General features: G+C 42.6%; 3 protein-coding genes and 1 non-coding gene across 7 annotated transcripts; 1 reads left to right on the top strand and 3 right to left on the bottom strand.

The window, feature by feature from the left end:
- The first annotated feature begins 141864 nt into the window (after nucleotides 1-141864).
- Nucleotides 141865-320593, top strand: EGFLAM (EGF like, fibronectin type III and laminin G domains). Its single transcript, XM_055325869.1, has 23 exons — nucleotides 141865-142205; nucleotides 204230-204339; nucleotides 205401-205484; nucleotides 208231-208257; nucleotides 216782-216899; nucleotides 218160-218295; nucleotides 236871-237037; nucleotides 266532-266647; nucleotides 267229-267547; nucleotides 268204-268304; nucleotides 269411-269511; nucleotides 271717-271861; nucleotides 275144-275333; nucleotides 283369-283494; nucleotides 284851-285094; nucleotides 288404-288515; nucleotides 293877-293993; nucleotides 296792-296972; nucleotides 305027-305105; nucleotides 308550-308693; nucleotides 315278-315361; nucleotides 318504-318607; nucleotides 319412-320593. Exons 1-23 carry the CDS (start codon nucleotides 142109-142111, stop codon nucleotides 319564-319566), a joined length of 3057 nt encoding a protein of 1018 aa, XP_055181844.1. The 5' UTR covers nucleotides 141865-142108; the 3' UTR covers nucleotides 319567-320593.
- Nucleotides 320594-329742: 9149 nt separating this feature from the next.
- Nucleotides 329743-408537, bottom strand: LIFR (LIF receptor subunit alpha). 4 transcript variants are annotated; one of them, XM_055325195.1, is made up of 20 exons: nucleotides 408196-408537; nucleotides 383951-384111; nucleotides 381981-382095; nucleotides 378864-379003; nucleotides 372894-373057; nucleotides 366972-367146; nucleotides 365512-365766; nucleotides 360937-361066; nucleotides 359735-359904; nucleotides 357742-357887; nucleotides 356392-356554; nucleotides 353792-353862; nucleotides 350913-351126; nucleotides 348316-348495; nucleotides 345272-345373; nucleotides 344415-344582; nucleotides 340379-340540; nucleotides 339174-339267; nucleotides 337449-337527; nucleotides 329743-337065 (listed from the first exon to the last, which is right to left on the bottom strand). In XM_055325195.1, the coding sequence occupies exons 2-20, from the start codon at nucleotides 384090-384092 to the stop codon at nucleotides 336442-336444; spliced, it is 3294 nt and encodes a 1097-aa protein (XP_055181170.1). In that variant the 5' UTR covers nucleotides 384093-384111; nucleotides 408196-408537; the 3' UTR covers nucleotides 329743-336441. The 4 variants fall into 4 exon arrangements, with proteins under 4 accessions (XP_055181170.1, XP_055181169.1, XP_055181168.1 ...); XM_055325194.1 differs by lacking the exon at nucleotides 408196-408537 and adding an exon at nucleotides 407280-407585; XM_055325193.1 differs by lacking the exon at nucleotides 408196-408537 and adding an exon at nucleotides 391243-391362.
- On the bottom strand, nucleotides 352777-352968 carry LOC129510034 (U2 spliceosomal RNA). The gene has a single exon (XR_008664491.1). It is a non-coding gene; the product is annotated as a U2 spliceosomal RNA (small nuclear RNA).
- A 122504-nt stretch (nucleotides 408538-531041) lies between the features above and the next one.
- Nucleotides 531042-570524, bottom strand: LOC129509363 (uncharacterized). Its single transcript, XM_055324834.1, has 3 exons — nucleotides 570095-570524; nucleotides 567874-568027; nucleotides 531042-531129 (listed from the first exon to the last, which is right to left on the bottom strand). The coding sequence occupies exons 1-3, from the start codon at nucleotides 570522-570524 to the stop codon at nucleotides 531051-531053; spliced, it is 663 nt and encodes a 220-aa protein (XP_055180809.1). The 3' UTR covers nucleotides 531042-531050.
- Between the last annotated feature and the right edge of the window lie 6192 nt (nucleotides 570525-576716).

The raw sequence follows: 576716 nt of genomic DNA on the forward strand, positions 1-576716 counted from the left end.
CAAAACATCGACATCCTGGAATTTGTAGAAGTGGAAGTGGTGGCAGTGCCATATGGTGGGAGCCAGATCTAGAAGGTTCACAGGGCAGTGCATAGGGAGGTGGCAGAGGCAGCCAAGCTCAGCAGACACGAGTGTTTGCAATGGTGGTGACACACCTTTAGGCACTGGGAACAGTGGTACCTGTACATGGCTTAGCAGGCTTGGCAGGGAAGGCAGCGGCAGGGTCAGAACAGTAGAAGAGAAAAGAGAAAAAAATGTGTAAAAATAATATTTGAAAAACGCCCACAGTGTTTAATATGTTTGGGAAAATTATTCAGAACAGAGGGAGCAGGAAAGACAATTACTAATCTGTGAAATTTATCAAATATTTAACAATTTCCAATTCATATATTCTTTAAAAAAATACTTGTTGGAAGCATTAGCTCTCAAATAGGCACAATCTGAATCTACTTATGTAATTTTTATTAAGTGCATCACAGTTTATTAAATGTTTTGAAGGAAACCATTGAGCCTGACAAATCAAATACTTTTGATTTCCTAAGTAAAAATGGAATTTATTCACATTACTAATAATTAAGATATCTTAAATGATTGCAAGTTTTATTTATTTTTTATTTATTTTTAAATATTTATTTATTCATGGGAGACACACACAGAGGCAGAGACATAGGCAGAAGGAGAAGCAGACTTCACGCAGGGAGCCTGACGTGGGACTCGATCCTGGGTCTCCAGGATCACACCCTGAGCTGACTAAACTGCTGAGCCACCCGAGCTGCCCTGATTGCAAATTTTAAAGGAAAAAAAAAAATCTCACTGTTGTCACAAATGATCAGATTATGAAACTGTGAGTGTCCTACTGGAAGTGAAGAGGGGTGGCATAACGTATAATGAATATGTAAAGGAAAATAAAGACGGGGTAAATTTTACAAAGAGGGCAAAATGACAAAGATGCAGTAACAAAGGGTACTGCATAGAGTTTTTAAATACATCAGCCAGCCTAAGCTAGGTAGTCTTCTACAAGAGGTGCTGCTTATGTGAGTTGCCACCACTAATGACATCTGTATTTGAATGTTTCTGCATTAATCACCAACTTTTTGTCACTGAAGACTAGTGAAGATTCTTAACCAACTGCATTCTGGTTAATTGGACAGAGGATGTGAACAGGCAATGTGACTGAAACACAGTGAGGGGTAAAATAGAGGTATGCCCAGAATACTTGCTGACTCACACAGGAAAGGCTTTATTCTGAGTTTAGGTAAAGTTCTCAGAATGCTTAAGTTTCACAGGATAAGTGTAAGTGAGGCAGGCAAATAAAGGTGGGAAGGGACTTGTAGCCAGAAGAAAAGGGAATAGCAAGGGTACTGAAGTGTGGGGTTATATATATGGTGTGTGTGTGTGTGTGTGTGTGTGTGTGTGTGTGTGTGTGTGTCTGTCGGGGTGGAGAGGAGGGGGCAGTCTAATGAGGAGGGCGTAGCACCACATGAGAAGAAATCAGGGTGTGAGGGATCAAGATGAAGAGACTGCAGAATACCAGGCTAAACTGATGTTGCCGGTGTTGAAAACAGATGCTGGGGACGCCTGGGTGGCTCAGTGGTTGAGCATCTGCCTTTGGCTCAGGGCATGATCACGGGTCCTGGGATCGAGTCCTGCATCGGGCTCCTGCATGGAGCCTGCTTCTCCCTCTGCCTGTGTCTCTCATGAATAAATAAATAAAATCCTTAAAAAAAAATTCTGGTTCAAAAAAAAGAAAAAAGAAAACAGATGCTGGAAGACTGACAGAGGAGAAAATCTAAAAATTGGATTGTGTAATGCTGTGTGAAGTCATTCAACTGACCTAATTTCTATTTTTGCCTAATTTTTGTGTGCCGGCAGGATGTATGTATATATAATACATATCATGATATAAATTATATATCACCAAATTTACATAGAAACACTACACTAGTTGATTATATATAATTGTATTATATGTTATATAATTATATGCCACAATTTGATAATACATATCATTATATATATTATATATAACATATAAAAAATCACTAAATTTGTCAAATTACCTGTATTGTAAATTTGATTGGAATGCAACAATAAGCACCATACTCCTAGGCTAATATTATTTTCTTAATTGTTCAAGTAGTATTGTCTGTTCAGCCATCATGATGATTTTTTCACAGCTTAAATATTTACATGGACTATTGCAAATGTATAATGCCTTTGGTCTTGCATAATAAATACCTCCTCAGGACCATTTAGTTTTTATGTAATTTATTCCTTTTTGGTAAGCAGGGAGAGTCTTTCAACTGCAGAGTCACAAGGCTTGGGCCTCACTCATTCTCTGCCCAGCTAGGTGGGGGGCCTTGGTATAGTCTGTGCCTTCTTTTTCTCATTTCAATAAAAGGCAGCTTTGGAATTAATGTTTTCCGGGTGCCTTTCACAGGCAGCACAAATATGGTGGCAAGATGACAGGACCAGGACCTACGACTCCTGGCCAGTGGTTCTGACTCTCCCCAGCATACCATTTGTCAAAGTAGTTGGGAGTCAGTCCCATCTTCTGCTCAGTGGGTATAACAACACCCGTTCTGCTGGTTTCATCAGGCTGTCACCCAGATTAAATTAGACTGTGTTAGAGAATAAAGTATTTTGTAAGTATCAGTTCGTAACAGTACTATCCTGGCTGGAAGTTTTACTTCCAAGGCCTATGGGGCTCAAGCAACTTTCCTAGAGTTTTCCTTCTTCTAGTTCCTTCCTGCTTTTTTAGATGAATGTTATAGTCTTAATATGACATATTAATATGCAAGTAATATATATAATGACAATATTATATATTATTCATCCTACAAACTTAGCATGTTCATTATGTTCAGTGTCCTCTGCAAGAGCCAAATATGTCCTTTACTCTGTCATATGATGTGTGGTTTACAAGGATAGAACAAAAACATGTTTCCTTTAGTTAAGCAAAATGGCAGAATATTAGTATGGTCTTTTTGCAGTAGGAGCTACCTAAATAATACATACATAAATTAAAAATAAATAAACACCACTTTGAGAATAGAGGTCACTGTTTACCCTCAGAGTGTCTGAATAGGGGGAGGTGAGACTGACTCAGGAAATTAAATTAAAGAATAAATAATGGCAGACCCTGATCCCGTCATCATTTCTCACCAGACCCAATAAGACTTTGAAAGGTGGACTCTGTGGAATTCACTTTAAATCTTGGGGAAACAAGATGCAATTTAAATATTTGCACATAAAAATGTTGGGGGTGGGTAGGTTAGGCGATGTCAGACAGCATGGGATCACAACCTCACTCCCCAGACCTTTCCCCATTAAGTACAATTATATGTAGTTAGCCCTAGTGGTGACAATGGTGTGATTGGAAGTTCCTGGAACTACCTGTTTGGGGAGATTTTTCCTATGTAAGTGGCAAACCAAGCTTGTCAGTATTTTTCCAAATTTATATAGCTAGCAGAAGAATTATATTGCATTTGAGCTAGACTGTTGAGAGACCTTCAAGAGCTCTCCTTTTTCAAGAAAGAGAACAAGACCCAGAGAGGTGAAAGGATCTACTGTACCCCTCCTGCATCCCTCCCCCATCCTCTCCAATTAAGAGCAGAGTGGAAAATTGAAATGCAAGATCCAGCTGGCTGTTTTACTCTTTTTTTTTTTTACCCCTTTGCACACATATTTATGCCATTCCTGTATTATGGAAGGCACTTTACAAACCCTGTAGAAATGCAAAGCACTCCCAAGGAGGCTTCCAATATAGACAAGTACAGAAGTAAATTCCAAGGCTAGAGTGAGATAAATTCACTCTTGGTGATGCAAAAATCTACAGTGGAGCCTGAAGGAAAGAAAGATCACTTGCCAGTGAGGCTCCATGGAAGAGAAGGCATTTGAGAAAAGCCTAGAAAAATGGCAGAAGTCTGAGAGACAAGGGTGGATGGGACTTGATCAAGTATAGAGGTGTGAAAATTATGTTTATTTCCATTTTGGCTAAAGAATGGCTGAGTAGCAGGGGATGAGACTAGAAAAGCAGGTTAGGGCTTTGTTGTATATAGATGGATTTGTGCCAGGCTGCAGGGTGTATATTGGGTTCGTAGTCAACAAGGGACCACTGAAGGCTTCTTCATAGGATTGAAATGATTGCAGGATTGAATGATGAGAAAGAGGAGGCAGGATTGAAATGGCAGGCTGGAGTCTTTTGAAACTGCTGGGACGTGGGGAATTAACTGGGGCATTGGTAATATCAACTGAAGCTGAAAGGAAGAGAGTTATTTAAAAATTATCATGGAGATGAAATCAGCAAGATATGGCACTTAGCTTGATGATAGGCAGAGAAAGAGGTGGGTTTAGATGCCAAGAATAGTTGCAAGAGAACTGTGATACGTGGAAGGAATATGATGAGTATTTTTAAATATTTTATGTATTCATGAGAGACACAGAGAGAGGCAGGGACATAGGCAGAGGCAGAAGCAGGCTCCCCGTGGGGAGCCCGATGTGAGACTCGATGCCAGGACCCCAGGATCACGACCTGAGCCAAAGGCAGACACTCAGCCACTGAGCCACTCAGGTGTCCCTGGTGATGAGTTTTGAATGCCCCTAGAAAATGCTTCAGGAAGAGGGTCTTCAGCAAGAGAGAGTAGCCACAGGAGTTCAAGAGTAGGTATTTATATTGCATTGATCTTTCCAGTGAGTGTCAGTTGCTCTTGGAGGGGAGTGGAGGGAGAATGGAGAGCCTGGGAAATTCTCAGAGTCAGGAATCTGAATCAGATAGCCTAGACATGGCATTGTTGAAATAAGTGCTTTGAAATCCAAGCTGAATAGGGACAGAAATGAAAGCAGAGAGGCCAAAGGAAAAGAACAGTTAGGGAAGCCTTGGTGTGGAAGGTTAGACTTGGTAGGAATAAAGGAATGAGAGAGATAGAAGACAGAGAGATGGTGGTCTGTGAGGACAGTTTTTGGTGGTGAAGTTGTTTGGGGTGATGTGAAGGACTAGTATGGGATTGGGCCATGTGGGTGAATATACACACTGGATTCTGGGTCTCAAAAGAACTGTGAGGCTGTCAGTGATGAGTGAAGAGAAAATCCCAATAAAAACATTCAAAGAAAGTTTGTGGAAGACATTTATGGAGTTTGTGTGTATGCGTGTGTTTTGGGGGCAGGATGAGTGCGGAATAAGGGAAGGTTGTCGCTCTATCCATGTTGTCTCATACTTTTATTGCTGCTTCCTTAATTCTTCATGAATTGAGCCAACTTGGATCTTACTCTTATTTTATACAATCCATGTGTTTTCTCATGACTTTGAAATATGCCGGATGTAATGTCTTTTTCTTTTATTTTTCTTTGTTAATCCTGTTCCTGGGGAAACATCTATGCGATGTCTTCTGGCAACTTATATTTTTTCTGAAATTAATCTTTGGTATCTCTGCCAAGGTTAATCTAAGTACCTCACACCTGGCCTCAAATATCCAATACAGAGTTCACTCCTCTGGCTAAAATAGCAAAGAAGGACAAGGAAAACAAGAAAGAGAGGTTTCGTTGGAGATGGGGAGAAAAAGGCAAGCACAGAGTTTAAGCCATTGTGGATACCATTTCTTATGAGTTCAACATCTGAAGATTATATTAAATCCGGGTTGCTTGGTTTTGTTTGTTTGCTTGGTGGGGTTTTTTTTCCTCCTCAGATGGTCTTGGGATGCAAAGACATGGAATAAAGGCAGAGTTTTGTCCAGACAGGATGGGAATTAAGAGAGAAAAAAAAAGAATAATTCAGACTTTATGTTTTGCTTTGGTTCTTCAGTGCTGAAGTCCTGCACTCACTGCAGTTGGACTACAGCCATCCATGTGTGTGCTATGTCTACATACACAAAATAAGGGACCCTTTAACCCTCCAAATCCCTTTTGATAGTATCAGATCCTCCCTTCACCGTTTTAGATTTTCAGTGATTGCTAGGAGAGAGGCGGGAAGCTGAAGATGCTTAATTAGGCTAATGAACCCACTTATAATAGAAAGCTTGTCTCATTTTCTTTTTCAACATCTCTGCCCTTCCTCATTCCAAATCTCTCTCAGAAAGATTTTATTGTGGGAGAGAAGTTAGAATGACAGTTTGGTCCTACTCTCTTTCCACCAAGTTTTTCCTGCGAGAGCCAGAAAGGTGCAGCTGATTTTTTTTTTCTTTTTCTTTTTTTTTTTTTTTTTTGCAACTGACACACAAGGAGTTCCTCCAGGGGCGGAAGAGGCATTTTTGCTGGAGGAGCTGGCTGGGTGCAGCTCTCATTCCCGTGGGTGAGTCATGGACTGGAAGAAGAGGCAAATTAATGCGAGAGAGAGAAAAGAGGCTTCGAATGAACAGACCCGGAGAAAAGGAAAAAGTCAAAATCTGAGCCTCGGAAGCTCCTGTTTTCAGCTTATGCACTGGCTTTCACAACTAAATTTTAGCTTTGAATGCAAATAAAGAACATTAATTTTGTTCATCTTTGTAAACTTCTCCTGCATTTATTCTTTATTTATTTATTTATTTATTTATTTATTATTTATTTATTTATTTATTTATAGAGAGAAGAACCTGAAAGGAGGAAAAAGCAGCTTCTAAAACATGCAGCAGTGTCATGACTTAAGCCTCATTGTTTGAATTCTTTAAGACAATTTTCCTCTTACTGAATCCAAGGTTAGGTGAGAGGATTGTTGTTTGAGGGTTTTTTTTTCCCCCTTCATTCTAATGAAATATCTTTTTCTATTTATCTTTCATAAGCCATGTTTCATCACTTATAAAATGGGATTTACTTTGGTCAGATGAATTTGTGTAACTGAGCTAACCCTTGAAAGGTAGGGGGAAAGAAACTTAAAAAAAAAAAAAAAGAAAACCTGTGTTGGGCTGTGCTTACACACACACACACACACACACACACACACACACTACGTTTCTTTCACCTGGGGACCACCAAGATCGTATGGATGGTGGAGACCTGGTCTGGTTTTTGTTTGGATTGGGTATTTTTATTTTTAATATTTGTCTTCTGAGTCAGAAGTGGTTATCTCTTAAAAGAAAAATTTGATGGCTTGAAAGCTGGGTGTTTGTGCTTTCCCCTTAGAATGTTAACATTTAAGTAGCCTTCAGTGTGCTTCAAAGTTAGCACCCCACTAAGATAAATTAGTGACCTTCCCCCCACCCCACCCCTGCCCCCAAGCACTGGTGCAATTACCTCTCTGAGGCTGGCTGGGAACCCCCTCTGGCCTGAAATGGGCGATTCGGTAGGAGACTCAGTCGATCTGGGTGGCTCGAATGCCTTGCCAGGACAATGGTGGCTTTTCATGAGGATTTAGTAATCTGAAGAATGCAGCAGCCTGTCCTTGAGAGGAACCTGCTTCTGTTGATATGTTTATGTGGTTTCCGGAGGTGGGAGGTGGAGAGGGTAGGGGTTTGGGGGTGGGGAGTGACATGTGGATTGCCTGGAAATTTACAAGTTAGTTTGAACCTAATTTATTGGGACTTTATGAAAAGTTAAAAAAAAAAAAGTCACCTATCCAGTTTCCTGACACATTAGGTTAAAGATTGATGAAAATGAGGTTTTTCTGTTCAAACACTGACCCTAATTACTGAAAGACCCTACTCCTATCACAGCATACATTTTATAGTAGTTTCAAACAGCATCTTTTTGTTAAATTCTAAACTCTACCTTTTTTGCTTTGCCTGCCTGCTGATTGAGACGCTCTACTTGGTACATATTTTGCCATCCTGGGTGTTTGTGGCTTGTCTATTCCAGAATGGTGCCAGTGGCACCAAGGTTGGTATCTATTAACATGCCTTACCCACCATCGGAGGTGGTAATGTGCCTCCATGCCAGGTGGCCAGGGTGAGGTATGGAGTGGTTCCATGGAGTATATTCATCCCTGCTGCTGCCTGAAATGCAGTTCAAATCAGATGACCTCCCAGGAGTGTATCCATTGCTGTCTCTATGCGTGGGTGACAATCCTCGTCTCTGCGATTCTAGTACAGAACAAGTTATCAATATCCCCACCACCCCAAGCCTTCAAGGAGGAGCTCTTTCTACAGGATGCTGCAGGCACTCCCATCCCAGGGCACTGTAGCATTTGTAGTAGACACCACACAACTGGGCTCAAATTTCAGCTTGGTCAATCACTTACCCTCTTTGAGCCCCAGTTATCTGTAAAAATGAGGTTTACACTTCCTAAAAGGGCTGTTTTGTGCTTTAAGTAAGATAGTGAGCCGTTTCCCTGGCATATAGTGCCTGGCAAAAAAGTAGGTGCCTAATAAATGTTAGAGCAGTATATAGTAAACAAGTACATCTTTTGATGATTCAAGATAACTTTATTTTTGCTTCCCTTGGTACCTTTAAACTCCATTTGAAGGTGGTGTTGATCATGTTCCCTTAACTCAGGTGAAAAATCAGGCAGGCTGTGACTTTTATGCTCATCGATAGGAAAGTGACAACCTTGAGTTCCTTCAAGTCACGTAGTCTTGAATCAGAAGACAGAAAGCCTCCACTGTAATAATAAATATTCTGCACTTGACCCAGCAGCAAATCTCCCCTCCACCTTCAACACCTTGCAGTGATCCTGCAGTTATCCTTGCCTCAGCAATCTTCCTTCCCCACTCACTGATGACTTTTTCTTTCCCTTGCCAGAGTGGCAGGATAGAGTGGCGTGAGGGGAGAAAATAAGGGGCAGAGCAGTTCCTAGTCAGATTGTTGGGACCTGGCAAGTGGCTAAGGCTCCCTAGAGGGACATTGCCCCGTCTCTGACTCTGCCTTGTGCTGCCTCTGTCATTCCAGGGCAGCTGGCCATTCCCAGCTTCCTTCATCTGAGGCTGCCTGCTTCCCAGGTGACTGCATAGCCTCCCACAGTTCCTGGCAGTGCAAACCCTCACAATCTTGGGATCCTTTGGGCTCAGTGAAGGGGATTCAGGAAAGACCTCTCATGGTGTACTCCTCAAACCCCATGAGAAGGTAGAGGGAGAGTTCAGAGCACAGTTTTCTTCTAAGATTTCTGCAAATCTTCTCTTCTCTCCATTCTCTGATTCCTGCTTTATATTCCAGGTTCTCTAAGCTGTTACGTTGAGAGAGAGAGAGAGAGATGGTGGAAGACTCTGTCTCATATCCATCTTATTATCCTGATATTTATCATATTGACACCTCAGTCTCAAGTTGAAGCAGGAAATTTCCCCTTCCCACATGAACACAGTGACCATAATTTACCATAAAGGAAACTTTAACTGATGGCAAAGATGTAGCCGAATGGAACCTTAGCCATGATTAAAAGCTGGTGTCCCAGAGCAGACAAAGTTAATGGTTAGGGCAGTTAAAATAAATTGGTATTTGATATTTCAAATAGCGTCAAAGTCATCATGATGAGAAAAAAAAATTAGAGCTTTGTTGAGTTTCCTTTAATTTGTTATTCAGTTTTGTTTTTATTTTGAATTTCATGGGTTTAGGGATGAGCAGGGCAGCTTATTCTTACCAGGTCATGAGAGGCTGAGAAGGTACCAGATTTTCAGGTTCTACCCTGCTAGGGTTTGGTCCAGGCCACATATACCCTACTCTGCACTTCAACTCTCAGTGGTGTTTGCAGCCTACCTCTGTGGGCTGATGTCGGTTATGTGGCTCCTGGGGCCCTCACTTGTTTTGTGCCCACTGTCCTCTCGTCCAGAACCCACCCACTGGTCCCTCAGCCTAGGCAGGCCTCTACTTGTTGTGAGGTGGGCACTACATTCCCTAGAGCCTGCCTCACTGGTTGCCTGGGAATGCTTTGGTGCAGCCACATGTGGCACTTTCTCCCTGAGCCCTGCCCTTGCATGGCATGCACAGAGGTAAGAGGTCAAGGTTTGGAGGCTCTTGGAGTTCTGATCTGACTGCCCATGAGCTGTGTGACCTTGGACATATTACCTAATCTCTCTAAAGCCTCTATTTCCTCAAGCCTAAAACGGGAAGAGTATAAAGAATATCAAGCACATGGAGTTTGTGTGAGGATGCAACAAGGTCAGGTGTGGAAAGCGGTAAGCTCAGTGCTTGGCACGTAGTAACACTGTGAAAGCATTAGCAATTATTCCATGACCTGGTAAAAAGGCCGTTCTCTGGCTCCCACCTCAGGAGATTCGGATTCTGGACTCTGTATTTTTCACAACTTTGCCTGGATGATTTGTCTGGAGAGTCAGGTGGGAAACACAACGGACATCTCCTCCTTGTGCCATGTGGCATCATCTTTATTTTCTGTAGCCAAATACCGAATATTACTTAGGTCTTCGAGGCAGCTGTGCCTCATGATTGGAGCTGGGCCTCTGGAGTAAGAACGTTTGGGGTTAAATCCCTGCTTTGCCTTGAGTTGGTAGTGTGTCCCTGAGGAGGCTGTTCTGTGTCTCTGTTTCCTCATTTGTAGAATGGGGAGAATAATGGTGCCACCCTACAGGGTTGCTGTGAACATTTAGTGAGTTAATATATCCAAGGAACTTAAAGCAATGACAGGCATGCAGTATGTGCTCACTAAATGTTAGCTACTATTTCTTGCAGAGCTGATTTGGTGTTCACATATTCTTTCAGTTTCTGCCTATCTTGGAAACTCTTTCTCTCTCCTATTCTGAATGACAGCCTTGCTGGATAAAGTATTCTTGGTGCATGTTCTTCTGTTATAGTACCCTGAATAGATCATGCCAGCTCTTTCTGGCCTGCCACAAGATGCTACACTGGATGTGTACACTGGAATATTACTCAGCCATCAGAAAGGACGAATACCCACCAATTGCTTCAATGTGGATGGAACTGGAGGGTATTATGCTGAGTGAAGTAAGTCAGTTGAAGGACAATCATATGGTTTCACTCATACGGGGAATATAAGAAATAGTGAGGGGGATTATAAAGGAAAGGAAGGAAGATGAATGGGAAAAATTAGAGAGGATGACGAAATATGAGACTCCTAACTCTGGGAAACAAACAAGGGGTAGTGGAAGGGGAGGTGGGTGGGGAGATGGGGTGACTGGGTGATGGGCACTGAGGAGGGCACTTGATGGGATGAGCTCTGGGTGTTCTATGTTGGCAAGTCAAACTCCAATAATAATAATAAAAAATGTTAGCTGCTATTATGTTTACTTACCTTGGAGCACTTACCACATACCCTGAGGAAGTCTTAAAACTCTCAACAAAAATTTAAATTCTTTCAAAAATTACCTTCATAACCAGTTGATTCTTAAGTAATGTACACACTACAATTCTAAATATGAAAATCCAAAATTTCAGAATTTAAACACTAAATATTAAGTAACTAAGGGTTAAATAGTAGTAACTGTAAAACAATTCAAAAATCTAAGACATCACAGAAAGACCTGCTGCATACAGCTCTCTGGCCCAAGGTTTGCTTTCTCCCACATTTAAACTCTTTCGTGGCTTTAGTTTAAAAGGCTCTTTTATTTTTTCTTTTTAAATTTGTAGCACCTGTAAGTTCATCTTAAAAAATTTTTAATATCACCTTTTAAGGTTAATTTTCACTAGATGATCCCATTTAAAACATTATTTTTAAAGCATTTTTTAAAAATTTGAAGGTGAAGGTAATTTTTTCTTTATATGTTTCAGTTATTCCTTCTTACAAAAGGATCATGGAGATTATCAAGGAGACTTTTATTCTAAAAACTAAACAGAGCGTGAAAATTTAAATACTCTTTTATTTTTAAAGTCCACAATTCATAAAATTGTAATAGGCTCCAGAACTAAGTCCAACTCAATTTGTAGTTAACTTTGGTGTCTGTACTTGGAATCTACTGAGTTTCAAGTGCTGTTATAAGCAACGATAACAGATTGATTCAAAACATCTTTGCACATGCCCTTGATGATTTTGAGGGGGATAAATGATTAGAAGGAGAATCTCTGGATCAAAAGATGTGCCCCTTATTAAGGCTTTGTTGCATATAAGGAAATTGCATTCCCAAAATCTCAGCTAGTTCATACTCTCACCAGCAATATATGAGGATGCTTATTTCCCACCCACTCATACTAACACTTGTTAATATTACTTGACAATTTAATAAATTAAAATTGCAGTATATTGCTTAAACATACAACTTTATGCACTCTACTAGCAAGGTTGAACATATTAGATCTATTTATTGACAGTTTCCATTTCTTATTTTTATAACATATCTTCATGTTCTATGGCCATTTTTTAAGTTTGTCCTGTTTTTCTTATTGATTTATAAAAGCTTTCTATGTAGTAAAGAACAACATCCTCTTAAAGATATTACAAATATTTTTCCTAGTTTTTTTTATCTTTTAACATGTTGATTTTGAGTGTGTTGACATTTTAAAACTTTTTGGCAACTTGAAATTTTCCTTTATGATTTTGTTTCTTTTTTATTTTTTTAGTTTTTTAGTTTTTTTATGATTTTGTTTCTTTATGATAGGTCTTAATAACGTCAAATTTCTATAAATATTGTTTTCAAAATATCTCTTTAATAGATTAGGCATTTACTTACTTTGCTCTTCCAAGTAGTTGAACATTTATCTCAATACCATGTATAAATCACACCAAGAATAGTTCCTAGTACATAGTAGGAACTCAAAAGAATGTTTGGAATCAATGAATAGATAACTTAGGTAATGTTCTTATTTAGGAGTTAATTTATTGGAGTTTAATCAAGCGTTGCTATATTTGCAGAATGAAGAATAGACTGAAATACATATTATAAAAGATCACAAACCTTGAAGAAATTCATCTGTATGTAGAAGCACTGAGACCATGTATATGGAGTCATTTCTTTATATGACAAGAGCCACTAGTTATCCAGTATACCACCAGTAATATCAAATTCTGAAAAGAACAGGACTATTTTGACAGGATGCAGAACCTGTTGGTTGCCTGCCCAATAACTACTGCTCACTGTTTCTTTTTAATAATAGAAACTCAGAATTATTAGACATGGGTCAACAACATGCTAGGAGAAGATGGTTCCAGGACAAAAATCATGAATCACCTAACCATACAATGATATTCTATATTCTTTTTGTTAGTAATTGGCTTAAGGATAGGCATGTAACTCAGTTCTGGTTAATGAGACTTGAGGGAAAGTCTGCTGGGGGCTTCTAGAAAGTATTTATGTCCCTATAGTAAAAGAAAGCTGTGTAAGAGTAGTTTTCTCCCTCTGCCTTTCCCAACATGTGTGCACATGCATACACATGTGCACACATACACACACCTCTTCCTCTCTTTGGTTATTGTCCTGTGCCAACATGAGATGAAGATCTGTGTCTTAATAATGTTGACTTTCTGAAATAGTCTGTTCTCTGGAATTCTTATTATGTAAGATGATGTAACCCCAATTCTAAAAACCATTTGTAGATTTTTAAAAAAGATTTTATTTATCTATTCATGAGAGATGCAGAAAGAGAGGCAGAGATATAAGCAGAGGGAGAAGCAGGCTCCCTGTGGGGAACCTGATGCAGGACTTGATCCCAGGATTCCAGGATCATGATCTGAGCCGAAGGCAGATGCTCAACCACTAAACCACCCAGGTGTCCCTGTAGGTTTTTTTTTTTTTTTAAATGGTGTCTAATACTACTGTCTTGGGGGAGTTACTCAGCCTTTCTGGCCTTTAGTTTCTGTGAAGTAGCATGGATGAGCTGGATGGTTATCTTGGTTCTATCCAGATTAAAAAGTGTGATTCCAGCTAATGAGTAGTTGCCCTCTGGAGGATCTTTATCATCTTTATTCTAAGAGAAAATGCTTTAAATCCTGACACACAATGATAATTCACATCTGTAGAGTACTTTACAAACACATTATCTCTCGTGAGCTTTATAACAACTCTGAGAAGTAGGCAAACCCATTTTGAAGATAAGAAAATTGGGATTCAGAGAAGCTAATGTCATACCCAACATTTCTCTGGTAGGTTGACTGAGACTTAAACAAACCCAGCTTCTTTGGCTCTAATTCCATTTCTCCTTCCCCTGTGCCTCACAGCCACAGGCACCATTATCTTCAGTTGGTTTATAGCAGCAGACAAACTTCCAATGTGATTAATTTCTCCTTGCTGTCCAGATGATCACCGATCACTTTGAAAACAACTCTGTGAACAGCCAGAGAGTCCAAAAGGAATTTTACCACCCACCAATGGATTCTTTTTTTTAATGAACTTATGGGGTCAGGCTCTGATGTTTATATGAAAGGAGATAAAGCACACCTGTTCTTCTGGGAATATACTTTAAGGAAAGGAGAATATATGACTTATTTTGGATAGGATATTTATAACCTACTAATCTATAAACTAAATGATGAATCACCAAAAGTCAGAGTTCTGCAGGCCTTGGCAGGATGCAGTTTACACCCTGATCATGCTATTCCAGCACCAGGAGGTAGAGGGGAGATGTAGGGATGGGCTCCACGTTCATCACAACCCATTACTGATGAGTCACTACTGCAGAGCTTGGGGACACATACCTGCTGTCTCCATCTCCAGAGCACACAATCTTTATAGCAGGACAGAAGTTGACATAAGCTAGGCCTCCTTTTCACTTTGCAGATGAGGGGATTGCCTTTATGGTTATATCCTGAGCATCCGGCACATAACCTGGCCGTAACCTGGCTCATAACAGGCACCCAATAGATGTCTTCTGCATCCAGTTGTTGATTAATGAAATTGAAACCTAAAGAGGTGAAGTGACTTATTCAGAATAAAATAACTAATAAACAGCTAAGCCCCGACTTCCTGTCTCCTCCGTTTCATCTGAATGATTTAACTCCAATAAAACTGGAAATCTGGACTTTGTTCGAGATCAGAAATCATTGTTTGAATTCTGTCTCAAATGTCTGGGATCTGGTGTAAATACATCATTCGCTTAAAAAAAAAAAGCCAAATATATCTTCCTAGATAAGTAGCAAATGTGGGTTGAATGACTGAAATAGCTCTGGGAGTATTTAGTGATGGAAATCTGCCTGTCTCCCAAGGCTGTGCATAGGGTCCATGGTGGTCCCTGGTCAGTCTGAGCAGTCCCTTCTCTATGGCTGGCATGGCCTTAGTCACCCTTGGAGAGATGCCCACCAGGACACAGTCATAACTTCTTTATAGTTCCTCAGTTTCTAACCACATATTAATGGCTTAAATGTGATCCTCTGAGTTACCTTAAAGACAAAACAAAGGTACATACTAGAAACATAGATTCCAAGGAGGTTATATCAAAGATAAGGGAAGGATTCAGCTACTTTGACTTAGTAATAAAGGAGAGGAAGAAAAGTGAAAGAACTATGCATCCCTTGAAGGTAGAGACTGAATAATGTTCTTTGTATTGGGCACATAGTTTGTTGATCAAATGAAAATTACAGTCTAATTTTCATTTATTTGTATATAATTTTCATATTATATGTATATAATAATATACATAAGTATATATTAACTCTTCACATGCATGTATATGTGTGTATATTTGTGTGTGTGTATGTACATAGTATGTATATTATATAATTAGTTAGATGGAGCAAACACTATCTTCTCTGATCTCTATTAGCTGAATCGTTGGTCTTCTTTCTGTTGACAGTAGCCCTGGGTCTCCCAAACATAAAGTCTAATATGATCAATACAAATGGTCCCATTCTGTGGCTTTGACTAGCAGACAGAATGAGATCCACAAATGTAACAAGATGTTTCCTGAAGGCTACTGGTAAAGAAATTTCCTCTCTTTTCTATGGAAGCCATCTGGAGAAAGTTCCTCTTTCTGGTGGACAGGGCCATTGCATTGCACAAATCCAGGGCACTGTGGTATTGTGATTCATAATAAGAATTATATATTTGGTCTTCATGCCCATTTCTGACACAGAGCTTCTAAATCCCTTGGAATTTCCTAAGAGGTGAGTGCAAGAAAGGTATCTTATTATACAAATGAGTGACTTTTGGAAAGCACCTGAGGTTTGGGGCTGGTTGCCATGTGATTACAGGGTTGGCACTTTCAGTACCCCCTCCCCCTGCCCTCTCCTCTTAATGAAGCCTCCATAAAAACCCAGGACAGGATTTGGAGAACTTTTGGGTTGGTGGACACATGGAGAGGCAGGAGAGTGGCACTCATTCTCAGAGAGGGCATGGAAGCTTGCTGCCCTTTCCCCTATGTTGCCCTATGCATCTCTTTCGTTTGACTGTTTCTGGATTATATGTGTGTGTGTGTGTGTGTGCGTGTGTGTGTATACATATTGTAATATATGGTACGTATATTATATACACACACACACATATTGTAATAGACTGGTAATCTAGTAGGTTAAATGTTTCTCTGAGTTCTGTAAGCCACTCTAGCAGAAAACAAAAAACCCCTCAAAAAACAAGGAAGGAGGTAGCCTTTAGAACCTCTGATCTGTAGCTGGCTGGTTGGGAGAACAGATAATAACCTAGACTTGCAACTGGCATCTGAGGTGGGGGGAGCAGGCTTGTGGGATTGGACTCTTAACCGGTGGACTCTGATGCTATCTTCAGATAGATAGTGTCAGAATTTAGTTGAATTATAGGGCACCCAGATGGTGTCTGAGAATTGCATGATGGTGTAGAAACCTGCCCCCCACCTCCATCAGAATTCGGTGCTCAGAACCTTGTAGGTATCTTTGGCATTAAGATTAATTCAGTTCTATGAATGGTGTACTCTGGAGTTGTGCAACATGGTGGACCTGCCAGTGCACGTAAATGAGGAAGCATTTATTCCCCAGTAGCTGCTAGTAGCTTACGGTCACTTTGTGACCGTAAGTGAAACCAGCCTTTGGGTTCAACACAGCATGTGGAAGACAGATTGGAGACCAAATGAAATTGGGTCTTTGGTGACACTGTTGAGCTACTGGAGCAAGTCTTGCTGAACTTATCTACATCATTATCAGGTGGCACCAAGTTCCCTTTATTGTTTAAGCTGGTTTGAATTCGGTTTCGTATTACTTACAACCAAAAAGGTCTGAACAGACACAGAGCAATGGATACCTTGAATTTGTAGCATTAGTCTCATCAGTGTAGACACCCAGGTCAGACCACTGGATCTCAGAGAGTTTATTTTGTCCTGAGTGTCCAATTTCACACCCTATTTATAGTCACCAGATAATTACTGAGTGTCTGTTTCAGCTTGGAATAGACATGGGAATGTCTATACACATTTAACAATTCTCTTTAACAAAACTTTAGCAAAACTTCCTTTACACGAGGCACTTTGCTAGGTACAAGGTCATAAAACAGAAATGTAAAATATTGAATGTGTTTAAAACATGAACAAGACAAGAATCCGGCCTTCAGGAACTTAGAGTTTCATGGACAATAGGAGCTTGTAGGGGAGGTAGGAGAAAGAAGGAGGCAACAAATGCCTCCTATCACATAAGGCACAATTGTTAAATACAAAAAATGAAGGGCAAATACATCGCCTAGGAGGGAGAGACTAATTCCAAGATGGGCCATCAGTAAAGGGTCAAGGATAAGTTTGCCTATGAGCTGGTCTTGAAGAATTCACAGAATTTCCATAGCCAGCAGTGAGGATAAGGGCATCCCAGGCAACAAAAGGGTAAGCAAAGGCCAGGAGGCAGGAAATTACGAATGAATAATCTAGTGTGGCAAATGCTGGTGTGTGGGAGTGACGTAGTGAGGGATCAGGCTAGAAGGTAGAAGGTCCAGAGTGTGGGGAGCCTGAAAGGCTTCTTAAAGGAGCTGAACTTCATTTAATAGTAGAATAGTATGTATACACATAATAATAGCAAGTATTTGTTTTGTGTCAGGAATTGGTCTAAGAAGTTTATAAATATTGATTAATGTAATTTTTACAATACCTTCACGAAGCAAGTATCATAATTATTATTCCCATTTTATAGATGAGGAAACTGAAACCCAGAGAGTTTAGGTCACTTGTCCAAGATCACACTGTACTGGTGGAGGTGGGAGTCAAACCGGGTAGGCAGGCTCCAAGGTCAGGTGAGTAGTTCTGTGTCTAGTGAGGACTCAGGCACTACTGTGGAAGATACATGACAGTCAGATTATTGTCCCTAGTAGCTCAGGTAAGAAATGAGAGTCTGACTATGTCAGTGGCAAAAGGAGAGAAGACAGAGTCAGGAGAGAGATACAGAGGAGGGAGACTCCATACAAGGATTGTAAACTGAGGCATTGACCTGTGTGTTTTATAGATTGAGCTTTGAATGCATTTTGATGTTGAATGTGCTTTCTGTTTTCCTGTATCACACCCAGACTCTTGCTATATTTCTTTCTCTGGGCTGACTTTTGAAAGCTGATACATTTATAACCCATGGTTCCATAGAATTTGATATTAGGGATAAATGAATGAGTCAGAGATGAATTAGAGATGTTGAACTTGGGAGTAGCATGGGTGGTGGTGTCATCATTGATGTGACATGACAAGAGGCCAGGGAGAGAGGACCAGCTGGCGAGTCTGGGATATGGGGAGTTGAGAGATCTATGGAATAGACTTGTGGATGGCCAGTAGCTATATGGAAATATAGTTTATAGCTTGGGAGCTAGAAATGGTTCTAGTTGTAGGGGTAGATAAACTAGTTAAATTCATGGAGGAGGTATAGGGTGACACATGAGGGCTGGGAAAACATGCCAGGAATGGATGGATACCTTATTTTCATCAGTTTTTATCGTTCATTTGATCCATCATACTTAGCAGGCTTTAACTCTACAAGTTTAATCCAAAGAAACCAGGGGTTCTAGACCCTGGCTGTACATCAAAGTCACCTGGGGAGCTTACAAAATGCTGACTCCAGGCTTCCTCCTCCCCACTGATGAATTAAATTAGAATCATAATTTTGATGCTCCCCATGTCCTAACAGGCAATCTGACAGGTAAGCAACACCTGGAAAAGTTATCAGCGGATGCTAAACTTTGTGGTAGAGAATAAGAAAAGGAAATGGAAGAGACATCCCAAGCCCCAGTTCTAGAAAGACTTTGATGTTTTGCCTATTGCCTTGCCTGGAGCGAAAGAGAGTCAGATGTTTGGTTAGTCAGGCAAAGCACATTACTAGACCTGGATAATGTCTGTAGTAGACAGTAGCAAGGCTTAATGCTTACACCCTAAAAGTTATATGGAGCCTAGTTCAGCCCTTGCTTCTAAAGCCAGGATTGGCCCCCATGACAGCGGTGGGACTGAGCATTCAGCCAGGCGTGAGGCCCAGCTGTGAAGGGGGATGGGCTAAAGATGTCAGGAACCTGACAGAATATTAATAGTTTTTAGTGAGCACATGGCGAACTTAGCTTATTTTTAACTTTGGAAAATAAAGTCCTCATCAAAGTAAAACAGTAAATAGATAAATAGCTAAAAGTGCTTCAAGTGACTTTATTTTATTTTATTTTATTTTATTTTATTTTATTTTATTTTATTTTATTTTATTTTATTTTATTTTTTATTTTTTATTTTTTTTGCTCCAAGTGACTTTAATGTGAAGCTAGGTAGATGCTACTGCCATAGCCTGATTGAACTGCATTCCATTCACTATGGATGAATGCAAGTAAAACAGAGTTTACCTCATTCTGAATGTTTAAGATATGTTTTTTTCTGACTATAAAAGTAATAGATGTACATTGTTGAAAATTTGGAAATTGGAAAAGGATAAAACACCAGAATAACTCAAAATCTTAACTACTGTGGATAACTATTTTGTTGTATTTTTCCTTCCTGGGGGAGCTTCTTTTTTTTGTTTTAAGTTTTCTTTTTTTTTTTTTTTAAAGATTTATTTATTTATCCATTCAGAGAGAGAGAGAGAGAGGCAGGCAGAGACACAGGCAGAGGGAGAAGCAGGCCCCACGCAGGGAGCCCAATGCGGGACTCGATCCCGGGTCTCCAGAATCACGCCCTGGGCTGCAGGCAGCGCTAAACCGCTGCGCCACTGGGGCTGCCCTTGTTTTAAGTTTTCATTTTAATTCTAGTCCAGTTAGTTTCAGGTGTACAGTATGGTGATTCAACAATTCCATACATTACCCAATGCCCATCACAAGTGCACTCCTTAATCCCCATCACCTGTTTCACCCATCCCCCACCCACTTCCCCTGTGGTAACTATTAGTTCTCTATAATTAGAGTCTGTGTCTTAATTTCTCTTTTTCCCTTTGCTCATTTGTTTCTTAAATTCCACATGGGGGTGAAATCATACCGTGTTTGTCTTTCTCTGACTGACTTATTTCACTTAGTGTCATACTCTAGCTCCATCCATATTGTTGCAAATGGCAAGATTTCTTTCTTTGTGGCTGAATAATATTCCTCCGTGTGTGTGTGTGTGTGTGCGCGTGTGTGTGTGTGTGTGTGTCCCCGTCCGTCCATTCATCAGTTGATGGACACTTGGGCTGTTCCCACAATGTATCTGTTGTAAATAGTGCTGCAATAAACATAAGGAGGGGTGCATGTATCCCTTTAAAATTAATATTTTTGTACTCTTTGGATAAATACCCGGTAGTGTGATTGCTGGATCATAGGATAGATCTATTTTTTTTAAAGATTTATTTATTTATTCATTCAGAGAGAGGCAGAGACACAGGCAGAGGGAGAAACAGGCTCCATGCAGAAAGCCCGATGTAGGACTCGATCCTGGGTCTCCAGGATCACACCCCGGGCTGCAGGCGGCACTAAACCGCTGCGCCACCGGGGCTGCCCAGGATAGATCTATTTTTAAGTTTTTAAGGAATTTCCATAGTGTTTTCCAGAGTGGCTGCACCAGTTCCTATTCCCAGCAATAGTTCAGGAGTGTTTCTTTTTCTTCACATCCTCATCAACACCTATTATGTCTTGTGTTATTGAGTTTAGCCATTCTGACAGGTGTAAGGTGATACCTCATTGTGATTTCAACTTGCTTTTCCCTGATGATGTTGAGCATCTTTCATGTGTCTGTTGGCCACCTGGAGAATGTCTTCTTTGGAGAAATGTCTATTTGTGTGTTCTGCTCATTTTTAATTGGATTATTTATTTTTGGGGTGTTGAGTTGTATAAATTCTTTATATATTTTGGATACTAACCCTTATCAGATATGTCATTTGCAAAATATCTTTTCCCATTCACTAGGTTGTCTTTTAATTTTGTTGATTGTTTTCTTCACTGTGCAGAAGCTTTTTACTTTTGCTTTAGTTTCTCTTGCTTCAGGAGACATATCTAGAAAACAATTGGCCACATCCAGTGTCAAAGCAGTTACTGCCTCTGTTCTCTCCTAGGATTTTTATGCTTTCGGGTTTTACATTTAGGTTTTTAATCCATTTTGAGTTTATTTTTGTGTATGGTGTAATAATGTAGTCCAGTTTCATTCTTTTTCATGTAACTGTCCAGTTTTCCCAACATCATTTGTTAAAGAGACTGTCTTTTTCCCATTGTGCATTCTCTCTGTTCATTTTAAAGTGCATGCATATATAATATATGACTGACATCATACTATAATTATCATTTTATTTTTCACCGGACATTGTATCATAAGCATTTCTTCATGTCATTAAAATATCTTTGGAAACATAGTTTTAAATGGCTTCATAACTTTTAGTTTGTGTGGCTGAACTGTAATTTACTAATTATTTGCCAACCTTTGAGCACATAGATTTTTTTGCTTTTTTATATTGTAAATGGTCCTGGTATTCTTCGTGTCCAAATTTCAGATTAATTTCATAGACCAGGTTCCTAAAAGTAGAAACACTGGATCAAGGAATATAAATATTTTTAATGTATTCACAACTGTGGCTAGTTATGCAAAAATGGGATTGTTGGAAGGAGCTTAGGAAGAGTTCTGACTGGCTGAAGTCAGACCCAGATTAGTTGGCAGATAAGAGACACACACATATACTCACTCACACATGCACATGTGCCACCAGAAATGGCATTATGAGCATAGCATCCACCTAAACCTGTATCTACTTCATGAAGATACCTAGAAATGACTTTCTGGGTCAAAAAGGTATGAATATGTTAAAAGTTCTTAATAGAAATGGCCAAATAGTTTGCCAGAAATGGACCAATTTATATCTTTTTATCACAATCCTGTATCTGGCATTGATTAATATATATATAATACATGTACTTAAATACTTATGTATATTTAATTCTTCCAAAAATTGATATGCAAAGAATTGCATCTCATTTTGTCATTTTATTTTACTTTTTTTTAACATGCAAGAGTTCTGAACATATTAGTGTTCAAATATTTGTATTTGCCTTCCTTGAGCTGAATCGTTCTTTCTGTCATTCATCTATTGATTGAGATCTTGGTTATGTGAATTAGTCAAAAGCACCCCTCTCTACCCTTGCACCAAAACTCCTTACTAGGTTCTGAAATGGCCATATCATTAAGCAAAAGTATTTGTTTCCTTGAATAATGCAAGTGGTTTCAGTTTATACTTCATGTACCTCTTTAGTGTGCCAAAGATTTGAATCTTACTCCAAAGGAATGTTTAAAAAAACACAAAAGCTCCGTATAAAAGTCTTAAATTTTCCCTTTATTAAACATGATTTAAAAGCTTTTGATTTGTAAAGTACTAAAAAAATCCCTTTGGCTTGTGTGGGAGGTGGGGACACTGTCTTTCACTAGCTGCCGGTTGATTAGTACTTAGAGAAGAAAAATACTTTCCTTGTGTAGGCAGAGGAATAAACCTATCAAAGATTAGCTATCAGCCTGGGCTGTTTATGGGTAAGTCAAGGAAGATATCAAAATTATGGGGTTTTTAATTATCGTTAAATAACTCTTGATGTGCCAAGTCCGGAGGTCCTTATTTTTATGTTTCTAAAGAAAAATCCTTTGGGGCTGAACAGTTATTTCTTCTCTCCTCAGAACTTAAGATCATTACCTTAATAAGGAGAAGAAATCTATAAGAAAAGAAAAAGAACCTCACCATTAATAATTAAGCAAAAGAAGACATGAAAGATCAAGTGGAAACAAGACCCAGACCTCCTTTTTGACCCTCATTCCACCTTTTGTGGAATTCTGTAAGTTTACATGGCCAGGTGGTTCAATTCATAGTGCTTATCACAAATGTACTTTTTTATAATAGGTTTGATAAGTCCAAAAAAAGAAAAAGAAAAAAAAAAAGACTCCAGTTTGTTGAGTCTGAGATCTCAAAGCATTCCTGGTGATCTCATTAGTTCCTAGAATCATGTTGAGCTTGTAAATAGCTGGCCTGTCAGGAACCTCATAGAGATAGGCTCTGTTTGAATTCATGTCCAGTCCTGTCCCAAGGTTCTGTCTGTCAGCTTTACAGGGTGGAGGAGGGAAGAGGAGCAGGAGAGAGGAGTGCTGCACACAGCACTTGTATGCCATTAGATTGGCCCACTTGGGCTGCCCTTAAAGGTCTTGAATGGAGTGAGGGTAATACTACAGGCATTTGCAATTATTTTGGATATGTATTTTTCTCACATCAAAAAGTTAGAAAAGAAAAGGCTCCAAGGTAAGTTGCCAAGCTCCAGAAGGCTCTCTGCTATCTTCTGTTTGTGAACTACATTTCCCTCATGGCTACAAAATGGCTGCAAGGCCTCCAAAATCTTCACAGGGCATATTTAGAAACAGAAAGGGATAGAAGAAGGCAAAAAGTTTTCATTCTGTGACTGGCTGCTTTTTCAAGAAAAAAGTCTTTCCCAGAAACCTCCAGCTGACTTCTTTTATCTTACTGAGTCACCTGATCTGGAACATGGTCACCTGGCTGCTACTGGTTTTGCAGGTAAAGCTGACTTTGCCTCTTATACTTGGTTTAGACCAGTGGCACTCCTCTTCTGGGGTGAGCACATTGCCACCTAGACCAAAACTGGGGGCTCTGCTAACAAGGAAGGTGAAGGACTGGCTGCCAGGACGCAACCTCTGGCGACTGCCCTGGCTGTCATGGCTAATAACACCTTCCCCTGGCAAATCACTTTACAAGGTATCCTTCAGTATGTGAGATGACTTCACATTATACAATTATAATTGAAGAACCAGGAGGGAGAAAACATGTGGATGTGCTAGTAGTGGTGGGAAGAGGCTAGAGATTAAGAAAAAGGAAGACTGTGTGGACCATCTCAAAGCAAAGAGACCAGTTCACTGAGTACCTCATATGCCTGGTGTAGTGCTAGGCTCTGGTCTGCTTCAAAAGTGCTCTAAATGTGGGCTGTACGTCTTATGTGCAAGGGACTGTAGAGGCTTGAGCCCTGGAATGCAGAAGGGCCCACGGCGACCACTTGGCTGAATTGACAGGCCCATCAGGCCACCCACCTCAAAATATCCATAGGCCCTAACTCACCAATAGGCTACTTAGAACCAGGCACGGTTACCAAAAAAAAGGGAGAATTATCTTTGTTGCCACATCTCCCCACCTTCTCCCTTTAAAAACAGCCCCCACTCCCACTGCCTCATTGTAGACAGCCTCTCCTCTGCTGTCCTGCCTGCCACTTTCTTGCAGTGCAGTCAGTAAACTTCTATCTCCTTTGTCCTATCTATCTATCTATCTATCTATCTATCTATCTATCTATCTATCTATCTATCTATTATAGTCACACACACAGAGAGAGAGAGAGGCAGAGACACAGGCAGAGGGAGAAGCAGGCTACATGCACCGGGAGCCCAACGTGGGATTCGATCCCGGGTCTCTAGGATCGCGCCCTGGGCCAAAGGCAGGCGCCAAACTGTTGCGCCACCCAGGGATCCCCCACCTTTGTCCTTTTTAAGATTTTATTTATTTATTCATGAGAGACACAGAGAGAGAGAGGCAGAGACATGGCAGAGGGAGAAGCAGGCTCCATGCAAGGAGCCCAATTCGGGACTCGATCCTGAGACTCCAGGATCACACCCTGGGCTGAAGCCGGCGCTAAACCGCTGAGCCACCCACCCAGGCATCCCTATCCCCTATGTTCTGCCTCAGGTGAATTCTTTCACCTCCCACACCACCAACTTCCACCTGATTGTTGCCCCACATTTGGAGGCCAGCAGCTGATCAAGAGACAACCTCATTTAGACACCATAGGAATTACAAGCTGTCCTGGTACCAGTGAAAGAACAGTAGGAATCATAACATTGCTAAGGGCTAAAATGTGATGTAGAGAAATGGATAGAGGAGATCAAGGTGAGAAGACATCACTGCAGTTTGGAGTCTAGAGATGGCTTCAAGAGTGATGGATTTCAGGGCTGGGCGGGATTTAGGTGAGCAGTGAGGACATTCTAGGTGGGAGAACGTCGCCGATCTGGGGAAAGGACATGTCAAAGACCAAATTAAGAATGAATGTGTATTTGGGGGTAGGAGGACCCATCAGGGAAGAAACCTGAGTTCGGAGCAAATTTGGAAAGCAACAGCTAGAATTCTTGGAATGTTAATGCTCAAAAGTGCACCTCTGAGAGCAAAATGGTGCCTGACAAGTGAGTTTTGCTTCATGAATGTTCCTGGAGGAACATTTTTGTTGTTGTTGGCAGCACAGTCTTGCCTCTAATGCTTACAAACATGAAGCCCTGAGTTCATTGGTTAAAAATGTCACAGATGAGGGTGGGGCTGGACTGCCTCCTTCTGGGGACAAAGGTCCATTTGTTGTGCACGTAGATTGCACAAAATCAGACATTCCTTGTAGCTCTGAACTTACATAGCATTGCATTCAAAGGTATAGAAATCCTGCTCTGGCCCCCCCTTGAAGAATAACATCCATCGTTATTATGGGTTTTCTTTTTTCTTTTTTAAAGATTGTATATATTTGTTCATGAGAGACACAGAGAGAAGCAGAGACACAGGCAGAGGGATATCCCCACAGGGAGCCTATTGTTGGACTCCATTCTAGAACCCCAGGATCACAACCTGAGTCAAAGGCAGACATTCAACCACTGAGCCACTCAGATGCCCCTGTTGCAGGTTTTCTTAAAGAGTGCCTACTGATCTCTTAAGATAGCTTCCCCTGTGAGGTTCTCCTCACAGTAGCCGCTGAAACCCTCTTCTTTTCTATCCCCAAAACAACATGCTTCCATCCTGTTGACTGCCCCCATTCTTTCTTCATACACATGAAAATTTTCCGGAAAGTCTGCCCCCCACCCTTGTGTACAAAGATCTGCAATTTTAAACTGGACTCCAGAAATCTACCTGGGAAAGGAGAGTGGAGAGCTGACCCCTTCTACAGGGGTTCCAGGGATGGGTGACCATGAAATTCATATAGATCACTTTTATCTCAGTTCATATCCAGTCTACCAACCTAATAGACCTCATTTTTTTTATTGTGATAAAATATACATAACATAAAATGTGCCATATGGCCATTAAAAAAAGATTTATTTATTTTGAGGTGAGGAGAGGGGTAGGAGGAGAGAGAAAGAGAGAATCTCAAGCAGACTTCCCAACATGGGGCTTGATCTCATTACCCTGAGATCATGACCTAAGCCCAAGAGTCGGATGCTTAACTGAGCCACCCAGGCACCCCAATTTGACTGTTTTTAAGTAAACAATTCAGTGACCTTAATTACATTCACAGTGTTGTGCAACACATCACCATATCTATTTCTAAAACTTTTTGATCACCCTAAACAGAAACTCTGTACCTCTTAAGCAATAACTTGACATTCTCTCCTCCCTCCAGCCTTTGGTAACCTCTAATTTACATTCTGTTTCTCTGAATTTTCTTATTCTAGCTATTTCATATAAGTAGAGTAATATATTATTTGTCCTTCTATGCCTGGCTTTTTTCACTCAGCATAATGTTTTCAAGGTTCATCCCATATCGTGGCATGTATCAAAACATTTTTTATCACTATATTCCATGTTCATACCATATTTTGGTTATGCATTTATCTATTGATGGAGATGGGTTGTTTCCACCTTTTGGCTGTTTTAAATAATGTTGCTGTGAACACTGGCATTCAAGTATCTCTTTTGAGTCTCTCTTTTCAGTTCCTTTGGGTATAATACCTAGGAGAGGAATTGCTGGAGTGTGTGGTAATTTTGTTTAACTTTTTGAAAAATACGAGACTGTTTTCTATAGCGACTACACCATTTTACGTCCCCTCTAGTAATGTACAAGGGTTCTAATTTCTTCACATCTTCACCAACACTTATTTTCTGTTTTTTTTTTGTTGCTGCTGCTGGTGGTGGTGTTATAGCCATCTTAGCAGTTTTAAAGTGGTAGATCATCATGGTTTTGATATACATTTTCTTAATGACTAATGATATTGAACATTTTTTTCATGTGCTTATTTGCCATTTATATATCTTCTTTGGAAAAATATCTATTCGTCTATTTTTTAAATTGAGTTGTCTTTTTGTTGAATTGGAGAAGTTCTTTATATATTCTGGGTATTAATCCCTTATCAAATATATTATTTGCAAATATTTTCTTCCATCCTGTGAGGTATATTTTCACTCCTATAACAGTGTCATTTGATGTATAAAAGTTTTTTTTTATTTTTTATTTATTTATGATAGAGAGAGAGAGAGAGGCAGAGACACAGGCAGAGGGAGAAGCAGGCTCCATGCACCGGGAGCCCGACGTGGGATTCGATCCCGGGTCTCCAGGATCGCGCCCTGGGCCAAAGGCAGGCGCTAAACCGCTGCGCCACCCAGGAATCCCTAAAAGTTTTTATTTTTAATGAAGTCCGATTAATTTATTTTGTTGTTGTTGCCTATGCTCTGATGTCACATTTAAGAAAACATTGTCCAACCCAAAGTCATGAAGATTTTCCTATGTTTCCTTTAAGAGTTTTACAGTTTCAGCTTTAAATTCAGATCTTGGACTCATTTTGAGTTAATGTTTGTAGATGGTATGAGGGGATTGTCCAACTCCATTCTTTTACATGTGGATATTCCATTTTCCTAGTCCTTTTTGTTTGAAAAGACAGTCTTTTCCCCATCAAATGTTGTTGGCACCCTTGTTGAAAATCAACTGACCAAAAATGTGAACGTTTATTTCTGGGCTGTTGGCCATTGTTCCTATTCTGTTAATCTACGTGTCTATCCTTATGTCAATACCACTGTTTTGATTATTGTAGCTCTGTAGTAAATTGAAATAAGGAACCTGGAGTTTTGAATACAAAGAAGGCCTTTTCCATTTTGGAAAGTCATACTTTCTTTACCTAAAAATTGTGCCAGTAGTGAGTACAAATATTCCTACCAGCCTGTTTACTTGTTGGTCCCTCTACTTGTTACAAGATTGGCCCTAGTTTAGGTCACAGTTAGGGGCAGGGGAAAGTCCATCATTTTTAGCCAGCCCAAAATAAAAGCACCGAGGTCTTTCCCTAGGAGTTAGATTGGTTTCGTTATTGTTGTTTGTTTATTTCTCTAAGTACAGCCAAAAAAGAATTGAAGATTCAGAGCAAGCCCAAATAAGGGAGAAAATATTAATGAGAGGGCATGAGTATCTGTCAGGTTCTAGCCAGAAATATGGAGACCACTTCAGATACTATCACCGAATTGAATTCAAGGAACAGTTATGAAGGGATGGAAAATTGGGGAAACTAAACATAGAGGTAACTCAGAGATGAGAAAGAGCAGGAAACTCATGGCTGCTCCCTAAATGGTATGAGCAAAGGAAAGAAGCAATGTCACCAAAGCCTGGGGTTTGGTATCACTCCATGGAGGCTGGGGATTGTCAGACAGGAGGTGGAACCACAGAGGAGATGCAGAGTCAGCAAGAAATGCCACGTAAGGCTGGAAGGAAGGGGAGAAATACTGTGACTTTTCCCAGGTGCAACCCCACCACTAGCCGAACCCAGCCAGAAGTCACCTCTGAGGGCCTGGGGAAAGGCAGTCTGCAGGGGTTCTCCTGGTTCCCCTTGCCTTTCTCAACCCCAACCCCCATCAGTGAAGGAGAGGGAAGAATGCTACAGAATGGATCTGAGGCTATAAATAGGCTCAGGAATTGTGCACAAGGAAAGCAGGACCTTCCCCTCATCAGAGTGCAGGGACTTGGAATGTGCCATTAAAGATCATAAATTCAGTAATGACAGCAATGAGTATGAGATGTGTATGAGGCAAACTACTAGGTCTTTGCAATTTATCTGCTTTCAATTCTGAAAACTTCAGTGAGGTCAGTATGATTGACTAATTTTTAAGACAGGGAGAAAGAAGTTTGGTTAACTGGCTTGTCCAAGCTTGTAACCTGCAAAGCCAGAATCAGTATCTGGGCACATCTCTCTCCCCCAACTCTGTTACTCTTAACCATGAGGTTTGCTGCTTCACAGCAAAGAAAAACAAGGCTAACAGTTCCACAAGCATTGGGATGTGCCCTGCTGCGCTGCTGCTCTTTCCTACCTGGGTGACTGTGACCCCCTGAAAGTCATGGATATGTGAGTTACCCTCAACCAAATTATGGACAACATAGGAAGAGGTGGTGCGAAGGGGAAAAGGGGAATTTAAAGAACATTCTGCCTTCTGGGTCAGCTTGCTGCTACTTCTATCAGTAATTTTGTCTTCTTTCCAAGATGAAGGAAGAATGAGCAACCATGTTGAAAATTCCTGCCATTCCTTGGATGTGAGGAGTGAACGTTCATCTAGATACCATGGCAACCAAGAACTGTCCCGAGGAGGCCCATGGACAGCCTAGCCAGGCGTCAGGCTACTAGGGGGAGTATCTGGGGGAGTTCTGAGGTGCCCATATGAGTTTGACCCATATGTGTGCGTTTCCATTCTTTTATCCTTTTGTCATCAATCAGTTCCCCATGACTCTTCCTGTGGCAAGTGACTGTCTTCACGAGTCCTTAAGGAATAAGATCTGCTGGTCCACCAAAGTGTCTCTGGAGTGAAGGGAAATGTATTCTTCATCTAATGAGTTAATCAGGTATAGGTGCAGCAGGATCTGCCCCCCACACCCATCCCTCTTCACCTTTTCGCTTCTCTGACTTTGTTTTCTGGCACTCTTGCTGGTTCACTTGCTCAAGCCACACTGACCTCTTTGCTGTTCCTTGGACACATTAAGCATGGTCCTGCCTCAGGCTGGGCCTTTGCACTTGCCCAGAATACTTTTTACTCATATATCTGCTTTATTCTCTCCCTTATCTCTTTTAGGTGCTCTACTCAAAAGTCACCCATGTCAGTGAGATCCTTAGTTCTTCTTTTAAAAATGCAAACAGGGCAGCCCGGGTGGCTCAGCGGTTAAACGCCACCTTCAGCTCAGGGTGTGGTTCTGGGAACCCGGGATCCAGTTCCACGTGGGGCTCCCTGCATGGAGTCTGCTTCTCTCTCCTCCTGTGTCTCTGCCGTGCTCTCTCTCTCTCTTTCTCTCTCTCTGTCTCTCATGAATAAATAAATAAAATTAAAAATAAATAGATAAAAATGACAAACATCCTTCTCCACTACATTCCATTCCCTTTCTTTTTTTCCCATAGCACTTACCATATGTGCTCAAACCCTGGCAGGTATCAATCACTTAGGATGAGAAGAAGAAGCGTGTTAAAATTCAGATTACTTGCCCCAGTCCCAATTTCTAATTCAGTAGATCTGGAAGGGGGCATGCTTTTTTTGTTTTGTTTTCAGAAGTTCCCAGGTGGTGAAACTGATACTGATCCCAGGACCACATTTTGAGAACCACCACCATATAACTATCCATTTGTCTATCTTTCTATTAGCTACTTATCTACTAATATATATATTCCAAGTTAATTGCCTTTGTTTTTTGTTAGTAATTTTTAAAAAAGAGATTTCTGGGGTGCTGAGGTGGCTCAGTTGCTTAAGCAGCTGCCTTTGGCTCAGGTCATGATCTCAGGGTCCTGGGATTGAGCCCCCAGTCTGGCTTCCTGCTCAAAAGGAGTCTGCTTCTCCCTCTCCCTCTCCCTCTGCCCCTCACTCACTTGTGTACTCTCTCTCTCTCTCTCTCAAATAAATAAATAAATAAATAAATAAATAAATAAATAAATAAATAAATTTTAAAGAATATTTTTATCATTTTATTCATTCTCTCTTTATATTATTTGCAATTTCCTCCCCCATTTAATCAGTTATATGAATTTTTCAAAAAACCACCTTTCATTTTTTCATATTCATTATTCTCTCTCTCTTTGCCTCATTATTATTTACCCCCCTTCTTTTTCTTACTTTTTCCATCTTCTTTATGTATATGCTCTATTACTCCTTATTTTCCTGAGTGTGTGTATATGTACTGTATCTTAAAATCTAAAATTGTGATACCTCTGGTTTTGTCCATTTTCTTGATAATTAGCTATTCAGACTCTTTAGTGGTTCTATACAAATTTTAGGATTATTCTAGTTCTATGAAAAATGCTTCTGGTATTTTGATAGGGATTGCATTAAATCTATAGATTGCTTTAGGTAGTATGGATATTTTAATAGTACTTGCTCTTCCAATCCATGAGCATGGATTTTTCCATTTATTTGCCTTATTTTTTATTTCTTTCATCATCCGTGTTTTATAGTTTCTAGAACACAGGTCTTTTATCTCCTTGGTCAAATGTATTCCAAAGTAATTTATTGTTTTGGGTACAATAATAAATGGGATTGTTTGCTCAATTTTTCTTTCTGCTACATCATTATTAGTATATTTCATTAGACTATACAGAAATGCAATGGATATCTGTATATTGGTTTTGTATCCTATAACCTCACTGAATTCATTTATTAGTCCTAGTAGTTTTTTTTTTTCCTAGTAGATTTTGGTGGAGTCTATAGGGTTTCCTATACATAGTATTATGTCCTCATGTCCTTTGCAAATTGTGAAACTTTTACTTGTTACTTACCAATTTGGATGCTTTTATTAATTTTTCTTATCTGATTGCTATAGCTAGGACTTTCAGTACTATGTTGAATAAAAGTGGTAAGAGTGAATATCCTTGTCTTGTTCCTGATTTAGGGAAAAATCTCTCAGTTTTTCACCATTGAGTATGATGTTAGCTGTGGGTTTTTCATATATGGTCTTTATTATGTTGAGGTATGTTCCCTCTGAACCTATTTTGTTGAGGATTTTTATCATGAATGAATATTGTATTTTGCCAAATGCATTTTCTACATCTATTAAAATGATCATATAGTTTTTATTCTTTCTCTTGTTGTGATGTATCATGATGATTGATTTGCAAATACTAAACCACCCTTGCATCCTGGAAAGAAGGCCCACTTGATTGTGGTGAATGATTTTTTTATTTTATTTTTTTTAATTTTATTTATTTATTTTTTTAATGATTTTTTTAGTATGTGGTCGATTCATTCTTCTAATATCTTGTTGAGGATTTTTGTGTCTATGTTCATCAGAGATATTGGCTTATAGTTCTCTCTCTCTCTCTTTTTTTTTTCTTTTGGACTTTTTCTGAGTTTGGTATCAGGAAAATACCCTCATAGGATGGATTTAGAAGATTTCCTTCCTTTTTATTTTTGGAATAGTTTGAGAAGAATAGGTATTAACTCTGTTTTTAAAGATTTATTTTAGAAAGAGAGCACATGTGAGTGGGGAGGGGCAGAGAGAGAGGGAGAGAAAATCTCAAGCAGACTCCCCACTGAGTGGGGAGCCTGACACAAGGGCTTTGTCCCAGGTCCCTGAGATTGTGACCTAAACCACAACCAAGAGTGGGATGTTTAACTGACTGAGCCACCCAGGCATCTGAGGTATTAATAACTCTTCTTTAAATATTTGGTAGAATTCAGCTGTGAAATTGTCTGGTCCTAGACTTTTGGGAGTTTTTTTGATTACTGATTCAATTTCATTACTGGTTATTAGTATGTTCAAATTTCCTGTTTTAGTTTTGGGAAGTTATATGTTCTAGGAAATTATACTTCTAGGTTGACAATTTATTGACATAATTTTTCATAAAATTCTCTTATAACCCTTTGTATTTCTATAGTGTTAGTTATTTATCTTCTTTCGTGTTTTTATTTATTTGCATCTTCTCTCTTTTTTTTATGAGTATGGCTAAAGGTTTTTCAGTTTTGTTGATATTTCAAAGAACCAGCTCCTGTTTCAATCTATCTGTTCTGTTATTTTTTTAGTTTCTATTTTGTTTATTTCTGTCTTAATCTTTATTATTTTCTTCCTTCTACTGGTTTTGGGTTTTGCTCTTCTTTTTCTAGCTCCTTTGAGTATAAGATTAGTTTGTTTATTTGAGATTTTTCTTGCTTTTAGAGGTCGGCCTCTGCTGCTATGAACTTTCTTCTTAGAATAACCTTACCTGCATTTGAGAGACTTTGGACCATTGTGTTTTCATTTTCATTTGTCTCCATGTATTTTTTTTTTTTTTAGTTTTCCTTTTTATTTCTTGGTTGACCCATTCATTGTTTAATGCCATGTTATTTAATCTGCATGTATATGGTGGCTTTCAGATTTTTTCTTGTGGCTTATTTCTATTTTCATTGCATTGTGGTTAGAAAAGATACATGGCATGACTTCTGTCTTTCTGAATTTGTTACAACTTGTTTTGTGGACTAATATGTGATGTGTTCTGAAGAATGTTACCGGAGTGCTTGGGTGGCTCAGTTGGTTAAGCTTCCAACTCTTGGTTTTGATTCAGGTCATGGTTTCAGGGTCCTGGGATTGAGCCCCACATTGGGCTCCATGCTCAAAGTAGAGTCTGCTTGATATTCTCTCCTTCTCCCTCTGTTCCTCCCCCCTCCCTCCCTCTCTCCCTCTTTTTCTCTCTCTCTAATAAATAAATATTTACAAAATAAAGAGAATGTTCCATGTGCACTTGAAAAGAATGTGTATTGTGTTTTAGGATGGAATGATTTGAATCTGTTAGATCTGCCTAGTCCAATGTGTCATTCAAAGCTGCTGTTTACTTACAGATTTTCTGTTTGAATAATCTATCCATTGATATAAGTGGGGTGTTAAAGTCCCTTACTATTATTGTATTACTATCAATTACTTTCCTTATGTTTGTAATTAGCTGCTTTATGTATTTGGATACTCCCATGTTGGGTGCATAAATATTTACCATGATCATATCTTCTTGTTAGATGGTTCCCTCTATAATTATATAGTGTCCTTCTTTGACTCTTGTTTCAGTCTTTATTTTAAAGTGTCTTACATAAGTATCGCTACCCTTAGGTTTTCACTTTCATTTGCATGATAAATGCTTTTGCATCACTGCACTCTCAATCTGTATGTGTTTTTAGGTCTAACATGAGTCTCTTATAGGCAGCATATAGATGGGCTTCACTTTTTTTTTTTTTAAGATTTTATTTATTCATTAGAGACACACACAGAAAGAGAGAGGCAGAGACACAGGCAGAGGGATAAGCAGGGTCCCTGCAGGGAGCCTGACATGGGACTCGATCCTGGGACTCCAGTATCACATCCTGAGCAGAAGGCAGATGCTCAACCACTGAGCCACCCAGGTGTCCCGGGCCTCGCTTTTTTATCTATTCCATCACCCTATGTGTTTTGACTGGAGCATTTTGTCCATTTACATTCAAAGTAATTATTGGTAGGTATGTACTTATTGCTCTTTTGTTACTTGTTTTATGGTTCTCTATTTCTTCTTTTGTTCTCTCATGATTTGCTGGCTTTCTTTAGTGATATATCTGTATTCCTTGCTTTTTTTGCTATCTATTACCGGTTTTTGATTTGTGGTTACCACAAATTAGGTTTGTATATAACATCTTCTGTATATAGCAATCTATATTAAATTGGTGGTCTCTTAAGTTTGAACACATTCTTTATTCCTGTTTCCTCTGTGTTTTAGGTATACAGTGTCATACTTCACATTCTTTTATTTTGTGAATCCTTTGGTGGATTTTTATAGATATACCTAATTTTAGTGCTTTTGATTCCTACTTTTCTTACTCCTACTTTAATTAAAGTCTTTCCTCTCCACTCAAAGATTTCCCTTAAACATTTCTTGTAGGACTGGATTAGTGGTGATGATCTCCTTTAATTTTTGTGTGGGTAACTCTTTATTTCTCCTTCTATTTTTGGCTGCAGGTTTTTTTTTCCTTTCAGCACTTTGAATATATCATGCCACTCTCTTCTGGCCTGCAAAATTTCTGCCCAAAAAATAAGCCCATAGTCTTCTGGATTTCCCTTATATGTAACTGTTTTCTTATCTCTTGCTGCTGTTAAAATTCTCTCATTATCATTACTTTTTGCCATTTTAATTACTATGTATCTTGGTATGGACCTCCTTAGGTTGATTTTGTTTTGGGCTTTCTGTGGCTCCTAAGATCAGGATTTCTGTTTCCTTCTCCAAATGTAGGAGGTTTTCAGCTATTATTTCTTCAAATAAACATTTTTGCCTATTCCTCTCTCTTCTCCTCTGGGATCTCTATAATGTGAATGTTGTAACACTTTACACTGACTTCCTTAAGTCTATTTTCATTTTTTATCATGATTTTTCTTTCTTCTCTTCGGCTTGATTGCTTTCAATGACTCTGTCTTCCGGGTTGCTGATCTTTTCTTCTGTTTCTTTTAGTCTACTGTGTTTATTCCATCTAGTGTATTTATGATTTCATTTATTGAGTTATTCATCTCTGATTGGCTCTTTTTTATGTTTTCTGTCTCATTGTTGAGGGTCTCACTGACATCCTCCAGTCTTTTCTCAAGTCCAGTGAGTATTTTTGTGACCATTACCTTAAATTCTCTATCAGGCATATTATCTTTATTTCTTTTAGGTCTCTTGCTATGATTTTGTACTGTTCTTTCATTTGGGACATATTCCAATGTCTCATTTTATCTAATTCTCTGTGTCTGTTCCTATGTGTTAGGAAAGTCAATTATATTTCCTGCTCTTCAAAGTAGGGGCCTTACAAGAAAGAGGTCCTATAGTGTCTTATAGTGTAACATCCCCTCTTCACCAGAACCTGGTACTTCAGGGGTGTCTCCTATGTGTGTTGTTAGGCCCTACTATTGTAGCTGAGCCTCTTTTCCCTTTAGTCACCTGCAGTGGCTCTCTCTCCTTGTTGTGGACCGGGTTTGGTCCCTTTGTTGTTATTGGGCCAGTTTAGGGCGACCTTGGGCTTGAGTTCTGACAGGCCAGAGATTTTCCAAAGACATAGTAGCACTGAACTACAGCATGCTTTCCTTGTGTTGTCCCCTGAAAATTTTTTGTTGGTAGGCAAGGTCTATAGTCAGATCAGATGTCTGCCCCCAGCCCACTATTGTTCTGCAGTCTGATTAGTGTGTGTGGTTCTCTTTCCCTCTTCCCAGGTCAGGAGTCACTTTGGAGTGGGCCTGGCCCCCCTCAGGCCTGCTTATACAGTTCCAGGCTTGTGACGCTACTTTGGATGGGCTCCAGCTAAGAGTGTATTGGAAGGGGCAGGCTCATAGGAGAGTGTAGGGGTAGAGCTCCCAGTACCGGCAAGGTTCATGCAGGTCTGCTGCAGGAGGGGCCTGCAGCTGGTGGGACCTAGGCTGGCTAGATTGGGGGTGGAGTGGGGGGAGTGGATCTATAGAAGCTTCAGTGGGGGTGGTGGGGAAAGACACCTGGTAGCAAGGTTTGCAATTGTCTGCTGTGGGAGGAGACCAAGGTCTGGTTAGAGGGATGCTGTTAGCAAGTTAGGTAGTGAGTGTTTGCACCACACTAATTTCTGCAGGCATTTGTGTACCTGGGTTGGTGGTATCCCCCAGCTCCTTTGTTGCTGGACCAGTCTCCCAAGGATCAGTCCCTCCTATGCACCCTGAGATTAGTAAACAATCTCCTATTTGTTTATTCCAGGGGTTTTTCTTTTCTTTTTTTAAAATATATATATTTTTTATTTATTCATGAGAGACAGAGAAGCAGAGATATAGGCAGAGGGAGAAGCAGGCTCCCTGTGGGAGCCCGATGCGGGACTTGATCCCGGGACTCCAGGATCATGCCCTGAGCCTGAGCCAAAGGCAGAGACGCTCAACCACTGAGCCACCCAGGCGTCCCTATTCCAGAGGTTTTTCAAACTGCTTCTTCTATACTGTGTCTTCACAGGCTGCTTGTTGTGCTGTCTCTTTAAGGGTGGGGACTCAGTTTCCCATTGCCCTCCAGCTCTCCCAGAGCTCAGCCTGCTGATTTTTTTAAGTTCCCTGTGTTAAGCCCTGCTGATGGTAAGAACTCACAAAGTTATGCCCCTCTGGTTGTCAAAGCCAAATGTTAGGGGGCTTTGTCTTCCCCGCAGGGGTTTCCTGGTGTGAGGGTTTGTTTCTCTCCCCTCTCCCCGCTGGTGGTATTCCTCCCTGCCACCAGTGGTCCTGCAGGTCCCTTTAGCTCCAACTGCAACTTCACTCTTCTTACCCTCTTCAGTGTGGCCTTTTCTCTACATTTAGCTGCAGAGAGTTGCTAGTCTTCAGGTTGTTTGGAAGGTTATTTATATGGATGTGGTGTTATGTAGTTGTATCTGCAGGTACGGGTGAACTTAGGATCCTGTTACTCTGCCGTCTTCCCTAAAAGTTAGTAGTATCTTTTTAAATTTCCAGTCACATGGAATTTTTAAAAAACTATTGTTTTTATGGATTTTAACATTTACTGCACTGGGTCAGAGAAGTTAGCTGATGATGCCTTGAAATGTCTTGAATCTTTTTTTTCTAGCCCAGAACATAGCCAGTTTTTGTGAAGTTTCATATGAATTTGAAAGGATATGAATTTTGTTTATAGGGAATGAAGGTATAAATGTATATATGTTGGTGCTTATAGAATATATATAGGGTTGAACTTATTAATATGTATTAGCACTTTTTATTCATGTTACTAAAATCTTCTGTGTATATGCTTGTTTGTTGTCTATTTGATCCACCATTTCCTTCCCTCTGTTTCCTCTCAATGAAATTCCTGTTAGAAAGATGTGATGCTTCATGTTTACCTTCCATGTTTACCATGTTTATCTAGCTTTTAACTGTACCTTGAATCGTGCCATCTCTTCAGTCTTTCTTGATATCTACGGGGATAATTTTCCAACCTGAACATCAGCTTTCAAATTCAGACCTTGTATCTGTTCTTTCCTGTCCTGCAGTGAAGACGGGGATAGAAATCATGCCAGGGAATGTGAGGGAGAGAAAATGACACAAAGAACAGCTCTTTCGGGATCCCTGGGTGGCGCAGCGGTTTAGCGCCTGCCTTTGGCTCAGGGCGCGATCCTGGAGACCCAGGATCGAATCCCACGTCGGGCTCCCGGTGCATGGAGCCTGCTTCTCCCTCTGCCTATGTCTCTGCCTCTCTCTCTCTCTGTGTGCCTATCATAAATTAAATAAAAAAAAAAAAAAAAAAAAAAAAAAAGAACAGCTCTTTCCCAGAGGCTGGCTGGTGCTTCAGCTGTGCCCCATGTTCTCTTTAGCATAAGGTCATCATTGCTTACCCACCTCCCCCCCACAACAATCCCCAGCCAGCTGGGTCCCAGTCAAGACTTTCCCTGAGGGTTTCCCACAATGTTTGTGTTATTTGGCTGAGCACACTTGAACTCCATCAACTTCCCCATCTCTCCTGGAGCATCCTCAACCCTGGGATCCATATGGAAACCAGCAGCCCATGAAGAGTCACTTCATGTCCATCCCAGCTTATCTGTGGGTCCCAGTTCCCTGTTTTTGTAGCCACTGCTTGTCTTAATTTTAGCCTTTTCAAAATACTGCAAGAGAAAAAAATACCAAGAAGTTTGGGATCACTTTATTAGCAACAAATGTCTGTCAATATTAATTTATCCCATGTGTGATGTATGAGTGAGGTAAGTGCCAAACTATTAAATTCAACTTAAATAACAGGGACAGCTAAGAATGAACTGAAATTCTTGGCTGGTAGAGTAGCCACATTTTTTTTCAGCAGACTTGACCTGAAGTTTAGAGGTCTGAAGTAAAAATCTTCAACAGAGGCTTAGACAAGTACTGAATCTGGGATGACAAATTTCTTGGGATTAGTCCCCAGGATTTTAGCAGAGTAGTTCCTCCATCGAGTTGCTAGACCTCACAAATAAAAATATAGAATACCCAGTTAAATTTAAAAAATTGCTTTGACTGCCAAATTTTTGCAATCTAGTAAAAGAAATGGCTGGATACAGGACATTGAAGGGATCTTGATGAAGCCAATATATGACACAGGACAAAAATCATTAAATACAGGCCATACCCTGTATACCCTGTAGTTGCCATCTGGCAACTCAATTTCATATCTCCATTCACTAGTGTTACTGGACATTAACAGGCTTAATGGTGGTTTAGGATCATGATGAGAAAGGCCTTTTTTCCAAAAGTGTTATCTGTGACCACAATGGGAGAGAATATTTGACATCAGGACCATTCAGAAAATTCCAGGGCAAGCATTTGCATAGCACTAGGCTTTCTTTATGGTAGACGTTCTCAACTCTGGATGTATGCACATTAGCATCACCTGGGGATTGGGTTACCAGTTAAAATACAGATGTCAATAAGATTTAAGTTTCAGGTAAATACAAACAACTTCTTAATGTAAGTATGTCCCAAATATTACATAGAATATATTTGCAGTAAAACAAACAAACAAACAAAAAACAACAAACGAACGGAGGATCCCTTGGTGGCTCAGTGGTTTAGCACCTGCCTTTGGCCCAGGGCATGATCCTGGAGACCCAGGATTGAGTCCCACATCAGGCCCCTGCATGGAGCCTGCTTCTCCCTCTGCCTGTGTCTCTGCCTCTCTCTGTGTGTCTTTCACAAATGAAGAAATAAATAAAATCTTAAAAAAAAAAAACCAAACGAACCAAAAACCTCTTACTGTTTATCCAAAATTCAAATATAACTGAGTGTTCTCTATTTTTATTTGCTAAATTTAAGGAACTTTTGAGACATACCTCAAAGAAAATAAAAATGTAACAGTGCAGTGGCGCTTGGGTGGCTTGGTTGGTTGGGCATCTGCCTTTGGTTTAGGTCATAATCCCAGGGTCCTGGAATCAAGCCCCACATCGGTTCCCTACTCAGCAGGGGTCTGCTTCTCTGTACTTGCTCTTTCTTTCTCAGGTAAATAGATAAAATCTTTTAAAAAAAATCTAATGGTGGGACCTATCTTTTGCTCTAGTTAAAGATGTCTCCAGGTGATTCTAATGTGCAACCATATGACTCCTCTGGAGTCTAGAACAGAGCTCAAGCCTAGATTTTATATGAATCACCTGGGGTTTGTTCAAGTGCTGATTCTATAGTCTGGGGTGGGGCTTGGGATTCTGCATTTCTCACAAGTTCCAGGTGATGTCCCACAGGTCATGGAAATTCTTGTTGACCAGATATTTAAGAGCACCTGTGGGTTATATAGTGCTAGAGGAGCCTGGGGTAAAAAACTATAATAATTGAGAGAGTGTCAGTTCCCCGGCACTATCTGCACTACCTATAATTGTCAACAGGGGTTTGGTGCATTGTCCATGTCTTCTCAGTACTGCAGTGGCACCAGGTAAGATGAACAGTTCTTTGGTTCAGTTTGTCTTTAATAAACTCCTAATGGTTTTCTTGCTGAGTATAGGATGTGCCTGGGTGCAAGAAGGAAAGTCTGGTGTGTGTGTACTTGGGGAGGTGTGTATTGGGATGGGGAGGGCAGTGGCTGATGCAGTGCCTGCCCCCTGAGGACCTACTCTCTGGTTCCACCTGACTTGACAGCCTCTGTTGGCCCAACTGAAGCTAGGGTTTGATCCACAGAAATAATCTGACACAGAAAAGATTTAGACTCCTTAGAATAGCCACTATAGCCCCGCAGAAAATCATGGGATTTCTTAGGGGTGCGTACATACGAAACAGATTGTGTAGAATGGATGTGGATAAAAGTGTGGCAGGGGAATCTATAGAAATAGGTTATGAAGTCTGTGGTACTAGCAGTGGGATGTGTGTGTGTGTGTGTGTGTGTGTGCATGCACAAACTTCAGGTTTTAATCCTATTTCTGAGTGGAGTCCTTTGAGGCCTTTGCTCCTTCTGTCATCCAGCTCCTCCCCATCATCCCTGTTGCTTTTTCTTTGTTTTTTTTTTTTAAGATTTTATTTATTCATGAGAGACACAGAGAGGCAGAGACCTAGGCAGAGGCAGAAGCAGGCTCTCTGTGGGGAGCCTGATGTGGGATTCGATCCCAGACCCCAGGATCACACCCTGAGCTGAAGGTAGATGCTCAGCCACCTAGCCACCCATGTGTCTCGAGTTCTGGTTGCTTCATGTCATGTCTGTTGTATATACATGTGCACACATACACATGCATACACTTTCTTTTTTCAACTCTTTAGGGAAACTTTGAAAGTTTAGATTATTAAGATCACCAGGGAAATGTTGGCTTGTTCCTCTGGATTTGTTCAGCCCAGGTTACAATCTTTAAAGCAATGCACATGACAAGGAACTGGTCACTGTGAAGTCTGACAAGTGAGGAAACTGGAAGAATCATTCTGAAAGTTATCACAGGACCATCTGCTAGACCTGCCATTGGAATGCTACAGAGAAATGGGGCCATGTGGGTCCCTGTTCTCATCCTGCCTAGGAGCTGGGGGCAGATTAACTGGAAAAGCAGTGCTGCTCAGAGGAGTAACATTTGATTCCCATCTCAGTTTTGCCAGCCTAGAAGCCATATGACTTTAGGCACGATGCTTGACTGGTCTGACTCAGGTTTCTACTCTAAGAATTGGGCTGGTGCTACCCAAGAGGGCTGCTGGAGAGTTAATGAGAGAAGATGCTGGCAAACCCGGCACAGTGCTTGGCACCAGGCAGCTGCTGATCAGTATTAGCCAGCTCTGCCTACGAGGAGAGGTTCTGTTTCCACGACAACTTCGTGACCTTTGCATCTCCAGTGCTTGTTCCCAGACACGTGCTCTGAGGGAAGAAGGCTGTAGAAAGCAACAAAAGTGCAGTTCAAAGAGAACTGCAAAGCCGTGTATCAGCAGCCCAGCTCATGTTTATGAAGAATGGCATTTATAGCTGAGCATTTTCCAGGGTAGCATATTTCAATAACCAAAAACAAATCACCCAAAAATACCAGCGCACACACACACACAGCCTTAAAAAAGTATTTACTATTAATTTTATGAGAAGTTAAAGACTGAACTGTTGAAAGAATGTTGAAGTGGAAAGCCACTTCTGAAACATCCCTTCATGCTCAGAAACATTTTGGTGTATTATTAGCATTATTCTTTCTAAGCTGGAGGCTCTTTGCTGCCCCCGCTTGCGTGACTGAATGAGGAAATGCTCCAGGTTGGTGAGCAGGAGTATTGCTGGTTATCTCCTTGGCGAACATTTGTCGATTCCAAATGAATCATCGCTTAGGAATACCAAGAACTGCCATTTACCTATTAGATCCAGCGGAACTGGATGAATTAATTAATTATTTGATTTTCATGCCAATTAGGCAGAAAGAAAATTTTTTCATAGGCTGGGGGATGCCCTGATTTTTTTTTTAAATTTATAATTGCAAAAGTGAGTTCAACTCCTCATTTTTAAACACTGCAAGGTGAGCAAATGGAAGAGGGAGATTTGTTTTCAGTCTGACCAGTGTAGCCAGACGTAGATTGTATTGTTTTTATGAATAATGACCAAGTTCATATAATCCAGATTAAATGCATTCTGGTGTGTGCATACATGTATGTATTCATGTTAGACTATAAATATAAATTATACATATATGTTAAATACATTGTGCTATAAATATATACTATTCTTTTTCCATATATATAGGACTAATGTATAACCCCTAAAAATGAGGTAATTAAAGAATATTCAATGAATGACAAGGGAAGATCGTAAAATAAGTTGAAAAAGGTTATAAACAATATTAGAGGGATGCCTGGGTGGCTCAGTCAATTAAGCAACTGCCTTCAGCTCAGGTCATTGGGTTCCCTTTTGAGGGAGGAGTCTGCTCCCCCCGCCCTCTGTCCCCCTGCTTGTGCTTTCTCCCTGTTTCTCTCTCTCTCTCTCTCAAATAAATAAAATATTTTAAAAAAAACAGTATTAGAGTATGATTCTAGCTCTGGAAAATTACACACACACGGAAAACATACACAGCAAAAATTATCTGGGTGTTTGGAGGATGGGTGATTTTGTTTTCTTCAGGTGTTCTGTATTTTTTTTTTTTTTTTTGCATTTTCTTCAATAAACATGTGTTACTTTTAAAACCAGAAAGAGAAATCCCACAACAAATATTCTCAGGAAAGGAAATAGAAGCTCTGGTATATTCTCTGGCTGAGGGTCAGTGGGCTGCCGAGACCCTGCCGGCCCTTCCACTGGCATAGCCAGGGCCAAGGGTGACACCTGCCGCAAGATGGTGGCTCTTGTAGAGTTGCCTCCAGCAGCGGAGCCTTGTCCAGGGAAGAGACGGAGGTCCAACTGCCATTGGGCTTTGTACCTAAAGACACAAAGGATGAGTGGCCCCCGAAGCCACAGAGTTGAGCTTGCACTTGGCCGATGTTCTATTATCCCCTTGCTGAAAGTCTTACCAATTTTTGAACAGAGCCCTGACGTTTCATTTTTCACTGGGCCCCGCAAATTCTGTAGCTTGGTCTTGCCTGAAACTCTGACCTCTCAAAAGCACAATCAAAGATGATAAAAGAAAAACAAAAAGAGAACAGCTTAGCATTCCGCCTCATCTGTCTGTTCTGCAAGAACACCACCCAGGTTGTGTTTACTGGGAACACCACATTTCCTCCGCAGCATTTCGCACTATTTCTGATTATTAAAAACACAAAGCAAACCACCTCAACAATGTTGGAGGCTGATGGTGCCTTTCACTTGGCTTGTGGATTAATTTTGTTATCCTCTTTCAGTTATGTGGTTGCTCTGGAGTGTGGCTGTGCAGGACGAGTTTTCTGGCCAAGCACCACCCTGATGGGGGCTGTGGTGGCAAGTGGGTGGCCCTTCTCAAAGATTTTGGAGCTACCCTATGTCATCAGCCGCTGGGCAAGGCTGCTCTCCACTCCTCTCTAGGCCCTGTGCCCTTCAGATTTTTGCCGTAAGACAGTGCTCCCACTCTCCTCTCTTTGGTTAAAGAATGATTTTATTAAAAAAAAAAATGCTGTCAGTAAAAATTCACCTGCTTTGTTGGGTTGATGCACTCTTTAAGAGAAAAAAAAATAAGTTTGCATTTCATATTGAACTAGTTCAGTTCGGGCCACTGAACGTTTAAAATAGATAACAAACAACAGGGTCTGTATTAACTCAGTGCTTTTCGAGAAAGAGGCAGAAAACCAATAGTGAAGCCACCTCCATGCTTGCTGCTATTTTTGGTTTGCAAAATATTTAAAACTGCATTTAAAATATTTATACTGAATAAAACACCAGCCTGCAGCGTGCACCATGTTGCGCTGGCTGCATGCTGCTCCCGGGCTGAGGCTCGCCCGTAGCTGCTGGGCCGGTGGGGTCTGTGGTGGTGACCTCCCGCCTGGCCGCCCTGCATTCTCGCCTGAGCCCCCGGCTTGGGCTTGTCATCTCCGCGTGGGTTCACCAGCTCCGGAGCGCTGGCTCCCGGCACAGCATTCCCTGATTAGTCTTGGTCTCCCCCGACCCTGGCCCAGGAACGGGCTTCTCTTATTACAAAGTATCGTCCCACCTCAGCTGTTGAAACCTGGTCATTTCGCACCTGCTTCCATGAATTCTGAGTGACTCGTGTAGTCGACGAACTGCCCCACTTCATAAATCCACCCTCCCCACTTATCAGCACTCGGTCACCACTCAAGTGGGTCCCCGCTCAGCCTTCACGGCAGCCCCAGGAGGAGGCCACTTTGCAAGCCTCTGCTCACGTTCAGATTCCAAAAGGATGATGGTTCGGTCTGCCCGAAACCTTTAAAAGGCCTAACTAAACAGCCTGACCTGGGGACAGCCACCGACCCGACGTGCCTGCACGTGCCGGAGCGCCAGCCAGAGCAGAGGCAGGATTATGTTTTTTCCTAAAATTAAAGTAGAAGTCCGGTTCACCTTCTCACCCTCTCTTGGGGATTTATTTGTTTGTTTTCCCTTTGTGAAATCACTGCCTGGGTTCTTTTTTCCCCTCAAGGATTTTCAACACCACTAATTGCTGGAAATACCAAAATGCCAGGGGTTCCAGGGCACTTCTGGCATTTTAGGATCCGCTCGGACCAGGAAATACTTCAACTTTGGGAAGGGAACCTGATCTCTTGATGTTTCTAGCCCAAATTGTTTTTGAATCCCAACCCTCAGCAACCTTGCTGAGGACAAAGCTGCCCGGCTCCCTCGATCTCTTGGCTGAAAAAGAATCTTCCCCCAGGGCAGATTCGGGCAGATTGGCATCGACTGGCTCCTGGATTCCCCGGAGCAGCATTCATAGTCTCTGTGGTCTCTGTAGTAGATGATGATGCGTATGAGTGTGTATGTGGTGTCTGAGTGTGTATGTGCCGTGAGTGCAGACTATTTGGGAGTCTTCCAAATAAGAAACACACTGGGTTTATACTTAGGACCCTGGTGGGGAATTCAAAAGGTGAACAGTCTGTAGTGGCACAACCCTGGCTGCTACTGGCTGACAGCCCCAGGTATCAGTGGTTTGAGAACTCCTTTCCTGACTCTCAGGTATCCTTTTCCAACTCCTTCTAGAGAGAACCAGAAAGGCTCCTTCCTTGGAGCCTTGGGTGAAATGTGCCAGGCCCAGGAAAAACTCAGTCGAGACATCTCCCCTCAGAGTAAGCCCTTCCCAGGGACTAGACCTGGGAAGTGCAGGGCACATAAGCTCCCACCCTGTCTGTTTCCCCTGGCCCTGGACCCTCACCTGCCCGGAGATAAAGGGACCCACTTCTCAATAAGATGTGCAGTTACCAGCTGGGATCAATTTTCTGTTGCATTCCAGATGTCATCTGCCTTCTGAGTCTGTCCACTTAGGGCTTCCACACCAGCCCTTTGAGGACTAGACCTCCAGGCTTCATCAGGGTCTCTTACAGGATCTATCTATCTATCTATCTATCTATCTATCTATCTATCTATCTATCTAATCAGAGCAGAGTATGGAGGGGTGCAGTAGGGGCAGAGGCAGAAGAAGAAACTTAAGCAGGCTCTGTACTCAGCGCAGAGCCCGACACAGGGCTTGATCTCACAACACTGAGATCATGACCTGAGGTGAGATCAAGGGTCAGATGCGTAACTGGCTGAGCCACTCAGGGGTCCCCATTGTGTGATTTTTAGCTCAGAGTCACCTCACTGGCTCCTCCTGCCTTGGACCAGCCCTTCGGACTCTGAACCCCACCCTTGACTGCAGCCATTGGGATGGGGTTTTGGTCACTTGGGTGGGGTTCAGAGAAAGGAATAGTCATTCTCATCATATTGCTGCTACTGCCACAGACAGCCACAGGCTTTGGGGACCTCATTCTCCCGGTAACAGCTGCTCTCTGCTCCCCACTGCAGTCCTTCCCAGAGTGTTCTCTATTAGGAGTAGCTACCTCATTGTCACCTGCCATCAGTGGAGAAGTATACTTTGGAGTAATGGCCTCTGGGTGTGATTCTTCTGTAGACTTCCGCTGTTGCCACTCTCGGAAGTCCCTCTCTATTGGGAACTGGGAGATAAATCCCTGGGAAACTCCCTGATACCGCTTCTCAGGGGCCACCATGCCAGAGCTTGTCTGCACTGCTCTACCTGAAGAGCTGTTGGCAGGCCCACCCTAATAGTTCCCTGCACTCCAGCATCACAGCCCTTCTCTTGGCCTCTCCCAGGTCTCACACATCAAGAGTATATTGGTATAGCGTGTATAACCCAGCCCATCTCAAATAAGATAAGGGGCCTTGGCCCTAAGATTCTCCTTAATAAAAGAGCTGCTACCTATGCTCTACAGAACTATTGCTTCTCCCTTGCTATCCCCATTCAGCCCCCTGGCAACCCTAGTTGGGGTTTATATGCAAACAACCTCAGAGGCAGTGGACCTGAGCTCTCCCACTCTTCTCCAGAAGCTGGCCAGGCTCAGATACATACTCCAGGGGTGATAGTGGAGATTATCAAGTGTACAGGCACACCAGACTCTCCTCTTATTACAGTGCACATTCCTTTATTTCATTTCAAGAGATTACAGTATGAGTGGGGCAGGGCATCTGATAATTAGCAAGCCATTTCTCTTCCCAGGTGGTTCTGAGGCAGATAGCTTCCAGACATCCTTTTGAGAAATGATGCCTCATGGTCTTTAGATTACATCCTTATTTTTAAGAAGTAAATACCAGGTAGTAGTCTTAAATATCAAAATAATAAGTGGTGATTATGAGTTTCTGAGTTAACTGAGATTTTTGAGAAGTCTGAGATTTTTCTTTTGGCTGGGTGACTACTCTCTTTTCTATGCTTGGATCTCTGAGTCATGGGACCCTAGAGAGAAAGAGACCAAGAAGGTTTTAAATGGCTAAAACCTAACTATATGGGTGAATATAATAATTGTTCTTATATCATGAAAAAATGATAGAGAATCTTTTTTCTGATGTTTGTGGTGGTCTGATTGGGGCACTTCGGGAGTCCCCAGAAGAGATGCTAACAAAGAGATGGACAGTGGGGCACCTGGGTGGCTCAGTGTTTGAGCATCTGCCTTTGGCTCAGGTTGTGATCCCGGGGATCTGAGATCAAGTCCCATATCAGGCTCCCCATAGGGAGCCTGCTTCTCCCTCTGCCTATGTCTCTGCCTCTCTCTGTCTCTCATGAATAAATAAATAAATAAAATCTTAAAAAGAGAGAGAGAGAGAGAGAGATGGACAGTTATCTTCCAGAGTCACCAAAACTATAGTGAAGAACCAACTGGCAGAGACATGCTATTGCTATTAAGACACCATGGACAACATGATCATGATCATGAGCATTGGCAAAACTGTGGAGAAGTCAGAATCCTCCTTCATCGCTGGTGGAGATATAAAATTGTGAAAGTGCTATGGGAAAACAGTTTGGCAGGTCTTCAAGATGTTAATCATTGAGTTACCATATAATGCAGAAATCCACTCCTAGTTATCTACCCGAGGTAAATGAAAACTTGTGCTTGCACAAATCCTTGTGTGTGAATGTTCATCGCAGTATTGTTTATAATAGCCCCAAAGTGGAAACAACACAAATGTATCTTAGGTGATGAAGGGAGAGACAAAATGTGACACACCATGGTGTATTATTCAGCAACAAAAGGGAAGGAAGTAGTGACACATACCACAATGTGGTACCACATACCACAAGAGAAGCCATAAAGATGCTGTGCTACTTAAAGAAGCCAGTTGCATGAGACCATATATCTCAGCTCTGCTGAGACAGAGATCCATAAAATAGACTAGTAACTGCTTGGGGTCTGAGAGTGATAATTAATGGGTATGAGGTTTCTTTTGGAAATTATGAAAATCTTCTAGCATTAGATTATGGTGATGGTTGCATAACTCTGAACAGACTAAAAACCACTGCACTTTAAATTGGTGAATTTTATGATGTGTGCCAATTATATCTCAAAAGGCTGTTTTTTTAAAAGGAAGACACTCCAGACAGAAAATATAATCATTTCAATCATAAGCTCATACAAAAGATCACAAGGGCAGACCTTCCAAACTGGAACTATTGATCTAGGCAGAGCTGTGTAACTTGGTCCAGGGTTTTTATTTGGTTAAAGATTCGGCCAAGCAGTGCTGTGTTCACAGCTGGTCTAGGAGAGTAGGTTATCTGGTGACAGGCTTCCTGAACCAAGGGGCTCAATGTCCCCAAGTGGTTGGACCTTTGTGTCCCAGAGGATAAGCATCCACTGCAGCTCAAGCACACACTTGAGAGCAGAATTTCAGCAGTCCCGTGCTGAGCTCAGAGTGCTTTGCCTCTGACCTGTTAGCTAAATCTGGCCCAGGCAACAAGCCATGATCCAAAGACGATCTTTGTGAAAACTATGTTACTTGTATAAAAACCTTTCCATTTTGAAAAATTGCTCCAGGTGCACTTGCATTTGTAACTTTATTTGGGCCATTTGGCTGGAAAATGGATGGAATTTTTCAACATGACCATTTTATTGCTTGAAAGATAAACTTTTTTTTTTCTTTTTTTTTTTTTTTTGTTCTTCAAATATTATACTTGTTGCTAAGATTATGCCAGTGAAAACTTAGCTTTACCCTTAGAATTACTTAGATGGTCTTCTGTAAATCACTCTGAGTATTGTCCTAACCTTAGAAATAGAAACTCAAACTTGGCAACTTTGGACTCTGGGATTGTAACATCCTCTTTTTTTGTTTGCTTGTCTGTTCTTATGAAATTTTGCTACTCCTCAGCAAAGAACTTGGACGTGATTCTGAATTCTTCCTCAGCTCTATCACTAAACTGTGTGTTCTGTTGAGAAAATATGAATTAAAAGTTAAATAAAAAATAAAAATAGTACTGGACAGGACTTTAGGGAAGCCTCGGTTCACCCTTTCATTCTACAGGTCAGGGCAAAGCTCCTCTGGAAGGCTGTGCCCATATCTAAAAGCTACTTATTTCAGGTCTCTGTTGATTCACCTTTAAAATAGGATAGATAATATTTTTCCTTCATTATTATTGTTGCTTCATTCATAGACTTGTAAGGATAGAGTAAGGTAATCCATGTGGATGTGTCTTGAAGAAAACTTTTTAGAAGAGCTAAGTAAATAGTATTTTTAATAAACACATGGAAACTCAGTTTTATTCTTTTTTTAAAGATTTTATTTATTTATTCATGAGAGACACACAGAGAGAGAGAGGCAGAGACACAGGCAGAGGGAGAAGCAGGCTCCATGCAGGGAGCCTGATATGGGACTCGATCCCAGGATTCCAGGATCACACCCTGGGCCGAAGGCAGATGCTCAACCACTGAGCCACCCAGGCATCCCACTCAGTTTTATTCTGAGAAGGTTTTTTATCTCTACTGAGAAAGTGAGACCCTCGGGAGGTCACAATGCACGTTAGAGTGGGAACCTGTTGCTTTCATCCAATAAACATCTTCTGATGAGAATAGCAGAGTTGAATCAGTGTCTCATGTCCAAGAAGGAAGCTGTATTTAATAAACTGTTGTTTTTTTTTTTTATTTATGATAGTCACAGAGAGAGAGAGAGAGGCAGAGACACAGGCAGAGGGAGAAGCAGGCTCCATGCACCGGGAGCCCGATGTGGGATTCGAACCCGGGTCTCCAGGATCGCGCCCTGGGCCAAAGGCAGGCGCCAAACCGCTGCGCCACCCAGGGATCCCCTAATAAACTGTGTTTATTAAATATTCATCAGCTTTATAATTTTTCACTGAGATTAGTTTGTAGAAATTGGAGCAATGGGAAAAGCTTTGACGTGATTTCCCATATAGAAAGAAGGCTTGAAGTGAAACTTTTCTCACCATGTCACCATGGATAAGAGTTGTCTTGAGGCCAAAGAGTTGGTTCCAGAAGATGATATTGGAAAATTTGAAATAGTTGTAAACTGTTGAGCTGAGTATTGGGAAGATGAGCAATTTATATGTTCGTGGTTTTAATTTGAATTGAGGGAGTGTTTCTGAGGACTACATTATGTTATGACTGCTTAGTGAGATTTCCAAGCCAGTGCAATCAGGTAAATTGGGTCAAACATTCCCATAACTAAGTGGGGTGATACATTTTAGGAGAGAAATCAGGCTGAGGAACTATAAAAATACTAATAAAAGACTCCAGTGGAAAATACATGGAAAAAACTTGAAGCTCAGGAATATGCACATCTCTTAATTCATTCTTAACAAACCACCTCACTTTTTTTTTTGTTTTTTTTTTTATGTTCAAAGAACTTAGCTCTTCTTAGAGAAGCAAGCAATGAATTGCAACTTTTCTTCCAGCTAAAAGAGAGAAATTTGTTCTGGTAGGTTTTCTGCAAAGTTGAGTGAGGTTCAAAATTAGGTGATTATCTTTATACTAAACCCCACAACTGAAGATTTTTTTCTGTACAGTTCAAGTGGAGAAAAAATTTGGAGGTGACAGCAGAACCCATGCTCTGGGTCTCTGAGAACCTCTCCTGCCAGACCCTATGCTGTATCTTTATTGTGTAAACTCTCCCTCATTGTCAAGCTGATTGGATGAGTGAGGGACACTCAGGCTAGGTTGAACCAAGCAAATCTTCTTTTCCCAGGATGCAGAATTAGGATTCTAAGATGCTGGCCAGATTCAGCTGAACTTTTAAGCTGAACTTTTGTTGTGAAATAAGGTGTCAGGCAGAAGTGTTAAAGGCTAGTGTGCAGAAGGGAAAAATAGAATGCTGCTCCTTTGCAGACAAAGGCAGAAACAAGATGCCATGTGGCCCCAGGCAGGTGGAGGAACTGACTTTGGGTCTGATAGCTCTACTGTTTCCGGTCTAATTCCTTGTAAGGCTACACTTTTTTCCGTTATTATAAAATACCCTTCTGGATCCCGAAAATAATTTATCTTGGGTATTTCGTTTCAGAAAACCTTAAACTATAACACATTTTTAAAATGTCATATGAACATCATTCACATTATTACATACAAATGCCACTTTAGCCAGGGAAGGCACGATTCTTAAATTCCAGCATAGTAGGGCTCACTAAATATTTGTTGTTGAATGAATGAATCTTTCTTTGACAGATATTTACTGAGCCCTATTCCAGTATTGAGATAAGTCACGTATTAATCCTCTGTTTCCAAAATTAATGATTAATGCTCTTGGAAGATTGTTGTACCTTTCATCAAAAATACAAATGAAACCTTTTTATGGATTTGCTAGAACACATGGCCTACATGTGTCATGCAGTTATATTTGCATTATTCCCATATAAGAAATTTATTGTCTCATAATACCAATTAGGAGAGGAAAAATGATGTTGGGCCTTTGTAGATGTAGTTTATGGAAAGAACCAGCAGTTGAATTTTCTATGTGGGAAAGATTTTGCCTAGAATTTATTCACTCCCAATACTGAGATGCTTTGTAGATACCTGAATGCAAGTTAAAATTATTTTCCTTCATTTTAGAATTAGACCTGAAATCACATCCTGTTCAGTGTCTGGGGAGATAAATTCAGTGCTTGTCTAAATTGCATGATATTGTTTCCAGAATTACCTTAAAATTGTTTGTGATCATCATCTCAACTGCCCAGGAGGAGAAAAAGTTCATCTCTACTGGATACCTTTACATTAATGAGTGACCCCACCTGAGGTTGATTTATAAGCATTCTTAAGGACATAGGTGTGGTTCATTAACCTCAGCTGGCCTTCAGACTGATAGAAACCAGTCATTTGATGGAATAAATGGTAGCTTCTGATCATTACCGCATTAGCTACATAGCTTTTTGGTCTAGAAAATTTCTGAAAGTTAACAGGGCAAGATATTTCCTGAAATACTCAACTGTAGCTGCCTATTTTAAGCTCCAAATAATTACTTTTTGGTGATTTTTAAAGGGATAGGTGCTATAAGTTTTCTAAAGCTGTTTGCCATTTGAAGGCTTTCTTATGCCTAAATTTATCTAAGCAACTGTGATTTTTATTAGCAGTACTATTTTTGTTAAATAAAATTTAAATAATCAAAATAATGAGAGAGTAATTAACTTAAAGATGTGAGGGAAAACCACAAAGACAGTTTTTTTATTTTATTTTTTCCTAACATGCAGAGTCAAATTCTCATTTAGTTCAGGGAAATAAATGGGTCCGTATTTACCACCAGTCATGGCAGCGAAGATGTTTAAGGGAAAGCAAAGGGGATTTATTGTCCTCATCTTTCAAAAAGTCCAGAAGTAAGTGGTTTAGTGGTATTGGCTCAGTAGCTTAAGGATACCAAGGCTGAGGTATCTGGGAAGATCTGGGAGGAACACAGAGGTACATGGTATAGACCTTCGAGGCCTGGCCTCCTTTAAGCTCCACGCACAAGCTCTCCTGCTCACACCTCATGGCCTAGAACTCTATATGGGAGTTGTGGATTTCTTGCTGGGTGTCTCACACATCCCAACAAAATGATTTGTGAGAAACAGGAGTGGTGACTAGCAAGGCTGCCCCACTGTCTCTTCAAATAAAGATGAGGGGAATGGCCTCCACATCACTAGAAATGAACACTTCACTGCAGATATATGGCCCCAAATGTATCTAAAATTTGTTTGAATTTATTCTGTCCTCAGCCAATCTACTTAATGCTACGATCAAACTCAAAAGTGGTTGTTTCCAAGGTAGTATTTTTTGGGGGGAAGATAGGAATACAGTGGTCAGACAATTATGAAACTTAACCATTTTGTGGTTCTTGCTCACTTCCAAAAGAACAACATGGGATCATGAATACTTGGAGAGACCTCCCTGTCTCCCCTGCTCCTCACCCACCCTCCACACACACATGTGTGTTTATACCTTTCATAGAAATGAAATTCCATCCCCCCACCATAAGCCATACTCTGTCACTGAGGCCACTGGTGTTCCAAGGTCTGGCTCCTCTCAGAGGTTCAGGATATACAACAATTTGTGATTGAACTACAGCAGAAACTTAAACCCTGTACAGAACACTGGACTAGATTTGTTTTCAGTGTTTCTCAAAGTTTGGTTCAATGACCAACCAGCATTAAAAATGCAAGTTCCTAGACTCCTAGGACACATTTGAAACCAAATCTCTGAGGGAGAGCTGAGGAAAGGTGCTAGGGTGCTGTAGGCTTCAGGAGGGCAGGGGTGATCTGTGTTCCCTCCCCTACTGCAGCACTGCTGTGTGGCACAGTGCCTGTTGAAGGTCGGCACTCAATTATTTGTTGGAGGTGAGTCTTAATGCTTCCTATGTTCTGGGCACTGTTTAAGGACTTTCTTCTGTATCTACTAATTTAATTCATAGAACAACCCTTTGAGAATAGGCACTGTTGGAACCAGTGGGGAAACCGAAACACAGTTTCATCACAGATGAAATGACTTGCCCAAGGTCTCCACTTGTAGGTGGTGGAGCTGGGGTTTGAACTCAGGCTGTCTGAATAAAATTAATGATGGGCATTGAACTTAAAAATATTAACCTTAGAAGAAAGAAAAAGAAAGAAAGAAAGAAAGAAAGAAAGAAAGAAAGAAAGAAAGAAAGTAAGTTACTGACAAATCTAGAGATCCATGATGGTCTCAGAATATCTCTCTCAAGACTGACAGGAGATGGTTACAGTAGACACTGCAGATATAAATATGAATAAATGGGGGAGACAGACAAGTTCATAGGCAATTACAGAAATTGTGTGACATATGTGGTGCGAGGGAGTGGCCCATGTGCTGGAAGCTCTTGCAAAGCCAGAGGAAGGGGTGTGAGAGGAAGCTGGGGTGGGGCCATGGGCAGAGTTGAGGCTGGAAGTTGATAAAGGAAGTTGTTTGCCTAGAAAGGACATACATGGAGCATCAGAGGGCGTTCCAGAACAGAGATGGGTTGCTCAGGGCTTCTAGAGGACATAGGGAACAGAATCAGAAGATGGATGAGCTCAGGAGCATGCATTCACCCAATACCCAGTCATTCTTATGGCTATTCATTAAGGCCAGTAGTTGTTGAGCATCTGTCTGTCGTATGCCAGGGACACATGTATGCATTATCTCACTTCATCCTTGCTACAGTTCTGTGAAGTTGTTAGCACTCCCATTCTACAAATCTGAAAAGAAAAGATGACAGAACAATTGACTTAGCCATTTTCAGAAAGAAACCAGATCATAAGGTTGAACCATCAAATTAGCAAAAAGAAAATGTCCAAATGCTTATTATGAGTAAACATAAATGGCATACCAAATCTGATGAAGTCATCCTTTGAACACAGTTCACTGTCTTTTCTCATTCATGTACGCATTTGTCAGTGCATTCTACTGAATGTCAATTTCATGAGTATTTCATATTTCAGATAATTCTGAGGACTTCTTCAAAGCTGAATATTTCATATATGAATGGAATGACGTTCCCTTAAATGTAATTTGATTTTCATAGATGAAGTGGAAACTTTCTTTTGTCGGAGGGACAAACCAAGTCTGTATGAATGTGAACGTGAAGTTTGCATGTGGGCCCGGGTGCCTGTGTGTGTATGAGTGCACACAGGGCTGCTGGGTATTTGTGCATGGAGGACACATATGTAAAGGTATTCCTAGTCACAATTTCCCAATTCCCACGCAACTGGTTAACTTTTACTTCTAAACCTTTACTTCTCTGTGAAAGATTGTAGATATAAAATTGAACAATTTTTGGGGAAAGACCTTTATTTTTTATAAAATCCTTGAAATTCATTATATGTTCAAAGTTAGCAGAAACAAGAAGAAATTACTCCCCCATTCAGTGAACTTTAAAAGGCCTCATAAAAATACAAATTGGCATACATCTCTTAAGTAATTATTAGAAATAAGTTTTAAGCAAACATAATTTAGCAAATTAATTAATGAATGGCTTTTACAGAAATTAATTACAGAAATTAATTTCTGGATAATTGACCTAGAATTCTTTCTACATGTATCAGTTAGAATCAAGTTGGATAGCTTACAACAGAAAACACAAGTGACAGTGGCTTAAGAAACAGATTTATTTTTCTTTTTTTATGAAAGAAGTAGGTCTGTAATGCAGACTGTTATAAATGCTTATAAGACCATCAGTGTTCCAGGTTCCTTTTATTCTTTTTAATCATCCTTAGATCTTACCTTCCATCCTTGGGGTCACTTCATCGTCTCAGATGGCTGCTAAGGCTCCAGCCACCACTTCTAGGGTTTAGACAAGAAGAAAGAAAAAGGGAGATGGGAGCAGGGGACAAAAGGGCATATACCAGCCGTCTACTACTCTTTTAAGGAGTTTCCCTTTAAGTCTCACCTGACAAATGCCCTTATATCTCAGAGGCCACTCCTAATTACAAGGGAGGCTGAGAAATAGTCTTTCAGCTGGTCACATTGTTTCCTGAAATAAAATTAGGGTTAGTTTGGTAAGATAGGAAGGGATAATAGGTGGACAGTCTTGGCCACACTACACCAAAATCCTGAATTGTTTCTGTACATCAGGACCCAAATTTTAAGGAAGGAAAGAAACCTAATGGTGTCCTTTGGGAACTTCCAAAAAGGATGAGTTCTCAGGTCCCTGGCCTAAACAAGGCTTGCTGACAACCCAGCAGGCATCTATTAATCTAAAGTCACAGGAACCTTCCAAATTGGGGTGAGTAGTGAAAAGCTCGCTCAGAGATCTCTCTGGCCTCTATGCTAATGTCTGCCTGGCAATCACCAGATTTAACCCAATCCCAACTGATATGTAAAGGGTGACAAAAGAAAGGACAGAAGAAATGAGATTACTATTAATCCCCCAAACTTTCAGGGATGACCATGAAAAGATGTGTTTTTTTTTTCCCCGTCAGATTTGCTGAGGGGTAGATCAGATACGGAATTACTTGTTATGCCGTGTAAATGCTTATATTAAGCTACAGCATAAACTGTTGGATCCTTTGAGCTCTTGGTTGAGTTGGCCGTGCTTTGGGACAAGGACGTGGGTTTTTTTTTTTTTTTCCACATAAAGCCTCTACTGCTTCAGTACAAGAAGTGCCATGAGTGGAAAGTGCTCCGTGCAAAGGATAAGCTTCCTGGCTGATGAATAGTTCATCCAGAACAACATGGTGCCACTGGCCCATCCTGTGTGGAGCATCTGATTTGTGCCACATCTCCTGTAGTGGTATAGAGTTTCCACTCCAGCATTTGTATTCATATTCACATTTGAAATGGACCTGGGCTCTGCTATAGCTCCAAGCAATCCTGAAAATAGGTAAACTGTGCATGTGTGCTAGAAGCTCCACCAAAGACAGTCCCCCACTGTCTGTGGCCTGTAGTGACTTTACAAAGACACACCAGATGAATCTAAGCCATTGACAATTGCCTACCTTCCTCTGGTTCTACTTCCTTCCCCTTGCACCCTCCTTTTTCTTTCCACCTGGAGCCTTTTGTCATTCTAATCTTTGCTCCCAAATGGCCAAAAAAGTTTCTGTAGCACCCTAAACATGCTCTAGTCCTTTGATGTACTGTGGTCTATGAGTCATAAAAGATTTTTATCCTTTTTTTGGTTTACCCAAAATTATGCTGAAAGTACCTATGTTTGAAAAAATGATAAATCCTTGGAAAGGTGGCTGGGGGAGAAAATACTGTGACATGGAGACTGTGAGGAAGACAAAGCCAGGGGCCTCTTGGGCTGAAGTGGGGAGTCTGGAGTCCCACAGGCCCCTGAGAGCCTGGAGCTGCACTCAGCAATTGCACAGGGCAGGTCTGAGGACAGCCTTATCTGATGGCCCCTGTGTGTTGGCCATGGACCTGCCTCCCAAGGACGAGAAGCTGCTAGACAGATATATCACCTGCCTCCCCAAAGAAACTCCAAGCATTGACATTGCTATTAAAGGGTTTATAATTGTGACAGGACTTGAATTTCAGACTGAGAGTTTGGGGATTGTTGTGGTAGAGATGGTGGAGGGAATAGAAGCCATTCGACCACTTCTCCTGAAGTGTAATAGAAACATAACTTGTTGGCCTCTTGGGTGGCTCAGCAGTTGAGCGTCTGCCTTCGGCTCAGGGTGTGATCCTGGAGTCACAGGATTGAGTCCCACATCAGGCTCCTTGCAGGGAGCTTGCTTCTCCCTCTGTCTGTGTCTCTGCCTCTCTCTCTCTCTCTGTCTCTCATGAATTAATAAATAAAATCTTTAAAAAAATAAGAAGAAACATAACTTGAGCCACATATGTAATTTTACTTTTTCTAGTGGTCACATTAAAAAATTAAAAGACACAGATGAAATTCATTTTAATAATATATTTAATGCTATACAGTTAACCCTTGAACAACATGGGTGTTAGGAGCACTTACCTACTCCCCCATACAGTCAGAAATCCACATATAAATTTTGACTTCCAAAAAATAAATAAATAAATAAAATTTGACTTCCCACAAAACTTAACTGCTAATAGCCTACTTCAGACTGGAAGCCTTACCAGTAACATAAACAGTTGATTCACACACGTTTTGTATGTTCTATGTATTGTATACTGTGTTCTTACAATTAGGGAAGCTGGAGAAAATAAAATGGTATTAAGAATATCATAAGGAAAAAAAAGAATATCATAAGGAAGAGAAAGAAGATCATGAGGAAGGGAAAATATGTTTACATTCATGTACTGTATTTACCAAAACAAATCTGCATTATATTTCAAACCTGTGTTGTTGAAGGGTCAACAGTACATCCGAAATATTATAATTTTAAAAGGTAATAATATGAAAATATTAATACTTTGCAATCTTTCTTTTTTCTTTGTACAAAAGTCTTCAAAAATCTGGTGTGTGTTTTGTACTTACAGCACATTGGAATTCAGACCAGGTGCATTTCAGGTGCTCAGTAGCAACACATGCTAATGGATGCAAGATTGATCAGTTGCTTCTAGGGAGAGCCATTGCTTCACTATATCAAAGCTACTTTCATCTGCCCATGTCCCACTCCCTGATCATTCTCCAATCTCTCCTTTCTTTCTGCTTGACCCTCCTTTCCCCAGCTTCTTTTCCAATATTCCCCTACCTTTCTCTCTCTCTCCTTTTCTTTCTTATAGCAATGACCTGATTAAGTCATTTCTAGAATCATTAGAAATGAGAAGAGAGTTAGGACCAGAAAGAAAGGGACAAAAAAGAGCTTAATTTTTTGGTAGAGTAGAAGGGATCTAGGACAAATGTTATGCAGTTCTAGCCCAAACCATGCCACATCAAGCTCCAGGAAGAAATAATATTTATAAGTGAATTTTGTATGGATAGGAGTTTATTAAATTAATTTCATTCATAGTGAAAAATATTAACTCTCCTCTATGACCTAATTGCTTGATGTCCATGTCTTGTCACGTTTTCCAGTAGCAACCATCTGGGATCTTTCAGTTGCATAGAATCTATTTAATTGCTGAGTCTCTGACTAGCATTCACGTTCATGCAGAACATGTAGGGAACATTTTAGATGCTACCTTTCTCTTTTGCTACTCAAAGCTTTCCAACTCATATCCCTATTTCTTAGAAAACAGGGAGAGGACATACCCTTTTCCTTCTTTCTCTTTGATGTTCAAAGACAGTTAAGCAGAGCCTGGAGGCTCATGTAATGTGGTGGTTGGCTCTAAACTGACATGTAGGTTTTTTGGAACTGAAAGGTGTTTTTCAAAGTCTTGAATGTGTAGGAAGTCTAGGTTGGGCTCCCAGAGATATTAGATTTTCCCCCAATTTTCTAATTTCGCTGTAGTCCTATAGTACTCACTAGTACCTATTGTTAAGTCCATCAAAGATCAATTTTGGTTGATTCTGGACATTTTTCTTAATTATCTCAACTCTTCACTCTTGTTGGAATGCACTATATCTGTAAAGATCCTTTCCAAAGTTTAGATTTGGGACCCTATTGACATGCTGCCTCAAGGTCTTGATCCATTAAATAAAGATAAGTCAAACCATTGTTCTGCTTCTTAAATAGGAATCAATTGGCTGGTGGAATATTTTGATTGCTCATTCCTACATTTAGATATAATTTTGCTTAGATTGCCTTTTCCTACCATGTGCTGGCTTGACATTAAACATTACTCTTTTTGCTTTAGCTTCATGGGCTATGCTGAGCCAAAGCTTGTGTTGTTTTCTGTCTAGCTTATCCACCACCCACTTCATTTGACCTTATAAACATGTTTAAATAGATTTCTCGGATAATGACCATTTTAGCTGGCAACTTCCCGTTTAGATATTATAGCAGGCACAGTGCAAATTAGAGGGCAGCGCAAAAGCACTAAGAATCATGAGACCCTAGATAAATATAGTAGAACCGCTCAGCCTCGGTAAGACAAGGCTGAGTTCTGATCCCAGTTTACCCACTGACTCAGTGAGTGACTCTGGGTAGGCAGAGTAAAACAATCATTGGTTTCATCCACCGGTGACTAAGTCATGTTGATCTCAATAATGGGGGCCAAAGAAAGAGTTTACTGTCACAAAGACACCTCATTTCCATCCTGGGTGTTTCACTGTTCCCTGGACTTGCCTCTCAGTTCATGCTGAGGAAAACAAAGATACTCTTTATGTACTACAGAGGGGAGACAGGGTGATCACCAGCTGGCCTTATCAGCAATAAGAAAAATATTTCTAAAGGTTAGCAGATGGGCAAAATAGGAAGAGCGGGTCAACCTGATATTAAAAGGGGGACTTTAAAAGGTGGCTTTGTTCAGTTTTGTGTTCTCTTTATATAATGCGCTTTACTGCTCTGTGATTTCAGTAATAGCCCAGGTCCACAAATGATTCAGACTTTCAGTAAAAAGCCTAATAATGTTCTGCTCAGCACCCAGCCCCAAATTTTGCATACACTAGTTGCCTGATGGATGTTGAGAGAGTGAGTGAATGAAGAGCTGAAGAATTAGGTGTGAATAAATTGCAAAGGGCCTTGTTTACCTTCTTTGACAGCAGCTTTACTTGTGATTTTCCAAGTTGTCAGAGCTCTCAGATCTGAGCTTCAACTCTTCTTCCTTTTTCTGATTCCCAGAGTAAAGGCTGACTTAGGAAGCACTTTCAGCTACTTGCTGGCCATCTGATGGATCTTTTACATTCAATTATTTACAAGAGAACATACTTTTTTGACCTAGAAGGGAAATATTTGGCATAAATTTTCACCACTCCTTATTAAATAAACTGAGCACATGCCCCTCCTCGTTCCACAGAAATACATTTCCATATTTTCTGAGTTGGAACGAAGGAATGAGAAAATATATAAAACTGTACAGCAGTTTAATGAACAACTGGATTTTTTCCCCAAAATGCATATAAACAAATCTTTGTATTGGAAAAAAAACAAATTATAAAACAAATTCCAAAAATGTTCAGTAATCCATATTTTTCCTTTGGAGAGAGAAGAAGCAAGTTCAAATGGGTGAATGATATTTCTATGGACTAGTTGATAAACATGTCACCTTATGCTATTTAGTTCCTTTACATTTTTTTTATTTACCCCAAATATCTTTATGTCTTCATAAAAATTGCCTGAGGCAAGTGGGACAAAGGTTAAGGCTCTCCTTGAGCAGAAGTGGTTACGGAGCTTTGCCAGGGATCTTGCAGTTTGTGAAATTAATATATGTTTGTGTGTGTGTGTGTATATATATATATATATATATATATATATATATATGGGTGGGGGGTGGGTGGGTGGGTGCATATACAAAATTAATAACCTGGGGCAGATTCTGAATGTTAATTAAATGGTAGGAGTTCAAGCAGTGGTGCTACCAGGGAATCCTTTTTGAAGGAGAATATGTTTATGAATGTAAAAGATTAGTGAAGCTAAAGCAAGTGGAGGGAATTGGTGTTGGTGGACCAGGGCCACAGAGAAAGGAGCAAAACCAAATACCAATAAGTCTAATGGTTTTTCAGGATTCCTTTGACCAGATCAGTTTAAAGTACAGACTGTAACTTAGGCTTTGTATGTACTGATTATATTGAATTTGGGTTCTGTTACGACTGTCACAAAAACCAGATTCTGATAGTTTCCTGAGACAGGCATTGACATCTTTGGAACAAACTTTAGCTAAAGAATATAGCATCTCTGACCAGGAGAGTTGGGGACCTGCACTGCTCTACTCAGATCCCTTTGATCCATTTTACCATTTTGGTGTTCTCTTCTCAGGCTTCTGAGTGTTTTGTTTATAGGTTCACACTTGTGACTCTCTCAGAAGACTGCCCCTTCATTTGTCTGCATCCTGGAAGCCAGAGCACCTGAGGGATTATATCTCCCTGTGGGACCTTTAGCCAATGACTGACTGGCAGAAGAGAGTTAAAGTCCAGACCTATGGCCTCAACTGGGGAGTCTTGGAGGTTTAATCCACACTCCAGAGTTCTCCTGGAAGATCAGACTCAAAATACCTTTGTGAAATTTTCCCTAAAATCACTGTGGTACTTGGCTTTTCCCTCACCCTGTCCATCATTCAACTCCTCTACCCCCTTATAAAACAAATCTTCAGAATCTGTGTCTGGGAGAATCACCCTAAAATAAAGAAACATGCCTATCTTCCAATGTGGGTACAAGGTCTGTAAAAGATAGCCAAGCGGGAGAGGGTAATGATGAAGCTGAACCAGAAGTGAATCTCTTACTATTTTCTAGCATAGGAAGACTCTGCTGTGCATCCTTTCTTCCTCCAAGTCTAAAGCAATAGAAGTTTGGAGATGGTTAACTCTGATAACTATTCCCTGAATAGAAATGCACAAGCCTTTCCCTCCATCCTCAACATCCCCAATACAATCTATGTTCATAATATGCAATTTGGAAATGATGATGACCAAAAGCATAATCATAGTCAAAGCCCTGTATCACTGCTCTGTACCCACACATCCTCTTGCTCATCCCATCAATGTTTACCAGGAGGCAGCTTGCCAGAAAGGAAATCAGCTGTGGAGGCTGCACAATTCCAGGAGCCAATCCATCAAGAAGGCATTTGTGCCTTTCAGGCGTGGGGGTGAACTAGAACAAAAGTAGTGTCTGTTTGCTTGCGTCATGGGAAAAGCAGTGAGAGAAATTGCTGCTGACCAACCAGTGACAGTTGGAGCCCAGACTTTTAACACCAACTGGTTGCCGATCAGGAAGGATTTCCAAGAGATGAACCCACCACCATGACTCTCTTTCCTTCTGTTTGATTTTTTCAGAAGGAGTGCCAATCTGTAATAGGCTGTCCTCATGTGATGATTACTCTATTGTGCATCCACTTACACTTATGATGTACAGGCTTCCCAAAGTTCAGCTATTCAAAATTAATACCATGAGCATTTCTGGGAAAAGAAGGGGAACCACTGTGACATATGGGCAAATCTAATGATTTGTCTGAAACTGATCAGCTGAATGTTTATCTCCTTTGTCCCCTTCTAATTCCTTAAGAAATATGAATCACTCAGTGTTCCATTGTCCAATTATTTCAAAGCAAGGAATAATCAATAGCACTGTATACTTAAAAGCGGAACTTTCAAAGTTTGTCACACAGAATAGGATGTTGTGAAGTCATTGGAAAGTAAGTTTGTATCTCATGAATTTTGACTTATTAAGATGTCAGTCTTAATAGTCATTACTTTTAATTAATGACTGAATTCTAGAATATTTTGTACAAAAATTTATATTGAAAGAAGTGTCACCTAGAAGATTTTTTGAATGCTTTGGTAAAATTAGTATGTGCTATTATTAGTGTCATCATCTACCATTGTAGGAGAAAGTATATTTTGTTTAAAAAAAGATTATTTTGACACAACTTGGTCTTATTGAGTCTCTTATTCCTCAAAGATGGGGTTTTATAATCACTGCTGAAGGGTCCTTATTAATTCTTGATTAGATAAATGAATGAACAAATTATAATGTCATAGATCCATCCATTTACTCATCATTTTATTTAGGACCTCTTTATGCTTTCTAAAATGTTATTTACACTGCGAATTGGTTTTGTAAGATTCTTTTTTTTTAAGATTTTATTTATTTATTCATGAGAGACAGAGAGAGGCAGAGACACAGGCAGAGGGAGAAGCAGGCTCCATGCAGGGAGCCTGATGTGGGACTCAATCCTGGGTCTCCAGGATCATGCCTTGGGCTGAAGGCGGCGCTAAACCGCTGAGCCACCCAGGCTGCCGGTTTTGTAAGATTCTTTTAAAGCAAAGGTAAAATTCAATTAAGTCATTGTCTTATTGAAAATAAGAAATCAGTAAAGCCTAAATTTATGAGATTGACAACTTTACAGTAGTCAACATCTACAGAATAAATAATCTAGACTTTTATAAGTTCTATACGACATCTATAGGACATCAGCAGAAGATAGGCTGCCTTTCCCATGTTATTTGTTTTTATCTGAAAGGAAATCTCAGAATCCTCCAAGTAAGTTCTTATGTAACATTGGTCAAGATTGGATCCATGCTTCTTTCTAAACCAATCACTGGCAAAGGAGATGAAATTACTGTAATTCGTTAAGATTAATCAAGATTTGCTCTCTGAGTCAAGGAAAGGGCAAAGACCTGAACTAAAAGGAAGGGAGAGGGATCCCTGGGTGGCGCAGCGGTTTGGCACCTGCCTTTGGCCCAGGACGCGATCCTGGAGACCTGGGATCGAGTCCCACGTCGGGCTCCCGGTGCATGGAGCCTGCTTCTCCCTCTGCCTGTGTCTCTGCCTCTCTCTCTCTCTCTCTGTGTGTGTGTGACTATCATAAAAAAAAATTTTTTTCAAAGGAAGGGAGATGCCTGAGTGGCTCGGCAGTTGGGTGTCTGCCTTCGGCCCAAGGTATGATCCTGGAGTCCCGAGATGGAGTCCCGCATTGGGCTCCCTGCGTGGAGCCTGCTTCTCCCTCTGCCTGTGTCTCTGCCTCTCTCTCTCTTTGTCTCTCATGAATAAATAAATAAATAACATCTTAAAAAAAAAAAAAAAAGAAGGCAAGGAGGTGGTGGCCAAGAGGCCAAGAAACCAGCAATGCCTGTTTCAGGAATTCAGCTTCTCCTGCCACTACAATGGGGAGAGATGTGTTTGAGGAGTATGATGAGACTTTTTGTGAGGGTGGTTTTTAAGTGAATATATGGGACTATTAAACTATGATTGATGGATGAACCTGTTTATCTTTGCTTCTCACTAATGAGTCTTCTGAAAAGTCTTACCTTATTCCTTTGGGTTAAATTATCTTATCCAGATTATGTATGCAATTCTGCCAAAAATACTTAGATCTTTATTTTGTACTTCAAAGGTTCTTGGTGGCAGGTCCAGAGTTCTGGAATTCACTTCCCCCAGCTATTTTAACTATGAGTAGAAGTTGTCACCGGGATTTATGCACGACCATGCTATATATGATGGATTCTAATTGAGGATTGGGAAGTGGGAGGTGTTATAAAATAGCAAAACGAATTCTTTAGACCTTATCCATAGACATATGCAAAAGGAGATATCTGTAATTTTTAGGACATTCAATATCAGGGCTGACTTTTATCTGGTGTGCCCTGGTAGAGAATACTGGCCAGCATCCATTCTGTTATTGGTAGTGATCCATATTGTACAATGAGTTAATTGTTTGACTATCGCATTGCACAAAACACTGAATTGCAAATTTAAAGAATAAAACTAATAGAAAAAAATAAGTTGCAACTTCTAACTTGAACACTTTTATGTTAGTATACTCTGTGTTAGATATGTCACCTACTGGTGATTTTTTATCTATAGACTATTAGGTATTAATACATAGACAAAGAGGAAATTAATGTGGTTCAGAAAAGTAAGTGGTGTGTTCGAAAGATCCTTGGCTTATGAAACATTCTTCTCAACTGGACTTGATAGTTCAGTACAATCAGAAAAGTTTCCAGAAAGAAAATTAACATACGGTTGGTATAATGGTTTCCTATTGTTTCTGTAACAGGTTACCAAAAACTTAAGTGGTTTAAAACAACACAAATTGATTACCTTATGTTTCTGGAGGTCAGAAGTCTGAAATGGGTTTCAGTGGGTTGAAATAAGGACGTTAGCAGGCTGTATTCCTTCTAGAGATGCCAGGGAAGAATCTTTTTCTTTGCCTTTCCTAGCTTCTAGAGGATGTCTGTATTTCTTGGTTCATGGCTCCTTCCATCTTTAAAGTCAGCAATGACTGGTTGAGTTACTCTCACACCACATCACTCTGGCACTAGCTATTCTCTCTCCCTCTTCCATGATTAAGGGACCTTTATGATTACATTGGATCTACCCCCGAAAATCCAGAATAATCTCCCCATCTCAACATCCTTAACTGAATTATATCTGCAAATTACGGTGATGTATTTATTCACAGATTCTAGGAATTAGGGTGTGAATGTCTTTGAGGGGACCATTATTCAGCCTGCCACAACGGGTTTGCAAATGTCAGTATTCAGATTTTAGTGTTTGATCTTAGAGAATCCACCCTGGCCACCATCTCAAGCATTTTCTTTCTGAAGTTTGCAACTGAAAGACAGGATTGTTTTGTCTCTGAGAGTCATGGTGATGTTGAATTGGAAGATGGAAATAAATATGAAAAATAGAAAAAAGTTAAGTGGGCTGGCATCAAGAAATAGTTATCAAAAACTTACTGTGTGCTAGGCTTATGCTAAGTATGATGGGGCAATACAAAAAATAGAAGAAAGCACAAACCTTACTTTTAAAGAGCTTCAAACCTTGGAGGCAAAACACATATATATATAAATAATTCATTTGTACATTCACTCCTCATTTGCTGGGAGGCGTAGACTTCCTTGTGTTCTCCAGATAGACTTATACCCTAGAGCCCTGTCTTGGAGCCTCTTGATCTTGGGGTTGTGAGTTCAAGCCCCACATTGGGCATGGAGCCTACTTAAAAAAAAAAGAAGAAAGTACCAAGCATTATTCTGATTTCTCCTTTTGAAAAGGTGTTCTCTCCAGAGTCATACATCACCTGGTTTGCTAGGATGGAATGGAGGAAAGGAGAGAGCAGAGAGAGGGAATTTACATGGATCAGTCACCTACTGCGTGCCGGCACGGTTCACCCAGCATCCTTTATCCTCCCTGGGAGAGCTATAATATTACTCTTGCTTTTATAGATCTAGAAACTGAGGATCAGAGAGGCTTTTAAAAAATACAGGAAAAAAACCCCCCGACCTCCATCTAGGAGGTCATGCAGTTAATAAGTGGGAGGCATGAGATTTGAAGCCAGAGCCCTCTGATTCCAGGACATGTGGTTTTCTATAATTTCCAACTGCCAACAGGACTTGTAGAAATACTTAATTGAAAAATATATCTTTTTGCATTATGTTACTTTAGAAACTTGGAGAAGCATTTCTTTTCTTTTTTTTCTCCCAGTCCTAATGTAAGTATCTTCCCCTCCTTATAGGATGTCTGTCTTTTGCTGCTACAAGTAACAAGCAGCACAATTCCCTTAGAAGTGTGACTTGCTCTTCTATAATAACCCAGAGACTATTTCTTCTGTGTGTGCCTTTCAGCGCTTTGTCCCTTGCCTTGCCTCTGGCTCTCATTGCAGTCCATTTAGAGCCATCAACATCTTTATTTTCATTCAATAACAAGAGCAATGACCTTGTAGGCTAACTGTTTTTGTGCCAAGTGCAGTGGTAAACTCTGAGGACACTGCTGTATTCCTTGGACTGCTAGAGCTTATATTCTTCATAGTGAAATAGTTTAAAGCAGGGGTCCTCAACCTTGGCTACACATTTGGCAACTTAGAAACACTTGACAAGTATTCTTTTTTTAAATGCCTGGGCCACTCCCAGAGGTGTAATTGGGTGGTGGGGGGAGGGGGTCAGGGAGGAAGGCCTGGCATGAGCACTTATTTTATACCCAGACAATTCCAGTGGGTAGCTGCCATTGGTCGCTTTAATTAATCGGTAGACTTAATGTGTTGCCCATCAAAGGAACAGTCAAAGGATGTTTGGGGCAGGTGCCAAAGGAATATATCCTGAATGTGGAGTTTCAGACATTGTGGCTTTAGATAAAGAAGGTAGTTTGGTGTTTGAAGGTGACAGCTCTTCCCATTGCACTTCGGTTCACACTGGGTGGTGACTTGAAGTGACATCGATGGTTAAGTCAACTTGGCCCCACAGCCTTTGGATCACAATTCCCCCATGTAACCTGACTGCAGATTATGTGTAGCATTAGTTGCCGTTTACTAAGTGCCACCTGCCCATCATTCCCACAATGACCCCGTGAGGTAGGCCTTATGATTCTCATTTTACAAATGAGGAGACAGGAGGGCAGGTAACATGCTAGAGGCCACACAGGTTGGAGGTGAAAAAGCCAGTTCCAATGCTCCACTCTAAGCCATGGTGCCACCTCCCAGGGCCACGAGAGTGGTGCTGAGCAGGCTGGTCCCCTGTTTCTAAGGGGACCAGGAGGTATCATTCCCAGACCCAGTCAGCCTGGAGGCCCTGCAGACCATGGGCCAGGCTGTGGCCTGGGTAGGGCCAGCTGCCTTTGGGCCTTGACTTGTGCTACACACAATTACCAGGAAGCCCCTCTCTCCCTTCTCAACATCACTGCTTGCTCTTGGAACCTTAGCAGCATTTCCATTCTGCACTATCTGTCTTTCTGGAAATGAGAGTCTAAGAAAGACCTTATGTGTCACATCTTCCCTCCTGCCTTCCACCTGCTTGTTAAGCTGCCAGGGAATTTAGGGCTGGGCACAATTGGGAAGTGACTGATCTACGTCTTTGTCATCATCATCCTCTCTTCTGTACTTTCTTTCCCTTTGTGGAATCTAGGACGTTTAGGCTTTTTAAGTAAAACTTTTTCTCAGGCAAGGGTAGGGTCAGTTCATTAGTCTATGGTGTAAATGACTGATAACATCCCACATGCCACCTTTTCCAGAGACAGTCACATTTTAACAGGGGACAAATTTCAATTTGGGAGCCCGACACACATGGACTTGAATCTTAGGCTGCTTACTGGTTATGTAATGCTTGGCAAGGAAACTAACCTGTCTTAGTTTCAATTTCTTCATCTCTAAAAAGAGACTAACATCTCAGAGGAGACATCATTGAGGATTAAAAAGATTGGAGGATGAGCCTTGCACAGTGCGTGGCACAGAGTAGGTGCCTGTTCAGCGTCATTCCTTTTTCCTTCCACCCAGTTGCAGAATTCATGCATCTGTTAGATAGGAATAAAGTTAGGCAGGGACACATTTCTGAAATCTCTCAGCAGCGAATGACCTCCTGTTACCTTTACTCCGTAGACAACACAAGGTGTCATGGAGGAATGCTTGAAACTTATCCCCAGTGAGTTATCTCTGTTTTGCTCTCTGTCTCTCTCTCTTTTTTGCCTCTCTCTCTTTCTCCATCCCCCCCCCCCCCCATTGCTGTGTGACATACTGGGTCACATAGGAGAGTTGTGACTATACTTTGCATCCAGGCTTCCTTTTTTTTTTTTTTTTTCTAAGATTTTATTTATTCATTCATGAGAGGCACAGAGAGAGACAGAGACACAGGCAGAGGGAGAAGCAGGCTCCTCATAGGGAGCCTGACGCGGGACTCCATCCCAGGACCCCGGGGGTCATGACCTGAGCCAAAGGTAGATGTTCAACCACTGAGCCACCCAGGTGCCCCTGTATCCTGGCTTCTTATCAATCCTGCCTTTCCACCCTGAAGCCTCCCCCAACATGTAAGTGTAAAGATTCATACCTCATCTCTGAGGTACTACACGTTTGGATACATATTGGACAAAACAATCTCTTGGTCTTTCTTTCTACAGAGGCTGAAATGCCACTCCTCTGAATGGAAAACTAGCTGCTATGTTCTCAGATAGAGTGGCTGAAATGCAGATGCGCTCCCGGGTTTGCAGCTTTATTCCAGTGCCCTGAAGAGCTGGCTGTTATTGAAGAGCAATTCCAGCCGCGAATGACCCAAGCTTTCCAGGGAGCCCTGGTGAGCAAGCCTCACTTTCCGTATCTGTCTCTGTCATCCTCATAAAACATCCCATTAGGCTTTCTACTGAGACAGAGAAACCGAGCCGACAGTGGAAAGTGAGTTGTTTAATTGCTATTACCTTTCCATGTTTGAAGTGCATTTTTTCATAATTGTTCCAGAAAAAGAAGCCTGGATTTGAGGGCCAGGTTAGGTGAGCTAAGGATTGAGGTGGAGCTGACTGCTGGCATTGAAATTCTGCTGATGTTGCAGATCCTGCCCAGTTACAGCAGGATTCTGACCTCACACCTTGACTGGGTGTACAGACCCACGCTGGTACCCTGAGCTCTGGGTTCAGAGTTCAGCTGGGCCACTTACTGGGTGGTAGACTTTGGCCGTCTAGTAATCTCTCCATGTCTCAGTGACCATATCAATAAAATCAGCAGACTGATAATACCTTCGAGGGTCTTTGTGATGGGTAAACAGAACTTATGTAATTCCCTGTCATATTGCCCAGAGAAAAGTCAGCAAATGCTCCTGCCTCTTCTCTTCTCTATACAACCAAATGTAGTTGGTCCAGAGGAATTACATTTGATGAAATCACATGAAATGGGCCTCGGGCCCTGCAGAGGGAAAGAGAAGTCACAGAGGGAATATACCGTGTGTGTGTGTGTGTGTGTGTGTGTGTGTGTGTGTGTAAGCCCCAGTTTTTGACACTCAAAATATAAACTGAAACTCCAGTGCATTTAGGAAAGCTACCTTATGGCAAAGAGTGCAAACAGGAGCTCCAACACCAGTGCTAGAAATAAGTGCCATTTACCTGGCCTGGCTCTATTAACTCCCTTCAAAGATGTCATGTTCATAGCACAGGATTTGATGAGTTAATTCAAACCAAGTCAAGGCATCAAATATCTTGTGGAATAAATAACAATGGGTCATGCATTTCTGAGACATGTTTCAGGCTTTTTTTTTTTTTTTTCTTTTAAACCAAAGTAGTCCTTCCTGGCTCCTGAACACAAGCCATCCTCATCTATTTCCTAAGATAATCCATTATAAATTATGACAGGCTCCCAGGAGCCTGGCGGGCAGCACAGCCCGATCTGTGCCCTGGTCTCACTTTTCTGTCCTGGTCATCTCCGACAAGTTCCATGCGTGACCGGTCAGGAGACGGCTAATTCCAGTCCAGGCATTTTTCAGATGAGCCTCATTTTATTTTTAATTTCCCCACAAATGCATGCCAGGCGCAGATTTCGTCAGTTACAGACATAGCTCTCTAATCTGTGCCGCCCTTCCGTAGCTCAAACTACCAAATGAATTAAGGTCCAGTTACATATAAAAGTGATTATGATCAGCGAAATGTCTGCCCAGAGTGGCCTTCCCCAAAAAGGGCAAAGATTTGAGGCTCTGACACTCCTCTTTGGGCATCTTGGGGCCATACATTCACTGTAAAATAAAAATGAACCCATTGACAACCTTCTCAAACATACATGGCCTTTAGATTTTATGGCTCAGTGACTTCTGGCCACCATATAGTAGAGAAATAAATTATTTTCTCACGTTGGGAGAAATTGTTTTCTGTCTTCATCTAGTAAGATTTCTTTTCAGGAAAACTCACCTCATCCTTTTGAAAGCTTCCTCTTTCACCTCTGCGGGCATCTGGCTTTTCTTAGAGGCAGATGACTACTCCAAATCCTAACAGTTGAGGGACAGGACTCTACGTAGTCTTTAGGATTCTTGTTAGGCTCATCCACACATTTTCAAGCTGTGCAGACTCTGTTTTCTCCTCAAGCCGTCAGGAGCCAGGAGCACCTGGAGTAAGCATTGCACAGAAGCTGTAAGTTAATTTAGGACCAGAGAGTGAAGGAATAAAGGCCATCCCCACTTACAAAGAGTTCATAGTCTACCTCGGGGAAGAGGAAATATTCCCAAGGATGCATACCGTGCTTTATCATCTCAATATGTTAACGGGATATGTACAAGGTGAAACAAAAAATCCTATAGCAGGAGGATGATTAGGCACCAAGGGGAAGTAGGTGGTTTTGGGTGATCTTGATCTGCCTCTCTCTCTGGGCATTGGTCCCCATGAATGTAAAATCTATAATGTATGAGGCTTCTGCGATGAGTAGCGAAAGAGCTGGGGAAATCAAGAAAGCCTTCCTCCCTGGAGTTTCTAGAACAGTGATCACAAAAGCATAATCAGGCTGATCCTGAGGGGGAGATCTCAGTAGCTCCCCCATCAGGCCTCTTTCTGTAGCTTTTCCCCTCCACAAAGGAGATATGGCAGGGTTTGTTCAAGCCCTGTGACACTGTTCTGTCAGAGGGAACCAAGTTTATAAAAGGTCCCACAAACTCAGATCTGAACCCAGAGCAAAGCCTGAGGTGTGGTGATAAAGGCAGGGGGGCGTGCTGCCCCCAGTGGCAGAAGCGTGTGTTACACCTGCTTCCTCCTGCCCGCAGGGCCAGGGCCAAACTGCCCTGGGGACAAGCCAACCTTGGTAGGCGCCCAACCTGAGAATCTTTTGAGCTCTTCCTGTCGCCATGCCCCACCCCATCCCATTCCACCCTCGCCTCTTTTTTCTCCTCCCTGGCAGCCACTCTGTTTTCAGATGTTTACCATGAGTTAGAACCTCAGTGGCGGGCATGAGGCCTGGTGGAGGGCGGGTGTGTGGGGTGTGTGTGTGTGGAGAAGATGGTCCTGAAAGAGGATTCCTTAGGGAGGCATCTAGGGCACATCATATGGATGCCTCCTCTTTGTCTCTCTGAGAGATGGTACATCTGCATTTTCACCGGTTGACAGTGGTCTATTTCTCTGGCTGGCAATGTTTTAATCCTAGATTAGCACAAGTCAGATGCTCTTGGGGAACACCGGTGTAGCCTGTGCTCCCAATGCCCCCATCTCAGTGGTCTCAATTTGATCAGGACATCCGGATTTTGTAACCTCGTTTTGTAACTGTTCCCCCGACCCTGGTGCCATCCTTCAGAGCTCTGAGGACATGTAACTGGAAGCCACTCTGGCTCCTCTCCCCCTCTGCAGTGGACCCGTGTCACCTGCCGCCCTGGCATCATCACCCAAGCATGCACTGTCACACTCCCAACCGGAATGTCAGCTTGCTGTTTGAGATTCACACCGACACGCGGTCCCCAGAGGGCTCCTCCTGGAGCCAGGGCGGCCTGCGCTTGGGAACACATAAAAGCACAGGAGTCCCCTGGCTTTTTGGCAGCACTTCAAGCGCTAGCCCAGTGAAGAGATCTTGACAGCATACTTGTAAACTCCACAGGCCCCAAGGGCTCAAACACCACCATATTTATGCTCGCAGGCTGGAGAGCCAAAATAGTTGGGTTGTTATGCAGACATGGGTCTCTTAGTCCAGGCCAGCATTGCTGACACCTGTTAATTGGCATTTGAAAGAACTGAGTCGAGGGGGATGGGGAGCCTTTGGAGCTGCTGCCAACCTGTACCTGAACAGCAGGGAGTCCAGCAAGATTTTGACCTACCCCTCGGGTAAGAGATTCCCTGGTGGGATGAGCAAATGAGTTGAAGCCTTGCCAGAAAGGATAATCGGAGAAGGAAGAAAATAGAAAGGAGGGTGGGAAGAAGAAAAGGGACCAGGAGGGAAAGAAAAAAATAGAGGGTAGGTATTTTTAGATTTGCTAGCACAGAACTTTGTGTTTGTAGCACCCTGGCCCTGTGTCTGCAGCACCAGTTCTTCTGGCCCAGGTGGGAGCCAGCCCTCCTTGTCCCCTTCTCTCTTGAGGCTGTGGACCCACCCTCCTTTCAAGGTCAGCAGCTGGACCACCTCCTCCAATGAGCCTTTTCTGAAAACCCCAGAGGCCCCACTGTCTTCCTCCTTGGTGCTCTTGTCATAACATACACTCTCTATTCTCCTGTGTGCCCCTTGGGCCCCTCCCCCCCATTTGTCCCCCTCCCCATTTTGTTGATTTCTTAGGATCTTACTTGAGAGACTCTCTGGCCCACACTGCCCAGCACAGCCCAAGACTCCAAATGGGGTCTCTGTTTCCAGGCTCATGGGTTGGTGTTCTTCTCCTGGATGTCTTTCTCTCTTTTATAGCTCTAGGCCTCTTGCCACAGCTCACTCAGCAAAGCTCTATCCCACTCTGTCCCCACACAGTGTCAAGCTGACTCAGGGGGCCTCAATAAGTCTTTTTCCTTGTATCTGTCCCAAGATGGTACACAGCCTGACCTGAGGGGAGAGTAGGCTTATTAAAAGTTATTTCTGTATTTCAGTTATTAGTATGCAAAACATTTCCAGAAGGTTCATATTTATGAACTTACATTTCAAAAGTCAGCTTGAAAATCTGTTTGAATCTGGAAGTCCATAGGAACAGTATTGTAAATGAACTGGTTCATTCATTCATTCATTCATTCATTCAGCAAATACATCTTGAGCATCCTATACAGCGATACAATTCAACCTGCTGGGGATGCTGCAGGGAACAAAGCATATAAAACCTCTTGGCTTCAAGGAATGTGTACTCTGGGCAAGGGAGACAGATCTGCTGCAGTTAAACAAGTAAAGTATGTGATATGTTGGGTGGTCCTAAATGCCATGGAAAGGAATAATATGAATAATATAAGGAGGGGGAAGGAGGAGTGCCAGGATGGGCCTGGGATTATAATTCAGGAAGGCTTTATTTGAGAGATCTGAAGGAGTGAGAGAGGTGGAGGAGGAAAGTTCAGACTCACGAGTGAACTTGGTATGTTCAAAGAGCAAGAAGGCCAGAGTAGCTAGAGCAGAGTGAGCATTGGGGATAGAAAAATGTGGGTTGGTTTTCCTGGCCAACCCGCAGGTGGTTGATTCAGCCCATAACAAGTTTGAGCTATAATTCTAATTCAGTGCGATACACATCTACTGACTGCCTTCTTTCTATCAGGGATTAGTGCTAGGTGCTATTACTAATTCTCTCAACTACCATAACCATGGTTGTATGGGAATATCTCTTTTGAGTGTCAGCTGGGGAGGGTTAGGGACATACAGAGCCCACTCAGAGTAATGCGGGGGCAGACAAGTGAGATACATTGCCCAGTAGACAAAATCTCCCTCCTAGAAGCAACTTGGAACATTAGAACCATCTCTTCTTGATTTGCTCTTATACCAGATGGCTTCAGCCATTCAGGGTGATTAACCATCTCTTGATCTGGAGACCCGGGCACTTGATTTGTTGGTGAGTGTTGGTTTTTGATGCCTTATATATCCATTTTGATTCTTGATTTCCTGGTAATGATAATGACTGCTTTACCTTTTTTTTTTTTTAAATCAATTGAGGTTAGTATATATAACAGAACCTTGTAAAACCAAAGTCTACTGTCTGGGTTGTGATTTTAGAGCAGTCACTCTGTTTTCTGCCTCAGGGAATTCAGGGAAAGGGCTCAGAAATAGCATCTTTCAGTGACACCTTCATAAATGGAAATTGCTGGTAAGTTTTCTGTTGGCTGTCTAATCTCCTCTGGAAAAAGTGATAAGGATAGAGAATCTCAAGATGGCAAGTAGCTCTGCTCTAAGATCCAAGTGGGAGAAGAAACAGGTCAATGAAAGCAAATTGCCTGACTCTAGGGGAGGTTGTGGAGTAGAAATTGAGGAAAGGTATGTAATTCATATAGAAAATGACAAGAGGATAGACCCAAATGAACCATTACAGAGGTGAAATCACATTTCTCCTTTGGACACTGCTCTTTTCTCTCCAATTGCCTGCATCTTCAGGCTCCATTTTCCAGTGTTTAAGCCACTTTAATAGCCCTGATCCTACCATCTGGGCCCCAGCCATCCAGTACCTCCCATGTCTGCCTACCTTTCTTCCAGTGCCCTTGAGAATGGGAGACTTTATGTAGGAAGGAAAATTTCTAGTGACAGAACTCACTTCCTTATTTAAGCCAAACTAGGCATTCTGGGAAGTCCTTGTTATTGGGAAGTTCCTCCATAAAGTCATTTAAAATCCACCCCAGAGGTTCTGGGTCACCCTCTGAGGGGGCTTAGAGATATTGCAACTAACTCTTCTTCCGAGACACAGCTTTTCAGATATCTGAAGACAGGTCCCTATCCCCTTCAGCTTAAGATTTTCTTCTTATCTTTGGCATTCTTCACCTTCACCACTAAATATCTGCTTTAGTTTTGTTTATTTTTTTTAAATGCTGTCCTGTATACAGTATGTGCTTTCAGAGGATTCATGACCTTCTTCAGTTCTTAAAAATTCTTAGCCATAAACTTCCACTATTGCTTCTCCCCCAACCACTCTTTCTCTTGCACTGAAATGATAGACACTATGTTGGAACCCATCAGTCTACCTCCCAGTCTCTTGCAGCTCTTTCATGTTTATCTCTTTGTCTTTCCAAGCTGTGTTCTGAGTGAATTCTTCAGAACTGCCTTCCAATTTACAAATTCTCTCTTTCATTGTGACCAATGTGGTGTACTCAAAACCATTTAATATAATTTATCTATTTTAATTTCCTATTATTCCACAGAAGCTAAACTCCAGAATTTTCCTTCTAGCTGTAGGTTACTTTACCATTCCGTTTTAAATGTCTCTTGCACAGAAATGTCTCTTAATTTAGAATATAGCCTTTCCTTTTGATGTTCTCCTTTTACATTTTAATTTTCATACATATGTCTTCAGAACAATAAGGGCCTCAAATTGGGAACTTAACTCTCTGTCTTGACTTTCTCCCTATAGTCCTTGAGCTAGCCTCATAGGCTTGACCTCCTGAATTTCCCTTATCAGGATCACTGTCCTCTGAACTCACTCTGTGATACCCAGAATGGAATGCAGAGTATTACAGTGAGTGCTTTGAAAGTCCGAGACAGAGAACACTGAGCAAGCAGTTTCTAATAACACATGTTCTTTTACAGACGTGTCTATAGCAGGATAAAAGGCAGGCACCAGAGAAATGTCTTTGAGGCCTAACCTGTGTAAGTATTAGGGATAGTCACAGGGTCTTCAGGCTTATGATAAACAATGCCTCTTGATCCAGGGGAGATTAGGCCAAAGTCTAAGGAAGAAGAAAGGACACTGCAGCAAAGAAGTCATCAAAGGCCAGCAAGAGGGAGCCCGTGGAAATAGGAAGGCCATCTATGCATTGCTTTGGAGGTGATAATGGTCCAAAATAATCAAATGAAGCATATCCATATGCACCTCACATGCTTCTTGACACTGTATAGGCCCATGTCTGTCTTCTCTCTTGTCACTTCATCATGGTCTAACCATAGGTAAAGTTTGATGGAGAGAAGCTAACTTCTCTGCCACAGGGAAGAAGAGTTTTCCCTGTTCTCAGCAGAAGGATGGCTTTGCAAGGAAAAAGTGATCACAGGCCTTTATGATTGTTTTTCACTTTTTCAAAATACCTGAGGTGAAGCCATCTGGTGTAAAAGCATAAAGTGCCAACAGTTATTAGCTCTTTTCAAAATAGTGTATGAAGTTACCTGCTGAAAAGAGCATGAGTTCTTGATTCCAAGCTTGTGAAGTCACAGCTTTGTCACTTACTAGCTGTGTGATGTTGGGGTAGTTTCTTAACCCTTCTGAGACTCAACTATTACTACATGGGATTATGGTACCTACATTATTATAAATGTAGATTAAATGAAATGATGCATATAAAGAGCATAGAGTTAAGTTCAGTTAACATTCTTGACACTCATTCCTTTTTATTGGGTGTCATTTGACAGAACTGGCAATGAGGAGGGAAGCAAGAAGGTGAAAAAAAAATGAAGGGGATTTTTAAGAATGGGAAGAATTATTAAGGATGGTTACAAAAGGGCCTGAAGCCACTTTGGCCATGAGTCATGTATGGAATGTAATGCTAAATACTGCCTCCAACAATTAGGGGCAGGTGGATCTTCATGTCTTCTTCTTATACAACCTGGTTATGGGGTGGTGGGCAACAATAAAAGCAAGTCTCAGGTCCCATTCTACCCCATTCTGGCATTGACCACCAGTCAGGTCGCTAAATGCCTATGCAGTGTCAGATCCCATAAGCTCAGGATGTCCCCACTCTCAGTTTTTTTTTTTTTTTTTTTTTTTTTTTTTAGGCAATCTGTCAAACACATTTCTCCTTTTAGACAGATTGCCTGTTCTCTAGGTTCCCTAGCGTCTAGTGCCCTTCCATCTTTCAAGGCTCAGTTCACATTATTACCTTCTGTAAAGCCGGAAGAGAGGCCAAAAGCTTACAAGTCATTTTTAGGACCAGAGTAGGGAGGAAAGGAAGGGCAGTTGGAAAGAGGTGGAACTAGAAAAGGAAGTCTTTTCCCCACTCTTGGTTTCTACAAAAGGGGACTACCCACACTCCCGACTGCTGTCTAGCTTTAGGGAAGTGCAATGACTTCTCTGATTGGTGCATTACAGAAGAATACTTGGGCATGTTCTGCTTATCCCTGTACTCCTTCATCCTCTTGGGATCAAAAATGTCTACCACATGGAAATCTGCTCCCTTGTGCTCCAGTCCACATGGATGGGGTTGCATGTGAGAGTCTGTCTAATGGGAGGTGGGGGCTCAGTTGGTGGGCCCACTGGCTCTCATATACTAGGCTATATTCTCCAGTTTAGCCTTTATCAGTAGTAAAGGTGGTGTTCTGGCCATGTTTGTACCCATGTAGCTATTTCACAGCTTTCCCAGAGCCCATGTGGGGAAGAGGGATGCTATGTGTTGGGTGCTCCATGAGGCAGATGACAGCCAGACTATGCAGGGCTTGGAATGCTCTGCCTTGTGTTTGGAATCATGGGAGGAGAGGGCCTATAGACAGAAGCAATAAATGTAGCCTTTGCAGGAAGAATATGGATCCGGGTGTCAGGAGACCTGGGAGCCAGCCCCAGCGCTGCCACCAACTATCTGGATGACTTTAGGCAAGTTGCTTAAACTTCTCAGGCTTCAATTTCCTCATCTGTAGAATGAGCTGGTTTATAAAAATCTCTAATAGCTCTCTCCAATTATATAAACATTAGAAAGGGAGGATTCCCTCACAGGAGGAGGTTATGGAATTTCTTTCTTTGGGAATCTTGAAGAAGCAGCTGGTTTAGCATTCAGTTTGGATAAGAAATGTTATCTCAAGCATTTTATTATAAGCAGAAGGTGAACTCTGTCAGTTCATCTTCATGCCAGCCTACGAAATAGATGATATTATCATTCTTCATTTATATACAAGGAAACCGAGACTCAAGAGTTAAGTAAGTTTCCCAGTAGCCTATGAGTAATAAATGCCAGTTCTGGGCTTTGAACTTGGGTGGTGTGGCACCATAGCTGTGCTCTCCAGCACTCTGCTGCACCACCCCCTTGTGAAGGGGTGGCTCTGCGTTTTTTCCCAAAAGCCCATCCCAATTTATGGTGTCTCTAGAGGGACCCAGTTCACAGCTTCTCAGACACGTGCAAAAGGCAGGTGCTTGGCTAGTGAGAGAAACCAAACTCCTTTTGGCTCTCTCATAGCTCTGTGCCCTCAAGTTTGACATTCAGGGGTGAGAAGCACTTGTTTGGCAATTAATAATGCACGGCGTGTGACATCTCTTGTATTGATGTCTTTATTGTTCAGTTTCTATGTGCTTATGGTTTGTCTCCTTCCTTAATGTTGACACCTGAGCACCATACCAGGAACTGTTCCACATCCTTTAAATGTGTAATTTCATTTGACACTTGCCACAGTCCTTCAAGGTAGGTACTATCATTATCTCCAATTTACGGCTGAGAAAACTGAAGCTCAGAGGGGGGAGATACTATTATACTATTGGTAGGGCATAGACATTGACTGTATATCCCAAGTCCTAGATAAATATTTGCAGATGGATTAATTAGTCAAGGTTCGTGTTTTTCAGAGATTCTCTTTGCCTAGGTCTTGCATGGTCTTCTATTTTTTCTCTATTTAGCTCTATGTTCCTGTATTTCTTTTGTTGGCTGTGTGTAAGATGCTGATCAAAAACCAAAGCAGCCATCCAAGTTTGGGCTGTTCCTAAATACCTATTCTTGTCAGCCCTGGGGAAGCTACAGGAGCCTTCCAATTCAGAAGATGCAGAGTACCGTGCACTCAATAATTATGTAGTAATTGGCTGATGGCATTTTGGTTTGCTTTATGATTTTCTGGTAAACATGTTTATTCATTCTTTTATGAATTTTAGGTCTGATAGAATTTTCCTTGCTTTTTGTTGTTACTGTTCATTTCCCCTGACTTTTAGCTTTTCTTGCTACTGAGAAGTAGAAATAAAATAAACTGAACACAGCAGAATGGGGGCTGCATGGGACAGCCTTACTTTTCTGAAGTGTGTGTGTGTGTGTGTGTGTGTGTCTATGTGTATACTTATTTTTGGAGGAGGCAGGGGGGCTGTGAAAAATAACCTCTCCTCTTGAATGCCCTATGAATTGTGTCTCAATGTCAAAACCACAACTTCTATTTTTTTTTTTTTTTTTTTTACTTTGGGTTCTGTCAATGGGCATTTAGTCTTCTCCAATGGGAATGTATCCACTGTGGACATTCCAGTCCACATTAACATTACACTTTGCAAACCAACCAACCTAACTATAGCTGGGACAGCAGTTTAAAGTGACAGCAGCAATGATTCATACAAATAAGAGGCTAGACAGATTTGCAAACTGAGGTCAGTTTTTCCTGTGTGCCTAGTGCCTCGTGTATCCTGACTTGTTTAAATCCCTGGTGGACAAAATTGGTTTTCCATAAGAAGAGTTAAACAAAAATTCACACAATAAGCTTTTTGCCTCTTCATTGCTGACCCTTCTTTGGTGAACACTGTGCTCCAAAATTGCAGTGAGAGAAATCCCAAATTCAACCTTGGGCATTTCTTTTGGCTTCACTTGTGACATGTTGTTAAATAAATGTTAGCATTTTGCAACTGTAAAAAATACCAGGAATACACATTTCTTCATAAAACCCAGGGAATTCTAAGTATTAGAGCATGAGCCATAGCTCCATGACTCTTGCTGTGGAGAATTAGTGCGTACAGCCTCTATCCAGGGCATGCTTAGGCCTCTCCAGATCAGGTGATGCAGGTGGCCATCTGGATAGAATCAGCATCAGCTCAGCAACAAGTGCCATGAGGACCCTGAGTTTCAGTTCTCTAACAAGAGACTCATTCTCCACCTGCACTGGCTGGTGTCAAGAAAATATGGATACACTGAACCTAAGGGAAGGTGATGCTTGTCTACAAATTCATGTAGTACAAGTGGGAGCTATGTTATTAATTCCCCACGAATGCATTGCACAATAGTGAGATCTGGTCATACAATTCCTGACTTGCCTGGAATGGAGAGTAAATACAGTCCATCCATGTTAAAACTCAAAGGTAGGCAAAAAATATGAAGAAGCAATTCACAGAGGAGGAACATGAATGAATGACTGTTAAACCTATGACAAAATGAATTAATATGATGGTTATCAGTAAAACACAAGTGAAACTACAACAGACTACCATTTTATGTCCATCAAATTGGACATAAGATGCCTGACTTACCAAGTGATGGTATGAATTTTGCACGGTGGGAAGCATCGTGCCCTGCTGGTAGGAATATATATCAGTTCAATAACTTTAGGGGAAAAAAATAGCATTATTTAGTCAAGGTGAAGATGTGCATTCCCTACACCCCAAGTAGTCCACTATTATAAGAAGTATCACATGAGTGCATTGTTAAAAAAATGGAAACAACCTAGTATCCATTAGCAGTACATAAATGGTGGCACATTCATACAATCATTGCTAGTCAGGGCTGAAAATGACCAAGTGTTACATGCATCAACATGGATGAAGGTCACAAATAAGATGTTAAAAGAACAAAAGTCACTTGTAGACTCATAAATACGATATGACACTACTAATAGAAAGTTAAAAGCAGGCAAAAATGCCACATAATTTTCATGGATCCATATAAATGTGTACAATAAAAGTGTAAAGAAATGTGTGAGAATGAAAAGCATAAAATTTAGGATAGTGTATTTTTCTGGAATAGAGAACACACTTGGGGAAGGATACACAGAAGTTAGTCTATTACACTTATAACCTTTATTTTTTAAGTCAGATAGGTATTTGTGCTATTCTTTTTTTATATCATTTTGTATCTCAAATATTTTATAATACATTTTTAAATGTTCCTTTGAGGTGCCAAAGAATTTGAAAGATAGGCTTTAGAAATAATCTAACTCAACAATCTCCTTTTAACATGATGACAAATAACTAAAATCAGAGATGAAAGAGGAGACACTACACCTGATACCACAGAAATACAAAGGATCATAAGAGACTCCTATAGACAATTATATGCCAACAAATTGGATAACCTAGAAGAAAGGATACATTCTTAGAAACATATGACCTACCAAGACTGAATTATGAAGTAGAAAATCTGAACTGACCTAAAGCTAGTAAGGAAATTAACTCAGTAATCAAAAACCTCTCAACAAAGAAAAGCCCAGGACTACAGGAGAATTCTACCAAACATTTAAAGAAAAATTAGTATCAGTCCTTCTAAAACTCTTCCAAAAAAACTAAAGAGGAAGGAACACTTCCACGCTCTTTTTACAAGACCATCATTGCCCTGACACTAAAGCCAGACAAAGACACTACAAGAGAAGAATACTATAGACCAATATCCCTAATGAATATTGATGCAAAAATCCTTAACAAAATATTAGCAAACTGAATTCAGTAGTACATTAAAAATATTATATAGCATGGCCAACTGGATGTATCCCTTGCTGTAAAGATGGTTCAACATGAAAAAAAAATCAATGTAATAAACCATACTTAAAGAAGGGAGGTCAGAAATGACATGGTCATCTCAATTGATGCAGAAAAAGCATTTGATATAATTTAAAATTCTTCCGTGATAAAAACATTGAACAGACTAGGAATAGAAGGAAACTACTTCAGTATAATAAGGTCATTTATAAAAAGGCCACCACTAGCATCATACTTAACAGTAAAAGCCTGGAAGCTTTTCATCTAAGATCAGGAGTAAGATAAGGCTGTCCACTACTTTTATTTAACATAGTACTAGAAGTCCTAGCCAGAGCAACTAGGCAAGAAAAAAGAAATAGAAGACATTCAAATTAGGAAGAAGTAAAAGTATTTCTGTTTGCAGATGACATGATCTTATATGTAGAAAACCCTAAAGATGCCACAAAAAAAAAGAAACTGTTTGAACAAGTAAATGAATTCAGTAGAGTTGTAGGATATGAAGCCAGCACTAAAAAGTCAGTTGCGTGTCTGTGTATCAACAGTGAATGATTCAAAGAGGAAATTAAGAAAAAAACCTATTTACAGTAGCATCAAAAAGAAAATATTTTGGAAAAAAAGTTAACCAAGGAGGTGAAAGACTTGTACACTAAATACAGCAAAATACCGATGAAAGAAATTAGACACAAGTAAGTGGAAAGAGATCCCATGTTTATGGGCTGGAAGACTTAATATCATTAACATATCCATACTTCCCAAAGCCATAAACATATTCAGTACAATCCCTATCAATATCTCAAGGGCATTTTTTCCATAAAGAGAAAAAAATGCAAAATTTATACCGCATCTTAAAGGACCCCCAAATAACTGAAACAAAGTGGAGACAAAAGAACAAAACTGGAGGCCTCGTACTTTCTGATTTCAAAACCAGAAATATTACAGAGCTATAGTAAACAAACCAGTCTGGTACTGGCATGAAGAAACATAGACCAATGGAACTGAATAGAAATATAAGTAAATCCTCACATAAATGATCTTTGACAAGTATACTAAGGCTACACAATAGGGAAGGAATATTTTCTTCAACACATGGTGTTGGGACAGCTGGGTATCCACATGCGAAAGAATGAGGATGGATTCTTATTATTATACCATATACAAAAGCTAATTCAGATGGATTAACAACCAAAATGTAAACCTGAAACTATAAAACTCCTAGAAAACAACATAGAGAATATCTTCATTACATTGGAATAGGCAATGATTTCTTGGATATGACACCAAAAGCACATGTAACAAAAGCAAAGAAAGGTAAGCAGTACTACATTAAACTTAAAAATTTCTGCCCAGCAAAGGAAATAATCAATGGAGTAAAAAAGGTAATCTACAGAATGGGAGAAAATATTTGCAAACTCTATGTTGTTTGCAAATGAGGATGAAGGATTAATATTCAGAATATATTAACAAAAACTCCTACAACCCAATAACAAAAAACCAAATAATCTACTTAAAAATGGGTGAAGGACTTGAATAGATTTTATCCAAAGAAAATATGCAAATGGTCAAAAAGCATATGAAAAGATGCTCAATATCACTAATCATAAAGTAAATGCAAATAAAAACCACACTAAGATACAATTTCACACCTGTTACGATGGCCACTATATATATATATATATATATATATATATATATATATATATATATATAAAAGAACAAAACAGAAAATAACAAATATTGGCAAGGATGTGGAAAAATTGGAACTTTTGCAAATTGTTGGTAGGATTACAAAATGATGCAGATGTTATGAAAAGCGGCATAGGGGTTTTTCAAAAAATTAAAAATAGAACTACCTATGATCCAGCAATCTCACTTCTTAGTATATATCGAAAAGAAATTGAAAACTGGATCTCAAAGAGATATTTGTATGCTCATCTTAATTGCAACATCATTCACAATGGCCAAGATTGGGAAGCATCCTACTACCCATTGATGGATCAAAGGGTATAGAAAATGTGGTATATACATGCAGTAGGATATTATTCGGCCTTAAAGAAGGAAATCCTGGGGCATCCCCGGTAGCGCAGCAGTTTAGCGCTGCCTGCAGCCCAGGGTGTGATCCTGGAGACCCAGGATCGAGTCCCACGTCGGGCTCCCTGCATGGAGCCTGCTTCTTCTGCCTGTGTCTCTGCCTCTCTCTCTATCTCTCTTTCTGAATAAATAAGTAAAACCTTTTAAAAAAAATGTTTAAAAGAAGGAAATCTGGGGATCCCTGGGTGGCTCAGTGGTTTGGCGCCTGCCTTTGGCCCAGGGTGCGATCCTGGAGTCCCGGGATCAAGTCCCACGTCAGGCTCCCTGCATGGAGCCTGCTTCTCCCTCCTCCTGTGTCTCTGCCTCTCTCTCTCTCTCTCTCTCTCTCATAAATAAATAAAATAAATAAATCTTAAAAAAAAAGGAAATCCTGGCACATGCAATGACATGGATAAAACTTGAGGACCTTATGTTAACTTAAGGCAATCACAAAAAGATTGCATGCCTCCAGTTATATGAGGTATCTAAAGCAATCATATTGATTGGAAGAGAAAGTAAAATGATGGTTGCCTGTGGTCGGGGGAAGGGGAAAATAGCTGTTGTTCAGTGGATATAGTTTCATTAACATAAGATAGAAAAGTTCTGGAATCCGTAGTACAACACTGTGCATGGCATATGGCTTAACAATACTGTACACTTGAAAATTGTTAAGGCAACTTTGTGTTATGTGGTTTTTACAATTAAGAAACAAAACATAAACAGAATGAAAGCAAGGGCCAGAGTGACGGATGTCTTGCCCAAGATCATGAACTAGTTAGTGCTGGGACAGAATTGGGGCTGGCCGTGTCCAGATTGTTGGCCTCTTCCTACAGCCTACGCCTCTCCTTATCTGGACTTCTGTTTTATTTGTGACACCATTTCAGAGGTGTGAGATGGCCTTTTCTGGTGATCGCTCTAGAAGAGAATCCACTCTTTGTTGAACGGTGATGTGTCTTAATGTTTGCTTATTTTTTTTGTGAGGCTTGCCCATCTAGCTTCCATAGGCTCTCAAACTGAGTTCCTGATTTTTTTTTTTTTTTTTTTTTTTAGTTCCTGATGTTATTGCAAACAACCACACGTTAATATATTGCTCCTCTTTCTGTGTCTTTTCGATGTGGAGCTCAAGGCCCTGGGGAGGCAGTTAAGGGCCACGATTTGCTTACTGGGTGAAATAACAGCTCTATTATGGAGAGAAGAACTTGAAGCCCAGGAAGGTGAAAGGCCTTCTCTAGCGTTACAGGCCCATCATTGAGGGGAGCAAGCTGTATTTTAAGTTCACATTGGCTTCTCACCCTCACTTCAGAGCATGATTATCTACTTCATTCTCTAGCAGCAGAAGATGATTGAAATATAGAAATAAAGAGGCTTTAGGATCTGCAGACTCACCTTTTGCCCTTGGAAGTGACCTCCTTCCCTACTAGCCTCTGCAATACTCAAATCTTAAGGGTTCAGTGAGAAAAGCATAAGGCATTTCCTTGATTCTAAGGACACTTTTCTGCAGATTTTCATAACCTTGGGGAGCCTTTCAGGGGAGAGGGAGCATGGGTAATCCTACCCAGAGTGGGGATGTTGGCATGTTAAAATAAAAAGCCCCTGCAGATGAAGTTAACAGTCAAAGGCATCCTGAGTCATAATTCAGTCCTTGCTGTGGCAGTCATAATTCATGATTTCCCGAACACTTCGTAGGTTCCTGAGGGTCATTAGGGCTGCCTTCTCAGGGGCCCATTTGCCCAATATGGGGCACAGTCGAGCACACAGCCCCTCTCTGGGGTTGGGGGCCGGGCGCCTGGTCTGCCAGCCTCCTGGTTCAGCTCAGATTCTCTGTTTAGAACACAGAGGCTGCCAGTTGTTTACACCGCCTTCCCTGATGATTTGCTTCCTTTCTGGTGAACTTGCCTAAGCTGGGTTCCAGGAAAAATGCCACTTTGCAAAACAGAGGCAGTGGCGGAATGGGGGTTCTGGGTGGACCACGTCCCCAGGACCCTGCTGCCTCGCCCTGTGGGAACGGCAGGAAGCCCTCCCTCCCCTCCCCACCTCCCAGGAGGTGTCTGCTGGCACCCATTGGGCTCCTGTGACCTGAGCGTTTGTGGAAAAGCTGTGTGCCCTGATGGCCAGGGATCTGGCCCCTTGCATTCCTCATTCTCAGGGCACGTTGATCCCCTTCTGGGCCTCCAGCCTGACCTCTGGGTCCTGGGTGTTGGCACGGATTTATGACCCTGAGCTGCTTTTTATCTCTTCGGGAAGTAAACGTTTTGGTTGGGAAGTTTTTCAATTTCCTCCTGGCCTGGACCAAACCGCTCAGATTTCCAAGGGCGAGAGTCCTCTCTCCTCATGGGTCCTCCGGGCACTGAAGTGTGATCAGGAGCCTCCCTGGGCCTGCAGACAGGCCCCGGCCAAGGCGCCCACGGTGGAGCAGGCGACCTGCGGCTGCCCAGGGCTCTGGCTGGTGCTGCGGAAGGACGTCAAGCCTCTCCCTGCAGGCTTGCACCTTTGTCCTCATGGGACAAGACCTTTCTGAAGTGCATGGGGGTGGGGGCAGGGGCATAGCCAGGGGCCTTCCCTCAGGTCAACCACACATTCTCCCAAGCCACACCTCCCAGGATGGGGCCAGAAACCGACGCCTCTCCCAGCTGCCCAGGCTGTTCTGATGCACCCCACGTTCCAGAGCCCCTGGTGTAGAGACCGTTCAGTGGATGGAACAGGGTGCAGCGAACTACAGCCCTCCTCCTCTTAATCCTCCTGAAACCCTATAGCATCTTGCCCAAGAGAAGATGAACCCCGGACGGTCCAACAGTGCCATACGTTGGCTTCTCACCAGTGATATTGCTCTACTTTTTTGTTCCTTGTGTGAAGACATTTTCATCCAATTCCACATCTTTTTCCCCTCCACGGGATCCCCGCTTTCTGACTCCCGTACTCACCCTCCCACGCAGATTGCCCTCTTAGCCCGGTGCCCGACACGACACGATGTCATTTGAAAGTCAGGGAAAGCAGTAAAGTCGAGGCATCCCTTTTATACCTTCGTGAATATCTTCCGTTTGGATGGGCCCTTTTATCCTGAAATGCTTCACCCACTTTATATCCCAGGATAACTTCACCCACCACTGAAGTACCGCCAGCCGGCTCAGGAGGGTGCGTGGCAGCTGTTGCTCTGTGCAGGGCAGGAAGTGAAGAACATGATATTCAATTAAAACCGCGGGGGGAATTCAGCGAGACGGCAGGGTCTAACGGAGACTCGTGGCCCGGGAGATCCGCCGGCCTGAGTTCTATTCCCATCTCCGCCACCAGCTCTCCGGGGTGACCTTGGGCCCGTCACTAAAACTTTCTGGGCCTTCGTTTCATCTGAAACACGGTGGTGATGATACCTGCACCCTCACAGGGATAGTGAGGAGGATTAGGGAGATTAGGAAAATACACAGGGCTCCTTTGATCCCTTCAGAGTTAGCAGTGAGGGATGGACGGATGGCCCTAGGCTGGGTGGAATCGACTGCCAATTACAGGATGTGATTTGAGGTGTAATGAAAAGTCGGCCAGTGCCCAGACACCTCCCAGACCAGTGGCCATGGCTCTGAAACGTTGCCACTCCACCCGCATGGGGAGAGCAAGCGATGGGTGGGAGGCACAGCTCACCCACAGCCTTCTCCTGACTTAGTTTCCCAGGAGGGAAAACAGGGCCCTGAGCGATTGAGGCACCAGAACAGGTCCATGTGAGTGGAAGGGGGTTTGGTGCAAAGAGTGAGAGAGCCAGCATTGGGGTGATCATGGTGAGGGACCCGGTGGGGAAGAGGGTGGTGGTAGAGGAACTGACTTGAACGCCACTCTAATGTATGTTGTGTGATGACCAACAGTCAGACAGCCTTCCTGAGGCGGTACTTTCTGATGTCCTGTCTAAGACTCTGTACCCGTCATTTCTTACTGACCTTTGCTCTTCGTGGAACTGGCTGTGCTGTACATACATGTTCATGGCACCAAGGAAGACTTGTCCTCGTGAAAGCCATGTGATGGTGATGATTGGGCTGTGCTAGTGTCCAGTAATACCATTCTCATTCCTCCCATCCACTTATTCACCAGCAAGAGTCATACGAGGGCAGGTGGCAGTGTCCTGGGGCTTGCGCTGGGTGATTCCCAGCTCTGTCACTTTGCTCTGAGGCCCTGAATACTTGCCCTTCTGGGACCCAGCTTCATTTTCTGGAAAACTGGGGTAATAGTTCTACGTCACGGCACTTTGGAGAAGATCGAATGGGTGGTGGGATGTGGGAAAAGCATGTTTGCATGGCAGAGGTGTGCCGGTCACGCCACAATAACCCAGTGTTTAATGGCCTAAGGCAACAAAGGCTGATTTCCTACTCATGCTGCACATCTAGGGCAGGTGAACATAGGGGTACCCTGCTCACCGAAGCCACAGTGGGATGCAGGCTGATGGAGCAGCCCTCAACTGCATTGGCAGTGAGGCCAAGTTGGCATTGGCTCTTACAGCTTCTGCTTACAGTTCATTAGTCCGAGAAAGTCTCATGGTTATATGGACTTTAAGAGGGCAGGGGAGGGCAATCCTATCCTGTGTCAGAAGGAGAAAGAGCCGGAGTAATTATTTCCAGCCCTATGGCAGGCATAGTTGCTAGTCTAATAAGGATGGCTAAGATGTGGTCCCTGCCCTCAAGAAGCTTCCCCAGAACTTACCTCCAGATCATTCCCAGAGGCCTTTGAAACATCTCCAGAAGAGTGCACTGCACTTTCTGCTGTGAATCCCCCTCCGCCTCACTGTCACATTATTAGAGCCTTTGCTACAGACAGCTAAGACATCCACCTGTCTCCTTGGCCTCTGCCCCGCTGGTTGTAAAAGAACTCCACGGCCTCACTTTTCATGCTGGTGTCCTGCCTTTGTCCTTCACCTGGACTGTGCGGAGAGGTGCCTGAGCAGCAGGCACCTCCCCAGGCTTCAGCTAATTGCACCATGCTTGAATGCTGCTGGGAAGAACAGTTCTTCACTTGCCTCAAGCCGTTCTTGTTCCAGACACCTGCTGGCCTGCCTGTGGCCCAAGCTTGGGTCTGTCGTTCTGACTTTGGGGAGAAACTGAAGTCAGGCTTTGCCCCTTCCAACTTCCCTAGGATCATTTTCCTGCTCTCTTGCTGGAGGGCTGACATCTCTGACACCTCCTTCTCCGTCATCCAGAGAGTCCTGCTGTGGCCTGAGACTCACCAGAGTTTTTCCTACTTTCTCCTGAATCATGTCCCTTCTCCTTTGGGCAGTTCATTTGGGACCCTGAAAAAGAAAATTAAAAGATTTAAAGTAATATTATTCATAACAGCAACAAATATAACAGCCTTTGATGTGCCAGGTTCTGTTCTTAGAACTGGAGAAACGTGAACTCATTAAGTGTTCACAACAGGCCTACGAGCTAGGGATTATTAATATCCTTATTTTATAAACAAGAAGGAAACAGGTCCAGAGAGGTTAAGTAATTCATCCAAGGTCACACAGCTAGTAAGTGGCAGAGCTGGGATTTAACCCAGCCAGCCTGACTGCAGAGCACACGCAAATCGTTTTTCCAGCACAGCAATTATTTATTCCGTGGTTGAAGTTCTAGATTGCAAGAGGCCATTCACTCCAGATGCTCATTTGGTGGATGGAGGCGAGAGAGCGTTCCTGAGGCATTATGAGGGCACGACTGGCCTCTGGTGGTCGTTGGCGTGCATTGCCACTTAGAGTGCAGCGAGCCCAACCAGCCCACAAAATGCTTCACAGGACACTTCAGAGAATGAACTGGCAAATATACGTGCAGCCTGCATGCAGCGATGGCAGATTGACTGTTTCTTTCCCTCTGGTTTGATGTGTTTAACATTTTTTCCCGGGGGGAGGGGGGGAACAAAGGCACGCAAGCAGCTCTCTACCTCTGTGAGAACAAGCAGAAGAAAACCACAATTATGCAACTATCAAATAGCAAGTCTATGTGTTTCTTGTCATGGAAATGCTATGTAGGGTAGATGCCCATGAAATGTCATCCTAAACAGATGCAAAAGCACATTTTCAGTCGTTTGTAACTAAGTTAGGGTAGAATGCTTTCCTAAATTAATCAGGGTAGTCTTCCACTATAGAACGTTGCGTGCAGAAAGATTTATTTTTCAAGTTCAGCCGTTTTAGATTATCTGTGTTCAAATAGAAATCTGAGGTCGTTTTTTGGTTTGATGTAGAAAGACAGAGATGGCAATGGCCATGTCTGACGAGGCTGAAACTGGGCAGCTTGGCTTGAGAAGTAGCATTTCAATACTATTTTTTGTGGAGGAATCTGGCTTCTTAGAAAGCCCTAGCCAAGACCCACCAGACAAGGTGGGCTTGCCCAGTAAGTCTTCAGGGTAGTGGAGAAGGAAGGATGAAGAGGAGAGGGGATCTCCACCTGTGCACACGGAAATCTGATCTTGGAGGCTATGCCTGGAGATCGCCCTGATGAAGCCCCGCTAACAGGTGGCTGTCCTGAGGAGTCATGACTTCTGGAGGTCGGGTTTTCAGCCCTCCAGACGGAGAATCATCAGCATTTGCAGCTTGTCACTTGGCTATTTAAAAATCTTGAGAAGATAGAGCAAGGTATTCACATACAGAAGTCACACCAAGAACAGTCCTTCGTTGGTCAGAGATCCTCTGTGTGTTTTTCACCCCCTGCCAACACACTCCACTTCAATGTGTGGAATCACAAGAAAATTGCTCATAGGAAGAGTTAGTAAGGGAGACCTACTTTTAGGACATACCTTGGGGTCTGTATGTACTCAGCACCACCCACAGGTCATGCCTGGACCACATACATTCATCTCCTGTCCTTGGGTAACTACTTCTCCATGACCATGCCTTCAAATCATCATCTCCGTATGGGCAACTAGCAAATGCATTTCCATACTCCTCCTTCTGTCCTGGGATCCTGACTTATATCCAGCTACCCGACAGTTGTCCCTGTAGACCCCCATGTAACATGTCCAAAGCCTATCATTGGGAGTGCCTCTCCTTGACTTCTCCATTTATTTTAATGGCATCACCATTCTCCATGTGATTCCAGGGCAGAACCTGAAACCCCTCAACTTTGCCTCGTGCTTCTGTCCCCAGTGGACCTAGTTAGTCACTTGCTGACATCTCTTACATCTGTCCTCTTCTTACTGTTATGCACCTTTCCCACCCCATGGCACGATGTAGGGGGCAAGTATGAGTTTAAGAGTCAGACTTGGGTTTAAATCCCAACTCTGCTGTTTGTTACATGTACAAATGCAAACTTCTTACAGAATTCATTTAAACCTCTGTAAAATGGAAGCAATATGTGATTGATTTCTTCCGTTCAGTGCTGGTGTTTCTCACTAGGGCTGACTCAGCTTCCTAATTAGTCCTTGCTTCTTGGCCCTCAGTCATAAATTTTGCTTGGGTACTCACTGTTTGCCAGGCCTTGGGCTAATCTCTAGGAAAAGAAACATTGAACAATTCACAAGGCCCTGCCCTCACAAAGCTTGCAGTCCAACAGAGAGCATAAATTCTTTCCTTTCCTGTGATTTATTTTCACTCTTCTGTTCAATGAATCTTGCTGAAGCGCAGATCACATCATGTCATTTCCCTACTTAGGACTGTCAGTGGCTTCCCATTTCCCATCTCATGTGATATCTATTCTTTTGTCTACATTCAAGCCCTCCTAAATTAAAAAAAAATCTTTACCTCCTTTTGTAGCCTGATTTCCTACACCCTACCACCCAACTTCCTTCTTTCTATCAAAGCAGAACTGTTTTCTAGGAGACACTTGTATTTTTAAAAATTACTGATCATTGTTTCTGTTTTGGAGAAATCCCATGACCATGGGTCTTAGTGAGAGGCCCCCTTCACACAGAAGCAGGGGCACACTGTACTTCTCCTCATTGTGTGGATCCTGAGATGTAGGCAGTGACCCTGGCCCCAGCAGTCGAAAACTCTCTTTAGGATTCTGAATTTTGAGGGAGTGACAGATCCCTCAAAACACTCAAATGGTATCAGATGAAACACTCAACTGGTTAGCTGCAGATTTCTTAATGAAGAGACTATTTACAGAGGTATAGGCAGGGTTATGGGGGTTAAGAAAGCCAGCAAGAGATGGTGAAGTCTCCTCCACCCTAAGAGTAGCAACACCCTTGGGGGTGCACTTATAAAGGCAAATCTAGATAAAAGCGTGTAGACCTCCACCCCAAAATGTGGCACTTTCCTACTTTTGTCACCAAAAACATCTGGAGAATAACATAAGAATGTATTCTTGGGTTGCCTGACCAAGGAGGGAAGAGGATCATTTTAGCTGGACTGGGTTTATCAGTAAAAGTGCACTTACCAGTGACTAGCTCAATCATCTGGACGTGATCCTTGTTGTTAGCTTGGTCAATAGATTGAAGCTAGTAATGACATCAAGGTGAGACACATTTCTTTACGTAGAAGAAGTCAAAATGGGAATGCTGGAGTACATTTAGCATGTTCGATCAGCATCCATTCTGTGTTTCTGGAGAGGGTCCAGTTAGCATACTCTTCACCAAGGCCTTTGGAAATAACATTGAGAAGGAGATCTACCATCTTTGAGTGATGCTTTTATGGCTCTTGAATGTGGACTGGGTATGCTGGTGGGAGGCATTACCATTGGAATGTGTCCCCTGATTTCAGTGGGGTTGGAGAGCCAGTTGGGCTCTCCATAGAAGCACTTACTGGACACAGACTGAGGTATGATGATGTGTTTACCATACATAATAGACAATAGAGCTGACTTGGTAATTGCAATGATCAGACTAGCAAGAGTCTTTGGCAGAAGATAATTGATTCTGAAGTTCCATGAATATATGGATAATTCATCAAAGTGCTACTTGATTTGTATAAGTAAAAGTGACTTTCAGACGGAGAGACTATGGGTTTGCCCAAAGTGGGTATTATAAACACATGGCCAGAAATTGACCTCTGAACACCAAAACACTCACAGCTCTCTCAAACCCTAACTCCCATCCGGGAATCAGGCCTGAGAATGGGAGTGCCACTTCTATGCGGACAGAGACTTGACACCAGAGAGACATGTACTGTGCCCATGCCTGACCACTGCCTGCGCTTCAGCAAAGCCGTGTCCAACTTATTGGGAAGTATCAGCTGTGACAAACAGAGACCTCAAAGAGCTCAATTTAACTGAGTCACGGGGAAAGTCCATATTTTTTTCTTCTTGATTTCACATTTTTGCATTAAATGATCAATTTAATGACAGAAGTGAGACTCTATCTAGATCTGTAAACAGTGAAGTGATAGCATGCCCAGCCGATTCACAGTCGACCTATTTAGTATGAGGGAGTACCCCTCACATACAGAGAGACTTGGATCTGGGAAGATCTCAATTCTTTCAGATTGGATCCATCAGATCTCAAAGAATCATAGTGCATGGAGAGCATAGGCCAGTCTTCAAGGTCTCCTTACTATTGATGAAGAAGGATGGGATCTAACAGCACTTTATAATGGATGAGGCTCCTGTTGGCAGCGTGGCCACATGGAAAAGTCCATCGTGTTGGAAACCTGATGGTAAAGCGACATCCCTGACTCAGCTGAAACCTGAAGTAGTTTGATAAACTAAATGGAAAACTTTTCTCTCAGGCTCTGATGCTTAATTTGAAAGTTACCAATAAAGTGCAACCAACATGATATTAAATAAGCAATTTCCAGGGATGCCTGGGTGGCTCAGCGGTTGAGCATCTGCCTTCGGTTCAGGGTGTGATTCCAGTCCAGGGATTGAGTCTTGCATCAGGCTCCGCTTGAGGAGACTGCTTCTCTCTCTGCCTGGGTCTCTGCTTCTCTCTGTGTGTCTCTCATTAATAAATAAATAAAATATTAAATAAAAAATAAATAAATAAAAGTAAGTAAGTAACTTCCAGATCTTGTGACTGCATGTCTGACTTAAGCTAGGCCCCCATGGCAGAAAGGGATACCAAGTTGAGCCATAGGCAGCACATAAAGGAATTGGGTGCCTTTATGAAAGACTCTGTAGAAACACCTCCAGGACACACTATGGCTTTTCCTCCTGGCTTTCCAAAGGTACCTGAAGACCACTTACTGGACTTACTGGGTGCTGGGGAAGACACTATTTTGACACTGATTATAAGCCAACAAATTCTCAGAGACTGAAGAGGGGGCTTATGGAGGCCATTGATCCATGTCAAATACAGCTTAGTGGGATCCCAAGCACATCCTAGTTACTTCACCAGTGCTTGGGTATATAGTTAAAATCAATATTTCAACAGAAGAATCTTTACCTTGGAGTAAGATATTTCATGTTTGGAAGGACCCCAAAGCCTCCAAAAGCCCTGCCAAATAATTTTTTTTTTTAAGATTTTCTTTCTTTGAGATAGAGCTTGCGTGCAAGAGAGAGCACAGGCATGAAGAGGCAGAGAGGGAGAAGCAGGTCTCTGCCTGAGTAGGGGACCAGACGTGGGGCTCCATCCCAGGAACCCGGGATCATGACATGAGCCAAAGGCAGACACTTAACACACTGAGTCACTCAGGCACCACCCCCAAATTTTTTTAAAAAAGTAATACCGCATTTCTGGGTTGGTGAGGAAGATATTTGCATAAATTACTGCTACTTGAAAGACGCAGGGGTGGTGATTCCCCTCAGGAATGTCCCAGTACTAGCTGTGGGGTCCCTGTGGTTCCAGGACTGTTCCAAGTAAAGGCCCCTGCACCCCCAGCAGTGCAGGAAAATGAGCTTCTTTCTGGCTATGGGTAAGATGGCCCCCTCTTGGTTTCTGCAGCCATAGGGATGGAAACTTCTTCCTTAAGTTACAAATCTCTGGTTCGTCTGGCCTTCCTGTTTTTGCTTTCTTGGCTCATTCAGTGTTTTTGTAACTAAATCCTGAATTAAACCCTCTATGTTAGAAATGTTTAGCTTGATATCTGTTCTCCACATTAGGCCCAGAGTGATATGCTATCCATTCTTCAAAATACATCCCTAATGTACTCTCCTCCGTGAAGTCTTCTCTTTGATTTCACACCCACAGGTAATCTCTGAACTACTTGTGATTAGTTATTGCTTCTTGAACGTCTTTTGGCACTTGCAATTTTTCCTCTTGTATAAAATTGACTTATTTTATCCCATCCGATTTGCATTAGATTGTAATCACATCGAAAGCAGCCACTGAATCGTAATTGTATTTTCTGCAGCAACTAGCTCAGTTCCACTGACTCAGCTGATGTTCTGAGCCACCACTGGTTGACTTGATCTGATGGCCCAAATGGTAACCCTAAGATCTTACAGCATCGTCTTTCTTCAGTGATTCTACTACTTGTGCTGTGCTGTAATAGTTGTACTCAGAATGTAATCATTACATGTGTGGGGTTTTTTTTTTTTTTAAACTGCAGTTAAATTGCAAGGAAAAAAAAATTTCTTCCAGTAATTCCCCAAACTGAAATGAAAATATTTGCTCTATTTCCTGCCTTATACTCATTCATTGATACACTTAAAACAGTACTTTCCACAAACGTGATCTCATGTAAACCTCACATGATGATGTAAACCAGGAATTAATACCCTCACTTCACGAAGTGCTGAGTAGCAGAATTTGGCCTCCTGGTCCAGGTTCTTTGACTTAAATGTCCAGCACTCCTCCTCGCCCTTTATTTGAAGCTGTGGTCTGGCAAGCCAAGGATCATAATTCTCTGAGTGCTTTCTTGCTGCTAATAAATGCCATTAGCCATACAGACTTCCCTGTTTTATACAAAGGTACAGAATAATAGATGATTTGTGATTCCTCTTTCATATGAAAGAAAGGGGAAAATGACCGTTTTATTTCTTTGGCTTAGAGAATGTGGACAATCGTGTGCTCCATTTCACAGTTCATTGCGCGTGCATTTATTAGATTAGCACTGGTTTAGAAACGCACCGTAGAACCTCCCAATAACTTGGCAGCCACTTTCTGATTGCTTTTCAGAACTGTACTGTCTTGTTCTCCCAAGACTCTGACCAAGGATTAGTGAGTTAAAACTGAAATGCTGCAGGCAGAAATTGAATCCAATCCAGGCAAAGCTCAAGTTATTACTTTGCTCCACCTGTTTATTATTTGGTTTTTCATTGGTGCCACTTCTCGTCTCAGGGGCTGATGTCATAGAAGCAGATCTCCTTTCTAGGCCAGGAGACGAAGAGCAGCATGTGTGCCTTGGTACAGAGTGGGGAGGTTCCTTCCATCACTATCCCTGTGTTAGCCCCCAAACACCTGAAAATATAGCCCCAGTAAGCTCATCTTGTACTTGGCTGCAGAAGAATTCTTCTCTGGCCAGCTATATGAGGTGTTGTTTGAAGGATACTGGAAATGTCCAGGCATAAATGTCATTCTCTGCACCACACCCCTTGTCTTACTTTGTTGTTAATACCTAAATTCTACCAACAATAAGTCATTCTTTCCTTTCTAGCTGGTTTGTAAATTTGTCTTCCTGAGGAATTTAATACATTGATTCTGCTTCTCTGATCTTATCCAACCCCCTCATCTGATCATATAGCTTTGACTCCAGAACCTTAACCACCAACCTAATATAGGCAAATATACATAGAATACTGCCTGATAATAATAAGTCCTCAATGGCCATTATTACTGTTGTTATTATTATTACTATTATTAAATTTGTTTTGTTGGTAAAATCAGCAACTAATTGCTACTGTTCATTGAACATGTGCTATTTTAGGTATTGTTCTATGTGCTTAATTTACTATTTGATCATTGCAACCACCCTATGAATGATGTGCTATCAGTTGCCACATTTTATAGGTAAGGGAATGGAAGAAGCATCTTTCTCAAAGTTAAAATTTCTAGAAAGTGGCAAAACCAAAATTCAACGTTTTGCACCCTGATAGTGGAGGAAATGAAGACAGAGGGCAGCAGAAGTATCTCAACAAGCAAGAGCTCAGAGGCAGAGCAAAAAAAAAAAAAAAAAAAAAGAGGAAATTTGTCTAGACAAAAGGAAAGATTCACAGGCCTGGGCCATTAAGGAATGGTGTGGGCCCTCGTTCTCCCCAAAGCCTTCAGAATGAGGTGTACAATATGTACCTTGGGAAAGCTTGGAGGATGCATTTGAAGGCAGAGGATGCATTTGAAATGTGGTTCTCAGCCTTTCTTTGCATTGGAGTTATTGCTTGGTGACTCCCCATGGGTGTGCTTGGGTGTGTGGACAGCTCCCAGCCTTGACTTATGTATCTCCTCTTTACCCCTCCACTGTGGAGAGCACACTGGAAATTAAGTGAAGGAAAGTGATGTCTTTTGGCCAAATAACTTTGGAGAGCATTATTCTGGTGGCCCCAGTGGGCTATGTCTGAGGGGAACCCAAACATCCATGCTTCCTGCAGGATATCTGCGGGTGCACTTGCCTTGAGAGTTGGGAGACTTCTGGATCAAAGTATGGGAATGAGGAAAAAGAACAGAGGCATAACTATGAAAAGCCAGATACCATGAACACAGTTTAGATGTGGTAGAGAAAATGGTGGCCATGTCATCTACCCACTTTCCAGCCCTGCAGACATGCTCCACTCCCACCCTCAGGCTGAAGAAGGGAGTCTAGCCAACCATGGGCTCTGAGTGGGGGCTGGGCTGGGCTGACAACTAGGAGGGCAGTGTGGCTGCGGGAGCAGGATGAGTGACCATCCCGCAGTGACCAGTCTGGCTGGCTCTTCTTTCTCTTTTTTTTTTCTTTTCTTTTCTTTTCTTTTTTTCTTTTCTTTTCTTTTCTTTTCTTTTCTTTTCTTTTCTTTTCTTTTCTTTTCTTCTTTCTTTTCTTTTCTTTTCTTTTCTTTTCTTTCTTTCAGATTTATTTATTTATTCAGAGAGAGAGAGGAGAGGCAGAGACATAGGCAGAGGGAGAAGCAGGCCCCATACAGGAAACCGGACGTGGGACCCGACCCCAGGTCTCCAGGATCACACCCCGGACCACAGGTGGCGCTAAACCACTGCGCCACCGGGGAGGCCCTCTCTTTTTTCTCTATTCCTCAGTCATCACTTCCCAGTATCAACAGTGTTGGCATTGGGAGCAGTGGGAGCCCACGTCGCCTATGTCATAGCCTGCCTAGTTCCAACATAATGTCCCAAAGGTGGGCAAAGTGGGTTGGGGTGGACACTATAACTGTCTGGAATGTACGACAGCATGAGATACCAGAAGTACATGAAATCCGCTGCATACGTTGTGAAACACAGTTCAGAAATTTAGTGGTTATGCTATATCACACCTTTTATTTATTAAAACAAACATGTGGGACACCTGGGTGGCTCAGTGGTTGAGCATCTCCCTTCGGCTCAGGGCGTGATCCCTGGGTCCTGGGTCCTGGGTCCCTGCAAGGAGCCTGCTTCTCCCTCTGCTTATGTCTCTGCCACCACCCCCCTCTGTCTGTCTCTCATGAATAAATAAAAATAAAATCTTTAAAAAATAATAAAAATAATAAACATGTCAGCACTCTGTAGTGGGGAGAGCTGCCTTCCCAGTTATTTTCCCCATCCCTAGCTCCTTGGTGAGAAATCTGTCCCTTTCCCTTTCTGTCTGGACTTTTTGCCTGGCCTCCCTGTCTCTCCTCCTGCTCTTACCTACCCACCTCCTTCTCCTCGCTCCTTCCCTCTCTCCATACTTCGCTTTGCCACTCCTCTTTGTCATCTCTTTTACAGCTGCTATGCGATGGTAAATGAAAAACCCCAAATCCGAGTAAAAGTGACTTCCTCCCTTCTCCTAACTTTTCTCCAGAGAGTTGGAATATGCATGTAAACATTTTTCTCTTCCCACAAGGCTTGTGTGTTTTTAATCTGAAATGGCACCATGCCAAAGCTTGCGTGCAGAGCTATTAGCTGAGTTCCTCTATTATCAACAAGTTCTATGGTGCCCTATGTTTAGGAGAAAGGTGGATGACGAGGAAGCAAGCATAATCAATTTTTTAAAATTAGTTTCAGAGGTGGAATTTAGGGAGTCATCAGCTTTCAAAAGGACACTTCTCTACAGTGACCTATTGCCACAAAAATGCTGTATAACAAATAACCCCCAAAATTAGTAGGATTATTTATTTCTGCTCACATGGCTGCAGGTCAGCTAGATGGGACTGATCCAGCCTGGGCTGGACTGGGCTGGGCTCGGTTCGGCTCAAGGCTGCACTTGGTTGCAGTTCTGTTCTGAGTCTCTCCTCATCCTTGGATCAGTGGAATTCTTGAGCATGTTCTTGTCATAGGCAGGACAGAAATCCAACTGGTCAAGCCTCTGTTTGCATCATATCTTCTAACATCCCACTGGGCAAAGCATGTCACATGGCCACACTCAAAGCCAGAGGATGGGGAAGTGCACTCTGCTTCTAGTAGGAGGAACTGCAAAGTCACATGATAAACAGTATAAATATGGAGAAGGATGAAAAACTGGGGCCCCTGAATTCAACCCACCACATTCCCATCTCCTGGGAAGGAGCTGTCACGCTAAAGCCATGAATAGCCAGGATTTGGATGAAACCTTCATTTTGGTAACTCTGGTGGCATAAGGGGCCCTTTTGATGCAGAGGCAGTGGGGCATGAGGGAAAGCAGGCAGAGGAGTGGCCATGGCAATGGGATGCCACGTGAACATTCTGAACTTCTCACAAAGGATTTCTTTCCAGGATACTGTCTGCCTCCTTCCATGACCTTCACGCTGTCAGTTGTCCACTTAGAGCCTCCATCTTTCACCCATAGAAACGGCATAAGGGGAGAGAAGGGCCAGAAGGAGCTACATGTCTTGAGTTCCCTCCAGACTTAGAAGTTTACATTTTTTTTAAGATTCTATTTATTTATGAGAGAGAGAGAGAGAGAGAGAGAGAGGTGCAGAGATACAGGCAGAGGGAGAAGCAGTGTCCATGCAGGGAGCCTGATGTGGGACTCGATCCCTGGACTCCAGGATCACACCCTGGGCCGAAGGCAGGCACTAAACCACCGAGCACCCAGGGATCCCCAGAGGTTTACATTTTTGAAAAAATATTAAAACATCCTTACCTCCTGGCCCCTCTCTCCCAACACTGTATTCACCCAGCAAGACCTCAACCCAACTTTCATTTTAAATTTTAAACTTTTTTTGTTTTTTTAGATTTTGCTTATTTGACAGAGAGACCATAAACAGGGTGGTGGGGCCGGGAGGAGGGGGGGTTGGTGGCAGGCAGAGAGAGAAACAGGCTCTTGCTGAGCAGGGAACCTGATGCAGGGCTTGATCTCAGGACCCTGGGATTGTGACCTGAGCCAAAGGCAGACGTTTAACTGACTCAGCCACCCGGGCACCCCTCAACCCACCTTTCTGCCTAGTGCATACCAGAACCCAAGCAGGCTCAATGTTTCTGAAGGGAGTGTGATTCCAGCAGCGTTGGCTAAGCCCACTTCAAACTTATGATCAATAGCCCAAATGACTCTCACCACTGAACAACATCTTACATTTTCCTAGTAAATACACAGTCCAAGCTTATCTCTCCTTGCATTGCCAGTATTTTTTGCCTCATGGTCATTAGGTGACCTCACCCCATGACTTCATAGAAAATATAGAAGCAAAAAACAAAAAAACAAAAAAAAAAAAAAAGAAAAGAAAATATAGAAGCCATCAAAACAAAAATACCTCACTTTCCTCCATTTTCAGCAGGGGACCCTCAGCTCTGCTCCCTTCCTCCACCCGCAGCTGATACGATTAGCCACAGCTCAGGCAACCTGTGAAAGTTGTGTAACAGGAGAAAAAAACAGGCCCTTGTGTTAGGTGTGCTGCTAAGACTTTGCAGATATTTGCTACTTCAGCATAACTTAGGGAAAGCTGGCTAATATCTTTTGCTCTTCACCAGATTAATACATACGCAAAAGCAACTGTGTCATTGAAAGAGTCCATAATCTAGAGTTAAAAGACCCACATTTGAGATCTAGATCAGACATTGAATTTGTTATTTTGGATAGATTACTCAACCTCTAAACCTCATTTTCCTAGTTTGTAAATTGGAAATAAAATGTCGTGGGGTTTTGCTTTTTTTTTATCATTGTTATTTTTTCTACTATAGCCAATAATCATAATTCCTCCCACTTTTTGTTCTCTCACTGTTGAGTGCTTGCTTACCGGGCACTGGGGCCCAGCACCTTCCATGGGTTTAGTCGTCACTGTAATGTCATGAAATAGGTGTATTATTCCCTTTTACACATTTAGAGCTCAAGGTCTTGCAATATTTAGGAATGTTGCCAAGGTCACACAGTAAATAAGAGTAGACACCAGTACATTTGTGGAAGCTCAATGTGTTGAATTTAGCAAAAATTTCAACTTTACAAGTAGAAAGAAACTCATAAAAGGAATATGTAAACTCCAACTCATACATTTTAGAACTGTAATATTTTAAGATTCACTGTTATTCATTAGAATATCTAACAGCAGCATGTGCAAAGTATGAGAATCACACTGTATTTGGTTCTAAAGACCATTTTTCTCTTGCTTTTACCACGAGATGGCGCCCAAGGCCAACAGCTCTAACAAGCCGACCCTTTTGGTCTGATCACTTCCCAGTACAACTTGGCTGAATATTCTGGCACTTTCAGGACAGGCCTCACACCATGCTCATACCAGAGGGTTCAAGCTAGAACAGCTGATCAGCGTCCTCTTGGGCTGCAGACATCTGGATACCCTAGGCCCAGACTACAGACTACATTTGGAATTTTTTCCTGTAGGTTTATTAACATTTTTCCAAGTAAATTTACCTTGAGAACTTCCCTTTAGAAACTTTAGAGGTCCTCAGCCCAGACACGACACACCTGTCCGCTTCTGACCAAGATATATTATTATGAATGTTACCATTTAATGCAATAAAATAGATATTTAAACCATTTTTAAGGTTTATTTATTTATTTATCATAGAGAGAGAAAGAGAGAGAGGCAGAGACACAGGAGGAGGGAGAAGCAGGCTCCATGCTGGGAGCCTGACGTGGGATTCGATCCCAGGTCTCCAGGATTGCGCCCTGGGCCAAAGGCAGGCGCTAAACTGCTGAGCCACCCAGGGATCCCTAAAATAGATATTTAATGTAACTTAAACTTTTGAGTCTATTGTCATGTTAAAAATTGCACTCTATGACTCAAGCATGGTTCAGCGAGAACATGATGGGTAAAACCTGGGAGCATATTAGAAGTGTGGAGTCTTGGGGTCTGCTTCTCACCTACTGGGTCAGGTGATTCATACCACCTTCGAGTTTGAGAAGCACACAAGAGCCACAAGCCAAGTGGTCTTCCTGTAAATTAATTTTTAAAAGTGCTTCCCTGAAGGCAGATGTAGCCACAAATGTCTGAGCACAGCAGAATGTCAGCACCCACTAGCACTTTTGGCCAGGGGCTCCCATGCTTGGATTAAATCTGCACAGCAACCCTGATTACTGATTTATTGATGGTCATATTGTGTTGTCTCTCTTTCCCTTCCTCCCTCCCTCCCTGTCTTTCCTTGTTCCCTCCTTCCCTCTCTCCTGGCCATCTCCCATGCCTCTCTACATGGAATCTATACCCAAAGATCCACCATAATATATAGATCATGATAGATACAGTATGTAATTATAATAAATGTATATCTTATACATAATATATGTGTATGTAATATATAATATATCATTGTAATATATAGTATGTACTATAAAATATATTTATTATATATGATATATGATATATAATATTTATTTAACCAGAACACAACAGTTTATCTTACCAGTGCTTCTATGGAAAGCACTTAACAATTTTTAGCTACTTGGAATATTTGTGTTATACCCATTAGCTCTAGTAACCAAAAGTTGGTTCTATCCTAAACCCTGGGATAAACACATACTTATTCACAAACTCACATGGCAAAGAGGAGGGAAGGGATTGATTAGGCAACCATCTTTTCCCCACCACACTCCCATCAACCCAGTACAATTTGCATATTTCTTTAAATGCTTTGGGATCTTGTTTATAAAATGACAAAATATTCTTGATGGTCTTTTCTTTAATTCTCATCTTGTTCTTCGTAAGTCCTTTCTGTCTGGTGCCCAGCATCTGAGGAATTAGGTTAAATCCTGGCCTGGGTCAACATTCCCTTTGGCTTATTCCCAAGGGCAGTGAGCGACTTGGTTTCACATGCCACCAACTGAGCTAAGTACTACCCAAAAGAAGATCACAAAAGGGCTCCTAGAGGAGCAGAGATAAAGAGGCATAAGTAGATGGGGGAAAGGTGGGTGGAAAGACCAGCAGGGAGAGCAGAGATGGGAGGAAGGCAGAGTGATGAAAAAGTGCACAAAATCAATAATGATGATGATATTCCCCGTCTCATGCACCGTCTCATGACATCCAAGTCTTCACTAGGATCTGTGCCTTGTCCTCCTCACAGTCCCCTGACTCAGCCTTAACCCCGATAGGCACCCTTTCTCCTCTGGGAACACAAATACAGGTTCCTGCCTCTGGCATTTTGTACTTGCTCTGAGCTCTGTTGACACATGCTTGCCCCCTGTATCTCCAGGTATCCACATGACTTGCATCCTCCTTAGGTGGAGTTTTCTGCTTAAAATCTTGCCCCTGTCCCCACCTCCCCCTCCATCCTGTTTTATCTCTTTTTCAGCCCCTATAACCTCTTGACGTCTTACACATCTGCTTGTTTCTTTGTCTGACTTGCTGGACCAGAATACGAGTTTCAGGAGAACAGGGACTTTGTTTTGTTTGCCACCCAACCTCCAGCCCTGGGGAGAGTGGCCAACGCAGAGTAATGGGCAGTGATGCTCCGCAGAAGTGTTTTGAGGACTTGCCATGTACCAGGGGCTCTCCTAAGTGCTTTATACATAGTGACCTGTTTGCCCACAACTGTGTATGGTAGGTTTTGTACTGAAGAGGAACCCCAGGCAGAGGAGCAAGGTAACTTGCGCAAGCTTTCTTTGGGTTTGTTCTGACTTTCCATGGACTGGTCTTTCTCCAGTGAAGGATGCTCTGGAAGAGAGTTGGGCAAAGTACAGCCTGCTGGCTAAATCCAGCCCGCTGTCTGTTGTTACAAAATTCTAGTGGAACACAGACATGCTCTCTGGTTTATGTATTGTCTGTGGCTGCTCCGTGCTATGGTGGCAGTGTTGAGTAGCATGACAGGGACCATATGGCCTGCAAAGCCTAAAATGTTTACTAACTGTCCCTTTACAGGAGAAGTTTGCTGACCCCTGTTCTAGAAAGTAACCCCCTATGAAAACAAAGCAAAGCCCATCGTGGTCACATAATTAAATTAATTTGATGGTTCAACCATTGTGTTTGATCATGTCTTTTCTAGGCATTCTGATGAACTAAGGGGAAAAAAACCAATTTGAACTCAATAAATAGATATCCTCGTCTTTGTTCTGTTCTCATTTAGCTGAGTGATGTCAGGTCATCATTTCATGTTGTGGGATCTGTTTTCCCATAAGTAGCAAGAACAATAACAATAGCTCTTGCTAAATGCCAGGCTCTATTCTTGGCATTTTACTGTAAAATGATAGTGTTTGATACTCCAAGTTAATCCGTTGGGATTTTCATAAATATTCTGACTGTCCTAGGCAGACAGTAGAATTGTGCTTCCACACCCACTTGGAAGTAAGTGTGTCCATTGGACTTGGCGTTGGTGAATGAAGTGTTGGAGGCATGGTTATAGGAACTTCTGACTGTATGGTAAGAGCTTGTGCACACCCCCTCTCATTCTTCCCGTCCCCCTGCCCCCAGGTCTTTCCTTTTACCATGGCAATCAGAAGTGTTCCAGAAAGTGGATGCTCTGTCAACCGAGTCTCAGAATGTGGATAATGCAGAGCAGAAACCCTGGTTGATCCTCATGGAGCATAAGCATTGAATATACTTGTTTTTGTTTCCCAAGCCACTGAGATTCAGGGCTGTTTATTACTGAAGCAGCAGCTTAACCTGCAGACCAAAAAGACAGCCACTAAGATTGTCTCTAGGCCAAATTCTGGAGTTTTAAGAATACAAGGGCCTCTTCCTTTTCAGGGTAGGATCTTCATTATTTTTGCCACAGGGAAGATAGCCCCCTGTGATGTGGAGAAGTGATAGGTGACTGCTAGCTGTATCTAGGATATTTCATTAGGGGACAGGAGAGAGAACGGGATAGGGTTCTTTCTGAATGAAGATGGTACAGTCTAGTTTGCCCTATTGTTATTTTATTTACAGTTCTGGATGATCTTAACCCCAAATATCTGCATCTGTGGCCACTTTAAAATGTCTTCACTGCTCATTCCTATGGGTAAAGTACTAAATAAAGGTTCTTATTAAAATGTGTGTACATGCAAATGCATGTAGGTGCATGGTTACAGGAACGGTAATACATTAAGTTATTAGCAGTCATAAATAAAAACCAATGCATCAAGTTTTATTACCTGGAAGGTAAATGAAGGAGGCCTGAAAGAGATACATTTTGGAAAGCGGCATAGGGAACAGTTTATATATGAACATTTCCAGGAAATGGAGAAACCAAAGCAGCCAGGGTTCAAGGTTCCTGGGCTTGCAGGATAACTGGAAGGGAATTGAGAAGGATGGAGCAGGTACAAATGTTGATCACTCGGACTAAATTTTGAATCTAAGTCAGACCCAGTTTTATTTTTTTTAAGATTTTATTTATTTATTCATGAGAGACAGAGAGAGAATGAGAGAGAGAGAGAGAGAGAGAGAGAGAGAGAGACAGGCAGAGGGAGACAGGCTCCATGCAGGGAGCCCGACATGGGACTCGATCCCGGGTCTCCAGGATCAGGCCCTGGGCTGAAGGCTGCACTAAACCCCTGAGCCACCAGGCTGCCCAGTTTTAAATATGAGAAAGTACAAGGGAGAGGCTGAGCATTTCATCAGTTTTATCAATGCAATTTTTAAAAGATTCAAATTGGCACAGAAAAAAATGTATGGAGACGGTGACAGGGATTATGTGAATTGTAAACATGGTGTGTTGTCTGCATAAACCTTTTGCTTTTTTCCCATCCCATCGTTAGAATAGTTTCAGATTGCACGTTAGATTGAAGGTGTAGGACATCTGTGTGGAAGAGTTTGCTGGCTCAGACTGACCGACTTTCACCACATGTGGGCCTTGGGTGGAATAATTTTACAAGTGGGAGGATTTTTTTCATTGTCCTAGAAGAGACAACTGGTGTCTGTTTTAAGATGAGCCACAGGTCATTCTAAAGTGTGGGTGGACTTCTTTGTAACCAGCATAGACAAAGCCAAGTGGCAGCCACGTTAGGAGGCCTGGCAGCGTCTGAGCAGTGGATGAGACTCCACGGTATGAGTGTGCACTAAGTGCAGCAGAGAGCATGCGCCGAGTGCCTACCCTGTGCCAGCTCATGGTCCTCCTCCGAGCATGCTGGCCACCAAGCCAGCTCTTCACCCAGCTCCCGAGGTACCATCCCCTTCTGTCCAGGTCTGTGTGGATGCTCTTTAAGCAGTGTGCACCTAGGAGTTGGACAAAGTGGTGACCTTCTTTTTCTCTAACCTTTGATTGACCTCTCATCCCCTATATGCTGAGGAGATTGACCGACTTTTACAAGGCACATAGGTCAACCTTTTAAGGCTAACTCTTCTGGGGTCAAGGCAGGAAGGAGTGGGGTCTCTAAAGAAGCTGAGTGGCTAGGAAGAGATGGAATGCAACCTTGAACTCATGTTGTATAAAGGAGACAAAAGAGGCTCTAGGCCAGAAAGGGATAAGGGGCTTTGAAAGTATAGGAACTCCCTTCCCTGTTGGGCAGAGCCAGAGAGGAGGGGACCCCTCCGCCGAAAAGTCTCAAGTCAGGACTCTATGTTTCAGGGAATCCAAATGAATAGTACATATGGTTAACACATTTCAGAAATGTAGAAGGATGAGAAAGCTTTGTAGACTAAATATTATTTCTTCCGATGTGCTTTGCCTGCTTGCTTTTTCTTACTTTTTTTTTCTTTGAGTATATCAAAGAAGTCAAATAGCTTTTATAATCAAAGAAGTCAAATAGCTATTTCTTTTTGACAAAATTAACTCAAGTGTGTTGAAAAAAGGAGGTGGGAGCATCAGTACACACCATTAATTTATTATTAATTATCTGAGCTGATAATGACAATAATTTACATACATATGATCATACAGTAGTTATCATTTAAAGCAATTAATTTACACTAATTATTGATGATATGGAGAATGCATGAGCATCAGGCATGGCATGGGAATGTAGTCACCTCTTTCTAGATGCATGTCTAAAGGTAGGACGTATTTCTGGCATCTGGACCATCAGGACATGAGAGCTTCTTGTTTCCAAAAGTTTGTCATGTTGTGTTAACATCTGTGCTTGGTATATCCAACCCGTTAGTAATTATTAACTGAAAAGCACCATTTTGATATTCAATAAACCTCTGGTTTGAGGCCAGGTTTTTATTACAAAAAAAAAATTTTTTTTTTCCTGATGCACCAGTGTTACTTTGATGTGTTCTGGTTTGAGATTCAGAGACCCAAATGTTACCCAGGTTTCTAAGCTTATAGACTTTGGAACCTGCAGCATAGCCACTTGAAAATGTGGGCTTTCAAATTAATAAGATTTTTGTCTTAACTGTTTGAACTCAGAATACATGCAGTAGCAAAGAGAACAAGTCCTGTCATGTCTAAAAAGCCCTTGGGCAGTTGGGATTTTTAGGCTACGTTATTCTCTAGTCAGGGTAGAATTTCTTTAGATCAGTATGTAAATGAAAAATATAGGAAAAAATTCACATTTCATGTCTTTTCTTCCTTAACATGTTCCTCAACCTCCTTTCCCCCCGTCTCTGTGATTCCATAATTGTGTGACTTAGAGAAGCTCTGTAAAGTGCTTGGATATTCAGTGTGTAGGAAAAGACGTCATATAAAATGAAGTTGCTATGCGGGCAGCTCCGCTATTTCCATGTGAAGCATTTTGAGCATGAGGAGCACAGACTTTTCGACAGCAAATGAAAATGAGATGAACCAAACCATTTTTTGATTCATTCTAATAACACTGGCAAGTGATTTCCTGTAGCACTCATGCGGTTAAGAAAACCATGCTTAGTTTCCTCTGCAAGATGAACCAGAAATGTAAAAAGAAATATTAGTTCTGGAGTGGTAGTAACTTCTAAATTTGGAGCTTTAAAGCAGTTTGCATTCATTCAACTTATTCAGAGATGAGAACACATACCTAGATAAGTTAAAAGGTTCACTGAAGACCATCCAGAAAGTGGAGGAGTCAAGCTCAGAACCTGGTTTCCAGTTCCCAGCCACACATTTATTTCATTAGATTTTATGGCCTTGTTCTGTCTCCGGTGACGGTTTGAGTTCATCCAACATCTCTCTTCCACTAAGATCTACTTCACCGTAGCATTAGAATTTGGGTGCCATTTTGACGTAAAGCTTATGTCTTCTACTCTCTGTAAGTTGGATAAAGAACTTTGGAGAAAGAAAGGCCATTCTGCTGGCTGAACCCACATGAAGGCAAGCATGAGGAAGAATTACAAAGAAATGAAGACTTTGGATTTTAAGAAGTACTGATAGGAAAGTTTTGGTTTATGCTCATGAGCATATTTAAAAAAAAAATTCTGATTCTACCTCTTTGCAGACTGAAATGTTGAGCAGTTGGATTCCATTTCCAAGCTAAAATTCCAATTCAGTGAAGCTGAGATGAAGCTCTGTGTTGACTCTTGTTTTACTATGACCTAAGTGTTCTATCTATGCCAACTTTTTCATTTTTTCTTTTCTGTGCATTAATGATGCCTTCTTTTTGCCTTGAAATTTAACTCCATAAAAAATCCTATTTAGCTATTCTACTTGCCACAGTCTAAACAATTCTCCAATCAAATAGTCCTGCCTAGCACAATACCTCCTCTCAGAAAGCCAAAAACATAGATATGGAGCAGACAAAGTGCAACTGTGTTAAAGCTGTTTAATAGCCCGCCAATGCACAGCCCACCAATATTGGGGGGGGGGCGGTGCAGAGGAGAGGGGACAGGGTCAAGAGGAGGCAGAGACATCCACAAGTAAGAACAACAATTTTGCTTTCAGAAACAAAGTTAAAGAACATGTCTTTTAAAACTATATACGTGGGATAAGAATTCAAAGTGTGATCTAATAATATAGGCTCCAGCATCAGCACTCCCCAGGGAGAGAAAACTTATCTGAAAAAGTTAAGCAGTTGGATGGCTGTTGCCATGGAGATTGTTAGCTGCCTAGAGTGAAGCTCTCTGGGAGTCTCTGTAACATTTTGGGGTGTTCATTAGATGAGCGAGGGTCTCTTACCAGCCCAGTGAGACCTAAGGAGCAAATCCCATTGGTGTGGACAGAGAGTCTCCACATCCTTAAAATGGTTGCATATCATCAGGAAGTTAATTCTTTAGTAGTCAGGAAAAAAAGGAATGCTTGGTTGGGGGCAGGGGGACACGGAGCCTTCTGGTAAAAGTGGCCTGAAGCTAAGGAAGAGAGTTTTTAACAATAAGCCATTGATGATGAAGGATTTCAGAGAAGATATTAATGGAAACCATGGCTGGGTGGTGGGGCAAAGCAGAATGGGATTGTATCATAAGTGCCCCCAATACAAATAGCCTTCTGGCCTTTCATGTTCAGGCTTCTGTGGAAATGTGTGCTTCCTGACTCCTGCATGTGCGGATCAGCTGAATGTCACAGAAAGAGATGTGTTCCTTCTCCTGTTGAGTTCTGTGAAGTAGTAGATGGAGGGAGTTTTTGAAGTCAAACTGTACCCTTTGGGTAAGATGCATTTATTAAAAAAGACAATGACAATTAGGCTGTAAAATACTGCCGAATCACATTTTGAGGCTACATACTGAAATCTTTGAGATTTAATTAGTCACTTCCCCTAAATTATGTTTTTATTTTGGGGAAAACTTAAATCTTCATTTCTTTTTCATTGCTAGAGTATCTTTCCATTGTATTTGATGAGCTTCGTCCTGGTGACACAGATATTCATGCCTCCTTTGCTGGTTTCATAGTTCTGAGCCAGGCTCAATTTTATAAACCAGAGTTAGTTTCATCATATGTATCAGTCCTTCTCAAATATTAGTGTGCATAAGAACACACTGAAAGCCTGTGATATGGTGGCTTCTTGGCCCCCACTCCCAGAGATTCTGATTCAGATGGTGAGGGGCCCAGGAGCCTGCGTCATGGCAAACACCCCAGGTGATCCCGATTCTCATGCAGCTCGTCTATCAGTGACACTTTGAGAAACAGTGCCTTGCTTTCCCCTTCCAGTCCCTGTCCCTTTCTGCCCATCCTGTACTCGCTCCATTTCCAGAGCCACACAAAACTCTTCCGGATTCATGTCAAGGGGAAACCTAAGTAACCCCAAACTTCCTCTAAGTCCATCCCACTTGTCAGTGTCACCCCCAGTACTTGCCCTATCTCTCTTTAGCATCACACTCCAATTTTATTTGCTCTGGAATGGCCCCTGAAGACAGACAGAGAGGCAAAGAGACTGGTAATAGCTGTGCTTTAGGCAATCTCCCAATAGGTGATCACAGTCATCTCTTTAGTCCTCTGGTCCATCAATTAGAACATCAAACAATTGGGCAACACCAATAGTTCTCACACTTGTTTGGGAGGCAGAGTACCTAGTCTTTGTGTCATGCTAAAGAATTTACCATTTTCTTACTCCCAGGATATGAACCAGGAACAATTTTACTAAATCTTGGGGACAGCTGGGTGGCTCAGTGGTTGAGCATCTGCTTTTAGCTCAGGATGTGATTCCATGGTCCCAGGATCAAGTCCCACATCAGGCTCCCTGTGTGGAGCCTGCTTCTCCCTCTGCCTTTCTGTGTGTCTCTCATGAATAAATAAATAAAATCTTAAAAAACAAAAAAACCTTGTCCATGTAAGGTAATATAACCACCATAACCACATGAACAGCGGATTGTCCTTCCCAGAAATGGCCACACTCATCTATCTATCACATCGCGCATATTCTTCTTATAATGTGGCTGCCACTTTTATATCTGAGATGTGGGTTCTTTGGTTCCTCCCCTTGAATCTGGGCAGGAATTTGTGATAGCTCAGACCCACAGAGTATGGTAGAAATGGTACTTTGTGACTGCCAAGGCTAGGTCATAAAAACAAAGCACTACCACCTGGCATTCTCACCTCCCAGTATGCTTATGCTAGGAACCCAGCCTCCACAATGTGAGGAAGCCCAGATAGAACATGAGGCAGTCTGTGATTAAGTAAGCTGTGTCACCCAGCTGTAATGGCTGAGTTAAGGGACAGGCAATTTTTGCTCTGTCAGCATTGGGACAATCTCTTATTGTCTATACTTCGGTTGCTGATTTTAGGTGTTTTTCCTTTATATCCATTTAGGGTATTTTTATGGCAGCCCCGGTTGTCAAAATACAGAGTTGATTTTATTCTAAGTACAATGGGAAACTATTTGGGGCTTTTAAGAGAAGAGATGGTGCTATTTATATCTTATAAAGATAATTCTTTTTTTTTAAAGATTTTATTTATTTATTTATTCATGAGAGACACAGAAAGAAAGGCAGAGACACAGGCAGAAGGAGGAGAAGCAGGTTCCATGCAAGGAACCCGATACGGGACTCGATCCCGGGAATCTGGGATCACTCCCTGAGCCAAAGGTAGAGAGATGCTCAACCGCTGAGCCACCCAGGCATCCCTTATAAAGATAATTCTGACATCATGAAGCATGGGTTGTATAGACAGATGTGGAGCCTGGAAGCCTATAGGAGGTTATTTTAGGAAAAACATGGTAATGGTGTGGACAAAGGTAGCAGTGTGGGAGATAAAGATAACCGGATAGATTTGGGATATGTTATGGAGGGAGAGGTGACAGGATCTCCCATGGGATTTGCCATGGGGAGAAAAAAAAAAGTGTTCTCTTAGCTTTTTTCCTTGATTTCCTGGTTGGAAAATAGAGCATCTTACCGAGATGCTTAAGATGGAGGGAGGAAGGATCCCTGGGTGGCGCAGCGGTTTGGTGCCTGCCTTTGGCCCAGGGCGCGATCCTGGAGACCCAGGATCGAATCCCACATCGGGGTCCCAGTGCATGGAGCCTGCTTCTCCCTCTGCCTATGTCTCTGCCCCTCTCTCTCTGTGACTATCATAAATAAATAAAATCACTCTGCTTTAAAAAAAAAAAGATGGAGGGAGGAGTAACTTTGGGCTGGGGAGATGCCGAAATCAATAGTTCTCTTTTCAGAACCCATTAGTCCCCCACACAGATACATCAGGTCCAAAGGAGGCTAAGTGTGGGGTTGAAGAGATGCGTGGAGGCTGGAAATGTGGATATGAGCATTGGCAGCATTGGGATGGTGCTTGAAGTCTTGGGGCTGGATGAGGTCAGGGAGAAGGGCAGTTAGGAAAGTGAAGTGAGTAGAGGCAGTGGACAGTCTGTCTGGAGAACTGGTAGAAAAGATGGAGCTGCAAAGGAAGCCACGGAGGAGAGCTGAAAGAGGACAGCGTATTTACATAAATGGAGAATAAATGAATAGAGGAAAAAGAAGGTGGAGGAGGAAAAAGAACCACAGAAGCAAAGCTCTTGAGACAGTGAAGGAGGACAGATCCAGGGCACAAATGGAGGCTGGGTGTTTCATAGGAACAGGACAACTTGGGACTGATGGGAGCGGCCACAGCCTGAGCAGGCGTAGAGGTGGCGGGCTGGTGGACTTAGTGTGGGAAGATGGAAGAGTTTGGCTGGAGTCACTTGTGATAATCCTCATGGAAAGCCTGTTTGGAGAAGTCAGCTGGTCTGCAGGAGGATCAGAGGTTCAGGCTGGTGTTACCGGAAGGTGTTTGCATTGCAGAGTTAATGAACTCGGAGCTAAGATTGGTCCTGAGCAAATGGTGAGGTAAATAATGCTTATCTTTAGAAGTTCTCCCTCCCCAACATTCTTCACTCTCTCTTAACCTCCTCATTCCTTTGCTCAACCTTCTTGAAGTACTTGGATAACTCAGGTCAAAAAAGAAAGCATCCAATAAACTTTTCTATCCCAAGCTGTATGGGCTCAAGTGTCACTTTTCCCAGGACTGTTGGCCTTTTTAAAGAGAGTTCTGGGAAAAGAGAAGACAGTTCCCAAAAGAAATCCCCAGCGAGGAAATACAGGCATGGGGAAGATTTGTGGGGAGTGGCTTTCAACCCTTAAAATCCCAATGGGGACAGCAATCATCAAACAATGACAGGATTGAGAAACAAAACACCAGCTAAACCACTGTAAACAAATCTGATTACTGCTCACAGATGCTCTCTGTTTTATCTTTCCAGGTATTTAAGTGTGACATACTGTAAGCCTTCCTGGTTGGGGGCAGACAAGCAGGGGAAGGAGGAAGGAGGGAGGAAAGAAAATAAACTCTTTGGCATAGCTCATTGACTCTCTCTGGCTGTGTAGTCATACTTCTCTAATAATCCAGTTATATATTTAGTAGCAACCCTGTGGGAGTGTCCAAGCATTGGGATTATAGCGTATTCTAGATCAAAGTGGACTTGGTATGAAGGCTGACTCGGTTATCACCATCCATCACTGCACTTATCTTTAATAATGAGATCTACAATTTCAGACCAAGTGTTATATGTGTTGTATCAGAGGCAAAGTAAAGAAATATAGCTCAGCTGTTTCATAATCAGGAGAAAAGCAGACTCATTCTAACACCCGCAACAGCAGTAGCAGCAGCTCTCATTCCAAGTATCTGCTATGTGCCCAACACAAGGCTAGGTAATTGATATGATCCCATGTAATTACTTTCATTTCATCTTGTAGATATTTTTTTAAACCCATAATCTCAAATAAGGCCTGTAAGTTTGCAGGTTTTGGAAGGTCAGGAATAGGGTATTCCTCCAAACTTGCAAATGTCAAGGGACAGTGGTCTTTAGCGTAGGATTTTGTCAAGTCCAAAGAATATGTGTTCACCATGTGGATTTCTGCCTCGACTTCCCCTACTCCACCCAAGCCGAAGGGAACAACATACTTGCCCCCCTCTGCATTTGCTTTTTTGTCTCATTTCTACATCTCTGAATTATTTCCAGACTCTCAATGGATGGTGAGTGCTCTGTAACCGAGGCCTGACCCCTTACCATTAGCCAGCAGCTCACATTGAAGAATATGCTATTTGAGGTGAAGCAGCCCTGGTGGACAGAAGTCAACAGTGTCTGAATCACAAAACCTGCATTTGAATCTAATCTCAGCTATTTATTAGCTAGGTGGCCTTGGACAAGTTCCTTAGCATCTCTGATCCTCAACTGCCTCGTTAGAAAAATAAGGAAATCTTTATTTTAAATAAGGGCAAATTAGAAAGTGTATGTGAGCATACCTACTTCGTAAATGAAAAGGAGATGTTGAATTTGCTGATTTGTAGCACCTCTGTGTCTTGGAAGGAAGTGGGCCAACAGAGAGAGAGAGAGAAAAGGAGGTGCAGAGAGAAAGAAAGTACTTTGAGGACCGGGAATTGTTTTGCACATATGGGAAGCATTTGATCACTGGCTATAACAACGCATCGATTTCAGTGAAAATAATCACAATAAATAGCTAACAGCTCGCTCTGTCTCCCCCACCCCCAATAGATTCTTCTATCTGCCCCACCTAAACTTCTGTAAAGAGGTAAAATTGCAGATTACATCATCACCTTCTGGGGCTAATCCTGATGAGGGGAGAAGGAAAACAGAGCAGAGGTTTTGGATAATTCAATGGCTGAACAAGAGCTCCTGAGTAATTGGGAATTGGCTATTTACACAGTATTGCTTCATGCTAGTTAGTGAGACAGCCAGTCCAGATGACACACAGCCAGGCACTGTGCACCTACCACCCTTGGCCGGCCCCAGACACAAGGCACAGGTATTTGACCTTGACCTAAGTTCCAAATCCAGGACAGTCTGAGTTGGGTTTGGTACAGCATACTCTGTGTGTGCTCAACGTATATGCTTCATACATATTTAAAATATAAGTCTGCCGTGCTTTCTAATGACTGCAGGGAAAATGAGGCTCCCTGTCTGCAAACATCGCCTACTTGATGCAGAATTAAGAAAATATTTCCACTAAAGTTTCTGAAAAAATGTTATTGGAATGATTTGTAGGCTCTGAACGTCGTAACAGGCAACCATATAGTTATTAAGTAAAACCTGTAAGTATACAGATAATAGAGTTATAAAATAAATAAGTATATAATTAAGGGAAATCCATTTAGCCTTTACTGGGGTTTCTTTGGTTTGCCATCTTAAATTCTGAATAAGCTGGTATTTGAATTCCCAGAAGGATTCAAAGAATAAAACTCTCCCATTCTTTGTATTATTCTGGACACTGCTGCAATGGAATAAATAATGCTATCAATCAATGCTAGTGCTATGGAGGCTGTGATTTCTTCTACTCTCCAGCAGAAACCCCATGTCAGGGGGCTCATTAGTAAGGGTTGATGCTGATATCATTTCAGAAGAGCATGGTTGGAGAATTAAACGCTTTCTGAGAATAGATAGGGTCTGCAGCTATCACGCATGTGTCCAAATCTTTGGCGTCTCTCCGCAGTCTGGGAACAGAATGAGGTGGTTTTCCCAGAGGCCACTCTGTCCCTTTCCATGTGTGTCATCACACAGGAGGGGAGAAGTCAGCCTCAGCTGAGTGAGCCCCTCGCTGGCAGCAGGCTCTTGAATGGCTCCAAATACTGATCTGAGGCTGAAGGCTGCTGATTCCCAGTGAAGCCAGCCCACATCCCTTGCAGGCCTTCATCACAGTTTCCCTGTTAATTCTTTTGGTTTATAATTTGTCAGGGTTGTGGAAGACGCACCAGCTTTGGAAATTGTGAAAACAAACTTGTGGATAGATTTGCTGAAGTCTGTCTTCCAGTGCCCAGGAAAATGGGGAGAATCACTGGGGGCCGAGAAGAGGCAGGACACAGGGTCTGTCTACTGGCAACCGAGCAAGTGTGTTTGCTGCAGGATGAAGCCCCGACGTTTTAATGCGGGCTAATTGGGGACTGAAATCCTAATGCCCAGAGCAGATGGCCATTCTTAGGTGTTGGCCCTAGCTGTATGCATAAATATTCCTGAGGTCAGAATCACACTCTGTCCATGATAGAGGGAATCACTGAACATTCAGAATGCAAAAGAGTTTGACTAAAAGCACATCTTTTTCCCCATTGTGAGAATAAAATAAAAGCTTCAGATTCAGTCTTTGAAACAACTGTGGTCCACTCTGTTCTGTGATCCTCACATTTTCTTTCTCTTAAACCATTAGAGGGTGCTTAGGTGGCTCAGTTGGTTGAGCCTCTCACTCCTGATTTCGGCAGAATGTGGTGATTTCAGGATCCTGGGATAGAGCCTGAGCGGGGGTCCGTACTCAGCTTAGAGTCTGCTTGTCTCCCTCTCTCTATCCCTCCTCCCACTTGTGTGCCCTCTCTCCCTCCCTCTCTCTTTCTCTGTCTCTCAAATACATAAAGAAAGAAATAAAAACCATTAGGTGTTGCCAAAGTCCCAGGCAGGTCAGGAGCACCAAAGGGAGACCTGGCAGCCCAAGGGGGGCAGGAAGCAGTGGACAACCATAACTGAACCAGTCTTCAGAGGCTGAACTGTTGTCCTAGGACTCAGATTCTAAAATGGTTTCTTGGTATCTAAATTACCAAATTTGGGATAAATTCTTTTCTAAAAAAAGTTTGTTTGAAACTATTTCCCTTGGGACGCCTGGGTGGCTCAGCAGTTGAGTTTCTGCCTTCAGCTCAGGGCATGATCCTGGGGACCCGGGATCGAGTCTGCATGGGGCTCCCTGCATGGAGCCTGCTTTTCCCTCTGCCTGTGTCTCTGCCTCTCTTTCTCTGTGTCTCTCATCAATCAATAAATAAAATCTTAAAAAAAAAGAAACCATTTCCCTTAAAATGGAAGTATCTAGAAAAGAGTCTTGTTTGTAGGAGACAGTTTCCTTTCTGAAACTTACAGCATGCACAATTTCAGGACTTTCTTGCACCCTCTTGAATCACCACATCTCCTGTGGTAGAGATTGTGTAATCCCTCCTCAGACCCTTGCCCTTTCCTCCTGGACACCCAGTGGGGCTGCCTGTCCCAGCCTCCCTGGCAGCGAGGTGGGGATGGTCCTTAAGCTTCATCAGGCTGCCAAGTGGGTTCCATCACACGAAAACATTTGAGTCTCTGGCCTGGGTGGTGGTGGGGTCACAAGATAGAAGGACCCTGTGGTCCCAGATGACTCTCAGGGCAGGCTTCTCCCACAGTTCACATCAAACTGCCATAGGGGTGCAAGATAAACAGTTGTGAACGGCTTGTTTCAGTGATCAGCCTACACCTGGTACGCTCTCGTAGTGTAAGTAGGGAGGAAGTTCACGTTGATGTTCAAGTTGATGTTAACATTCTGGAAGTTTTCCGCATCTAACTGGCAGGCAGCCAGCTCCTGGGCTTTCACCTCGGAGGTCCTCAGTGAGGGCTCTCTGCACCCCACCAGAAAGAAAGCACTTCGCTCCCCAGCATTCTTAGACTGAGTTCCCCTACATCCGTAGCCAAGTCCAGGCTGGGAAGGGGCACAATGGAGTTGGTGCTTGTCCCTAAAGCTGGTATGGGGTCGCATCTGCCTACATACACCACAGTCGCATGAAAAGACAGCTAACCGGCTCTTGCCTCGGGGGGCTTGGAGCAGGGAGCCGTAGAACACTCAACAGCATTCTCTCGTTTTCTTTTCAGATTGATGCTTCTTTCAATGCAGAAGCCATGGCATCTAAAAAATATGTATTTATTTTTTAAAGTTGGTTTTAAAACAAAAAGAAATTTTGATGTGGTCATCAGATTCAGTAATTAAATGACTTAGGAGATTGACTGCCAGTGGCCAAGCATATGCTTCTGGTTATAAGTTCAGCTGTAAATTGCTTTTTTTTTTTTTCCTTTGCTTTTCCTGGTTTGTTTAACCAGAAAATATTTTTCCGTGGTTCTATTTTAATGGGCTTCTAATGATGTTCTAAGTATTCACTTGTACATTACTGGAGAGCAATGGGTTTATAAACCTAATGAGGTTGATGGTTATAGAAATTCAAATCACATTTATAGCATATGCAATTCTTCTTAAACCTCAGTCTATTTATCAGTAGCTAATGCACCGATACTGTTTGACTTCTCGCCTTTTGTGGAGGCATTTGGACAAACAAAACACCATTAACAAGCATTCCTAGGTTCAACACTTGAGCCTCAGGAAGCATCTAACACTCTTAAAATTGGCTTTGTTCTTGAGCTGCCCAAATCTCTTTGGGGCATCTCATTTTTAAATTTTAAAAATAATTTAATTTATTGTTGAATAGATAATATAATGCTTATAATGTCCAAGCAACATAAAAGATCATCTAGTGAAAAAACCCTTTCTTTCTCCCTTGCTTTCTAGAAACCTAGTTTCCCTCTCTAAAAGCCACCACTGTTACCCATTTCCTATATAAGCTGTCCCTTGAACAACAAGGCAGTTAGGGCTGACCTCTGCCCACCACGGAGTTGAAAATCCAAGTGTAACTTTGACTCCAAAAACCTAACTACTGATAGCCTACTGTGACCAGAAGGCTTACTGATAGCAGTAGATTAACCCATATTTTGTATGCTGTATTGTTATATACTGTATTTTTACAATAAAGTAAGCTAGAAAAAAATGTTATTAAGAAAATCATAAAGAAGAGAAAATACATGTACTGTACTGGATTTATTAAAATAAACAAATCCACATATAAATGGATCTGCACAGTTCAAACCTGTGTTGCTCAAGAGTCATCCGTATGTCATTTCAAAAGTATTTTATGCGTATTTAAATAAACAAGTATATATTCATTTTCCACACAAATGTAATATTATACTATAAATACTCTTTAGAATCTTTTTTTTTAAAGATTTTATTTATTTATTCATGAGAGAGAGAGAGGGAGAGGCAGAGACACAGGCAGAGGGAGAAGCAGGCTCCATGCAGGGAGCCCAACATGGGACTCAAATGGGGTCTCCAGGATCACACCCTGGGCCGAAGGCGGCACTATACCACTGAGCCACTCTGGTTGCCCTGGAATCTTTTTTTTTTAAACTTAACATTGTCTAGAAGATTTTTGTATATCAATACATAGGGAACTTCCTCCATTTTCTGTGTATTATTTCATTTTACCAATGTACTGTGTTCTGTTTAACCAGTCCCTGTTCATAGACCTTTCAGTGGTTTTCAGTCTTTTGCTATTACGATATTCCCGTGAGTAGATTGTCCTCCTAATGCCATTTTATGCATGTGAGAGTGCCTATTAACCAAATACTGAGAAGCAGAAGATAGAGGCATTTTTTAATCTGATAGGAAGACTACAGTTACATAATAATGGAAGGACTACAGTTATATAATAATGTCTTTCCATTGACCAGTGTTGGACTCCTCCACTAGGGAAAACTTCCTCCAGAGAGTTCCTGTGATGCACAGAGCCAGCAGCCTGTTTAGCCTCTCTGGCCAAACTGATACAATAGCCTAGACCTAGAGATTGCAAATTTACAAGATGCAGAGATGGTGGGCCTTAGGGGAGGGGGAAGAATGAGAGGAATGAGAGGGTAGGCCAGCGACATTTAGAATTAAGGCCAGCCTGGTTGAAGGTCCTAGCAAATGCACAGGTTGGGGAAGGACAACTACCTGGAAAAGATCACTGTACAAATGTGGGGAGAGAGAGAGAGAGACTGAGACTGACCCCACATGGGCTGAAATTAGAAGATCTATGTTTGAGTTCTGGTTCCAGCACTTACTAGAACTGTGGGACTTTGGACAAATTAGGATAGCAATGATCACTTTATAGGGTTGTTGTTGGGGAGAAAGAGAGGATGCATGTGAAAATGCTGGTAAATGGTACGAACTTAATGACTGTTTATGGAATCAAAACGAATTTAGGTTTTGACATGTTTAGACAAAGGACTACTCACTATGGAAAGTTCATCAGAACATCACCTCCATAAGAGCAGTGGCATGTCTGCCTTGTTCACTGCTGCATGTGCTAGGCCCAGAACTATGACTAACCCTGAATAGGAGCCCAAAGAATATTCATTGAATGAATGAAGTCCAGGTCATTGCTATACAACTGGGGAAATGGAAATGCAAAGAGAGAGGCTGGTTATGACTGGAGATACAGTTTTGAGAGTTGTGCATTTATAATTAGTCCTAACATTATAAGGAAAACCTAATAATGTAGGTATTTTATGAGAATTTGTTGACTGTATGAATGAACTTTGCATGATGCTTTCAGAAATTATTTCATGATGGCTCCTCAGTCCTAGAGGAAGAAGGAAAGAGTATTTTTATTTGAAATATTTATATTACAGTAAGTTGAACTATTAACAAAGTTACTCCATATTTTATTTTCCTGTAGTTTTTACCTATTTTTTGACCCATGTTCTGGTTGAAATAGATGAATGCATTCTTGTTCCCTTTTGTTGGCTACATAACTTTAAAGCCTGCTTTAAGTATTACTGTGGCTTATTTCTCCATATGGGGATGTATAGATAAGGAAATTCCTCAAACTTTGTCACCAATCAGGGATCAGGTTTTCAAAATTAAATGAAGGAATTTTGTTAGATGGTCTTGAATGCCCTTTTCTGTCCTAAGATTATAGGGTTCTGTGAACAAAGTCAGAAGGGGAAGACCAGGGACTTAAAAAAAAAAGTCCAAGGTCTCTGTGGGACATAAGCCTCATTATATTTGATATTTGGGAGGTGATAATAAACACCTCACATTTATAGAGTGTTTACTAAAAGCCAGGCCTCCATACTTTGTTCCACTTAATCCTTACAAGCCCTATAAAAGGGTTGTTGGAAATTCTGCTCGGTGACCAGCAGCTGGAAAGGAGGAGATCTTTCTAAGCACATACCAGCAAAGTTGCCAACAATAATAACCTTTGTAAACGTAATTGCTGCCCCAAGTCAAAGAACTGTCTTCCACTGAGTTGAAAGGGCTGTTAAATCTGGGGGTGGTCTCTCCAGCCACAAAGACATGCAGAGATAATGTCATCTTTGACTGAAAGACTGGGTCCCGAATGACACGGAAGACTGTGATGTTAGGACTTCACGAAGCAGGGCTATTTGCTTGCCCTTTGCCTTTCTCTAGAATCAGTTCTTCTTCCCTTAATTGGTGATACTGTCTCCTTTCTGTCTGTTTTCTTCTTCTGTTGTGAACTGTTCTAAGCCAATTTGGCAGCATAGAGTTTTGGGGTTCTTTTATTCATATTAGATGTATATCCATCATCAGAGGTAGGTGAGGACTACAGATCTCCAAGCCTGTCATCATGCTGCAAGTAAGAAAAGCAAGACTCAGACAGATTAGGCTGCCACACAGTTATTGACAAGCAGGCGTGAGAGCATGCAACTCAGTGACTTCAGGTCTTTGCCCTTATTTTAAATACTCCAATTACTCCCCATTTAAATGGCACATTTGGGGCAAATGCCGTAACATAGTAGAAACAGGGTTGTTAACCTTGTAGTTGCCATCAGGTAACCGAATCCCCAAGCCAGCGGTGGGCTTCGGACTATTTTAGAACTCAACCTTGGGAAACAGTCTAAGGAGTGAAGAAATTTTTATCCTTAAGTGATTTCTATTCAAGGACACGCAGTGTTTCTACGCTATTCTAGCTTAGCAGTTGACAAACTATGGCGTACAGGCCAAATGTGGTCTGCGCCTATAAATAAAGTTTTATTGGAACACAGTCATGCCAGTTCGTTCACATATTGTCTGTGGCTCATTTTTGTGTTACAATGGCAGAGTTGAGTGTATTGTGACAGAGGCCATTTACCTGCCAAAACAGAGATAACATCAAACCTCTTTAAAACAGGTTTTCTGACCACTGCACTAACCAATCCATGTATATTAAGTATTTTTGGCAATGCAAACCCATTACTAATATATATTTTTCTACTTAGCAAAATCTCTGGTGTGGATCAGGGAAAAGATAGCTGAAGTGCTTACAGCCTCTGAAGTATGGACTACTTATTAAATACTAGATGACACCCCTGAAATGTGCACATCCTATTAGGGTGGCAGTAATAGAATCAGAGTATTTATTAAAACTAACATACTTTTCCAGAACTTTATCAATTTTGGAATTTTAAAAGTAAATAGCCATCATCATAATATTTCCTTTTATTGCTTCTCAAAACCCATTTTCATTAGTGATTATGATTAAACCTTCAGATACCCTTATATCAATAACAATATTAAGCCCAAGTTTTGAAAACTATATTATCCAAATGGACCCCAATGCAGTAGCTAAGCTACAGTAGGTTTATTTTTACCCCATTTTACAGGATAAGAAACCTAAAGTCTGGAAGTATATCTCATTTTCTCACAGTTGCAGAATTGGTTGAATCTGAAGCCCTTCATTTTCCAAACGTGATAGTCTCTCCTCTATACTCCAGTAACTTCCCAGTCACCACTGATGGATCATATTTTTGAAGCAAACTGCAGATTTTAACTTTCAGTCAATAGAAATGTATTCCCTCTTCAGAGAAAAATAGCATTCTTAGAAAGTTCTTGACTGCTTCATAATACACCTCTTTTCTTCACATTTTTTTACTCTTGAAGTGGTGGAGCCTGCAGGATTGGTTACTAGGGGTGGGAAAGAATTTCCCAGAGGAATCAAAGAAATGAAGGGAAATGTTGGAAATAGATCTGTTTCATCAACTACATAAAATGAGATCTGCGGGGTCAAAGAAGCCTTTGAAGGACCACCCTGAGTTAGAGGCCTATCACTATAGCACAGTGTAACAAGGCTCCAGTGCTAGTCATAGATGCATACGTGTTAGAAGAGGAAGAAGCTCATTATTAGGTCAACAGATTCACCCCGACTTCACCCTTACAATGCTGGATTGTTCTCTCAGTTGTGTTTGGCTGCATGGGAAGTTCACTTACTATTAATTGGCGAGGGGTGATTAGAACTGGTGTGGTGTCTCCGCAGCCTTTTCTTAGCCATTTATCCCCATGGCTCTGACCTTCAGTAACCCATAATGTATTTCTCCCCATCCTATGATACCATCTTGGCTAGATTAAGCCCATAGATGGTGCTGGTGCATTTTGCCTCTTCCACCTACAGGTTGAGTTGGAGTCTTTCTTCCAAGACAGTCCCTTCTTATACATGGGCTCCAGTGGATCTCTGTTATTACCAAAATATCTAGAGAAGAAAAAAGGAGGCAGATATTATATTCAGGAATAAGAATATCAAGTTTTGAGCTCAAGAAGTAAGTTAAAGGTCTTCTCTCCAGGCCCCAGAGTGATTGTCTGACAGTTTCTTGGGTCATAAGTCATATAATTGTTTGGATTCTAATAGCAAACAAGTGGCCCCATTGGAGACTTTTAAAATTCTAAACAACTTTAAAGCAACGACTTAATAGTGTAAAAAGACAAACATAAGTTCAAGTGTGAGTCCACTGGTAAATATTACAACAGTAGTACTGTTAGGAGAAATCCCCATATGTGTGTCGAAAGATGTAAAGTCTCTTAAAGATAGCTTTTCATTTCTGAACATCTGGAAATCTTCTGTGTGATTCTTTTAGTTGACTTTTGATGATACATGGAAATAACACTATTGATGTTGGGAACAAGGCAAGACTTTCAAAAATTTGAGTTTGAGATTAAATATTTAAGATCCATTCTCAGTAGAAAAGGGGAAAACAATGAAATCTTAAATACTGATTTTGGGGGAGAAAAATTAATTTAAAAAATAATTTCTTTTTCCTATAATACTAACTTTAAGATTATTTAGTGAATCTTTCGAGATGGGTTAGTTTATCCTGTGGCAACACACAACCTCAAAATCTAAGTGGCTTAAAAAAAAAAACAAACAAACACCCAGATCTATTTTTCACCCTTGCAACATATCCATTGTGAGTGTTGACTTCACTCAGGGACTCAGGATTACAGAATTGCCACTCTGTGGAACATGGTTAATTATTGTGACAGACAGAATCAGAATGTTGAAGGGTTTGGACCAGCAATTAAGTGCTTCAGCCCAAAGTAATGTTTGTTCTCAACTCATTCACCAACGTGGGTCACATGCCCCACTCAATCACAAGGGGCCAGGAAGTGTAATCCTACCAAGTAGTACTTGGAATATAGAGAGCTAAAAATATTTGTAAAATAGTACTAATGACTTCCACATGTCATTAAAATTGAAAGGACAAAATTTGATCTGGAGTATGTTCAAAAGCATGCATGTCCAATGCTTCTAATAATGAGGATACACTGACTTTTAAAAAGGAACAAGGGATCCCTAGGTGGCGCAGCGGTTTGGCACCTGCCTTTGGCCCAGGGCGTGATCCTGGAGACCGGGGATCGAATCCCACATCGGGCTCCCGGTGCATGGAGCCTGCTTCTCCCTCTGCCTGTGTCTCTGCCTGTGTGTCTCTTTCTGTGTGTCTCTCATGAATAAATAAATAAATAAAATCTTAAAAAAAAAAAAAGAACAACTCAAAATAGGAAGAGGCTCTACCCAATGGTTCCCTGCACTTGGGAGAATGAACATCAGGCTTTCCTCAAAAGTTTAAAAAAAACTCTGATGCCTGGGTCCTATTTCAGGGAGTCTAATTAATTTGAGGTGCAGCTTAGGCTTCAGGGGTTTTTAAAGCTCCCCAAAGTAATGACGAAGGTATATCTAGTGCAGAAAGTCATTAGTCTCTTCTATGGGTTGGGGTTTTAGGATGATTTTGAACTCCACTATTCTCCATCCATCTGTGTGGTCTTAAGTCAACTTCTCCAGGTCTCTGTTTTATTATCTATAAAATTAGGAGTGGAATACAATGACTTCGACAGATCCTTCCAGCCTTAAAAATCTCTCATAGACCACGGACTTCTACTCAGGAAGTGTTTTAGACCTCAAATTAATGTGTGAGTGCAACCAGATTACTTTGTAAGTTAATCTGGTTAAGCTTCTATTGTTTCAATAATGGAATAAGGGCAATAATTGGAAAAAGTCTTGATGAGTTAAGTAGTTGTAATTTCCCACCAAACCAGGAAGCTGTACCAGACTTGGGGATAAAGTCACATTACAAAAAAGATTTGGAGTTAACTTGGTCCCTTGGTTATATGTGGACCGAGGGTGAACTTCCTGATCTGAAATGAAAAAATTGTATTACCTAAGGCTATTCAGATAAAAATAAATTTAAAAAGCCACTTCCCTCAATTCTTCTGGCTGAAAATGAAGTTAAAGGTTTCACAATTTCTTCACCATGTAATCCTATCTCAGTGCTGTCAGTATCTTAATAGTGTATTGATTGGCTCATACGCCCGCTATCTTTAAAGAAGCATTATCACTCTGTTGGGCCAAACATGAAAAACTACTTTTAAAGACCTTTTTAAGAGTTTTTTGATTTCTCAAAAGCTTCTTGGGGGCTTATTGAGCTTCTCTGGCAGCTGGAATTAACTCTACAATGCTCTTTCTCTATTTCTGACACAGTGAATTCATCTGGAGCGGGCAAGTTATCAATGACTCACAGGAGGGAGATGATAAGGAGGTCCTTGAGATAAATTCATGTGGTAATTAGTTACATGGACACCTGTATTTTCAGGCTCTTTCTAAGTGCTACCGTTGCATTGGAAACTCGCGATAATTATCAATAGCCATCTTAAATATGTGACGTTGACTCCACCATTAAGGGGTAGAAAGTGAGGAGAGGAGATGAATTGTAAAAATTAAAACTGTTAGTGCGGAAAATAGCATTAAACTGATTTTCAATTATCAAAATGCCCGGCAAGCTGAAATAAGACAAAAATCTTCATCTATAACTCCACTGTAGTTATCTAATGTCTGTATCTCTCTTCTTCAATTATTAAAAAAAAGCATCAGAATAATTTTTATTGAATGCTTAGGAAAATACTTGATGAAAATACACCAAAATGTTATCACTTTGGGTGATGGTATTGTGAATGAGTCTTTTTTTTTTTCCTTTGGAAACTGTTTTGCCACTTTGTTCCATAAGCACATATATTTTTTGGAACTGGCTTTACTCCTCACTGGGTTTGGGGGAAATTACTTAACTACCCTGAGCCTCATTCTGTACCCCAAAACGAAGATAATAATAGTATCTACCCCAAAGGGTTGTGGTAAATATTAAGTTTAAAGCACGTGAAATAGCTGATATGAGACCATCTCTTGACCAATGAAAATTGCAATTTGAAATGGTTTAATATAACATTAAACATTTAGCTTTGTATCTGACAAATACTAAGCATGCAAGAAATATTAGCTATGAGAGAATATCAAGGAAATACAGAGAGCAAATTTACAAATAGAAAAGAAATAATAATGCAAGCTTTAAAAAGTCAGGCAAATTGAGGTATAATTTACATATAGTAAACAGCTCTAAGAAAAGTTGACACACACAATTGGGTAACCACAGTCAGTATAGAAAATAGTTCTATCTTCCCCATAAATACATTGTGCCCCTTGTAGACTATCCCTTCTACCCACCACGGCCCCTGACCACTGCTAATCTTTTTAATGTCCCTATAGTTTTGCCTTTAATATGGGTATTTCTTCCTTACTTTACTTACCCAAATGTGTTGATTTGCTTTCTTTTTATGTGGTTGGACAACTGCCCCTTCAGAGCCAGTGGGGGAGGCCCCATCCCTTTGGGCGGCCACTAATGGAAGTTACATGAGGGAAAGTCCCTTTCAGTTTGCTCCGAAGGGTGAAAGGTGTGGGTTCAGGCTGTGGAGGGGCAGCCAAAGGCTTTTCCTGAGGCTTTCCAACTGGTTCAGTCACAGCTCCATGGAGAAAGAGGAAAGGAACGTGTGCAGATAGCCCATCTTGATGCTCCCCACCCCCTGCCGAGTACCACCATAGGCACCATGGTCAGAAGTATAAGGATCAATTTAAACCCCAGATCCCCAAGTAGACTTTAACCAAGAGTCCTCCTCAGTTCAGCTCTCCTTTTAGAGAAGTGCCCAAGCCCTCGGCTTGTGGATGCTGGTGCACTTTTCGCAGGGTCTAGCTCATATTTCCTGTTCTTTGAGGTATTTTTTTCTTGCCTTCCTAGAAGATCTTCATCATGATATCATTTTGCATGAATGTAATTTGCCACAACATCCAATGGACCAAATTTTATAATCTTGAAATTAGAGTGTCACTGCTCCCCTGCAAAATCTCCAGGGCTCCCTCATAGTTTACAGGGTGATCTCTGGATTCCTCTGTCTGGCAAATAAACCCTTCCTGATTGGACTCCATCCAGATTTGAACAGCACAATGAATAGATTTGATTTAGGGAGGCATATAGAGCCCAGCACCCACCAAATAGAGGACCTAGAACATTTGCACACATGGGTCATTTATTAGCCATAGAACAAATTTCAGAAATCTCTTGAGTGTTGGCATCATGGACAGAGGCTGTTTCACATAGTAGAAAATTACATGGGTTTGGGAGCCCATCTGCCTCTGTCTGGAACCTGACCGCTTCTCTTACTAGCCCAGTGATGTTGGGCCACTTACTGAAGCTCTCTGAGCCTCAGTTTCCTCATAGGTGGAACTCGAAGACTTATGGTGAGGAAAATGGTACCTCAATCATATCACATTCTCCCTGGCTTCTCTGCCTCTTCCCTTGCTCTTTCTACTCCAGAACATACTTTCTCCATACTTGTTCGTTTGAAAATGCCTATCATCCTTGGAGTTTCAAGTAAAATCCTTTGCTTCCTAGGGCAGGCCCGGGGCTCCCACTGCCTTTTTGAACACATAAGGAGTCCACTGGTGGCTTCACTGTATGGCAGTTGCTGGGAATCTCAGTCTTCTCACTGATCTGTACACTCCCGGAAGGAGAAATAGCAACTAGAATTTTAGGAAACTCCACTAAGCACTCAGTATTTACAGAATGCTTATTATAGCCCATGCATCGTTCTACACCTTTACATATGTTAGTTAATCTATCTCCATAATGACTCTGTGAGCTAGGTATTGTTATTTTCCCCCACTTTACAGATGAGGAAACTGAGGCACAATGTGGCTGTGGATTTTGCCTAACTTTATTCAGCTAAGGAGTAGTTAAGATGGAATTCAAAGAGTCTACATTTTACATCATTGTATGGTATCCGGATTAGGATTGACTGAATAAGTAAAAGCTATATTCTAGTGCTTTTCAACCTAATTGTGCACAAAGTCACCTGGAGACTTTGCGAAAATGCACATTCTGATTCAATAGGTCTGATGTGGCATCAAGATTCCGGTCTGTGAACCATACTTTGAGAACAAGGCCAATGCTGCTGGTCCATGGACCACATTTTGAGAACAAGGTCCTAGAGTAATAATGGTCCAAAGCTTTTTTTTTTTTTTTTTTGTGCCAGGACCTCTTACACTCTTAACTGTTATTGAAGACAGCAAAGAGCTTTTGTTTACATGGGTTATATCTGCTGATATTTACGGTCATAAAAATTAAAACTGAGAAATTTTCAAAATATTTAAAAAGTAGTTAAGTAAACCCCTTACATGCACATGTAAATAGTATATTTTAGTGAAAAATAACTATATTTTTCAAAATAAAAAGTGACAATGACATTGTTTCTTATTTCTGCACATTTCTTTAGCGTCAGGTTTAGTAGAAGAGAGCTGGGTTCTCCCACCTGCTCCTGCATTGTGATATGACATGACATGCAGCCTCTGGAAATCTCCACCCTATACTCGTGACTCATGCAAGTCAAAAAGGCAAAAATGACACCTTATTATCACCTTAATAGTGTTAACCATGAAAAGACTCCATGAAAAGGTCTCAGAGACCCCACCTGGGGTTCACAGACACCAGTTTAAAAACCACTGCTCTAGACCACTCTGAAGACTACCAGAGGACTTTGAAAGTTATTTCACTTACTGGGCAGTTAGGTTTTTGGTGTTTTGTAAAATCACTGGTTTCAGAAGTTCTGTGAGGATACTCTTTCTGACTCTAGATTTTATTTCTTTTTCAGTTGCAATAATCAGCCGCATCTTCATCCAGTAGTGGTGCATGGTCATGGTCTCAGCACAGATTAGAATCTCTTCAGTAAACCAACAACCCAAAAGGTGATACTCCCTTTTGACAGAATATTTGATAACGAAGAACATCAAAAGGAAAAACATTTTCTTGAATCCCTGAGAGATTTAAAAAGTGCTTTAGAATAAAAACAATATTTTCAAATAATTTTAAAAATTGCTTTAAAGAACAGATCATCCCAATCTAATGTATCAATTCACCTAAAGTTAGTATGATTTTCCTGTGAATGCATTTACTACATTTATCTTTAGTGCTTTTGTCCAAATAAGGTTTCACAATTTTTAAAATGTAAAGTATAAAGTGTTTGAAATCATTTGATATCCTTAAATATCTTATGTCCACTTCTTGTTCCTACTTTTTTTTAAAGATTTTATTTATTCATGAGTGACAGAGAGAGAGAGAGAGAGAGAGAGAGAGAGAGAGAGAGAGAGAGGCAGAGGGAAAAGCAGGCTCCATGCAGGGAGCCTGACATGGGATTTGATCCCGGGTCCCCAGGATCACGCCCTGGGCTGAAGGCGGCGCTAAACCACTGAGCCACCCAGGCTGCCCGTTCCTACTTTTTTATACCTTACTTTGATGCCTGGATTTCCAAGCTTCCACCACGTCTACTCAGAAGAGTGGTTGAGTAGGCTCCTCGGTTCCCTTTGGCCTCTGAAATGTTTCCTTAGCACATTTGCCTCTCCACTGGGTCTATAGCAACTTGACTCCTCTGACTGTACAAGGAGGGAGTTATGCTCCAGACAAACCTGTTCATCATCATTTCAGGGCTAGGCAAATAGAGTACTCTGTGGGTCAAGCCTTCAGGCCCCCTCTCTGGACAAATCTCTCCTCTCCAGTCCTATTGGTCTCAGTTCAGAGAATCAGAACTTAGGATCAGAAGGATCTTCAAGATCATCTAGATCCTTGCTACTCAGTTATGACCTCTGGATCAGCAGCCTGGGCATCATCTGGGAGCTTGTTAGAAATGCAGAATCTCAGGAGCCCACCGGACCTACTGAATTGTCATCTTCTCTTTGATCAGACCCCAAGAGAGTGTACATATTAGGTTTGAGAAGTGCTGCTCCAGACCAGCCTCCCATCCGATTGAGCAGTCCTAGCTGCAGCATCTTCCTCCTGACTACCCTCCCCGCAAGTGTTCACCAGCCTTCACCTTCCAGTTTCAGGGTTACACTCTGTTACTCTAGACACTCTAGATCACTAGTTCCTAATGTTGATTGCACACCAAAAATCCCTTAGGGGTTTCTAAAAACCCTAACGCCAAGGCCTTGCCCTGACCAAGTGAATCAGAATCTGTGGAGATGGAACCCAGGCATTGATATTTTATGAAATTCCCTTGCAAGATTCTAATGTGCATTCAAGTTATGAACCCCTTGTTGAAAGCCATCTATTTGCATCTTAGACTATTTACTTCATTTCTTCCTTTGATATTCTGTGAAAATGCAAATATCCCCTCAGAAAAGCAAAACTGTTATCTCTCATTTGCACTTTGCTGGGGAATAGGGTTCCTTTTAAAATCAGCATAAATAATGTATTGCTGACTCTTTTAATATCATACACGAGTGGGCTTGACAAATCACATAGCAGTACTCTGGGATGGAGGAGCCAGAATTTGGGAATGAGACAAAAGTGTATGATATGAAGACAGGTTGCTGAGAGGATAGACTTCATGCCTGCGTGTAACCAGTTCTCAGTCGGCCAAATTACCTGGCCAGGAAGGGCCTGGGCGGGGCCAAGTGCAGGAAGTTCTCCTGTGGCCTGCCCACTTCAGGTCTGTGGCCCATTACTTCTCTGTTCTTGGTCCTCAGGGTGAGAGAAGAGTGGGGAGTTAAGAAGCTCTATAGCTGACAGGTTGGTGAGCTCCATCCACTGAGCTTTGGTTCCCAGAATAGCCCTGCCTGGACAGGTCTAAGAGAAATTTTGCCAATGTCAAAATCTTGCTGGCCTGAAAGTGGCTGATTGTTTTTCATCACTCAGTGGTCCTCTTGAGTAAATACATCCTTTTGTTTGTGACATGACTGTTCAAGAAGCTGAAATCTGGTTGGTTTTTTGGGTAAGATTTAAGGGAAAATGTTGTTGACATTTTATTGACTTTTAAATTATCTAGTTTTATTTAGATACTGTCTATTAGGGGATCCCTGGGTGGCGCAGCGGTTTAGCGCCTGCCTTTGGCCCAGGGCGCGATCCTGGAGACCCGGGATCGAATCCCACATCGGGCTCCTGGTGCCTGGAGCCTGCTTCTCCCTCTGCCTATGTCTCTGCCTCTCTCTGCCTCTCTCTGTCTCTCTGTGTGTGTGACTATCATAAATAAATAAAAAAAATAGATACTGTGTATTAGAGTAATTATTGTTTGGGGATATAGAAGTCATGCTAATAGTAATTTGGAACAGGTTAACTTCCTGATAAAGTCAAAAATTTGGGGAAAATGGAGAAAGTGTTATTTATTTTTAAAGATTTATTTACTTACTTGAGAGAGAGAGAGAGCACATGCAAGGGGAGGGATAGAGGGAGAAGCAGAGAGAGAGAGAATCTCAGGCAGACTCTGTGCTGATCCAAATGAGGGACTCCATCCCAGAACCCTGGAATCATGACATGAGCTTTAATCCAGAATCAGTCGTTCAACCAATTGAGCCACCCAGATGCCCCTCAGAAAATATTATTTTAAAAGGAACATCAGCTTACTACCCATAGTCATATTAATTTACCATTAACAAAAATATAGCACAAAATAAACCCTTAAAAGTAAATTTGGAGGCTCTACCATTTTAGATTCTAATGAGTATCATTCACATATTAAACTATAATTTAGAAAATTTACAGCTTGCAAACTCTCCTTTATACTTACTTGTTTTGTAAACTAAATAATAGTCTAATTAATTTTGATACTTGAGGCTAACATACCATCACACCTTCTCCTCCCTGTCGTTAACTGCTCATCTAGCTTTCAAATATGATAAACTTATTAGAGCATTGTTTAATCATGAATTTGACACATTTGACTGAATTTTAGATCCCTTAGGGATTTAAAAAGTTGGTTCTTAGTTCTTTAACATTACAATAGGTAATCTTAGAAATAATTTGCTATTAAAGTTTACTCTTTAGGCTAAGCAAATGCTGTAGAAGAGAGGACTATGTTTCAGTGCCTTGGAAAGGTAAGGAGAGTTTTAGAGTATTTCTGTTCTCAGTTATGGAACATGTGGTTTGGCTTCCTAAGAAAATGTGGGAGAGGAAGATGGAGAACATTTTGAGAATGATTTTTTTCCCTAAGTATAATTATTTTCTTCCAATAGTGTAGTATTTGCATTTTTAAAATTTTTAATGAAATCTCAATTTGGATATATACATATCATATATATATATATTTCATTTTTTTCACTGGATTACACTTTCATTTCAATAATGTTTTGTCTCTATATTTGAATTCATACAAATTGAAATTAAAGCTAACACTTTAGTTTAAGTATCTATTCCACTTTCAATCAAAGCATTTGGAAAATCTCCCTGTAGTGACTACTTTTCCTAAGTCTTTTAAAAATCATGAAAAAATCCCAGTTATCCCCTGAAAGAATCTTTTACATAAATTCAGATTTCTTTTAGAAGAGCACACCTGTAAAGAGCCATCAGTTTGAACTGGTAATCTTGTTTAGCTACCTGACTTGTCATTAAAATGCTAAATAGTTAAAATTTGAAACTGTGCTATCAAACTGGTGAACTACGATTCTGTGGACTTTTGGGAAAATAGGTGAGAATGTTCTTCCTATCTCTGTATCTTCTACTTCTGTTCCTTTCTCCACTCTCAGTTTGTTTTCTTGACTTCTGGTTTTTTTCCTTGTCCTAATTTCCCTCCATATAGTTCTCTCCTGTTTGGGAAAGTCCAGGTGTACAATTGCATGGTGAGGATATATGGAGGCACATATAAATATGCACACATACTTTATTATGCATTCAGAATAAGGTCCTTATATTGCTGTCATCTGCTTTTCACTCCATTGAAAGTAGAGAGTTTGAATTTCATGTTGCTTTTTTCCAATTAAGCCCATGATTATAATGGAGCTTGGGACAAGCAATTAAAGCCATCCCTAGAGAAGAATGTAGTTCACTGGTTCACCGACTACATGCAAGTCAACATCTCCACGACTTTTGTCTATTCCTTTGGCTCAGAAGCTAGAGCCATGGTAGCATTTCCCAGGATCAGTTGTTAGGGTCTAGACAAGACTGGGAAGGACCTGCATGGGGCTACCATGCCCAAACACGGATGCAAGATTGTCCGAGCTGGAGCTGAACTCCATCCAAGTTCAGCCCAGGAAACTAATGTCAGGGAAGCAATGTGACTCATCCAGGGACACATAATGAGTAATAAAGAAGGAAATAGGGAACATGAAAAATACGCATACTGGATCAATTAAGAGACACGAAAGCTGAAGGAAAATATGAATAGGCTAGATATTGCCAGGAGGAGCTAGAGCTATCTGGCATCCTACCAGATGTAGGTCTATCCTGTCTGTATCTTCATTTATTTTGATGGCTCAGCTATTATTCCTTCCTGGGAGAATCCCTATCTAGGATGTCATAATCTTTTGGGAGAGGTCTTTCATTGTCTCAAAATACAAACCTTGGTTTTCCATTATTTCCGGTTCATGCTGAAAGTGTCTGGATCAAAGCTTCATCTCTGCCCCCAAGCCTCCATTGCTCTGCTAGCAATAATCTACTGGCGCTTCTGGAATTTAACTCTGGAGAGCACTTAGCTTGTCTCTGTGATGAATGTGAGTGATGAAATGAAATAAAGCCAACTTTCAGTGAGTGCCAAGTGCATGGTATGCGTAGTGCACTGGGGCATCCCGTCTGATGGGCACAGCATTTACAGTAGGTGTCACATCCCATTACACAGGGCAGGCAACCGAGGCTAACTTCTCTCTCCTCCTTCACTGTTGATCTTTCTTCATGTTGTCAGTTAACTTCATATTGTCATGAGTCTAAGCCATTCCCTCCTACTTTTCGGATCTGCTTTTGAAGCTGTCCGTTCCTTCCTTGTCCCACAGCACTGCCATCCTGACAAGTCACACAACTTCTTCTTTTGCATAAACCTTTTTCTGTCACACCCCCCCTCCCCTGGGGCTGGGTACAAACCAAGTGTTCCCCTCACTCAGCTGTTTTTCACCTCCTTGACACCTTCTGCTTGGTGACACTGATCAAACGTACCTTCACATCTTCCAATCCCCTCCTCCTCCTCACTTTCTTTCCTTAAGAATTGCGCAAATAAAAATACAATCAATCTCAGATGGAAAGATTGGCTTTTTGCTTCTTTCCACAGGTTTTCTCTTGGCATCAGGAAATTTGCAGTTATTTGCATTGTCACTAACTAACCCAGAAAGGCCAGCATTCCTCTGCCTCCTACACCCACCACCCAGCCCTGGTCTTCCCGGCCCCTCCTTTCTCACACCTCCCCATTTCCTCTGTCTGGATGGGCTGGATGTGGCCTGCTTGGAAACTTTGAGTTTGCTTCCTACAGCCTTCTCTGAGGCAAAGAATTGCTTTTGCCCTGACATCTCTGGGTGTGTGTACATGCGTGTGTGTGAGTGTGTTTTAAATGTTTTATTTTGTTTTGTGTTCTTTTTATTTCTTTTCTTGTTTGGCAAAAGACTTGTTTTCCAACTTCAAAGTTTTTCTGAGAACAAGCCTTTTACAAGACTCCTTTTTGTTTTTAAGTACTGACATCTGTCTATCTTGGGAAAAGTAAAGAGGCTTTTCTGTGGAAGCTGATAACTGTGAGCGCCTGGACAAGCTGAGACCTCATCTTATTCAGCATCCTTGGTTGATAGAGGAGAAAAGTAAGGCCTAAAGAGGTCGATTGAATCACCAGAGTCCCATTGACAGTTAGTGACAGGGCCAGAGCTGGAGTGCAGGTCTCCTGACCTCCAGTCCACTGAGATTTTTCTGGACATCGCATTGTTCCCAAACAAGCCCTACATTTTGAAATGGCATGCCAGTGCTGTAAATAGATGCCTTTTAGTGTGGTGAGCAGTTGCCTGTGGCCACTGTGGGGCTCCCGTGTTTTGTTGTGTTGTGTGTGAATCTTCAGTGCTACAGGGTATCCCTGCATTTCCAGAAGATGGTAGCCCTTTCTTTTTTTCTTGGACCTGAAGTCTGGCACACAGAATCACGTGATTTGTGAGATCTGCCTTTTATACCCCCCTTCCCTTTTGCAGTGCCTATCTCAAACTCTTTATTCCTTCCCTCTCTCAAGATACATGAGACCTGTATCTCTTCTCTTGGTTTCTCAGTCCCTATCATTCCTCCTGTTGCTCCACCTAGACTGACGTATCATCTTTTAAAATGCATTCATACTTTCTTTTTAATCCAGATAGAGAAATTCTTATAATTTAACAATACAATTAATTAAAAAAATAACACATTGCACATTTCCCCTGCATTCATCCCAGATCCCCTAATCCCCTTCCCACCACTCTGTGAACACCTGCACTCTGTTCTGCAGCTTGCTTTGTCTGCTTTGTTCCATTTTAGTACATGAAGCTCTAAGTCTATTCCTTTTTCAAGAGCTGGATACCCCTCCATTGTATTCCATAATGTGTTTTACCCATCTCTCCTCTAGAGAAAGATTTGTTTATGACTTCCAGAGTTGTGCTATTACAAACAATCCATGTCCTACATTCTGAACCTCACCTGCCACCAATTCTCCTTCCCAAGACACTATCAAATTCATACGCTCCACCTGCTGTGGAACCTGGACCTCATATCATAGGTGACAGCTAAATTAGCTAACATTTCATTTCTTTGTTAACAAGCACAGTATTAATGAGCCCTTTCTCCTTTTCAGGAAAAATACGTCCATGTTAAGGGAACCACCTGGATAAAAGTTCCTAAACTATCTCTCTTCCATATTCTCCTGTGCTCTTTGGAATAGAATGGATATAAGTTATTAACAAGTTATACTCTTAACTCATGGGAGTATTTCAAATGGTAAAAATTTCAGGGAAACTGAGAGACCTGTAGGAGACATATTTTGGAGCGGACGGACTTTGTTTATACTACAAAACACATAATGCAAGGTAGCTATCTCTTTAGATATACCTGGTGACAAGTCACAGTGTTAGTCTTGAGTATCAGCTTGGCTGATGTTTGCGGAGGAAAAGATACCCTCCCAAAGCCATACTCTAGAAGCCGCATCTCCCTGTGAAGATGCACCTGCCCACATCTAAATCAAGACAGAGCAACCAGTCAGAGAGACTTGAGGACTACCCAACATTGTGCACAAAGACCCATTGCAGATCTAAATGTGGAAGGTAAGCAATAACACTTTCAGAAGAAAACATGGACTAATATCTTCATGACCTTGAGGTAAGTAAAGATTTCTTAAATAGAACATTAAAAATGCTAGCCACTAATGAAAAAGAATTGATCAACTGTACATTAAAACTAGGACTTTTGTTCACTCAGAGTCATTATTAAGAGAGTAAAAAGACAAGACAGAATGGGAAAAATATTTTTCAATATAAACATCTGCCACCAACAAAAAAATCCTATGACTCATTTCCAGACTATATACAGAACTTCTATAATCAATAAGAAATAGGTTGACAGTCCAGTAGAAAAATGGGCAAAATGCATGAATAGACACTTCACAAACTAGGATTCCTTTCTGCCTTCCTCCCTTCCTTCCTCCCTCCCTTCCTCCCTTCCTCTCTCCCCCCTCTCTTTTTTTCTTTTGGGCTCCATTTCCAGTGTACCCTGAGATTAAGACCTGAACTGAGATCGAGAGTCAGATGCTTAACCAACTGAGCCACTCAGGAGTCCCCACAAACTAGAATTTCTAATAGCTAATACATAAGTGAAAAAGTATTTGACTTCATTAGTTTTCAAGAAAACACAAGTTAAAACTGCAATGTGATATTATTACACACTCACCAAAATGACTAAAATAAAAAAAAAACAAGAAAATACCACATGTTGGTGAGATTGTGGAATGGCTGAAACTCTCATATACTGCTAGTGGAAGTATAAATTGGTATAGCCACTTTGACAAACTGCTTGACATTATCTTCCAAACTTAAACCTGTGCTTACCATATAACCTAGTAATTATGCATAATGGAAATGCATATTTAGGTTTACCAAAGACACATACAAGAATAATTATAGAAACATTTTTTGGTTGTAGCTCCTAACTAGAAAACATCCCAAGTGTGCATCAGCAGTAGTGTGTATAAACAAATTGTAATATATGCATAAAATGGGGCACTATACACCAACGAAAAGGAATAACCATTTACAATAATGTAAATTATTACATCACTGGAGTAAATTACTCAATTCCATTTATATAAAACTATAATTCCGTGGTCATTTTAATTTATGCTTCCGGAAACGTATGCGGAAGGAAGGACAGATTTGGGAATACCAAATAATTTACCCTTGAAACTCCTGTTCTGTTCTTGGTAGAATCCTGTTATGTAAAGAAGCATGATTTAAACATTCATGAGGTCGATGGCTGTATTTTTATACGATACTGCTCCATAGGTTATCATTTGTAATACAAGGTCTTCTTCTCTTGACATACCAATAGTGTGGTGTTCAAATTCTTATCTAGTGCTTCTTTTGTTCTGCTCTGTGGAAAAGTTGGCTGTGCAATTGTCTTCTGTAAACTGTCTTTTTGAGTGCAGAAGACATTGTATTTTCTTTCCTCTAGTCTTTCTGCTCTCAGCACAGAGCCTTACACATAGTGGGATCAAATCTCAATTAATGCTCATTTCCTAGTGGGGATGAGGAATGCTTACATTTTCCACTGACCTATCTCTATTTGTGTAATTGTAATTTTTATTTGTGAATTTAAATGGGAGGTCTGAACTCTTCTCATCCCTCTTCCAGAACCTCTGCATCTTGAGAGGAAACATGAGGAAGGGTTACTGCAAGTGGTAGTAATATTCTCGTTCTTGATCTGGGTGCTTTTCTTTATACGTTGGGTGATAGCTGAAACATGCAACATACGTGGAAATAATATGTGGCTCTGTTTTGATAATATACTGTGTTGATGAGATTTTGTGGAATTAGTCACATTTCTCTATGGCTTCTAGGAGTGCAAATTTGTATATTCTCCTAGGGAGGAAATTTGGCCAAATCATCAAAGTGAAAAGGCAAATTTACCGTTCTGCTGAGTAATGCACAGTCTAAAGTGTATCCCACAGTCTGTTATGACATGTGCAAACTGTTATTCAAGGTCATGTCCAGCAGTATGGTCCATAATGACACAATAAGAAACAACAAAAAAGGAACAAATAAATTGCACATCACATCACAGAATATTATTCAGCAGTCAGTAAGATGGAGGCAGATCTCTATTTGCTGATGTGGGCAGATTTTTGGGTTGAAAAGCATGTACAAGATTCTCCTGTTTGTGTTAAGTATATATGAATGTGTTTGCTTGTGTGTTCATAGAATATCTCTGGAAGGACACACAAGAAAACGGATAACAGCGGTTGCTTCTGGGAGAGATGGGGTGAAACGTATTTGTCACTATACACTCTGCCTGATGCAAATTTCAAAGTTTATATGTACATATAACTTCCTTCAAAAAAAATAAATCCAAGGCCAAGTCTTGACTGCTGGCTTTTCTGCACTCTCACATAGGGACCTCCTCAACATTCTGTCATTGGTAACTTTGCCTTTACTTTCAGCTAAACACCTTCAAAATCCATTCCACGAAACAAAGGTCAGTCTCTTCTATGATGTTGAGCAAAGCAGGCAGGTCACTCTTCTTCTGGTGACCTTATTAATTGAGTTTAGACCTCCGGTGAATGTGAACAGATTTTTAAAAATGAAACATTCAAAGTCTCTGGCCTCTTTGTTTCCCCTCCTCCCGGGAAGGAAGTGAAAGGCAAGTGTCCATTTATCTTTAGTCAGATTTATAAGTGTTATAAACTGGTTATCAAATTGGTATGAGAAGGAACCTTGGGGGATGTGATTTGACTCTCAAAGGAAGGAAGGAAGTTCAGTCTAAGGTATGCCCTAGATTTGTAACAAGCAGATCTCTGGAAGTAAGTGCTTATCTCAGTGGGCTGAGGATCCAGAGAATTTGGAGGTGAACTCAAAAGTAAAGTATAATAACATAATTGAAGGTAATCCCATAAGGAAGAAATAAGAGGTGCCTCTGAAGAAACTAAGCCAGCTTTCCAAACCACCTATAGCCATCCTGCAGAAGATTGAAGGGAAGCCCAGGGCCAGAGATGAAGAGGTGATATGGGCACAGGTCAAGGGTATGCAAGAAGAATGAATCTTGGGCTTGCAAAATTTGCAATGGACAGTTTGTTCCAGTCTTTTAGAAGGCATGTTCAGAACAAAAATGGCTTGGATTAGATGGTGCGATTCATCAGATGATAAAGACAAAGTAAAATCTGGAAGTTATTGATGATTTCATCCAGCCCCTTCATTTTATCAAGATATACTTGAAAAGAGCCTGAGATTGGGATCCCTGGGTGGCGCAGCAGTTTGGCACCTGCCTTTGGCCCAGGGCGCGATCCTGGAGACCCGGGATCGAATCCCACGTCGGGCTCCCGGTGCATGGAGCCTGCTTCTTCCTCTGCCTGTGTCTCTGCCTCTCTCTCTCTCTCTGTGTGTGACTATCATAAATAAATAAAAATTAAAAAAAAAGAAAAGAGCCTGAGATTAAACACCAAGATTTTGGTTTTTTTGTTTTTTTAAAGATTTTATTTATTTATTCATTAGAGACAGAGAGAGAGGCAGAGACACAGGCAGAGGGAGAAGCCGGCTCCATGCAGGGAGCCCGACGCGGGTCTCGAACCAGGGTCTCCAGGATCACACCCTGGGCTGAGGACAGCCCTAAACCCAGGAGCCACCCAGGCTGCCCAACACCAAGATTTTGTGATCCTTGGTCCACTTCTGTGTCTGCTCTCCCTCTGTCTCCTTAAAAGCCTGGACTCTGGAACCAGACCACCTGGACTCAGTCGAAGCTCTGTCTCTTGGGAGCTGCATGATTTTTTTTTTTGAGAATCGTGCAGTTAAAGTAACTTGAAAATTTAAGTTACTTAACTTTTTCATGTTTTAGTTGCCTCATCTGTTGAATGGAAGTAATACTAATAACAATACCTACCTGGTCTGGTTGTTATTGGGATTCTAAAGCATTTCAGAGAGGGTCTGGTACATAGTAGGTGTTAATACAATTGCCAGCCATTATAGCAGGTATTATTACTTCCAACTTTTACATCAGGGAGAATTATTTTTAAGTGGGGAAGAGCAGAACCAACATGGAAGGTATCTTCATGGTAACACTTGCTTGGTTCTGGCTGCTACCTTAGATAGGATACAAAACGCCACTTTCTCATGGGGCAGCTGGGTGGCTAGTCAGTTGAGCGGTGGATTCTTGGTTTGGGCTCAAGTCACAGTCTCAGGATCCTGGGATGGAGCCCTCCCTCCGGCTCTGTGCTCTGTGGAGAGTCTGCTTGAAATTCTCTCTCCCTCTGCCACTCCCCTTGCTCATGCTCTCTCTTTCAATTAAATAAATTGTTAAAAAAATAACTTTCTCATAAAAGGAGCTATCCAACAACTTCTGGGCTGGTGGTAAGATAGGATCTCTTTGTTACAGGTGGAGGTTAAACCCAGGTGAATGATCTGCCAGAGGCTGAAGGTAGTTTTCTGTGTGAAATGGAGGTAGGAAGCGACTAGATGCCTTCTGGGGGCCCTGAGGGTCCCAAGGGTCTATGATTCTGCTACTTTGAGACTAGCAGTCCTGGGGGCAGTCACATAGCCTGGCTTCCAAACATGGCCTTGGTATCCCCTTGAAAGTGAAGAGAACCATCTGTTCAACTTTTCTACTCTAGCTCCGTGGAAAAGGACAAGCTCTGGTGTCACAGCTAAGAGTTGCAGATACTCCAGCTGGAGTGGACTTGGATTTATCACGGGCAATTGCACACCTAAGAACCCAGATACTAAGGGATCATATTCTCAAGCTTTGCTAACAAACAAGGTTAAGGGGTTCATTACAAACCCTCTAGCCAGGGCTTACTTCATTCCTAAAAAGAGGAGGAGAAATCTTGGGGGGGTCGGGAGCGGGAGAGATGTCAGTCAACCTTGTTCCCTCCCGCTCTCCCAGAGGTTAACGAGGAAGGGCCAGGAACCTCAGCTGGGCTGCGCGGTGGGGCGGTTGCAAGGTCCTGCCAGCCAGCCAGCTGCTGGCTCCCTCTGCGGGGCACTTCCTAGGGCCTTTGATCTTTCCCCAGGAGCCGGCCAAGCCTGTGTTGCCTTCTAGGTTTTTCTCTCTTGGTTTATTTATTGTATCCGCTTTCTCTTCTCGCCGGCTTGAAAATCAGCACGAATCCCGGGTCTCCCTTCTCTAAGCGCCACCAGGACACCCGACCAAAGGCGTATTTTACGGAGTCTTAGGGCAGTAAATCCAGAGGAGAAGAGAGCTGACCCGGGAACCCAGAGTCCGGAATCAGTGGCCAGGACCTCGCACCTGCACCCCACCTGGCCCCCAATCCCAGCTCAGCGGGGGTGGGGGGGGGCGGGGTGCCGGGTCCGGGTCTGGTCTTCTCCATCCGCCAGGGGGCTTGATGTCCCCGACGCCCGCTTAACCTGGACTTCCATCTCTTCCCCCTGGAGGGTCTCAAGTTGCCTTCCTCTGCAGGGCGGGGTCCCCGCTCCCCCGCGTCGGGGCCCTAATCTCCACCCCGCGTTTCTAGAGGAGTGGCGGGGCCTCTGCTCTCCATCTGCGCGCCTTAAATCCCATTTATCTTCTTAGCGCCCCAGACTCGGCCGGCCCCGCCCCCTCTTCCTCTTATCCTCCCCCGCTTGCAAACCGCAGACGCCCTCCCTCCGCCCAAGTGCGCTGGACAGACCCGAGCAACCTTTGGAGGTGTTAGGAAAAAGTCCCCAAGCTGGGTGGAGGTGACCTGGGGCGGGGGGCGCGGCTGGAGGCGGGTCGAGCCGGGGGAGGGGGAAGCGCCGCAGGATTCCAGGCTCAGGACCACCGCAGAGGGGTCCTTGCACTGTAGTCCCCTAACTCCCGCCCTGCGCCTCTAAGTGGTTGAGGTCGGGCCCCTCCTAGCGTCCCTATCTAGGTCACCGGCGGGGAAGGGCTGAGCCGGGGGTCGCTGGAGGGCGATGAGCGGGCCGGCCGCCCCAGAGGTGGGCGAGGAGTCCGCCGTCGCCGGGCCTGCCCCCCTCACTCCCACGCGATTGTAATTCCATCCCCGGGCGGGTCAAGCCTCTCTCCCTCCCACGGCCAGCCGGTCCCTCCCCGTCGGCTTCCTTCGCCGCCCCCGCCTCCCCCCACCTCCGAAGACGCCGCGGCTCCAGGAGGACTTCACTCCCGGCAGCTGCCCTGCCTCGGCGCACTCCCCGGGGGGTCCTGGGCCAGCGCCCCCAGCCCTGCACCTCCGCACCCGGCTCGCGGGGACCCGCGGGGCCGCCCCCCCACCTCCCCCGGGAGACGCCCTTTCCCCGCGCGCCCGGGACTTGGTGAAACTTTGCAGGCGCCCGCGGTGCAATGGATTTGATCCGAGGCGTCCTGCTCCGGCTCTTGCTCCTGGCTTCCAGCCTCGGACCCCGCGCAGTGTCGCTCCGAGCAGCTCTCCGAAAGCCAGGTAAGGCGCCGGGCGCGCGGGGGGACCCCAGGCCCCGGGCGCCCGGCCCCGTCCCCGCCGGGGCGCCCAGCGGGCGGCGCCCCGCCCCTCTCCCGCACCCGCGGCAGTGCAACTGGGTTCCTCTTCGCCCGAGCGGAGAGGAGACGCGAACCTCGCCCTGCCCCCAGCTCAGGCGGTTCCAGGGATGATTGTTTGTTAGAAAGAATAATCTCTTTTCCAGACACAGTAGAGGTGGAGGGCTGCGTGTTTGACCGCAGAGAGCTGAGAGTAGGGACCGCGGTCTTGCTGTCTCAATCACAGAGGACTGCAACTGTGCGAAAGAACTCAAACAGCTCCTCCTGCGTCTCTAAACATCTTTATTGAATTCATGTTGTCCAGAGCCCAGCCATTTCCTGTTAAGTGTCTGAAGGTTTGCCTGGAGGTGCCTGTGCCCATCCCTGGTCCTGCCTCGGCGGCTGCAGGGATGTGGCTCCAGCTCTTCAGGGTGGATGCTCTCCACTCTGGGGCCATTTTCTCCGACAGGGGTGCCCTGGAGGTTAATTTCACTCGTGTCTTTCTTGCGGGGCCATTTAAACAAAGATGTGCGGTGTAGGCTTATTACAAAGAATTGGGGAGCCCCGGAAACACAGTCCGTTGCATTTCCTCTAGGTACACAGGTAAAAGTTGTTGATGTATTTTTGTCTACTTTGATTTGCTCTGGGCTGTGATGTTATTCAAAGTATAGCGTTCTAAACAATGAAGTTCTAAACGTCGTTGCCCCAGTAATGCTTTTTATCCTACTTTGCTGAGACTGGTATTTTGAATTCTGGAAAAATCTGTGTTTTTCTGTTTTCTGGTTTTGTTTTTTAGTTTACTTTGTAAGCGAGGTTGTCTTACGGGATTAATTACGTCTTACGAACAATGGAAAACAATACAACTTTATTTGAATGCAGTCTGCAAAACTCTGCAGAAAGTACAGTTTATCTTCACAAATAACGATTCTAAAAGAAAGAGACGAACCAGGGGGAATTTATCAGAGGGTGAAGAAAAGAATCTTGGCAGGTTCCCATATGGATGCTTAAATATTTTCACTGCTCAAGGATACCTTCATTTGGAAATATGACTTGTTGCTTTTCAGCTCTGGGGGACACACTCACTCTTCAAGCTGTATCTGTTGCTACCTGACTTGAAATTTAGTCATTATCATAATCTGCAACACACTTAAATTATGAGCTGTTCTATAGCCACTGTTCAGTTCATTTTGGAGATGATAGCAGCACTCCAAGGAAATACTCTGTTAAATTGTTTCTCTTGCATGCATGCATAGACACATCTTCAAGGATTTCAGTGAAGGGCTTCTTTCTAACTTTTCCTCCGTAAGAGAAGCATATCATGATCAATTGTATTTTGTGGGTTTATTCACATAAAATCATTTAGTCACAATTTTTGAATGATGCCTGGTTGTATCTACAGTTCCTAAGCTTAAGCAGTGTATGTAATATTCTTTTAAGGATAGATTTCAATCCATTTTAAAAAAGCATTTCACAAAAGCCTACTGTATAAAACTGCTCATATGGTTCACCATATTTCCTTTTTTATTTTTTGTAGCTTCTCTCCTAAAAATATTTTCGACCTGGTTCATCCAGGGTCTCATTCTGATACTCATGCCATGAATATGCCATCTTGGCCTCTTTGGTTTTATCTGAAGCATGGATAGGGTTTTGATAGTGGAAACTCTACCTTTTAAATATTTTGGCATATTAAGTACATCACATTTGAGGTGGAAGGGGTGTTTGGACTAGGTTCAGTCTAGAAGAGCTTTTCATTACTTTATAATTTTATCCAGACACTGGTTTTTAGGTTGGAAAGCTGCTCAGATTAAAATGACAGCTACTTCATAAACTTCAGGGGAAAATTTCCTCCTGGGCTCATTTACATCCTTTGGAAAGACTAGTTTTTGATCCGGAAAATTGGTCCAGATTAAAAACTGAATGTGCCCTGCTTGGCTCTGATGTGAATGGCAACCAGCTAATTTATAATCTTCCCTAGACACCAGCAAATCCTGCTAGGATCCACATAGGAGTTTCTTTGTACCTCGTTTTCTCTAGAAATTGGTTTGTGAACAATATTTGAAGGTAGTTTGGCCACCATGTAGGTGTACTGGAACAGTCCTGTTTTCTTTGGATGATCCTATGTGTCTCCTAACACTCCTAAAAAATGGAGGCGTCTTGGATTCAAAATCAGCCTGAAAATTCCCCATCCCCACCTAGCTCTGGTGGGAAAAAAACAGCAGCTTCAATGATGAGTTTAATTTGGGTCCGAAATAGGCAACCTTTCCCTCCACCCCAAGACAGTTCATCTTCTGCCATTGAGCATTAATAAAGAATCCTCTGCATTCGTTGAGACTAACAAGAAATGACAGCTCTTAAGTCAAATTAAATAATAATAACGAACTCTAATTGAGTACTTGCTACACTGCCCTAAAAACTTGGCACATACTGATATTTAATCAACCCAGCAGCTCTTTGAGATGGGTACTATTATTACCCCTGTTTAACTGAAGATGAAATTGTGACTCTGAGAGATTAAATATCTCCTCCAAGGTCACATAACTAGTAAGTGGTGGAATGGGATTCGGTTCATGATATTCAGGACCAGGAAGGGAGTCCTTAATGGTCCTATTAGCAGAGGTCTGCAGACCTGTCCTGGAGGGCATCTCCCTCCTGGCTGAGCAGGGGAGCTCCCGTGGAAGAGCCAGGTGGAGGGCATTATCCCTGCTGCTGTGTGTGCAGAGCCTGTTCCATGCCATTAAATATTGGTACAGGAGATCGTGCCCAGGTCTTCAAAGATAACAGAGTATGAATGATACTGAGATGGAGTTCTGGAAGCCATTGTCTAGTGACCTCATCTATAAGAATTAGGGGGTGTAACCTTATAGGTTGATGAACCACTTCCTTTCTCTTGTTGAACTCCTGGATGCTAAGTCTTGTGAAGGCCAGAGGATCCATCCAAGTACCTAGAGGTAGAAAAGGGGGCTTCTGAAAATAGGTAGGGTGGAGGACACCATCATCACCCGGGGTCTTCATGGCATGGAAACATCGCATATCCTTCGTTCCTTTTCAGATTACAAATTAGAATCAGAGACCTGGAAGGAAGTGAAAAGGCCTCATCTGACAACGGAGCTGAGGACGATTAAGGGACTTGTCCAGCTTAACATCAGAGCTAGTACCCAGGCCCTCCTGAGTGGTTACTTCTCCCTTATTCAGATCTCCCCAGGAAGCAGGGGAAAGACTGCCATGTGTCTGATGAAGCAGGAAACTGGAAGCAGGAATCCAGACACACGTGGTGGAACCAGCACACTTCCAGCCACACGCACGCTCCCCAGGCAGATTGGTAACTTCGTGGTGTTCCTTCACTCTCTGGCACAGAGAGAGGGGCTGGAGGACAGCATGAGGGCCCTGCCTTCCCTCCTGTCTTTCCAGTTTGCCTGGGGGCTGTGAGACCAGGCCAGGTCAGGGTTGGGAACTGTAGGTCTTCCCTAGAAGAGCTGGGATTCCACAACCATCTTTAGGGAGATGTAAGTCTCTAATCTTTTCCTTTCCACTCCCTCAGCATTTCCTTACCCATAAAACTGGACTAGGAGGAAGATCCAGAGAAACCCAGATAGAAAAAACAGAAGTCTGGAAGAGCAGAGTTAGCTGGCGGGCAGTGTATCTTGCTCGTTGATGGTGGTGAGTCCATGAGCCTCTAGGTGGCCTCTGCTGTTGCTGTAGTAAGGCTCATTGGCCCTCCTGTTCTGCTTCCTATGTGGCAACCTGAACAACGTGCTGGTCACAAGGGCCTTGGTTATGTCCTCACAGCTCTCATGCACATCCTCTTCCCAAAGCATGTATTTTGGGGGGGCTTATCTCTTTTGTATGTGCCTCCTTCTCCCTTTCCAACCCGAAGTACTACAACACGATCCAGATTGTCTTGCTTCTTGGGGAACACTGGAGCTCATAAAGGCCATACATATATCCCTCCATGAGGGCCATATATATATATCCCCAGCACCTAACTACTGGTGTCCATGCAGTCCAAACAATGTAGCAGAAGTATTTCCTCTGCTCCATTTCATCAGCTCTCCTACCTTCCTGTTTGTTTTTACAGCGTATCTAATCCCTAAAAGAAGCCTCCCTCTCCTCTCTCTCTCTCTCTGTCTCTGTCTCCTTGGATTCTCTGTGAGGTAGAAGGACAGAGAGGTCACGGTCGGGGGTAAAGGTTGTATAACAGAGGCAGTACTTGTTTCTCAGAATTCTTTCTCATGGAAGAGTGACTTGGCCAGCAAGGAACTGAGTGGTGTTTTTGTTTTTTTTTTTTTCTTTATGTTTCTTACCCTGAGCCCAAGGACTTTAATAACCTTAGAATTCTTTTGGGAGTAGTTGTCCATCTGTCTAGCTCAAAGTGACCCAGTGCTGCAGAGCTAGATGTCTGGAAGACAGAGACTCTGGTGTCTGAGAGACTACAGTGGGACCTCAACTTTCACAGGGTGGTCCTGTGGATATATCCTGCATCTTCTCACCTCAGCCACTCAGCCAGCAAGATGGGTTTCTCCCAATCGATTCAATGAATGATGTGATGTTATGGTTGCAGCAGAAAAGCTCTGGAGCTGGTCAGGACTCTTGCCACTTATTTTGGTCACAGCATGTCAAACTGCAGATATTGGAAGTGTTCCTGCTATTTTCAGGGATAGAAAAGAGGAAAAGATACTAGAGAGCCTAAATGGCCATTTGTAGCTGAAACCTCCAAGCCCAACTTTGATTCCACTCCCCTTTTGAAGAAAGACCCGAGTCTGGCTTCAGCCTCCTGAAATGAACTGAAATATGTTTGCCTCTTAGACACCCCCCCCCCACCAATCTCACATGGTTGGGGGTGGGGATGGGGGAGCTGGGGACACAGGTGAAAGTCAAGTAAAATAGCTGCCAGCAGAGGACACACTTTTCAGAGCTGGTTCAGAGCAGATCTGACTACAGGGGGTCTCAGGCCTCTGACCCAGGCAAGTAATTCCTGAACTTTCAAGGGGGTGAAAGTTCTTGGAGTATGTCATAGGTGTACCTGCCTTTTTAATAAGAACTCAGGGACTTGGGATCCCTGGGTGGCGCAGCGGTTTAGCGCCTGCCTTTGGCCCAGGGCGCGATCCTGGAGACCCGGGATCGAATCCCACGTCGGGCTCCCTGCATGGAGCCTGCTTCTCCCTCTGCCTGTGTCTCTGCCTCTCTCTCTGTGTGACTATCATGAATAAATAAATAAAATCTTTAAAAAAAAAAAAAAAAGAACTCAGGGACTTGATGAGGTGATTTGCAGTCTACACTTTGACCAAAGAGAGTTTAGGCTCCTGTCAGCCTCCCTCTCCTCCCGACCTTCTCAGATACTCTGTGGGACACCTACAGTCTTCCCTTGCTTCCTTCGTCCACATCACGTGGGGTGGGCAACAGCAACTCATAACTCTGGAACTGTATTGTAATGTTAGGCTCCCCAGGTCTTCCAAAGGTTGGATTTGGGACCTGTGATCTTCTGAAGGTGGCTGAATGACACCTCTTCTGGGCAAGCCCTCCTCCTCCTCCACTCCACCCCCCCCACCACCCCGCCCAACCTGTTCATTGAGAGATGGCCGCACAAAGGAAGGAAAGCCTGCAGCAGCACTAACAGCAGCCTTGTGGAACTGTGTAAAACCAATCCTCCGCCCTCATTTCCCTCAGACCCACTCTACCCTCCCACCCCCCATCTGTTCATTCAGCCTCCAAGTCTGGTTTCTTCTTGGGTGAGAGCACAGACTTTAATATTTGACAGATTTGGGTTCAAGTTCTGACACTTTTTATTTAGTGCTTTGATGATGTAAGGCAAGTTATGTTAGCTCTGTGGTCTCCACATCCTCATCTGTAAAAATGGGATGAGGAAAGAACCTGCCATGTAAGGTTGCCACAGGATTAAGTGGGGCAAGACATGTGCCAAAGCATTTATTTTGTTAGTTAGTTTTATTTTTTAAAAAATATTTATTTATTTGAAAAGCGAGAACAAGTGGGGAAGGGTTAGAGGGAGAGAGAGAAGCAGACTCCCCACTGAGCAGGGAGCCCAATATGGGGCTCAATCGCAGGATGCAGGAATCATGATCTGAGCCAAAGGCAGACACTAACCTGACTGAGCCACCCAGGCATCCCTGACATGTACCAAAGCCATTTCAAAGGCACAGAAGCCTGAGGCTGGAAAGCAATGTTTATGGAACTGGGATTGTTTAATCTAGACAGAAGAAAATAACAGTGAATATGCGTGACTGAAAGGATATGTTCCAGACATGACAAAAAACACAGATACTTAGGATTTTGTGTTCCTTTTCCATACATATTAATGTATAATTAATAACGTGATTTAATTTGTACTGAGTCATAAAAATTTTCAGGTAAATTAATTGGCAAGTCAGAAGGGCACTCTGGTTGACCACATGCCTTGATTTTTGGCTTGAAAAATGTGGCTTCCACGTTTATGATCTTGCTGGAATGGATTCCCTGGGGAAAGAGTACCCCCAAAGGTGGTGGACAATTTTTGCCTGGTAATTGTCTTGGGAGGTTTTGCAGGGTGTGGTGGTGGAAGGGGAGCAGCTGTTCCTGAAAGTGAATTACCCAGACTGATGCATGACTGGGAGTCGGTGGAAATCTCCGTGAAGCTTGAGAGCTAAGAAATGATTCGGGTTTGATTGATCAGTATATTGGAGTAATTGATGATCCACTACCAGTGACGTGGAATGTTAGAGGCCATTGGCTCTTCTTTCCTTAAGGATTCTCGCATTTCCTCAGCTGTGAAACCCCCCACTTGTCCCAGATAACCCCACCAGCTTATTTTAAGAATCAAAGGAAATAAAACAGGCTAGTGCTTGAAAGAGCTGAAGCACTACACAAAGATAGGATATTATCATTCAACAGTAATCATGGTGACTACTATTACCATAACCAACCAGACCAACCAAGAATATGCCTCCTGAAGCTTTCATCTCATTCCCAGTCCCTTCCTCCTCACTCCCCTAAAGACACTTGAAGATTCTTTCTTCGTCTGACTCCGCAAATCCTGAGCAATTTAAATCTTAACACTTGTGTTTGCTGACAGGGCACCCAAGATCCCGAATCAGATTTAATGCAATGTTAATGCTATTTATTTTTCTTGGTGCAATAAGTTTATATTAGCCAGTTAATGGTTTACATTGTGCAAAAGGAGTTGTATCAGCAGGCACTTTTCTGTAACATCTGGGCATTTGGAAACATAATACTTAAATACAACCTGAGTTTAGAGCCTTCCTTGGACAGATGGCTAATTTTATCGATCTAATTTTACACTTAGGAATAGGTCCCATGATCCTTTGCTCGTAATTCTTAGAGTGAGCAGAGAAATAAATAAAATGGATGATGGCTGTGAATTAGATGCCTGTTATATTGCTTGTAATTTATTTTTAAAATACTTCAGTATAAACAGTCACTGTGTAAATTACTTTACTCTCTACCCTAAGGGTACTCAATTAACACTCGAAGTAATCCAGCATAGAAGGTACCATTCCTGTGTATGAGTTTACATCCATTTTAATCTCTCAGTAACTGTGCCATATCAGTGGTCAAATATTATGAGCTTTATCTCTGTGCTAGCCAGAAATCCACACTCCAGAGCTAGTTAGCTACCCATTGAATGTACACTGTAAAGTCCATTCTGAGAGGTGGCTTGGAAAATAAATGAAAAATAAATGTTAGCATACATCCAGGCTAGATGGTTTGTTAATTAGCAGAAGCGCTGTTAGAAAGAAAGTTTTCATTGGTGAGATATGTGAGTAATATCCCTCTATTTTGGTGTAGACAAAGAATAAGAACTAGTGAATCCAACAGTCAAGCTGCTTTGGAGTTAGGCTAAAGCTCCATTCACTTCTGCATTTTGCTCAATAGTGGACTCATTTGCCTGTTCCCCCTAACTGATTTGCTGTCTCTGCCATTAGAATATTGATGTATTGGTCTCAGCAAGGTCTGGCTGCTATAACAAACAACTCCAAATCTAAGGGGCTTGACATGAAATTTATTTTTCATTGATTCTAAGTCAGAGTGAATATTCCTTGTTGGGCAGCTCTCTTAGACTGCTCTCCTTCAATGATGGCTTGAAAGCTTGAGTCATTCTTTGCAACCTTTATCTTGTAATACCATCCTCTTTAAAATGGGCTTCCAAGATGTCATGGAAGATAGAAAGAAAGCTAGCATGAGAGATTTTTCTTTGCTGGGCCAGAACATGGTCACATGGGCCCAACCTAATGGTAAGGAGGCCAGGAAACGTAGTTTGCTTATGTACACAAGAAGAAAGTGACCAGATGTGGCGGGTAGTTTCTGATGGAGTGCTTTGGAATTCCTCAACCCACAGACAAGGGATGTTAAAAGAGTAAGTCTATGAGAATTTTTGTGACCTTTTGCCAATGAATATTTGTGTGAGTGCAGAATTTGGTCTAGAATTTGCATTCATTATAGTGTACAACCTGGTTGAAAAGCAGATAGTTGCCACCTCTTCATTTGTTGGAAACAATCATAATTTAACAAAAGATCCTGAAAACTGAGCAGTCAAATTGACTTAGATTGGTTTGCAGCAGGATGCAAAAATATGTATATGATTATGTGAATACATGCTATCTGTTGCTACTTATTTGCTCCATTTAACAAAAAGGTAAAATTAATCCCTTTTAAAAAGTAAAATAACTATCCAGTTGGTTAGATAGAGTGAATTCCTAAGGCGCATCAGCTAGAACTCCAGTTATTTTCCCTATAGTTTTCTGGAAGCTCCTTCTATTTGTGTCCCATAACAAAAAGGACTATTCATGGTAGGATAATATATTCAGTGAGATATGCCTCTTAAAATATAAAAATCAGTTTTTAGACACCACAGCCTGCTTTGATAGGGGCTGAAGATGGTGTGGACTGATCCCAACAAAAGTAAATTGATACATTGGGTTAAACCACTGTATATCTCAAAACACCTTCATAGAAATTATCTCATTTGATCTTGTAACCCTCACCCTACTGGGAAGTCAGGAGCAGATGACTTAGCAAAGAGGAAGTAGGCAGAGCCAGGACATGAACCTAAGTTGTCCAATCCCTAGCCCTTGTTGTTTCCCATCAATCCAGAGGTGTTCCTGTGGCTAATGGCTAAGATCATGATCACTGCAACATACCTGAGTCTAGCATTGTGGGCGGGAGGAAACTTACCAACAAGATTTGCCCCTCTTTACTTATGGAGGCTCCATGCCTGTCGTAGGACACTACATAGAATGAACTGGTACTGCTTTCATTCATACGCATGGCTGGTTAGTGTGCATTTTGCAAAGTACATGTCAACTGAGGGGCTGTTTGCAATTGAGAAGCAGCTGTAGTTGCTGGAGGACAGCTCCAGAATCCCCTTAGATGTCTCCTAAAGAAAGAAGACCCTTTTGGAGTCCCAGGGACCACCCAGAGGACTCATCAGGGCCTTGAAACTTTCCATTCCTCTACTATTTAGCCATCTTCTTTAGTGGCAAATGAGGTTTTCTAGACCTTCAGTTTGGCAAATTTAAGGTTTATCATTCAAGTCTCAAGGCTTTCTGTTGGTTTCCTAAACATCTCTTTGATAATCTAGGAGTTCCTAATTAGTACAGTTAAACAAATACATCATTAATTTGAAAAAAAGAAGCATTCTGCTAATAGCTACTTTAAAGTAATTGATGGGCTCTGGTCACAACCTACACACATAACACACATCTCTTTAACTTGGAGGAATTGTAGCAAGAATCCAATAAACAGAACTGGGTTTGAATCTTAGTTTGAAAATTTATGGCTGTTTGACCCCAGATAGAGTACTTAATCTCTTTATGCCTTAGATTTCCCTCTGAAAGTTAAGGCTTGTAATACTTATCACATAGATTTTGTGTGATAAATAAATGAGATAATATGATTTCCAGAAATGCATCTAGGAAAGCACTTAAACATTTGGTAATAATTGTACTCCAAAGTTAGTCTATATTAATTAGATTCATTATGGTTTATAGAGTTTATATAGTGGTAGAGATGGTAGCTTTTTCATACTTGAAATAGTCTCAAATATAGACAACATTGACACAACGTATAATTGAGTTTAGGTTCCCATGAAAATGGAATTGAAAATAATTTCATTTCCTTCATTTTATATTATAGATTTTTGGAGTTTATATTGTTAGATGATGACTTTTGGTATCTAGATTGGCCATAAAGTTCATGTTATTGATGAAAGATCTGGAATCAGCCTTAGAGTTTAATAAAAATAGCCAACATTCATTTGTGTAAAACTAAGAAGAAAGAATCAAGATCATATATCAAGATTATATATAGCCACTATAGTAGTAACAGATTTTCCTGTATCAGCTGTATGGTTCCTTACCCAAAAGGAGGTTATTTGCAGTCAGAATATAAAGAAATTTCCTTAGCTCCCTTCTTTACTGTGGTATTAAGAGCATAAATATAAAAGGTGCTATTTCTATGATGTGTATTCTCTCCCCATTTTGAGTCAACCATACTCTCTGTTGGAATAATCTTCCTAAAATGCAGTTCTAATCCTGTCGCTCTTGTGTTTAATATTCTTTTATGGCTCCTGCTGCCTTCCCAGCTCTAAAGCTGAGCTTCCCAGGTCTGTCACAATATGGCTCCAACTTACTTTTCCTGTCTTCTCACTGAATACAAAACCTGTATTCCAACCAAACTAGATTATTTGCCATTCTGTAGACTGCCTCTTCACTTTCCCAATATGAGTCTGTGGGCATGTTGACCTGCCCCCTTGGAATATCCTTCCCTCATCTCTGCCCAGGGAAGTGCAATGACCCTTCAAAGCATGGCTCAATTGCCCCCTGTTCTGTGAAGTCTTCATGTGCCTTCCCGGCCAGGAGCCCCATTTGTGATTTCTCCCATTCTCCCTTGTATTGTGTTATTGGTTTGCCTGACTCTTGCCTTCAATTAGATTTGTAGCTTTGTCAAGGAAAGCACTATGACATCTTCACCTGTGGGTCCCCTCCATTGCCTGGTGGAGTGGTTTGCATGCAGCTGGCCTTCCCTAGGCAGCTATGGAATGGAAAGTGATGGCCTTGTTGTGGGCAAATATGTTTTAAGATCATATGATTAATTTGATTCTGCTCCCAGCTCCCGAATTCATTTCCTCCCTCCAGCACAATACAGAAAAGGTGTTGCTTCGATGTGCCAACACTTTTGCTCCACCTGAGCAGACATTTGAAAACCCACACTGCGGTGTGATTTAGAGAAGGAAATCTCTCAGGACTCAGTCCGCAGCAGTATTGTAATTTACATCCTACATACGTGCTACCAAAGGCTATTGGAATTGTGGGTTTATAAGGAGCATCCGATCGAGTCCATACTGTGAAATGTGTCATTTTCAATATGTGAAGAACACATAGGGTTTGAAGTAACATGCAGGGTTGCCTCAGATCTGTGCTTTATCATGTCTTGGGAGGTTATGAAGCAAAGGCAGTAATACCCTTTACTCGTACATCAAAAGATAGTGGGGGAGGAGGAGTTAACAGTCTAATGTTCAATTCCCCTCCTTCCCCCATCTGTCTTTAAAACCAAAGGAAAATGAGGCTGTGTGGGAAATGGCACTGGCCATATGATTGAAAAGGTCAGGTTGCAGAAGAAGGGATGAAGCCAGTCCCTCTCTCGTAATGAGATCTGACTGTGAGGTCGGGAGGAAAACAGTACTCAAGTTCTCCGACATTCCTCCTCAGTTTTATTGCGCTGACCCCTGGCTTGCTTACAAAGATCAATTCTGTAATCCCTGGAAGGTAAAGCAACCACAAGCTGGAGTGTTTGCAAAGGTTTCTCCAGTCTTTGTTTTGTACGGACTGGCATTCTTGATGAAATGAATGTCCTTGGCAACCCAACTGAAAGCAACCAGTTGACTGACTCACTCACCAATTGACTGTATATATTACATATATAATATGTATCTGTGTATATAGAGAGAAGAGCTGAAAATAAGCTGCATTATAATAGCAATTAAAATTGAACTCAGTAAATGATTTGCTGCTGAAATATTTAGGGACAAGTGTCCTGATGTCTGAAAGTTACTTTGAAATACATAAAAAATAGATTTCCTGATGGATGGAGACAGGGCTAAGTACATATACAACACATGATAAAGCAAGTAGTAAAATGCCAGTGATAGAACCCATGTGGAGAGGAGATGCGTGTTTACTCTAAGACCCTTTTACTTTTTGTATGTTTGAATATTTTCATAATAAAGGGATGGAAATGGTGAACTGAGTATTAAGGAAGCACATGAAATGTCTGCAAAGTTTTACCTGTGAAGGCCGAGATTCCAACATCTTCAGCTCTGTACCACCTGCCCATAGGGTTTTCTTACCTTTGTCCTGCACCTCACCCCATACTTACTCCCTCTCTTCTCTGCCCTGCACCTTGCCTCCTTGGCCGCCTTGCGGGATCACTCAGATTGCTGTGCCCTTGGCTTCTTGTGGGTTCAGCCAATGGGAGACTGGAAGGTCAAAGGGAGCAGAGGAGAGAAGCTGGTGTATTCCTTCCCTGATTCCTCCTGTTTTACTACTGTCTTTCTCTATGATCTCTGCTCCTGCCCTTCCAAGGCTTCCAACTCAGGCCTACTCCAGTAACATAATCTGGTTTTCTCCACTTGCTCTTTCTGCTCTGGGGGTAGTGGCAACATCTTACCAGTGCTGATCTCTGGATTGCCTTCAATATCCCTCACTGTCCCTTAAAGCAGCTCATACCTCCGTAAGAAGTCTTTTAATTAAAACCTTTTTTAATTAAGTAAATTCTTCTTCCTGCTGGGACCTTGATTGATACCTTTGGTGCTACTATGTTGTAATACATGGCCTATTTCTACAATTTTCCTCCTTCGGCATAACTATAAGGTTTTGATTTATGTTTACCTTGCGTTCAGGACTCTCTGAGGATCAGGTCTGATATAGCTTAAGGATGCCGGTTGTAAATTCATGACAAGAACAACAGGAACCTTGAGCTTTTGACGATGAGCTTGTTCTCTGGGCCCAGATCTGCTGGCCGCTTAGGATAAGAGCACATTGAGACCAACCTATCCACCGCTGTGTAGAGTTGAGAAATGATCTCAGTGATACCCAGGACTCCTAATAGAAGTCCTGGAAACCCAGAACTTTCTAGAACACATATCAAATGAAGGGAAGATAGTTCTTCATTTCTTGAGAAAGTCACCGTGAACCAAAACTAAGCCCTTGTAACTCCATGAATTTGACCTCAAGGGAAGAGGCCATGGGAAGCTCAGACTTTCTCCCACTTCAGTTAGGTTTGTTGCTGTTTTTTTAGGCTTTTGATATTTTTTTAGACTCCATTCTGATTCCTTGGCTATGAATATCTTAGAGATGAACTCTTAGATTAGAGTTGAAAATGCTTATTATTCAAATTTAAAGGACTTAATTAGGTTACATCCATTGTCTTGGTTTGGATTCCCCAGTAACAGACTAAAACAAATTTGAATAAAAATAGTTTATTTGAGAGATAAAATGAACAAAACATAAACAGAAAATGGGAGCTTAGGGGAGTGAGACAGGGAGTTCACTGAGAAGGCAGGCAGTGCCTGAAGGTTTTCTTGTCGAGTGGGTTACACACTGTGGATGACAGAGCTTAATCTCAGGAGAAACCCAAGGCAATGTTACAGAACACGTGGTTCAGAGCTGTCCTCCCTGAGGGAGGTGAAGGAGTGGGGATGTTCACACCAATTTTATAGTCACTGGGGAAGGGCAGCTGCCAGGAGGGCGCTCATTCCCCCAACACTTCCAGCCTGCCAGGCTGGTGGGCAGAGCAGATTTCTGTGTCTTCTGAGAAACTCTCTGGCAAAAAGTTGCGGAGATTGGGAGCTGGTCGTGGGCTGGCTAGCTCTGACATGGTGAGGCTGGAGGAATTATGGTGGATACTAACAATTCTTCTACACCCATAACTGATGAATTTTATTTGGAAACTCATGACTGACACCCCCTTCCTGCCCCCCACAAGAGGTTCATATACATTATGAGAAAGCAGGAGATGTTTAAAAACTCAAAATCTTAGCCCTAATCTGTACTATGATTTTTGGGAGGCAGGGAGGGGGCATCTCTACACTGCTATATAAAATATAGGCTTATGATTCAATCAGTTCTTCAGTTGGAAGTATTCAGGAAGGGTGACTGCACTTCGTTTTTAGATCAGAGAACATCCCCCCCACCAATAACCACCAATAAAAACAAACACAAGAAAAACCCCAAAAAACAAAACAAAACCTATGCTAATTGAGAAGGCAAAAGGAGTTAGAGTCTTCATTGCTTCTGGGTGTGCTCTGTTGTTTAGAATTTGCTTCTAGGCTGTTGATTGTTACAATGGGGATAAATCCTCTTTTACCTTCAAAGGCATGCATTGTGCCTTCACAAAATGTACCAATTGCTAACATTTATATAGTGCTTGCTAGATACCAAGCACTGACTGGCATCATAGAAACCCTGACTTTTAGCACAAGAAGGGACCGACGTCTAACCCTGTCTAGTGAAGATAAGTCACTTGCATAGGGTCATGCATCTCGTTAGTGGCAGAATGAGCACTAGGACCCAAATCTTTTGACCTGTGGCACAAGGCTTTGTCTGCTAGACCCACCGCCTCCATGACCACAGGGGTAGGCAGAGACTCATGTGCAACTTCTGTTTTCATTGACTATCTCTTACTTCCCTTCAAAAGTGGTTTTGCTTGTATGTTTAGAGGTAATGAGCCCTCAAGTCATGCTTGTTAAGACAGTGCCATATCCAGAGAAACAAATGACCTGTAAAAAGTTTGCTCCTGCTTGTCAAGTCATGGCCCAAGCTGCCTTCTTGGCTCCTCCTGGTTAGCTCCAAACTATAGTATCTGTGAAAGGCACCCTTTTCTAAGCCACTGGGACCCACAGGGAGGTAGATAGGGGTATCAACGCAGAGAAAAGAGTAACTTTGTACAGGATCAGAATGTCCATCTGGAATTGTCTTCGTAGCATGCTCTTGAGTGAATCCTTCCAGGAGGCACCCTGAAGGGGAAATTGAGGAGAAATTTGTGTCATGAAACAGTGTCAGTGGCTTAATCACTTGGCTTGTCTCTTATTATTGGGGATAACCTTGAGGAATTAATCCATGATGGCAAAGTTCCAGAACATCTTTAGAAAACACAGTTACCGTCGTACCTTGTAGAGCACTGCCTAGTCAAGAATTGATCCTTAAGAACCAGATTAGAAAACTTTTTCTGTAAAGGATTAAATAGTAAATATTTAGGGTTGTTGTTGTTGTTGGGTCTATATTGCAACTACCCAGCCTGGTATTATAAAGCAAATATAGCCATAGGCAATATATAGAGAAATGTATGTGACTGTGTTTTAACAAAGCTTTATTTATAAAACAAGCTGAGGGCCATATCATGCTGGAATTCTGGTCAGCTCTAAGCCTTCAGGTACTATAGGTCAGCAGCCCTGCTGCTGTCTTTTGTATACTCCCTCTATGGTGTCTTTATTCATTAACATTGTCTTTTGTTGCTGAAAGTGTATTGTTTTCTGGGAGATAACTTGATTCAATCCCAAACACCAACAGAGATGAGGCTATTATAGTGCTTAAAATATATGCTGGCTGTTGGAGCAAACTGAGGGCAGTTAGCCTCAGATGGGTGTGGGGGTTTTACTCTGATTGTAAGTAATCCTGAGACAATTGAGTTATCAACCAATAGATTCTCTGTTTGATGTAGATAACAGGCAATAAATGACTATGTCTAAAACACACATACGTAGAAAACATTATAGACCGGAGCCATATCCTAGAAGCCTCATTCTGCTCATATTTTAAAGTAATGACAATAACTTTGTTTTAAAGAAACAATAAAACTCAGTTGTTATCAGGAATAACTATTTTCATATAATTACAGTAGAAACTCTCCTATCCAGTCCAATTTGCCTTGGTTAGTTAATTGAAAGAATCAGTTAAGGGGACAATTTAAATATAGATACATTTTATTTTCACTTAAAAGATAGCTATGGAAGATTGATTTGATAATGATGGGAAGCAGGGGGAAAGCTTTTTATTTTATTTTTATTTATTTATTTGTTTTTAGCATAGGCACACTGGAGTTTTTGGTCATCCTGCCAGCATAAACTGCAACAATTGGGTGTTATATGAGTGCAGAATGCTTCTAGATTTTCTAGTCTTTTAGAGGTTTATTTTTTTTTAAATTTTTTTTGTTTTATTTATTTATGATAGGCACACAGTGAGAGAGAGAGAGAGGCAGAGACACAGGCAGAGGGAGAAGCAGACTCCATACACCGGGAGCCCGACGTGTGGGATTCGATCCTGGGTCTCCAGGATCGCACCCTGGGCCAAAGGCAGGCGCTAAACCGCTGCGCCACCCAGGGATCCCCGATTTTCTAGTCTTTTAGAGTTGCAGCAATGTTGCTTAGAATCACCTTTATTGAGTTAGCCCAAAGCAGTCAATCTAGCTTTTACAAAAACAACTTTTTCTTGTACTTATATTTTTTTTAAGATTTATTCATTTATTTGTTCATGATAGACATAGAGAGAGAGAGGCAGAGACAGAGGCAGAGGGAGAAGCAGGCTCCATGCCGGGAGCCTGACACGGGACTCCATCCTGGGACTCCAGGATCGCGCCCTGGGCCAAAGGCAGGGGCTAAACTGCTGAGCCACCCAGGGATCCCCTTTCTTGTACTTGTATTTCATCTATTGACAAAAGGAAAGATCATGTGATCAAAATAACAACTGGGAACCCTTATAGCTGAGTCCTGGTAAGCACACCACTCAGCTGCGGGGCTGGAGGGGGGGGCAGCAGAGGCACAGAGTCTTAGAGAGAGTGGAACCTTTCGGGACCCAAGCCTGTCCAAGGCACAGGCAGCAGTCAGTAGCAGTATGCTTTGCAGAGGGAATGGACTCCAGAAATAACTTACGTAGACTTTCTTTTGCTCACAGTTCTTTAAAAAGTTGTTGGTATTGGTTTGTTAAATCCTGCCCTCTTGTTCACACTCATATTTTGCACAGGTAATTTCTTCCCAGTAGGCTGTACACAAGCTTCTGCCAAACCCTGATGAAATTATCAACTAACTTTGGCTTGGTGGTGTTCAAATCAAAGAAATTGTTTTCAGTGAGTAACCTTTCAATTGTTCATAAAACCTGTGTCTTCTGTAATGACACACAAGCGTAAAAAAAATATAGTGATTGGTAAACTATTTCATAATTTTAATTTTTAAAAGATTTTTAAATTTTTATTTATTATTATTTTTTAAGATTTTATTTATTCATGAGAGATAGAGAGAGAGAGAGAGAGAGGCAGAGACACAGGCAGAGGGAGAAGCAGGGAGCCCAATGTGGGACTAGATCCTAGGAATCCGGGATCACGCCCTGGGCCAAAGGCAGGCACTCAACTGCTGAGCCACTCAGGCATCCTTAAAATTTATTTATTTGAGAGAGAGAGAGAGAGAGAGAGAGAGAGAGAGAGAGAGAGAGAGCACGAGCAGGGGAGAGGGTCAGAGGGAGAGGGAGAACCACTAGCCAGGAGCCTGATGATGGGCTCAATCCCAGGACCCCCAGGGATCATGATCTGATCCCAAAGTAGATGGTTAACTGACTGAGCCACCCAAGTACCCCTATTTCATGATTTTTAAAAAGCTTTAACATTGATATAGCTTTACTACATGCCAACTATTATTTCAAGCGCTTAGAAATAATTATACTTTTATTCCTTTTAACATCCCTTTGAGGTACATCTTACTCCATGACCATCTTCCCAACGAGGAGACTAAGGCAAGAGGAAGTAGAGTAGCTGATCTGGAATTTGAACCAAACCAAGGCTGGGCTACAGCTTTTCTTTCCATTTTCTTCTGTCCCTCCAGGGCAATTTGCAAAACTCTTGTCATATTGTTAGTATTGTTACTGGTGGTAGATTTTGGAGTCAAAGTAATTTTTCAATCCTGCCTCCTACATCTGTGACTTTGGTCAAGTTCCTTAATCTTTGTGAACTGTTTTTGTTTGTTTGTTTGTTTGTTTGTTTTTTCATGTGTAAAATGGGGCTAAATCATTTACATTTTGGAGTTTCATGAGTTAGGTTCTAGGATGTGTTCGATGTGCCTAGTACAGAGCCTAATTTGCCGTAGGTGTAGTGAAGATTTCCTTTATGCATGTGAACAACCAGATCCTACATTTTCTGACTCAGATTAGCAGTCTTTGCACTTTATCACATGTTGCCATTTAATAACCCACAAGGCAAAGAAGCCACCTAGTCAGAGTGGACGCCCAACCAATCAGAAAGCAAAGGATCAGTGCTCTGAGTTGAGACTTGGAAGTGAGTATCTTTCATGCCCTGAATGGGGGCAATGACAAATGAATGCGCTTTTGCTGATCACTTATTTATGATTACATATTCATTTATTCATTCACCAATTGTTTATTTAGCAAGTACCATATGCCAGGTATTGTGCTAACTGCTGGGAATAAAGTGAATAAGAAATATAATAATTTCTCTAAAACTCATTAACGCTTTGCAAAATTCCAAAGATATAATGATTCCTGTTGGAAATAGAAATTACTTAGTTTGTAATTTAACTCTATGAGATTTAAATCATTTGATTACAGATTACAGAACTAATTATAAAGCTGAAAGGTACATTATGAACTGCTTTTTCAGTATAACTTCTTAATATAGAGCTTTATTAATGTATTTTTACATATATAAATGAAAATTCAGTGCACAGGTCTGCAGTTTAAAAAAAACCTGTTAAAGATAAAAGGGCTTAAATATATGATAAGGCTGTTTTATTGTATTACCCAATTTTCCTGACATCCTCTGGCAATTTCAGTATAATTAGTAAAATAGCTGTAACTATTGTGAAGGAAAGATGGTCATTTTTAAAACTGGAAAATGGAAAAAACGTATTGCTGGGAAAGAAAGGATCTCCAGTTTGATATTATCTATTATGCATATTTTTATTCTCATTTTCCGGTCAAATAGAAAGCTCTTATCTCACAATTGTACTTTAACTAAAAAACCAAAACAAAACAACCCCCCAAAAAGCCCTAAATAATTTTATAAAGTTTTATAATATCAAAGAATCTTGAGTAGTCTATATTTAAGGTTTGACAGTGGGCTTTTGAGTTCTTGAGACTTTGGTTCATAGATTGAGAAAATACAGGACTTCTATTCATTCTTGGGGAGAACGTGGTGTTCTCCAGTTACATAGTGAAGCTGAGGACAACTCGAGTGCTAATTTCTGTTGTGGTAAAACGGTCTCCCACTATAAGAAGGAAAAAGATGACAAATATTTGCTTTATTTTCCTAACGAGTTACATACTTCAGTTGTCTAGACAATATTAAATTAACTTCATTGTTGAGCAACTCCTCATCTGGTTGCGTAGACCAGATGTGCTATTTCTTCAATACTGGGGCAGTTTTGCTCTGTAAGAAGAGCACCAGGTCAGAAGGCAGGGGCCCCCAGGTACAAGCTATCCCACTGTTCTGTCCTATGATTGGATCCATGATCACCACGCATTCCATGACTGTAACTCTAGGGAAACCCCATGTGGTCCACCTCATTATTAACCCCCAATCCCAGGAGTCCCCTGTGGGGAGAGGGGATAGGAAGCTATCAGTGATAAGAAGTAGAACCCCTTTAAACTCATGCCTCATCCAAACCACTTTTCTTCTGGATTGCCTTTTTCTTCTATGGCGCTATCTTCCTCTCAGTGTTCCAAACTTGTATCTCTGGAGCCATCTTTAATTCTTTTTCTCTCCTCCCTTACTTGCAGATTCTTCTTGCTTGGGAATTACTCTTTCATTTCCCTCCCTCACGTTCCAGTTTCTAGGTCTTATTTCCTTTTTCCTGGACGCCTGCTATAGACTTCAGATTACCTTGCCTCAGTCTTTCTGCCTTCTTCCCAGTTGTATCAGTCAGGGTGACTTAGGTTAGGCTGCCATAACAAATAATCAGAAAATCCCAGGAGCTTAAAATAAAATTCATTTGGCGTTTATGTGACATGGTCATCATAGATTGCGGCGGGGTGGTGGGGGGCTGCTCTCCGCAGCATCTTCACTCTGCGACCCAAGCTCTACTATCTATTTAGAATTCCGTCATTTCTGTTTAAATATTCTGATGCACCAGGAAGAGGGTCCTGGAGGACCTCATACTGACAACTGTTCAGTGTGCCATGCTAGCTTTCACTCGCTGTCCCTGGTCACAGGTAGTCACATGGCAGAAATGTATAGCCCTTTCAAGTGCTTGCAACAAGTGGAGAAATGGATATTGAGGAGCATTAGGGGGCTTCACTATTCTATCCTACAGTGAAGGCCAGAATCCTACACTGAAGGTCAGATCCTCCAATAAAGGCCAGGGACTTGAAGGAAGGCCATGGGTGATCTCTGAAAGCACTTCTTTACTTTATTTTTTAAAAGATTTTATTTATTTATTTATTCATGAGAGACACACAGAGAGAGGCAGACATAGGCAGAGGGAGAAGCAGGCTCCCTGCATGGGGAGCCTGATGCAGGACTTGATCCCAGGACCCCAGGATCATGCCCTGAGCCAAAGGCAATTGCTCAACCACTGAGCCACCCAGGTGCCCTCAAAGCACTCCTTTAAATAAAACCTTTCAGTGGTTCCCACTCCCTGTCTCTAGCAGATGGCCCACAATTCAGGGAGCTCTCACATTTATTGAATAACCAATCTTTATGAAGCTCCTACAAGGCATCATCTTCCCGATATCTCCCCAGCACCTCCAAGGCAGCCATTATTATCCACATTGGACAGATAAGGAAACAGGATGAAAGAATGTCCTACTTTGGATTGCTCCAAATTCAGCCCACGTGGTTGGGGCCGCAGAGCCCGGGAAGCCCGGGAAGCCCGGGGAGGGAGGGGGCTGTAGGCCCCGGAGAGAGGAGTGTGAGCAGGTGCCCCCTGGGGCGGGGAGGGCCCTCCACGCGAGACTGGGCTGGTTTCCCACCGGCTCCCACAGGCCTGTGTTGGGAGCTGCTCTGGAGATGCCCCCCCCCCCCCCCCACGCTCGGCCCGTGTGTCCTGGAGCCAGCATAGGCTCTCGGCCCTCTGCAGAGCTGAGCGAGCGGTGGCCTTGCTAGAGCCGCGCTGACGACCCCAGGGGCCGCAGGCACTGGCAGCCTCTGCCCGGAGCCGGGAAGCCACTTGCCCAAAGGATGCGGTGGGTAGCACTGAAACCCCAGGGCCCGTTCCAGAACCCGCTGGTGACACCGACCCCTCGCTGCTCCCCGGCGCGGGAGATGGACCCGTGCTTTGGCCACACGGCGCCTGATCACTCCGCAAACCGTCTCCTGCCTTTTCCTCCCCGGCTCCTTGCTCACGCCGTCCCTTCCACGGGGAGTCTCTCTGCTCTGCGCCTCCCGGAGACTGTCCGCCTCTCTGCTCCGCTCGACGCCGCCTTCTCCCCGAAGCCGCCCGGGACCCCGGGAAGCGCTGCCCCCTTGACCCCGCGGCCTTGCCCATGCAGCGGTCTGGGCGCGGCGGAGTCCGGTAAACAGGGCGGTGCACACGCAGTTTGCTGCGTGCCCGAAAGCCGGGTGTCGGCGCGCACACGCACCCAGGTGCGCATCCCGTGCTAGTTCACTCCCCGTCGGCTGAGCGAAGCCTGGATGTTGGGAGGTCTCTATTTATTCATTCATGAGACACACACAGAGAGAGGCAGAGACACAGGCAGAGGGAGAAGCAGGCTTCACGCAGGGAGCCCGACGTGGGATCCGATCCCGGGTCTCCAGGGTCACGCCCTGGGCCAAAGGCAGGCGCTAAACCGCTGCGCCACCCGGGCTGCCCCGGAGGTCTCTATTCTGAGGCAGGCCGCCTCCGCCTCTCCAGTCCTGGGCTGCTGCGTTGCCGTGCGGCTGCCCCTCGGGAGCCTGTGGCGCGCTGCCCTCCACGCGTGTGCCTGGGACACGCACCTGGCACTGTTCCCGCCAGAAATGGGAGTGGAGCGAGGATGGCCTGCCTCATTCGGGTGACGTGACAGCAGAATGCAGTTCAGCTCAAGGTGAGGCTCCAAACCGCACCCTGAGGATGACAGAACTGGGGAAGGGGAGAGGAGTCTGGAGGGCTTCACCTTGGTGTTTGGAGTTGCCCCTGGACGGGCTGGGGGGGGGGGGTGTAGCCTGCGGAAGGGAAGTCCACCGGGCTGTCACCTCAGAGACACACTCCCTGTTACTGAACCATGGCTCTCAGACAGCCACTGCTCGCTGCAGTGACAAGGGATCAGCGCAGGGACGGCCCTGACCGCATCTGCAGTGTCCCTTTTCTCGGTTGTGCACCCATGAGGTTTTGGGACATGGCTAATCCCAGCCCCTCCTTGTTAATATTGGCACTCAGTTTTGAAAGGCTTAGCCGAAAGAGGAACTGCTGGTCACAGGTGGTGAGATTTAGTCTACCAAAGAGAGATGACCCTTATCCTTCTCCCCCACAAATGCAAAAACAGATCTCAATCTTTGTCACATCCTTAAAAAAAAAAAAAAAAAAAAAAAAAAAAAGACATTAAAACGGTAGCCAATAATTTGCCTTAACGATTCATGTACAGCAACTTCTTAAACTGATTTATGTAGGGGACGAAAAAAAATGCATTTTCTTTTATCCGTTTTAAATAAGTGGCCTTTTGATTTCATTAACTGCCCCTTTGTTTTTGTGCGGCTGAATAAGAGTGTTTTAGTAAGAATGGCTTTGTTGTGTTTCATGCGTTTGTCCCGACTGCTTCAATAGGAAGTCGACAGGGCAAACACTGAAAAAAATAGCAGCAGCTCAGTCATGAGTACTTGCAAACACAAGTCAACTACAAGTTTGCTCCTATATCCCAGATTCTGACATCTGTCCCATTTTTAAATCACTCACATCTCTCCATTTGCTCTTCTACACTATCCGCAGTCAATGAGTTGATAAGTATCCCTTTATCAAAATCACACAGAGATCCCAGATATACTAAGGGGTCGTGCATGGGTGTACACGTGTAGGCAATTCAAGTACACTTTGCAAAGGTACCTGTTGATATTTTGAGAGTTTTTGGATATACACGTGTTAGCAGGATGGCCAGGGCTGGGAGGATGAGCAGTGATTCATCAAGGAGAACTTTCTGAAAGAATCATGTTTTACGCCCATGTTAGAAGGCAAGGACATAATACTCTAGCGAGTCATGTGAGCATTCATAATTATTGTACTTGGTGAGATGGTGGGTATTTCTATGGAGACCATTAAAAATTCGTGAAAAAATATCAGCGCCTGCCCTCTGCCTCTTCCTCTCACTATGGAACATAAGACAGAGAGTTGCCCTTGTGAAAAGCAGCTCCACTGGAAATCTTTCCTGTTTTTGTTGTTGTTGTTTTTAGGTTGCAGCTTTTATTTGTCTTTGAGCCTCTGACTCTGCATGTTTTACTCAGAAGAGTGCGAACTGCTATTGACTGAGAACTTTTTGTTCTCAGGCATTTTGTCTTTAACCTTTTAATTTGTCTAGCGTTCCAAACTCTGAAGACCCTTGGCTTTCTACTCTGGGTTGTATCGCAGTTGTTGTCAGCTGTGGTGTGGTGGGACTGCAAGCTCGTTCTGCTTGCCATGTGACAGCCCAGTAAGTCGAGAGGCGAGATGTTGGGGCAAGGAAAGAGACTTTATTTGGAAAGCCAGCAAACTGAGGAGGTGATGGACTATTATCCTAAAGAACCATCTCCCCTAGGATAAAATTTGAGCTTCTCCTGTATTAGGAAGGGGGAAGAGTGGGAGGGATTGGAGTCAAAAGGTGACCAATGGTCTGTAGACATCTGAGAAAGGCTTTGGCAGGTTGATCTTTGCCTCCAAGAATCTGGTTCTGTTGTTTCTGTAAATCTTAAACACAGCATAGTCATTTCTGTCCCTACTTCCTTATCTCCTTGAGTGAGGTTGGTGTCAGGTAAAAAAGCAGGTTTTTGGAAGTCTCAGCTGTAAGCAAAATTCCTTCTATGATTAACATGTCTACGTGCAGGGTGAAGCAGAAGTTTCTAAGCTATAGGTCACAGCAGCAAAGGAAATAAAAGCAGCATGGAGTCAGATGTGCTACGCTTCTCCCTGTTACTGAAAGAACAAGAGATTTGAATCAGAAGAACTGGGCTTGAGTCCTGACCCTTTATCAGTCTCAGTTGTGTCACTTTAGATAAGACCTTCAACCTCTCTGAACTTCCATTTCCTTGATTGTGGAATAAGTTAAGTAAGGATGACAGCACTTGTTGCCCACAGAATTACAGTAAGGATTAAGTTTCATCATATGAATTAAATTTTGTCTTTTTTATTTTAATCATCAGTGCTATAATGTACTGGCTCTGTATGGAGACTTGGCTGCCAAGAATTTCTCCTTTAATGTCTCTTCCATGCCTGAAATACTTTAATTGTAAACAGTTAACCACACAGAAAACATTCTTCCTTAGCAGTTGCCCTCTACCAGTCCTGGAAAGTGTCTCTGTATGTGGTTCTTCAAGATATGTACAATGGAGCGGACATTCTGTGGGGCTACTTCCTGTAAGGTCAGTGCCTGATGTCAAAATTGCACCAGGAGTCAACATTATTTGAGTCTTTATTATTATTATTCATTAAGTACAGTGAATATGCTTTGATGTCTACACATGTGACTCTCATTTAGGGAGCTGCTTGTAGGAAAAGTATTTCTCTTTAAACTGAAATCACACTCTGTGGGTTTGATACTCACACTGGGAGATGCATGTGGAAATTGAGAAGTATTAAGGACAAATAGATCCAAGACTCTCATCTCACACTCGCTCCAGGTGAGCACTCAACGAGCGCCCTTTATATTGATATTTCTTTTTCTTCTTTTTTCTCTATTACCCTGCCAGCTATTACTGGGTAGCAAACCACTCCAAAACTCAATGACTTCTAAGAGCCATCATTTATTCTCATGCGTATCTCTGCAGGTTGGCTGGGGACAGACTGATCTCGGCTGGACTCTGCCGGGCAGTGCTGTTTCAAGGTACAGGTTTCTCTGGGCTTGATTCCTTGTAACAAGGTAGGCTCAGGTCTGCTCCATATGTGTCTGTTCCAAGCTGCGGGAGCTGTCATAGAAATGACAGAGGCACAAGAGGCAAACCCAAGTGCACAAAAACACTTCAGGACCCTCACTGCTTCATGTCTGTTAACATCTCATTGGTCAAAGCAAACAATACAACTAGGCTTAAAGACAAGGAATGGATAAGGATATATGCCTTACGTACCATGAAGCCAAAGTGGGTCATATAGCCAAACCCAATGTCAAAGGGGGCTGGGAAGCACAGTCTGTGTTGGACTAAGGAGGTTACATATTTTTGGTCAATAATCTAATCTACTCCTATTGTCAAGTGCATTCACTGAGCTCCTGTAAGAAAAACATATATTTGTGTGGTACGGCTCTACAGTATAAACACAGGAGGTCCAGTGCCCCTTCACAGTGGCCATCCTGAAGTGACACATAAAGAATGATGCTCATAAGATGATACTCCCCTACAGAGTCATTTCCACTGTTTAAAAAAAAAAAAAAGATAATAAAGACCCCAGAATTTACAAGTTTGTCTTGATTATAGCTGTAATTCTACTTTTCTTCTCCCTTTCAAGAAAGTGCATCTCCCTTGACTTATTTTTTAAAAGCAAATAATTCTTAAACTTTGGTATTTTAGGTACAATTAGTAATCGCTTGTGATGAAGCTCACACAGATGGCAGCATGTCACAGCTAAGAACTACAACTAGATTCCATTAGCCACTAACCAGTGTGTTTGGAGGGTTGACCACACAACAAAGTTCATGGAGTGTTGTAATGACTTAGGCTTTTTTAATTAACTTTTTATCAGTTTTTACTTGGAAGGGAAAGCAGTTTTGTGGCAGTAACCAAGACACAGAGAGACCCATGTCTGATCTTTTAGTAAATGAGTGTTTTAATGTAATATAAATATGAAAAATTTCAAAAATATATGGCTGACAAATAAGGACAAGCTGCCTAAAGGGAGATGACCAACAGGACATTCATTTTCTTCTTCTAGGTGTATTGTAGAAGAGTCCCAATATTTCATCAAGTAGAAAAAGTTAGAAAATAATGACAAATAGAAACTGATTTTTTTTTTAAATGTAGGCTACAACTGAGCGATGTATACTGAATTGAACTTTGCAACTGAGATATGCCTTTCCCCTGGCCCCAAACAATAAATAAGATTGTGGTGATGATTATCAGACAACTGCGAAAAGCTACTTTCCACGGTTCTAGTAGGAAAAGACTGCTCATGTAAAGCAAAATGTATTCCATTGCTAAGGAAACCTCCTGCTTCTATTGATAATGGAGTGAGAGGCCATAATAATTCTATACTATCTACATTGCAAAGGCAAGTCTCACGTAGGCAGCACAAGCAGCAATTCTGAAACAGAGAAGATTGTTTGTTATATATTTAGGGTTAGTGCTACTATTTAAACTACAAAATACAATTAGAAGCAAGCCCGAGAATAACTGTTAAGACAGTCTGGTAAGTTTACAAGTCTACTTACTGGGGATCCCCGGGTGGCTCAGTGGTTTAGTGCCTGCCTTCAGCCCAGGGCTTGATCCTGGAGACCCAGGATCTAGTCCCCTGTTGGGCTCCCTACATGGAGCCTGCTTCTCCCTCTGCCTGTGTCTCTGCCTCTCTCTCTCTCTTTCTCTCATGAATAAATAAATAAAATCTTAAAAAAAAACACAAGCCTACTTACTTCTGGTTACACCACGCACTCCTGGCCCTGCAATGCTTTAGAAATGATGTGTGGACAAGAATGTAGTATCCATGGGGCTTGATAGGGTCAGGATCGAAAGCAGAGTGGTGTCCACACAGTACCTTTATGGAAGAAGTCCAGGCCAAAAGAGAGAAGGAAAGTCTATTGACTCTTACTGTTTTAACAATTCCAAACCAAACTAAGGAATAGCTCTAGAGGAGGCACATGTTAATTTTTGATGATGATGATGATGATGATGATGATGATGGAATCAACTTGCTGAATGCTTGCCCTACTGAGTTGAAAATTTTGCATTCCAAAAGAGGGCAGTTTAACTACCAATCCACTCTCTTTCATCTAGACTCAGTGTACACACCTGCCTCCTATTTAAAGGGAATGGCATCTTCTTTACAGAAGACTTCCAACCAACAGATGTTGAAGGAATGAGAGAAATAGAAAATCACTTTTAGGCAAATGCTGCAATAAGAAGCAATACAGGCAAGATCCGTCAATCCGTAGGCAAAGTTTGAAGAGAAGAAGGATAATTCATAGTAACAAAGCATCTCCCCACCCAAAAATATTTATTAATTACAAAGAGAAAAATAGTAACTCCTCAGTGGAAAGGGTTGGCAGAAACCACCTCATCCAAGTGGCCAAAGTTCACATCAACCACCAGTAATAAGATGTATTCATTCTGTGCTCCTTGATTGCATGCACTGAGAAGGGCATCCCTTCTGTGACCTTCTTGCCCACAATATACATCCTCAATGTCATCATGAGAAAAATTAGAAAAGCAAAATGGAGGGATATTCCACAAGACAACTGACAAGTACTCTTCAAAAGTATCAAAGTCATGAAAAAAAGGGAAGGATTTAGGAGTTGTTGCAGATTGGAGGAGATTAAGGAGACAAAATTTAATTAATTATTTTTTCAAAAGATTTTATTCATTTATACGTGAGAAAGAGAGAGAGAGAGAATGAGAGAGAGAGAGGCAGAGGCAGAGGGGGAAGTAGGATCCATGCAGGGAGCCTGACGTGGGACTCAGTCCTGGGTCTCCAGGATCACACCCTGGGCCAAAGGTGGTACTAAACCACTGAGCCACCTGAGCTGCCCAAAAGAGACAAAATTTAATGCAGTAAGGGATCCTGGATTGGATCCTGAAACAGAGAAAGGACATTAGTGGAAAACTGGCAAAATATGAATAAGCAGTATAGTTTAGTTAATAGTCTAGAGCCAATGGTAATTTCCTTGTGCTAGGGAAGCTTGGTGAAGAGAATACAGGAGCTTTACAAATTGCCTGTAAGTCTAAATTCGATAAATAAATAAAGGGCTTAGAAAAATACAGAAAATAATGGTATAGGTTAAATTAATAAGGGCTGTGGATCTTATTGTTTCATTTAGGAGTCAACCTTCTACCAAATAAAGACTATTATCATCTCTTAGTTACTTATCTGAGAACACAGACATTTCTAGAATTTTTAAAATATCTAATCTTGGGGCACCTGGGTGGCTCAGTCAGTTAAGCATCTGCCTTAGGCTCAGGTCATGATCTCAGGGTCCTGAGATGGAGGACCACATCAGGCTCCCTGCTCTGTGGGGAGTCTGTTTCTCCTTCTGCCCCTCCCCTCCCTTATGCTCTCTCCCTCTCTCTCAAATAAATAAACTTAAGAAGATAAAATGTCTCTTGGAAATGAATTTAAAATTACAGTTTTGTTTTAGCATTTGTCAGTTTGATATGTTACTCCTTTTGATGCTGCCCTGTGGATTTTGGACTTTTTCTAAAGACTAGACTATATGAACAATAAACCACATCAGAAGTGGATGGAAATCTCTTCAGAACACATCTGTTCTAACCTAAATTTGCTTGACTCATTGAGCCTGTCCTGACTCTGTACTAATTACCTGGTCTTTAAAGTCACACTTCTCAGGCAAAAAAAGCCAGCAAGAGCCGTTCTTTAGTGTGATTGGAGCCAAAGGGTTGCACTTCCTGTTCTTGGGCTCACTATCCAAATAACAGCATCAGAAGGTGTTCCAATAATTTCTGGGCCTTGAAAACCTCCCACCAAAGGTTCAGAGTTATTTCTCAGCACTGGGTCCCGGGTTCTAGGAGGATACTGCCAGTAGCTGAGGTCCATGCTCCATCATGTCTAAAAACAATGTCCGTCTGGTGCGTTCTGTCTGGATCTGCTGTCATTCAGCCCAAATCCACACCAACTGTAGATGACACCATCGGGCGAGTGGCCTCTAGGAAACTGAAGTCCTCGAGGGTTTGTGAAGATTCAGGCAGAAGACATCTCCAAGCTTGACAAGATAGGTAATAGAGGAGCTATGGTCTGCTTAGAGAAGGAGGGGAATGATTTTCTTTTTCTTTCTTTCTTTTTTTTTTTTTTGATTTTCTAATATTGTTCTAAGAACCTTTCCTGGTGGTACATCTCTCTTTGGTGTCCTCTTTTTTTCCTTCTGTACAGCAGTTGGCATTATTGAAGCCTTCAGTTTTAATTGACTATGACTCCAGCTGTATCTGAGCAATGTCGGAGTCATCTTTAGAGATAATTTCCCAACCACTCACTTCCAGGGCTTTTCGATTAGGGAGATGTAAAACATCCCAGCTTCTTGTACCTTCTCTGCTGCTCCCTGCCAGCATGGCGCTCTGCAAATAGATAACTTGCTCAGTTCTGATGAGTCCATGCCATCACGATTCCCCGACTCTGGACCATCTCTGGGGTTATATAGGTCACTTAAAAAAGCTCATGTGTTATCCCCAAATACCTGAAACTAATATTGCACTGTATGTTAACTGGCTGGAATTTTAATTAAAAAGGAGGAGTTTGTGTGCTAGGGTTTTAAGATGGTATTAAGTTCTCTACTATATACTGAATACAACTATTTTCAATACTAATGAATATGAAAGCTAAAATTTCCATTAAACTACAAAAAATATAAAATATAAATATTTTACCAATATTAGTTAAAATTGTCCAACATTTATTATGTCTAAGTATTGGTTTATTTCTTGCCTTGTATGAGCTAATTTAATCCTTATAAAATACTAGATGTAGGTTCAGCTATTATCTCCATGTGACAGTTGAGAAAACTGAGGCACAGAAAGGTTAAAGGAATTCCCCCCAGGCACCTGAGTGACTCATTCCCTCAAGCTCTGACTTGAGTTCAGCTAGGGTCATGATCTCAGGGTCCTGGGATGGAACCTGCTTTGGACCCTGTGCTCAGCGGAGAATCTCTTGGAGATTCTCTCTGTCTTCCCCTCCCTCTGCTCTCTCTCTAAAATAAATAAATGAATCTTTTAAAAAAGAAATTCCTCTCAGTAATTATAGCTAGTGAGTAGTAGCAGCAGACTGTGAACCCAGGAGAAAGATTTTCTCCTGGCCACCTGTCCCTGGGCTATGGCTTATATTTTGCAGCACAAAAGTAAAGATGTGTGTGCCTGTTCAGGTGCCCAATACTATGACAAAAATAATTCTTTTTCTACAGTGTTCCTATGTCCACTTATTATTCTTTACTTATAAAGCATCCGTGTACCATGTGGCTTACATAAAGAAGTGATAGCCCAGTGAGATGGAACATAATTCAGGACACTATGACAAATGAGCCTTGGGTATGGCATTGAATTCTGATGGCCAATCTCCTAGCAAGGTGGTACACAGAATTCACTTTGCATGCATTTATTGAACACCTGCTGCGTGCCACCCACTCTTTGAAGTACATGGGATGCCTGAGTGAATAGAAGCAGACACTGAGCTCTACCACCATGGATATTATGTTCTAGAAGGGACAGACAATAAATAATAACCTGGAAAATTAAGTATATAAATTAGTAGTGCTAGAGGAAACAAGAAATACTGGAGAGAAAGAAGGATAAGGGGTGCCTGGCAGGGACAGAGATGGGCCACAGTTTCAAATAGAGTGTCAGGCTGGTCTCGTTGGGGAAGGTTGAAAAGTTAAAGGAGGCAAGGGAGTTAGCAATATAAAGTACAGTCAGTAAAAACATCCTAAGGTGGGGGTGTGCCTAAAATGTTCCAGAAACATTGGGAGCCCAGGGTGGCTGGAGCTGAGTGTTAAGAGGCGAGGGAGCAGAGCTGCAGTGGGGGGTCAGATCATGCAAGGTCTCAAGAGGTCTCATTTACTGAGTAAATGAGGAACCAAGGCAGCGTTTTGAGCAGAGAAATAAACCTGGTTGGATTTTTCATTTATTTATGTATTTATATTTTATTTTATTTAAATTCAATTTATATACATGCCATTTCCTCTGTGTACTGTGTTTTTTTCCTTTACCTGCATACCTATGATAAGGTTTAATTTATAAGTTAGATTAACAGCAACATCTGATTAAAAATAGAACAGTGAGAACAATATACTGTAATGAAAGTTGTGGGACCGTGGTCTCTCTTGTTCTCTCAAAATCTCTCATTGCCCTGTACTCACCCTTCTTGTGATACTGTGAGTTGTTCAAACTCCCACATGATGAGATGAAGTGTTGGGAATGGAAGGCGGGCACAGTGCACTTCAGGACAGTAAATTCAGTTAGTTTTGGGGGGCAGGTCACATCCAACCTGCCCATTACCTTAATGAATGATGGGCACCCAAGCGCTGCTGCAGCACGGAAGGCCACCGCCGGTCCTAACGCCGGACCTAACGCAGCATCAGGCGGGAGCGAGGGCCACAGCGGGGACTGCTGAGTGGCTGCCTCTGCTCAGAGCCCCGAGGGCTGCTGAGGCCTTGAAGAGGGCACGGAGCATGGACACTAGATGGTTTTTCAACCCCAGAATGAAAGTTGATTCTGATCTTTTAAAGTGCTTAAACAGATTTCAGTGATCTTTTTTTTTTTTTTTTAAGATTTTATTTATTTATCCATGAGGGACAGAGAGAGAGAGAGAGAGAGAGAGAGAGAGAGAGAGAGGCAGAGACACAGGCAGAGGGAGAAGCAGACTCCATGCAGGGAGCCCGATGTGGGACTCAATTCTGGGTCTCCAGGATCAGGCCCTGGGCCGAAGGCAGCACTAAACCGCTGAGCCACCCGGGCTGCCCGATTTCAATGATCTTCTGCAGAGGCTTTTCTAGCTCTTTTTTCTCCAAATCCCCAAATGGCATCATCGTTCTTCTTTGCATTTATTTAAGGCCTTGTCTTGCGTTGAGGGTGCTTTGTTCAGATCAGGAGAGTGGTTAAGAGCTATGGGATCTGGAGTCCCACAGTGGAGTTCAAATCCTGCTGCACTGATGAGCTGGGCAGCTTTGTACCCTGGTTTCCTTATCTGTGAAATGGGGATGATAATGCCTGTTAAATGGATTATTGTGAAGATTACATCCATTATACTTAGTAATTTACTGAGTTAAATCACTCAGACCCTGTGTGATACACAAGGACTCAAAAAGTGTCTGTTATAATTATTCTTTGGTCATTTTCATACAAAGCTACCTCCACTCCCCCCACCCACCCGGGAAGATTTTCAGTCTTCTTTGCTGTTTCTTCCTTCCCTAGGAATCTCTTTGAATGTTATACTTCAAGCTACTATAAAAAAAAAAAAGGGGGAAAGTGTGTCTTTTTATTTCTAGTGCCTCAGCATACATATTTGGGGCATTATCATCTACCCTTCTAGCTTGAAATTGTAGGCAATTTTCAAACATAGTGTAAAGTTGCAAATGCGGTGACATTGACCTTCAAGATCTCAATCCTGCATAAGGGTCTGACATGCCACTATTTAAACCATTCTGGCCAATAAGCTCATTCCTCTCACCGAGATCTGTTCATGTGTGAAAGCTCCTGAAGAGTGATGGTCTCAGAGTGGCACTCTGTCTGTGCCAGAAAGCCTTGTGCTGGGGCCAGCCCAGGGGGGACTGCTTCCGGAGGTGGCCAGATGCAGGATCACCAGCTCCCCTTGTTTGGTCTCTGACCAGCTCCCCTTGCCTTTCTCTCTCCCACTTGGTACTTTGGATTGGTCACTACTGACATTTTGTATGCAGCAGCCACCTGTTCTGGTGTGTGTGTGTGTGTGTGTGTGTCTTGTTTGTTTTAATGCAAGCAAGAATGGAAACAAAGACATCTACAAAACATTATAACATTTGTACACTCCACTCCCCGCCGAGATCTTTATCAGATGGTGAATGTGGAGGAAAGTTGGCAAGCCTAGAATTGCAAAGGCTGAGAAAGGAAAGGAATGCAAAACAGGCTGAGAAGCAGCCGGATGACTAGTGAGGGTCTTGGGCAATCGACACACTGAGAAGCAGGAAAAAGGGGCCACAGAGGGAAAAGAAAAAAGTATGGGAGCTGTATGCACTAGTTATTTGTGCTGGTGTTAGAAACAAGATTGAGGGGGGAGTGGGTTCCAGAATCAGATTGCCTGAGTTCACATTCACCATCCTTTCTTGCCAGGCCTGTAACTAGGGTCACTTAACATTCTCAGAGCCTCAGTTTTCTCATTTATCAAAAGTGGCTCATTAGGTTGTTACAATGAATAAATCCAACAATCACCGTATAGTTACCAGCCCTGGCTCTGGAATCAGTCTGTCTTGATTCAGATCTTGGCTCCATCCATTCCAGGCTGACCAGCTGCGTGATTTTGGAAAAGTTGCTCTACCTCTCTGTGCATCATTTCTTACCTGTAAAATAGGGATAATAATAATAACACCGAATGACAGGATAACATAAGGGATGAGTCAGAGCACATCCAGCTTAGATGCTGTACTGCTGCCTTCAGTCGTAGGTGCTTCTGCCTTGGTTTTGTAAGGTCTTAGCATGGCACTTGACACAGCACTCAGGTATTATTATTAACTCTTAAGATGCTTATTTTACTCTCATAAAAGTGACACTTGCTCTTTAGGGAAAACTCACATATAGGGGAAATAGAAATTCATTACTTTGAGCCAACTGTAGTGAACTTTTGCTGAATTTTTCTCAGGGCTTTGCTCTGCATAATTTTGTATTATGTATGCATTCATTTTGTAGACTGCCTTGTTTACATAACGTCATACCAGAAGCATTTCTCCCTGTTATTATAAACTTCATAAGCATCATTTTAATGATAGACCATCAATTACATATGTTACTGTAATTTACTTAAGCATTCTTGCCTGAAGGCATGCCGTCTTTAAGTTGTCAGTATTATAAATATATTGAGATAAACGTGTGTGTATAAACCCTTTTTTCCATATCAGAGATTATTTCTTTAGGAGAGAGTATGAGAAATACTAATACCGGGGCATATTAGTATATATTTAAGAGTTCTCATACATTGCCCAATTAATTTCCAAAAGAGTTACACCAAGTAAGACTATGATCAAAATTATAAAAACACACCTTTGAAAAACTAACTGGGTTGTATCATTTAAAAATTTTTGTTTCAATTTATAGGTAAGCAGTGGCTTTCAGGGTTGCAATAAGTTGTTCTTTATTTACTCACGAATCTTGAATATTTTTTCGGGTATGTGTTTAAACTTTATCTTTTTTAGAAACTTGTCTGTGTATCCTCTTTATCTGCTTTTCTCTATGAACCATAAAATGCTGCTGTTGTATTTTGTACGAGTTCCTTATATATTAAATGATATTAATCTTTTTTTCTGTCTGTAAATATTTGTACTAGGCTGTATTTGAAGTCTGGTTGTTGTTTTGACAGGAAGAAATCTTTGAAAAAATTTTGTTGTATGTTCCTTTATTTTGTGGATGATTTCTTGTTAACAAAAACGTAAAAGTAAATATGCTGGGGTGAATGGTGAGAATCTTCTTGTTTTATGGCTTTACAAATATAAATATCTCTAATTCTTTAATCCATCTGGAGTTAAAGTTGTGTTGGTGTGTGGCGTGAATTAAGGCTAGAAATTGATTTTCTCTTCTAATTTGCTAACCAACTGTCCTAATGTCATCTGTTGAATAATTCTTCCATTCCCAATTGATCCAAGATGCCTTTCTTATCATAAATTAAGTTTTATACATTCTAGGGCTATCTGTTCTGTTTTACTGATTTGCCTGTCCATTTCTATGCCAATACTATGGTGTTTTAATTATAGTTGAAGGGTGTTTTTAAGTCCACTATTTCAAGAGTGAGCCCGGCAGAGCCAGAACAATGATGTGAATGTGAGAATATGGGCAGTAGATAGTTATAAATGCCCAATAGTTTTGCTCTCCTTGCCTGCCTTTGGGCCTTGAACCAGTCAGAGGGTAATTGGTGTTTATTGAAAGGAGATACTCAAGGATGCAAATGGGATGTAGACGTCTCCCAGGTACTAGCTCCCCCTGACAGGGCCTAGATGGGTACCACGCTCATTTGCCTCTACCTCTGCTATTTCTGTGATCCACATGAATCCCTACTTTTCCACCAAGGGACAGCATCTTTCTTCACATCTTGGTAGAATGCTATCATTCATCCACAGAGGTAATCTGTTAACTAGTTGACCATAAGAAGGCCATGTGACTAGTTCTGATCAATGAAGGTGAGTGAGAGTGACGTGTCTCTACAAGGAAGTTTGAAGAGCCAGCACATGTTTCATTAGGCTCTGGATAGAGGCTACTCTGTGAGCCTGGGCCCCACCATGGGGATGGCAGGAACAGAGTTGCAGCCAACCCTCAGCAATTTTGTAGAATGAATGGTAAAAAAAAAAAAATATATGTATCTTGTTGTAAGCCATTGTGTTTTGGAAGTCATTTATGACAGCAGCATGACCTAGCGTATACTGACGGATTGCAAGAGTCAAAATGTTTAACAATTGGTATGACATGCACATTGGCTAATCAAAATGGATACCAGCCAGGACACCATAGCACCCAGCATGACTGCTATCCTTGTACTTCATTTGAGTCTTATCATCCCATCTCTTTAAGGGGACTTTGCATATCTCAAATCTCATTTCCTGGGTATTGATTTTCTGACTTGGATTTTATAGTCTTTAGTGATCCTAGCCCCTCTCCTCAATAACCTGTGGCATGATCTGCTGTGCTGCACAGCAGATGACTATTCATATTTCATTGCTTCAGTTCTGTTTATTTTCTCTCCTCATTGATATCATAAGTCCTGACAGGCATGGTCAGTGTGTATGCAACTTCTGTCCTTTCAAAGGTTATAGCACCATACTGGACCTCCCCTCGTTCATCCCACAAATACGTACTCAAAGCATTTTATGTTTCCAAAGTCCATGTGTGAGATGCTCTTATTATATTTTCTTAATTGATCGTAGCAGCTTATTACTCCTAACTGAACAGACCTGCGCAGATGATCTGGAACTAAGAGCTTTAGAGGAAAGAAAGGGTATTAGCACTGTCCCCAACAAGAGGGAGTGCAGTAAGCCTAGCGATGGAAGGGCTTGATTTTTGAAGTCCCACTGACCTGGATTGCTAGCTGCCGCTTAGGAGGTGTGTGATTAGGGCAGGTTATTTTATTTCTCTCAGCCTCAGTTTTCCCATCTGTTGACTGGGTTTCTTTGTGAAGATTAGATGAGAAAATACATGTAAAATGTTTAAACACAGAATCTGGTCCTTAAGGAAGTTCTTTTTATTTTATTTTATGATTGGCTTAGCCCAGATGTCTTCAATATGATCTTTGCCAGCAATTACTGGCAGATTACAAATCTGTTTGTTGCTATCACCATTCCCAGGGTTATTCCATCATGGGATCCAGGGAGTAAATTGCAAATATCCATTTTGGAGTCAGAGAAGCCTGGAGTCAAATCCTGGCTACTCTGCCTTCTATGATCTTGAATATGTCAATAAATTGTTCTGTTTCCTCGTTTTAAAAATGGGTATAACAACACCTACCTTGCAGAGCTGTCAAAAGAATTATAAAGAGTAACTTACATAATGTCGGGCCAATCATGTGCAGCCGAGAGTTGCAGAAGTCTGGAATCCAGCTGGGGATCACTTTGTTAATCTTGAGTTTGGCAGTTGCCTGTGGGCAGAAATGTCACCCTCTTTCTAGGCCTCTTCCCCAGCCTGCGGATCTGTGTCTGCCAGGAAGGGAAATTTTTTTCCTATTTGTCTGAAGTGTCTTATGGAGTAGAGTCTGTGGTAGAAAGGACTCTGCTTGTAAAATGCTGAAGAGTGCCAGGCTTAGAGATGGTGGTCAGTAAATTACAGCCATTATCATCCTTTGCACATTCGTGTGCCAAAATTCTGAACCTACCGTCTTTAAAGTTTCCAGTGTTTTGGGGAAAGGTATGCAGTTGGTTTCTTTCCCATTTTTAAATGACTCATAATCTCTATTCCCTGAAGGACAAGTCATTTTAACTTTAAGCCTTTTGCGATTCCGTACATGCTTCTGCAGCCCATTGATCATTAAGCTTCATGTTCTGCTAACCCAGTGGCTGCACCAGGAAGAGTCTGGTTTGCAAGATGCCGTTGCTGCCATCCTGAAAATTGCAGAGGCCAAATTCTGGCCCAGCACAAGGGAAAGGAGAAAGCTGCTTCTTAAGGCAGGTGTAGCCTAGATACCCCTCAACAGATGTACTGACATATGGTGCAGAGCCAGTGTTGGCGGGAGGAGCCTGGAAAGAAACCCAATCCTAAGAATGTGAGAAAGAGTGGTGAATTATAGGGATGATACCAGCTTTCTGTGGTTGATTTTTCAGGGCTCGGGACAGTTGTGCTCCAGGAGAGAGCCTGGCCTGTGAAAGGGGCCCTGCCAGACAGAAAGGGATCTCCTGCTGGGATTATGATGAAAAAAGGAAGGATCCGCAGCTTTTTTCCTTCAGTAATTTTATGTTTGCATTAATTTTAGATTCATAGAAGAATTCTGGCAATACTAGCTTCTAAATGTCTCTCACTCAGCTTTCCCTGATGTTAACATCTTACATTGCCGTAGTCCATTTATCAAAACTGATATTAACATCAGCATAATGCTATTAACGGAAGTATAGTCCTTTTTTTTTTAAAAAAAGATTTTATTTATTTATCCATGAGAGACAGAGAGAGAGAGAGGCAGAGACACAGGCAGAGGGAGAAGCAGGCTCCATGCAGGGAGCCCGATGTGGGACTCGATCCCGGGACTACAGAATCACGCCCTGGGCCAAAGGCAGGTGCTAAACCGCTGAGCCACCCAGGGATCCCCGAAAGCATAGCCCTTATTCAAATTTTATCAATTTTTCGACTGTCGTTCTTTCTATTCCAGAATCTAATCAAGGGTACCACATTGCATTTTGTTGTATCTCCTTAGTCTCATTCAATCTGTGGCAGATTCTGTCTTTGTCTTTCATGACCTTGACGCTTTCGAAGAGTATTGGTCAGTTATTTTGTAGACTGTCATCCTGATTTGGGTTTGTCTGATATTTTTTGATGACTAGACCAGGGGCTGTGCATTTTGGGCAGGAATACCAGAGAGGTGAAGTGTCCTTCACATCCAGTCAGATCAGGGGACAGATGATACCCACATGTCTTCTCACTGGTGATGTTAACCTTGATCACTTGGCAAAAGGGGCATCTGCCATCTTTCTTTATGATAAAGCTACCATTTCTCCCTTTTGTCTTCCATTTATTAGAAGTAGGTCACTAAATGCAGCCCACACTCAAGGGAGGGAAGGTCAGCTCCACCTTCTGGACAAAGAATATCAAACAATTTGTGGACATGTGTTAAAACCACCACAGTAACTGTCCTTTGAAGCTATGCAAATGTTCTCTTATGTGAAAGCTTCCCCTATAAAAGCCTGCATTCACCCATGGATTTTGCTGGCAGCATCAGGTCACTGTGGTGTTCTAATAGCAATTCTTTTTCCTCATAAGGACCCTTATTGTAGTTACAGTAACCTAAAAAGGTCACACGTCTAACTGTGAGCCAGAGGAATTATGGAGAAGGCTGCCTTCTGTGAGAACTGGTCATTTTCTTAAAGTCATCTGAGAGAACTATAGAAGAGGGTGGTTACAGACGTTATAATTCCTAGCCCTCAGGCGCCTGGGTGGCTCAGTAGGTTAAGTGTCTGCCTCTGGCTTAGGTCATGATCCTGGAGTCAAGTCCCGCATCAGGCTCCCTGCTCAGCGGGGAGTCTGCTGCTTCCTCTACCACCATCCCACCCCCCGCCACTTGTGCGATCTCACTCTCTCTTTCTCAAATAAACAAATAAAAGCATTTTTAAAAATCCCTAGCCCTTATAAAGATCTCCTACATGGCATGGCTTTAGGCTCATGAAATGGGCAGAATTAATATTAGGAGCAAAGAGGGGTGCCTGGGTGGCTCAGTGGTTGAGTGTCTGGCTTTGGCTCAGAGCGTGATCCCGGGGTCCCAAGATCGAGTCCTGCATCGGGCTCTCTGCATGGAGCTTGCTTCTCCTTCTGCCTGTGTCTCTGCCTCTCTTTGTGTGTCTCTCATGAATAAATAAAATCTTTAAAAAAATAATATTCGGAGCAAATATCACCTTGGCCTTTCCCCAGTGTTCCTTCCATGCCTTCTTTGGAAAGATTACCCAATTTTCTGCAGCAGACTCCTGACCCCCAGGGGTCTCTGGAATGACACATTCCCTCTAGACCTCAGATTGGAGCCTGAGCTAAGTCTCCAGTGTGTCTCTGGCCTGGAGCAAATGGCCTCTGGTCCCAAACAAGACAGAGGTCTAATGTTGGAGAGATGATCCACTCTTGCTGCCATGATTTTTTTTTTTTTTTTATTCTAGCAGTCCTGTTAGTATTTCAGGCATCTGGAAGAGCAAATTGAGGTTTTGTGGTTATTTGGGGACAGTAGCACGGTTTGATAGAAGGCTGAACTAAGGTCACGGCAGTAGTGCTAGAAGGAAGATAAGAATTTATTCAGGCATTTAGTCCATCAGATACCAAATATTTATGGAATGTCTACTGTATTCCAGAGACTATTGTAGGTGTCAAGAATAAAGGGTGAACACAAAGGTCCCTGCTCTCAGGGAGTCTACATTCTGTGGGCTGTTGAGGGGTAGGGTAGCATCAGGGTTGTATCTGGAAAGTCAGAGAAGAGAAGCAGTTAAAAGTGCTGCACATTTTTGAACCACGGAGAACATGAGAGAGATCTGAAGGTTGAAGATGATAATTTTATTCTGGAATATTTGGAGTTTGGAGTGATTGTGGGCCATCAAGGCTGAGGAGCTCACTTAGATATGAAAAGATCCATTTGGCAGAAGCCTGGGGACACTACGAGAATGGATGAGAGGCCCTGCAAGAACTGGACTCACAGTGGGCTCAGCCAAGGGCAGGTGTGCATCAGGAGCGCCCAGAGAGTTTCTTCAAACCCCATGCCACAGTGTTCTTGGCCCGGGTGTTGAGAGTTAGAAATATCTTGTAAAGGCAGCCTAAACCAGGGGTGTCCTCTTCAGGGAGTGTGATGTATGTTAAAGCAACAAGAAGGGTTGAGAGTTACTGGTACAACCTGGTAAGAGGCCTAGGCCAAACTGAGAGTCCCTACAGCTTCCTGAGATTTAGAAGTACAAGCTTTCAAGCATCTGGCAAGAGATTCAGTACATCAAAGTCTTAGTGTCAGCTCTTCTTTTAGTGTGCTGTGACCTTGCACAAGACACTGGACTCCTCCAGGTTTTAATTTCTCCATTATTAAACTCTGAGGTTCGGCCACACTGGTGGTTCTCATACTGTGGTTTAGGAACCCCCCTATACCCGCCCCTATTGATCTATTGAATCAGCAGCTCCAGGCAGGGCCATCAATCTGTTGCTATAATCTTTCAGGTGATTTTGATGATGCACAAAGTTTGAGAATCACTGAATTAGATGAATTTTAAACTCCCTTCTAGCTTAAAAGCTTCTATACTGTATTCTTGTTCACATGCTTTTGTCAAGTGTAATAGCCTATGCTGCTTTGTCCTCCCTCCGTTGTTGAATGATCTTAACATTTAATCATTAATGAATCATTGTTGAATGGTTTAAAAAAGACTTCTGCTTGGGGCAGGGAGGATGTGTATGCACGCATATGTGTATATCTGTGTGCACATGTATATGTGTGTGCATACGTGTATATGTGTGCATGTGTATATGTATGTGCCTGTGTGTGCATAAGTGTGTATCTGTGTGCACATGTACATGTATATGTGCACATGTGCGCATACACATATGTGTGTGCATGTATATGTGTGTGCATATGTGTGCATATGTGCATGCATGTGTGTGGCAACAGGAGGCTCATGAGTGGAGACTTAAGGCCCTCCTGCTTGCTTTCCTGGATGCCACAGTGCAAGTGAGCTGTGTCAGGGAAAGCAAAATCCACAATGGGCAAGCTCCCACACTCAGTGGCACTCAAGAGCTGTGTTTTGCCTCAGCCTTCTCTGACACATCTGGAGCTAGGGGTAGGACCTGGAAGTGGTGGAATAATCATTCCACTAAGTTGCCAGCTCTGTGGTGCTAGTGCTGTGTTTTCGGAGTAGTGTTGTTGGGGTCCAGAGCCGGTGGCTAAGAAAGAATTCTTTAGATGTCCTCGGTGCAAAGGGGGTTTTATTAAAGCATCAGGACGGCACCCTTGGGCAGAAGGAACTGCTGCCTCCCGACTGTGAGGAGAAACTGATTAGGTACTGTGGGGCTGGGGGAAGTAAAGGCAAAGGGAAGTTTCCAAAAGGATTTTCATATGCCCAGGAAGACTCACAGGACTCCTTGGAGGCCTGGCTATTGTCAAGCTAAGTAGTTTTCCCCTCTAGCAAGGCATTAACATGCAGCCAGTTGGAAATTTCCTAGAGGAAAGTTCTACTCTGCCTGCCTCAAGTATTTGTCAATGGGCTGCAATAATAAGAACAGTTAATTTTATCTACATTTCCTTCTGCCTTTGTTTCCTATATTACTACCCCCTAACAATTTTGACCTTTAAATCTTTAAGGTTGTTGGGGTGGAAGGTCTTCTTCTGTAGCTTCTTCCTGCTGAATAGGGGCATAGAGATGCCCCTACCTATGGGTCAACATGGGTCAGTTGGGGAATTTATATATATGATTTACCAGAGGCAGAGGCCACCAATCCAAGATAGACAACATATATGAACCTGCTTGAGTAGAAAGGATCATCTGTTAGCTGGAAGTTAACGGCAGTGAAGGAGTCTTGGCACCAGGCAGGGAGACACCAGAAAAGACAGCAAAATAAGATTAGTATTATAATGAAAAAGAGAAGCCCAATAAAAACAGCCTTTAACAGTTGACCAAAAATTTCTTCCAGTCCAAGAGTTTAATCAATCACTAAAGGAGGGATCCCTGGGTGGCGCAGCGGTTTGGCGCCTGCCTTTGGCCCAGGGCGCGATCCTGGAGACCCGGGATCGAGTCCCACGTCGGGCTCCCGGTGCATGGAGCCTGCTTCTCCCTCTGCCTGTGTCTCTGCCTCTCTCTCCCTCTCTCTCTGTGTGACTATCATAAATAAATAAAAAAAATTTAAAAAAAAAAAAATCACTAAAGGAAAGAGAGAGATTGAGAAAGATTGTTTAAAGCGCCAATTTGAATATTTATATCTGTTAGCCATCCTGTTACATTTTTGTGATATCTGGAATATATATACAATATTCTACTTTTATGCTAGTAATTCTTTCACCTTGCGCAGCAGTTCAAAATCTAATGCCATTAAAATATCTAATGCCATTTTGAGAGTTATTTAAGGTCTTAACAGCATAGCAAGTGGTATTAACCATCATATCCTCTTTTTTTTACAGAGCAATCAGGTAATTCATAAGAGGTACCTCTTGTAAAAAAATAAAAAATTAAAAAAAAGAAAAGAAAAATGATAGGTTAAGCGTTGGAGCAAATTACAAACAGTGTCTTGAGTCTCAAGTGTTTAAAATCTAATACCTACAAATATGTGTTGTTGAAACATTTTCTTTCTGTAATAACCCTCATTTTTATCAAAGATAGCCAAATCAAGACTAATTCGTTTGTAGAACAAGTCTAATTTTAACAGACCTGACCTAACGATTTACATAACCTCAGCAAGAATAGGGAATGATCATACAGATTTTTTAGAATTGGGTCTGGAACTTTTCTAAGAAATCTAGATTGAACTTTTAGTAGCCTCTTTAGGCCAGAAACCAAGCCAAGTGTTTGCCATCAGACATGTCTATGATACCTGTAGATTTGGGTGAATTCCATTTCACAAGGTCCCCAAAGTATCCTGAGGTTCCTGGACCTGCCAGGAAGTGACATTCTTCACTCACCTGGTAAGGCTGCTGGGAACTCTGTAAGCAAGGTATCAGGCCAACGTTTCCAAGGGGCTGTATTGGCTTCAGGCTTCATAAAGTCAACCTTAGGTCTTAAAGCTGTTTGGTCACATCTGAGTCTATGCATGTCTCTCAAATAGGACATTCCAGTTAAAGCCTTAATAAAATAACCAATGTTTCCAACGGTGTCCTGTTACAAGGAGAACAGATTTTTATTGAACTTATGCAAATAACTATGATTGCCAAGGAAGAAAGAATCTTAGGGAGATCTTTTGAATTTCAGAGGGTTCAGGTGGCAAGGAAAGTTAAAAGCTTCAATTTGTTCACAGAGGAATACTTTATCATTATTTCTGTATATCATTGATGTCTTAAGAGAAAGTTTGCTTAATCTGGAAGAGCAAACATTAGAGAACCGGCAGTGTTTCGAACAAGAGTCACAAAAACTATAATCATCCTCACTTTAGTTAGTTCTGGAAATTCTTACCCATTTTAGTTTTAGGATTTTAGTGATATTAAAAACTTGTATTTGTCAAAAGCCCTTTTTATGAATCTCCTTGAAGATGAAACACGTTTTACAAGAGGATACAGCAATGGCTATAAATGACAAAAGACTAAAAAATGGACATGGTTAAAGATGTGATAAGAGGTTAGAATATAGCTGGCAAGGAAACCTGGTTATTTCTGTGACACATAACGCTTCAATAATCAGAATATTAAGTAATGGCCTTATGCCAAAACATATTAAAACTTTAGGAACTGCCTATCATCTCTAGAATAGTACCTAAGCAATACAATGTGAGGCTAATTATTTAACAGTGTTTCCAGAGTAATTTAACATACCAAGTAGAAAGGCCAGAATGAGTCAAAAAGACTTAATTTACAATTTAAATCTTAAGAAGTTTGTTAAAAAAAACCTCAGAAAGTTATAAAACACATGCCTGAATAGGATTGCATATCATTACAAAATGTAATTATTATTTAGCCAAGGTAACAATAAGAGATTCCAAAGGCAAGTATGTAGGGTTATATAGTTGTTAGCAAAATTTAGCTCCTTTAATACTGAGAAGTTGTAACTAAGTAATCAAAGACCTGATAAAGACAAAACCTAGAAACTAGTTTTCTGGGCAGACAAAAGAGAAAAAATTAAAACCTTTGTTTACATTTTCTTATCAAGTGCAAACCAAGAGTTCAAGAAAACTTCATCCCTTGAACAGAGAGAAAAGCAGAATTTCGATCATGCCACTGTACTTTTAAAATCCATTCTTTTTAACTTCAGTCCTGACCGCATATAAAATTCCTTTCCAATGATTTCCCTTCGTAAACCTTTTACACAGAGCTCTTCCCTTATTTCCATCAGTCTTAATTACATTTAGCCGAATTTTAAATCTTAGAAACCTTAGTCTCCAGTGAAAACTAAGTAGTAACCAAGCGTGAACTATTACACCAGAATTCTTTCAATGGCAAATTTATTAATCTAGTAAGCACCGAGGTTTACCAACACACTGAAATATCCTTACTTTCTTTGCCATAAGAAGTCAAAAGTGCAATTCAGTACTTCAGTGAATCAATGCTTCAGTATTTTATCTCATTTGGAAAAGGCCTAGATGTCCAGTGAATTCAATCTCATTTATTATCTAAGCAAAACCTTAAAGTTTCAGGTTACTGAAGGCTTTGGAAGCTATCTTAACAATTCCCCCTGAAAACTTGAGACAGACAAAATTAACCATCATTTTAAGTCATCTTTTGGCTGACAAATTGCAACAGAGTTAACACAGGCTTATCTGACCTTTAGGAAATGTTGGTACAAAGTTTTAATTAGTTTAAATACTGAATTATGTTCCACCTGGGGCCACTTAAAAGTCAATTTGTTCCCCATTATCAGTTTTTACCTGGGGCACCGGTGGCGAATTCTGAAGTGGGTGGTGGGTCTACAGCCATACCACCCTGAACGCGCCCGATCTCGTCTGAAGTGGGTGGTGGTAAGACCAGGGGGTGCTCTTGACTCCTTGACAGCAAGGGTGTTGGAGCAAGGAGGATGGGCTCAGAAGCCAGTTATGCAGGTGGCACCCAAGGTGGTACAGAAACAGGAGGGGGAGGGGAAGGCAGAGGTGGTGAGGTGCTGCCAGAAGGCAGAGAGAAGGTTCCTGGCTCTAAAACTTGTCAGCTCAGATGAGCAGATGCCATGTTTTTTCCCCTTAAATCTTGTTAATCTGAATTGTTTCCAATGGGTTAAAAGGCATCCCAAGGGGCTGAAGAGAGAAGGTCCATTACCAAGAAAAGCCACCCTCCCCTCCTACCCTCTGACACCCAGGTGGCATCCCAGGTGCAGGATATGTCAGAGGTTCCTGGTGTCAAAGCCACCAGAGGCATCCCTAGAATTAAATCACTACCTGCCTGCTGTAAAGAGGGAGACCTGCCCCCGCACCACTCCTGCCCCCTTGTCCATCGCATTCTAGAGGACAATGGGTGCTGGAGTTTTGCCTTGCTCTGAAGGCCCCGCGTGAAGGCCACACCCTGCCTTGGCTGCCCTTGCTGTGCCCTTGCCCCCTTGTCCATCGCATTCTGGAGGACGATGGGTGCTGGAGTTTTGCCTTGCTCTGAAGGCCCTACTGTGAAGGCCACAAAGAACCCACCATTTTTAACCCATGGAAAACATTAGATAAGTTTTATAAGAGGAAATTACCCAAATTTGTAACTTAGTAGAGGACATTGATGGAAAATATTAGAGACAGAAATCTATCATGGCCTAAACCACATTCCAACACATGTAGTATTTAAAGGAAACTTCTCTAGGAAACAGTCTCCAACTGGGTTTTAATTCAGTCAGGTACTGGTTTCGGCTGGCTCCCGTTGGAGGTCTTGAGGCCAGAAGTGGCTAGACCAGGGATGTGAAGGGGATCACATTAGACCAATGAGGAGGAAATCTCACACAGGAGTCTTAACAGGTTCTGCAGCCATGCTAGTCACTTAGGTGGCTGTCCTGATGCCCAAGACAGACAACCTTGTATAAGGACAAGAATAAGAGAAGGCATCAAGTTTCTGGATCTTATTATCATTCTGCCCAAAATGTCCTTCCAGCCACAAGGCAGGCTTTCTCCCCCATAGAGTAGCCACAGGCTAGAGGCTCACAGTCTGACCAATTGACACGAAAGTGTTGCAGTGAGACCGCACTCCTTGCAGAGCCGCTGAAATGGGAGTAATGGGAAGGGGAGGGGAGGGGAGGGGAGGGGAGAGGAGAGGAGAGGAGAGGAGAGGAGAGGAGAGGAGAGGAGAGGAGAGGAGAGGAGAGGAGAGGAGAGGAGAGGAGAGGAGAGGAGAGGACTTCCCAAGTCTGCATCATGGCTCAGAGTCCAGTTGAAAATATTCAAGCTCCACATAAGGGTGTCAAATGCTATGCTTTTGGAGTAGTGTTATTAGGGTCCAGAGCCCACGGCCAAGAAAGAGTTCTTGAGATGTCCTTGGTCCAAAAGGAGTTTTATTAAACATCAGGACAGCACCCTTGGGCAGAAGGAGCTGCTGCCTCCAGACTGTGAGGAGCAACTGATTATGTACTATGGGGCTGGGGGAAGTAAAGACAAAGGGAAGTTTCCAAAAGGATTTTCATATGCCCAGGAAGACTGGCTGGGATCCTTGGAGGCCTGGCTATTGTCAAGCTAAGGTAGTTTTTCTGCCTAGCAAGGCATTAACATGCAGACAGTTGGGAATTTCCTGGAGGAAAGTCCTACTCTGCCTGCCTCAAGTATTTGTCAATGGGCTGCAGATAATAAGGACAGTTAATTTTATCTACATTTCCTTCTGCCTCTGTTTCGCACATCACTAGCACTCTCTTTGGCATCTCTGCATTTCTGGCATCTGTGTTCCCTTGGGCTTGTTGACTGATTCTTAACAGGAGCTGCAGCTAGGGGCCCTCAGCCCACATTTCCTCGTCAGAAGTCACCAGCTGGGCCAGAAGGAGTCCTCTGCGAGATCCCCTCACAATCCAGCTGAGCCCAGTCTATGAAGCTGTGTGATGCTCAGAGGCAGGCCTGTCCCTAATGCTAGTGAACCAAGCACAGAAGTCAAGTACCCTTTGTGTAAAAACTTACAATTCATTGACTAAGCCAGCAAACTATTAGATACAGTATTTTCTCTCCTTTACAATGACCTGGAAGACCACATTCAGATTTAGATTTCTTAGACTCCTTAGATTTCCACTTTGAAAAGAGACAATGTAGAGAGAACTGACCTCTGAATCTTGGTGTGGTGTGCCTCTCGCTCTGTCCTTCCATCAGGGGTGCTCCCATGCACACATGCAGACACCCAGCCAACAACCCTAGCTCTGTCCACCACCTGTCCTGGCAGACTGCAATCCAGTGGCCATACCTCTCACCTGAGGTATACACACCAGCATGGTCCACCTTCAGAAGGAAAAGAAGAGGCCACTGGGGACCAGGAAAATCTGGGTGGGGAATCCAGGGTCTTGGGCACTCAAGGAGTGGTCTACACATGGCAGGGTCCTGGCTCTCATAGGCATGTGGCCTAGGACACCACATTCCAGCCAAAGAGTGTGGTATGGCCAAGTGAGGGCCATAGTGGGACTTCTAAAAGCGGACCCATGTTTGTGTGGGTATAAAGGAACAGCCACGAACTGCTCTGAGTGATCCTCTTCCCTCTCCCCTTCATTATTCTGCAGATAACCCCATGTAGATATATAGGGACGTATCATCTAATGTCAAAGTGTGAGAGACATTAGAAATCATCTAATTGAGCCCACTTACTCTTTGGAATTATACCCTGGAGTAAAAAGTTACACCCTGAAATTACTCCCAAATTACATTTGGGAATTACACTGTGTGGAACGGTGGAGTATATTCTGGAATTATGCGCTGCAATGGCGGGTTTCAAAGGGAAGCACGATTGTGATGTGAATAGAACTGCCCCACAGAGAGAAGCTGGCAGGGCTTTAGAAAACACTTCATGCTGCTCCTCAGTGTCTGAGAATGTCTTGAATCCCTGGGTAACTAGAACAAACACTGTTCTGTCTTAAACTCACATTTTTACTGCTGCCTTGCAGGCATCACCTTAGAAGAGGCTCTAGTGGCAGATTTTGGTTATATATTCATAGTACTGCTTTGGTAAGAAGAGTTGAGCAAGCTTCAAAAAGATGGAAATAAGGTTTTTTTCCCCCTTGTTCAGAATTTCCTGATTATTTTTAGTTAGTCCGGGCACTTTCCATTGTAGCAAGTGAATATAACTTGGTTCATTCCATGAAAATCAAATAACGAAAAAGCTAGCAATGTATTTCTGTCACAGATGATATTTTTGTTTGCGTTTTGAAGTGTTTTTATGAATTGGATTACAAAACTAACTGAATCGGAGATGAACTTGGCTCAGGAAGTTGGAGTATTTTATGAAATAAAATTACCATGAGAAATTGACCTAATTATTCAGAAGTTTCTAATGCAAAAACCTAATGCAGTTTTGAAAGCTCTCCGAAGAAGAAAGCCCAAGAATACAGCTCCCTTGTGGCAAAGCAACACTCTTTATTTATTTATCTCTTAAGAAGTATAGCTTTTAGCTCACAAGAACACAGCTTCAGGATATATTGTATAAATGCGTTATACTAGTTTTCAAGACTACGGTTCTTCAAAACTAGTTTTCTATCGTGTAATACATTTCCCCCATCGTTCTAACCATTGTTGGTTAAATAGAAGTGCAATTTTTATGTGTAACTGCTTAAATCTTTTGTGCACATGTAAGTGGACCACTGTTTTGATTTTTTTTTTAATATTGAAGAAGTGCTAGTATGTTTTTAGTTCATAATAGAGAAAATCCCAGAAGACCTGTGTTGTAACCATTATCAAAACTTTCTGCTTCATTAGGAGTTTTTGGAGTGTAGCTTGGGCTTGACTTGCCCTGTTCAAAGATTGGCCTTTCTCCTGATGTAAGGAAAGTCTCCTTAGTTTTACTCACTTAGCTGGAAGAGATTTAGAGAGATATTTTGGCGCTCATCCCAGTTAGGACCACACTCCACCATCTCCTTATCTCTGAGGCTGATGCCAGGCCATGTGTCAGGACTTCCCCATGGTTTCTATGGCCCTTCCAGATCCCCCACCTCGCCCTGTCTGGAATCTATTTCCAGGGCAAAGGAAGCTCTCCTGGGTGGCTTTCTCTCGCTTTTAACTTGCTCCCTCTACATATACTCCAATCATCTACAATCTCAAACAATGTGCTAGCTCTGCAAATACAGCTTCGGACAGCCCGCAGCTGGAGACCTGCCCTACCCTCAAGGACACTTCAAACAAATACAGAGAGAATAAAGCTGTGCTCACAATGCAAATGTGCCTCTGGTGTTTCCTTCCAGCAGATGGCCATTCATACATGCCTCCTACACATGTTTTAGAGCCACCAGTCCTATGACCCCAACACCCTTCATGTTGCATTCCACTGCTTTGCAGAAAGAAAGTTTCACTTAGTTACTAACACATATTCTTCAGAGGAGAATAAATACTGTTTAAGCTGTGAGAAGGAAAGTATACCACTTAGGATCTGGAAAGACAAGAGAAACCACCAGGGAAGTCTTGACCAAATGGCAAATAGGTTCCACTGCACGCACAGCTCTGAGCAGTTGGTAGTCCTGCTCTGGGCACTGGGTTGAGGATTCCAAGGTCTCCATGAACAGGAGAAAATTGATACCACGGGATAAATTTGATGCTGAAAGTGACTTCCAGGTTTTTGGAAGTCATGGTAGATGGTGATGGCATTTATCAGGATGGGGATTACTGATGCAACTCAGGGTTTTTGTTTTTGTTTGTTTGTTTAAAGATTTTATACATTTATTTGAGAGAGGGGGAGAGAGAGAGAGAGAGCTCATGCACTAGTGGGGGTGGAGGGGCAGAGGGAGAGAGAGAAGCAGACTCCTGAGCAAGGAGCCTGATGCAGGGCTTGATCCCAGGACGCCGGGATCATAACCTGAGCCAAAAGCAGACGCTTAACCTACTGAGTCACCCAGGTCCCCCACAGCTCAGGTTTAAGAGAAAAATAAGGAACTCAGGTTTGACTCGTTAAATTTGAGAGGCCCACGTGACACCTGGGTCCACTTGGTGGTTATGTACATAGACTTGCCCCCTGAAAGAGAGGGCTGGGCTGGAGGAACAGATTGGGGAGCTCCCAACATCTTTGGTAGTCACTGGCAGAGATGAGGGCACCCAGGAGGAGAGTGTATTGGGCGCTGAGAAGAGGTTGGACAGAATCACCAGAAACACTTCTAGGAGGAAGAGCCATTCTACCTTGTTACTCACCATTTCTGCCTCCTGACCGCTTGATAAGATTTTACATTGGCACACTCTAGATTTCAGTTTCTTCATCTATAAAGTGGGAATAATTTCTCCTTCCTGTATCCCGTATTGTCATGGAGATCAGTTGATTTGTGGTGAAATCAGTTTAACCAGCAGGATAAAAGGAAAGAGCTAGAAGACAGCAATGATGAAATTTTGGAAACTGAAATGCCTATGGACAAATGGCAATGGGTTTAGAAACCAAAGAACAGAGGGGCGCCTGGCTGGCTCAGTTGGTCAAGTGTCTGACTCTTGATTTTGGCTCAGGTCCTGATCTTAGGGTCATGAAATTCTCTCTCCCTCTCTCCTTCTCCCTCTGGCCCTCTCCCTGGCTTGTGCTCTTGTGCTCTCTCTATCTGAAAGAAAAAAAAAAAAAAAAAGAACTGTGATTGCCCAGTTAGCAGTGAGGGGAAGATGACCGGAAACTGGCTACTATTTGAGGGATGCTTTAAAGTTTACAAGAGTTTTCTCCTGCATCTTGTTTCTTTCTCCTTCCTTAGATCTCTCTTTCATTTTAAAGAATAAATGTTCAAGGGGGAAAGATATGGGTACCTTGTATGAATAAACGACAATTTCTCCATTATCTTACTGATGGACAGTTAGGTTGTTTCTGGTAAAAATAAAGAAATATGCAGATAGGGCTGCCTGGGTGGCTCTGTCGGTTGAGCGTCTGTCTTTGGCTCAGGTCATGGTCCCAGGATACTGGGATCGAGCCCTGTATTGGGTTTCTTACTCAGTGGGGGGCCTGCTTCTCCCTCTGCTCCTCACCCTGCTTTGCTCTCTTTCTCTATCAAATAAGTAAATAAAATCTTTTTTAAAATGTGCAGATAAAATAAAAGTATGTAAACCTCCATGGGGATAAAGCACAGTAACACCAAATGGTTGTTATCTCTGGAAGAGAAGAAGGAAGAGGAAAGGAATGGTGAATGGAGATTTAACTATTTTATTCCCTGCCCCCAGGTTTATTTATTTATTTTTGGCTTTATTGCGATATAAGTGACATATAACATCATATAAGTTTAAGTGTACAGTGTGATAATTTGATATCCTTTTGTGACATACATGTTGAGAAATGATCACCACAGTAAGGGTAGCTGACACATTGATCATCTCAGTAGGAACTTTAAACACTTACTCTCTTAGCAACTTTCAAGTATTATAAACTGTAGTCACCAGGCTGTATGTTCGATCTTCAGACCTTATGCATCTCATAACTGGAAGTTTGTATACTTGGGCTACATTCACACATTCTCCTTCCCGTCCTACCCCATCCACTGTGACAACCACCAATACTCTGTTTCTGTGAGTTTGACTTTTTTTAGATTCCACATAAAAATAAATAATGCAATATTTGCTTTTCTCTGACTTATTTCACTTAGTATAATGCCCTTCAGGTTTATCCATGTTGTCACGAGTGGCAAGATTTCCTTCTTTTTTACAGATAAATAATATTCTATTGTTCAGTGGTGTGAGTGTGTGTGTGTGTGACATCTGTATCCATTCATCCATCAACAGACATTAGTTGTTTCTATGTCTTGGCCATTATAAATGATGCTGAAATGAATGCAGGGGAGCAAGTATCTCTTTGAGCTCCTATTTTTATTTCCTTCAGATACCCAGTCATGGTAGCTCTATTTTTAGTTGTTTGTGGACCTTTATATTTCCATAGTGGCTGTGCCAAGTTACATGCCCACCAACAGGGCACAGGAGAAGTCCCTTTTTTTCCATTCTCACCAACACTTGTTATCTCTTGTCTTTTTGGTCATAGCCACTCTAACAGGTGTGAGGTTGTACATCATTGTGGTTTTGATTTGCACTTCACTGTTGATAAGTGATGTTGAGCACCTTTTCATGTATCTGTTGGCTATGCATTTGTGTATCTTCTCAGGAAAAAATGTCTTTCCTTGGAAAATTTCAGGTTCTTTGCCCCCCCCCCTTTTTTTTGATGTACTTTTTTTTTTTTGCTATTGAATGGTAAGAGTTCCTTAAGTATTTTGAATAATAACCCTTTATCAAATACATAGTTTTCAAATATTTTTCCCATTAACTAAAATGTTAGTTATTTTGAAAAAGGAAAAACAAAATCTTCTCATCAATATGCAAGGACACATGCATGTATATAAAGGGAACATGCTCAGAGCACTGGGCCTTCCCACCAGCTCTAGTTGAGAATCTTCATGAGGATGTGAAACCCAGGACCCTGGTTATGCATCTGTCCCTCCTCTCTTAGACATTGTGAAACCTGGCTCTGGCCATCCTCCAGTCTATGTCCTGTGACGCCCCATGGCTATGCCCCTCTAACTTCCACTGCTGTGAGATCTAATTTAGAATCAGAGCTGCCTTAGAGAATTCAGGGAATAGAGAGCAAAAAAAATTTGGAAAATCCTATTCTAGAATACAGCCAGCCACTAAGGTGTGGAGGAGCAAGAGAACAGAGTAGCCTGTTCTGTGTCCTTTATAAACCAGGTCACCTCGATAGCACTACTGTCACTACCAGTTGACAGTGCTGTGCGGCATTGTTCATGGCAGCAATAGCCTCCTTCCTGGGCACTTTCATTTTACTGCGATGATTGACTTATGATACAGGAATGGTATTTTATGCAGATACATTTCCTTTGGTTGTTAAGAGCTAATGGATCTGCTTTGTTAATTGCAAACTATTTTTAGCCTTACATTAAATGGAGAGACAGAATGTGTCTATGAGGTGACAAAGCCTGCCTTAACCCAACTAATACAGGCTTCAGGAAGCAGTGCTTTGTGGATTTCCGTTAGCACACCCGCATCCATACAATGTTTGGTCTTTGACTATAAAAATAATTTTCAGGGTAGCTTTCTAAAATTATAAAAAATGATATACTAGCATTCTGTGAAGCTTATCAAATAGAAGAAAACAGAAGGGAAAAACATCATCCTTAATCTCTGCCACCTTAATGTAACAATTGCCTTTACTCTTGCCTTCAAGTAATTTTTCAAATGAATATTTCCTTATACATCTAGTAATAGTATCAGTGGCAATTAGGTATTAGGTATACTTTTTATTTAACACTGCATCATAATTGTTGCTGCACAGTGACAAGCCTCGCTTTTAAAATAGACCTTTTTAAAAATATATATTTTATTTTATTTATTTATTCACGAGAGGCAGAGATATAGGCAGAGGGAGAAGCAGGCTTCCTACGGGGAGTCTGATGTGGGACTTGATCCTAGACCTTAGGATCACTCCCTGCACCAAAGGCAGACGCTGAAAAGCTGAGCCACCCAGGCGTCCCTTAAAATGGACTTTTAATTCTGAAATAAATTCAGATTTACAGTTAGTTGCAAAGATAATAGAATTCCTGCCCATCTTTCACCCAGTTTCTCCTCATAGTCATGTCTTCCATAACCATGGCACATTTGTTAAGTCCAAAAAATTAACTAGTGATAGTACTAATAGTACTGTGTTATCAACTGAACTACAGACTCTTCGGGTATCACTCGTTTTTCCACTAATATCCTTTTCTGTTCTAGATCCAATCCAAGATACCACAGTGTGTTTGGTCAAATCTCATTGTTAATGTCTGTATTACGGTCTACCCATGTAATATACCACTAGTGGCCTATCACCTGCTTCTAAGTTATCTAGAGTGTTTCTATTTTTTTCTGTATCACAAGATCACAGACGGAGCATCTTCATGTGAGCAGCCTTCTCTTCTTTTAAGGTTCTTTTCCTCACAACAGACTGTAACCACACTTCTGAGAGACCAAGGAAAGGAACGTATTTATGGCTCCGGATATTATTGCACATTGCCAAATTGTCTTCCAAAATGCCTGTGCTCATTTACACTGTCATAAGTAATTTTTTGAGAGCACATTCATGTATTCTTGTCAGCATTAGTTACTATCAGTTACACATTTTGGCTAATTTAATAGGTGAAAATGACATCTCAATTTTTGAAAATTGTATTTATTTGATAACTAGCAATTTGAATATTTTACCATGCATGTTTACCAGCTATACTTTCTCTTTTCTGAGTTGTCTCTTCATATTTTATTTATTAGGGTCTAAATAAATTTTTTATCAATATGTATGAGTTTTATAATAAAGATAGCCCTTGGCCTGTCATTTTGCTGCAATGATTTATCCTCCGATCTGTTGTTTTGATTTTTCTTTTGCAATTTTTGAAGAGCATGGTGAAAGTTTTATGATGCAGAATTCACCACTTTTCTTTTGATTTATTTTCTTTACCTTTTTTAAGGTTAGAAAGGTTTCTCCTCAAAAACAAAAATCGGATTTTAAAATCCAATTCTCTTCTGTGTAATTTGATTTTGCATCTTCAGCCATTTGATTCATCTGGAATTTTTTTGGTATTTGGCCCAAATGTCCGACCTGGCTGCCTCTTGCTCACCAGCTGCAGATGACCACACCTCTTTCATCATTGACACTAAAAGCCATCTTTGTGTTCCCAAATGAGTGAATGACATACACCCTCTCCCCTGTGTTACCCAAAGCAGAACCCTTGGAGCTTTCCTGACTCTCTCCTCTCCTTCACCCCTCCATATCCACTCAACTATAATGCCCTCATGGTTCTATTATGTGGTTCTTCCTCCCATTTTTTTGAGGAAGAGTATATACTGCTCCCTCTGCTTGGAACAATTTTCCACCCCTACTTTGCCTCATTCCTACTAGCCTGGCAGGTAGGGCCAGGTATATCCTTGCTATGTGCCACAAAAGTGCCCCATATTGCCCTTTACATTTGTCACACCCAATTGTAGTGTCCTGCTAACTTGCTTGTAGTGGTCCTCTGTCTCTTGTATCCTTAATGTAGTCTCACTGACTAACCCAGTGCCTGATACGGATAGGAGCTCAATACATATTTATTAGATATGTGAAAGATCTAATAAATGAATGAATGTGACAGTACAATAGAAGTCATACCTAACTGTGTCCCATCAGGGCTTGATTAGAATATTTTCCTGCAGAATATGAAAGTAAAGGGGATAGCATATTGGAGTTCATGCCTTTTATGGTATGAACATGTCACGGACACTGTAGCTTTGGCTTGTTCAACATCCATTTTTTCTCCCCTAGGCACTATTACTATAATGCAAAGGCTGGAAAAATTAAAATGATCTTTTTCAGACTGCCTTGCAGCCAGTATTCTGGATATAAATTAGGTCCCACCAGTGAGATGCATTCTTGGGACAAATGGAAAGCAGGAGTGGGATGAAGGCCACTTTCCTGGGGCTATTTCTCCTCCTAAGCGAGGGTATCAAAACATGAGAACTCATCCTTCCAAGGTTCACCATCTTTAAAATAGAGTGGAGGGAGAGTCATGAATTCCATTCCACTGGCCTTCTCACCAATTTTGTAACCATGCTTCTGCTCGAAATACTTAGAGTGTTTTCTGTTTTCTGTATTGAACCATGGCTGTTACGTGAGGACACAAGAACTGGTGTCCCACTTACTGACCCAAGTAGCCCGCCTTGATCAGTTGTGATTTTTCCCAAAGCAAATGGAGAAAGTTCTATTCCTAGAATTTAGGGTGAAGTTGTGTTTATTGGTTATTCTACGGTTCTGTGAGGGTCTGATAAATCATTTCTACTATCTTCCCCCCACTTCCTACTCCCCAGTCTCCTTTGAGATTTTGTTAGCATAAACCTCTTAACTTGGCGATATAACTACCAGTAGTGGATAATTATACAGCTAGACCCAAAAATAAAAATACACAGAGAAAATTAAGTGAATGATTAAGATAGTAACAGTAAGAGTTCTTTTAAATCAATAAGAAAAAAATTAACCCAGTTGAAAAATGCACAAACACATAATTAGAGGATTAAAAATAGCCAAGGAAGATATTAAGGTAGTCAACTTTTTTCTTACCAAATTAGCAAAGACTTGGTGTCCCTGGGTGGTACAGTCAGTTGAGTGTTGAGTGTTAAGTGTGTGACTCTTGGTTTCAGGTCAGGTCACCACCCTGAGATCAATCCCTATGTTGGGCTCCACACTCAGAATGGAGTCTGCTTGAGTTTCTCTCTCCCTTTGCTCCTCCCACTCATGCTTTCTCTCTCAAATAAATAAATAAAGCTTTAAAAACTTAGGAAAGACTTTTAAGTAATACTCGGATCTGGTAAAGATGTATTATTACTTCTATTGGGCTTTCTTATACACCTCCGTAAGTTTCTAAATTGGTTAATCTTCTTAGATGTTAGTTTGGATATACTTATAAAAAGTCCTTAAAATATCCATTCTCTAGGATCCGTAGTTCTCAACTGGAAGCGGTTTTGCCCCCAGGAGACATTTAGCAATGTCTGGAGATTATTTTTGGTTTTCACAACTATGGTTGAGGGGTGCTACTGGCATCTAGTGAGCTGAGACCACGGATGCTGTTCAACATCCTGCAATGTATGGAAGAAGTCCTACAAGAAACCTTCTAGCGCAAAAGGTCAACAATGTTGATATTGCGAAATTCTGTCTTAGATACAAGAATTTGGCTTTAAGAATTTTTCCAAATGAAAAAAATCAAATATATTTAAAGATTCATGTATTTAATCCCTTTTGGAGAGCAATAAGTCAGTAACTATTAAAACTTAAAATGTATATACTCATAATTAAAAAAATTTTAATTCTAGTATTATGAGCATACAGTGTATATCAGTTTCAATTGAATAGTTTAGTGATCCAAAAATTCTATATATTACTCAGTGCTCATCCTGGTAAGTGTACTCTTAATACCCTTCATACGTCATCCCCCTAACCCACCTCCTCTCTGGTAACCACCAGTTTGTTCACTATATTTAAGATTGTTTTTTGTTTGTCTCTTTCTTTCTTTGTTCATTCATTTTGTTTCTTAAATTCCACATATGAGTGAAATCATATGCTATTTGTCTTTTTCTGACTGACTTATCTCACTTAGCAGTATATCCTCTAGATCACCCACGTTGCTACAATTGGAAAGATTTCTTATTTTTATGGCTGAGTGATATTTTTTTGTGTGTGTCTTTACATACCACATCTTCTTATCTATTCACCTATTGATGGATACTTGGGCTGCTTCCATAATTTGGCTATTGTAAGTAATGCTGCAACAAACATAGGGATGTTATATACCTTTAGAATTAGTGTCTTCATATTCTTTGGGTAAGTACCCAGTAGGGGGACTACTGGATCATATGTAATTGTTATTTTAGTATTTTGAGGTATGTCTATACTGTTTTCCACAGTGGCTACACCACCAGACTGCTTCCCATCAGCAGTGCATGAGAGGATTTCTTTCTCTCCAAATCCTCACCAATACTTGTTGTTTCTTGTGTTTGTGATTTTAGCCATTCTGACAGATGTGAGATGATATTTCATTGTAGATTTGATTTTAATTTCCCTGATGATGAGTGATGTTGAGCTTTTCATGTGTCTGTTGGCCATCTCTATGCCATCTTTGAAGAAATGTCTGTTCATGTCTTCTGTCTGTTTTTAAATTGGATTATTTGTGTTGTATAAGTTCTTTATGTGTTTTGGATACTAGCCCTTTGTCAGATATGTCATTTGCAATATCTTCTCCCTTTCGGTAGGTTACCTTTTAGTTTTATTGATTGTTTACTTTGCTGCATAGAAGCTTTTTTATTTTGATGTAGTCTCAATAGTTTATTTTTGCTTCTGTTTCCCTTGCCTCAGAAGACATGTCTACAAAAATGTTGCTATGGCCAATGTCAGAAATTACTGCCTGTGCTCTTTTCTAGGATTTTTATGGTTTCACATCTCACCTTTAGGTCCTTAATCCATTTTGAGGTTTGAGGTGTGTGTGTATGGTGTAAGACAGTGGTCCAGTTTCATTCTTTTGCATGTAGCTTTCCAGTTTTCCCAACACTGTTTATTGAAGAGACTGTCTTTTTACCATTACCTATTCTTGCCTCTTTTATTGAAGACTATTTGACCATATAATAATGGTTTTATTTCTGGGTTCTGTATTCTGTTCTATTGATCTATGTGTCTAGTAGTATATCTTAAAATCTGGGATTGTGTTACCTCCAGTATGTTCTTTTCTTTCACGATTACTTTGGCTACTCAGGGTCTTTGTGGTTCCATACATATTTTAGGATTTTTTGTTCTAGTTCTGTGAAAAGTGCTGTTGGCATTTTGAGTAAGATTGCATTAAATCTGCAGACTGCTTTGGGTAGTATGGATATTTTGACAATATTTATTCTTCCAATCCATGAGCATGGAATATCTTTCCATTTTTTTTGTGTCATTGTCAGTTTCTTTCATCAATGTTTTATAGTTTTCAGAGTATAGATCTTTTACCTCCTTGGTTAAGTTTATTCCTAGGTATGTTATTACTTTGGGTGCAATTGTAAATGGGGTTGTTTTTCTTAATTTCTCTTTCTACTACTTTGTTATTCATGTATAGAAATGTAATGGATTTCTGTATATTAATTTTGTATCCTGTGACCTTACTAAATTCAGTTATCAGTAGTTTTTTGATGGAGTCTTTAGGGTTTCTTATATGTAGTATCATGTCATCTGTAAATAGTGAAACTTTTACTTCTTTCTTACCAATTTGGATGCCTTTTATTTCTTTTTCTTGTCTATTGCTAGGGCTTCTAGTATTATGTTGAATAAAAGTGGTGACTGTGAACGTTCTTGTCTTGTTCCTGATCTTAGGGGGAAAGCTCTCAGTTTTTTGCCATTGACTGTGATGTTAGCCGTGAGTTTTTAATATATGACCTTTATTATGTTGAGGGATATTCCCTCTAAGCCTACTTTCCTGAGGGTTTTTATCATGAATGTATGTAGTACTTTGTCAAATCCTTTTTCTACAATTATTGAAATGATCATATGGTTTTTATCCTTTCCCTTGTTGATGTGATATATTATGTGGATTGATTTGTGAATATCAAACTACCCTTGTATCCCAGAAACAAATCCCTTTTGATAGTGGTGAATGATTTTTGTTCCACTGTTGGATGGTTCACTAACATTTTGTTAAAGATTTTTATTTCTATGTTCATCAGAGATATTGGCCTTTAGTTCTCTCTCTCTCTCTCTCTCTCTTTTTTTTTTTTTTTTTGTAGTGCCTTTATCTGGTTTTGGTATCAGGGTAATGCTGGCTTCATAGAGTGAATTTGGAAGCTTTCTTTCCTCTTCTGTTTGTTTGGAACAGTTTGAGGAAAAAAACACATTATTTACTCTTCTTTAATTATTTGGTAAAAATCACCTGTGAAGCTGTCTGGTCCTGGACTTTTGTTTCTTGGGGATTTTTTGATTACTTATTCAATTTCATTGCTGGTAATCCATTCTTTCAATTTTTGCATTCTTCCTGATTCAATTTTGGGAAGTTATATGTTTCTGGGAATTTATGTGTTTCTTCTAGGTTGGCAATTTGTTGAGATATAATTTTTTATAAAATTTTCTTATAATCCTTAGTACTTCTGTGGTGTCAGTTGTCATTTCTCTTCTTTCATTTGTGATTTTGAGTCCTCTCTGTCCCTGTCCCCCTCTTCTCTTTCTGATGGGTCTGGCTTTATCAGTTTTGTTGATCTTTTCAAAGAACCAGCTCCTCATTTCATTGATCTGTTCTATTGGTTTTGTTTTAGTTTCTATTCATTTATTTCTGTTTTAATGTTTATCATTTCCTTCCTTCTACTTTTTTGAGTTTTGTTTGCTCTTTTTTTTTTCTAGCTCCTTTAGGTGTGAGGTTAGGTTATTTATTTAAGATTTTTCTTGTTTCTTAGGGTAGGCCTGTATTGCTATAAACTTCCTTCTTAAAAAAGCTTTGCTGCATCTGAAAGATTTGGGACCATTGTGTTTTCATTTTCATTTGTCTCCATGCATTTTTTTATTTCCTCTTTGATTTTTTTTTGTTAACTCAGTCATTGTTCAGTAGCATGTTATTTAACCTCCATATATTTGTGATCTTTCAGATTTTTTCCTTATGGTTGATGTCTATTGTCAAACTGTTGTGGTTAGAAAAGATGATGGTATGACTTCAGTCTTTCTGAATTTGTTGAGACTTGTTTTGTGGGCTAATCTGTGATCTATTCTGGAGATGTTCCGTGTGCACTTGAAAATAATGTGTATTTCATTGTTTTAGGATAGATGTATCTATAATTGTTGATAGGTATCCATCCCTGAAATCCTCAGACACGGGAACAAACAGGCACATAAACAAATGTTCTTCTCAGCATTATTTTTAACAGTGAAATTTTGGAAACAACCTAAATATCAGTCAGCTGATACAGTTAATGTACTTGTGTGTTCTGCATAGCAGAGTATTTGGGCTTCCCACCTCCCACTGCTCTTTTCTTGGATCTCATTCCCCTCTAAGGAGCCTTTAGTACTATAGATAGGAGGGATAGAAGTACTATTCCTAAGACTCCCTTCATCCTGTCAGTTCCCAGTTTGGAAACCAGAAAAAAACTGATTATTCCTTTCTGACCCCTTGGTTGAGTCAAGAAGGAGTCACATTACAGAAGTTTGGCCAGCCAGATGGGACTTTAGATCTTGAACCAAGGCAGAGACAGCAAGTAGTTGAAGATCAAATCCCTGAGTGACAACAGTGGTGGCCGTGGTATTGTCTGTGGGCAGAGAAGTGTGGCTGCTGCCTCCTAGACTGGCAGTCCTTGCCAAGTGACAGCACTGAGCCTCTATTACTTGGGCCCCCAGAAAGGCTTTGGTTTCTGTTATTAAAAACACAAGTGGGAGGCCCTAGCAGCAGTCTAATAAATAGATGCATTAGACCTCTGTGAGTTGCAGACAAAGTACCTAAACTGATATGCTGGAGAATTATACACAGTTGTTAAAAAGAAGGATCATCAGGACATACTAGCAGGTGGGAAATCAGAATGAAGAACATTCATCCACTCAAGCTCTTTCATTTATTAGTATCTGTGCTCTCAACTGGACATACCTGGGTTCTGCCCTCATGGAACATTATTTAAAATAGCAAAATACTGGAAATAATTTAAATGTCTAACAATAGTGGAATGAGAAATACTGTAAATTGTGGCATATGCATTACAGCGGTCCCCCACGTGTCTATGGTTTCAATGTCAGCAATTTCAGTTACCCACTGTCAAATGGTCTGTAAGCAGATGATCCCCCTTCTGACACATCATCAGAAGATCGGTAGTAGCCTAACACGATGTGTGGCCAATCATGAGGGAGTATCAGACAAACTCAAATAAACATTCTATAAATAAATGACTATTCTCTTCCAAAATGCAAGCTCATGAAAGAGGAATTGATCAGATTAAAGGAGACTAAAGAGATGACAACCTAATGCAATGCATAAACTTGGATGGGATTCTAGTGCAGGAGAAAAATAGAAACAAAGGACATTATGGAATAATTGACTGTAGACTATGGATCAGAAAATAGTATTGTCTCAATATGGCTGATATAGACAAGGTCCTTGTTTTTGGAAATACATACTGAACACCAAGAAAATGTAGAGATGAAAGAGCATAATGTCTATAATAAGTGAATTATGTAAACAGACACAGCTATACAACATACCTATAAAACATATATATGTTACTAAGTAAAAAGAAAGGCAAATCATCATCTTCCTTTAATACATTCCAAGCTCCTAGAGTCAAGTCGGAAGTGTTTGGTCTGTGCTACCCCCACTCTTCCTTTGCCAGCCGCCGGGGTGTTAGAAGTTACAGAAGGGACAGAGGGAAATAGTTGGGCGGATTTCCCTACCATTGCCACATCAGGAGGGGATAGCAGAGTTCCAGTGAAGTCAGCTGATACAGGTGTGGCATGCCAGAGAGGTGTCTACATTTCTGTCCTGTGGACTCATCTTGAAGTATGCTATGCATCTGCAAGTACACTCAGGGTGGATGCATGCAGCCTCTAACACGGTCTTTTTTGCTTTGGGGCAGGCAAGGTGGGGCCTCCTCTCGATATCATCCTGTCCTCATTGAACTGCACAGCTTTCAGCATCCAGTGGAAAATGCCAAGGCATCCCAAGAGCCCCATCATTGGGTATACTGTGAGTACCGGGGCACAGGGATTTCCATAGTGGGTATCAGTGGGTAACTGCACACCCTTCCCACCCTTGCTCCTCCTCTATATGGCCTCCTTCTATCAACACTCCCCTATTAACAACTGCCCCAGTCTCCTTACGTAAAACCAGAGGAAGTGCTACCCTGGTGTAAGGGTATTTGTCAGTGCCTGGAACTCAGTTAGGATCTATAGAGTCCTGACTCTGTTCAGGGATGGGAAAATAGAAACTAAGCGGAAGATGTGGGTCCTGCTATCTGGTTGCCCACAGTCAAGTTCAGAGGCTGAAGCAGGCACATGGGAAGTAATAGAGTCACTGTGGAATGCTGTCAACAGGTACAAAATACTGTAAAATCTGAATTAAAGTAAAGACATGGATGGCAGAGTGGGGGAGGGAACAGAGAATGTGCTCCTACCTTTCAGGAGGAGTTCCTTTCAGTTCACCAAAATGTCTCATTTGTACAGGGTTTTTCAAAATTAGTCAGCTTTTAGGAGTTAGGAGATTTCAGATAAATACTTGGAGTTCTGAGGTCTCTGGGAATAATATCCAGAGAGCTGGCCACAAGGGGTCCACATTCCTACGGCCCGAGCCTGCTGGAGGGGGGCTGCCCATTTTAAATGGGACAGAAGCCTCCCCCACCCCGACTCCCCATTACACCCAGATCTCTAACTACTACTCCTACTGCCTCCCTTTCACCAAAAATAGGCCCTTATCCTTTTGTCTTCTGAAGGCAGAGAAATGTGTTTCTGAACTCATGTTACTTATCAAAAGTGGGATGATGGAAGATTACCTGAGAAAGTCATGGTTTGGGGAAAAATAGTGAGAGCTTGGTCCAGCCCCCTCCTTCCCACTTCACTGATGCAGATCCTCCTCCTGGGCCTCCTCCTGAGTTTGCAAGCCCTGCCAGGTAGAGCTGATGTTTGCAGTGGAGCTGGTGTTGGCCAACCTCGAACCCCCTGTGGCTGTGAGTGGAGCTAGAACCACAGGCCCCTGACCTAGTAGAGAAGTGCTGGCCCTGCTCTCAGCCTGGATGCCTCCCTCTTTTCCAGGTCTTCTTCTCTGAGGTCGGCATGGACAAATACCTGCAGGAGCAATCCCACAGCGTGTCGCTCAACCAGGACAGCCTGGCCATGGTGAGTGTCTGCATCGTGGCAGCCCCTCAGATGCACACCGGGGCTTGGCATTTCAGCCAGTTGCAGAAGGATTTCCAATCCTGTGTGTGTGTGCATGTGCGTGTATGCAGCTGTGGATGGAATACTAATGTTGCAGAATTCTCTGGAATTTACACGTGCCTTTTGTGCACATTCCCTTATCACACGCCTCTCCCTCTCCAGGAAGACAGCCTTGTGAAGAAAGAGTTCTGGTGTAAGCACTTCCATCCTGGGCTCAACCCACCCCATTCATCAGGCCACAGAGCAGCCACCTTATAGCTGCTGTTTCACCCCCCCTATTTTTCCTTCAAGAAGTTCAATTCCAACTTTTTAAAAAATCCCAATAAAGCTTTATAAAGAAAGATGACACATTTGTATCTTCCCAACCACCTGGAGACACAGCGCAGGAGAAAATGATGTCATTTGAAATGTATATTCACACGGTCCAAGTTGTTTATTTTTCCTGCCGAGCTCGGCACCCTGTCCTTCTACTAACCAATTGTTGCCTGTCCGTCTTTTTTCTTTTCCTGTCAAGGTCTATCTGGGTGATTTTTTCTGCCTTAGGCATGTTCTGGTTCCTTTCCTCCACTCTCCTCCTCCTTCCCCATTCTACTGCAGTTATCCTATAGCTAGAGCCTTTTGAATTGCTCTGCAAGTAGTTAGCACCAGTGCCCAGAACGCCGCTGAAACGGGGTGGCGGTGGCAGTGGCGGTGACCGTGCTTCCAAGTCCTACATAAGAGCCTGCTAGGCACAGCGCCAAGAAACCCGTTTGTCAGCCGGGAGGAGTAGCGATCACTTGCTGGGCATCTGTTACCTGCCAGGCACTATTCCTCTGCTTTACCTTTGTTTTTCCATCTCATCTTCATAACTATCCTATGACCTCATTCTATGGACAAGGATGCTGGCCTCAGACGGGTGAAATCACTGTCCCTACATTGCACATTATTGAGTAACAGAGTCAACTGTAGACCCAGTGCACACTGACTTCTGAACCCTGCCCTGGCTATTTTTGCCCGAGCTCTTCACAAAGCAGAGATCGATGCACATCTGCAGCTTGCATGTATGCTTTTAATCTCAGACTTTTGCTCCAGCTGCCCTTGTTTGCCCCAGAAGTCCTCAGCCCCAACCTCTATGGCTTACTTTATCCTAAAAGGAGAGATTGACTTAGCCCACGTAGGAAGCCACTAATTGAAGTTCTGTCTCACCTCGGCGGCATGGGAACTTTCAGCGAGTTCCTGGACCCCACCAGGGAGGCAGCAGTGTCCCCAGCCACCAGCCTCCTGTCCTGCAGGGAGTGTGGCTCACTGCTCTGCCTGCAGCACAGCCCAGGCAGCGAGGGCACAGTGCAGATGGCAGGTGTCTCGGAGTCCCGACAATGCCTCTGGAACCCACATGCAGCCCCACCACATGGACCTGGGCTGAACACTGGCATCTCTGGGGAGGGCACTGCGGTGCAAACATGAAGCAAAGGGCCAGGAGGGAAATAGGCACCCTGGGCTTCCAGGCACCCTTTCTGCACCTACAGGTTGGGTAACTTTGACCAGTCCCCTAACCTGGCCAAGTCTTACCTTTCTCCCATGAGAGGGGTATAATAATTACACTGTGGTGAGTTCCAAATAAAATGGTGTGTGTACAAGCCTTTGGTTTTAAAATGTAAAGAAGCCAGATAGATGTTGGTGACCATTCCTCATGATCATTGCCTTTATGTTAAATATATTCATGTTAACTACATCCAGGCATCGGAGGAGGCTATCAAATTATACCTGGCTGATTTCAACAAGCTTTCTTCGTTGCTCCTTTATGCCCAGCATAGGACAACGCAGGGTCCTTATTCTCGGGGAGCTTTCAATCTTACTGGGAAAATCACGTTCTTGCTGATAAACAGCTGGAAGACCAGATGTCGTTAACATGCTGCTTAATAGGCAGACTGAAGTTTTGAAGAGGGGGAGATTAGTGTAAGAACAAATGGTGGAACTAGGGGTTGAGAATTGAAGCAGGGGCAGTTTCTGGAAAGGCAGAGGAGAGGGAGGGGCAGTGAAATCGAAAGGAATGGGCAGTGAGTCGGGAGGAGGGGAGGGGTCTGGTATAACAGGGTGGGTTCTGGGTTCAGAGACTTGCTTGCAGATGGCTGTATTACAGCAAGCTAGGCCTACTGGACTTAGTTCCCCCATGGACAAAACAGGGATCCGAATAGTATCTCTATTACAGGTAGTATCTGTGGGGTTTCCAAACGGTGTGCCAGGGTGCTCCAGGGCTCTGCAGCAAACTCACAGGGGGCACTGCGGAATGTTGCAGCTTTTCAAAGGGAAAGGTAACAAGTGTGTGAACTACTACTGCCAGGTTGTTTGGGTATAACTACTGAAAAAATGGAACACTTAGGCGTTTCTTTGGCATTAGAAGTGCTGTAAAAATAATCCAGAGACAGCAAAGGTGTCGTGACAGAGACAGTTTGGGCACGTGTCCTGTATCATATCAGCCTATAGCATGAGGCTGCTGCCATCATTAAATGGGGTCGTGGATGTGGAAACCTCAGCATCACCAATGGCAAGGAACAAGAGCTGAGTGAGTGTCAGCAGAACTCAGACGGGACACTGTGAGTTTGCTGCCCGTGGCTGTCTGTAGAAGATTGGGGGTGGGGGGGTGGTGGCTATTGTCCAGGTTCATTTTTTGACCTCTAAGTTTTCCTTTCTTTCATGGTTGTTGTTTTTTTTTCTCCCTCCTCTGCAGGGACAGTCTGATCATCCAGTGATTTTTGTAAGTATGCTTCAGATTCTGGGGGTCTCTTTTCATCGAAATGTTGATTTTCCCGCATCTTGCTCATAATGATTAAGGCCTAAGGGAGAGTGCTTCGTTCTGGAGTAAGCAGTGACCATAGAGTATAGCAGATGAATTTTTAATCATTTAGAAAGAAGTTGCTTTTATTCTCTTCTGTGCTGCTTCGTCTCACATGGCAGAGTAAGGTTAAGAGGAGCATTTTTAAAGGTTGAAGTAATTTAAGCTCCATTCCCAAACTAGGTGAAAAAGACTGAAAAGGAAAGGATTTATTTAAACGAATGAGCACCGCTGCCGGGGTGGTTCCCTCACCCTCCTCTTCCTCTCCTGTCCTCACTTCCTCTAACAATTCCAGACCTTCCCAATAAGGCAGGACCAACTCACCTCAAACTGCTTGACTTGCTAGATTCAACGGTAGCAGAAGATGGGGTTGACCGCTGGTTGTATCCTTTAGTGATCTGCCTGTATGGAGGCTTCTGATTTGGTTAGCACTTGACACTTAGCTGTTTTTTCTTAGAAGAATAACCTGTAGGTTTCAACCTGGAAAAATAAGTAGTCAAGCCAACCTGGGGAATTTGGTCATATTTTAGTGTTGGAAATAGAAGCAAGTGTTTCAGCTGGTGGGCTCCATACACTTTCTGATCATTCATACCATCAGCTTCTGATGAAAAAATATTTGACTATGTACCTATGTATATGTATATTTACGTACTTATACATATGCTACTCTACTGATATGTTGTGTACTTTATAAGTTCCACAGAATCTTAAAGGAGGAGATAAAATAGAAAATAGAAATAGAACGTTCTTTTCTTCTGGCATCTCAGAGAATTGTCTTGCTCATCTAGGGGGATGCACCATCACCCTGCTTTGGAGTCTGCTGGTCTGGTTGACCCAAAACAGTGTTTGCATTTGTGTCTTCCCCAAGGTTAGAGAGAGAAAATGTAGGCAGGAATCATGAGACTTGCATGGAGTCCCAGGTCTGCCATCACAGCCAAGGTCATCTTGGACAAGGTTACAGAGCCCCTTTGAATCTCTGTTTGACTGTAAAATGAAGGGGTGACCTAGTAATGGTTCCCAACTGGGGGTTCCTTTGTTTCCTATGGGGCATATGGACACTGAATGGACATTTTCATGGACAAGCTTCAGGGATGCTGCTTTCCCTGCAGTACATAGGACAGACCCATACCAGGAAGATTTGTGCAGCCTCACAGTCATTGCTGCCCTTCCTATGCAACTCTGAAAGATACTTTCTAGCCTTCTGTAACTACTCAGGGAATAGAATCCCCCCAACTCTTCCCTCCCCTCTGACCTGCACAGCTTTCCTCAGGGCCATTGAAAAAAAGTGTGTTTGGAAGATAGTACTTCTCTGTTTCTTTGGTGCCTTTCATGTAATGATGATGTTAGATGTTCCCAACCAAGGCCCAGTCTCGACTTGTAGAGTCAACTGTGTAGTCGAATCCAAGGTTATTAGCTACCAACAAGGTCATTTTAGAGCACTCATAGAATTTTGGTGTTGAAACTTTGGCCCAGAGAAGTTAAGTGGCATCTCCAAAATCACAAAGCTATTTGGCAGCAGAACCTGGGTCTCCTGGCTCCTGGTCCAGTGTGCTCCCACTTTATGCTTTCTTTCAGCTCTGCTCACTGGATGCCCTTTTGGTGTAGTAGCTCCCTGTTTGGACTAGCAAGCAAGACAACACCTAACTTCATTTCTGGAAACAAATGACCTGGGTTTCCAGCAGTAGGAGAAAAGTATGGCATGGAAGAGGATAAAGGTGGAATCTGAAATCAGGGTCAGAGATTTAAGTTTAGAGTTATTGCACATGGTTTTATTGTTGCAAAGAGGTATTCAGTTAAGAGTAGTTTCAGCTTTTTAGGGGCTCCTTGTATGTAGCTATCCAGATTGTTTTTATACATTGGGTCATATATTAATTAGAATAAAAGTCTAACAGTCCAAAATGCCAAGATAATAGTGATCCTAACAAAATGTTCATTCATGTTTCCTTCCTGATGTAACCTGTTTGGTTATAACCAGTTTTGGTGGCTTCTCTCTGTCAGAAACCCAGAATTCTTCCATCTCATTGCTCTGCCAACCATTCTGGTCTACTTTCCCATGGTCCAAATTGGCTCACTGGCACATCCACATTGTAGCCAATAGATTTGGAAAAGAGAAAAGAGAACAAGGATGGCCCTTTCTAATAAGGGATAACTCAGAAATTGCCCTCAGCATTTTAACTCAAATTCTACTGGACAGATTTTGGCCACATGGCCAAGGGATGCTGGAAAATGTAGTCTGTGAGTGGTGATGGCCTAACTAATATACAAGGATTCTATTATAAGAAAGGAGAGGGGCAGCCTGGGTGGCTCAGCAGTTTAGTGCCTGCCTTCAGCTCAGGGTGTGATCCTGGAGACCAGGGATCAAGTCCCATGTTGGGCTCCCCGCATGGAGCCTGCTTCTCTCTTCTGCCTGTGTCTCTGCCTCTCTCTCTCTCTCGAATAAATAAATAAATAAAATCTTAAAAAAAAAAAAGAAAGGAGAGAATAGATATGGGGGACAGTCATCCCTGTCATAGACTGTGAATGGAGGAATGAGACCCATACAGCAGATGTGGAAAAGGCAGTTGGACATCTGAAAAACAAGGTGCTAGCCTAAAAATTTGATATGCTGTGTTTGAGAGTTGGGCAACTAGAAGCATATTATGTTATCATGTGTCTGATGAGGGAAACCAGACCCATCGTTGTGTTACACATGGCATTGAGCTTTCTTCTTGGACTTAGTGAACTAACTAGCCTTGCTTTTTCTCTGCTATAGATGTAAATTCTCTGATCACATGCCAACCAGTGAGGGTATTGAGAAGACAAAGGGGGCAGATTTGGGGGGTTTTCATTTTAGAAAGGGCTAGGCAAACACAAAGCAGGATTATTTTGCAGCAAACCATCCAGCTTTGCCTCCTCAGCCCCCCAAAAAAGGTGTGAGAAGGGCCCAATGAAGACTGTTGAATTTACTCTGGACTCTTCATAAAAGCAATTTCTCTCACTATTTCTCACCATCTTGTGTAGAAACAAAAGCCAAGAGAGAAGCATTTAGACTTGTTCTCAAACTTTCACCAGGTAACAAAATGCTGAGTTTTTTAATTTCAAAAAGAACATATACACTGTCTTGTCTAGTTTGATGCAAGTGATTATAGAACATTTAAAGATAGAAATAGAAGGTTTGTGGAATTATATGGTATTTTTAAAAATAATCCAAGGGTTATCACTAGTCACAGTATAGTGAGAGATTACATTTGGGAGGATTGATGTCAGAGGAAGAAGTGTTGGTTAAATCATTGAGTGCAGTTCCCCTATCCATGGCCCCAGCTCCTCCATGCCCTTGACCCTCACTTCCTTATGCCTGTTAATCAGCTGGTCAAAACAGGAAAAGACTGGAAATAATTGGCTTCTGGAAGGGTCACCTTTTACCTATCTATCTATCAGAATATACCTGGGCTAAAGGCAGTGCTGATCTTCCATATCTAATAAAGAATTAGTGTTTATAGTTTAGTTTTGTTTTTTACTTTTTTTTAAAGGTTTTCTTTATTTATTCATGAGAGACACACACAGAGAGAGAAGCAGAGACATAGGCAGAGGGATAAGCAGGCTCCATGCGGGATCCTGGATCTAGGGATCATGCTCTGAGCCAAAGGCAGATGCCCAAGCGCTGAGCCACCTGGGGCATCCCAAGAATTAGTTCTTTAATCTACATAAGCAACTTTGGCAAGTCTAATGTCTCTTGGTTTTCAGTGATAACTTCTAAATTTTCAGTACATAAACTTCCAAGTTTGTGGATAAAATAATAATCTGGTCTTTAGTATTTATGATAAGTGTCTATTGATTTAAATATTATTTACTATTTTATTTAATATTTTCTGTAACCTGTATTATCAAATTAGAACTTGGGCTTTGGAGTCAAACAAAGCAGATTTCAAATCTCCATTTTGTTACTTAATAAGTTTATGTTCTTGAGCAAATCATTAACCTTTCAGGGATTCTGTTTTCTCCTCTGTAAGTAAAGTAGGAGTGATATCTACCTCATAGGACTGAAGGAAGAATTAAATCAGACTATGTGTTCCTGGAACAAAGAAAAAACACAATCCATGGTAATATTGTGGCTGTATTTGGGATTGGCTTATAGCTAATATCTATAATAATCTATAACCATAGCACTCCTCCCATAGGTCATCCAGCATAAGGACTTCACAGGGGGAAAAGATCCTAAAGCAAAAGGCTGTGAGGGCATTGGTTTGAAAGTGTATTTTTGCTCTCATGGGAAGAGCTGGGGCATGGCTACTGGGAGGGAAGTGGGAAGCCTTATATCCACCTGCTACCTCCAGTCTCTTAATCTCCGACTTGATATGGAATGAGAGGACAGATAGTGGAACTGGGATGCACAGATGGAGGGAGTTAGGGCAGGCAGGGGGCTGCCATATGTTCAGCCAAGACCCCTTGTGCAGCTGCATGGAGGATAGAGTGGGGCAGAGAGGAAAGGAGGGGAGGATTGGAGACAGACCCCCTCAGGGAGGCTGTAGAAATGGCAAGGTAAGGATTCAGAGGAAGTGGAGGAAGGCAGCAGGTATGAAAGGCACATGGAGATGGCTGGAGGGAGGTGAGTAAGAGAAAGTCAGCCTGTCTCTGGAGTTGCCAACCCCAGGGCCTGGGACAAGGGTGCTGAGGCTGTTAACCAAGATGGAGGGGTCAGCAGTAGAAGCTAGTTCTTGACGAGGTCACCTGCTTCTGTTGGACACCTTGATTTGGTTTCTTTCTTTCATTCATTCACTTTGCTTCCTTTATTTATTCATTCATCAAAGGAGCATTGCTTGAGCATTTGCTACCTGTCTGGTAATACTTCACTAAGCTTTCAGTTGCCAGAGGAGTAAGAACTTGCTCCTGTCCTCAAGTGGGTGGGGAGAAGGTGACAAATAGACAATTAAAATCTAAGGTGAGTGGTGCTAAGATGGAGGTTCACCAAGGACACCAGGGAAGCATAGAGAAGGAGCGCCTCCCCAGACTGGAGGCTGGGGGGTCAGAGAAGTGAGGTAATGTCTCAGCTGAATTGAGTCATGAAGGATGAGCAGGGGGTGAGCCAGGCAAGTGTGGGAGAAAAGGGCATTTCATGGAGACAGAGCAGCAGGTTCAAAGGCCCAGAGGCAAGGAATTGAATGGTATAAATTTGAGCCCTGCCAAGTTCTTAAGTATGACTGGAATATAGAATGCAAGGAAAGTAGGGGACATGAGATGATGCTGAAAGGATAGACAGGGGGCTGCAACTATGCTATTTTAAGGGGATTTTATTTATTTTTTAAGATTTTATTTATTTATTCATGAGAGACACACACAGAGAGAGGCAGAGACATAGGCAGAGGGAGAAGCAGGCTCCATGTAGGGAGTCCGATGTGGGACTCAATCCTGGGACCCCAGGATCACACCCTGAGCCAAAGGCAGACACTGAACCGCTGAGCCATCCAGGCATCCCTCTAAGGAGATTGTAAAATGGGAAGTGACACGCTCATATTTGAGGTTTAGGAAGATAAAATCACTGTAGCAGGTGAAGTCTACACTGGTGGTGTAGGCAGCATGGGTGGCAGGGAGAATCGGAATATTGGAAATCACTGTCATAATTATGAGGACTTGGACTTGTGTTTATGAGGACAAGATGGCCTAAACAGATTCAAGTGACACAAAAGAGTCCTGGTGACGGACTTGGTAACTGGCTGAATGGTGGTTAGAGAGGAGGGATGAACACAGAGAAGAAAGTGTCAAGAATTTGTGGTTTGGGTAACGAGAGGGCAAACACAAGAGGAGAAGCAATTTCTTATTTTGTTTTTAGTAGCAGGAGGAGAAGCGGTTAGTTGAGCTTTGGTTATGTTGAACAGTAGGGGTTTGGTAGAGAAGTTCTAGAGGCAGTTGCAAACCCACATCTAGATGTCAAGAGGCAGGTCAGAGCTGAGAGGCAGATTTGGGAGGTGTCAAGTGAAGGTGGTGCTCGAAGCTAAGAAAGTAGTAGATGAGCTTACTCAAGCAAGACTACAGAGTGAGAGAGTAAGATGGCAAAGGATGACTCCCTGAGAAAAACCAACACCAGTGGGGCAAGCAGAGAATGGGGAATGCATGGAGGATATTGAGAAGGAGCAATGAGAGAAGTAGGAGACCAAGGAGGAGCAGAGTCATGGCTTCTAAGGGAACCAAGAAATTTAGGAAGCAAGGGTAGGCAACAGGATTGAAAGATACACAAAGTCAAGTACAGAGAGTCATTCCCATTGGATTTACTACAAAACTGTGTGGTAATTTTGGTAAGAACAGCTCAGTAGGTTTGTAGCACAGAGAGGCCTGGTGAGGGGTGAATAAGAGGTGAGGAAGTGAGACAGCTCCTTTAAGAAAGTTGCCCCTGTGGAGAGGGAGTGGGCACATGGGTGCCAGGGGAATAGTGACCATTCTTAAGGTGGGAGAGACTTGAGCAGCATAAATACTCACATCACACCAGAACTGGGTAGGTGGGGGGGGAGGGAGTTACAGGAGAAGGGGGGCAATAGATGGAATTCAGAGCACAGGGGATGAGCCAGGCCCTGGACCAGGCATTTGTACACCTGGATGCCCATTAGCCTCAGCTGAGAGCTTTATACTGACACCAGGGCCCTGCCTTCCATGGATCCTTTTTTTTTTTTAATGATTTTATTTATTTATTCATGAGAGACATAGGGAGAGAGGCAGAGCCATAGGCAGAAGGAGAAGCAGGCTCCCTACAGGGATCCCCGGACCCCGGGATCATGCCCTGAGCCAAAGGTAGACACTCAACCACTGAACCACCTAGGGGCCCCAAAGATTCTGATGGAAGTAGCCTGGAGTGGAGCCCAGGTGCCGGTATTTCTTAGTGATTCTAACGTGCACTCAGGTTAAGGACTACTGTCCTGAGTATTCCACAACTCTTTGTTGAATCCTTTTAAAAAGTTTTTTCTTGGGATCCCTGGGTGGCGCAGAGGTTTGGCGCCTGCCTTTGGCCCAGGGCGTGATCCTGGAGACCCGGGATCGAGTCCCACGTCGGGCTCCCAGTGCATGGAGCCTGCTTCTCCCTCTGCCTGTGTCTTTGCCTCTCTCTCTCTCTCTCTGTGTGTGACTATCATAAATAAATAAAAATAAAAAAAATAAAAAGTTTTTTCTTGATCAGCGGGTGAATTGTCCTTAGCAACAATGAATGTCTGATCATCTGCAGAGGAGGTCGTGAAGAGATACGAGACAGGATCCCTGCTCTCCAGTGGCTCACCATGCCATAGGAGAAAGAGACATAATTTGTAGTATATAAAAGTACTAAATTAGTGGCACAACAGTTGGTGGGGTAAGATCAGGTCTGTGTGGTCAGGTGTCATGGGGAAGGTTTGGACCTCGGAGGAGTGGGAGAACCGAGGTAAGCAGGGAAGAGGAGGGGCCTCCTACATTCAAGATGGTAATCATTACAACCCATTTCTTGACGATATCCTCGGTACCAGGTACTTTACACACGTTATCCCAGGTATGATAGCTATGTGAGATAGTCATACATCAACTCCGTTTTACAGAAGAGGAAGCTGAGGCTTGGGGGTTGATATCAAGGCCACAACTAGCACTCAGTGGCAGAATCAGGATTCAGGCCCAGGATTGGTTGATTCCAGAGCCTGTGTCTTTTCCATGGTAGTGTGCTGGGATTGATGGGACCCAGACTCCCATGTACTATTTAGCACCATAACCCCATGGGCATGTTGCTTTTGCCAAAGCCTAAAGTGGCACAAGTCTTCTTCAGCTGGGGCCTTCTGGTCAGGGACATCTGTGCAGTGAAGTTCATATATATCTTTCGTCAATGTGGAGTCTGGGGACCAGTAGCAGCACTTGGAAACTTCTCAGAAATGCAAATCCTCTGGCCCCTTCCCAGATGTACTGAATCAGAAACCCTGGGGGCCAGGGAAGAGGGACAGTGGGTGGGGAGGGAGGAGGGCAGGCCCTGCAATGTAAGAAGTCCTCCTGGTGATTCTGATGCAGTTTAAAATTTGAGAACCAAAGTTTGAGTCCCTACATTATTGGTACAAATCAAGACCTCAGTTTGCTGTTGTGGCTAGTCTCTGAGCATCTGTGACATGCAAATGGAGAGAATGAACCCGTGGATTCCAACCCTGGAAAAGATTGTTACTTGAATTTTAGCAGCTCAGTACTCTGATCAAAGAACTCAAACGTTAAAAGCAAGATCTGATAGGGCGACTGAGGCTTAGTTCTAGAACAGTGGATAGATTCCTATAAAGGGTAATTTTCTAGTTGGAGGGAATATGTGATGGTGTTTTCCTCTTTGCAAATTTTAAAACTTGGGCAATCCTAGAGAAGCCAGTATAATCTCTATCCAAGCAGCTTCACAGGAGCCTCGAGATGCAACCCTTATGGAAATTGTCTGGTTCTGCTCTAAAAGAACTTCTGGTCATTGACGCATTTCCTGTTTGGTTATTGACAGGAGGAAGTGATTGGAGATTTGAAGCCAGGCACTGAATATCGAGTGACCGTAGCAGCTTACAGCCAGACTGTCAAAGGGCGGCTTAGCTCTCCTCAGTATGTTACCACTTTGCCCCAAGGTAAAACAGGTTCAATTCACTCAGAGTAGAAAAGCAATGGGTGCTGTTCATTCATTCCTTCACTTGGTATATATCAGTGAGGACCTGCTACTATGTGCCAGCCACTGTGGTAGGCTCTGGTGGGGAACAAAAACAGGCACAGCCTTTGCCCTCCTGGAACTTAATGGGGTGGGTCAAGATATTACCTCCTTAGCGTGTAGTCATAGACTGTGGTAAATGCTATATGTTGCTGTAAGAACATGTAAAGGGAGACACCATGTAGGGGTGAGGTAAGAATTCTCTGGAGAGATGCCGACTTGTGAAGGTCTGACCAGTAAGTGGGAATCAGGAAGGGGAAGGGGAATGGGAGAAGACCTGTCATAGGCAGAGGGAACCCAACAAAGGCTCATTGAGGTGGCACTGTGCTGGACACTGGGGCACAAAGGTGGCTCCATCATCATTACTCACAAGCTCATCGTGGAGGGAGAAGCAAATGGTAGGTGAGTAGTTCCAGGACGTCCGTGGTCTTCACAGTGGGCTCTGGGCTCTGGAGCACTTGGATGGGAGCACCTCCTCCACCCCAAGGCTCAGGGAGGGTTTTAGAAAGGTCCATACTTTGGGCCCAAACTTTGAAAACTACATAGGATTCTGCTAGAACAAGATGGCAGGGGAAATGTTTCTGGCATAAGCAATATTATAAATAAAGACTGGGAGATGTGAAAGTTTGAATGTGAAAATAATAACAGCAGGTTCCTTGGGTTGATAGGATTGTGGGTGACTCTTTTATCTTTACACATGAGGGCGTGTCCCAAATGTCCTACCATTATTGGTATGCATTCTGATGTTGGGGCAACACACACATATGCACACACACACACATACACAAAAATTGGACATAAGTGACAGTAATGCTATGCATTTAATTTTCCTTGCAGGTGTCAATTCTGACATGCAAACAGAGATGAAAGGTTGCTAGGAGGTGGGAGTATAGTTGAGGGTTTTAACACACCATTGTGTGCTCCAGGGCCAATGGTGTGCTCATAATTTAGTTGGATTTTTAGTCAAGGGGTTGGGGAAAGAAGGGAAGACCAGCTCTCGTTATCTCAAACCTTACATGGTGAATCCAGTTGTGATTATTTTTTAATGTTTGTTTGGTTTGAATTTTGAGGCTGTTCTGAACACAGATGTTTAGGCTGTAGGAAGCACCCGGGCTCTTTATATATTAAAAGTTTCCAACAGCAAAGACCATAGCCAACTCTAGGTGTCCACTCTCCCGCCTAGATTCCTGCCTGCCTCCAACAGCACCCCAGCAGCCGCACATCACTGTGGTCTCTGATTCTGAGGTGGCCCTATCTTGGAAACCGGGAAAGAGTGAAGGAAGCTCTCCCATTCAGTACTATTCTGTGGAATTCATTAGGTAAGTTTGTGTGTCACGTTCAAGAGCTGTGTGTATCGACCTCAGGTACTCCAAGCACAACAGAATACTACATGGCAAGTGGTCTCCACTGCATGTGTATTTAAGAGATGACAAAAGAGGGGCACCTGCGTGGCTCAGTCGGTTAAGCATCTGCCTTTGGCTCAGGTCATGACCCCAGGGTCCTGGGATAGAGTCCTACATCAGGCACCCTGTTCAGTGCGGAATCTGCTCTCTTTCTCTCTTCTTCTGCCTCTCCTGCTGCTCATGCTCTCTCTCTCTCACAAATAAATAAAGTCTTAAAAAGAGATGACAAAAGCTTGAAGACCTATATTTATACTCTGTCCCTGGGCCAGCACCTGTCCCATGCCTATTCAGAGCCGAGTCATCTGGTAAACCCAGCACTCACCTTAACCACATCCTCATCACTCCTCCACCATCAGGACTATCCTAGGCTTTGAGAACTCCTGAGGCATCAATTGCCAATGAGCCTGCTTGCATTTCAAGCTTGAAGCATGCCTCCTTGGCTTTGGAACATTATACTTGAAGTAAATATTTGATGGTGATTTTTCTAGAGGGAGAGGGAACACAAGCAAATATAAGTCATTATTTGTCCACATCCTTATTGCGGTGGGGCAGATCTCTTGGTTTGGTTTCCACTTTTTTCTCTCATCTACCCCACCAGTTCTCATTATTCGGCTTATCAGAGGATAGAAGAGTGATGAGGAATTCTTGCTTAAGCTTCCAGATACGAAAACATGGATTCTCAATGCTGCTATGTAATTGTAAGCAAAAATAAATAAACAAAACAAAAACAATGCCCACATGCCCCTGCCCACATACACACATACACACACACACCAAGCAAGAGGAATTCCCAATCGAAGCCCCTTCCTCTGAGCTCTAGTGGTGGTTGGAGTACGAACCGAAGAGCTGGCTCATGCATGCAATGTCTGTGGAATTAGTGTTCTCTACATTAACGGTGGTGGGGTCTCTCGGAGGTCTGCTGCTTCGTGGATTCAGCAAGAAACTAGTCCAGCACCTCATTCCTGAGGCTCTCTGAAGCTGGGACCCAGTGGTTTTGCCAAGGTTTTGACGAACTCTGCTCTGTGGCTTGACTTCCTTGCCTATTCCTCCGGAGTGGAAAATAGATTCTTGTTTCTTCAGAGAAGTACTGTGCAGAGTGTCTCAAATGCTTGAGTACGGAGCTCGTTTCAGGCAGGACATGTTTGACTTGCAAGTGGCAGAAGGCTAGAGGGTGAGGCGGTCATGTAGTGGCTCCTGTGACTCTAAAGTCCAGGGCAAATCTTGATTCAGGGAAGATCTCATCAGTGCCAAAGTAGTCATTTGTCTCCATCCATCTCTGTGTTCTGCTTTCCCCTTTATTGACTTCATTTTCATGCTTTTCTGGTGTGGTGGCAAGATGGCCAGTTGGCACCGAAAACTTGCCATCCACTCGTGTAACTCCCAACTGGAAAAGGGTGGCCATTTCTCCGTGAACCCATTGGAGTCTCAGTGTGCACTCTAAGGGGCCAGGCTTGGGTTCCTCCCTCTTCTCTGAGCCAATCACTGTGGGCGGGGAGGGGGTACACTTACTGACCTGGCATTTGTCATTTTCTGAGCTCTGGAACTAAGGACTGGTGCATCTTTCACACCTGAAGTACATGCATTGAGAGAGTTTAGAAGGATTGGTTTCTCAGAGGAAACCTATGGCGCTATTGATGAAAAAAGGAAAGAACAGATGCTGGGAAAATTAAGGGGGGAAAAAAAAAAGATGCCCACTGCAAAGCTCCAGACCGATGTTCATCATTGAGGTTAATCTACAAACCTGCTGTTTAACAAACTTGGTAGGCAAAGCTGGAGTGTGCCTGGAATGGAAAAGATTCTAATCCTGGTTCTGGTAGTAGTTAAACACGAAACACTGCAAGTCCTAAACGTCGGCTTGCTCATCCATAAAACTCAGAGTGAAGCTTAATTTGTCTAACTCACTTGTCTGGTGCCAGCAAAGCAAAATGTAATGCTTTCAAATTTGGGGAAATACAAATTTTTTCATGGTAGCCCAGCAGACCGTCTGTGTAACCCCCAGCAAAGATGATGATTATCATTTATTTTTAGTCTTGTGCTAAAATGTGTATTTTTAAAACTGGTTTTAACTCTGGCCTATTGGCAAAAGGTAGAAATTATAGTTTCTTAACCTGTGTGCACTACCGAAAGGGGAAGATGAAAGGGACTCATTGGGTTTAGAACCAGAAGAACAGGAAGAAAGCTGTGCATCTATGCCTGCCGATGGTGAGGCCCTGTGCTAGTCACTTCCTGTCCAGAAACCTCAGGGCTTCTCAGAGTTCGGGGTCCCCCACAGGATGGCCTGATACAGGGGCTTCAGTGCAAGTAGGTTATTTTATTTAGAAGCAGGTATGAGAAGGTGGGAGAGTGAGACAGGGAAAGAGAACGTATAACTATGTCCCTGAAGTCAGTCTATAGGCAGCAGAGGCTTCTCTGGGGGCTCAATTCTCTCTGAAGTGTGCAGAATTGCTCTCACATTTGCCTATCAAAAGGACAGATGCCATTTACTCACTGGCTCCTGTTCTCTTCTGCTGATTGAGGGTTTTTTAAATTTTATTTTAAAGATTTTATTTATTTAAGAGAGAGGCAGAGACACAGGCAGAGGGAGAAGCAGGCTCACTGCTGGGAGCCCGATGTGGAACTTGAACTCAGGACCCCGGGATCATGACCTGAGCTAAAGGGAGACGCTCAGCCACTAAGCCATCCAGGTGCCCCTGATTTGAGGGTTTCCTTAAGGGATATACCTTCCCACCCTCCTAGGGTCTCCTGGCACGTAGATGACGGACAAAGGTCCCAGGATAGAAGGTGGTGTGATAGGAACAACATGTGACAACATGTGATTGAGGTTGGGTGCTGGTCCACAAAGCAAATCTGAGCTCCTGTGAAACTTTCCACACCGTAGCTGCTGCTGAAATCAGAAGTGGGGCAGAGGGGGGTGATGTGGCCCCCACGGGCATCGAGCACCAGCCCTTATCTGCAACATACGGGTGATAACCTTCCAGCCTCAACTATGTGGCCAGGAGGATCAACATAGGAGAAAGAGCTTCATGGATGTTGAAACCTCCAAAGTGGAAGGTATATCGGGGTGTTATGTGCCTCCATTTAATAATTCAACTACTTCACCAAGAAAAATGACTTTTAACATTCAGAACAGTCTCCTACATTTGAGGGCTCAGGTCCCAGATTTTTATGTGTCGACATTTAAAACTTCTATACCATCCGAACAAACTGTTAATTTTAAAAAATCCGTTAATCTTGACAAATGTAACTTTACAACTGTTCTGGAAAGTGAACTTTGAAATGTAGAGCTCTTGGACATCTTGGAGTTCCAAATGGAGCATGGTGGGATGGGGAGAGCTGCCCCCCCGTTTCCAGACCCCGCGCTAGGAACTCTGCCAGTTATCTCCTCCAGGACATGGAACTTTGGGCAAATGATTTTACCTCAGCACCTCCATGGCCTGGTCTGTAACAGCAAGTGCTGGAACCCTCACTGCAGAGTTGTTGGCTGTAGTCTTTACAAAGTGTTTGTGTATCTTAGGCACTTAATGTCTGTTTCCTTCCCTCCACATCAGTAATTCCCTTTTACAAAGGAAGAAACTGGAGGCTCAGGATCCCTGGGTGGCTCAGCGGTTTAGCACCTGCCTTCGGCCCAGGGCATAATCCTGGAGTCCCAGGATGGAGTCCCATGTCGGGCTCCCTGCATGGAGCCTGCTTCTCCCTCTGCCTGTTTCTCTGCCTCTCTCTCTCTCTCTCTCTCTCTCTCTCTCTGTCACTCTGTGTCTCTAATGAATAAATAAATAAAACCTTAAAAAAAAAAAGAAATTGGAGGCTCCATTGCTTAATTTGCTTTGCCAAGGTCAGATGACTGGCTGGCGACAGAATCAAAATCAGAAGTCTCCTGACTTCCAGCCCAGTTTTTTTTTTCTTGTAGAAATAGACTTTTTTGATAAAATTAATCTTTTATTAATCAAATATTTTTTTCAGAAGTTGAGTATTCATTTAATTTTATTTTTTAAAATTTTATTTAAATTCAATTTACCAACATATAGTATAACACCCAGTGCTCATCCCATCAAGTGCCCTCCTTAGTGCCTGTCACGCAGTCACCCCATACCCCCCACCTGCCTCCCCTTCTGCAACCCTTTGGTCCCCAGAGTTAGGAGTCTCTCGTAGTTTGTCTTCCTTTCTAATTTTTTGCCACTCAGTATCCCCCTTTCCCTTATGATCCCTTTCACTATTTCTTACATTCTACATATGAGTGCTCTTTTTATGAAACCCTACACCCCTTTCATGTCTGTGATCCACCTCCTGAGATGGACGCAGAGACTCTGCCCTGCTGGTAAGGACAAGCGAAGCCTCCTCTTAGACTGCTATTTGCTGTTGTCCCAGAATAAAAGCTTTCACAGCTTGTTGTAGTATTTAATGTTTGGCTGCAGAAGAAATCCCTACATTCATTTGTAAACGTCTCAGAGCCTATCCCATTCCAGATGAGTGCTCGAGGATATGTTTAGAGAGAGCTTTCTTAGCTCTAAATCAGAGACTGCAATTAGTGTGAAAAGCTTTATGGGGGCTTTAGTTATTTTTCTATTTTCCCCACAAAGGTCTGCTTACTATTAAATTGCTGTTGCCCAGATACCTCCTGTGTACACAAACACCTGTGACAGGTCTTTGTGTGAGCCTAACGTTTCTTGTTATATCCAAGAGGCAGGCCTTTGGCAAGCCAAGGCTAGGAAATGGTAGAAATCCGTTTACCGTGGGAAGTTACCCTCGGATTTCACCAGGTGAAGTTCTCCTGTAAGTCCTGTTTCTGGAAGATGAGCTTTCTTTTCCCTCTCTGGGCATTGATAGGCGCTTATACATCAGTTATTCTTCTTATTCAATGAGGATGATGATATCAAAGGCATCGTTAAGAAATTGTCTAAAAATGGGATGCCTGGGTGGCTCAGGGACTGAGCATCTGCCTTCAGCTTGGGTCGTGATCCTGGGGTCCCGGGATCTAGTCCCACATTGGGTCCCTGCAGGGAACCTGCTTCTCCCTCTCCCTATGTCTGTCTCTGCCTCTCTGTATCTTTCATGAATAAATAAATAAAAATTTTAAAAAATAGTCTAAGTATTTAACTGACTGATAGATTGACCTGAAAAATTATACTAGACCAGAGTATGGGGGGGTACTGACTGCTTATTTGCTAGTTTTGGTGATATTTCAGCAAATTTCTGTTTCTAATCCAGCTTCTGTCCCTTCAAAATGAAGGATACCCCTTGGGTGACCACCCTAAGGGGTGCTCTCAGTGACTTGGTCTGGCTCAGGGAGGATGAAGCTTTAGATGAGCATAATCTTCTCACCTCCCCGAAAGTTGGCCTGGGGGCTATTTATTCGCTTCCTTGATAAGAGTAGATTTTTTATTTTTAATCAGTGTAGAAAAGATTTGAAGAGGCAGATTCTAAGTAAACCTAGAGGCTGTAGCATATTTTGCAGTGTTTTAAAAACTTTGACCTGCTTTTCTAAAACAGAAAAGGCATTCATTTGAAATGAAAGAGAATATTTTTTTTCTATAGTGATACCGAAAATTTCTTTGGGGGCAGCAATGCTTACTGTTTATGAAAATAAGAACCCAGCATAAATATAGCTACCTATGATTTGAAATATTTTGGCTATAAATATCTGAGAAACTTTTCTCCTTCTGCCTAAGAATTTCCCCATGGTAAGTGCCTTTCTCATAAGCAAAAAAATATATACTATGGTAGCAATGAAAACCAAAGGCCTGGAAAAATATTCCTTCCCTCTGATGTTCCAGTTGGGGTGCCTTGCTCCATATATGCTATCTCTCAGGTTGGTTAAAGGTGAAAAATAGTTTTCATTTAACTTAAGTATAGTTTTTCTGTAAGTGTGACCTGATGGGTTAAAATTGCTGGAGCTTTGCATTGACAATTATGGGAAAGGGTAGATTAAAGTTTTCAGTGGCTGGGTTTTAAGTTTCTATTCAAATTCCAGTTTGTTAACATAAAGGTAATATTCTTTTCAGGTGTATAATATACTGATTCAACACTACCATACAACACTTGGTGCTCATCACAAGAAGTGCACTCCTTAATCCCAATCACCCATTTAACCCAGCCTTCCCACCCACCTCCCCTCTGGCAACTATCAGTTCTCTATTGTTAAGAATCTGTTTTGTGGTCCACTTCTCTCCCTCTCTTTTTCCCCTCTGTTCATTTGTTTTGTTTCTTAAATTCTACCTATGAGTGACAATGGCTGTTTTAATAAAAAGTCTACCACTGGCTTATTTAGTGTACATGTGAAAGTTTAAACTATTTCTGTGTGTGTATTAAGGACACTGGTCAAGAATTATTGATCTCAACCTCGGCCCAAGACAGTTATACTAATAAATGAGAAAAAGCATTGCTGCTTCTCTTTTCTCTTTCATACCTTTCTGCTTAAATAATTCCCTGGTCCCTTGCAGATGCCTTCCATAATGAGACTTGCAAAATTCATCTTCACACAGCACTGCTTCTAAGCCAATTGCAATGTCTACCTATTGGTTTCGCTTGAGAATCTTAAGGTCATACACACTTGGGTGGGTTTTTAAAATTATTTCACAAATTGATATTTTTGTCAAAGTCATCTGTCTTTCCATCCCATCAGAAACTCTTCCTTAATCTGCAAGTAACGGGTGAATTTAATTAGTTTGCTCCCTGGAAGTTACCTTGTAAAGGCTGTTACTAAAATGAAGATGAAATCTGGGATTTGGAATAGAAGCTGAATGGATTATGGATTTCCCTTGAATAGTTTAAGGGATGATGTGATTTGCCTCATGGTCAAGGTCACAGCCTGTGAAGGTCAAAGCTTCTCATTTTGAATTGAGACCTCAGAGAACAAACTGATGGTTACCAGAGGGGAGGTGGGTGGGGGGGATGGGTGAAATGAGTGATGGGGATTTAGGCATGCACCTGTTGTGATGAGCCCTAGGCGCTGTATGGAACTGGTGGATCACTCACTATATTGTGTACCTGAAACTAATATAACACCATATGGTAACTATACTGAAATTAAAACTAAAATCAAAACATAATAAAAAAAATTGAGACTTAGAGTCCAACTCTTGGTTTCATCTTTCAAGTTAGAGTGTGTTCAAATGTGGAATCAGAAGACACAGCTCAGAGCTGGCCTCTGATCCTGGGCATAAATTGCTCAATTCCAATTCTTAGCTTCCTTATGTATAAAATAAGACTGGACCATCTGCCCTCTAAGTCACAGTGACTCTGATTGCTGTTCTCATAATAAAGGTGAGGCAGAGTGAACTGGTGGTTTAATGCACAGGCTCTGGAGCTAGCTCCCTGCTCCATCCCTTCCCCCCACCACTTCTAAGCTATGTCATCTTGGGTGGATTATATAGCTTCTCTTTGTCTCAGAAAAAATGAGGATAACGATTCATTTACCTCATGGAGTTGTGAGATTAAATGAGTTGATGGAACAAAATGTACAGAACAGCTCCTGGCACCAAAATGCTCAGTCAGTATGAACCACTGCTGTTGTGGCTTTGGTGATAGATCTCTTCTGCCTTCATCTAGAGCCATGTTCTTTCGTGGCTAGAAGTCTTTATGTTTGCTCTTCTCTGCCAGGATATTTCTACCTCTTTACCTAGCTAACTTTTACTCATCCTTCTGGACTCCTGCTGAAATACCTCCTCCTCCAGGAAGCCTTCCTTGAACCTCTTCCCCCCTCCCCAGATGAGTTTAGGCACACCTACAACATTTACTTGCGACACTTAGCACACTTGTAGTTAATGACATGTCCAAGATCTGTCTTCCTCGCCAGGACATGAGGGCAACATCTTGACTTGCTTCCTTTTGTGGAATATAGTACCTAGCCTGGGACAAACATACCACACATCACATAAGTGCTGATGAACATTTGGACAGAGCAGTCATAGGATCAAATTTAGAGAATACCCAAACTAGCTGGACCCTTACATAAGCTCTTCAAGCTCTCTGAGCCCTACTTCCATCCACTATAAAGTATGGATGATGACAGTGGCTACACCAGGAGGCTTGGCAAGATGAAAAGCTGTCTGTACAGCCCTTAGTGAGGTAGCTTATGGAAGACTTTTTTATGTTGGTTCCTTTCCCTACCCCGAGCTACGTGGAAATGGAAATGTGTTGGCACATGAGCCTGGGAGGTGGTGGGTTAGGGGTGGGTTGGTCAATGAATCCTTTACCACTAATCTCTGGAAGCCACAACAGTAACCAATCTACCTTACCAACTGCAGAGGTATAAGCCAGGCAAAACCCAACATGGATCTGCACATACATCTCCCTCTTCTCCCCCCTGATCCCAAGTTACTTATTGGTTTTGTTTCCGTATCATAAAAGGAATATTGGTATATGGCAAAGCTTCAAATGATACAAAATATAAAACTAACTTGGAAGTTCCCATTGTTATTTCATATTGAGTAATAACTTGTGTTTTGGAGCTCTTCATAGTATGTAAGTGAACTTCCAACTTTTTCATAGCATTTTACTCAAATTTATAGCAATAATTAGGCAAATGGCTGCAATATTTAACAGTGATGTAGCCCTATGTTGGTTTTCCTTCCCCTGAAAGTACAGAGCTTAAAATATTTAAAGAATTTTTCTTATACAATTAATTAATTTCGAGGGGGAAGGGGGGAAGAAAAATTCTTTTCCTTTCAAGTAAGTGTTTAGGAAGTTGTGCTGTTGAAGTATAAACCTTCCTGGGACGCCTGGGTGGCTCAGCGTTTGAGCATCTGCCTTTCAGGGCATGATCCCAGGGTCCCGGGATCGAGTCCCACGTCGAGCTCCTTGCGTGGAGCCTGCCTCTCCCTCTGCCTGTGTCTTTGCCTCTTTCTGTGTGTCTCTCATGAATAAATAAATAAAATCTTTAAAAAAAAGTATAAGTCTTTCCTTATCACCACCACCAGAATTATAAATAAGCAAGAATGGGCTTGCTTTGATGTCAGCTGAGATTTCGTATTAATAAGTGATGCTTCACAAAAAAAATTTCCTTTTTATCTTTAGTTTCCAAATCAAAGATCTTAGAACCACCTTCCAGACTGGTAGCTGATCCCAGACATCCTGGTAGCCAGCAGGTTCGTCCACTTAGGCTCAAATGGAAGGGTGATTCTGAATGTTTTTGCAGAAGTTTGACCTACAGTTCTACAGATTGATCCCTTAAAGATTCCATCCTTTCTACCCTGACGTATCCTGATGTAATCCCTGGTCAGATTGATGGGACCTCACATAAATTGAATTCTTGTGTAACAGTATTGGAAGCCATTTGTAAACTGTAAATGAAAGTGTACTCTCCAGTTGCTCTGCCTGGGACAAATTGCCAGCTGAGTTTATCGTTACCCCATTCTATCCATCTGTTTGTCATTTGGTTGGTTTGAACCAATTCATAAATAAAGAAGGAAGGCTGAAAGCTGAAGGTCAAACAATGCATTTTTTTTTTAAACTGTAACTACTTAGTGGTTTTGGACTTTCCTCCTCAATTCATTTTAGTCTAGAGCAAATCCTGCATAAAATCAGTCTGTAAAATTAACAGAGAATCAGAGGCTCCTCTGAGTATGAGGTTTTTACCCCACTTGTGTTCACCCTGGATAATCTGCAGAATTGTGTCTCTTCCTTTAGAGCAGGGTGTTTAACCTGCTGTCTGTAGATTCCCAAAGGGTCCATGGATAGAATTCAAGGGGTCCTTGGACTTTGGATAGAAATTACATTCTTAGTTTATCAACTGAAATTTAATGTTCCCTTTAAATATGAATGCAGTCAACAAACCATAGTAGTGTTAGCAATTTCTGTGACTTTGTCACTAATAAAATCACAGATGTGTTCTTATCTCAGTATAACTCCTGTACAAATCTCAAAACACCGGTAGTGCTTATCACTACTTTGAAATAATTATAGTTTTTTAAGAAAGATTTTATGTATTTATTGATGAGAGACACATAGAGAGAGGCAGAGATACAGGCAGAGGGAGAAGCAGGCTCCCTGCATGGAGCCTGATCTAGGACTTGATCCCACAGGGAGCCTGATCTAGGACTTGATTCCAGGACCCTAGGATCACAACCTGAGCCAAAGGCAGATGCTCAACCAGTGAGCCAGCCAGGTGCCCTGAAATAATTATAGTTATTAAATCCATTGCTCAGTGTTGTTACTTAATGTATAAACAAAGGTATATATATATATATATATATATATATATATAATCATAATCATAGTTTTTTATTGTTTACATAATTGCTTTCAATATAATCAGTGTCGTTTCAATCCTAAGTATTTTATTTGATGAATTTAAAAATATTCTGAGAAGGGTCCATAAGTCTTCCTCAGATGGTTGAAGTTGTACGAAGTTAAAGACTATTGTCTCTGATCAGGGGTTGGCAAACTTTTTCCACAGGGTCAGATTAGTAAATATTTTGTGCTTTCCCCAGCTATGTGGTCTCTGTCTCAACTACTCAATTCTGCCATTAGAGCAAGAAAGCAATCATAGACAATACCTAAACAAATGGTCATGATTGTGTCCCCAAAATCTTTACTTACAAAAATCGGCAGCAGGCTGACGTTTTCCACTCCCTATTTTAGGATGTCATGTTATTCTTCAGGTCAAATTTTGAAGCTATTTCAATTTCATCTTAGCCAACCTTTATCAGATACCTAGTGTCTTCATGTGATCATCCAAACAGGCACATATTGAGTATCTTCTATATGCAATGCATGTACAGGAGAATTAGGGGTCAAACAGCTCTGTCCCTGTTTGCACAATGCAGTGGGGAAAGCACAGACAGGACTAGTTCCAAGTGATGAATGTTGCAGGGAAGAGTGGGGACCAGGAGCCTACAGGAATACCAGCCTGACATCTCGTGCAGTTTTGAAGGGGTCTAGGAAGACTTCTTACAGGAGCCAAGAAGGACACACTGGTGATAACCAGGCAAAGGGGAGGGAAGAACAGCATGAAAAGAGTCAAGCCACAAGAAGCTACTTGAGTGATGACTTGGAGGCAAGAAGAAATGTTCCTGGAATTACTTAGAAAATCTGAAGCTTTGTGAGGCAACAGACAAGGCTAGATGGGTAAATAAGAGTCAGAGCAAGAAAGGCATAATAACAGAGTCCCTGTCCTGCCTGCAGGGAATAGGGAGCTATGGAGAGTGGTAAGCAAGAGAGAGTGGTAAGCAGGAGAGAGACAGTATTTGTATTTTTGAAAGATCATGCAGCCGTTCCCAGGAATGCAGAGATGAATAAGACCATCAGCATGCCTAATGAGCTCACAGCCTAGTAAGAGAGACAAATATAAAATAACATTAGAAGGTGCTAGAATCGGTGTGATGTTAGAATCAGATTCAAGGCATGGGAGAGTCCTGAGCAGAGTCTTCCTAGTTGTGTTTTCTGAGATGATGCTTAGAAGGAATAACATGAAGAAAAATATTTAGGAAAGGAGCCTCCAAATAATCTAAGGCTCTCCCCAAAACAGAAAGCTGTGGAATGATAGGTCTGATACTGAGGCCACACATATCTCTGGTGTACTATAATTAGGCTTTGGGTCCACTCCCTCTCAGACCAGTTGAGTGGCCTCTACTGTCAAGGCCATTCTGGATGTTCTGCTGAATCCCCTGGAGGACTGTTTGCTGCACCAACAAATTCCATTCTCAAAAGTATTTCCCTAGCAGGATTTAACCATTCTTAGCCCAATTTCCTAGTTAATGTCCGAAGCATGCTTGAGCTTCACTCCTCAGCCCGGCTCCAACTTTCTAGGGAAAGGGGTCTCAAATTGTGAGTAGTTACTCATTAGAAGGTCATGAGACCAGTTGAGGGATCCTGAATGAGTTTTTCGAAAGTGAAATAGAACAGAAGAGAAAATATCAGAGGGCATCACACATAGTAAAACTAGGAATTATTTTATGAGACATATGTTTCAGTTGTGTGTGTGCATAATGTGTATGCGTGGTATGTACTGTGTCACAATGTCCAATGTATGTCTAACTGTGGTTCATTAAAAGACCAAAAAACAGTGCCTGAGGAACATGATGTATCTAGAACGTATTTGGAATTGAACAGACTTTGCCACTTTGGGGACATTTGACGACCCTGTAAGCCATAGATTTCTCTCTCCATGGCTGACAAAATTTGCTTTCTTCATTATCTGAACTTTATAGTTGAAAGCTCCAACTTAAGTATTCTAGGAAAAGAAAACTTCTAGTCCAGTATTTTTCAAATTATGGGTCACAGTACTTCAGGGAGTGGTGAGATTGATTTAGTGAGCTCTTAACCAGGAAAAAGGAAGGAAGGAAGGAAGGAAGGAAGGAAGGAAGGAAGGAAGGAAGGAAGGAAGGAAGGAAGGAAGGAAGGAAGGAAGGAAGGAAGGAAGGAAGGAAGGAAGGAAGGAAGGAAGGAAGGAAGAAGGGAGGGAGGAGAGGGAGGGAGAGAGGAAGGAAGAAAGAAAGAAAGAAAGAAAGAAAGAAAGAAAGAAAGAAAGAAAGAAAGACAAAGTGAATAGAGTAAGGATATTTTTCCTTGAGAGTGTTTTTCAGTTTAGTTCGCATATATAAGTCATATACATACATACATATTTTATAGTGATGATAATCGTACTTATCACTGTTAGTCTAGATCAGAGTTACTGAACAAAGTCCAACCTGCTGTCCTATTCAGAAAGTCTCTGTTCCATCCCTGATTGATGGCCATTCAATTTCTGCTTCAGTACAGCCATTGATGCAGAGCTTGACCCTTCTGAGGCAGCTGGCTTCATTGTCGACCATTCCTAAGTGCCATTAAAGATTTTCCTTAATGTTGAGGGACTAATGCTGCCATTGGCTTCTCTGTAAGGAACAACTGGGCCTTCTAATCCAATATGGACACGTGTCTTTGCCATCTTCATTTGGCACACATGTAAAGCTCAGTATCTTGAGCCAGGCAATACCAGCCCTTTGAGCTCTACCTCAAGTGGAGAGGAGTCCAGAGCACCTCCTGCTGAGTGATCAACCTAGAAAGCCATGTCTCTTCAGGGTGTGGGCATGGGACCATTCAACAGCAGCTTGTCCAGAGATTTCATATTGAGTGTGTGACCAAGTTTTAAAGTCCAGTTTTATGCCCCCTGCCTTCCCGATAGATTTTTGCCACACCTGGTTTTCACTGTTTTTATATCTGGGCTGTTGGCTTTATTAAAAAAAAAAAACCACTAATATAAGATTTTGCATCTATCATTGGAGTTGGAGCTTTGCCCTGGTGTTTCTGTATATGGAGATCATTTTGAATTTATTCTATCATGCATCTTATTTGTAAGGCCACTTCCCATGCATTTCCTAAAATTCCTCTGGTTATTTTAGATTTTCTTCTCACTTTTACTGAGGTATGATTGACAAACAAAAATTGTATTTATTTAGGTTATATACGATGTGATTTTTAAAATCACATAGTTACCTTTGTGTGTGTGTGTGTGTGCACATGCACACACATATGTGTGGTGAGAACACTTCATACCTACTCTCTTGGCAAATTTCAAGAATAACATATGGTATTACTGACTATAATCACCATACTACACATCAGATCCTCAGAACTATTCATCTTAAAGATGACAGTATGTACTCTTTGACCAACCTCTTGTATTTCCCACACCCTCCAGTCCTTGGCAACTAGCACTCAACTCTCTGGTTCTTTGAGTTCAACCTTTTTAGAGTCCATATGTAAAAGTGAAATTATACAGTATTTGTCTTTCTCCGTCTGCCTGATGTCACTTAGCATAATGTCCTCATTTTATCTGTGTTCCTGCAGAATTTTCTTCTTTCTCATGGCTGAATAATATTTCATTATATATAATTAAATACACACACACACACACATACCACATCAAAGGCAATTATGTATTAGTCATTCAGCTTTATCAAGTCTTTCAAAAACATGTAACATAGCTATCAGGTTTATTTTTTACTCATATTTCACAAGTTTATCTAATATTACATTAAATAACATAATACCAAACACCAAAGTCATAAGTAGGTTTGGGAATGAACACAACTGACTCTTGACAAGCCAGTAGCTGAATTAGTGGGAACAAATGAAGATCATTGGTTAATTTGACAAGTTGGTTAAGTGGAGGTTGATAAGGAAAGCTTTGTGTGTGATATGCACAGAGGTGCCATATATTCATTTACCTACTTATGGCTAATGTTTTTATACATTATACCCATCTTTTATATAGATTCATTGTTATTCATTTCCAGGACCTGTATTATTTACTGTCTTTGGATATCCCGTACTATATTTTACATGTAGCTAGTGCTTAATATGGGCAGATCATCCAGAGAGCTGATGTTACTCTTCTTTCTCCTCCACCCAAAGATACTCTATTCCTTTTCAGTTATCAGAACCCAAATATATTTGAAATCTAATTAGGTTTTTTCCTGGTCTCATAGACCAGCATTCCAGTTCACATTGACCCATTCAAATACAGTTAACTCTTGAACAACATGGGTTTGAACTGTGTAGATCCACTTATACATGGATTCTTTTTTGATAAATACAATATTGTAAATGTATTTCCTTTTTTATTTTCTTAATAAGGTTATCTATTCTCTAACCTACTGTATTATAAAATACAGAATATGATACTATATAACAATTAAAATATGTGGTAATTGACTTTATACTCTTTTTTTAAGATTTTATTTATTTATGCATGAGAGACATAGAGAGAGAGAGAGGCAGAGACACAGGCAGAGGGAGAAGCAGGCTCCATGCAGGGAGCCCAACATGGGAATCAATCCCGGGTCTCCAGGATCCCATACTGGGCTGAAGGCGGCGCTAAACCACTGAGCCACTGGGGCTGTCCAACTTTATACTCTTGATAAGATCGACAGTAGGCTGTTAAGTTTTGTGGGAGTCAAGAGTTATACATGGCTTTTTGGCTGCACAGGGATGTCAGCATGTTTTTCAGTAGTCAGCTGTATAATACTTGAAATATGCTATCTTTCACTGGCTTCCCACTGATCCTTAGATATATTATCTCCCAGTTAGATTATAAACTCCCTAAGAATGGAAATGTGTTTACAGTTCCTTGGAGCCTCCTAGAACATAGCTTCTGTGATGGGTGCCCTGTTGACAATCAATCACATACCAGTTAACTACCCCAAGGCAGCCTCCTGCTGGGTTTGATGGTACCAAGAAAAATGATTGTTCACATAAGATTGAAGTGGGCAATAGACAAGGTAGTGAAAATGCCACAAGAAAGGGAATAAGACAAGAAGATATACCACCCAGTGGTTCTATGGATAAATGACCTTTTTTTAGTGTTCAGATGGGTAGAGAGAGACACCGGACCAGGTCAGTGACTCTTAAAGCTTTTGGGATCATGATTATCTTTGAAAATCTGATAAAAAGCTAAGATCACTTTACTTAGGAAACTGAAATAAAATCTTGCATGTAATTTCTGAGAGCTCTCAGACATCTGGACGAGTTGATCTGTAAAGATATCTGATAAACAGGCTGGATTCTAACATTGTCAGTGGTGCAGCTCTTTCCCACCAAAATGAACCAGGGAGTCATTACTTGAGTCAGCTACTTAGGTTTTGAGTAGCTGGCACTGACTGCATCATATCTGCCCCATCAGATCTCCGCAGCCGAAACACCTTCCAAAGGCATTTCATCTCCTGGTATGCAGGGTGCCCAAGCCAACCCTATCCCGTATTTGGAAAAGCGCTAACAGTGCCCACCCTGCTGGTGGCTGCCCATTTTTACCTGGGACGGCAGCACATTTCTTAGTTTACTGCTCCCCCCATGCCTTCCTGTTGAGGGGGAAATTGGCAGGCCAATGTTGCTATGAGGATTTGACTGGCAACTGTAGTCAGAACAGAATGATTTTCTTCAGTGGAGAAAGATAAAGCTATTGTTTGTGATCTAAGACTACCCTTTTGCCTAGTTATCTCTCTCTCCCAACCTCACCTTTGCACTTTTGTACCTCAAGAGACTCTAAAAACATTTAAATGTGACACCCGTGACAAAATCAGAGGCAAAATGCTAAAGGTTTTGAACTGGTATTCAATCCGCATAAGCTTGGCTCTCTCACTTGATATCATGACTTAAATGTTAATGATTTCAATCTCTCATTCCCTGAAAATATAGCTTTCTTCCCTGCATCAAACGAACAAGTAAATATAATCCCTTTTTTGTATGTGTGTGTGGGTTCGGGGTGGTGCTGTAATTTCTACATGAAGATTGTTGCAAATATATGCAGGTAGTCCTGGCTAGACAATGGCACGGTCTGAGAACAGTTTCATGTCATTTCCTCTATAAATGCCACAGGAAAGCTTAGCAAAGGAGAACAGGAGAGTATTATCTAAAGATCACACACAGCTTTTCTGTCAACTCTTAGGTCTCCCTGGTGACTTTCCTCTGTGACGTGATTTGTTCTAATTTGAGTTTGGAAATGTGTTTCCGTCCAGTCACTGAGATTTTTCTCTTTGATGACAAAGTTAGTTCACACAAGAAGTCCATCTTTAGGGAAAGGATATCAAGAAAGAGAAATGAGCCCTGCTTCCTCCAGTGAGCACGCCCTGTGACAGCTGCTTCTCCAAACGGATGAATTCTTAGGGGACATGGGCTCCACAGACTACTTGTCTGCCTGGGGAACTTGAGGAAACATCATGGATTAGGCTTAAGGACTCCACTTGGCTTTTAATTCCCACCCATGAGAAACTAAGCAAGCATATATTCGAGAAATCCATATATCATACAGGCATCTCCTTTTGGCAAAATAGATCTATATTTCCTGCCTGATAGTTGTTCATAAAGGATAAATATCACTCTCTTTTTTTTTTTTTTTTTTTGCTCTCTGCCTTCTTTTAAATATCTGTGAGCAGGGGCATTTAGCGACTGAACAACTGAGAAGTGGTCAGGAAGCAAGCTAATGGATGGAGCATAGCCTCCCCGACCATGGTTGCCCCAAGTTTTCATCCAGTATCAAGGATCTTCTTAATCCAACCTTTCCTCATCAACCTGAGTTGGCCTCACCATTTATCAGCTGTATGAACGCGGGCAAGTTAATTACTTGCTTAATGCCTCAGTTTCCTCTGTAAAAACAAGGGGGAGAAGGAAGTTTAATATGAACATCTCCTTCAGAGATACTGTGAACAAGCTTGGTACTTTACAAGCACTTGATAAATGGTAATTATTATTAGCTGTTAATACAGAATATCCGTTTAGGCCCTTCATACCATCCCCCAGCCATACACAACCATCTCTAAGTTTCGTCTTGCAATTCTTACTTCCCGGGATGCTTTTCTCCCCACTCCCTACCCCATGACACACTGGGACTCCTCTATTTAGAGCATCACTGTCCGGTAGAAATACAATGCAAGCCGTATGTGAAATTTGAAGTTTTCTACTAGTGGCATTAAAAAGGCCATAAGAACAAAGTGAAATTAATTTTAATAACATATTTTAACCCTCTGAATCCAAAATATTATTGTGTCAACATATGATCAGTGAGATATTTTGCATTCTTTCTTTCCCTCGAAAATCCAATGTATGTTTTACGCTTGTGGCGCATCTCAGTTCAGATTAACCATATTTCAGGAGCTGACTAGCCACAGGGGCCAGTGCGACCGACCGCATTGGAGCACACAGGTATAGGGTAGTAAGCAGATGACCCAGAGGTGTCTGCTAGTTCTGTGATGTGGGTAAGTCCCTTAAATAATGGCCAGAATCTGCTGAGTGTTTATAATATGCCAGGCACTATGCTGAGGATAGAGATTCATTTAATCTTCATGATAGTCCTCTTAGATAAGGACTTTTATTCCTTAAAGAAGTTAAATAGCAGCTAGTAAGTAGTTAAAGGTAGGATTTATGCGGCGCTGTCCAATTCTGGTTTGTATCCTTACCCTCTGCTGATTGCCTCCCAGGTGGGAGCTCTAAGTGAGGGTCTGCATTCTCTATAGGGTTCTTAGAAGAACATATGAAACGTCAGCAAGCTGGCACAGCTGTACAATTTTGTTAAGAGCAAGAATGGCCACAAACAGAATCTTCTTGGTTTTCCCATGGCAGTTCATGCAATTAGTCACCCTATAAAACTTACATTTGTTTACTTTGTGAACAGATTGTGAATAGATGGAATCTATGCTCTCCTGACCTCTGGGAGTGGGGACTATTAGGGGAAGGCTTGTTTATGAAACATCTGGAAGGCAAAGTTCTGGAAAAGGAACTCCTATGTGGGGATCTTTCCACCACAGTCAAGCCCATGCTGAGGGAAAGCAGATGATGTTTAAACACCACTTAAAACTGACCCTAAAAATGATCTACTTGCTTTTATAGGCAGAGACCTAAAAATTATGACCTATGATTTAAAATCAAGATGACTCTGAGATGGGAAAAGTTAACTCGTTTTTATGAGTATTGCTTCTAGAGTGTGAATGCTGTTACTTTCCATAGGCAGCAAGCTTCCCTTCCCTTTTGCTCCTCCTGAATTACTGCTTCTTGTTTTGTTTTGTGTTTTTTTGTCCATAAAGACCGGATTTTGACAAGAGTTGGACCTTAATCCAAGAGCGGATCCAGATGGACTCCATGGTTATCAAGGGTCTCGATCCAAATACCAACTATCAGTTTGCCGTGAGGGCCGTGAATCGCCACGGCTCCAGCCCCCGCAGCCAGCGCAGCCACACCATCAGGACCTCCTGTGAGTACCACAGCCCCTTTGAAGGACAGACGTAGGCTGCTTGGCTGAGGTCGCCTTGCCAGGCCTCACCTGACAAGAGTTTCTTAGTGCCCTGCAGTAGGACAGCCTGGCCTGGGGTTATCCTCAGCTTTTCCTGCCGTGCTTTTCCCAGCACTTTGGAAGCTCGAGGCTTTCCATGGGGACACAGGCTGTTTCTATGTACAGGAGGTCAGCAGAAGGTTTATTTCTGCACCACCCTTGGGGAGTTGGAGGTCAGCGTTTTCACAATTACAGAACAAACCATATATCAAGATGATTTGCAGCCTCCCCCTACCTCCTGCCCTTTGCATCTTTTGAGAAAATGGGTTCATCTTAGAATCATAGGAGAAAGCAGTAATGCTCCCCGACTCTTCAGGGTTAGTGTTCACCTGCATAACCAAAGACACAAATCAGGCCCACTGAATGATGGGCAGAGAGAATCAAATCTCTGGTACACTGACATGTAGCTGGGGGTCATCCGATGGCAGAAGTTCCTCCTGGTGGGCTGCGGGAAGCCTGGGCCACTGTCTATTAAACCCCCCAGGGATTTTTGTGAGAAGTCAGATTCTGATGATGGTCTAGGGTTTAAGAAGTTCCTGCATGATTCAAGCAAGAACTGCACTTGCTTTGACCACCTTGCCCACCTGGCTTAGGAATCTCTGTCTTTTGGAAATGGGGGGCATATTGCCATAAACTTAGAATGCTCTAGGGGGGGAGACCTCAGAGCTGGGACGTTGGCACTTTTTTGTTTGAAAATTGTGTAATATTTTCAGTTTTAACAACAAATGCTTCCAGGTTCCCGTGTCTAAAGATCCCTGCTGCCACCCTGGATCCTCTTTACCTTAGAGAGGAACTCTCAGAAAAGAAGCCTACCTTATTTTGTTTTTCTTTCCCTTCCCCTACGTTCATCTGTTTTGTTTCTTAAATTCCACATATGAGTAAAATCACGTGGTATTTGTCTTTCTCTGCCTGACTTATTTCACTTAGCCTTATACCCTCTAGTTCCATCTGTGTTGCTGCAAATGGCAAGATTTCATTCTGTTGCTGGCTGAGTAATATTCCACTCTTCTTTATCCATTCATTTGTGGATGGACAAGTGGGCTCTTCCCACATTTTGGCTATTGTAGGCATTGTAGACATTGCTGCTATAAGCATTGGGATGCATGTGTCCACATGTGCTTCACTATGTTTGTATCCTTTGGATAAATATTATTAGTGCAATTGCTGGATCATAGAGTAGCTCTATTTTTAACTTTTTGAGGAACTTCCATACTGTTTTTCAGAGTGGCTGTACTAGTTTGCAATCCTACCAGCTGTGTAAGAGGGTTCCCCTTTCTCCGCATCCTTGCCAATATCTGGTATTTCATAAGATGAAATCAGAAAGGGAAACAAATCATAAGAGACTTTTAGCTCTAGAAAATAAACTGAGGGTTGCTAGAGGAGAGGTAGGTGGGGGGATAGGGTAAATGGGTGGTGGGCATAAAGGAGGGCACATGATGTAATGAGCACTGGGTATTATATGCAAGTAATGAATCACTAAATTCTACCTCTGAAAATAATAATATACTGTATGTTAATTAAATGGATTTTAAATAAAAAAGAAAAGAAAGCCTACCAGTTAGGTAGTGCTTCTATTGGCCAATGCAGAGCCCTATTTATATTGGTTAGTCAATCTGAATAAGCTCCTCACACATGGTGACTTCCAAGGCCATAGCTGTTTGCAGGGGTGCAGATTTACCACATTCCCCAAGTTCTAGGAATTTTGGCTTTTCTGAAAGCAATCCTTACCCAAACCTTGAATTTCAGAGCTCCTTCTTTTAAATTGAATTGATGAGGGTTATGGGGCTATGGTGAGGCCACTCCCCACACATATGTACACACACACACAAATATACACTTGTACCCACACAAACATAGGCATATACCCCACATGCATAGACCTACACACACACACACACACACACACACACATACGCTCATAGTTAAACAGTAACTATGATCACCCAGCAATTGTTTCATTCTTCTTCTTTAGGATTTAGAAGCTAAAACTCCCCAGTCATATGACAAAGAATGAAGCTCCTTTCCAGAGAAATGTTAACGATTCTATTTCAAGTCCAGGAAGGTCTCCTTCCACTTTTGCTAGATGAGATCTGTGGTATAATCTTTGGTTAAGCTTTGGGGGACATGGCCAAAATTGGGGCGGCAGTGTCTGGGGCAGGCCCCAGGATCTGAAACATGCTGTTCGTCTTTTTACATTATGGGCTGAGCGGTTGCTCTGTGTGGTGTGCCTCCCACCCTACTCGCTTCCCCAGAGTCTAGCTCCTCTGTGCTTATTTCCTCTGTGCCTTCCTATTGCCTTCTCCACATAGACAAGGAAGTAGAAGGATGAGATGTGACAACTTGTGCTGGCCCTGGGTGTGGGTGTGGAGACTGAGTCCCAGGAAGAGGGCAGAGGTTGGGACATCTCTAACTTTTTTTTTTTTTAAACGGAAACACTGGTCTGAGTTTGCAGATACCGATAATTATTTCCCCACTGGTGGGTGGCAGCTTTGTGAATTAAGTGGGATGAGGCATGTGAAATTGCTTCACCATATGTAACGTTGCATATGATCCATCTCCCCTGTGAACTAACACTGTATCATTGCAAAGTAATTATGTGTAGGGGAGGTGGCTGATTCAGTGAAAACTCTCAACTATGAAATATTTTTAAATAAATAAAATTTAACTGTGTTTTACATGTATATAGTGGCTCAAATCAGGAAAACAGAAATAGAATTGATGAGGGGGCTGGTTTCATGAATGCATAAGAATGTGCTGTAATTGGTATTTCAGTTGGGAGTTCTTTTCTCGTGATTGCTTCCAATATGTTAAGAAACCTTGTATTCCACTACATTCACGCTTCTTATTCTGCTATTACTTTAGATTATTAGTTTCCCAGCCCATTTTCCATATATAAAATAACCTAATTACCAAATAGCATTTATCTGAAATATAATAAATTCTCAATATCAAGGCTACTGTTGCAACAACATCCTATGAACCAGGCACTGTGCTGAGGGCATTACTTAGGATTTACCATGTCAATTCTTCTTTTTTTTTTTTTAAAAAAAAATTTATTTATTTGAAAGAGAGAGAGAATGTACAGGGGGAGGGTCAGAGAGAGAGAGAGAGGAAAGAAAAAAACCAAGCAGACTCTGTGCTGAGCATGGAGCCTGGTGCAGAGCTTGATTTCACAACCCCGAGATCACAACCTGAGTCGAACCAAGAGTGGGCACTTAACAGACTGAGCCACGCAGGCGCCCCTCCATGTTAATTCTCACAGAAACCCTGTGCTGGAGCAATAGTATCCCTTTTTATATATGTTTTAAAATTGAGTCTTTGAAAGCTTTGCAGTCAGCTAAGTTTGAGTTCAAATCCTGCCTTACAATTAACCATTCATTTCTCCACTTCAAAGTCCATCCCACAGGGATGTTTTCTTGGTGTAGTAACTTCTTTGCTTCCTCAACAGTGAGCTTCAGAACAGAATGTTCACATTGACCACCAAGGTGGAGAGGGCCCAACGGGATTCCTCGAGATCCCACCCTGGACACCACCATGGGCAGGGCCCCTCTGTTCCTTATTTTAGGTCTACACCCACCTCCTTTCATAAGGAAAGAGAACATCTCCGCTCCACTGACAGGGCATTAACTTCCCCTGACCTGTTAATGCCAGACCCTATTAGCAGCTTAACTGCTGACCAGGGCCAGTGGTGGATCTCAGTTGCTAGTGTGTATGGTTAATCAGAGCCGACCCAGTGATTTTTGGACTTGGTGCTCACCCGGAGTGAGGAAAGGTTTGATGGCTTCTCTGAAGTGGTGCCCCGTGTGCCCAATGCCCACATCTCACCTCAGCTCCACCAAATTACAAGTGGGATGGAAAGAAAATATTAAGATGTTCAGTGGCAAGATCCTCTAATGAGAAATAGAATCACTTTGGTGACCTTGAATAATAATGATGCTACCCTGTATTTACGGCCAACCTCTTGCTGGTGACTTTGCACACATATCAGATCCTATTTCCCCTGAGGAAATACAAAAGTAAAGGTCATGGTTTGCCACTCCTTACCCCATCCTGCTCATTTTTTTTTCTTTGAGAAAGAAATGCCAACATTATATTTGCCTTATTGCACTGTGGCATTCTTTTTTTCCCTGTGTTTGATCTCAGAAATTAGCTGGGTGGAGCAGGGGGCTCTGTGGGGCCTCAGGGCACAGGTCTACTCATGTGGTTTTGTAGGACATGTGTTCACCCCGTCTGGTGGCTGCTTATTTGCTGGGATCCAAGCTTAGTGTGATTGAGAAGGCTGGAAAGAGTAAAAGAGGGCACGCACGAGTTGGAAATAATACAAATGGTGGAAGTAAAAAGCCAAAATTTGTGTTTGTTTGTTTTCCCAAAGACAAATGATGTGGAATGAAAAAGAACTCACACGTTTGACCAACTATAGGGTTACACAATTTGGTCCGAACACCCTCAGCCACTTCATTTCTCCTGTTCTATCTTTGTTATTTAGGCAGAGAAAGAACCAAGAAATTCTTTTCTGAAGTGTCCTTAGTATTGTCAGGGTCTTCTCAACAGAAGGTGCTATTTTGTTCCTCACCAAAGCCACCTTGCTCTTCCCTGCCTTGGGGCTTTTGCAGCCATTGTTTCCCCTGCCTGGAACTCTCTTTTCCAGATCTTTCCATGACCGCCGCTTGCACCCCTGCTAGCTCAGATGTCACTTCCTCAGACAGACTTCATGAAGTCCACCCTCCTTTACCTGAGCCCCATTCCTGCTTTAAATTCCCCAGAGCATGCTCACTGCCTGAAATAAAATGTTGCATGCTCACCATTTTATTATCTGCATCCCTTCTGCAGGATAGGCTTCAGAGTGGAGTTGGAATGTCCTGCTCAGGGCTATGCTCCCAACACTCTGCACAAAGTAGATGCTCAGTAAATATTTATGGAGTTGGTGATTGACTTCTTAACTCTTGTGAGTTAAGACAAGAGCTCATGACTACTTTGGAGGCTGGAAACTTTCTCCTGCTACTCTCTGGGGAATTCAAAGAGAAGATGGAAGGAGAAAGGTAGTCTAGAAACCCACCAGTTTTCCCCACTGGCAAGGTTCAGAGGAAAAGTCCAACTTCAGAGTTGCAATGTGTCACAAAAAAGAAAAAGTAGAATAAAAAAGGGAGGGAAGGGGCCCCTGGGTGACTCAGTAGGTTAAACATCTGCCTTCCACTCAGGTCGTGATCCCGGGGTCCAGGATCGAGTCCCGCATCAGGCTCCCTGCTCAGCGAGGACTCTGCTTCTTCCTCTCCTCCCTGTTTGTGTTCTCTCTCACCATCTCTGTCTCTCTCTCTTTCTCTCAAATAAATAAATAAAATATTTAAAAAAGAGAGAGAGGGAGAGAGGAAGGAAAGAAGGGAGCAAAACCTGGGGGTTTAAGTTCAAGACAGTAAGGATGGAAAAGAGGCCTTTGCAAGAGAATATCGTGATCAAAAGAGCACAAGTTGCTGATAAGGGGGTGAGGGAGGGAGAGACATTTTCTGACCAAGCCCATGTCTACTCCTGTTTTCTTTCTTGTTATTTAGAATAAGCTGCTGTTAACATTTCTATGCTCAATTCAAGTGCATTTTCCCTTTGGGTCTAGCAAGCCTAATCATGGGCCTAGACCTTCAGAGATGGCATAGGAAGGTGTGAGATGCCGGTGTGGGTTTGGTTTCCACCAAATCCCAAATCCCAGCCCATTTTCTACAACCGATGCAGAAACACTCTCTTCTACTGAGCTGAGACAACCCATCCTGGTCCAAATCAATCAAATTTCTACAGTAGAGTTGATTTCATGATGTTCTCTATCCTCCCCTCCCCGCCCCGGCCAACCCTTCTTGTCTCTACCTTCCTGCTTACTGGGATATTGCAGCTGGCGTGGGTTGTGTATCTGTTTATATACCCTTATCATGCGAATGTCTGTGAGTGAATCTAATTTTGCACAGTTTTGCTCTGAGGTTTGGGTCCTTCCTGACTGTCTCCCCAGAGACCTGCTTAGCGTGCAAAGGTTCCTCAGTGCATGTTGTCACACATCTAGCCACAAGTAGAGTTCCTTTATCCCCAGTCACTAGTAAGGGCTCCTATTTGGTGGCAATGCCTTGAATTGGCTGCAGCAGTGTGTGGACGGGGAGCGAGTGGGGAACAGAAGGCAGTGATGTGCACCAGGGATGGGTAAGAAGCAGACAGGAAGGGACTGGAACAGCTTCTCCCCAAATCCCCATAACTTATATGTATAGCCAACTGCCTCTTTTGGTCAGTGCCTATGAAAAATCCTCACCAACTCTTGAAAAGTTCCTCACTGCCTCCAAATACTGTAACTTTACGTGGAGCAGAATCCGTTAGGCATGCCTGGGCCTGATGCCAGGAGAACGATTCTCTTATTACGTTGCTGTGGGAACTCAGGAAAGTCACTTAATCTTTCTGGGCCTCAGCGTTCTCATCTCTAAAATGGGTACAGTAATGTCTGAGATAGAGAATATTTTCTACTTCTAAAGATCATTTTGAGGAAACACGTGTGAAACAGGGATTATGACCTCTACCCACTTTTCTTTTCTTTTTTTCTAAAGATTTTATTTATTTATTCATTCATGAGACACACACACACAGAGAGAGAGAGAGAGAGAGAGAGAGAGGAAGAGACACAGGCAGAGAGAGAAGCAGGCTCCATGCAGGGAGCCTGATGTGGGACTGGATCCCAGGACTCCAGGATCATGCCCTGGGCCAAAGGTGGGCACTCAACTGCTGAGCCACCCAGGTGTCCCTCTGCCCACTTTTCAAGGTGAAGGAGACATCAGTAAGTATTTCCTCCATGCATAGTTACGGGAGGATGGTGGAACTGACCTCCAGGTGACCGCCAGTTGGTCTATCGCTTTTCCTTTATGACTCCACACCCTGAGCTCTGCTCTTGAGCCTTGAGGATATTAGAATGTCAGATTTCAGAAACAAACGGTCAAGGACAAAAACTGCCCTGACATAAGTGGAAGAATAGAAGAGACTACAAGAATTAGGTCAAGCAGAATCATTAGGATGGATTTGGTTGGTTGGTTGGTTTTAAAAGATTGCAGATTTAGAAGACATTAGATAATTAAAACTACAAGGGACAACGAATTTTGCTAACAAAATTTCTTCTCTCTCACCACTCCAGCACATCTTGAATTCAGGGAAAAAAGAGAAAAAAAAAAAAAAAAAGAAAAGAAAAAAAGGAAAGAGAGAAAGAGAGACCTCACAGTTATAAATACTATACCTCTAATTTTTGTTTGCTTGTTTTTAACCTCCCCAAAGTTAACCATTTACTTAGACAGGGATCAGCAGATATTTCTGTAAAGGGCAGGGTAGAAAATATCTTGGAATTTCTGAGTTCACTTCTGCTGTTGTAGTGTGAAAGCAGCCATAGACAAAAAAATAAAATAAAATATGTGTGATTGTGTTCCAATAAAACTTCATCAACGGGCATGGGAAATTGAATTTCATATCATTTTCCCATGTCGCAAGATATTTTTTAAACTTGTTTTCAACCATTGAAGGAAGGAAAAACCACTTAACTCATGTACTATTTAAAAGGATTAAAGAAGATAATTTAGGTGATACACACAAACTTTAACACTTCATGAAATGTGCAGTCTCCGTTCTCAAGATTCCAGAGAACTGCAAAATGGGATGATAAGCAGGAAGCATCTGCAGGGTAAAGAATGAGCAGCAGGAGGAGAAAAATAGAAAATGAATTGGGAAAAAAAGCTCTATACTTATATTGGGATAAGTATAGAGCTCAGAGTTGGCTTGGGCATTTGGGATTGGCTGGCTCAATTTCTGGTCATGAGGAGCATTTACAGGGACACAAAGAAAACCTATGTTCTGTTTGCTGATGTGATACCCCTGGCAGAAGCAGAAGCAGCTCCATCTTGGGCCTAGAAATTTATTTCACGGGTATAAAGACAGGTAACTGGACTAGATTTGGCCTGAGGGTCATAGTTTGCTGACCTCTCTGGTATCTTACTGGGGTTCCCCCACCCCAGATTTCAGGAGATTGTCCGGGAAACTTGGGGAATCTACTTGGTAGCAATTACATCACACTTGGAAAGAATCGATTAGTGCATACAAATGAAATTGTCTCCTTGATGGAAACTGAATTTTCACCTGAAATTTAATTTTAATTTTAATTGTAATTGTCACATAAAACTTCAGAAAGAAATGAGAGCCCCAGAGAGCCTACAACCTAGGTGCATTTGGACAGGTTTGCACTGGTCTCCAGGAACAGTGAGAAAGCTGAGGATGGTTGTTCTGCTGGGCATCATGCCCGGAACTTGAGTTAGGCCTGTAAATTGGTGAGCTTCATGGATTTGTAAATCTTTGGAATGTAAGACAGAAAAAGAGAACAGGAGGAAGAACAAATCATTTGTTTCCCTCCTAGCCTAGGTAAATCTGCATTTTAAGTGTGCAGTTTGTGCATAAACATAACCTCAGATGCGATTTTACATTCAGGTGCCCTCCACAGTAATCGCCCTATTGATTTGCTAATACCCCGATGCATGTAAATCCGAGTAGGGCTCATTTGCACAACTTTATTGGTTCTAAAGGGAATGATTCACTTTGCTGTTTAAATACCTGCTACCTATTAATTGTTCTTCAGAGGCCTCTGTACATCTCACATTACCATACATTTACTTATAATCACTACGCGGATATTTTACCCCCGCTGGCTAGCTAAGGAAGAAAGACTAAAACAAATGATAAGAAAAATATAATTTTCCAAAGAAGAGGCGCTTGTGATGCTCTAGTTTCAACCGAAGCATCTGTTGAACCGGTCAGCTGCTCTTTCATGGCCACATTGTGAGCAAGGGTATACTACTTAGTGCACTCCGTCTCAATGTCTCAGTGGATTTTGAAACATTAATATATTGAAGTAATATGCAAATGTTCTTTACTATTTTTCCTTTTGTTTCCTCCTGTTTCCTTATTACTCATTTTGTCCTTTCTTTTATACTCCTTATATCATGGTTCATCTTTTCCATTATCTCCTTTGGAGGGCGTCTTTCTTTTACACAAAAAGCAAGATCCCCCAACCCCACCCCCTCACCCCCGCCCATCATCTCTTAGCATCTAAATCTATGAATCACTGAGGTTCTTGCCTGAGAGAGGAGGACCACAGTGGTGGTTTAGCACAGAGAGAGGAGGCCCATGAAATCAGATGGACTCCGGGACAGACATGGAGGAGGGACAGAGTGCACACTGGCTGAGTCTGATGGAGCTCTTCTGATTATACAACCAAATATGAAACAAAGATGCACAAGTAAGAAGGAACCATGGGAACAATGATGATTTTTCTAATGATCATAGGTGTCAGCAGGAAACAGAGGCACTTACACTTAGTTAATTTGAAGTGAGTTTAGCGAAGGAACCTTTTGCAAAAGTTTGGGTAGATGTAAGGAAAGCAAAAGCAAGCAATTGCCAGCACCTGGAGACAGACAGGGAGAGCCATCCGGCAAGAGCTGTGACCTTCAGACTTGTGTCGGTGACAACCTAGTAGACTGGAAGTTGGAGGACAGAGTGTGCTGACTGCTGACTTCTCTCCTTCCTGCTTGCACTCTCCTGCTGACGCTCCAGATGGTCACATCACCGCTGGAAGCCCCATGGGTCAGCCTCCCAGGGCCCAGAGGGGGGGCGGGTGCCTAGTGGACAGGAGGAGGGGAAGATGCTGGGGGATAGAAGAAAGGAATCCACAAAGAGAAGTAACAGTATCATTTCATATAATAAGAGATTGGGGCCTTTTAACATGGATCCCAAAAATATGGGATTATGTTTCAGTCTTTCACTCTTACTGATGGAGAACAGGAACCTTATTGCATTCATCTTTGCCTTTTTAGCATTTGCCTTAAACAAGGGAGGTTGACAGGTCTCATAGCCAAACTTTGGTTGACTGAAAGTTTTATAAACTCAGAGTGGACGAGGACTAATTCTTCATTTGGCAGATGAGGAAATGGAGGCCCAGAATGACTCAACAGTCTTCTCAAGGTCACTTAGCTGCAGATCCTGGATAAGAGTGCAGTTTGGTGATGACCTTGTTTTCAGCTTGGTTCCCAAAGTTTGTGGGATTTCTTTTTCCTAAAGAATCAGTTCCCCCAAGTTATTTTTACAACATACCCATTTGCTCTTTCAAAAAATACTTAGTGCCATGGTGGCGAGGCACTGTTTCGAATACTGGGGTTTCAGCAGTGAACAAAACAGACAAAAAGAGTCCCTGACCTTGCAGAGCTTACATTTTAGTCAGGGCAGACAGGCAATGAACAGATCAGTTTAAAAATGTACATACTGTGTCAGATGGGAATAAGGGCTAGCAAAATGCAAAACAGACAAGGGGATGGGCAGTCAGAGAAAGCCTCCTGAGAAGGTGACATTTGAGGAAGAAAGATGGGGTGAATTTTCTGGGTACATGTACCTGGGGGCAATAGATCAGTTGATCTATCTACCTATTGTCTATCTAATGTATCCATCAATCCACCTGGGAGAAGAGTGTTCTAGGCAAATTCAGAGGCTTTGATGCAGGAGCATCCTGATATGTTCAGGGAAGAACAAAGGAGGCCTGTGTGGCTGGATTAGGGGTATTTGGGGGAGAGGTCTGTAAGGAGATGAGGTAACAAGGAAAGTGAAGTCATGGTAATAGTAGATTAGGATGTTGGAGGCCCTTGGACGTTGCTTTTACTGGAGAGAGATGAGAAGACTGGGAGGGTTGGGGGCTTGACCAGAGGAATGAAAAGATCTCACTTAGGTTTCAGTGGAAGCACAGGTACCAGTATGGGAAGAAGCCAGAAGAAAAGCAGTGAGACCAACCAGGGAAACCATTGCAATAATGTCAAAGCAGAAATTGCTTTTTTTTTTTTTAATCTTTAAGTAGAAAAAGTAATCCACACTTAATTAGAAAAAAAACATTCAAACAACATTAAAAGTGGAAAAAAATCCAAATGAAAATTATATTTAATCTCAGCATCTAGGCATGGCAGCTATTAACATAGTAGCCTATAATCTTGGAGGATTTTTTAAAATCCAATGCTGAGATCAGAGTACATATAACTTTTCTGTGTAACAAAATGCTAGGCACATCTTTAAATGTCAACAAATACAGATCTACATCATTAATAACTATAGTATATTCCATTGGAAAGCTCTACCACATTATTTAATTCTTAATTGATAGACACTTAGATTGTTTCACTATTATATACAAAGCAGGACCTCCCACTAATGCCCTTACTTAGCTTTCAGCTTGTCTACGTTTATATTTCCCCTCTGACATCTCTGTACAGCAGAGTGGGTCAGGACTGTTATTCTTTACTTATACTTATTCATGGATAGTCTCATGTGTGCAGCCAATTGGTAATATGGATGGCATGTGAAACCCAACTATTAGTATTTTGATAAGTAATGTGCATAGTAAAGCACATTGTTCACACACACTTTTAAGACAAAACTATGTTTCAAAAGAAAAAAAGCAAAAAAAAAAAAAAAGAAAAAATCATCTGCCTCAAAGCTCAGGTCTCATACTGGAATTTTTATTTCCAGCTTTTCGTTCCTACCTGTATGTTAAGCTACAGATCCGTCAGGGAATGTGGATTATTAGCGCAGCTATCTTACTCAAACCCCCGTGTCTACCATACTTAAAAATGTAAATGTATGTCTCTTTTGCTCCCATCAGTAGCCCTGATCATCTGGTCATAAAGGAATCGCAAAGGCCAGACGTCCGAAGGGTCACAAACACTTGGGGGATGACCAACAATTGCTCCTGGGGAGGAAGTAGGAAGCCTCGCCCCCAGATGGCGGTAGTTCCCAAGCCACCCAGCAGATGGCGGTAGTTCACAGACTTTCACAGCTGGAAGAGCCTTTGGGATCAGTTTGGCATCACCAGATGTGGTTGAGAAGGGGAACCCAGGGAAGTTCCCTCACTTGCCTCACATGATTGACTTCTTCCCCAGTTAACTAGTCCCAACCTAAAGGGGAGAGGGCAGCTAATTTTAGATGTAGTTTCAGCAATAGAAACAAAAGTTCGCAAGCACAAACTGAAATCTCTGCAGGGATCTGAGGGCTTTGTGACATCCTGCTTGTAACCATGCTGAGTCTTCATGGTACCAAGAACCCAGAGAGTCAATTTCTAAAATAAAATGAATAAAAGGCCGTCCAGTACAGAAAGAATTAGAACAATGAAAGTTAAAAGAGCGATGGTTAAAAAAAAAAAAAAGACTATGTGCAACTTGAAGTTAGGCCTTTTTTGGTTTTGTTTTTTGCTCTTTGCTTCAGACATTATCACCACTGGTAATTATGTAAAGTTGGAAAATGTCTTGAGGATGCCCGAGAAAGTATTTAGTTTCTGAATCTACAACAATTATTTCGCTTGTGTAAATATTCTTTTACACAAGAACATGTTTAAAATGTATATGTAATGCCTATAATATACTGGGGTCTAGCAGTCAACAGGATAGGTGATCCCTGCCCTCATGGAGCCTATATGTTCGAGAGTCAGTCTCCGAAAGTAAGTAGATAATAAAATTAGTTCTTCATTATATTACATAAGTAATATGTCTTTAATGATGAGTCTTAAGAGGAAGAGAGACAGAATAAGAGGGCAGAGAGAATGGAGGGAACTGCTCTTTGGGATGGGCTGTCAAAAGGATTTGAGCAGCATCCCTCTCTCTGTGTGGAGGGAGCTGCAAACGTGCAGATCCTTGGGTGAGAGCAGGCTTGGGATACTCTAGGAGCTGTAAGGAGGCTCTCGTGGCAGGGACATGATAAGTGACAAAAATGATAGGAAACGAGATTAGAAAGACAGTCAGAGGCCAGTGGTCAAACACTGTAGGTCCCAGCGAAGACTCTGGGTTTTATTCTAAGTTAGGTGCAAAGACCTTGAAGTGTTTTGAGCGGCAGAGTGATATGATGTGATCTACATTTTAAACAGGATCATTGTGGCTATGGAATGGAAACCAACGAGACAGGAGGGGAGACCGACAGAGAGGCATTTCTGTATTGCTTTAAGGAAAAGAAAAAAGTAGAGAGCCAAACCAAGTCATGGAGTCTTGGAACTAGCAGGTAGTTTAAGGACATAGCCAAACTTCTGCAATTTTCTGATCAGGAACTGAAGCGTCACCAGATTATATGACTAATTCTAGGTCACAGTTAGTGGCTGTAAGTATTAGATTCATGGCACTTCTGGTCAGTTCTCTTTTCATTTCCTACCCACTTCTCTGCTGCAAAGACCCCACTTGCATGCATGGTCAGGCCCTTCTATGGAAGAGTAGTGTCACTTCTTGCCACATACACTTATTTCCTGTATTTCCTACGTACTTGTAGCTTCTTTTCAGAGCAGGGGGACTGTTGCTTCCATGGTCCCAGTGGAAACCCTGCACGTGAGGTTCCTGACATCCTTCTTTCACTGCAAGGCTCTACTTCTTTCAGCTAACAGTACTGGGATTCTTTCTCAGCCCTCTTGTTGCTTCCAAAAACACCTCCTGACCCCGAACACTTTCTGTGTCCTGCTGTGCACTGCTCTGTCTAGCCACATTAGTGAAAATCTTGTGGTTAGACTGATGATGTTCCGTGCAGTCAGAGAGTGACCTGTTGGGACCTGGTTGTAAACCTGATAGAGGTTAAGAAACTTTGCAGATCGGTATCCTCAGACCTTCCATTTCAGTAAGTGCCTCCAGGATCTTTGCTTCCGATCGTCTTATGCATTTCCTAAAGGCTGCCTGAATGCCTGAATTATTTGGAGGCACCATAGAGTGGTAGTTCTCAAATGGGGGTAATTTTGCCTCCTAGGAGGCAGGTAGCAGTGCCGGAGGGGCATTTTTGGCTGTCACAACTCTGGTAGGTGCTACTGGCATCTGGTGGGTAGAAGCCAGGGATGCTGCTAAGTATCCTACGATGCCTAGGATGGGCATCCACAGCAGTGATCTATCCTGAGATGTTAATAGTGCTAAGGTTGAGGAACTCAACTTGAAGATAAAAATAAAATTAGAAAATCTAAACTTTGCTCAAAATAAAATGGCAATCAGACTGGAAAATTAACCAGCATTCAAAAAATCAACTAGAGCGAAATATTTCTCAATTTTTTTGGACTGCCTCCCACAGTAAGAATATGCAATTTGCACCGTAGCCCGACACACACCACACACAAATGTACGTATAAATACGTGTGTGTGCAACTGTCTCCCAGAACAATACCCACTCACGCTGAATGCAGAGCTTTATATTTTTATACCATTTGGTTCCATTTTAAAAAATGTGGCCATTCCCACTGAATTATTTTTACTGTTCACTGTGTTTGAGATCTGTAGTTTGAATAGTACTGAACAAAACGTGTAAGAAAATTGAACACAGTTTCATATAAATAAAAATTAGCCCTGAAAGGCATGAAGCAGGAGGTGTATTCTAGTATAGAAGTCACCAAAAGTATCAGCCATTCATTTCACAAGTAGTTATTTTTACCAAACTTTTTTCAAAGAGAATTGAACTGGCTCTCGCCTTCCTGGGGTCCATGATCTAGTCTGGTGACCAGACTGTCATTCAACTAACTGCCTGTACAGTGATGTGCAATATACAGAGAGTGCTCCGTAGCTTGGAGAGGGGGACAGTGATTGATTTTGTGCATCAGAAAGCTGGGAAGTGGATTGACAAAGGTCTCCCAGTGAGGTGACATTAGGAATGGCTGAGTGGGATTTCTCCAAAGGGACAGGGGATGAGGAACAAGAGAATCCAGGTAGAAGGTTTTCTGGGCTGGGTGTTGAGGGAGATCTCTGAGGATGTGCTTGAGGCCAAAGGATATAGAGGTGCAACGCCAGAACACAGCAAGCTACCCTGGACCCCCGCTCTAGACTAATATAAAACCACCCCCATTATTAGCATGTTACACTCCTGCTCGTCCTGTTCACAGGATAGATGCCACACTCCTTAACCTGACGTTCACGATCTTTCGTAATCTAGCCCCAGCCAGCCTCTCTGGCCTTACTGCTCCTGGCTTCATAACAGGAGTCCCCCACCCCAGCAGATGGATGGTATATTGATTGTACCCACTGTGGCCAGAAGCCTGTGTGCTCTTCCATCCTCGCCATTTCTTGCTCAGCAAATTCCAACCAGATGGTAATTTCTCAAGGTGTACGTTTCAAACATGGAAAAAGGAAATCCTTCCATGGAAAGCATTGCCAGGATTCCATTTGTTATCCAGACAGTGAATTCTCAGCACTACCATTTCATCATTTTCTCTCTGATGGAGGTCGGTTTGTGATGCTTCAGTGCTTGCAAACCCTCAGCTGAACCCCTGGCTTCCCCTCACTCTCTATGTGGGTTTAATCAATATGCCAGTATCTATTTCAAAGTGAGAACAAATTACTCTTGTTTCCATTTATTTTGAAAAAAAAAAAAAAAGTTTCTTAGGTACAGCTTAATCCATGACCCAGAGAGAGTTCGGCTTGCTCCTGTCACAGACTCCCCACGGGGTTTTCAATCAATTGTTGGACAGGATTGTGGGTCAGAGTAAGGACGTAAGCCAGACTCTCTCCTCTGATTTAAGACTGGCTCTACTCCTATGATGATATTCATAATGTAGAAGTTGTTTTCATCATGACAGCGCACCCTCCCTAGCTTAATTACCACCAGTGGTCTTTTCTATAGCTCATCATTAAGGGCTACTGTCTGCTAGAGCCCTGCAAGCTTTTGGAATGTGAATTCACCCAAGACATTTGAATGTAGTTTTAAATCACTTGTATTTCACCAATGCACAAAAATTATTTGAGGAACTGTGGAATATATGCACACACATTCACACACCATAATTAAAAATAAGTGTGGTAAGATGAACAGAAATCAAACCAGAAATACAAATATAATCACACGAGGTAAAACAGTCACTTAAGTCTTGGGTGTCGCCAAACTCTAAACTCCTTATTAGCAAAGACCAGAAGAAAATCAAGGCCTTAGAGAATTCTTTGTATCTCACTAAAGGATGTAAACCTGCTTTTCAGTGAAAATAAAGGGTATTTCAAAAATAGTTCAGACACTCTCTGAAGGTAGTTAACATCCTTTGCCTTCCTAACTTGCCTATACTAATACACTATCGATAAGTCCCCTTCCCCAACTTGTCTGCACAGAAATCACCATCCTGGTTCCTATGACTTTTCCTTCTGCTTTAGGAATTTTACTGGCTTGTATCTAGGTCTGGGTCTTTTCATTTTAGCAATGATATTAGCTTTTTTTTTTTTAAAAAAAAATTATTTATTCATGAGAGACAGAGAGAGAGGCAGAGACACAGGCAGAGGGAGAAGCAGGCTCCGTGCAGGGAGCCCGATGTGGACTTGATCCCGGGTCTCCAGGATGACACCCTGGGCCCAAGGTGGCACTAAACCACTGAGCCACCTGGGTTGCCCCAATATTAGCTCTTTTGAACTGTAGTCTATTTTTTTTTCCAGATCAGACGTTTTATTTTTATGTCTTTGATTCATAAGACATTTGAAATGTTTCCATCATTCTGGTAAAGACTAAAGAAGCACCCGTGACCTTGGTTTGGATCTTGTCCTCTACATTCACATCCTTATGTAGTATTTTCTCTTGCATTTTTTCATCTTTCTGGGGACATTTCTCAGGTTCACCCCCATGTGACTGGCCGAAGTTACTACAATGTAACTTTTGGTCCTTGCTGTCTTAGATGTGGATTTTCATCCTCCTAATAAAATTCTGGCTTGGTTACATTGCTTATTTTTTATTATGAACAATTTCAAACATAGTAAAAAATGTCAGGAATATCTCTATATCCATGACCCAACTTTGTCAAATCTTAACAGTTGCCATATTTTATTCAGTGTTAGAAAAAGAAAACATCCCTGTCCTCTGCACCCTGTACCCTCCCCACCCCATCCTCCTGCCTTTTCTTTGGAGGTGTTTGCATTTAGTGTTATGGTTTCCCTACACGTTAAGTCATTATGCTAACATGTATATGTTTATTTACGAATGATATGGTATTGTCTTGAATGTTTCTACACTTCTTATAAATGCAATGCAAGTACCCTTTGGTGATGAATTTTTCTCCCCAACATTATGTTTTGACTCTCACACCAGTTGAAGTATAAAGCTCTAGTTCATGCAGCTTCACTGCTGTATAGTGTTCCACCAGATAAATACTTAGTAATATGTGTTGCATAGATCTTCCACTAGCCTGTGACTTACCTTTCACTGCCCTTACAGTATCAATTAATGAACAGAATTATTTCATTCAATGTAGTTAAATGTCTCAATATTTTCTCTTATGATTTATGCTTTCTGTGTTTTTTTTTAACTACTTCCTCTTTCCAAGATCATTAAGCAAAATTTTGTTTTACCCTAAAAATTTGAAAATTTTGCTTTTCACATTTAGGGTCTCAATCTACCTGAAATTTACTTTTAGGCATAAAGAAGGAAGAGCCTAACTTAATATATATATATATTTTTTTTCATATAGATAATCAGTTGCCCCAGTACCAATCGTTGAATCATTAATCCTTTCTCCTATTGATTTGTAATGGCATCTTTCTGCATATCAGATCTCCACACATTTGTAAGTCTGTTTCTGAGTTCCACTATAGTCTCTTTCTTTAGTCTTTAGACTATGGTCTATTTCCCTAGGTCAATACTGTCTTAATTTCTGCCGCTTTATAGAATTGTGATACCTGGTAGGTAATTCTACTTGACCTTGTTCTTCTTCAAAATTACCCTGTCTTTTCTTGTCCTGTCACTCTTCAATATAAATTTTAGAATCAGTTTTTCAATTCCATAAAAAACTCGATTGGGAGTTTACAAATCAGAATTCTATTGAATTCTGTATTGAATGTATAAAATGATATGGACCCATCCAATTCATGGCTGTGTTATATCTCATCCATTTATTTGGATCTTTCCAAAGCCTTTTAGTGAGCTTTTGTTATACTTACTCTCCAGGCTCGTATACTTGAAAGGCTATTTTACATTAGTTTAATCTGTGGAATTTTCTTTCTTTCTTTTTTTATTTTTGTAGTCATAATTTCCTTTTCATGCAGTTTTCCTGTGTACTTTTGAAAAGAATGTATGTTCTCTTATTTTGGTGTCTAGGGTTCTATATATGTCCACTTGATCAACCCATTTAATATTGTTGTTCAAACTTCTATATTGTCAGCTTGATCTATTAGCTACTGAGAGAGACACATTAAAATTTCCCGCTATATATCCCTACCTATACGTCTCTCAATCTTCTTCTTGATATATATGTGAGGTTGTAATATTAGGTACCTATAAGCTTAGAATCATCTTATATTCCTGGTAGCTCCTTTAATCATTATTTAGCAACCATTTTTAACATTAACAATGCTGCTTCTCTTTTCTCTTAAAGTCTATGTTGTCTAATGATAATACACACACACTAGCTTCCTTTTAGCTATTGCTAGAAACACCTCTTACATTATTTTTTACTTTTGATCTCTCAGTGTCTTATGTTGTAGGTACTTTCTAGAAACAATATACAGCTTAACTTATAAAAATCCAGTCTGACAAGCACTGTCCTTTAAGTGGCAAGTTGTTTTTGTTTTTACAGTTATTGTAATTGTTAACATATTCTATTTATTTCTACCATTTTATTTTGTGTTATTTACTCTGCTTTTTTCTTTTTTCTCTGCCCTTTTTTTTTTTTGGTTTTGGTGACAGGGAGGAATCTTGGTGCTTCTTTCCTGTTTTCTATACAATTGACAATATTTTCTTAGCCCCCCTTTCTCCTCTCTTGGAGTGAATTATACATTCTTTATTTACCATCCTTAAGTTATTAACTTTCAAACTTTTATCAGGGTGCTTGGGTAGCTCAGTTGGTTAAGCATCAGACTTTTTGTTTCGGCTCAGGTCATACACTCAGGGTGGTGCAATCAAGCCCTGCACTGAGCATCCACTCAGCAGGGAGTCTGCTTGAGACTCTCTCTCTCTTTCTCTCTCTCTCTGACCTTCTCCTCCAGCCCCCCCCATGCTCACTGTCTGTCTCTAGAACAAATAAGATCTTAAAAGAAAAATCTTTTATAGTCTAAAGTTAATCAACATTTATTACCCTCATCACAAACAATAAAACCTTAGCAGCCTCAATTTAAGTCAATTTTTTTTTAAGATTTTATTTATTTCTTCATGAGAGATACAGAGAGAGAGGCAGAGACATAGGTAGAGGGAGAAGCAGGCTCCATGCAGGGAGCTCAATGCAGGACTCGATCCCAGGACCCCAGGATTATGACCTGAGCCAAAGGCAGACGTTCAACCACTGAGCAACCCAGGTGCCCTCTAAGTCAGTTCTTTCTTGTCTTACATGTTATTTCTTAGTATTTTTGTCCAATCTTGTTTAGTAGCCACAAGTTAGACATTTTTTTTACAGTAATGCACATTTAGATTTATCCAAATGTTTATCAGTTTCTCTGTCCAATACATTTTTCATCTTATTCTTTCCTTCTTCTTCCTGAAGCATACTTTTCAGTAAATCCTTGATGGTCTGTTAGTGATAAACTCTCTCCAACTTTGTGATCCAGTCCTTGTTTCATTCTAATTGTTGAAAAACCATTTAATCAAATATAGAATTTTGTGATGGTAATGATTTATCCTAGCATCGTGTCTCAAACTGGAGAGGGGGGATGAGAAAGTATAATTGTATTTGGTTGAAACCATCTGGTTATCACAATACTTAAAAGAGATGGTTTAAACCATCTGGTTATCACACATCACAGTTGATACCCAAATCTGAAGCCACTTTAAAAAAGACCACAGAGGCCAGTTTGGATGGCTCAGCGGTTTAGCACCCACTTCAGCCCAGGGCATGATCCTGGAGACCTGGGATCGAGTCTCATGTCAGGTTCCCTGCATGGAGCCTGCTTCTCCCTCTGCCTGTGGCTCTGCCTTTCTCTCTCTGTGTGTCTCTCATGAAGAAATAAATAAAATCTTTAAAAAAAAAAAAAAAAGACCACAGAGAGTCCACGGTGACGGTCCACAGCCACAGTGGTGCTCCCATGTGCAGAGCATCAGTCATCCCACCCGGTGGGTGTGGGCGTGTCTCCCTCCCCACTGGACTGTGAGCCCTCAGCAAGCTGCCTGTCTTCTTTCTCATCTTGCTCTGTACTCTACCTCCTGGGCCTCAAATGCAGTGTATGAACTCAGCCCTGGTTTGTACTGACCCATTGGAGATCACGCTATATATGTCAGTTTTGTGTTTGCCACCCAGTCTCTGCTATAGGATCCAACTTTCAATCCCCGCTTTTCTAGATCATTCTCATGAGCACACAAACATGTATGCTATATTAATAAAAAAAACTCCCATGACCCCAAATGCGTCCCCCTCCCATCCTGTTTCTCTGCTTTCCTTCAAGCTAGAGTTATTATGTTTTCTACACTCATTGTTAACCAGTTTTGTTGTTTTTTTTTTTTTTTTACCTCTATGCACTGTTCATCCAGCACTGACTCCAACCTGCTTCTACCCCCAGTGCTTATGTGGGGAGGGCCAATGACCTCCATTTTTCCAAACATAATGTCATCCCATGAACATATCACATGCCATCATATTTAAAATACTTTAAAAAGTAATGAACATTTATAATACATCTGACTAATTTCTTAATTTCTAATACAACTACAAAATTGAATAACTCAAATGCTTGATATAGATTGCCAAATTATCCCACGGAAAGAGAGAGAAGGAAAGAAGGAGAGAGAGATCTCACTTTTTAAGCCATATCCTCCTGACACGATGGACAATAGTTTTCTCTGGGGCTGAACTCCCAGTGAAAATAACTGGCTGCACAGTTAGAACATTGGCATTGGCCAGATTAAAACTGGAGTCCTTCAAAAAACATTTAGCTTGTGTTTACCATGTGCAGAGTATACTTAAGATTTGGCCCTTAAAGAGAACATTCAGTCATTCAGTCATTCTCTTATCTAATAAACCAGCATTGAGTGCCTATTGTATACATAATACTGAAATCTTAATGCCAGCCACCATTTCGGCTGTTTAGAAATGTCCTCATTGCCTACCTAAATAATACACTGCCCACTCCACCTCGAGTCCTGAGGTATCACCATAGAATGTTGTCAGTGAATTGTTATTCATTATTCTTTGAAGTTACAAAGATTCCAAGTCTGAAATCTCTAGCACAGCATGATGAAAATATGGCCTTGGGTTTTCCTGCTGTGTTTACAGCCACCTCTTGCATTATGCTTTGGCTATGTATCTCCTCCATCAGCAGGTAACAAAAAAGTAGATGCCTAACACCTTGGTTTCTGGCCATTTGCTTAACTTTCCATGGCCCCATTATCTTAAGAAAGGGAGGCTCTGAGGGAGAAAGATATAGTGGCTTGTACTTGGTTGACTGGTTTATATTCTTCAAAAGGCAATACCCCACAGAGTTATGCACAGTTGGCATGTCCTATGCATGTGTATGCCGAAGATAAAGGAGTAGGAGAAGCTTTGAGGTGAGGGCTCTAGAAATCACTTGGCACCTGGGGTATCATCCTGAGCTAGAGTCAGATGAGAGTTTCAGGAAGCAGGAGCAGAAAAGAGCAAACACATCTGCCTCTGGCTGGTACTTAGAGCAGCTCTCTCCCAACACCCCACTCCTACCACTATAGAAACACACCCTGGATTAGTTAGATCTATTCAGATTGGAGGAAAACATTCAGGCAGACAATTTGGGGGAAAGGAAGGAAAAAGGGAATGCATTCAGCATCCTTGTAGACGCTCTGAGTCCCTGTGCTGCCGAGGCTGATGTTAAGCAGGCTAATTTTCTGCAGGACCAGGAGTCTCTCCCAGTAACCTTCAGGATCACAAGGGAGCTCTGTGCCCCCACCCTTCAGCATGCACACGGTTGGTAGATACACTTCTTGGGGAGAGGGTCTAATTGTGTCATTTGACCCCCATTCATTTCAGTTAGGAATGCACTGAACTTATAGCCACCACAACCACCCTCACCGCCAAAGACAATATAGTAGAAAGGAAAGTTCCAAAAGACTTCTACTTACATCTTACCAACCCAGACTACCTCACGGCCGCCTCTAGATGCAAAAGAAGTCCAATGTTTAGCTCCTGTAGCACCTACAGAGAAGAGGTAAGGGAGGAAGGATTAAGGTTGAAATATCCGCCTTGCCTTCTGATGTGGAGCCTTTTGGTAGATTTTCACACAGGCCTCTCAGAGGTGGTTGGTCTGGATATGATTGTCTTAGGCTCAGGCATAGATCTTGGTTCCATCATTTTTGGCCAGGGTGGCAGGACTGACTTCATTTAAAGCAGATAGCCCAAGCCAAAGCAACTTAATGCCAAAGAGCTGCTTGGAAGACTCACCCCAGAAGGGGCACAGGGTATGGATTATTTTCCAGGCAAGGTCTCTGGAATGCTTTCTTTAAGATCTTGGAAAGAATTGTTGATAGCTTTTAAACCCTTTCTATGGGTCCTTTTGTGCCTAAAGTTTTGCTATTTAAGAATCCAGATGAATGCCGCAGTCATATATTTTTATTATGCCTAAATTATTTCAAAGGTTTACTCTTTTTATTTCTTATACATTTTATAAATTTCTACAATGTTCCTGGGAGTGAGTAAGGTTTTGGTGTTATAGTAGAAACCAATATAGACGATATTACCTTCTTTAAGGTATTTTCAATCTATTGAAAGAGTCACTGTTATGAAATCATTCCACAAATAAATATATAATTACAAGTTTAAAATGCTATAAAAGAGGAGAGAACCATGAGAATATATAGGAAGGGAACCTGACCTTATCTGGGATGAGAAAGCATCCCCAAGAGGGTGATTTTGAGCAGAGATATAAGAATTAAAAAGGCAAAAGATGGGCAATGAGGGATAAGATTTCCAAGCCTAGGGAATGTGCATGTGCAAAGACCCTGAGGCAAGAGAAAGCATGATGTACCTCCCAAATGGAAAGAAGAACCAATGTTTTTTTCTGGCTGGAGCAGGATAAGAAGGAATAAATTGATATGAGATGGGGCTTGAACTGGCAGTAACACAGAGTCTCTAAAGGGACAAAGGCCACAGGTCTGACCTGCCATTTTTCTGTCCAGCCAACCAAATCTTGAATATTTGCACTGGAGGAGATGACCCAGTTTCAATGACACATTGCCTCATGGGGGACTCTTTCCCTTCAACCATTCTTGTTCTGGTGAATTGAGGTTTTGAGGATGTCCACTTAAAAACACTTACCCTCTTTTTCCATTTTCTGAACCAACTGAGAAATAAGACAACAGAGTCAGCAGATAAAGAATCAAATTGCTATCGTTATTTCTGAAATTTTCTAGCACAAGGCTGGGCAGAGAAGACTGGGCAGAGAAGGTAGCTTACTCTAAGGTACAAAGTGGGTTTGAGAACTCCCCTCTGCCTAGGGAAGAGCCCACTTGAAGCAGAGTTTGCATTTGCAGAGAAGTCCCACCTGCCCAGGTCACTGCTTTCCACTTTTCTAGGTTGAGAAGGGAGGTGGGAGGGACCAAATTTGCCCCCAACTCCTCCTCCCTCCCCCAGGTCCTTCGATGGATTGGCTTCAGAACCATGGACCGAATACTGCCACCGGGAGCTAGGTTACTGTCTCTACCCCTGTAGGGAGGCAGAGGGGTTGGACAAGAATTCAACATTATTTTGGGAAACTCTCTGCATGATTACAACTTCAGGAGTGGAGAATATCTTTTCCTCTCTCATCTATTGCCAAGAGCTGTTAAGAGAAGGGACTCACATACCCTGGTCCTTATGAGTGAAGATGAATTCTGATAAATGATATCCTATCTTCTAGGAAGTTAATAATATTGAACACAAAGCCACAATCCCCAAAGCATGTAACTTCCTTGCTGAACTAACTCCTTTTTTTCCCCTTTTTATCCACATAAATAAAATTCCCCAGCTGTATCTTTTTCAAACCTTGCTTGAAGTAACAGATGCCAACAATATGTCTAAATCAAAAGTGTAAACTTTAGGGTCACAGAATGTTAGTGCTGGAAAGGATCCTTTAGGTCATCAAATCTAATCCCATTCCTTGTTTTATTAGAAAACATGAGACCAGAGAGATAAGTGGCTTGTCCAGGGTCACATAGTCGTCTGTGTGCCTCTTGTAATTATTTGGATTCCGTGACCAGGGGGATTTCCAACTACACCGTGTTGATACATCAGAGAAACTCACTATTTGTAGAATGCTTGTGATGCTTTTATAAAAATAAATATACAGGGGCTCCTGGGTGGCTCAGTCGGTTAAGCAGCTGACTCTTGATTTTGGCTCAGGTCATGATCTCAGGGTCCTGGGATTGAGCCTTGAGTAGTCAGGTTCTGCGCTCAACAGGGAGTCTGCTTCAGGATTTTTCTCTCTCCCTGTGCTCTCTCCTCACCCTCAAATAAACGAATCTTTTAAAAAAACAAACATACAGGTTTTTGCAAAATAAGTCACCTGTAATTTGTTAATAGTCATTTGTATTTTGTGTATTACTTTTTTTTTGTAGTGGAATAACCCTTGAACTTCTTTTGCATTCAGTGGTTTGACTTTTCTGGTTCTAAGTAAATGCCTTCTTTTTAATGTTCTCTTTTCCTAATTAACAACATGCCAAGTAGAAAGAGATAAGTCACGCACTTTAATTATAATACCCCAGGCTACTGAGAGAATTCTCATCACTCTCTCAGACTGCGCATTCTGTGTTCACTGAGAAATGGCATTGGTAGAAACTATATGTAAGCCATGGATTTGAACTCTGAGGTGGAGAATTTTATTCCATGTTTCTTCCAGTCATGCTGTGCTCCTTCCCTTCCTATTAAAAATGACAAGTAACGGGCAGCTCGGGTGGCTCAGAGGTTGAGCACCGCCTTAAGCCCAGGGCCTGATCCTGGAGATCCGGGATCGAGTCCCACATCAGGCTCCCTGCATGGAGCCTGCTTCTCCCTCTGCCTGTGTCTCTGCCTCTCTCTCTCTCTCTCTCTCTCTCTCTCTCTCTCTCTCATGAATAAATAAATAAAATCTTAAAAAAAAAAGACAAGTAACTACTACCCAGGTTATTATAAGATATAGGGAATTTAAGAAGCTGTAAACAGTAGTGGAAAGCACCATTAGGAGCTCAGAATTCTGAATCAGCTATGCCACCAATGAACTGTTTTTGGGCAAGTCACGTCGACTCTCTGAGCCTCAATTTTTCTGTGAGTCTCAGTTCACCCGTCTATAAAATGGACTTGTTGCGCCAGCTGCTCTCTAAAGTTTCCCTATAGAAGTAAAAATTTATTTGACTCTGAGTCCTTGTGATTCCCTATAGAAGTAAAAATTTATTTGACTCTGAGTCCTTGTGATTCTATATTCCTTTCTCCATTCTTATCTCACACCTTTCATTTTCCCAAACCAAGCAGTAGCCTCTGGCTTCAAAGAGATATATGATTTCCTGTCAAAACAGAGCAGTTGTTATAAATACCAAGGGACTTTATCCAGTGAATAATATACACCTTCTTCTACTCATTAGGAAGAACAGAGAATCTGGCATCATTTCCATTTTCATCATGATAACCATTTCATAGCTGCCACAACACATCCGTGGTCCTTTTCTCTAAGGACTTTCCTTCAAGACAGACTTCCTAGGTGGACTAAAGGGCAGGAGGAGACCTTGGCTGCCTATACCCAACCACAGTGTCTTTATGTCCTTCCAGCTGAAGTATCTTAGATAGTTGGCACCAAAAAGTTCATGATAGGGTGTTATGTATACTGAACTAGGGGTCGTATGATCCAATTCTGAACCTAGATCTTCTAATGAGATGCAAGACCTTGATCTCAAGTCACTTGTCTTCTGTGACCTCAGTTTGCACATTTATTAAATGGGAAATTTGGACTTGATGGTGTCTCAGGTCTCCTTCAACTTTAAAGAATGTGAAGTGTTACTTAGATGGACTTAAAGGGATGATGGAAAGGGATCTCAAGAAATTTAGAATTATGGCTCCTGCCTTCAAGGGACTCACACTGGGTTGAGAAACACAAGGAGAGCATTCCAGGGCCAGGAGTCCAGAGGAAATAATATTTTAACATCTGTTGATTTTATCAAGCTATGACAGTTTATTCTAAGCTCATATTCAAGGGCACGTATCCACTACGATATGGAATAGTATCCAATAGGTCTTGGCAGTTCCATCTTTTGTGGAATCACCATCTTTTTTCTAGAAGTGTCTGATCTCTTTTTTAAAATATCACTTAATTTTGACCTTTTGTTGATATACATTCAGCTCTGTCTCCACAGGATGCATGCAATTGGAGGGATGTGTAAGCTGTGTGAGTAGAATAAAGGAGAGGAAGAAAAGATGACAATGTGGAAAGAAGCAATAACCAGTCTTGGGATCAGAAAATACAAGATGTATAAGAAGACAACTAGTTGACCAGTTTGGTCATTAGGACTTTTGAAGCAGGGAAAAAAAATGCTAAAAATACAATTTGAAGTCAGATTGTAAGTAGTATGATGTAGTCAAAAGAGAGACCAAAGAGAAGTTCTAGCTCTGCCATTTGCCATCTGCATGCCTTTAAGCAAGTTATTTAATCTTTCTGAGTTTATTTCTCCACATGGTAGAATGGAGATAATAATACCGATGACACAGGAATTTTTGAGGACTAATAGAAACAATGTATGAAAAGTTCCTGGCACAGGAAAAATGGTCAATAAGTGTTAATTTCCTAAATCCCAGGCTCTTTCCACCTCCACAGTGGCTTCTTCTCTGACAGGCAATTGGGAAAGTAGCAACCGGACAGACCCTGGCTTGGAGTTAGTCTTGGCCTGTTACAGAGTCTTTGATCTTAGTCAAATCATTTAACCTTTCTGAGTTTCAATTTATTTACCTGCAGAGTGAAATTAACCATACTTACTTTGCAGGATTATTGTAAAGTCTAGAAATGTATTATGTTATGCACACAGCCATATCTGTTAATTGTGAAGAGATAGTAGGTTTCCATAAATGATGGTGATGGGGGAAAGGAGGAGGAAAAAGAGGAGTTACCAGTGAGATCCTTGAACTCTTGACCAAGAGCCTAGGATTTATCTTGTAGGTAGTGGTAGTCTTTGAAAGTTTTTATTTTTCAAATAGGGTATCATAAAATGGAATGAAGAGAATCTTGACTTTGACGAGTCAATACAAGAATGGCGAGAGTGGGCCCAGGGCAGAGAGAACACCTTGGAGGTGGGAAGACCTGGAGATAAAACCCAGCTCTTTTCATGTATGTGCTGTAAAGTTCTTTTATTGCGAAATGGAGTCTTTCCTCCTTAATTTGACGATTGTGAATATATGAGAGAGCCACACCTAGAAACAGCGAGTGAGAAATGAACCCAGAGAAAGAGGGAGAGTTGAGGAGAGAGGTAGAAAGATACAGATATGGAGAGACAAGAGAGAGGAAAGCTGCGTTCAAGGGCTTCTTGGCTTTTTGTGGGAAGACATCTGGCACCCAGCTGTGCTGGCTGGATGCAGGTGGCTTAAGAGAACTTGCATCCAGGTATAAAACTGGAATCAACAGGCTTGAATTTTCAGCTGACAGGTGGGCTATCTTAAATAAAACTGTGGAGAGTTGAAATGAGGGTGGTGAGAACACCACCTCCCCTGTGTTATCCCACCTCTACCAAAATGTGCCTTAGCACCTGAGAACAGCTCCTTCCCTGGTGGCTCCAGATTACCTGCTCACCATACTTTCTCTCTTCCTGGTCCAGAGGAGATTTCTGGTCAACAGTGCACTCACCGAAAAGGCTTCCCATACCCTCTTTCTGTCATGTCTTTCAACTGCTCACTTTTTTTTTTTTTTTTTTTTTTTTTTTTTTGCTTAAAGGAGAGTGAGTTTGCTTTTGTGACAAAGGTGCTTATTTGGCTTAGCTTATTCTGAAAGCAGAACATCTTTAAATTCAGTTTATTTTTTTCTTATCTTTCTCCCCCTCCCGCCTTCTCCTCACTTCTCCTCCAACCAGTCATCCAAACACTGAGTGTGTGATGGGCATTGGCAACCTACAAAAGTCCATTTCTATTGCCAGAGTTGTTTCTGCTACAAGGTCTGGTGCCCGGTGTGTCCTGTTTAGAGAATGCAGTTGGTACCTATGCCCAAACCAACTGGGAGGAAATGGGGGGTTATAGAACAGCACTTTGAAAGACTCACATACCCTGGTGAGTGTTTTTTGTGCCCATCCCCCAAAGGACAACATCATGTATTATCTCTTAAGTGTTTTCCTCAGCCCACCTTCCAGTTCTCAAAGATCCCATTGTCCTGCTAATGTAGATGGAAATGTTGGCACCCAAGATACCCATGTAGGGGCCCATTGTTCTGGGTGTAGGAGTGTTTACTCTAGTTCTTCAAAGAATTTGCAATGAAATATTTCATACATGAAGCGTTCATATAAAAATCACATGAAAACTCACAAGTATCCAGCACCTGTCTTAAGAAGTAGACTGTGATAGATAGCCCTTCAAAGGGCTCTGGGTCCCACAGCTCATTCATATCCGTCTTCTAACTTTCCCCAGATATTTTGTCATGGTCTTAGTTTTCTTATGAGTTAAATATATATTTATATTAATATGTAATATATAGTAATATATATTTGTATTAATTAATTAACATATTTATCCTATACATATTTAGAACTATATGTATATTTACATATATACATATTTAGTTCTATATAGTTATACACATGTAACTATATATTTCCCCCTAGATAATATGTTAAATTTTGCTTGCTGTTGAATTTTATATAAATGGTATCAAACTGGATACGTTCTCTTGCCACTTGCATTTTTTGCATGGAATAATGTGAGATTAAGCCATGTCGATGCATTAAATGCTCATTCATTTATTTCCCCTGCAATATAGCATTCCATTCCATAGATAGAGTGTAATTCACTTATCTATTCTCTGTTGACAGATATTTAGGGTGTTGCTTGTTATAATAGCCAATTTGAAATGTTTTTTACCTTTGTAAATTCTGAAGCTATGAATGTGTTTTGCACATGTACAGGTTCACATGTGGGAGAATTTCTCCAGATTTTGTAAGTTGGGGTGACATTGCTGGGTCAAAAGGTGTGAACATTATCTACTTATTTCCAAGTACTCTTGCAAAGTGATTGTACACATCTACATCAGTGTATAAAGAGTGGCCATAGATCCCATCTTTGGTCATATTCCTTTATTGCCCACATTTTACATTTTTGACAGTTTTGTCTGTATAAAATGGCAGCTCTTTCTGGCATTGATTGGCATTTCCTTGGTACTTATGAGATGAAACATTTAAAAATTTTTTGGTCATTGAGACTTCCTCTCTTGTGTTGAATTCTTTGTGTTTCCAATACATCCCGATCTATTTGACAGAACTCTGTATATGGCTCAGTTAGGATAGAAAGGGGAAGGCAGGCATATGGTGACTGTGTGTGCTCTTTTCTGTGAAGGCCCCGAGGAAGGAGGAAGTGGCCGCTATGGACCTTGTTATATCACCAACATGGGCGTTGGTGTGGATGATGAGGGATTTGAAGATGACTTAGATTTGGATATTTCCTTTGAGGAGGTAACAACAATCTCTGCTTGTAAAACCTGGGTGTTTTTGTTTTCATGCTGAACAAGGCAGTTTAACCAATGGACCATGAACATTTTACTTAAACTTACTTAAATTGGCCCATTAGCTCTTAACACAAATTTTCCCTATTAGGCTCCAGGTGCTCATAAATTAGTAGTAACTAGGTACCAACCATGCTAATGTTCTATAGCCAGCCCCTGCCTGCTGACTTCACAATCTGGCAGAAACATATTTAGTAAAATGTATGAAGTCAAGTATTAGAAGGAAATGAACAATTCCTTGACAAAGTAACACATCTTTGTGATATTATAATAATAAAGATCATGCAATATCAGCTTTACCACTGATTTCCTAAATAGCACAGGGCAAAGCACTTAAAATCCTTGAGCTTAAGGTTCTTATCCACAAACTGGGATCAGTACTATCCGCTCCATTTACATCCATCCTAGGGTTTTGAGAAATAACAAAAGCGACCATATTTTTAAGTATTAGACATCAATCAACCATAAATAAAGCTGTCTGAACACTGTCCTCTGTGTTAATCCTGAACCATTTCTCTTCTATGGCTGTAGGTGGAACCACTTTATGCTACTAAAAGAGGAAATAGGAAATTTTTTGTGGAATCCAAGATGGCACCCAGGTCAAACCCAAAGACTGCTTCTAGGCTTGTCCGCCCTACGCTAGCATCTCTCCCAACAACTACAGTGGCTCCCCAGCCCACTCCATTGGAGAGGAAAGGAAAGAATGATGTGGCTATAATGCCAAGGCTCTTTGACATGTCTTGTGATGAAACTCTCTGCTCTGCTGATAGCTTTTGTGCCAATGACTACACCTGGGGGGGCTCACGGTGCCATTGCAACCTGGGCAAAGGTGGTGCAACCTGCTCAGAAGGTAGGCCTTCGATGAGGGGAACATGATGAGGGGTTGGCCCCAGTGGGAGCCAAAGGGCAGTTTTGTGCTCCACACATTGTTCCTTCTAGTCCTTTTCCAAGATAAGCAACTTTTCCATGTATTCATAATTGAATTAGCTATCCAGGAAAAATGTAAGACCACTTCCATTGCTTCTAGTTGAATAGCAGCCCAGTTTCTATGTGTGCCACACATGTAGTACTTTTGGAGAAATTAATAAGTCACCCTAGTGGCACCTTGGAGAGGTGGACTTTACTTGGATCACATCTCTCCTGAAAAAGTGCAGCTGAAAACATGTACATGAAGGTTAAGAAAGATAATAATTGAACAAACTCACATTATACAAATGTACAGCTGGAAGCTAGGTGTCAGTGGTCTTGAAAACATTGATTTCTTTTTAGAGTAGCAAGTTAACAATCTCCAGTTTCTCCCTACAAATTTCAGAAGCTCAAAGTTCCCAAGAATGACAATCGTAGGTGTAAAAAAAAAAAAAAAAAAAGGAGAGAAGGTAATAAGCCAGGTTTAACAGATATTCAGAGTTTTCACTTAAGGACATCCAGGCAATGGCATATATTGCTTTTTGCATTTGAAGAAGTAAGGAAATAGTGTTCTTTCATGTTGTCTTTTTCTTTTTTCAGATATTGCTATACAGTATCCTCAGTTCTTTGGCCACTCCTATGTAATCTTTGAACCTCTGAAGAACTCCTATCAGGCATTTCAAATTACTCTTGAATTTAGGGTAAGAAGGATTAGTTGTCTGAATGCCTAGCTGAAGGACACCTTAGCACAGCTTTGTGCCATATCAAACGGGGCGGGCTGGGAGCGCAGGAAGCACGGAGGTAAATTTAGCAAAGGTAAGTATGACACAGAGTCTGTCCTTAAACTGGCTCACAGGATAATAAGAATGGTGGGCGCATTCACACATTCGAGGGTGCCAGTGAGTGGAGGGTGGGTTCTGTTCACTACTGAATGATGGAAATGGCTGGCTGGCCAGTGAGAGCATGTAGGCCCAGCCCTGCACCTCACCATTGTGATTCCTCACGGACCAGAATCTCAGAGGCATAATGCCTTCCCCATCCCAAAATCCCTCTTAAAGGGAACTCAAATGGCTGCCCTCCTTGCTATGACTGTAACTGAACAAATAGATTGCTATAAACCACGCTGGCACGTAGTGAGGGCCCAGTGGATGCTCTCTGATCTGAGTCAACTGCAAATCAGAATTCAGTCAATGACTTCAGCTTTACTTTGGGCATCTCAGACAATACCACGAGGTTTGAAGATCTGGAAGCGAGTCCCCTTGAGGTCATGGTCACAGTGTTGAGTGTCCAAAAGCTGATCTGTCCCAGTCTAGGGCAGCCAACATATGGGTGAAGACCAGACTAGTCAGTCTATCAGTAGGGTCGGGTATTTTATTGTCCTAACTGAAGGAAAGGAGCAAATTTGCATGCTTCTCCAGAGGGAGGGGAATAAAAAGAGTTAAAAAAAAAAAAAAAGAATGCTCTTTGGTGAAAATAGAATTCGATGGACACACAAACAGCTCCTCTGTGACTGTGGTCTCTGTGCACATGGTTTTCCTGAGGCTCTGCTGGTGGACCCATGAAGCCAAGGGAAGAGCAGGCCAAAGGCAGAGCCAGCTTTCTCTAACCTGCCTGCCATTCCTCACACTGTGTTTATCACTGCCATTTGTTTAGGGGAAAGGAAATGAGAATTGGTACCTGGGAATTAATTGGAATCCATGTGCTTGCCCCTTTGTAAATAGGACCACAGAGAGAATGCTCGTGTTGCATAGTCATGAGTGTTTCCAGGTGATGCTCACTGTCCATGTGGCTTTTGTTTATACAATAGGCAGAGGCAGAGGATGGCTTATTGCTCTACTGTGGAGAGAATGAATACGGGAGGGGCGACTTCATGTCTCTGGCCATTATCCGACGCTCACTCCAATTCAGGTAACTCCCACCAAAACCTTATGGAATTTTAATACCATCCTACATTGTGTTTACATTTTTACAGTGTGAGTAAGACATAAATGGGATGGATTCTTGTAGATAAAGGAATGGTGTATTTTAAGGTGACCATGGAGCTGTTTATTAAATAGTGTTATATCAGGATTGCGAGTTGCCCTTGAAACTTGAGTTTTGGGATCTTGTAATTAACCATCCATTCAATCAACAGGAAATGTTTCTTGAGCACCTGCAGTGTATCAGGCACTATTGTAGGTTCTGTGAATGTACCAGTGAGCCAAAGCCATCCAGTCCCTTTGCTCTTGGGGCTTGAGTAGATGTGATGGGAAGGAGGCTGTGATCTTGTCTCTTATGGCAAATAGGACTGACAGCCATGGAGAGCAAAAAGGGGCCGACAACCTCCTGAGGGTTCCCAGAGGCTTAAAGCCCATCCTTGTCTTCCCCCTGGGCCATGGCAGGCTGGCACTCCTCCTCAGCCCTGGTCTTTTCTCTCCCAAGATACCTTACAAGCTGCCTTTAGTTTGTGTGCAGTTTTCTGGGGACGGAATTTTGTGGAGGCGTGAGTGTTTTAACGATCCTTGTGGAGGTGTCCATAGCCCCTCTTGGAGAATGACCAATGAGGATCAACCTTGTCTTTGTCCCTAGTGCACTGGTTAAGGTCCTGATGGCACCATTCCTCTGCAGCCTGACCTGCAAGTGACGTAACCTCTCTGAGCCAGCATTTCCTCCCAGGAGCCTTGTGAGGATGCAATGATTTAATACATAAATGTGCTTAGAGTGGTGCCCAGCCCATAGCAAGCACTCAGTAAGCATTAACCTGATCGTCTTCGGATGATTCCAGCACAAAAATTACTTTAGGTTAAGCTGGAGAAGACTGTTGGACATCCCACTTGGGGCAGACAGTGGTCCGCCATCCTTTGCTAAATGCCTTGATTCATGGGCCTTTGATGCTGGGCCAGGGTCTTGGGCAGTGGTTCTCACACTCGGAGGATCTGAGAGACTCACAGTAGCTTGGGCACTCTTTTGCTGGGAGCCACTCTCCAGCTCCACAACTCCTATGGGGTGATTCTGTATCCCCCTCTATATAAGCTACTCTGCAACACCTCCCTACTCCATCCCTCTCCACCGGCGATCCTGGAGACACAGAATCCACGAGAAGGAGCTGTAGTTAGCACAAGTCCTGGGTGTGTGTCTTTCCCCGCTGGCGATCTCAGGACCTATGCGGAAGTGGCAGGGTGTCTGTCTGGAAGTTGACCAGAAAAGGTCAGAGTTCTAGATGTAAGGCATGACTAGTGACTAGTGGGTACCCTGCGCCATAGGGAAGTTGGAGGAAAAACAAAACAAAACAAAACCAAAACCAAGAATAAAGCAATCGTCTGCGAATGTTCCCCCTCCGCTCACACCTGCCCCCCAAGTTGGGGCCTCCTGTGGAAACCACACCTGCCTTTGGGCTCAGCTGAACACGGATGGCAGTGCCAGCCAGCTTGCCAGAATGAGTGTGAAGACTTGTGTTTTTTACGTGTTATTAATATAGCTGAGCCTGTCATTTGCGAGTTGGGGGAAGTCCCCAGAGAAATACCTGGAAGCAGAATGACTCAAGTTCTCAATTCACTGTACCTTGGATCCACTTGAAGCATCTGGCAGTCACAGAGAAGGCCGAGGTTGGGGGAAATATTAGTTGCCCATCGTTTTTGAAGCTTCAGAGAAAATCAGGTTGAGGGGCATCTGTGTGGCTCAGTAGCTGAGCATCTACCTTCGGCTCAGGTTGTGATCCCAGGGGTCCTGGAATCAAGTCCCACATCAGGTTCCCTGCAAGGAGCCTGCTTCTACTTCTACCTTTGTCTCCCCCTTCTCTCTAGGTGATAGATAGATAGATAGATAGATAGATAGATAGATAGATAGATGAAAATCAGGTTGAAGAAGACCCCACATCTCCACATTTGAAGGGTCTATAGGCAAAATTAAAGAAAACTAGACTGAGATTGGCCCAGAGAGCAGGTGTCCAGCTCTTTCATGTAGAGATTTAAACAGTTCTCGATATTCATAAACGCAGCTCTTGATATTCATAAACATAACTGAACAGATTGGCTCTCAAAGAAGCCATCACCCCAGAAGTGGTGTCCGCAGGGTCTGAAAACACGATGAGCTGGTTGAGCCTTTTCCTCCTTTTCCTTCCTTTCCTCCCCACAGGTTTAACTGTGGAACCGGGGTTGCCATCCTCATAAGTGAAACCAAAATCCGACTAGGGGCCTGGCACACGGTGTTGCTCTACAGAGATGGGCTGAATGGGCTGCTGCAGCTGAACAACGGCACCCCAGTGACTGGCAAGTCCCAGGTGAGTGCCAGCCCCTCGCCCGGCCCACCCCCCCATGCACCATCAGCAGCCCCCACACAGGACAGACCTGTAGGGCTTGAGCTCCACTGGGTTGGGCTGGTTTTCATGGTGAACCCAGGCAACCAAGCTCTGAGGTGCCCCTGCTGGATTTTAGCATTCCGGGTGGGCTTTCAGGGCACACATCCATCCACAGCTACATGAGAAGAATCAAATTTGCAAGCATCATCATTGGGAGAGGAGGGGAAGGGGTGTGCACAGAAACATGCACTTGGCCTTGTGCTCAGGGGCATGTTCTTTTTTCCACAGGACATCGAAGTCGGGGCTAGAAGAAGGCCTGTATTGTAAGAATAGAAGCCATTATTAGTGCCAAACACAAAGCTTGCTTTTACGGCAGGGGTGTTGCAATTATGGCTTTAGAAAATAGTCCCAAAAAGTTCATTTGGTTGAATATGCAGGAATGATCCTTTCATCTACCATTTTGGGGAGCCATGATTATAGGAAGCGGCAAGACAATTTAACTGGTGGGCTACTCAGTAAACCATCTAGGTATTCACATATTGGTCATGCTCTAGGCAATTTTAGGTCCACGTTTAGAACAACAGTTTGGATTAGCAAGCTGCCAAGGAACCGAGTCTGTAATTATAATCAGGCAGGTGTCTGTATTCTCTGAGGAAAAAATGTAGGAAGAAAGCCTTTGTGTGTATGTGTGTGGCTTCCTCCCTACCTGGACTTTTCACTATGTTTTATTGACAAGACATGTCTCACAAAGGGCCATGGCTTGTTGATTCCCAGTTGGGCCCCAGTGGTTTCAAAGGAACAAGAATCCAAATGTAGTGAATATGAATCCAGGGAGGTCACTTATGCATATGTACATGTATTTCTAAGGAAAAAAAGACAGGATAAATGAACTATAGAACCACATAAATGCCAGAACAATAGCCCTAATATAATTAAATTTGATAGGAATAAAGAAGCTTTGAACTTGGATCCCAAAAACTGATGGTGAATATAGGATGGAGAAGCTGTAATAGAAGCAATACATGTGAAAATGTCTTATGGTTTAAAGCAAGGAAATTCGATAGAGGTTAATAAGCAGAGCCATGTGGTAACAACAAGCTAAAGAAATTGTAAGTTGCATTAATAGAGGCCTCGCATCTAGAAAAATGGAGGTGATAATCCTATTATATTGTGGTAGCTCTGTATATAGCTTCCAGTGTTCTAATGGCAACTCAGATCCTCTAAGAGGCTTGCATTCAGATCTGTGAATGCACCCTAAGAGGACCACAGACAAATTGCAGCATGTTTAGACAGCAGTCATTGAAACAGGAAACCGACTTGAAATCCTTAGAATGGTTGATAGAAGGAGCATTGTTTAGTTTGGAAGAAAGAAAAGAAGATGAAGGTGTGGATGATGTCTTTTTATCATAGACTCAGAAAGAGAGTTTTATGGAAGAAGGACTTACTCTGTGGACCATCAAGGTGAAGTTGAATGGGGGGAGCCTAAGAAAGTAATTTTAACTCCACTTAGTCATACAAAGGTGTACAAACGTGCAATAAACTATCTCTATCTCAGGAGATGGTTCCCTGTCCTTGGGGGTGTTCAAAAAGCATGTTACCAAAACCTTTTGGTAGGGAAGTCAATGAGAGCTTGGACTCCATGAGTTTTTGTATCTTTTCCAATCCTAAGGATCAATACTTTTAATGAATATAAGAATTGATTGCAAGAGGCATATGATTTTATGGATTCCCAGGACAACATTTGCCTCTCTACTACCAGGACTTGCTAGCGAGCCATATACACAGAACAGCGGCTGTGGAATGTTTAGTAAACTGTCTTGGGAGATAGTGATTCTGATTCTTAAATAATGGTTTACAAAGTTTTTCAGGGTCTGGCTTCAGCCTGATTCTGTAGGGAAACTGCAGTATAAGTTACACCTCAGAGTGATCCCAACCCAAAGCAAGGGAACTGGACTTTCACACTTCGGCACCCATCAAAAACTGTTAAGTGCAGTCCTGGGGGAAGGCAAACTCCAAGGCACTTCTCATTCTTTGCATAGCAGGTAAAGTAGGTTCCAGAACCCAGAGCAACCCTCGTCAGAGGACAGTAGAGGCCAGGCTTTACCAGACTATTGTCTGGGATGTTGTAAGGGATGCTCAGAGGAACCACCTACCCCTATGATGCACATAATGGTCCAGGAAAGGAAAAAAGGATTGGGTTGTCAGGCCCTTGCTGTGGTCCTGGATCAGGGAACAGAGGGGAGATGATCCAGCAGTGAATTCTGAGGACAAGGCGCTCAATTCATGTAACGAAAGCAGTATGCCCAGTGGCTGGCAAACAATCCTTAAAATCCCCTGTAAGCACTTTAAAGCTGCCCAGCTCATATTCAATCTATTATTTATAAATGATTCTTACCTATTCATTAGAAAAGATAAAGTAATGATTAGACATTCTATTTGTTGGCAACAAAAGTATAAAAGATACAGATTACATTTTAGTGGCTTACATTCCAGACTTTTTATAAATTCTGGCGCCATGCTTTTCCCCCAGTCCCCTTTAATCCAAATGAATGCAGTATTTCTGTAATAAAAAACAACAACAACAACAACAACACATGACCAGTCACCTTAATTTTGTTCCACCTAATGTTCAAGTCTGTATTTTGTAACCTTAAAACCTGCAATCCATATTGTGGTTTTCCCTAAGATTAGAAATGTCCCTACCTACCTGTAGATACACACACATACACACAAGTTGTATCCATGAGCAAATTTCAAAATATTTTGCAACACTGTGTGACCATCCTGCCCCCCACCCCCAAACACAGTATTTCTCGCAGGACCTAGTATGAAGGCGACTAGGAGAGTGAAAGGTAAGTGTTAGCGCACATATATACAAAATTAGCATTATCACCTTTTGAGACACACAAGAGCCCTATGATTCATCCAAGGTACACAGTAAGTTGGTGTCAGGACTGGAAAGAGAAAGTTTTTTTTGGATGCCCAGCACGGTGCCCTGCCTGTTGAGTTGCTCTTGGCTCTGACCTACCTTCCTTTCCCTTCTAGGCGTTTCAAAACCATTCCTTCTCCAAACACAGCCCTCACTGGGTTTCCTACGGTAACTGTGGGTTTACTCTTCCAGTAGGGCAATGTTGTAAACATAAACACAGATGGAAGAAGGCAGTGGGGCTGTAAAGTGCATCTTAACCATGTCCCTCATTAAAATCTGCTGTGTTTTGGCTTTTGATTTTGGTTAGTGAGTTACGGTTTTCATCTTTCTTAAAGGGCCAGTACAGTAAAGTTACCTTCAGCACGCCCCTTTATCTTGGTGGGGCTCCCAATGCATACTGGTTGGTCAGATCAACAGGAACAAACAGAGGCTTTCAAGGCTGTGTGCAGTCGCTCACCATTAATGGGAAGAGAATCGACATGAGGCCCTGGCCCCTGGGAAGAGCATTCAGTGGGGCCGACGTGGGTAAGTGGTTGCCCAGTGGGCCAGGGTACTCTTGTGGGATTGCCTTTCTGGTGTGGGCAAGGGAGGTGAGCAGTGTCATGGACTGTAACCCTAGGCCACTGGGTTAATGCAGAACTTCAGGAGGGAGGTGGGCCCAAGCGGTGAGGTTGGTGCTTTGCAGACATGATGACCTGAGCCTGAAGAGCAAGGCATGGTAAACAATATCGCGCACCAAACCCTTGGTTGTGTCCTGCTGCCCTTGGCCTTCTTCATGAAGCATGGCACGGTCTTATCCGACAAAGCAACAAGCAATTCACCCTTCCTCACGTGGTCTAGCAGAAAAGCTAACACAGTAATGTAAGAAGAGCATTCACAGGCTCTCTGCTTCCAAGAGGAATGGCCAAGTTCTAATTTTTAGCCACTGTGTCCAACACTTTCTCCTGTGCCCTCCCTTAATTCCTTGCACTAGCTCTCGGAAGTAGCGATTATTATTATTTCTTCATGTATAAAATATGAAGAAACTGGAGCTTGTAAAAATCAAATAGAACTATCCAAAAGAGCAGACAGAGCTAGGACTTTTTTTTTCTATTTTGTTTCTTATTGAGACTTTATTTTTTCAGCAGTTTAAGGTTCACAAAAAAATTGAGGGAAAGGTACGGAGTTTTCCCATATCCCCCCTGCTCCCACATGCACAGCCTCCCCTGTTACCAGCATGCCACTGGGGTGGTATTTTGTTACAACTGATGAACCTGCACCGACTCATCACTATCACCCAAAGTCCACAGTTCCTATTATGGTTCACTAATGGCGTTGTGCATTCTATGGGTTTGGACAAACCAGTAACATCTATCCATCATTACGGTGTCATACAGAATGGTTTTGCTCTTCTAAAAACCCTCTGTGCTCTGCTCATTTTTCCTTCTCCTCTCTCCCCACCCCCAACCTCTGGCAACCACTACTTTTTTAATATTCTCTATGATTTTGCCTTTTCCAGAATGTCATGTAGTTGGAGTCATATAGTAAGTAGTGTTCTCAGATTGGATTCTTTCAGTTGGTGACCTACATCCAAGTTTCATTCACGCATTTTCATGGCTTGATGGCTCATTTCTTCTTGGTGCTGGGTGATATTCCATCATCTATATATACTGCTGGCATGTCTATCATGCTTACTGAAGGGCATCTTGGTTGCCTCCAAGTTTTGGCAATTAGGACTAGAACTGCTATAAACATCAGTGTGCAGGTTTTTTGGGTGGACATGAATTTTCAACTTCTTTGGGTAAATACCAACAAGGAGAGTGACTGTTGGATCACATAGTAAGAGTATGTTTAGCTTTGTGAGGAACTGCCAAACTGTCTTCCAGAGTAGCTGTACCATTTTGCATTCCCACCTGGAATGCTTGAGGGTCCCTGTTTCTCCACACTTTGGTTGGCATTTGGTGCTGTCAGAGTTCTGGATTCTAACAGATGTGTAGTGGTATCTCATTGTTGTGATTTATATTCCCTTAATGACATACTATGTAGGGCCTCTTTTCATGTATTTATTTACCATCTGTATATTTTTTTTGCTGAAGTATGTCAAGGTCTTTAGCCCATTTTTAAAATCAGATTGTTTGTTTTCTTATGGTTCAACTTTAAGAAAAAAAATATATTGTCATATATATATATATATATATATATATATATATAGGACAATAGTCCTTTATCCGATGTATCTTTTACAAATATTTTCTCCCAGTCTGTGGCTTATCCTTTCATTCCCTTGAGAATTGCCTTTCATAGATTAGAAATGTTTAATTTTAATGAAATTGAGCTATTTTATTTCTTTCAAGGGTTGTGCCTTGGGTGTTGTCTCAGAAAAGTCATTGCCTTACCTAAGGTCTTCTAGGTTTTTATCCACACTACCTTCTAGAAGTTTCATAGTTTTGTGTTTCACATTTAGGTCTGTGATCTATTTATTTGAGTTAACTTTTGCAAAGGGTGTAAGGTCTGCGTCTAGATTTTTTTCTTTTTTGCATGTGGATGTCCAGTTGTTCCAGCATATTTTTTTTTGAAAGACTAGGATTGTTTTTAAAGCAATAAAGACATTTATTCCATCACTGAAAGCAGATAGATAATTCTAAGATTGATTCAGTGATCATTTTAATCTATTAGGGCTGCCACAACAAAATACCACAGATTGGGTAGTTTTAAGAATATTATTTTTCACAGTTCTGGAAGCTGGAACTCCAGGTTTGGTTTCTCCCAAGGCCTTCCTCCTTGGCTTGTAGATAGCCATCCTTTCACTGTGTCCTCAGGTGGCCTTTTGTCTGTGCCTATATCCCTGATGTCTCCCTCTTCTTATAAGGTCACTGGTCAGATTGGATTAGGTCCCACCCTTAAGACTTCATTTAACCTTAATTACCTTCTCAAAGGCCCTGTCTCCAAATACAGTCATATTGGGGGTTAAGGCTTCAACCTATGAATTTGTTTAGTAACTTCCTCATCAGATTACTTTGTTCAGAGGAGTTGTGGTGGATATAAAGTACTAAGAATAAAACCTTACACATAGCAAACATGTTGTAAATATTTCTTGTTATTAATATTATTATTCTCATTCTGACTCTACCCATCAAGCAGAATATAAGTTCTTTTTTTTTTTTTCTCTTCATTGACCTAACAGGGAAACAGCCCCGAAGGACAGATCTATAGTCTCGAGGCTGCATGGTAACCTCTGACAGGTAGTTAAGACATTGTGAAGTTGAGCAAGGACCAATTTCTGGCAGCGTTTTAAAATCCTCACATGGTATGAAACCAGCCTCTCCATCCATTGCGCAGATGGCACGAGGCAGGCCCACCTTGCTGGCTCTGGGCTCCCCTGAAGCAATTCTTGGATTATTTGATGACTAGGAGCCCTCTAAGGAACCTTAATGGCAGGCATCAGTCACTTTGCCTTTTTTTCATTTTTTTCCCCATTTTTCACCCTGGCATACTAGAAAGGGCTGCTGTTCTCCCTCAGCCTCCATACTAGCCTTCCTCTGTGTCAGTCCTTCAGAAATTCAAGTGCTTTTAAATTAAATGCAATGCCACCGTGGGGAAGACGGGCTCCTACAAACAGCAGTGACTTCCTGGTAGAGATGCAGGCTTCCAGAAGAAGGTAATGATAGTAGCAGAGCCATGGTTCCTCTGTCTGGGCCCTCTGACTTGGCACTGCTGTAGGCAACCACAGCGTTTTCTCTGTCCTCCTCCCTGCCTCCCCTCAGCCTGCCACCACTCCTCGGAAGGGCCTTTCATTCCTCAAGCCTTCCACATCCTCTCCTTTATTAGATTATTCCTAGTGATTGGCCTCTCTATAAACTCATATTCTAGACTAGTCAGCAATCTCAACAAAACTTTGCATGCTCTGGCCTAGACTTTTCTGTTATCATTCCCACCCACATTCTCAAACCTAAGCCAGCAGCACACCTCTTTTTTCCGATCCTGTCTTGGATCTTCACATCCCTCTGGGTTAATATGACAAAGCCAGGTTCCTAAATTATGTGAGAGTCGGGAGGTCTGAGGTGTCCATGGGTCTCACCATGGGCTTATCACTTTCAGTCATTCTTTCCCTCAAGATACTTCTTTAAAAAAAAAAAGATTTATTTTTATTTATTCATGAGAAACATGGAGAGAGAGGCAGAGACATAGGCAGAGGGAGAAGCAGACTCCCTGCGGGGAGCCCGATGCGGGACTCGATGTGGGACTCGATCTTGGGACCTCGGGATCACGCCCTGAGCCAAAGGCAGAAGCTCAACCACTGAGCCACCCAGGTGCCCCAAGGTACTTCTTTAAGCATCTGCTTAATGTCAATCATGATGCTGGGTGCTGGGGATAAAGTAATGAATAAGAAAGACAAGATCCCTGGCTCAGCCCTCCTGTAGCTGCCCCAAGAAGAGACCAAATTGATCAAACAATCACACAAGTAAATGTAAAATCACAATTTGGTGTAAGTGTTACAAAGGAGAAGTGACAGCACAATAACAGTGTGTTAAAGGGAATTTTCTGAGCTGGAGGTCCGGGAAGGCATTCCGAGGATATAATGTGAAGTTGCTATCTGAAGCATTTTTCTTTTAAGGCAGATAAGAGAGGGAAGAACATTCCGGGCAGAGGAAATGGCTTGTCCCAGTGGGAGTCTAAGGGGGAGGTGGGTACTATGATGTAGTCTGTGTTTTGAAAAGATCCCTCTGGCCGTGGACAGCTTATTGGAAGCAGCATTCAGGATGCACATGTAAATTGGCTGGGAGGCCAGGACGATAGTCGAGATCAGAGAATGGTGGTTTGCTCCAGGTAGCAGCGGTGTGGACTGAGTTGACAGATCCTCAGAAGGGGAAACAGAAAGGCCTCAGTTATGGATTGGGAGACAAGGTTCCTCACTGTCCACATGTCCTGGATATATTTCACCCCATGATATTCCAGCTTCACTTCTCTCCTGACCTCACTTCATTGTCTTGTATAAACACAAGTTGGCATCTGGTAGGTTCAGTGTCAACAAAAGTTATTTTCTATATTGATGAGGTCTCGGGCCAGTGCGCTAGGCACATGACCTTGCAAACCAGCTTCTTTTCTCCCATTTTCAGAGTTGAAAGTTTTCCTGCTTTCTAAAACTAACCTTTTAATCTCCACTCTGCACCCATCCTTCCCTATATCCCTGGACCTTGCTACCAGGATTATCACTTCAGTAACCCAAGGGTTCTTAACCTTTTGTGTGCCATGAATTTCTCTGGCAATCTGATGAAGCCAACAAACTCTTCTAAGAATGATGTTTTTATTATTTTTTTGAGGTTTTTGTTTTGTTTTGTTTTGTTTTGAGAGAGACCACAGCCAGGGGGTTGGACAGAGGGAGAGAGAGAATCCTAAGCAGGCTCTATGCCCCCATTGCAGAGCCCAACTCAGGGCTCCATCTCATGACCCTGAGATCATGACATGAGCCAAAATCAAGAGTTGGATGCTTAACCCACTAAGCCACTCAGACATCCTAAGATTTTATTTTTAAGTAATCTCTCCACCCACCATGGGGCTCAGACTTGATCCTGAGATCAAGAATCACATGTCCCACCAACTGAGCCAGCCAGGCACCCCTCAAAATGAATGTTTTTAAATGCAGAGAGTAAGATCCGTGATAGGAAACACAATTTGAAATAAAGCTTACAATGTTTTTAAGTTTGTTCTTGTAGTTATGTCTGGGTTTCTTTATAAAGCATTAAAGAACAGGATTATTTAATGGTGAGTGCAATAGCTACCGTGGTTTCAAGGTAGTAATTAGCATAAACAGACATTTTGAGATATCTGCAACAAATGGAATGTGATGTGACAGTTACTTGGGTCTATTGCTCACAGGCCACAAGAACTGCTAGTCCTTAGAGGTTTGCTGCTGAAGGAAACACTCAGTTCTAATTGGAAGTGAGGGAAAATAAAGATGAATGTGTTTCCCACCTAACTTCATGGACACCCCCCACACACAATCTGGCCTATTCACACTTGCCTCAGGTACCCCCTAACCACACCCCCCCCACCAACCACTGCTGCCCTTCACACAGTCCTGCTACCCTTCCAGCTTGGAAAGCTTGCTCTGCTCTTTCTAGACCCAACTCTAGCAGGCCCCCGTGTGAATTCCTGTAGTGGGGCTTCTGCCTTCCACTGACAGCAAAATAGCTCTCCTAAAACCATGCATGGCATCTCTTTACAAAACCCGCAGCTTGGGACACCTGGGTGGCTCAGCGGTTGAGCGCCTGCCTTCCACCCAGGGTGGGATCCTGGAGTCCTGAGATCGAGTCCCGTGTTGGGCTCCTGCATGGAACCTGCTTCTCCCATGGAACCTGATTCTCCCTCTGCCTGTGTCTTTGCCTCTCTCTGTGTGTCTCTCATGAATAATAATAAATAAGTAAAATCTTAAAAACAAAACAAAACAACAACAACAAAAAACACCGGTTGTCTCCCTGGGCTTCTCAGCAGCATTAACCCCACCCCTCTTTGAGCTCCCACAACCAGCCCTGGTCCTCCAAGCCCTCGGGCCTCTTGTCCCTTTGTCTTCTCTGCTGGCTCCTCACCCTCCACTGCTTCCCTGGGAGTTCCGCGGGGCCCTATCCCCAGGCCCTATCCCCGCCCTCTCTCAGGAGGCCCCATTGGTGGCATCAGGGTCACCCCGTGTCAGGGTCGCCCCGTGTTGCCGCTGCACCACCTGTGTGCAGGGGGCTGGGCCAGGGGGCTGAGCGGGGCAGGTTTCCTCGTCCCGTAGGCTTAGGCCTGGAGCCAGCGAGGCCCGCCCTGTGCCACCGAGCAGCCACTTCCCGCCGCTGTCACCCAGCCGAGCTAGGACCCCTGAGGCTGTGCTAGCTTCTACCTCACTTCCACCTTCCAGAAGGAACCGGCTATTTCTGCCTTCCCCGTGTCCCCACTTTCTGTCCCGTTCCTCTGCTACCACCCTGCCGGCCAGGAGCCCTCCCCCTGGGATTTCGTCCCCTTTTCCCTGCCTCCTCCCGTGGGCACCGCGGCTGCAGAATCGGCCCAGACGCGCTTCCACGAGGAAACACCCCCCCGCCCTACTCTCACCTCTTCAAATATAGTCACAACACAAATATATAAAGTAATATTTTCCCATGTGCATCTAAAATAACCTGAAGACCCCATGTCCTCCTGTGGGAGGAGTCCCAGCCCCCGAGATCTGTGGGGCGCGGGGGGCTGTGGGTTCAGCTCCCGTGGGTCTAGGTGAGCCTGCCCCGGAGCTGGGACGCTGGCCGTGTGCTCAGGCCGTGGCTGCAGACCCCTCACTCCACCTGAACTTCCGAGAGCCCCGCTGGAATTTGCCGAGGCCAGCCCACACCTCGGCTGTAGCCACGAGCCTTCTAGAAGGGCTCGAGTGGAACCCCGGGGTGGTTCCCTGAGGTCAGCCTCCTGGCCTGGGTGCACACCTCTTCCCAGTGAGGCTGAGCATAGAAGCAAAGACTGCATCAGCTCCACACACGCAGAGGGCAGAGGAGGAAAGGTGAAGAGGCTTGCCCTGCCCAGATGACAGCACAGACTAAGGGGGGGGGGGCTTCATGTCCCAGGGGTGGAGGGTGGGCTTCTAGCTCAGGCGGGCACAGCATCACCGCCTGCAGGGCACAGAGCCAAATCCTCAATCAGAGATGTGCCCTTTGCCTCCATCCAGGGAAGAAGTGTTTTGTACTGACCTATGTTATTCTGGGCCAGGTAGTGGCCCTCCTATTTCTTATATACAAAGAGAAAAAGAAGACCAAAGGAACAGAAGAAAAGCCACATAGGAGAATTCCATTTGTTTCCTCTTCATCTGATGAACTTGACAATGTTAAAATACACTCTGTATGGGCCCCTCTGATACGTGTTTGGTAAAGAGAATGAACCCATTTGGTGTTGAATCTCTCACTACTTTCTGCTCCAGGCCACCTTCCTGTCTCCCATAAGATCGTAACTTTGAAGGTAGAACTAGGGATTCTGGAAGGCACGTGCTGAGATATTATGGAGCCCCCCTCCCCTCCCTGCCCCAGACAAAAGAGTGGACAGTTCAGGCCAGATGATACGTTAGACATGGCACCAGTGCCTACCTTATTGCCTCAGCTCTGAATCCACAGGGTGGCAGCACTTATGATAATTGGGTAATTGGGGCCATACAAACTAGAACGCTTTTAACAGAAATACCATATTGACGTTGGAAAAATTGAAACACATTCTTGTGGGAATGAGAGAGAGATGGATTAAAGCAGAAACAACTCATTGATCCTCGTCAGTGGTCATAAAACTCTCCAACAATTTAGTATTTGATTTATTGTTTCCACCATGTTTTAAAGATTCTGTGGCTCTTCATAAAGAACAGGCCAAAATCAGATTAAAATGAAAGGTACGTTCCACTTATCCTGAAAGCTCTTTTGCAGTTGTGCAGGGGTACAAATTAACAGGAGTGGGAACTGAACTGCATTTATTCGGAGCTCTGAGCTGTTGACATGATCAGCATCATCGCCTGATGATCGCCTGATGATCGCCTGGCTCACATGATGGATCGGTTTTGTAATTCCTGTTCTGTATTTAGGGGAATGCAGCAGTGGACTCTGTGACGAAGCCTCGTGTATCAATGGTGGCACCTGCATGGCAGTCGACGCCGACTCCTACATTTGCCTCTGTCCCCTTGGATTTAAAGGGCGACACTGTGAAGATGGTGAGAAAGAAGCAAGTTGATTGTGATTTCTGTCTGCACTGTTAATTCATGTTGATGTAATTTTTTATGAATGTGCTTTTAGCAAAATCCCATACATTTTTATGGGACTAAAATTCATGCATTGCTGGGAGGCATGAGAGAATTTTAAAAAATATTTTATTTATTTATTTGAGAGAGAGAGAGCGTATGTACTCATGAGTGGGGGGGGCAGAGGCAGAAGGAGAAGCAGACCCCCTGCTGAGCAGGGAGCCCCAAAGCAGAGCTGGATTCCAGGACTCTGAGATCATGACCTGAGCTGAGGTCAGATGCTTAACCAACTGAGCCACCCAGGTACCCCTCCTCTTTTAAATCAGTTTGGAATGTCTATGAGTGTCAAAGTGTCAAACCAACCAAAGATATATTCATTTTAGGATGCTCTTGTGCCAGGCTTTGGGTGCAGCTCTTCTTGGCCCTCAAATAACCTTGGAAAGCTTCTATGTGTATGGTCTGTACCAGACTGAATTTGGAGCATTTGCAGCTCTTGCTCCTTAGAATATCTGACAGTTTCAGAGAATAGGTTGGGAGGATATACACAGAATCATTAACAAAGGGATGGGACATAAGTCGTCTTGTTTCTTTGTCTTTATACTGTTCTAGTGAATTATTCCACTTCTCAATACTGTCTGCATTTGTCGCAATACATCTATATACCAACATGTGTATATATACCTGTAAACACACATACATACACAAACACATAGAATAATGGAAAGTTTTAAAGATTTAAAAGACTTTGGAAAACCATGCCGAGTTGCACGTGTTTTAACTTTTCTACCAGTGATTCAAATTTGGACCTAAGACACCATCCTGGGAGAATTTTTTTTTTAATACTCTCTCTATATAATCTCAAACAAATCTTATTTTACCTAAAAGAGGGCATATGATTTCCACTAAGCCAAAGCTGTAACATACCATGTCATATTTTGTAGCCTAACATAATAAAGGTTGAACCTTGCTCACATCACGCATCACTGCTGGTCAGTAGGGGAGCGGGGAGGTGGCCTCGGAATGTAGTCATTCAGGCTCCCGCCTTCTAGTGGCTCTGCCAGGACCTTAGAATCGGCACCCCTTGCTTCCTGCATTCCACTAGCAGTTGAGGGACAAGAGGGCTCATGGAAGATGGAAGGGAGTTTTAGGGGTCAGACCTGGAGTGCTGTATAATACTCCGACCCACATTCCACTGACCGGAGTTCGGTTACACCAGCCAACCAACAGAGGGCCGCTGGGAGACGTAGTTTAGCTCGGTGCCCAGGAGGAAGAGAGCGTGGCTATTTCTGCCATAATTAGGGATTTCTAATAACATGCTTCTTTCCTCAGCTTTCACCCTGACCATTCCTCAATTCAGAGAGTCCCTGAGATCCTTTGCTGCAATGCCCTGGCCCCTGGAACCCCAGCATTACCTTTCCTTTACGGAGTTTGAGATCACATTTCAGCCGGACTCGGGTGACGGCGTCCTCCTGTACAGCTATGACACAGGCAGCAAAGACTTCCTGTCCATCAACATGGCAGGGGGCCACGTGGAGTTCCGCTTCGACTGTGGCTCTGGGACCGGTATTCTCAGGTAAGCACTAAGACCTTTAGGGGACCCCCTCACCCCAAAAGCTAAACAGCAGTCACTTTGGAATAAACATAACTTTGTCCTAGTAGCTTGCACCCTTCCTGTCTCCCTTCCCCAATTGTCTTTCCTGAAATTTGTCCTGGTGTTTGCAGATGACGTGCTTCCTTATGGATCATGCTTTCCTTCTGGCAAGATTTCCTTTTCTCAAATAACTACTATAGCAGGTAGTGATTCTCTGCTTCAGCCTATGGCCAACGGGCTGGCTTCAGACGTGAGGTCACACAGTGCCATCGGGAGAAACTCAATGAATTGTAATTAATCAGCACCTGCTCAGAGCAACACTTGGTGGGGCACTCAACAAACACATGATGACGAATAAAGAAGTATTAACAGAAACTGAATGAACAGAAATGTCCTTGGACATTTCCAGAGGTCCCTGGTGACCTCACTTTCCATTTTTACTGTCCCCTTGCAGTGTTTGTTTGATGGTAACAGTTATTTAGCAAGTCTCCTACCATTCTCCATTTAAGAGAATGACAAGGAATCACCCATCGCAGAGACTCATCCCTGACCCCTATGCTCAGGAAGGCTGTGTGATGAGTAGTTTCAATAGGGTGGCAGTGAATAGGTACTTCTGAAAGTACTTGCTCATAGCTGCAGAACTGACTGCGAGTCATCAAACCTTTCCTCCTGTTATCTAGCTTGTTCTATTAATTTACTTAGCGGATCGACGGTTCCCATACAGTGTGTCACTGTTTTTATGGTTCCCTCAGAGCCTGTGGATGGTTGGTACAGATGTTCTTATTTGTTTATGCCTCTCTCTCCTTACTGTCCTCCTCCCATGGTGGATTTCACCTTCAAGCCAGAGGCCCTGCCAATTAATCTAATGCAGACACGGTCCTCGTTCCCACATTTGGCCAATTCTCTTTGGAAACTCACTACCATGTTTCACTCGATGGTGCCCCGCAGCAGGAAATGAGTTGGTGCTGGTTGTTTTAAAGGAAATTGTGGGCTGCATTCAATCATAATTCATACTGCTAGACTGTCATTTTTAGGAAGAGCGTGCGGGAGAGATGTTAGGACCATACATCACCCCTTCACTGTTGGTCATTTTTCATGGCTGATGGGAAATGCCTACTGCATTAGTTTTCAACAGTTCTTTTTTTTTTTTAATGTTTCATTTAATTTATTCATGGGAGACACATAGAGAGAGACAGAGACATAGACAGAGGGAGAAGCAGGCTTCCTGTTGGGAGCCGGATGTGGAACTTGATCCCAGGACCCCGGGCAGAGCCAAAGGCAGATGCTCAACCACTGAGCCACCCAGGCACCCTAGGTTTCAACAGTTCTTAAAAAGGACAGTTCATTTTTGTCCTGTAGCTGAATTCCTGCACATCAGTGATGTGCTTCCTACCTTGGGGCATGGACAAACATTTTTGTACCTCTGGTTATGCAAAAACATCCTAGGTCTCAAGACAACTTTGGTTGGTCTTTAATTGACTCAATTTACATATGATTATGCAAAACAGTCTGAGGAATTCATGTAGAACTGTTAGTCAAATGGAGAAGGGAAGACACCTTGAATATCACCTTGTGTTTTCAGATGGCCTCCTCCTGGGTAAGGAGTGAACAGAGAGCATGAGGGGAGGGTCAGGGCTCATCATCCCTCCTCCTGGACAGATTGCCCCCTCCCCATCCCCCCAGCCTCTCATCCTGTACCTCCACAATGGCAGCTCCAACTGCAGGGTGGGGCACAGCCACAGAGGACCTTGGTGTCCAGCATTTCTCTCCTTTGTAATTCTGTGCCTATTTGAGACAAGGGGTGGTTTTAATTTTATTTATTTTTTTTAACATGAGTTACTGTTCCCTGCCTGGCAGGAAAGCACCTGGAGAAAGGATTCTCTGTATGGGTTGTGATGAAAAGGAAGCCAGTGCTCAGTGTCTAAGGGACAAAGAAAGCACCCCTGTCCCATTCCCTCTCCAGTGTAACCTGAGGACAGTGATTACCGCTGGTGTTTCAGGCGCCCCGTTGCAAGATGTTTATTTTGAAAACCATTTCAAAGACCTCGCACTTGATGAAGAACATTCAGTGAAAGCCCAAGCCAAAGGAAGTTGTGGAATTGGCCAAATCATTTTAACTTTAGGAAGAGGATAAGGTGTCAAATTCATTACGAGCTTGATTCAAAAATCGAGGCAATTGAAATGAGCTCGTGATGGCTGAGATCAATCTGAGCGTGCTGAGGACAGCAGGTATTGACAGAGAATGACCTCTGCAGGACAAGAACGCCACCAAGGCGCTGTTACTTATCATGAAGATGGGGATGCTGTAAGAGCGCCTCTGGTTTCTTTATTGCGTATCGATTTAGCCAAGGTGATTAAATTCTAATTGCTAAGGACAAATCACAAAAGCATTTGCCAGAGCAAAAAAATCAAGGGAGGGGGTGGAGACCTTTCAATAATTGTGCCCATTGGTATTCCTGACAGTTTTCTAAAGATGATCCAGGATCAAAAAATAATTAGGAGGTTCAGTGAAGGCCAGGAACTAGACACTGTTAGAAATACAAATGCAATAATTATACTCTTCTTGCATACCTCACTATCCAAAGTAATGTGTAGAACTCCTACGGGTAACATTTAAACATCAAGCCCTTCCACCTTGAATTAATAATTGAATTTTTAAAGTGCCTTTAATCCTTTTCACAATATCATACAATATGGAATCCTCCCGCCCAATATTTTAGTATGAGAAATTTCAAACCTATAGAGAAGTTAGAAGAACTATCCAGTAAACATCCTTATACCCTCTCATCTGTCATTTACAATTAATATTTTGCTATTTTTACTTTATCACATGCCTAGTTATCCTTATATCCATCCATCTGTCCAACCATCCATCCATCCATCCATCCATCCTATTTTTAATGCATTTCAAAAGATGCTGCAAACATCAATACACCAAAGAAACTGTGTTTTACACCATAACCCCGGTAATTTCCTCTTTTTCAAAGCTTACATGCCACTATGATCACATCTCACCCTCCTGTCATCTCTCATCTAGAAAACCAGGCTCATCTTACCCACATTTCAGCCTTGTTATAAGGAATAAATAAAATAATAATTGCAATGTTCCTACCATAAGGGAGTCCAATAAATGGAGCTAGAACTGTGTTTACTAAGCAGGAATGATTGTTTTCTTTTGACCAGATGAAACCAGGTATCTAAGGTTGGCGTCAGTTGCATCAGAGCAGATTCGTGAATGTTATCCATAACACCAATGATGCTAACCTATGTTCAGTTTCCTTCCTTCCACAGGAGTGAAGATCCCCTCACCCTAGGCCACTGGCATGAGCTGCATGTATCTCGCACAGCAAAGAATGGTATCTTACAAGTGGATAAGCAGAAGGTCGTGGAAGCAATGGCAGAGGTAAGAAGGACACACATTAGTGTGAACTGAGTTACTGTTTTCTTCCTGTCCTGCTGAGAAAAGCAGCAGTATAGTGGTTGAGTACATGGTCTCTAGTGCCAGACTGGCTCCCTTTAAAACCCAAGCTCCCCACTGGGCAAGTTACTTAACTTTTCCTATTTCTCGGCTGTGAATGGGGTAATAAGTAGAGGACTCATAGAGTTGTTGAAAGTATTAAGTGAGCTCATACAAGTAATGCATTTAAAAAATTCCTTGCCACCCCTACCATCAATCCCTGCCTTTGTTTAAGTCAGTGTATAATGTAGTAGGTCAGGACACAGACTTGGAGGTCAGGCCAGTGGTGTGCGGGTCACACATCTGACAACACAGCTCTGGGACACTTGAGTGACTCAGTTGGTTAAGTGCCTACCTTTAGCTCAGGTCATGATCTCAGAGTCCTGGAATCGAGTGCCATGTCGGGCTCCGTGCTCAGTGGGGAATCTGCTTCTCCCTCTCACTCTGCCCCTTCTTATGCTCTCTCTCTCTCAAATAAAGAAATACAATCTTTAAATTAAAAAAAGAAAGAAAGAAAAGAACACAGGTCTGATACCAGGATCCTGGGTTCCATCTAGCACCATTATTTAGCAGTAGTGTGAACTCAGATGGCTCACCTGACCTCCAAGTGTGTGTTTTCTCGTCTATAAAATGGGGATAATGGTGATGATAATAGTGCCTACTTCATAGTGACTCCATAGAGCTGTGCAGATTAGAAGAACTATATATGTAAAACACAATGGTACCTGGCATATGGTCAACACTATGTAGCTTTACTTGTTATTTGTTAAGAAAGTACTCTCGTGACCTCAAGAGCACAGAATTTCTACTCAAGTTTATAACTTTCATCCATGATTTTGTGTCTAAGGTCATGTCCAAAGCAGATAACATTTTTAAGAAGACATGAGAGAGATTTGTTTTAAATTATAACCTATTAGGATTCTTTACACACAAAAAGTTTAGTCTCCCCAAAACAGAGGGAACTTTAGATTTTCTACTATCTTAATTCCCAACAGTCTTTGTTCTGTACATCACCAGATTTAAAGAGTACATTAATGAATGTGGGCATTCTGATAAGAAAATAGATTGGTAGGAGGCAGCCCGGGTGGCTCAGTGGTTTAGCGCCGCCTTCAGCCTAGGGTGTGATCCTGGGGATCTGGGATCGAATCCCACATCAGGCTCCCTGCATGGAGCCTGCTTCTCCCTCTGCCCATGTCTCTGCCTCTCTCTCTCTCTCTCTCTCTCTCTCTCTCTCTCTCTGTGTGTGTCTCATGAATAAATAAATAAAATCTAAAAAAAAAAAAAGACAAAAGAAAATAGATTGATAGAAAAAAGAAAAGGAAGAAAAAGAAACTGTGTGTGAGGAAAGAGGTATTTGGTTGAAGAAGTGAAAAGGAAGAACACGTATGTCCAGAGGCCAGCATCAGGGATGGCAGTGGTGGGAGGTCTTGTCAGAACCAAGGACCTCCTCAGGATTAGAAGAATTCAAAACTGGGTTCTGCTTCAAGAGGTGAGCACCCTTCAAACCTACAAAATATTCTATATGTATTTGTGGAAAGAAAGAGGGAAGGAGAGAGGGAAGGAAGAAAAACAGGGAGGAAGGAAGGAAAGAAGGAAGGAATGAAGGAACGAATGAACGAACGAAGGAAGGAAGATGGATGAAGGAAAATGGATTTTAAAGGGAGAACAGGAGTCACTTCTGGTATGATCCAGAAAATTCTAGGAGCTGACTTTAGTCCAAGATAGAATTAAAAGCTCACAACTATAGACTTGACTGTGTGTTGACTTAATATAAATTCAAAAAAGCATTGTATCTCTGTAGGCCTGAGCTACAAACATTGTCTAACAGGAACAGAAGTACAAAATGGGAATATTTGTACATAGTGGGGTTAAGGCCTTTGATTATAAGTAAGGAACTCTTCAGGGCATGGTATTTACCATGGGGATTTACCATGGGATTTACCATTGGGATTCTACAGTGAAGAGACAACACTAAGATAGAGACCACACCTAAGGATTTCTATTGCTACCATATCAGAGAATGAGAATTAAACCAATACGGTAGAACCAGTGTCTCCCTGTTGGCTTTTGGAACAGACTGGAGTGCAACTCCCACGTGGAAAGCAATGGAAACATGTGGGTAAAGGTGTAGCTATTTTGGGTATGTGTGATGTGGTTTTATGTTTGTTTGGAGGCAACTCTGAGACAGGAATGGAAGGCCCCAGGCTTGACCTCAGTGACTGAGCCTTACTCACATCTTCCCCCAGGGGTTTCTGCTCCCCAGCTGCCCATACCATGGCCAGAGGCCTGGCCGACCCTCTTGGGTATAGAGCAGTGCTATTAGCAATAGCGGTCTTAGGACTTAGAGGCAGGTGGAGTGAGACAGCACTTCTGGGGGTTAACCCAGGACATAGGCCCCTAGGTGTCCCCACTAAAGCCGAACCCAACCCTGGGTCGCTCGGCTGAGAAATACCAACAGTGCAGGGTTGAGACTATGCCAGCCTTGAAGGGATGTGTTTCTAAAGGCTCCAGAAACCCCCGACCAGTGGCTTTGCTCAGGTTTTCCAACCACTTCCAGCTAAAAAGAAGTGGCAGATCTGGACACAAAGCCTCATTTTGGTGGAGTCTGTTTGCTTTTCTCTTGCGGTTCCCCGTGGGTGGGGCAGCTGCAGCCCTGCCTCTTGTCAACAGAGGGGAGGTGGGGGAGGATCTTGATGAGCAACTAAAAGGAAGCAGCTCTCACCCCATGAGGCCTGGTCGTGTTCGCCAGATACCAAACTGTAACTCAAAGGGTTTTCAAAACAGCCTGTTTCTCTGAAATCCCTTTTGACCCTGCAACCTTCCTCCTTTCCTCTTATTATCTTAACTTTTGGATAAGAACTAAGAGGAGCCCATGATGGGTGCCTGTGGGTGTGCGGTGACAGCTCTGGCCTGGGGCAGTATTCCATGCAGCCACTAGAATTCCTCAAAGCCCTTCTTTGATGAGTGCCGCCTCCCCGCAACTCCTGTCCAGTTAAATAAGAACCCTGGAAGCTGCTTAAAAGGTTCCTGACAGAAGGCAGTGCTGTCTGTATTGCAGTCAAGACCTCCTGGCCATTACCTAGCCAGACCTGGCCCCTGCGAGCGCTCCCTGGGATGTTGCACCTCCCTCTCTGCCCTCTCTGTCTCCCCTTCTCTACTCTGACCTGACCCCAAATCCATTCCTGTCCCTCTCACCAATGATCTGCCTAAAACACAGATAGGGCTATTTTCTCTCTGCTTAAAACTCAATGCCTTTTGGGTATGGGGCAAGTTTCTATGCCTGCAGGACCTGGTCCCTCCTTGCTTCTGCCCTATACCTATTATTTCCCCTCGAGCCCTGACTTTGGCCAGTTTCTTCAATTCTGACTCTTCCTTGACCACCTCCTCAACTCTGTGTCTAGGGTAGGATATGGGACATCCCCACCCCTGCCCCCACCTGCCCCAAGTGCATCCAGAGTCACCTGAACAGTCCTTGCTGAGTGAATCCCATCTGCCCATGTAAGTCTCTGTAGAGCAGAGACTGGTCTTCCTTATTTCCTGTTGTTTGTCCAGCATTTAGAGCCTGGGAAACAGTGATGTCCAGTAATATTTGCTAAATTAATGACTAAATGCTGCTACTATTTGTTTTCTTTTTACCCTTAAGTCAGAGGAAACATGACTTAGGCTACCTCAAGAGTGGTCATCACAGAGCTCCCAAATGTCAATTTATCTCTATTTGTTGTCTTAGGGCATTTTAACCTTTTGCTTATGTCTGAAGGAGTTTTGACATGAAATATTACACATAGCTTGTGTGTAGCCCACGCACGAAAGTTTAAGCTATTGAAATAACCAGTAACAGGGAAAGCCTTTGGGGGTTTTCTCAGAATTTGGAAAATAGAAGAATTTCTCTACCCATTCCTTAGTTGATAACAAGGAAGGCCTCCCACTCACCATGCCTTCCTTCTCTCTTGGCCTAAAGAGATTCCATCTTTACCACTGCTGAACATAACAATAGCTGGTCACACAGGAATGCCGATTATGCATCCAACTGTGGGCAAAGTGCTCGGTAAGCAGGATCTCAGCCTCTAAGAGAGGCTAGACTGTGCTAAAGTCAATCACAAACAGCTCCAAAATATCAGCAGCAACAATAAGGGCTTATTTCTCACCTATATTATGTGTCCATCAATGGTCAGGTGCAGCTTCTTTTTTTTAAAGATTTTATTTATTCATTTGAGAGAGAGAGAGAGAGAGAGAGAGAGAGAGAGAGAGAGAGTGGGGGTCACAGGCAGAGGGGGTGAGAATCTTAAGCAGACTCCCCTGAGAAATGCAGGGCTCAATCTCACCCCCAAGATCATGACCTGAGACAAAACTGAGAGAGTCGGATGCTTAACTGACTGAGCCACCCAGGTGCCCCTGGTCAGGTGCAGCTTTAATCTGACACCGAGGCTGAAGGAACAGGGAGAGAGGAAGAGGGCACCGTGAGCCACTTTCTGGCCCTGAAAACTTCTGCGCACAAGTGATTCATTTCTCTTCTGCTCATGTTTTATTGACTGAAGCAAGTCACCTGGTCCCACTCAAGATCAACAGGTTGGGGGCACCTGGGTGGCTCAGTCTCCTTTGGCTCAAGTCATGATCTCCAGGTCCTGGGATCCAGCCCGTATCAGGCTTCCTGCGCAGTGGGGAATAGGCTCCTCTTTCTCTCTCCCCCTCTAGGCCTCCCCCACTGCTCACTCTCTCTTTCTTAAATAAATAAATAAAATCTTTAAAATTAAAAAAAAAAAAAGATCCACAGACTGGAGGTGATCTTCCTGCAGAGAGAGGGGTACTTCTGGGGAAGCAGTGAATGATGGCGGATAGTAATGCAGTCTACCACATTCACCAGGACACATCTATGTGGTACATATTATGGTTCCCATTTTATAGATGATGAAACAGAGTCTCAGAGAGGTTAATACGTTTACAAACATGCAAACCAGGTGGTAAGTGGCAATGCCAAACAATGTGAAAATCCAGCCAGCCTGTTGTGGTGGTAGTCTCTACCATTTGGTAGTCTTAACTATCTTAAAAAAAAAAAAAAAAAAAAAGGAAAAAGAAAAAGAAAGAAAAAGATTTTATTTATTTATTCACGAGAGACACAGAGAGAGAGAGCCAGAGGCGTAGGCATAGGGAGAGGCAGGCTCCCCTTGGGGAGCCTGATGTAGCACTTGATCCCAGGACCCCGGGATCACGACCAGAGCCTAAGGCAGACGCTCAACCACTGAACCACCCAGATACTCCTTAAGTATTTTTTCGAAGCTATACCATGTTTTGTTTTTAATCTGTTGCCAGGGAGGCTTCACACAGATTAGGTGCAACACGGACATCTTTATTGGCGGAGTCCCCAATTATGATGATGTGAAGAAGAACTCGGGCATCCTGAAGCCATTCACCGGGAGCATCCAGAAGGTACAGGCTTCACATTTGCATGTTTATGTGACCTTGACTACAGATGATGGAATTGCGAACTGTGTTCCGTGTAATCTGATGCATCCAAAAAAGAAGCCCTGGAGAAAGTTTTAACATTTTTTAAGATTTTCTTTTTTAATGCTAACAACATAGCTTTCCAACCCCACTTTCTTATAATGTCTGCTCCTGGGCCTCTGTCCAGCAGACATTCCATGAATGCAACTCAATGGAGATGAATCTTTAGAGCAAATCCACCAAAGGATCCAGGCATCGCTGAGGGAGGAACCAGGCATCAGGTAGTTGCAGATGTTTCTACCCCAGGGAAGGAGGCGAATGGAGTCTCCTAGCAACTCCTGGCTCTGTGCTTCTCTTTTGGGGTTACTTTGAAGTCTGCTCAAGTCAAGAGCCAACCCTCATTCCCATCCGCACCCCCATTCCCACCCGCACAATTTAGCAGTTGTCATTCATCAATCACATAACCAAGCTCTTAAGAGCAAACATGAAGGAATCCTTCTATAGAAGGTTCAGAAAAAATCCTTCAGCCAGTAAAAGATACAGGGCATTGACCTCACCCATATTTGTCTGTTATTCCTTCTGTTGGGGCTGCCTGTGGCCTCTCCAGTTATGATAATACATTTTGTCTGTAACAGACATGCAGGCTGACTCATCAAACCAGATTTCCAGGACCTCCAAACACAGGGAAAAAAGGGATTTGAAGAAAAGCATATTCGATTCCTGGATATTAGCATCCTCTTGTTTTCCTTTAGCAACCGATGGTGGGCAGTGGGCCACCGATCCTTTCTAGTCTTGGGACTAAGCAGGAGGGAGGCTAACATGAAGGCAGGCCAGTGAAAGGAGGTCCTATTATGATTTGCACATCCGGGCACTCTGAAGGGCCCCGTGGGGGCTCTGTCCTTCTCTCGTATCCCAGTGTGGGTCCCAGGAAAGGGGCCTAGTCAATACTTGCTGACTCTAATGTGTTCCCCTTTGTTGCCAAACCACGATGTCAGTGAGCCCTCAGCTCTGCCCATTGTCCCCCGTCAGTGGGGTTGGCCATGTTTAGTCATGTGCTTGAAATTCTCACTAGAAAGTCGGCCAAGATACGAAGGGCCTCACGCCCTCCCCCCGCCACCCTTGTCAGGCTTTGCCCCTCCCCACTTCACAGAGCACACATAACCCTTTCCTCCACACCTCCTGGGAGGGCCACCCTCCCCTCTCAGAGGCTGCGTCACTGGCTGTGTCATGTCCTGCCGTGGACGGTAGCATCTTGGCTTGTCTCAGACACATATGACTCAGTTTCACAGGCTTTCCCTCGGAGCGTGGAAGGGGATGAGGGTAGAAGGCCTTTGGCTACGGCTCTCGCAGCTTGCAAGATTCAGGACTAGGAAAAAGTGTCCTCCCAACACTCCCGACACCCTCCAAGGACTTAGGCAAGCCTGTAGAACCAAGCATTAGTAGCAGGAAGGACCGTGGCTAACCTCTTAGGGACCCCCTGCAGGGCAGCAGTCTTTCTGAGAGGTGTTCTGTCCCCACGTTCTTTTTTTTTTTAACATTTGTTTTTATTTAAATTCAGTTTGCCAACCTATAGCATAACACCCAGTGCCCATCCCATCAAATGCCCTCCTCAGTGCCCGTCACCCAGTTACCCCAACCCGCCGCCCACCTCCCCTTCCTCAACCCTTTGTTTCCCAGAGTTAGGAGTCTCTCATGGTTTGTCTCCCTCTAATTTTTCCCCACTCAGTTCCCCTCCTTTCCATTATAATCCCTTTCACTATTTCTTATATTCCACATATGAGTGAAACCATATGATGATTGTCCTCCTCCGATTGACTTATTTCAATCAACATAATACCCTCCAGTTCCATTCATGTCAAAGCAAATGGTGGGTATTCATCTCTTCTGTTGGCTGAGTAATAGTCCATTGTGTCCCCCGGTTCTGCAAAGCCTGCGTGACACGGAAACACCAACAGCTCACAATAAACACACTCTCCAAGTCAAGGGCTGAACATGTTGGATCCATTTATTTGGGGCTGGAAGGCCCAGTAACTTCTCCCTATAATTCATCATTTTTGCTAGAGCCCCACTGCAGGGAAAAGGAAGTGAAGGCAAAGGAGCTTGCTGGTCCCAGTGAATATGCATGGCAGGGCTAAGAATGTGATCTGAGTCCCCCCCCCCTTTTTTTTAAATGGTGGGGTGGGGAATGTGGAGAGGAAGGGAATCCAAGAGTGTCAGGGAGGGAGGGTAGAGGAGTGGGTGGGACAAGTGGGGAGACCAGTGGATGGAGCTGTAGACTACCCCAGGCCATTGGCCAGGAGAACACAGCAGTACCTTATAGAAGCTGCTCCCAGCCCCATTGCCACCAGGAGCCCGCAGCCCCCTTTGGTGCCTGCCTGTATGAGACTTTGTTTTGTATTCTTCCCTAGTTGGCTTTATAGCAGCACCTCTCAACCTTAGCTGCACCTTAGAATCACTTGGAAAGCTTTTAAAAGTTGCTGCTGACTGGATACCACCCTCTGAGAATCTGATTCAACAGACCTGGGTAGGACCTGGGCGGCATGAGCACCTTTCTTGAAGTTGCTGAGGCCATGCTAATGGGCAGCCAGGGTGGGAATCCTAACTTTGTATTTCTCAAGACTTCTTTAAAACCTCCTGGAATCTTCCAAAGCCAGAGGATGCTTTCTCCTCTGCAGCTTCTCTCAAGGGCCACAGGTAACTACCTAGTGCAGGTCAGGGTACCCAGGGAAGCTGCAGCAGAGGGCAAAGGTGTTCTGAACGTCTTGACTTTCTCTGCCCTGAAGATCATCCTGAACGACCGCACCATCCATCTGAGGCACGACTTCACGTGGGGCGTGAATGTGGAAAATGCGGCCCACCCCTGCGTGGGGGGCCCCTGTGCACACGGGGGCAGCTGCCGGCCCAGGAAGGAGGGCTACGAGTGTGACTGCCCCTTGGGCTTCGAGGGGCTGCACTGCCAGAAAGGTATGCAGGGTGGGGTGGGGGGTGCGGGTGGGAGTGGGGAGCACCAGGGCGGACTCTTCTGAAGGGGCTGGGAACCCCGGCCAATGATTCTGAGCAATGCTTTCAGGAACGTGTTAGGTGGTATGTGCCATGGTTAATGAAAGAAGAATTAAAATGAATTAAAATACTGAAATACCCCTGTAGCAGTAGTGAAATGGCTTCTTCCCTGAGAATCCTCTGATGGTCTAGCAATCAGAAGGTTTCTCTTCTTTGCTTTTTGTTTTTTAAAGATTTTATTTCATGAGAGACATGCAGAGAGAGGCAGAGACATAGGCAGAAGGAGAAGCAGGCTCCCCTTGAGGAGCCTGATACAGGACTTGATCCCAGGACCCAGGGATCACACCCTGAGCCAAAGGCAGATGCTCAACCACCCAGATGCCCCCCAGAAGGTTAGATAATAGTGGGGGGGGGGTTCTGGGACCCTCTGTCTCGGAGCCATGCCCAAAGCCTATCCTGATAGTTGGATGCCTGGGCTTTGTGGGCTGATAACTATTCTGACCCTTACCTGTGAACACCGTAAGGAGAAATCTGAGAAATCTTGCCCAATACAGAAAAATATAAATTCTACTAAAGTACAAGTAACCTTCTGTAAAGTGCTGTTTTTCATGCTATTTCCTCTGTACCTGGGTTTCCTCTCTGTAAAATGAGAATAATCATGCAATAGCATCTATCACAGGGGGTTGTAGCATAGATTAAATGAGGTGACACATATTCCCGAGAAAGATGCCCGGTAAGTACTCAACCAGTACTCATACTCACCATTATTATTATTGGTGAGAAAAAGAAAATCCACTACAGGTCCTGTGAGCTACTCAGCTTCCAACCTGCCCATGTCTGAAAGATAGAGCAGGTCACAGGCCACAGGTCCCTGCTGGATGGAACTTTCCACACCTTCCCTAGGGAGGCATTGGCCACAGACCTGGTGTCTAGAAGTGGCCTACCAGCATATGGTCATCATGTTGGGTCATTGGATCTTCATGTTCAAACATCAGTATGGCCTACCCTATCTGGGAACTAATTAAAAAAAAAAAAAAAAAGCATCAGGCCAAAGGAAATAAGGCAGTGAGCCTAAATGAAGGAATGTGCTCTCTCTCTTTCCTATTTGTTTCCAGGTTCCTGATCTCTATCAGAGTTAGCTTAGGGAAGATCGCAGGTTACACATGGATACTGTGGTATATGGAATTGTAGGACAGGTTGTTTTGCAACAGTCTTGGGAAATATGAATGCTAATTTGCTAGTTGGAAGCCTGAGTAGTATTATATTTAAATGGATTTTGAAAACTGCATGGCAAATTATGTGAAATCTATTTATTAACATAGCTCACCATAGTGATGAACCTCCAAAGAAGACTAATTGATCCATTTCTGAAAGATCCTGATTACAATTCTAACAAGCAAATTGTTGTTTAGCTAATAGCATGTACTTGCAGAGATTTAGTTCAAGAGTAGCCCATTCATTCGGAAAATTGAGTTTGGATTTATCCCTTAGTGTTTGAATTTCCTGCGTCTCCATTTTTACCACAGGCAATACCAGTTGGCTCCTGCCTTAAATGCTTACATTAATGGTCAGTATATAAAGCCCAGGCTTAAATGAACATTAGCTTTGAGAATTAAAAGAGGAAGGACAGGATAATTTACGAGCTTGTTAACCCCCGATTTCTGCTCCTGAACATTGGCCATAACAGGTATAAAGTGCTCACATTTATAGCTTTGTAACTGTAGGTGCAGATTCAGTGAGGAGCAAGCATCACCGGCATGAGGAGTCAGATCTCCGGGAAGGGCCTGGGCCTTCTGGCAAGATCCAAGGGAATGGACAGTGGCCAGGGGAGCTGGGGGGCATTTAGGCCTTTTTTTCTGCAACATGTGAGGCTCCAACCCAGAGTAAAACTCAGGCCGACTATCAGCTCCCCTCGTGTTGTATCAGTATTTCCTTATGCTTTCAAATGAAGATAGTACTTCTGCCAAAATGGCAGCTGTTGCCAATCCCAGGAAGGCTTATGTATGGGGGGCATGGCCCATATCACGTCATTTCTTCTCCTGTTATATGGCTTGAGAGGATTAATGGGAGTCTGGGTGCAGGTTAGGGGCATCAAGGACAATTTTTTCCAGGCCCTAGTGGGCACACGGTGGTGTGCAGTTGCCATATAGACTGCTGTAATATCGGGGTGAGCACCTAGCCCTGAGTAAGGATTGGAAAGAGAAGGGAGAGAGATGGGCAGCTCTACTATTCCACAGAGATTGCAAAACATTCTAAAAGTTTGGTTAGATTCTTCCAGAGAGAGACCAGGAATGCTCAGAGGCCATCCTTGGTTGTCAGAATGAATCCTGACAGGTAGACGGGAGTCTTGTCTGATCCGGTAAGGTGACCCATAGCTTCATATATTTCAAAGTTTGGATTTTTTCCTTCTCCCTGATAACCAGATCATGTTTCGAAAGCAAGAACCAATTCTTAGTATCCCCTCCAGAAGTTAAACTGGTCCTTTTACATTGCATAACACATTGCAGAAGTCACCAGCGCCAGGCTTCATTCAATCCATACCACCTTCTCCTTCAGGAATTTAGCTTCAGGGATCCTCAGTGAGTCTGGTTTTCTCTAACCTGGTCAGGGAGTTTGTGGCATGCAGGAGATTTCCACTAGAGCCCTCGTTGGGAGATCGGCACCTGTTCTCACCTCTCGGTGGCACAGGAGGGTTAGAACCAGAAACTCGTGCAAATCCTGGAGTGGTCTAGACACCCAGGCCATCACAGTGGTTTGGGGACCCCACCACCACCACTGTCCCTGCAAGGCTGAGCCCGCGCAGAAGCAGGCATGGAGCTCCCACTGAGCCCCTCACTGCTCCCCGGACACTGCGGGCTCCCTGTAGCACTAGCAGCTACAGAAAACTGAGCCTTTCCATCCCAACCTGGGGAACCCACCAGGACAGGAGAAACCAGAAGTTCTTCTGACTCCCAGCCTTCTTCTAACTTCAGGTGCCTACAGAAATCATAAGGCCTGACTTTGCACCCCATGCAGCACCCCAATACTGAGAACTCCCCTTCTCATCTCACCAAGGCCTCCCTCCTCTGAAATGGCATGCCCTATGCTTAGAGATTTCTCTTCTTTCTCTTTATTCTCATCCACATTTACTTATCTGTGTCCAGTCCCTCACAGGTTCTTGTATCTAAGTAAGTTACTAGTAAGTTAAAGCAGAATTTCACAAAGCTCATGTACAAAATTAGGTTCTGAGGAATATTAATGGGTGTTTGGGGCCCACATACAGGCGCCATACACTCACATACACAAAACAGGGGTGGAGCTCTGTGGTGGGATAAGCTTGGGTAATCCTGAGTATCCCCAGTTAAACAGCTCTCTCTTCTGGGGGACTTCTCAGCACCTTGGTTATGATCTGAGTGTCCAAGACAAGGGTACAGGGTGCAGCTGGTTCCCCCTGGGCTTCTCCTAGCCAATAGCATGCAGGCCTTTTGGGAAAGAACTCTAGGTCCTGGTCCTCCCTTCCCTTCCCCGCATTACTAAAAAGTTTGGACTCCGGGCGCACAGCACCCTTCAGGCCGCTAGATGGGGCTGTGTCTCTGCCGCAGGTCGAGTCGCTCCGCACTCCCAACTGACCATGAACCAGGCTTGGGCACACACTTAGCAATCCTGCAGGATCGGATCTCGGCTCATCATTACGCATCCACCACAAACACAATTATTTCGAGCATTTTATAATGTATTTAGTAAATTCACAGCACATTGTTAGGTCTGATTTAGATGGTTTTACTTTTTCTGGTGCCAGTGTATGAAACAATAGCTTCAGGAAACATAGGCCATAGTTTAACAGATTAATATATACAAACAAATTATTTTTTTAATTTTTTAAAAAGGTTTTATTTATTTATTCAGGAGAGAGAGAGAGGAGAGAGAGAGAGGAGAGAGAGAGAGAGGCAGAGACACAGGCAAAGGGAGAAGCAGGCTCCATGCAGGGAGCCTGATGCGGGACTCGATCCCAGGACTCCAGGATCATGCTCTGAGCCAAAGAGACGCTCAACCGCTGAGCCACCCAGGCGTCTCTAAAAACACAAATGAATAAAACATATCCATTATGCATACCACAGGGCATGTTTATTCCTTAGGACATTGTATCATCAAACAATGGAAAAATGTGGGGGTATCCAGCCTGGATGTTGATCTTGAGAGGGTTGAAGGCTGGTCCTGGAGAGAAAGATCCTGTGTTGTTGTTACTCTGGCTAGAGAGTCAGCGTCACGTAACCAAGAATTCTGGACCACATAGAACTGTCCAGCAAAGGAGGGTGCTACCCTGTGGATGCAGGCACTGCCTTGGGCGGGGCGGCCATCCATCAGCACATTGGAAAAGTCAGATTCCAGCCCCCGGGTCCTTCCTTCACTGTGGTCCTGTGACTGTGTGAAAGAGCCAGCGCTCTCGTCAGCTCTTTATAGTCTGTTGGGAGTTTCAAGTCCCTCAAGTGGAAAATTTGCTTTGCCTGGCTTGGAAGCTGCTATTCATTGGGGTATTTGTATGTGTGTGTCGGCAGATGGCACAGGCTTTTAGAGATAAATGTGAAGATGTGACAAAAACACTTTTCGACCAGTGCCTTTGCCGCAGAAGAAAAGACAATGTAGAAAAAAATGAGATTCGGATAAAATATCATCATGTTTACAATATCTTAACAAACTACAAAGGGCCAGGAGGGGCCAGATGGTCACTTCCAGCTCTAGTGTTTTAGGACAGGATTAATAGTTCTCCATCTAGACGGCCTACAGTGAGTGTATTTTCACCACCTTGTATTCAGTCGTGCCATTCCTGGAGCAGTCGACTGCCCTTTGTTAACCACAAAAGAAGCAGGGCTCTGGAATCTTGCGAAGAGTGGGTGGGGTGGGAACTGGGGGGATATTTTTCCACTACAGAGAGAAAAGAGGCAGCTGGCTGGCTTATCATTCCTCTTTCCCATGTAGCCTAGAGGCAAGAAAAGTAATAATCCTTGACGAGGTAAGTAACTCTTTAGCAAAGGACTGTTTCTCGGGCTTGAGAGTCCATGGGGATTTAGTTCAAGGTCAGGGGCGCTAAGGAGTGTCAGATGACTTCCACATCTTCGTACCCACCCCAGCCCCCAGTATTAGGTGGAGACTTAGGGAAGGGAGCTGGGTGACTTGGTGCTGAGAAAGATTCCCCTGGGAGGGGGGGCAGTGGACTCAAATTCATGTTCCCCTGAGAGGACCAGCTGGGCCCTCGACAGGGCTTTTGGAGCAAAACAAGGCTGGTTTCCAGTGATCCCCAACCAAGGTACCTGGGATTTTACGATGACTGTGGAATTCTGACTTTCCCTGTTCTGTTCCATGCTGGCACGTGGCAGAGTGTGGGAACTATTGCCTCAATAGTAAGTACAGAACGTCCCAGAGACCCTGGGAAAGCACTCTGGGCTCATGCCAGGGCGGGCTCCGGCTGGGCCATGGGCACCAACAGGCAGCTCCATGCAGAGGGTAGGGGGGTTAAGTGGTGGGGGCCTTGGCCACTCCACCGGGGAGGCGGGCATCATCCCTCTGAGCCCAGCAGCCCCACCACCCTGCTCGTCTAGAAACAGGGTGACCTCGGGCAAGGGATGTGCCTGAACCTCAGAGCTAGGGCCTCAGCTGGGACGGGGCTCCCACAGACCCCTCTGAGGCTCTCTGTGTGCACAGCTGACCACATGTGACAAGCACATCTGATTTCAGGGAGTCCGGGGGAACGAAGGCTGTTGGCCACAGGCCCACAGCCATGGCCAATAACAGCAGGGGGACGGGCCCTGCTTGTGCATCTCGGCCTGGGGGTGAGCCAAAGCCGGTGGGGGAACCTTGGCTATGTTTAGCTCTGGGAATGTCTCCTCTGATGGCTTGGATATCCTCTGCTTTTCCCCCCTGGGTGCTCGTGTCCTGAATTAGGGGCCTGCATCCCCCCCAACCCCCAAGCTCCCTTTCACCTCTTCCTCTCTCACCATCCTCTGGGTCCTCCCTTCCCTGCCTCGCTTCCCCACCCCCTCTCCTTCCCCCACCTGAAGGCTCCCCTGCCCTGAGCCTGGCTCTCCTTTTTTTAATTGCCTCCTCCTTCCCCCCCCCCATTTCTGTTCATTTTTCTCCTCAGCTCCTGCTGTTGTATATCCCACTCTTTCTTTTTCCTCCCTCTGCCTCCTTGCCTTTTCTACCCCTCTTCCTCTTACCCACTTTAAGCAGAAGGGTTACCCCCCTTATCTGCAGGGTAAGCACCCCCAGCCCCCCGGTGGATGCCTGAAACCACAGCCAGTCAGGGATCCATATGTTCCATGTCCCCCCCGTACGTACTTACCTACAATAAAGCCTAGTGTCTAAGGCCCAGTAAGAGATGAACAACAAGAACGGATAATCGAACACTTAGAACAACATATGGAATCAAAGCTATGTGACTGTGGTCTCTCACTCTCAAAATCTCTTATTGGACTGTGCTCCCCCTTCTTGTGATGCTGTGAGATAAAATAAATGCCCATTCGATGCGCTGAAGTGAGGTGAATGACGCAGGCTCGGTGACCTAGCGTTAGGCTCCTGTTGACTTTCTGAAGATAGGATCATCTGCCTCTGGACCACCCAGCCGCTCAAAGAGTGGATAAGCAAACTGGCGAATAAGTGGGGGCTGCTGTACCAGAGCCCTTCCGGGTTCCAGTAGGCCGTCTGGGCTGGCAGCGCCCTTGTCCAGAGCTGTGCCACGTCAGAGAGCACGTAAACAATGTCTCCAGAGTTACCTCAGAAATTAATAAAGGTTTATTTCTCTTCCTTCCTTCCTTCCTTCCTTCTTTTTTTTTTTTTTTTATTTTTATTTTTTACGTAAAGATTTTGGGAACCTGCCATGGGTGACCTGCTAACAGAGGAAGTTATACTTGCGGTCACTGGGTTTCGGGTTTGCTGTTGCCTCTCTCCTTCCTCTCTGTCTCTCTCTTTCTCTTTTCATGTTAGAAGTTAAGTTTAAACTCTCCAACTGTTCATATATCAAGTAGTTATACATTTTATGTCTTGGGTGTAGAGTCAGTAGAGTCAGCTCCATGTCTCCTTTGCTTCAACCACATATTTTTGTGAAACTCCTAACTGGTTTTATAAGGTGGCTTATTCTCTCTCGTTTTGCACATTTCTTTGAAAAGGAGATTCTTTTTACCTTAATTTCCTTAAACTGTCACTTCTATGTCTTTTTAAAGAAGAGAAAGATATTGCTTTGGGGGAAAGGGTGATTCCTTGGGAAGACAGAGGGGTGAGAAATTAGGAAGAAGGAAATATGGTTCTAAGATATTGGAAAATAAGAGGTGGGCTGAGGGCCAGAATTAAGAGCCTGTCTGGTTTAGGGTCTTTTACCCTCTTCTTAGCTGTATGATCTTAGTCAAATCCTTGATGATTCCTGTGCATTGTCTTCCTCTTATGTGAAATGGGAATAACCAACCCTCTTCCATATTCCCTGCTGCTTCACGAGAAGGTGGTGAAGGCCCTGTAAAACATGACACTGGAAGGCCATTTGTAAAAAATGGGTCAAAGCCTTATCCCGCCTACTTCACCAGTCCGTCGAGGTCATGCCTGAAGCAGTTGGAGTCCTGGGGCAGATTGGCTTCAGTTAAGGAAATCCTGGTGGGCTTTGTTTGGGGATTGTTTTCCCTGCCTCCCTAGGAGAACATCTAGGGCTATCCCCAGCTGTTCCCCATATGGCTCAAGACCTGCTCTTTGGTTTCCAAGAATAATTGGGCACCGTTCAAGTTTCAACATACTGCAAGGACTTCTCAGGAGTGCCGAGGCCAATAACAGTGACAGCCAGCCCCAGGGAGGCGACCACAGGGAGACACCAACCCCAGGCCCTGACAGGCAGCTCCGAACCTGGCCAAATGCATGTGTAGCCAAGAGGAAGAGGCTGACAAGTTGTTAAATGTCCCATTTCCAGGAGCTGGCTTCCTTTGTATTTTCCTGCCCTGTGGTTGAGGGCTGGGTCAAGAAAGCCATATACCATGTAACCTCCATTGTCTGTTCTATCACAGCCATCACAGAAGCCATCGAGATCCCGCAGTTTATCGGCCGCAGCTACCTGACATATGACAACCCAGATATCCTCAAGAGGTAATACGTAACAGCGTGCACCTTCCTTATCTCTGCGGGGGTAGGTTTCTCAAAGTCTTTGCCAGGGCTTTTCCTTATCTTACTTGCCAGAAGATAGTTCTCAAAGAAGGCCTTTTAGCCATGGCCTCGGGGAGGGAGGAAACACAAACTAGACATAGAAACTAGAATAAAACAAACAAAAAACAAACTAAACTTGAAAAATGCTGCCTTTCAAACAGCCCCATTACAAACAACCCAAACCCTTTCTGGTCAAAGGGCCTGGAGAGAGGAGCATGCTCAGCCCCAGTATTTCTAATATTGGGGTTTTGAGAAGCAGTGAGAACCTGACACTCCCGGAGCCAGAGTTATGAGTGCGATTCCCCAGGCAGGGCAGTTAGCTTCGTGCTGTTCCATGACCACAGTGTGCAGCTCTGCCTGGAGCTGCCAGCAGAAGTGCCCTGGTGTCCCTGCAAGCACTCGGTCCTCAAGTCCCTGTGCTACCTTCGGTCTTCCTTGCCGAAGATCCACTCTTCTCTTCAGGCTCTGGCCAGTTCAGTGGGGGCTTCTCAGCTCTCCTCACATGGATGCAAGAACATGATACAAGGAGATGCCCAAGTCCCCGCCCTGGCTCTTCACGCCTGGTGGCAGCAGCTCCGGCCCAGCTCCAGAGTCCAAGCTTGTTTACATGACGAGGAAAGGCTGGCCTAGGCAAAGGAATAGCATGTTTACATGACGAGGAAAGGCTGGCCCTAGGCAAAGTCCTTGCACTAGTGAAGCTCATCTTTGGTGCTTTCAGTTTGCCTGTCTCTTTCTTTTTCCTCCTCTAATTCTTTGTAGTTTATAGGGTGCCGTCCTCCACCTGTCACCAGCACCATCATTCTAGAATTATCCTTCCTCTTCAAGCTGACTGCATCTTTTTTTTTTTTTTTTAAGCTGACTGCATCTTAACAGACTAAGGCAAAGCTTGAAGCTAAAGGCACCCAGTTCTTAGGGTAGAGTTTGGGAGCTTTTCAAGGGACAAAAATAGTCAAGAGACTTTCCTGGGGTCTTGGATGTAGCTGGTAACTCTGAACACACACCAGATAGACATGCTTGGTTTTGTTTGTTTGTTTGTTTGTTTGTTTAATTTCATGTTGTATTTATCTAGGTTGTTGTGACAGGGGGCCTTAGGCAAAATAGATTCCCAGCCCAGAGAGAGTTTCTCCCTTCTTAAGCCCTTTCTCCCGAAAGATGCAAGAGCATTCAATCCCCAGAAAACAAGGCATTGTGAAAGGGGCCCAAGTCTTTAGCCCTCTGGGGCTTAGTAAGAGGCACCAAGTGGCTGTGGGGAGTAGAGGGGTTTGGGGAGAATAGGGGGTGCAGGGCCCCAAATCAAAGCAATTGTGTACATGTGTGTGTATGCATGTGTCAACATCAGGATCTGTTTCCATTGGATGCCTTTGGCTGCATGTAACAGAAAATTCAACTCAAAATGTCTTAAACGTGAAAGGTATTTATTATATCATGTAATAAGCAGTCCAGATGTAGACTGGTTCCTGGGTTGATTAATTCAGAGATTTAACTGTATCCTCAAACACCTAAGTCTCTTGCATCTTTCTGCCTTGTTAACCTCAGGTTATTCTCCGGGGGCACTCCTTTTTGTGGTTGTCTATAAGATGCTCATAAAATTGCTATAAATCAGGGCAATATACAGGGGAAGTAAGAATTTCTTTTTCATGCAACTCTTTCTTAAAGGAAAAGAATCGTTCCTAGAATCCTTCTGATAAATTTCCTCTATCTCATTGGACAGTATTGATCACATGCCCACCCCTAAACCAATCACTGCAAGAGGAATGGAACCATGATGGTTGGCTTATTCTAATCCATGTATCCAGAGCAAGTGAGGGAAAATAGGAACTCAGAGTAAAAGATGGAAAACAGCAGGTCTCTAGGGAGTAGGCCAGGGCTGGATTCTCTGCACCTGGCCTGGTGGCAAAGTCACCATTATGGACGCTGCTCCTCCCTGCCTCACTCCGAGGCCCTGCATGGGGAAGGTCAATGTGATCTCTTCCTGTCTAGGTCAGGCCCTGGGGAGCCTAGACAAAAGTCCCCTCCACTGTTCGCTATATATAGATCATCCCCAAGCTGTGATGGTTCGACTTAACAATTTTCAGCATGACAGTGGTGCAAAAGTGATGTGCATTCCATAGAAACCATACTTTGAATTTTTGTCTTCTCCCAGGCTGATGATTACGATACGATCCTCTCTCACGGTGTTGGGCAGTAGCAATGGCTACAGCCACACCATCACGAGGGTGCCCTTACCACCATTTTGTTCCCGTAAACTTATTCTGTTTTTCACTTTCGGTATGATACTCAATAAGTGACATGAGATAGTCAACACCTATAAAATAGGCTTAGTTTTAGATGATTCTTCTCTAGTGTAGGCTAATGGAAATGTTCTGAGCACATTTTAGGTAGCCTGGGCTAAGCTACGATGTTCAGTAGGGTAGGTGTACTAAATGCATTCTTGACTTAGGATATTTTCAACTTATGATGGGTTTATTGAGGTGTAGCCCCACAATAAGTCGAAGAGGGTCTGTAGTGAATATACAATACAGCTCCTGAGCAGGTATATGAGACAGAGAGGGATGGTACAAGGGATAGGAAAGTAGAAAAGGAGACTTTCCCAGTAGTGTCATATTAGGAACAATACTATATTAGGTTTAGCCTTATGTCACCTTTTATTTAAAGACTTCATGCTTGCTCTTCTCCTTATATTAGATGAAACCCTTGTAACCTTAGAGAGACTAGATTTCTCAACTATCTGTACCTAAGAACTGATAAGAACATGTAAGCACGTGGTCCTATCACCAGCCATGGCTGTGAGGGCAGGAGCTAACCTGTCTGAGCACAGCTTCCTGTTCCTCTCCACCCTGCCTCCACTCCAACAGCTCTCAGGATCATTGTCCCAACAAGCCACCTTCCTTGTCTGACACTCTTCCCCCTGTCCAGTCACTCCTCCTCTTCCCTCAAGGACAGTCACTGCCAGAGTGTGTCATCCACAGCCATGATTATAGCCCAGAGAGCTGCCAACTTGAACCTCTTGGCAATTAAGAAACTCACTTTCTGTTGGGGAATGAGAAACACTATTCCAAGGCCCCTTGAAGATGGGACAGGGAAGAGGGAAGACTGAGGTGTGTATTGGTGGTATAGTCTTGATGCTGGCTGGCATTGGCCAGAGTCTGGCAAAGCTGTGGCTCATCAAAATGCCCTCTCGTGGAGTTTACCACATGTGGGGAGGAGGACGCTGCTGTAAAATGAGCAAACCAGAATTTTAGGCCCATAGTGCAGCTTGTGGTGGTGATGCCATTTTTAATTTCCTGGTAGTACATTTCAGAAATGCCAGGTTACCCTTACACCTGGCTCCTCGGTGTATTCAGAATGGACGTTGATTTGTTGCAATTATTTGTATATTTTCCCCAGGGTATCTGGATCAAGATCAAATGCATTCATGAGGTTTAAGACAACTGCCAAAGATGGTCTGTTGATGTGGAGAGGAGACAGCCCCATGAGACCCAACAGTGACTTCATTTCCTTGGGCCTTCGAGATGGAGCCCTGGTGTTCAGGTAACCCCTCGCCGGTTGTCTTCAGCACCACCTTGTGATTTTTCTCAGGCAGTGCCAGAGTGATGCCAAAGTAACAGCATACACTGCTGGAACTGACTGTTGGTCCAGGCTTATTTGAGGCTTCTGGTATTTCTTTCCAGCATCCATCTTCTAGAGCACCAGTGGGCAGATTTTAGCCTTGGGCCATATCTAGCCCATCACCCACTTTTGCAAATGAAGTTTTATTGAAATTCTCCTGTACTCACTTATTTATATATTATCCCATTACTTTCATGCTACAGTGGCACATTTGGATAGTTTCAATAGGGACTATATGGCAAGACCTAAAATATTTCTCATCTGGCCCTTTACAGAAAATTTTTTGGCCCTTGTTCTAGTATGTTGCTGTCATATCTCCCCACTTGCAAATTAGGCTGTGGTAGAAAGAGGCCTCTGATAGTGCTGAGCATGGATGTGAGCAGAGCCCTCAGCTCAAACTGGCTCAGCAGATGTGACCATCTGAGGTCAGAGACCTGCCCATAAAATTCTGACCCTGCTTAGCTGTGCAGCCCTGGGAAGGAGAATGCCCACCTTCCAATCTCACCCTGCAAAGCACAGATTCACACGTCAGTGGATCAACCCAGGATTCGGATTTTTTTAGGTGTTTCTTGGGTGATGCTGATAAGGCAGTCCCGGAAGTTCCTACCTCTTTTGAGTGCCATGAGACTATTCTCAAATTTGTCAAATGGAAGCTATGAAGTAGCTAGAGGATTACCTAGACCACTTCTGCCCACCACAAAGGGTGGGAGCTGGCTTTCCCCAGGGCAGGCACTGGCTTGTGTGATATGAGAAAGCCTCTGTAGAGTTTCTGATGATACATCCTCATTTGAGGTTAGAAATAACTTGCCCAGACCCATGTTTCTCGAAGCACAGTCCCTGGACCACTAGCATCAGTGTCACCTGGGAACTTGTTAGAAATGCAAATTCTCAGGCTCCATCCTTGACCTACTTACTGAACCAGAGTAACTATAGGGGTGGGGCCCAACCATCTGTCTTCACTGTTTCTCCAGGTGATTCTGTGTCCCCTAAGGTTTGAAACCCCTGCCTGGTCCCAAGATCCTCTCTCTGCTCCATGGGGTGGGTAGGAGTTTCTCTGGTTTTTCCTTCTTTAATTCTCCCTCTGGTGACTGGCACAAATGCACTAAGTGATACGGAATCAGTTGGAATTAAAAGAAAGATGATTGGCCTGTGGAGAAGATGAAGAATTAATTCTGGGGCTTCTGTGGATCATGCACAGGGATTACTGACAGCCCGAGGAGAATAATGTCAGTCTTGGCAGTTTGAATAAAAGGCATTTTGGGAGGCACTGCGCCTCGTCCCACGTCACGCTTGCGCCTGTACAGCAGAGCGTGCGGGGGGAGGCCCTCCCGGGATTGTCGGGGACTCGGGAGACGGCGTGTGGTTGAAGGCCCGAGGCTGGGGGGCTGGCCGGTGGGAGCCGCTCTCCCCGTCTCGGCCCCTCCCCCCTTGGCCCTGAGGTCACACACAGAGCTCTTCACACCCCAGTTTCAGGCTGGCTGCCGCCGAGCCATTTTCTTGCGGTTTTCCTGTGGTTAACCTCACCAAGGCCTCAAGTACTTGATTGTGCCCAGAAAGGGAACTGAAACAGTAGCTCAGCCGGGGGTGGGCGGCCCAGCTTCCCCCTAAGCCGCCAGCTCAAACCCTCTCGCTAGCCGCGCCCCCACCCGGCCCGACAGGGACAGGGGAGCTCTGCCAGGGGCGCCCAGGCCGCCCCCCGCTCCGGCTGTCTCGCAGCTCGCCAGCCCCCCTGCTTCCCTCACCCCGGACACCCCTCTGAGGGCCCCACCGCATCCCAGACGTTTTGCTTGTGTTAGCGGTTCTCCCTCCGGATTCTGAAGATGGGCCCAGCGTGTTTCTTCCAGCCTGGAGCCGGGGCTGTGTTCTCTGAGAAGGACGCCCAGCTCTGCCCCCGCCGAGGCACACGGCTGCTGCTGGCGTGGCCCGGCCCGGGGTCCCCGGGCCTGGGGCTGCCAAGCTGCCACCCCACGTCCACTTCCGTCCTCCGGGCAGTGACTTCCCACATCCATCCACCCAGCACAGATGGAGGAAGTGCTGCGGGAGGCCGGGCGACTGAGTCAGCCGGGGAGCTGGGCTCCGAGGTAGATTCCTGGGACCGCCCTCCGAGGTTCTGATGGACCAGGTCCTGCTGGGGGCCAGAATCCGACTGGAAACAAGCAGGAACCGTGCCCTAAGAAACAGGGTCTGCAATGGTCAAGGGCCTGGGCTTCAGAGTCAGACGTGTGCCATTCCCACGGCCAGGCGACCTCCCCAAGTTACCCCATCTCTCCGTCAAAGCCAGAAGCAAACAGTTGTGAGGATCAAATGAGTTAATTCACATAAAGGACTTAGTGCAGGGTCTAGCTGTTAGTGGTAATGATTATTTAAATTCTTATCTTTGAGCAAATGTTTTCTGGGTTTCTTTGTGCAAGGTTAAATAGAAGACAGGGAATCTAAGGGTTCAGCTAAAAGCGTAGTTTTTGGTTGTTTTGTTTCATTACGTTTTATGATTGTGTATGGGACACAAAGTGAACAGGTGAACAGGTTTGTGAAAACCACCTGATTGATAGTCTTTCCCACTATTTCCATGTGACCCTGATAACATTTTCATGCAACAGAGAAAAGGAAGAGATCTGACATTAGCAAAATGCTCTGTGCTACAGTTCAAAGGGGGTAAGACCTAAGTTGGTGTGTCATCATGTGGAGGCAGCCACTGGTTTCCAGAAGGCCTTACGTGGTGGCTTTTCCCAGAAGCCCACCTTGGTGCTCAGCCCCATAGCTTCCCGTGCACGGCAAGTTGAGCAGGTAAATTTGGATCAGAGTAACCAAGTCATGCTAACCAGATTTACAAGGCGTTGATAGAGAAGCCAGACATGCATTCATTTGTTCATTCATTCATTCATTCATTCATTCATTCATTGTTTCTACCTTTTTTAATTTTTTTTAAAGATTTCATTTATTTATCAGAGACACACACACACACAGAGAGAGAGAGAGGGGCAGAGACACAGGCAGAGGGAGAAGCAGGGTCCATGCAGGGAGCCTGATGTGGGACTTGATCCTAGGACTCCAGGATCACACCCCAGGCTAAAGGCAGCGCTAAACCGCTGAGCCACCGGGGCTGCCCTCTACCTATTTTTTAAAAGATTGTATTTATTTATTCATGAGAGACACACAGAGAGAGAGAGAGAGACAGAGACATGGGCAGAGGGAAAAACAGGCTCCCTGCAGGGTATCTGATGTGGGACTTGATCCCAGGACCCCAGGATCACAACCTGAGCCAAAGGCAGACACTCAACCACTGAGCCATCCAGGTGCCCCATGTTTCCACCTTTTTTAAAACTGAGGTTATAACTTACATGAAGTGCATAAATATGAGGTGTACAGCTTGATAAATCTGAAAAATTTTTAAACGTGTAGACACCTGTGTAACCACCACCCAGAATAAGATAGAAAGCATTTCCCACACCTAAGAGAACTCCCTCATGCCCTCTCCCAAAGCAAATAACCACTATTCTTGGTCTTTTATTATTGTAAAAAAAACAAAAACAAAACAAAACAAAACAAAAAAAAAACCAAAGAGATAGTCCAGGGTAACAGGGCATCTGGGGAAACAGGAGGTTACTTGGAAGGTCTGAGAGAGTGGTGGTGGGTGTTGGAAAGTCAGGCCATGGAAATGCCAACTGAGTTCCTGCCCCAGCCTCCACCTCACAGTGAGGGCTGGATTCCTGTCTGCTAGGTTCAGTGTTGACTCCCTTGAGCACATTCTGGCTCTTTGCATAAACAGGAGCGTTATCAGGTTGGAGAGCAGAAGAAAGCCCGTCTTTTATCCAAACACAGGTGAAAGGTTTCCATTCACCGAATTACAGTCACATTCCAGCCTAGTGTCCCTGAGATTATAACCAAGTCCCTTTGATTCTGAGATCTGGGTGTTCCTGACCTTTTTAGTTACAGATTTACAGCCTGTTGGTTCACTCTCACACATGACTACTCTTCCAAGAGAGGTTTGATGAATTTAACTCTTGGTGGCAACTTTCTGCTTACTGCAGGTTCCTCCAGGTGTATTGTCAATGTGGACTCTAAGCCACTTCAAGGACTACATATATGTAGGGTGGTGGGCTTATTTGTTTGAATCTTATGTGCTGTGCTCTTTTATGTAATATTCCCTACAGTCCTTTAGGGAAGGAATTATTACCCCCATTTCACAGATGAGGAAACAGTCTCAGAGAAATGGGGCAAATGGCCAAGGTCACAGAGCTAGTAATTGGCAAGACTGGGAATCCAGGCAGGCCAGTCCAATCCAAGTGCCCACGCTCTTTCTATTACCCTGAGTCGCCTTTCATAAAAGCCACACCTGGTAAGTCAGCTCAGTTTCTGCCAACCAGCTCTCAGCCCTGCTTCATACTCATTCATTTCTTCAAGAGGTCATTTGGCCACTAAATAATGAGATCTGAAAGTCCCACCTCCAGTCTGCTGCATACAAGGAGACTCCGAATGTGGAAAATTCATTAGGAAGCAGTAAACTTTTCAGGATCAGCATGACAGCTGAGTCTCCCAGCTTGTCAGGTCACCCAAGTTGTGTGCTTGGCTCAGTGTCAATGGGCTGGGTGACTCCTTGGAGCCTCCATGATTACAGGAGGGACCCATAGGGCATTCCCTGGGGAAAGCCAAGGGCTTTCTATTTTTGCTCTTTTTCTCAGAGCGAGTGCATGGAAGAGCTCAGTAACTAAGCCAGGTTTCCTTTCAATGTTCCTGTTTCTTGGCCAGTGAAGTAATGGACAGACATGTCCTCTTACAAGATGAGGAGAGAAGTGCCCTGGTGGAACACATTTTCTTTGAAAAGCATGATCACATAGGCTTTATTACATTATCGAGGGGAGGGCTAGGCAGTTGGCCCAGCGCCCAGCCCGGAGTAGTCACTCACGAAATATTTGTTGAATTGAATTAAATTATAATTATTAAATGAGCACTGGACTAAGAGGAATAGTTCTCTCTGGTAAACAACATGTGCACATCTTCTGGTACCCTTAGGGTAGGCGAGGGCATCTGGAAACTGAAATAGGAAATACGAAGCTACCGAGTGGACCTGATATCAGAGTCAAGCGGGGAGGGAGGAACAGATAAGGCACCAAGTTACGTCCTACACATTCGCTTCGGGGTTTTAGGCAGATTGTCCTGATCTCTCTGGGGCTCAGCCCACTCTGCCTTGTTCTGTTTTTCAGAAAGTGAAAACACATGTATTAGTTTCTGAGAGCTGCCATAACAAATTACCACAAGTTGGATGACTTAAAACAATAGAATTGTCTTCCCTCACGGTTCTGGAGGAGAGAAGTCCAGCACACAGGTGTTGGTAGGATTGGTTCCTTTGGGGGCCTCTCAGGGAGAATGTTCTTTTTTACTTTTTTTTTTTTTTTTTAGATTTTGTTTATTCATGAGAGACACAGAGAAAGGGGCAGAGACACAGGCAGAGGGAGAAGCAGGCTCTCTGCGGGTAGCCTGGTGTGGGACTGGATCCCAGGACCCGGGATCACAACCTGAGCCAACGGCAGATGCTCAACCGCTGAGCCACCCAGGCGCCTGTGAGGGAGAATGTTCTATCCCTTTCTCTCAGGTAGTGGTGGTTGCTGGCACTTCTTCGTGTGTCTTGGCTTCTAGATGCATCATTCCAATCTCTGCCTGCATCTTCCTGAGGCATTCTTCCTTACACGTCTCTGTGTCCAAAAATGTTCTCTTGTTCTAATGAATATTGGATTTAGGGCCGCCCTAACCCAGGATGACTTTGTCTTAACTAATTACATCTGCAAAGATCCTCTTTCCAAATAAGGTCCTGTTCTGAGGTTCTGAGCATTAATTTGGGGGGGGGCAGTATCTGAGGTTCTGAGTGAGCATTAAATTGGGGATGGGGAGACAGTATTTAAGCTAGTACAACACGTTACAAGTGATGAAGCCCTTCCTGTCCTGATACTACAGTGTTGATGCTTCTGTATGTGGGGCCAACACAAACAAACGAACGAACCCTTGAGGACGTTGTGCTAAATGAAATAAGCCATTCACAAAGGGACAAACACTGTATGAGTCTACCTAGATGAGGTATCTAGAATAGTCAAGGCCAAGGCCACAGAGAGAGAAGATAGAACAGTGGCTGCCAAGGTTGGGGAAAGGGTGAGTGAGGAGCTTTAGTTTCGAGGGTGCAGAGTTCCAGGTTTGCAAGATAAAACCAGTTGTGAACATTGCTTGCACAACAATGTGAACGTACTCAACACTAACCAAACTCATCCTTGAAAAGGGTTGAAAAGGTAAATGTTTACTACATTTAGAATTAAAAGAAAACATTTTTTTTTTTTTTGGATCATCCGTGGCCTAGCCTGGAAACGCTAATGCTTATTATAACATTGTTTTGTTTTGTATTAAGGAAACTCTAGTCTGAGTTCCAAGGAATTTTTGCAGTGAGAATCATTTGTGGTTGCCCGGCTGTCTGTACTTCAGCACCTTATTCTGTCTGTCTGTTTCTTCTCTCCTGCCATTAGCTATAACCTGGGCAGCGGTGTGGCATCCATCATGGTTAATGGCTCCTTCAATGATGGTCGGTGGCACCGAGTCAAGGCTGTTAGGTGAGTCCCCACCACAGGGGGAGACAGAGCCAGAGCTCAGCAAGGGGTGGATGTGCCTTCCAAGTCCCTGTGGCCCCAATGTCGGGTTCCCCAACCTCACCTGGCATCCTACTACTTCCAACCCCAGTCATTCAGGGCATTCTGTTCCTAACTTACCCCTTGTCTTTCCCTAACACTAACAGGCCAGACAGGCTGGACTCCCAAGTCTTCACTCATTAGAGGACTTTCAGAAAAATAACTTCTTGATAACCGAACTGGATCTAGATCTAGTGAGATCTAGATATCTCGAGTGGGATAAGACTTCAGGGCCTCTGGACTTTGAGGAATGTTTTAAATCTCATTGTGGAGGCAATTGCTCACTTTTTTCTTTTTCTTTTTTTGACATTATATTACCTGAGCTTTAGAAGCTGTGTGTGCTCTGCCTCAGTTACATATCTCCCGCTCACAAAGGTCACTACCTTGACTTCTGATTAACTTTGGGTAAATCATTCCTTTATTTTTTTAAGATTTTATTTTATTCATTCATGAGAGACAGAGAGAGAGAGAGAGAGAAAGAGAGAGAGAGGCAGAGACACAGGCAGAGTGAGAAGCAGGCTCCATGGAGGGAGCCTGATACAGGGTTCAATCCTGGGACCCCAGAGTCACGCCCTGGGCCAAAGTCAGACACTCAACCACTGAGCCACCCAGGTGCCCCTCATTCCTTTAAAATTAGTTTTACTACCTGTGTCCATAGTCTTAACAGTATATTCTGAGAAACCAAATAGCAGGCTCAAGCTTAGCTCTGTAAAAAAAAGGTTAGTCTTGCCACATTAGATGAAGGTTCCAGAAGATGAGCTGAATAGAGTCTGTGTTTCTTCCCTGAACATTTACCATAGCCCTTTCCGGGGATGTCGGTAGGTGAGGTCATGAGTGTGGCTGAGGAAACATGGGGCTGCTATGGTCACTGTCTTCCTCAGCTCACACATAGGCTGTGGAGGGAGTAGCCTGGCTGGACTCCACTCTCCTGCCCATTACTTATTACATTAGAAGTTGATACAATGTTTTCTTAAGCCTAAGATGCCGTTAATTATATGACATATCCTCATTTCAGACATAGAAAAAAATGAAAAATTCTTAGATGAATTAAAGTGGGGAAAAATGGAATTTTTTAGAATAATGGTTGGGGGGGGTAGCATGGGAAAGGCAGGTCAGGCGAGGCAAGCTGGGGGGCCAGAACTGCCCATCCCAGCATTCAGGCATGAGATTCTGAAAAAGCGTATCCAAAGTGAGGAGGCAGTGTATGGTCTCGAGGGTGAGGACAGAACAGAATTACTTCTGAAGTTAGTTATTAGAAGAGTTTTTGCCAAGACATGAGACCTGGCCAACCAGATTTATATTATCATATCCCCCAAGAAAGGGTAGAGCCAGAAACCATTGGAAGGTGAAGGAGGAGCTAAAAGTGGGAAGATTGGTTTTAAAAAACTTACTTGAATTTACTTGAGGAGTTAGAACTCAAGCCCCTCTTCTACCTCATATGGCGGGCACATTGCCCTTTCCCTACCCAAGGGAAAATAATGAAAGGCAGTTTTCTGGAGAAAGTAGAATAAAGGTCTGAACTGGTAGCACTGTATAGTGTATCAACTATACAAACTAATGCTGGGGACTGTGAACAAGCTCATATTTTTAATATTACAAACCCCATGATTCTTCCCCTGGTGAGATTCCAGGATGCTGGGACCCAGGCCTATACCCCACAGTAAGGAAAGTAGAAAATCCAGGTGTCCCCCAAGAAAATGATGGAGCCAAATCCCAGCACTATGAAGCCCCAGTCAACAGAACCCATCCTGCACACAGAGCTCCCAATCTGCCATTTAGTGCTTTTTCTCTCTCTTTTTTTAAAGATTTTATTTATTTATTTTAGAGAGAGTATGATCAGGTGGGGGAGGGGCAGAGGGAGAGAGAGAGAGTCTCAAGCAGACTCCTTGCTGAGGGAGGAGCCTCTTGCTCAGTCTCATGACCCTGATAAGATCATGGCCTGAGCCAAAATCAAGAGTCAGACGCTTAACCAGCTGAACCACCCAGGCGCCCCGGTGCTTTTTCCCTTCACTTAACCATGAAGTGGCCTAGGAATCCCTAGGCATTTGAAGTCTCCAGTATAAAAGATGGATGTCAGAACAAATCAACGTAACAAAGCAATTCGAAGGAAACAGAGACTTGAATGAAAAAATGAACATATTATTATTGTCAGAGAGATAAGAGAGGCTAGAAACTCGATATACAAGAACAGTTTGCTATAAAAAAAGACTATGAGAAGATCAGTAATGAGCTGCTAAAAAAATAAAAATAAAAATAAAAAGTGCAGCCTGAGTTGGTTCAGCCCTCCAAGAGCTATACAAACAGGTGGTTTTTTTGAAGAAGATCCCTGGTCCTGGATAGTTTTGGAAACCAGCTTAGAAAATGGCAAGGCCCTTGCTGCAGATGAACACCCCCACTCCGCTGTCCTCACCGTCACTTTTGGGCGACTCTGTGGGTCCTTTAGAGACTTCTCAGCCATTCTTTGTCCTCTCGTAGAGTAATCCTCTACCTACAAAACCTGCTTCATTGGCTTCCCATTTTGTTTTGCACACCATTCGGATTCACCGTGTGTCACGTTACCACCATTCCTTCCCTTATAGTTCTTCTCTGGTTCCCTTTGGGAGAAATGCGCTTCATCATCTGCTTCTGGCCACTCTGCTCCCACCTCCAGAATTCTCTCTGCCTGGCCTGTACCAACTGGCCTGTCTTTCCTCTCTTTGGCATTTCCACTTCCTGTTCGTGTTACCCTCCTCCTTCCCCTGACCTACCCAGCCTTTGAAGCTCATCTCAGAATCTCCTTTGCAGCTTTCCCGGACCCCCTCACCTTCTCCTGTGTTCCACGGCATGCTGGCATTCCTCTGTTGCAGAGTGGTGACACGCTGTTGTTATTTACAATTTGATTTTTTTTTTTTTGTTCACCTCGGGAAACCGTAAACTCCTGAGGGCTAAGAACTTTTTTTCTTCTTTCATTTCTTGTACTTCCATCATTTAACATAGTGCTTGCCACAGAGGTAGGTACAGTTGAATAGAGTTTTATTAAAATGAATGAATAATTGAGTGAAGCTCCCAAAAATGATGGTTTCTACAGGGATGGCCAATCCGGAAAGATAACTGTGGATGACTACGGGGCCAGAACAGGCAAATCACCTGGCATGATGAGGCAGCTCAACATCAATGGAGCTCTCTATGTGGGTAAGTGACCTCTGACCGAATCTAAATTACACCAGTGCCTTCTCATTAATCCTCCATTTGTCTTGGTGGGGTTCCCCAAAGCGGTGCACTTCACTGGATCAAATACTTGGAAGTTGGGAAGCTTGCCAGATAATTCTATTCTTCCATTTTCTGAACTTGTGACTCAGGGCTGAGGGGGCAGGAAGCACTTAGATGCTTTTGTGCTTTGGACTGACCCACCAGGAAAACCATGCTTTTCTTGTTTATAGAACAAGAACCTGCTTAATATAGCTCCAAAAGTGGTCTCTGAGGAAGGAGAGGATCTTTCTTGTCCCCTCTCAAAATTAGGATGAGTAGTATTTCTGTAAATAGTGTAGAACCTGCTACTGCAGATGCATAAATGTGAAAATACATCTCTCTCCAAATGATATTTCCTACAAGTGAACCTGACTGAAAGCTCTCACTCTCAGTGTTATTTCTTTCAGTTTAAGATGACATCATGCTTTAACTGCATGCTACTTCTTGTTGACATTATATAAGATTTCAAAATTTACCAGATGCTATTTGGTTTTAAGTGGTCAATTGGGTCAGAAATCACATGTGAGGGGGTATTTGTAGCCTCTGGTTGTGGGTCAGATCGATACAAGTCAATCTGCTCCTTCCAGGGTAATTATGAGACACATGCCATGTACTGAGCAGTTGGAGAGCTTCACAGCCCTCACTCCTCCTGTCAGCCAAGGGGCACCTTGGTCAGAAGACACTCAAGTGTCCTAAAGAGACCTGCTCCCCTTTGGCTCACCCCATCTCCTTCTTGCTTCCTGGCAGGTGGAATGAAGGAAATCGCTTTGCACACTAACAGGCAATACATGCGAGGCCTTGTGGGCTGTATTTCTCATTTCACCCTGTCCACCGATTACCACATCTCCCTCGTGGAAGACGCCGTGGATGGGAAAAACATCAATACTTGTGGAGCCAAGTAACACCAGCTGGCCTTGCCCAAGGGACATAGCCTTCTATGCCGAGAATCCCAGGGGCCCCAAGACCCTGCCTGCGCCATACACAGAGGCATGGGGACCAGGTGTGTTTCTTCTCATCAAGGAGAAAGTACCCCCTGATGAGAAACTAGAACCAAGACAGGAGTCCCTTTGTGGCCTTTCCTGCTGACTCTCTGTGGGCCAAACCCAACGGAATACTCTGTGTAGGAAGCATCAAACTTTGTCCATTGAATGTGTAGGGGCTGCCAGAGATCACACATCGATGCAAATTCCAGAGCCTGTCTGCTGTAGCTCAATGACTGTGTTGTGATTCATAGTGCATAAAAAAAAAAAAAAGAAAGGAAAAAAAAATAGAGACCCAAAGGGCGGTATTAAAATACTTCCCTCCTTCCCTGACTCATGACACTCTTACTGACAGCAGAGTAACTATTTGACCTTGAACCTTGAATTTCTCACCTTGGCCCATGAATTATTAATCCCTTCCATTCCTCAGTGGCTGGTTCAATGTGCTCTGACTGTTCCAGGAAAATAAGGTTGGGGGACAGCCGTGGAGTCACAGTAATAATGCCACCCCCCAAAGTTGATCTTTAATGAAAAATCCCTACTTTTTATAATGCAAATCTAAGAAAGTGGGCACCATGATTTTGTAGCTGTCTTTTTGTATGTGTATATTTTTATAGCTGCAGATTGTCCACACCGTATACTTTTGCAAGTTTGTGCGGACAACTCTGAATTCTTTGCACATTTCCTAAAAATTTTCCCCCCAAAGAGACTTGTTTGGGCCCTTTGCGGCATCCGTTGGAGTGGGATGGTTATCTTGGGGTGCGCACCTTGGGGAAGCTGACTATTCTCTTGCGGAAAATGTGGATGGCTCACGGAGATGAACATGAAGCTTCCAAAATAAGCAGATTAACGGGCACATGTTACTGAGGAGGGTCACTGTCATTTTTAAGAGAGGGGGAACGTCTGTAGTGAACTTGAATAAAGGAGATGAAGAAGGCTCTAGCTCATTCAGTCAGTCTTTTATTCACCCGGGGGGAGGTGTGTACTGGTCCTCGCAGAAGCCGTGTCCACAAATAGGCTTGGTCATGAACGGTGGACATGATCCCTGCAAGGACAGTGTCACACTTGGTGATTCCAAGGCTGTTCCGGGGCAGAGGGTGCCCTCAGCATCTGAGCTGCTGGGCAGGAACCAGAGGAGTGGGGCTGCCCCCTCGGAGCCTGGGCTGCGATCCCGCAGACAGCTGGCTCGGTGGCCGAGCCCCAGGACGGGACTTGCTGAGGGGGAGGTGAGATGAGTGCTGTCCCCAAAGAGGAGGGAAATATGATCTGACTCCATCAGTGCCTATAATTAGTCCATCATGACTTGCCTCTCGTGTGTGCAGCCTGCGTTCAGTGAGGACTTTGAGCTTTGGGCGAAGCACAGAGGCAGGTGCCCTGAGATCTCTGGAAGACGAGTGAGTGAACTAGAGATGGTCACTGGTGCCTCCGCCTGTGCTCCTGCCTCTGGGACAGGATCCCCGCTCCCGGAGGACCACATGGTAGCAAGCGGGGCCTTCTGTGTTTGCTTCTTTTGTTGTTCTCCGGTTTAGTCAGTTGCCAGACCTTCCCGCTGGCGTTCAGCTTCGAAAATACAGAGTCACCGTATTGCTGCGTGAGTTCCTGTTGCCTTCAGTCTGTTCCCTGCACGGTTCCCGGAACTCCTCGTGGACTTGCACGTCTTTGCACAGTTCTCTTGTGCCAGTTCCCTGGCCCAGCGTTTTACGTTTCTTAATCCAACAGATCTGTATTCTCTGTCCCCTTCAGGGAATCGAGAAGGTTCTGCCCCACGAAGTCTCAGGAAATGGGTTTTACCACCTCCCAGGGGGCCTTTCCCTTGGCGACTGCTAGGAGCCACGCTTCCCAAGATACAGTGGAGGCGCGCTCCTAGCCCAGGTGGAATCCCTCGCCTCTAGCCCACCCCCCAAAAAATAGAAATAAAAAACCACCCCAAAAATATAAAACATTGCGATGTTAGCAAAATATGCAGCTGCGCTAAAGCCAGAGGAGTTGTGCTGTAGATGAGCCGGTGGTCCCTGCAGGTGTCATCCAGAGAAAACTGCGGTGACCCAGGGATCGGGACCTGGGGGTGTGTGTGGGAGCCAAGGAGAATCGTGGCCCCCCCCCCGCTGGGTGGGATCAGAAGGGGTTAGGAAGGGGGACGCCACGGTGGCCTGGGGGCAGCAGAGATCCTGCTGACAAGAGGGCAGCAGAGTAGGGTGACCCCTGAGCAGCAGAGCCCGTGGGGGCTCGGGGTCAGAGAAGACGGTAGGAGACGGTGTATCCCACGCCAGGAGCCGGGCTCTTGACCCTCTGGGGGGGGGGGAGCCCCGGGGACACGGGATGGGGTGGTCGAGGGGATCGGACGTCGCTCTGAAGCTGAGGGATTAGGGCCTGGGCTCGGTGGCGGGGGCGCTGAGGTGAGCGCAGGCTGCTGCCGGGTCCCCTAGGTCCTGCTCCAGGTCTGTCACCTGGCGCCACAAACCCTGCCCGCCAGCCGGCGTCCGGGGCCAACCGCACGGAGGGTTCATCACTCATGGTCCTGAGCGGACAGCTCGCAAGCTCGGCCGGGCTCGACCCGACGGTTCTGGCCTCAGCTGGGCCCGTCCACGCGTGCGTTGAGTCCGGCCAGGGGACCGGCTGGCGCCTTCTCTCTAGAGGAGCACAGACTCGAGTGAGGGCAAGGCCTCCGACAGCCGAGGCTGGGAAGTGCCGCGTGTCCCCACCGCCTCCCTGGAGCAAGTGCACAGACTGAAGAGACAGGAGCCTGCACCTCTGCAGGGAGCGACGAGGACGAGGACGAGGACGAGGTCACTCAAGGAAGGGCCAGGGGCCGCGGGGCCGAGCGAGCCGGGCCGGGCCGCCACGGGTCACAGGCTGTCGAGAGAAGTGGTGGGGTCGGGGCGAGGCGCCCCCACTCCGGCCGCGGCCCCGGGGGTGCAGAGACGGGGCGCCCCGTGCCCCTCCACCTGCCGCCTGGCACCTGGCAGCCGCACTGTGATTCCGAGGACGGGGCCTCGTAGCCCCTGCGTGGTGGCTCCGCCGGGAACGTTGAGGAAGCCCCGGGCCTTGGGCTCAGAGGGAGGGCTGAGCGCGGGGGCTGGAGGCGAGCCTGTCCCGGGGCACGGAGAGCACCGTGAAGCCCGGGGCCCCGAGGACCTTCTGTCCCATGGTCAGGGTCTGAGACGATCCTCCTGACTCCCAAGTGTCCCGAGCAAGGATGGCGGGGGAGGGGCGGGGGGGCAGGCGAGGGCGGGGGTGTTCTTGCCTCTGCTGCTCCACCTGACTTCCCCACACCCGCATGTTTCCCCTGAGCCCGGCTGCGGGGTTTGTTCCCAGAAGGCCCACGGGGCCTTGGTGGCCCCCACGCTGTCCCCGAAGCCCTCTGGAGGGCCGCCCTGCTCCCCTACCCTCTTGTTTGCTTTTCCCTTCCGGCCCCGGTGCTGTTCCAGCCTCCGGCCCGCGCCAACCCAGACAGGCCCCGGGGTGCCCTCCGCCCCCGCCCTGGCTGCACCCCCACCTCAGCCCCTCTCCGCCTCGGCCTCGCGAGCGGCCTCCTCCCTGAGTGGGAGGAAGGATCTCGGAAATGTGCCCGGAGCTGGCAGGCCCAGTGCTTTCCACTTGGAGGAAATGCTGCATTTTTCACCTTTAACCCAGAAAAATATGGTTCTCAGAAAGCTTGTTTTGAGCACTGAGAGTTCCCAAAGGAAGAGGACTAGGGAGCGGGAGCGGGGGCGGCCCCCACCCCCTCGGCCCACGCCACCCCTGCCCCGGCAGGCTGCGGTCTGCAGATGATTCCAGCTCCAAGTACAAAGACCGTTCGTCATTGAGGCGAGAGGCCTGGACAAAGCATCAGCCGCTCCCCGTTCCCTTTACTGCCTCCTCCAGCTCGGCCGTCCGGCCACACACGGTAGCTGCCCTGCGGCGGGGGGGGGGGGGGGTCACGGGGCGCCCAGACCCTCCGCTGAGAAGGGGGTGTGAAAGCGGACCAAAGGCACGAAAGGCGTCAGAATCAGAATCCCGAACAAGGGCTTGGCAGGGCCGTCACCCCCTCCCAGGTGGCTTTTCCCCGACGGAGGATGTGGGTCACTCAGCGGCCCCCTTTCCAGGTGTTGGAAGCCTGGGTGCGCGGCGGCGTGGGTGCCAGGCCGGGCCTGGAGCCGGCGGTGGCCGTTCCAGCGCACAGGGGGCCTGGCTCCTGGGATCGCCCGGGAGTAGCCCCACCCCAGCCTCAAGTTCGCGGTCGTCCTAGGTGTGCGGACACTTGGCCGGGATGTGCCGCGGTCCTAGCGCGAGGACGCAGCCCTGATGGAGCTTGCCAGCCCGTCCCCCCGGCCTGCCGCCAGCCACGACCAGCGCGAGGGCCCCAGGATCGTGGGGTGGCCTGCTGGGGCTCTCTCAGGTCGCGGGGGGCCACCGGGGCCTGGGGGCGGGGGTGTGGGCGGAGGCCAGGCCCGGCGTCTGCTGGCCAGCTCCTCGTCGCAGCTCCACGTCTGCCTTCCTCCAAAGTTCTCTGTTCCCGAGGACTCTGGGGGGGATAATGCTGGAAGCCGGAACGGGAGCCAATCGGTCGGAGTGGGGTTCGGGGAGCCGCAGCGCTGCGAGGTCTGGGTGTGAAGTGTTTTCCCTTCTCTCCTCGGCCACCCCCCCCCCCACAAGCTACCTCCAGCACTCGGGGACGTCGCCAACTACTTCCAAGCAGCGGAGTGCCCCGGCCCTGGCAGCCGCTCCTCCCTTTGCGGCCCTGCGGAGCCGGAGCCGTCGCGGGTCCCAGGGAGCGCTGGTCTTTTCCTGGAAGGACGCAGGAGGACACTGGTCTCGGTGTTTGGGATGAGGTGGCTGCTTTCCATTTGCCTTTGTCTCACAGAACTGCTCGAGCTGCAGGTGGTTAACGGGGCCCGGAAATCTCTAAGCATGTGGTCGGGGGGTGAGGGGGGCCGTGGGGGGTCCGAGCGGCCTACCTCCGAGCACGGGCCCGGCCTGGCGACGGCCGCAGCTCTGCTTTTGCTCCAAGAGGACGGGATTGGAATGTCTCTGAGAAGGAAGGCCAGGGGAGCTCAAGAAATTTGCTCAAATAGCTTCATTTAGCAACATAAGGAACAGGCACCAGGCCAGGGGCTGAGGGGCCGAAAGCCCTGTTAGGATGGGCTTCTGGAAGGCAGAGGCCGGTGAGGGGCTATCAGACGGAGAGAGTCGGGGAGAGGGGTGTGGATGCGAGTCTGCCGCTCGGTGACCTGGACCCCGGCTGCACATGCCCCGTGTTCCCGCTGCACTTCAGCTCCCAGTGGGGAGAGCGTGTGTGTGACAAGGGGGCGCCGTCAAGTTGAGCAGAAAATGCGCCCACTGGTTGCCCGGGCCGCAATTCTACCCCCCACGGATGAAGCAAGCAGAGTGATCGCCTGGTCTGGCCCCTCAAACAGGGTTGGGGAGGTGAAGCGATTGGCCAAGTGTTGGGGTCTTAGTCACTGTGACGCAATTGCCTCTGGACTGGCAGCCTGAAGCCCTCGGGGTTTGCTCAGGGGCTTTGGGGCTGTGAGGGCGGAAGGAGGCGACATGACCTGGGCCCTCACAAGCATTGCTTTAGCGGCCCCCCCTCACAGGCACGTGCCAACACGCATTGGCTTCGAGAACATTCACTGAGGGTTCGCTACGTGGGGGCCAAGCCCTGGATGGGACACGGGTGAGAAGACGAAGGATGGAGAAGACCCAGCTCCTCCAGTCAGCGTCGGCCAGGGCTGCGGCCTCATCCGGCAGGCTCACCGGCCACCTGCTCCCGCAAAGCCCGCAGGAGACCCTTCTGCAAGGCCCAGCGCTCCTGTGACAGCTCTGGTTAGGTGTAGGCCCACCCTAGATAATCGTCCTTTTTGTGAACACAAGTCATTGATGAGTAGCCTACTCATGGGAGGGACATCTTGTCTCATTCCTGGGTCGGGCTCCCACTCCAGGGGGTGGGATGGAAGCAGGCCTCGGAGGCTGAGAATCTCGGGGACCGTCTTAGAATTGTGCCTTCTACAACCCATCAACCCTAACTCCCCGGCTGTGCCACGTCCACACAGTACTTCGCCGGAACCTGGAGCTGTTTTCCTCAGACACGTTAGGTCATGTGCTCTCCCCTTCATGCCACAGTCGGCCACTGCCCTACCCTACAGGTCAAACCCAGACTCCCTGGGTAAAGAAAGGAACTTCTATTCTCTAGGAATAGAGATGCTCTAGGCGCATCAAAATCTTTCAAAATCCCTATTACAGTTCCTGAAAGTTGTGTTTCCCTTGGGTCCAGGGACCCTTACCAATGACCAAGGGCTCACGATGTTGGTGGGGTGCCCTGAGGAGTGGGGGAACCCGAGCCAGGCAGCTGCCTTTTCCAAAGGCCACCCAGCAGGAGCCCCATCATCTTAGAGGAAGTGGCATGTAAGCAGAAGTCTGCAATAGGTTGGCACCTTCATTAGTCAGTTGGCAGTAAAAGACCACATTTTATGGCTTAGAAAAGTCGACTGGGGAGCGCTTGACTATAGTGTGCCCGTGGCGCCCAGTGTGAAGCTCGAGTGTTGGTTTCTAGTGCCAACCAAATCAATGCCAAGCATCTTTACTGGCTTCCAGAGCCATCCACTATTTACTGCAAGGTATCAACAGTTTTATAAATGAGCAACCACAAAGGAATTCAATAAGGAAATTTAGGGATCCCTGGGTGGCGCAGCAGTTTGGTGCCTGCCTTTGGCCCAGGGCGCGATCCTGGAGACCCGGGATCGAATACCACGTCGGGCTCCCGGTGCATGGAGCCTGCTTCTCCCTCTGCCTGTGTCTCTGCCTCTCTCTCTCTCTGTATGACTATCATAAATAAATAATTAAAAAATTAAAAAAAATAAGGAAATTTAAATATTTCCATATGCTAGAGTCTAATATGTCCATGAAAGAGCAATGCCATGTAAATCCTACTGATATGAAAAGATTTTCAAAGTAAGTTAAATAAAAGAATCCGGTTTGAAAACAATATACAGTGTGACCCTCACAGACACGCACACGCGCATATGAAAATGCATCACTTTACATACACATATTCACAGAGGAAAAGTGTCTGAAAGGATACAAGGCAAAAGTGTTAGAAATAGCTACTGTCGGGCAGCCCCGGTGGCCCAGCGGTTTAGCGCCTGCCTTTGGCCCAGGACGTGATCCTGGAGACCCGGGATCGAATCCCACGTCAGGCTCCCTGCATGGAGCCTGCTTCTCCCTCTGCCTGTGTCTCTGCCTCTCTCTCTCTCTGTGTCTCTCATGAATAAATAAATAAAATCTTAAAAAAAAAAAGGAATAGCTACTGTCGTACAAGATAGTATGATTTTTTTTCCCCTTTTACTTATTTTCTAGATTTTCTTTAGTGAGCCTGTCGTGAATATTGTTTTGTTCGCTCGGAATCTCGCTTCCCTTCTTTCCGGGGACTGGTCCTTGGAACGTGTTTTTGTAAAAGTGGCCCGCGAACAAGGCCTCTGTCCGGCCACGCGAGCGCCCAGGGACGGACATGAGGCCCAGCAGGCCCCCCGCGTCCCCACCGGGGGCCTCTGCCCTCCCTGACGAGGAGGCCGCGAGCTGGGAGGAGCCCCCTGACCTGAGAGAAGGCAGTTTGGGGTGCAGAGAAGAGCTGTGTCAGCCCCAGAGGGTAGTGGGGGGCTGCGGCCCAGTGTGAACTTTCCAGGACTTACCTGCCCCCCAAGCCCACGTCTGAGACATGAGGCCAGACTTCTGGGAAAGCCGATTCCATCCGAGGCCGAGGAGGGGAGGCGAAGCCTGGACGGCGCGGAGGGCCTAGCTGTGCAGCTGGTCACTTAGGGGCGTCCCCAGAACCTGACCTGGAGAACGACATAGGTGTCAAAGAAGGAGATGCTGGGGTGGCAGCAGGGGGCTCTAGCCCAGGTCCGGGCTGCCGTTGCCAACGAGCAGTGGGGAGGAGAGGGGGACTCCGGGGGGCACAGGGGTGACCAGGGCTGGGCGCCTGTGCCCTCGCCGCGGCCCCTCCTGCCCTCCCGGGGCCTGCACCCCAACGAGGCCCCGGCCCGCCCTGGGCGCCGCCAGGGCCCCCGCGGGTCACTGTCCACCAACGTGGCTCGGACTCCCCGGAACCCCGGGAAGCCAGCACCCGAGGTCCAGTTATTCCTGGGGCCGCTGCACCCATGTGCCACCCTGCGGTGGAGAGGCGCTTGGGGGGGCCCAGGGCCACCAGCAGGAAGGGCTCAGGGAGGCCTGGCGCCCGGAGGGGACCCTCGGAGCCGCAGGCCCAAGGCTGGGGGAGGCTCCCGGGAGGGCGGGTGGGCAGCGGCGGGTCCCCTCGGGGCCACGGGGGTGGCGGTCGCGCAGGCCTTGCCAGGGGCTGACACAGGGCCGCCGGCTTTCCTGGGGCTTCGGGAGGCCAGAGGTCAGCCCCCCGCATCCCGGATTCACTCTGGAATCCCCCCAAGAGCTGGGCAAGGGGAGGCCGCCCGGCCCCAGGGTTCAGGGCGGAGGAGAGCCAGGGCTCGGCTGCCCCCCGCCGGAGGATACGAAAGGCGCCACCAAGGGGGACAGAAGATTCAACTCCAGGCCCTTGGTGAGGGGCGCTGCGGATGGGCCACCTGGGAGCGGGGGTGCAGGTGCCGGGCTGCGACCCGACCCGGCAGAGACGAGGGCCCGGCTCCAGGCCTGGGTGCTGTCTGCCCAGAGGCTGCGTCTAGGCCGCGGCGGGCAGACAGAGGGACAGACAGAGCGACGGAGCTGGGCCCGCACACTGCTGCCCCCCTCGGGGAGGCTGAGGGGGCCGCAGCCGCAGCCGCACCCGCACGCTCCACGCGCACTCACTGGAACACGACTTCCACCTCCCAGGTTTTATCAAAATCATCCTCAACGGCTTTTCTTGTCTCTTTAATCTGAGACTAATCGCTCCGGGACAAAAATCCGCTCCGATTTAATCGATTTAATCCCAAATCAGCTCAAGACATCTCCTGTTACATCAACTCCCTGCTTCTCAGAGACTGAGGAAATACTTTTAATTCGGTTTTTCCATTAGTCACTCCAGGCGAAGGGTAATGGATCAAATTTATAGGCCACTCACAACCAAGTCTCACACAGCTCTTCTGTGAAGACCTGGAGCCTGTGAGCGAGCGTCAGCGACGTTGAATACTACACGTTAAAAAAGGGGCATCCAGCTGGTACATACACCATTCCTGTCCTTTTGACCTTTTCAAAGTCCTTAGGGCTGATGGTGTTACACATCTTGGCCCAAGAATCCACCATGTGGGAAACAAATTATGCACGGACACCTCCCTGAAGGACAGGCCGTACGTACGTGCTCTACTAGGACCTGAACACGGACGTGTGTTTCACAACTAATTCACAACTGGCCCATAGTTTCTTCAGGCTGAGTTGTAGCCCATTCATATTCTAGTCCTTACTCTGGGTAAAAGCACAGGCGACCTAGGTACGACTAGAGACTTCTTTCTCTCCCTTATGAAGAGAAGTCATTTAAGATCACTTTCTACTTTAAAATTACCGTTTTGCTGAATCAGTGACTGTATTTCCAAACTCCGTGACTTTAAGTTAAACTAATTTTGATCTAAGAATCTTCAGAAATGTCAGGTTGTTTTCAGAGGAAAAAAATTACAAAACCATACTTTCAGGACCAGTATTCATTTTTTGTTTTATGATGTTGGATTCCCACTTCTGATTATTTTTATGCTAAGTTCTCTTATACACAGAATACAGATTTAGTGGAACATATGGAAGAGTATGTCAGTGGCATGCCAACGTATTAAAATATTAAAAATTTAGGGGCACGTGAGTGGCTCAGTGGTTGAGCATCTATCTGCCTTTGGCTCAGGTCATGACCCCAGGGTCCTGGGATCCAGTCCCACATTGGGCTCCCCACAGGGAGCCTGCTTCTCCCTCTTCCTGTGTCTCTGCCTCTGTGTGTCTCTCATGAATAAATAAAAATAAAATCTTAAAAAAAATTTAAAAATGTAGTTACAACCCTATGTGATTGTCTCATAAACCCTGTTAATTCTAATGAGAAGTAACAGAAGTATTAATAACAAAACAGAGGCTACTTTTTCCTAAGTGCTTAAAACAGAAAACAAACAACAGTAATGCCCAAATCCGTCAGTATAAGTTGTAAGAAAATATATTTATTTTTCCATGACAATACTATGATAAAATTGTTAAATACATGCATTTTAAAAACAAACATAAGTAACATCTTTAGAATTAAACAGCCAAGCACACTACGTTTACGTTTAAGGTGTCTTAGTAATAGGTTACTTATATTCTATGTTCTTGATATAACCATGTTCTCCAAAAGATATGGAAATTAAATTCTGAAATTATATGATATAAAATGTTCAAATTTTCCATTCTAACAGCAACGTAATCCCCAAATTTTCATAAGGCAGAAAATACTTCAGTTGTCATCTCTGTTAAGTCGTTTTATTTCATATTAAACTTGGAATTCTGTGAATCAAACTGAATTACACAAATATACTGCAACCTATAGTTTGCTTCCTCCTACAAGTGTATTTAAAGGTTTCCTTATACGATTAAGCAGGATTTTAGGTACAGAACATCACAAATGATAATTCGGGTTAAAAAAAAAGTCTGTAGTGGTAACATTTCAAGAAACAGGAACGGGAACCGTTTGGGATGTGCAGTTTCTCCCTATCTTTCAGCTACATTTGCACACACCTGACCAAACAAAAATTAGTAAACAGTTATACTAGTATTTATAAAAAAAAAAGAAAAAAAAACTGAAAATATTTAACATATAACAACTCCTTTAAAAAGACACTCATTCTACAGACAACCTTATAAAAGACAAAAACTTCTATCTGTTCACAGTATGTGTATTTTGTAAACAGTAATTCACTATAATGCAATTTCGAGAGTAAAAAAATGGCGATTTCCTAAACATGAAGACGACCTCTGACTTATGGCCAACTAATGAGAGAGAAGAAAAGGCAACACATTCTTTTTGGGATAGTTGAGTGTTTTTAAATGATTTTCAACCTCTGGACATACTTTTCAACCTCTGGACAACCTCTGGACATGTACCTCTGGACATACTTGGTACCATCTCAAATTTTGGATGTCTTTATCCAGGCCAATATTTTTTCAAGCAATTCTGAATTGAAATATATTTAAGAAAAAGTCAGGCTCCTTTTTGAGAAAATAATAGGAAAGCACAAATGCTAAGGTAGCACAGAATACTTCCCCTTCCACAACAAAAGGAATAGGGGTTTCTTATTGTGTTTTGTCTTCAACTATTCATAACATATTCACATTTTTCCAAACCATTATTTTGTAAAGAAATTAAATAGAAGGGTATATCATAAATAATGGGGAGAAGTTTTGGAATCAAACTGGGGGCTGAATATTTGAGAAAAAATTTTTATGAAAATTATTTAGTATTGTTGTCTATGATCGATCACAAAAATACTAACGTTAAACCTAAGCTAACTTGTCCATGTTCCAATTTTATTGAAACGTACTGAATGTGGTACTGAAAACTGTATTACCACCTAGAAATCTTACCAATCTCTTATAATGGGATGTTTAGGAGAAACAGTAAGTTCAGAAATTCAAAGTTACCCATTTTTAAAATGGTGTAATTCTGAAGGGAGGTACATTTTAGATGTGTAAGGAAATTCAATACATTTAAATAAGCCATCCAACCAAGTATACAAAATATTTTTGGCTTCAGGGCACATAAGGTCTATGTTGTTAGTTGTTTGGTTTTTTAAAGTTCTGATTGGCCATTGCAAAGGAAATCTTAGAAATTATATGTCAATACAATACATATTAATTTCCTTATCAATTAAATATTCATTTCCCCAATTCACATCTAAAAACACATAGTTTTTAGGGTGTTCGGTTATAGCAACCAAAAAGTAATGTAAGTTATTACTGTTTTGTATGTGGTTAAATATTCAATCAGTGATAGCTTACTTGAGAGATTTTTATTTTATTGTTTCTATGGTTCTTCAGCTGGGCACTTGTACATAAAAACATTCAGGTTTCCCTCTTAAAACACTACTTTTAATTTTCACAAAAATGTTGCACAGAATTCGTCTTGCATAGGTAACTTCGGCCTACAACTTGAACACTTATAATCCAAAATATTAACATTCTTCATATAGGGAGAAACAAGCACTACTCGTGGTTTAAAATAACAGAAATCTGTCATAACTCAGTATCATAATTGTAAGAATTTGAATATATTCTAAATCAAATCACATCCCATGGAATTTTACCACTCACAATAAAGCCTGACATATCAATAACTGAATGTTTTCCTTAATCCTCCATACAGGCATTAAAAATAGCTCATTTGTATTATAATTGGCATGAATATAATCATGTAATAGTTAAGACAAAGGCACAAGTTGAAAAGAAATAAAAATCTCACCATCCCATCAAAATAAAGAGGTTTAAATATTAATAGCCCTGGTACGTAATCCATGAAGACTTAACTAGACCAAATTCAAACCAAGTGACTTGCAATGATATTCTAAGGTCACGTCAAAGGATGCATTTCCAGTAAGTTAGAAAATCATTTTCTTCTGTGAAAAATTTTCTTCTGGAGATAAAAGGTAAGATGGGCATGGTACCATAGAATTTTGTTTCAGCGGGAAATACCAGTTTAAAATAAATGCTTTGAAGAAATAGTTTTTAGCAAGAGAATTATTGAGTCCTTTTATTAAATAGTTAAGCTCACACATCAATGTATTATTGTTGGTTTGCTAGAACAATGCTGGTTGGTACAAACAGGTCCCAAGTTCTATACCCATCAAATAAAAAAGACACTGGATACTCACAGTGAGGGAGTAATACGGTATCTAGGGATGCTTTTGCCTGAGTCTTTTTCCCAAGTTTTCACTCAAACTGGAGCTACTTCTCGAGGAGATTTGAATCTTTCAGTCTCAGATCTACATGCACTAGGCCCTGGTATATACCACCCTTATGAAAACGTTCAATCTGCACATTCTGGAGTGGGACTCAGAAACAGGTACTCACTGAACTTCTACCATGTAGCTAGTCATCTTTGTAATGAGCTAATGATCTCACATTTGACTTTTGAGATGCCTAACTGTAGACTTTCAAAATAAGAAAAAGGCATTTTAAAAAAGGTATGCACATTTGAGATGGTTCAAAACAGAAAACAGTAAAAATTACTTTAAATAGGGAAAAAAAAGTCTTATCAGATTATGTGCCTAAGCAGTAGAAAAACTTGAGATAACATTTTCTGCATTTTGATATGTTAGGGAGTAGTTTAATTTCAAAATACCATGAAACACGGATTTCAAATTCCTTTTGGAAGAAAATATTTCCTGGTCTCCACTAACTTACACCTAGTTATTCAAATGCAGACAGGACTGCAATGTTCTCTATACTTGGGCCCTGTGGAGACAGTTAAGAAATTACAGGACTAATGGTTTCCAAGGAGAATACAAGCTGCATGAAGTTTTAACAATGTGACTCTTGCCACAGTTTCTGAGTGCAACAGTACTAGATGTTCTCTACCTGCAGTCCTTCAGATCCATGAGCCGTGAAAGTAATGCTGGTATGGAAAACGAGGCCGATCCTTTCACCCTTAACCTTTTCCATGAATGGCTGCTTCAGAGTCTAAGCTGTAGGAACACAGCACCCCTATCACCTAAGCACGCAAACACACAACCATCCAGATACCCGGGGCCAGTCTCAAATCCAGGCTTCTGTGGATTCAACACAGTGATGATTTCAACTGTATATGGGCACTAATCCATGCAGGACATAATGTACAAGCTCTACCTAATGTCAAAATTCTAGCTAAGTCTTCTAAACATACTTTTATACTAAATATTGTTTATCTAGGAGGGCCGCTCACAAGAGCAACCACTAGAATCTCCATTCCTCACAAGGGAAGCTCGATCTGAAATTGGCTTATGAGATATATGAAAATGTGTCCTAATACGAGGGCACTATTAGAGTGGGGCATAACTGAGTTCAGATACTTAGAATTTCTAACCAATGGCTAGGCTTTAGTTGAGGAAAGAGGGATTTCCCAATTATTTTCCCAGTCAGGAAGGGCTGAAGGGAACACATCTAGCCTTTAGCCTTCTCTCCCCCCGCCACCCCAGGAAGAGGGGTTAAAATGATTGGACACAGCATGACCACTACAAGCCTGCTTTTCACACCTGAGCCTGGTCCCAGCATTGGCAGACAGTGCACATTTACCAGGGTCTCCAGTGCCACAAATGAACGGATGTGTGACCAAGGACGGTGTCTTCTCTCCTGGTGTTCAGGCGGCCCCCACATGCCCAGGTAGGCCAGCAGGGGGGGAGGAGGGAAGTGAGAGGTAATGACTTCGGAATTGCACAGTGGGTCTGGCTGTCTTCAACTTAGAGGGTAAAGACAAAGCAACTTGCTTTGGCCTCAGACCTAAGCCACATGCTTCTAGGCATACAGCAAGTTAAAAAGAGCTTGCCCAGACTAAGTGTTACTCGGCTTCCCACTCACCTAGTGATCACTGTGTGCGGAATTCCAGGGGGGAGGGGAGAGGGGAGTAAGCAGCACTCTGAACGTTTTTCATGCAAGAATAGCAGTGAAGTCTTGGAGAAAGAACTGGAGAGCCAATGATATTCACTGTGAGCCAAACAAATGAGTCATCATCTAGGTTAGAAAGGGCCCCGGATCCGCATGGCCGCAGCTGCAATGCATATATACTGATGACAGAGCTCAAACAATTTCTCCTGGCCTTTTCCCATTCTCAGTTTAGTGTAGTTCAGACCAATACCCTTTGACCTTAGCCAACACCTATCCTAAAGAGATGAAGTACAGGATCCACCAGTTTCAATGGGAGACGAGGCAGGAGTTGGGAGCAGGAGGGGCACGGAAATGACAAGCTTCAGCAGGGAATGAAGGCAGCCCCAGGTCTGAGTGTCTGGGGTGCAAACGAAGGAAAGGAGCCCGAGAGGATAGATAAGAAGAGCAGACTGTCAGGGATTGCTCTCGTTGGAGACATTTTTCATTGCTGAAAATCTCCAGGAGCTACGACAGGGTTTTAATATATACTGTATGTGTATAAAATTGGTTCTGTTTCATTCCACCTGTCCATATGTCATGGAGCTCAATAATTTAGGTGAACTCTAGCAACTGAAATCAGGATTGTGAGAGCGCCCAAATGGATCCTACTCCTTGTCATCCTGTGGCTTTTTATCATGACGTGGTTTTTTTTTTTTTTTTTTTTAAATAAAGAAACACTAAGACCTAGAAGAAAAGATATGCAATCCATTATCATCACAGAACCTCAGAGAGTAAAAAAAACAAAAAAAAACCCCAAAAAACCAAGCAGGCACATCTCGATGTATTCGGATATTTCCATTTTTTTCTAGTACTTTGCCTTACCTGTCAAAAGACAGAATACATAGACGACCTGGGGGTTGGGCAAATATAAGATAACGCTTCTTAGTTTTTCATTCTGCTTTTCCAAAAACCACATTCACTCTAGGCATCACTCATGAAAAGCAAGGGTGGGCAGGGGAGGCTACGAAGACACGCGGTCGTGGACAGCTCGCACAGCAGCTGTTACGCCCTCACCACGGTGCGCCCGCGGAGCAAACGGACACCGAGGTGGGCCCTATGAAACAGCCCTTGAGGACTGTTCTGGTAAGGAAGCATGATCTTTTCAGTTGCATATTTAAAATTTTGAGGACTGGATCAAATAGTCTAGACTGATGATCATCTCACAGGGAGAAATTGCCAAACTGCCTGATGAGGAAACTTTGCTACACGGAGTCAAAGATCATCACTGCCTGGGTGACTGGGGTTCCAGGGCATGGGGTTCTCGGGAGGTGATGAAGCCGGTCAGGACGTGCAAAGAGCTAATGCAGCGAGTCTGCTCAGGAATCACCTCAAATTGTAAATCACTGCAATTATGTTTATCAGAAATATTAAGTTTGCTCCTACACTTATAAAACTGACACGGTGTCACACAAAAAAACAGATTTAAAACAAAAAAAAAAACTAGGTCTACAGTCTTTAAAAATTTGCCCTTAAATCTTAGGGCAACCAACCGCACTAAGGGAAGCTACTAGCATGCAAGCCACAAAGTAAGGAAAAGGTTTGTAAAACCTCCTGAAGCAAGACGACAGGATTCTAATTTGGGCTGGTCAGTGTCACGCTCATTTTCAAAGTTTGTACCCCTGAGAAAACTCTTTGATAACCATGATACAGTAGGCACAGAAATCAGCACACTTTATCAAACAAAACACTACAACAGCTGTCACTACATTAAAAATTATATTAATTTTGTGTAAGTGACGCGGATAGAGGAGAATAATGTTGAAAGTTTTGAAATCTGTGCTTGGTTTTCCTCTAGCATGGAGCAAGTGTCAGGCAAATAAACATCGTCTGTTGCTTTTTGACATTTTTCTCCTGTGCCTGTAAATTGGCTTGCAATTCCATCCAGTACCCATAGGAGAAAACCATGAGCAGAACAGAACACGTTGCTGGGGGATTTGGTTTGCGTGGATGGGCTAGACGTATCGGCCACGAAGTGCTTCCTGAAGGCAGAGCACGTGCGAATTCTTTGGCTCCCATCACAGATCGCTCCAAAACTTGAGTTGCAGGGACTGAATTTCTGGGTTACTCTGCTCTGGCTGTGAGACTACGTTAAAAGCACATGAACACTTTGAGTGTGACTTGCGCGTGGTGAGGCCCCCTCGCTAATAACAATACTTCACAGGATCCCTCCAAGATGCCCCGTTGCTGGCACGGCAGCGCCAGAACCCAGAGCTCACTGAGATGGCAGACTGAAGTGACAAGGTGACTCTGTTAGTCGTTTGGTTTGTTCTGAAAGAAGTTTGTAAAGGACCACCCTCCCCCACTGGATTTCGGAGAGTCTTCATCTTTAGGAGGAATCAGAAACTGTCGGGAGTTAATGGAGCAGGGGCTTCCAAAGGAGACAATTTCACTGTTGCTGTCTGTGGACCTGGGGGAGTCTGGAGATACTAAGTTCCAAGTGTTGACATTTGCCTGAGGTCTGTAACCCGCAGCTTTATCTAGGTCGTCCTCTGCAGCGAGGTCATCTACAGTAGAAGTGACGGGGAGGTGCATTTGTGGCTTGTAGCCGGCCCCCCCGACAGGGTCATTTTCCTGTTCTTCCTCTGGTTTCGCTTGAGGCTGGTACATAGACTGGATGTCAATGTAAACGACTTGAGAGGCTCCCCCGGCCTCATCCGCGCCGGGGTTCGGCGTTTCCTCCTCAATGACAGGGGGGCAGTAGGACACTACCACGTGGTTCTCGGCTTCGGCATCAGAGCTCTCTTCCGGACGCTCAGCTATGGGAGAGATTATTTCTGTGTCTTCTATTTTCGGAACTGCCGATCGAGTCTCCAGAACCTCAACGTTATTTGGGGTACAAGGATTCATTTCCAATGTTTTGAGAGCACTGTTTCCCTAGAAATAAATGATAAAACAATGATTAAGAAGAGTGCTAAAAGCCGCCGCCACAATGCCCTTCCTACAAAAGGGGCATTATCTTCAATATTTTTCGCACAGCTACTTATAAAAATGTGTCTCTACTATTCTGCAGTGCATACTAGAACATAGTTCCTTTTTTACATATCAATATGTTCTTTGCTATTAATAGCAGTGGAAAAAAAGAGCATGGTGAAAACAAGTTAAAATGCATAATTGTAGAAGTTCAGCAGATGTTAAAGCATTGCTCTTTGCTTCACACATTTTACACTGGATGATATTTGCATGCTAAAAACTTTCACAAAAGACAAAAAAAAATGAAGCCAGTACTAAAAGGTAAAGGTAAGAAAATAAAGGATTACCTCACAGACACTCTTTTGAAACTGTAAAGCTTTACAATTTTCTGGATTTGGAATATCAGGGTAGAAGGTTTCTTTAATCCTTTAAATAAAGATGATTAAGTACATTTAATAATTAAGATTATCAATTAGACAACAAATAAATTAGAAAATCATTGGGCTTATTCTGACATTTCATATGATGCTTTAATGAACATCTGAGATAAAAATGCAAGATCTAAAAGTTTTTAGTGTGATCATTCACTGAGCTTTCTGTACATAATGCACTGAGGGGCTCCTACTTGAAAACTATGAGCAGTATCTCTATTTCTAGAACCACAATATCTTCCGTATCTCATGAAAATGGAAAGCAAAGGATTAAAATGGTGATTGTGCTCTCAAGTCAAAAGTAAAACAGAGGTACTGTTCATCTAAGCAAATGTCCACAGTGCAAATGGATTACTACACAGGGCCCAGTACTTCGGGAGTGTATTTGTATCATGCAGTTCTCTACTGCTCGTAACAGGTTCCAGACTATTAGGGGAAAAGGCTACTAATGATGAGCAAAAACGAGATGCAAACAAAAAGATTTGCTCCGTCCCAAATCATATGTATAGTTGTTAAAAAGAAGTTTAGTATTTGAAATTCCTGCAGAAAAAACCCAACTTTGTTAATACAAGTCTGACACGCCCTAGCTTCTAAACTCTCTCATTTTATCTTCTGTATTAAAATCATTTTTAAAATGTGATTTTTGGTAATGAGAATATGGTCATCAAGACAGCATGTTCTATAATTCTTAACTAATACTATGTTAACTTATAAGCCAGGATTACTAGAATACATTCTCTTCTTTGCCAGAAAGGATGGCATTTTTAATGCCAGTGAGGGCCATCTAGGCATGAACACAGCCATCTGCCCAGCCCAGGGCAACTCCTGCCAGCTGGCCATGAGGTCTTCTCTCCCACTGAGTCCCGGCTCACCTCACCTCTCCTCTCCTCTCACCTCATGCCTCTCTAGCTTCACTCAGACCACAGTTCTTTCCGCTTCCTCCTGATGACCAAGCTCTTTCCAATTTCTGGGTCCTCAGGAGCTATTCATCTCTTTCTCTGTGAGAAAGAGCTATTCAACACTCTTTCTCCTCTCTTTACCCTTTGGGACTCTGCTCTAATGGAACTCTCATAGGGAAGCTGTGGTCAGCCACCTCCAGTGACATAGTTCCCCTGTGATTCCCCTCGTGGTGCACAGTGACCTTCCTAGTACACATATACTTATGAGCCTGTATTTACTAGATGATTACAGGTTTAATGTCCACCTTTCCCCAAGGTGCTCTAAGTCTGTAAGGATCATGCTTATTTAGTTCACCACTATATCACTCTTCACATGGGAAGAGTCATTCATATTTGTTGAACAAACGAATAAATGACAGTATTTTCTCAATAGGTCACCAGGACAAGTGTAATCCTAATCAGTAACCTTGCATATAGCTATTGCCGTATTTATGCCTGTAGGTAATTTTAGTATATCTGCTATTACTTTAAATTATCAGTAAACACAGTAGGAAAAAGTTTACCTCTTATTACTTTAAAAACATTTAAACGATTCTTGCTTAATATTAAATCCAATATTAATATAAATCTAGTAATTCAGACTAAACCAACATTTTTTACCAAGTACTTATTTCTTAACACATAAAATAATCATGCTCTTAAGAACACAACAGCAAGGGTAAATGGATGTAGGTACCATTACCATTCTCGTTTTCGATAGCAAAGGATACTTGTTACCACTCCCACAATGACAGCCACGGCCACAGGAATGAGAATGGCAATAATTAATCCCACAGCTGAAAAGAGAATATTGGATATATTCAAATCGCTATTTTAAGCAGGACATACAGAATACATTTGTATTAGAAGATACTTAAGTTGGTAGATTATTTAAAGAAAAGAAGTCCTAACTGCTCCAAGGACACTGAAAAACTATTAAAATGTGACCTTCAAAAGCATTTTAATAATTTTTACACTAATACTTAAATTCCTTAGAACAGGACAGAGCGCTACTAACACACGAGGCCAGGTTCTTCTCCCCGGTGTGTGGGGCTGTCAGATGTACTACAGGAAGTTTAGCCACATCCCTGAGCTTCTACCCACTAGATCTCAGGAACACCCACAGTTCTGAGATCCAAAACTGTCACCGGACATTGCCATGTGTCCCCTAGGAGGCAAAATTGCCCCAGCTGACACCGCACCCTCACGGTGCTTCATTGAAGTGTGTGTGTGAAGTCTTCTCGGGGCTACAGACTATGCCGCCATCCGACCCAGGCTCCTCACTGGGGACAGTCAAGCCCGTCTTCCCCGTTCTCCATCTCAAATTTGTGAATGCTGGGGTTCACAGGTTTTTAAAGGATATTTCTTTCACTCTTCCCTGGATAGGTTAAAAATCACATTTAGAACAGTCATGGCAAAAAAATGCTAAAATGGAGGGTTTCTGGGTGGCTCAGTGGGTTGAACATCTGATTCTTGGTTTTGGCTCAGGTCATGGTGTCGGGGTTGTGAGAGCGGACCCCACTTTGGGCTCCCAGATCAGTGAGGAGTCTGCTGGAGATTCTCTCTCCCTCTCCCCTTGCTTGAGCATGTACTCTCTCACATAAATAAAATGTTTTAAAAAAATGTTTAAGTGGGTCAGCTTTATATAGATTCAACATGAATTTAGAACTCCAAGACTTAGGATGTATCCTTCATGCATTAATTTAAGTAGTCTTAGGAAATAGCTTCAAATAACTGACAAGAATAAATATGAAGTCATCCTGTGGCCTTTTAACATTGCTTGACACTCACTATAAATATGCACAATACATGAAATCTTTAAAAAAGGGTTCCTACATAAACAAAACTTGCTGGAAACACTATGCATTTAAGTACAGAAAGCACCTCAATAGGCAGTGATTAACTTACAATTCTCCTTTGTCACCACAAACATGCTCTTCTCCGGGCCCATCCCGCCGTCTGTATAGGCTCGTAAGACCAGATGGTAACTTGTTTTACCCTGAAGATCAGCAATTCTCAGGGTCTTCTGTGATAGGTCAGTAATGTTCTTCACCTTTATGTCGGACCGACCTATTTGTAAAGTGAAGACCATCATTACTGACCTCTACGCCGCTTTAAACACCTAGTTACTCAAGCCTGTTCTACCCATATCCCTTTCATGTGAGTCACTGCTGGCCGCCCTCAGCGTCAGGGCCAGGACCTGCGGGGTCAGCCAGACCCAGGTTCAAGTTCTACCTCTGCCACTTAGCAGCCACATGGGCTGGACCTGTTATTTAAACTACTGTGAACTTGAGTTTCTCTAACTTACGAAACAGATGATCACGACTTACCTGCCAGAGTGGTGTGAAGTTTTCATATATTCTCTAGAATAATCCTGGCATATAGCAGATAATCAATACAAGTCTCTTCTTTACCTAAGGGCATGAAACGCACCACAACCCCCTGGGGAGGGGGTTGCTGTGCCTGCCTGCATCCAGAGAGAAGAGCACACCTCATTACAGTGCTCTCTCCAAACCACTAGGAAGAGAGGCAGTGCTCTGGAGTTCTCAAACGAACCGCTAGCGAGGAAGCCTTTGAATCATTTCCACAGAAGTATGAGAATTGCTTAAACCGTTGTTTTATAGTTTTAATCAAAATAATGGAAGACAACAGTTTGAAAAAATGAACTAAATGGCCAAGAACAAAAAAGTAGCAGTTCCGTGCCGGCACCTTCCCCTGCCACCTACAGTCACCGCAACATCACGTTATCGGTTTCTTTGGGTATTTACTTAGGTATTCTGGAATAAACTTACACTGGCAGTACTTTGATTTAAAAATTTTAGACATTATGTATGCATGTTCTACAAAGAAGGTGAAGCTTTAGTGTTTTCAGACCCCCTCGCCCTCCCATCCCACATCATTCACACAGACACACTAAAACGTTTGGGAAATTCAGTGTTTATGTTACTATGATCACATAAATATGGATTCCTGCTAGACAAATTGCTTAGTCTGCTCATACTTCCTTATCTTTCTGTTGTTTTAATTATGCTTTTTCCTCATTTGCTTAATGTACCAATTCCTAATTCCTCCCACAAATTTCTGTGAACATTCAGTGCAATTTTCTACATGGCCCAATGCAAAAAATCCAAGTGCCCAGTGCTGTGACTGGCCACCCAACCCCTGCCCACGTCTCCCAGGGGCGTCCTCCCCAGGGTATCTGCTCCAGACCAAGGCCTCCCTGGCTCCCGCCCTCCTGGACCGCCCTTGCCCTCCTTGTTTCCTCAGGCTGAACCACCGTTCTGAACCACCACCTGAGAAGGGGACATGGGGAAGGAAGTATCTGTAGCTCTACGGGCCTGAAATCTGAAAATACTCTCATTCTGCTCTCACACTGGCTGCCACCAACGAGTACAGACTTCTAGGGAGAAAAGAATTTTCACTCAGTACCTTGAAGACACAGCTGTGCTACTTCTGGTCTCTGCTGTGCTGTTGAGAAGTCCGAGGCCACTTTCATGCCCGAGGCCTCGCACCTGAGTGACTTTTCTGTCTGTAGGACTTGTTCTTTATGTATCAGGTGCTGAGAAATTCATGACAATCTACCTCAGTGTAGATTTTTCTTCTATTTATCTCATTGTGTAGTTGATGGGTGCTTTCCTCTGTGTATCCTGGTCTTCTAGTTCTGGGAAATGTTCTTAAGCTCTTTCTTTGGTTATTTTCTTCTATCCTCCCACCCCCACCACGAAACTCCTATAAAGCATGACGGCTCAAGTCTCTGATGTTCAACTTCCTCATCTTTTTACCAAGTCTTCTCCTCTGCATCTAACTGGAGAAAGAATTTCTCTATCTCTCATTCAATTTCTCCATCTTCTGTTTATTTATTTTTTTAAGACTTTTTAAAAAATTTTTATTTATTTATGATAGTCACAGAGAGAGAAAGAGAGAGAGAGAGAGAGAGAGGCAGAGACACAGGCAGAGGGAGAAGCAGGCTCCATGCAGGGAGCCCGATGCGGAACTCGATCCCGGGTCTCCAGGATCGTGCCCTGGGCCAAAAGCAGGCGCCAAACTGCTGCGCCACCCAGGGATCCCCTCTCCATCTTCTATTTAATTCTTTAGACTTTTCTTTGATCACATTTCTAATTCTAATGAGTTCTTACCTATCTTTTGACTGTTCTTTTTTATAACATCAGGTCTTTTCCATAAATACAGTGTAACTCAACTATGCGAGGATAGTTTGGTTTGAAATTTGTTTCCTTACACTGAATCTGTTTTCTCTAATTTCTTCTGGTTTCTGTCCTCCTGTTAGAATCTTCCTCAACCAGCTGGTTATCCCGGCTGCTAAGTCATGGCTAGAAGTGAACCACGGGAAGGTCACTGTGAATGGGTAGAGCTTTCTGGTTGGTGGGCTTTCCTGCTCACTGGGGCCCCAATACCAGCACTTTTTTGTGTCTTGCCTCAGGAACCATTGCCTTTTTCTAAAGAAAGATCCTCTAATCTCATGAAGGAAACAGGGCCAGCTGAAGATGTCCTATTTGCCCCTTATAAGACAAAGGAGGCTCAGGGAAAGTCACGTTCACTCTGGTGTCCCTCTCGCTGGAGGCTGTCTGGTTCAACTTCTCCAAAGAACGATCCTCTCGTCTTCAGGCAGGGGAGAGCGCATTGACGCTAGCTGCATGAAGTTGGCATAGGACCCCCATGGGAGTTCTAATCACTCCTTAAACACTTAGAGGCAGCTCTCAATGTTCAGCCCATGTCCATCCTAACATCTGCCCCCAAACCTCGCCTAAGGATGAGTCAGATTACTTCTCCCTGAAGCCTGAACATCTACCTGGATTTCACCATCCTTCATCCTCCAGGTCATCTGTCCCACTCCCATCAGCCCCAAAATGTCCAAATCTGGTATACTCTTGCCTGTCTGGTTCTCTTTTTGTGGCGTCATGCTCCCCCCCGCCTTCTTTAACTTTAGTGACTGATTTATCACGTCTAAATGGAAGTCTAAGTGCTCAATTTTAACTGGTACAAGTGTAAAATTTCTGAACATTTAAAAAAAATTTCACTAGACTCTGGATATTTGTAGAACTTTATACTTAGGGTTTTTCTCACAGGCAATTGTGAAGGTTCAGGAAAGCAGACCTTAGTGGTGTGGGGGAGGTGCACATTTAATGCAGCTGCTCTGAGAAGTAACTTAGCTAATGCCTGCTCGGCATCTCCATGCAGCACTGTTGTTCTTGACTTGTTGGACAGGCATTAAATAATTAAAATGCTTTTTTCTGAGGAGAGGTCATTAAGGGAAATGTAAGCTCTTAAACTGAAAAGATGGCATGCTTGTGTTATGTGGCTATGAATAGGAAACATCTGACTCCCAACAGAAATATAATTTAGGGAGAAGCCAAAACTCTATAAACATTTCTGTATTTGTAAATCTGAAAATTCTCTAAGGTCTTTGGACTTATACACTTACCAACTGTCAAGGATTGACTGTACTTTTAAAGATCTAATGGATACACATGTCCCTAGTCAAGTCAATTAAGCTTGCCAGCTCATTAAGGCCCTAACTGTGTGGACGGCTCTTTTTCAGTTAACAGTGGAGGCTCTGGAGCCATTTTTGGGTTCCTGAGCTTGTCTCCTCCATTATTAGAATTACAGGAAGCCTTTTTTTTTTTAATAACCTATATAAGATGCTATGTTATACATCATTCAAAATTACTAAGAGATGGTCTCTTTCCTATGGGGATTATAATCAAAGTCTGCAGAATAAATAATTTAAATGAAAGACTGTACATGCCATTTATCACATAGTAAAATCCTAAAATTCTCACATTCATATATATTCATTTACCAATTTTTCAGTTTTGGAAACCAGTATTATATTATTCACTAACAGATTTTTTCCTTGTTTTTTTTTTTTTTAATGGTTAATGAGAACTTCTAGGAAATACTATTCTCACTGTAGTAAGTTACTTACCTGACTCCAAACCCCTTATCTTAGAGGTGTCTCTCTCTCCTTTTTCAAAGTAAAATAAATATCCTCTTAAAAAGCCTCTGAGCTCTTCCACAGGAATATCTTCCCATTTTACTAATATTGAATCTGCAGATGTATCCTCAACAGTAAAATTTGGCGCCACAATTGGAGCTGTAATAGGAAAAACGTCCATAGCTAAAGGAGAGTTCACTGATACAGAGTAAGACATTAATATTTAATGAGATTTCTATCTTCAAAAATAATTAAATCTAAAATTAAGACTTTATTCTCTATTAAGTCACACTTTCAGAGAGCTATCACAGGCATTGCTCCAGTGAACCTTGCATGCAAATGACTAGACGCACACGGGGAACTTACAACATAAACACACTGTATACAGTCTTGAAATTAATGTTTTTTTTTAAACGTGTTTAAGTGCAAATAAGTCTTTTGACATCAAAATTAAGATTTAATTTTCTCAATCACAAGAGTAAAACTGTGAAATATTAAAGATACGAAGATTAGGCAATCACAATTTTAAATTTATCATACAAATTATTTTTCCTTCCTTGAACTAAACACCTTAATCTATTTTTAGAATTCAATCTTGATGGGACACCTGGGTGGCTCAGCGGTTAAGCATCTGCCTTCAGCTCAGGGCGTGATCCTGGAGTCCCAGGACCCAGTCCCACATCGGGCTCCCTGCATGGAGCCTGCTTCTCCCTCTACCTATGTCTGCCTTTCTCTCTCTGTGTCTCTCATGAATAAATACAATCTTAAAAAAAAAATTCAATCTTGCAATTGTTCAATTTCTAATTTCTCACATTACCCTGGACTCTAAGACTTCCCCATTAACTTACCCAGTTCTTCTATATATCCGATTATAGAACGTAATAACTGATATCCTTCATTCCTGCACCCATACAGGAAAAAACTGTATCTTACACCTGGTCGAAACTGATCTACAGGATAAACACAATTAACTTTCATAAGTACACATTACTATGAGCATCTATTTTATAAACATCAAACTTACAATCACTTACTCTGAAATTTACAAAGCTAATTTTAAACAGATGTTTTCTTACCATAAAAAATACTGATATTCAAAACTGATATTCAGAATGAAAAATGACTAAAGAAAAATTACACAAACTCACTTCTGTGTAATGCATTGTATTATAACATGATATGACCTTGAAGGGAGGAACAGTGATCAAGGTTTTCATCTTGTTTCTTAAAATCAAGCAACGATGACTTCCCAGATTTGGGCCAGGATCAGTTTACTAGGTAATCCCAGGTCCGCACCAAGCCTCTGTCTGGAAAGCCCTTCCTTCCCTAGCCAGTGTAATCTCCTACTTTGCTCCAAAAAAGCAAAAAAAACTAACATTTCCACTCTACCTTGCTGCTTCAAGGTATGCTGAGTCATAGCATCTGTTTCTCTTTATAGCATTGCTTTTTCGTGCCCTTGAGTTAACTTCACAAGGCACACAAGAGAAGCATCTTAACTTTACTTCAAAGAGCCCCTTTGGTACATCCTTGATACAATGCAAAGTGTGAGATGTTGGGAACACAGAGGTGGACATAGTGTGGTCCACGGCCTAGAAAGGCTGGCAGAGTGGTGGGGAGACAGATGAACCAGGGTAACCAAGACACAGTGTGCTAGACTGGAGGGACCTATCCTAGGCTGGGGCACCTTTACTGTGGGACCAAATGGGTCTAAGAATATCACAAAAAGCCACCAAGAAGCGACATTTGAAGAGGGCCTTAAAAGGCAATGAGGAGCTCACCAGTGGTGGTCTAGGAAAAAGATCCCGCTTGGGGGAGCTAGGGCAGTCTGTGGGATTGTATCTAATTTGTGGAAAGCAACTATTCTGGTGTGGTCAGAGCACGAGTTCTCCAATTCTGTGCCCACAGAACACCAGCGGTTCTACAAGCCCAAAAGTGAGATGGCCAACCTCTAAAATCATTATGAAACTTTTTTCTTTGGGGGTCAGGAGTGCCTGAGGTTATTTTAATCTGCCTGTATGTTGGTAAATCTGTACCCAGGGTTATGTTACAATGATGTAGATCAGTATTCTATAGAGTTCTGCTGCCTTAATAAAAAAAGAGCCCAAGTGGGAATTATGGCATTAGTTCCATGTTTTGAGATTATAAAATAGGACAATTGAATGAATCGATGACTAGGTTGAGAAAGGAATGAGAGAAGTGCCTCCTGTGGCCATACACTGTCCCAGAGGCAGTACATAAAAGACAATGACTGGCCTCCTGAGGCTCTGAACTGCTTTGAATCTGAATTCTGGTGCTATCACACACTAGTTCTGTGACCTTGGGCAAATCATCTGACTTCTCTGAACCTTTGTTTTTTTCAAGTGTGGGGCCTTTGCTCATCTGTCTTGGCATGAGAGGTTCTCCCTCTCACCGTATAGGTCTTAGCTTAAAATTTATGTCCCCAAGACACTCTATCTAAGGAGACCCCTCTTCACACCACCAAGCCTGCCTCCGGGTCACCCTGATTATTCTCAAAGCCCAGGTGAGAAAGGTGGAAGAGAGAGGAGAATTCATATGGCACACGCTAGGACAGCCTAAGGCTCAGGCAGCTACAAGTGGAGGTGCAGGAGAGGAGGGTAGGGTGTGCGGGCACTCTGATAAGGGAGGTGGGTTCTAGGAAATGATAAAGGGAACCACCAAGTATTTCAAGTAGGACTGGCAAATAATCTAAACCAACTTGGGAGTAATCTAGTGGGTGGGACTCATCTTTCCCATCTGATGGTACAAAGCAAGTGGTAGCACCAGTTCCTAGGAGAGAAGTATTAGCAGTTGCTTGCTCTCCTGAGCTTCACCTCCACGTGAGGGAGAACCATGACCGTGGGATGACCTTGAGAAGCATCACCAAGGCTGCAGGCTCCAGAATTCCCAAGGGTAGAGGCACAAAACACTCATCAGCTACTCAGAAGGAACAACGATGGTCGATGGTCGAAAGAGGGCTGTAATATCCCAGGACAAGGCTGGCTTAGCCTGCGGGTTACTACATACTCTTCAGGGCTGAACTGCAGGCTGCTCCTACCCAAAGCAGCTCGCCTTAGGGGACTCCTGGCTCCTTATAGCCAGGCACTGGGAGGTGCCCCCTGCCCCATGGATGGCCCCTGTCCTGCATCAGTGGTGATGGGGGCAAGGCGTCTGTCCTCGGCTCTGCCTAGCCCCATTGAACCTGCGCTCCGGCCGGCAAAGGCAAAGGACCAGGGGTGAGACCACACTGCCTAGGGCTCTGTGGTCGGCTTTCTTCAGGAGCATTCCTCCACATTGTTGTACCTGTGACCCAAATCTGCAGAGCTACTTGACATTCCACTGTACAGATACACTGTAATTTACTCATTCTCCTATTTGCTATGGGGGTTTTCAATTTTTGTGATTATAAATCACACTATGGTAAACGTTCTTAGATGCAATCCTGTGTTGCTGATTATTTCTTAGGATAAATTCCTAGATAAGCAACTACTAGACCAAAAGATTTGAACCCTTTCACACACATACTGCTACAAAGCACCTTCCAGAAAGGTCACCAATTCACACCCGCCCTAGTGATAAGGGGGAAGTGATCACTCATACCCAGTTACACCATATATTGCTCTTTTAAAAATATTTTTTAACAGGGGCACCTGGATGGCTCAGTCAGTTGGGCGTCTGCCTTCAGCTCCAGTCATGATCCTGGCTGGGGTCCCAGATCCAGCCCTCCATCAGGCTCCCTGTCCAGCAGGAAGTCTGCTTCTCCCTCTCCCTCTACTCCTGCCCCCTCTCATGCTCGCACGCACATGTGTACACTCACTCTCTCTGATTCACTCTAATAAAAAATCTTAAAAACAAATGTTTTTAACTTTCACCAAGAGGTATGAGTTCATCTTACCAGATTCTATTACAGCTTCAGTGCTGTTTGAGGGGACTTTTTTCCAGTCCATAAGGCAGGGTTCAGATCGAGATGAGTTACACCATTTAATAACATAGTCACAGGTCATATTGGGATCGTAATTCCAAGTGAGGAGAATCCCATTTCCCATTCCGACAGCCTGCTCTACTTTGAGATCATCTACAACAAGAAAGAAGTACATTGGGATCCCTGGGTGGCACAGCAGTTTAGTGCCTGCCTTTGGCCCAGGATGCGATCCTGGAAACCCGGGATCGAATCCCACGTCGGGCTCCCGGTACATGGAGCCTGCTTCTCCCTCTGCCTATGTCTCTGCCTCTCTCTCTCTGTGTGTGTCACTATCATAAATAAATAAAAATCAAAAAAAAAAAAAAGAGAAAGAAGTACATTTTACTTGTATTAAAAACAATAATATAAGATAAATCTCCTAAAAATGGACAGGAGTTAGAAAAATGTCATTGGACAGAAATTTTAAAATCATGCTCAAACTAGATAAGCCTCTAGCAAAGTTTAGAAGTGTTGCTGTTATTTTGGTTGTAAAAAAGTAATTACCTGTACGTACAGAAAAACTCAGAAGCTCTAAACAGTAATAAAAGAGCACGTAGGTTAGGTGGTAATATGCTGCAGGCCGGGCTGTGAAGGTCAGGGCCATGAGGGATGGGGCTGAGGGCATGTGGGCACGAGAGAGGGTAGCAGTGCAGGGGCAGGCGGCCCACAGGCAGGTGCAGAGCTCAAGTGGACAGTCCAGACCTCCTCTCCTTGTCCACTATGATGTGAGCTCTGTGAGAGCAGATGGGGGCTTATGCCTGCAACCCCAGCCCTGGGCCAGGACCTACAGAGTAGGAACATGGAACATGTGGTGAATAGGGGGATGGATCAGCTCTTGTCTTCCTTTCGAGCCTATGGGTGGGCTGAAGAGGCTTCTGGAGATGAGGTGAGGAATGGGGAATCTGCTGAAATGCAGTGCGATCTGAAGCTGTGCGGCAGAATGGCCAGTGGGGGCACAGGGAGGGAAAAACCCAACACAGGGCAGAGGGGTGAGGTGTAAGAGGTTGGTGGGAACGGGGCTGTGCCCAGGTTCTGTTTTCCCCATTCTTGTCAGATCTCGGTCTCGGGATGAGGGGGGCCCAAGGCTGGGGGTAGGACTGTGTAGGTCAGGCCCAGAGGGAGAGGGAATTTCTCACAGTAACAGGAGAAAAGAAGTTATTTCTATAACCGATTTCTATTCAAGGGTTCAGTAAAAAGCTACAGAATGGTTTTTGGAGAAAAAAATTGTATTCATAAAGCAACTACTACCTAACACAAGACAACAATTTGGCTTAGAATTCAGAGGACACTGGACACGAGAGCGTTCAGGCTCAATGTGATTAAAACTCCACACCATAAACCTGCTGAGGCCCAGGGCCTCCGTCTCAGGAAATCGTCAAGGAACAATGATTCTGTGGCTTCCGTAGCTGTCTAGGAGCTGATGCTAGGCCATTATTAGTTCCCTAAATCACTACCTTCTGAAGGACACAAGGAATACGGTTCTTGAATTAAAAGACAACACGGCTATTGCCTATCAGTATGAAGCAATGAAATACAGAATCTAAATCAGAAGGTATCCTTCTTAAGGGTGTTCACACCGCTCTTCTCTCTCTTTCCTTTTCTTTCTGCTGTCACACCTCTGCCTGAAGACCCCTCCTCTCTGTGTGTGCTGCTGTTCTGTGCTCTGTGCTCCGTGTCTCTAAAATGTAAGGTGCCCCCACCCCCACCCCAAGTCCCTGACAGTTGACAGAAACTAAAACAAAGAACCAGCTAAGTAAGAAGCTGCCTCCACTGGGAGTTGAAAAAATACTTGGAGGACCCTAACTGGACCAACTTTTCTTCCTTTAGGAGTGTGTGGTCATAGACAGGAGCCCCATATTGGGGCGGGACAGCAAGGTGGGGGAACAGGAAATGAGCTGGAAGAGGAATTAACTGAGTAAAGAGAGAGAAGTGGCTATGGATGAAGTATTTGGGATTACTGGTAATCCCTAATATTTAAAGGAAGGCACTAAGTTAATTTTAAAATTTCACCACAGTGACTCTTTTGAAACTTGTATTAAAGATCTAACTTAGACTTTAGGAATAACTTATCAATAAAGGATTCCTATTAATAAGGAATGTCTTACCAACAAAGCTGCCATTCAAAAAAGTACTTTTTCCTCCCTGGCAGTTTGTAAAACAGCCCGGCTGTTACAGCATCAGCTCCCATGGTCTTGGAAGATATATGAAAACGGTACTTAAATAAATGGTTGAAACATTTCTTACTAAGAGTAACGTCCACCATGTAGCTCTCCAACATTACACACTAACATAATTGGATACACTAATTATTTTATCCATCAGTGCAGATGTTTGGAGTCAACCCTAATGACTAATGACTGCTGTCTCTCAATGAATTCTGGACATTAATCTGCTTGTTCCTCTGTATGTATCAGCAGCAGCAGAAGGTAGGAGAAGAAAGCTGACATTATAAGAGCAAGTGATAACCTTATTTACAAAATGTTTCACTTTAATTTCCTGTTCTTATATCCTACATTATTTTAAGTACTCACCATTTGGAATTTCCATACTAGCTATTTTAGAAGGTGGCGATGAGCCAACAGAATTTTTTGCCACCACACTGATGATGTAGTCATTTTTATCAAGTTGAAGTTCCGCCTTGTGTTGAGGATCAGGGATCTCAGAAAGGGACTGTGTCTCCTCATCTAGTGAACATGATACATTATAGGAAAGTATTTTCCCATTAGCTTCATTAATGGGTAAAGGCTATGAAAAACAGAAAAATAAATTCTGTCAAGAAACCTGCAAAACTGGCTATGTGATGAGCAAAGACCATGAAGTCTAAACCAGGCACTACGTTAATCATGACAAGGTAATGTCAGAATAGATGGGAGTTGTTAACGGTGTAAAACACAGATTTAAAAGGCACCAAGAAAAAAAATAAAAAATAAAAAAATAAAATGCACGAAGACCAGGATAAATCAGAAGCGTGATACAAAAGAAAAACTGTACTTACCGTAAGCAGTAAGATCACACAGAAATTTAAAAATTAAGTAACTACGAACTAGTATTCAGCCTCACATTTTTCAGAAGCAAACAAAAAAGTAACAAGAATCACTGCCCTACCAAACAAAACATAGAAAATTACAGAATGGGTGGGGAGGGGGGCTGGCTCAGTGAGTGGAACATGTGACTCTTCATGTCAGAGTCATGAGTGTGAGCCCCATGCTAGTAGTGTAGAAATTACTTAAATAAATCTTTAAAAAATTACGGCGTCACAGTTTTTAAAAAATATTTATTCTTTTCTCGAAATAGTCCATGCCCATTACCAGAAAGTTTGGAAATTATATACAAGTTAAAAAAAAACCCTGTAAAATGCTCCCATGTTCTTGTCTCTTAAATACGCTTTCATTTTGATATTTTTTTCAAGTTGGTTTTCTAAGATGTAGATGTTTTTTGTTAACATTATTTGAATCATACTATATACCATTTTACCTTTTTTCACTTTTCTATAATATACTTGTCCCTGATACATATATTTTAATGGCTTTATATTTTAAGTAGTATTTTTACTAGTTTTTACTTGAATATTCCTTAAATAATGAAATTTAAGTTGTTTCCAATTTCTCACAATGCTAAAATAATATTTTGGTGTATCTTTTACTGCCATTTTTTTTTCCTTTTTCATAGTTAGGATTAATCCTTTCATGTGGATTTCCAAATGGAAATTACTGGGTATTAGGAAACATTCAAACTTTTTCATTTGTGAAGCTAAACTGCCTTTTAAGACTATTGTTCCAATTTATACGACAAGGCATGGGACCCTCTGATCCTGACTGACCTTGATATTAATACTCTGCTGAAAACACACTGCTCCATCACAGGTCCCCAGTGACTCTCTGATGGCCTGTTCCATTGGACCCATTATCATCTTACGGTTTGAGGGCTTCATTTGATGCTGCTGACACCTCACTCCTTCATGGAGCCCCCTCTCTTGGCTTCTGCTTTACCAATCTCTTCTGGTCTTCCTGTCCCTCTAACCTTCCCACTCTCATCTACTGGATCTTCCTCCTTTGCTAGTCCTTTATATGCTGCTATCACCTACGAGTCCATTCTTGGCCTCTTTCCACCCTGCATGCTCTCCCCGAGTGATCCCATTTATATGCTACTCAAAGCTATGTCTTTAACTCTGACTTTTCCCCTGAACTCCAGAGCCTTACATCAAACCTATTAGACTCTATTTGGATATCCCAGTGGCACATATTTTTAAAATACGCTGAAAACAATTCAACCCTAAACAACTTCATTTTCCACCCAAATATGCTCCTCCTTGGCAAATGGCAGAACCACCAACCTCGTCACTTCGGTGTTTTTAATCTTTGGTTAGGCATTCATCTAGTTTGAACAACATCCCAAACTTTCTCTACAATTAAGTAATGGTACTGCAACACCCGGTTGACAGGTGGAGTGGAGAGAATAAGCTCTTATCCTATGTCCTAATTCCAAAAATCCATGTAATATATTGTCTCTGGATAGAGGATGTATCAGGTATTAAATTGTTAAGAACAGATACTACGCTTGATCTTAGCCACAAGGCTGACAAGTGATACACTGAAGTGGCTGCAATATTGTCACTACACTATCATGAAATCTGACAGACAACTGTGAGTAGCCAGCGGATTTTCTAATCAAGATTAAGAGGGGTACACAGTCATACACAGACCATCACAAAGCAAGAGAACTTAACAATGAACTTGCACAGAGACTTTACTCAAAGCTGTACTGATGTCAAATTTTTGTAAAAATAATGTTTTGCTTTGTAATAACTGAATTCACTATTTAAAAAAATCCAATTATGATTGCTCTTATAAATCTGATGTAGAAAACAACTGTTTTTGATCCCTGCAAATCAGATAAAGAATACAGAAACAAGAATGTTCTAGTAAGAGAACTAGTGAAAACATAATGCAATTTATATTATATCTAAAGATTTTACAAAACCATGCAAACCTTTTTAAGTGGCATATAATAATGTCATTAGGGAAAACAAATTACATTATGAGATACGTAAAATGTTTCTTATTCACTGAAGAAAAAAAATGTAACATCAACACTACTGAGATTCTAACTTGTAGCTTCTGATTAAAGTGAGAGAGATGGAATTCATGAAATCCTCAGGTCCTTTACTGGTCTCATGAAATCAAACTAAAGAATGCTCAGATCTGACAAAGAAGATTCCTAGCAAACTGACTATGGTGAATCAGGAGTAATGAGTCTGGGGGGTTGTAGGAGCCAAATTAGATTCTCAGCAGTACTTCGAAGAGCCAGTCTGGGAAACAGGGGCTCCTTGATAAGCCAAGTACTATATATAAATTAAATAGTTTAGCACAATACTGTTATTTAAATATTTAGGGAAAAAGCAGATATTTACCTTCCAATAGATGATTAAATTTTTCCCATCAGAACTCCACTCTCTCCAAGTATCTGGTCCCTTTGAAGGAACTAGGAAAGAGATTTAAAAGTTAGCATTTGAAGATGTGTATTGTATGTCAGTTGATAATATCAATAATTGACATAGTGGTGCTTAAGACTTTTTTTCTAGGTTTTTGGAATTCTCCATAAAAATATGAGGCAGTTCAGTGGCTTCCACTTAGAAACGAAACAATGAAAAAACTGAGGTCTCAATGTCTGGAAAACATAAGGCCCTTTAGAATGGATTAAAAATCACCCTTCAGGCTCTAAGGGATACTCTGGTACTGCCCCATTTCACATCCTCCTACCTCCGCTTGCTTAAGTGGGCTCTGGCCAAATAAAGGCGCCCTGGCACTCCTCCAACATGCTGAGAACACCTGCCTCAGGCGTCCTGTGCTTTCTGAGACCTCTCCCTGTCTGCAGAAACTCTCCTCCCCTGGATTACCCATGCAGGTACCTCACCTTCTCCAGATCTCAGCTCCAATGGTGCCTTACTAGTGAGGTCTTTTCTAGCTACCCTATTTAAAATTGCAATCCCTCCTCCCCTGTCACCTTCTTTCCCTAGTTCTCCTTCTAGGCTTTCTTTCTCCATGGCACTATCCAACATACTACTTTTAAACATTTATTTCTAAACCTCTATCCTATAAACTCCATGAGCAGAGACTATTTTATTCAGTGCTATATCCCAGGTGATTACTACAGTTCCTGACACACGGTGGGTACTCAAGTACTTGTTTTTGAGATTTATTTGAGAGAGCGAGCGAGAGAGAGAGCGCACGCACACAAATGGTGTAGTGGAGTGGGAAAGGGAGAGATTCTTCAAGCAGACCCCTCCGCTGAGCGGGGAACCTGCTGTGGGGCTCAATCCCATGACTCATGAGATCATGACCTGAGATGAAACCAAGAGTTGGTCACTCAACTGACTGAGCCACCCAAGCACCCCTCAGTAAGTATTTGTTAAGTGAATTAATGCTATCGTCTTAATGAGGTATAAATAAAATGCTTTCTCTTGGCAACAACAGCTCCTCAACTGAAGGCAAAAGCTTCTGCGGTAGCTAGTCTCCAAATGACCGATGATATTGGTCACACCTCCTGGTATGCCTGCCTGTGTGTGGCTCCCTCCCACTCCATATCAGCATTGGCCTGTGTGACCAATAGGGTATGACACAGGTGATGGTATCTCTCTTCTGAAGCTAGGTCATAAAAGACATTGTGGAGGCTGCCATGTTCTCTCTCTCCTCAGTAAGTCTGGGAGGAGCTAGCTGCCATGTTATGAGGCCACCCTGCAGCACTATGGAGAGGACTGCGTGGTGAGGAACAGTTACTGTGAGCTATCTTGAAAACAGATTCTCTAGCCCTGGGCAAGCCTGTAGTCCCCATCCATGTCCACACTGTGGCCTCATGAGAGACTGTAAGCCAGAGCTACTCAGCTAAGCTGCTTCTCAATTTCTAACCCATACCCACTGTGAGATAATAAATGTTTACTGTTTTAGGCCACTGAATTTTAGGGTAATTTGTCAGGTAGCAATGGATAACTAATATACTCCCCCTTTCTGTTTTTTTTTTTTTTTTTTACATATTATCACAAAGCTCCTGTCATCTCTTGAAGATGGATGTGGAGAGGCAAAAATCTGGATTAACATCTATCATTTTTTGTTTTATTGTTCATAAATCTTTTGGAAGAATTTTTTAAAAGACTTCTTTATTAGAGATAGAGGGAGAGAGTGCACACTTCAGCTGGGGGAGGGACAACAGGAGAGGGAGAGAGGGAGGGAATCCTTAAGCAGATTTCCTGCTGACCGTGGAGCCTGACATGGGGCTTGATCCCACAACCTCAAGATCACAACCTGAGCTGAAAACAAGCACAGATGCCTAACCACCTCTAGAAGTTTTGTATTCCCTATATTATCTAATACAAATAAAGCTTTTGCTATCTTTGGCTGAATGACTCCTAAAATTTATACCTATTTCTAAGTTTTTTGTTTTTGATTTTTAAAGCTGACATATGATTAAGGATAGAATCTCATTCCATCTTTGGAAATTATCATATTCAGAAAACCAGTTACCTAATTTTGTACCTATTTTAACCTCTGTGTACCATAGAAAATGAAGCTCAGGACCTCTGGCCTCATCCATTTCTCAGGCCTTGGTCATAAATAAAAATTCCAACAAATTCTCTTCATTAATAATTGTCTTCAGTAAAGAGGCAATTTAAACAGAGTTTTAACACTAGGAAAGGAGGAAAGTGTCAGAAAAATTGTCCATAATCTTACCACAGTTTTGAATTTGTTTCCTCTGCATCATTTTAAGACAGCTGCAAATACACTGCTGATAGGGCCCAGTCTTTCCACACAACACAGGCTAAGCAGCTGACTTATTATCACAAACCTTAGAGCCACCATTTAAGATGTCTAGATGATACTATCAGATATTATTACATAATTACACAATTCAAGTTGCCTCCTTTTACTCACTTTGCTGACATTTTCTTTAAAAATAAGCTGTCAAATTTCAGGATCCATAGCAATAATCAGCTTATAAATCATTTAGTTAACTTACTGGCTTCTGTGGTTAAATATTTTTTTTCATTGCTCCATTTGCTCCATTTCCAGAAAGTTTCAGTAGAACAGCGAATCCGGAAAGTATATATAGTATATGGATTCAACTTGTCCACGGCTACAAGGTAACTTGAATTTTCTACTCCTTTGATTGTAACATTCCGCTATTAGAAAGCAAATAAATATCTGTATGTATGTATATGTAATGTCATGTAAGAATCCACATATATATATATACACACATACTTTTTTTGATAAGAAAGCCACCCGAATTTATAACAAATTGACCAAATATCCACATGAGTTTGCCTTTATAAAACTGTCTTTACAATTCATCCACCAAAAATATTTTAATTTTTACATAAATACCAAATCAGTGAATTTATGCTCTGTAGTAACAATAAACAAAACCCAGGTGTCATTTTAATCTAAATACTGGATCTAAGTAACAATGATTAAGTAAATTATGCAGAGAGGATGATATAATCTTGACCACTGGTCAATGGCTAATGGTAATACAACAAGGCTTAAATACACTTTAGTAATCTAAGGTGTCCTTGAGGATTAAATACATCATCAGCTATATTTGGAAGCTTCTTTGAGATAGACGTCGTCTTATGCATTTTTTTAATAGGGCACTTAGAACCTCTAGTATGGCGCTAAACACGTAGAATATTCAACAAATTCTTATTTAAATTAAATTAAAATAAAGCAATTTAAACAAATTTGAGGAACTGCATGCCTCAAGAAATCCTGAGCTCCCAATTACTAATTACGAAGGAGTTTTTTGGTTATATTTTGGCAATTCACTGATTTTCCAGCAATCATCAATAAGTTTCCAAATGAATGTTTTCATTACAGTATCTTTTACTTTGGATTTACCACAAATCACAAGGTGGCATGGTACAAGAGTCAAGCTAGGTATCTAAAATGTATTAGAAAGTCATGTTCTGACTTAAGAATGATCACATTCTGACTTAGAACTTGCTCCTTTTATGCACTAGGCAGTTTTAAAAACCGCATCTTCTCTGGTGCTTATCAGTCCATGAACTGATGATGCTGAAGGTTATGGCAAAAACCATTCATTCACTTACAAATTTACTGAGCACCAGCCATGTTCCAGGTACTATACTAGATCTGGAAACATTATGAGTAAAAGTCAAAATCATGTTCTAAAATATCCAGTATTACAACTGCTTTCAAGTGCTAAATATAATGTTATTACATTGACACATAGTGTCTCAGTTCTTAGTAAATCTCTATAATAAATCATCTGAGACCTTATGCATATCAATTTACTTTTTGAAAACTATTTTATTCAAAAGGAGGTTTATAGAAAAATCTTACTCACCAATTCTTGTACTGAGTTAGTTTTATTAATTTCAATTTGACATAAAAGTTTAATCTTTGCAAAGTTGCCTGGTAAATGCCAGGAAAGCATAACAGCTGTTGAATTAATGTCCTTCACTTTGATTGAAGTAGGAATACGAGGATAAACTGTAAATATAATTTGTAAAGACTACTTTAAAAGCTACTTTCTAAAATAAATAAATAAATAAATAAATAATAAATAAATAAATAAATGCTACTTTCTAATATGACAAATGACAATTTAAAAAAACCCCAAAACTAAGAGAGGTATCATTAGTACTGACCAACAATATTTCATTCAGTACCTGTAGCATTCACAAACCTCACTTTTACTGCTAATATCATGACAACAGTTTTTATAGACCAACCACACTCAAGGTTCCTATATTGGCATCAGGAATACTAAAAGGTAGTCGGATCATAATCTCTACCCTTAAGGAACCCCTAATTTATCTAGAGAGTGACAAAAAAAAAAAAAAGAGAAAACTAACAAGAGTATATATGCTGACTTTGAAATGTCTGGTACAGATATTAGTGACTAAAGGAAAGTCTTATGGCAAAGATGGGACTTAAGATGAGCTTTGAAGAAGAATCTGACTAAAACTGGCACAATGGATGCAGAAAAAAATTTGAGGTTGGGGTCTTGGCAAGAACAAAGGTACAACAGTGAAACACCCTGCACATGATACTGATGATAGTGCATGACAACTGGAGTGGGAACAAAGAATCGTGAAAATAGGTTGAAAGGCAGGGAGCCGACAGACAAATACACACAAACACCACCAGTCAAGTATAACATGTAGCTTAGGAAAACCAGGAAATAACAAAAATGATGAGAAGGAATAATTAATAGACATGCGTATTTACATTTCCAAATAAGGCAACAAGATCATCTACTAACCACTTGTCAGTCTCTTAACACATTTGCTTTAAGCCTTTCTACAAGAAGGCTGCTATGCCAGTCCTCTGTGTGCTACAGAGCATGCTATGGAGTTGTACAGTGGGATGCCCACAGGAATGAATGCTAGGAAGATGGATCGTATCTTATTTCTATTTTGAGCTATATATAAATAGGGCTGGTAAAAATCCCAGAATCATCAGCAATAAAAGGGAACAAACCACTTACTGATATATACAGCAATCTGGATGGATCTCAAGGACATTACCCTTAGTAAAAAATACCAATCTCCAAAAGGTTATGTACTATAGGATTCCATTTATGCTACACTTCAAAATGACAAAACACAGAGATGAAGAACAGAGTGAATGATGCCGGGGAACAGGGATACAAGAGTGTGGGGTTGGGAGGGTGAGTGGCAGAGGTGTGGGGAGTTTTGCTAATCAGGCAGCAAGAGGAAGTTCCTTTGTGGAAACAGAACAGTTCTGTATCTTGACTGTGTTGGAGGTTCCATGAATCTATATGCGGATCCAACAGCACAGAAGCACATACACATTCACACACCTCTAAATGCACATAGAAACTTGCAAAACCTGAGCAAGGTTAGTAGTACAGTTCACTGGTCTGGTTTACTGTGTTGTATTAGCCAACTGCCTCATTTGGAAATTGTACTGTAGTTATTAATAAAATGTGGCAAGTGGGGAAAGCTGGGTGAAGATGTCACAGGGCTTTATCATATTTGAACCACTTTTGACTCTATGATTATTTTAAAATAAAAAGATTTTAAAAAAATAAAAAGCTTTTAAAAATTAAGCAAAAAGTTTTCAAAAGTCAAAAACCATTAGATAAAGCCAATTAAAGTTTCTATGTAACAACTAATTCAAATTTTTATCTAAATTCAATGAAATGGTGAAACCTGAAATCAAATATTTTAAAGATTTTAAAATAAAATTTGTAAAATTAACTATGAAGAAAATTATTTTAAAAAAAGCCCTAGAAGCACTTTTCATTAATTTCAAAATATTTTACCACTTCTGAAACTGTTTTTAAGAAACTGGTTTATGCAGCAGCTTACCTTTTTCAGTTATGTTAATCAAAATAGTTGATTCTGATCGACCCAGAGGATTGCGAGCACTCAAAGTAAAATTATAGATTTCTTGATTTGGACGCATTTGAAAGAATAACTGATAGCTTTCATTTGTTGGTGCTTCAACTCTTTTAAATCTAACATATTTCCCTGAAAAACTATGAAAAGAGAGCACCGATAAATATATATACATATATATATATTTTTTTTTTAAGATTTTATTTATTCATGAGAGACACAGATAGAGAGAGAAGCAGAGACACCAGGTAGAGAGAGAGGAGCAGGCTCCATGCAGGGAGTCCAATGTGGGACTCGATCCCGGGACTCCAGGATCACACCCTGGGCCAAAGTCAGGCACTAAACCGCTAAGACACCCAAGCATTCCAGCAACAATAAATATTAAAATAATTTCAAAGTGGCAAGACATAAATACTTCATGAAAAAAATGAATGTGTAAATTTCTAATAATCTTTTTTAAAAGTTTTTTATTTTTTTAAAACTTAAACTTTTTTTTTAAACTTATTTATTCATGAGAAACAGAGAGAGGCAGAGATATAGGCAGAGGGAGAAGCAGGCTCCCTGTGGGGAAGCCAGTGCGGACTCCATCCCAGGACGCTGGGATCTCGCCCTGAGTCAAAGGCAGACACTCAACCACTGAGCCACCCAGAGGGGCCAAAGTTTATATTTCTAAGTCTAGATGTACTACATACCTGGTGAAGAAAACGTATGTGATACAGAAAATAGAGGAAAATAATCAGCCATAAGCCTACTATTTAGAAATAGTTTGTTGATATTTGAGGGTTCTTCTAGGATTTTTAAAAAGGCATACGAGGCTAGCCTGGGTGGCTCAGCAGTTTAGCGCCTGCCTTTGGCCCATGGCCTGATCCTGGAGACCCGGGATCGAGTGCCACGTCGGGCTCCCTGCATGGAGCCTGCTTCTCCCTCTGCCTGTGTCTCTGCCTCTCTCTGTCTCTCATGAATGAATAAAAAAATCTTAAAAAAAAAAAAGGCATACGAATCTAGTTTGTGTGCATATTCATTTGCAGTATTCACATTTATCCAATTTTATACAGCATATTAGGTTTTATATCTTACTCATAACATAAATTAAATCACTCCATTTCCCTCTGTCATTTAATACCCTCCAATGTACCCCTTGCTGTTTGACACATTTCCCTGGTGACTTTTACCTTTCAAATAAAGTATAACTTGTATTGCGAGGGCCCACCAATGCGGTTGGTCTTCCTGGATTCCAAGTACAGACAATCTCTTTTAAATCGTATGTCTCACAATTCACTTTTTGAGGAATATCAGGTGGATCTAATAGGAAAAAAATGTAGTTACTTATGGATTACATATATTTTCCCTGAAAACATGTTTTATAAATGTTTATATTTATACAATTTCCTTTAGAAGTGAAAAAACTCATTGTTTATGTTTTACCTTTTGAACAATGCAGGAATTGCCGTGCTTTCTGTAGCATGTTTTTCTGGAGTTCATATTTTGTTAGAAATGATGGATTAAAATATACTGCAGAATGACTACTCACTCATTTGCAAACTCCCCAACAGCAACCTGAAGACATTTTTTCCCCCTTAAATCCTACCAAATCTCTCAAAGGAAGCTGTATCCAACAAATTAGAAAAACCTACTGGGTTCAAGTATTATTATCTATCATGTATATACTGTGATTTGAAAAGTGGTACCAACTCAGATTAAAGGTCAACGCAAGCCATGTTACAAGTTTCAGAGTTCTTAAAAAAGTTACAATGACTATTATTCACAAAGTATCTCTTGGTAAAATTCTGCATCTTCCTATGTTCAAAGTGACTACTGCTCTTCCGTTTTTGTTCTTTATAGAACATTCCCTCTGGCTTTGCAGGGGCATAACTAGAAAAAAGTAAATATTTGCGTGTGTCTTAGACCTTTAATAATGGAAAATTCTGCAGTTGGACACTACTAATTATAGAAATCGATATTTCTGTATTCATGTTTAATCAAGTATACACAGAAACTGGTGTTCTCTGTCATATTTATCCAAACTATCTTTCACTAAGTTCTTAAAAAACAATTATCTACTTGTTGAAAAATTCTGTAAAATAATTGTTTTTTAAAAACAGTTCTTAGACTGTCTTAAGAGACTTAAAAGGACATAGAAAATTTCACATACCTTCTCGAGATAGAAAAATGTCTGTTAATGGCATTTTAGGTATTAAGAGGAATCATGAGTATTTAAAGTCTAACAGCTCCATTATCAGACTAACACTGACATACTTGTTTTGAAAATTGTTTCATTTTTTAAAAAAAGATTTTATTTGTTTATCTGAGAGAGATAGAAACAGAGTATATGAGCAGTGGGGTAGGAGGAAGAGGGAGAAGAGAAGCAGGCTCCTTGCTCAATGTGGGGCTGGATCCTAGGACCCTGGGATTGTGACCTGAGCTGAAGGCAGATGCCCAACTGACTGAACCACCCAGGCACCCTGAAAATTGTTTTAAATCTAAGGCTAAACTTTCAGTCATTTTATTAAAATCACATACCAAATTTTTTAGTATACTTAAAATGTTGATTATCTTAGTATTTGGCAGATATGTTAAGTTGAATGGTTAAAATCCAAGTAACAGAAGCACATTAGAAAGAAGTGGAAGCAAAGATGGAGGGAGAAAGAACATGAGAAGGCAGTATTTGAAAGGTAATGTACTGTCTTCTCAAAGAAAATAACTTACAAAGGAATCAGCTGAAGCTGGATAAAAATTAGGTATAAATCAATTGCATTACCATAAAATAGAAAATGCAATTTAAAAAACCAAGCCATTTTTATGAAAATATTTTCGAATGAGAAAGTATAAAATTTGACATGTGACATATTTATAAGCTCTAATTCTATGTCATGGTATAGTATATTGAAATTCTTAAGTATGATGAAAGATTAATATTTAGGTCAATTTTAAATGCTAAAGTGGTACTATCTATGAAAGTAACAGTGATTATTCAATGCATGGTGTTTATAAAAGATTCTGCTTTAACTGAATTAGCTCATGCATAAACACTGACAAGTACTGGTAAATAACTATTCTGTCTGCTGGATAACAAATGCATTTGCAATTATAATAATAAACTGAAGAGGGGAAAAAAGCCATTTGTACTAGTATCAAACATCAAACTCTTAGGAACAAATTCACTAAAAGATATAGAAGACCTCCTATCACTAAAATAAATCAAAGATGACATAACTAAATGAAAAGATATACCATTTTCTGGTTTGGATAACTCAATATAGTGAGAATGAAAAGTCTCCTAAACTGGTCTCTCCTAAATTGATAAATCTAATGTAACTCGAATCAAAATCCTAGCAGGTTTTGATTGTGTCTTTTCAACATATGGCGGATTAATAGGATCTCTCTAAGGGAGAGAAAATAATGAATCTTAATCCCTAACTCACGCCATACACTGCCCCTGCTGTTAAGTTCCTAAAGAAATCCCTCTGAAGGGAAATTCTATTGCTGCTTCTGAGTTAACAAATATTGAATATTTCCACCCCCAAATGCCATATATGAAGGTTAAGTCATGAATTAAGTAGGCTCATTCTACTATTATGATAGAAGATTAGAACTCTATTGGAAATAATAAAAACCTGATGAATAATCTCATCTTCTGAGTTTTAATTTTTTGTCTTTCATACTTTTAAGTGGGTATCTCACTTATTGGTATCACTTATCATAATGTAGCCTCACTCCACATACACTGGTTCTCCACTTTTATTCCAGATCATTTGTGAAGAACACTGCAAGTCATTTCCCAAAATTCCATCAGGAAGGAAATTTCTAAAGTTTAAATTTGAACATAATCTCACTCTCACTTGAATTCCAAAATGTATAACTGGGAAGACAAAGAGAGTAAGGTTATAACCATCAAAACTGAGAAGTGCATCTAATCCTGGTTATTCCCTTGGGGATATATCAGTAATTCAACAAACTTCATCCTAAATTTCACTGGAAGAAACTGAGAGATGGAGAGCTGCTGGTCTAGAGCACAGCTGAGAATCAAAAAGAGGGTAAGAAAAATCACCATACGATCAAAATAAAATCACAAAATTCATCCACTATATTCCATACACTTTAATCAAGAGACCAGGCAGACCAAACTCAGCCTCTAATTCAGAATGCTGGGGAGAAGGGAACCAAGCACTACCCTGGGCAAAGCCAGGAGTGCACCATGTCACAGTTACCCTGGGAGAGGGGACAGAAAAACTCAAAACACAAAATTCTCTGTGGCTCTTCAACAAAAGCTATATAAATAGGGCAGTCCCCTAACACTTTTGGAAATGTCATGGAATTTTACAACTGCAGGAGTGACCATGTTAATGAAGATGGCCCTGCACTATGGAGCATATGTTACACATGGAGCAGAGAGAGAGAGAGAGGGCCGCTTCTCATGCACGTCCTCCAGCTACTCTCTCCTTCTCAAATATATGACTTTAAAGGTTGGAGAAGTATAAATTAAGCTATTGAAAGATTTTGTGTAAAATCATGGTTTCTTTAATTGGTGTATGTTTTAAAAGTTAGGTATTAAATTTTAATTTTAAAAGGTATGTTTTAGGTGGGAAATTGATTAGAGTTGGCTCTTGAGCAACACAGCAGTTAGGAGCACTGACTTTGCATGCAGTCAAAAATGTACTTACAAGGGCACCTAGTTAGCTTAGTCAGAAGAGCATTCGACTCTTAATCTTGGGGATCGCGAGTCTGAGCGCCACACTGGCTGCAGAGATTACTAAAACAAATAAACTTAAAAAAAATCTACACTGGGCAGCCCGGGTGGCTCAGCGGTTTAGCGCCACCTTCAGCCCAGGGTGTCATCTTGGAGACCCGGGATCGAGTCTCATGTCGGGCTCCCTGCATGGAGCCTGCTTCTCCCTCTGCCTGTGTCTCTGCCTGCCTCTCTCTCTCTCTCTCATGAATAAATAAATCTTAAAAAAAAAAAATCTACACATGGCTTTTGACTCCTCCAAAACTCAACTACTAGTACTTTACTACTGACTGGAAGACTTACCTATAACATAGACAACTGATTAATACATATTTAATGATGCCATATGTATTACATTCTTACCATAAAATCAGCTACAGAAAATGTTAAAAAATCGTAAGAGAAAATGCATTTATAGTATTGTACTGTAGTTAATAAAAAAAAAATCCATATACGGATACCTGGAGGGCTCAGTTAAGCATCTGGCTCTTGGTTTCAGCTCAGGTCATGATCTCATGGGTTGAAGGATTGAGCCCATCAAACTCCATGCTCAGTGGGGAGTCTGCTTCTCTCCCTCTGCCCCTCCCCCCAACCTTGCCTACATGTTCTCTAATAAATAAACCTTAAAACAAATCCATGTATAAGAAGACCCATGCAGTTCAAATTTGTTTTGTTCAAGGGTCAGCTGTATATGAAATAATTCCTAAACAATATAGGATTAAAAAATATTATATACAAACTACTCTTGTCTCAACAAAGTTGTTAGCTAAGAATTTAAAAATAAGCATCTGGATGTTTCAAATCTTAGTACAAAAGCTACAAGTTATATGAATACAAGCATATAGAAAACAAGCCTATAACTCATCTTAAAATAAGCAAAAATTCTGGTGCCTTCATATATCATTAATATATATTAAAAAATTTTTTTTAAAAGAAATAGAACCATCCCCTTTCCCTTGGAAACAGTATTAAAACTTTTAAAGAGGACCAAAATAGAAACTCTTTAATATTATATACTTACATCCCACAAAAATAACCGTCCCAAATATGTTATCTTCTGTTGTGAAAACCACATTTGTTCCACTATTTGCAGAAACAGAAATATTATGGATCTTGATTGCAACATTTTCCCCGTCAAGATGGATAAGGGGACAATTCGTTTGGCCAATCTGTGCTGAAAGCACTTTTTCTTGAGTCACACAACAAAATGTTATATCTGAGCCTACAAGTATCACTTTGTCTTGAGGGAAAACCTTAGTCTGAGAATCAGGTGACCCTAGAAAGAACAAAAGGAATTACAAATACTTTAGAAGTCTTTAGCCATAAAATAGCCTAATAAAACATACTACAAAGTGTTTTGTAATAATGGTGGCCCAAAGGAGCTTTCAAAGGAGTAAGATATATACAAGAAATAAAATCAAACCATGTATGTTTTAGATACTTTTGATGGATGATAACTGGGGAGCAGGATTGAGGAGCAGAGAGGATTGAAGGCCAATGCCTGAGGTCACAGGTTAATGTCTAAGAAGTCTGAAGGTTCAAATTAAATGGGTTTATATCCACATGTGAAAAATCCACACCAAGAAAATGTCACTCATGGAATAATTCTGTTCCTTTGAAAGGATTCTATGTATTTAGGACAGACTTCTTTCTTTCCATCAGCCTGAATATATGTTTAAGTATTCACATCCTAAACAGCACAGTTTTCTTTACCTCCAGCTCTCTGCAGGTTAAAGTCACACCTTTGTTTTTATTTTCCTAAACGTCCAATCTTTTAAATTATCTCTCGTTTCCTTTCTACCTGCTTATTCTTTAATCTACTGCAATCTGGCTTTCATCCCGATCACTCACTGTCTTTTGCTGAACTGCAACAGGATCCTCCTTACTTATCTACATGCTCCCAGTCCTTCCTTCCTCTGATCTGTTTCTCCATGTGGTCACTAGAGTGGATAATCTACAATGATAAGCAGCCTTTTCAAGGGCTTCATTTCACCATCAACAATTTTCCAGGTCTTCCTCATACTGCCAACATTCTACCTGCATGGTTTCATTCAGTGTACAGATGATTTGGGGGATACTTACAGATCCCCATGTTCTCTGTAACAGCTCTGCAGCTGACAGGGATCTGCTCTGTGGGCAAGAAACTAGGAGCCATTTTTTTTTTTAAATATAGACTTGATCTCAATAACATCTACATAAAAGTTTTAAAAGTTTTTCCATGCCTCCCACAGTGATTTTCAAACTTGGATGTTTATCTAATCACTCAGGAAGATCTTTAAAAATACAGATCCTGAATTCTATTTCAGAGTTTTTGTATCAAAATGTTCTGGAATGGAGACTTAGAAGATCTTCAGGTGACCCTCATGAAACTAAGTGGCATTTGGAGAACTCTCCTGCTCTATGAACACTGTAGCCATGTGAACCCTAGATTAGCCGAATCTAACTCATTTGAAAGGAAAGCTTTTTAAAGTACAAGCCTACAAGAAATGTTCTTCAATGGGCTCCAGTCACTCCACTCTTTGCGACCAGAGAAATGAGGATCATCAACATAGCATCTAATTCCCACAGAATGAATGGCACACTCCAAGGGCATGTCTGAGGTCCAACTCCAGTGATGAACTGTATCTTTACCATTCACAGTTGTGTTGTGGGTTATCTAAAAAATGAACACAAACGAAAAATAAGATTTCTAAGTAGTGATATGCTCTGCTTCCCTTTCAGTTTAAAAAACACAATAAACTGCATACAATCACCACTAAGTTAAAGGTTTGCCCTTTTGTACAACCATCTCAGTTTGCTGTAAGACATAATAGGAGAGTTATAGGAACATCAATCATGATTCATTTATGTCTACTTCTTTTTCTTTTAATTCCAGTATAGTTAACATACAATGTCATATTAGTTTCAGGTGTACAATATGGTGATTCAACACTTCCATACGTCACCTAGAGCTTATCATAAGTGCACTTGTTTATTACTTCTTTAGCTTTAGGTTCCATTACATGATTATACATGATGTTAATATTCTAAAACATTCAATACAGTTTACAGAGAAATGTACCATTGCTTAAAATTATCTCCATTTGTCATTGAGAAAAAAATAATGGGTATTTCCAAGAGTTAAAGGCAAAGAGAGGAGCAGCATTTCAACAAAATGTTTCAGATTAGGTTATTATATGTGTTACAAGTTTAAATTTTTATTTTTAAATATGCAGCTTATAAAAAGATAAAATAGTAATCTCAACTGTGAAAAACGGGAAGGATTTCAATCAAATATCAAAGATCTAAAAAAAACCTCGGGACCTCCAGTTAAAGACAACAGATTAAATAATTGTATTTCCCTCTCTCTTACCTTCTGAAATCTCTGTAAAACAAAAGCACACAGATTTTTTTTTTAAAGGCATAGATGCACAAGGGCAGAAAATAGAAGAAACAACAGCTGTGAAATTCTGGATACTGCAGAGCTTATGGACAATAGTAATGGACTCAGAAGATGTGAGAAAGCTGAATCTTAAGCCTCCAATGGAAAAGGCAGAAATAACCTGATTTCTACCATGGTAATGTCAAAGGGCTCAGGAGGGGGCTGTACCCGGCTTCCCTGGAAATGCATGATGAAGGTGAGGTGCAGACAACTGCTTGAAAGTTGTTTGAAGATATGTTAGATACCCAAACACCCCTCCTACATTCTGTGCTACCAAAAGACCACCCTTCTTCATCTTGGCAGAATGATGATTTATGATCTGGAAAAGTAAAACACAATATCTCTGGAATGAAGAGCCTCAGAAAGAGTGGAGAATGAGGAATACTGTACCAAAAAAAGAGGCACTGCTAACCTATGCACTATGAAGGCTGGGGTTCTCCTGCCTTCTTCTCCTACTCAGCCCCCAGGATACTGATGGCAGAGTTCCTACTTACCAGATAAAAATGTAAGTCAACTTTTCTGGGGCATATGAACAGGTCAAGATAAAAACCTAAAATAATAATAAGATTTTGCCAACTACATGGCCCATCCTCACCTATAATGAAGACTCAATCAACAAGTCCCTGGATGGCAAACAAAAGTTCCAATTAGATTAAAAAAAAATTTTAAGAGCCACTCACTTAAATATGAGCAGCAACCAGGATGACCATAAATTGGAGGAAAAGTTCTAATATGAGAGCCAAAGATCAAAATAAAGAAAAAAGGAACCTGAAGAACAGACTACATAGAAAGAAAAAAAAATTAAATAACTGATGTCCTCAAGAGATAAGAGATATTGCATCCATAAAACAGACAAAAGGGATCTCTAGTACATAAAAAATATCTGTTAATAGAAATTCAATAGCAAGACTGCAAGATAAAGTTTAAGAAAAACTGTTCAGAAGATAGAGCAAAATAAAAATACAGATAGAAACTAGGAACAATTAAGAAAACTAGAGGATCAGTTTAGAGGGTCCAATTTCTGAAGAACAGAGTTTCTAAGAGAAAAAAAAGGAGAAAACAGGTATGAAGAAATCAAAGACATAAGGCATAAAATAAGAAAATTTTCCAAGCTGACATGTGTTTTCAGATTGAAAGGGGCCCAATGACTGTCCACACAACAGGGGAAGACAGATGCAAGAACAAACAAAAGGAACAATGTCTTCCAAATCCTGAGAAAATTCCCCAATCTACAATTCTGTACCCAGCTAAAGCAGCAATCATGAATGAGTGCATAATGACATTTTTAGAAATGTTGTGTCTTAATGAATTCATCAAGTAGCATTTTATACTCCCATCAGAAGTGTAGCAAAGTTCTAATTGTTCTGCATCTTCTCAATATCTATCTTAAATTTTGTTCGAAACTAATTACATTAAAAATTGTTTTAAGTGTATCTGCAAGCTACTGTTATAGGTACCAGAGTATTTATAATAAATACAGATACCTACTAGAATATATGCTTCCACCCAAATGAGGAAGAGGAAGAATTCATGAAAAAGAGGATCTATCATAAAAAAAAAAAGGTAAAAAGTATCCTCTGGATGATGATAGAGACCCCGTGGATCACAGCTTCCTAAGAAATGCACCAAAAAACCACAGAGATTTGTCCTGAATGAGTTATAGGTACACCCAGGTATTAATCTCTTTAAAACCTAGGGTTGGCTGGTAGGAGTAGAGACTGCTGGAGCTCCTGAGAAACCTCTGGCTATAAGAGCCCTCAGATATTTACCAGTCTCCTGCTCCATGAAAATTGTAGCTATGTGAACCCTATGTAAGAAGGGTTGAGAGGTAAGTCAGAAGGCCTCACCAGAGAGGTATTTATAAACATATACCTGATAAAATACTAATGTGTTTGAACATTTCAACAGGAGAGTCATACAACTTGGAGAGAATTCAGGATTGAATTAATGGGGCACAAAAATAAAACTAAAAATACAAGATAATACAAGAAGCTATACCCAAAAAAGGAAAATGGTTAACATATACTACTTAGTTTAGCTGTAAATAGTGTTTTTATAACCATAATACAAACAATGAATGCCAGTCTACCAAAAATTACAACAGAAGATAGAACAATACTGGAAAAAGATGGGAAATGTAAGAGTGAGCGAGTGAGCAAGGACACAAGCATGCAAGTATGTGCCCAGGCCACATATTACACTGCTGTCAGAAGTGTATGAAGCCCCAGGAAGTGAGAGACTAAAATCTCATCTCCCACTGTTATAAATCATTGCTAAAAACTGAAAAGAAAAATTAAGAAAGAGCAACAAAAGCATGTTATATGGACAATGGAAATACATAAAGAAAGAAATGAAATTTACTGTGTACATGGAGAGAAAAATGGGAAGGGAGCAGGGTCCTGCAGAACTTCCAGGTGTCATTCCCACCCTGGCCAGTGCAGCGCACCACTTCTGTGCCTGTATGTGAGGCCATAGGCAGAAACTGTCAAATTCTTTTTTTTTTCTTTTTTTTAATTTATTTATGATAGGCACACAGTGAGAGAGAGAGAGGCAGAGACACAGGCAGAGGGAGAAGCAGGCTCCATGCACCGGGAGCCCGACGTGGGATTCGATCCCAGGTCTCCAGGATCGCGCCCTGGGCCAAAGGCAGGCGCCAAACCGCTGAGCCACCCAGGGATCCCAGAAACTGTCAAATTCTAATTGAAACACCAATGTACAGTATTCTTGATTCTTAAACAATCACAAAATAGCACAGTGACAGGTAATAAGCAATTGTCTTAAATAATAATATTAATAATATATAATTATAGAATCCCTCAGTAGCTCAGCAGTTTAGTGCCTGCCTTTGGCCCAAGGCGTAATTCTAGAGTCCTAGGATCGAGTCCCACATCAGGCTTCCTGCATAGAGCCTACTTCTCCCTCTCCCTGTGTCTCTGCCTCTCTCTCTGTCTCTCATGAATAAATAAATAAAATCTTAAAAATATATACATATAATTATACATTTTACTGTAGACCTGTAACACTTATCCTCTCACATTTTACTTTTTAAAAATTAATTTGTTCCAGGGCAGCCTGGGTGGCTCAGCGGTTTAGCACCTGGCCTTCAGCCCAGGGTGTGATCCTGGAGACCCGGGATCAAGTCCCACGTTGAAGTCCCTGCATGGAACCTGCTTCTCCCTCTGCCTGTGTCTCTGCCTCTCTCCTTTGTCTCTCATGAATAAATAAATTAAAATCTTAAAAAAAATAATTTGTTCTATCTCTATTTTTCTTGCCTCTTGCTCTATTTCCCCATATAAAGATTTTTCTTCAAAAATCAGATCCCCAAAAATACAACTTCGTCACTGCCTTATTGTGATGCACCTTGTGACAATAAGTTATATGACCTTAAAAATAATACTTCCATTCATTTATGCTTGACTACACTTACACTTCAAACAGTAGCCTCTTATTTTAGCATCCCTTAGGTCGCCCCCAAAGGAAGTATTGACAACTAGTCGTTGTTTAGTAGCTTTATAGATATCATCATCATTTACTGAAGTAAATATTTGGCACCACTTCACAAATGAGAAAAAGGAGGTTTGGGGAAGTTACCCTAAGCCAGGAAGTGGTAACCAAAAACACAGAATGTCAGGCCATAATTAAAAGCTACACGAGACAATTTTTGATAAGCAATAGTGTTAAGACAACAGTGGTAGAGCTGTTTCAAAGCTACCTGCAACTTGGATTTACAGGAAAGAATTGCCATTAAAATTCAAAAAAGAGAGCATTTAGGCTGAGGTGATTAGAATGGGCCTTAAACTAAAGGGCAGGATTTGACTTAGGTCTTGAAGTATATATTCAATCTGCACAGGTGAAGAGGAAGAAAAAGCATCTTCTATGAAAATAAATATATCTGTTTTGTAACAGAAATTGTAGTGGTTAAGAAAGAGAATAGACTCTGTAACTCTGGAGTCCTGGCTCTACTACTTAATATCTTCCTGTGTCTCTGTATCTTCATCTATAAAATGGGGATGATGTTAATAGTGCCTCCCTCACGGGTCTGTTGTGAGGATGCAAAGTGATGAACACATACAGAGCTTTTACAACAATGTCAGCAATGGGGGAAGTATGAACACACCCTACCTACAGTTACAGTTGCCACTATTTTAGGAATGTAATATAGAGTATCAGAGAGGAAAAACAGGACAACTATGAAAAAGAATAATTCTATTTTTTTTATCTTTTATGATCTATCTTATCCATGTACTTAGGCAAATACTTGTAAAATCATGAGGCAGTCTTCTAATTCTTAAATCTGTAATTAAGTGGATTTCAAATCTTCATCAAGGAGGAAAGGAGTAAAAGGACAAAAGAGGGAATTACCATATACCCTGTCAAAACTTTCCACTACTATTCCTCTTATCTAAAGGATAATAAAACTAAAAACAGATCATAAGGAAACCATTCATAAGCAAATTTTTTTAAAAAACTGAGAAGAAAAACATGTGCTATTAAATGTAAGAATGTTATTTCAGATTCAGATAAATTCAAACTTATAAGCTTATACAAAATTTCCCAACAATTACTATGACTAAGTATGTTTCAAAAACATTATGTTTATAGTATTAGACAAAAATAAAAATAGTAAATTATACATATACATTTATTTCACTTATGTAAAAACATTCATATAAAAAAAACAGAAAACACACACACAAAAAAAACAGAAAACACAAAAGTAACATTTACTGTGGTCAAGTGGTGGAATCATGGATTATTCCTCCCTTAATTTCCTAAACTTACTTTAATTAGAAAGTTATACATGACTTTAATAAGTAAGTGATTTTTGAGTAATAGCACATCGTTTTTAATGAATCCTGAAAGGATTTTTGAACTATTTCCTTAACCATGTAAAAGTTCTCTGATATCACCTTAAAAATCTTTTAAAAATTACTTGGTTTCTTTGATGTCATAGGAAAAAATCTATTTTGGTTCAAACTTACTAATTTTACGATTTCCATATTTTCTTTACGTAGAATTTTAATTTCCCAGATGACAGTTAACTGATGTGGAAAAACAGAACCCCTGTCATTCCACTTTAGGTGTATTGTGGAAGTTGAGAAATCGGCAGATAAATTCAAGATCTCTGGCGTGTCTGGAATTAAGGCTTGAAAAAGAGAAAACAAGATACAACTTAGTAAAATAAGTAATGGTTTTTCATATTGTAATTCCATTAATTGACTACTTTTAAACACAATTCCATCTTGGTCAAAAAATAATCAAGAATTAGGGCAGCCTGGGTGGCTCAGCAGTTTAGCACTGCCTTCAGCCCAGGGCATGATCCTGGAGACTCTGGATCGAGTCCCTTGTCGGGCTCCCTGCATGGAGCCTGCTTCTCCCTCTGCCTGTGTCTCTGCCTCTCTCTGTATCTCTCATGAATAAATAAAATCTTAAAAAAAAAATAATCAAGAATTAAAAGCAAACTTTGGGGGTGCCTGGTGGCTCAGGTAGTTAAGCATCTGACTCTTCATTTCAGCTCAGGTTGTGATCACATGGTTGTAAAATTGAGCCCCACATCCAGCTCCACATTGGGCATGCAGCCTGCATAAGATTCTCTCTCCCCAAGCCCACCTCTGCTCCTGCCTTGCACATACATGCACACACACACACACCCTCTCTCTAAAGAAAGCAAACTCTCAAAGTGATTACTGAAAAAAAGAGAATACATGTATTTATTTACATAAGCAGCTCCTAATGATTCATCAGTCAAATCTGAGAAAATTACTACCATATCCTAATATGCCTTCTAATACAAATAATCAGATTCCCACAAAACTCTAGTTCATCAGTCTGGAATCTGTAAGTGGGCAAAATCAGAGAGAAGTAAAGGAGCTTCCTCTGTATGACTGTAGGTCAGGCCCAAAAAAATGATGGAATACGGAAAGCTTGCTTTGGTAGAGCTTTCTATCTGTTTTCTCTGCACCCTTCCCAATCACCTCACAGTGTCAAAGCCCCTGATGCTACTTGGGGATGCTATGAGCTAATATTGGCTTAGGTATCTGTAATTGGCTTACTAATCTGTAATTAGTAAGAATGACCAAGGCATTGAGTGAGGGAGTCAACAGGGTACTCAGATGTGGCAAGTACTCAGCAGGATAAGAAGTCCTTTGGAAAGGTTAGGTGAGCTGTGGCGTGTAGTGTAGTGCAGGGAGCTGAGAGAGAGAGAGCATGATTAAGTGGAAGACCACTGGAGAAAGGCTGACCAGAGTCGCAAGATCATGTCTCGTCATGTGCGTGAGGGATATGGAAAAGGAAAAACTCTGATGGGCATTTCAAAGAAATGACCAGATCAAAGAAATGAAGGATTACTACAACGAGAAAGGGAAACACTTAAGATTTCCTCAAGTTTCTATCTTAGAAAGCAGGCACAAGGAACCACAGACATTGTGAAGAAATGCAAGAGACAGGCTATGAGTGACCAAGTGTCAGAGGAGCGACAGAAGATCTGTGAAGAGGTCCGCAGACAGTGAGTGAGAACGGGGACCATCAGCACCATGGACACAGACTCAAGAGGAACTCGCTCAGGGCAGCTGAGGAAACAGACTTAAAAGCAGGACTCAGAGAAGAGCTGAAGCTTGTTTGAGAGCTACCAGTATAGACAGTCACACCTTCAAGGAACCAGAGAACCGCAGCAAGAATCCTGAGAGGCAGAAGGAAATGAGAGAAGATCCAGCACTGCTGAGACTAAAAGAAATGGGTTGTCATTTTAGGCCAAATAAAAGAGTTCATAGAGGAAAAGTGAGAAAAGACCAGTAGCACTGGCGATGGTACTACCCTTGGCGAGAGAAGTCTGGGAAGACACTGGGCTCAAAGCTGCAGTACAAAACGTAAAAAGGTAAGGACACCTGGGTGGCTCAGTGGTTGAGTGTCTGCCTTTGGCTCAGGGCGTGATCCCAGGGTCCTGGGATTGAGTCCTGAATCAGGTTCTCCACAGGGAGCCTGCTTCTCCCTCTGCCTATGTCTCTGCCTCTCTGTGTCTCTCATGAATAAATAAAATCTTTTTAAAAAAGAAAAAGAACCATGTTTTAGGATACAGTATCTCACAGGGAGAAAATGGTAAATTAAACAAAAGGGGTGGGGGTAGAAAAAGTGAGGTATTCTTTAAAATCTTCAGGTCTCCCTACCTATAAGTGATGAGTAAATTACTCAAATAGTTTGGATCAAGGTGTGAGCCTGTTCCGTTCTGTGAAACGTAGGCTTTCTGGTATGAAGGGCAGACAATGTGGGGACTCTTTCTTGCATGTTCTCTCTTCAAATAACAATAAGTGAAGGTAAGTTAAAAGAATTTGAGAGAAAAATGCTCTTGGGCCTCATACCTACCCTACCACCTCCTCACGAAGCCCAAGGGCCAGTTAAGTAAGTCATGGAAGTACATATTTGCAGGACTTTACAGAGGTAGAGTAGCTGAAAGTGTTAAATAACAAAAAGGGCAGAGCAAACCAATAAAAATTAGTCTTATAATTTAAAAATAAGTTCTTAATAAATTTAAATAAAATTTGCTGGCCACAAGTGCTCTACATTGTATTTTGTAAAACATTTACAGCTGTACAGGAAACAGTACATGTGGCTCCAAAACCAAAACACTATATGGCAAAGTCAATGGTTTCACAGCTATGTAAGAACAGTGGAGGATGCTTGATAGGACAAGTTTTAAGTAGGAGCTGGTTTTAAAACAGAAGGAGCCATATGATATCAGTATCATATACCTGAAACTAATATAACAAACACTATATGTTAACTAACTGGAATTAAAAACTTAAAAAAACAAAACAAAAAAACAGAAGGAGCAAATGAGCAAGAAGTTGCCTTAGTGCCAGGAGAGGGAAAGTTCAAGGTCTGGTGTGACCTGAGAGCAGAGGTTTCTAAGAATATGGTTCTTTCAAATGTTTCAGGCTGTCACAATATAGTCTAACTTAAAAATTATGAAATTTAGGAGCATTTACACTAAAGCAATATTCATCTATTAAAATGTTCCCTCCCTGAAAAGTACACATAATTTACATTTTGTCTAAATAGAAGTGGGCTATTCTTCAAAACACAAGTCATATCTGGTATTTCAAGCTAAAGACAGAATTAATCACAATTACACAAATGAAAGATTTAAATACACACATTTTCTTTGTTACTTCTTAGTACACTTCCTCACAGTAAAATGGGAAGTATCCCTAAGCTCCCATAAACTATCATCTGCATTTCTTTCCAGCTAAAATAGACACTTGAGGACAATATTAACTTGCTTTCTAGAGGACAGGAACTTTTCATCTGGGAAATAAATTTAATCACTTGTGTTTGTTTATTTTTTAAAGCTAGTCCATCTTTACCCATAACCTCCATGCTCTTTTTTGCTTAAACATCAGAAGATCGGAGCTTTCCCAGCTCATTTATAGGATCCACATTATTTATTCTGCCTCAGACAGATCCATATTTTCAGGTTATTTTAAGAAACTGAGGCACTAAAAGTCTTACAAAGCCTTATTTTTGTGTTTGCCCTTGTCAATTAGAAGCTTATTTTATATATGCATATATATATTAAATATACCTTGTTTGCTTCATATGTATAGTGTTGAAAGCATCTGGAGAAAAGTTAACTTCTCATATTTTTATTCACAGCAAACTGCCAAAAAACCCAGATCCTCTAACATACAGGTACACTATCATTTCATAGCTCCTTCCGAACACAGGAGGTACTCAAAGATGTGCTGATGCATCCATCTCTCTTGTATTCATCTAGTTTGCTTTTCAGTTTTCTTATCTGTATTATAGTAGTAGTATTAGTAATATCTTACTATTGGGATGCTGTTAATCTAATATTCTGATCATAATCAGACCCAATATATTAAAATTCTATCAATAAATTACATGATATGTAAAAATAACAAACTATTCATCTCATAAGTCATCTAGAGTCTGTCTTAATGTGCCCTTCTAGATCTTTCTGTCAAATACTATCACCTTCAAGTAGCTTCCCGGGGCAGAACTTTCTCAATATCTGCTGAAAAATCAGACAATACAAACTGGCTCTCAGAGTCCTGGGGACTTTTTTAAAAATCTGGAATAAAACTAAGTTAGATTCCTTACACCTTACTACAAAATAAGTCTAGATGGGTAAAAGATTTAAATCAAGTATGATAACCAAACCAAAAGCTCAAAGAAAAACAGCAAATGAGTCTATTTATATAAAGACAAAAGCCAATGAAGTTTTAAATTTTAAACTTGGAAAATTATTTGTAGCAAATTATGACAGAATTAATAACCATAATATAGGGAGCTCTTGTGAAGTGACGAAGGAAATTCTGAATTTCAACACAAGAGAAAACTGAGAAAGAATACAGACAGTTCAGAAAAGAATAAAAATGACTGATTTTTTTTTTTAAGTAATCACAGAAACGCAAAAACAAAGTGCTATAATTAGGGGCCTTCAGACTGAAATGGCAAAACTAAGAGAAATGGACAATATCAGCAAGGAAGTAAAGAACAGGCCCCTCTCATAGGATATCTGTGGAAATGCAAAGAGACTCAAAAGTTCTGAAGAACAACTGCCAATGGACATCAAAAGTCCTAACAAGAAGATTATCTCTAGGGCAGCATTCCCAATTTAGGAATTTAGCCTAAGGAAATCACCACTGAAATTAGAAACATACAAGTGTAAAACATGCTCACTAAAGCACTGGTTATAATACTGAAAAACCAGAAATAAAAATCCCAATGTTAATAATCAATCGCTTAACATAATTACAGTACCTCTATTCAATGGAATACTATGCAACCTATAAAAATAAGACAGATTTAGATAACACATTGAAAATCTATGCCTCTGTTAAGCAGATTATAAAGTAAAATGAACCTTACTGTTTATATGAATATGCATAGAAAATATATTTACGTGTTAACAGTATTTCTCTGTGGGTATTGAGAGCTGATCTGTACAAAACACTCTCACCTGGATCTCACATTCAGCTACAGAAAGAAAACAACAAACATGGCTCTGCTTTCTTTATCTTGAAAGGCAGTGAGACAGATGCGAAGTTCCTGGAAAGCTTGCTTTGCTATTGTCCTTTCAGAATCTGTTCTATCTCAGACACAGACCACTCCAAACAGGCATCTTATCCATGAAATTGGACAGGTCACCAAGTTAATTATATTTTTCCCCCTTGTTTCAAAGTAAGTCATCTTTATAAAACCCATTATATCATTATGATGCCACGCCTATAATAGTTATCAAGAGCAAACAAACCTGCTTCCCCCACCATTAAGAGTCAAGACTCCTGGGGTTTCTAAGGTCTCACTGTGTAGCACAATTTCCACTTCCATCAGCCTGGGTCTATTTCATGACTCCACTCAGCCTGTAACCTAGATCGTAGACATGCAATCTGTCTACAAGATGCCTGCCACATGCAAGGCAGTAGGCTAGGAAAGAAACTCCCTGCTCTACTGAACCTATTTTCTTGTGGAAGTGACACATAATAAGTTCCTCATCACATAATACATTAGTAATGCAACTGTAAGAAATGCCATAAGGAAAAACACCCATGCCTAAGGGAATGTTAAGACAGGAATAGGGTCTCCTCTAGGAGAGTAAAACTACTTCCTAAAGCATGGGACACCTGAGAAGTTCTGAAAGGTATGCAGGAATCAATGAGGCGAAGAGGTGACAAGAAAAGCATCCAAATGTGGAAAGGATCCTGAACTCTGTGACATCTACTTTGACTAGAAGGCAGTCTGCTTCCTTCCCCATCTTGGCTATGCTCCATAAGTCACAGTCAATGGTTGCTGGGAAAATCCAAGTGTTAGTCTAACAACTGAATTTCAAAAAAAGAAGAGTAAATTTCTGACAATTATAAAGCACTGCAATACTAAACAGAAAGGCACTGTACTGAGTTATTTTCAAATCAAGTTTCTTTTCAAATACTTACAAACATTCTTTTCATTCAGTGTGAATTTACTTATAGGATTTCCGAAATCATACAGACGGTTTATTGTTATTTCATGATCACCAGGTAAAAGAGCTGGAATTTTAGTATTTGTTTTCTCTGATTGATAACAAGAATGGGACCTGCAACAGAAAAAATCAAATTTTAATTAGCAGATAAAGTGACAGTGCAATTTTTATAAAAATATGATTAGCACAAAATGTGCTGGAAAATACTTTTTTTTTTTTTTTAATTCATGAGAAACACAGAGAAGGAGGCAGAGACACAGCAGAGGGGGAGAAGCAGGCTCCCTACAAGGAGCCCGATGCGGGACTCGATCCCATGACCCCGGGACCACAACCTGAGCCAAAGGCAGAGAGGTTCAACCACTGAGCCACCCAGGCGCTTTGTTCTTTTATACAAAAACATGATATGTTATGCTGCATCTTAAGACTGAAAAAAAGTTGGGGGGGGGTGGTGCCTTGGTGGCTCAGACAGTTAAGCATCTGCCCTCAGCTCAAGTCATGATCCCAGGGTTCTGGGGTTGAGTCCCACACAGGCTCCCTGCTCAGCCTCTCCCTCTCCTCTGCCTCTCCCCTCTGCTTATGCTCTCTCTCATAAATAAATAAAATCTTAAAAAAAAAAACAACCCTGAAAAAAAGAGGTTAATTACTGGTAAGTGCATCAACGTGGAGGATGAATAACCAGACTGTACTAGAAAGTCGAGTGATAGGAGGGATGATTATTATCAAGAAACTCAGGATTTTAGCATGCCCTTCAAACTCCCACCAACCTCCCCCCTGCAGCCTTCCCGTCACCCTGCACTTCTACACTTCTACATCATCATAGGTCTCATGCTGAGATGGCGCTCCACACAAATACTGAGGATGGGAATGAAACTAAACTGGCTGCTTGTGGCCTCAGACACACCTTCGATCTGTCCACTGCTCCTTGTTTTGACCCAAGGTTTAGCATGAACACCTTCTCACCTGCTCTGCTTTCAAAACTCTTCTAGTTCCCCACCCACGAGCTCCTCCACAAAAGTCGCTTTTTTCCCCCTTGGTTCCTTTGAACCTTCACAAAGCCCATTTACATTCTCTTTATTGTATTTCACATACACTTCTAACCTCCCATGCAAATCTGAGCTCAAGCAGAGGGGCAGTGCAGTGTCTCCTGCAACCCTGCACAGGCCTCTTCACGTTCTTTACTCTGGACTCTGACTTAACAGGTCGGCTCACTGCTTCTCATCCTCACAGGGGCAGGACTCCTTAGCTGCCAATAACACAAAACCACCTGAATTCACTAAATGGTGCTATTTCATAAGATCATGCCATTGAACCCATATTCTTTCAGGCTGGAATGTTCTCTGTCCTTTTTCTGAGAAACTGGGTATTCACACTCCATAATCACACCTCTGACAGGAGCCCCACACTCCTCAGTCAGTGCTCCCTCAGCCCTTCACATATAATTTCCATCAGCACTTAACCCACAGTGATTTGTTTCTTGTGAACTCCTGGAGATTCTGAACAACCTCCTCTCTCTTTGGCCTGAGATAGTCATTTATGTTATTTACCAAATTTTTCAGGTTCTTCCCTTCTGGATTCACAACAGGATTACAGTTCCTGCTCCTCTGAATCAACGCATGGCGAATTGGCTTTATTTGCAGAGAAACGTGAGCAAAAGTCACATCTATCTCTTCGGGAGGGAAGCTCTGGAAGCCAGCATAGGCTGTGTTGCCTCTCCTTCCTATCTTTATGCACTGGAGGGTAAGAGACCCCTAGGCTTGGGTCCCTGAGGAGAGACTTGGGGCAGAGATGCCAGCTGACCCAAGGTGGACACAGAACACAAGGAGGAAATAATCTTTTATTTTCACAGCAGAAAATAAGGAAATAAGATGTTAGGGCTATTTCTAATACACAAACAAGCTCTTCCTGGTTGACAAATCACGACAAAGCTTAGACCAACGCTCAATAAACATACACCAAATGGGAACAAAACACCTGAGTAGTACCTGAATGCCCACTTATGTCAGTTTACATTAGGACCACCCATCAGCAAAACAGGACTTGGAGCTGCTGTGCTGAACTACTCTGGTGACGCTGAACCACTCAGAGCCCTGATGGAATTGGGGGCAAGGGGAGAAATGTTTTGGTTTGCAGACAGTCCAAAGGCCTCACCTCTAGGCTTCAGAGCCTGTGGCCCTCTCCAAGATTACCTGAGAGGGGAAGGTGGTGTGAGGGAACCTGTCACTGACCTCCTAATGTCCATTCCCCCTTTCCCTTAATAATAATAACTCAAGGTTTATCCAGGCACTTGCCCACCTCTTATGCAAAGAGGCTTCATCATTTGACTAAATTCTTTCAATGAGACGCAAGCAGAAGTGTTGTGTGGGACCTCTTAGAGGTCTCCTTAAAGAAAATCATCCTTTTCCTCACTGCTTTCTGGAATGAAGCCATGACAGCCACTCCTCAAGCATTCTTGAACCATGACATCACATGCTAAAGATGGCACAGCAGCATGATAAAGAGGAACCTGGGTCTTTCATCAATGACCATGCCAGCCTTGAACTCCCCGCTCCAGAGCTGACATTTCTTGTTAGGCAAAGTCAAAACCTGAACCTAACTGATCTAGACAGATGTTGATTTGGGATGGACCAGTAAAACTTTATAGCAGATTAGAATCCACAGTAAAAGTGTATTTCATACTTAAAATTCATATAATACAAGAATCAAAGCTTTGGAGAAGGTTTGTTTCCACCTTGATTGATAGAAGATTCAGACTTTTTAGGAAATAGAGGGTGAAGATTTAAAATTTTCATTTAAAAATTTCTAGAATAAAATATGCTCTAATATTAAAGGCCTTTAGTCATATCTATTAGTTAACCAAAGTATTTCTTTTTTTTTTTTTTAAATTTATTTATTTATGATAGTCAGAGAGAGAGAGAGAGAGAGAGAGAGAGAGAGAGAGAGGCAGAGACATAGGCAGAGGGAGAAGCAGGCTCCATGCACCGGGAGCCCGATATGGGATTCGATCCCGGGTGTCCAGGATCGCGCCCTGAGCCAAAGGCAGGCGCCAAACCGCTGCGCCACCCAGGGATCCCAACCAAAGTATTTCTTTTACCTGTTTTCGATGCAAATTTCATAAACAGTACCATGGCCTGCTGCAGAGGGTGCTTTCCAAGAACAGTCCCATACTCGCAAATTGTTAGTTATACACTTCAAATCACGAGGAGCCCCTGGAGAAACACAGAATATGCTTAATAATTTCATTGCACAACAAACCATCTTTAATCATGAGTATGAGCATATGTGTCTGCACACGATGCAGGTCCTCTGTGCAAGGATGAGCCTGTAGTCACAGAAAGGGCTGGTTTTCTTTTTTTTTTTCTTTTTTTGTAGCTGTGGATTAAAAAATGAGAGGAAATCAATGGAAGTGGGCCAAGCATGAGACCACTCAGGGACTGAGCCTCCGTCAAAGTCCTACCTTTAGCCGCTACAATAAATGGAGGGAGGGACTGCAGGTTCGAGGATGAGACCCAGAGAGAGCCTGGAAGAATTTTATCTCCAGTAGCTCCATTGGCCCCTCTTCCTCCCTGCTAAATAAAGTAACTCTAAGTAAGAATTACGTGCTTCCCATGCTCACAAACACTACTTCTAAGCACTTCCTCCCAGCCAATGCTGCCCCGCTGCCTATAACCAGACTGCCACCTCTATAGAAACCCCACAACCGATCTTTAAATTTTTACGAAGTAGGGATGACTGGGTGGCTCAGTGGGTTAAGTGTCTGCCTTCAGCTCAGGTCATGATCCCAGGGTCCTGGGATTGAGCCTGTCGGGATTCCTGGCTCAGCAGGGAGTCTGCTTCTCCCTCTATCCCTGCCCCTGCCTGCCTCCCACTGTGTCTCTCTTTTTTTCTCTCCCTCTCTCAAATAAATAAAATCTTTAAAAAAATTTTTAATGAAGCATATCATATTTAAATAGTAATGAACTCACACAAGCCTCTGAAAAATATGTCTTTTGTGTAGGCCTAAAAAACTGAAAAGTAACAAGTAACTCAGAAGATTATAATTTCAATAGTATTTATTCATACTATAAAAGAATACTAGGTCATGGAATACATTAGCACTGTACAATGAAAAACTAAAAAGAGAATGAAAAGAAAGGAGGGGTATGAGAGGGAGGACAAAAGGAAACCGGAAGAGGGAGAGGGAAGGAGGGAGGAAATAAAGCAATTAGAGTGTATAAGAGGTTATTCCATCTCAGACTCTCTCTATAAATGTCTCTGAAAGGGTTTTTTTTTTAATTTTTACACCATTGGCATGACATTTACAATAGCAATAAATTATAAAGCTACTTACATGAGACAGAAAACAAAAATGTTAGAAGCACTCACATTAGAAATCATCAGTAACCATAACTAGAATTATTTAAACAGTGATCTCAGAGGAAAAGATCTGTTTAATTATAGAAATAATATAAAAAAAAGAAATAATATAAAACTAAATCAGGGGCAGAAGGATGATAATGTTTTTTATAGAAATAAGCTAAAAAAAAGAAATAAGCTAGATAATAACATCTACATAAACATTCGTAATATATTTAAAGAACATGAACACAACATGTTATTAAAGAAAGAGATTTAGATTTCATTTACGTGACATTCAGAAAAGCAAAATTATAGACAGAAACTAGGCCAGTGTTGGCTTGAGAGAGGGAGGAGAGAAGCTGAGGATAGAGGAGCATAGGGAATTTTCTGGAATGGGGAGTGTTCTGTGTCTTCATTGTGCTGGTGGTCATGTGACTGTACACATTTGTCAAAACTCACAGAGTTTTATCCTAAAAGGGTGAATTGTATTGTATGTAAATTATACTTTTTTTTTAATGGATAAAGAATATTTAGACCTAGCTTTAGGGACCTTTTAAAAAGAGAGGAATAGTGTATAAAAGAAGAAAATGACAAAGAAATTGATTTTAACCACAGAAAACCTGAAGGGTTCAATAAAGATACAAGACCACCTCATAATCAAAACAGTAATTGTGAAAAATAGCAACAGCATTGCATCAGTTCATTCTAAGACTCAGATGCACTTACCCCTTTTCTCACTATTCACTTGGTTCATTAAATACAGGAGAATAAATGTTAATGAGAGCCACTGGAAATGTGAAGTCATCCTCCGTCCGTTACTATCCACCATCCAGGGTGGTCTTCTCAAACGTAAGGAAATGTTCATCATCCGTGCAAAGTAGTCAGTCCTAGATGAGAAGAATTTCAAATGGTGTTCAAAGTGCTGCAAAGACACCTCTTCCACTGTGCACAGCCACAGAAACTTTGCAGACATTAGACTCAAGCTGCCCTGGGTTTAGGAGATGTGAATAATCGAACACAGCTGTTGCTTTAGGGATCCATTATAGGGTCAATTTTCAAATGACAGGCTTCAAGTTCAAGATTATAACCAAACACATATTTCTCAACTCTCCATTACAATACTACTACAGTAGCACACTACTACCAAAAAGCAGTGCGTGAAACGGAAGTTTTTACAATTTTAAATTACCTGGAATGACAGTTTTAATTTTAATTAATATAGTCATTTGTGGTAATATTTTTTTCTTTTTCATTTATGCTGTGATATAGTTTCTATTTCATATAAATTTAAATAAAGGAAAAACTAGGATAAATAATAGTATAGAAGGTTTGCAGATGTGGCAAAAATAGTGACCAATACACACGAATGCCTAAAGTGTAACAAACACCACAACAACTATAACGGGAAAGGGACCGCTAGTAAATGAAAGGTGTCAACACATGTAGGTGAGCAATGACTGAATCTGATGCGCCATGGGGGAGGGGCTGCAATGCAGGCTGGTGCTTTCAGCCTAAGAGCTCCAGGGACGCTCACTTCTTAGCAAATGACTAGAGACAGCCTACCACATGCCAGGTCCCCATCCAGGCACTGGAGGTACACACTGAACCAGACAAAGTCCCAGCCCTCAAGGAACCTGGAATCTAGTTGGGAAATACATATACATAAACCACTAAGAAATTTAAGATCTTAGTATGTGCTTTAAAGTAAATGTGCGTAGAGTGTGAGTGAGTGAGTGAAGGTGTTACTTGAGCTAAGGCGTAATGAGAAGATGGCCATGGTAAGCCCTGGGGAAAGAGAAGTAGCAGCAAATACAAAGACCCTAAGAAAGGACAAGCTTACTAGGTTCGAATGTCAGGAGGAGGAGCTGCGGCCAAGAGGAGATGGGCGGGTCAGGCCACGAAGGAGCTCTGGGCCACGGAAAGGATTCAGATTTTAACTACTCAGGGGGGATCCGTGATCTGATCTGCAACTCTGGGAAGATTTCTCTAGCTGTTACATCGAGGGTGGACTCTAGGGGAAGAGTAGAGGTAGGGAAACCAGAGTCCAGGTGAGACCACGAGTGGTGAGGACTAGGGTTCTAAGAGCAGAGGTGGAAGAGATGGTCAGATTCAGGATCTGTTCCAGAGATGGAGGGTCTTCCCAATGCACTATAGGCAGAACAATGTGGTGATTTAGGAGCATGGACTGGATATCTGGGCTCTTTCCATATCTTGGCTATTGTGGACATTGCTGCTATAAACACTGGGGTGCACATGCTCCTTTGAATCATTATTTTTTATCATTTGGATAAATACCTAGTAATACAACTGTTGGGTCGTAGGATAGTTTTATTTTTAACTTTTTGAGGAACCTTCATACTGTTTTCCAGAGTGGCTGTGCGAGGTTGTGTTCCCATCAAAACACGGACGGAACTAGAGTGTACAACGCTAAGCAAAATAAGGCAGGCAGAGAAAGACATATACCATGTGATTTCACTTACATGTAGAATTTAAGAAACAAAACAGATGAACATATGGGAAGGGGTAAAAAGCAAAAAAAAAAAAGAGAAAGGGAAACAAACTATAGGACACTCTTAAAGATACAGAACTGAGGGTTGCTGGAGGGGAGGTGGGCAGGGGAGATAAATGGGTGATGGGCATTAAGGGGGGGGCACTAGTTATAATGAGTAGTGGATGTTATATGCAACTGATGTGTCACTAAATTCTACCCCAGAAACTAGTAATACAATATATGTTAACTAACTTGAATTTAAATAAAATCTAAAATAAAACGAAACAAAGATAGACCAGGGCTGATTCACAGCTTTGCTACTCGTTGTGTGGTCTTAGCCTCTCTGCGCCTCAATTTCTTCATCTGTAAAGTGGGGATGGTAACAATATTTTCCATTAGTTGTAAAGATTAAAAGAGTAAATATGTGTAAAGCACTTAGCAGAGTGCCACACATGTAGTCAGTGGTGTAGTACAGTGTGTTGGGTGAGATATAAGGAGAGGAAGCAAAGATAGCTATAGGATTTGGTGGAAGCAGAACAATGGATGGGGTGGTGGTACCATTTAAATCCTCCCTGGGTTCATCAAGAGGGAGGCAGTGATTTACTATTTATAGGCTGTTTATAGGCAGTCTGTTTATAACAGAGGTCTAAGGACCTTAACCTTGACATGTTCCTACTTCCAAAACAGAGGCATTCCCTACAGAATGTAAAAGAACTGCCCAGGAAATGAGAGCAGCTAACAAAGACACAGGTGTCCAAGAAGAGAGACTTCCACATCTGACACTGAGGGCTTCCTCAGAATAATGATGTTCCCATCCACTCCAGCTGAATGAAGCCTGCCAGCTGACAAGCCCTCTCAATGCACTGAAAACTCTGTCAGACTTAACAGTTACTCATTTTTATACTAGAACAAACAACCAAGGATCATCACACATACAAGCAAAGCCTGCTTTTAAAACAATAAAAAGAGATTCAGAGGAGAGAGGATCCCTAGGAGGGAAATAAAAATTACTCCCAGAGAAAATGGGGCTAATATAGAAAAGAGGAAAACTAAAAACAGAAAAATTGCCTCTAAACAATATTCCAGAGTGAATATGGCATAGCCATAAAAACTAGAAGAAGATGCAATGAAAAAGCAATAATCAGAAATAAAAATCGCTCTTACAAGTGAAATGTATTGGCTAATATTAAAAAATTTTAAAAGACAGATAAAAAATATTGGGCAATCTTTCAGGAAAAAAAACAAAGATAAAAACAACATGTGAGAAAAGATGTACAAACAGGGACCTGACGGGGAAAAAAGATCCAACATCTAAATAACTGGAGTCCAAAAAGATAGTTCAGAAAACACTTTCCTTAGCAAAAGGAGATGGCAAGATCTCTTCCTGGCTATTGCCGAGTACTGTCAAAAACTCAGGAGACAAATCTCGAGTAGCTTACGTAATCATAACCAAAACAGACACAAGGCCTAGGCACACATTTAAAAAAATGGTCAACTCTTTTTTTGCTGAATAACTTTCTAGTCACTTCTGGTGCCACTGAGCTTATGTATTAGAACGAAAATGTATTCACGGAATGTCTAAAATGCCAGCTGCTGAAGTTATAGAATTCCACAGCATGGGCAGGAATAACAACTGAATAAAGGAGTCCCGAACACGACCAAACCAGGACTGAAACAATCACAAACCATATTCGCTGATGGGCTAAACATCATCTTAAAATGAAACAGTCCCTTGCTACAAGTTTACAGTTGTTCCGGAAAAGAGATGTGTGTCCCATGAAGTGGCAGGAGGGGTAGGGCCGCCACCGAGGTCCTGGAGCAGGTCCTGTGGATGCAGACTCTCATCCTGGCTCCACTGCTAATTAGCAAGACTGAGGCCAATCACTTAATCCCTTCCGGCCTCGGCCTTGGGAGCTGCAGCACAGGGCCAACCCTGCTCCCAGTCCACATGAGAAACTTCCCAAAGCTACGGTGTAATATTCCACTCCTGTGGGCAGGCAGCGAGCGAGCAGACACGTGAGCACAAGGTCAGCACCAGCATCAAGGACACCACCGAGCAGGCCAGTGAGAGGCAGGCTGGGGTGCTGGGACAGGAGAATCAATGACACTGTCACCAGACCTGCTTAACTGAATACAGGCAGGATAAAGAAAACTTTCTTTTGTTAACATTTATATCAAAAATGTTGAGCAAGTCACATAGGCCATATGATATGCTTGTAACAGATCTGACTTCCCTACTTAAGCAAACATTTCAAATGGACTCACCTGAGGCCAGAGCAGTACACGGAGAGCTTTCTAACGTACTGTAAGGGGAAAAGGACACATGAAACTAGTCTCTGCTCCCTTCTAAAAGAAACATTGCCAGAATTTATTTTTCCCCCATCGATGCCTTATTCCTCGAGAACACATTCTTAGAGAGTTGCAGGAGCTAATTTCCAAAATTAGGATCACTGTCACTTGCTGCAGCAGTAGACTGCAAGTGCACATACCTGGAAGGCAAAACAGGTGACAAACTCCACAGGCAGGTGCAAACCGGAGCTCGCCTGCCTAGCCCAGAGGTGCAGCCATAGGTCTTTTGCCAGATTTCTGATTTTTTAAACCAAGGTAGAAGCCTGGGAATTTATATGAAAAACTCAAATTCGTCAATGTAAGGAACTAGTTTGTAGTTCTTAAATATTCTAAAGGCCAAACCAAGTATGTCTTCAGACTGTATCCTACCCGAGGGCCACCAGTCTGTATCCTATGCAACACAATTATGTTGGGGATCCCTGGGTGGCTGAGCAGTTTAGCGCCTGCCTTTGGCCCAGGGTGTGATCCTGGAGTCCTGGGATCGAGTCCCGCACTGGGTTCCCTGCATGGAGCCTGCTTCTCCCTCTGCCTGTGCCTCTGCCTCATTCATAAATAAATAAATAAATAAATAAATAAATAAATAAATAAATAAATAAATAAATAAATAAATAAAATATCTTTTAAAAAAATACAATTGTGTTAAAAGATTTAAAAATGTCAACAAACCTTTTTAAGAAAACGGATCAAGCAAAATCAGCTTATACAACTGTTGGAATCGAAAGAAAAAAAAATCTGTGTTTTGCTTGTTTTATTTATGTCGTATCCTCACTTCTGCCTTAGGACGTCAGCACCGGCTCCCCATGTGCAGAGCTTGTGAAAATGAAACAGCCCACAAATGCACACTGCTTTGCTTTCTCCTTGGCTTTGAAAACTCTGGTTCCAGTCTACATGAGGTTTTGGTCCTTTCTGCCTGGGATACTTATAAAAGAGAGGTGAAAGAGGAAAGTAATGGCAGAGGAGGACCAGAAACTGTGGTCCAGATAGGTTTTGTTTAGTCTGTTTTCTCTTTTTGGTGGGGCAGAAGGGGAAGGAGGTGGAGGGGACAGGGACAGATGACAGAGGGCTAGTGCATTCTGCCGGCAGGACTGTCCCCAGCAGCACCAAGGTCCGAGGGAAGGGTCTGAGAAACACCTGTTCAGTCAGAAAGACGTGAGTAAGGAGGAGCCAGAGAATCTTTGATCTCGAGAACCTATTTTTCTGTCATCACAATGAGATACTTCCCTTGTCACTGATTCACAAAAGGAACTGCCCACTGGAGGGAGAAAAGCCACTTCAACTACAACATGAAATAAACATGTACGCAGGTCCCCAAACCTACAGGAGAGGAGATGCTAGAAGGTCTGCCCCAAGTGAGAGGCCGAATGGAACGTAAGCAGGATCCATACTGCTCCTTCATATTCTTACTGTCCCCTTCTTTACTCTTTTCTATTAGGGGACAAAAAAAAAAATTGAAGAACTGTGACCAGCAGCTACTTACTCTAACTGCAGTCCTCATTCCATCCCCCCCTACACACACAATCTTCAGTTCCTGGAGCACTGCCTTTGAAGGCGGCTTTTCAGGAACATAAACTTTGCAGTTAGGGAGACATCACTGTACTGTAAAGTGAAGTGTGGGGGTTTAAGGAGAGTGAGACATACCCATGAAAAAACACAAATCTGGCCGGTTTGGGAAAGTCAACTGAGACTAGACGGTGCAGGGAGACAGTAAAGGTTTTTTCAGGAAGAGGGAAGCTCGAAGGAAGTGGGGTTTCAAAGGGAGATTAAGAGACAACTGCAGTAACAAAGACACACAAAGAATTACCAATATATATTCAGCAGCAAAAAATCTAGTTCTCCATATAGTGAATTTACAAAGAGTTATAACAAAGTACATCATTGAGAATAAGTGTATAAAAGAAAATCTTAAAAGCTTCCAGGTTGGGGAATGGCAGCCATACAAGGGCTCTGAAATGAGAACAGCATGGAACAGTTCTCTGAAACCAGGACTCTGGGCCTCACTGTGTGAGCCCAACAAGCCCTCCGCCCTCATGCAGGGACAGTGACCGTGACATGGCTATCTTCAAAGCAGGCTGCGGGTGTAGAGGAGACCCTGGGTGCATGCTCCATAAACATGGTGGGGGTGTAGAGGGGATATCAGACTTCTTGGCCCTGAAAGCTAAAGAGAACATCTCCAAAATTGCACATGAAAACTAGTGTCACACTTGAATTCCATACTCAAACTACTAATTGAGAGGAAACGCCACAACTCAAAAGATACACCTTCTGCCAAAAAAGTGACGTAGAAAAACAAACAAACAAAAAAACAAAAAAGGGGGGGAAATGAGAAAAATGATCTATGACACTGTAATCCTGTGCCCTCCCCTCCAATCCTTACCATTTGCAAACTGCCACTTGCAAATGAATAAATAATCTTACAAAAAATACAATTATGTCAAAAGATTAAAAAGTGTCGGCAAAGCCCCCCTTCATGACTCCTCACATTTGCACGTATTTCCTCCTGCCTGGAATTCCTTTCTGTGCTGCCTTCTGCCGCCTTCCTCTGTTCACCTGGGAGACCCAGGGAGGAGGAAGAAGAGCCCATCCTGGCCTCTGGGATCCCACGGGGGGGGGGGGGGGGGGACTGCTCAGCACACCAGCAGCGCAGCTCCGCCTGCTTCCACAGCACACTGACTACACCTCTACGTCAGGGGCTGCACAAATGCTGACCTGGAGGGGCCATCCCTGCTTTAGAGCGAAGTGTCACTAGGACACAGCCATGCCCACTTGTCTAGGTGCTGCCTGGGCTGTTTTCACATTACGGGGCTCACACTGAGGAGCTTTTCACAGCCACTCGCGTGGCCGCCAAAGCCTGAGGTAGTCACGTGCTCCCTGGCCCCTTACGGAAAGCTTGCTGACCCCGGCTCCACCGCATCACTTCCCAATTCTGTAATTCCTCCAGGAGACTGTCAGTTCCCTGCGCGGATGCTGCCCCTCGGTGAGGGTGAGGCCACCGTGAGGCCACCGTGAGGCCCCCGTAAGCCCCCGCGCAGGCACCGAGCACACACTAGGCTGGCTGCTGGCTAACCCAAGGCCGGGACCAAGTCAGGGCTCTAGTTCCCAACCCATGCACCGAAGTACCGCAAGGCACAGGAGCAAGTGACAGTGTATTCGCAATTTTCAAAGGAAATAACTGCTCAACCTTATCACAATCTTTAGCTCCGGGCAGTTCAATTTCAACACCAGGCCACGCTCCATTCCTCTCGATGATCTCGTATCTTGCAAAGACAGGGTCACTGGTTACTGTGCCAAGACGCAAGCACCATCCATTCAAAAATCAATGCAGAAATGGAAATGAGGGTGGCAGTGTCCGACCTATTCCCAAGGTTTGTGAAGCTATGCAGTGTCCCACAGGTTCACACATGAGGCTTTTAAGGAAGAAAATAAAAATAGGATTTTTCTTCTAACTTGTTATGCATTATTTTTCCAAACTACTACTAAAGTGTCAGCTCAGAAATACTTATTGTTTGGAAGTAAATATTTCATAAGAAGAACTGTTAGGCATTTCTTTTGACCTGGGGGCACCATAAAAACAACGAAACTCCAAGAGCACCGTGAACCAAAAATGTGGGAATCTAGGTGAGAGGCCAGCTCAACTGCCCAGGGATTCCATTATCGCATCTAAATCTGCACGCGGGAGAACACGACTGAAAGGTAACTTTCCCTATGTTATGAGAACAGATCTTTGTGGATTCTTCAGAATAGTGTTTCCCCAAAAGAACTGCAGTTATTTCTTGGTCTGTGACTTTTTATCTCTCAGGATTCTTACATTCCTCTTCTTTGGCTTTGGTAATCCTCACTCCGGTGAGGACTTCCCTGTCAACTGAAGAGCCTGTTCACTATCAACTGCAGCATGTCAAAACGGATTTGAGGACATTGCTCTGGTGCCTGAAATCCTTTGAAGACTCCCCAGTGCTCCAACCTCAAGTTCCTGGCCAGCCTGGTAGACAAAACCCTTCAGTCCTCTCTACTCCCCACTGCAGCAGGCTGCCTACCTCTAGCTCCCCACATTCCCACAGGGACTCCCCTCAAACCACTGCCTCTGTGGAATGTGCCTCGTGATGTTCTCCACACGTCCGTTCCGCCTATGCTGCAGGATCCACCGGAAGCCCCCCGCCCACACCACTGACAACTGATGTCTGTACACTCGCCTCTTGTCTCAGCTGGGCTGTCGGGGTGCCTGGCATGCAACAGCCTCCAATAAATGCCTATGTCTATCACACAAGTGAATTTGTTTTTGCCTTCTCTCACAACGGTGAAACACTCTATTATTATAATAAAGAAACAACCTGAAGAATACTCCTTCTTGTTCCCAAAATACGCCATGGGATCTTTAACACGCTGGGGAAAAACACGATAGAAGCTCACTTTCAAAAACAACCAGGGACGGCTCTGTTCCCCAGTACATGCTTCCCCATGCTCTCATCAAGATCAAGATTTTCTTTTTAAATTTTAATCTCTTCCACTTGTTAGGCCATAAATGGCATTTCCTTGATTATGTGGTCAAAAATACCTTTCATATGTCTCCTGGTAATCTGCAATGTTTTATATACAAGATGCTTATTCTTTCTCTTGCTCATTTTTCTAATTAGACATTAATCTTTTCTTCACTGCTTGATAAGAAACAAATCCTAACATCATTCCATAATATGCATATGACCTGTTATCTACATCGCAAATATTTCCAGTTTGTTTCTTTACTTTTCAATGAGGTTTCTGTTTGACTTTCATGAAGTTAGCTTTCCCAATTTTGTCCTTTATGGTTTCTGACCATAAACTCTTTCTCATGCCAAAGCTGTATCAATTATCACCTATACAGTCTTCCAGTATAGTCAAGGCTTTTAACATCTGAAACTTTAATTCAAATGAAATTAATTTTGGTGTGTAACAAGAGTCGGGAAGCCAGGTTCCCCCCGGTCCCCAAAGGCTACATATATCCTAACACCACGAATTAAATAATCCATTCCTTCCTCCGTTGACTAGAGATGCCCTTAAGAGAGCATTCCTTCTCAGCTTCCTTGTGGGCTCCTTTAGCCTACTGCTTTTCCATCTTTATTTCTTCACTGAACAGCATTATCTATTCTGCAGCTCTCATCAGGCACCACTCGAAACTTCCAAATCTGTTTCCAGGACCAGCCTCTTCCCATTTACAGATTAACCATCTGCTTACTAGGCAACTGCTTATCTACATACATCCATGAGGACCAATGGGGTCCTTCAGGGACGACAAAACATTTTGACACCACATACCACTTAGGTATTTCATAGATCCTTCAACATCTCCACAGGGATAAAAATTAAACTCACTGTCCCCTCTCGATCTGCTCTCTTCTGCCCCAGTCCTTGTTCATGGCACCAGTGTCTCCTGGGTCACCCAAACACGAGTAACCCTTAACTCCTTCTTCCCCAACCCTTCCACCTACTCGTCAGTTTTATCTCTTAAACAGGACCTGTCTCTCTCCCTATCCCTTACCCCTCTCTGCGCATCCACTGCCCTGGCCAACCCTCAGCAGCATTGCGGCACAAGTACTTTACTCACAGCTTAATCCACCCCGTGGCCTCTGGCTTCCACGGTGACTCCTCTGGCTTTAATTAGCTTCTCCATCTATAACCCTCACTGTCCCTTCAAGCTTCAGGCCAAGGGCCAGGAGCTGCCTGACCAACTGTTCAGACTGTATATCCAAACTCAAATTCAAACTTCAGCCCCACAATCCCTTCCCCCTCCTCAACTCCCTGTCCCTGGGACATCTTTGCCTCCTGGCTCCTTCACAGGTCATCACGCCCAGATACTGGCATTCTCTTCATGCTCCCACTGCACTCTGCTCAATTTCCACTCTGGGCATTTATTATATCATATCAGGTATTATGGAGATTGTTCTTCCCTTTCCTCCCACCCTCTCTTTACAAAAAATTATGAGCTCCTCAAGAGCAGGGATTTGTTTTTGTAACTCTCTTGCTTCTTTTTTTTTTTAATTTTTTTTATTTATTTATGATAGTCACACACACACACAGAGAGAGAGAGAGAGAGAGAGAGAGAGAGAGAGAGAGAGAGAGGCAGAGACACAGGCAGAGGGAGAAGCAGGCTCCATGCACCGGGAGCCCGACGTGGGATTCGATCCCGGGTCTACAGGATCGCACCCTGGGCCAAAGGCAGGCGCCAAACCGCTGCGCCACCCCGGGATCCCCCAACTCTCTTGCTTCTAAAAGGGCTTTACACACGCTATATATTCAAGATCTATTTAATAAATTGAAGAAATCCACCCAAATGGCATCCTGGGTGAGGAGTGAAAAATAATTTGATGACACCTGTTTCTTTACATTCCGAAGAGAAAGCTGAATGGTGTGCTTATGAACACATCTGTGTGCTACAGAAAAAATTATGAATAAAAAGATAAAATTGGGTCAAATTGTTAAAGGCTTTTTAAAAGAATACATGGAGCAAAATTATCCTATAAATCCTTCCTAAATTCTAAGAGGAAGAAAATATTATGCAATAGTATTGTGTGGTTGAAATGCTACTTTTAGCTAAGTCTGCTGTGATAATACACAATTTATAAATATTATTTTTCAGGTATCACGCAGTCTTAATGCACTATTTATTGTCTGCAGGCACCATTTTAAGTTCCTCAAATGCAGTATCAGATTAAATCCCTATACCCACCTGATGAGGCCAGTATCATCATTCTCCCCTTCTTTATAACAAGGAAAATGAGGCACAGACAGGTTTTTGACACTTGCCTGAGGTCACACAGCTAGTCAGGGGCAGAACTTGGATTTGAGTCCAAGCCTGGTTCCCAACCTCATCTCTAGCCCATTACACATAAGTGAAAAACATGGAGGGAGTTGAAAAAGAAAATATCACTGAACCAGAGTCACGTGTCCTGGGCTCCGGTCCGTATCCCACCACTGATCAGGTGGCAGGTATGTGACCTCCTTGGACAAATCTCCTAACATCACTAAAATCCCATGACAGCGCCCTAGGGCCTACCTCCCCTACTTTCCACCTCCCCTAAGCAATGCATAGCAACTCGATTCCTAGGACAGCCTGCCTGCCGCCTTGAACTAGCAGATCTAGAATGCCACGAGGGAGGCTGCTCTCCACACTGCCCAGCCGAACACCGCTCCTGGGAGAATTACCCCACCTACTTTCCCAAGCACTGCCAGTCCTCACATCATGACCGAGCTCAAACAACCTATGTTCAGGGAACAAAATCTCAAATTGCTTCCACCTTACTATTCTCCTCCCAACCTTGAGGTATACTTTTAGTTAGTTAGCTCTTTGACTCGGCAGGTACGAGCTCAAACCCACCCTGAGGACCAGCCAGATGAAGTGAGTGAGGCTGGCCACAGGGACGGAGTAAGGAGTGCACAGCGCGGCGGTGGGTAGCCTCCTGCTGGTGCTTTGCTTCTATGCAACCACCATGTAGAACGTGGTCCAGGGTAGTCACAGACCATCAAGATTTTCAAAAAGGGACAGGAATGCAGGTTTGGTTTTATAACGTGAAATCTCCTTATTTTTAAATGTTGGCAACTAACTCTTTATGAAACACTATGTGAGCCAAAGAAAACATATTTGTAGGCCAAGTACAGTTCTTAGGGCACCAGTTAACAACCTGTTTTCAAAATGTATTGGCATTAAAAAATTCTGGACTTGCTGTTGAAATAATCTTAAAATATAAACTGTTTGAAGATTTATATTTCAGTGTACAGATATTGACCAAAATGTGCCTGAATGTTTTCTTAACACTCTTTGGGGTCAGAATCTCAAAGCTCTCTCCTCTCCAAAAGAATTCAAATGGTCCTTTTCTTTTCTTTATAGCATTATTTAAATCCAGATGTCCAAGTCCTAAGCATTATTTTAGAATGTAAATGCTTCTCAAAAGGAAAACAGGAAACAAAGAATTAAAACAAAATCTTTAGCTTCTGACCATAATCTACGACATCTTTTAAGCATGTGGAAGCGCCATACTTCACCTTACATTCACTCGAAACTTCTAAATAGAGCGGAATAGAGAATGAAAAATACAACAGAAATAACTGGTTTCTGACCAAACTGTTTTTGGAAAAGGATGTTCTGTGGGATATCCTGTCAAGAAAGCACATTCTACAGATGAGAGAAGAGACGTGAGCTTGACACTGATGCTGGGTAAGATTACAGAACATATCAGGGAAGGGACCCTGGGCCAATGAACCTCAGCCCACCCGTACCCCCTTACTCACCTTACCTTCTTACTTGATAAGGCAACTGAACTGAGAAAAGCAAGTGTCAGCAAGAGCTTTTCTAAATGCTTTAAAGATATTTATGAGCAAGATGAAGAGACACATACTGTATACAAAAGACTATAGGGGGTTGTTTTGTATTGTCTGTTAGCAATGAGACTAGATCTTAAGCATGTTGACCCCCTCCACACACAAAAAGGTAACTGTGAGGTGATCGACATGTAGATTAATTTGATGGTGCTCAACCTTACTCAAAGGGCACTAATTATAGGATGATGTCAATTTGGCCTGTTTTTCTTGTGCTTTTCATTAATGAACTCGATGATGACCCAGGAAACCCATTCCTCAATCTGTAGATGAAAAGAATGGGCAAAATACCAAATATATTACAGTGTAGTAATAAGGATTCTAATAAGTTAATCCAATGAACTAGTATGAAAGATGAATCTAGAATCAATAATTTCAGGGTCCAAAATAGAATGATGCTGATGCTGACAATGGCAACATGTGCAAAATGAACAAATACAGGTCAGAAGAGATGTGATCTAGCTGTAACATGTGGAAAAAATGCAAAGGGCTGATCAGTGAAATGGGCCCACAATGTAACATAACTGCCAACAATTAGTAACAACAAGGACAACTCTTGTGTCTCCTCATTTTATCACAATGCCTAAAATCCTATCCTCCAGCAGCATTAAAATCAGAGGATTCACTTTTAGCCTGAAAACTTCACAGGTCGGTAATCCAATAGTAAGGTATTCCTAATTATTACAAATAAGCTATTATTGACTTTACTAATGCTCAAATTATTTTAAGTCCTTGCTTTGGTGTAAATCTCACCCCATTTATTCTTATCCCATCTCTCCATAAGTGTGCCTACTCCCTATTTTTTTCTCAGCTTTCCTGAGGTATAACTGACAAAACTGGATACATCTCCAGGGGACAACTTAAGGATCTGATATACACTGTGAAATGACTGCCACCATCAAGTTAATCTACATGTCGATCACTTCACAGTTACCTTTTTGTGTGTGGAGGGGGTCAACATGCTTAAGATCTAGTCTCATAGCAATTTTCAAGCATACAATACAAAATTAACTGCAGCCACAATGCTGTCCATCAGATCCCCAGAATGTACTCATCTCAGAGCTGAAAGTTCGTAACCTGTGACCAACATCCTTAACTCAAGCAGCTACTTCGTCACTACAGACTTCACCTACTCCCTATTTTACAATGCCACCCACACTTAGGGACCCCTCATTTAGCAATGTAAGGGTAAGGCGTCCACTAACCTGTGTTTCGAAGCTCTAAACACACTGAATGTTTCTGCACTGAGTTTAATCAGAAGCTTTAAAAAAAGGCACGGCAGACTGAGCAGGAGAGGAGCTTGCAGTCTCCGCTACTCCACGTCACTACCTTGACATTGGAAAATACTGACCAGCTTCCGGGGCCGGGCCTGGTGGGGGCCCTTCCCCTCGGCCTGCAGGACCACAGTGCTACTCACTGGTCTCTGGATTCCCAAGCCCTTCACGGCACAACCAAGAGTCATCTTTCTGAAATGTTGGTCTCACGTGCCCCAAATTTTCCACCACTCTCCCTGGCCTACTGGAAAAGGTGCCGACATTAGCATGACATGGGGCTCTCCACTGTTTCAGGCCTCCTAACTTCCCACTCCCACCTCTGCCCGCAGCATCGCCCCTGCACTCAAGTCCCACCAAATGTGCCAGACTCTGCTGTCCTCTGTGTCCCTGCACGCACTGCAACCTCTGCCCAGAATGTCTGTCCCTCTCTCTCTTCCTTGTCCACGTAACAAACACCAACCCATCCTTCCAAAGTAAGCTCACACTGTCCCACATCCAACCTTCCCCAGTCTTTCCTTATAGGCCCCCCAAATGAGACAAATTTCAGTTACCATTTACCATCTAGTAAATGTTGTAGTAAAAAAAGATGCTTCTTATTGTCTCTATCAGAAGCATAAAGAGGGCAGGCCGATCAGACCCACTCAGCAAGGTACATGACCTCCACTGCACCTGCAAGCATCTGAGGTTTTGATCCCAGCAGTACATCCCATGGAAGGTGTGAGTACAGCAATCACAGCTTTGACTATTTGTCAGTGAGCTGAACAGTTCCAAAACAGAGACATCTGAAATTTTATTGAAGCTGGCATTTGAGAAGGGGCAAGCAAGCTAAGTTCAATGTCTAGCCAACAGCCTAATGTCTGCATGTCAACACAGCTTGCTTGCTCTCTACTTGCCAATGCGTACTCAGTACATCTCACTGAGAGACATAAAGAGGGTATTTCTTTCTGAAAAGCGATCTCCCTCCAACAACAAAAAAAGCAAGCAAGCAAGCAAGCAAGCAAGCAAGCTGACTGCTGGTTCCAGTGGGAGCAGGATGGAGGGGGTAAAGTGGACCATGGAAAGCAAGAGAGTATACAGAAAAAAACTTGAGATAAATGAGGAATAAAATGCTGGCTCTGCTGGTGCCTCTGACCTGTGACATGCATTTTACACAGGCACAAGAAAAAAGGATTTGTGAAACCATCTTCTTTTATTAGGTTGTATGAGGGAAATGAAATGCAAGGTCACTGCTTGTCATCATGAAAGTTCTGAGGCTTCCTTTGTGACTGCTGCATCTACTTTATATTAGAACTTAATATACCAACTTAAAAATTGTTACCAACTTAAAAATTGCCCTTACACTAGGAAATTACAAAATTAATGTTATTTTATATATTTTAGGCTGCATGCTTTATTGTTCTCATCCTCCGTAAGATTATGTGTTAGAATTTCTCAAATGGGAGATCCATGAATTCCATTCCTCCTAAATTTATTAGTAGGAGCCCGTCTCAATAATTTTATAAAAGATAATCTCAGGGCAGCCCTGGTGGCGCAGTGGTTTAGCGCCGCCTGCAGCCCGGGGCATGATCCTGGAGACACTGGATCGAGTCCCATGTCAGGCTCTTTGCATGGAGCCTGCTTCTCCCTCTGCCTGTGTGTGTCTCTGCCTCTCTGTGTCTCTATGAATAGATAAATAAAATCTTTAAAAAAAAAAAAGATAATCTCAAAAAGGCATGCCCTTCACAGAAGATATACAGTAGCAATTTTAAGACTATTAGCCTAGGATATTCTTACACATGTATAAGGTAAATCAGTAAATCCTCAGCAAAGGAAATAACCTAGTCAGATTCTCCTGGAGTTTGTAGAAGAAGCAGGAGGCAGTGTTTGTGTTCACTGAAAAGTAACATCAAGACAAAGTTTCTTTTAGAATTGCAGGAGAGGAAATAAGTCCTGCTTGGCTGTCAGCATTGGTAATACCATTTACTAAGTGTGTGCTGGCCTCCTGGCCCTGCACCATACTGGCCACTTGCCATGGCTACTTCCCATATCCTGCAAATGAAGGGGGCACGTCTGTCTGGGACTGCTGTATATGTGATGCCTACCCACTACCCGAGGGGAGAAAAGGCCCCTAACAATTACTGAATGATTGAATGACATCTCATTCTACCTCTACAAAAGGGAAGATCAGATCCTGACCTTCAAGAACTTATCACTCATGACTATTAAAGACAAATATAAGAGCCTTCTATTTAAAATTTCTTGGCAATGGAAAGCATTTCAGTTTTAAAGTAAATAAATATTCAACAAAATATTTCCCAGTGACCATAAACAAAATATTTTGTCAGAATGTCCTGAAATGCTTTTCACAAAGGTTTGATATAACTTGTAAAACAAGTTATTCTGCTTAGAAATTCTGTATTAATAGAAACATAATATTGACTTTAGTCATACCAGGTTGGTGGGGTCAAGGTAACATTTATCAAACACTACCTGTAGGCACCTTGAGCTGGATAATAGTATTACCATTTTACAGATAAGGAGACACATAGAACTTGCCCAAGTTCACACAACCAGTAAATGGGAAATAGCATCTATTCCCTTTCTCTGAGCTACATAACATGCTTTATATAATGGAAATCAGGAAAATGATAATAAAAAATAATAGTCACTTGTAATTTCAACACATAAAGATAATCTCACCTAACATTCAGTGTATAATTTCCCTGGCATTTTACCCAATAGGTATTAAATTGTACAGACACACACACACACACACACACAAACTCACTCTCTGACATTCACCCTCCAAAACAACCAAAAAGCTTAGATCAATTTATACATGCAATTTGCAATCTTTTTCAGTTTGCAAATTTTGCTTTTCTTTCACATCAATAAATTATTCCCCTACCTCACTGTTAATAAATAAAGGGCTCTCCATTACATGTACATACTACAATTTGTGTAGCCAATCTCCCTATTATTAAGCATTTAAATTGTTTCTAGTTTACAACTGTCATAAACAAAACTACAAAAAACATTTTTGTAAATCAGAGGTTGGTTTTTTTGCGTGTACTTTGTGGGGAAGTCACCAGAATCTGGAGATATGTTTTTCCCAAACTTCAGAGAGCAACCCCTTCCCAATTTTGAGATACTCCACTAAGTAGACTTCCCACCAAGTTAAGAATCACTGTTGGGGAGAAAGCTACTGACAGGAATATGGTATCTATATGTACTGTGTAGGTAAGGCCAGATGCTATAGACTGGTCTCTGTACACATGCTTATTTCTTTTTCCTTCGTTTAAATTCCTAGTGATGGAAATGCCTGACTAAGGGACATGGCACATTTTTGAGGCTTTCCATGAGTAATACAAAATTGCCCTCCTGGAAAGTTGAAACAATTCAAACACCCACCAGCAACATTTGAAGTGACAATTCCCCAAATCCTCCAGTTGGCTAGACTTGTTTTTAAACAATGAAATCACCATTTAGCCTTAAGTTTTAAAAATAGTGAAACTCCTAGTAAAACATATCTAAAATTCAGATAACAAATGCCATATTTTAAAATACATATATTTTCAAATACAAAATATAAAACTTTAACGAAATCGGATCCCAGCAGACTGAGCTTATAGGATGACAACTAGAAAATTTAGTGAAACCAGGCTCGGCAGGTGCCCCATTAGTAAGTAAAACTCCACACCTTCACTTACCTGTCTGGCTAATATTAGGCTTAACATTTGAGGCTTTAATAGCAACATGCCATATTTTTTAACAAGAAACTCGTTAAATTGTACATTCTTTCAAATTTTATAAATATCTTAGAGCCCATATGGCAATCTGAAGTTGTTAAAATCCTGTAGGTATTCATTTATCAACAAATATCTGAATGCGTATTATGGGCTGGGCAATGTTCTCAGCTGAGGACATGGCGGTGAACCCCACCAAGTCTCTGCCTTCAATGAGTTACTACTGGATGGGGGGAAGGAACTCAGGACCCTGCAGGGAAGAATCAGCAAATCATGGTTGCAATGCCAGTCTGGAACCCCTGGATTCTTGGGCAAATTAAAACATCTCTGGGTCTTGGTTTCTTTATCAGTAAACTTAAGAAGCTGACCAGATGGCCTGAGATAACTTCTGGATCTCCAATTCTAGACTTTCTTTGGTTTTGTTTGAATGTTTAAGTTCTTATTACTAGTAAGAGCTCTGCATTTTAAGTTCTATATAGTTCCACATGGATCTCCACGGAAAAAAAAAAAAAAAAGATAATTTTACATCTACAGTAAAAACCCTGGTGATCCGGGTATCTTCAAAGAATAAACACAGGATAGGTTCCAGTTCACCGAAGATTTATGCTTTCAATTTAAACGGTTTCTTTGAAGAGGTTTCTAGAACACCTTGCCTCCTTCACTTCTGCACTTGACTATAAATACTGAGTCATGAAACGTGACACAGGACCTCACCGGTATGGTAGGAGGGGTCTCCAAGCTTGTGGACAGGAGTGGCAGGCTTTAAGGTGGCACACTAGTGCCTTCAGGGGCTGGGGCACTGAAGTCCTGGGGGATTCTCACCTCTCTCCAGCTGACACCCACTGACAACTCATAGGCACACACATTTCTGTCCACAGCATGTCTACAACTGACTGCTCCATTAGCATTTCTAATATTAGTAACGGGAAGCACTACTTCTGCCACCACTTGTTATTTTCCACCAGATGTTCCTGCTACCACCGTCTCCACTGTCCGCAGATCCAGAGTCTCCTTGAAGCTGCTTCTGAGGGCGTCGCAGGCAGGAAGGCACGGCGGTGAGGGATGCAGCATCCCAAGCCACTCCCTTCTAGAGAAGCACCACACCCACACACCCACACACACACACACACACACACACACACACACACGCTTTCAGGAAATGATATCGCCTCCTTGTGGTCCGTCAGGATACTGCCACTTAGTAATAAAGCTAGATTCTCAATTACAGGCCCTTAGGATGATTCCAAGTCCTCTGTACCTTGCCCTACAAACCAGAAGAATGGGCAAAAGTCAAGATTTTTTCTCACCTCTGTGCAAAATTCCATGAAAAATTCACCCACCAGAAGTTTTTCCTCACCTTTCCACACAAAACCATAATACGGTATCTGAGAACCACCACCTTTGTACGCGTGAGTGACATTAGCAGCAACAACTAGTGAAGAAGTATGTGCTGTAATTTTAGACAATGTTAAGACAAATTTGGAATTCCTGCATCTCTATAGTTCATAAAGGAAATATAAAGGAAGTAGTAAAAGTACTTTAACTCAAACATCGAAGCCGCTAAATCACCACAACCAGTTACATATAAAACAGATGCTTACGTGCTTCTGCTATACGAAGAACTTTTACTGCAGGGACAGTGACAGGGACAAAGCTGACTTCACCTAGGCCTTAGAGGAGTCACAGAATCCATCCTTTACACAGCGTTTGAGCAGAGCTCATGAGAAAAAGTTGGAAGATAAACCTAGAGACAACTTATTGGGTTCTGGCATCAACCAATTAGAATATCAAATTAAAAAATTTAAAACCCTCATTCCGCAAGATGACAAAACTCCTAATATCAAACAGAAGTCAAAAAGTCACAATCAAGAGAAAGATAACAGATTCTTATTAGACATCTATAACAATTACTTGGCAAAAACCTCATTTCCCACGCTTTCAATTAATATAAAGGAACATGTATTTAGAATGACAAACAGATTAGAAGTTGGGAAGAGGAAATACCACAGTTCCTGATACTCCCTAAAATAGAACATGCACACATTCTTCCTGTGAGAATAAAAGTACCTGCATAAAGTACGTATATTTTATTTGCTCATTAGTCTGTCATCGGCCCCAAGGAATTAATGTATGTAGTATCCCTCCCTACCCCCACCCCCCCCAAAAAAAAGGTATCTGAAAATTTAACACCGGCCACTAACAAACCTACTGAAATCAAAGATGAAACCTCTGACTAAATTACTCAGAGATCACTATCATGTCCTGGAAAATTAGGTACGCTTTTAAGGCTTCATACTTTAATCTCATGGAAAAGCAATCAAATGCAACCAACGTAAAGCAATACTTTGAGAGGACGTGCATAACAGATTTGGTAACGTGAAGGGCCAGAGCCAAGATGGAAAGGTCCAGTAAGACTCCTGAATCTAAGTATTTTGACCAAAATCAAGCAGGATTATTTTTTTAACTCTCAGATTACTCATTAATTCAACAAATATTCACAGCCCACCCTGACTGAGGCTGCTCTTGGTGGTGAGAAAGGATGAGGAGCAATCAGACCCTCCCGCCCTTCTGGAGCTTCCAGCAGGTGGAGGACTGCCACCAGCCAAGGCCTCTAGTCCCCGTCTGCAAACATTCCTTCACACGTGCAGATACACAGGGCGCCCAGTGCAGCGCCTGCTCTCTCCTGCCTGCCACTTTCTCCATCTCCTCTCCATCTTAAACCCCAGCTGCAGAGACAGCCCTCTGTTCCTCAGGCAAGAGGCTCAGGCTCCCTGGAGGGCCTCTGCACTTGGCTGTTCCCCCTGCCTGAGCCACTCTCCCTCCGGACATCTAAACACAGCCTTCCCTCCATCAACTCTCTGCTCAAACCTCTCCATCTGAGAGAGAGTTCCAGGACCACTCAATCCAAAACAATGGCCCCCATCCTGCCCCTCTTTACTACAGCCAAGTCTTACTACTTTCCCAGTGCATATCACTCCCTGGTATTGCCACCTTTATCGCTTCTCTGCTTTCTGTTCCTCTCCCCCAGGGAGAGGTGAACCCACTATAGCAGGGTCCGTCCACTCTGTGCAATGCTATACTTGCAGTCCCTATAGAGTTCCCTGCAATGTAACAGATGCTCACGATGCATTTTTCAGGAAAGCAAATATAGGCAGTATTAGCAGTTTTGTACTACAATGGCAGGTGCCACATAATAAAGGGAAAACACCTTAAATGCTAAAAGAGTTAATCAGCATAAAATTATATGCTTAAAGGACTCTTAAAATACTCTGAAAAGATAAACGTAATGAACATATAAAGGTCATCACTGGCTAATATTCGACTTTTATAATGTATCAGGCTCAATTTCCAGGATTAGCATTACTTCTACAACTTACTGTGTTTTAAAAGCACTCTGAGATGTCGATCTTTAATTTAAAAGAGCCAAATATTTTCTGAAAGCATATCCCCCTTTAGGAGTCACTCATAACCTTCTCCTAAGCTGTACAATTTGCAACCATATTATGTAACGACATAACAGTGTAAGATATTGGAGATAATCTATGAAAGGCAGGCATTTTAGTGACTAATGGTGAACAAAAACGGCCTTCATCTTCAATTTAATCAAAGGTACAAGCCTTTTCTCCATGTTCAAAAATATTTACTCTCAAGAATTTTTCTTACAGATTACTCTAAGAAGTTTCCATTTGCTCTTTAATTTCTCAAAACAAGGAAGGTGTTAATCAAGATATATGACTTTAGTTACTGGCCATCATGGCTCAGGCTTCACCACGGAGACATCAAAGATCCTTATGGATCACTATGATATTATACAAAAGCAGATGATACATATTGGAGAGAAGGGGCATTTGTTTCCTGGAATGTGAGGCAAAGAAGTAAGTTACTACTGCCTTCGGGCCTCTGGGAATAACTGAAATCCATTTAAAAACCTTAAAAACTAATGTTTTACGATAATTTTTATAACAAAATATTAGAAACAACCTACATATATCTCAATACAAAAAGGTTAAATAAATTATGGTTCACCCTTGCTTGGAGTACTCTCAGCAGCTCTCCCAGAATGAGACAGCTCTCTTAAGTACTGATAGAGAGACTGCCAAGATTCAGCACTCTAAGGGAAGGGCGGGGAGCTGGTGCAGAGCAGCATATACAATGTGTCCTCGTTTGTGGAAAAACAAATAAAAAGAACACATATGAAATGTTTATACTAGCATAAGCTATATCTGGAAAGATATACACAAGGAACTAGTAACCCTGGTTCCTGGGGAGAACAAGGTGCTGTGTTTCAGAGAGGGGAGAGAGATACACTTTCCACTCCAGAGCTTTTTATATCTATTCAATCTCCTACAAGTGTGCACAGATCGCCTGTCCCACCAATTATTACAATACATTCTAATATCAGAATAATTTATACCATTGCCAACATATGGTTCAAGGATCATCTTCAAAAGTACAAGCTTCCAAAAATGACAAAAGTTGTTCGGTTCGGCAGCCTAGTTCCTGATCCTTAATTCCCAGAAGAGAATCCAAGTCTCCACTAATTAGAGAGGCACGCTTGTGATCTCACCTATTACAAAGCAAATAAGCCTCAATTCGATTCTTGGAAGGGAAATAGCTGCTAAGTTCACCTTGAAAGCATACTTCGCATTTAAATTGAGCTTGTTACTACCTAATGAAGCCTTCAAATTAACACAGTTTCCACCTGGCGGTAAAACAGAAAGTCAATGTAAAAAAACAAGAGGAGAGTCTGGAGTTTCTGAAAACACTAAGGTTTCCCTTCCTCTGCCAGGCTTAGACAAGGAATCCTCTGATATTAGTGAAATAGGATTTCAGATCTGGAGCAAAATAATAATTTTAAGGGGAGGGGCAATCATCGTTTGCACCATACAAACGCTTTATTTAATTCTTCGTTCGTAGGGGATGGGAATTTGCTTCAAATTTAAGATTCCACTGTGGACCTCTGACTCAATGACACTGTCACATTAATTTTATTCCAAACAAAACTTTTAATCAAAGGCAAATCTGAAACTGAAAACAAACACGTCAGAAGACAAGCCTTAAACTGGAACCCTTCTGTTGAAAAATGCCTGTTAAAAAAACACATGAAAAGAAATGCAAAAAATCTCATTTCCATACAAACGCTACTCAGTAATCATACATACACGTTGTATCAACATTTGGCTGCATTAAACACACCCATATGAAGAGGAACACAAAGACACCCAATTGAGAATGAAGATCTCATATACACACACGTTTATAATTTTTTTTGGGGGGGGGCGGGGGGTAGCTGAAGGTGGGGGCCAAAACCACGTTATTCAAGCCCAGAAGTAAGTGCACAGCCGCTTGATAATGCAGTTTTCTGTCGAGAGCTCAGAACCCATCCTTTGAGACAACCTCAGAAGTGGCATCTCTCCTGAAACCCAACTCCGATCGCCGACACTCTTAACTTTGGGTTTTTCGACTTCAGCAAGTCTTCGGACAGAAGCACGCAGAAAACACAGGTAAACCCAATACACACTATACCTAAGGGAGGAAGGGGTTCGAGCAAGAGCTCAAGTACGCTCGGGGTCACGAAGCCAGTCGGTCGCCTCCATCCCCAAAGGAAAATAGGAATTAAAGCTCCTTCCCATCCCCCAGGTAGCCTCGGGTCTCAGAACCCGGCGCCCTCCGTGGGGCGGGGGGCGGGGGGCGGGGGGCGGCGGCCGGAGACTCGGCGCCCTCGGGGACGCGGGGTGGCCCGAGGCGCGCGGAGAGCGGCGCGACCCGGGGCGCCCCCCCGCCCCGCGGACGCCCCCAGACCTGAGCCGGCCGCCCGGAGCGCTGCCCCGCCCGCCCCCGCGCCCCCGCGCGCCCCCGCCTCCCGCACTCACCGGCCGCTCCCGCGCCGCTATCTCGCCATCCCCCGCCGTCCGCTCGGCCGCGCCCGCCGCCGCCGCCGCCCCGGGGCTGCCCGGAGCCCGCAGTCGCCCGGGGACCCGAGGCGGGAGGAGGAGGGGGCCCGGGCACAACCCGCCGCCCCGCCGCCCCCGTCCCAGCGCCGGGCGGGCTGCTCCAGGCGGCCGCGGGGGTCGGGCGGCCCGCTGCCCTCCGCGAGCCCCGGGAGTCGCCGCCGCCGCCGCCGCCGCCGCCAGAGCCGCCAGAGCCCGCCGGAGGCAACGCTAACGGCCACGGCCACGGCCGAGACGCTCCAGCCCGGACTGCGGCGCGCGGGGGCGGTGCCTGCACGCCGCTCGGCGGGGGGCTCCGCGGCCCGGCCCCGCCCCCGGCCCCGCCCCCGGCCCCGGCCCCGGCCCCGCCCCGCGCGCCCCCCGACGGAAGCCGCGCGCGCGCGCCCCCGCCGCCCCCGGCCCCGCCCCCGGCCCCGCCCCCTCCGGCGCGCGCCCCCCGCCCCCGCCAGGCGCGCGCCCCCGCCGCCCCGGCTCCGCCCCCTCCGGCGCGCGCCCCCGCCCCCGCCCCCGCCCCCGCCCGGCGCGCGCGCCCCAGGGGCCGCCCCTGGGAGCCCGAGGAGCGCGGCGGCGCGCGGGGCCCGAGCGCCGGGGGTGGCGCCTCCGCCGAGAGCCGTGTCCGCAGGCGGATCTCGGAAGGTCACGGAGGAGGCCGGGCGGGCCCGGCGCGCGGCGGCCCCCGAAAGCTCCCGGCCAGCGAGCGTTGCGCAGAGGACTGGAAAGCGCGGGGCCGTGCCTCGGCCTCCCCTTGCAGAAACGCGGAAACCAGCTCCCGCGCCTCGGCGAGGGTGGCTATGGTTGCGGGGTGGGGGGGGGCGATTGCTTAGATGTTAGGAGTTACCTAAAAATGCGCGCCCCGGGCTGGGGCCCTGGCGCCCAGGCCACCTTCCTTCTCGGTGCTGCGGGGCTCCCTCCGTCCGAGAGGGCCCGCGGGGGCAGCCTCGGAATATCCTGGAGCCTTCTAGTCTTGCCTCCAAGGCGTGGTGGGCTTATTTGCGCAGAGAAGAAACGGATCCCTTAATGGGGTGAGATTTTTTCCCTCCGTGCATTGTTCCCATTTCCGCAGTTTCACTTGGCCTCGATTTTCTTCCAGAGTAATGCACCAAATGAAATTAGCTGGAGAGCCCTTGATGGCGCAGAATCATGGCTTGAAGATGTTTACACTCCACGCCGGACGCGTTTGATGGTGTTCTCTTCGGCACAATTAATTTTGCAAAGTTCAGAAATGTGCCAGATAGAGCCCCTGGCACGCAGAGTCACAGGGCCCTGCAGACACACCTTCAATAGGAAGCCAGCTTGTTTGTTTCGTTTGTGATTTATTTGATACACCCGCACCAAGGCCGATGTGTTTTCTAGAGACGTTTGGGTGAAATTCTGAAGCAGTTTCTAAATTGGCGAAATGAAGTTTATTTTCTGAAATAACATTTCCCTGTTGATAATGTGACTAAAATGGGCAACAAGACACGTGCAAGAATGTTAATTCAAAGTAACTTCAGAGACAAAAATATGCACTTCACAGTAAGAGGTGGTCCCTATTAGTGTCCTACTGGCCAACTCCATCCACGTGCATGTTTTGAACACAAACTGAATGCTTCCTATTTTGTCCCTAAGATCTTGTCTGGAAAACATGCTTCTACTAAGTGTACCTGAAGCTCTGCTTAAGATGTACACCACTGCTTTTTGTTTACCCCCATTCTTGAGCCCGTGATGGTTTGGGAAATTTATCAGTATTCCATATTGGAGAATCCTCTGTCTTTTCCAATAGGCACAGTGCCTAGGGCCCATAATAGTTTTAGGGGCCCACAAAAATGGCCTAATTTCAAATCAGAAGGGAAGAAATTAACATTGAGGTTTAAGAAAGTATTTCAATATATATTAAAGTGTTTGTCTTTACATTAATACAATGTTAAAATACAATTTTTAATTTTGTTTTAACCGAGGAAGGGATTCAACAAAGGCAAAAGTGCCTAGGGCCCCAAAAATGATGCGGTCCCATTGCCTGGGATTGAAAAAAGTTGCTTTTCATGAAGCAAATTTGCAGTTTTAAGCACGTAAAATGCTAACTTCTGTGACTGCTTTCCAGCTAGGAAGTAAGAAAGAAAAAAAAAAAAAAAAGGAAAGCTAAATGGAGAAAGGAAAACATTTAGGGCAATAATGCTTAACCTAGCATCCATTGGGTATATACACCATGTACCCGGAACTGTCCATTACTCATTTAATCCTCCAGACACACCTGTAAAATCCGTACTGTTATCATACCTAGGCATTGATGCAGGTTTTTGTTAGGCCTGAAATTTATGCAATTGGGGCAGTCCTCTTAAAGAAAAAAAAAAAAAATGCAGCATACTCATCCTGCTGCAGCGACACCCAGCACAAGAGAAAGTGACAGAGGAAAAAACCCTTATGGAAAAGGACCTCAGTCTCAGCTGATTGTCGTTAAAATATCTTACTTTTGCCAAGTGTACAAAAATGTACAACCATGCAAATGTATTGCCAGGGTTCCTGCCGCCGCCTTGAATGGGGGTCTGGAGAAGATGCCTTGAAACTAAGCTTTAATTAGCTTTGCTGAAAACTACCTCTGATGTATACCCAGTTCATAGGGCAAAAAACTTGTGAACTTGCTGCAGCTTCTAAGGATCACCATAGTGCTCACCCCATACCCCCCATACCCGGGTCTGGTTTGAAGAGGCGGGTGTATACACTTCTCACAAGAAAGAATGGATTTTATATTTCCACACCAAGGCAATGGCTTTAAAAATACATTAGCAATATTCTGATTACGACTAGGCCATAATTCAGTTCACTTGATATGATCCTATCTGTGCTGACAGGAGTAAATTTTTAACTATTGTGTAAAAAGATGTATTAACTCCACTGTAGATTCTTAAAGGAATCTCAGCTTAATTTCAAGCTCCATGGATTTCACTGTTTTATGTAGTATTTACTTTTTTTTTCCATTTCCAGAGATGTTGCAAAATAAATATCAAAATAAGAATTTGTTTTGTGCAATGCTTATATCTTACAATATGAAGAACCTGACACATAGTTCTCGCTAAATGTCAAACAAAGGATGAAATAGAAAAGATCATGTAATTAGAAGTAAAAGGGTAGGTTATATTACAAGCTAAAATTAAATGGGAATGAAGTAGCAAGTTGCTAAACTTTAACTTCTTGATGGATAGCAGAATTTAGCTTCTTAGTTATTTTGTGCCCAAGATTTGTGCTCTTCTTTCCAGCTCTTGGCTATTTCCCCTGTTTTTCGGTTTTCTTTCTTTTTTTTTGTAAATAAGATTTCATTTGAAATGCTTAAAATATAAAATAATCTCTATGTGAAACAGAAATCATAATCACACCTGTAATGAAAGTTCTGGAAATGAAAGGTTTTGTTCTTTGAAAGGATCGATCACCCACGAAAGGAGCAACCTTGAGATGATAAGGTTTTATTATTAAACTACTTCCATCTTGGCCCTTAAACTGGCTTCTTTCTTGGGATGTGTGATCTTAACATGTAGAGTGTTTATCAACCAGTGGGATGAGACTTGGCTGTGCTCCTGAAAAAAAATTTGGAACTGAATAGAAATCTACAAATTAAGTATAGTTATTAACTAGTAAATGGTTGAAATGAGTGAAACTGTTCTTTGTCTTAAGCCTGGCTGATAAATGTAGATTTAAATTGGTTTATTTTAGAGCACAGTTTTGGAAAAGATTCAAAACTTTAATTAGATCCCTGTAACAAGAAGACATATGCGAGCAATCAGCTAGTGTTCTTTTCCCAAAGTGGTCTGGAATGCTATTTGAGGGGCATGAAAAATGTTATAAACACCATGAAAGATAGTATCTGCCCAGGATTCCGTTTAGAATATTATCTTTCGGATAAAAAGATTTCAGGGGTGTTGGGTAAACTATTTTGGTAAATTATTATATACCTAGCATAGCCTCAGCAGGATTACATTTTGTTTGTCTTTTGTTTATTTTTATTGTGCCTTCTCCAAAGAGAATTAAGGTGGTTTACAATGAAAGGCAAATATTAAGAAAAAAAAAAAAAGTCAAACTCTGGCTGAGACAGACAATAGCATTTTAGCACAAAACTTAGTTCCAAGGTTCCTCATAGCCAAGTGAAACAGGGGAAATGAAGATTTTCATAACTCTCATTGTCAAATAGAAGGAATCATCCAATTTATTTAGGAGAAAAGTCTCTCCCGGCCCAAGCTCTGAGAGGAATTTGTTATCAGGGTCTTTATATAAGGGATATTTAAAAATCTAAGTTAAGAAGGACACTACACAACAACAGTTTTGGCCATCTTTTGGTGGCAAGCAGAGCTAATATGTATGTATATATATATATATATTCCCCCCCCCCCCCGCTGGTGAATAGCTTTGAAATTGCTATTGTTGAAAATAAGTAGCAAGATGCCCACAGAGTTATTACTATTTTTTATACTGACCTTTGAAGACGAGTCAAGGACGTAATATCAAATCTTGGTTTTCCCAGTTTTCTTCTTTATAAAAAGGAGTTATTAAAAGTACCTGCCTCATAACAGCGGTAGAGGGAACAGATGAGTTAATTTCTATAAAACCACTTACTGCCGTGTTCCTTCTGCTAGTTTTCCTCAGCCAAGATGTGCATATACATAGTTCTTCCTGCCCTTTTATAGTTTATCCGGTACTGTAAACAGCCTCGAGACCCTTTTGGAAGACTATGTTGTCTATATGCCTGACACAGAGTAAGCAATGAACATTAGCTGTGAATATTCTCATTATTACGATTTCTTTTATTCCTCCTAAGTCTATCAAAGCAGATATAAGAGCCTGCTTTGGGGCTAAGTGTGGTTATAAAATCTTGTTATCCTTAGTGGGTAAAAAGCTTAGAGGGTTAGGAGGGGTAGATAGGTATCACTCAGATGCCCATAAAATTATCTTTGTTCTCTTTTATTCCCTTTTACTGTTTGCCCATCATCTCCTGTCCTACATGACTTCACTTAACTATTTGATTTGAGGAGCACTGAGTAAGGGCCCTGTCCCTCAACAGACTTACATTTAGTTAACTCTCTGGATCTGAAGACCTGTCATATTCAAGAACCATGTTAAATTTCTTATACCTCTGAGAGGTTAAATGCCCCAAGCTGTGAAGGCTAACCCCCAGAGTCAGAACCTCAGAAGGGTGAATCCCAGGGATGGAGAGAGACCTGTGCAAGGAGAAGGGGGCACCCTTAGCAAACCCTTCTTTCTGGAATAAACCCTGCCTGTCCCCTCTGCTCTGTGCCCTCTGCATATGTCCCAATTGACTCTAAGAATCTTCCTTTCTAATCGTTGTACTTCATCTCTGTAAACTCCACCCTGCCTTTCAGATCTTCTCTTTCCATGTCTACTCACGTGATCTTATGATCCTCCATCCCCTCACCCTTTATCTCTTCTTTCTGCCTTAGTGAATCCTCATCTCTGGCCCTGTTTTTCTCTTTCTTCTGCTGTATTCTTTATCTGTTGTCTCAAGTCATTGTGGGGCAAAGCAAGACACTAAAATTCATGCTACCTTATTCCATATAGTCTGTCATAGTCCCAGAATCTTGTGCTAGTATTTTCAGTTGAGCTAATGGATCCCACAAAAGAGCAATTTACTCCATGCTCAGTGGCAATATTAAGCCCATTATTTAATTTCTTCCTACAGCTACTGCATTCACTGTGTTGCCAGAGGCCTCTTGCACAGATGGAGAAAGAAGCCAAAAGATTAAGGAATTGAGCTGAGGTCAAAGCCAGAGGTAGTGGAGTGGTTCGAAATTGGACCCAAATTCCTTAAATCCTTGAATATATTATTCTAACTAATGCACTTAATCCACAGACTTCAATGGTCTGTGCAAAACCAAAAATGTAAAACCAAAAGAAAGTTTTTGTTTCCAGTTTCTGACTGTGAAGAATTTTCAATGGTTACACATTTGCCAACAGATTTAATTCAAGGTCTCTAACACATTGGAAAATAATGAGTCAGTTAAATAATTAATTTCGGCAACGTCCCTAGGGTTGCCTTCAGATACCTAATCTGGTACACTGCTCGGGGCCTCATATTGGAAAACAAAAGTGGCCATCCCTTGGCAGCTCTGGTCAACAGGGACATTTCTGTTGATGATTTGCCTACTGGAACCCGAGGTAACGGAGGACACTACCCTCAAAGGAAAAAGTCAGCAACTCTGAGATTCTCTTCTGTGACCTGCCCAAGAAATCTGGGGTTTCTGGCAAGTCTGTTTAATCACACAGAATCTTATGCTCAAAGAGCAGACAAAAACTTTACCACCACCTAAATCCAGTTCAAAGTCAAGTGCTCATGGAATCTCATTCTACCCACCTAGGTTGTCCAATCCTGGACTACACCAATCAAATCAATCTAAGCTTCCTAGATTTTTTTTTCTTGACTCTAGGGAGGAGAAACAGGTGTACATATGACTCTCAGATTGGGAGATTAATGTTAATTCGTTATTAACCAATTAATAACTATAAACAGTCCCAGGGCCGGGCATTTTCTTGGTGTTAGTGTTATTAGTCCTACTTTACAGATGAACAAAAACCAAACTCAAAGAAATAATAAAGATTTGAACATAGCAGCCTAATTCTGAAGTTACTTTAATGATTCTGAAGATATTGGCTACAAGGAGGGTTCAGAACATTTAGTTGGTAGATAATAGCAATGAACATTTATTGAGCATTTACAGTGTGCCAGGTACTGCACACCAACTCACCCATCCTTTGCAACCCCTTTACAAAAGAGGCCACACAGATCTTGACAACAATGCCACTCAAACCACTGAGGATTGACTGGAACATCCACACTCCTAATTCCTGGACCCTGCTCCACCATCAGTGATTCCCAGTAAATCTTTGCCACTTCTAGTTTCAGGAGCTGCTCTGGGACCTCACCTACAACTTGTCGCTGCCATAGGTGATGCTTTGACTAAGGCTGCTTTTCTAAATGGGGGGTAAGTGGGGAGGCCTCCCTGAGAAGGAGTTCTTGAAAGATGAGATAAGTGAGAGATAAAGTCTTGCTAATATGTGGAGACTGACAGGTGCATGGCTAACATGTCCCAGAACTGCAAGGAGGCCAGGGTGGCTTGAGCTTAGAGCATAGAGAGACCAGAGGAGCATAGAATCAGGACTTTTGATTTTCTTCTGTATGTGATCTCTCTAGCTTATAGGTGGTCAGGAAGGGAAACGGATATTCTCAAGGGGCCTATGACTGTTGTCCCAGGGAGAGACCATGCTAACTTAGACCATCATCCTTCTAGCTTCTTTGGTTGGCCATCTTCTTTGACTCGTTCCTCTCTTTCACTTGCTACATTCCTGCATAGATGCCCAACTTTGGGTTCTGTTTCTACAATGCACTCTGCAGCCCCTGAAAGCTGGTTGAGTTTCCCAGGATACAGATCTTAAGAGATTAGCAAGGAGAAGTTTTATTAGGAAGTGTTCTTAGGATGTTGAAGAGAAGGAAAGGAAGCCAGCAAACTGGGCAGAGAAAGAAGTTCAACTGCAGTACAGGGGTTCTGAAGCTGAGATGACTGTTCAGAGCTGTCTGAACTCTGGTGGGAGGTGGTGCCTTTACGCCATTGGACACCAACCATCCCAGGAAGAGGGTATGACTGTGAGTAATGGGTCTTGACAGCTGAGGGCTCTCTGTTGGCAGCATTCTCGGTGACTTGGGTAATAAGACTTTTACTCTTTCAGAGGGTATGAGAACCATTTCACAACACCCACCACATCATCCTTCTTTATATTTGTCACTGAAACCGCCCTGATTTAATTCCCCATTCCTCCCACTTATACTACAGCCTGCTATGCTATCTCTAGAGTTATATTCCAAGTGAAGGCCAAATTGCTCCTATTGCCCATAGAATCACATTTAGACTCCTTAGCACATCACAGAACCTTCTAAGAGCCAAACATCGTCTCCCCACCGTATGTCTCACAATCTGTGCAGACAGGTCTATTTGGCATGCCCTCAAACCCATGCTATTGCTTGAATCTGAAATGCTCTTTACTTTATTGTCAAAATCCTATTCTTCAAGGCTAGCTTCTTCTTTCCCCAGGGCCTCTAGTGGTTTCTGTTGTTGTTTGTTTTTGTTTTTTATTGGAGTTCGATTTGCCAACATATAGTAGAACACCCAGTGCTCATCCCGTCAAGTGCCCCGCTCAGTGCAGGGCCTCTATTGTAAAACTCCTTTCATTCTGCCTGGAGCGAGTTGCTTATTTGCTAGCTGAGTAGGAGCAGCAGTGAGGCCACCATCATTTCACCTACACTCGGTCCCTAGGCAGCATTTAGCATCGTGGGCTCCCAATAATGTTGGGATAATAAACTTGGCCTACATCAGCTTTCACCAATGCCTGGACCATATCCTAAGATGGCAGTATGCAGAACAATGAAGAGCAGGGCTTCTGGATCCATACTATGGAGGTCCAAATTTGGCCCTACCACTTACTAGGTCCATGGTCCTGGGCAAATTTAATGTTTTATGCTTCAGTTTGCCCACCTCTAAAACAAGGATAATACTAATATGTACTTCATAAGGTCCTTTTCATGATTATATGAATTAGTATAAGTACAGTATTTAGATCAGCAGCTGCCACTTCATGAGCATACATACGTGTTGGCTCATAATCGTGCCTAGAGGTTATTGGGGTACCTGCCTATGTCACCAGTCCCCATGCTGGGGTGACCCATGCTCACTCGTGCCCAACAAGACTGCCCCGGAGGAAACTGCTTCTTCTTACAGCTCTTCTGTAGGGAAATCTGTAAATAGAGCTCTTGTTTTCCTCTTAATAGCATTCCTTTAATGAGTGAGGGTATTCTTGCAAAACATTCTGGAATTCTGTGCTTTCCTGGGGCTCTTTCAATCTGGACTTGGACCTGGTTTTATAATGAAGATTATACACTCTTCCAATGTTGCAAGAAAAAAAAAAGAAGCACAAAGCATCGCATTTATGAGCGAAAAGATTCACAGACACTTTTGAACTGAAAAGGGACCTTAGACATCACCTAGTCCAGAAGACAAAAACCAAGGAGATTGTGTGACTTGTTTAATTCATACAAACTTATCCAAATTATTAAAAGGACAAAGTTATTTAATAGCATTATCCAGTTTATGCCCAAAGACATTATTTTCTTTGGTATGTATAATTCAACAAAGGTAGATCTAACTTGCTAAATCTCCATAGAACAACAAAAAAAGAAATCTTGTTTATTTCTTAGGCTTATTGTGTTATTTAAAATTTCTCCTGGGTTTGGCACAATACCTACTGGCCTCATAATTACCTTTTCTTGTGAGGACAAGTAGTGACCATTATTATTCATTCAGTTATGTATTCATTCATCGACTCAAAAGATATTTGTGGTGTGTCTTTTATGTACCAAGTGCTGAGCTAAAAGTTGGAAACTTTTTCAAATGAATGAGCCTTAGTGTTCTTTGACCGGCCCACTGCTGTGGCATCTGTGTTCTGCTGGATAGTCCAAACTCAAGCAACTTCAGAACGTGGGCTCTGGCTAGGAATTGATCTTCAACAGACAGAGATCAAATACTGTCAGTCACAAGGTCAGTGATTAGATTCACAGCAAACTTGCCGTATATGAAACCAATAACCATTAAGTGAGAATGGTTCTCTAAAAACAAACAAATACTGCGTACTGGTGTCCTTCTCCCTCTCTCCCACTGATTGAGCTCTACAAAAGCCAGGACTAAAAGAGGTGGCATTACAAATTTTATAGCACAGCATCATGCTATGATAACACAATCTTAATGCAGATATTATTCGTATTTCTATGAGATGTTAATAAGTGTTGGGTAAAAAAAAAATCCACAGTCACATTGATTTGGAAAATCCTGGATGCAACAACATAAAAGAGATTGATTTTGGTGTGCCTCCTTTTCTGAACCTTTAACATGTTGATTTGCAGCAGGGATCTCTACAAAGGGGCACAATTATCTGACCTAAGTCTAACTAGGAAACCTTTGTTTGCTATGCGTTGCCCATGGATATTTCCAAATGCAAGGTCAACCCAGTAAATTTTTATAATCCACCATCCAAGAGGTATTGCTTTTACCTAATAAAACATCCTTTTGTAGTTTAAGCCTATCTTTTTGTATCATACTAGATTTCACATTATATTTTAATATTTTTATATTGAGAAAAAATGACTCAAAATCATCTATATAAGAATCTTACCTTTCCTTGCAAATCATCATTAAGGCAACTGTTGGCATGTGTGCTACCAGCTGCTTATCCAGAGCTCATGGCAGACACGGCTAATCCGCTGCAGCCCTCCCCCCATGTAGGTCTGAAAAACGTTCAGTATCTTTCTCAGTGCCATGCTTTAGGCAGCAGATTCTAAGCCATGCAATTTGTCCTGCTAGGTTGAAATGAACATGGGTTTATGGTAGTTCTTAACAATAACTACCTCTTACCACGTGCCTTCTATGTGCCACGCATTTTTGCAAGTTCTTTTTACTTAGATTATCTCATTTCACCTCCATTTTAAATGCCATGACACTGGTCCAAGTGGCCAGAATCCCTCAACCAGACTATTGTGATCACCTCCTAACCAATCATATCCCTTCCCTTTACTAAAAACAATCCGAAACACGTCCATGGTCCAGAGACCTGCAGCATTTGGACCCTGCCTACCTCCCCAATCTTTCCACGCATTACTCTCCTGAGGTCCAGTCATTGATCCCAGCTGGATTTGCAGGTTTGGAAGCTCAGTCTTCTTAGTCCACTATTAAGGGATGGAGCCCTTGAGAACTGAATCACACTAATCAACTCACAAGAGATTAATGTGTAATGCACACTGCTAATGTGTTGACTTAAACAGAGAAATGGAGCAATCAAACCAACCAGATGTTGGTGTTGGCTTGTCTGTGGCCTCTTTCTGGAGGCTATGAAGAGTAGTCACTGAGAGCTTGTAGTCTGGGAGCAGACTGCCTGAGAGAGTTCTGGCTCTGTGCTTACTAACTGGGTGATCTTGGGCAAGTGGATCAGTGCACTTTTCAGGGTCTACTTCCTCATCAGTAAAACGAGAATGATAATGAAACTCCTTGAGTTGTTGTGATGAGGATTAAATGCGAGAATGCACCTGTTGGGCACTGCTTAGAATGGAAGTTGGTCCATAGTAACACCATAAATACAAGCTACTTTTCTCAGAATGGAAATCTACTTACAGAACTAATATCAGAGCAATGAGAATGAAATAATCTTAAACAAATTTCTTTACAGATTATGTTAACCTCATAAACTATTATTTATATATCCGCCCAGTCACTAGTTATTGATACCCAGATAATTTCATGCATGACCAGATTCACTTGGTAGGACCTCAGCCCATAAATGTATTTGAACACATGAATGAACACAGGACTGCAAATTCATGAATCAACCTATATCTTTGCATTTGTGTGACTCTGCCACCACTCCTGCTCCCTCCCCCAGCCCTCTCCTTAATTTCAGTTGAAAGTGCTTAGCAAACACTTGATGTAAAGCTCATCCCTTGAAGGCAATGCCTGCCCTTCTCATCAAATCTGCCCATGCTCTTCCATTTGCATTCTGTTTGCACACTCATTGTCTCTTTTCCTCACACATACCACACTCCTTCCCTCCTTAGATTTCCCTCATCCTGTTGCATCTGCCTGGACTATCTCACCTGCAACTCTTGGCCAGACTCATGTCTACTTGGCTTCAGAGAAGCCACCCCACCCCCAGTTTAGGTTAGATTCCTTCATCATACTTACTATAATTATAATGATATCATCGTTGTTTACTGTATTTGTTCCCAGTAAAATCAACGAGGTCAAGGACTCTTTTTTGTTATTTATTTACTTTTTTTAAAAAAAAGATTTCATTTACTCATGAGAGACACATACAGAGAGGCAGAGACACAGGCAGAGGGAGAAGTAGGTTCCCCATGGGGAGCCAATATGGGACTCAATCTCGGGATTCCAGGATCGCGTCCTGAGCTGTAGGCAGACACCCAACCACTGAGTAACCAGGCGTCCCTTGTTATTATTTACCACTGACTTCCCAGGACCCTGCACAAAGGTAGATATCCAATCAATACTTGTGGAATGAATGGATTTAATCTTTCAACAACCTCTAGTTCCTACAATGGAAAGCCAAAGCTTTGAGCTGTCAGGTGACACACAGTCACACCTGGCTGAGCAAGGTTGAAAGTCAGGCCTGTTTGACTCCTATCCAAGCCCTTTACTACTCCATACAGCAGCTGCCACTCAATTTCCACAAATGGCATGCCATCCTACACACATCATTTTCCTCCCCAGCTTAAACCACACTCTATCTCCCCATCTTTGCCTTTTCTTTCCTGAGCTCTGGACTTCTTTTATTCTGGAACTGACTCATACCTCCCCTATCATATCTGTATCTGTATTTTTCCTGCCCTCCCTACAATATGCTACACTTAATCTCATTAACACTTCTTTTTTTTTTTCTCCTGTAACCCTGCGATTCCACTCTTACATGTACATCCAACAGAAATGTGTATATGTTTACCAAAAGCATGCACTAGAACTTTCATAGCAGTGCTACTCATAAGAATCTCAAACTGGAAACTCTCCAAATGCCCATCCAAGGAATATAGATCAACTGTTTTGTTTCACACTGTGGCATATTATATAACAATGAGAATGAATGGCCTGGAACTCAACATGACAACACGGATGAATCTCACAAACATAATGTTAAGGGAAAGAAGTGAAGTATATACTATATGATTCCATTTATTAAAAGTTCCAAAACTAGCAAACAAATGTATAGTATTAAAAGTCAGAAGAGTGGCTATTCTTAGAAGAGTGGTGAATTGGAGGGGGTGGAGGGGAGGTAGAGGAATCTTTAGGGTACTGATCATGTTCTATTTCTTGATCTGGATGCTACTTATGTATTGATGTTTTGCATATGAAAATGCATTCGTATGTACATTTATGATATGTATACTGTCCTTTATGTACATTATATATCAGTTATAGTTTTTACAGAACAACTTCCTATCTGTTTCTTTTTTTTTTAAAGATTTTATTTATTTACTCATGATAGACACACACAGAGAGAGAGAGAGAGAGGCAGAGACACAGGCAGAGGGAGAAACAGGCTCCATGCAGGGAGCCCGACGTGGGACTCGATCCTGGGACCCCAGGATCACGCCCTGGGCCAAAGGCAGGCGCCAAACTGCTGAGCCACCCAGGGATCCCCTTCCTATCTGTTTCTGATGACTTCAATTTACAGTGACCAGTTTGAAATCTAATGCCACTGTCCAATGTACCGGCCACCCACTATTTGGCCAGATGGGAGCTTCATCGACATGTAAAGATGCCACTCTGGATTGTTTAAAGTCTTAATCAGGACAAGCAGCCTCCAGTTGTGATGACCAAAAATGTCTCCAGATGTTGCCAAATGTCCCCTCAAAAACACAAACTGATCCCAGTTGAGAACCACTGGCTTAAAAGGGCTTAAAGAGTTTCCTCACCTCCATTCCCAGCTGCTTGCTCCCTCCTGTCCTTCTGCTTTACCTCTCCCTTGTACAAACCCAGCGGTCTGGCCCTGTGCTGTGCTTTGAATCACCTCACTTCTGCACCTGCTCTTTCCTCTGCCTGTGAAGTCCTTTCTTCAGGTATGTGTGGCTCATACTTTTTCCTCCAAGGATTTGCCCAAAGGTCACCTTCTCAGCAAGGCTTTCCCTGGTGTCCTTATTCAGAAATTTAAACCTCCATACTTCCTATCTCTACCTTGCTTTATTCTACTTCAGAGAATTCATTACCCTCTAATCTAGCATAAAGTTTATTTTGCCTATTGTCTATATTCCCTGTAAAAAAATGTAAGATCCAAGGAAGCAAGGATTTTCTTTTCTTCACTGCTCTACCCCCTGAGCCCAGAACAGTGTCAGGCACAGAGTTGATGCTCAATTAAAACTTGCTGAATAGATGAATGCTAAATCTATATAGCCCACCTGGGTGGCTCAGTGGTGGAGCATCTACCTTTGGCTCAGGTCATAATCCTGGGGTCCTGGGATCCAGTCCCACATCGGGCTCCCTGCAGGGAGCCTGCTTTTCCCTCTGCCTCTCTCTGTGTCTCTCATGAATAAATAAATAAAATCTTAAAAAATAAATTAAAAAAGTAAAATCTATATAGCCCCATTCAAATCCTGAGATGAGATCAATGTTCCCCTTTTCCTCACTCTTCTGTGACCAAGCCACTGTAAAAACAGGATTTTTCAGGATTTAATCATGGTTCTTTCTCTGTTTTACTGTTCTTCTTGTAACCTCTAGTCCCCCCCCTCAGGATCCCAGATGGTGCCATGATTTTGGCTGCCTAGTGTTCTCAATCCTGACTACCTCTTTTCCACCACTCCTAGTTATGCTTGGCCCATCTGCCAGGATGTTCTCATACCTCACCTAGCCTTCCTAGTGCGGATTGCCACCTTTCTGTTCCCAGATCCTCCAGGTTGGGTGACCCTCTCTCTGCTAGCTCTCCTTCCTCCACGCTGGGCCTGCACACTGACCTTATCCCTCTGCTCCTACCCTACCAGCAACATTCTCACACACCACCTGCTCAGAGAGGAGGCAGGTTTGATCTCCAGTTGCAACATGACCTACCCACATCTCCAAGTCTACAACTTCCTCTGTCAAAATCCTGGAAAAGTCAAGACAGATTACATCTCCCTTTTCTTTATTCATTTACCAAGAAACCTGAAATTGTGGCAGGCCTGTCTTTCCATGAAAGGCTTTGTCTGAATTTTCCTGCTTCCACTTGACTGTAATGCGAGCCAGCACTCGGAGCCATAGAAACCTGACACTGTTCAATAAGCAAACAACTGTAAATGCCAAGAGTCAACAAACTGCTAGAGTCTCCAGTGAAGGAGGCATCACAATCAAGTTAGCAGGGACTTCTCTGGATACAGTAGTTAGTTGCCTGTGATAAGAAAGAGTCAAGTAACCAAACATGTAGCATTTCTACCCTAGCTGTGCTCATATGCCTGTTGTGGGGAGAAATCTGGGGCAAAATCCAGACATATCCAAAGCATAAACTTGTGAAAATTGGTAAAGCGACATTCTGAAAACTAAATTTTTACTGGAAACAGATCTATGGACATAATCCCAAAGTGTTCACCTAAGCAGAATAATTGATTGAACCATAAAGCACTTGTCTGGGATAAAATTGAAGATTGTCTACCAAACTGTCCGTTAAGTCCATGATTTGAACTGACACTGATGATATAAACAGATATTTGAGGCTATAAGAATTCCATGAATAGCTCAAGGAATTCAAGGACACCAGTTGAAAAGACTATTATGATTTGGTTTCTGGACATCTGGCCATGGTCTGCAGCCAACTCACTCTCCTCCCTCCTCTGTCTTCCCACTCTGACTTCTAACAGCTTTGCTACAAGCTACCAAAGGAAAAGGCTGACACAGATAAGCCTTCCATGCCCTTGAACTTTCTAGTTCCTGAATGCTATGTGGGATAACAGCCATTATTACCTTCGCGATGGCCCAGGGGCTGCAGGGGCAGGACAGGAGTCTGGCTTCCTGGCTGGTTCTATGTTTTCTACAATGGCCTGAAAATGATAAATACACCTGTTACTGTATCAGCTCTAGCAGAGGAGGAAATGTGAAGTGAGAAAGGGCAGATATTGCTCATTGTGCACGAATGCATGTTATATATGAATTATATGCATCGGAGATATTTCTCTGCAGTCAGATGTTGAAATCTCGAGTGCCAAAGCTATCAACAATTAGATAGAATTTCATAGTCGTCTCAAATAAACCTCACTTTATTGGTTGCACTCCACTTTATATTTTGAGCATTAACAAATAAAAGTAGCTGTTATGTTTTGATCTTTTTGAAAAAGGAGCCGCACTTTAAAAAAGAAATCTCATTTTTGGAATTTTCCAAGTCTCTGGTAAAATATCCAAATATCTAGATCTTGGCAGAGCTCTGAGTTGTCTCAGAAATGACTCCACAGTGCTTCAGTGAACGGTGGCATAATGCAAAACATGTTGATCTTCGGCTGAGTCATTAATTAGTGACATTTATTGAAACACTCATTGTACACAAGGCATCATACTAAGTATACAAACAAAAATACAAGAATGGGAATCTACTTCTACCAGGGGGGCAAGCAGACAAAGTTTTCTTTAGGTAAAAGAATAAGTCGATGGAGAAATAACTTCACTTATAAACTTCCTTACCCTAAAATTGTTCCATAATACTAAACTAAAGTGAAAATATGAACTATAAATAGAAAAGCACAGCAGAGTCCAAAACCTTCTATTGTAAAGACACTTGATGCAGATCATCTTGGTTAAAAATCATGAGTGAGTTAATAGAAGTCATAATGAAGACTGAACTGCTTTTCTCCATGGTACTTTGAGAACTCTATAGAAAATGGCTCTGGATTCTCGCCTGTAGTAATTGACTTACTAGGACAAGAGGTTGCCAGCATTTTCCCTTTAAACTTTATGTGTATGTAGAAAATCCAGCTTCCATGAAAACTACACAATAGTGAATTTAAAGCAAAGTTAATAAGTATGCAGTTTCAACACATTTATTGTAAAAAACTTTTAACAGGCAATCTTGGAGTAGAAAACACAGGTTCTTAGGACTGCAGTTAGACCAAACTGGGGTCTATAACACTGAGATCTTCTCTGATATTTTCCTGGAAAAGAGTAGATATTATTTGCTTATTTCAAACACTTTGCTTGCATGCTTGCTTGCTTTGAAATTGCTTGTTTTATTCATTCATCCTCCCTTGGGGGGGGGGGGAATAAATACAGTATGGGAGTTCCCTTCCCTGTCAGATTGCAAATCCAGAGTAGGAAAACTATCATTAAGTCTACAGTGGACAGATTGAATTTTCCCTGAACAGTCTTCATTGCCCCCTTGCTGCTGGGAATAGTGGCCTGATATCCTTTTGGGAAACCTTTGTGATTTAGATAACTGTCACTTCATCTCTGTCTGCAGAGATGGGCACATGGCCCAGTCCTGGTCAAGCAGGGCATCTCCGGCCACAATGATTAAGCCAAAGATTGGCCTTGACCCAAGCCAGACCAATGAGACCCAGCTTGAAGATTACTAAATTGATGACCACCATCTTGCTCCTCATGGGAGAGTCTGCCTGAGAGTGAAGCAACATGGAGGAAAGCAGAACTGAGAGATGGAAAAAACTAGATACTTGAAGCCACCTTTTGAGCATCTAGATCCAACTATAAGAGAAGCCTTGATTCCAACTGATTGACACTCTTTACTCTGTCTACCTCCCTCCTCTCTTAACGGGCTGCCAAGACTTTTACCTGGTCACAACTCGGCAAACTTCCCTGGTGCAAAACACCTTCATAGACTGCTCCTTCACCTGTCCCCACACTCTCCAGGTAGTGCCTTGCTTGCTGGGTCTTCCTCCCACCAGAACCTGTGCACCATCCTCCTTTGGCCCTCTTATCAACAACATCCCCCACTCCTGACACCTTCCCAAAGGCAGGTCTGGTCTCCAGTTCTAACATGTCCTGCCTGCTTAACCAGCAACAAACTTCATCCTCTCAAAGCCATGCACGTTTTAGTTCTGTAATCAATAAACTTGTTCTGCTTAAGGTGGTTTGAATTAGGTTTCATTCACTTGCAACAGAAAGAACCCTTGATCATCACTGATAATAAAATTTAATCTTTTTAGAACAGATTGATTTTTTTTTTGAAAGAGCCAAGGGTCACCTAGAGTCACATTTTCTGAAAAAAAAAAAAAGGCATTCAAACATGAGTACCATTTTGTGCATAAAGTATTTTTCTAGTAAAATACAATGAAATATAGTGAATATAAACTAGAATGTAATGTAACTAATTTCATACATGCCCCTACCCATTCAAAAAAGGAGTCTCTATGGTGCCTACTTAAACTGAAATGGCATTTATTGAAATGCATGGTACCTATAACAGGTAATCAGATGAGTGACTTTAGACGAATACACTCCCCAAAGTATTGGTGGTAGACCACTTATAATAGTAATATCTTGGGAGGCTGGTTCAAAATCCAGATTTCTTGGATCTACTCCAAGCCCACTGAAACAGAGTTTCTGGGAATTGGGCCCGGGAATGTCCATTTTGGTAATTCCAGGTAATTTTCTAGGCATAGAAGAGTTTGAGCACTATATATATTTTAGTTTACCTTCAAGTGTTACTGGCTGAACCTGGAGAGGAATTCTAAGAATGTCTCATCATTTATGAAATTGAAACTGAATGAGCACACCCATAAAAAGCAGTAAGGTCCAAGTAATTTAGAAATGCTTAAAGGAAAGATGGAGTCAGCTTAGGCTAAGTTACTGTGGTAACAAATGACCTAAAATATTAATGGCTTACGACAGTCAACAGTTCGTTGCTTATATATTTACATTTTGATCACAGGACATTCAAGAACTCTGGGCTTCCAATAGTTCTGGAACAGTCTTTATCTCGCATATAGTTGGTGTTGTGGCAGAGGGTAAAAAGAATAGGTGGACTACAGGCCAGTTCTTTTTTTTTTAATTTTTTATTATTTATGACAGTCATACAGAGAGAGAGAGAGAGGCAGAGACACAGGCAGAGGGAGAAGCAGGCTCCATGCACCAGGAGCCCCACGTGGGATTCGATCCTGGGTCTCCAGGATCGCGCCCTGGGCCAAAGGCAGGCGCCAAACCGCTGCGCCACCCAGGGATCCCCAGGCCAGTTCTTAAAGTGTCTGCTCAGAAGTGACCCTCGTTGCTTGTAGCCACATTGCATTGGCCAACAGAGGTCCCATAACTGTTTCTGTATTCACTGGAGTAGGGCAGGACAGTTCTATGGGAAAAGGATACTCTAGGAAGGAACCGCAAACATTCTGAAGAGAAAGAGAATCTACCAATAGGACATTCAATAAGATAGATCATGTGTTCTTGGAAAAACATGGGGAATCTACGGTCAGATAAGTTTAGGGCTGTTGTATACTACATCCATCTCTAAGCTGGTTCATAGTATGAACCAACATATTCAAAGCTCCCATAGCCCTGCAATGGGAAAAAAAAATTAAGATCATTTAACCTGGTGTTTCCAAGCTTTGTTTCCATGGAACCCTTTTCAAACATCATCTCAATGGACCTTAATAATTTCAGGTGCCCTGGATGTCATTTGTGTCATAGACAAAATAATGTTCTCCTCTTCCCCTACTACAAAGCATGCATGTGGGCTATTCCTAGTAGACTATTGCATAATAAATTATGTGACTTCAAGCTATTCATATGTTAAAAAATTATGATATTGTACTAAGTCATCTAAAAACCTGAGGAATTCTATGCAAATATCTTTAATATGATTCTAACTAGTTATAGGCTGTTGAAACTTAATATTCCTGGAGATCCCATAAGAAGTGAATCTAATAAGCCGGTTCTTCCAGGTATGAGAGTGTTCTAGAAAATGATTTTACTTTTAAATCTTTCTCATTGCCATGTTTGAAGTCAAATTCCTATAAATTAAAGCAATGTACTTTTTTTTTAAAGATTTTACTTATTTATTCATGAGATACACAGAGAGAAAGAGAGAGAGAAAGAGGGAGAAGCAGGCTCCATGCAGGGAGCCTGATGTAGGATTCGATCCCGGGTCTCCAGGATCAGGGGTTGGGCTGAAGGTGGTGCTAAACCTCTGAGCCGCCCAGGCTGCCCAGAAATGTACTATTTCTTTCCATTTATGGGAACCTGATGCTTCAAAAGTTCATTAGCAGGTCTGCAGTAAGTATAGTCAACGATCTGAGAGTCATGACTGGGGAAGCCCATTTTCTACATCTCTGCCTCCACCCAATGCACCCCCGTACCTGCACGGCGATGCTGCTGATATACAATGCTTGTGCCATGGTATAAGCAGAGGTTCTGGTTTCTCAAAGCCGTTGTATGGCTGGAACATGCCAAACAGAAGCAGCCATAGCCATCTCCCAATTTTTCCAGTTTTAAGTCATCTTAAGCTTGTGTTCTCCGACACCCTTGTCTTCCTCATCACTGCCTCCCAATCTTTCCCTGGCTCTTCCTCCTAGATCTACTCCTTAAATAATGGGGTTCTTCCTACCTTGCCCTTGGTCCTCTGCTCGGTTCAGTCTCTGCATCTGCCTGCTGGCCTTCTGCCCTCCCTGGATCTGCCTCCACCCCACATTCTCCTGAGCTTTGGGACCATATTTCACGCCAACAGGTCATCTCTACTTGGTGCTGCATATTTGCCTCTAAATTAATGCATCCCCAACAAAACTCTTCATTTTCCTCCCCAAACTTGTACTTATATTCTGTTTCTGGTCATTGTTTCTCACCTATTTAGTCTCCTAAGTAAAAAATGGGGCATTACCTCCAGCCTCTCCATCTCTCTCTCACCCTTAAGCTCCAATTCATGCCCACGTTCTGCACAATCTCAGAAATATGACTTGATGCCTTCCTCTCCATCTCCACGTACTGCGTTAGTTCAGACGTTGATTATCACTTGACTACATTCTGAGAGAATGGTGTGGCGATGTAGAGTGTGGCTTCTGGCACTCAGATGGCTTGGGATGGAATTCCAGGTCCACTGCTTCTTATGGAGTGGCCAAGCCACGTTATATTTACCTTCTCTGTGCCTCAGTTTGCTCATTTACATATATAAAAAAGTCTTATAATACCTACCAGTTAGGGTTACTGTGAGGATTACTTTAGTAAATAGACACAAAATGCCTAGCACAGTAAGTGCTACTTATTCATATCACAACGACTTTTTTAGCTGATTCTACTGGTGCTGGTCCCTTTCCACTCCCTTTAGAATCATCTTCCTAAGAAATAAATCTTACCATGTCACTCCTTAGCATTACTGGCTTCCTATTCTTTAAATAATACCATTTAGCTTTCTCAAAAGGGTACTTAAGACCCCTCAAAAATCTGTTCCCAACTACCTTTCTGGGTTCTATTTTGGCCACATGGGCTCTAACCAGTGAGTCTACACTCCGGGCTGTGCTAAACTTACCGTTCCTCAGACACTCCACACCCATTCTTAGTTCTGCATCTTTGCATATAATGCTTCTGTGTCAGTCAGCTCTCCTCAGTTATGCTATTACAACCACCATCCCCAGGTCTCAGTGGTTCTCAACAACACAACTTTATTTCTTGCTTACATTACATGTTGTTAAGAATGTTCTTTACTCTGAGACCCACATTGAATGAGCAGCCCCTTTCTGGAAATGGTTTTCTCATGTGACAGAGAGAAAGAATAACTCTGGAATGCCATGATGTCTCTTTAAGGTTTTGTTCAGCAGTGGTACAAAACACTTCTATTCACAGCTTATTGGCCACACCTGCCCTTAGTTGGGGCAGAGAAATCCAAACTTCTTGCAATAATGTGGTCTACGTGGTTCCCTATATTTGAAAGGCCATCACGTGTCCCTCCTTTTCTCCATTCTTCAAAATTTCTAAAGCTTTATCACCTCATTTGGGAAGTTTTTCTGTGGGCACCAGGCAGCCCGTTCACCCCATCAGGAGCCTGGGTCCACTTGTAATAAAGTGTTTGTCACACTGTACTGAGAATATCTGTCTACTTCCCCCTTTCTCTCACGGGCAACGACCACAGCCTCCTGATTTCTCTATTTCAGGTTCCAAGCATCCTAGTGCTCAGAACGTGTCAACAGAATGGATGAATGGGGCAGTTTGTTGCTTGGCCATTTATAGGTCAGGTTGGGAAAACTTTTCTACTAATATGCAGTGGTAGGTAACCAAGTAACTCCTTCATGCAGGCAGAAAGGAGACCAGTGAGAAAGCCAGTTTGGTGTTTTCTCTGCACCCACCAAATATTATGTCATTTTCTTATTTTGCCCTTAGCCCTTTGCTACAAACCAAAAATAAATGCCTTGAAAAGACACTATTTATGCATATAGCCCTGGGCATTTATTTATATACATGTAATATTCAAATGAGAACAGATTGTGCCCATATGATGTTTGTCAAAACTTTGCTTTAAGTCGGGTTATCTGGGCAGCCCCGGGGACTCAGTGGTTTAGCGCTGCCTTCAGCCAAGGACGTGATCCTGGAGACCCATCAGGCTCCCTGCATGGAGCCTGCTTCTCCCTCTGCCTGTGTCTCTGCCTCTCTCTCTCTCTTTCTCTCTCTCTCTCATGAATAAATAAATAAATAAATAAATAAATAAATAAATAAATAGATAAATAAAATCTTAAAAAACATAAGTCGGGTTATCTATTGAGAAGACAATACTAGCAAAATCATCTTGATGTAACTATCAAAAAATCTCACGTTTGGTAGTATTTTGGGAAGATACGAAATGGAACAAACAGCTGAGGTGTTCAGTTTTACCTCCAAAGTATTACAGATTCATCCCCTCTCATCTCCTCACAGCACTGCCTCAGCTCAAGGTCTCATGATCACTTCTTATCTGCACTCCTACTGAACACCCACACCCCTACTCACTTTCCCTCTGCCCGAATGCTGTCCCTGCCACTCCTCCAGCCCCCCCCAATCAAGAAAAGCTTTTAATCAGGTGTCACTTTCCTTTTGAACTCTCTCCAATGCCTTCTCTTCACCATCCTCCAACAGAGTTAAATCTTGTCCCTGTGTATCTTTTTATCATTGCGTTTTACCACACAGCATTGTAATTATTTGTTTACACGTCTGTTTCCTCTTAATGGAATAAGATGTCCTGTGAGAGCAAGTATTGTGTCGTCCAATTTCTCTCTTAGAGTAGACAGGCTTTGCGCATACATAAGGTACTCCATGAATGTTACATGGAGCTGCTGTTGAACAGAAGGCAAAAATCGTGACTCACACATTTTGTGGTAAGCAATGTGGTATGATTGAAAATACTTTTAAAATCTAGTATTTTAATGTATCCTACTATTTTCATGATTCATGGAGAATGTAGTATTTCTAGGAGTAGCCAATATATACTGAGTTAATTAATGTGAATTTTAATTTTCATATATAAACTTCATGCAAAAACTTTTTGGAAATGAGCCAATTCTCATGAGACCCATTCAGTACACTAAGAAAAAGGCTTTAGAAGAAATAGTCTTAAAAAAAAAAAAAGAAGAAATAGTCTTCATATGGTGTTGTTTGGCTAAAGGATATTTTAAAGATACTATAAGCCTTTTTGTCATCTTTGCCATGGAAAACAAAAGTGAAACTTATGCTGAGACATGAAATCTAAAGAATTAAAGAGAATTGCAGTTACGTGTGCCTTAGGAAAACAGTACAACATGCTAATTTGGCCAGATCTTCTCAAAGTAAAGAAGCCAAGTGCATATTACATCCATTTAATTAGCTCAAGAGTGAAATTCTCAGTTTTGCTAACTCGTACATGTTATGTAAGAAATAATGAGTGTAAGAGGGAGAGAAAGAGGGCAAAAAAGGTTGTAATCAAAGTAAATCTTCCCAGAACCCTGGATTGCACCAGGAACGTGGCCAGAATAAGCAAGGCTACTGACTTTTGCCAGGGTCATGTTTGGAGGTTACTTTATCATAGCCCTTGCTTGAAAAACATAATTTGAGCATAGAAGGGCTCCCAACGTTCAATGATCTCCATGTGCTTCCCATTAGGGTCAGAAGAAGAAATGCTGCGGTGGCTTCTGCAAATGGAATGGAATGGGACTTTTCAGATCTTTCCGACTTGGCAAAAGGGCTGTGTGCCAGCCTGGACATCAGGAAGGCCCAGCTATTTCTAGAGCACAGGGACACACAATCATACAAAGTCACCTCCGAACCACTGCAAATAGCTAGTCACTCATCTTGGGTTGGATGGCCTCTAGCTCAGCTCGGAATGGCATATCTCTTATTCTAATTTACATCATAGCTTTTAAAGTATAAGTTAACAGCAAAATATTACTAATGAATGCCCTTGCTAGCTAAGCTATTATAGAATTGGTCTGTTGAATCTTCCCCTATTCACCCGCTTCCTACTGAGGGAGCGTGACCGACATGTACATCAGTCTACCCCCTTCCCCACTTTCCAATGGCAACCAGGATAGTATGAAGACTAAGCCAAGTGTAGCATCACTATTAGCTGCTTATCTAAGGCCCATTTCCTCTTTTTCATCACCAAACACTTGTCCAGCTCAATATTCACTTTCCCATGCAATGAGACATAAGTACATGTTTGCCTTGGAGTTCTGGTAAAGTTTTTGATTTCCTGTTAAAAGGAGACAGACACACCATACTCTTCCTCTTTTCCAAGCAGATGTGATGTTCAAACTACGACAAATATCTTGGAACATGAGGCACTAGGAAAAGCTGATCAGGAGGATAAAACGACCTAGGTCCCTCATGGCCTTATGAGCTATAAACAAAGCTAGCAACCACCTGCCTCTGGATTTCTGAGATGTGTGTACAATAATCTCATATTAGTTAAAACCACAGTCGTTTGGGTTTTCTGTTACTTGCAACTAAATACATCCTTAACTGATACACCAAGTGTATTAACAGAAGCTCCTCAGGGATGTTCAGAGGAAAAACCAACCTCAGGATAGTAGCAAGAGGGATCATAATTTATAAGAGGTAGAAGCTAGTCAGGTTTCCCTTACTCTTTCCAAATGTCCCTTTGCTTCTTACCTCCTTTTCCCTCCATGAAATTTTGGACCAGTCATAGAAAATGGAATTAAGAGTTCTCATTTCAAAACTTGGGGCACTGGGGTGGCTCAGTCAGTTATGCATCTACCATCAGTTTGTGTCATGATCACAGGATCCTGGGATCAATCCCTGCATGGGGCTACCTGCTCAGCAGGAAGTCTGCTTCTCCCTCTCCCTCTCCCCTTCCCCCCTGCTCATGTCCTCTCTCTCTCTCTCTCTCTCTCTCTCTCTCTCTTTCTCTCTCTCTCAAATAAATAAATAAATAAATAAATAAATAAATAAATAAAATTTTCAAAAAAGTAAAACCTCACTCCTGATAACATAACATCATGATTTCCTTCCTTAGAATCATAAAGTTTCTTACAACAATAAGAATCTTTAGTATTTATCCTGCCCATGTTAGATTTTCAGCAAAATATATAACTGACCTGGTCAGTTGAAAATGAAAGAAATCTTACACTAACTTACAATCTTTTAATAAAAGAGGATGCAACTTGATCACACAAAATTTTACATAATCTTGTCTCCATCCTAAAAATCCTACCTTAAAATTCCAGCTGTAGGTATAGTATTCACATTTGATTACTCAAGGATAAGACTTTCATGTGGATTCCATAATTATCTTTTGCAAATTATAGTTTTATAATATTCACTGCAGTCATTTTGCAAGTGATAACATGTAGGTTTCTATAGGCAGAGATCATGTTTCAATTAAAAAAACAAAAACAAACAAAAACAAAACTTCCCCAAACCGGTCACATCAGGTTGATGAACTGGGTTATAGATATTTGCACTTGGACCATAGCCAGACCCAAAGCCCATGCAAACACATAATCACACTAGATCCATCCATCACATCAAAGCTATTTCTGTCCTGGCTTTAATTTTAGGTTTGGCACATTGTTTCATCTCATTCCACCCTAAAACTCTCAAATAATAATCAGAAGAATGGGTACAATGAATTTAGAAATGAAACAAATTCATCGCTTAAACCTTCTTTTTTGTGATGATGTGTGCCAAGAGTTGTGCTAAACTCTATGCATACCTCCTCTCCTTCAGCACTCACAAGCCTTTGAGTAGATATTAGTGAGTAGATACTAGTGTTCTTCATGCATCCAGTCAGTGAGTATTGTGAGCAGCCACTGGGCTGGACCCTGAGACCGCAGCAGTCATGCCACTCCTACTGTGCATCAGCCCTGTCTTTTATACACACACTTAACGTCTCCTGGAGTCTTATGGGGGGAAGAGACATCACAGTGCAGTGAGAATAAAAAAAGAGGCAAACTAAGGAACATGTAACAGGGGTCCTGACCGAGACATAGAAAAGGGAGGGAATGTCTCACTGGGAAAATGATGTTAAGACTGGACATTCAGGGTTTTCCAGGTAACAGGAGAGGCAGTGCTGGTGCTGGGGGCAAATATCATTCCCGGCAGATGACACAAGAGGTTGTTGGAAAGCCCAGGCAAGAAGATGCTGGATAGCTCTGGGCCACTATTGCTGGAGCTGAGATAACCAAGGATACAACCATGAGAGAGCCTGGTGGGCCAGGACTTCATCTTGGATGCAGTGTGAAGCCATTCAGAGTGGTACTGCTGTCATTGCTCTGTGCGTGTGTGTGTGTATGTTTATGTGTATGTGTATGTTTATGTGTATGTGTGTGTGTGTGTGTGTCTATATGTGTGTCTCTGTGTGTTAACACCTGGGAGCATGGAATAGGAAGAAGAATGATCAGCTTTATTTATTTATTTATTTATTTATTTATTTATTTATTTCAGAATGATCAGATTTAAACCCAAATTCAGAAGATTAAGCACCTTTGTCCAAAGTCATTCCTAACCTAGAATTTGAACACAAGGTGCTTGACTCCCATCCTTTGTTCCCAACCCATCATCCTCTACTATCTTCTAATTTTACCAGCTTCACTCTAGTCAAAGTACCTTATCGCTATCAAATCTGACTAAAAAATTATCAAAACACATGTGTCTAGTGCATACTATGTACCAGGGCCCACATTAGGGTTTCAAAGGCACTGCCCAGGACATTTACAATCTGTCTTCTGTTCCTTCTCAGAGGCTAGAATTTGGAATCTATTTTTGACCCTCACCATTAATACATGCCCCAAAGGCCACTTGATTTTTGATCTATTGCAATATTATGTCCAAGTGAAAGTTCATTGCAACTAGGGGCCCTAGAGAAACCACTGTGCCTACCAGCAAAGTCTCCACTGTCTGATTTGGTTTTAACAACAAACCTGCGAAGAAGTACCCTGTTGCAGATGGGTAGACTGAAGTCCAAAAGGTTAAGCCTCTAGCTGAAGATCACAGAGGTAAAAAGCTCCAGAACCGGGAAACAGGCATCTATCCTGGGAACCAAACTCTTGGGGTCACGCAGCCAAGCAGGTTCTCTCTGAGCAAGAAGATGCTCCCAGCAAGGGGGAGAGGGTGAAACAGAGAGGGGAGGAGGCTTGGGGAAATGATTTGAACACTAAGAACACAGAGTGTGACATGATATGAGACCATCCATCATTCCCCACAGGTTTAACTATTTCTAACCCGCCTTATTGTTGAAAAGCCACGCAGAAGTCATTGCTACCTAGAAAGGAAATGAATTTTCAATTCTAACTAAATCCCACAGCACGTTTTTTCTTTCTGCTCTCTCTTTTCTTTTTATTATTTAGGTTAAAAAATGACTGTAGTTAGAGTTATCAACAGGACATATGATTTTACTCAGACAGATAAGGAAAAAGAAAATATTTCTAAAATTCAGAGGCTATACTTGCTTTAGTGTTTGAGAATCTTTTGAAAAAGGCCTTAAATGCCTCTGAATGAACCAAATACCTCCAGATCATGTCCTTTCAATGCTCAGGAAAAACTTCTCATGGGTTAAAATCTACCTTATGACTTGAACTTGAATTTGCCTGAAAATTTTTCTCTAGAAGTCAGTGAACTCTAGTAAGGTTTATGAAATACTCCAGGCTTTGTATTTTATTTTCCAGATCATCTACCCAATCCTCTGCCTAAACCATGAATCTAGAGCTTGGCAAAATTTTTGTATATCTTACCCATCAGAATAAAATGGATCAAATTATGCACTATTTTTTAATATTCATTTTACTTTCGCACTGAGGAGCTCCAGGATACTACTTTCATTTTTTACAGTTATGTCCCTTGGGATACCGCCTTCTTTGAGTGTCACGCTAACCCCTTCCTCCATTTATTTATTTATTTTTTTTACAAGGTAACTACTGATCTTGCTAGATCATGTTCAAACAAGAAATAGTAACGCATAGTTCAAAGAACAATGAATATTTAAGTGAGTGTTCCTTAATTGTAAAAAAAGTAATAATAATAAAAAGGATCAAAGCGGATTTGCTTATTAAAAATAATTTTATTTTAATAACAGTTCTCAAATAAGTGAAATTGAAATCATCATGCAAAAATCCACTCCTGAAAATGCCATAAAATTCAAATCTAGTGTTATTTAATCCAGAAAGTTGGGGAATGGGTAAGAGCAAGATTTCATGACCTTATTCCATTAGAGAACAGTATATGGAAACTACTGAAATGAAATTATGGCATTGTTTGAGTTTTATTTACAAATTAGAAAAGGAGCCAGAACGCAAAGAAGAAAGAGTGTGTGTGTGTGTGTGTGTGTGTGTGTGTGTGTGTGTTTGCCTCCTTGCTCTTTGTCCTTCCACAAGAGTAGCCCCACCCTTCAAAAAGGGAGTGAGGGAGAAAGGAAAAAGCCTTCAGCTCACCCTCCCAGATGAATTTGGAAACACAGAATGGCTAGAGTTGGGAGGCTGCGGGTAATAGCAACATTTCTATGTTTCACAATTTAGCAACTCTCTTATCTTAATCACAACTAGTCCCTTTACATATTCATTGAATGTTCACAAGCCCAGGGGGTAGATCACATATTGATTATTTCCACCTGATATTATTCTGAGACACAGTTAATCTAGTAACTCACCAGAGGTGACTCAGTAAATGTAGGATCTAGAATTAGCCTCGAGCCTTTTCCCTTATTCTCCCTTCCTGTCCTGAAGATAGGAACACAGGCTTCTATTGTTTACCTTCTGGCAATAAACTATTTCTACAAGAGAACAGGCTTCTGGAAAGCATCTCTTAACCGTGATGGGAGGAGAGATCCTATAGGGGAGGCTGACTTGTAAGACAGGGACTTTCAGGGAGGATTGGTCAAATAGAGATGAGTGGAGGGTGGAGGGGACAAGGTGGTAAGAGAGGGATGAATGTAGGGAGGTGGTAAAGCATTCTGTTACTTCCCTTGGGCCCTATATACCCATGTGGTCTTGAGAACATCATTTTGGTGTCTTCTTGGACACACTGTCTCTGACCCTGTACCTGGCATAGCATATAAAGGGAAAGCAATGGTCCTGTCATAGTATATGTAACTGAGGACCTCCGGATAACTGATATTTCAATGGGCAAATGCTCCTTCAAGAACAGTAGTAATCCGAAGAAGAAAGACTATCATTTATGAAGTGCTTGTTACACATCAACTATCATCATTTCCATCACCATTAAAAATCATTAACATTCATTGAGTCCTCACTATGTATCAGACACTGTTTTGAGCTCTTTGTATGTATTACTTCACTTAATTCTCACAGTGATTCAATCAAGTTCGTACCATTATTATCCTCCTTTGCAGAAGATGAAACTAAGGCATAGACAGGAAAGCTGCTTGTCCAGGAACACTGGATCCAAGCCCAGGGATTTGACTGCAAGGACTGCAAATGGCTTACCTGTTTTATTCAAGAGATTTTTGTTGACTCCCTACTACATGCCAGGCTTTGAGCAAAAACGGACATAGACCCTGCCTTCCTGGAACTTGCAGTCTAAGCGAAGAGAGCAAACAAGCGAAGGTATAAACCAATGTCTAATCGCAATGGTGGCATGGACTCTGGAGGAAGGGTTTGCAGTGCTCTGTCCTTGTGTCACTAGTCATCACACTGTTCCTATTGTATACATGGGGCAGCAGATGTGAGGTGTAGGCACGGAAAGGGAAAATACTCGGGCATTTGACTGAGAACAATCAACTCAGACCCTCCCAAGTTATGAATCAATTATTTCACTCTGGGGCATGTCACATTTTAGTTGCCATTAGCAAATCATTTCACTTGGAAGCCTAAGTGCTAATTATGTGTACATTAAGAGTCCAGAACATGGACTTTCACTTGAGCACAACTCACCCTATTTTTATAAGCAGAGATTTCCTGCTGCTTATGTAACAGAGACCAGGCATTTGACTGACCACTCACATGGGCATGTAGGTAAGAGATACTCAGCCGGGAGTCCATGTTTATACTTTAACATTTCATCTGTGGAATGTAGAAATTGGATTAAAGACTGTTTATTTCTGTTCAAAGCACTGGAAATAAAAGGTTTGTGCAGATGTTTTAAGGACATCATATAGACTATGCACAAACTCCTGTGGTCAGTTTCGCCGCTATAGTCAGGACCGATGACTCACTCTGACCTGGGTTTTGTTGGCTCTTGAAATATTGTTTTGGTCTTGTCCTTAGCAGAGTGGATGTGCTCATCACAAACATTGCTAGTGGCGAAGGGCGGGTGGGGGTGGCACTGTGTGAAACAGTCTGTGTGACAAAAGTGGTTTCAACATTCCTAGTTATTCCCAGACTACTTTTGACCCAAGGAACACTGTAGTCTGGGAGAGACATTAAATTGGAACATCTGGTCAAAAGCCTGCATGTGATGCAGGAGAAAGCTGAGTCCTGAGAGATGAAGTGATATGACTAATGTCATGAGCCTGCTGGTGGCACACATGTCCTTAGAACTCCAGCCTCCTGAGAGCCACAGCCCAGAGCTCTTTAGTCACCCCGTGCTGACTCCGGAACTGAAATTTTTAGCTTCTTTTGATGTTATCTTCTCTTCTCCTTCTTTCAGGCCTTAAATATTGTGCCATAATCATCTAAAATGACATGTGTCAACACACGGACAATGGCTTATAGTTACTGCCAACTAAAACACGAGTTATGTCATTTTCTGTTTCCTACGAGTAGATAGTTTTGAACAGAGAACATTTAACAGAGGGAGATGTAAAAATGCGTGGACAAGGAATATGGAAAAGCCTCATAAATTAAATCTTGTAAGCTACCTTACTATTATGTTTTAAGAGAAGAATATGCATGTATTTGATGGTGGTAAACCTGGGAGCGATGCATTCCAGCCAGGGGTCAGGCAGGATCCTTGTTTCTTTCCTAACTGGGACAGATTTAAGGGGGAGGGGAGCATTTCAGGTATAAGGTTGGGGAAACTTCACGAATGCTATCACGAAGGGTGATCTTGCAGGGGCAAAAATTTACATGCCTGTGCTCTCCGATACAATAGTCACTAGCCACACAGGGCTCGTTCTGTTGAAATTATTAAAATCATTTTTAAAAAGCATTTTATTTATTTATTAACGAAAGACACACAGAGAGAGACAGAGACAAGGGCAGAGGGGGAAGCAGGCTCTCTGCAGGGAGCCGGATGGCGGACTCGATCCTGAGACCAGGATCAAGCCCTGAGCCGAAGACAGACATTCAACAGCTGAGCCACCCAGGTGTCCCAAAATTATTAAAATTAAAAAGAATTTTAAAATTCAATGTGCCCGGTGGCTCAGTCAGTTAAGTGTCTGCCTTCAGCTCAAGTCATGATCTCAGGGTCCTGGGATCGAGCTCCACATCGGGCTCCTTGCTCAGTGGAAAGTCTGCTTCTCCCTCTCCCTCTGCCTCTCCCCCTGCTTGTGTTCTGTCTCTCTCTCTCTCTCTCTCAAATAATAAATAAATAAATAAATAAATAAATAAATAAATAAATAAATAAAATCTTAAAAATAAAATTCAATTCCTCCAGCACACTAGCCACATTCCAAGTGCTCAATAAATAGCCACATTGATCTGATTACTATATTGACCTGCGCAGACGTAGAACATTTTCATCACTGCAGAAAGTTCTTTGGGACAGCACTGACATAGAAGATGCATCACAGGCGGGGAGGGATGGATGCGAGAGGGGAAGGGGAGCATAAGGTAATGCTGACCAGGAAAAGGATGGACTAGAGTAGGAGATACAAGGGAGATGGGATACACTGAAGTGACCCAGTGTAAGATCTTGAAATGGGTTTGCTCTTAGACGCAAGGCATTGGCTAAGTTTTAAACATGATGCACCTCAGGGCAGAAGCGTCCCTGTGGTTTTGGAGGGTAGATATTCTTCTGTACAAAGATAAAAATGTACCTTCTGTAAAATCATGGGGAAAAAAAAGTTTGGTGGTTTCCCAGGACTGGGGAAGGGAGGGAAGGAGGAAGGGGTGTATGAGTGATTTTTTGGTGAAACTATTCTATAGGATACAAAAGTGGTGAATACATGTTATTTTATATTGATCAAAACCAGTAGAATATACAACACCGAGTGAACCCTGATAAAAAACGACGGACTTTAGTTTATAATAATCTAGCAGTATAGTTCATCAGTTGTGACACATGTACTACACTCCTGTCGGATGTTATAATAGGCAAAACTGGTGGGGTGGTGGAGGGAGTGGGTAAGGGGTCCTTGGAAACTATACTTTCTGCTCAGTTTTTCTGTGAACTTAAAACTGCTCTAAGAAATAAAATCTATGAGTTAACTATTTCCCATAAAATATTTTCAAGCACTCAGAAAGTCTTCATTTTTACGTCAACAAAGAGATGACAGCAAAACACATTAATCTAGTCTCAGCTGATAATCTTATGTAACTATGTATTTATATAAATATTTGTCATAAAAAACCACAGTGCACTGTCCTCTTGATGTCCACAGCAAGTGACAGGCACTCATCTTGGTGAGCAGAGTGCAAGCTGGATTTTAGTCTATACTTGCCCTCTTTCCCAGGTGTCTACCTGGGAACTGTGCAAACTGCACACTGTACACAGTGGCTCTATTGGAACCCCATCCATTATGCGTGGGGCTCCAAATAGAGGCCAGTGAGGTTGTACTGACTGGGGACAAAGGATGACCATCTCTGTAGGATGCCAAAGATTAACTGAAAAAAGGGTGTGGAGCACAGATCACAGTGAGCCATATGAGAAATACTGTCTTTCATTAGTGGAGAGCCAAGAACATAGCCATGAGAGACCCTGAGCAGTAGAAGAAAAGTGGAGTGGTAAGAAATCTAAAGGGACATGGGAGACAAAGCCGGGAAGGCAGGAGGCAAATCAGAGCAATACTCTACCTGGAAGCTGAGTTGATACCCAGCAGCTGCCTCTCTGAGCTGGGATTCAGTTGAGAGCAGTCTCGGCCAATGCAGTTCTGTAGAGAGACACAGCTTCTGGGAGAGAGGTTGGGATTTGAGGATGTTCATCCTAGGAGCCTGTATATGCACACATGGCATAGTCCAGGGGCTGGAAGGAAAGAGGAGAAGGAAATGCATCCCAACAATGACTGGAATGCATCAGCTGTGCAAAATGAAACTCCTGGGAAAACCTAGCCATGTCTTGGATTGTGGTTCAAGGAACTAGTAATGGGATAAAAAGCTTTTGCTTCCAGGCCAGTGGCGTCAGCCCAACCCAGGTTAGGAGTTAGCAAAGTGCTTCAGATGTCAGCATGAAAGGAACTGATGGGGCCGGTCTACCTTCTAGTATTGGAGTAATCCTGAAAAGAACCACCTGCTACAATAGGTAATCCTAGCAGCCAGTTTCACGGAATGACTGGGGAGGGAAGCTGAATTGTGATACCCACTCATTCTTTGCTGTGAAGGGAGTCCCTTCAGAGCAGGACTGGAGCACTATGGAAAATTTCTACTGCTCCTGAGTGTGCAGGTCAGTGCTTCCCTAAGCTCGGGCCTTGGACCCTGGTCTCCAAATCACGCTGGGATGCTTATGAATCAAGCCCACTTCCAGGGCCCACCATAGACAAAGGGAATCTGTATCTTCAGGGATAGGGTCTGGGAATCTGCATTTTAGTTTCCTGAGTCATTCTTGTGCACACTGCAGTTTGAGGATAATTAACCTAGATGTGTCCTTCTCAAACTCAGGCAAGCTTCAGAATTCCTCGGAGGACTTGCTAGCACACACATTGCTGGCCCGCCCCCAGAGCTGTCAATTCGGAATCTGGGATGGGGCCTGAGAATTTACATTTCTAACAAGCGCCCTGAGGATCTTGCTGGATTTAGGACCTGCACTTTGAGAACCACTGGTGTAGATGGAGAATCTGTCTTCACCTGGCAATTTCTTAAAAGCCAAGAAAGCTGTAAAATTCCACTTATTATTCATCCGCATAACTGAACTAGCTTCTATCACCCTGTTATTTAGATGACTAACACCCGTGACCTCTTTCTCACCTTGTTAGATAACTTAAATTTTAAATTAACAGTACAAATGGATCTCACCTGGCCAGCCCTAATCTTGTATGTTGTCCTAATTCCAAATATTTATATCATCATCCGGCTTGTCATTCTCTCCTGCTTAGTGGTGTCCTGCAGAAAACCGTTCAGCTCTGTTTTGCCTAAGGCTCCAAAAGCTAAAATCAGCCTCTTTTTTTCACTTGCCATAAAGAGATACCCTGGAAAAAAAAAATCCTTACAAAAAAAGAGAAACCTGGAAATATTCTGAAATTCAGAAAGTGTTATTTTGGGGCGCTTTCTGGGACAGGATGTCCCCACCATCAGCTAGAGGAAGCCCAGCTTCTGATAAACACTATTTTGCCTTGCACAGATCAAAGGGAGCCATTTATTGAAGGAAGGGATGGAAGTATTTGATGAGGCCCTTCTGCAGACTCCCCGTAAACAGGATAAGCCCTATCAATGAAAGCTTATCCACAGCCAGGCCACAGTCCCCAGTAACAATGGAGCAGCAAGAACAGTGGGTAGCAAGGAAAGGTCCTGGCGAGATTGTTCTGCCAAGAGAGTGGCCGTAAACAGGATTAGTTGTAATGAGATTATCAACTCGGGACCTGGAGGTCTGAGCTGGAGGGTTCAGTGTTGCATGAAGAAAAGACACAGAACTAGCTGGTAGGTGAGAGGATTACAAAACAAGGGGCGAGGGCTTTCCCCTCCTCGCTCCCTCTGGCCCAAGGATGCCATCCGTCTTGGGCCAAAAAATTAGCCATTGTAATTGCAAATATTGCTTTGCAGGAGCAGAAGAACCAGCAGTGGTAGTTCTCAATCAGGGGACACTGGTGATGTCTGAAGATATTTTTGGTTGTCCCATCTAAGGAGAAGGTGCTACTGGCATCTAGGGGCAAAGGCCAGGGATGCTGCTCAACATCCTACCCTGCACAGCCCCCTGACCCCACAGTACCCTTCTTGGGTCCTAAACCTCCCCCAGGCTTATGGCTAGGAAACACAGAATGAGCTGGCTTCCCCCAGGAGCTGTGTCTCCAGCAAGAGCATAACTTAGAAACTGGTCACAGAAAAAACAAAGAGTAGAAACAGAAAGTGAATCGGGGGTATGGGTGTTGTATATATAAGGCCTCTCCGTGCGCTTTTCTGAAGCGGAGCTCGGGGTCATGTCCAGGTCTCCAGGAAACATAGTTTGAAAACCGCTGCCTTAAAGTCCTAAAGCTAAGGGAAGCATTTGTAGTAAAGTGGTCCCAAATTTGACTTTAGGTGTTCTGGCACCAATACTAAAAGGGTCATGAGTGCAGCTCTGGAATCCAAGGGGGAAAATCCTGGGAATGGAGATGAGAGCACCCAGAGCTGGAGACTGGAGGCCAGACTGTGACCCGAGGCACATCTTGGGAGTCATCGTTAGTACCTGGGGCTTATGTCACAGGTGGTCTCTGAAGCTGAGGGACTGGAGGAAATTAGAGACAGACAGAAGTGTGGCACGAGAACAGGATTTAGGATTGCAAGTGGCAAACAATTGTGCGGCGCCTCGTATTTTCAGCTTTTTCTGTGTAGCTCACCTTCTCAATTAGACTTGGTATTGGGGCAGCTTTAGACACTTTTATTTTATTTCTTTTTAATTTTGATCATTGTAGTGCCTTGAATAGAGTAGATGTGTAAGAATGAAAAGAATTACATTGACTAAACTTATTTCCTTCACCGTTAAACCTCTGGAAAGATCTTTCTTTTTGCCTTCACTTCCTTTACCGTTACCTGGTTGTGCTCGGCCACCACCACACGACTGGAATGTCTCTTTAGCAGGTTGTCTGGCTTCTGGATTGCCAAGTCCACTGGCCTGTTCTCAAGTCACCCTCTGTAATCTCTGCAGTACTCAGCACCATGAACACCCCTCCGTCATTTACCAGTCACAGACTATGCTTTCCATAGCACTGTGTTTTCGTGGTTCTTTCTCAATCTTCTTGAATATTACTTTATAGCCTCCCTTGTTGGCCGATCTCCCTCCTAGTCCCCCTGAAAGTAGATAATGGCTCAAATTTCTTTTTGACCCTCTCCTCTCCTTTTTCAAGTTCTACCTTGCTAATCTCATCCATGGTCTCAACTCTAGTTTCTATGAAGATGCCTTTTAGATCTGATGTCTTTCCTAATCATTTTGGGCCTGGTCATCTGGAATTGGGGGAAGGAGCGAGGGTAGGCATGCTTCAACAAATAAACCATCAGCTCTGCGTTGATGCTGGAAGCCAAAGTTGGTGTGGCCGGGTAGACAAGGACAGGGGTAGAGTAGGGGACACAGCAGGAAGGTCGACCTTGGTGGGCCAGCCAACCAGCACACAAACTGGAAGGACGGAAGCAAAGACGGGATGAGGGAGAGAGGCAAGGTGCAGCCAGGTGGTCTGGCATCAGTTCATGACTTCTCTCATGGACCCTGAGTTCTGACCATAGCATGGCTCTGACATGGTTTCCTCTCCTTCCTGTAGGATTAGGAACAACACACAGGTACTGATTTCCAGACCATATTTCCATGAGGCTTTGCCACATCACTCCACTGGCACCTCCTGGCTCCCTCTTCCATGCCCACTTGGCATTTGTTCTCCAAGAACACTCATGCTTCACTTATAAATAGTGGCTGTCTCTTGAATAGTTGTGCTATTCCTAATTCTATGCCTTTGTGCTTGAGTGCCTTCTATCTGCGGTGCCCTTCCCTTTATCCTGGTGGATGCCAATTCACCCTTGAAAACTCAGCTCCATATCAGCCTCTCTTCGAAGCCTTCTCTGAGCTGTATTGTCCCTATGAGCCCTTCTGCTCCCACATCCCTGCACACACCTGCCATCGAGCACTTAGCCGACTACACTGTAACTCCTCGTTTATGGTTTTGTCTTCCCCAGTAAAATCTGAGTCTTTGAGGGTAGAGCCTGTCCCAGGATTTCTTTTTCCTCTGCAGCTAGCCCAGCACTTCTAAATGGTGTTCCTCAGAGTTCTAGTTAACATGGATTCCTCAAATGAGAGTCTATAGCCAAATATGTTTGAAGAGAACTCCATACAAACAACACAGGAGCTCAAGGATGTCTTCAGCAGAAACCTGTTCCATCTGGTTTAAGTAGATCCTTAGGAAACTTGTCCAAATTGCAAAGCTGAGAATCTGCCCAGGGTGACCTGGGAGGACAGAGAAGGGGCTAACTCAGGCTCAAGCAGCACTGGAAGCATTTCTGGAGGAAGCACTCTCCATCATTCACAATAGGATAGCCACCAGTTTAACCCCTAGGAGGCAAACTCTGGGGTATCCTAATACTTCCAGTGACTGAACTTCAGGACTGGATGTGGATGTCAGGCGAGTCTCATTATGCAAAGAAAGTCCAGGCTTCCAGCATGTCCTCTTCTCATATCCATTCCTGTGGGCAGACTCTACTTTGAATTGTCCTGCCACAGGCTGAATCACATCCCTAAGCTCACTCAGCACCTTCCATCTGTTATCCTATTGTTGGTTATATTTTCCTGTGTATTTCCTAGTGCCCTCCAGTCGCAGCTTCCTGGGGGCAGGCGCTGGTCATTTAGACTACTTTCCCAGGCATATATTGGGCACCCAATCAATGCTTATTGGATGCAGTAAACAGCATAATTCAACAGTTCATGTTTGCATGGAGCAGCAGAGGCACAGGTATGATAAGATAGAACATGAGCTTGGGTATAGGGAGGCCCAGGAGGCATTTTCTACAACTGCTGAGGCTGAGCGGAGCAGAGGCTTTTTCTTCTGCTTCCATCTGGAAGCTAATGAATCTGTGAGTTCCTGTTTAACTCCCAGACCTGAGGATGGGAAGATCTCTGACTTGGATATCTAGCACATTCCACTCCTGAGAAGGCCAATTGTTTTCAAACCACCAGGCGAGACTTTCTAGTTTTGTACAGAGGCAGCTCTGCACAGAGGTTTAGGGCAAGCACTCTGCTCCGCGTGTGGACTGGAATCCTGGCTTCTCCACCTGCTGCCTCTGTGACTTGGAGCAAATTCCTTGACCTCTCTGTGTCTCCATTTTCTATAAAATGGGGATGAGAATCACAATACCTCCCTCCTGGGTTCCTCTGAGGACTAAATGAGTTACAATGTATGTGGCATTTAGAAGTGTGCCTAGCATGTAGTGAGTGCGATGGAAGTGTTTGTAAAATCAATCCGTCTGCATTAGATTCTATGTCAGGGCAGATCCTGGATGGGACAATGAATAGTGGTTGGACAGGGCAAATTACCTACTGTTCAAAAATAGTAATAAAAGCTAGCACTTCTGTTGTCTGATGCCACCCCACCATCTACAAAATGGGTGTTCCTGTCATGGTTTATAGAGAAAACAGGCCCAGAGGTTAACAGGCTCAGGGCTGTACAGTTGTTCCACGTTAGGTGATGGGGCCAGGCTCCTTGCTAGGAAGCCCAAACCTTCTCATCACGTGACATTCTCTCATGAGGGATGTTTGAACTCAAGGCAACCCAGGACTTCCCATGACCTGCTGGTTGGGAAGTGGTTCACAAACCTCTTAAATTGCACATTTCATGTCATATCTCACCTATATGTCTGGAACTAACTAGTACTTTAAAAAAAAGATTTTATTTATTCATGAGAGACACAGAGAGAGAGGCAGACACACAGGCAGAGGGAGAAGCAGGTTCCCTTCAGGGAGCCAGATATAGGACTCGATCCCAGGACACCGGGATCATGACCTGAGCCAAAGGCAGATGCTCAACTGCTAAGCCACCTAGGCACCCTTAATTAGTACTTTTATTACAGAGGTTAAACTTGCATGTTTGTTTTTTTTTAACACACTACAATAAAAAGCAAGCCTCTTTCCACCTTTACCTTCTCTATCTATCCCTACCAGTTCCATTCCCTAAAGTCTCAGGATCACATTTCCAAAACAACCTATGCCTTTGTAATATTTGTAAATATTTTCTTGATCATATTCAGAAATGAGGTCATACCTCATACACAGGTGGCTTCCTTTGGTTATTTAACATTTTAAATCCAAATACTTAAATAAATAAGTCTCACTGGGCCTCACATCATGTCTAAGGAGAGGCCTTCCAATGTTCTTTATGCACCTCACACCTCTGCAGATCAGAAGAGTGGCTGTGCTGGAACTGTGTCTTGTTTTCACTCAACAGGGCTTTCTCTGGAGCATGCAAGCTTCAGCATTCAACATGTCTTTCCCAAGTCTTCCCACCCCTCTTCTCTATCACCTGGACACACACACACACACACACACACACACACACACACACAGACACCAGCTCAGAGCCTCTCCTTTCTCCTAATTGTATGGAAAATTCCTGTAACTTCTAGCAAGATAGAGACTCTTGTAGGAGAGTGAGTGGAGCAGGGCATTAGCACACAATAGACAACAACTCATCTTGACCTTGACCATTAAATGGGAGAGCTGGAGGCCCCGGAGATTAACCTACTTCTCTCTCTCCATTCAGCAGAGCAAGAATGGAGAGGAAAGCAATGCTCAGAGAGGGTGAGTAATTTCCCCTCAATCCACAGCAAGCCAGATGCAGAACTAGGACTAGCTGAAGATTGGTGAAGTCAGGTGCATAAGGTTATATGCAGTTGTAGAGGTAATAGATGTGATGAACTTGGAATTAGCTTAGAGGGGATCATGATGCTACCAACAACATTTTTCAACCCATCATTCAGAATATGGGACTGTGCATTAACTCTACGTCTATCTCTTGAGAGGATGTCTTTCAGAAATGCTCCATGCATTTATATACATTTTTTCCATGATTTACCAACGAGGTCACACTTTCATAGTGATACAAGCTTCATTGCTTATATCCCCAATGTACAGATGAGGAAGAGAGGCCCAGGGAATGACTCAGCAGCTCACCACAGGAATCTCTTGGATGTCTGCCTGGACTTTTGTCAGATCTACTTGGTTGACTTTCTATTCAGTATTATTACTGAGGTCTGATTGTTAAGAACATGTTCTCTGGGTTTCCTGCTTATCTCTGAGCTGAAGAAAATGTGTGTGTGTGTGTGTGTGTGTGTGTTTTCTGTTTGCTTTTCAACCTTCAGCTTCCATGACCTTAAAAAAAAAAAAAAAAAGCACAAGCTGAGCTGGTCTAAAAGCAGCCTGTTTGCAATGTGATATGGGACCTGGATCATGACCAGCTAAACCTTGGTGTATAGTGTTCTCCAAACACATTTCAACAATTTTTCCAAGTGGCAAGTAGTTTATTTCCACTGAAACACTTGAAGATGCTGAATTAACAGTACATTTACTAAACTATTGGATAAGCAGTGGTAAAATTGCAGTTTCTAAGTCTGAAAGGGAAATGGCTAAATATATATATACATATATTTAGCCAAATGCATTTTCAAAGTTAGAATCGGCTCATACAACATTTTCATCAGTTCATAGTCTTTATTAAGATTGATAGTTAATGAACCATAACCTCTAACATCACTTTCTGCTTTAAAATTTATGATTCTCTATTAAAAGAAAGTCACACGCTCCCTAAGCCCAGAAAACCTGATGCATTATGTGACCCAATTCTGGAAAATGTTTCTGAATTGCCTTTTGTTTGTTTCAAGAATTAACTGTACATATTTTATAATATATATTATTATATATACAAGCTATATATAATGAATTGTGTATGTGTATATATATATATATACAAGTGTGTGTGTATATACATATATATACTGTGTATATATATATGTGTTATCCATCATTTTACCAAAAGCGATAACTGCCTCTGTCAGTGTAGAGGTAAGGTGGGATCTTGCTATATGAGAATATCCTAGAAATGCACTGATGAAATGATGGTCCCTTCTTGAGCCTATATGGTAGAACTACATGACTTAAATTATGGAGTCAGGACTAATCTTAGGCTTTGAAAATCACTCCCTTTTGTTCTTTCTAACCTACTTTCCTCTTTTATCAAAGGAGGAAGAGTAAGTAGGTAAATATGACTGAATTTTTTAGGGTGAAAGGAAATGTGGTATAACTTTTCAGGTCCTACTTCAATACCTATGACTAATGAAACATTAATTATAGTGTCAAATAAATCTTGAGAAGATTTCAAAGCCAAGCCTTCTCTTCTTTTCATTCCATTGACTTACCATCTGGGAATCTTGCCTTATCAAGGATAGCTGCTTCTCATGGCTGTTCTCAAGAGTCCGACCCAACTGTGACATGTCAGTCCTTCTGCAGTGGCATTCAAGTCACCTACCAACACTTCCACACACCTTTCATGTTTCCTTCCACCAGCACCAAAGTTCAACCAACACCCTACCTCTTTTTGAAGAGTCTGCACCTGCTCCCCACTTCCTGGCTCCCTTTGTCTGGAGCCTAGCTTCACCAGCTGAAGTCTCTGTCACCACCCACCGCTGGCCTACAGTCACGGGCACTATGACTGCCTTCAGGGTTTCCCTTGCTGCCTTGGCCAAAATTGTCATTTCCACCGATGTTTTCACCAACAAGCCATACTTGCCTTCCTCGGGCAACAGTTACCACCAAATTAGCCATCAGAGCCTCTGCTGCTGGGTAGGTCTAGGCTATGTCAACCAGGGGCCATTCCCTGTTCCCAGAGGGCATTTGGAGACATTTTATAGTTGTCACAACATCTTATGGGCGGAGGCCAGGGGTGCTGCCAAACATCCTATAATGCACCAGGCCGCCCTTGACAGCAAAGAAATATCCAGCTTCAAATGTTAATAGAGCTGAGGTTAAAAAAAAAAAAAAATACAACAATTCTGCTCTCAGAGATAGTGGAGGCCTTTGTTTCTCTTTTTTTCTTCACGTTTGGCAGAAAGACTAAAACAAAACAAAACAAAATCTGTCTTCCAGGCACACACCTGGAGCTGCCATTCTCTTCCCCACTCCTCAGCTCAGGATTGGAAAACATGAATAGGCTCTGGTAGTACCAGCCTTGTCATCCTTGTCATTCCGCATGTGGGACTGGGACAGAGCAGCTCCGTCTGCGCAGAGGAACCCATTCAGACCAGTGGTTTTCAACCCAGGCTACACATCAGGTTTGTGTCATTTCAAATATTTTAAATATGTAGAATATAGATGCTCAGAATTCAAATTGGATTGGTCTGGAATGAGGTCTGGGTGATATATTTTTTAAAAGTCTCAGCTAAGCAGGAGCAGCAGGAGCTAATCACCCCCCTGTACTGGCATCCCGCTCAGTGAGGAGAGAACAGATCTTCCCAAAGAACTGTAAGATACCACTTTTGGGGACCCTCTAGCCTTGCAAGACATGCAACTTTCAAGTAGGAGAGAAGTCTTTTAACTGTGTGGTCAGTCTGGGTCATCTGGGAAAATTCAAATTAATTGAGGGTCTTTGTTCAGAGTCTCTCTATATCTTGACCTGGGGCTTACACTAACTTTTAATATTTATCAAAATCAAGAAAAAGGGTAAAAGTTAAAATCTAGCTTTATAAATAAGCACTTTCTGCTAGCTATTTATTTGTCTTGGGGGAAAAATGCCTTTTTCCTATTGTAGAAAGATAAAATAATCATAAATTAAAGCCTTGAGATGAATTATGTCTTATGAAAAATAATGGGACAGTATCATAAATCACAAACAGTGTCTCTATGAAATATGACCAGTCTAATTCTGTACATTTCCTCCCTGTTTTGATACAATGGAGTCTTTATGAGGCAAATTAATTTAGCATTAACCTTGAAATCATTACTGTGCTTTCGCTGATGAAACTGATAAAATAAAAATATTTTTCAATGCTCAAGAATTTCATTAGATGATCTATAACTTAAATGAATCATATCTAATTTCTTTTCTTATCTTTCTGCAACCACACCCTCAGCATCCTACAGTAGAATAACTATGGGAGCCCAAGTTGGGAATACCAGAGCCTAGTTCCTGCCCTGGTACCTACCACTTTAGCAAGACACTTATCTTCTCTGGACTGTTTCCTTGTCTGGAAAGTGAAGGTGTCACCAGGTGATAGGTAAGACCCCTTTCAGATTTGGGAATTAGCAAGAAGGCAGATTACCACTTTGACACCCCTAAATAACAATGAAGTACCAGTGAAGTACCTGGTTTTATGCCTTGACATACAGGGTAGAAATATGGTATGTATCAGTCAACATTTACTGAACATTCTCTCTGCAAAAAATATGGTGCATTGTTATGGAATACTCAAAGAAATGGCAATTATATCTCCAGGATTTTACTTTCAATAAGATTATAATTTAGTCGGGGAGATAAACAGCTCCATCATATCAAAAAATTCAAAAGTGACAATTGGTATTTCATTAAATATGTAAATCTTTATTGGACAACTACTGGATGAATTAGACCTTAATCTATCACAGAAAATCATGCTGATATGCTCAGGGAAAAGTTGGGATTTTCTTCCTGTGTACAAACTACAGTAATATACCTACATTACCACTTCAGTTAGTGGCATGGTGTTATCTACTATCTCAAGTACCTCTCAAACATACTACTGCAAAATTAACATTTGTTTATCCTATTTCTGGATAAATGCTAAAAAACTCTCTCCTGGTGATCTGCTCCTCCAGCTGAGATGATCATCTCTCTTGTGTTTCACTGAATGTCGCTAAGTGGAGAGCTGGTGATCATCAATAATTTGGTAGCTAATTTGATTAAATATGCATTAATTGAGTACTTAGTAGGATATGTGGATCTTGAGCACTGTGTTAAGTATTGGCAATATATTCAGAAAATAAATATTATTTATAACCTTCCTATAGAGTTCATAGTCGGGTAGGGAAAAATAGATAGGAACAATTAAATTTACTATGACAAATATAATGACATCTGTTCCATGTTTGAAGGTAGATCATCCATTCATTCATTTAACAGATACGTGTTTTGTGCCCATTTCTCTGGTCACTATCCAAGGCATATAGTATACATGAGGGAAAAAACAGACACAGTGCTTACCTTCTCATGAGCTTGCAGCTTAATGAAAGAATAGACATTGAACAAGTGAACAAACAACAAAACAGTATGTAATTTAAAAAAATACTAGGTTGTGACTGTAAAGGAAGGAAATAGGGTAGAGTGATCATGGCAGGGGTAGCCTTAGGCTCCCAAAGTGGATTGGAAAGCTTTTCTTGATGTCTTAGTAGAGAGATGAACAGAGGGGCCCATCATTAAAGAGCAGATATGAGGGCCCCCAGGTCAGGGGACACAGCATAGGGTAAGGTTGGAGACAGGAGGGAGTTGGAGGACTTGCAATGGGCTTTGTAGTTAAAAGAGGAGAGTGGTGGAGATGAGGCTGGAGGCAGATCATGTGGGAACTATATGGACCACAATCATGAATTTTATTTAAAACCCAATGAGAAGCCATTAAGGAATATTAAATTGGGGATGGCAGTGATCCAGGTTATAGGTGGATTTTCTGTTCATCTGATTTAGGTTTTAGAATATTATTTTGGGTGCTAAACAGAGACTGTATTTGTGGTTATGTAGAGACCATATAGGAGGTTGAGGTGACCTGGATTGGGATGGTGGCAATGGGGATGTAAAAAAAGGAGGTAGGGGGGCTGGATTTGAGGTTTACTTTGGAGAAAGAAGCAACAGCGCTATGACAGATGGGGGAGAGTGTGGGAAAGAGAAGACCCACAGGAAGGTGTCAAGGAGGCCACTGCACATACAAGTCTGAAGCTTAGGGAAGACCTCGGGGCTGGGAACTTAAATAAACAAACCTCTGGCAACTGCATGGTGCCAAAGGGTAGGAACAGATGAAGGCACTTAAAGAATTAAACAGAGACGGAACCTGGGCCTGAGGAAGTCTGACATTCATAGGAGCTAAACAATGTTAAGCTCAAGATCCCTTACGCAATATCTTATCATACGTGTATAAAAAGCAACATGGTATGAAAGAATAGGCCAGGGTGTTGGAATGATCATTTTCTGTTCTCATAAGCAGAGTAGGAGAAAGCTGGAAGCTCCTTGCTATATAGGGGGAGGATGGATTCCCAGGTTTGCTGGGAAATTAAGAAAGCACGGACTTCGGGCTCCTTCACTAGCATGTGTCCCTTGCAAGGCCCTGAGCGTAATTACGCATTTCTAATGTTGTACTTCTGTTTTCCACACTGGGTCCCAAATTACATAAGCTCAGGCTGGGTCTGTCCCTGATGGGGAAAATTAAAGAACAGATCATTAAATCAAAACCCACCAAGGACCTGACACTTTGGCTGCCGATGGGCCCCTTTAGATGATTTCTGTGCTGGGTCACCTAGAAGTTGTGAGCAGACACATTCTTTTAAGGAAAGCTTTATGGTTCACAATTATTTCCTGATCTAGTCACATACCCCTTAACCAGAAGCATGGTGGCAACACTGCAGGAGAAGAATAAGGCCTAGGTCAGGACTGAAAAGTAGAGTTCCATCATCGGCCTCCCTAGGGCCACCAGAATGTCTTATGGGCAACCTATGGAATGAGCCACCTGGGTAAACAAGAGGACATCTAGTTCTTCAAACCCAAAAAGTTCAAGAAAGGGGCAAAAGAATAAAAAAAAAATGGGTAAGCACATTGGCTGCATAATATGTAGGGCTCAGTGGAAATTGGAAATGTGGATGGGTCCTTTGTTCAAAAAATATTAACAACTTTAAGATGGTGCCAGCAGAGCATGAGCCCAAGGGTGGGGGCTCTTTGAAGCATGGAGCCCTGTCTGGCCTGCATGCCTGTGAACCAGCCCTGGGGACAGGAAAAAACTTAGGTTTTCTTAGAGATCAGGGTTCTCAACATCATTTAGACACACTTTATTCCAGACACGGGGCAAGATATGTTCACAGTTCATTTTATCCTCAAAACAACTCTGCGAGAGAAGTAGCATTATCGGCATTTCAGAGGTGCAAAAAAAATCTCAAAAAGGTCAGTTTGCACAAAGACATACAGGTGGTATGTTCCTGTGTGCTCAGGGGAGAAAGAGAAGAGACCAGAGGTCATTCTGCAAGTATTGGTCAGAGGCAGGATTTGGGCTTCCATCATTCAGCTCATTTAACAAAGCCAAAATGTCAAAATGGCTTGATTACTGTCGCTGGGAAGGACAGCTGAGTGGTGACGAGGAAACTGAAAACACCTCTGGCTCTTAACCACTTCTCTGAACTATTTAGCTTTGTGCTGCAGCAGGGCGACTGTCATTCTAACAAAAGCAGACACATCTGGAAGCTTCCAGACTTTCGGTTTTTGTATTTAGCTACTCTGGTTGGCACAGGGTTAAATGACTACTGCTTTATTTGCAATTTATTTATATTAAAAGTGAAATGTCAAGTTCACACAGGGTGAAATAAAGGACTCTTTATAAACATGCAAACAAACGCAAGTGTTCACTGCCAAAAATATCCAAACAAACCAAACCAGAGACAAGAAATATCTCCTTGGCTGAAAGGGTACAGTTCCTCCACATGGCATCTTCAATAGAGGAAAGGAAATCCTGACATTTAAGGCGAGACTCAGTCAAATACTAATTTCATGTTGTTCCTTAACATGCAAGGAACCATCTAACTTGGTAGACACCAAGTGAAGGGAGATTCGCTACTCTTCTGAGTAATTCGAGCACCGAGGACACCCATATTACAAACTGAGGCCAAAAAAAAAAAAAAAAAAATCTAGTCAGGGATAGGAATTTTTTGGTGTTTTGCCAATCATCTTCAGAGTCCCTTGAAAATTGCCTTATCATCATTCATGCTGTCTATTTACACATTTTATAATGTACAATAAAGAATTCTTTTATGAAAAAGCAAATTATTTGACTACAAGCATACATACACCAGCTTATATAGGAGTTTCAATCGTATAGGTGTTCTTTGCCTTTATGATGTTTAAATGCAGAGAAAAACAGTAGGACCTGCATACCCCCAAGTCCCAGAGATGGCAGGTATGTGACTTCTCAAGTACATGTGGATCTGGCATGATTATCACCCAGGAGACATGGCGCCATATCAATATTAGGAACTGGAGTTGAGCCTGTAATATGCCCGGGCCAACTCTGTGGCCCTTGAAACTGGTGAAACAGGTTTACTGCTTACTTTGATCTACACACATGAAACTCAGGGCTTCCACTGACAGGAGAGTTTATGGGATCATGGTTCTGGTACCTTTTCTGAGAAGGAAGGAGATGGACATTGACATATTCTCTTTCAGCCATCACCCTATAGAAAAGCAGCAGGCATGCCTACAAATGGGGTCACTCAATGTAACAAAACAGTCTGCCGTCAGGAGAGGGACAGCAGGCATGACGTGTTTGGTGAACACAAAGGAATTTAGGCTGTTCTCATAGGCCGGTGATGCGTTCTGGCCTACTCCATGAATAAGACACAGCTGAGATCTTGTTCCTCATTTCAGAGGTAGGGGAAACCCTGCATTTCTTAAGCAAATAGTATCACATGTACACAAAGCTCGATACTTATTCCAGTAAATCTTAAATCAGTTTCCTAGAGTATATGTCTGTCTATCTATCTATCTATCTATCTATCTATCTATCTATCTATCTATCATCATACACATATATATGTATATATAGTATGAAGATCAGTTTGCTGACTTCCCTGCAGGAAGGAAATCACTGGAAGAAAGTCTTTATTGATCTTGCAAAAGAACAGGCCAGAATATCCTGTTCACATCTGTTTTGGGGGAATGTCACTACCTGTGATGCTGTGCAGGGGCACACTCCTCAGAGCAAGGTGCTTTCTGCCGCAGCAAGAAAGTGCACAGGGACCAGAGCCAGGTAGCTGGCTCTAATCTCATCTCTCTTAGTTTCTAGTTTTGCTAATTCCTCAGCATTAGATTCCTCATCAGTTAAATAGGGTTATTAATGCTATCCTCAAAAGGAAAAATAGTTTCCTATTCAGTGCATCTGCTCCCTTTCTTCCTTTTCCCACAACCATGACTTTCTTTGGTTTCCTGATATTTCCAGTTAGAAACACTCATTTCCCAGATGTTGGTAGAGCTGGGGTGGCCACATGACCCGATTCTGGTAAACAAATGATAAGCGGGTATCATTGGGTGGGGCTGTCACAATGGAGATAGGTTCCACATGCACTAGCTTTTTTCTTCTCATCCCCCTTCTTCCCACCCAGAATGTGTTACAGAACTCAGAGATGGAGCAGCCACTGCAGAATGAACAACATACCCAAGAGTGTTGGAGTAAAGTAGGATTAAAAAGCATTGCTCCTTGGGCGCCTGGCTGGCTCAGTCAGTAGAGCATGTGACTCTTGATCTCAGGGTTGGGAGTTTGAGTACCACACTGGGTGTAGAGATTACTTAAAAAATAAAATCTTTAAAAAAAATTAAAGAAGCATTTCTCCCTGAATGGACCCTATCCTGACCGTCTGTCGCTGGATTCCTTGTGATGGGAGAACAGATAAGAGGGAGAAGCAGCAGCAGATTGTGAAGCTAAGCCACACCAAGCCAAATGCAACCTCTAACTAAGCTGCTAGCTGGCAAGGTTGGCATGAAGGGTATCTTGTAAAGTGCCTCATCCAGGGCCTGGTATAAAGAGTTCAGGAATAGTGAGGTACGCATAGATACCTATAGGAAGGAAGTATTAGTAGAGGCCCAGAATGGAGGAGTCGTTCCCTGCTGAGGTGGGTGCCTTCTCCCACCTGACTGCTGTGAACCAGCCGACCCAGGTTTGGGCAGCATTTCTCCTCTCATGACATGCTTCTATCTCAGGGGAACGTGTCATTTATCTCTCCCCCTTGCTGCTACCTGCAGTGGTGCCACATTCAATGTCATTCCAAGACTGGTGGACCCAGTATGGTCTTGAATCTCATTAGAATTCTTGTCTGTTTTCTTTAAATTGCACCTCATAGGGAGTTTTGATGAAACAAAAAGAACCAGATGCGATACCTAGCAAAGGTTCGTGGCCCAGGAATTGGCCTAAAACTTGACTTTAATGACTAATATTCCCCTTAATAACTTCCACGCCCAAAGAGTCAAGAAAGGTAGTGAAATGGAGAGATTCCAAGAATAGAGAGATTCTTCCAACACTAGCAGTACTGGGACACGTGATAGCAAAGCCTTACAGACCCCACAAATGCAACATACGTGATGAGCACAGTATGACCTTGACCTTCCTGGTTTCCCCACAGGTTTGAGACGACAAAGAAACAACTACAACTTGAAGTAAACTTATATTGCTGTTCAGATGCAATGTCAGCTAGTCACCATAAGCATCTCACTTCTTTACAGAGAGAAACCGGTTTGTCTACATCTGGGTTTGCTCTCCTTTTCTTTTACTAACAGCTTCACTGAAGTATAATTTTATGAAATTTGTTAACAGCTTCATTGAGGTATAAGCTTTATTGAGGTGATACACAATGACCTACATGAGTTAAAGGTGTATAGTTTGATAAGTTGAGGCATATGAATGACACCCACTGAACCATCACCACAATCAAGATAATGGACATAAAACCATCACACCCAAAAGTTTTCTTGTGCCCCTTTGTAATCCTTCCCTCTTTCCCTTCTACTGTCCCTCAACTCTCACCCTACTGGTCTACTTTCTATCCTTATAGATTAGTTTGCATTTTCTATAATTTCAGAGAAATGGAATCACACACCGGGTACTCACTTTTTTTTGTCTGGGTTCTTTCACTCAGCAAACTATTTCGAAATTCATTCATACTTTGCCAGTACAAACAATCCATTTCTTTGTATAGCTGAATAGTTTTTCACTGTATGGATGTACCATAGTTTGTTTATCCATTCAACCGTTAATAGACATTTGAATTGTTTCTAGCTTTTGCCTATTACAGATAAAGCTGCTATGAGCATTTGTATGTGAGGTTTTGTATGGACATATACTTTCGTTTCTCTTGGGTAAATACTTTTGTGCACTATTGGTGGGAATGTAAACTGATACAGCCATGATAGAAAATAGCAGAGAAGCGACTCAAAAAATTTTTAAAAATTGAACTACCGTAAGACCAACAATTTCTCTTCTAGGTGTATATTGAAAGGAAATGAAAAGAATTTTGAAGATATATCTGCACTCCCTTGTTTTTGGCAGCATTATTCACAGTAGCCTAGATATAGAAACAACCTAAGTGTTCATTGATGGACAGGTAAAGAAGATGTAGAATATAGAATGGAATATTATTCAACTATGAGAAAGAGGGAAATCCTGCCATTTGTAACAACAAATGGACCTCAAAGGCCTTATGCCAGAGAAGGATAAATACTGTATGGTATTATTTATGTGTGGAATCTAAAAAAACTTGAACTCATGGATACAGAGAGTAGAATGGTAGTTACCAGAGACTGAGACGTGAGGAAAATAGGGAGATATTTGTCAAAAATACAAACTTCCAGTTATAAGATGAATATGTTCTGGGAATCTAATGTATAGCATGGTGATTATAGTTAATGATACTATATTAGATACTTGAAAATTGTGAAAAGAGTAGATCTTAACTGTTCTTACAACCAGATGGCCTTCAGACACAAGAAAAAGTGCTCAACATCACTCATTAGGGAAATACAAATCAAAACCATGATGAGATAATACCTCACACCTATCAGAATGTCAAAATTAACAACAGAGGAAACAATAAATGTTGGTGAGAAAGGGGAACCCTCTTACACTGTTGGTGGGAATGCAGCCACACTGGAAAACGGTATGGAGGTTCCTCAAAAAGTTAAAAATGGAACTAACAGAAGACCCAGTAATTGCACTATTAGGTATTTACCCAAAGGATGCAAAAATAGTGATTTGCAGGGGCATCTGCACCCTGATGCTTTAAAAGCAGCATTATCAACAATAGCCAGAATCCTAAAGGTTCATTTATGGTTGAATGGATAAAGAAGATGTGGTATATGTATTTATATATATAATGGAATATTACTCAACCACCAAAAAGAATGAAATCTTGTCATTTGCAGCAATGTGGATGGAGCCAGAGGGTATCATGCTAAGTGAAATGAGTCAGTCAGAGAATGACAAATAGCATAGGATTTCACTCACATGTGGAATCTAAGGAACAAAACAGATAGATAGGAGAAGGGGAAAAAAAGAGAGAGGGAAACAAACCATAAAAGACCCCTAGCTATAGATAACAAACTGTGGGTTGATGGAGGGGAGGTGGGCAGGGGATGGGCTAAATGGATGATGGGTATCAGGAGGGCACTTGTCATGATGAGCACTGGGTGCTACCTGTAAGTGATGAATCACTAAATTCTACTCCTGAAACCAATAACCAATATCACACTATATGTCAACCAACTAGAATTTAAATAAATATTTGAAACAAAGAAATGTTCTTACCACAAAAAGGAAATGATAATTTTGTGTTAACTAACCCTAGGGCAGTAATCATTTTGCAATATATAAGCATACCGAGTCAACTTGTTAAGTGTATCAAATCAGTACCTTAAGCTTATACAATGTTGTATACATCAATTATATCTCTATAAATTGAAAAAATACACATTAGAAAAAGAGAGTAACCAGCAGGCCATCTACCTAAGTGGCTGTACCATTTTGCATCCCTAAGAGCAGCGTATGAGAGTTTCAGCTTCTTCACCTCCTGGTCGATGCTTGGTTTAGTTAGTCTTTTTCACCTCTTCCTTTTGAATCAGTGTGCCGTGGTTAGCTCATCATGGTTTTCGGGAAATTTACATTTCCCTAATGAAGAATGAAATTGAACATCGCTTCATGTTCTTCTGTGACACACATGTATTTCCTTTGGTGAAGTGTCACCAAAATCTTTTGCTCACTTTTGTTGAGTTAATTGTGTTTTTATTATTGAATCCTAAGAGTTCTTCATCTGGTTACAAGTCTGATGTGCGCCTTGTAAATATCTTCTTCCAAAGCCTGGGTTTATCTTTCCATCCTCTTAACAGTGTCTCTCAAAGAGCAGAAGTTCTTAATTGTGATGAAGTCCAATCTTTTCCTTTATAGATTACTGATTTTGGTGTTGTAACTAGGAAATTTTTGCGTAAGCCAAGGCTATGAAATTTTTTTTCTTATATTTTCTTCTAGAAGTGTTATCATTTAGGTCTCTGATCCATTTTGAGGTTATTTTGGTATGTAGTTTATGAGATATGGATCATACTAGTTCATTTTTTTTGTTTTTGCATATGAATATTTTATTGTTCCAGCACCATTTGTTCCCTTTCTGTAGCAACTTGCCTTTGCACATTTGTCAAAAATCACTTGTCCATATACATAAGAATCTATTTTGGATTTTCTAGTCTATTCCACTGACCTGTTTTGTCTATCTTTATACAACACCCTACTGTCTTAATTGCTGTAGCTTTATGTCTTGAAATCAGTTTATAATTCTCCAGCTTTGTTTTCAAGGTTATTTTGGTTTTGGTTTTAATTTTAATTTGCTCTCCTGTTTTTCAACTTCTCAAGGTAGAAGTAGAGATCATTAATTTGAGATCTTCCTTCTTGCTTATTTTTTTCCCAAGAAATCTGCTCTCATCCTGAGCTTTGTTATTGTATTTTTTAAATGATTGCTTTTATGATTTCCTTATTGTCACTGGTTTATAGTAAATTTATTATAATGTGTCTAACTGTGATTTTCATCATCGTTCTTACGCTTGGAGTTCATTGTGTTTCTTGTGAGTTTATCGTTTTCATCAATATTGGAAACTTTCTGGCCGTTAATTCTACAAATATTTTTCTGAATCAGTTATTTATTGCTGTGTAACAAATTACTCCAAAATTTAGCAGCTGAAGATAATATACACTTATTATGCCACACTTTCTATGGGTCAGAAATCTAAGTCCAGCTTAGCTGGGCTTCTAGCTCTGAAGCTCTCATGAGATTGCAGTGTAGGTTTTGGCCTGTAGCTACTGGCAGATCTCAGATGATCCAGTTCCAAACCCATTCACATGCTTGTTGGCAGCCTTGGGTCCTTGCCAGATAGACCTCTCTACAGGATTGCATCATGACATGGCATCTCTTCCCCCAGAGAAAAGAGATCCAAGAGAGAGTGAGAGAGAAAGCACCCAAGATAGAAACCAGAATCTTTTTGTAACCTAATTTTGGAAGTTCTGTTTCGTCACTTATGCCGTATTTTACTCATTAGAAATGAGTTAATAAATTAATCCCACACTCAAGAGGCAGGAATTAAAGAAGACCATGAACACCAACAGGAAAGAACCATTGGGGGACCATCTTAGAGGCTGTCTGCTATTCCCATCCCACTTTTGCGAATAACAGTTACACATTTATTTAGCTGCTTGAAGTTGTCACAGCTCAATCATGCTCTGATTGTTGTTGCTGTTAAGTTCATTGTATTTTTCATCTGTAGCAGTTCAATTTGGATCTTTATCGTATCTTCCAAATCTCTACATAACTTTTCAAGCATATGGAATCGGTTATAACTGTTTTAATGTTCTTTGCTGCTGATTCTAACATCTGTGTCAATTCTGGGTCAGTTGCAATTGATTGTTTTTTGTCCCCACATTTCCCTGCTTTTTTGGGTACTTTTTTTATTGGATGCTACATACTGTGAATTTTACCTTGTTGGATGATGGATATTTTTGTATTCCTAAAAAACAGCAGTCACATCTGTTGTTTTGGAATAGAGCTAAGTTATTTGGAAAGAGCTCAATGTTTTTGGATATGTTTTAAGATTTGTTTGGTGGAAATGGAGAATATGTCCAGTGTTCAATAATGAGAACTAATTATTCCCCAATCCTGAGGCAAGAGCCATCTGTGTACCCTATCCAGTTCTCCATGAATCATGATGGTATTCAGTCTATATTGTAAAAAATAGGCATTGTTTCTGGCCCTACAGTGGGAGCTGAACATTGTCCCTTCATATCCTTTGGGGTGCTTCTTCTGGCCTTCAGAGAGATCACTATCCTTTTTTGCTGTATTCACTGCCTTCAATACCACTGTTTCATATACTTTTTAGGTTCCTGGTTGTTTCAAGAGGGAGGGTAATTCTTGTCCTTGTTACTCCATCGTGGCTAGAAGCAAAAGTCTGGTCTCCAGGTAAAACATTCTGAGTGGACATTAGCAACCTTGCTGAAGTAGCATGCCAATGTTTATAGTGGAGAGGGATAAAGGAGAAACCCTACTGTGGCTGGAGACAGGTTAGGGGAGAAGGAAAGGATCCGGTCTTCTCTCCAAGTTTGGAAGCTGTTTCTTACAACCCCACCCACATATTATCTTTCTAAAACTCTTCTCTCTCACATACTGTCACTGGATTTCTGTCATAGGCTATCCACCCATGGTTTGGAGGCCCACAGATGTTCAAACCTTTTGCTTAGAACCTGGCACTAGGTTAAGGCTGCATTCTGGCTCCAAGTATCTTAGAAGATAATCTTTCTAAGTTCCTGTCTATGAGCTTAGATTAAGGAGCTGAAGCATATCTAGCAGTTACACCAAACCATTTGGTGCTACTCACAGTGGCCATTAATATGTCAACGGCACCTCTGTATAAATCCTATCTTCTCCCTGTGAAAAGAATACTGATTAGTTCGACTAAACCAGAATCCAATTAGCTTTCCCTCTTCTCATCTAATTTCTTAAATGTAATTTTGTTAATGTGAATTTTAATAGTGATTTATGGTAACAGCACCCCTTTACCTTCTCCTATAACTAGGTAACTTCTTCTTGAGGTCAAAGGGTGGTAAGAGCTGCCTTGCTCATAATTCTCATTCTTTTCCATTTCCTGCTGCAATATTTTTGAAATGTTTTTAATCTTCTACTTTTAATCATATTTAACTGTACCCCATTCTCAGGCTGTCTTCGTGCACTCTTAATGTCAGACTTCACAAAGCACACATTTCCTGGAAAGGCTGTTCTTCATTAGCTGGGAAGGACAGGAAATGTTCATGTCAGTGCTCTAAGAACCATTGTCTCCTATGGCCAGGGGCAGAGAGTTCACATCAAGTTATGTAATCCAGAGGGTTCATCAAATGCTTTGGTCAGGACAAGGGGACAGTATCAGCTTAAAAGCAGCTTGGACATTTCCGAAGGGGGGACAAGAGCCTTGATAAGCACATCTGGTTAAATATTTTCTGCTTTCTACTATGTTATGAACGCGGACATTTGTCTTAGTAGTACACTGACTGCCACAATCCACATAGATAAGTACCAGAAAAATACTGCTGCAGTGTGGGAAATGGCACCCTCCCAGTCTGAAGGAGCCAGTGTGCATCCCTAAGCCTTGACTGCAGAATCACCAAAGCATGAGGGGAAAACAGATGTGACAGCCTTGAGGTCAGAGGAAGCTTCTTAGAGCTACTGGAATTTGAGGCAGTCAAGATTGTTGTGGTTAAGAGCAAAATTCTAGGGCATGACTCCCAGTTCAAACTTCAGTTCTGCTACTTTCTAGCTGTGTGGACTTGGGCAAATTACTCAACTTCTCTGTGCCTCAATTTTGTCTTCTATAAGATAGAGATATAATAGTATCTACTTCACAGGGTTATTGTCCCTTGATAATTCAATTAAAAGCAGTTAATATATGGAAACCCTTGGGGCAGTGCCTGATATATACCAGTGTTGGCTATTATTATTCTTTATTAATTGACATGTGTTTGACATACCATATTGTGTAAATTTAAGGTGCACAATATGTTGATACATCTTTTTTATGTTATAATAGGAATGTCATTGTAGTGATAGGTAACACCCCCATCATGTGGCATAATTATCATTTATTTTTTGTGGTAGGATAATTAAGATACAGTCTCCTAGCAAGTTTGAGGATTATAATCCAATATGGTGTCTGTAATCACCATAGTGCGCCTTAGATCTCCAACACCTATTTGTCTACTAGTCTCGGGGTTGTGCCCTTAACATTTCTCCTATTCCCCTACTCCCCAGCCTCTGGTAGCCTGCATTTGGCTCTTTGTTTTTACAAGTTTGACTTTTTAAAATTCCACATAGAAGTGAGATCATACAATATTTCTTTCTCTGTCTGACTTATCTCACTTAGCATAATGTCCTCCAGGTCTTAGGGAGAGACTGAACCAGGGCTTAGAGCTGTGCTGTTCAATATGGTACCCACTAGGCTATGAAGTGCTTCACATGGCCTTAATGTGACAGAATAATTGGATTTTAAGTTTAAATTTTAAATGTGTTGGGATCCCTGGGTTGCTCAGTGGTTAAGCATCTGCCTCCAGCTCTGGGCATGATCCTGGGGTCCCGGGGTCGAGTCCCACATTGGGCTCCTTGCATGGAGCCTGGTTCTCCCTCTGCCTGTGTCTCTGCCTCTCTCTGTGTCTCTCATGAATAAATAAAACCTTAAAAAAATTTGTAATGTGTTTAATTAATTTTAATTTAGACCAACACCCAATTTAGTTACTAAAAAAAAATTTAAGTATGTTTAGGACAATTTGGGTAGGTGAATTTACTCTTTAAAGGGTAAATTTTATGAAATCTGAATCCTGGTAAGTATTTCTGATAAAAATCCACTGTCCCGATTTTGCATATAAAGCATAAGAGAAAAAGACAGCAAAATATCTCAATATTTTAAAAATATTGACTGCATATCAAAATGATAATATTTTGGATATGTTCAGCTAAATAAAATGTATTAAAGTTGCTTTTACTTATTTCTTTTTACTTTTTAAATATGAGTTCTAGAACATTTTAAATTCTGTATGTGGCTCACGTCACATTGAATCATGCTGGACTAGGTCATGGTGGAGCTTATTTGCCTTGCTAAAATGTTTAGACTTTATCCTAAGAGCAATGAGAAGAAACAGGATCGAATTTACACATTAAATATTTCCATACCAGAAAAGTCACCCTGGCAGCTGTGTGGGAATTGGATTTAAGGAAAATAGGACCAGAGTTTTGGGGATCAATTAGCTGAAGAAATGTAGACAAGAGAAAATTGTGATCTGGATTGCGGGTGGCTATGTGGATGGAGGAGGCAGACATAGAGGAGGAGGCTTCCTCAGGAAGACTGTGTGGGGGAGGCCACGTTGACCATAGGTGTGTGCCTTGGAGAACAGCATAGAATCTCTGAGTCAGAGCCTAAAGGATGAGGAGTGGAATGTAACTTAAGTGTTAATCTGAGTCCCTTTTTAAAAAAGCCATCCCTGATTCCTTCCACTTAGTTAATTAGATTACAGAAGCTCCTACAGCCAAAATACTGCTTTTAGGAGCTACTGGCTCTCATATTCTTTCCCTAATCTACTCCTAAATTAAGAAGCACAAAATTAAGTCCCAAAATTGTCCTTGTCTACCTCTCCTTTTAAAAAACACCAACAAATAAAACAGACATATCCCAATATCGTCACTACCATTTGGTGAACATGGTTAATAGTTCTCATTTTGTGCTCAAAGAGCTTCCAGAATGCAAAGGGAATATTTTAAAAATGAGGGTGAAAGAGAGGGCCCTTTGGAGACATTCCTTCCTAAGGGAAGCAACACAATTCCATGGACAGAACACAGGCTTGGAATCCAGATATACTCACCCCTGGGTCCTGGTTCTGCCACTTTTTAGTTTCTAAGTCCTGGCACATGAAAGATACACAATCAATATTTGTTGAACAGATGAAGTTTACGTAATTAACTCCTTTGAGCCTCAATTTCCTGATCTGTATAAATTAGACGATTATTTTCACCACGAAGAATTGTTTTACTGATGAGATCACCTTGTACATGAAGGGTCTGGCACTTAATCCATACTCATTCATTGATAGCATTAATGATCACATCTTGGAATAAAATGAAAACAAAAGGCAAAACTGTAGTAGCACATTCCAAATACTGCCCATGGCCCGCTTTGCCTTGAGACTACCATTTTGTACATTTCCAGGGCAATGAGGACATGGCTGGCACATATCACCTAAGTCTTGGGGTGATCCAAAACCTCAAACTTTTGTTTTGAGCCTCAGCCTTCAGCCCTCTCTCCGGCCAGTCTTCAAGCAGGGCTCCTGTGACCACTAACAACATTGCCTTTGTTAATTGTCTTCCTTGTTCTTCTTCCCTATCCTTCATGCCCTGGGGAAGAAATCTTAGAAATTCAAAATTCTAAAAAGAGGTCAGGAGGGATCTGAGCCAGAGCAAAGTCTTGGATTACTCGCATACTAATGAACTAAGGTTGGCTATTCTGGAAATGGCAACTGACACTACAGTATTAGCTGCAAAAGATCACCATCCGACCTGCCCTCCTTTCCAAAGTGAATGTGGAGTGGCAGTCTCCAAGTTTGGCTTTTTTATCACAGTTTAAACAAATATTTATGTATAAAGTACAAAAAGTAGGCAATTTCTCTTCCCTGTCTTTTAAGAACAATGCAACTCTTCTTCTCGAACATTTTACAGGGAATCAGTGTGCTCTCACCCCTGGGTTGGAAAAGGAAACTGAAGAGCTATTAAGAAGTCTGAGGCAGGCTGTGGGGTGGTGCCGATGACATGGCCAAGAAGTGGAAAGCTTGTCCAGATGGGGATGCTGGGCATTGTAACGTTCCCAGAGAAACAAAAGTTCTGAACCTTCCATCCATCTAACCATTGTTTGCGATGTGGACACACTGTTTTCTCCTATGTCTGATCCTACTGGAAGACATTACTCTGGTCCTCGAAGACCTTACCATTTATCAAGACCAACAAAACACACACTTGAAATAAATAGAAACTGAGTAATTTAGCGGGTGATATTAGCCAGTAAGTGGAAGATGAGTTTCCAGAAAGAGGAACCAGTGATGGCTGGTGATGCTGAAAAAGTCTATGTAAAGAAGATAGAGGGTAAGATAGGCTGTGAAGGATGAGTAAGATTTCAGTAAAAGAAGGACCAAAGGAAGAATGTTGGAAAGGGGTGTATGTCTGTGTCTGTGTATGTGTATGTGTCTGGGGGGAGGGAGATTCAAAAGCAAGGAGGTGCTGATAAATAAGGTACATTGTCTTCACTCAAAATCTTCGACTTCACACTATATTTCTCCCAATCCTCTGCCTACCTTCCCTCTTCTCTCAAGCCTCACCTCACAGTTGTCTTTTGTTAACTTTAAATTCCCTCTTCTATTTTGTATCCACCAACCTCACCAATATATGAACTTAAAATTGTGTCTAATGTTTCAAACATGGAAGTTTTAGTTTCGCATCCGAAGCAGAAGGCCTTTGTGAGTTCCCAGCACCAAGTTGATTCCATGCTCAGTAAATATTCCCCAGTAGCTGAACTTGATTTCTTTCCCTCCACTGCAAGTCTCTGAGAGGACTGAAGAGTTTCCTGACTGCCATTTTGGTGTTCTGAAGAAAATATGTGGGGGACCAAAATGTTGCTAAAAACTGTAAAAGAATGCTCAAGGGGAGAGTAAAGCTCTGAAATTGTAGGGTACCTTTAATAGACTCATTTTGTCTGTCTGTCTGTCTTTCTCTCCTCTTCCCTCTCCTCCTCCTCCTTCTTCCCCTCCCTCCTCCCCTGCTTCTGCCTCTTTTTTAGAATTTTTCACAAATGGGTTCATTCACAAAGAGAAAGCCAAGTCTTAGATACAACACCTTCACAAAATGGAGACCTTTGAAAACATTGGCCTGGATGAAGGCACATTCCTACCCCCCATCCCTAAATTACTCCCTATAATTTGTTCCGCTTGATTCTACCCTGTGTGTCCAGGCGGTTGGGACCCACAGTCCCTCTGGGCCCTGAAGGGAAGGCATCTTTCCTCTCCCTTCCTCTCTGAGGCGGCTGGCTCTCTGCCTGGCTATGCCAGAAAGTGGCATGACCACCAGGGCGACTGTGGTCAACACAGGAAGAAAATCTCGGGTATTCACAGCTAAACTATGGTTTGAGAAATGCTAGTGACTGAGGGTTGGCTGGGGAAAGGAGCAAGAATAGCAGCAGAAATGCACTCTTTGACTTGCTTCTCCCCAAAACAGGCTTTGAAAGAACCACAGAAAGGATCTCAATGTTCATGGCTGGGCTTAGCACAGTCCTAGCCCAACAGAGGGCCAGGGCAGGCTCAGCAGGAGCCTCCCTTGGGGCCTTTCTGAGGATAATATAAGGATTCTCAAGGACCCTCCCATTTCAGAGAAGCATTTCTTCGACCTTAAGAAAGACCCCAGAGAGCCCAGGATTTTTCCAATCCAGTTCAAAATTCCAGATGCCTCTTCCAATGGAGACAATGTGGCAACATTACTGTTATTTCAGTGGGCACGGCTTGTTCTGGTAAGACCCCAGGATCTGCACTACCGAGTCCAGTAAGGACTCTACCCACAGTGGTTGGGTTTTTTTCCTTTCAATTGCTCCTCTCACAGTGAAATAGAAGTGGAACCTGCTTCCGTCATGGTATATGTATCTGGCCTCTTCATAACTAAACTTCTTCCATCCTAACTTACCACCCCATGTAGGCTGCCCCCAAACTGAGGAAACAGAGAAAGGAGGTACCCCCTTCCTGTTCCATTTTTTTTTTCCTTGAAACAAATGGATCCCTGGGTGGCGCAGCGGTTTGGCGCCTGCCTTTGGCTCAGGGCACGATCCTGGAGACCCGGGATCGAATCCCATATCGGGCTCCCGGTGCATGGAACCTGCTTCTCCCTCTGCCTATGTCTCTGCCTCTTTCTCTCTCTCTCTGTGACTATCATAAATAAATAAATTAAAAAAAAAAAAGAAAGAAATGGGCCTGGACATGGGCAAGCATATTTGTAGCAAAAGATTGCAGACTGGAATAGGGTCAGCGATCTATGCTACTTAGTTACTTAAACAAAAAACAAAAAACATTGTATTTATTTATTCATTTGAGAGAGAGCTGGGGGAGGGGCAGAGGGAGAAAGAATCTCGGGTAGACTCCACACTGAGCGCCAAGTACAACGTGGGGCTTGATCTCATGACCCTGGGGTCATGATGTGAGTTGAAATCAAGAGTTGGATGCCTAACCAACTGAGCCACCCAGGCACCACACTACTCAGTTACTTTTATTCACTGAAAAGAATCAAGAAAAAAGCACAAAAGGCCCTCAGGACATGCAAAGGAAATATGGGAGCATATTTCAGATTCCTATTTCAAATGAAACATTAGCATCTTTGGGAGCAGCTCAAGCAGGGTGGCACCCAATAGGCAAAGCATCTAGAACGAGTTGAGACTGCTCCATCCCAACTGAAGAACACCTGGGGAGGGTACAGTGGTCCCTCCTCTATCTGTAGTTTCAGCCTCACACAGTCAGCTGTGGTCTGGAAGCAGATGATCCTCCCTCTGACCTATGGTCAGGTCAATAGGAGCCTATGGCTACATCACCACGCCTACGTCAATCCCCTCACTGTACCTCCTCACGGAGGCATTTTCTCATCTCCCATCATCAAAGAATAAGGGAGAGTAGGGCACAAACAAGACATTTTCAGAGGGAGAGAGACACCACATTCACGTAACTTTTGTTAGAGTATATTGCTCTAGTTGTCCTATTTCATTATTGGTTAATCTCTTAGTGTGCCTTGTTTATAAATTAAACTTTACCATAAATTCGTATGTATAGGAAAAAACACAGAAGGTTCGGGACTGTCTGCGATTTCAGGCATCCCCTGGGGGGTCTGGGAATGCATCCCTGCAGATGAAGGGGGGACCACTGCAGTTTAAAGGAAGCAAGTCCCCTTTGCTTCGGACCAAGCTTGCACACTGACTTCCAGCTAAACAGAAGGGGGTGGGGGGGTGCAGCTTGCTTTTTAAAGGGGCATTTAATGTGGCTGACTAATTTTTCTCCCATAAAGACTCATGTTTAAAGAAAATCCTTCAGCAGGCTGATTGCAATCTGGTTTCTACCAGAGCAATAGAACCCCTGGTTCTAAATATGCAAGGCATAATGAAAAGATTACAGCTCAGCGGCCCGGGTGCAAATTGGCCTGGGTTGTTTACTGCATGAGGAATGCCTTCCCGCTCCCCTTCTCTCCCAGTGCAATCCCACACACGGAGGACAACCCAGGAGCACAAATACCTGTCTGTGTCCCATTTCCCTGCTTCCCAGAGCTTGGACCTGGCACTGTGGAAGGGAGGGCCCACACCTGGGCAGGAAGGGGAAGGTAGAAGGTGAAGGAAACAGGCTCCCTGATCAGCACGGACCTCGCTGGGCCTCTTCTCGTTCTGCAGAACTTTTGGCTCCCAAAGAGTGCGTTGGCGCCACACCAACCATGAGTTTGAGTCTGCCTCCACGATCTCCAAGAGGTCAAAGGAGGCAGGGCTGAACTTCCCCAGTGTCCACTGTGGCTTGATGTGCATCTTTAAAGCCAGGTCAAATCTGTCCTAGAAGAAGGTGATTGACCAGGTGATTAAATTCTAGGGTTGGAATCCTGGCTCTGTCCTTTGCAAGCCCTGGGTGCTTGGGCCAGTCTCTGGCCTGTTGTCCCACATCAGTTTAGTCTGTCCTGTGAAGTTGAAATGAGCCCATGCACACAAAGCATCATGCCTGGGACATGGCAGGTGTTTTGTCAATGAGGCTGCCACTAGAGTGCTGGACATAGACATGGCGGACGATGGTAAAAATGGCCGTTCATTGGCCCATCTGCCGTGACCTCCAGGGAGCCCGAGTTTACGTGCAACTGTTTTCTTGGCGTTGCCCTGCTGAAGCCTCTGGTTTCAATCTCCTCTCAGCCTGGGCCTGCTCCTACCTGCTGCCATTCTGATGCCAAGTCTAGGTGCTCACCACCCTCTCTTCATGGCAGCTTAGTACTTTTAATCCTTCTCTGCTCCAGTCTCTCGCCTTGCCACTTTCCTCAAGAAAACAACACCATTATACTGAAACGAGTTAGGGGTTTCCTCACGCCACTTGGAGTTCTGTTTTAAATCTTTGAATGCCAGCTCCCAGGGATTTCCTAGTACATGGGTGCTTGGCTTGTGTCTGTGAGAACCAGATCTAGATTTTGACTCCTAACCAGGAGAGAAATAGAAGGAGAATCATTCTGACAGGGGCTGGGCAGTGAACTGGGGCCCGCTCGAAACGGATGTAATGGATGTGAGGGGGTGAGGAGAGGACTACTGGCAAAGATGTGGGCAGAGTGTGGGGAGCTCAGAAGGGATGATGCAGAAGCCTGGAGCAGGGAATGGTGGGGGATGGCTAGCACCCCTATGCCAAGGGGGGCCAGATGAGGGGGCTGTTTCTTGAACACAGATTCCTGGAGCCTTGCAGAGGGACTCTCTGACAGGAGCTATGACCTTCCATGAAGGGTACATCTGGCCTGTGGTGACCTCACAAGAAGATATGCTAGCCCCACGCCCCTCCCTCCCTCAGATCTCCTGCCCAGGCTGTGCTCCCCACTGGCCGAATCCACCCAGGAGCTGGAAGGCATGAGATCCCTGTGGAAATCCTACTGCTCAGCCTTCCCTCCTAGGGCAGAGAGCGGGTGGGACAAGGGGCAAGAGCGCATCAGGAAAACAGAAGACAAGACACTTTGAGAGAAAAATCAGTAATACACAATAGGATTGCACTGATCTTGGCCAGTGTAAACTCCAGATACCCAGGGGGGTGAGCCCTCACACTCACCACCTACAACCTACTAGTTGTTACTAATTCTGCCCCCCCACCCCCCGCTTTCTGTCTCAAGCAAAACAGCAAATTTCCATGGAACCACTTATTCTTTTAAAGAGGCTGCCAGCTGTTTAGTAATACATTATGGAAATTACAAACAAGAAATAATTAAGCTAGGGTAATCACAACCCACAAAACACTGTATGGCAATAATATCAAAGTGGCAGGAAACAAAGAGCCTTACCATAATATTTTTCAATATTGCTCATCCTCCTCAGAAAACGGAGATATATAAAGTGTACCTACCCTCAACACCTTATTCTTATTAATGCCCCATCCACGAAGGAAGTAGTCATGACCTCCCAGCTACTTAATGCTTTCTTGACACATTCAGTTTCTCTTTGCAGCCCCTAGCGAGTCAATCAGACTCGCTGACGCCGGGATTTTTCTTCTTTTTGCCTTCATCAAAACTTACTTGTCCTGTGTCCCATCACCTAGAGACCACATTCTTCTGGGAAACTACTAAACTAATTTGTAAACAAGATTTTATAGCCAATAGTAATTTCTGTAATATCTCTTTTTACTCAAGCTTTTTTCTTAACTTCCTACCTCAAAGTTTATAATATTGTAAGTTTATAATTTTTATCTTTTCTCTCAATGGGGTTAACAATAAAGAGCATGGACTCCTCTCTGGCCTTTTTTTTTTTTCCTTTTTTTTCTGTGTTGATTAAAGAAACACAGGATGGAAAGAACTTCCATCCCTAGATGGAAGTTTTTGTTAAGTTAGCTTCTCTGGAAACAGACTTCAAGACAGAGAATTGCACGCAGAAGGTTATTGGGAGAGTGTCTTCGGAGATATACGTATAAGGACCTGAGGAAGGCAGGATTGGGGAAAAGCAGGAGCCGATCCACAAAGCAGCTGCAACAGAGGCCTCAGCCATTCCTATGGGAAGTTCTGGAGCTGAGAAGTCCCTTCAGAGATGCCCTAATTGAGGCAGAGGTGCCAGCGCTGGCATCTTCACATCAGCCAGCTAGTGGCTGTCCCTGAAAGTGTAACCCTAGGTGAAGCAGTTCTCTGTCGCTAAGGATAATTCCCAGTAAGCCATGTAGCTATGGCCTGACATTAGCTGATAGTCCCAGCAGCTGAGTACGTACATACTCATACATACTCAATGTATGAGTACGTTGTTCCTGAAGGGGGGACCTCTACAGAGCTCCACAGTGTCCACTATGAGCTACTCACATCCACTTGCATCTAATGGTAACTTTGCTTTGTCTGTAAACAGCTTTTCCAGGGTCTTGGCTAGTCTCTTGTAAAAACTAAGAAGTGCTAGTGAGATGAACTATAGCCCTATTGCTGCACTTGACCTTGCATTCATGATTGATGCTCAGGGTAAGGAGGTCCTCATCCTCTACTACTCAATCTAGATGTCTCTCACCCTCAACCAGCAGATCTACTGATGTAGGTAGCTAGCTTGGTGGGGGGACCCAGACCCTCTTTCCTGAATTCCCACGTTCTTCTCAGACTGCGGCTGCTCTGCGTGTGCATAAACCATTATCTCCAGGAATAGGAACACTGAAAGGTGTCCAGTCAAGGCCCTGCAGGCAGGAAAGGCAAACCCATTTACCAGGAATGTGTATCAACCCTAGTCAAGATAAATTGCTCCTCCTTCTAAGTTTGAAAAGATTCAAAAGAATTGATTTGCTACCAAATGACTGGCAAGGGTGCCATATTGGAGACACAGCATTACTCTTTGTTACTGGCAGGTCAGATGGACGCTCAGCAGCATCATTAGTTAAATCAGCCTTTGTGAGCATGTTCTTGGCCAATGCATAAGCCTTCATATTTACCATCATGGCTACTCTGTTTATGAATCCACTGCACAAGCGCTGGGCTTGAAGGGGACAGAGGCTGGCTGACACCTACCAGCTGAATCAGTTGGTTAGTTACTAACTCTTCTGTAATGTATGTTATCTGGTTGTGCCCACCCACATAGGTCCAGCCATGTGCCTCTTCCCCAGATTCACTTGTCCCCAGTCTTTTAATTGTTCTCTTTGTAGGCCCTGGCAAGCCAACCAGGCCACCTGCCATATACTCTGCTTCCAAGAACTATCCCAGGTGCCAACAATTTCAGGTTTGGCGCCCTGGAAACCAGATTCTAAGATACAGAGTTGCATGTTGAAGATTGATTTTTGAGTGCCCTCAGGAGATATATCTTTAAGGAATTGAAGGACGCAAGACTGGGGAGAAAGCTTGAAGCAAGGGAGTTAGTAGACCTTTTCACACCTATATCTGTTAGTCATTGGCCACAAGCTATCCCAGGCAGGGGATCATAATCTTGGGTGAGACATACTTTCAGCTGAAGGCAGTTTCTAGTGAGGGACATCACTCTGTGTTGCCAAGATATAATATTTCTAGGAGCTGGGATATGGTTATTTCAGTCCTGAAGAAGCAATCTAGGGAGTGTACCACAGTGTCCACTATAGTGTTAGGCCATCAGCTTGTTCTAATATAGATTCAAGTTTTATGTATTGCTGGGTAAAGAATCTCCAAAACTTAGTTTCTGTGGATCAGGAATTTAGGAGCAGTTTAACAGGTTGGCCTTGGTGCAAGGTCTCTTACAAATTTGTAATGAAGATGCTGGCTGAGCCTGCAGTCATCTGGAGGCTTAACTGGGGTGGGACAATTCGCTTTCAAGATGGCTCACTCATATTGCTAACAAGTTGGTGGTGGCCGTTGCCAAGACGCCTCAGCTCCTGGCCACATGAACATTGCCATAGGGCTGTTATAAGAATCCTCATAACAGAGCAGCTGGTTGATCCCTGAACAAGTGATCCAAGAGAAAGCGAGGCTGAAGCTGCAATGTTTTAATGACTCAACCTCAGAAGTTACACACTATTGTTTCTATACATTCTGTTGGTTATGCACGGTGGCCCTATTCATTGTGACAAGACACTACACGAGAGCATGAATAGCAGAAGGCAAGACCATTGGGGTTGTCTTAGAGACTAGCTACCATGAAGAGATTTCACAGATAGAGAAGTCTTGAACCAAAAGTTCTTCTACCAAATTTCGCATGTCATTTAAATATTTAACTGAGTGTCTGAGAGGGGGTTAAAGGGCTCTAAGTAGATGGAACTTAAAGCTGGTTGGAATCCATCCTCCTTGAGGACCATCACTTCTCTCTCTGCTACATCTTTTAATGCAGTACATTAAACAATTTTTTCAGAAAGCAATCCATCAATGCAATATTAGTCTGCTGTAGCAGATTATGCTACAACTTAAATACATATAATTTATTACCCTAGAAATAGATTGAAAAGTCATGTCATTGTGCTCTGAAAGCTTATGCCATGAGGTTGCATCTATTCTGATTTATGACTTCTCATATTTTCCAGGACTCCATAGAGAAGTTTATATGTCATCATCTTGGAAATCGAGATGGTAACTGGTGGTTTTATGATTATTTTATACTTCTTTTCAAGACCAAGTATTTACCTTATGAGTGGTAGTTATACTCATAAACAATTATTAAGCCAACCCTCCAAAGGTAGACAGCTAAACTTGGTTTGAGACAATATAAAGAGAGAAAAACACACGGTTAGTGCTCTTTTTGTTTGTTTGTTTGTTTTGTTTTATGAGTAAGCTCCATGTATGGAGTCCAACATGGGGCTTGAACTCGTGACCCTGAGATCAAGACCTGAGCTGAGATCAAGAGCTGGACACTCAACTGACTGAGCTACCCAGGTGCTGCATATGGTCTCTACTCTTAAATACATTGGTATCTTGTGAGGGAAATAGCACAAACCCATCATGAGCCTATAAGAACTACACAGACACAGCAACCAAGCCAGAAACATCCACGGGAATACAATCCTAGCAAAGATCTCTGTGGTCTCCATCTCTCAGCAAATGCTTTTTTTTTAACCTAGAAGCAAACCTGGTTTGAAAATAGAAGAGCAAATCCCTTCCTCTGCTAGCTTCATGTCAGGGATGGACTGGAAGAGAGGAGAGCAGAGGCCAGTCCTTACTGCCCATCACCTTAGTGGCCAGGAGGAGTCAACACCAGGTATAAATAGAATGTTGCCTCTAACATGCATTCTCTACCCACCAGATCATACCATATCCCCTTGACTGAGGGATGCCCTTTTGCCCAAGGCTGTAATTCACTTCCACGACTACCAGGAAGGCCAGAACAAACACATTTCTCCCAACAGGAGATACATTTATTTTGCAGATAGAAAATCAATATCCTTTATTTTGTGGAGACATGTGCAATTGGTTTAGAAGCACTGTCCTCAGGGCTGATAGGAAAGGTCCGTGTGACCTGAACTTAATTTACATGCTGGACTTGGCATCAAGAGGAATGAACTTTCATTTACTCATTCATTCAACAAATTTATTGCTCATGCAGGTATTTTGTTGGACAAGAAGAATACAGAGCTTAAGACAATAAATGACACAGAGTCCCTGTCCTAAGAAACTCAAACTCTAGTGGGAAAAACAGATAAACACAATGGAAATAAATACTGATAAAAATTCGTACTGAGCTTTGGGAAAAAATCTTAGACTTTGTTAGGTGAAGATGGGAGAAGAGAATGTGCTCTAGAGGAAACAGCATTTTCTAAACGTGTAAATCAGAAAGAACATGAACTTGTTCAGTTAACTGCTAACTGGAGCTGAAGTTAGAGAGTTTGCTGGAAAGGAGTAAGAGACAATGCTGGCACAATTCTGGTCAGGAGAGCTTTGGTGAGCCCTGCCAAGGAGAAGGTGATTGGAACCTTCAGAAGGACCTTAAGGGGAGTGAAATGATTAGATTTGCCTTTTTAAAAAAAAAAATCACTCTGGGAAAAGCAAAGAAAAAGGATAAGAACAGATCAGAATGGATCCCTGGGGAACTCCCACATTTAAGAGAGAAGCAGAGCCAAGAAGACTGGGAAGGAGTGGCCAAACAATTAAGAGGAAATCCAAGAGAGTGGTTTTGTGGACGAGAAGGAGAGTGTTCGGGGGTGGGGGGCAGACAAGAGTGCTCAATGCCACAGAGAGGTAAAGGAAGGCAAGTACTGAAACCTGTCTATTAGATTAGCAACCAGGGCCTGGAGCCCTCAGTGAGAGGAATGGCTGTCGGTGGGAGAGGTAGACTGTAGGTAAGGAGGAAACGGGAGTCAGGAACAGGAGACAGCAAGTGCCACCTTCTCTAAAATCTTGGCTCTTCTTGCCATGGTCCTAACGAAGGTCCCTCGTTAGAGGAATCAGGAAGTCGAGGGGTTTTATTTTATTTTCTTAAGATGAGACAGATTGGAGCACATTCCTCTTTGAGCAGAAGGTACAGGAAAAAGCATGAGTAATTAAAAGAGCAAATTCTTGAGGATGTGGGAAAGGATGAGATCTAAAGCATGGGTTGGAGGGCTTTGCCTGAGCCTGGAGGAAAGACACCTCTTCCATGGTCTAATGAGAAGATGGAAAGAAGGATGGTATCGAAGTGAAGGCTTTCCCTCTGCTGCCTTCTCCACTGGCTGTGAAGTACAGGCTAGACTCTCTGCCAGGTGCAGAGGGGAAGGTGGAGGTGGGCTGAAGACACAGAGACATGCTAGGAAGTCTGAAATAGGCAATGAGGAGAATGAGAGAGAGAGGCCTTCCAGGTATATTTGGAAGAATTCCTGCGTCACCATGAGGGCTCCCGTCCTCTGGTATGGGAAGGAAGGAGAAAGTCAGATGCTGCTAGATCCCATGAGGCTGGCCAACACAGGTCCCTCCCCTGGGTCACTTCTTCCTTGTGTGAATTCTCTCTGAGGTTTCGGCAGTTTTAGCTGTCACTTCTGTTTCTTTCCTTGCTCCTTTTAGAAAAAGAAGTAACTATGCATTCACTGGCGCTGTGTCATAACGGAGGAGAGATGGCACTTCCTTTCTATGTGCCTGAAAAAACAGAGTGATTCAGCTTCTGGTGTATTAATTAGAGTGCAGTCTACTTCCATGAAAATAGAGTCTATTGTATGATCTTTATATATTTAAACCTTTAGTGACAACAACTCTTGGAACGCATCCAGAACAAAGAGCTCAATCTACTACAATATTTGTTTTCAGAACACATTAGATAGTTCCATTCAGTTCAGTAAGAATTTATGAAGAAATATCTGTGTACCTACAACCACTTTTATGAAAAAAAATCTGCATAAAATGCTGCAGTTTTGTTTGGGGTACAGATAACAACTCTAGGTCATTTTATAGCTCATTTGTGGAAAATTTTACAAACACAGTCATGGTATAATTCTTCAAAGTTTATTTTTGATCATTCTTCCTTTCCAAAATTCTTCCATGATCTCAAAACAAAACAAAATCAAAAACAAAACCCAAGGCCTCCTCCAGCTAACACTGCACACTCTGACTGACCCCCCAAGGACCAAAATGGGGGAGGGGAGGCTTGAAGATGAAATCAGTGCATGAGAGCAGAGACGATAATAAACTCAAATCCCCAAACCAATTATTTCTCCTTGGCCTTGCTTTTATTTTGGAAAACATAGAATCCCTGGGCAGGAACAGCCTTTCCTTCGACTTGATGCAGGGGCCACTCCTACTGACAGCTCAGGGAACCACCACAACTAGTACTCTTGCGTTTGGAGAGCTGGGCTCCCTAACATGGTGGGATGTAGTGATAATCCTTTGGTTTGTGCAACAAGCACTTACTTGTTTTATTTATATTTAAGGGAAGAAGCATGCATCTCGTAACCCTTCGGGGCAGGCACAGTGCTGCCTTCAATCAAAGGGCAGGATTGGAGAATGGGCTCTCCTACTTTTCTCATTCTGGGGACTTTATTCAAGACCTACATTCTTTCACAACTTTTTACAATACTTTAGAAGCTACACTGCACATCATTTATCTGTTCACTTGTTGGGTTTGCGGTCTGTCTCCCTATGAAACTAATTCCCAAGAAGATGGGGTTTAGTCTCTTTCCTTCACTCCTATTTCCCCAGTACCTAGGACAGTGCCTGGTACACATAGGTACTCAATAAGTATTAGCTGAATGGATGAAATCAACATTCGTGTTAGAGATCTTACGTTGATTCCCTTTCTATAATCCTACATTCCCAGAGGTGGGTGGAATATAGGGACGAGTGAGGGCCTTGAGTCCTGAACATCTGAAAACTGTGAAGTTCCCAGCTTTGATGGTGGAATGAGGTTGTCTCTCCTCTAAGACACATAGCTGCAAGTACAAGCTTTCAGTTCCAAATGAGGTTGAAGAAACATGTGGGTGGATGTCCATGCCGCTCTCAGAGGACGTGTAATTGGTGTTTTGAATAATGTCAGGAGTGTCACACAATCATACATTTTCAGGTTAAAAGAGCATCAGCCTAGGCCTGTTTTCCCCACAGCAGAGTCTTTTGAGCTACTTTGTAAGAGTTTATGGAACTCCATATCTACTTCCCAAATCAAACCATGCTAGGACAACCATATACCTTATTCTTCAAATGGAATATTTAGACATGGAATGGGGAAGCTATTAATAATTACGCAAGACAAAAAGCATAAAAGGAGACTATTGTAGAAAAAAACAGGGTGAATATACAATCATTTAGCAAGTGGAAGTGATTCACAGGAATTTTAGAAACATGAGTTCTGTGAAGAGGAAAACAATTTGAACTGGGGAGAAGAAGGCTTTAAGGGGTCTTTCTGCTGCTGCCATCAGGCAAAACTTTTCACTAATTACCCCAGGTCAGAAAGACCAATCCTCAGTCACATTGGAAATCTCTCCCAGTTTCAACAAGCTCCTTGACATTCATACGTTCTTCCCACCTAAACTGAATGTTTCATGTGAAGGCTTAGAAATGCCAGCTATCAGCAATTCAGAACGACCTTTGTTTTTCCGTGAGTTAAGTTAGTCCAAGGCCTTTATGTCAGCATTTTTCTTACCTTATTTTCCAATGTCTCAATCAGATTTGTTGGTCTCTTCCAACAAGATCTTGTTAAAACCTCTTCCAAAGTTCTCCATGGGTTCCACTAACATTTGGTATCCAGAGTCAAGCCTAGTATTGCAGGAAGGAGAAGGTTGACATTATTCCTATTGTACTATAGCTGTGAAAACTATCTTGCAAAGAGAATGTAGCCCTTGATTCCAGCCTGTTATAGTCCAATATATCCATGAACCTTCCTTTAAGAATTTAAAATACATCAGGGCCACCTACTAAGCCTCTACCACGCCCCACTTTTCCAGACAGCAATAGCTCGTTCTTAATCTTTTAGAAATGCGCTACCCGCAGAGAACCTCAGCTTATCTTGTCTGAACATTAGATATAAATGACTCTTCTAATTTTGTGATTGTAGAGTGCTCCTTTCCCAGCTGTTCTGATATGGAGAAAAGTAGGTAGCAGGCAATGTTGAGAATGTGGGACGTGTGCAGGGACAAGTCAGAGCTCAGAAGGCACACTTGGCAAGAGGAACACACCAGTTGAATGCAAGTATTGTGTCATTCTTCATTTCTGTCTGGCCCACACGGGGAACACGGACCGCAAGACTGACAGGGGCTTGAAGACCAGTGGACGCAACCTCCCAACCCATACTGGAACGCCAGTACCAGACAGCAGCTTCTTCCTGTCAAGACAGGTCTTGGAGAAGATGGAACCATGTGTCTCCAAACATCATTTCTGATTTTAGTAAAGTCTGTGCCTCTTTCATCTGATCTGGTTCTTTCCAAAAAGCAAGAACTCTTCCTATCTTCCAGATCTCTTTCAACGCAGTAATTTGCATAAGACACTAAAGAAAACTGTGTTTTGGTTCGTGCTGAAGACTTCTCCTAGGGCAGATGAAGCAAGCAGTGCACATTTTTATTCAAGCTTCAACAAGCACCCGAATGAATCTTCCCTCTACCTCTGTTTACAAAGTAGATAGGTCCACAAAGGTTTGGGGAGAATTGAACTATCTTACAAGGCCTAGGCGCGTTTGTTAGTTAAATGACCCCCCACAGATTTCTTTTTGTCAGAGAGAAGATTTCTCACTCCATTCCCTTTTTTCTCTCTCTCTTTGATGTTTGGGAAATTATATTTTCAGATATTAAGGATGTGCAAAGTGAAGACAATTTGTACTGTTTCAAAGTCTGGAGTTTATACTTAGAAATAATTGTTGTTATGCCAAAGGATGTGGTGACATTTCTTTCTTCGACACAGACTCCCTTGAAGAGATGTATCTGCTTCTCTGCCTGCTACCACCTCCCACACTGATTCAAATCAAAGATAGACTTCTTCGATGGCAAGATGATTATTCCAAAATCAGTAATCATCATTTTCCTTGTGCGCCTCCCCTCCCGTTCTCAGCTTCTGGGGGCACACTCTGAAAAACAGGGTTTGCTTAAGTGATCACACAAACTGAAAGTACACTTCAGTCCTGTCACCCGTCAGTGGCTTCCTCCTGATAGCAGGAGCAACCCCAGGTCTTGTCAGGAATATAGACACATAGATGTTGAAACCATCACTCTTTACAGTTTTTTAAATGGGGGCCAAGAAGGAATAGGCTTCATACTTGAGGGGAGTGTCACCTCTAGGAACCCAATCTCTCATTCAAAAATACCTGATATTCATCTGGCTCAACTAGCAATTGTAGATAAGACGGTAAATGATGACGGCTCTTTATTTTCCATTCTTAGTACTGTATTGACTGCCCAGGTGTGGGAGTCCTCCAGCTTGAGTGAACCAGAACCCAGGAGGGTTTCTGTGTTTGCCTATAAAATGTGTTTCTTCCCTTCCCTTCCTCCCACTTTCCCATCCTCTCTCCCTTCTCTCTTTCTCGCTCTCTTCTTCCCTTCTTTCTTCTTTTCCCTCTTTTCCCCTTTTTGAAGAGAAAAGCGTGGTGACAAGCAGCGAATAAAAGGGAACTACAGTCCCTGGAAAATCTTGTTAGTGAAGGGGCAACCTAACAATTTGCCAGATTCTGTGGAGGCCAGATAATGACAAAGTTATTGATTGGTTCCTTTTATTTTCTCTAGAATAAAAATACCTCAGAGGCAGAGAATAGATCCCTTTTACATGAGATGCAGTATCAGCAGATTGTGGGAGGTTGATAAAGCTTGTTGATGTTTTACAGCAATTGTTAGTTGCCTCCCAAGTTCCTATGTCCCAATCTGACTTTCCCAGTTTTGGCTTGGGGATCTTTATCACCCCAGGGAAACTAGGCCAAGCTAACCTGTATATTGATACTCATTTCTATGGGCACCACTGGGAGTGAACTTATGATTTAAGCTAGATGCTCTCTTCTGGAGTGAACAAGATGCACACGTTGTTCCAGGAGTAGTGAGCAGCCATCCTTCTATCAAAAGAATCATGAGATAAAGCCAACCACAAGAATGGTAAAGCAGAGATATAGAAAATCAGGTCATTTTTACATTCTTGAGCCACTTGACTGAACCTCCCTTGAAACCTGATCTACAAGATTTTTTAGTTATATTGAGCCAATAAACTCTTTTTATTATTTAAGCTGAGTTGAGTTGGAGTTTCTGGTATACACGACCCAAATATTACTAACTTTGATAAACCACATCTTTGACTAAAGGAACCAATGGGGATGGGGTGAAATACACACACAAACACACAAAAAGAACACTCCATCTCTGCACAATGCATTATAGCTTCCTTTGGAGGATACACAATGTGTAAGACATAACTGGGTTAAAGTCTAATTGTAAAATAAAACCAATGCTTATGTAACCTAAAAAAATAACGCATAGGGCAGCCCGGGTGGCTCAGCGGTTTAGCGCCGCCTTCAGGCCAGGGCCTGATCCTGGAGACCTGGGATCGAGTCCCACATCCTGCTCCCTGCAGGAGCCTGCTTCTCCCTCTGCCTGCATCTCTGCCTCTCTCTCTATCTCTCTGCGTCTCTCATGAATAAATAAATAAATAATTATTAATTTAAAAAAACCACATAGATGGCATTCAGTGGTACCAAATGCAGTGCTTTCAGAGAGGAGGTGATCAGTGAAAGAGGATGGAAGTCTTTATAGAGGAGGTGAGATTTAGGCAAGAATATGTGAGGTGAATGGAAGAGACATATACAAGGGGAACAATATGAGCCAAGAGGCTCTGGGCTCTAAGGCATCGTTAAAGTACCATGACTGTCAAAGCCATAACCCCCATCAGTTTGGCTTTATATAATATTCCCCATAGTTTCTGGTGATGTGATAGTAATGAGCTGAAACTGGCCCTCTTTGCTAAGACTGCCAATACGAGTTCTCTCTGGGTGTGCTCCATCACTTTCCCATATGCAGAAGTCTGGGTGAAATTCAGCTGTCTAGTCTCTTCCCTTTGTTCCCTGCATTATTTCTGCCTCTGAGTTACAGGAAATTTCTTTCTGAAAAGCCATTTGGAGACAGATTGTAATATAATGCTCTTGAACATTCCACTCTAACAATCGATAAAGGCAGCACTCAATGCAGAAATAATCAAACACAGGATGGAATCTAATATGCACAAAGCTGATATTTTAACTAGACCCAAGAAGCTCAGTGATTCCTTGCCCAAAGCTGTGGCCTGGATCGTTTTCCTGCCTTTGTCTTATATTTTTATATACTTTTAAGGTCAAGCATTTTGAAGTAGCTTATAGTTATTCTATTTTAGTTGTTCAAGGTTACATCCAAGGGCAAATCTACATAAAAATAAGCATGTTGGCAACCAGCAGAGAATATGTTATTCTAGGAAGAAATAAAATGGCAATTGTGACCCTGAATCCCCTGCCACACCCTCCTCACACTCTCCTTTGACTCTTTAAGGAAGAAGGCTGAAGGTTCACATCAGTATGTGCCAAGCAAATCAGAACTGCTTTCTCGGGAAAGATAAGCTTTTCTAGCAAAAAGACATCCTGTCCTTGCTGAATCACCATCGGGTTGGGGGATGGGAGATAGTGTGGGGACATCATTTGCATTCTATAATCTGGATTGGGAGCAAGATGGAAAACTGTTTCTTCTCATTCTTTCTCTTCTCACCATGATTAGGTTCACCTTGTCTTTCTGGAGCTGTTCTATGTGGATATGTCCCATGGTAATCAGACCAACATCCTCAACCTGTGTTTTAAAACCACTCTTGGAAGATGCTGAATACATCTTAAGTAATAATGAGTCTAAACAATAACAACATCCTCTGCATAAGACTTAAAGAAAATTATTCTCATTATGATCATTGTTTTGATCCTTAGGAAAGGTGAAGGGATTTATAGTACAGTAGCTGAAGAAATAGGATCCTTCAATTATTCCATAACTCACAACAGTATTCATAAGATTTGTGGGTAAAGGGGATCCCTGGGAGGCTCGGCGGTTTAGCGCCTGCCTTTGGCCCCGGGGCCTGATCCTGGAGTCCCGGGATCGGGTCCGCGTCGGGCTCCCTGCATGGAGCCTGCTTCTCCCTCTGCCTGTGTCTCTGCTTCTTTCTCCCTCTCTGTGTCTCTCATGAATAAATAAAATCTTAAAAAAAAAAAAGATTTGTGGGTAAAGGGATTTTGGTGTTACCTTTCAGTGAAAATCCATGTCACTATGATTTATTAAATCAATGTTACTCTTACCCCAACCCCATCCATGCCAACCACTGCCACCACCTCCATACTCACGTACATATAAAACTGGGAGAGCAGAGTGACATTCCAAACCCCTACCCAACCAAACTGGGATCAGAGAAGTTCAAGAATGTAATGGTAATGCAAGGATCTACTCTCTGGCTAGGTTTGAAAAGCCAGTTTGGGGGATTCCTGGGTGGCTTAGCGGTTTGGCGCCTGCCTTTGGCCCAGGGCATGATCCTGGGGTTCGGGGATCGAGTCCCACGTCGGGCTCCCTGCATGGAGCCTGCTTCTCCCTCTGCCTGTGTCTCTGCCTCTCTCTCATTCTCTCTCTCTCTTTCTCTCTCTCTCTCATGAATAAATAAATAAAATCTTAAAAAAAAAAAAGAAAAGTCAGTGTGTCATCAGAAGTACTAAAGCCGTTAAAGACTCAGAAGTGATCCAGTTAAGGAGACTCCTAAATCTTTACCATGGTTAATCAGGATGAAATACAATGGGTTACTACTCAGCAATAAAAAGAATGAGCTGTTGATATGCTGGACAACACTGATGAATTGCAAAATAATTATGTTCAATGAAAGAAGCCAGACAAGAAAGAGTACATATGGTATGATTCCATTTATACAAATTTCTGGAAAATGCAAACTAATCTATAGTGACAGAAAGCAGATCAGTGGTTGTCTGGGGTAGGCAGGAGGTGTGAGTAGGGGCAGGAGGGAGGAATTATGATGGGGCCCAAGGAAACTTAGAATTGAATTATATAATCATTATATTAATCATGATGATGGTTTTCATGGGTATATTCATACTTCAAAAAGTATAAAATTGTACACTTTAAATATATGCACTTCATCATTTTTGTTTGTTACCTCAATAAAGCTGATTTTAAAATTCAGTGATGGAAATAACAGGGGATGAGGGATTTGCCTAGGGAAGAACAAAAGGCAACCGTGGACTGTGTCTCCTAACACAGCCCAGACACTTTTATTGGTGTTTATACCCTTCCAGTTTCAACCTAGTGCCTTAAAAAATGAGTTCTTATCCTGCTATTTTTCTTTGTGTCTCTAGAAAAGAATTATACCTAAACCACAGCAACTGGTTTATATGATAACCACTCTTACTAAGTTATTTTAACATCTATGGAAATTCTTCTTTGGGGGGTATATCATCATCACCTACATACAACCTATACATTACTATTTTCAATCCAGAAACTTCATGCTCTTTATTGGCTGCCATAGAGTTTTGGTGGGAAAGGTTTCATAACTCTCAGTCCTCAAATAATACATGTGATTGTGGGAAAATAATAAACATCTAGACAATTAAGTTGGTACCTCCAAAAAGTTTGTGGCAGGGAAGTAAAAAATAAAGACAGATGGAAGATACATAACACAATGAGAGGCCCTTGGTAGGATCCTTGTTCAGTCAAATCAGCTGTAAATAGACTCCTCTGGGGCAACTGAGAACTGTGAGATGTAAATGCGTGGTGTATGATAGAAGGGATTTCATGAGTGGGAAAATTTCATGGCTGCTCATGAAAATATCTACAGTGCTTGGAGCTGTGTAAGAAGTATGAGAGGAAGTATTGCTGAGGGTTGGAATTCACTCTAAAATACTTCAGTAGAGGGACACCCAGGTGACCCAGTGGTTGAGTGTCTGACTTCAGCTCAGGCCATGATCCTAGGATCCTGAGATTGAGTCCCACATTGGGCTCCCCACAGGGAGCCTGCTTCTTCCTCTGCCTATGTCTCTGCCTCTCTCACTGGGTCTCTCATGAATAAATAAATAAAATCTTTTTAAAATTTTTTTAAAAATAGGGGATCCCTGGATGGCTCAGTGGTTTAGCACCTGCCTTCCACCCAGGGCATGATCCTGGAGATCCGGGATCGAGTCCCATGTTGGACTCCCTACGTGGAGCCTGCTTCTCTCTCTCTCTCTCTCATTCTCTCTCTCTCTTTCTCTGTCACTCATGAATAAATAAATAAAATTTAAAAATAAATTTAAAAATAAAATACTTCAGTAGAGAAAGATAGGGGAGACATGGAACAACTCTTGTGGTAAAACTCTTGGTGATTGCTGAATCTGGGTGATGCCATATGGAGTTTGGTATATTATTTTTTTCCTTCGTAGATATTTGAATTTTTCATAATGAAAAATGTTAAAAAGACTGTTAAGATATTTAGCATATTTTAAAAAGAGGAGGGGTGTGAATCACAGTGATGACCAAAGAGGAAGACCTGATCTGCCAATGGAGTTAGGGGGTGGGTTGTGGGTAAGGAGCTGCCTCAGATCTCTTTCTAGAATTGACGCCTCACTAAGTGACCTTGGAGAAAGTCCCTTACTCAAGGAAAACTGGGGACTGTCCCTGGCCTGCCAGGTGTGTGTGAGGAAGTTGCCTTTCTGCAGCCTCAGTTGGAAGGATAAGAGTTATTCAAGGGCCTCATGTTCTCCTAGGAGTTTTTATGAGCTATGATGGTTTTATTTTCTCCAAACTGCTCCTGGATCAGATGACAGGCAGGCAGCCCCCTCATTCTGCTCCTGTCCCCAGTGAGGTTGACTTTCCAGGAGTCACTTAATCTCAGAAACACTGCAGTTTTGTCTGATGTTTTTGAAGTTGGAAATCCATCTCCTTGTGCTGAGGTTCTTTATTGCTTTGGCCCCCTCCCTATAGCACCGCAGACAAGAACCAGGCGACAAGAATAAGTGAGATGACCCCAAACAAGCTCTCCCTCTACATTTACAGGGCAAACCATGACTTTTCTCAAGGCCCACAAATTATAGGGAGGCAAAGGTGGAAAGATCCAGAAAAAAAAAAAAAAAAAAAAACACAACCATACCACCCATAAAAACATGCCAGATGGGACGGGAAGATGCCTATAATTCTACTGGCTTTCAAATGTATTTATTTAGTTCAATCATTTATGAAACAAAACCCAGAAATTCCAGGCATCTCTCCTAAACAAAAGAACCACTAATGTTTGCTTCTGGTCAGCATGTGAAACTTGGTTAAAAACCAAATGTTAGACATAGGTTCCTAAGGAAGGTCCCTTGCAGGCCAGAGCTCAGATATGGAGTGCCTGCCACATGCATTCTTAACTAGTGGTCAAACGAAGAGTCCAACCCAGGGTAGCCAACAACTGGAAAATGTTCGGGAGACATTCTTCCTACCTATATCAAGGGGAAAATTTCCTCCAGAACAATCACCGAAAGAGAAATAAAGATAATTATTCAAACCATAGCACTTCTAAGATTTTCTAACTGACCTGAACTGCGCCCCCCTCAATCTTGATTGAGATGGTCTAGATTCCACAATGTTATCAGTCATCAACAGATTTCAACCTTCCTTGAAAGTGCTTCCAATTGTTTCAGTGGCTAAAGCGACTTGAATCAACACTGGATATAGCAAAGAAAACAAACCACTTATAAACTTTCCCATACCTGCCAAAACTGGAAAGCTATAAATAGGAGTAGCAAACACTGTTCAAAAATATTTCTCTGGGAGAAAACAGGCGGAAAAGAGTGAATAATTTTCAAAGAAGTAAAGATTTTTTTTTAAGTTAGTTCATTTTGCAACTTGGAATTTCTATGGCCATAAGGAAGTGAGGAAAACAAAACTCAGCCATGATGATAGGTTTCCTATACCCATGAGTATGCTGAAGTGGTATCGGCTTGAGACAATTACATTGTGTATCATATTGATAGGGCTATCTCATTTTCTTTGTTATTCCTCCTACTGCTTTTGAGAGAAGGAAGTGCTTTTTCCATATCGGTGTCCTTTTGTACTATTAAAAAGATAGGATCTTTTTTTCCCCCCAGAGAAAGCTGTTTGTCAAGGTCATTGGACAACTGGACTAGAACTCAAGTTCAAATCCACAGTAATTTCTGGTATTGAATTACCCCAAGTATCTCTTGAATCATAAAATTTGTTGTTGTTTTGTTTCTCAAGCATTAAATTCTATTGTTATGTGCTCATTATTATTGTTCCAAGGAACAGAAATCTTCGGAGTTTAACAATTGTGAGTTTGAACCTTGCTTTTGCCATTACTAGCTGGGTAATGCAGGGCAACTTGTTAAACTCTGCCTGCCTTGATTGTTCCAGAAGTGTCCCATGTGGTTTTGCTTCTTAGAACGCTTGATCAGTTGATCTGGTTATTGATTCAATGATTGAAAATAAATCTAGTTAGAAACCAGTCTGAGGGGATAAAGTTATGTCTTTAGTGTGCAGAATCCTACCCGCCACTAATTTCCTCTTCTGCAAATTGAAAATTAAATGACAGCAGATGTCAAATGCTTGACGTAATGCATGGCAATGTAAGGATTCAAAAATTGCTGTAGTTACTTTTAATAGTAAACACTTAAAAAAAAGATTTTATTTATTTATTCATGAGAGACACAGAGAGAGAGAGAGGCAGAGACACAGGAGGAGGGAGAAGCAGGCTCCATGCAGGGATCCCAACGTGGGACTCAGTCCCAGGTCTCCAGTATCAGGCCCTGGGCTGAAGACAGCACTAACCACTGAGCCACCCGGGCTGCCCAGAGTAAACACTTTCTGATTAGAATCACAGATCAATCACTTCCCTGATTAAGGGCACTTAATTTATACATACATGTATGAATATAAAGTGACAATAAATATCATACGCACGTCAATGACCCCAATCTTCCAATGGTTGGTGGAGCCATTAACTTTATCCTCCTCATCCACAGCACACAGCCTTGACAAATCCCCTTCAGAAGAGATGCTTTGTTCACTCTTTCCACTAGTTTCCTCCCCTCCATTTGGAATATGAAATATTCCCTTTTGGTGCCTGTGCTTATGAAGGAGAAGATCCACAAGATCAAGAGTATTCAGAACCTAGAATTAAATGCTAAGGTGGCCCTGGCCTCTGTGTGCAAAACTTTGACCTTGCCATGGCCACTGACAGACATATCATTATTAAAATGCTTCTCAAAGTCAAGAAGAAAGTCAGTTAAACCAAGGACTGCCTATGGAGCTCAGCACATTCTATTGTTTCATTCCTTTACAAGAGCACTTTTAGAACCAAGCCGTTGTCTAGTTTACATAAAAACTACAAAACTACACTGTGTGGTGTCCACCTATATCTCTATGTACTACATGTAAGTTGTTTTTAATGTTTTTCTCATCCTTTCTTATCTCAAAGTCTATAAAGCCTAGAAAAATATGGTTGGAAGACTTTGCTGTAACTCAGTGGGCTGCTCTTCCAGAGGAGACGGGTGTTACTTTGGGTTCTCCAAGAATTGGATACTAAAATGGGCATTGAGAAGAGCATGTGAAGGTAGCCTGGGTGGCTCAGCGGTTTAGCACCGCCTTCAGCCCAGGGCCTGATCCTGGAGACCCAAGATCAAGTCCCATGTCGAGCTCCCTGCATGGAGCCTGCTTCTCCCTCTGCCTGTGTCTCTGCCTCTCTCTCAATCTCTCTCTCTCTCTCTCTCTCTCTCTCTCTCTCATGAATAAATAAATAAAATCTTTGTAAAAAAAAAAAGAGCATGTGATGTGATGAGCACGGGGCGTTATACGCAACTCACAAATTATTGAAAACTACATCAGAAAATAATGATGTACTATATGATAGCAAATTGAATTTAAACAAGAAAGAAAGAAGAAAGAAAGAAAGAAAGAAAGAAAGAAAGAAAGAAAGAAAGAAAGGAAAACATGCCAAGATGGAAAAAGGAAAATGCCTGTGAGAGACCACATGTAGGGAGCTGGTGTGGCTGGGAGCAGCCATGCAAGACTGTCCTGAATAGAGCAAAGAGGGAAAGAAGGTTGGATGGACGCATCCTAGATTGTCCTGCAGTCTACTACACAGGTTTGTCCAGGTGGGCAGGGGGTCCCTGAGTGAAAATCAGCTGTCAGAGGAGCCCTATGTCACCCAGGCACAGACCTGTCTTGGTATCCCTACTGTGCACAGTTATTGGCTGGGACTAGCCTAAAGAAAGAGTGACCTTAGTGCAAACAGGAGATGGGCCTTAGATCACAGCAGTGGAGGGTCAATTTTTCTTCCTATAGATGGAGGTCTGTAAGATACATTCTCACGGTTGCCCCAGGGAAGATGGTCACTAACTAGCCCAGGATCTCTTACAAAGACCTCAGACAGCTGAAGAGGTGAAAAAGGCTGCCTCTGGAAGACAGGTGCCAACCCTTCCTCAGGTACCCTATACACACACACACACACACACACACACACAAACACGTGCGTGTGCACACAAACACATGCTATGGATAGGAACACACTATGGGAGACTATGTACTCTGAAAGGCTTACAAATAGGTACCTTTCTACAAAATAGTGTGCATCAGAGCAGGTCCCCTCAGTTCTATGGGCTTGGTGTGATGCCACAGGGACCACTCTGTCATGCTGACCTTGGTTACTCACAGCCAGCTCCTAAGCAGAAGCTTTGGTCTGTGTTTCACCTGACACAAAAAAATGTCTTAGCAGTAGAGTTGGTTGAAGAGTTAGAATTAGAGAGAGAGAGAGAGAGAGAGAGAGAGAGAGAGAGAGAGAGTCAAGCATTTCTGAGTCTCATCACAGGACCCAGTCTACATTCTGCCTGAAGCAGAGAAAGAGCCAGGAAAGCCCTAGTTAGCTCCATCAAATTCCCCAAAAGGGTGGTGGCCCTGGCAGCTTGGGGGCAGGAAATTTCTTAAAGTAGTTAAAGTAGTTCAGTCAATGAAATCTCTGTGGGCAAGTCAGTGGGGTCTTAGTGGAGTCCTCTTAGGAGCCCACCCTAGTGGTGTCCCCCTCCATGGGCAACACAGAGCCAAGTGGAAGGATAGGACTTCCACAGAAGAAGATGGTTTAGTTGAGGAGCCAGGCTGAGCTGGAGGACAGCCCAGAATGGAAATAACAATACATGGACCAAGCCCTGCTCCAGGGGATGTTGGAGAACCTTGCAATTCATTCAACAAACAGCTTTTGACAACTTCCTAATCTTTATGCTGGGCACTGTGAATGTAGTTCACTGTCACCATAAATAGAGGTGGTCCTTGCCCACATGAGAATACATTTTAGTTGAGGAGACAGGTATTAATAAAATAATCCACAAATGAGTGTCAAAATGAGACTATGGCAACTGCTTTAAAGGGGCCACGTGTATTCATGCTGAGAAACGATGTAATGGGGGAGATTCAGTTTATTCCAGAAAGTTGCAAAAAGTCCCCTGAGAAAGTTGCCTGCTAGGTGAAATCTGAAGAATCAGCCTTAAACTTGCACAGATGGGACGCCTGGGTGGCTCAGCAGTTGAGCGCCTGCCTTCAGGCCAGGGTATGATCCTGGAGTCCCAAGATCAAGTCCCACATTGGGCTCCCTGCATGGAGCCTGCTTCTCTCTCTGCCTGTGTCTCTGCTTCTCTCTCCTTCTCTCTCTCTCTCTCTCTCTCTCTCTCTCTCTCTGTGTGTGTGTGTGTGTCTCTCATGAATAAACAAATTAAAAATCTTAAAAAAAAAAAAACTTGCACAGAGCAGCAGAGAGAGTGTTACAAGCAGAGAAAGCACACATGCACTGGTCCTTCAATGGGAGGAGGAATTGCACCTGGGAGCCTGGACTACAGAGAGAGGCCAAGGGCACTGCAGCTGGACAGGAGGCTGGAGATGGTGCAGGAGCAAGATTAAAGTCTAGTGAGCCCTTTTAGAGTCTTTGATTCTGTCCCAGGAGCAAGAGGAGGCAATTAAAAGACTTTAAAGTAGATAACTGAAATGGGGCTCAGGAGATGAATGGGGACACCAGTGACATGTGTCTGCAGTGACTCAGATGTAGGCTGAGATAGCAGGACTGACTCCTAGGTTTCTGGCCTGCATGACTGGCTGAGCAGGGGTGCCGGGGTGCCTTCACAGAGAGAGGGAAGAGGCTCGGGATGGAGGTGTGCCTTTGAGACATCTTGGAAGAAATATCAAGTAGGCAATTGCATAGGTAGCTCTGGTTTCTAACAATCAGGTGAGAAGGTAGCCTATGTTGCATTTTGCCCCACTGTCCAAGGATGGGCGTATGGGGGAGGGAGGATACACGGGAGGAGAGAGTCAGCGGGGCCAGGGCAGGAAGCTCTTTGCAACTCCTTGATTCTCTCTCCAGAGCCACTAGAGCAGCTGTCAACACTGGATACTTCAGTTATACTCAAGAACTTCTGTACTCAGTAAACAGGGCTTGAAAATACCTGGTTAGCAAAAGATCAGAGGGAACCTAAGAGGGGGCTCTTGAGCCCTGGCTGGAAGAAAGTCCTGGGGCCTCATATTTGTTCTTCATAACCCAAATGTGAGCTATCCACAGTCCAACAACACTGCTGGCCTTCTCTGTGATTTGGTTTCCTGGGAACCTAGCAAAGAACAGTGTGTTTCTGTGCATGGACACAATGTTATCTTTAGCTTGGCCTGAGGCTGCCCCAGGCATAGAACAGTCCAGATGGTGCTCCTGCCACCTGGAGGACAGAGCAGGGATGGAGCCTAGTCTTCTTCCTCTGTCCCCCACAGTGCAGGGGTACAGAAGCTCTGGGGGCAGCAGGGAGACACAGACCTGGTGTCCCCCAAGAAGTTGGGTGAATCAATGTCAACAGCTCCAACAAAGGTTCTCAGAGGTTGGATATGGACATCAATACATTCCTTGGGAGACAACAGTATCCCCTTCTCCCATAGATCACCCATGGGTTCCTACTATCTGAAAGGGGCTAATGGGTGGATGAATCACAGTGAAGTCTGATTTGTCTGTTTTTATATGTTTTAAATGTTGTTGGAACTCATCCCAGTGGGGGATGAGGACAGACATACCCTCTGAATTGAGGAGAAGAAACTAAGGAAGGCACCTCAGCCCCCATTTCTCCTCATTTGGGGTCTGTCCATTTGCACAAAGCATGTATTTTCACCTGCTCAAGAGTTTAGCAGAGGGATCCCTGGGTGGCACAGCGGTTTGGCGCCTGCCTTTGGCCCAGGGCGCGATCCTGGAGACCCGGGATCGAATCCCACATTGGGCTCCCGGTGCATGGAGCCTGCTTCTCCCTCTGCCTATGTCTCTGCCTCTCTTTCTCTCTCTCTGTGACTATCATAAATAAATAAAAATTAAAAAAAAAAAGAGTTTAGCAGGAAAGACCCTGCTCCTGTGGGCAAGACCTGCAACTTTCCTGCCTTGCCTAGGAGTGGGTGAGTATATTGTATTGTGCAGCTGTCTTTAGAAGCCCATTTGGCCTTCCTACTAAACTTTGTCTTCTAGTGTCAGCCTTAACAATACTAAAGGTGACTTAAATAATCTTTATCTGTCCAATTCCCATATCTACATTGAGCAAGGAACACGAGTGCCACTTACTGGGCCCCTTAAAATTCCAACTTACACAGAAGACTATCAAATATATCAACCCTTAGGGATCTTGCTTTGGCTTAAAAGTGAAACATCCTCCCATTTGAGAGAATTCAGCTCTTTGAGAGAACTGAGCTTACCCTTCCAACTGCCATATTGAATAGGATCTGAGACAAGGATATGATAGTACTTTTTTCATCAATAAGGGTGAATTAATCATATAACTATTACAACATAGAAAAAAAATGAGGAAAAAAATGTTTTTGTGCTTTTCCCTGACCCACAGCTGGCCATGAAAAGTTCTCTTCCATTGGCAGCTCCAAACCATTTCTATCCTTCTTTACACTCCCCTCTACCTGCAGAGGTTGGCTTGTAAGGATTCCATCATTAAGGGCTTCTGTTGGCTTCAGTCATTGGGGAGGTGGGGGGGGGGGTACTGGCAGAAGGTCAGAGGGTGAGAGAGAGTGAGATCAAAGTATTTTTGACCCCCCCTCTACTGGGCTGTTGTGGTCCTGTCCATCTACTGATGGTCAGATTCCTCCTATCAGATGGTTCCTCTTCCACATTATAGCTCTTACTAGTCCCAGTAACTCCGCCTTCTCTCCTTTCCCCTTCAAGCATAGGGATGGCAATGCCACTCACTGTTTCAGCCCTATGGTGTCTCACTGTCCCTTCTGACTCCTTGTCCACACCTCTTCAAATAGTTCCCTTTTTAACTTTCTTCAAATATAGCCTTGAATGTACTCTGTTTTCTGTTGAGATCCAAGTACTACACTATACTACAAAGAGTGGATTAAAAGACATCTGAATTTCAGTCAAGATTTCTGGCCATGTCCACTCATTCCCTGCCATGTACAGAAACCAGTCACCTTCGAGGGAGATGACTTTTTGGGATGCTCTGTCCCACACAAGCATATCTCTCTGCATAGGCACTATCTACAAGCTAAGTCAATCAATAGGCAGGGAGAGCATTGCAGCATATGAATCTCTGCATTCTAAATGCCTGCCGCTCCACATGACTTAGAATTTTTACGTTCCAGAAATCTTCAACCTCCATTAAATTTAGAGAATGAAAATTTGTGATGTGATTATAAATTTCACAATGCCTCTTGCATGCCTCTCATATCAATTGAAAAGACCAAATAGCACTATTATCATTAACCCGTGTGTATTTGAAAAACAGAGATTTTTATCACCCCACCTTCCCTCCTACTAGAGAAGGAATTGAGGAAAAATGACATGGTTTTAAATGTTCATGGCTGAACATTTCTTTAGCAAGAACAAAAAAAATGTAATGTTCTCATATCCTCCTGAACTTAAAACTCTATGTGCTATGGAGCAAAACTCATGATCTTTATTTAATTAGAAACTCTTATTCTTTGCTGTGTGTGATACTGAAGGAATTGTTGCAATCAGATTTAGAGTTCATTAGTCTTTGTCCCTTTGCCTTCAGAGTGTTTGTTGAGTATCCTGGAGTTAGGTGGGATGGACAGTGAAAGGTGCTTCATTGGACATTTTCCATCTGGGTCCCAAAGTGGAGAAGTTTGGCTTTGCTGATTCTAGATAATAGAGAATAATGTGGGGCACTTGGGTGGCTCAGTCAGTTAAGCTTCTTACAGGAGCCTTGTGTCAGAACTCCCTGCTAAGCATGGAGCCTGCTTAGGACTCTCTCTCTCTCCCCCTCTGCTCTGACCCCCACCTGTGATATATCTCTCTCTCAAATAAATAAATAAATAAATAAATAAATAAATAAATAAAATCTTTTTAAAAATAGAGAATAATGCATTTAACCTTTTAGATATCGTACTAGGCATTTTACATGTAATACCTCCCAATACTCACCACAACGGGACAAAAGGTTATTATCATTCCTATTTTACAAACTGAGAAACTAAGGCCCAGAGCAGTGAAGTGATTTCTCTAAGGAGATACAACTGACAAGTTGTTATCAGTCAGGATTCAGAAGTCACTCTAGTTATATAAGCCAAAAGAAATTGAACTCAAGGATTTAGGTATTTACACAAGTGATTGGAAGGGCTAGTGGAGCAGGTACTGGGAAGAACAATTCCCAGAACAACCCTACTATTGATTAGTAGGCTGGTATGTGGGAAGCCTGTGCTAGAAGCAGGTGTTAAACTAAATGATTATGGGCTCAAAGTCAACAGGCAATGGTAATAACATCAGCTTTTCTATTTCTGAGTTGGGCAATGTATACAACCTCTCTGAGCCTTAATTTCTTCAGCTATAAAATCAAATAACAAATGAGAAAATATTCAGCACAGTTCTTAGCACATAGGAGATAGTCAATCAAGTTTTGTCCTCTCCCCATCCTCTGGGGGTAGAAATATGCTTATTTGAGAATAGAGCAGATAGGAGTACCAAGCTGGAACAATGGGAAATAATGACAAAGAGGTAAGATAGGGCCAGAGAATAGAGATTTTCCTTAAAACAACAAACAAACAAACAAACAAACAAGCTTGGATTCTACAGGTGATAGGGCTGATAGCAGTTTTTGGATTGGAAAGTAACATGAGAATTTGGTGCTTTGGGCAAAAATATGGTGGCCATACTCAAGAAGCAAGTTGTTCTCACAATGATTAGTAAGAGATACATGCCTTTGCCAACTCCTTTAAAAGAATGTTCCTTTCAATGTGATGGAAAATGCCCTTCAGAAGCTATAAAAATAGACTTGAGTCCTTATTATTGGGAAATATTTAATTGAAACAATGCCTCCCACTGTTAAGCTTAGAAGTAGATTGTATCCCCCCCTCCCCATAGGTGCAGTCTGGTGGGCCTAGGTCATGTAACACCTGAGTCATTGGGAAAAGAGCTGAGAAATAGAATGATCATGGTAAGACAGAACTGATCTAACTCTGAGGAGACTGTGTCCTCCAGAAGGTACAACTATGTGGTAATTACACAATGAGGAAACAGTTGAGATCTTCCAATCTGCCCAGGCATGAGTTTGAGCTGAGAAATCATGTGACCTTTTAGTAATACGGCATCTGTAAAATCACTCAGGATCTCAAATGATTACAACTCAAGTGAACTTGGACATAGGAAAAAGTAATTTCTTCCAGTGTCAAGAAATTTTAGAACTAAAATGTACCTTAGATTTTATCTACTAGTTGTTTGGAAGTAGATTTATTATCTCAACAGGTGCTTTAAAAATTTGAGTGCTCAATAAAATTTGATAAAAATCATAGACTATCTACTTCCAAACCCACATGTTTTAAATGAGGTAACTAAGCCCAGAGGATTAAGTAATTGGCCCAAGGTCACCAACCAGCTAGTAGCAGAGTCAGAACTAGAACTCACATCTTCTGACTTTCAATTGAATGTTTTATCCTTCCCTCCATCTTGCCTTTTTGGCTCTTGTTTCTGAGGGAACTTGGTGACCATGCATCATGGTGTTGCATATGAGAAATGCTCAACTAATCTCTGTTTCTGGGATCAAAAATAGGCCATTAGAGCCATCTTCCTGGATCTCTGTGAGGGTCTTGGGATCCAGAGTTCTCCATGATAACATTCTGAAGGGGAAGCATCACTTCTACGATGTACTCAATAGAGTCATATTAAGAACAGTCTCATACGGTCAAGCCAAAGTTCCAGGGTAGGGGCTGGCTCAGTATGCATAGATTTCTTCAGAACCCTTAACTGTTCCTGAAAGTACTAAGCATTTCCTTTGTTTTCTTCTAGTGTCAAAAGATGAACACCACAGAGGCAAAGCTGGGTCTTGAAACAACTACCAGCAAATCTTACACATATGCAAGGGACCAGGAAAGTGAGAAAGAGAAAGAGAGAAAGAGGGAGAAGAAGGGAGAGAATACAAAAGCTAAGGACTAGAGGAGAGAGGAAGTAAACAGACGTACATGCCAATAAAGCCATTTTACCCCGGGCCACACCCTCCCTCAGAAAGCTGGAAGCTGGGCTTCCATTCCAGAGCTCAGATGTTTTGAGTTTCTTCCCATAGTTTCTAGGGGTCTGATTCTTACCAAGGATTCTCCCAGGGAATTGTTTTTCTCCCAATTTAGTAAGAATTATTGACAAAGACCAATTCTCTCTTTTCTTCCCTGTAGGTAAAGAGTGACTCACTGAGGCCGAGGGAGAAAGTCCAATATCCCTAGGCATTAAGAACCCCCCAGCTGAACAATCTGTCATAGCAGCTGCTCCTGCCAGGGGGAGCATCCCGCCACAGTTCTGTCAGTGGTAACAGATGCTTCCCATTGGGTGGCCCTCAGTGATGGTGTCCAAGAGCACTGACTCCTCTCACAGACAGCAGAGGCTCCTCTGTGAACCATGGAGACAGCTGTCAGCACTTACTGCAGCCAGTGTCTTTTTTAGGTCTCAGGGTCTCTCAGCTCTTCCAGTGATTTCCATGCTATTCAACCAGAGGAAGACTACATGTGACTCTCCCAGCCCCCCTTCTGAGGCTAACTCCCAGCAAACTCCTGGTACCCTTTGGTCGACACTGGTGCATCTTCACATATACCCTAAAGAAAAATCTCCTACGTGTTCACAAGGAGACCCAGCAAGACTCTTCACTGAAGCAGGTGCGTAATGGAAACAAGCTGGAAGCAACTTAAACACCCATCCACTGGAGATGAGATGAATAAAGGTTGCTGCATTTACGAGATGAAATAAACAGAGCAGATAAAATGGATGATACATACATAAATGTAGCAACCTGGATGAATTTCAAAAATATAATAATGAACAGGAAAAGCAATATATAGTAGGATACCATTTATGTAAAGTTTGAAAGCATGCAAAACTGCTTTTGATTCTACACTGAGAAAGTGAGTAGAGACCCAAAGAAAGTGAGAAAAGAAGTCATAGACGCATTTGGGGAAAGAAGCTTCAAGTAGAGCACAGAGCAAGAGCCTGAGGCCTGAGGTAAAAACACATTTGATGAGTTTAAGTATGAATAAGCAGGTCAGTATGGCTGGAGTAGAGTCTATGCAGGAACAGACAGTGTAGGAAATAAAGCCAGAGAGGTGCCACTTGTCAGACCATGAAGGGTCATGTAGTTGCCACTGTAAAGTTTTCACAAGGAAGCGTGTGGTGTAAGGCCTAAAAATAAGGCCCACTATTATGTCTTTCATTGACATCTGAGGGATTGTAGGAAGGCCGCAAATGGCCTACCTAAAAGTTCTCCTCCCCATTCTGCTCCTACAGAAGAGATCCCCTAGCCAAACAACCAACTTATCAAATGGACAAGGTGAAGACTCTGTTGATCCTTAAATTATTATTATTTTTTAAGATTTTTACTTATTTGACAGAGAGAGAGAGCACAAGTTAGCAGAGTGGCAGGCAGAGAGAAAGAGGGAGAAGCAGGCTCTCTGCTAGTCAGGGCTCAATGCAGGGCTCGATGCAGGACTCGATCCCAGGATCCTGACCTGGGCTAAATGCAGATGCTTAACAGACTGAGCCACCCAGGCACTCTGATCCTTAAATTATTCAACCAATTACATCCTCCTAGGAAATCAGGGAATACCACAACCTTGACACTACAAAGCCTGCCTCCCACCATCCCTGGCTGTTCACTTTGTTTCTGAGTGCAGCCCCCATGTGGTCATGCATGGCGTGCAGTGTACTCCTCCCCCAGACTGTGACTAATAAACTCTTGTCAATCTCATCTGTTCAGTGTTGGGTGTCCTGTGTCTGACCATTAGCCATGGCCATAAACCCAAGGTGGAAATTCCTCCCTTACCAATGGGGTGGATAGGAGACAATTCTAACAGGGTCATATAACCTGACTTATGCTTTAAACGAATGCTAGCTACTCTTGAAATGAACTGTGAAGAGGTGAAAACAAAAACAAGAATACCAAATACAACATTGTGCATCATCCAGACATGATCATTATCTCACACAGACAAGAGTTGGAAATGGTAGAGGGGGATTTGTAATGGACTGCGAAGGCACAGCCAGTGTGATTTGCTCAGAAATTGAATATGGGTGTGAAAGAGAGAGAGCAGTCAGGGCTTGTGTTCTGATAACTGGTTGTCATTTAATCATGTGGGGAGAACTGGGAGAAGGGCTGTATTACAGTGAATCTCCTTGTCTTAAATAAGCTGTTGCATAAAGAAGACTAAAAGGGGGAAAAATAGACTAAAAGAGAAAGAAAGGGTCTAACTCATTTTGTGAGGCTTATATAGTCTTGATATCAAATCCAATTCAAGAAGACAGATTGTGTCTAGATCAGTTTCTCTTACGAACACAAATGTGAAAATCTAAATTAAAATATCAACTATAAGGAGGAGCCTGAGTGGCTCAGGTAAGTGCCTTGGGCTCAGGTCATGATACCAGGATTCCTGGGATCAAGCCCCATGTTGGCTCCCTGCTCAGTGGGGAGCCTGCTTCTCCCTCGGCCTCCCCTCACTTGTGCTCTCTCTCTCTTGCTCTCTCTCTCAAATAAATAAATAAAATATTTTTAAAAATATATCAGCTATCAGAATTCAATAATTCATTTAAGGCATAAGGCATGGTCAAATAGGGCCCATTGAAGAAAAATGGTTTAGGAAGAGAAAATATAAAACCATTAAAATAATTGATCATGGTGACAGAGTAAAGGAGAAAAATCACATGAGCATCTCAACAAATGCAGAAAAAGCATCGAATAGGGGCACCTGGTTGGCTCAGTCTTTAAAGCATTCAACTCTTGATCTCAGGGTTTTAAGTTCAAGCCCCACATTGGGTATAGAGATTACTTAAAGGGTAAAACCTTGAAGAAAAAAAAAAAAAAAGGAAAAGCATTGCATAAAATTCAACATCTAAGTTTTTAAAATAAACTCTTAGGAAACTAGGAATAGAGGGGAACTTCTTTAACCTGATAAAGGCTTTCTACTAATGATCTACTGCAATCAACAAATTTAATTTAAAAATTTTAGATGCAATTTCCTTTCAAGTTAGGAACAAGACATGAATGCCTTGGTGTCACTGCCACACTTAAACAGAGTTCAGGAAGTCCTGGTCAATGCATTAAGACCAGGAAGGAAGAAGACTAAATTGTTACTATTTGCAATTACAATACCATGATAGAATGCATGGAAAACCTAAGAAAAGCAGTAAACAATTATAATTAAAAGGGAGCTCAGCACATTTATTTCATCTGTGTATACACACACACACACACACACACACACACACAAAACTTAATAGTGTTCCTATAAACAAGCAATGACCAATGGAAAAAAAATACCAATCATAGTCGCAACAAAAACTATAAGGGATATAGAAATCAACTGAAGAAAACACAAGAGCTTTATAGAGAATAAAATTTAAGCTATTAAAGTCATACATGTCAGAAAATCTAAAAATGGAACATTAAATATCATATATATTAACAGATTGTTTTAACATTACATAGAGTTAATTCTTCCTTGGTCAATCTTTAAATTCAACACAATACAATAAAAATTCCAGAAATTGGGACACCTGGATGGCTCAGCAGTTGAGCCTCTGCCTTTGGCTCAGGGCATGATCCTGGGGTCCTGGGATCGAGTCCTCCTACATTGGGCTCCCTGAGAAGAGCCTGCTTCTCCCTCTGCCTCTGTCTCTCTCTGTGTATCTTTCGTGAATAAATAATCATTTTTTTTAATTCCAGATTTTTTTTTAAGATTTTTTTTTTATTATTCATGAGAGACACAGAGAGAAAGAGAGGCAGAGACATAGGCAGAGAGAGAAGCAGGCTCCATGCAGGGAGCCCAATGTAGGACTCAATCCCAGGACTCCAGGATTATGCCTTGGGCCGAAGGCAGGCGCTCAACCACTGAGCCACCCAGGGATCCCCTAGAATTTTTTAAATATAAAAAATGGATTATAGAATTTTTGCGGAAAAATAAGAATTCTCAAAGAGTTAAGGCAAAGCTAAAAAGAAGATAAATCAGGGACTAGGAGATATTGAAGCAAATTAAGAAAACATTGATAAAGCTAACACAAGTGGCAGACTGAGAATACCACCAGCTAAAACCAACAAATAAATGTCAAGATGTGGAAAGAAACTCTTATAATTCGGTTAAGTCAATATTGAAAATGAAGCTCAAAGCAGAGAAAATGGGGAGCATGATCCACCCTATGAGAAAATAAGACAATTTAGAAAGTCATAATCATAAAAACCAGCAAAGTCAGGAAACACAATAAAGGAAAAAAAATGGGCAAAGATAAAAGTACACAAATCACAAGTGGAAAACCCAAATGGCTAATAATTATATGAAGAATGTACTACCTCATTAGTTATCCAACTAATGTAAATTAAAACTAAAGTGATATACCACTTAATACATAGAGGTTGGCAAAACATTAGAAAGCCAGAGAATAGCAGGCGCTGGAAAAGCAGCAATTCTCATACACCACTGGAGGAGTACATAGCAATGCAGCCTTTCTAGAAAGCAACCAGCAATGCTCAGTGAAACCAAGATGCATATACACAACAACCCATAAATCCTACTACCCCTGCGTATATGATGCAAACAAATTCTCACTTAAGTGTGTACAAAGACATATTAAGGATGCTCATGCTAGACAGTTTGTGGTAGCAAGGACTCAGCCACCCTCAATGTCCATTGAAAGGGAAATCAAGAAAGAAAATGTGTGATATGATATGACGGGATCCTATGTAAGCATCAGACATAGAGAACGAGATTTTCACAAAGCAACACAGATGAATCTCAAAGTGTTGAGTAAAAAAAGAACAACAAAAAGAGGAGATTCAAATCTAGATAGCAGTGATGTGAGTCAAAAACGCTGATGCATCATAATGATGTGATGCATCATTTTTCAAGGGTATACATGTCTAAATAAACATAGGGAAGATGGACGGGAAAGATAGGGGCACAGGACAGTACAAGGGGCACACGGGAAAGGAAGGACGTGCTACTGCCGAGGAAGGGGGAGACCTAAAAACACTAAGAGGGGTCTTTCATGAACTGATGTTGACAATGGGTCCCGAAGAGAAGAGTTTTACTAACTCAGTTCTGCCCACCAGAGGCCTACGAAAGGCAAAGCAAAGACAGGAAAAGAGCCAAAATATGTGTTGAAAAATCCTTCTGGCTGATGTTCCTTGGTGCTCCGAATTGTCTGTGGCACTTCTTCAGAAAACAATGAACCCATTAGCTGGGGCCCAGTTGAAGAAAAGGTGTCTCCCTCAGGGCAGTCCCTAGGTAGGAGGGGTGAGGGTGGCAGGGGAGGGGGTGGGGGGAGGGCTGTAGACTAAAAGAGCTGAGTCATGCACCTTCTGGGCAGGTGTCTGCTTGCAGGTAAGCTCTGTACCTGGCACCCATATTTAGGAATATGGATGGTGAGACCTTGACAAAACCTGAGAGGTGAAGGAGTCAACGCTGGTCTCATAACCTTGGGACCAGGTGACCAGAAGGATGTGACTTGCCCATAGTCCAGAGAGAAGGGGGAGAACAGAAATGAGACGCCAGCTCCAGAGCTCACTCTGCGTCCAGTTTTGCCCACTGCCCCTCACCCCGTCCTCGGGCCTCCTGGGGAAGGTGTATACAAACGCGTTTTTCTGGGACTGCGGGGAATTTTTTTTCATGACATGATTAAATCCATATGGTTTGTCAATATTTCTGGCCAGGGGGACATCGCGGAAGGAACAACACATACAGAAAACGGATAAGACTGTTTATCCACATCAGCTCTTTTAAAGGATATAACACAGTTTCCAGATCATGGCAGCGATTGTCCAAAATTAGGAGCAGAAGTGCCTATGGGGTTAGTGAGAGGAAGTCGCGACGCAGATTCTTACGGGCTAGGCCGGACTCAGCCATCAGCAAGCTGTGCGGTGTACCTGGCGGGCCATCGTTTTGAGACCCTGCAAAGGAGAAGAGGAAGAGAAATTTAAGCCCAGGGCTCTCCACCCATCCTCCAGAAGAATGCCCTAATTCCTTTCTCCCCCAAATCAGATGTGAAGGCTAGCAAGCTGCTGCCAACAGTGGGAAGCCTGTCATTTTGAGGGACTGCTGCTGCCCCTGTGAAGTCCTCAACGCCGTCACCCATTCTGAGCACGTGAGAACGGCCACCACGGCCACACATAATCTGAGGGCCCAGCCAGGATCAGGGCATCAGCTTCAGCTGAGATGTCAAATACGGTAGGAGTTTATATGGGGTTTGCATCAAAACAGGACAGTTGATGAGAACCCGAGGCACGAGAGCCCAAAGCCAGAATCTCCAGGATGCCTTGGTATGAGCAGCATTATTACTTCACTAAACAGATCCTTGTTCTTCTGGTTTACTTTCTCCTCCCTCTCTCCTTAGCTATTTTCTGGTATTTTTTTTTCACGTGCCCAAAATGGAGAGGTTTCTGGTATCTGCTTTGTAACCCAGGGCATGTGTTCCCATCTCTAGGGGCAAACAGCTGCACTGTCTTTCCCCCTACTGTACCCCCACTGTACGCCAAAAGGAACGCAGACAGCTTCTGTTTGCTGTTACACTGCCTTTCTATCAAATTGCCTCCTGGGAGCTCTGACTTCTGCTGGTAATCCATTTCTACCCTTTCAATAGAAATGACAACTCTGGGGGCACCTGGGGGCTCATGTTTGAGCCTCTGCCTTTGGCTCAGGTTGTGATCCCGGGATCCTGGGATCAAGTCCTGTATCAGGCTCCCTGCATGGAGCCTGCTTCTCCCTCTGCCTGTGTCTCTGCCTCTCTCTCTCTCTCTCTCTGTCTCTCATGAATGAATAAATAGAATCTTAAAAAAAGAAAAAGAAAGAAAGAAATGACAACTCAGAGAGATGGGTAATCTCTGAGAGAACAAATCATTAAGTCTGTGTACACTAAAATGCCAGGCAGGGTTGTCCCCAAAATCACTCCTTGGGAAAAGAAGGAATCATTTTAGTATTTTTTTCTTGAGGTTTATTTATTTATTTGAGAGAGAGAGCGCTCACACAGGCAGGCAAGAGCATGCTGGAGGAGGGGCAGAAGGAGAAAAAATGACTCCTCAAGCAGACTCCCTGCTGAGCAGGGAGCCCTGATGGGGGTGGCTCCATCCCAGGACCCCCCCCCCCCCCCAGATCATGTCCTGATCTGAAAACAAAAGCCTGCCGCTTCACCAAGTGAGCCACCCAGACGCCCCAAAGGAATCATTCTATATTCAGAGTCTCCTATATAGGGTGTTTTATCCTTATTTTATTTTGAATAACACAGTTCTTTTCAGGGAAGATACATTATCCCGAAACACCCTCGATCTATGCAAGATTCGGATGTTTATAAGTGAAATCGGTGAACTTTAATACATATTTCATTATTCTTTCACTTAGGTGAATGGCCTCATATTTGCAAAAGTGAGTGATAATGTGAACCAGCCTTTTAAATATCACTTTTTACAGTATTACAGTAAGTGGTTGCACAGTCGAAGTTGAGAATATGCAACGGCAGGATGATAAGTAGATGGTTGCTCTTTTTTGCTCTTTAAAATTTAAATCTTTAAAATTTGGGGGGAAAGAGAGAGGAAAGGCTTGCTTGAAAAATGGAAGAGGGTCTCATATTTTGACTTTGCCTTCTATTAGGACACATATGGTAAACACATAGGCCGGGGCTGAATCCTAACTGAGGGGGAGGAAGAGCCAGCGTCTTTCACAGCAAATTCTTTTCTTTCTTCAGTGTTATGGAGAAAGTATGTTTACCTGAGTCTTTATCTTGACTCCAGATCCTTAGTAAATGATGGCTCTTGTCTACACTTGACCATGCTAGTTTGTGAAACAAGCATTCTTCATTTTATGTAAGAAAACGAGTCAAGTGCTCTTGCAAAAGTAGCCACTACCAGGAGACCCTATACATTTATTCAAAGAGTGCCAGTCACTGGCCAGAGCCGCTTTGAGGACTGCCATCAGAGTCAGTACACAGGCCAAATGACAGAGCCAGGCTCTGTACTTTATAGACAGCATTTTTTTTTTTTAACCCCAAATGGTTATTCTCAACGCCATTTACCAGATTGGCCTCTGGATGACTTTCTGCTCTTTCCAGAAATCATTAAATCCACTCCCTTGCACTGGCTCCCATCCCCCACCCCACCCCAAGGATGAGGACTTGGCACAGAGCGGGACTCTCAGAAAAAATGCTTTGCAGGCTCTGAAGACAATTCCACAAGAGGAGTTCCAAATGTTTAGAAGGAAACAACACAATCAGAATGAGTATGTGACCTCCCAATGAGAATGTGCTAAAAAGAGACAACATTCCTTTGGGTTCCAAGTTCTAGGAGATTTCAAGAATCCCTTTATATTCCTACCTCGTGTTTCAAATTCAGGAGCCTCGCATTTCACACCAGGTAGCCAGGATTAGCAAATAGTTTCATCTGCTTCCTACTTAATCAAAACAGAAAGCCTTAAACTCCTTTTTTCTTTTCTTCTTTTAAAACTAAGCCCATAAACACAAGCACAGTTGACCTGCTCTGCCCATTAGCTTTTTTAGCAAAAAACGGTGAGACCCTCCTCCGAAGTAACAACACTAAACACAGAGCTGCAGAGGCAAACATGTGATACATTGCGGGAGTCATGAACCCTGTCTTCCATTATTCATTTACAGAGGGGCCGAGAGCTACAGTTATATGGACTTGTCTCCTTTGCAGGCCTGGTTAATACATCTTTCCTCTTACGTTTTGGCCTGGGCATTGCTACGGTCTCTTCATATATCATACTCTGGTCTTAGTCTTTGCCGGGCAGTTTTTTTGTCATGGATTCATTACTATTCATTTTTCAACACAGTCTCTCAGAGCGCATAAGCTACTCCTTGTTGGGAAATTATGCTGCTTTAGAAGCTTACGTTAACTCTTTCAAGCTTCTAGGATATTATTTAGTAAATTCACCGAGGTAGTAATTTCCCATATAAGAGTTGCTGACCCTTTAAAGGTTGTCAAATAGCCAGCTCGTGAACTGATAGGAGGATCCAATAAATGCAGACTTAATACAACCAATCCCAGTTAAGAAATATGTTACTCTAGGGATTTAAAAAGAGAGAAATGAGTCCAGGGAAATTTGCTAATTCTTTTGGACAGAACTCTAAAATTAGGGGATGAAGGAAAACAAATTAGATTTTTACATATTTGGATTTCAGAAGAGCATTTGATTCAGAAAAGTAATTTTACGGTTAGATTAATTCAAGCTGGGTTGACTATTTGCGGACTAAAATACACGATTTTAGTCTGATACTCATTAGATTCACATTTCCCGTTACCTCTAGAGAGCGCATATTGCCAAATGCAGACATTGAAGATAAGTCCTTTCACTGTGCAAAAGTTTTAGGAAACTTTTTCCAGGAATTTTACCCAGAGGAAAACCCAACAGAAACAAAAACAATTTACATTTGTCCACACTAGAGCATTTTTCTGGTTCTGCCAGACATTTTTTAGATATTCTCAAATCAATTCCTCTGGCATCTCACTACAACAATACCAGACATTGATAGAGTTGTTTGCAGTGGTCAAATGCTTTCTTTGTACATCATTAGGTCAGATCTGCACAACCACATTGTGGGTTTAGACATGCTTCTCCACCTGAATGTAGGCTCCTAGAGGGAGGGATTTTGTCTACCTTGTGTACTGTTATATCCTCAGAACCCAGAAAAGTGCCTGGTACATGGAAGGCATCGGCAGCCATTCAGTGGCTTGTGTAGATGAGGAGTAATAATGACACATTTGTTAAGCTCCCTGAAGTCTTCTCTGTTCTATTTATTCCGTTTTTGCCTACTCCGATATTTTATGAGGACACTACCTTCCTTTTTTGTCATAATTACACATAGCACGCACCCACCCACCCCACCCCCGCCTCTCCACACACGCGCACATATATACTCATTATTGTCTCTTGTTTTTCACTTCAGCCTCTTCTTGAATATTTTCATCACCACACTATGAAATCGAGTGTGGTGTGCAAGTTATACCCCTAATGTTTCTAATACACCTACAAACAAGGACAAAGCTTTAAATAAAAAAAAGTAATAAAAACTTCAGCTGCGGATCGTCAGAAACCATCATGCACAGGGCACAAGTTGCTATGCCTACCACATCTGAGGCAACACTACCATACTGGTTCCTTATAACAGCTCCTGTGGGAGAGACCCCATGAGCTAAGCAAGGTGGGCATCGTTAGCTTCACTGCACCAATGAATCAACTGAGGGGAATGGGCTCAGAGTCATACAACCGCCAAGTGGTAGATTTCGGACTAGGACCAGTTCTCCTCACTGCCAGTTCAATGTCTTCCACTATTTTACCCCTCCCCCAGCATTCTTGGAAAAATCTACAGCTCAGCCACTACTTGCTCCTTTTTAGAGAGGCTGCTTGTACTGAGGGTCTAGTTTATAGCTGTTTGGAAGCAACCATGAGAAGATGAGGCAGACACAGAGAGGTCACCTCAGGTAGGCCTTAATTTGTAGTTGTAATTCACGGGAGGAAGCACATGCTAGAAAACTGTTGGTGAGAACTCTAACTGGTAATGAGCACAGGATGGAAAAGGGTAGAGAGGTGGAAGTTCAGTGAAGGGGGGAAAAATGGGAACTAGTTTAGAAAATACATAATCCTTGGAAGCTTATTTGCATGTACTATAAAACCAAGTAAAGCCTGTTTTACACAATGATCTCAACAGCAGTTACAGTAGATGAGCATACCTACTATTGTCACCTGCATTGTCGCATGTATTTTCAGGGCAGGTAGGCTTTCTGCTCAGAGTGACCTCAGGATCACACACCTAAGAGGAAGCAGAACTAGACTTTGAACAGGGTCTCTCTCTCCTTCTCTCAGAGTGCAAATTCTTTCCTTTCTCTCTCCATTGGCTGTGTTGTTAGCTCAATGGTGATGAAGGACTCACATTTGCCTTCAGTTTAGGACTACATTTTGGTCGGATGATGAGACTAAAGTTGAAGTTTGCCTGGCCTACAGGCCAGTTGAGATAGGAGCTCTGAGAATGTGGTGAATTGTGGTCCATATTCACCAGAGATCTAGCCTAAACGTTTGGATGACTGTAAAGCAACTATAGGATCTCTGTCTTGCATCACCCTACATTAAGTGGGCCGATATGCACTGAACTATGCAATAAAGTCCTGAAGTTGCCAAAAGTACTGACAAAATCTTTAGGACTAGTCTGGATTAACAGACTGATCCAAGGCCAAGTGGCTAAAGTCCAAAATAAGGCCTTCCCAGACTGCCGTAATCTTGGTCCTTATTTTTTTTATATAGTGACTTGGAATGATCTTGCCTTGGGTTCAAGAAAGGAAGACGAAGAGAAGAGCAAAAATCTGTCCTCCCAGCTGTTATTCCGTTGACTGATAACTTCTCCTATTATTTGCAGCTCTTGGCTCTCCCTTGCCATTTAGCATTGTATTCTGATGAATTGTAGATGTCAGAAAATAATCTAGGGAGTAAGCGGGATATTTTGTCCTAACACATCTCCTGTCTTTAACTTTTAAGAAGGCAGCATATGAAAAGACCTCATAAATCTACGTATTTTTAAACACTCAGCGTTTTGAAGCAAACAGAACAACAAGAGCAAACAAAAAACAAAATGGAAAAAAAAAAACTTCTTTGAAAAACAAAACAAAACAAACAAAAAAAAAACTTCTTTGGCCATACATCCCAGTTCACATACCTTAGGATGTCAAACAAAATCCCCACTGAAATCCCAGCCCATTGCTCTACCCTCTAGAGAAACTAAAGAGAAAGCTCTCACATAGGGGCAATGCCCAACATTTTGAAGGACCAGGGCAGGAAGTTCCAATTGGCTACTTGTGGAGGAAGTAGAAAAAAGTTAAGACTTCTAGGACTCACAAAAGTCTGGTGCCTTCATATGACAAGGAGGAAATATCACAGAACAGTCTGAGGTACAGGGCTGGAGATAAACGAGTTCCACATGAAGAGGGGGATGGAGATGGTGTGTAAGGAAGGAGTACAAGGTCTGCCCATGTCTCTTCAGACGACGTCCCCTTAGAAAAGCTAAACTTGTAATTAGGTGCATCGTTTCTTAAATTCTCTTGCAATTGTGCATCACTTCAGAGTGTCCCTTAACAGTTTTTTTAAACTTCCTTTCTCTAGTTTTTTCTTTTTCATTGAATTAAAAACAAAACAAAACAACAACAAAAAAAACCCACTCCCCATGAGAAGTCTAGTGGTTCTAACTTAGAAGTGTCCAAAGCACCATTGTTCACCTGACTTTAGACAAAGTACCTAGAAGGAACTATGAACCTTCCAACTTCCGCCATAAGACCAATTTTATAATATCATAAACATTATAAAACACCATAATCCTGTATCAAATAATTAGTCACTGGATTTTACCCCAAGATCCCCTGAGCAACCAGCCCATGAGAGGAGATTCAAGGAGAAAAGATACCTATCAGTATCAGTAGCTGGTCTTATCTGTTCTCCCATGAGGGAATCTCAGAACCAGCTCCCCTAAGTTTTCCCCTTCCTTTAGAATACCAAGGCAGTTCTCGAATTCTCTTTGGAAGGATTTGACCTCCTCTGACCACCTTTGCATATCCCCCTCCTCTTTCTTCTGATGGCCTAACTTCATTGGTGCAGCTGCTGTCACTTCTGTGTGACGAAATGGAAAAGGAGTCCTGTACCCATTTCTGTGGGCTCCATTTCCATTCTCTCTCTCATTGTGGCTCAGTATGGCTCCCTCTTTGCCATAATTGCTGCTGCCTCATTGAGATGGGGGATGGAGGAGGGGAATGAGCGGAGGGAAGAGTAAGGGGGCATCGGGTTTTATGCATCAGTGTTACAACTCTCCCTGGGCTCTTCAAATGGAGGTCTACTCTCCCGATTTCTTACCGTGCCCATAATGGGCCACTAGGCTGTCCATTCTTTTATAAACCATTATCTTCTTGAGGGATTTGGAATAAGTTCTGTTGGACATTTGGGACTTTCTGCATAATGTCACACTCCCAAGCCTTCCTCCCCACAATCAGCTTTGATGCCTTGGCACCTTTCCTCTCTTCTGCTGCAGGATACGTTGCCGTTCCCGTTTGGGAGCTGTCCAAGAGAACAATACGTCCATTCCCCACATGCCCTATTGTGCCTGACTGTCAGTATGAGCATCCAGCCCTTCCTGCTTATTTTCAAGTCCCTATTACTCCATTACTGCTTCTCCCAGGGATCAATAAGATTCTCCAGCAAATGGAACACTCAGAAGCATACCCTAGGCCACAATGGTTTCTAAAATGGGTGTGTGGATTAATTTCTCACTTTACCCCAGGACTCTTAAACGATAATGGAAATAATATCATAACTCAAAGTAAAAGCCACTGATTGGCATATTTTATATAGAGGGTAAAAGACATTATATAAAGCATGCCCAGCCTTCTGCCATGACCTTCAGCTTCCTTTGGCAGGCAAACCAGTCCTCTCTGTGGCCATCCGTTGTACCTGGGGACCTTATAGATCAGGACATAAGAGTGAGGGCAACTGGCAAGTCTCTGTTCTTGAACTATTGGTGACAAACTTATTACATCACTCATGGGCACCTGCTGTCTCATCTTGGGGTCATTCTTCTTTGTCTTAATGTAGGTCTATCCTTTTGACCTTCCTTTCTGAAACCATATTGCTTTCACCATTTTCTGAGCCTCTAGCTGGAAACTCCAACCTGCTTGCATAGAAACTGCTTCCTGTCCTTAAGAAATTCTCCGATTCTGAGTTCATCTCAGTCCTCTGGAACCAAGAGCAGACCCCTCTTTACAGCTACTATCGTTTTGATCAAGACCCCCAAAATCTACCTCTCCTGAATGAGTCAGTCTGGCTTCTTTTATGTGGTCCCCCTCTGCTGCCGCCCAGCCCAGGAGACTCGGGTGCTGAAAAACTGGAGAAAACCAGTCTCCAAAACAACCACATTAAAATGTGTGTGCACGCACAACTCCCACCTCACTCCCCCGCCTTGCATGTTTCATTGTGTGACAGTGGCCAGCAGCAATCTTTGACTTCTAAGAATTGGTGGAAGCTCTTTAATTAGGAACATTAAAAACCAGAAGAGATTCAACATCAAAAGGAAATAATGACAATTTTGAAATAATAACACTTTAAGTTTGAGTCCTTTCACAGTTCCGAAAGGTCATGGGTATGTTCACATTTATTCTTTGATTTTTGTTAAACCTTTCATGGTGGTAATTCTCAAGCATACACAAAATAGAGTAGTATAGTGAATCCTCAGAAACTCAACATTCAGGGCCAATCCTATCTCATCTATAACATACACACATTTCTGTCTCTCACGGGATTGTTTTGAAGCAAATCCCAGATACCATATCATTTCATCCACAAATATTTTAGGATATATCTCTAAATGACAAGATTTCTTAGAAATTATAAAACATTTGAAATAATTGCTTAAATGTTGTAAAGAATCCAATTAGTATTTGAATTTCCCTCAAATGTTTATAACTGTTTCTGTAGCTACTTTTTTTGAAATCAGGGCCTAAAAATTGTCACACATTGTATTTGATTGACATGTTTCCGGGCTCATAATCTATAGCCCTCTCTCTCTTTTCTTTTATTTTTGGAATTTATTCATTGAAGACACCAGGTTATTATCCTACAGAGTTTCCCACTGAGTTTTGCTAATTTGATTTCCATGCTGTTGTTCAAGATGTTCCTCTGCCCCTCCTTCCCTGTAAACTGAAGGTTGAATCTAGAGGTGTAAGCTGATTTAGGTTCCATTTTTTTTGGTTGCAAATACATAATGATGTGTCCTTTTCAGGAAGTACACCATCATCCTCTTTTGGTCATGTTAGCAGCCATCACTTATTCTTAAAAACTAAATATACCCCCATTTGTTTTCTGGGATGATAATATATCTATTTTCAAATATTTGTTAAACATACCTCCAAGTTTTACTGTGGTCTTAGCCCATTTTTGTTTCTGACGGACTATGTTCTTTAAGCATCAGCTTCCAAAATTCCCATTAATCTGGCTACTGTGCCATTTATTCTGCAATGAGATGGTTACTCTTGCTCCAATTCTTCCTTCTTCCACTTCTTGCCCAGTCCCCACTTCCTCTAGGAAGAGGATAGGAATATCTTGATGGTGCACTTGGCATTTTTAAAAAAGATTTATTTGAGAGAGAGAGAGAGAGAGAGAGAGAGAGAGTGTGTGTGTGTGTGTGTGCGCGTGCGCGCGTGCGCGCGCGCGCTGGGGGAGGGTGCAGAGGGAAAGAATCTCAAGCTGACTCCCTGCTGAGATCATGCCCTAAGCTGGAATCAAGAGTTGTGCTCAATCCACTACACCACACAGGCACTCCACATTTGGTATTTTATAGTCATTCTTGGGAGTATTGTCTTGTTTTAACAGCATTTTCCTCTGCCTGTCCCATAGTGCCTTATCTTAACCTGCCTTCCTTTTCTTTCTCATTTTTGTTTGTGCCCACACATAGTATTCACAGTACATGAACATATTTCATTTCTTTGCTGCTGATAGCCAACGTTCCACAAATTGGAGGTCTTGACTCAGCCTTCTCTTTGCCTTGTTTCCAGCTTCTTATCTAATCCAGGAGACATGGAGCACTCCTTACTTCTTGAAACACCCTTTCTCTTCCAGGTACCTCTCTTTCCTGGTTTACCCTCCACCTCTCATATTATTCTTCCTTCACCTCCTTCAAAGTCACCCTTCCTCCCCACATTCCTGAAATGTGAATGCTGCTCAGGTTTTTGTCTTTGGCCCTCTCCTTTCACAAACCGCTGAGTGATTTGATCCACCCCCAGGAAAGAGAGGTACCTGGAAGAGAAGGCATGTTTCAAGAAGGAAGGAGTGCTCCTACCATTTCCTTCCTTAAAGGTCCACCATCCTACAATCCCAATATGACCCTTCCATAAGGCAGGTGCCTGTTGAAATCTGGGATTGTTGTACCATGGATATAAATGGTAGGGAGGCAAAACAACAGTTGAAAAACACTAGCCTATAAGGTAAAATCCAGACTCCTCAGAATGGTTCCAAAATGCCATGTGATTTGGTTTCTGTTCTAACCTCTAAATAGCCTTGGATCCAGCCATCCATACTTTCACACTTTGACCTGAACCCAAATGCCCCAGGCTCTCCAGCATTCAAGTCTTTGCCAAGACAGTACACAATTAAGTCTGGAATTTCTTTCTTTTGCACAATCTTCACCCTTCCAGATCCATCTGAAATGCCACCCCTTCTGCAAAACCTTTCCCGACTCTCTGTGTCCCCTAGCATGTTATGAGTCCCATCATTTCTTCACTTAAGGTCTAGGCTCCAATTTTAGTGATTGCATTTTATATTTATGCCACTCTGCGTCATGTCATAGAGTGAGGTATTAATATCACTCTCCCATACTAGTAGTGTATAAAACCCTTAATGGGGGAATCCCTGGGTGGCTCAGTGGTTTAGCGCCTGCCTTTGGCTCAGGGCACTATCCTGGAGTCCTGGGATCGAGTCCCACGTCTGGCTCCAGGCATGGAGCCTGCTTCTCCCTCCTCCTGTGTCTCTGCCCCTCTCTCTCTCTCTCTCTCTCTCTCTCTCTCTCTCTGTCTGTCTATCATAAATATTTATTTATTTTATTTATTTATTTTTTATTTATGATAGTCACACAGAGAGAGAGAGAGAGAGGCAGAGACACAGGCAGAGGGAGAAGCAGGCTCCATGCACCGGGAGCCCGACGTGGGATTCGATCCCGGGTCTCCAGGATCACGCCCTGGGCCAAAGGCAGGCGCCATACCACTGCGCCACCCAGGGATCCCTGTCTATCATAAATAAATAAGTAAATAAATCTTTAAAAAAAACCCTTAATGAAGATGCAAGGTATTTGTCTTATTCATTTTTGTAGCATTATCCTTGCCCACTCCCTCCTCTAGCCCCATGCACCCAGAACAGTTCTGGACTGTCAGTATTCTGCAGACCCAATTTGCATTTTCTCAGTAAAAGTGGCTCTTCTCCTACAGCTTGAAGTTACCAGAACTCACCAGGCCCTCCATGGGTGCATGCTAATTCCCCAAATCTCTTGCTTCTCTTTTTCTATCCACGGTGGACCCTTGGCCTCACCTCACCTTGAATTCCCACATTCTTCACATTTCCTTCTGCCAGAACTTTCTTTTGCTGGGAAAAGAACATTCTTCCCTAGCCTTTCTTGGAAATATAATATCTTAGCATGCTCAAGATCTCTTCCATCTCATTCCCCTATATGCTTCAGATGCCACAGCTGTCTCCTTGAAGTGGCCATGCCTACCCTGCATAGCCTGCTTTTATAGTTTGAGCCGCTAATGCCTCCTCATTTCTGCCTCCCTTAAGAGCACCATCATCTCTTTGTTTAGATCTCAACTTTAAAAAATTTTTTATCCTCCATCTGTTCTCATATTGTCTTCCCAACACAAGAATTGGAAACAAACTCCTCTTCTCACATTAAAGAACCCTGTGCAGGGATCCCTGGGTGGCGCAGCGGTTTGGTGCCTGCCTTTGGCCCAGGGCGCGATCCTGGGGACCCGGGATCAAGTCCCACATCGGGCTCCCGATGCATGGAGCCTGCTTCTCCCTCTGCCTGTATCTCTGCCTCTCTCTCTCTGTGTGTGTGTGACTATAAATAAAATAAATATAAATACCCTGTGCAGATAAAGCCATGGCTCCAGGAGTCCAGCCTCCTTCACCAGAACTCAAGTGTCATTGCCGCTCTTAATCACATTTATTTTATTGCATCCATAAAACAATAAAATATTTCAATCCACACACTGTGCAAACAGTTGGCTGCAGCCAGCTATAACTTAGGAAGATTAAAAATGGGTTCCCGAGCTATCGGATGAGATGGGTTTGGGTTGCAGAGGGCATTTCTCCTGTACTTTTCCTGTCTTCTCACCTTGCTAAGGGTCCCTGGGTTGCCTGGGCTTTTTTTCATTTGCTTTTGCATGGTTTTTCCTATCCCTTTGCGTTCAAATTGTGCCCTCTTTTCCCTTTATTCTCTTTAAATTGCTTCTGCCTTGCACATCTTGGTCTGCTGATGAGAATAGTCTCCAGTCTCTTCTCTGCATGTCCACTGTAGCTATTGTGCGGTCCATTTACTGCCATATATCTGCGGAGGGAGTCCAGCATGGGGATCAAGTGTCCTGTCTGGGGCATCAGTCTGCACTTGAATGCTTTGCTCTGCCACTTCCTAGTTGTGTAATCATGGGCAAGTTTTTTAACATCCCTGAGCCCCAATTTCCTCATCTGGAGAGCAGGGATAATAGGACAACTTAGCTTATAATGAACATTAACAGTAGCAGTCATTATCATGGGCTCTTTGGCTCCAACTAGATTCTAAAACATGGGCCTTTCCTGCAGCATTTGCATGCTCTATAGGTTCTTAACACACACACACACACACACACACACACACCACCACCACCACCACCACCACCACCACCATCAGCATTTTTAAAATGTGTGTGTGTATGTGCATGTGTTTGTCAGGGGGTATCTCTGGCAAAGCAAAAATAGTAGGTTGTACATTAATCTCTATCTTGAACCATTTGACCTTAGGACTCGGGAGTTTGTGAGGTGTCTGGGTCTATCCATAGAATCTGGAGCCACTAAGGAAGCCTTTGGAATTTGTGCTTGGTTTATTAGCCTCCCCTGAGAATGGGGGGTGGGCACCTTAGTACCCATCAGCAGCAGAATTCAAGGTGGGGTGGAAAGATCCAATACTCTTCTCCCTCTGTGAGGTGTCACCAGTTCTCCAGGAATAAACAAGAGCTTTAACTTCCAGGGGAATCCCATAATCCATTGAAACTTTTAGAACTGGGTCCAAAATAAGCACAAAACCAGGACAACAAGGACCTTCAGCCAATTTTCCAAGGACCAGGAGGCTAGATCTTCAATTTGGACAGGAGGGAAAAAAAAAAAAATTCAGAAGATGGGGGACCGGGCATATTCGCTGTGTGACTCTAGGCAAATCAGTTACTCTCTGTACCTTGGTTTCCTGATCTAGGAGGAAGGTGCTGGATCTATGAGGATGCTGAGTTCATTGGTCATTAAGATCTATTCCATCGTGACCATTTTGTGATTCTACAAAACAGTTCTTCATCAGCCAGGCCAGTCAGGTGCCCATCCTCATAGGCATCCATACCCACCCTGGATTTCACAGTATAGCAAAGGCTTCCAATATTTTCTTAAATCCTCAAACCACATTCAGAAAACACTGCCAAGAGTTTGAGAGTGAGTCCTGCCCATTGACAATAACGCGGGCCGATTCGCATGATGGGTTCAGTTGTGGCTCTCCAGGTCAGTGCCCAATAGAACGCTGCGAGGCTACTCAGATCTTCATCCCCAGCAGCTGGCCAAGCCCAGCTTAGCTTTTTACTTATTTAACCAGCACTTACACGGCACTATTCTAAGACTACACAAACATCAATTCATTTAATGTTCTTAATTGTATGAATTGAGGATTTTTATTATTCCCATTATACAAATGGAAAACTGAGGCACAGAGAGGTTAAGTGGCCCCAGTCATACAGCCAGTGGGTAGCCGATCTAGTTCTTACCTCTACATTAAGCTGCTGTTGTCAGCTCCAGGCACATGGGGGGAGCGATAAGTATTGCTGGTCACTCAGCTCTGGCTCATGATCTACATTTCTTCCCAACTTTACTGTCCTCAGTTTCTAAGGGCCCATCACAGTGAATCTCTTAGCAGACCTCCAGGCTTCAACCTCTAAAGGGCTGTGGTAGAGTGGAAGATGCTCGTTCTTACGGTCAAGACAGGTGGGTCACATCCCATTCTACCTTTCACTGGTTCTGTGACTTTAGAGACCCATCGTTGGCCTCCACTAGTTCACTTTAAAATAAGGCTATTAGTACTGCTCAGCAACAGATGGAAAATCAACTGAGACCACAGATGGTGAAATGTCTTAAAAATGATCAAAAAGTGAAGTAGAACTGAAGGGATACTTGTGACCATCTGACACCTTGTATGCTACGGTCACTCACTACACATTTGTTGAACCGATCACAGACAAGAAGCAAAAGAAAAATTAGGAGAGTATACCGATGCATGAATGTGTGCAGTAGGCAGTGGTAGCCCTAGCAAGGTTTCCAACAGGAAAACAGAAACCATTATTTTCCTAAGCCCATCTACCTTTAAAATGACCTGCTCTGAACAGTCACATTTTCCTCAAAGAAGCTCAGAAGCTGGGTGCTCTGGAACCCACGCATGAGTCCAGGGGAGCCAGGTGATGGGTCAGACCAAACCACAGGCCTGGGCTCTGGGAATGGGTGGCAGAGGGAGCTTCTGAGTGTGGTCAGGTCCCTGTATCCTGAGGGCAATTGTTCCTCCACGTTGTCCTGTGAGCTTGGTGACAAGGACCCAATGGGTGGTAGCCAGAGCCATGTTTTAGCTAAATCTAAATAAGAGATTTAAAATACCTACTTTTTTAAATCTCCAAAAACGGGAGCTTGAAATCAATAGCCCCTGATTCCACCCCAGTCTGAAGGGAAGGGGGTCCCTGCTGGTGACCATGGTAAGCCCTCCCCACCATGGCCCAGCACAGGCTGGTGGAGGGCTCCTGGCTTTGCTGCGGCTCTCAGCTCTTGCTCTGGGTTCAGGCCTGGCTTCTCTCTATTGACTTGAAAGAATTAGTGAGGCGCTGAATGTGAGCAGTGTCCCCTTTTCAGTGAAAAATAAATTTTTTTAAATAATAAAATAAACAGGTCCCGCTGGCTTAGAGGAATCCCTGTGAGCTTCCAGGAACCAACATTCCCCAACTCCAGTGCATTTGGAGGAGCGGAGCACAGCCTGCGTGCAATAGTGGTGACTTGTTTAGACACCATCTGGGCTGTGTAAAGTTAGTAGGAGTGGGACCACTGGGCAGCGAGGGCTACTGAGAAACTGCCTGTGGCTGCAGAGGGGAAAAAACACGGCCACACATACATGCGAGGAGGAGAAAGTGCACGCTTGAGGTGAGAAATGCAGCGTCAGCATCATTGAATCCCCAGATATTTTTATAGGGGGGGTTGAAAGGAAAAAAATTACCAAAAACTCCCCGTAGGCCCAGACAAAGCCACAGTGTGTTCCCATTTACCGCCAGCCTGATAGTCACACCCTCCGTGTCTTTTACAGTTAGGCTGGAACTCAGTGAGTGGAAGGCACTTCCTATAAACAAAGGGGAGCAGAGGTCCCACTGCCTTCCTCTCCTCCCCAGCACCCCCCCTCCGGCCCCCTCTGCGGAGCCAGGAGGTCAAACAACTGCTTAGCCTCTTGTGTTAATTAACATTTTGGCTCCCTTTTGCAAACTCAGAGCCAGAGATAAACGAGAAATAAATCGGTCATTGGAACTGGTGGGGAAAGCTTGCGAGCAGGCTGTGGGCTGTTCCGTCTCGTAGGCCTCCCAGCCCCACAGTGGGATCTGTGACAGACACTGAGGCTGGCGCTGCTTGGACCCTCAGCCTTTGCTCCCCCAGAGGGGACCCTCTCACTCCTCCCTCCTTCCCGTTTATTTCCAGTAGCTTCCTCCTAACCCCCAAAGTTTAGCTCTGGGAGCCCTAGCTTCCCCCCACTGTCTCGCCTTCCCTGTGGGCCCGTAGGTTCTCAGTGGCCTCCTAGCCTGGAACTCTGAAGGACAGGACCATGGCGGGCCCCACAGACCACCTCTAGGCTCCTCTAGCTCTGCTCTTTGCTATTCCCTGCCCCCTGCCCCGGGAAACGATTGCCTTCCTCACGTTGCCCTCCTTCCCTGCCCACCAAGAGTGCGTAAGGCCCAAGAAGGCAGCCACTGAGCAGCATGGCCTTGGTATACCTGCCGCCTCCTCTAGGGCATCAAAAAGTTCCAGTTGAATCCCTCCTCAGCCAAATGTTAGCCGACCACATGCTCTCCCTCTCTCAAGGCCGAGCGTGGGCTCTGCTCCCCACGAGCAAGCCTGCCTCAGTCTTTCACCCTGTGGTCAGCCTCACTCTTCACCTCTTTGCAGCACGCACCTTTCTCAGAGGCACCCCCCCCCAGGGGGAAGCATCCTCACACATCTTCTCTCCCCTTTCCAGCAACCCCCGGACTCCCCAGGAGCCGGTCACCCAGCTGCTGCTTCACGATTGGTCACCCCATGAGGTATGGGATTTTGTTGTGGTAACGGTCCTCTGTTTTTCATATGTGTATAAATTTGGGGTCCTTCAGAAGGCTGCGGAGCAGTGGTTGTCAATCTGCAGGGTGTGCAAGCATCACTTGGAAGCTCAGTGAATTCTGAGATCCTGGTTGCCACCCGCAGAGATTTTAGGAGATCCCTGGTAGGGAGCTGGGCCTGGGAACTTAGCTTGGACGACTGTCCTTGAGTCTGTCACTCTCAGGCTGCTCAGCGTGGATCAGGTCTTAAGCTGCTTTTGTGTCATCCACCAAGTCAGACAGAGCCGACCCCAGGGTAGGTGGCTGCTCAGAGCCATCGGCTGATTGATTAAAATGAGGTGGGATCCCGAACTAAACTGTTCTTCTGAGCTAGCCTATCTTCCACCGTAGGGTTAAGGAGGGCATGTGATGGGCTGAGCACTGGCTGTTATACTATATGTTGGCAAACTGAATTTAAGTTAAAAAAAATTTTTTTTTTCACTTGAGGTGACTTGGTGGCTCAGTCTGTTAAGCATCTGCCTTCGGCTCAGGTCATGATTCCGGGGTCCTGGGATCAAGCCCTCCATCAGGCTCCCTGCTCAGCGGAGGCCTGCTTCTCCCTCTCCCTCTGCCTGCTGCTCCCCTTGTTTGTGCACTTGATCTCTGTGCAAAATAAATAAATAAAAATCTTTAAAAAAAAAAAAAAGAAATTTCACCTGGGCCCCTCTGGATTAAATGACCTCCACAAAACACATCAGGAAAACCCCTTAAATTCCAAGCTAATTGAGAGATTCCAGGGATAGTTAGTAAATACTTCTCCCTTCTCTATTGAGAATCAGCAAGAACAATAGTTGGCTCTCAGCCCACACAGCAAATATCATTCCACCAGGGTTGTCTGCAACTTTTCAGTCTTTTACTACAACATCTATGAAAATAGAATTTTTCTGAAATAGAATTCCAAGTCTAAAAGAGAAAGTTTTATGATACCTGGAGGCAAACCATTCAGATGTTTTGAGTTAATTTGGCATGGCTGAAAGAATTTTTACATTTGCAAAAATATCAAAGTTCATTTTCTGCCTCCAAAGAGCTTTCAAACTGTAATGAATTTGGCATGAACAATGAACATCATTTCTCAATATGTGATTTTTGTGAGGACAAAAAAAAAAAAAAAAAAAAGAAAGAAAGAAAGAAAAAGAAAATCCCCCCAAACAAAAAACAAACAAAAAAGTAATGGAGTGTAAACTAACATGGTGACAGATTTCAGAATCACAGAATGCTGAAAGTAAAGCAATGCTAGACATTTCCTAGTCCAGACCCAACTTTTAAAGTTGAGAAAACTAAGGCTTTGTCTTAGATTCCTAAGTAGTAACAAAACAACAGAAACCACAGTTCTCAAAGACTGCTTTATCCCAAGTAGGAGATTTAGGCAAAATATAAATGAAATGTACGTAGGACGATAGGACTTAAAATACTTTTCGTGGCGTAAGATGTTCTATGAATGCAAGGTGTTTGCAGAGTGGGAGGGGCAGAGAGCATGATAGCTAGAGACAGGAGACAGAGGTTCAGTGTCACATCTGCAAAACCTGGGCAGGTCATGACTGAGCTTCATCTGTAAAATCAAGGTAATAACTCAGTTTCTTTTAAGGATGAAGCGAAGCAGTGTATGTAAAAGCACGTTATAAACTCTCCAATCCTGTTATCTCATCTCAGGGATAGGACAACACGCATGGAGTTGCATCCAGAATGGTCTGCTTAGAGGCAAGTTTCCCTTAGCTCAGTTCCTTCTGCCTCCCCACCTAAGTATAAGCCAACTTTTGATCCTAGTTCTTTCTGGTCTTTCGGCCTTCTCTGATCCCTCCCTGCCCCCCAAAAGAACCCAGCCCTCCCCAGCCCAGGGCTGGCCATTCCCATTCTGGATCCAGAAGAACAGAAATACAAGTCAACTTCTTGCATTTCTGTCCCTCAGGACCTACCCTCAATGTTTATCAAATCATTCCAGAGGGAATGGAATAGAATTGGAAGGAATTGAATTCTGCAAGCACGAATTCTACTCCTTCCCTCTCCAATGTAACTAAGGGGTTCTTAAGTGATGAGGTACAGATAAAAAACAAAACAAAACAAAATAAAACAAAAACAGTGGGTCTTACCTATTGCCAAAAAGGGGGAAAGGTTTTTTTCTTTTTCTTTCTCTTTTTTAACTGGGCTCTTCCAGGCTCTTTTCCCAGGGAAACAAACAAACAAAACTGTCCTCTTTCTTCCAGGAGGAAGTATATAGATCTCTGTGGGAGGATGGTGTTGATTTGTCACTAGATTTTGTTTGCAAGCTTTCATTATGGGCAAAATTATCATTATTTCTCTTTGGTGGCTCTGAAGTTTGTCTAAGAGCCATCGCGAGGAGACCCCTAGAAAAGGCAGACAGTAACTCAAAGTAATCATTTTTCTGGTTTGCTTTTATTGCCTAGTCTAGAAACTGTGGCTCCTGCCACATTCCTATCTGTGGGTTGGGGTTGGTTCTCCCCAAATGGAGGTTCTCACTTGAACAGCACCTCGATACAAAACTAGCTCAGCAAAACCTCCAACAGCCGGTACAAGGCACTAAAGATGCCTGAATCAAAGATATAAACACCACGAGGGTTCATCAGCTTTGCAGGTTAGACTGTTTACCATGGCAAGGACCCAGAATAAGGGGCTGGCCTCTCCTCGGAGATCTTAAGTCTTTGCTTGTGGGATGGACTCTCCCCACCCCTTATTGGAATACATGGAATGTTCTGGAATGTCATGGAATGCCCTGCACACTGGCTGTCCTCCTGACCCCGTTGGGATGAAGTCTTCCCTCTGTCCCCAAGGAGGAGCCTTAACACCTGCACCCAATCTCCCCCCTTCTCCACTTGCAAGAGAATGAGGCCCCATTAGGAAAGGAGGACTTTACCACTATCTGAAAACACATTAACACACATATTTATTTCACCCAGGAGCTACTAGAAGGGAGTGGAGTGGTATCTGAGTGGTCTGTGTCATGACCAGAACTACATTTATCTTCTTAATGGCACTGGACGTGTGTACAGAACATTGGAGTTCATAAAATTGTTTCCACGGGCATTGCCTCATTTGGTTGTGGCACCCCGTGACTTAAGGGGATTGAGGCCCTCATTTTAGAGATGAGGAAACAGAAACTCAGAGAAGGTCTTCGGATCCAGCTCTTTTTCCACACCCCTTCCCCCCAGCCCTCCGGCAATGATGGAGGAGAGGCAGCAGCTGACACAAGTCAGGTCAGCTGATCACCATGCTCAGCAACACTGTGAAGGAAGGAAACAAATCCTGGGCGCCTCTGTGTCAGGCAGGGGCCGGATAGTCTACCTTTTCTCACGGAAATCCCCCCACTCAGGCTTCCTGGGTCCAAACCCCAGCTCCAACCCTTCTTAGCAGCGTGGCCGTGGAGGCAGGGTATATGCTCAGTCTGTGCCTCAGGCCTCCCACGTGTGAAATGAAGAGCACCATGCACCGTCCTTACAGTGTCATTGTGAGGTTTAAATCAGGCAGTCCGCTAGAGCACACAGACCTGTGTGAAGGAGTCACTGCATAGGGACACCTGGGTGGCGGTGGAGCATCTGCCTTTGGCTCAGAGCATGATCCCGGGCTCCAGGATCGAGACCCACATCAGCTCCTTGCAGGGAGCCTGCTTCTCCCTCTGCCTGTGTCTCTGCCTCTTTCATGTGTCTCTCTCGGTGTCTCTCGTGAATAAAAAAATAAAATCTTAAAAAAAAAGTCACTGCACATTACCAATATCACCACTGTTATTTCCTCTTGTTTTACACAGGAAGGAAGAATGCTCGTGAAGATTAACATTGCTGAGATTAGAGCGAAGTTCGACTCCAAAGACCTTATTTTCTGCTGCCTTCAGGTATCTGTTTACTTCCTACTTTCTGCTCCTTTGCTTCCTCCTGGGCCCTTGGTGGTGAGCCCGGCTAGCACCGTTGGCCCTTGGAAGTGTTCCTGACCCTGGGCTGCCTGCATGAGAGTAAGCTGAGACCCTCACATATGGACAGAAGCCAAAGTCCTGGGGCCCAAAAATCTGGATTTTTTCACAAGCAGAGCAGATGATTCTTTTGCACTCTGAGAAGGTCAAGAGCTGCTGACCCAGATGGACCACTTGGGCAGCTGTCATGGCCCAGCCCTCCCGCCTCTCCCTTCACCCAGGAAATGCTCCAAATCTGTGTTGCTGTAAACACTCCCTCCCCTGCACAGTCTGCTTCTGCTCCTTCATGAGTAGCAACACAAGGCTGATGCCCTCACTCTGTGGTGACTGGTCGTTCTATCTACTTTGAATAATGGCTTATTGCAGCAATGACTTATGTTGCCCCCAAATCGGGTAGGCTCAACAAAGCAGGCAGGACACAGAGAAGGGGAGGAGAGGCAGAGGGTCAGGCAATCTCCATTTCATGCACAAGACCCACCACGCACAAAGATGCCACAACTGCCCACCTAGAAGATCTCAAACCGTAAAGAGGTCAAGCCTACAAAAATGAGCTAACACAACATGGCAGGCCAGCACAAAAGAGGAGGAACTAAATCAGTATTTGCATTAGAGTTTTATCTTATCTCACCAGCGCAGCAGATCCCTTCCAGAGAGGAGGCCAGGTGTCAGTAACCACGTGCTTTCACTCATTCCTGCTTTGCAGATAATAGTTAACTGCCCCCACCCCCATCCATGTGTCCACCATAAAGCTTTTACCAAATGACCCACTAAAGAGCTTTTACCAAATGACTCTCTGAGAGTAAGACTGAGCCTCAAATCATAACCCCAAAGCAAACAATAATTCTGGTTTTTTTTTTTTCTGGTAATCCCGCCCCCCACCCCCGAACATCTTCTCAACTAGACTTTATCTCTGCTTATGTAAACAGCTGAAGCTATCCTAATTCCTGAGAGGATATCAAAGATCTGTACTTGAGTGGGGGAAGATGCTGAGGGTGCGGGGAAGAATGGAAGGAAAACAAGCATTAATTATTAAACATGTACAAGATTTTAAAAATTACATACCATTTGGCACTTTTCCTCTCCAAAGTACTCTGTCCCCATTAAAGGCAAGGAAAGGCAGGTTTCTCACCATGGGAAATTTGCCTAATTATGTCTTTTCTCGCCTAAAGTGGGAAGGGTTCACATTCACTGGTTCAAAAGACACACTTCCTAGGGGTGGGATGCTCTGGATGGGAATGCAGTTGCCCTATCTGTGTTGATTTGATGCAGTCTCTTATTTTACAAACTGGACTTGGAACCACTTAACAAAAGGCACTATGCAAATACATGTGGAAAATATGCAAGTCAGCTCTACAGCCCAGAATCCTGGGCATGTTCTTTGAGCAGAACAGAAACCCTGCTCTCAGCTTTATTTTGCTTGCTGGAGCTTGGGGCAGGGCAGCACTTCAGGGGCTGTGCTGGGAAGGTTAGGCTGGACATAAAGAAGTTCCTGATGTGCCTCGCCCTCCACAAATGGGTAGGCTTGGATTTACCCACTGTGTTTTCCATATCATTGAGTTTCTGCTGTAGGTTTCATGTTACTGTTGTAATTACTGTCACCCAATAATTCAGATAATGGGTGTTTGGGTCTGGGGCTGGGAGGTCCAGTCACTGCAATCATAGAAGTTGTCCTCCCAGCACTCAGATCTCAGGTGGGGAGGTCCAAGTGAGTCATACCCAACAGCCCCCATGACCCTGGTGAGTCACCCAGTGTCGAGGCCAAATCATCCTCAGAGACCATCCAACTCCCTCATTTGACAGATGGATAAACTAAGGCCCAATGGTCTGGTGTCACTATGACACAGAGAGTTGGTAGCTGCTCAATAAGAATTTGGGCCCCGTGAGTCTTAGTCTAGAAGCTGCTATGTTGCTCTTCACATTTACAAAGAAGAGAGACAATATGAACACATCTTCAGAAGTATTCATCATCTTTAAAAGGAGAGAGACAAAAAAGGTAAAGATAAAGAAGCAAGCTATGTGTCACAGTGGAGCTGGTTGGGGCAGAGTGGTCTGAGCTCGGGCTCTGAGATGGCACATAACATGGGTCAGCCATTTAGTTGACAGGTGGACTTGGGGTTTAGCCCTCATCTTTAAAACAGAGATAATAGTGCCTACTTCATGGGGTTGTATTAGGATTGAAGGAGATAATACTCAGGTCCTGGCACACGCAAAATACTTAATAAATGTTGGCTCTTGTTACAACCCCAGTGCAGACGTCCAAGGACTTAAATAGACTGCCAAGGCATCAGTCCTGGGGGGCCTGTCCTTAAGCCAGACTTTCTCCTGCCAGCTCCTCTTTCCGGTCCAGGACCCTGGCTGCCCTACACCCTCCCCTCTATCCCTCCAAACAAGACGGTCATGATGATGTTAATACCCAGCTCCATGGATCTTTCCAGAGAGGAGGCAATGTACTGACTAGAAATGAAGTAGAATAAGGACATAGGATAAAGGGTACTGGGAAGGAAATGGCAGTGGGAAGGTTAGGAGCGCTATTTATGGCTTCCTTTCATCTGTCACTTGCTAGGTTATGTAATAAAGTCTTTATAGTATAGGAAATATGAAATATAATCAGCAGCATGCCAGTCTCCATGGCAGTTACACTGGTAGCAAAATGAATGCCCATTACTTTTTTCTTCCCTTGCCTAAGTCATCAGACACCCCAGCTTCATGAATAAGGTTGGTTTTCTCCCCTCTGAGACCATTAAAACTGTCCCTGAAAAGGTGACTTAACATGGCATTCTGATCACTAGGTCTCTGTTCTGTCACTGCACAATGATAATTAATGTTTATAAAGATGACCCTGATTCAACACAGAAAAATCAAATTAATGGTCTCTCAATATAAATATTATGCTAATACACACGATATTAGTTCAATATAGTTTCATGAGAAATACATTTCATCATGTTCTGAGTCTCCAACAGTCAGCCATACATCCAGGGTGCATATTAAGCAGAACACCCTATTTTCTGGCTCTATCAGAAAAGACGATTCACTCTTTTTCGTAACTCCAGATCTTCAGTTGTCCTTTCGAGTCCCCACTTATCTTCTTGCGAAATATGTGCCCAAAAGGACAACAGGATAACATTTTCTCAAGACCGTATTTGTTTTGCAGAGTGTATCCCTGATACTGGCCACTGCCCAGCTGCTGGAGACCCTGGGGGCTGAGAGTCTGAGGCTCCAACGTCGCAATTCAAACCCCAAAGCACAGCGGATTTTCATCTGGGTTTCAGAGGAGTCATTATCTTCATTTGGTTTCTGGACACTGGCGCTGAGCCCCCCCCTGCCCGCCTCAGAGATAAGAACGGACAGAATGTGTTCCATCTTCCCAAAGATGCTACATCAGCATGTATTTCCCACTTAAAGCTTTTAAGCGTTTGACTTACACATTTGTGAACACCCCCAGTGGACTGTTAGGGTTTGGTTTAATCCCCAAGAAAACTGGCATTAAAATAGACCTTTTCCCGGCAATAATAATCTCATTTACGATAAATTATTCTATTCTCAGTACCTTTGAGACACATGAGAGCTTTTATGTAATAAAGAAGCCATTTATTTCCGAATATTTTAATGCACGTTTCCATATTTTTCTCATTTTTAATGCAAGGGCCATTGACAGTACTGTAAGAGAATGTCTTTTAAAAGCAAATTTATGGCAAATGTTCCAGTGAAATGGGCAGCAACATGCATCATTGTATCGCTGTACTGTGGAGAGGAACAGGGCAGAGATGTTCTAATTCTCATTTACGTGCATAAAAATGTAACCTCTACAGAGAAAGACAATGTTATTGGGTAAATTGATAAGATATGGAAGACCTCTGTTCAATTTGGGCCGCATCCTTTGATTTGCTGTATGTACTTAGCTATTGCTGGGTCTCATACGCCACATCTGAAATACAGGAAGGACGTGAAAGGACAGACGCTGGGGAAGGCCATGATGGCGCCTGAGGAAAAAGGCAAGTTGGAGCCTTCACGTGTCAAGCAGAAAGAGAAGCTGTTTCGAAAGGACAGAGAATCTAGAAGCAGATAGAATGGCCTTTGCCAGAAGTTTGATTATTTTGATTTTTCTAAACTTTCATTTTAAAGCTATTCATGTGGATGCCATCTATCTAAAAAGCCACCATGATGGTGGTTTCTTGACTGAAGGAGGTAGTAGCAGGGTCTGGAAACAGAGGCAATGTCAGAATCAAAATGTCCATACCTCTGGTTCTGCGATTTCCATTTATGCTAGACTCTTGGAGCAGAAAAACGTTTCGAGAAATCTCCTCAGATATCCCACTCTGATACACTTCCTGATTAAGAACCACTGCACTAGTATGAGATTCATTTTAACCACCATCGTATGTAAGAGACAAGAAAGTGGATCCTTGACATGAGTAGCACAGCGCTTCTGGGATAAGAAGCCAACTCACCAACTCTCAGGAATAGCTTACCAAAAAAGAAAATAGCTTACCAGTGTTCTGATAAAAAGCTCTATGCATTTTTTGGACATTAATACTGTCCATAATATATATATATATATATATATGTATATATAATGAATCAGGTACATTCAGAGAAGACTAGCTTCCATCCCTATCTCCTCTGTCCAGTTCCTTCACCCTAAAGGAGACCATTTTGTTAGGTTTTGGTTTATTCTGCCCTTGTCTCTTTTTATCTTCTTTTTAAATTTTTGTTTATTTATTTAGCCATTTTTTTCTTTTTAAGAACAAGCAAACACACACATATATTTATATCACTTTTTGCACAAAAGATACTATACTATAAACATGGTCTATAAGTTGGTGGTTTTTTTGGGTTTTTGTTGGTGGTGGGTTTTTTGTTGTTGTTGTTGTTGTTTGCTTTGTTTTTAGTTAGAGAATGTCCCAGAGGTTACTCTATTAACAGTACAGAGATCTTCCTTTTTTTCATTTCACAAAGGGATCCATTCCTGGATGTGCCATGGTTTATTCAGTCTGTTGGTCTAGCTGGTCACACTCTGGAGCAACCACAAATGGGCTGGGTAGAGTCTATAGGGCAAGGATCTAGTTTTAGTTCCAACCAGACGGGCCATTTCAGCCTTGGGGATGTCACCCAACACTGCTCTAAATGTTGCCTCCAGGCCTCTCAGCTCCCTTCCCAGCACCTGGAAAAGGTGAACAATCTAACAAAATAAGAGGGAAAGGATAAGTCAGTGTGAGGATGATTTAGTAAAAGCGAAAACTAAAAGGAGAGAATAACACGGGCATCGCCCTCCCACACATGCCAGGCACTGTGCTATATGCTTCCTCTGTCAGAACAGAGACCTCTAACAGGAACCGTCTAAGGAGACAGGGATCATTTGGACTGATGGCTCACAGCCACACTGTCTACCGCAGTAGTGAGTGGCACGTAGAGCTGCTGAGCACTTGAAATGAGCAGTGCAAGTTAAGATGTGTTGTAGGTATAAAGTACACAGCAGATTTTAAAGATTTAGTACAAATTTTAAAAATGTAAGTTATCTCATTAATAATGAAATATATGTTGATCTGATAATATTTTGGACATTGGGTTCAATAAAATGTATGGGTAAAATTAATTCACGTCTTTCTCTTTTTTCCCTGTTTAAATGGGTAACCCCTAGAAAACTCAAAAATTCCATATGTGAGGCTTGACCTTGGGGCTCTCATTATCCTGCCAGTGGATGCACCGGCTCAGACTGTTAGTAAGACTCAGCTCTAAAGTCTAGGAGGGGAACCCAAGACCTCTGATTTAAGGTGATAATCCGCTGTTACCCAGGACCTCACATGTTCTGAGCTCTTCCTATGGAATGAGCCTCTGAGTCACTGAATTCCAGGGGAGGCACTTTGCATCCACTAGGGCTACACCAGTGGCACAGGCTTTGAGCCAGGGCCACCAGGAAGAGCTGGGTGTCCTCTCCAAATGGAGAAAAGAGCCGAGTCCTTATACAACCAGAAAAGTGGTGATAGGAAAGTGTGTGGTGCTCCAAAGCCATGTGAAATGGCTGTGGGGAAGAGTGGCCCTAAAACACGGTTTAGGGGAAAAGGACCTGGAGAAACCATGAACCAAAAGAAATCTGTGTTTGCACTTTTCAACCTTCAGATTTCAAAAACCGAACAGGAATATTGTTAGTAGTAAATCGGATTTTCACTGCACCCTTCGGCATGCCCAGTACTGTATGAGAGTGTTGACATACATCAACCCCTCTAATCCTATGAAAAGCCCTATTAGGCAGGCATTAGTATGATCCCATGGTACAAGTGTAGAAACCAAGCCTTGGAGCATCTAACAACATGCTCAGTTTTCACATGTGCTAAATGGCAGAGCTGGGGTTTGAAGCTGAAAGTCTAGACTATGGTCTATACCAATGCACAGCTCAAAACACAAGGGCTCTGATCTCAGGAGGTTCAGGAGGCCTTGGGAGAAGACAAGGGGTAGGGATACATCCCAATCAAATTCCCTGGAGTCATTTTTAGGACAGTCCTAGGAGCTGCGAGCACAAAAAAAGGAAGTTAAGGTAAATAGCTGGTTGTTGAGAGTCTGTTTGGGGGACTGAGCAAGAAATGCAGGTACCACATAGTCACTGAGGGGGTGGACTCTGGAGGCCACTACCTGGGTTTGAATCCCACTGTGACCACTTCCTAACTGGGTATCCAAAGACAGTCCCCCAAGCTGTAAAGTTGGTTAATTCTGGCGGCTGCCTCAAAGAGCTGCAAGAATTAAACGAGATAGATGCCTGGAAATTGCTCAGTAAGCACATATGGTGAGTCCAGCAATGAACACTGGCTGTTCAGGCAGGAAGCCCTGAGTGGGTGAAGCATCTTTCTAGGCAAGAGGACCAGCCAGGTCCCCTAGGACAGCCCACAGTAGGCACAGCTCCATGGTCCTGCAGAGCAAGGTGGGCCAGCAATGTGCCCAGGAACAGCCTGTATTAGAGGCTGGGGGGTGGGGGGGCCGGGCCAGCACACAGGGTAGAGGCAGGACTAAAGGCACTAAAGAGCCTCTGCTCTTCGTGGTCAGGGAGTAAAATGGTCAGAGCAGGCCCCAGAGAAAACAGTGGACCTTGGGGAGCTTCTGGAGGCTTTTGAAGTAGAAACTCTTTCCACTTATAATCCATGTAGCCCACTTCCCTATCTTTGGAAAGGATGTTTAGAAGCTAGAGATACTTAAGTGTGGTTTTCCAAGACTTGGGGCATTATCTAGGAGCTGCTACTCTGAAGCTCAGGCCAAGATGACCACACAGAAGGAAATGTCATTATGGTCAATGGAAGGGAAGGGAGCACTTCAGAATGAGAGCACTGGCTGTTTCATTGCATTACAGGGGAGTCAGGTGGTGGTTCACCTTGGATGGGAACAAAGGAGAAAGGGAATCTGGGGCCAGACCTTGACTTGAAGGGTGGTCTCTCCTTCCTTCCTATTTCTCTATTAAAGACCACAGTGGGGCACCTTGGGTGACAGTCGGTTAAGCCTCTGACTCTTGATTTCAGCTCAGGTCCTGATCTCAGGTTTATGAGCATGTTGGGCTCCGTGCTCAGGGAGGAGTCTACTTGAGTTTCTCTCTCTCACTCTCCCTCTGTCCCCTCTCCCACAATTCACTCTTGCTCACATACTCTCTCTGCCCCAAATAAATAAATAATTTTAAAAAAAAGGAGTACATGTTACAGACAACCTAGACTCTGAGCAGAGAAAAGCAGGTCCCTAGATACTACTGGCAAGAATTATAACATCTCATCAAGGAAGAGATTCTCTATCACAACAGGGAGTCTCAAATTAGTCAAAGACTTGGAATGGTTTCCTGATACATGAAGTGTAATCAATTATGGTGACTTCTTCTGGGGATGTTAAATGTCTTGTTCCTTTCCCTTTGTTTTCTTTGGATTGCCACTGAGGTCAAGTGCAAAGTTGTTGATCTCACCACAATAGCCCAGAATACATGAGCACATCTGCAGCCCAGGACACAGCACTCAAATGACCAGATGTAAAATGTGATGTTAAGTGAACCAAGCAGCTAAGGAGACACAATCTGGCAACAGTTGATAGTGATTAGAAAGCTGTATATATTAGGGAAAAAATCTGTATGTATCTTTTAAATGATATTTTAAAAAGAGATATGACAACACAAGATGTTGGAGCAACTTCAACTGTCATCCATTGCTGGTGGGAATGGAAATAAATATTACCACTTTAGAAAACTCTTTGGCAATATCTCCTAAGCTTAAACACATAACTATCTCTGTTCCAACAATTCCACTCCTATGAATATACCTAACAGAAATATGTGCACGTGTGCACCAAGGCGCGTGGGTAAGAACGCTCGCAAATTCAGAAAAGCCAATACATGGACATCTCTTTTACACAACTTCAGAATCCACTTGACCTTACCTTTGCTGTCACAGTTGAACTCATGCAGACTTTGGCTTCTTGCAGGTGAAGGTCCATGCCTCGTCGAGGACCTACACCACATACATTTGACTTCCTGCCATGGAGCACTTCTGACGTGGGATTCCTTTGGAAAACTCATGCATGCACGACCTTGCAGAACAGGAGAAGCTATACTGGTGGGATCATCCCTGACCAACGAGAGGCAGGAGCCGATGGGCAATGGATAAATGTTCCCACTTCTGTTCTCCCTGGTGAACAGTTCTGAAATACATTTCACCTGGCCCGTCAGAAGACGCTGGCAGGATTGAGCACCTGTGACTATGACTGTGGTTAGCTTAGCAACACACCCATCTATTGGCCACCCTTCTTCCATGTCACTCTCTCCGTGGCCTGCACACCGACTCCCAGGAAACACACTCTTGAATGAAGTGTTCACAGGTAAACCTCTGTCTTAGGCTCTCATCTTGGGGGAACCCAGGCTAAAACAGCTCAATTTGGAAAACCCCCAAAAGTCGAATGAATGAATAAGTTACGGAATATTTACAGGAAAACAGTGGAATCCTTCCATTCCAAAACACGACTGGAACTCACAAATAGAATGTCGAATCAAAGAAGCTGGATGTAAAATATATTTGCCCACAAGAGAAAGCAACCTGAAATTATAGTGTTAGAAGTTAGGAGAATGGTTACCTTTCGGAAGGAGGAAGGGGGTAAGTTACCAGGGGGCCTCTGGTTGTACTGTCATTATTTCCTTTCTCAAATTGGATATTGTTAAGTGAAGCTCATTTTACCATAATTCCCTGAGCTGGGCTTTTTGGTTTTGCACATTTGTGTTATATTTGAATAAGAAACATAAAAGAGCCTAAAGGCAAGACTGTGATGACTAGTTTTTTTCCCCTACTCAACAATACGCAAGCTTGCTTTAGGAAGGTCACCATCTATAGCCACAGTCTATTATAGGAGATGAGAATTCCAGTGCCTTCCCCAGCCAGGGGGTAACATATATATGGGAAGATGGCCCATTGGGACTGTGTTTTTCTAAACAGGGTGAATTCTCTTTAGTTTCAGCCAGTGTTACAGTGATAAATTGGCACTCCAAAAAAAAAAAAAAAGGAGAAAAATAGTAAGTAAATAAGTGAGCAAGCAAGCAAGAGTAGAAGAGAGGAAAAAAGGAAAGAGGGAGGGAGGAGGAAAGAAATAAGGAAGGAAAGAAAAAAAGGAAGAAGGAAGGGAGGGAGGGACAGAGGGAAGGCAAGGGAAATCGAAGCTCTAATTTGTCATTTGGCCAGTGTCTGTGGTATAAATAATCCCACTGCGGCTGGCTTCAGGCTATCAAGCATTTAACAGTTGACCGACAGCATTTCTGAACACTCTACAATTGGCTCGTCGGGCCAGTCTGAGTGGGCTCCAACATACCACCGGCCCTGGCCAATAGTGGCCATCTGTGAAAATGGTTCCAGTGTATCCTAGTCTTGGAATTTGTCAAAAGAAGCCAGAAATCTGGATTTGTAGGTAAAAACCCTTGATTTTTTAAATGATATCAGCTAGTTCAAATTTTTCAAAAATACTTTACAAACGAAGAAAAAAAAACCACATCTGCAAACTAGATTTGGCCCAGAAAATGCCAGTGTCTGACCTCTGGCCTACAAGCTAAACCTTTTAAGGAGAGTCTCCAGCCCCACTGATGCAGCATAGCCTTTTGGGTACATAGGGTGAGGACTAACTGAGCAGCTGTACAATACAGCAGCGTCCTGCCTGGGTTCTGGCCCCAGTTTTCACTATTACATTTGCTTTACTGACCTAAGTCTCAGTTTCCCCATCTGTGTTAGGATGCCTTCTGAAGACATTCTTCTCATATTAGAGCTTCTGGGTTAATGTAATGAACATAAAAATCTGTGAGGCTATCCTTTGGGACTGGACAGAGTTCTTGACACAGCAGGGATAATTCAGCGGTGCCGGGTCATGGGACAGGGATTGCAGGTCACTCATCAAAGAGAAGGTGTGGCTTTCCTCAGGCCATCAGAATGATAGCCATTGGCCTGCTGGGCGAAGCCAGTCTGGGCGCTCCATAGTCCTCAGACTTTCTTGATTTCTGGGAGGTAACAAGGCCACTTCCATGAAAGGAAACCGATTATAGCAGGAAGACTTGAGCCTTGGAGTTTGTCTGCCTTGGGTTTGTACTGCGGCTCTGCCATTTGGTAACTAGGGTCTTCAACCTCACTTTCCTCCTGAGCTTCTCCTCCCTTACAGGGACTGTGACAAGAGCCATCATCTGTTTAAAGTGTCTAACTCAGTTTCTGGAACAGTGTCAAATAAATGTTAATGGCCATCATCATCATTACGATTTATCAAGGCATCTGTGTAGAGGTGCTGGACGGCCAACAGCCCAGATATTCATTAAAATTTAATCTTATGTTTCCCTTTGTTTCGTTCTGTCTCCTTTACTCTGTAGTTTTAGAGATTCAGCCAGAGTTAACATTTCTGCAAGATCCAGACAGGTCTGGACACAGATATTCGGATCTAATCCAAATTTATGGGCTCCGGAATGCTCATAGAGAGATGCCGCTATGGATCCTGCTGGAGAAAATTCACATACCGGGAGGGAAAGATTCAAACTTGGAATATCTGAGAAGACAATTAGGTAGCTCAATTTGTGTGGTTAACTTATTTTAAAATAATATGTATAGGTTCCCTAAAGACAGGATCAGTATTTATATCAGAGCTTGAGACAAAGGGGAAAATCATTCATACTGATCCTGTTTCTATTTACAATTTGGATATTTGTTCATCGTGGCTTTTTTCCCATTAATTTTTATTTTTAAAATATCACATTAAAATATCTCCATCACTGCACTTTTCGGTGCCCATTACATTTTGTACTTCTTCACCCTAGCCCCAGCCCTGCCCCCTGTCATAGGAGTATCCTAAGCCAATAGCTACTTGGAAGGATTTTTATGTTTTTGAGAATTTCTAGTTGAATTCAATCAAGGATAGGATTCAAGTCTCCTTACATAGTGAGGCAGGTTTGTGTAGAGAAAACCCTTCACAACGAGTCAGAAAGCCTGGTTCTCTAGTTTTAACCTGGGTGTACTATATCACTAGAGTATACATTGCTAGACTTTTCTGAAAAGTCTTGTTTCCTTGACTTTAAAATAAGGATAAGCACATGCATACTTTCTCTGCAGGGCTGGAATACCTAAAATGTTTACTAAAAGGGTACATGAAAATATTAATTTGGCTGCAGAGTTTTTTGGTATGCCCTATATGTGCAAGGATGGGGAGTAAGATGTTTGGTTGCAAACATCTCACTGTGGCTACCTCCATGGCATTCACTGGGCTCCACTGGTGATTCCACAGTGGAATCTGGGAAGGCCGGATCATTAGGCTTGGCAGCTCCTCAGCAAGGACCAACATTCTAATTAATTGTCCCTGGAGACACTGCTATTACAGTGCTATAGGGGAACTGCTATTAGGACCATCAAAACCCCTGCCTCTGTAAGCCCCACTGTCTCTCCCTCACCCTCATCCAAAGGCTTCTTCTACTCAGCACCCCTGCCTCTGCAAACTCTCCTGCTAATCAAAGTCCTGCACCGGTGCATCTAAGGAGGCCAGACCGACGCTTCTATCCAGCTGCAAAGGAATCTGGAAAAAGAAGTTTCTGGCTCCTTCGTGAGGAAATGGAATCATAAATCTGGAAAATTTCAAACTGACAAGGGGTCCTGGGAAAGTGCTGAGCTGTTAGATGTCATGATGGATGTCCACTGCAAAGGGGTAGCTTTTGCAGGCTGGAACAGCATTCATGGGCGTCTCTGCAAACATGGAGGTGCACTTGGAAAATCACCTCCCTCTCCCCTGAAGTCACACATGCTTGAAGCCACTCCTTGTCCCTGCATGTCCTGGAAACAAAAGTGTTTATGAGAACCTAGGCTGATACTCCTGGTGTCCCATCATTCACTTCAACCTTTAGATTCCCCTATTTCCTGGTAATCTGATAATAACATGACTGTCTTGCCCCATGGGAGGCCCTCTGGACTCATTAATCAGAAAATCCTTAGGAAATGCATCTGCTAAGGCCTATAGCCAACTCTCATCATGGTCAGCTTCCAGACAGGCAGCAAAATATTTTCGAGTTCTAAAATCCTGGCCCCAGCCCATCACTTTACCTAGCCTGGCTAAATTCTCTGTATAGGACACACACACACAAAAACTCAAAATGACTGTCCTATCTCTTTTATATGGATTACCAGGCAGGGGCTCAGGACACCCACACAAGAAGGTGTGCTGTGAAATGAAAGAGTCAAGTCCCCAGGAACATTTCCTCCCCTGAAGCTTCTCCTCTTTGGTGGCTGCCTGTGTGTGTGTGTGTGTGTGTGTGTGTGTGTGTGTGTGTGTATCTGTGTGGTTGCTTTGCTCCTTCTTTTATATTGTGAATTGATGGATGTTGGAGACCAGAACTCATCTCTGCCTCCCCGCACCCAGCAATGTCCCCCCACCCCACCGCCAAAAAAGATAGTTAACAATTATTTTTTAAAAAACTTCTATTTTTATGCAAAAATCTTCCTTTTGTTCCTTCTTTTCAACACAAATTAGGTGCATTTGTCCACAGAAAGAATATAGTAAGTGGTGATTATATCCTAAGGGTAACATCACAAAATGCCTATTAAATCAATAGTATTGCTGAAAATTGTTTATTGCATAGGGAATAAACAAGAAAATCCTTTTTTTAACACTACTATTTAAATGAAACATATAATCAATAATCTCAAGTAAGACATTATTTCCCAAAGATTCTATAACTTGAAGGAGTCCAGAACTCAAGGAGCAGGTCGCTTCAGAGAAGTGGGAGGCAACCAAGCATCTGTGGGTTCCTTAAAGACTCTATAGACGGTAGCACCCGGGTGGCTCAGTGGGTTAAGCATCGGACTCTTGATTTCAGCTCAGGTCATAGATCTCAGGGTCATGGGATGGAGCCCCTGATTGGGCTCCACGCTTGAGGAATCTGCTTGAGATTCTCTCTCTGTCTCCCTCTGCCCCTCCCGTGCCCATGCTGTCTCTCCCTCTCTAAATCCATAAAATATTAAATTTTTAAAAAACAAAAAACAAAACAAAAAAACCACCTGACTCTAGAGATGTGAAGTTCTGGCAAACCAGAAGATGCCAACACTGGTTCTTTGTTTAATCTAATTTCATCCCAAACACCAGGGCAGTTAAGTCTCTAGAACTATTCTTAGGTTTATTAGACTTAACACAGCTTGTCTTTTGGCTCCCAAATGGGACCAAGAAAGGAGAAGGAATGCTCTCTCCAGGAGGCCTTTCTCCCCATCTCCCGCCTCCAACTTCAGAAAATATGTCTCCCTCCTGGGCAATTCCCTAGTTCCTTTTCTCCCCTATATAATATTGATTACATTTTCCTGTGTTTTCTGGTTAATTGGGGATATGTTGTTCTTCTTCACCAAATTCCACATTTCCTGAAACACAGAAGGGCCTGTGTCTGAGTTTGTTCACGCTGCTATCACGAAAACACCATAAACTAGGAGGCTCATGAACACCAGAAGTGTATTTCTCACAGGTCTGGAGGTTGGGAAGCCCAAGAGCATGGCCCTGGCAGGTTCCGAATCTGGTGAGAGTCCGCCTTCTCACTGATGGCTGTCTTCTCACTATGTCCTTACATGGCAGGAGGGACAAGGGAGCTGTCAGGGGTCTCCTTTACAGGCACTGATCCCATTTATGAGGGCCCTGCTCTAGCAACCTAATCACCTCCCCATGTCCCCACCATCGTGGGGGTTTAGTTTCAGTACATGAATTTGGGGGTACACAGACATTCAGACCACAGCCACTTGAAACAGGGTTTAGACACAGAAAGTGTTCTATTATTGTTATTATTGTCTCGGTGCATCTAATTCCTAAATCAGGCTGTTCTGTGGGCACTCAGTCTGTGCTTGCTAAATGAATGAGTGGAGGCTCAAGGCTCTGTTTTCATAGGGATTCCTCTAGCACCCCTCCCCCCTTCCCAGTGTGTACACACACACACACACACACACACACACACACACCCCACTCTGGGAGCAACCTGACACCATTCCTTCTACTCTCAGGTACCTGGGGTTTTTTGAGGAAGCACTGCTTTACAAAACAGTGAAGACATCTGTTTTAATGAAGTAAGATGTTTAATTTTCCCTGGGGGACCAGAAAGTTATCAGACCACACTGACTGCAGGGAATGACTCTAAGCCAGGAGGTTGACTCCTCCAGGAGGATTTGCACCCACACAGAGGTTCCCTTCCTCTTTATTTTGGGGAATATTGCTGAAGATTAATGAGGGGTTTATTGAGATCAACACCCACTCCCTGGTCCCATACGAGACCTTGATTTGACTGCCAGTATCTCTCAATTAGTTTATGACTGAGTCGCTAAACACATTTTTATACAGCTGAATGCTGCATAATGAAAACGTTACACTCTGAAATCCCATGCCATTGAACGGACACCCTTTCCTCTTACTTCACTTGTGGCTCCCTAGAAAAGTCTTCCACATGGTAAGGAAAGCCGGAGCCAGCTCTGTGTTGGGTAATCGGGCGTCGGTGCCAGGACCTTTGCACAGCCACTCTTACAAGACAAGCAGTGTGGTGTTTTATGCACTTAAAGTGCCTCAGAGGTATTTTCAATGTCACCGGATACAATAATAACACACTGACAGCTGAATTCGCAGGTAAAATCCAGACAATTTGATTATTGACTCTGAGCAAGGTGTCTGGTTTGCCCAAGTGTGAATTCAGTTCTAGCTGGAGATGGGCATCTGCCCTATGGGAGGGCTCTTGACATCTACCCCTTTAAATGGGAACCAGCAAATCCAGATCAAAGGTGAGTCCTTGGGGAAGGACTACTTACAAGGAGACAGTCTCCAGCTGAGCAGAGAAGGAAGCCCCGTGGCTACACATGGCATGCAGAAGCAAGGTCCAGCAGGCCTGTGGCGTTCCCCAGCCAGCCAATCCACTTTCTTACTTCTCTCCTGCCCCTTGGCAGCGACCCCGCCCCCCCACTTGCCCTCTCAGTGCAAAGCAAATGCCTGCAAGGGAGGCAGCTGGCCTCCTCGCCTGCTTGTCTCTGCCTGAGTTTGCAAGTCCCTCCAGGGCCTTTCTGCAGCAGACATTCATCCCCTAGGCTGAAAAGGAGCCCGGTTCCACGGGAACTGTGGGAGCTGTGTGGGATCCGAGCCAGAGTTGCTAAGGAGTACATGGGATGGAGTTGGGAGCTCAGTCCCATGGCAACCCACCAGGATGTCCCTGCTGCTCCGAGCTGGCCTGTCCTACAGAGCCCACTTCCTCACCACTGCCTTGAATTATTCATCAGCTCTTGCAGAGAAACAAAAGACAAAGTCATTTTATTTCTTCCAGAACTGACTGTCCTCCTTATTGACCTCAGGGAATCTTAGAATTCAAGACGGAGCATCCAGAAGTCCAATGCACTTTGGGAAGGGGGAAGTAAATGCCTCATCATCTTCCCCCTCCAGACTAGCTGAGTCCTGCTGAGCAAGAGTCTCTGGCAACTTGGGCCTTCAGGCTGTGCTTTGTCTCTTCTCACCTATCATTAGAAGGAGGGGCAGGTATCCTTGGTCTCCTGTTGGATGACCTTGACATCTTGATAGGTGCAAGGGGTCGGATCAAATGCCCCACCTCCAACCCTAGGGCCATGCCCAGCCCCCTAGGCTTCTCTTCAAAGAAGCTCTACACTCTTGGTCCTGGGCAGCCCTGCTTCACGTGAGAGACTGTAAATGGGAGAAACAAAAGGGTCTTTGTGCCATCACCGCTGAACTTAAGCTCTCTACCAACCCACCCCCATTACTTCTCCCCAGCCCCTGATTTCTACTTCATGAAGGATGCAGTCCACGAGGCAATCCTCCCTCTACCTCTACAATGAGAGGCACCCACTGTCTTCACACAATCACCTCCTCCTTTCCTGGCTCAAGGGATCTTTCCTCTTAAAACACCACTGTCTTTAGTTATGCCATTTGCCTAAAAGCCCTGCCCCTTGGCTGGCACCCGGCTTGCTTATGTTGGCCTCCTCCTACAAAGGAGCAGTTAGGGAGTTGTTGGGGTTTCTGCGAGAGGGTAACCACCTCCGGTGCTCAGAGGTAGAGTCCTAGACAAGCTCACTAACAGGTGCCTACTCCCATGGCGGCCAATCTGAGATCGAATTCTGCTAAAAGTGCAAACACTTATTGGTAAGCAGGCACAAACCTGTTCCCTGACATGGGGCCCTGCTCCGCCCTCAAGCATGCTAACAAGCTCCTTGCATGAAAGAATCACTTCCGGGGTGCCTGGGTGGCTCAGTCAGTTGAGCACCTGACCCTTGATTTTGGCTCTGGTGGTGGTCTCAGGGTTGTGGGATGGAGCCCCACTTTGGGGTCCACACCCAGCACAGAGTCTGCTTGTTCCTCTCCCTCTGCTCCTCCTTCTGCTTGCTCACATCCACTCTCTCAAATAAATAAATAAATAAATAAATAAATAAATAAATAAAATCGAAAGAAAGAAAGAAAGAAAGAAAGAAAGAAAGAAAGAAAGAAAGAAAGAAAGAAAGATTGATTCACTTCAAGGCAGTTGGAATAATACTCGGACAGCAGGACCAGCCAGCAAGACTGGGAAGGGGAACTCGGGGGGCACTTCCACGTCTTCGAATGTCACACTAAAGTGTATGCTGAGGGGTCCTACGTCATCATGCACACAGTATGCCAGCGCATGACTTAAGCTGTCTGTGTCTCGGTTTCCTCACTCTGGAACATGGCAATCATGATGATTTGTGCCTTCTAGGGATGCCGGGAGAAGGCAACGAGTTAGTCAATACCTATAAAACATGTAAGATAGAGGCTGGCCACAGTAAGCTCTCATTCAATTTGTTTCTCATTATTCCATTCCTCAGAACTCCTTCACTCCCATCAACCTCCAGGTTGCCTCCACAGACCGTACCTTTCTACCAGTTTATACCCTCTCTGTTGCTAAACTTCTCTGAAGGCTTAGCCTTCGTTCTCTGTCTCAGCTGAATCAACTCTACATGAGCTTTCCACTTGACTCCACATTTTTACAGCATTTCTTATTCAATTCCTCAAACATCTGTTACCCTCCTGGCACATAATACTGGGCCTCCTGTGGGAGGGCCAGGAGGGCTTTCAAGAAATGTAACTCTTCAAGGAGTTCCCAAGAGTTAGAGAAAGGATGCTAAATCGTATATTCCTCGAAGGCCAGGGCCTCATCTTCAAATGCGACTTTAAAGTAGAGGGAGGACTGTTCACATGTCACAGAGGGAAATGACTCACCACCCCCAGTAGAACACACATTGACATCGTAATATCCCATAGAGTTGTGAGGTTCTAAAAATAGGAGTGATCGACCAATGCAGGAGTCTCTCAGTTCAAGGCTGTTTGGTGTTTGGCATAGAATACTTTCACATATCTTAAGATCTAAAGAAAAGTAAAATCCAGGGGTGTCTGGGTGGCTCAGTTGGTTAAGCATCTGCCTTTGGCTCAGGTTATGATCCCAGGGTCCTGGGATCCAGCCCCTTGTCTGGCTTCCTGCTCAGCAGGGAGCCTACTTCTCCCTTTCCCTCTGCCTGCAGCTCCCTCTGCTTATGCTCTCTCTCTGCCAAATACATAAAATTAAACAACAACAACAACAATAACAAAGAAAAGTAAAATCCAAATGACTGGCTTGAGAGGAAGTTGAAATTTTCTTTGAGCAGCAGAATCAGTGACTGTTAACATGACTGTAAAACCCATGCCTGGGGACACGGCTCAGAGTATTCCTGACAATCAGGGCAACAGGTAAGGATCGAGTCAGTATCTATGTAACCTCCAGCAGGCTGAGAGAGCCACCCTCAAAGTTCCCTGGGAACGTAACTACCAGAATATGGCAGGATGATCTGAACTATTCCCTAATTTCTTTTATTTGAGAAAGAGGTCAAATTTGGTATAGAAATGCTTAAGGGTATCAAAACTACAGCATTAATATTTTGCCTTAAGGATCCACAAACATTTGATATTTTAGGCATGTGAACATTTAGGATACTTTGGCCTATTTGAGTTATAAATAAATCAGTGTTGGAATTTCATTTTGAAATATTAATTGAATAACTAACTTAGACTTTTGATTTCAAGTAGAAATCTCACTAAGTTTATACAGCATTGGAACATCTGAGAAAACTTAAGCTTCACTTACATTATAAGATTGTGACCTGTTAATTCCTTAAGAGCTTATTCAGGCACTCAGGATGTTTTGTTAAATCAGGCAATTGGGTTAATCAAAAAGGAAGTCAAATGTATTAAATTTTATGTGCAGTCTAAAATATTTAAAGTAGTTTAACTAGGGGTGCCTGGGCGGCTCAGTCTCTCTTCAGCTCAGGTCAGGATCCCAGGGTTCTGGGATGGAGCCCCACATCGAGCTCCCTGCTGGGCAGGGAGCCTGCTTCTTCCTCTCCCTCTGCCGCTCCCCCTGCTTGTGGGCTCTCTTTCTCTGTCAGGTAAATAAATAAATTCTTTTTTAAAAATGAAGTAGTTTAACCGAATTTGTAAGTGATATACTTATCTAAGGACTTCAAAACCGATTTTTCAAATTTTATAGATTTATAAATATTTATAAGCAGCATTTAAAATTAAGAACTGGGACAGCCCCAGTGGCCCAGTGGTTTATCACCAGCTTCAGCCTGGGGTGTGATCCTGGAGACCCGGGATCAAGTCCCACATCAGGCTCCCTGCATGGAGCCTGCCTCTCCCTCTGCCTGTGTCTCTGCCTTTCTTTCTTTCTTTCTTTCTTTCTTTCTTTCTTTCTTTCTTTCTCTCTCTCTCTCTCTCTCTCTCTCTCTCTCTCTCTCTCTCTGTGTGTGTCTATCATGAATAAATAAATAAAATCTTTTTTAAAATTAAAAAAAAAATAAAATTAAGAACTTGAGTTTTACATTGTAGCTTAATAAATTGACCTTAAAAAAACATACAAAAATGAACCCCCTGACAAATTTTTTTCTTGCATAATGACTGCCCTTAAGTAATTAAAGCAATTAAATAATTACTTTCTACTCATTTAGCCTCTGCCCTCTAAACCCTTACAATACTAACTTGGATGTAAGTCTCATCTCTCTAACAAGCTCATTTGTGGCACAGACTGGCTTGGCTATTTTGCTGGATTCCCCCGGGAGGTCAGGCACATGGTGAATACTCAGCAAATTCTTTTCTCATGTGGCTGTATGACGTTGGACAAGTCCCTTCACCTCTCTGAGCCTGAGGCATCTGAAAAGGAGGGAGTGGCCCATCCTGCTAAGAGGTGGTCTCCATGAGACAAGGACCTGTGTCTATGTAATCACTTGCATCCCCAGAGCCCAGACGTGTGTGGGGCCCACAGCAGGAGCTCAGCAAACACCACTGAATGAATGAGTGAACACACTTGATAATTCCAAGGCCCCTCTTACATGTACCCCAATTTTTACGTTTCCCTGGAGTGGTCCATTAACAAAAAGACAGTAACTGTAGTCACAGCAGATTAGGGTCACAATTGGGATCCAAGAGATGAGACAAAATAGATCTTGACTGTTCCTACCTGGTCACCTTTCAATCAAAACCGAGTGTGCTGCAGACCAGCGTGCCTTGCTCCGCTGCTGCAGTCTTACCTACTCTTGTCCCAGGATGACCTACCCCTGGCTCCATCTGAGAAAGCTAGCATCCTTCAGAGAGGAGCACGAACAAACCCGACTTTACAATTTTGCTTATTCGACTGGCTTTCAGTAGTGTTGTTTGGCTGTGTTCTCATCCTAGACGACCCCACACTCCCCATATAGGGGCGGGAGGGGTAGTGGAGAGGGGGGCGGGAGGTAAAGGGGGCAGAGAGGCTCCTGCCCCATATACTTGGAGGGAAGTAAGGGAACGTATGAATTTCACTGCTGTGGCCAGTAGTGGTTAATCAGCAAAGTGACCTGGGCAGCGTGGTGTCTACAGGGTTTTCTTCCTGACTCTGCCTCAAGCTCTGTATGATGCTGAGCAATTCATCTCCTCTCTCTAGCACCTCTTCCTCCGAGTCTACCAAACAGGTACTGAAATAGAAGAACTAAGGCAGCAGTTCTCAAACGTAGTGGTCTCAGGACGCTTCGGTACCCTTAACAGTCACCAAAAACCCAGAAAGCTTCTGTTATAGCGATGGGATTGTAGTTACTGGTATTTACTGTAGTAGAAATTGAAACTGAGAAAACTTTAAAACATAATGATTCAGAAGCACACATTTTACTTATCATCAGAGTGAAGATGTCATTGCCCTAAAGGAATTCCGTGATACACTTGAAGGAAACCAGAAAATGCCACCCCCAATTACGCCTCTTTGACATAAAAAGAATTTTCAGCCAAAGACAATTAGAAGCAGTAAATGCAGAAAAAGCTCTCCCTTTTCTGCCCAAAGGCAGGAAATACATGCCCCCTCACTGGAGACAGACTCCTATCAGCCCTGAGACGCTCCAGAGGAATCTGCCAACAAACCTTGTTAAACTCACTCTGAGCTCTCCACTTCACCATCGCCACCCCTACTCCCAACTTCTTTATTTTGTCCATTCTTCACATATTTATTGTTTCTTTGTCTAAAACTATAAAAGATGCCTGCTCTGGTCACTTCCTGGGGTCTTCATTCTCTTGTGAAGGCTCCCGTGTACATGTAAAAATTAGTAAAATGTGTACACTTTTCTCCTGTTCATCTGTCCTTGTGGGTTTAATTTTCAGATCCAGCCAGGAACCTGATGAGGGGTGAGGGAATCTTTTTCCTCCCCCGACACAGCTTATGAGAGAATGAAAGTTTCTAAACACCTTCATGTCACTATGGGAATAGTTTTGACCTCTTGGACCTCACACCCCACCCCGAGGACCACAGTGATGTCCTCCCATCATAAAGGCGACTTGAGCTTTCATTAAGAAGAGTTATTATTTTAACTATAAGCTGAAGATGCCAGTTCACACCCTCATGCCTTCTCCTCGGCCTTCAGAGCTTGGGACCCCAGGGCTGTGGCCCCATGATGACTCCCTTCGTCTGCCTGGGTCCCATCTGTGCTGCCTGTGGGGGCTTCTTGGCGGGGCATCAGACCATCCCTCCCACCTGCTCCCACAGAATTTCATCCTAGTAGAATATACTTTTAAGCTTGAAAATCTTGTACTAGTCCCCATATCATAGTTCTCGGTTATAAAATATGTACATAAGTTAAAATTTTGCATGCTATATTTTTTCTAGATTGAATGTTTGTCTTATTATTAATGCAAAATTGAAAAAGTTAAAGTTTCCTATCACCTTAAGAATCTCCATGTTAATATTATAGGTTGATTTATCATTGCAATTTATTTTAGTAAATAATCGGGTGAAATAAAATAAGCATAATATAACATTTTAAAATAATCAGACCATCCCTCCCACCGGGGCAACCTGCCAGGACACAGCTGTCCCTGTGAGAACCAGGACACCATCCACAACAGCTTCTGGAGCTGCTGCAGACCTGTTAAAGGGACCGGCTTTTCCTTGGACCCAGAGAACCTGGTGAACCTTCTGCCCAGACTGCCTTTGCTGGCAGACATCCTAAGCAAGTGGGGAGACTCTGGGAAACGTCGGGAGAAGAGGATGAAGCGGACGGAGCATGCAGCACCAGCAGAGGGTAGGTGAGGTCAGTGACAGGGGTGCTGGCTGTCACCACCAACAAGGCGGGCCCCTGAGCATGAGAAGCTGCTGTTCTCAAGTCTCCTTGGGTTCCAGAGAGGCTAAGAGAATCATCTCTGACTTCCACATCATGCATTTTTAATGCCATCTCTTTCCATGTAAATGGCAGCTTTGCAAAGATGCTAGTTAGCATTCCAGGGGTGCTGTTAGCTGCCTGCTGCTCTGTCCCCTTGAACCACCTGGTTCCCCTGCAGACTTGTGACCAGTTGTGTGCAGAAGGAGCCGCAGGGCACACCCCAGTTGGGTACAAGGGAGCAGTCCCCCGCATGGGAGCAAGCACGTTGGAGGAAGAAGTGTCCTGGCCCAGGGTCTGTCTGCATCACCCTCTCTTGGAAAGCCAGCCGAGATGCTGACACTCGGGCAGAGAAAGCCCAGGGATGAGGAGCAGCCCAACCCCACCTGCAGGCAAAATTGCCCAGGGCACTGGTGTTCCTCTCTCCCCACCTTGCATTCCCCTCCCACCTCCAAGGGCAGCGAGCTATAAAAATGCTTTGTTCTGGGATCTCCTAACACTTTTGGAAAAACTATGTCTCCTCCTCGCAAATTTTTAAGTTAACATTTTTATTACAAGTTTAAGTAATTGAGAAATATGTAACTTCTGGCGCATTGATGTTTAAAACGGTTAAACCACTCCATTAAATGTATTGAATAACCGCCTTCATCTATTCAAAAAACATGAATAAGTTATTTTTTTTAACAGCCAGAAATTTTCCATCATTTATTAGTCCTCCTTGCAGGCATATTTCCATCTATGTTGCCCACAGGATTTTATCTTAGTAGAGTATACTTTTAAGCTCGAAACTTGTACTGGTCCCCATATCATAGTTCTCGGTTATAAAATATGTACATAAGTTAAAATTTTGCATACTAAATTTTTTCTAGATTGAATATTTATCTTATTAATTCAAAACTGAAAAAGTTAAAGTTTCCTATCACCATAAGAGTCTCCATGTTAATATTATAGATTGATTTATCATTGCAATTTATTTTGGTAAATAATGGGGTGAAATAAAATAATCATAATTTAAATTCTAAAATAATCAGCAAGCATAAAAAAATACTCATCTAGCAATTGCTAGAATAAGACCAAATTTTGTGGAAATTACCAGCAAAAAAAGAAGAGGAGCTATTTTTTTTTAATAAAGATTTTTTTTAAATTTATTCATGAGAGACACAGAGAGAGAGGAGAGGGAGAAGCAGGCTCCCTGTGGGGATCTCGGTGTGGGACTCAATCCCAGGACCTCAAGATCATGACCTGAGTCAAAGGCAGATAGATGCTCAACTACTGAGAGCCACCCAGGTGCCCCGAAAGCCATTAATAGGACCACTTAATGTCAAGAAAAGCTGAAGCAAGCAGGAGACTTGTGCTCAAATGAAACATGCATGTGTTCATATTACATAATAATCTTTTGGTAAAAGCTAAAGAAGATTGTTTCCTCATGTGTTTGAATAAATGTTTAAGAAAATGCCCCCTATAATTTACTTCAACCTGAAGCTGGAATCTTAATCTTTTACCTCCTCCAACTTGAAATCAATGCCAAATGTTACTTGACATTCAGACATCAAGATTTCAAGTGGACCCTTTACTTGGCGCACTGGAAGATGTTCCTGTGGGAGGCAGTGCGCCCAGTGAGATGCGGACGCAGGGCAGATGGGGCTTCTTTTTGAGGAATACCCAGGGGGCCACTGCGAAAGGGGAGCTGAGGGAGAGAACCAGCCTGACACCTAGGATGTGCCCCCAGGGGGATCAGTTTTAGAGAAAAGCACATATGGAAACTAGGATCTGGAAAATGATTCTTTTGAATTTACCCATGACCACACACTCCCTGATGGGACTTTGTGTGTGCCTACCAGTGGCGCACTCTGTTCATCCTCTTCCCTTGACCGCACCCACCCCAATATCTGTTTCCTTCAAGCCAAAGATCTAAAGCCCTCAATTCGACAAGCCAGCGAGAGCTGTACTCCTGCAAGTGCCAGTTGCTCATTTCTTCTTCCCTCCCCACCCTCAAGCCTACAGGTACAGTTCCTGCTTCCAGGGACCTGGGATCCTGGCTCCTGGTTGTTGCACAGTAAGAGTTGCCTGGTGAGGAGCTGAGAAGCTAATCTGCAACCCAAAGGTAGATTATTTCTAAAGGCCTTGCCTCTGGTGGGTGACCAAAGCGAGGATAGGCCAATGTTCTCATGTCCTGTATTCCTGTATTCTTTCCTCCTCCTCCTGTCCCACCTCTTAGAGACTCTGCATATCTCAGTGTTTCTAGACACAATAAGCTGCAAAAGCCTAAGGCACCAACCAGAAATGCAAATACAATCTCAGTTCTCTGGGCAGAGTCAACCTTGGGCCTCTAGCTCAGAAGGTTCTCTGAAGCCCATTTTCTGGAGGAAGTGCCATAGGAAGGGAGATGGGGTTTCTCAAACATGGTCATGATATAAGCACAGAATCAGAGGGTGCTAGATGCCTTAGCGGGTGAGAGGCTGGGCATTAGAACCTAAGAACCCCACTGGGCCCCATCACCCTTCCTCTCCCGACACCGTTCCTGCCGCTGGTGGAGTGCCATGTAGCCGAGCAGAGAACAGGACTAGGAAAGGAGGCAGGAACAAAGCGGTGACTCCTAATCTTGAGTTCTATTTTTCTGGATGGAAGGAGAAGGAAAGGAACTGGCCCTGAAGCCACATCTCTAAGCAAAGCAGGATTTCCTTGGCATCCTCATATCTTCACTTCAAACTCCTCCCATAGCACCTCTCACATGGCTTCTGCCTTTTCCCGCCCCAGCTTCTGGGCAGGTATTTTTAGGCTGAGGGGGGCCCCCCTTGCTGGCAACCAGAGAAGAGGAACACCCAAGCACCTGCACCCCTGCGGTCTCCTTGACTCAGAAATCCAGGGGTTCCTCCTTCTTCAAGCCTCAGCCTGACATATCAAGATGTGTCAAGAACTTTCTGGAAGTGGACCACTGGGTCCAGATGAGTGATCTATTGAATAATTTTGTAGCTATAAAAGGATTCATTCATTTACAATTTTATCAAGGCGTAGTTTATAGCCTGCTTAATAAGGCCATTAGGCATACATATTACAGCATAGTATGCTTAAAATGTTTAATGACTTCTGTGGAGAAACAAGACATTACAGTGTATTGGGTGTGATGTCAGTACTATTATCCTCATTTTACACATGAGAAATAAGTGGTTTGCCCAAATCCACGTGGTCAATATCTGATAGAGAGGAAATGAACTTGGGTCTTCCTTTTACCTAATTTCAAGGCCACACTTGTTCTTGGCTCCATGCTGCCTCTCAGCTTCCAGTGTAGGCCATCAACAATTCCTCCCTCACATTTCACACCTTTTCCTTCTACTCTTTCTTGTAGGGTAAGAGCCAAAATACATAATAATCAACATGACAGAGCCTAACAAGAGATATTATAAAAAATGCCCCAATTTCATCCCTGCACACCCAGGCAGATTCCACCCCCACCCTGAAGATGCCTGCCATCCTACCTGGGTTTATACTGTCTTCTCAATCTTGGCATTTATCCCTACCCCACTTTCTGGGCACTTTCTCTGCTCTTACGACTCCATTGTGGGAGGACAGGATTCTCCCCAGACAAAATTTCTCTCCTTAGAGCTCTGTTTCATATCCATGTAAGATATAAAAGCAGATAGTGTAGATGATTCTTGATAGGGGCAAGAAACAGAAGGAGAATCTCTATTAGCATCACACACTGGGATAATGCTATTAGTCCATATTGGCAAGAGGGAGTTGGAGATTTTTTTTTTTAACAGACTTTTTTTTTCTTTTATTTATGATAGTCACACAGAGAGAAAGAGAGAGGCAGAGACATAGGCAGAGGGAGAAGCAGGCTCCATGCACCAGGAGCCCGACGTGGGATTCGATCCTGGGTCTCCAGGATCGCGCCCTGGGCCAAAGGCAGGCGCTAAACCGCTGTGCCACCCAGGGATCCCCGAGTTGGAGATTTTTAAGAAAATATTTGGTCAAATGACTATTAAATGAATAGATGATGCACTACTCTGAAGCTAGACCAGAAAAGCTGCTTTTTCATGTCTATTCCTCAGCACAAGCCAGGAACGAAAGTAGAAAGGCCCAGGAGGAGGGTAGAGAAGGCAAAAGCAAAGAAGACCCTAGAAGAGGAGTCCAGAGAGAGGGCAGGACTATTCCTGAGCCCCATCTGAGGTGACTCATCACAGACGGAAAGGTATCCCCAGGGCAGAGTCAAGGGCTGATTTGAACCACTCTTATGCTGCCTGTTTGTGCTTGATCAACCCATAGCAATGCTTTCTTTCTGCTAATGGGGTTTCTTCCACCTGCCAACAGGTAAAGGGATAATGAAAGGTTAGACTAATGTGTGTGTTTTTCACCTACAAGGTGAAAATCTTCTTGAGAGCAGAATTCTGGTCTGGTTCATCTGGAGTCTCCCATAGATCTGACCCCACATTACCTGACATTGTACCTTGTCGGTAGCAGACACTTGATACATATTACAGAGTTGTGAACAAATTGGCAAATATCCCCGTTTTATGAAATGGATAGTTATATCTTGATTACCAAGCACCATCCACCAATTTGTCATACACTTAATGTATCCCTGATACACAGTTTCAAGCCACTGATAGCAATTTTCAGGAATATATCCTCTGATGGTTCTGCGCTATCTATAAAACAGATCTGTGGAATCAAAACAAAACAACAGAACAAAACATCATGTTATTAAGTTCCAAATAGTCTTATCCTAGTGCCATATAGTTTATTTACCAACTGGAAGAACATGAAAGCCGATTCTGCAAAATAAACACTTGATACCTTCTTGAGCAAATTGTGTTCACTGAATTTATAAATCATGATTCCCCTCAAAATTGGATATTTGGGAGTAGGGGCAGAGATTCCTAAAAAAAGAGAATGTGGAAGGGGAGAGAGATAGGGCGTCCTGGCCATCGAAAAAATGTAAGGTACTACGCCTGCTTTTCATAAATTTGTAATCTCATTGGGCCAACGACACAAAAAGAAATGATAACCCAACAGAACCCATCGGTGTCTAGGTTCAAATGAGTCATGAATACTTGGGTTGGTAAGGGAAAGCTGCTGAAGGAGTTAAGAGGTGAGCAGGGCCCTAAAAACCTATGAGAATTTGGGAAGGAGATGGAAAGTCTATTAGAGGAAGCTAAGAGTTAAGCCTGGGAAGGGTCCAGGATGAGAGGGAAGCCAACTTCCCACGGGTAGCATTTTCCCACCACTGCACGCCCATCTCTGTGCCAGCCTAAGCCCTGGCATTCTTCCCACATTTACTCCCCTGCCAAACTGCGCCACCTTCTCCTCCCAGAGCTGCTACTTTCTCAGCCTTGATGGGAGATGGAGATTTGCTGTGTGTGGCAGAGGCTGCTGGCCAATGAGATAGCTCTTCTCTTTTTATTTTTCCCTTGGAAATGAAACTAATTGCTGACCAATGGGATATAAATACAAGTGGTTGCACCTTCTAGAAAACATCCTTTAAGGGAATTGATTTATCCCATCCCCACACCCATCTCTTTACTGCCAAAGGGAATGCAAATCATGAGGAGGAGCTCAATCTGAAGATCTGAGCAATAAAGGATCTGAGAGCTTGGAGTGCCAGGGGCAGCACTGGACTGACTGCCCCAGACTTCTTTTCTGTGAGAAAGAAAAAAAGCCACTGTTAAATTTTCTATTGTTTGAGGTTTTTTTTTTTTTTTTTTTTTTTTTTTTTTGTCATTTGTAGCCAAGCCTAACGTTAATTTTGCACTCTACAATTGGAACAGAGGTCACACAAGAAAAATTAATTTGAGTAATTTAACAAAAGGAAAAATCCTTGTCTACTTAGAAGTTAAAGAAATGGAAATTAAAACCATGAGATGCCATTTTGTTGGCTAAATTCTGAAAAGGAAAGAAAAACAACAAAACTCAATGATAATAAGTCCTCAGGGCAACAGGTCGGCTGATGACTATAATAAATTGGTACAATTCTTCTAGAAAACATGGGCCTCTTAGTTCACTTGCCTCGAGTATGTGTCTTTTTTTTTTTAAGATTTTATTTATTTATTCATGAGAGACACATAGAGAGAGGCAGAGACATAGGCAGAGAGAGAAGCAGCCTCCCTGCATGGACTCCCCGGGACTCCAGGATCACACCCTGGGCCAAAGGCAGACACTCAACCACTGAGTCACCCAGGCGTCCCCTCGAGTATGTTTCTATACTATTACCAGTGATTCAGTTCTTCAAAGGTTGGAAAATGCATCATAATCAATGAATTTAAAAGAAAAAATGTATAAAAATGATGACAGTAGAGTTATTTTAACAGAAGAAAACCAAAATTGCCTAAATGAGGTGCTCTAAGGCAATGGTATATGATGACCCATTCATTTGAAGGAGAACCATCCAGCAGCCCAGGTGGCTCAGTGGTCTGTGGTTTAGCGCCACCTTCAGTCCAGGGCGTGATCCTGGAGACCTGGGATCAAGTCCCACATCGGGCTCCCTGCATGGAGCCTGCTTCTCCCTCTGCCTGTGCCTCTGCCTCTCTCTCTCTCTCTCTCTGTGTGTGTCTCTCATGAATAAATAAATAAAAATCTTTTTAAAAAATCACATATGACGAATACCATGAAATAACTTGCAAACACATACTTATAAAAGATCTTAAGTAAAAAAGTACTTCGGGAAACTGAATATACATTGGGACAGTAGCTGTCAAACTGTGGCTGTTTGCCCAGTCAGGTGCTTTTTATCAGGTTCGACTCATCTACCTCGTGTCTGGTGAGAACCTCGTGTCCTAGGTCTTTTCATCGCAAATTCCTGGTCCCTTTCTATGTGGCAACCCTTGCAGAAACAATCCGTTCCCATTCTTCCCCCCACCCCCCCCCCGCTTAGTCTTGAATTTTGGGTTTTGAGTTTTACAAGGTGGTTTCCAGTAGAACATCAGGTTGACAAAAGAGCTTCTAAGAATCTTGATGGCATTGCTTCATAGCAGTCAGACATGCCCAAAGAAGAGAGACGCCAGTCTCAAAAAGAATTTATGAATGTGGTTTTGGAGCATGTAGTGAACTGAAGTGACAATTATAGAACACCTATGACATTTTAAAGAGAGTTGTACTGAAAAAAAAATAATAAATCACAACACAGCTACACTTGGGAAAATCTAAGAAGACGATAAACATATGAGTGGTTGCCAAGGTTTGGTGGGGATGAATAAGCAGAACAGAGAGGTTTTTTAGAGAGCTGAAAATACTCTGCATGATGCTATAATGATTGTATGTACTGTTATACATTTGTCCAAAACCAGAGAATGTACAACATCAGGAGTGAGCCGTAAACTATGGATTTTGAGTGATCCTGACGTGCAAGTGCATCGATAGTAATGAATGTACTACTTGGTGGAAGATGCTGATAATGGAGGGGATATGCATGTGTAGGAGAGAGGGCTGATGAAAAATTTCTGCACTTTCCCTTCAATTTTGCTGTGAACCCAAAACTATTCTGTAAAAAAAATAGACTCTTAATTAAAAGCAAACAAACTACAACAACAACAAAAAATAGATAGCTGGCTTAGAGTAAAAAGGGGCTGTGGTTTCACAAACTGCGAAGTGGCCTTTGGGCTCCCAGCTTTTTTTTTTTTTTTTTTTTTTTTTTGGGGTAAGAAGCAAAAGCAACCTCAGAAAGCTACTCAGAAGCCAACACGGGCTATTTCTCAAGCAAAAAAGGAAGGTAAAGCCAAGAGCCAGGCCACAGGCGCCAAGAGTGATAGGGAACAATGGATTGGGAAGCTACTCCCAGGGACAGAACTGGGTCCTGCTCTCAGAATAGGAAGACCTGGCAACACATGCCTGGCAGCGTTCCAAAATTCTTATGAATCAGTGCCTGCTATGTATCTTCTCTTAATTCCCTTTTTGAATGGAAATATTTACTGTGATTGTCCTGGCCCGATCTTTCAATGTTTGTTGAGTGTGTTTGCAGACCATATAATTTGTCTCTTCCAATTACAGTGTTCTGAACTCAAAGGAGCCACTGCCAAGCAACTTGTCCTCATTTGGACTTGATAGAAATCTCAGACCAGAGGCACCTGGGTGGCTCAGTGTTTGAGTATCTGCCTTTGGCTCAGGGCGTGATTCCGGAGTCCTGGGATCAAATCCTGTATCAGGCTCCGCGCAGGGAGCCTGCTTCTCCCTCTCCCTCTGCCTCTCACTGTGTGTCTCTCAAGAATACATAAGTAAAATCTTAAAAAAAAAGAAATCTCAGGACCCAGGACTTTGAGCCAGTGCTACAGGTGAATGAGATCCGTATGGATGCTCGGAGGGAAGGAATATTGCATATGACAGGAACATGAATAATTGGAATTAGGGGGAAGGCTATGGTCTATTTTTGTAGTAGAGGGCACCAGTAATTCATGCCTTCAGGTAGCCACTTCCCACACTGACTTTGGGCTTGGCCATGTGACTGACTTTGGTCAATGGGACATCAGCAAATGAAATGCAAGCAGAGGCTTAAAGAAACAGTTGTTTATTTGGGCTTGCCCTTTCTTGCTTTTTCCATGGAGCCCTTCCACCACCATATGAAGAAGTCCAGAGAACTAATGGAGAATGAGAGGTCGGGTGGAAAGAGGCCCCAAGCTGTCCCAGCCATCCGAGGTGAGGTCTCAAAGATAAGAGTTAGACCCACTCCAGTGCAGCTGGTCCAAACAGCCAGCTATCCCATACAACCATGTTTGTTGTGTTAAGCCATCGAGTTTTAAGGTGGCTTTTTACCCAGTGAGTACAATGGGGTAAATCCAAATAGAGAAGAGAGTATAACTAGGGGTAAATCCAACATATGGAAGTTGGGAGAGGACCTTTGAAGCAGAGAAATATCTGGGAAGAAGAGGCGCACATGTGTGGGCAGTTTCCCAAGACAAACTAATGCAAATTCACAGGGGGAGATCATACTTTGGTCAATGAGGAGCCAAGAAGAAAATGCCAGAAGTTAAGCCTAATGAGAAAGGTGATGATGAAAATTAGAGCATGAGCAACACATTTGGAAGTTTGTGGGATTAAGAAGAAGCTAAGTAGTGGGAGGAATGAATGGGTCAGGACAAGTAATTCAGAAATAACGCTTTGAACACAGAGAGCAATAGGTCTTCTTTCTACAGAGGAGCTCATAGGTAATTAGCACGGTGTGCAGGAAACACTGAATCAGAATCCACCAGGGTGTGACCCTGGAATCTGCACACTTAACAATCTCCCCAGGAAATTTTAACATACACTTTCTTTTCAGTGAGCTGCCCTACATATCAAGGGGTATTGACAAATAAACTTTGTCAAGTTAACCAAAATTCTCTTACACCCTTTTCCTAAGACAATAGGTGCTCAATCACCTCAAACATAAACAAGGCAAATCAGTGGTTCTCAAAACTAGGTGCATGTTTAGAATCATCTGGGAAACCTAAAAAAAAAAAAAGAAAAGAAAAAAGAAAATAAAAAGAAAGAAAGAAAGAAGAAGGAAAAAAGAAAGCCTTAATCTAGGTCAGGCTGCATAAGAATTCAATCTGAATCTCTGGGAGTAGCATCTAGGCATCAGTATTTTAAAAGCGTCTCAGGTGATCAGATTATGGGATAGATGACTCTGGAAGAGATGATATAACCTCTAAACCAAGAGCCCATCAGGTTTCTGAGAAATGAGTAATAAAAGCAGAATGTCTCTGCATTTTCATATGTTTGGTGATTGATCTAAACTGCCATTAAACTCAAAGAACAATGTTAGGAATTTGGTGATTAATGGCTATATCTGAGTCAAAAATGAAATAGCATTTATTTTCATGATGAAATAAAAGTCAGGCGAACATTAACTCAGATCCAATGAAACAGCAAGCATCATTATTTGAAAAGAGCCTGAAGTTATCTATGAAAATATATTTTGCTTAATTTGTTATACAAAGTTTCAAAATTTTGGTAGTAATGTTTAAACTACTGCTACTAAAAAAAAAAAAAAAAAGTCATATAAATGGTATAGCCAGCCTGATGTCTGAGACAATATAGAGTAGTTGGGAGCTGTGACAAATCAAATTTTCAAGGATAGGAAGACTTTTGTGCCAACCAAACCTAAAAGGATTGAAGCTCACTTTAGCCCACACACCGCCAGTTTATGGACCTCTGACTCATAACAGAAACCATTAGGATATAGACATAAAGGTAAGTATGGAATTATGATAGTTAAGGGGTCAGGAAAGATTTTAAAGAAGGGGAGGCATGGAAACATTTTAACATTTTAGAGTCTGAGGATTTTTTTTTTTTCATATTTTAAAGTGTAGTTTAAAAAGTACTGAGCTTTTCATTTTGAAGCGATTTCACTGGCAGGCATGTTACAAATATAGTACAAAGACCTCTTGTGTAATCTTTGCCTAGGTTCTCCAGATGTTAACATCCAACACAACCTCTGTACAAAGATCAAAATCTGGAAGTTTACTCTGCTACAACACTGTTACTAATCTACAGACCTTATTCAAAGATCACCAATTGTTCCCCTAATGTCTTTTTTCTGGTTCAAGACCTAAGGGAGGATCACACTTTGCATTTGGTTATTACGTCTCCTTAGTTTCCTTTAATCTGGAATAGTTTTCCTTTGTCTTTCACGATTTTGACATTTTTAAAGAGTGTTGGTCAGTTATTTTGTACAATGGCCCTCAGTTTGGGTTGGTCTGCTATTTGCTCATAAAGAAAGGAAAAAGGAAGAAAGCCTAATCTAGGTCCTGCTGCATAAGAATTCAATCTGAATCTCTGGGGGTAGCATCTAGGCATCAGTATTTTAAGTGTCCCAGGTGATCAGATTATGGGATAGATGACTCTGGAAGAGATGATACAATCTTTAAACAAAGAACCCATCAGGTTTCTGAGAAATGAGTAATAAAAGCGGAATGTCTCTGCATTTTCATATGTTTGGTGATTGATCTAAACTGCCATTAAACTCAAAGAACAATGTTAGGAATTTGGTGACTAATGGCTATATCTGAGTCAAAAATGAAATAGCATTTATTTTCATGATGTAATAAAAGTCAGGCGAACATTAACTCAGATCCAATGAATCAGCAAGCATGATTATTTGAAAAGAGTCTGAAGTCAAGTTATCTATGAAAATATATTTTGCTTAATTTGTTATACAAAGTTTCAAAATTTTGGTAGTAATGTTTAAACTACTACTACCACTAAAAAAAAAAAAAAAAAAAAAAAAAAAGTCATATAAATGGTATAGCCAGCCTGATGTTTGAGACAATATAGACTACCTAACTCCTATATACATCCCTCTTCCCATACAAGCATTTTTAAAAATGTCCAACCATATCTACCTAAAATACAATCATTATGTCCCCCCAAATACACAACCCAAGTATCATTCAATACTGCATCTAGTTCCATGTCCAGGACTTCTAGGGGATAGGAAACCTTCTTCTTCCCATCTGGATGTAGCTCTTCATGGTTGGTTAAATCAGGGCAAAGACAAATGTATCAGTCACCAACACATCCAATACATAATAGTAGAGAAAGACTACGGATGACTACAATGAAAGAAATCTCAAGTATAAAAGAGAATTGGGTAAACACATGTACACTCATGCACACACACACACAGACGAACACAGACATATTCTGGACAATAATACATGTAAAACAGAACTCTCCATGTGACTTTGGAGGTGAACATGACTTAAATAGTCTAATCAGGACTCTGGCTTGGAAATGCTGGTACCAAGGATATGCTTTTTGCTTCTCAGCCTCCTGTTTTGATAATGCTCTGACGGTGGAGGAGTTGCTTAATCAATTTGGCAGGCTCTGGTTTTCTTCTCTTGAAGGTTTTTTGTTCATTGACATATCTAGAGAAGTATCCCTTCCCAGGAGCTGCATAATCCCCTCCTGTGTGTGTGACTTCAGAGTGTGAGATTGCCATAGGAGTTGAGCAGTCATGGACTGTGGTGGTCCAGGGCTGGGGTTTCTTTGGCAAATAGCTCCTTCATAAACTTATTTACCATCAAGATATTTCACTCATCACTTCCATAGGTGAAGAACTTTAGACAGCCTGTCTCTGGTCATTGTACTTGGGTCTTGGACTTTAGATTGTCTAACAACAGGTCCCTGTCATATGACCGTCCCCTAAAGCTTCAGTGTAATGGCTGCTATTTTTGTGTGGGCTTCTGTTTCTGGACAGCTTCTGACAATAACTTGGAGAGGAACTAATTGCCTCCTGACCTCAGGCTCCAGCACAGATGCTCTTATGTGGTTTGTCAGCTGAGGACCATTTAGTAGGAAGTATTGGGGAGTGGCCTAAGGGGTTAGGCTTGTCTTTTATCCCAGTCTTACTTCCTGTCTTTCCTTGTGTAAATCTTCACTTGGAGTAGGGTAGTTGTTCTTTGCAACACTGCTGGATTCCAGTCATCTTGATCGCAGTCCATACTCAGAGAGGGCCTTTTGAAGCAAAATCACACTTCCTTTCTTCTCTGCCTTCAGATCGGTCACTTATCTTAATACTGTGTCTTTATTGTAGGACCTTTCTGTAATCAATGATCCTGGATAGTTCCTACCATTTCCCCTGATACGCCTATAGGTCCTGACTCCCAACAGGGCACTGCCATTTATCTCATCACTTCTACTCAGCCAAATCTATATTTTAGGGTTTGTATTTTAATGTATTCCCACTCCTGGAACCAAATTTCTATATCAGTTATGAATTCTATGGTATAAGAAACAGAAGAGTTGCTTCATATCAGCTAGGCAATAAAGGAATCTATTAGCTTTATACCTTGAAGTTCAGAGAATAAGGCAAGCCCCAGAGCGGGGTCCACATACTTGCTCACTTCTCTTCATGTTGGCTTCATCCTCAAGCTCTTCCCATCATAGCAGCAAAATGGCCCCAGAGGTTCGTCTTCACATCTTCATCCTCTGGTGTTGAGAGGAAAAGCCATAAATATGACTTTGATACCAGGATTGCATGCCAGAGTCCCAAGATGAATGCTGATTGGACTGTTTAGATTACACGGCTAGCCCTAAACCTATAGGAAGTGAATATATTTGGCCTAAGCCAACCAGTGCCCATCCCATGGGTGGTATGTGGCAACAGTAGACATCTGATTGAACACAGCAAGCCAATAGAAAGGGGAAAGTGAATTCTAGGTAGGCAACTAATAATAGTACATTACCAAGCCTTTTAAAATAAACTTGTTATCAGGCCTTTAAAAAGTAACTTCATGTTATCTCCCTTTTTAATAGTGTTCATCTGTATTTGAACTTATGTCTCTCTGAAGAATCTAAGACTTTATAAGAATGGGGACCTTATCCATCTTGTTCATTTCACTTGAAACACAATGCCTGGCATTCAATAAATATTTGCTTAATAAATGAATGAATGCATTGTTTATCCTGCATCTCTGAGACCTTCCAGCATAATGTCTCAAACCTCTAGGGCATGAATATTTCATTTGAGATGCTTGGGCTTAAAGCTTCACAGCTGGTAAGTGGATGGCCAAAACCTGAACTCAGGCTTGCTGACTCCACATATCGTGCATTTCCGACTCTTCCAAGCTGCTCTCGTGTGTTAAAATGAGCCCTCAGAGTTTTAGCACAGCTGTGTTCAGGAGACACGTAGGAAATACATAAAATATGCTGACAGCTAGTGTCCAAATAACAATTTGGAAGATTAACAGGACTCCAAAACTAGCATGAATTGATATTTGCTTTTCTGATCTGGAGCTATCAACATGCTCCAACTTAAAATCATATCCTGCCTGATAGTATATGAAAGAATAGGATTGATCTGTTGCTAGTCTACTTTCTCATTTTGTCATGGCAATAATAGAAGGCACATTATAATTTTTCTTGTTGCATATTGCCTCTGTTGAAGATAGATCCTTTTTATCTGCTAGTGTTAGCAGAGAAGACTGATGAACAGAGTGATAACACTGTCTCCAAGGAGCTAGGTACTTCATTCATTTACATATTTTAATTTTTATCCATTTATTGAATATTTACTGAGTACCTTCCACATGGCAGGCATTGTGCTAGGGGCTAGGGAAACAACATTTAGCACAGGCTAGGGAGACATTATGGTGTATCAATTAAGATAACAAACTGGCATTAGAAAGATGAGTTCAAATTCTGACTTTGCTGTAGCCTGTGAGATCCTGGGCATACACAATTAACTTATCTTTGTCTTTTTGCTTTATTGCATGAAATTGTTCTTTTTTTAAATTTTTTTTTTTTTTATTTTTAAGTAATCTCTATGCCCAACACGGGGCTCAAAGTTACTTACCTCAGATCAAGAGTCACATGCTCTACTGACTGAGTCAGCCAGGCACCCCATGAAATTGTTCTTCAACCTACATACAGTCATTTTGGGAGGCTTAAGTGAAATAATTCAAATGTAGAACTTGCCAGGTCTGACACATTATAGTTGTTCAATTAAGCATTATTTTCATTATTAGATGGTCCTTATCCTCAAGTCACTTATTTATAATGAGTGCAGAAAACAGACAAATGTCTTCACACTTAATTTCACCCAAAATTTTTTAAGTGTTGCTTTTCCCATTTACAAGCAAGGAAATTGAGAATTTCAATAGTTTGTTCAAGGCCTCAATTAATGAGTAAATGCAGCAGAATTCAAAATTCAAAGATGTCTGTGTCCAAAGCCATGTTATCTTCAACTATCTGCCTGAGGAAATGAGACCGTGGCTCTAGCCCTGACTTCAGATTAGTGGTTCTCAACCCTAGAGAGCGCTCACAAAGCACCAACTGCCAGGAGCCTGTTCCAATTCAACTAAATCAGTATCAGGATCCAGGCTGACTAGGCATTGAGCATTTTAAAAATCTCCTCAGGAAATTCTAACAGGCAGCCAGAGTTGAGACCCACTCAACTCTTTCAAGGCTCTTACAGCCTTAATAGTCTAGTCCTTTTATATATGGCGGCAATTGTCAGAATGAGATCAGAGCTGGTAAAAGCAGGGACATTCCAGAACTTTCCTCCACTGGTGTTCCATGTCACCACTGTGTGCTTTAGAGGAAAGAAGAATGCAGGTAGATCTCCTTACCCATGGGGGTTTAAAACATAGTGGAGTACCCCCCATGGAGTCCCCAGCAGCTGCATGAGTCTGGCGAAGGAGAGTGGTGAGAACTCAAGCTCCCTCTTTGCTGTGGGGTTGACAGACCCACAGCATCCTTCACACATGGAGGAAGGAGCAGCCTGGGAAATGTCCCAAACAAATGCAGCTGTTCTTTGTTTCTGGAGAGGATGCCAATAACATTTTGTTCCTTGGGGCTCTTAAGAATGAAAAGTGTGCATAGCTATAAAAACAAACCCATAGGGGTGATTATCATACTCACCTAAATGTCAGATAGGCACTTATTTAAGTTAATTACACCATAACAGATGTTCTGACCTATATTCTACTGGAGACTTTATGTTGAGACATTCAATAAAGGGAAGAAGAATAGTTCACCAGCCATTGGATGCCCTCTGGGATATTTCAGTCACTCAGAGCCAAAGTTTCTGCAGCTCCCGAAATGGGGGTCATTTCAGGAACTCATCCCAGAATCTGGTCCACATACATCAAACCTGCCCACTCTCTGATTTGCTCCTTATAGCAATTCTGTGAGATACACAATGAGGTATCACTATTCCTATCTTACAGACCTAGAAACTGAGGCTTCAAAAGGTTAAGTGACTTGCTCAATGACTAGGAAATGCACATCCTACATTCAAGCATACCTCCCTGGATTCTAAATTTTCTTTCCTTTTTTTTTTTAAGACTTTATTTTTTTGTTCAAGGGAGACACACACACACACAGAGAGAGAGACAGAGGCAAATGGAGAAGCAGGCTCCATGCAGGGAGCCTGATGTGGGACTCGATCCCGGGTCTCCAGGATCACACCCTGAGCCAAAGGCAGACGCTCAACTGCTGAGCCACCCAGGTGCCCCTGAATTCTAAATTTTCAAGTTAACATTCAACTGAGTCAGGAGGAAATTACCCTACTTGAGTGCTTCATGGATATGAAACCTCCCAACCCAATGAAAGCAGAGACATCTAGTAAAGACAGAGGTACTGGATTCTGATTATTTGCTACTGACATGTTAAGGCTTTAACTACCATTCTGGGATCCAAGAAGAATATGCGTAAGGCTAGCAGACAGGACCCAGACTCTGGGGTCTTCCTTACTCCACATGACCCCCATCCCAGGCTCAAGGAGCAGGCAATGCAATGCTAAACCTTCATGTATCCAGGCTCTGGTACAGGCTCACTACCCCATAAACACTCCATTAGAGGATGAGTAAGAAAATTACCACCTGTGAAAGACAGTTGAGAACAACCAACCAGAGCTAGGGATGGACTGGCACTATCCAATTGAAATAGAACATAAGCCACATACATATTTTTAAATTTTCTAGTAGATACATGAAGAAGGGTTTAAAAATAGGTGAAATTAACTTTATTTTATTTTTAAAGATTTTATTTATTTATTTATTTATTTATTTATTTATTTTAAAGATTTATTTATTTATTTATGATAGATATATATAGAGAGAGACAGACACAGGAGGAGGGAGAAGCAGGCTCCATGCCGGGAGCCTGACGTGGGACTCGATCCCGGGACTCCAGGATCGCGCCCTGGGCCAAAGGCAGGCGCCAAACCACTAAGCCACCCAGGGATCCCAAGATTTTATTTATTTATTCATGAGAGACACAGAGACAGAGAGAGGCAGAGACACAGGCAGAGAGAGAAGCAGGCTCCATGCAGGGAGCCTGACGTGGGACTGGATCCTGGGTCTCCAGGATCACACCCTAGGCCGAAGGTGGCACTAAACCGTTGAGCCACCCAGGCTGCCCTGAAATTAACAATACATTTTATTTTATTCAATATGTCCAAAATATTTCAAATTATGATATAAATCCTAATTATTTAAATTATATTTATTTGAATATTTATATTCCAAATATTTAAATTATTTCAAAAATTTTCAGATTAGATAATCTACATGAAAAATTAGTAATGAGATAGCTCACATTTTTTTTTCTTTTTTCATTTTGGTACTAAGTCTTCCAATTCTGATGTGCACTTTATATGTTAGCACATCACGACTCAGACCAGCCACATTTCACACGTTCAGTAGCCACCTGTGGCTAGTGACTACTGTATTGGACAGTGTAGGTCTAAACCACCTTAACATAAACACTAATCTAAGCACTTCACACCTGTTAACTCAATCTTCACAACTCTATGAGGTAAGGAACCTATCACTATCCCCATTTCAAAAAGGAGAAAATTGAGTCATGGAGAAGCTACACAATTTTCCCAAGATCATACGGTCAGGAGGAGGAGACAGGACCAGGCTCAGAGTTAGATGTCTTAATCACTGTGCTCCAAGTTACCAAATACTAAGAGTACTTTAAATACCAACCCAGCCTTTCAGAGAAAGCCCCCCTAGTCATGCTTCACAAATACTGTATCTCCTCTTTCAACAGGCCTGCCTTTTGAGCTCTCGATTTTACATTCTAGATCATCTAACTAGATCATCTAAATAGCTCTTGCCATCCAAATCTCTGCAGAGTGAGTAGAACAGAGGAGCTCTTCAAAACCAGAGCTAGGTTAGAACAGGTTATCAAAGATAAAGGTCTGCTGAGGGGTATGTTATATAAATAAGGGGAAAGTTTTTATATGTCAAATACCAAGACTGCACGTCTCCAAAATTGCTCATAAAACCACAGGATGCAAAGACACGTTTCTCTGGAATCCTTGCTCAGATAAGTGAAATATTGAGGGGTTGGCCCCTCCTCAGAAATCAAGGATGTCTCATTTTTCAGGTATGAAAAAGCCCAGTTCCTCTAACACAAAACTTCAGTCTCTCATGTATTTCAAAGCTCCTCTCCTACCCCATTCAGGCCTGACCCAAGCTCAAATACACTGGGGAAGGGAAGTGGATATTGATCGGTTCCATATTTACCCCCAAACACCCTCTCCTCCAGACTTACTCTGCTGCTTCTAACTCCTCCAGAACTAACTCCTCGGGGAGAGGAAGGAGAGGTAAAGGGGCAAAATGTTATACTTGATCAGCCCTGTAGCAATATGGTCATGATGCCTACTACCTGGTGAATCGTGCCTTTTTCTTTTACACATCACTCTTATTGGTCTTTTGGAGACCTCCTTGCTGGGGACATATTTCTGAACAGATAAGTATCTCCCAGCTGACCCTTTTGGTGGGGTCCTTTCAAGGAAACCAGAGCCTGGCTTTCATCTGAGGTGTCCTCCCTGACCCACAGCTGACAAGATGAAATGCACCCCTGCCCATGACAGATGGAAGTGTTTTTTGTGGTTCCTTCAGCCCTTCTCTTCACCCTGCCATTGGGGAAAATTCCATCAATCTTTCCCCTCCAGACTTTACTGGTTCTGTGCCCTGCCAACTCTAGAGAATACTTGTTTCAAACTTGCCCAGGAGTTCTCTCTGAATCTGTGGCCATCTTGGGTTTCTGTAGCAATGCAAGCAACTAGTTTGGGGTTGAGTGGTCAACACCCCATATCTTTAATCCTTTTCCAGCTCCTATCACACATTTGATTTGAAAAGGAGGATAGGAGGAAATACACTGCCCAGAGGAATTCTCTCTCACTAATCTTCTTTTCAGTATTGTTATTGCCTTTGTTATGTGTAGGTGAGGATGGGTGATACGCTATGGATGGCAGAACTCATTCCAACTTCTTAGCAAGTTTTGCTGATGGTCTAGCACCCACTGTCCTCAACTTTGGAGCCTGAGCCAATGGGACCATGCTATTTCATACCGTGCTACAAAAATAGGAGAGTTGGCTACCTCTCCAGGCTGGCTGAAATACAGCCCTGCTTAGACACACTAGGAGAAAACTGTAATTAAATTAAGTAATCAATTAAGGAATTAAATTGGAGCAATCAAATTACCTCAAGCTGTTTTCCAACACTCAGTTTTAATATTTATAAGCTTAAGCTTTGTTTGTCTTTTCTAATCATAGGACAATTCCTAAAATTGCTTGAAAAGTGGAGGAAATGTTTTTTTTTTTTTTTTCCTTTTAGGCCTATGGAAAAAGAAGCCAGGTATAAAATAGAAAAGTGGTTCAAGGACCCTCAGTTCCACCAAAATACCAATCATTTAACAACAAAGATGCCTTAACAAAAGGGGTATCAGAATATGAGCTTTTGAAAGCAGCCATCCCCTCGTCCACTAGTGCTTAGCTGCTTCTTAGAAGAAACTTGAATTGAGTTGAATTCACAGACTAATTTCTATTTCCATCCCTGGGAGACCAAGGGAGAGACATATCAAGAGAATATATATTTTTAAATGCTTGGTGAAACTTCACATTCAAAGAAATATAGATCTCTCTTTCTCTCTGAACGTAGATGTAGAATCTTTTCCATCTGAACAGGTTGACCTATAAGCCATTCTTTTCATGTCATTTTTTCCTCCTTCTTAGAGAGGATCTGTGTGAATCATCGTGGCCATAAAATTCTATGACTGAACACAGATAATTACGTGACTTTTAACTGGAAGAGAACGATGTTTTAGTTCTCCATCCCCTGATGGAGCCGTCTTACTCAGCCATAGATTTTCTGTCACTGTGCAGTCAAGAGCCGGGCTTCGCTGGCCAGAGGGTCTGACGGTCTGTCTGTGGAAGATGCAGGCAGGGCAACCAACAAGACTCAGAGGGGCAGCTTGCTGCAGCTTTCCTAGAATCCTTGTTCAAGCTGGGCTTCTGTCCGGCCAACGGGGCAGCCCTGTCCCAGAGCCAGCAGCACCTGGGCCTCCTGCACCCCCACGGCTCTTGGCCAGATCCCTCTGCCTGACCCTTACACAGTGACAGGACGTCTGGGCGTACAGGGACAAACTTCCACTTCCACTCTGACGTGACATCAGCCAGCACAAGAAGTGCCAAAGTACAGCAGATTGGTTTAATAACTGTGATTTAGTCTGTTCCCTCAAAATAAAAATGAGGTGCCTTCAAATTACAGCATGTTCCCTTAATAATATTGAACATAATATTTATGGAGCGACAGTTCTAGCGGTAGCACACCTTCCTTCCTAGGGCCCTCATACGCATTAGATCACTGGAATCTGACTCTGAAGGGGGAGAGGGTCGGCGAGGGGGGTACACTGGGCTAATATTATGACCTCTCTTTAAAGCCATGGAGATGGGTCATTGCACTGGATGCAACTTGCCTCGCATCACTAGGGTAGGCACGTCCAGGGTCAGAACCAATGCCCAGTCTCCTTGCCCTCACAGTCTTACTGCATTAACTGGGAAGAAGAAGGCTGCATGGCATTTTTAAAAGAATAGTTTGTATTTTTTTTTCTGATTACAGAAGAGTAGTCATAAAAAACAAAAATGCAAAGCACTAGAAAAAAAAAAAGCAAAATCACCCATATTCCCAGACACTATTAACATTTGGATATGTAATCTCATATGTACATTTGTCTTTAAAAATGGTTTCCTACTGTGCACACGGTTGTTAAATGAAATGTCTTTCATTTTCTTCCCAATTATAAAGGTAACACATGCTTATTATGGGAAAACCAGAACATGGATGATCATAAAGAACCTCAAAACCATCCTGTAAACCCACCCACCCAGAGGCGACCATTAAGAAGCACTTTCATTGAATTTGACACTTAGAAAGGCCATAGAGTTGCAACATGTCTCTAAGGCAAGAGTAAGATGTTTTGGGGAAGATTAAGGAACCAAGACTCTGCCATTTAGAATCTAAACTGATTTGACTGGAATGAATGTCTCTTTATTCCAGCTTCCCTAGTCATAAATACAGGCAAGAATTTCCAACTAAGTTCACAAGAATATTTTGGGGATCAATGGTATAACATTGTTTCAGAGTTTTAGATGTTCTGAAAGAAATCTATAATCCCCAGGCCGTGAACCACACTCATTCAGTTTAAGTTTCTCCTTGCCAGGCCAGACCACACGGAATTGAGGACACATGAAAACAGCAGAAGGTGGTTTGGCCGGAGATACACACTTCAGCTTTATCGAGGCCAGGGAATGGAAGGAGCTGACAAAGCAGAGGAGAATGTGGAAGCCCGTCCTTCTATACAGGCAAAAACCACCCAAGCCACATCCATGCACAGGTGCTAAAGGCTCTCTGAGGGAGACAGCTCTTTATTCTAGGACTCGCATACTGATATTTTTTTAATTTTTTGATATATATATATTTCCTTGAAAATTCAGCATGCGGAATGGTCCACCCTCTAGCTTAAATAGCTATCTTAATCATATAGCTGCACCCACATAAATTGAGTAGACGTGATATCTTACAGAGCCAAATGGCAGCACCAAGAGGAAAGTATTTTGATGCTACAGAATATAAAGTCTCAATGGTAACCCACAAGACAGGTGGATTTTTGGTTGTGGCTGCAAAGAGGACCCTAGAACAAAGCACTCAGGTCTGTGTCACCATGCTAAGATACAACAGAACAAACTAACTAAACCAATGAAAACAGTAAGTGTACTCTCAATGTATACGACACCCTGTTAGCTCATATGTGCTCATGCTGTGTGCTTCCCAAAGCCCGCTCCTCCTCCTCCAAAGTCCTGTGTGTTTATGGCAGACGGTACCACTGTCAACCCAGGTCTCCCTGAGCCAAATTTCTTAGCATTATTCTTGGTGCCTCCCTCTTTCACATTCGCCATATCCAATGAATTACCAAGGCCTGCTGATTTCATCTTCTATCTATGTCTCAAATTCTCACTTTCTTCCACCCCTGCTTCTGCCAGCACCGTCCAGGCTGTGGTCATCTCTCATGTGGTCCACTTCTTGACTTCTCGATGGTTCCCATGTCCATTCCTGCTGTCCCCCTGCCAGAGTAATCCTTCCGAAACACAGATCTGACAGTGCTACTGAAAACACTCCAGTGGTTTCCCATACTTCTTTGAATTAAAGAGTCATTTCCATGCAGTAAAAATCACTCTCTTGAGTGCCTGATTGAGACAGACACACACAGTCATGGAACCACCACAGGATTCCAAATAGAAAACAGATCTCTTTTGTGATTAAAAATAAAGCTTGTCATAGAAACTCAGTTTTTTGTATGTGAAAGTAAGTTTTCAATCTACTTGGGTAAATACCCGGGAGTGATATTTCTAGGTTGTATGGCAAATGCCTATTCAACTGTATAAGGAACTGCCAAGCTGTGCTCCAAAGGGGCTGTACCATTTTGCTTCCTTATGTTGTAGGTTCGAGTCTGAACTCCCTATCAATTTTTCCAGGGTCCGTCTTCCTCTTCTGCCTCCCACATGCTGTGTCTTCTGCCCAAAACACTTGCACACTCCCTGTCCTTACCTGAGCCACGTTTTATCCCATTGCCTTAAGGGCCATCTCTGTCAGGAAGCTTTTCCCGAGTCTAAATTATCTCCCCCCATGATTTCTTTCATTTCCTCATTCAGCAAATATTTGATGAATAATCACCAGGATCCAGGCTGTGTTCCAGACACTGGGCTGATGGCAGGGGGCGAAACAAACCAAAGTCCAGGCTCCTCTGGAGCTGACAGACAATGGACAACATCACCACCAACAAAAATATATACTAGAGTATCAGGTGTTGGGAAGGACTATAAAAAAATAAAAATAAAATAAAACAGAGCCATGGGTAAAACCAGAGTGGAATGTGGAGGTATTTTAGATAGGCCGCCTGGAGGACACCTCTCTGGGGTATGAGTGATACCAGGGAGCAGCTCTGCAGTTGCTGGGGAAAGCTAATTCCAGGCAGAGTGAGCAACAAGTACAAAGATATTAAGGTAGAAGAGGCATGAAGAAGCTAGTATGTTCAGGAAGTAGCCAGGGGACCAGCGATAGGAGCCCATAAGCCAGGAAAGAGGGCTGGAAGATGGGGCCTGCCAGGGGTGCCAGGGGCATGGTTCACCCCATCACAGTGGGTCCTCAACACTTTGCCACAGCCCTCAACACACTGGTGCCATGGCCCTGACCCATTTCTCTAGCTTAGGTTACTCTTTTAAAGGCACTGGGTTTAATGCCCCATAGCCAGTGCTTCAGGACCAGAGCGTAGGGAGTTTGGAGAAGGGCCGGTCCCCTTATGTCTTCCATTTCTCTTTCTAGCACATTCAGGTAGTTGAATCCAGAAAGGAAGGGCTATCCAGAGTAGTCTAAAACTCAGGAAGTCAGGGAACAAAGGTGATGTCCCTAAAAGCTCTGTGTATCGGAGGAGATCCCAAGAGGGAGGCAGGTAAGCAACCGTGAACACGGAATCCCCCCAGCCCACTCAGGGCACAGGCTCTTACCTGTGTATAAGCCTGTGTGGTGTGCAGTGCCAGCTGCCAGCACCCCTCCTTCTCCCTTGATGAAGTCTAGATTGTTGTTCTCCTGAAGCATCAACGCGTAGCAGGCGGTACTGATCTGAGTTACAGTCTGGCTGCAGAGAACTCTGGAAGAGAGCTAGAAGAAATTTTCCATGCCAGCTTATGTAATCCAGGGTCTACCACAAATCCTGGCACACAGTTGCTGAATAAATCCTCATTGGAGATGAATGAACTTTGTACAGGTTGCCTCTCCTCCTGCTTCATCTGCAAAGGGAAGGGTTTTCGCTCAGCTAACCCTGAGGACCTCACAGGGCTCTGAACCTGTACTTCGATGGATTTCTAAGTAGTTACAAGCAAAGTAGAGGTCAGCAATAAATACCATGGGTCTCCTCCATTTCCTGGTCATAGTGAAACAGATTTTAATGAGGGCAGAAAAAGAATCGGGAAGGCTCTGGTTTTCCAGGATGGAGCTGAAATAATGCCACTAGTCACATGCCTTTCTCAGCATTGGTGTCAGGGCGCACAGATCAGAAGTTTATATTTTGCATATGAATGGAGTTTAGTTGCCAAAAACGAATTCATCAGAATTTGCCTCTAGGATTCAAGACACTTGGCTATAATGGGTGTGAGACACAGGTGAGGCCTGTGCGGGCTGGCCAGGTGGCTGGGGCTGCCCGGCTGGTGTAACTTAAAGAACACCCACAGGCTTCCTGCCCAATAGTTTTCTTCTATCGGCCTGCCTCAGTGTCTAAAATCCCCACTGTTAGTCTCACCTTTGAGTTAAGGCCTTGAAAGATGGTGTCCAGATGCTCCAGTATGTGGAGAGATGTTAACTCAAAACATTTGCATCTGTTACCATGTTCACAGAATAAGTTTCTCAAACAACAATGATATTTGCAACCTACTGTTGAGCACTAACCCTGTACCAAGCGTTTTACACACTGAATGCTTTGTATTTCAGGTCATACACTCATGGATCTATCTGTCCGTCCGTCTGTCTATCTATCTATCCATACACTTTAGGATATTTATATGTCCTTGTTTATAGGGGTAAACGGAGGCTTGGCAAGAGCCAGAGATCATGCAACCCTAAATGGATTCACACCCAGATCTGCCGATTCTAGATTCTCTCTTCTTCTTTTTAATGATATAACTTTTTTTTTTTATAAATTAATTTTTATTGGTGTTCAATTTACCAACATACAGAATAACACCCAGTGCTCATCCCATCAAGTGCTCCCCTCAGTGCCCGTCACCCATTCACCCCCACCCCCCGCCCTCCTCCCCTTCCACCACCCCTAGTTCGTTTCCCAGAGTTAGGAGTCTTTATGTTCTGTGTCCCTTTCTGATATATACAATGAAGTGCCCAATCTTAAATGTATAGCTCGATGAGTGTTCACACATGCATACCCTCATACAGCTAGCACTCAGACCAAAATAGAGAACATTTCCAGCACCCCAGGAGGCCCCTTCATGCCCCCTCCCATCTGCCCGCCCACCCCCTAGCACTTCTCTCCTGAAAGGGGAACAGGACCTGAGTGCTTAACTGTTTGGATCTGTGAAGGGGGGGGGGGTGGTAGCTCAGGCAAGCTTACAGGGAAAGAGAGGAAGGAAATAGTCCAAAAAAAAAAAAAAAAAATATGGGGGGAGTGGTAGTAATAGGGAGGCAGCACCGGGGAAAGACAAGGGCTTGTCCTCAGGCACCACCTGCTCCTGCAACACAGCCAGCCCGGCCCAGGTAGCTGGGACAACAAGAAGCACCTCCAAAGCGTGTGTGCAGAGATGCCGGGAGTGCAGGACCTGCCTAGCAAGCAGCGCCCGGCTCTCCCACTGCCCGGAATCCCAGTCTCTAACTAGAAGCAGAATGCTGACAAATGAAAAGGAGATGTGTTTGCTGGCACAGTGTCCACGGAGTGGGAACACAGGCCAACCCAGGGCTCCCACAGGAAGTTTCAAACCCACTTTGTAATTCTTAGTTGAGCTATCATCAACTCTTCCCAGATCCAATATTGTGTTTTTACTTTGCTAAGTTTAAACCCAGCTTCTCTGATTGTCTTTCCGTCTGCCCTACAGTCGGGGATGCCAGTTTGGGAACGCTACAACCTCCTCGGGCTTCTGTACGGCATCAGCTGCATTCTCTTTGAGAGAGCTCCTCTGCAAGCTGTCGAGTGTAGACTGGCGGCTTGTAGGTGATTATTCTTACCAGTTCTGCCCCAGATAGGCCTCACTCCATGTCCAGATCTGAAGTCCTCACGAGTTGGCAGGTTTAGACGCACCTCGAGGAAACTCGGTGCCTTAGTCTGTGGGGCAGCTGCAGACAAAGATGAAAAGCTACGAACGTAGGTTTCTGCTGATGGGGAGAGAGGAGCAAGACTTGGCCAAGTGGGGCATGGCTGAAGAAAGAGGGAGGAAGAGGAGTATGAAGAGTGGAAGGAGGGAGAGAGAAGCAAGAGAAAAGCAGGAAAGGGAAGAGGAGTGGGGGAGGCAATGAGAAAGGGAGGAGGGAAGAGAGAGGAAGAGGGGAAGAAGAATACAGAAAGTAAGTCCAGGATGGAGAGAAGTAGTTCAGACTCTGAGAGGACAAGAGAGGACTCTGTGAGACAAGCAAAATGGACTTTTGAAAGCTTGATCATCTACATTATTTGGCAGCCACATAGCTGGAGAGTGCCAAACAACCTACCTCAGTGGGCGCCCACAGGAAACTGGACACTCAACACGGCAAATCTGATTCTGCTCCATGGCATCCACGTGCGCACTTACGCTTAGCAGACACTGGGGTGACTATACACACGGCGGTGGACGTACGTTTGGCCCTCATCAGCCGTGTCCAACTTACACAGCTGAGAAACTATCACAGGTGAGAGAGATAGGAGCGAACAGAACCGGTTCGGGGCCGCCCACTCTCTTCTTTACAACTGCCCCGGAGAGATTTCTTTAGCTGTAACCAATTGTGCTAAACTAGACACACTGCTTTTCAGAACATTCTATCTAAGAAGTCAGGGAAGCATGAAATGATACCTTGAAAAAAGTTCTATCTAAACTGTTTAACAATTTTGTCTCATGTTTATAGGGGGTAGCCCCTTCACTGAAACTGAGCCCCCCCCCCCAAGAAGGGGACAGCCTTTGTCCCCCAGGAGGTCTACAGAGCCCAGGTCCCCCTGCATGTGTGTGTCATCAAAGTTAGAGAAAACCTCTGAGATCTGCTAAGTGGTGCGTCTGTTTGGCCGGGTTTGAGGAGCAATAAAACATTTTACTTTTTAGCAATGACTCCTCACTTAGTAACATCCCTTGCTAGTCAAAAGATACTTGAAGTTCAAAAAATTCAATCTCTTCCCATAAACTCACTCTGACACATATAAAAATAGTGGCTAAGTGTATTAATGATATTTTATTGGCATTTTTCCTGAATTGACAAACATGTGCTGATGATAGTCATCGCACAAAAGTTAGAATTCTGAATCTAGCAATTTAAGTTCACATCTTAGAAAAATCTGTCCACAGAAGGCATCTTAGTGAACTAGAAACACTAGAAATTAGAGGATTTTAGTTTTACTAAGTGGGTAGAGGAGAGTAGAGGAGGGGTGCAGGACCTGCCTAGCAAGCAGCGCTGGTCTCTCCCACTGCCCGGAATCCCAGTCTCTAACAAGAAGCAAAATGCTGACAAATCCACTAAATGGGTATTATTCTTTGGGTAGGTTATATTTATTTACTCATTCATTCCAGAAATATTTTCTTGAGCACTTACTGAATATGTGCCAGACTCTACTGATTTCTGAGGATATAGAGAGGAAAGGCTCCTTCCTACCACCCTGCACTTCCTCAGAGAATGTAAACAAATCATATCTAATTATTTCCAAGCCTACGGTGTAATACTGGCTTCTCATATGAGACTATAAAACTGCACAAGAGAGGCAACTGTGCTATTTACTGTTCATCTCATTTTCTCCATCAGCTAAAGCAATATATGGCACATGGTATTTGCTCAGCAAATATTCATTCAATGAACGAGTTTATCATAAGTTAACATTTACATAACTTACACCTGTTATTTCACTCAATCTTCTCAACTATCCTAGGAGGTAGGTCCTGATCTCCCCACTTTACAGTTGGGGAAACTGGCCACAGGGCACATAACAAAACTGGAATTCAAGCCCTCACAATTTGGAGCCAGAATCTATGCTCTTGTCCACTATCCTATATGGCCTCTGAATGGACTGATGGATACATGAACTAATAAATGAGTGAATGAATGAAGGAATGAATTTAAGTAGTTCACTGACTCTGGGCTTTAGGATCATTATATGAGGATCCTGAATAGCGCTCCTAAACTTTTCTACCAAAGTTTAATACAAGTTCTTTTAACCAACCATGTGACTACATAGATCATCAGCAGGTACTCTCCATTTGTTATTTGAAATGTACTATCCGATGTACAGGAATGGTGGGGGCTAGGAGCCCGTGTCCTCTCTAGCACGCCCTTGTATTTCTGTCCCTGCCACTTGAGTCATATCATTCCCAAATCTGGGTGTGCCTTTTGAGCTTATTATAATCAAATGATTTAATTAAGTATTTAAATGAGTAGATTAAGATTACAAAAGAAACAGCTGTGTGAAAACTATACTGATTAGATGGTAAATATGCAAGGATGGATTCTTGTCTGTGTGAAATAGTTTAAAATAGTGAATGCTGGAAAGCTAAGTAAAAACTTCGGAAATATTTAAGAAATGCAAGTCACTTGTGTTGGCAAACTGCTTTCAAATACTGTGTGGAAGAGACAACAGTAAAAGAATTGTAAAACATCTTGACAGATTTTCCACTTAAATTGCTTTGCCGGTGGCTTTAGATTCTCATAAAGACCAGGCACTTAGGGATATTAGACAGTTAGAAAATCCAATCAATGAACCCACTCTCACAGAAATCCCCTTAGACTGACATCAAAAGAAAAGGAAAATACACTTACAGATTCTATATGTAGTGTTTATATTATATATATATTTATATAAATGTATATATTCACATATATTGTGTTTTAAGATAAAATAAGACATTTTGGGCAAGCATGCATCAATTTTCTAGGATTCTTGTATTTAATCATTTTAGTAGGAGCACAAAGATTTCAAAAAACTTCCTCAAAGTCTCATGTTTTATCCTAAAGTTTATATGAGCTTTGTACCCCATTCTGTGGTAGACATTAATACTGTCCACCAAATATTCCTAATTCTTCTGGGCACACAGTAGAGTTGCACCTCCCTGACCCTCTTTGAATATAGGTAGGTCTGGGGGAACCTGGGTGGCTCAGTGTTTGAGGGTCTGCCTTTGGCTCAGGTTGAGATCTTGGGGTCCTGGGATGGAGTCCTGCATCAGGCTCCCTGTGGGGAGCCTACTTTTCCCTCTGCCTATGTCTCTGCCTCTCTCTCTCTCTCTCTCTCTCTCTCTCTCTGTGTGTGTGTCTCTCATGAATACATAGATAAAATCTTTTTTTTTTTTTTAAAGAAGATAGGTAGATTTATATGACATTCTTTGGCCAATGAAGTGTATGAATGGAAATGACAAGTGCCACTTGCAGGTGAGTATATTACGATCTAGCTCATGACTTACCTATTGTCTTTTCCTCCACTAAAACAACAGATAAAGCCCTATAGAGAGACTGTCCCATCAATCTGGATTCTGGAAGGAAGGCAACGTGGAACATAGGCCTCAGCTGACCCTCATGTTACAGGAATGAGAAATAAGCTTGTTGTCTTAAATCACTGAAATTGGAAGTCTTTTGCTATCAGAGCATAATCTAATCTGTCCTAATACATACTCCATGATATATTTGTAGTTGTAAATATATATGTGCATTCCCCATCAAATTTGAAGATACACTTAGCACTCCAGAGAGACACAACACATTTACCTAGTGACTTAGTGTACCGCTTATCCTTTTTTTTCCCCTGTGAGAAGTAGAGAACCAGATGTCTCTAGAACCCCTTCAGATGCTGATATTATGTCATGCTACATTTGAGGAAAAAACAGGCACCCGTGAAAGTTGTGCCTATGTCGCTTCACTAAACTAAATAAAATAAAATTAATTTGATTGGAGAGCTGTTATATCTGATTGTGGAGCAATTGATTAGATTTCCAAAGAGTCAATCTGATTTGGTTGCTCTTGTTTCGATTGTCTTAATGAGGGAACTGGATTGCTCAGTGACCCAATTGATTGTTTTGGCAATTGGCCTGCCAACTGTTGGCTGTTTAGCCAGTGCCACAGCTTGACCCTAGGACAAAAGGTAAAATTAATTCATTTGCATGCTGAATTCCAGCATTTTCCCCTACAAGCTGCTATGTGTCAACTTCTGTCATATAATAAAAAATATTTATCAGCTGTAAATATTTAAAATGTATAATCTCCCCTGTTATACATGCCACCCCAAGAGATCTAAATATTTTGTGATGCTATTAACTTTGATGGGGTCAAGCTTCAATTTTAAACTCTGTGCAGACCTCTACTTCCCTGGAGAGCTTCATTTCAATATCTCTTAGGATCAAAAATTGATTATCCCTTGCCCTTAAAAATAATTGATTCTGATTCCATCAATTCAAAATGAAAATACTTGTGCAATGGTGGAAGAATGGACTCCAGCTCCAGAAGATCAGTGACTAGTTCTAGTCATTCTTGTGTGCACTCAAACAATGCTTGGGCTAATTGTGGGTGCTTAAAGATAGTGAATGCATAAGTGAACGAGCCATCAGCTACTGATGGAGAAGAACCACTAGTCCTTTATTTCAGTTATTTTCTAAAAGTGTAAGGAGTGTTTTTCTGAACACATGAAGCAATCAATATAGCTTCATGGTTACGTGCTTCGGGTCTGCAGTTAGTTGAGTCTGAATTTGATTTCTGATCTTGTCAGTATGGCAGATTGTATCTCCCAGAGATGGTCACAATGATACCTCCCATCCAACAAGACATTTTGCAATATGAACTTGCAGTCCCCCGCTATCATGAGGTAGTCAATTTTTCCAGTACTGAATCTGGGCAAACTCTGACTGGTTTGACCAATAGAATTAGCAGAAGTTATGATGCACCAGTTACAGACATAGCACTTAACTAATCAGGGAGTTTCTGCTTCCTGTCTCTTCCACCACCAGGTAAAAAGTAGAACCCTCTGAAGCATGAAGGTTCTGGTTGGATTACTTCTCAGATGATGCAAGCACAGAGACAGGATACATCTTGAGATAAAATTGGGTGGATTCATTATTAGACACATTGAATTTGCTTTACCTTTTGGAACACAATTTTAGTAAGGAGTTGGCTATAGAGGTTTGAAATTTGAAAGTGAGATACATATTGGAAATACAAATTTGGGAGTTAACGGCAAATAGATGGTACCTGGGAACATGGAGAGTTAGCAAGATAGATAAGAAGGAAGATTATTTTTAAAAATAAAAGGCATAAAGGATATGAAAAGAAAGTGGGCCTGGGGTCATAAATATAAGGAACCCCATTGTTTAAGGAAAGGGCAGAGCAAGAATAACTGTGAAAGAGTTTGAGAACGAGGGTCTAGAAAGGCAGGTGGCAACCCAGGAGAATTCTGTATCACAGAAGCAAAGTGAAAAGGCTTCGAGAAAGAAGATGTGGTCAGTTGTGCAAAATGCTGCTAAGATGTTAACAGAGCTGAGGACAGACCTATCTGGCAAGACTGCAAAGCTAGTCTCTGTTTTCCACTATCTCTTGCAGCTGGGGTTTTAGATCTGAATGAGGTTTCATTAATTAGATTCATTTGTTTGAGATTTGGAAAGTGAAATTGAGCAATCTTTCTGGAGCTTTTGGCTGTTTTCATGCCCTTTGGTGATAGAATTAGGAAAGCTGTATCTCAATGCTGCTTCCAGAGAACACACTAGCCAATAATATACCGGCCATCAAGGCCATCAAAAGCCAAGTCCAATAGTCTAAAATGCTTTTTAAAGGACACGATGGATGTAATGTATCCACAAATACTATGAAATTGAGAGTTCACAGAGTGATGCTCCATCAGGCTTTCAGATCTGGACATGCCATGTAAAAAGACTCCAGAGTATCATCTGCTTTAAATTCAAAGAAGAAGGCCCAGTGAAGTCACAAAACATGTCAATTTGCATTAATCCACCTGGCCAGGAGAGCTGAATATGGAGAATCAAGATGGGCAGAAGGAATGTTTGAAGAAACATTCCACTGTCAGCAGACAGTCATTGCCGCCCGGAGCTAAAGGATTATGTTTACTTGTATGGTGTATATGTTACTTCTGACCAAGATCAGAAGACTTTTCAGCTGCTATAATTGGTGAAAATTTCAGAAAGAATTCTAGAATGCACAAAGTTTTCCCCATTTAGTATCTCCCTTCCATACCTTTCTTCTGAGAGAGATAGGGAAAGGAATTAATCTCATTATTCCTTGGGCTAAATTTTGGCAAGACAAGGTTGAGGAACTTCCTAAGGTCATAAGCAGAAGCAATCTCAAGAAGACTTTCGTAAGTCGCTAACTAATTCTGAAGAGACATCCCAAATATGTGGTTGTTTACAGTTTTTAAAGCATTCTATTTCATTTCATTCTTGTCACATCCCTAATAAGGAAAATAAGACAAGTGTTCATGCTTGTTTCCATTTCACAGATGAAGAAACTGAGATCCTAAGGAGTTTGACTTAACTAGTTCATATCACTAAAAGCAGCAGAGCAGAAGTAGGATGTTGGTTTTATCTTTCCCTGTCTTTTGGTGAACTCTATAGGTTGACTCAAGACAGTCCAGCTTAGGGGCACCTGGGTGGCTCAGTTGGTTAGGCATCCAACTCTTGGTTTCAGCTAGGTC

Source organism: Nyctereutes procyonoides, unplaced genomic scaffold (genome assembly GCF_905146905.1).
Source record: "Nyctereutes procyonoides isolate TBG_1078 unplaced genomic scaffold, NYPRO_anot_genome, whole genome shotgun sequence".
NCBI classification, from domain to species: Eukaryota; Metazoa; Chordata; class Mammalia; order Carnivora; family Canidae; genus Nyctereutes; species Nyctereutes procyonoides.

Excerpts from the sequence above, each read along its gene's own strand:
- EGFLAM (XM_055325869.1), top strand. The coding sequence starts at position 142,109 with ATGGATTTGATCCGAGGCGTCCTGCTCCGGCTCTTGCTCCTGGCTTCC. Across the intron at positions 275,334-283,368 it reads ATTCAGTGGGGCCGACGTGG|GGGAATGCAGCAGTGGACTC; the intron begins GTAAGTGGTTGC and ends TTCTGTATTTAG. Across the intron at positions 293,994-296,791 it reads TCACCGGGAGCATCCAGAAG|ATCATCCTGAACGACCGCAC; the intron begins GTACAGGCTTCA and ends TCTGCCCTGAAG.
- LIFR (XM_055325193.1), bottom strand. The coding sequence starts at position 391,298 with ATGGAGCGTGGCCTGGTGTTGAAATTGAACTGCCCGGAGCTAAAGATT. Across the intron at positions 384,112-391,242 it reads GAGCTAAAGATTGTGATAAG|GACTGACTACTTTGCACGGA; the intron begins GTTGAGCAGTTA and ends CTTCTCATCTAG. Across the intron at positions 337,528-339,173 it reads TGCTATCGAAAACGAGAATG|GATTAAAGAAACCTTCTACC; the intron begins GTAATGGTACCT and ends CTTTATTTAAAG.
- LOC129509363 (XM_055324834.1), bottom strand. The coding sequence starts at position 570,524 with ATGATCAAGCTTTCAAAAGTCCATTTTGCTTGTCTCACAGAGTCCTCT. Across the intron at positions 568,028-570,094 it reads GCCTATCTGGGGCAGAACTG|CTCTCTTCCAGAGTTCTCTG; the intron begins GTAAGAATAATC and ends AATTTCTTCTAG. Across the intron at positions 531,130-567,873 it reads CCACACAGGCTTATACACAG|AACTGTTCACCAGGGAGAAC; the intron begins GTAAGAGCCTGT and ends AATGTATTTCAG.